Here is a 519,084-nt window from a genome sequence, read left to right on the forward strand (position 1 = left end):
CAGTGGCTGGCTTTAAACAGTTTCTTTTTTTGGGGGGGAAAATATTTCACCAGCTTTAGAAAATATTCTTTCACAAGGCACAGATGAAGCTGGGGTGCAGAGAAATGTGAGTGCCAGTTTATATAAATTTGGGTAGGTATTCTTTTGTGCCTCCCAGTACACTAATGGATTGTTCATTCTGTTGATGTTTGGTTCAGATAGGTACACACACACACTCACATTTATATTAAAGTAGTTTTTCTCCCTTACCTTATTGAAAGCAATCAAATCAAAATGTTCCCATACAGGGGAGGATCGCTCTTTTCGCGCAGGTTCCATCGCAAGCAAAGGACAAGGCTCGAAAAAAGATTGCACTGGTTGCACTGTTGCGCACAGATGTAACAAGTACAGGAGCCCGAAATCCACAAAATGTGAGATAACAGGCAATCGCCATTGCGTTTTGCAACCAATTTATACCGTAGTCTGTCCTGTTTTTGCAATGTGCGCCAAACGTTGGATCACTTCCGAAGCTCTCACGAGATTCAGCCGGCCGTCGGCGAGGCTTCCCACGTCATCATTTCCGGGTTTTGCCGAAATGAAGCGCGCCTCGCTACAAGCTTCGTGGAAACCCCCCTCCCATTACTCGACACAAGCTTCGGAACCTCGGCTCATTTCGTCCCATCACTAGTATTTACCCTTTTAAACTTTTTTTTTTTTTTTTCATTGTTGGAATGGAAAGATAAGACGGATATATACATTCAGCATACTGTACATAAGTACTGTATTTGTTTATTAGAACAATAAATCCACAAGATCGCATTAACATTATTAACATTCTTCCTGTGAAAGGGATCCACGGATAGAAAAACTAATTCTTAAAAGATAAATGTGAGTTTGTATATTGTGACTAAATATTGCCATCTAGTGTATATGCTGAGCTAAACGAAATGTTTGAATAGAGTTTGACCAAAGTCTGAGTATTATTTTGCTTAGCTATTTTGATTGGGAATGCCAGTTCTCTTTGCACTGAGCGCTTTTCTTTTTGTGAACATTTTTTTTTGAGTGATAGGAATATTATTTTTGTTGTGCTTTCAGTAAATGATACTGTAGCGACTTAACTGTTCTGCCCAAATGCATGATGGAAAATTGGGCAACCATGACTGTCAGTAGTGGCTGCAAATGGTATATCTTCTCTGGGTTGTGTTCAATACAGGATGTTAAGAAAAAGGTAATCTCCTGTCATTCTACCCCACATCGCTCGCCACAATAGATATAATTGTTGTGGAAGAGATGCTAAAGCTTTTGCTAATAAATAGCGCGGCCCCAATTAATGCCTGTGACCACTCCACTCGATTGTCTCTGCCTCTTAACTCTCAATATACATGAAACGGCGCCATTGTAGTCTGATTGCAGCAATGCGTGAGTGGGTCGTTCCGCGCATACGTTAATTGTGTCAAATATTTTAATGTGGTTAATTAAAAAATTTAATTACCGCCCGTTAACGCAATAAATTTGACAGCCCTAGTTGTTTTGTTTTTTTGCTATTCTTGAATATTTAAGTCCCACAGCATGGCAAGTGGGCATTTGCGTTTTGTTGTCAGCACCATTTTATGCGTATGTTCCGGAACCTGTGCCCGTCTCGTCATCCCTGCGCTATCATATATACTTTGCATTCCGGCATGTTAGGATTTACTAATTAAGCACTGCTATTAACTCAAATAAATCAACAAATAAGCCGCACTGGACCATAAGGCGTGCGCATTATAGTGCAAAAATTACAGTGTATTAAGAAAAAGACAGCGGGATTTCTTCTCTTTTTTTTTTTTTTTTTTTGGTATTTGGATACGTCTTAATTTGGTGTGCATTGAAAAAAGGTTTATATCTTGAAAAGAGTTTAAATGAGGAACAAAAGAAGGGGAAAGATAAACAAAAGGCTGCAGAAGATATGGCGGTCTTTGTACTTGACTTGCTGCTTGATGAATGAACGACTGTGAAGCAGTCACGTCTCCACAGAGGACATTTGACCTCTGTGCTAACCTAGCAACCAGCATTTCCTCTTTGGAATTTTATTTCTATGCAATTTTTTTTCCCCATTTCCCATTCACACAGACATAGATTTAGTCAATTTAATGAGATCATTTGATTTTTTTTTTTTTTTTTTTTAAGAATACTAAAGTTCCAGGTTGGCTTTACCAATAGTAAAAAAATCACACAGCTGCTAACTGCTGGGTACATTCAGTACCCAACTTCAGCAAAACAGTCACTTGCGATATCTATTTGAAAAGTTTTTGAAGACATATCTGTTACACGTACTTGTAAAGGTTTTACGATGACAGCAAATTTTTTCGGGACTCAACTAAATTGATTGTGTTCAACTTCAGAGGCTCCACAGTATACAGTGGGGCAAATAAGTATTTAGTCAACCACTAATTGTGCAAGTTCTCCCACTTGAAAATATTAGAGAGGCCTATAATTGTCAACATGGGTAAACCTCAACCATGAGAGACAGAATGTGGGAATAAAAAAACTGAAAATCACATTTTTTAAAGAATTTATTTACAAATCATGGTGGAAAATAAGTATTTGGTCAATACCAAAAGTTCAACTTAATACTTTGTTATATACCCTTTGTTGGCAATAACGGAGGCCAAACGTTATCTGTAACTCTTGACAAGCTTTTCACACACTGTTGCTGGTATTATGGCCCATTCCTCCATGCAGATCTCCTCTAGAGCAATTATTATGGGCTGTCGTTGGGAAACACGGACTTTCAACTCCCTTCTCCCCCCGTGGCGTCAAAATGATAACAAGAACGGTGAGCAAAAACCCCATGGGGGGACCTAGTAAATGACCTACACAGAGCAGACGTGTCCCCCTGCTGAAGAAACTACATGTCCAGGCCCGTCTGCGGTTAGCTAGAGAGCATTTGGATGATCATGAAGAGGAGACAGGACAGGAGACAGAGTGTGGAAAAAAGAACAGGATAATCACATTGTTTGATTTTTAAAGAATTTATTTCCAAATTTGAGTGGAAAATAAGTATTTGGTCACCTACAAACAGGCAAGATTTCTGGCTGTCAAAGAGGTCTAACTTCTTCTAACGAGGTCTAACGGGGCTCCACTCGTTACCTGTATAAATGGCACCTGTTTTAACTCATTATCGGTATAAAAGACACCTGTCAACAATCTCAGTCAGTCACACTCCAAGCTCCACTATGGCCAAGACCAAAGAGCTGTCAAAGGGCACCAGAGACAAAATTGTAGACCTGCACCAGGCTGGGAAGACTGAATCTGTAATAGGTTAAACAGTTGGTGTAAAGAAATCAACTGTGTAAGCAATTATTACAAAATGGAAGACATACAAGACCACTGATAATCTCCCCTGATCTGGGGCTCCATGCAAGATCTCACCCCGTGGCGTCTAAATGATAACTAGAACGGTGAGCAAAAATCCCAGAACCCCACGGGAGGACCTAGTAAATGACCTACAGAGAGCTGGGACCACAGTAACAAAGGCTACTATCAGTAACACAATGCGCCGCCAGGGACTCAAATCCTGCACTGCCAGACGTGTTCCCCTGCTGAAGAAAGTACACGTTCAGGCCCGTCTGCGGTTCGCTAGAGAGCATTTGGATGATCCATAAGAGCGAATGTGTTATGGTCAGATGAAACCAAAATAGAACTTTTTGGTAGAAACACAGGTTCTCGTCTTTAGAGGAAAAAGAATACTGAATGGCACCATACCCACTGTGAAGCATTGGGGTGGAAACATCATGCTTTGGGGCTGTTTTTCTGCAAAGGGACCAGGACGACTGATCTGTGTAAAGGAAAGAATGAATGGGGCCATGTATCAAGAGATTTTGAGTGAAAATCTCCTTCCATTAACAAGGGCATTGAAAATGAGTCGTGGCTGGGCCTTTCAGCATGACAATGATCCCAAACACACAGCCAGGGCAACAAAGGAGTGGCTTCATAAGAAGCATTTTAAGGTCCTGGAGTGGCCTCGCCAGTCTCCAGAGCTCAACCCCATAGAAAATCTGTGGAGGGAGTTGAAAGTCCGTGTTGCCCAACCACAGCCCCAAAACATCACTACTCTAGAGGAGATCTGCATGGAGGAATGGGCCAAAATACCAGCAACGGTGTGTGAAAAGCTTATGAAGAGTTAGAGAAAACGTTTGGGCTCCGTTATTGCCAACAAAGGGTACATAACAAAGTATTGAGATGAACTTTTGGTATTTACCAAATACTTATTTTCCACCATGATTTGAAATAAATTCTTTTAAAAATCAAACAATGTGATTTTCTTTTTTTCCCCACATTCTGTCTCTCATGGTTGAGGTTCACCCACGTTGACAATTACAGGCCTCTCTGATGTTTACAAGTGGGAGAACTTGCACAATTAGTGGTTGACTAAATACTTATTTGCCCCACTGTATGTTTTCACTTAAAACCAGGCATTGTCTTCTGTGACATGAGATGACACACGCTATAAATGGCTAATTAGCGCTAACGCGCATAGCAGCAACAGTGTTTCAATCCTTAAAACATTTCCCCGTGTTGAAATCGTTAACATCGGCTGGTGCTTTATTGGCAAAGAAAGATGCACATGCTGAGGCATCTGTTAAAGCAAACTTCCAGAAATGTTTTAAGTCATTCCAGTTCCTCTACTTTGATTTAAATGTTTCATGGTAGCAGCCAATGTACCGTCATTTCCTCCACTTTGAACCCTGCAACTTATAGTCCATTGCGATTAGAGGTGGGTAGTACGAGTAACGCGTTAGATTTACTCTGTTACATTTCCTTGAGTAACGTTTTGAGAAAAATGTACTTCTTAGAGTAGTTTTACTACATCATACTTTTAGCTAGAGTAAAATATTATTTATGAAGGAAATAGTCATTCATTTTGTCTTCATGGTTACTTACAACTTGCCTATAACAACTTCAAGTTAAATTGTGGTGGTCATTGAAAAAAGTGACATTCATCCGATTAACTCATTCACTCCCAGCCATTTTCACCGGCGCAACCCCCTTCGCTCCCGGCCGTTTTACTGGATTTTGATTGATTTTGCAAGGCCCACAGAAAATTCTGTTTTATTGCTATATAAACATGGAACCCGCAAAGGAAAGATTAGACTCTCATCTTTCAGCAGGAAAAAAAGTAAGTTCATATCTTTTTCCATTCTTTAGAAATCAGCATTAGAAAAGTTTTACCAAATAATATAACTAGCAGTTAATGAAACAAGCGGAACAGTAACTGAAAAAATAATTACCACAGAACATGAATTTTGATTGTTATTTACAGCTATAGCGCTGCAATGCATGCTAGGAGGCATGTTGGACAACAACAGTGTTGACAGCAGATGGCAGCAGAGGTTGACTGTCTCCCCCAAGGGAGCAGTGATTGCCTTATGAAGCGTCTTGAAGCAATAAAGCTTTGCAGCCAATTGGTTCAAAGCTTCATGGTGGTTCATTTGGTCTTACGACAGTCATATGATGCCGCTGTCAAATAGTGTTACCGGTTAATATCTTCTTGTGTAAATATCCCATAATACACTGAGGACAGCTGCGGTTTATAGTCCGGTGCGGCTTATCTATGAAAAAATGCCGTTTTCGTGCCAAATTTGGTGGGTGGCGGCTTATAGTGCGAAAATTATGGTAATTTAAAAGTTAGTATTTAGGAACAGCATTGGATGTCTGATTTTCATTGGCACTTTTTTAGTTTTTTTCCATGTAGTACGGGAAATGGCATCGAGTATTTTTCACGATTTTGAGTTGAAAATTTAACGAGTCGTTAGGTGTGGCTTATGCGTATATACAGTGCCTTGCAAAAGTATTCGGCCCCCTTGAACCTTGCAACATTTCGCCACATTTCAGGCTTCAAACATAAAGATATAAAATTTTAATTTTTTGTCAAGAATCAACAACAAGTGGGACACAATCGTGAAGTGGAACAAAATCTATTGGATAATTTAAACTTTTTTAACAAATAAAAAACTAAAAAGTGGGGCGTGCAATATTATTCGGCCCCCTTGTGTTAATACTTTGTAGCGCCACCTTTTGCTCCAGTTACAGCTGCAAGTCGCTTGGGGTATGTTTCTATCAGTTTTGCACATCGAGAGACTTGACATTCTTGCCAATTCTTCCTTGCAAAACAGCTCGAGCTCAGTGAGGTTGGATGAAGAGTGTTTGTGAACAGCCGTCTTCAGCTCTTTCCACAGATTCTCGATTGGATTCAGGTCTGAATTTTGACTTGGCCATTCTAACACCTGGGTACGTTTATTTTTTAACCATTCCATTGTAGATTTGGCTTTGTTTTGGATCATTGTCCTGTTGGAAGATATATCTCCGTCCCAGTCTCAGGTCTTGTGCAGATACCAACAGGTTTTCTTCCAGAATGTTCCTGTATTTGACTGCATCCATCTTCCCGTCAATTTTAACCATCTTCCCTGTCCCTGCTGAAGAAAAGTAGGCCCAAACCATGACGCTGCCACCACCATGTTTGACAGTGGGGATGGTGTGTTCAGGGTGATGAGCTGTGTTGCTTTTACGCCAAACATATCGTTTTGCATTGTGGCCAAAAAGTTCAATTTTGGTTTTATCTGACCAGAGCACCTTCTTCCACATGTTTGGTGTGTCTCCCAGGTGGCTTGTGGCAAACTTTAAACGAGACTTTTTATAGATATCTTTGAGAAATGGTTTTCTTCTTGCCACTCTTCCATAAAGGCCAGATTTGTGCAGTGTACGACTGATTGTTGTCTTATGGACAGACTCTCCCACCTCAGCTGTAGATCTCTGCAGTTCATCCAGAGTGATCACGGGCCTCTTGGCTGCATCTCTGATCATTTTTCTCCTTGTTTGAGAAGAAAGTTTGGAAGGACGGCCGGGTCTTGGTAGATTTGCAGTGGTCTGATGCTCCTTCCATTTCAATATGATGGCTTGCACAGTGCTCCTTGAGATGTGTAAAGCTTGGGAAATCTTTTTGTATCCAAATCCGGCTTTAAACTTCTCCACAACAGTATCTCGGACCTGCCTGGTGTGTTTCTTGGTTTTTATAATGCTCTCTGCACTTTAAACAGAACCCTGAGACTATCACAGAGCAGGTGCATTTATACGGAGACTTGATTACACACAGATGGATTCTATTTATCATCTTCGGTCATTTAGGACAACATTGGATAATTCAGAGATCCTCACTGAACTTCTGGAGTGAGTTTGCTGCACTGAAAGTAAAGGGGCCGAATAATATTGCACGCCCCACTTTTCAGTTTTTTATTTGTTAAAAAAGTTTAAATTATCCAATAAATGTTGTTCCACTTCACGATTGTGTCCCACTTGTTGTTGATTCTTGACAAAAAAAAAATAATTTCATATCTTTATGTTTGAAGCCTGAAATGTGGCGAAAGGTTGCAAGATTCAAGGGGGCCGAATACTTTTGCAAGGCACTGTATGAATAAATACTGTTTTAAAATTTGGTGGGTGCGGCTTATAATCAGGTGCGTATTATAGTTCAAAATTTACAGTTATTATGTGATCATGTTTGCTGTTTTTCCAGATGAAAAGTCTTCATTTACTTTTTCTATGAATGCCATTTGACTATATAATGCAAAATTAGTCAAATGGCACCGAATCCTAGCTCTACAATTTCGTTTTTACTACTTCTGATAAGAACAAAAAGGGAAAAAAATACAGATAGTGTTGAGAAATTGGCTTTTATTCAAGCACATTCATTTGTTTGCTCATATTTTAGTTCTATGAGGCTGTTTAAAAAAAAAAAAAAGGCCTAAATGTGTGCATGTCTGCACTTACAGAGTTATGAGTGTCACTCTGCAAACTCCAGGGGTGTTTATAGCTCTCCCTGGTGCGTTATGGATCTGTCTGTATTGTGCCTTGTCTGGTTCACATATAGCTTTCCTGTCGAAGTGTTACGAAAGCTTCCCCTAAACACAGTCTAGGCGTCTCAGTGCTATTCGATCATGGTCAATAAGAAGAAGTAAGACATTAAACTGGAATTCAGTGCGAATCAACATATATGTGGCGGAAAACGGACAGATGACTTGAAGTTCTACTCTGAGACCCCCAATTTAGCCAACTTTCAAATTTGTCCGATATGGATGTGTGATACATCATTGGAAAGCTTAAAATCTCAATTTTCTGGGGGAAGAAAATTTTTGAGCAGGAGGGCATTTAAAAAAAAAAAAAATTTTTTTTTAAACAGCAAAACCCTATCTGAAGGTGAGAACACACGAGAACAGAATTACAGACGCCAAGACTTTAACTAAAGATGCACCGATACCGATACTAGTATCGGCAGGGGGCGCCGATCCGGCCCGAAATGGTGGTATCGGTATCGGCGAGTACCAACAAAAACGGCGCCGATACCATTTACCGGTCCATTATTATAACATTTGACCGCAGCCTTTTTTTTTTTCCTCCTGGCGCTCACTACACTCTGTCTCCGTGTTGTGTGATGACACGTGAACACCAAGCAGCTATCGCTATTGGCCTGCTCCAGACCAATGAGAACGGGCCAATAGCCACTCCTGACCAATGACAAGGCCGCTTGGCGGCGCCGACATAGCGGCGGTCGGGAAATATTTCAAAATAGAAATCCCGTCAATTAAAATCAATGGCTGCATGCAAGATTTGCGGCCTGAAAGTTTCGATATGTGGAGTTAAATCGGCCAGTTTCAATACCTCGAACCTGATAAAACATTTGAAGACGAAACGTGAACGAACACAACGAGTTTGAGCCTGCAAGAGCAGGACTGTTATCCAGAGGAAGGGCGCTGGGACCGGTGCAACAATCTCTGGTCAGTTCACTACGTCAACTTTACTTTGTCTTTTACTTAAAGAAATGCTGCAGTAATTTGGGAACTGTTTCCAAAGTAGGGTTGCCACCTTTCAGAAATAGAAATAAGGGACCCCCCGCCCCTCCCGAAAAAAGGAGGCTAATAGAGAGACGGGATGCTTTGGTCAATTATTATTACTTATAATTGTTAGCGTCCGCAAATGCGGAAACAAGGTTGGACCTCGAAGCGGACAACAAGCGGAGGATACGTACAAGGGTTTAATGATTGCAAACAAAAAAATAACACGCGATCGCGGGATAGTATAAATAACAAAAGGAGTCCGTGACAGCAGGTCGACGGAGCTCAATACTACAAACTCGAAGGTTCACTAAGACGATAGGCAGCGAGCCAAAAAGTCAAAATAAAAACACTCAAATACCTGCACAGGGTAGAGGTTACAAACGAGTGCAGCACACTAACAGAAAAAAACCAATGCAGGGGCGTAACAAGCAAATGTAGCGAGACTATAGTGCGAGATGTCAAATGGCAATCAGCAAAGCAAATATCTCCGCAGCCTTCTCTGAGCTCACCCGTGCTTAAATGCTGCGTTGATGAGCCTGCAATGGATTCAGGTGCGACGTCAGGAACGCCCCCACTAACAGCCCAGCTACAAAACACAATCTAACCAGCAGCAGAATGTGACAATAATTTCATGAAAGTTGCACTGTTTGGCCTTTGAAAGGTTTAAAAAAGTTTACTCAATTCATTCAGAGTTTATTATTATGAACTTATTTTTACTTTCTTACTGTTGGGCTAGTATTATACTTTGTACAAATCCTTTTCCTATTTTGCAAAGGTAAGCAAGCCTGACAAAGCCTTGATAGCAATGATTTCACATCCAATTATGTAGCTCTTTGGGGGAGGGAAAAAAAAAATATATATATATATATATATAAACGGGGTGGTATCGGTATGGTATCGGGATCGGCCTATACTGCACAGCCAGGTATCGGTATCGGGGCCAAAAAATGGTATCGGTGCAACACTAACTTTAACGAGATATTATCGCGTACCTACTTTGTTTCGATCCAAAAACTCCATGTAGCATGTATCACTGAGTGTCAAGACACAGCTGTGAATGGCCACAGCTGGATTTTTTTGGAGATTTTATGGGTGAAACATGGTAATATAACAAGGGTTGCGATGCAGAAATCACAGACATCAAGGAGTGGTTGAGATTTTCTTTTTCATATATTTACCCTTTTAAACCTTTTTTTCAACTTTTTTTTTTGTTTGGATCAATTATTTAACATCTAACATTTCAGAGAAAATGCGACACTAACAAAAAAATACAATTAAGCGATAGTCATGAGGTAAGATATATGTGACTTACAGACGCCATTTTTTTCATTGTGACATAATTTGTTTAAAAGTTTTAAATATTTGAGTTAATAATTTTTTTAAGTTGTTTTTTTTTTAAACGAAATATAAGACGTCAATGAATGATTCTAAGCTAAAAACGACACACATTTTCAATAATAAATATAATTAATTACCTTTGTTTTATGGCGGGGTTGAAACAAAAGCGGTTGCGCGACGTCTGTAAACGGGGGTTTTCAGGGTAAAACGGACAAATTAAAAATAGTTCGGGGGCTTAATGTGCCATGAATGTGCTATGGCAGCATACAGACATATTGTTCTATCAAACACAACAGTTGTTTAGCTTAAAATATAGCAGTTTCTTTTTAAGAGGAGTGCAAGAGCAGAAACTGCTTTTTGAGTCTTGTCTGTGTTTTCCGGCATGTATATCGAATAAATTGTGAGCCATTATATTTGCATTTGTATTCGCGGCCATTTTTAACACAAAGTTGCAATTTCTGATGGGGTTGAAAATAGAGCTGGGAATCTTTGGGCACCTAACGATTCGATTACAATTACAATTCAGAGGCTCCGATTCGATTATAAAACGATTCTTGATGCACCCCCCTCCTTTTTTTTTTTTTTTTTTGTTTAAATGTTTTGTACATTAGTTCCAAAATTGTTCAAAAATACTCTCAGGCTAAACCAAACTACTATTTCAGTATCAAGTTAACATATAGCAGTAAACAAATATACAAATATATCAGTAAATAAAAAACTCCAGTCCCCATTCTGTATCAGCAGCTTTAAACTGCATTCAATTAATTTCATGTTGTGAATCAACCGTTAAAGTTGTTAAAAATGCTCCCGCTATTCCATAATTTCCCTTTTGTCTACTTTCGACATGTGAAAGTTTTAAAACTATTTTAAAGATAGATTCAGGTCAATATTTTACCCATTTAGGGGTATTTTAGATAAAAAGTTAATTAGGTTCGCTTGGAAGGTTCACTACAACAGTCTTGCAAGGAAGTGTACTGCTTTAAGATGGCGGCCGTTTACTAACGCCCGCATCTAGCTTTTTGTACATGTGCTGCTAACGCCACCGAATCTATATTGCATCTAGTCCTATATAAATGATATCTACCTTAACATTATGTGGATGTACTTTGTAGCAGCTTTTCGGCAGCAGTCAGGTATGTTGTTGTGTTTTTTTTTTATCTCGTGGCATGAGTTTAGCTAGAGCCGTGAGTTGAGCATTGGCATTACTCGAGGGGGCAGGTAATGAGAAGCATGATGTTTAGCTGCTCTCGCTTCGTTCCTCATTGCGTCCTGAAGACCACGCGGAGCGCTGAGTGTGTTGTACTTCCGCTTTACATATTTCAATAATCGGAATTTGGATGTTTGTGAATCGTTCTCGAATCTTCCACGGCCGAATCGCGAATATCTAAGAATCGGAAATTTTGCACACCTCTAGTTGAAAATTTGCTCACCCAGCGGGGAGAAGTGTGACTCCGTCATCTGCCAAGTGGACAATAAGCATATCAGCCACAAAATGCAAGCCACCTATGTATCAAAATGATCCCAGTATTTGACATAATACAAAACATGATGTTTACTCATATTGCGTATATAAGTTTTACCTTATCCTCAGTTCCTCGAAAGTCCAATGGTCCCACAGTAATAGGGCTTGTTTTGGCCAATATCCACCGATGAATGGGAACCTTTTGAAACCCCCAAAAAGGCTCACACGCCTCTGCCTGGTGCAGTAAAATTCTTCTGCAGCCGTTTGACTGGCGTGATGCGAAAAATAAACAAATTAATCTGCAAAATCAGCTGAATCCTTAGTCCTTCTCATACAACAGTACGGCTGGATAGTGAGGAGGACTCCTTCTACCGCACATGTCACAGCGCCCTCTTTCTCAACTCGAGACTGGAGCCGGAAGTCATTCATTTTCATGGCGCAGAATTAAAAAAACTAAATATAGCGATCGCTTCCACACACATCCAAGCGGTCCATTTTATTCAGGAGCATAAAATACAGCGGAAAATATGAAATAAACAGGCTTTTTGCTGTCATAGGCACTTTAAGCGTGGGTGTGGGGTGGGGAGATCAGGGAGAGGCACAGCACATTACATGAGTGACACGACCAAACACTGCTAAAATGCGTGCTAACTACACATATGATGAAAAAATATCACATACTGTGAACTTATGACGGAAACTATGGTAAATTTTCGTCCTGTTCTTGTCTCATCAGACCACAACTGGCATCCATCTTGTAATGTTTTCATCCCGGAAGACACATATTTAGCTTGTCATCGTGACGTCATCGTCATGAAAAATGTTTTCGTTGACGAATTATTTTCATTATCCTCACCGTTGACGAAAACAACACTGAAAGTAACCCATTCCAGAGCTAAGCATCCCCGTGTAATATCTCCAGATATTGCATCTTCTAGTTATCAGTACAATTTTGTTTTGTTTTGTTTTCCAACATCTCCCTATGACATAAGTGTGCTCGCATGTCAACTTTCTTGAAAGAACATTTCCCGGCAAGATGAAACACAACCAGCCCACATCCCATCACAAGAGTGGAGCACACGTTGCTATGAAACAGACAGTGATGATGCAATTTTGCCTTTGAAGAGGGGAAGATAACGCCCCTGACGTGGAGGTCCACAATCCCAAATGATGTACTCACTCATAGGCTTTTGGACATTCTTTAGGGGTGTAACAAATATGCGACTTGGAGAAAAAATGTCCATAAGTCATGAGCTATTTAACTGCTGAACCTGCTCTGTTTTGAGCTTAATGATTTAGGGTGCATTTTAACAGAGGCAGGTCAAAACAGTCACGTAAACGCCATCCAATCCGGCATCTCTGAACCGCCAAATTTGACATTAATCCAGAGGGTAATGTGGCCCTTCCTGTGCCCTAATGAAATCTGAAGCTTTTCAATAGCCAAACACATAATGGCACTTTTGGAGTTAGGCAGCCAGGACTGCTGGGACTGGACTAAATAGCACACAGATGGGCCACACGAAACTTGTGTCGACCCCCTTGCCTTTTTTTGTCCTTTTGAGTAGTGGCTGCATACATGCTCTTACCAACAATTTCATTGGTAAAACCGTTTTTGGCTTGCATATACAGTGCCTTGCAAAAGTATTCGGCCCCCTTGAACCTTGCAACCTTTCGCCACATTTCAGGCTTCAAACATAAAGATATAAAATTGTAATTTTTTGTCAAGAATCAACAACAAGTGGGACACAATCGTGAAGTGGAACAAAATTTATTGGATAATTTATACTTTTTAAAAAAAAAAAAACTGAAAAGTGGGGCGTGCAACATTATTCGGCCCCCTTGAGTTAATACTTTGTAGCGCCACCTTTTGCTCCAATTACAGCTGCAAGTCGCTTGGGGTATGTTTCTATCAGTTTTACACATCGAGAGACTAACATTCTTGCCCATTCTTCCTTGCAAAACAGCTCGAGCTCAGTGAGGTTGGATGGAGAGTGTTTGTGAACAGCAGTCTTCACCTCTTTCCACAGATTCTCGATTGGATTCAGGTCTGGACTTTGACTTGGCCATTCCAACACCTGGATACGTTTATTTTTGAACCATTCCATTGTAGATTTGGCTTTACGTTTCGGATCATTGTCCTGTTGGAAGATAAATCTCCGTCCCAGTCTCAGGTCTTGTGCAGATACCAACAGGTTTTCTTCCAGAATGTTCCTGTATTTGACTGCATCCATCTTCCCGTCAATTTTAACCATCTTCCCTGTCCCTGCTGAAGAAAAGCAGGCCCAGACCATGATGCTGCCACCACCATGTTTGACAGTGGGGATGGTGTGTTCACGGTGATGAGCTGTGTTGCTTTTACGCCAAACATATCGTTTTGCATTGTGGCCAAAAAGTTCAATTTTGGTTTCATCTGACCAGAGCACCTTCTTCCACATGTTTGGTGTGTCTCCCAGGTGGCTTGTGGCAAACTTTAAACGAGACTTTTTATGGATATCTTTGAGAAATGGCTTTCTTCTTGCCACTCTTCCATAAAGGCCAGATTTGTGCAGTGTACGACTGATTGTTGTCCTATGGACAGACTCTCCCACCTCAGCTGTAGATCTCTGCAGTTCATCCAGAGTGATCATGGGCCTCTTGGCTGCATCTCTGATCAGTTTTCTCCTTGTTTGAGAAGAAAGTTTGGAAGGACGGCCGGGTCTTGGTAGATTTGCAGTGGTCTGATGCTCCTTCCATTTCAATATGATGGCTTGCACAGTGCTCCTTGAGATGTTTAAAGCTTGGGAAATCTTTTTGTATCCAAATCCGGCTTTAAACTTCTCCACAACAGTAGCTCGGACCTGCCTGGTGTGTTCCTTGGTTTTCATAATGCTCTCTGCACTTTAAACAGAACCCTGAGACTATCACAGAGCAGGTGCATTTATACGGAGACTTGATTACACACAGGAGGATTCTATTTATCATCATCGGTCATTTAGGACAACATTGGATCATTCAGAGATCCTCACTGAACTTCTGGAGTGAGTTTGCTGCACTGAAAGTAAAGGGGCCGAATAATATTGCACGCCCCACTTTTCAGTTTTTTATTTGTTAAAAAAGTTTAAATTATCCAATAAATGTTGTTCCACTTCACGATTGTGTCCCACTTGTTGTTGATTCTTGACAAAAAAAATAAATGTCATATCTTTATTTTTGAAGCCTGAAATGTGGCGAAAGGTTGCAAGATTCAAGGGGGCCGAATACTTTTGCAAGGCACTGTGAGTCTTAATTTCGGTACGTCAGAGAGTGGGGTGTCCAATGTTTTTCTCTGAGGGCCACTTACAGTGTATCACAAAAGTGAGCACACCCCTTGCATTTCTGCAGATATTTAACTATATCTTTTCATGGGACAACACTGACAGAATGACACTTTGACACAATCAGTAGTCTGTGTGCAGCTTATATAATTAATTTATTTTCCCGTCAAAGAAAGTATCTAAAAACTAATATCTAAACACCTGGCAACAAAAGTGAGTACACCCCTTAGTAAATACGTACATCCCTAAATGTCCAAATTGAGTACTGCTTGTCATTTTCCCTCCAAAATGTCATGTGACTCGTTACAGAAGTGCTGTCAGCATTGCTGCAGAGATTGAAGAGGTGGGGGGGGGTCAGCCTGTTAGTGCTCAGACCATACACCGCACTCTGCATCAAATTGGTGTGCATGGCTGTCACCCCAGGAGGAAGCCTCTCCTGAAGACGGTACACAAGAAAGCCCGCAAACAGTTTGCTGAAGACATGTCAACAAAGTACATAGATTACTGGAACCATGTCCTATAGTCCGATGAGACGGGCAGGAGGCTGCTACTGTGGCAGCATCTGGTCAGGTTCAGCGCCACCTGGATTGGGGGCCAGATACAGCGCCAGCAATCAGCCAGGTGGACCACCAAAAGCCGGAGCAAGAGGGCAGTACCCTTATGGGAAATTCGGGTTTGGACTGCACAATTTTTAAGGCACTGCGAACTTTAGGGCCAGAGAAGACGGGGGATGAAACTCGCAAAAGAATGGCTTTGTGTTGTGTATTGTAATCTCAGATTATTATTTTTTTTTTTTAATGTTTTACAAGTTAGACTGTACGTTACTATAAGTCCCACCTGTGGCCATGTGGGCAACTGCCCGTGCTGTGCAGATTTTAGCTGAAATAATTTGTAAATTGTTGTTATAACATTTATACCATGGATATTATCTGAAATTGAGGCTTGTAAGTCCCACAGCATGGCAAGTGAACATTTGCGTGTTGTTTTCAACACCATTTTTTTTTGCGTATGTTCCAGGACCTGTGTCCGTCTCGTCATCCCTGTGGTGTTATATGTACTTTGCGCACTGGCACCTTATGATTTACAAATTAACTCATTTGCTTCCAAAAACGTATAAATACGTTCTATTTCTAATTGTTTCAGTGTCCCAAAGATGTATTTATACGTCTTTTATGTTTTTGTTTTTTTCATAAAAGACATCTGTGGGTTCTGAAATGACAAAAGCCTGACTAACTACGGTGGCATAAAATATCATTCGGGAGATGAAGTCGACAGTTTTGACCATTATGGAGTAATTTTGCCATGTCGTACTGAATAAATGCATTTTTATTATTTCATATTCCATTTAGCACAAGACTATATTTAGCAATTGGGGAAAAATACTTGGATAAAAAGAATATCCTGTAAAAACATTGGAGTAGAGAGACTGAAACAATGACATTTTGCGGCTCTTCTTCGCATTTTCCTCGTTCTGAATCATTCCCCCTCAATGGGCTGGAGTCTAAATCAGATGAAACCACTCTCCTGCCAACGTCATCATCCTGTTGGGGACGCTAGAGCCCAATAATGGTAGGCGTGGCTAAACGGTGGATTAAATACTCGTCATCTGTGCTTTGCCAAATTGTTGTATATAGTCGAATCGTCTCAAAATATTATTCTAATTCACATAATAAAGCTATTTAAGACTTTCTTTATTCTGTCGTACGCACTTTAATGACAATGATATTTTCATATATTGTCATAACTTGCTGAGGGCCAGTAAGAACTGGGCAACACGCCACAGTTGGCCTGAGGACCAAGGATTGGACACAACTATTAGAGAGCATTTCAAATCAAAAGTATTGCACACTGATTGCAGTCACAATTTACTTCTAGCTGAACCAGGAAATAGTAGTAAAGGAGCGTACACCGTAACAAATGGATGCGTTTTGTTAAATTGCCTGGTTTAAATTGCATTTTTTTCCACTCATCTGGTGTTATTTCCACGAAGTCATCCTTGCCAGTCGGGTAACTTGCACATAAAATAGGATGTTCATTCACGGTGGCATTTCTTCAGTCAAAGCCAACAGTTGCCACGCTCTCACTTTTGCACCGCCAGTGGTTAGCCGTTCGTAAATTAAAAGATTTGCTTTGGGGAAAATTGCACCCAGCACACATTTGAGGCAATCAAATTGGCAATTATGCAGTCTCACATTTCAATTTTGAGCCCAGCTGTGAAAAGCTCGCTTATGACTAACTGGATAACCCTGGAAAAACGACTGTCTGGCACCAAAGATCAAAGATGATGCTTAAATATGTCCGTATAGGGTCGTTGTGAAAAAACAAATTCTACTCATTTATTTTGCTACATGCTATACAGTAAAGAAATAAGACCACTGTTGATGTTTGTAGAGAAAAATTGATTGAATACAAAACAAAATACTACTTTTTTTCCTCCTCTTGGAACCCTGCAGTTTATAGTCATATGTGGATTTTGACAGGCCAATGAACTTTATAGTAGGGTTGTCAAAGGTATCAATTCAGGAATTGTTGAATCGGAATACTTTATTGTATTGCAAAAGTATCGATACTCGGTTATTTGCTTGGCGTCATGGGCTAAATTTGATTTTGCACTCTTGATTATATTGAAGGATGTTTTTGCAATTTCCTTGTGCTGAAAACTGTTTCATGCAGTGTTGCTTTGGCAGCCCTTTTAATTTGTAAATTCTAGTGATGCACGATAATGCATTTTTCAGCCGATACCGATAACCGATAATTTCCTCCTCGTTCCAACCGATAACCGATAATGTCAAGCCGATAATTTTATTAAAGATTTATGTAAAATTTTAAAGTATACACAAGAGAAAATATTGCTGTGCAAAAATAATATTGCTCTTTTTTTTTCAACATCAAATGTGAACAAGTAGTAGTAGTAGTAAATTCCAACATCTAAATAAAGACAGATTGTCTGACATTGTGTAATGGTAAACTTTTGGCAACAATTACTTACAGAGTAAATACATAAGTTGCACAAAAATGGCTTTAAAAGTATGCCATTCCTAAAGTATAACATTACTACACAGCAAAAACACAGCTCCTTAAGACTAGTTAAAGTCCCTTGTTTTCAGTGTAAATCTATTGGAAATAAGTTAAATTAACTGCCAGCACTTCAAGTATATTTCACTCAGATTTCTAGAAGAAAAATGGCCAGCTGAAAATAAGATTAACAGCCTTATTTTAAACAATAAATTATTATACATAATCCTAAAAAAAAAAAAAAAAACCTTGTCAGAAATGTTCTTTATTCAAGAATATGTATGGTTCAAAACATTATTTGAAAGCAATTTTTTCTTGATTTAGGTGAAAAATGACCTTATTTTTTTAGATGTTTGGGCTTAATAAGAACAAATTGCAATATTTAGTTCAAGTAAGTGGAATAATCTGGCGCATTCAACTAGTCTTCAACACTCAAACAAGATGGGGAAAATTATTTGACTAGATTTAAGAAGAATGATCTGATTAAGACGTCATAAATTTAAAGCGTACTGAATGCATTACTGACTGGATGACTTCTTTGTGTCGTTTGGTGCATGTTACAATTATCAACTAACCACTGTGCCGTCATGATAAACATGGTTTGTTGACATCACCTGTGTAAATGTCCGTGGTAAAACTGATGTGATCGGCATGTCTTTCACGAAGAATCGTGGTCGTATGAACCGCATTATTTTTTCATCCAGGGGTTTGGCTATCGGGTCATTTCGGGAATTTCCTCCCGCCTGTGCCCTTCAGTCCGCCCGGCTGCCAAATTAGCACCCGCGCCAGGCCTCTGTCTTGAACCGGAGTGGCGGCGGCAGCTAAGTTTGTACCGGATATCCGCCCGCCCCGGCCGGCTCGCTGCGGCCCATTCGGTGCATGGCTCTGCTCTCATGCTCTACCCGCCTAGGGCGAGGCGGCGGCGGCGGCCTGCCGGACCAGCGGGCGCCGTCGGAAGAGAGCTACTTGTCAACTATCGATCTCGTGAGGTGTTTAGCCATAGATGGGAGTTTACCACTCGCTTTGGGCTGCATTCCCAAACACCCCGACTCCGGGAGGACCGCAGCGTCTCTGTATTGTCACAAGCCCCGTGGCTTCCTTTATAGTTTATTTGTTAACAATAGCTTTAGCATTCGTGCTAGCAGCAGCCTCATATTCGTTCCAAAAATCATTGTGATGCAGTTTTAAATGGCTGCTGGGTTAGTGCTAGTGGTGTTCAATGAGGACGCTTTCTTCAGGCCTTGAGGAACTGTTTTTGTAGATGGCGAGAGCCACACTGGAAAAGTAACGCACGCTAGTGAGAGCGCCTCAACACTGATGTGTAACACCGCCTCCTCTATGACGCCGTACTCCTAAACCCCTCCTCCCACAGGGGCTTCAGAGAGGGGAGGGGTTGAGCAGGCGGCAGTGAAGAAGTGGAGAAAACTGCTTGGTTGCGCACATTTGGAGGCTAAATCAAGTATATAATTATCGGATTGCATTATAGGTTGATTTTTTTATTATCTGTATTATCTGTGTGACGTCATAATCGGCCGATAATTATCGGTAGCCGATATTATCGTGTATCTTTAGTAAATTCTATAGGTTGTTTTTTACAGTGTCGAAAGGATTCTGGTGAGTTGTGGGGGGGGGGGGCACAGCACATCACATAAGTGACACAACCAGACACTGCTATGATGCAGGCTAACTAGCATTTGTTTTTGATTTAATTAATTGATAGGCTAAGTGATTAATGCAAAATAAATCTGTATTGACTTATACTAACTTTCACACTGCAAATTTATAACATCTTTATCTGATATATTTTTTAAAATCTACAGTAGTCTAATAATTTTCTCCATCTTGTTTTGAGTGTTAAAGGCTAGTTAACAGATTAATGTGTCAATTCTTCCACTTATTTTAAGTAAAGTTACGACAGTATTGTTCTTCTTAAGGCCGTACATCTAAAAGTTGGTCATTTTTCACCTAAATCAAGACAAAAATGCTTTCAAATAATGTTTTGAACAATATCTATTCTTGAGTTAAGAACATTTCTGACAAACAAGTTTTTAAAATATTAAATATACAATCTTTTTTGCTTAAAATAGAGTCCCTGACAAAAGTCTTGTCGCTTATCCATTTTGTAGAAACAATTGCTAATAACCTGACTTTTAATTATTCAATTGGTTTCAGAAATGACTCGTATGAAAGCTAAGACCCTCCAAAATGATGTTGAATGTACAAAAATATATTTATTTCACTGAAAAAAGATTTCTCATGAAATGAAGACATAAAGATCAAATTTTGGCAAGACAAAAGTTTTGTCACCTACAGAAAGTAGTGTGAAAATTGAACAAAAAATGTACTTCAAATACAAAAAAAATGTTACATAACATAAGCGAATTAAGTAGTGGTGCTGTGAGACTCCAATTTAATATTTTGTATGACTTCCATGGGCTCGAAGGACTGCATCCATGCGGTTCGGCAAACAATTTATTGATGAAGTCATCAGGAACATCAAAGAAAGCAGTCTTGCATGCCTCCCAGAATTCATCACCATTCTTGGGTTTCGTCTTCCATGCTTCGTCTTTCATCCTACCCATGTCTGGTGGCTGGGCCGGCCAGTCCTGGAGGATCTTGATCTTCTTTGCATTGAGGAACTTTGAGGTAGAGATTAAAGTATGCAATGGAGCACCATCCTGCTGCAGAATTTGTCCCTTTTTATGGTTGGGAATGTAAGAGGCAGCTAAGATTTGTTGATATTTCAGACTATTTATTTTGCCTTCCACACTACAGATCTCTGGCAAACCCCCATATTGGATGTAACCCCAAACCATGATTTTGCCACCACCAAACTTCAAAGTTTTGTGGCAAAAGGTGGATCTCTCAGATGAATCTTCCATTGAAATACACCACAGTCGCCACAAATATTGCAGGAGACCTACTGAAGCCCGCATGGATCTGAGATTCACTCAGACAACAGTGAAGTTTGGTGGTGGCAAAATTGTGGTCTGGGGTTACATCCAGTATGGTGGTGTGCGAGAGATCTGCAGAGTGGAAGGCAACATAAATGTCTGAAATATCAACAAATCTTAGCTGCCTCTTATATTTCTAACCATAAAAAGGGACAAATTCTGCAGCAGGATGGTGCTCCATCGCATACTTCAATCTCTACCTCAAAGTTCCTCAAGGCAAAGAAGATCAAGGTCCTCCAGGACTGGCCAGCCCAGTCAACAGACATGAACAGGATGAAAGCAGAAGCATGGAAGACGAAACCCAAGAATGTTGATGGACTCTGGGAGGCAAGCAAGACTGCTTTCTTTGGTGTTCCTGATGACTTCATAAATTGTATGAATCCTTGCCGAACCGCATGGATGCAGTCCTTCAAGCCCATGGAAGTCATACAAAATATTAAATTTGGATCTCACACCACTACTACTTAATTCACTTATGTTATGTAACATATTTTTGTATTTGAAGTACATTTTTTGTACAATTTTCACACTACTTTCTGTAAGTGACAAAACGTTTGTCTTGCCAAAATTTGACCATTATGTCTTCATTAAATGATAAATCTTTTTTTCAGTGAAACAAATATATTTTTGTACATGCAGCATCATTTGGGAGGGTCTTAGCTTTCATATGAGCCATTTCTGAAACCAATTGAATAATTAAAAGTTTTTAGCAATTGTTTCTACAAAATTTGTCAGGGACTGTATTTGGCCATGTTTAATCGTCTGTCTTCTTGCCATTGTTGATTTTGAATAATGTCCGCACTGTACTTCCACATCCAAGGATGCCCTGCACATAACGCAGCAAAAGTGCACGCTGCTCTGGTTGCATTCACAAGTGAAGCAGGGTGCGCTTAAAGCGGACCGAGACCCACCACCAGAGTTCGTTTGTTTGGTCCGACTGGAGTTTGGATGTGTGTTCATATTTACAAAATGAAACGGACTATCTGAGAAAAAGAAAATAAAACAGTGCTAGTGTGAATGCACCTTAAGAGCCACATGATTTGAAGTCAATCAGTGATAACTACATGAAAGACTACCTCCCAAAACTATTTAATACACCAGATTGTCCGTGAGAGTGCTCAACAGACAGTTTGGACTTAAAAGTAGATCACCATTGCATGCTCCACCATGCTAACATGCAGACGGGATTAAATGTCTGCGAGTTCTAGCAAACAGAGAGGATTTGAATATCTTCTTGAAAGGATAATCAGGACCCCGAGTGTGGACCAGTCTAGGTGCTCAATCTTGGATAGAGAAACTCATTCGTTCATTTGACACTCCCAGTCAAAATGAATTGGACGTATATCGTGGTCATTGGCAGGGAATTAGTTAAGAAAGACACTTGTTTGTTTACAAGAATGCCACCATAATATAGTGTTGATGTGTTGTGTGTTGTGTTTAGAATGATTTCCTGACCCGGGTACCGATAATTATCATATCGCTACATTGTGGCAGTTCATCTTATCGGTATGGTTAAAGAGGTTCCCACCTCAAATTACATATCTACAATATTCTTTCTGAAGGCCTCAGACGGGCTCCTTTGATTTAATCATGGTGTTTTCTCTCACTTCAACAGTCAGGGGCACAATGTTAGGTTTAAATTAGGCAAGCCTCCTTCAAAACACTGGGTAATGATGTTCTAATCATGTGCACCTAATGCGCTACTCCTTTGTATGATTTTAGCCATTTTAAGTGGGATTGAATATGGCGGGTGTCCTATATTTATTCCTCAACAGAAATTGCATTTATTTAAAATTACATTTTACAGAAAGTTATTTTTAAAAAATCATGTTTTCAGTTTTAATTGTTTAGTTCTATTACTTGAATCTCTCAAGATTGTTAAAATTGATATTTAATATCCATATGACCAAATATAGACAACACATAGGTTTCCATAGGGTGTCCTAATTTTTTACATGACTGAACTGCACCTACTTGACGTAATGCGACCCAGCACTAGATGAAAGTACACGACAGATTCTTCCTTTTGAATGAAATGAAAGACCTTCACCCTTCAGGCAAGTCAAGGAAACAGCAGGAATAATATTGTCCTCTATTCTGTGATTTTCTTTACTTGTCACCCGCTGATAGACTGGGAAAAGACATTGCATGGACTAAAAACACAACCTTGACCCACTTTGCACAACAAGGCAGTGCTGTGGGAAAGGAACAAGGCAGGCAAATTGGATCATATCCACCCTAAAGTTGAGAGGGACAGCGAGAGAGTTGCTCACTATTTAAGTAGGTGTCGTGGCGGTATCAACAAGTACTGTTCACGACAGTGGAAAGATCCTAACGATGACTGCGCACTGGCTGAATTTCGATAGGATGCCTCCCAGGAGCATCGTTTTGGAGCTGTCACTGCTAAGCCACCAATTACCCAGTCGGTCCCAGTCGGCTGCTGTCAAACTGCAAGCGGAAAATTAGATGGATAAAAACAGTGAAAGGGGGAGAAGGATGAGATTGGAATGAAGCGTTTTTGTTTTTTTAAAGGGGCACCAAAAAATGTGACTTGAGTCTTAATAGTGACTTGGCACATGGAATATAGCAAACAATATATTCAATAGAATGCCAAATATAATCTCTTCAAGGCGTTAAATTCTTTACAGCATGTAAAAGACAACCCTAAGTAAACCCTAACCACTGATTGGGCCTCTTGTTGCTAGGCAGAATAATGAAAGTGTTTTTTTTTTTTTTTTTTTTAATTTATTTATTTATTTTTAATAAAAATCATGGTGTACCCTTATTCACTAATAAATTCTTACTTTGTCTGTCCCCATTTTTGAGATGCAAATTCCCAGTTGTTTTTATTAGCACCAGAGCACCAACTGTGCGAGAGCACTATTGTAATTCAAAGGATTTTTATTTATATTATTATTGTTGTAATTAAAATGGCCAATTTGGAGGCATGAACATGCTCAAAAACTCAAAAATTTGCACATACATGCGACTTGGCGTAAATTACGATAATATTGTGCCCCCTTGAATTTTTCAACAAGGCCTCTTCTATTAGTTTTTTCAACACAGAGCGATAGAATTTGGGGAGTCTTTACCTTGTGCAAAACTACTCCAAAAAGTCTCTTGTACCCATGTTCCAAACCCAACAGGAAATCTGACGTTTTGGATTGAATGTGAAATTTATATCGAGTTACAGGGTGCATATCTGAGACCTAGGGAGTTAGTTGGATCCTCCTCAAAATTAGTGAGACTGTTCATGAGGTGTATGAGATATTAAGTTATCAAAATAGTGAGTTTTCATTCACGGCCTGGGCGGGGTGCCAAAGTCGGCCATTTTTTTGGGGCAACAAGCCAAATTCAGTAAATGATCAATAACTCCTTGATACAAGGTTGTCTTTTTCATATGTGGCATGTATGTGAGGTATTCCAGCCTGAACACGACTGCATATAGGTATTTCCCATTAGGCCTGGCGCCCCCTGCTGGGAACAAGAAACACCTTTTTTTTTTTTTTTTTACTAGAAAGGCTCCTCCTCCAAGGGAAAAAAATAAATTGACCTTAAACCTGCATCAGGGGAGCCTTAAGACATGTTCAGGTGCCCGATTAAAAATATTGATGTATCATTAAAGCAGAGGGGTCCAAACATGAAAGTGAATAAATGACCGTCACCATTTTGTCTCCCCACAAATTTTGAACAGTCATAATTTGGAAGACATACAACATATCTGCACCAAACTTCCCGTGCTTGGTCATTTGCATCAACTCTGCAGCGCCAACTAGTGGCAACAGAAAGTCACTCATTATACTGATACATGTCCTGTTCTTTTCAGGTTGATCATTGTAGTTACAAGATCTTTTGTAATACTACATTTTAAGGCCCATGTCTATATGTCTCTGTCTCTTGCCATGATTACCCTTTGTTAAACATTAAAAGGAAGTATTTTTTTCATGGATTTAGGCACCCTATAGCCACAAAATTTGTCACACTTGGTCGAATTGGGCCAATTAGAAGATTCATTTTGGTTTTGAATAAGGACGTGGCTGCACAGCTCAGTAGCGCCTCCTTTTTGTATTTCGAGCAATAAAGACTCTTAACAATGCATCCTGCTTCACTGGTGACCCCCGACGAGCCTCGCTGAAGTCTCAGAGGCATTTTGAACACTTATAAGCAATGGCGAATGCTAGCTTTCTTGAGCTACCGAAGTTCGACGAGTCTTCTGCGGCCGCGTGGTTCGCTAACGCGGAGGAGCAGTTCGTCCTCCGTGGTGTTTCCGACGACACCATGCGCTTCTACCATGTGGTGGCCGCGCTCGGGTACTCATCGGCGGTTAGAGCACAGCGCTTTGTGGTTTATCCGCCGAAGGTGGGCAAGTACACGGGGCTCAAGGCGCACCTTCTCAGACTTTTTGAACCGTCGTACAAATCGTCTTCAGAGGCGCCCAGGGTGCCCGCCTCGAAAGTCCTGCTGCCTGAGGTTCCCGCCAAAGATGGCGGCACTTCCGCCCCAGTTCCTCGCAGCCGTACATCTGTGCCGGTACCCACGCCACCGCCGCGCGCCTCTGCTCTGGCACTTCCCGACGCCTACGTTGCTGTCTCGCCTCTGGCCCCGCTCTCGCTCACCTCGGCTCCGTCGCCGCTCTCCGTCGACGCTGCTGCACCCGGGCTTTCCTGGCTGCGGCGCCATTGCGCCCGCCTGCGGCCTACTCGACGACAGTACGCCCGCCTGCGGCCTACTCGACGACGGTGCGCCCGCCTGTGGCCTACTCGACGTCGCCCCGTCCGCCTCGGGCCTACTCGACGACGCCCCGTCCGGCCCTGGTTTACTCGACGGCGTCCCGTCCGGCCCTGGTTTTCTCGGCGACACTGCGCCTGCGTCTCTGGCCGCTGCTGACGTTGCTCCAGCGCCTGCGCCTTTGGAAGTCTCCGAGGTCGCCCCTCTACCGGCGCCGCTGGACGCCGCCGCCACTGACCTCACTCCAGCGCCTCCGGGAGTCTCCGAGGTCAGTCCTCAGCCTACGCCGCTGGCTATCGCCGCTAGCCTTGCTGCTGTGCCGGCGCCTCCGGAAGTCTCCGAGGTTGCACATCGGCCAGCGCCAGCGAACGCCGCCCCCGACGTCTCTCCTCGTCCACCGCCTTCGGACAACGATGGCGTCGCTCCGGTATCGGTGTTTCCCCCGCTCCTGCTACGACCGGTCGACTTGGTTCGGACGTCCCGCATCTGGCGTCCTGGACGGCCGCCTGAACGTCGCTTTCGGTTGCCCGCCGCCTGGCATCCTGGGCGTCCGCCAGACTATTCTGCTTGGACGTCCCCCATCTGGCATCCTGGACGGCCGCCTGACGGTCAGTTCTGTCGTCTTCCACAGACGCCCCGGCCGCGCAACCCTTCCGTTCCGTACTTTTGATTCGGGTTGCGCCTGGCGTCATGTGTGGGTGAATTCTGGGGGGACCTGTGTGGTGACCCTTCGTTGACATAATTCACCCACCGTACTTGTGTGTCTGATTAGCCGAGCGCGTTACCGGCTGCGTCACAGTCACGTGACTAGACACTATAAAGAGCCGCGCGCGTTCCGGTTCATTAGAGAGACAGTGTACGAGAGTTCATGGAGAACAGCAATTCGAGCAATAAAGACTCTTAACAACGCATCCCGCTTCAGTACCATATTTGTTCACAGTATTTCGTCGAAGAATGTTAAAACCTGATGAAGCCAAAATTTCAATTGCACTATTGAGAGAATTCAAGCACAGCTGCTTTTTGTAAAAGAACGAGCAGCCATCGTGTTTCCCGAATTACAGAACGCTCTCTGTTCATAACTTACAACGTCTTCTGCTCTTTTGACGGCATATCGTTTTTTTTTTTTCGATACATGGAGCTCGAGAGCCCTCGGGGCCGCTAAGTGCCTCCATGTAACATTGGCGCGAGATGACTGCGTTCCTTGCGAGCGCACACGTTAAACAAGCGGCAGATTGTGGAAGGAGGCGAGGGGCTTGTCCACTTCCACACGGAAGGACAGCTGCTTTGTTCATCATTTGAAACCTCCAAAAGTCAATGGGAATGATTGCCTCGGCTGGAGAAGTCATGTTTACGGGACGAAAACAGTGTTGAAAAGAGATTTAATGTTCTTGCAGTGGATACATTTTGAGGTTGAACTAGTGTATCCCAAAAAATCTGGACATTTCACTAGCCATTTCAATACATTTTAATATTCGCCTATAATACAAGATGAAGCGGAACCTTGGGGTTTTGTATGCCTTTATTTGAATGTATTTCGGATTTCAAAGGTTGTCCCAGTTTTCATTAGTTCACTCAGTTTTCTTACAATTGAAAAATGTCCATTGCAGACATGACCAGGCGAACAAAGAAAGTTCAAAGTCAGCCCTTTGATGAAGAAGATGAGAAACAGCATATAATCTGAGAAAGAACCTTTTTACCTCCTTTGCTCTCTTGTGCCTTCGAGAGTCTTCAGTAAAGGTAGAGATATTTTATGCTCATTGACAGTATCTATTTCATTAGTCATATTTATATACTGGGTTTTTAATATTGAATTATATTAGCTATAAAAAGTATTTTGATTGGGGCTTATTTACATCTTTGGCTGTCTAGTACAGTACAGAAATATTAGCTTTACATTATTTATTTTTAGTTTAGTTTTCATATGATTTAGTTGTAATTTTTGATCAATCATGATAACTGTGGTTAGGAAGATGCTAGCAAGTTGCTATTTTTTTTTTTTTTTTTTTTTTAATTGTATTTTTGTTGTTGAGTATGATTTTAATTCCTAAAAACACAATTTTGTTTGGAAATACACGAAGTCCCTGGGTTACGCCGTACCGGACCAGTGTTGTTAATCTTACTTTAAAAAAAGTCATTAGTAACAAATACAAATTACTTGTTCCAAAAAGTTATTGAGTTGGTAACTCAGTTACCTCATTGTAAGGCAAGGCGAGGCAAATTTATTTATTTAGCACAATTAAACAAAAGGAAATTCAAAGTGCTTTACATCACGTGAAGATCATAAAAATCACATTAAAATCAATAGAACGTAAAAACAAAGACAATCGAAATAGGAAATAAGATTATACATAAAAATCGCATTTAATCACAAATAGAATGAAAATAAATAATAAATACTGAGCTAGCAAAATTAAATCCTCCAGGTGAATAAAATTACTCGGATCGGTGAGTTGCTCGAGTATTCGTTTCAGCTCTACTTCAGACCTTCAGGTACTTGTTCCAGAGGTGAGGAGCATAGTAACTACTGTAAATGCTGCCTCACCTTGCTTCGTTATTGTTCTAGATGTTTCATAGGAATCTAACAAATCAAGCATTTATTTTGGTCCAAGGCCATTAAGTGTTTTGTAGACGAGCAGTAGTATTTTATAGTCTATCCTTTGACTCACTGGAAGCCAGTGTAACAATTTCAAAACCGGTGTAATGTGGTCCAGTTTCCTTGTATTTGTTAGGACTCAGGCTGCAGCATTCTGTACTAGCTGCAGCTTCCTTACTGATTTTTTTATCAAGACCTGTAAATATACCGTTGCAATAGTCCAATCTGCTGAAAATGAACGCATGCATAATTTTTTCCATGTCTTGTTGAGTCAGAAGCCTTTTAATTCTGGCTATATTTTTAGGTGGTAATATGCAGATTTAGTGAGGGACTTTAAATGGCTATCAAATTTTAGGTCTGAGTCAATAATTACGCCAAGGTTTCTGACTTGATTTGTAGCTGTAAATGACATTGTGCTAAGGTGCCAGCTTATCTTTGACCTTTCCTTTCTTGGTCCAAAAATGATCACTTCTGTCTTCTCCACATTTAACTGGAGAAAATTCTGGCACATCCATTCATTGATTTGATGAATGCATTTACTCAGGGAGACTAAGGGACTATAATCATGTGATTGATCGGGTCCGATCACGGCATTTTCAAAGTATCAGAATCGGCAAAAAAATATCGGACATGCCTTTTTTTAATATATAGTGTATATATTTTTTAATTAAATCGTTTTCTAATTGTATTTAACGTTACAGACATAACATGTTACACAAATCCAGAGTAGTTTAGGCTTAAGGTAGGGTTATCAAATTTATCCCATTAATGGCGGTAATTAATTTTTTAAAAAATGTATCACGTTAAAATATTTAACGCAGTTAACGCATGCGCTGCACGACCCACTCACACATAGTCGCATTCAATCTGTAATGGCGCCGTTTTTATACAGTAGGGAGAACAAGTATTGATTGGCAGTGTATCAAATACTTGTTCTCCCCACTGTATAGAGCGCTAAAAGGCAGCGTAAAATGAGTAGAGTAAATTTTGGCAGCCTTTGGAGCCTTTTTTTAATTGGCTAAAGCCTTACAATCCCTCTCCCTACGATTAAAAATATCGTGGGACGCAATGTGGGGAAGAAAGGTAGTAATTGATCTTTTTCTTAACACCCTGTGTTATTTCCCAACGCAGAGAAGATATATCAATTGGTACCACTATGCACAGTCATGGGTTGCACTTCCCATCATGCATTTGGGCAGAACAGTTAAATGGCTACAGTATCATTTTGCTGAAAGCTCAACAAATACACTAGATGGCAATATTTAGTCACAATATACAAAGTCACATTTATCCTTTAAGAATTACAAGTCTTTCTATCCGTGGATCCCTCTCACAGAATGAATGTTAATCATGTAAATGCCATCTTGAGGATTTATTGTCATAATAAACAAATACAGTACTTATGTACTGTATGTTGAATGTATATATTCGTCCGAGTTTTATTCATTTTTTTCTTAATGCATTGCCAAAATGTATATGATCGGGAAAAATTATCGGGAATGATTGGAATTGAATCGGGAGCAACAACAACAACAAAAAAGCAATCGGATCGGGAAATATCGGGATTGGCAGATACTCAAACTAAAACGATCGGGATCGGATCGGGAGCAAAAAAACATGATCGGAACAACCCTAGTGGGGACATAGAAATGTAGAGTTTTTTGTCATCTGCATAGGTGTTATAGAAGATGTCATACTGTTCCATAATCAGATCTAGGGGAAGCATATAGATGTTAAATATGAGTGGTCCAAGAATTGACCCTTGAGGGACTCCACACGTGAAATTGGTTCGTTCTGACTGATGGTTTCCGATTGACACAAAGAAATCGCTATCATGTAAATAAGATGTGAACCACTGAAGAACAGTGTCAGTCAGCCCTACCCACGGTTCCAATCTACTCAGTAGTATGTTGTGATCAACTGTGTCGAATGAGATTCAATAGTAGCAGAACAGATGATTTGCCTGCATCTGTATTCCGACGAATATCCTTTAGGACTTTGACAAGCACGGTCTCGGTCCTGTGTTGTGTGAAATCCAGACTGAAATGAGTTAAAAAGATTGTTTTGCATCATAAAAACCTGGATCTGTTCGAACACAACCCTCTCGATAATTTTCCCCAGGAATGTCAGATTTGATATAGGCCTATAATTACTAATGGTTGAGGCATCCAGATTAGGTTTTTTTCAGAAGAGGTTTTATTACTGCAGTAAGAGTAATTAGTTACTCAGCAAAGTAAGGGACGTTGCTTTTCATGTTCTAAACGTTGTTACCTGATCCATTCTATAACGTCTTTCACACCAGATATGTTTATATTAACTGGTTGTATTGAACTGTCTTTTTCACCCCCCCCCCCAAAAAAAAAAACAGGTCACACTTTGTATATTTTTAAAAATTTCACCAAAATAAGAATGTAACTGTGTCCAGACTTTAACTTTAATATGCTGTGAGAAACAAAGCCTTTTTGTTTTTCCTGTTGTACAGAACCCTCACCGAACTGTGACCCCCGTACCGAGGTACATACTGAACCGTGACTTGTGGGAATCATCACACCCCAAATATATATAGATACACTGTTGGTCAAAGGTATTGGCACCCCTGCAATTCTGTCAGATAATGCTCAATTTCTCCCAGAAAATGATTGCAGTTACAAAAGCTTTGGTAGTAATATCTTCATTGATTTTGCTTGCAGTGAAAAAACAGAAAAGAGAATGAACATTTTTTAAATCATTTCACACAAAACTCCAAAAATGTGCCGGACAAAAGTATTGGCACCCTCAGCCTAATACTTGGTAGCACAACCTTTAGACAAAATAACTGCAAACAACCGCTTCTGGTATCCATCAATGAGATTCTTACAATGCTCTGTTGGAATTTTAGACCATTCTTCTTTGGCCAACTGCTCCAGCTCTCTAAGATTTGAAGGGTGCTTTCTCCTAACTGCCATTTTCAGATCTCTCTACAGGTATTCTATGGATTTCAGGTCTGGAGTCATTGCTGGCCACTTTAAAAGTCTCCAGTGCTTTCTCTCAAACCATTTTCTAGAGCTTTTTGAAGTTTTGGGTCATTGTCCTGCTGGAAGACCCATGACCTCTGAGGGAGACCCGACTTTCTCACACTGGGCCCTACATTATGCTGTAAAATTTGTTAGTAGTCTTCAGACTTCATAATGCCATGCACATTGTCAAGCAGTACAGTGCAAGAGGTAGCAAAGCAACCCCAAAACATCAGGGAACCTCTGACATGTTTGACTGAGGGGACTGTGTTTCTTTTTTTTTCTTTGAAGGCGTCACCCCCCCCCCCCCCCCCCCCCCCCCATAAACTCTATGTTGATGCCTTTACACAAAAAGTTCTACTTTTGTCTCATCTGACAAGAGAATATTCTTCCAAAACGTTTTTGGCTTTCTCAGTTAAGTTTTGGTAAAATCCAGCCTGGCTTTTTTTATGTCTTAGGGTCAGAAGTGGGGTCTTCCTGGGTATCCTACCGTAGAGTCCCTTTTCATTCAGACGCCGACGGATAATACAGGTTGACACTGTTGTACCCTCGGACTGCAGAACAGCTTGAACTTGTTCGGCTGTTAGTCGAGGTTCTTTATCCACCATCCGCACAATCTTTCGTTGAAATCTCTCGTCAGTTTTTCTTTTCCGTCCAGATCTAGGGAGGTTAGCCACTAAGAGTGTGACAATATTTCGATACAGCGATATATCGCGATATTTTGCAACCCGATCGGTTATCGATATGCTCCCGCCAAGTATCGATACTTTTATTTGACATTGGCCATTGGATGCTGTTAACTGCTCAATGTTTGTTGAGCAATTCCTTTGCGGTCCACTAGGGGCGCTCGAGAGTGGCGGTGAAGGTAAAGTGCGCACAAGTCGTCTAGAGAAGAAGAGAGGAAGCTCCAAGTGGGTTGAAAAAATAAAAAAGCTTTGTGAGAATGGTGGAGGAAAAGTGAGAAAAATATTGCTACAAATCACACATGTGGACACACTTTACATTTTACACTAACAAGAAAGGAAGTAAGGTGAACAAGGACTTTGCTGTATGCAAGAATTGTCTAACAAAAATAAGGTTCACAGTCAGCTGGTGACGAAGTGGACACGGATTTCTTCACTGCTTTTCTTTCATCACTTGAGGTAAGGTTTTGCAATGCACTTGTAATTGATTTTTTGATTTACATAAATTATTTTGATGACATTTGGTGTTGAATGATATAAAATAAACCAGCACCCAAAACTGGATGAAAATGAATATTGAACAACCCTACATGAATTTACTGATTTATTTGATATTATTTGAGAACCACTTTCCATCTAGTTTACAACACAAACTGTTTTTACTGCCATTTTGATACAATAAGCCATAAAAATGGCTTGAATAACTTTCAAGATATATAAGGTGATGTGCATGATAATTAATGTATCCTACATATTTAAAAATAGGTAATTATTGCATTTTTAATTTCTCTACATTCAATTCATATTTTTTAAATTCACTCAATACTTCCAACACACAAAAAAATCAGGATTTCAACTCAAAAGCTATTAAGTAGCTAATTTTTTTTTTTATTTGTTGTTTTCAAGGAGAGGAAGAATGTGACTGACTGAGTCCGACATCTCAAACGCTGAAGCAGATTGTGCTCAAACCAATGCTTTTGGCAACAAAGGTCATATACGAATAAAAGGCCCACCAATTTTATCATTCCCCTACTCCAAGCTCAACTGATGACTGACACCTACAGCACTGTTAATTTTTTTTCAAAAGATTTAAAACTTTAAAGAAATTAAGGGTGCCACTCATCATGATCTCTCCAAGAGATATCCGTGGTTGTGGTTTGTTTCCTCTATATGTGCAGGTACACAATTTGCAGTAGATTTATATTTTACAGCAATGTTGCACTGAAAAGGTGTCACTGTTTAATAAATGACTTAAACAGTATTTTTTTCTATTTTGAAACATCTTTTTTTTTTTCCATTTCAACAGTTGTATCAAATTTCTGACCAATATATCGATAATCGCTGTATCGTGATAACGTGAGATAATCGTTATCGTGAGCCTTGTATCGCGAATCATATCGTATCTTGAGGTGCCCTGAGGTTCCCACTCCTATTAGCCACAGTGCCATCGGCTTTACACTAATTGATGACACTGCGCACGGTATAAACAGGAACATTCAGGTTAGGAGATGGACTTATAGCCTTGAGATTGCCCATGCTTCCTCACAATTTTGCTTCTCAAGTCCTCAGACAGTTATTTGGTCTTCTTTCTTTTCTCCTTGCTCAATGTGGTACACACAAGGGCACAGGACAGAGGTTGAGTCACCTTTAATCCATTTTAACTGGCTGCAAGTGTGATTTAGTTATTGCCACCACCTGTTATGTGCCACAGGTAAGTAACAGGTGCTGTTAAGTACACAAATTATAGAAGCATCACATGATTTCTCAATACTTTTGTCCGGCCCATTTTAGAGTTTTGTGTAAAATGATAATGATTCCCCCCCACTCTCTTTTGTGTTTTTTCATTGCAAGCATAATCAATGAAGATATTACTACCAAAGGATTTGTAATGGCAATCATTTTCTGGGAGAAATTGAGCATTATCTGATAGAATTGCAGGGGTGCCAATACTTTTGGCCAACAGTGAAAATTCTCTAGAAACTGCAGTTTCTAGTTAAATATTTGCAATATCGTATCCGGATACAAAATTTCAGTATCTATTAGAGATGTCCCGATCCGATATTTGGATTGGATCGGATGCCGATATGGGCAAAAAAATGCGCATCGGTATCGGATCAGAACACGGAAAAATTCCGATCCAGTTTTTTTTTTTAATCCGGTCCGGGTTTTCCAGCGCACCGATTTACATAATCCAGTTTTTGCTTCGGTTTCCCTAAAATCTGGTCCGCATTTTACGGCACACCTTCAACACACTACATTTACATTACCGTCTCCCAATTTACTAAGAGACTTTATCAGTAAAAATGTCAGCTGTGTGGGATCATTTCACCTTAAAGGACGACAAAGACGAAGAGGCACAGTGCAACATATGCCACAATAAAGTCAAGCGTAGTGGTAAAGCTGTGAGAAGTTTTAATACAACCAACCTAATCAAGCATTTAGCGAAATACCACCACAAACAATATAAGAAAACCGAAGACAAAAAGAAAGGTCCTTCGCAACTAACACTGGCAGAAACTTTTGCTATGCGTGACAAACTGGCACTCGACAGTCCCAAAGCCAAGGTAATAACAAGAGTCGAAGAATTCATTCTGGATGACGAGCCATTATCTCTTGTGAGTAAAGACACACCATCCAACACTTAGAACCACGGTACAACATGCCCAGCCGTCATTATATCCTTGAGCGTTTCGGCCGTGGAAGATTCGAGAACGATTCACAAACATCAAAATTCCGATTATTGAAATATGTCAAGTAAAGCAGAACTAATACACAGCGCGGTCTTCAGGACGCAATGAGAAACTGACCGCATTGCGTCCCGAAAGTAAACATAATGCTTGTCATAGACCCGGGTAATGCCAATGCTCAACTCACGGCTTTAGCTCAACTCATGCCGCTGAATAAAAAACACAAGAATACCTGACTGCTGCTGACAGCAGCCGACAAACTACACTTAGCAACACTTACGTACTTAGCAACATTGAAGTATTGAAAACCAGATGCATTAGTAAAGAGCCGCCATCTTAAAGCAGAAGACTTCCCTCGTAGGCTGTTGTGAACCGTCCAAGCGAACCTAATTAACTTTTCATCTAAAATTCTAAAATCTTGACTTAAATCTATCTTCAAAACAGTTTTAAAACTTTCACATGTCGAAAGTAGACAGAAGGGAAATTATGGAATAACGGGCATATACTATAAGCATCACCGGACTATAAGTCGCAGAGTTCAAAACGGAGGAAAAAAGCAGCTTATTGTACAAAAATTCTCATATTTCTTTATATTTCCCTGAGTGATAAAACAAGTAAAGCCTCTATCTTGGAGTGTTTAAGGCAGGTTTTGCCTGTTCCATCCATTAACAAGCGAAATATTTCACTGTGTTTGAGTTGTTGACTCTCAACAGATGTGCTGACACTTTGATGAGTCATTTGTCATCTAGCAGTGCATGCATCTTCTTGACAAGTTTAGTTTTTGTGGCAGTGGAGTGCTTTACAGTGCCTGCGAAGGATACATTTGGACGCGATTCCTTGCATTGTGACGACTGATCTATTTATCTTTTTGTCTTGGCTGGGAAGTGCGTGTAAAGTTTGGTCCTCGTAGATGGATGTGTTGTAAAATAGAACATGAGTTGCAACATTTTGGCTTTAGACGAAGCTTGCATAGAGATGATCATATGTTTAGGTCAAAGTTGGCCTGACTTTTTCAGAAGGATGCGCTTGAATTTGTTATATCGGTTTCGTATTTGAAAAAAAAAGCTTTATAATTAAATTTCAAAGGGTTGGGTGAAAACACATTTGAAACTGGTGGGGTTGGACCACTAGTTTAGATTGTTAGTAAGACGTTACTGCTACTTCTTGGAAAACATTTTAGAGTTTTGTGCAATACATCTACATCAGGGACTGTCTTGCTGAGCCATGCCGCAAAATTTCCTTGATTTTTTCCATGTGATCCAAAAGTAAGACTGTAGTTACCAAGGTCACCTTTGGTGGTCTGCTGATGGTTTGGAGGTTAGGCGGTGCTCTAGGGTGGCGTGACAGTTAACACGCGGAGACATTAGACACTACAGGGATTCCAGTCAAGGTCCAGGGGAAAGTGAAATGCCACTCGGGGCTTTGGTGACATTTGCACCGCAGCGGGTGAGCCTGAGAAGGTTCAAGTGTCAAGTGAGAAGTGAAAGTGGCAGGTATGAATATGAATTCCTAAGGTTAACATATACATGTTAGATTTATGCAGATTGCTAATGAGAGTGTTAAACTACTGTTTACAAAAACCAAAATTGGAGGTCACGTTTTTGATACCAATAAAAGGTTTCGGAATGCTGAGCTTCTCTATGAACCAAAAACCAGTGGTGGAATGTAGCGAAGGAAAAGTACTTTGTTACTGCATTTAAGTACATTATTGTGTATTTGTACTTGACTTGGGTACAAATAAGAAGTGATACTTTTTACTTTTACTTCACTACATTTTCATTCATTCATTCATTCGTCCAGGTGGGCTTAATTAATTGAAAAAATGTAGGCCAAGGCATGAACATGGGTCAGATGTAAAAACAGTGAGAAGGGTGTGGAGGAAATACAGTGGGGCAAATAAGTATTTAGTCAATCACCAATTGTGTAAGTTCTACTACTAATAAGTATTTAGTCAATCACCAATTGTGTAAGTTCTACTACTTGAAAAGATTAGAGAGGCCTGTAATTGTCAACATGGGTAAACCTCAACCATGAGAAACAGAATGTGGAAAAAAAAAAACAACTGAAAATCACATTGTTTGATTTTTAAAGAATTAATTTCCAAATTAGAGTGGAAAATAAGTATTTGGTCACCTACAAATAAGCAAGCTTTCTGGCTGTCAAAGAGGTCTAACTTCTTCCAACGAGGTCTAACGAGGCTCCACTCGTTACCTGTATTAATGGCACCTGTTTTAACTCATTATCGGTATAAAAGACACCTGTCCACAACTCAGTCAGTCACATTCCAAACTCCACTATGGCCATGACCAAAGAGCTGTCGAAGGACACCAGAGACAAAATTGTAGACCTGCACCAGGCTGGGAAGACTGAATCTGCAATAGGTAAAACGCTTGGTGCAAAGAAATCAACTGTGGGAACAATTATTAGAAAATGGAAGACATACAAGACCACTGACAATCTCCTTCGATCTGGGGCTCAGTGCAAGATCTCACCCCGTGGCGTCAAAATGATAACAAGAACGGTAAGCCCAGTCCCAGAACCACACGGGGGGACCTAGTGAATGACCTACAGAGAGCTGGGACCACAGTAACAAAGGCTACTATCAATAACACAATGCGCCGCCAGGGACTCAAATCCTGCACTGCCAGATGTGTCCCTCTGCTGAAGCCAGTACACGTCCAGGCCCGTCTGCTGTTCGCTAGAAAGCATTTGGATGATCCAGAAGAGGACTGGGAGAATGTGTTATGGTCAGATGAAACCAAAATAGAACTTTTTGGTAGAAACAAAGGTTCTTGTGTTTGGAAGCGAAAGAATTCTAAATTGCATCCGAAGAACACCATACCCACTGTGAAGCATGGGGGTGGAAACATCATGCTTTGGGGCTGTTTTTTCTGCAAAGGGACCAAAACGACTGATCTGTGCAAAGGAAAGAATAAATGGGGCCATGTATCGAGAGATTTTGAGTGAAAATCTCCTTCCATCAGCAAGGGCATTGAAGATGAGATGTGGTTGAGTCTTTCAGCATGACAATGATCCCAAACACACAACCAGGACAACAAAGGAGTGGCTTTGTAAGAAGCATTTCAAGGTCCTGGAGTGGCCTAGCCAGTCTCCATATCTCAACCCCATAGAAAATCTGTGGAGGGAGTTGAAAGTCCGTGTTGCCCAACGACAGCCCCAAAACATCACTGCTCTAGAGGAGATCTGCATTGAGGAATGGGTCAAAATACCAGCAACAGTGTGTGAAAAGCTTGTGAAGAGTTACAGAAAACGTTTAGGCTCCGTTATTGCCAACAAAGGGTATGGTGCAATTCAGTATTCATTTTCCTCCAAACACGAGAACCTGTGTTTCTACCAAAAAGTTTGATTTTGGTTTCATCTGACCATAACACATTCTCCCAGTCCTCTTCTGGATCATCCAAATGCTCTCTGGTGAACCGCAGATGAGCCTGGACGTGTACTTTCTTCAGCAGGGGGACACGTCTGGCAGTGCAGGATATGAGTCCCTGGCGGTGCATTGTGTTACTGATAGTAGCCTTTGTTACTGTGGTCCCAGCTCTCTGTCGGTCATTCACTAGGTCCCCCTGTGTGGTTCTGGAATTTGGGCTCACCGTTCTTGTTATCATTTTGACGCCACGGGGTGAGAAGTCCTTGTTGCCCAACGACAGCCCCAAAACATCACTGCTCTACAGGAGATCTGCATGGAGGAATGGGCTAAAATACCAGCAACAGTGTGTGAAAAGCTTGTGAAGAGTTACAGAAAACGTTTGGGCTCCGTTATTGCCAACAAAGGGTACACAACAAAGTATTGAGATGAACTTTTGGTATCGACCAAATACTTATTTTCCACCATGACTTGCAAATAAATTCTTTAAAAATCAAACAATGTGATTTTCTCGGTTTTTTTTTCCACATTCTGTCTCTCATGGTCGAGGTTTACCCATGTTGACAATTACAGGCCTCTCTAATATTTTCTAGTGGGAGAACTTGCACAACTAGTGGTTGACTAAATACTTATTTACCCCACTGTATATGTTAAAATCTTTGTCATTGGGAATTGCTTTTCTCATTAGCACAGGACTTCCTTTTTCTTCTTTCTTTCAGAAAGAAAGCTGACCAATACGCGGGTCTGAAAGGCAAATTGTTGTTGGATTATTATCTTCAAATACCCGCTACTTTTTGAGCAGAATTCTAGCTTTGTATAGACTAATGTTCCTATTGTTGAAAGCACAAAAGTGTGTAATAAACAACTAGCACATTTATATTTTGCATTTTGTTTTCTTACTGTACCGAAAATAAACCGAATACCGAACCGAGATTTTTGTGTTCCGTTACACCCCTAACTATTAGTACATTAGTTTTAATATGACTTTTAAAATGACAAGTCTATTTACTTTAAATCCCGAAATACCTGCTCACCTGCCAAACGTCCTATTTTTGAGGTTTGAGGTCCCAGCCTTCATGTGATACCGATCAAAGATCCGTCAAACTACTTCAGAAATGCCTGTGGTAGTCTTATTAATTTCAAGCACCGTCTGAGGGCTGCTTGGTTGACATGCAAGACTTGCTAAAGCAATTGATAGATTTTCATGCTCTTTTTGCCAACTCGGCTGTCCCTCAGGAAAAAAAAAAGCTTATTTTGGCAGTGTCAGACAGAACTGCAGCCAGTGAAGATTACATTTTGTGAGGGTTTTCTTTTTTTCTATTTAAGCGTCATACTCTCCGACTGCTAGTTTTGTTCTTTTCAGTTATTCCAACCTCCATATTTTTTCAATTAGCACGCGTATTGAGTTCTTTATTTGAATTCAAGCAAAATTGATTTATAACAGTGACAAATAGCAAACTGGCAAGCACTATTAAGTGTTGAATTTGAAGGCAGTTATGATCCAAACATCCAGTTTAACATAATGGGCTATTTCCATTCCACAGGATTTCCGGTATAACATAGGATTAACAATCCTGCGTCCAAATAAAGCGGCTTTCATAATCTGATTTTAACCAAGGCTTTTTTTTGTATGACCGGCCCGATTGTCAAAGTGATTGTTTCCCCTCACAGTTCCAAGTTGTAATACGGGGGATTAACCCGAGCAAGAATCGTATTCCTCGTGGACTTTTGCTGGAAGCTTCAGATTGCCTCTCAGGGTCCAAAAATCTATTAGATTTTCAGATGGTTTACACGATGTCACGTGACTTCCTGCCAGTCAGATAAAAAGTGCTGATGGTGCACAAGATGGGAAATATTAAAATCCTTGCACGGGAAGCAGCATAGACCGTCTGTCTGCTGCTGTCGCAGAAGTGTGATGACATGCCTCATTTAAGTCCTTGTTGAAGTGGAGGGGGCCTCGTAGAGAACCAAAAATCCAATTCATAACCTGCCGTACATACAAAATACACGATGCAGACTTGACTACAATTTTAAGAGGAAATGCACAGGCTCTGGCAGACTGTGTGAAACAGGAGTGGGAATCACTCGGTACTTCCCGTTTGGGATTTGCAATGCAAGACTCACGATAACGATTTTCTCACAACTTCGTTGCCGGGCATACTACAACTTGTGCTGGGTTGTTGGCAGAGGTGGGTAGAGTAGTAAACTTTTTACTCAAGTAAGAGTAGCGTTACTTCAAAATGATATTACCTTACTCGATTAAAAGTAGTCATCCAAAAAACGTACACCCTGCTATTTTGCAAGTTCTCCCACTTAAAATTTATGGAGGAGTCTGGTATTTTCATCGTTGGTGCATGTCCACTGTGAGAGAGATAATCTAAAAAGAAAACCCCAGGAATCACAAATCATGAATTTTAAACAATTTATTTGTGTGAGAAAGCTTCAAATAGGTATTTGAACACCTGTCTATCAGCTAGAATTCTGACCCTGAAAGACCTGTTAGTCCGCCTATTAAAAGTCCACCTCCAGTCCATGTATTATCCTGAATCAGATGCACTTGTTTGAGGTCAATGGCAGCATAAAGACACCTGTCCACCCCATAAAATCAGTAAGACTGAAACTTGTAACATGGTCAAGACCAAAGAGCTGTCCAAAGACACCAGAGACAAAATTGTTCACCTACACAAGGCTGGAAAGGGTTACGGAGCAATAGCGTACCGCACGAATGCTATTTTTGGACCATGACGTCTCCATCGGAACGCGGAAGTGGGACATTATCGACTTGCCCTCGCTAAGGGTGCACCGGTTCAGTTAGCCCACGGTTCGGTTTGAACCTCGGTTTTGGGATCATGGTTTCGGTTCGGTTTGCGTTTTGCATTTTTGTTTTTTAAACTGCCTTTATTTTGCTTTTAAAAAAATGAAATAAACACAAACTGTAAACATTTTCGACTGTTAAAATGCCTCTTAGCTCTTTGGCTAGTGTAGTGACATGTTTTTTTTTTGTTTTGACAAACGAACAAAAACATAGTAACCTTTGCTATGTTTGGAGGTCATTTAATGTTGTGAATCAACCGTTAAAGTTGATAAAATTGCTCCCGTTTTTGCATTAGTTCCATTCTGTCTACTTTCGACATGTGAAAAAATTTTAACTGTTTCATCCTTTAAAGATAGACTCAAGTCAAGATTTTGCCGATTTAGGAGTATTTTATATAAAAAGTTAGGTTCGCTAGGAAGGTTCACTACAAAAGAGCCCTTCTGAGAAGTTTACTGCTCTAAAATGGCAGGTGTTTACTAATGCTAGTCTGTCAATGATAATGAGTCTGTCATTTCGCATGTAGTTCTATATGCATAAGATATCTAGGCGTAGATTGTAGGCTGTCGGCTACAGTCAGAAAATATTGGAGCCACCTAGCCTAGCATCGCGTTTGCTACAGCATCACAACAAACACTCTTCCTTCTCCGTGTCTCTGACTTTTCTCTAATGCACATTGTCTCGTTGCCGAAACGTTATAGTGGACTGTCACAGTTAGGTAGTAGCACTCTGTAGCACGGGACGTCCAACTATCAGTGGTCAGGGCGAAACTATGTGCTTTAGCGAAATCATCTTCGATGGCTCTTCGTGCCATTTAATAAATGTCGGGGATTACGATGTTGGAGAAATATGTCCGCAAGGGAACAATTTAACGCGGGTCGAGCATTGCAAATAAATTAACGAAGCCCGCCGTGTGTTTTCACTGGTGTCCTCTTCGGGGTAGTCCTGCTCTGAGAAAGTGATATCTGTGGGTGATGCCGGCTGAGGTGCCGAAGTCATGTTATAAGTGTTGCCATTAGCATAGGGAACAAGCGCTGAGCAATGCTTGCAAATTGTTTTAATTTTTTTTTCAATATTTTCTCTCCCTCCGCATTGTAGTCCACGGGGAAAATGAAATGTTGCCACACTGCAGATTTGAAAGAAGCCGGTGCTTCCTCAAAATTCAGTCTCTCCACTCCTCCGCTCGCCATAGCTTTTTGTATTCTTTCTTGTTTCACTTTCACTTCGCTCGTCAGCGAGAGAGGGCGTTACTCGGCTTCTATTACACAGGTGCTTGACAGCGATCGGACATTTACTTTCGGGGCAGGAATTTCTCCACAGCTGTGCTTCACGTCACACACAGTCACACAGAGCTCGACCAATTCATTCCACAAGCGGTCGCAATAAATTAATTTCAAAACCGAAAAGGCGCGGTTCATAAAGGCTTATTGAACCATACAGGGTGAACCATACGGTTCGATTTTGAACCGCAAACCGTTGCACTTCTAGCCCTTGCATACAATCAAATGTTATTTTTGCTTTATTTCTTTGGTAATCGTTCAAAAAAGGAAAATGCCAATCGAACAATTCTACTATGGAACTTGTAGAAACGACTCTCGACATTACGACATATGAAGGATGTTTTCTTTATACATTTCACGAAACCAAAAACTCGGAGGAAAAATGTGAAGAATGGATCAACGCGCGGACGTCCAACAGACCACTTTAACGCCAGCAAAGTGAACTCATTCACCTTCATTGGCAGTAAACCTTTTTTTTGGGAGGCATAGACCTAAAGATGACAATCTCCAAGTGACTTAAAGCTCTGGAACCGAAGGTGGAGAGACAGACACCGGGGACGGAAAGGTGGAGGATAGAGGAAGAGCGAAGTGAACGGGGAGGACTTTTAATACAAAGGAGATTGCAAAGGTAGGGAGACACACACTACAGGTATATCACAACAGTTATGTAGGCTTATTTTTCTAAAATCCGGATATTTAGATAAACCAGCCATGTTTTATCCAGCTTTACCTGCTCTGTTGTACAGAAACAACCTTAGTAAGGGGAAAGTGTAAATAAATTATTGAAAAATAATTTTAAAAAATTACAAGTGTTCTGTCACTGAGTAGCATTTGCTATCGCTAAAAAAAATTAGCAATGTCAACCACCCACAAGAGTAGAAAACGTAAGACAACCAGAGGATATAATATATAAGAAAGACGGGGAATATGGTGATAAAGGATAGATTGTTGAAACAGGAGAATGTCATTGTCAGTGGCATAAGGCAATATACACAAGGAAAAGGTGTTGATAAAAAGTTACCTCTGGATCAGGTCGGCTCTTTTTCATGTCTTTCTCAGCCCTTGACACTCAAGCCATCTCTTGAACTGAACATTTTTATGGTCTTCCACATCTTTACCATTTAATTTGGAACCAGGGACACCATTTTCGGACAGAATTGGTAGGTTTAGCTCTGTAAACATCTCCTTCGTGCACTATTTCCATTCATTTACTATTGGGGACCAGCTCCCGTTTGCCCCCCCCCCCTTAGCAACAGTAGCTAGCGCCATGAATAGTAATGAGCAGAAGTGACGTGTAGCGTGCGGTACGCCATTGCCAACCAGCTTGGTGGAAAAGGTCCACTATTAGAGCAATGATTAGAAAATGGAAGTAGCTAAACATGACTGTCAATCTCAATTGGAGTGGAGCCCTATTTAAGATATCACCTCGTGGGGTCTCAATTATACTAAGAATGGTCAGAAATCAGCCAAGAACTACACTGGAGGAGCTGGTCAATGACCTGAAAGGAGCTGGGACCACCATTTCCAAGGTTACTGTTCGTAATACACTAAGACGTCATGGTTTAAAATCATGCATGGCTTGCAAGGTTCCCCTGTTTAAACCAGCACATGTCTTAAGTTTGCCTATGACCATTTGGATGATGCAGAGGGGAGCAGGTTTTGTGGTCAGAAGAGATAAAAATAGAACTTTTTGGTCATAATTCCACTAACCGTGTTTGGAGGATCATTCTTCTATCTCAAGAACACCATCCCTACTATGAAGCATGGGGGTGGTAGCATCATGCTTTGGGGGTGTTTTTCTGCACACGGGACTGGACGACTGCACTGTATTAAGGAGAGGATGACCAGGGGCATGTATTGTGAGATTTTGAGGAACAACCCCCTTCCTTCAGTCAGAGCATTGAAGATGGGTCACGCCTGGGTCTCCCAACATGGCAATGACCCGAAGCACACAGCCAGGAAAACCAAGGAGTGGCTCTGTAAGAAGCAAAACAAGGTTCTAGCATGGCCTAGCCAGTCTCCAGACCTAAACCCAATAGAAAACCTTTGGAGGGAGCTTAAACTCCGTGTTTCTGACTGATGGGTGGGCCAAGATCCCTCCTGCAGTGTGCGCAAACCTCGTGAAAAACTACAGGAAACGTTTGACCTCTGTAATTGCAAACAAAGGCTATGGTACCAAATATTAACATTCGTTTTCTTAGGTGTTCAAACACTTATTTGACGCTGTATCACACAAATAAATCGTTAAAAAATACATTGTGATTTCTGGATTTTTCTTTTTAGATGATCTCTCTCACAGTGGACATGCACCTACGATGAAAGTTCAGACCCCTACAAGATTTCTAAGTGGGAGACCTTGCAATTTGGCAGGGTGTTCAAATACTTATAAATATTTACACCATGTTGAATTAAAAAATGAAACAACAACTCTTATCATTTTTGCACACCTTTAATTCTGCAAGATGCAATCAGTTTGAGAACATTATGTTCACTTTGTAATCTTCATCTAATCTAAAGTAAATCAGCATTTCCGATTGCCCTTAATCCAACAGCCTATTGATCCCTCTTAACGGGTTAATTGTCTAATTGTTTAAATCCAGACAGTGAATAAGTGGGCCTCCCTTAGTTCTGGCTGGTGAAGGGCTTTCCCTCATGGGGGCCGTCTCTGCCATCATCTGCCCCATTGTCCCGGACCCAAAACATCCACTGAACGCGAATGGACTGGCAGTCAAAGAGGACTGATAATAAGGCTCAGCTGTCCAGTCAGTTTCACTCATGTGTGTCCCCTAATCTGCTGATGGCTCTGGCGAGGATCAGTTGTTGGAGATTTGAGAGGCGCTGCGCGCTAGCATAGTGCTTGCCGGAGGTCTGGTCTGGGATCTCAGTGTTCGGGGTGGCTGATGGTGTTAGTGGCCGCCATCTGTTTCCCAGGCGGAACAACAGGTGGAGTGCACTAGAATCTTAAGGCATGTTGCAATGCAATGTTGTGGCATTCTTTTACAACTTACAACGATTGGAATATGCCAAGTTCTCCATACAGCTTTGTGGGTTGTCAACATGCAATTTGGCAAAAGATTGTAGAATTTTAAGTCAAAGGTGCTATCGTTTTTGTCGTGAGCAATTTCATGAGTGTCTATGTTCACTCATTAGCTGCTATTGACGGAACTAGACGTCCAATTCATTTAGATTCAGAGGGGACGAATACAGTGTTTAGATTAGGGGTGCACAGTATCCATTTTTTGAAACCGATACCGATATCGATAACTTCCTGCTCCTCAAAGCCGATACCGATATCGATAACCGATAATAAATATATAATTGTTTTAATGCATATTCACCCGAGTTTTTGAACACCTGGAGGTTTAAAAAAATTATAATGGTGGATTCAATATAGATTTGTCTTTGATCTCACCAGAATTTTCATCATGACATTATTGTAATGAACAAAACAAAGACAAGAAAAGTCTTGACTTCAAATAAAGAGCCAATATATATATTTTTAAATTAAATATAATTTGAGTCAATCACAATCAATTAGTCAATATATTTGAAGATGTGTTTCCTGAACAATGAGCACTAAACTAAAACATAAACCCAACAGGTATTACAACTAACACTGTAAACATTATATAGTAAAGATTATCACTCATTCCTCATAACATAACAAAAAATAGATGCAGTGAATTATTCTGACCAGCAGGTGGGAGAAATGCCCCGCAAATGGTCAACTGATTTCCCATACAAGTGTGTAAACTAGAGATGTCCCGATCCGATATTTGGATCGGATCTAATGCGGATATGGGCAAAAAAATGCGCATTGGTATCGGATCGGCCGACACGGAAAAATTCCGATCCGGACTTCCGATCCAGGTTTTTTTTTATTTCCGGTCCGGCTTTTCCAGCGCACCGATTTACTTAATCCATTCCAGTTTTTGCTTCGGTTTCCCTAAAATCTGGTCCGCATTTTACGGCAAACCTTCAACACACTACATTACCGTCTATCAATTTACCGAGAGACTTTATTGGTAAAAATGTCAGCTGTGTGGATCATTTCACATTAAAAGACGACAAAGACGAAGAGGCAGAGTGCAACATATGCCACAGTAAAGTCAAGCATGGCGGTAAAGCTGTAAGACGTTTTAATACAACCAACCTAATCAAGCATTTAGTGAAATACCACCACAAACAATATAAGGAGGATCATGTTAAGAAAACCGAAGACAAAAAGAAAGGTCCTACGCAACTATCACTGGCCGAAACTTTGGCTATGCGTGACAAACTGGCACTCGACAGTCCCAAAGCCCAGGGAATAACAGGAGTCATTGCCGAAGAATTCATTCTGGATGACGAGCCATTATCTCTCGTGAGTAAAGACGCACCATCCAACACTTAGAACCACGGTACAACATGCCGTCATTACATCCTTGAGCGAGTTGGCCGTGGAAGATTCGAGAACGATTCACAAACATCCAAATTCCGATGAGAAACGGACCGCATTGCGTCCCGAGAGTAAACATCATGCTTGTCATAGACCCGGGTAATGCCAATGCTCAACTCACGGCTTTAGCTCAACTCATGCAGCTGGATAAAAAACACAAGACTGCTGCTGACAGCCGCTACAAACTACGTCAACAACGTTTTACTGTAGATAATAGATATCATATGTATATAGAACTAGATGCAAAACGACAGGTTCGACGGCATTAGCAACATTGAAGTATGGAAAACTAGATGCGTTAATAACGGCCGCCATCTTAAAGCAGGAGAATTCCCTAGTAGGCTGTTGTGAACCTTCCAAGCGAACCTGATTAACTTTTTATTCAAAATACTCCTAAATTGGCAAAATCTTGACTTGAATCTATCTTCAAAACAGTTTTAAAACTTTCACATGTCGAAAGTAGACAGAAGGGAAATTATGGAATAACGGGAGCAATTTCAACTTTAACAGTTGATTCGCAAAATTAAATGAATTGAATGCAGTTTAAAGCTGCTGATACAGAATGGGGACTTGAGTATTTTATTTACTATTTTAAAATGTTTAAAAATTTCCACTGAGGTTATTTGTGTGTTTTGCTTTTTTAAGACAGCGTACAATATTATTTGCACGTTTTACTGACTGACTATGCCATTTCTGTTTGTTATTTATAATGTTTTGTGTTTGTCACTGAATAAACAGGTCAGTTTCTTGTTACCAACCGTTGTGTGTTATTCAAACTCACCTAATTCAGCTGGCTAGTTGTTATCAAGAGTACTAAAACCCTTTTTAACATGAGTTTGACAACTAAGTAAGGAGGCTAAATAACTTTAAACTTTATTACATGCTCAGATAGGCCGGTATCGGCCAGTATCGGTATCGGATCGGAAGTGCAAAACAATATCGATATCGGATCGAAAGTGCAAAATTCTGGATCGGGACATCCCTAGTGTAAACTGTAAAGCCAGAACAGTACATATTATCGGTCCTATTATAAATGTTGTTGGAATTATCGGGATGACGTCATAATTCCTCTTATCGGACCGATAATTATCGTACCAATAATTATCGTGCACCAGTAGTTACATTTAACAGCGATATGAGTGTATGTTACACTTACGGTATAGCCTGGTAATCTGTTGATCCCTGTTGGGAAGTACTTTTTATGTTTTGTTCATTCAGTAATGATTATTTTTGTGTCACATTAAAATTGTGTGGGGAAATATCCAGTTAAGATATGATTGCCTCTGTACTTGCTTTTATTTGTATCTGCCAGCACCTGCTTTTCCCCAATAATTATTTTGTTTTGTTAAATGTACACCTTATGCCTAATATACACATAACACAATAAAACAGAATTGTTGTGGAACTCAAAATGTTGACTGGACAGTTATGGACTATGCACATTAAATCATTAGTAACATCAAATATTACACAATACACCAAAGTATATCAGTAGCCGTGTCCTTAAGTCTTAAGTTAGTTTTCCCCTGACCCTTTTTACTGCAATAATATAATGAAAACCAGAAACTATGGCTTTTAGTTTTGGTGTGCCACCCCAAGATATTAAGTGGCCCCATCTGGCCACCCCTACGAAGAATTTCTGGAGGCGCCACTGTCTTTCTGTCTCCCTTTTTGCAAGCGCATGTTTTTTTTTTTTTTTGTGGATGCAATAAACCCTTTTACGCAATCTCTGTTATTGTTGTCTGCTAGCTGCCTGAAATGAACCGAATTTTCTAATTCCGTGGTCAAGCTACCCGCACTTTCCCTTTCAAGTTTTACCACACGGATAGACAACAAATGTGGGTTGTGATTGCTTTAGAAGGAAAATCATAACTTTAACGTCACGCGGAAGTGTAGTCCTGTGGTCTAAAATCCCGCTAGAGACCTTCATTTAATTGCTTTTGCTGTTCGTTTTGCGAAATAGCGACAGTGCTGTCCTGCTCATCACTTTCCGCTCGGGTTTAAATTGGAAGGGCAACAGACGACATGCTTATGTAGCTAAAAAGTGATTTTTTTTTTTTTTTTTTGACACTGTGGTCGCTCAGCAGCGCCACTCAATGACATCACCACCCAGAGTGCATTGCGTCGTCAACAACAATGGCAACTAGAGATGGTCCGATCACGTAATTTTCAAATTATCGGACTCGGCAAAAAAATATCGGCCATGCCTTTTTTAATATATATATATATATATATATATATATATATATATATATATATATATATATATATATATTATTATTTTTTTTAATTAAATCGTTTTCGAATTGTATTTAACGTTACAGACATAATATGTTACACTCATCCAGAGTCTTTAGTTTAGGCTTAAGGTAGGGTTAAGGTATCCTGATAATGGCGGTAATTAATTGTTTTAAAAATGTGTCACGTTAAAAAATTTAACGCAATTAATGCATGCGCTGCACGACCCACTCACGCATTGTCGTGCTCAATCTGAAATGGCGCCGTTTTACCTCTAAAGAGAGATAAAAGGCAGCGTAAAATGAGTAGAGTGAATTTTGGCAGCCTTTGGAGCCTTTTTTTAATTGGCTAAAGCCTTACAATCCCTCTCCCTACGTTTGGAAATATCATGGGAAGAAATGTGGGGAAGCAAGGTAGCAAAGTAGCAGATAAGATATATCAATTGGTAGCACTACGCAGAGTCATGGTTCCACTTCCCATCATGCATTTGGGCATGGCTACAGTATCATTTACTGAAAGCTCAACAAATACACTACATGGCAATATTTAGTCACAATATACAAAGTCACAAGTCTTTCTATCCGTGGATCCCTCTCACAGAAAGAATGTTAATAATGTAAATGCCATCTTGAGGATTTATTGTCATAATAAACAAATACAGTACTTATGTACTGTATGTTGAATGTATATATTTGTCCGAGTTTTATTCATTTTTTTCTTAATGCATTGCCAAAATGTATATGATCGGGGAAAATTATCGGGAATGATTGGAATTGAATCGGGATAAAAAAATTTAAAAAAAAGCAATCGGATCGGGAAATATCGGGATCGGCAGATACTCAAACTAAAACGATCAGGAGCCAACAAACATGATCGGAACAACCCTAATGGCAACCTACTAGTTAAACTAATTTTACAAATTTTAGAGGACTGGGAGAAGGTATTATGGTTAGATGAAAACAAAATAGAACATTTTGGTAAAAACAAAGGTTCTCGTGTTTGGGGGAGAAAGAATACTGAATTGCATCCGAAGAACACCATACCCACTGTGAAACATGGGGGTGGAAACATCATGCTTTGGGGCTGTTTTTCTGCAAAGGGACCAGGATGACTGCTCTGAGTAAAGGAAAGAATGAATGGGGCCATGTATGGAGAGATTTTGAGTGAAAATCTCCTTCCATCAGCAAGGGCATTGAAGATGAGAAGTGGCTGGGTCTTTTAGCATGACAATGATCCCAAACACGCAGCCAGGCCAACAGAGGAGTGGCTTCGTAAGAAGCATTTCAAGGTCCTGGAGTGGCCTAGCCAGTCTCCAGATCTCAATCCCATAGAAAATCTGTGGAGGAAGTTGAAAGTCTGTGTTGCTTAACGACAGCCCCAAAACATCACTGCTGTAGAGGAGATCTGCATGCAGGAATGGGCCAAAATACCAGCAGCAGTGTGTGAAAAGCTTGTGAAGAGTTACAGAAAAGGTTTGGCCTCCGTTATTGCCAACAAAGGGTACATAAAAAAGTATTGAGATGAACTTTTGGTATCGACCAAATACTTATTTTCCACCATGATTTGCAAATAAATTCTTTAAAAATCAAACAATGTGATTTTCTGGATTTTTTTTGTGCACATTCCGTCTCTCATGGTTGAGTTTTACCCATTTTGACAATTACAAGCCTCTCTCATTTGCAAGTGGGAGAACTTGCACAATTAGTGGTTGACTCAATACTTATTTGCCCGACTGTATATGTCTCTCTAATAACGCAAATATATCACATCAGGAGGTACCCAGAGGTTCCCACTCCAACTGTAGACTAAATTAGTTCCAGGATAAAGTATAGAACAAAAAGTTAAAAACAACAAACAAAATGCAATTGATTTTTATTACTTATGTACTCCCCCGACCTGAAATTGCTGCTCAAGATGAGCCCAACAGAGAGCGGTGTCAGTGTTTTGGTGACACCGGGCCGTTAGCGCAAGTGGCATATCGTTTTCTGTTTGTCTTTGTTAGCCAAACAACAAAGGAATGTTATAAGATCAGTGGGGTCTCATCACTCAACCTTTTTATGAGAGGACCCCACAAAAGGGGACGAATCACTCTTCCTCGCCGTCTCTGCTGTCACCCTCAGGAAAAGCCGGGGCGCCGTAAATCACCTTGGCAGCTCTGTGCTTCCAAGCGGCCAGTGTCATTTTATTGGCCCCTTTTATTTTTTGCACCCTGCGCAGTAAACTTTGGAAATCACGAAACCTTTAAATGCAGAGGCTCAAACTTGGCGAAGGAGTGTGCAGACGTAAAGACAACAAGGGAGAAACTCTGTCCAACCTTTGTCCAGTAGCTGAACCTCGTGGGATTCAGCTAATACTTTTAAGTATGGAAAGTGGAGGCTTTGTTGCATTCTTTCAGGAGGTAAACTTCAATGTCGCTGTTTGCTTTCAAACAAGTTCTTTGTTTACAATGCTGTACTTTCTTGGAGGACCTTTTGGAGAAACTGTGGTGGGCTACACAACAATTGAGAAGAAGATAACAGTGCAGCTAGCGCATTGCAGATGCAGAAATACACAAAGCTACGCTAACTGATAGGTTGTACAAGTAGAAGGTAGTTGCAAATAGGGGTGGTAACCTCTGAGAATCTCTCGATATGGTAGGATTTGCGATATAAGGTTCATAATAACAATGATCTAACTATATAGTGATACAATAAATGTCGATATATGGGTCAGGAATAGGGTTGCCAATCGTCTCTTGAAAAACGGAATCGTCTTGAATTCAGAAACTGAAGTACGCATCTCATATTAAGCTCTCAAGGGACGAGATTTTTACCGTATTGTCACATAACTCGAAAATAGTGTCTTACAGTGTGGCAAATAAGTATTTAGTCAACCACTAATTGTGCAAGTTCTCCCACTTGAAAATATTGGAGAGGCCTGTAATTGTCAACATGGGTAAACCTCAACCATGAGAGACAAAATGTGGGAAAAAAAAAATCATATTGTTAGATTTTTAAAGGATTTATTTCAAAATTAGAGTGGAAAATTAGTATTTGGTCAATAGCAAAAGTTCATCTCAATACTTTGTTATGTACCCTTTGTTGGCAAAAATGGAGGCCAAACATTTTCTGTAACTCTTCACAATCTTTTCAAACACTGTTGCTGGTATTTTGGCCCATTCCTCCATGTAGATCTCCTCTAGAGCAGTGATGTTTTGGGGCTGTTGTTGGGCAACACGGACTTTCAACTCCCTCCACAGATTTTTTTATGGGGTTGAGATCTGGAGACTGGCTAGGCCACTTCAGCACCTTGAAATGCTTCTTACGAAGCCACTCCTTTGTTGCCCTGGCTGTGTGTTTGGGATCATTGTCATGCTGAAAGACCAGCCACGTCTCATCTTCACTGACCTTGCTGATGGAAGGAGATTTTCACTCAAAAACTCTCAATACAAGGCCCCAATTCATTCTTTCCTTTACACAGATCAGTCGTCCTGGTCCTTTAGCAGAAAAACAGCCCCAAAGCATACTGTTTCCACCCCCATGCTTCACAGTGGGTATGGTGTTCTCCGGATGCAATTCAGTATTATTTCTCCTCTAAACACGAGAACCTCTGTTTCTACCAAAAAGTTCTATTTTTGTTTCATCTGACCATAACACACTCTCCCAGTCCTCTTCTGAATCATCCAAATGCTCTCTAGTGGACCGCAGACGGGCCTGGACGTGTACTTTCTTCAGCAGGGGGACACGTCTGGCAGTGCAGGATTTGAGTCCCAGGCGGCGCATTGTGTTACTGATAGTAGCCTTTGTTACTGTGGTCCCAGCTCCTTTGTAGGTCATTCACTAGGTCCCCCAGTGTGGTTCTGGGATTTTTGCTCACCGTTCTTGTTATCATTTTGATGCCACGGGGTGAGATCTGCCATGTAGCCCCAGATCGAGGGAGATTATCAATGGTCTTGTATGTCTTCAATGTTCTAATAATTGTTCCCACAGTTGATTTCTTGACACCAAGCGTTTTACCTATTGCAGATTCAGTTTTCCCAGCCTGGTGCAGGTCTACAATTTCGTCTCTGGTGTCCTTCGTCAGCTCTTTGGTCTTGGCCATAGTGGAGTTTGGAGTGTGACTGACTGAGTTTGTGGACAGGTGTCTTTTATACCGATAATGAGTTAAAACAGGTGCCATTAATACAGGTAACGAGTGGAGCCTCGTTAGACCTTGTTAGAAGAAGTTAGACCTCTTTGACAGCCAGAAATCTTGCTTGTTTGTAGGTGACCAAATACTTATTTTCCACTCTAAATTGGAAATAAATTCTTTAAAAATCAATCTGATTTTCTGTTTTTTTTCTTCAACATTCTGTCTCTCATGGTTGAGGTTTACCCATGTTGACAATCACAGGCCTCTCTAATCTTTTCAAGTAGGAGAACTTGCCCAATTGGTGGTTGACTAAATACTTATTTGCCCCATTGTAAGTATCGTAAAAATGACATTACAAATTTTGATCAAATTCATGTGTTTTGTCCTCTCCTGGTTGCCAATGTTTCATGGAATTCGTCAAGGTTTAGACACATTCATGTGCGCCCATATCTAACAAAAAAATCAAATCCGATCTAAAACCAGACTTCTTGTAAAATGCTGAAAATGAGAGCACAGGATTATTTCTCCCTGATGCCCTTTTTGTTTGAAGAAACAGAAAGGTGTTGATTGACAGCTGAGCTCCTAGACTCGACTCAGCCAGAGTTCAACGGGGATGCCTGGCTAATGAGCTCCACCGCAGGGATTATAATCAGACGGGGAATATTACAGCTCTCGTGTGTCACTCAAGACTTCAACGAGGGCAAACCAACCGGTCGCGTTGTTCCGAAGTGAGCTTTCCCAGCTTCTGGCTGACTGCTCCTGGACAATCTGAGTGCCACATTTTAGGTCTGACAATTGGTTTGCATGACAGAAATGTTTTGGAGAATAAAAATACAAGTGTTAAAGGGGATGTCATCTTTTACCTTTTGATGTTAAAGTGGCACTAAGGTGTTATTCTTTCTTTTACACCGGCAATTGTGGCTAACCTTGCCCACATTATTCACTCCAGCCACAGAAAATCCCGTATGGAATCGTCAGCATAGGCGGATCTAATATTCAGGCAAAGTAGGCGATCGCCTTAGGCCCCCAACCAGTAGGGGGCACCCAACCAGCTGCCCTTGCCCCAACGAGCAAGGGCTTGGGCCACCGGAGTCAGCAGCACCCCCAATTATTCGTCATGTATAATTATGTCAGCATACCAAACAAACAAATAACAAAACAAAAAAGAAGGCAATTTGAATGCTGCATTTATATTATCTCTCCCACACACACGCACTACAATGGACTGTTCCACGACGACGGACTGAGTATCAGTCGCTTAGCTTCATTTAGGGCCGTTTAGCTTCGCATCGCTTAGCTGTTCGTTAGCTTCACTTAGCTCTCCCGCGTTTTTCATGCCACGAAGCTCGCTATTTTTACAGCTCACTTGCTACTTTGCACGTCGTTTATTTCGAACGCATGAGCGAACGTGCTCTCCATGAGAGCCAAATTGCAGTGAGGGAGATGTTGAGAACAGGCCGCTAACGCCTCGTTTAACTTTCCTCTTCTTCACACCGAACATAAAATACACGACAGCACACCCTGTGGCAAAACAATGCAGTACAGTTCCAATCAGTCATACAATAACACTCAACAGCTGGTTAACAGCATTTGCTAACGAAAAAAAATAAATTAAATCTATTAGTGACACCACAAGCAATGACAAAGAATTTTTTTTACGGAGTGTAAAGCTTTCGGTTAGCGGTTAGGCGAACATACCTCCGGTGAACATTTCAAAATAAAAGCACGTCATGTTTCTCATATATATAACGATTTCTGGAGTTAATCCCACATACTTCAGAATTAATATTATAATATGTCGCGTAAATACTACAGAATATAGATTCTACACTGAGAATAGCATTCAAATGACACTTTATGACAAATATGACAGCAGCGCTCTATGTCAAACAGATTTTTTTTTTTTTTACGGTGCTATAAAGACGTCACATGATTAAACAGGCCAGCGTGGTCATAGGACTTCCCACTGCAAGCCTGGGTGTGGTTGTGTGGTCATGTCACTTTATTGTTAAACCTGATTGGTATATTGGAGTCATGTGATTAGTTTTGTGACGCCTCATAAGTGAAACTGAGCCACTATGGGAATTTCTGGTAAAAAAAAAAAAAAAAAATCTAATGCGTAAACTGTAACGACGGTTGTGTAGCTCAAATAAGTGGGGAAGAGCAGCATTTATCTACTCAAGTATAAGCAAAAAGTAGGGTGTGGTAAAACTACTCTTTGAAGTATTTTTTCTCAAAAAGTTACTCAAGTAAATGTAACTAAGTAAATATCATTCATTATTACCCACCTCTTGCAATCGTATTACTCAAATTATTACCCATTTTTACATAGGGCATAGGTGAGATAGGTGGGTGGCCTAGGATGCCATCTAGTGTCGGGAGCGCCAAATTGCTTTGGGGAGAAAAAAAAATACCCTGAAAAAAAATTTCCCATGCAAGCTGCACTGCACTAACTAAATGCAAAATTAGCACAGAACTTGATGTTTAAATGTTATTTATATATGTAGTGCTGCATTGCATGCTGAGAGGTATGAAGTATGTTGTATGACAACAGTGTTGACAGCAGGTGGCAGTAGAGCTTGTCGGTCTCTTGCAAAGGAAGGGAGAGATTACATTGAGCAGTGATGTCCAAATGAAGCTTCTTGAAGTAATGAAGCTTTGCAGCCAATTGATTCAAAGCTTCATGGTGGTTCATTTGCTCCACGGAGCTATCAAGCAACAGTGTTGGGAATTCTATTGCTATTTCTTTAAGAAAATGGTATGAATGTTCTTTTGTTACTTTATAGACAAAATGCAACAAGTGCTATAACAGTCATTTTGTTTTGGCAAAATTTATTTTAATTTTTTTTTCGGAGGGGGCTGGGAGTTTCTACCAGAACGTCTTGGGCACATAGTCACTTAGAGCCGGGCCTGGCTGTTTGGACAAAAATTGAAATATACCTTCAAGCTCACGATGGTTAGCATGGCTATTTCAAGACTCCAATCAACACTGAGGGCACTCACTCCAACACGTACAAATGATTTTCCTGTCAACTTTTTGCCTGTAAAGCGTGTCCCGTCTTTAACCCCTTAACAATCATTCAGAGTTACGGTGCAGGCATCGGGCCGAGACTGAAATGTTTGTTACAATTAATCGCCATCCCGTTTGACCCTCGCCAGTGTTCAGCCACCCCAGCCCGGCCCTCCTCCCCATTCAGCTCAAAGCTGTTTAAAGAGCTAAACAGAGCAACAGATGAGAGATTGAAAGAAAAACATTGGAAAAAGTACACATGCTCTCAAGGGCCAGGTGACATATGGAAGCCATCACGGGCTCGTGTGGACTCCCATCTGTGTCGCCAGTCCCCACGCCGGGTGGGAATAATCCAGGATCCGTGGATTTGTCACAAAGAGGGCTTTCAATCCGCAGAGATTTCTTCTATTCGGGTCGTACGCCGGTGGGATTGGTCGCCCGCGGTTAGGTGCGGAGCGGAAAACAGGTGCCCGCCAGATCAGTGGGCTTCAGTTGGCTTTACAAAGTCTCAGTTTCTCACATTTTTTTAAGTCTCCGACTGAAACGTCCTCACGTCAGCTTGTAACCGAGCATAAACGTGATGCATTCCACGGCTGTGAAATTTAAGAGGATTGTAGCAAATGTGCATTTCCTTTCCTTGTAGCCCTACTTATCCATTTGTGTGTGAATGAAGATTAGTGACTTCCCTCTTAAATGACAGCTTCATGATCAGAATCAGTCTCAACACTGATAGGGACGATATAACAACGTAACCTGCATGTACACTTTTTGCTGGGGACGGGACTGGGCCTGTCGTGATAACAAATTTTAGTGTGCGATAATTTATCTCATGAATTATTGCGATATGCGATATTATTGTGCGCCCCCAGCCCCCCAAAATGTTATAATGTTATAGTGAGAATACAGTATATATTAGGCGGAAAACACTAAGGTGACTTGAAGTTCCGCTCTGAGACCCCCAATTTGGCCAGATTTCAAAATTGTCCTATATGCATGTGTGATACATCATTGGAAAGCCTAAAATCTCAGTTTTCTGGGGGAAGAAAATTTTGAACAGGAGGGCATTTTTAAAAAAACGTTTTTTTTTAGACAGTAAAACCCTAACTGGAGGCAAGAGCACGCGAGAGCAGAATTAAAGACGCCACGATTTTAACGAGATATTATCGCGTACTTACCTTGTTTCGATCCCAAAACTATGTAGCATGTATCACTGAGTGTCAAGACACAGCTGCGAATTGCCACAGCTGGATTTTGGGGGAATTTTATGGGTGAAACATGGTCATATAACAAGGGTCGCGATGCAGAAATCGTAGACAACAAGGAGTGGTTGAGATTTTCTTTTTCATATAGTTACCCTTTCAAACGTTTTTTTTTTTTTTCATTTCTTTGTTTGGATTGATTATTTATCATCTAACACAGGGGTGTCTAAACTTTTTGCATAGGGGGCCAGATTTGGTGTGGTAAAAATGTGGGGGGCCGACCTTGGCTGACGTCCTTTACGTAGAACAATATACAGTATTTAAGCAAATTTTAGCAAGCCATTCTATGTATCACATTCGCTTTGTTATTATTTTTTAATTACCTCAATTTTCGGACTATACGCCGCCACTTTTTTCCCTCATTTTGAATCCTGCAGCATATAGTCCAGTGCGGCTTATTTGTTGATTTATTTGGGTTAATAGGTAAAGATTTATTCGACAGTAGCGTCATAAGAGTGTAAGAAGACCGTCATATTATGACATGACACTATCATGGGCATTATTGAATGCTTATGACAGATGACACTAAATGGCATCTGTTATAAGCATTTATTATGCTCATGATAGTGTCATGTCATAATTATGATTGTCTTATGACAGTCTTATGGTGCCACTGTCAAATAAAGTGTTACTAAATACCAGAGCTAGCAATTAAGGTAACCTCTGGAACAGGAACTGAAGAAATATTTAGGACAGAACATGAATTTTGATTATAATTTACATCTGTAGCGCTGCAATGCATGCTAGGAGGTACGTTGGCCGACAACAGTGTTGACAGCCAGTGGCAGCAGAGGTTGACTGTCTCCCCCAAGGGAGCAGTGATGGCCAAATGAAGCTTCTTGAAGCAATAATGCTTTGTAGCCAATTGGTTCAAAGCTTCATGGTGGTTCATTTGGTCTCATGATGCCACTGTCAAATAAAGTGTTACTGGTTCATATCTTTTGGTGTAAATATCCCATAACACAGTTAGGATAGCTGCGGCTTATAGTTCAGTGCGGCATATCCATGAAGAAATGTCGTTTACGTGTCAAATTTGGTAGGTGGCAGCTTATAGTCAGTTGCGCCTTATAGTCCGAAAATTACGGTAATAATTTCAACAATCTCGCAACTAGCCTTTGTGGCGTTCTCTTTCGACTCTCGGGCTCATGCGAAATACTGCTGCTGCGAATTTAAACTACCTTCAAGTTGTCAACATGTAGGCGTGTTTTGTTTGGTAATATCGCCTCACATTGAACTCAACAGCGACTGTCTTGGCAAATGAGGTAGACACAGTTGTTGCGTATTTTAGTGAAGAAATAGTCCAATTTCCACCTATCCTTGAAGCGTCGGCCGTCGTAGTCAACTTTCTTTTTTTTTTTCTTTTTTTTTCTTTCTTTTTTTTTTTTTATTAATTGTCACCATTTTAGAAAATTGGAAGTCAAGGGTCACAAAGGGTAATGTTGTTTAGAGTGCTGATGCCTTTTAGTGGGTAAATGAAGAACAGCATTTAGTGTGCAGGCTACTTCATATACTGGTAGAAGTACTTTTGACCAATTTATTAAGTCTGTGTGCGGGCCAGACGTTATTGATTTTATGACAGAAGCTGGGGGCCGGATGAAATTTGACCACGGGCCGCATTTGGCCCCCGGGCCGGACTTTGGACATGTCTGATCTAACATATTGGGGAAAACGCGACAGTAACAACAACAACAACAAAAAAAATCAAATAAAACAATTAAGCGATAGTTATGAGGTAGATATCCGTGACTTTTTTACAGACGCCGTAATTTGTTTAATAGTTTAAAATATGCGAGTGAATAATTTTTTAAAGTCGTTTTTTTTTTTTAAGTAAATATTAGACATCAATTAATTCTAACCCTTTATTGCCAAACGTATCACATTTGATACACCTAAAATTTAATAATTTTGAGACTAATTCAGAATTTTGACAATTCTTTTTGAAGAAAAAAAATCATGCGAGTCAACACATGCATCTGCAGGTTCCATTAGAAAAACAAACAGGATTTAGCAAGGGTTATAGATATCAGAACGCTCATTACACATATTCATTTTGACTTTTCTTTTTACAAATTTGAAAAAAAAGTTTCATTAGGACCTTATTTTTCTAATTTTGGGATTCTCTGATAATTGCTTCATGTTGCAGTTATTTAAGGGATAAGCTAAAAATGAAAGACATCTTGAATCATAAATATAATTACTTACCTTATTTTTATGGCTAGGTTGAAACAAAAGCGGTTGCGGACGTCTGTAAACGGGGTTTTCAGGATAAAACGAACAAATTAAAAATAGTTTGGAGGCTTAATGCGCCATGAATCTGCTATGGCAGCATATAGACATATTGTTCTATCAAACACAACAGTTGTTTTGGCTTAAAATACAGCAGTTTATTTTAAAGAGGGGTGCGAGAGCAGAAACTGCTTTTTCAGCCTTGTCTGTGTTTTCCGCCATTAATAAATCAAGTACACCTGTTTACAAATGTTTACTCTTAAATTCAGAAATACTTTTTAAGAAATCACAACTAAAAACAATAGACCATGCCTCTTTTTAGTATAAGCCAACAATATTAATAGTGCACAGAATAAATAAAATGTCTTTTTCAAGAAAAAAAAAATTGCACTTAATAACAAGCATTAAGGAAAATGAAAACTTTTCCCCCTCATAGCTTCTGCGATGATGTTCCATGTGTAATATTCTGATTGGATGTTTTCCGAGGCACCCTGAAGTGCACGCAATGGTGATGTTGTTTTGTTCATGTGACGCGGCAGTGAGAGAGACACAGGGCCCAAATACAGTGTTTGTAGAGTGTTTGTTGCCAAAACTTCCCAGTTGAAGCCTGGGACCGTGTGTATTTTTGTGTGAGACCAAGATTGAGCTTTTTGGCAACAAACACTCTTAGTGGGTCTGGCGTGCCACGAAAGATGCGCATGCTGAAAAGCACCTCATACCCACTGTGAAGTATAGGGGTGGGTCAGTGATGCTGTGGAGCTGTTCCGCTTCCAAAGGCCCTGGGAACATTGTTAGGGTGCATGGCATCATGATTGCTTTGAAATACCAGGACATTTTAAATCAAAATCTGTTGCCCCCTGCCCGAAAGCTGAAGATGGGTCGTCAGTGGGTCTTTCAGCAAGACAATGATCCTAAACATATAGCCAAATCTACGCAGAAATGGTTCACCAGACACAAAATCAAGCTCCTCCCATGGCCATCTCAGTCCCCAGACCTTGTTTTGTTGGCAAAAGGGGGTTGTACAAAGTATTAACACCAGGGGTGCTAATAATTGTGACAAACATTATTTGATGTCAAATAATTTTTTCTTTAGGTGGGATTTTTTTAGAGCTGTCCCGACTAGTCGACATCGTCGACGTCATCGATGACGTAAATCCGTCGACGAGCACAACATCCCGTCGACGGTTAATGAAGGGTTAAAAAAATATATGCGTGGAAAGTTAGAATGTCGGATGCTCTGTTTGCAAGCGGGGAAAGCGGCACAAAGCCAAAAAAAGCGCACCAGAGTGTCCAAAACATTGTCTTATTTCAAAGAAACAAAGGAGAGTACACTCTTCTGTCCTGTCTCTTCAATGCCAAGCTTGGCTGCACGTCGGCTGTGAATAAACACCTCAAGCGCACTTCACGCAGTTTGTAATTTTTTTTTTTCTTTTCATTTTTTGTACACCAGAGGGTGCTGTCGCCTTACTAAATAATAATGTTTAATTGACAATGGGCCTATAAGTGCTATTAGTATTGTTCTTAATGCTAATTGAAAGGTTTATTTCATGTTATGGTTTATTTTATGGTACAGAAAATTATATAAGGTTAAAAGGTCATAAATATATTCAGTATATACAGTGATTGCACTCAAGGGAGAGATTGTCAATGATAAGATAATAAATTAAGGTAAAGGCAATTCATTGATATATAAATAAGGTTTAAAAGGAAAAAGGTGAAAAGTTTTTGTTAATTTCTAGTTGTGTTGCTTTATTTGTGTGCACCGTAGCTCTTACAGTGTGTTTACATCAAGGATGGAATAAAAGTTGTAAACCATCAGTTTAAGAGACCATCTTTTCAATCGGGATGCTACACTAGTTAATTCTATCAGCATTTGAACTCATTGTTTATTTGTGATTTATTATTGTTATTTACGTATTTATTTGTACTTTAATAAATAATTTAACTTTTCCAATATGTTTTTTGTGAATTGATAAGCGTCAACAAACATTTCATTGCTAAATTAGTAAAAAAAAAAAAAAAAAAAAAAAAAAAAAATTTAATTATTAGATTAGTCGACTAATCGTAAAAATAGTCGGCTGACTAATCGGGAGAAAATTAGTCGTTTGGGACAGCCCTAGATTTTTTCCCCACTGAATGAATGCACTTAGGTTGGATTTTTCTCTTTTTTTCCCATTAAGGTCCCATATTATTTGAATTGAAAAATATACAGTACTGTGCAAAAATTTTAGGCAGAACACCTGCCTAAAACTTTTGCACAGTACTGTATATATATTTTTTTAATTATTAAATTTATTAGGATCATGGAAGCTTCCACTTGGGGAAAATATATACATACAGTATATCCTGTATATACATAATATAATAAAAATATACGGTACTGTGTAAAAGTTTTAGGCAGGTGTCCTGCCTAAAACTTTTGCACAGTACTGTATATATATTAGACGCTAAAAAACACATCTTTTTCAGGGGTGCCAATAATTATGGAGGGCACTGTATCTTGTAACTGTCAATAATACCTATGATGATGACAATAAACAACAACAACAAAACCTATAAATGTTTGGGTTATTTTAGTTAAAGCATACAGTTTTTTCATCTGTGTGATTTTGACAAAGATCAGAGCCCATTTGATGGTGATTTTATGCAGAAATGTGAGAAATTCCAAAAGGTTTAGATAGTTTTTCATACCACTGTAGCTTGTTTTTGTGTTTATTAGTTGTTTAGTAGAATATCTTAAAATGATCTGACCAATGTATCGATAATCTTTGTATCGCCATATCGTGAGATCATCGTTATCGTGAGCTTTGTATCGCAAATCTTATTGTATCGTGAGGTATCAAGAGTTTCCCAAACCTAACGGCTGGTACTCGCAGCTACCAGAGTTTACTGAACGTAACATACTTATAGCTGTTCTGCCATTGGTTATTGCTTGGCACTCCTGACATCCAGTTGGCTAAGAGGGACCTCTACTGTATGTGTATATATGTATCCCAGCGGCATCTTCATTCGCTCCTCGTGTTCCGACAGCTTAACATGAGTATTAACTTTTATTCGTGTTTTTTTTACAGTGTGCACAACTCGGATTTTATGTTTATTGTGCAACAATCTAATTGTAACATGTATTTGTTTCATGTTTTGATGCATTTTTATGCATTATAAAAGATTTATGTCTGAATTTTGGGGTCTTACATGGAAAACGCGTCTCTACTGACAGAATTTTCAAGTTACGAAACTAGAACCAATTAATTTCATAAGTAGAGGTACCACTGTAGTCATAGGTAATTCATAACATAGCCCATGAGTCAAAGGTTCTTATAAGCGTGACAACGTGGCTTCTCACAGGAAATGTGTTTGTCGTCCTCGCTGTCAACTTCATCTCCGCAACGCGCGGAGCAATCAACCGCTTATCATCCTCAGGAAGTCCTTCTGTGAGAGATATCGCATTTTTGTTTGTTTGCGTTGAAACGTTTCATTTCCTCCCAGTAACAAAGCGTGGCAGTGTCGCGTGCAGCTGGAGGCTGGTGACGCAGCACGCGGCGCTATACAGTAATGGAGTCATCCATCAACAATTAAGACACTTTGACAGGCATTTTGGGGCCGTTGCTAAGGTCATGGTGGCCAGACACCAGGTTGTAAGACTTCGATTTACGGGCATGACCTCTAAGAACTCTTCGAATGTCAGGGTTTTGTCAAATTACAAGGATTAGTTTAGTATATCACTAGTAGACGTCCAATCCATTTGAACTGGGAGGGCGGCAACCCTCCCACATCACATGGATCGGACGTCAAGGGCTGTCAATGGAAACCAGTGAGTTAACAAGGAAAATGCAAAGATATCCTCCATTACAATCAAGAGTAGTGCAAAATTAAATTTACCTCATGACCAGGGGTGAAAGTGGTCAGGAACGCAGTTCCGATATAAGATTCAGGGCCAGAACGCAGTTCCGGTACACGGTGCTTTTAATTAAAAAATATGACGGCAACTGTCAAAACGCTATGTAAAAAAAAAAAAAATTCATCTCCAAGAAGAAAACAATCTACCAACATCAGATTTACATACACAAGTAGGGTTGTTCCGATCATGTTTTTTTGCTCCCAATCTGATCCCGATCGTTTTAGTTTGAGTATCTGCCGATCCCGATATTCCCGATCCGATTGCTTTTTTTTTTTTTTGCTCCCGATTCAATTCCAATCATTCCCGATAATTTTTCCCGATCATATACATTTTGGCAATGCATTAAGAAAAAAATGAATAAAACTCGGACGAATATATACATTCAACATACAGTACATAAGTACTGTATTTGTTTATTATGACAATAAATCCTCAAGATGGCATTTACATTATTAACATTCTTTCTGTGAGAGGGATCCACAGATAGAAAGACTTGTGACTTTGTATATTGTGACTAAATATTGCCGTCTAGTGTATTTGTTGAGCTTTCAGTAAATGATACTGTAGCCATGCCTAATGCATGATGGGAAGTGGAACCATGACTGTGCGTAGTGCTACCAATTGATATATCTTCTCTGCGTTGGGAAATAACATAAGGTGTTAAGAAAAAGATCAATTGCTACCTTGCTTCCCCACATTGCTTCCCATGATATTTCTAATCGTGGGAAGAGGGATTGTAAGGCTTTAGCCAATTAAAAAAAGGCTCAAAGGCTGCCATAATTCACACTACTTATTTAACGCTGCCATTTATCTCTCTATATAGGTAAAACGGCGTCATTACAGATTAAGCGCGACAATGCGTGAGTGAATCGTGCAGCGCATGCATTAGTTGCGTTAAATTTTTTAACGTGATACATTTTTTAAAAAATTAATTACCACCGTTATCGGGATAAATTTGATAACCCTACCTTAAGCCTAAAGACTCAGGATGAGTGTAACATATTATGTCTGTAACGTTAAATACAATTAGAAAACGATTTAATTAAAAATATATATATACAGTGGTACCTCTACGTACGATCGCTTCGACACACGAACTTTTCGACATCCGACGTAAAATTTGACTCGCCATTTGTTTCTACATCCGACGATATGCTCGAAATACGACGACAATGGCAGCACCGCAGACGAATGCACGGCGGATTTTCTTGTGTGACAAATCAACACAGGTTTCAGAAAAGGTTGGTACAGGTGGTGAAACAAGGAAAAAGTTGACGCTTACCTTCTAAATGAAGATGCAAATGACAGAAAAATATGAGCGTGGGGTGAAATGGCTCAACAATACATCTCCACGGTCCTCCTCCGACCATCGTTCGCCAGTCTTTATAAGTTAAGCTGACAATTCTTATTGTGGTAACATCTCCAGAGAAATCGCCAGCTTCGCCACGTTTTCATCATTTCTTTCACAATTTATTCAACACAAAACGCCTGCTGTCTGCTGCAATTGACGATGTTCTCAAGAAAGCATTGAAAGCAAAAGTAAACTCTCACCCGCTCCCTTCCCTCTTTGTCACGTCAGCCCCGCGGTGCCTTCAGGTACAGAAAAAAACGTCCGCCTTATTAGAACCCGTCTCGTTATACTATTACAGGAATTATTATTATTATTATATTATTAATCCGATTTTTATTTATTATTTATTTGTTTTGCTATATGTAATTGCCATTTGTAATAGTACCAGCAGTATTTTTTAAGGATTTAGTGCAGGTTTTTGGGCTGTGGAACGAATTAATGGAATTATAATGTATTCCTATGGGAAAATCCTGCTCGACATACGACCATTTCGACTTACAAACAAGCTCCTGGAACGGATTAAATTCGTATGTAGAGGTACCACTGTATATTAAAAAAAGGCATGTCCGATATTTTTTTGCCGATTCCGATACTTTGAAAATGACGTGATCGGACCCGATCGATCTGGACATCGCTATACACAAGTGTTAACAGCAAGCACATTAAAGTGCTTGTGTAGCATAATCCGTTTCCACCAATATTTATTATTGATTTTATTCCACGGACGGCATGGAGGTTTCCCCAACTGCTGCAGTTATGAGTCTGACGATGATGAGTCACATCAGTGTGCGAATGCACGCAACAAAGCAAAACACCTGGACTCATTTATCCGTTCAATTGGCTTAATTACTGACATGTGATCAGCAGAGATGGTTTAGCTCTGATTGGTTCAAATGGGCATGTTTTCTGGAACAGCAAAAAATTTAGAAAAAAGGTTGAATTGATGCGACAAAGAAAGGGCAGTGCAACATAAAATGGATCAAATCTTTAAGCGCTACGAAAGAGTTGAGGAGGCTTATTTATCATATTTAGTTTTATTTGCTCTGATGGGGGGGGGGTCAGAACATCTTAGCTGTCAATGTGCACTTTGGGCTTTTATTGTTCATTTATGTTAGGCTACTGTTTTCCGAAATTTCCGGGTTTGCGGTGAGTAAGCAACCAGCACACTTTTGCTCAATAAACGATGATTATTGATTAGAAAATGCAGGATAAATGAGATTTATTGAGTACAATCCCACAAGAGAAGGCAACAAGTATCAAAACAAGAACAAGTGGTAACGATGACGTTAGATCTAGTTTGTCAATCCCAGAATCCCCGCGTTACCGTAACAGCACATCAAACTGTTCCTTAACAATGAAAATCGCTTACCGTTGACAAATGATTTTGCTGACAAATGAAATTGTTTGAGCTAATGTTTTTTTAATGCATTCATAATTTAGTTTGAGTATATTTAGCTGTTTTTGTGGGAATATGTGTCTGAACCATTTGTTAAGAGCATTGTAAAAAAAAAAAAATTAAGTTAGCGTTTTATAGCATTTAAGTTAGCGGACTTTTGCTATTAAGTTAGCCAATTGTTCTTTTGTTAAACATAGATCCTTATTTATTTTTTTATACCGTTTGAGGCTCAGCTCAGGTATTTTAATTGTTCATGTTTCTTATCCGATTACTCGATTATTTGACAAACTAGTTCATCGATTAATCGACTACTGAAATAATCAATAGCTGCAGCCCCATAACAAAGTATTGAGATAACTTTTGGTATTGACCAAATACTTATTTTCCACCATGATTTGTAAATAAATTCTTTAAAAAATGTGATTTTCTGTTTTTTTATTCCCACATTCTGTCTCTCATGGTTGAGGTTTACCCATGTTGACAATTACAGGCCTCTCTAATATTTTCAAGTGGGAGAACTTGCACAATTAGTGGTTGACTAAATACTTATTTGCCCCACTGTATTGTTATGATTCTTCTTGGAAGACAATAAATGTGGGGGGAAAAATCATTTTGTCATGATATGAAGCAATTTCGCCATGGCACGATATGGTGGGACTGTCCGACTCCGATGTAGCCCACCACAGCTTGAAAAAAATCCTAGGGAAAACCCTGTACTCTATTCTTTTTCCGATTTTTATTCATAATTTATTTGTTTTGCTTTGTGTAATTGCCATTTATAATTGTACCAGCAGTATTTATTAAGGATTTAGTGTAGGTTTTCAGGCTGTGGAATGAATTAATGGAAACATAATGTGTACTTATGGTAAAATCCTGCTCGACATATGACCATTTTGACTTATAAATAAGGTCCTGGAACGAATTACCGTAATTTCCGGACTATAAGCCGCTACTTTTTCCGTTCATTTTTAATCCTGCGTCTTATAGTCCAGTGCGGCTTATTTGTAGATTTGGGTTAATTGGCAACACATGCCTCCTACCATGCATTGCAGCGCTACAGATGTAAGTAACAATCAAAATTCATGTTCTGTGCTAATTATTTATGCATTTACTGTTCCAGTTTCATTAATTGCTTGTTCTGGTATTTGGTAACACTTTATTTGACAGCGGCGTCATAAGACTGTCATAACACCGTCATAGTTATGACATGAGACTATCATGGGCATTACTGAATGCTTATGACAGATGTCATTAAGTGTCATCCAGCAAATTATGTTACCAACTCCATTTATGTCCAGCTTGGATCTTTTAAATCCATTCAAAGTGAGATAATTTGCCGAATAAAACTAAATGATATCTCTTATAAGCATTTGTTAATGCGCATGACAGTGTCATGTCATAATTATATCTAATTGTCTAATGACAGTCTTACTGTCAAATAAAGTGTTACCAAATACCGTAACTAGCAATTAATTAAACAACAGGAACAGTAATTGAAAAAAAATTAGTACAGAACATTTAAGAAAGTATTTTAATTGTTGTTTACATCGGTTGCGCTGCAATGCATGCTAGGAGGCATGTTGGACAACAACAGTGTTGACAGCAGGTGGCATAAAAGATTGACTGTCTCCCAAGGGAGCAATGATGGCCAAATGAAGCTTCTTGAAGCAATGAAACTTTGCAAACAATTGGTTCAAAGCTTCATGGTGGTTCATTTGGTCTTCTGACCGTCGTATGATGCCGCTATCTAATGAAGTGTTACCGGTTATTATCTTTTGGTGTAAATATCCCATAATACAATGAGGACAGCTGCGGCTTATAGTTCAGTCCGGCTTATCTGTGAACAAATGCCGTTTTCCTGTCACATTTGTGGGGTGGCGGCTTATAATCAGGTGCGCCTTATAGTGCGAAAATTACGGTAACTTCGTATGTAGAGGTACAACTGTATATTTTTTTTCTTCATACGCTCAACCGATCGTGAATGTTGTATGTTTTCTTAACTTGCCAGTAATATATTTTTAAAACTTACAATCAGTAAGGATTGCTAATTATCGCCAGTACCTGTTTTAATTTTTACTCATTTGCTGGTTCAAATGTTTTTTGCTTCAATTTTTTACGAGCCTGGTTGTCACTGGTGCTGAGATGAGGTAATTATCTGCAATTTCAGCTCTCGAGCCCATTTTCCTCTCAATCACCATAGTGAAATTTAAAATGTGCTTAGTGCTTCCTGCCTCTCCGCCGTGTGACTCTAATGCGTTTCGCTTTTGTGATAACCACCCTGTGTTCTCTGAAGCTTCGACAAATTTCTACACGAATCCCTTTTCAACAACTTAATTGAGGTTTTGCTTGACTTCATTGTTCAATTGGAAAAACTGAAACGAGCAGATTGCTTCGATATCGTCCTCTCGTGTCCCTGAAATCCTTTCGAGGGTTTTCACGTCCTTGTGGCGTGCAGTTATAGGTCCTGCTGTAAAACTCTTGTTGCTTCAGAGCGGTGATCGAGATCCTACTCAGACAAGCGTATCTGTTCCATCTGCAGCACCGAGTCATCTCCCCGCATTCCACTGCTTTTGTTTGCAGCCGCGACAAGGAAGGACATTCGTGTGTGTTCCGTTGACTTTACATCCTTGGAAAGTCCGTCGCTGTACATACATCACACCTGCTGCCTACAAAAAAAATGTAGGAATCTCTGTGGGTGAAGTGTTGATGTTTCATGCGGCACCTGGAAACTATGCGGAAGTTTGAAGGCCTTGGAGCCTGCCCAGCGTGCGTCGAGGAAACGGCCGAGAACCCGAGCGGTGCGTCTACATCCATCGAGGCAGCCAAGAATGCGGCTATTGTGTTTTTTTTTGTTTTTTTTTTCCAACTGTCCCTTGGCTCATATTGAGCACCTGGAGACTTTATAGAATTGTGTTGCTTTGTTTGTTTTGTCTGGACAAATGCCATTGGGTTGTCATTAGGATTTCACCGATACCACTTTGTTTATATACTAGTATAGCTACATACTTGGATGTGAAATCATTGCTATCATGGCTTTGTCAGGCTGCTGCTTACCTTTGCGAAACAGGAAACAGACTAATATGAAGTGAATCCATTAGAACTCTTTATTGCATACAGTGGGGCAAATAAGTATTTAGTCAACCACTAATTGTGCAAGTTCTCCCACTTGAAAATATTAGAGAGGCCTGTAATTGTCAACATGGGTAAACCTCAACCATTAGAGACAGAATGTGGGGAAAAAAAATAGAAAATCACATTGTTTGATTTTTAAAGAATTTATTTGCAAATCATGGTGGAAGATAAGTATTTGGTCAAAACCAAAAGTTCATCTCAATATTTTGTTATGTACCCTTTGTTGGCAAAAACGGAGGCCAAACATTTTCTGTAACTCTTCACAAGCTTTTCACACACTGTTGCTGGTATTTTGGCCCATTCCTCCATGCAGATCTCCTATTGAGCAGTGATGTTTTGGGGCTGTCGGTGGGCAACACGGACTTTCAACTCCCTCCACAGATTTTCCATGGGGTTGAGATTTGGAGACTGGCTAGGCCACTCCAGGACCTTGCAAAGCTTCTTACGAAACCACTCTTTTGTTGCCCTGGCTGTGTGTTTGGGATCATTGTCATGCTGAAAGACCCAGCCACGTCTCATCTTCTATGCCCTTGCTGATGGAAGGAGATTTTCACTCAAAATCTCTCGATACATGGCCCCATTTAGGAGTGGGAGCCTCAGGGCACCTCACGATACGATACGATTCGAGATACAAGGCTCACGATAACAATTATCTCATGATCTCACGATACAGCGATTATCGATATATTGGTCAGAAATTGGATACATGACATTCTACAATACAACCGTTGGGGAAAAAAAAAAAAAAAATTCAAAATAGAAAAAATACTGTTTAAGTCATTTATTAAACAGTGACACCTTGTCTGTGCAACATTGCTGTAAAATATAAATCTACTGCAAAATGTGCACCTGCACATAGAGGAAACAAATCAAAATCACTGATATCGCTTGGAGAGATCATGATGAGTGTAGATGTCAGCAGCTGAGCTTGGAGTGGGGCAATGATAAAATGATAAAATTGGTGGGTCTTTTCTTCGTACATGACCTTTGTTGCTTGGTTTGAGCACTTCCACTATCTGCTTCAGCATTTAAGATGTCAGACTTGCTCAGTCACAGTCTTCCTCACCTTAAAAACAACAAAATAAAACAAAAAATACTAGCTACTTCATAGCTTTTGAGTTGAAATCCTGATCTTTTTTGTGTTGAAAGTATTGAATTAAAAAAAAAAAATGAATTGAATGTATAGAAATTAAAAATGCAATAATTACATATTTTTAATACGTAGGCTACATTAATTATCATGCACATCACTTTATATATCTTGGAACCTATTCAAACCATTTTTATAGCTTATGTATCAAAATAACTGTAATAACAGTTTGTGTAGTAAACTAGATGGAAAGTGGTTCTCAAATAATATCAAATAAATCGGAAAATTCATGTGGGCTTGTTCGATATTCATTTTCATCCAGTTTAGGGTCCTGGTTTATTTTATATCATTTAACACCAAATGTCATCAAAATAATACATGTAAATTAAAAATCAATTACATTGCAAAACTTTCTTACCTCAAGTGATGAATGCGAAGCAGTGATGAAATCCGGTGTGCACTTCGTCACCAGCTCCCAGTGAACCTTATTTTTTGTTAGACATTTCTTGCATACAGCAAAGTCCTTGTTCACATTACTTCCTTTCTTGTTGGTGTAAAATCTAAAGTGTGTCCCCATGTGTGATTTGTAGCAATATTTTTCACATTTTTTCCTCCACCGTTCTCACGGAGCTTTTTTATTTTTTCAACCCACTTGGAGCCTCCACTCTTCTTCTCTAGACGACTTGTGCGCACTCTACCTTCACCGCCACTCCCGAGCGCCCATAGTGGACCGCGAAGGAATTGCTCAGCAAACATTGAGCAGTTTACATTACAGCATCCATACTCCACTGTATGGCCAATATGTTAAATAAAAGTATCGATACTTGGCGGGAGCAAATCGATAACCAATCGGGTTGCAAAATATTGCGATATATCGCTGTATCGAGATATTGTCACACTCTTAGCCCCATTCATTCTTTCCTTCACACCGATCAGTCGTCCTGGTCCCTTTGCAGAAAAACAGCCCCAAAGGGTGATGTTTCCACCCCCATGCTTCACAGTGGGTATGGAGCAATTCAGTATTCTTTTTCCTCCAAACAAGAGAACCTGTGTTTCTACCAAAAAGTTCTATTTTGGTTTCATCTGACCATAACACATTCTCCCAGTCCTCTTCTGGATCATCCAAATGCTCTATAGCGAACCGCAGACGGGCCTGGACGTGTACTGGCTTTAGCAGGGGGACACATCTGGCAGTGCAGGATTTGAGTCCCTGGCAGCGCATTGTGTTACTGATAGTAGCCTTTGTTACTGTTGTCCCATCTCTCTGTAGGTCATTCACTAGGTCCCCTCGTGTGGTTCTGGGATTTTTGCTCACCGTTCTTGTTATCATTTTGACGCCAGCTCATTTGGAGCCCCAGCTCGAGGGAGATTATCAGTGGTCTTGTATGTCTTCCATTTTCTAATAATTGCTCCCACAGTTGACTTCTTTACACGAAGCGTTTTACCTATTGCAGATTCAGTCTTCCCAGCCTGGTGCAGGTCTACAATTTTGTCTCTGGTGTCCTTCGACAGCTCTTCGGTCTTGGCCATAGTGGAGTTTGGGGTGTGACTGACTGAGGTTGTGGACAGGTGTCTTTTATACAGATAATGAGTTAAAACAGGTGCCATTAATACAGGTATTAAGTGGAGCCTCATTAGACCTTGTTAGAAGAAGTTAGACCTCTTTGACAGCCAGAAATCTTGTTTGTTTGTAGGTGACCAAATACATTTTTTTCCACCTTGATTTGCAAATAAATCCTTTAAAAATCAAACAATGTGATTTTCTGTTCTTTTTTTTTCTTCCCACATTTTGTCTGTCATGGTTGAGGTTTACCCATGTTAACAATTACAATCCTCTCTAATCTTTTCAAGAAGGAGAACTTGGACAATTGGTGGTTGACTAAATACTTATTTGCCCCACTCTACCTGGTAGGGGTGACAATAGTTGAATAAATCTTTGGCTCTCAAAGGCCAAAACAGTGCTATATTCGTGAAATTAAAACATGTATAATACTAGCCCAACAGTGATAAATAAAAATACATTCATGATGATAAACTCAGAATGAATTGAATAGACTCTGGATACAATTTGCAATACGAGGCTCACGATAACGATGATCTCACTTTATGGCGATACAACTATTATCGATCATTCTAGTATATTCTACAGTGCTGGCCAAAAGTATTGGCACCCCTGCAATTTTGTCATATAATGCTCAATTTCTGCCACAAAATGATTGCAATTACAGATGCTTTGGTAGTAATATCTTCAATATTTTGCTTGCAATGAAAAAACACAAAACAGAATGGGGAAAAAAATTTAAGCATTATCATTTTACACAAAACTCAAAAAATGGGCCGGGCAAAAGTATTGGCACCCTTTGAAAAATCATGTGATGCTTCTCTAATTTGTGTAATTAACAGCACCTGTTACTTACCTGTGGTACATAACAGGTGGTGGCAATAACTAAATCACACGTGCAGCCAGTTAAAATGGATTAAAGTTGACTCAAACTCTGTCCTCTGTGCTTGTGTGTACCACATTGAGCATGGAGAAAAGAAAGAAGACCAAAGAACTGTCTGAGGACTTGAGAAGCAAAATTGTGAGGAAGCATGGGCAATCTCAAGGCTACAAGTCCATCTCCAAAGACTTGAATGTTCCTGTGTCTACGGTGCTTTGTGTCATCAATAAGTGTAAAGCCCATGGCACTGTGGCTAACCTCCCTAGATGTGGACAGAAAAGAAAAATTGATGGGAAATTTCAACGAAACAGGGTGCGGATGGTGGATGAAGAACCTCAACTAACATCCAAACTACTGGTGCACGATAATTATTCGTCCGATAATTATCGGTCCGATAAGAGGAATTATGAGGTCACCCCGATAAATCCAATAACATTATTAATAGGACCGATAATATGTACTGTGCTGGTTTTACAGTTTACACACTAGTATGGGAAATCAGTTGACCATTTGCGGGGCATTGCTCCCACCTGCTGGTCAGAATAATTCGCTGCATCTATTTTTTGTTACAGTTTGGTTCACATTACAAGCTCATTCACTTACACATTGCGGTGTCTAGCGGTAGCATTGACAATCGTGAATGCTTTGTTACGTTTCCCCCTCAGAAATATATGTCTGTAAGTATTTTATGTTTACTATAACATATGGATGTGCAACATATGTCTACTTCTGTGGTGAAGGGTCATATGTACAGAACTTCATAAGTTGTGTTATAGAAGCCAGCCAATGCTTTAGTAGCTCAAGCTAGTGTGCTATGCTACACATATAATAGTTGTGTATATAAGTGTATTGTTCAATTTGTTGTATATTGAGTATTGAATGTGTGTATTTTTCTGTTGTAATTTCACAATATTAAGACAAGTGTCTTCCCATAAAAGCATGAAAAGACCAAGCCTTGTGGTTTATGAAAGTGCATTCATTTTTAGCTGCCTGTTGGGCAGTGCAGAAGTGAAACACACTGTTTTGTTCATGTCATTATGAAAAATCTGGTGAGGTCAAAGGCAAATCTATGTTGAATCCACCACTAGTTTTTTTCTCTCTCTCTCTCTTTTTTTTTTTTAAACCTCCAGGTGTTCAAAAACTCAGGTTATGCATTTAAAAATTATATATTTATTATCGGTTATCGATATCGGTATCGGTTTTGAGGAGCAGGAAGTTATCGATATCGGTATCGGTTTCAAAAAATAGATATCGTGCACCCCTAATCCAAACAAGTTCAAGCTGTCCTGCAGTCCGAGGGTACATCAGTGTCAACCTGTACTATCCGTCGGCGTGTGAATGAAAAGAGACTCTATGGGAGGACACCCAGAAAGACCCCACTTCTGACCCAGAGACATACAAAAGCCTGAGAAAGCCAAAATTTTGGAAGAATGTTCTCTAGTCAGATGAGACAAAAGAAGATATTTTTGGGAAAAGGCATCAACATAGAGTTTACAGGGAAAAAATGAGGCCTTCAAAGACAAGAACACGGTCCCCACAGTCAAACATGGCGGAGGTTCCCTGATGTTTTGGGGTTGTTTTGCTGCCTCTGGCAGTGGACTGCTTGACCGTGTGCATGGCATTATGGAAGACTGCCAACAAATTTTGCAGCATAATGTAGGGCCTAGTGTGAGAAAGCTGGGTCTCTCTCAGAGGTCATGGGTCTTCCAGCAGGACAACGACCCAAAACTCACTTCAGAAAGCACTAGAAAATAGTTTGAGAGAAAGCACTGGAGAGTTCTAAAGTGGCCAGCAATGAGTCCAGACCTAAATCCCATAGAACACCTGTGAAGAGATCTGAAAATGGCAGCTTGAAGAAGGCAAAATCTCAAAGACCTGGAGCAGTTGGCCAAAGAACAATGGTCTAAAATTCCAGATAGATGGATACCATAATCGGTTGTTCGCATTTTTGTTTTTTCATTGTCTTTTGAATTTTTTCATTGCAAGCAAAATAAATGAAGATATTACTACCAAACCATTTGTAATTGCAATCATTTTCTGGGAGAAATTGAGCATTATCAGAGAGAATTGCAGGGGTGCCAATATTTTTGGCCAGTATTTTACATTTGAAGTGCTTTAAAACCATTTAAGAATGTATATATTCTTAATATACTCCCTATAATAAAGGCTGTGGCTGCGTCAAAGCATGTGACTCAGCACGATGTATGTAAATCGTACAACTCCTCAGTGTATCTGGAAGTACTTGGTCTTCCACAACTTTTATGACTTCGGAGTTATTGTTATAACGATCTCCATCCCCATATATGAAATCTGAATCTATAGCTTAAAAGTAAGTCCCGAGCTTTGGTAGAACTTGTCTATCCATCACGTTTGAGCTCGTGTTGTCATAACATGAGCCGGTTGAACAAAGGTTACTTAAACAAGCCGGAAATTCCCCGTGATGGTCTGCAGCAGCTCAGCGTGTTGTCACTTTCGTGCCGTTTTCCACTTCGTCACGCCTTTTCCCTTTTCCTTCCAAGAGTAACTGCAGGTACTTCAGGCTGTACGTAAGGACTTCTTATGGATTTATGAGAGACTTTTTGTTCTGCTTGCCTGTTTGGCCGACGGATGAAAGATGAAGGGTATTGGAAATTTGCAGAGATCAAATGAAATGCAAAAATGCAAGTTAGCTATTTATGAATATCATTATTAACAAGCACTTAGATGCAGTCAGTGAAAATTCTTGGTGTACCATTTATAGATGTCCTGATCCGATATTTGGATCGGATCGGACGCTGATATGTGCAAAAAAATGCGCATCGGTATCGGATCGGCCAACACGGAAAAATTCCGATCCAGACTTCTGATCCCGTTTTTTTTTTTTTTTTTTTTTGAAGTCCGGTCCGGGTTTTCCAGCGCACCAATTTACATAATCCATTCCAGTTTTTGCTTTGGTTTCCCTAAAATCCGGTCCGCATTTTACGGCACACCTTCAACACACTACATTTACATTACCGTTTCCCAATTTACCGAGAGACTTTATCGGTAAAAATGTCAGCTGTGTGGGATCATTTCACCTTAAAGGACGACAAAGACGAAGAGGCAGAGTGCAACATATGCCACAATAAAGTCAAGCGTGGTGGTGAAGCTGTAAGAAGTTTTAATACAACCAACCTAATCAAGCATTTAGCGAAATACCACCACAAACAATATAAGAAAACCGAAGACAAAAAGAAAGGTCCTTCGCAACTAACACTGGCAGAAACTTTTGCTATGCGTGACAAACTGGCACTCGACAGTCCCAAATCCCAGGGAGTAACAAGTCATTGCCGAAGAATTCATTCTGGATGACGAGCCATTATCTCTCGTGAGTAAAGACGCACCATCCAACACTTAGAACCACGGTACAACATGCCCAGCTGTCATTACATCCTTGAGCGATTCGGCCGTGGAAGATTCGAGAACGATTCACAAACATCCAAATTCCGATTATTTAAATATGTCAAGTAAAGCGGAACTAATACACAGCACGGTCTTCGGGACGCAATGAGAAACGGACCGCATTGCGTCCCGAGAGTAAACATCATGCTTGTCATAGACCCGGGTAATGCCAATGCTCGACTCATGGCTTTAGCTCAACTCATGCCGCTGGATAAAAAAACACAAGAATACCTGACTGCTGCTGACAGCCGCTACAAACTACGTCAACATCGTTTTACTGTAGATAATAGATATCATATGTATGTAGAACATGATGCAAAATGACAGACTCGACGGAGTTAGCAACATTGAAGTATTGAAAACTAGTTGCATTAGTAAACAGCCGCCATCTTAAAGCAGGAGGCTGTTGTGAACCTTCCAAGCGAACCTAATTAACTTTTTATCTAAAATACTCCTAAATCGGCAAAATCATGACTTGAATCTATTTTCAAAGCAGTTTTAAAACTTTCACATGTCGAAAGTAGACAGAAGGGAAATTATGGAATAACGGGAGCAATTTTAACAACTTTAACAGTTGGTTCGCAAAATTAAATGAATGTAGTTTAAAGCTGCTGATACAGAATGGGGACATGAGTATTTTATTTACTATTTTAAAATGTTAACTTGACACTGAAATAGTCGTTTATTTAAACCTGAGAGGCTTTTTATAGTTTTTGTAACTAATGCACGAAACATTAAAAGCATCTAATAGCTTAGGGGGTTTGTGGGATTTTCCACTGAGGTTGTTTGTGTGTTTTGCTTTTTTAAGACAGTTTACAATATTATTTGCACATTTTACTGACTGACTATGCCATTTCTGTTTGTTATCTATAATGTTTTGTGTTTGTCACTGAATAAACAGGTCAGTTTCTTGTTACCAACCGTTGTGTGTTATTCAAACTCACCTAATTCTGCTAGCTAGTTGTTTTCAATAGTACTAAAACCTTTTTCAATATGAGTCTGACAGCTAAGTAAGGAAGCTAAATAACTTTAAACTTTAACACATGCTCAGATAGGCCGGTATCGGTATCGGCCAGTATCGGTATCGGATCGGAAGTGCAAAACAATATCGGTATCGGATAGGAAGTGCAAAAACCTGGATCGGGACATCCCTAGTACCATTTCAGTTTTATCTCCACCTAACAATTTTAATTCCCGGTATTTATTTTTGGAGTAATTTTTAAAAAACTTTTTAATCGAGTTAATTACAGCTTAAAAATTGATTAATCGTAATAAATCGCAATTCAAATGATCTACAAAATATGCCATATTTTTCTGTAAATTATTGTTAGAATGGAAAGATAAGACACAAGATGGATATATACATTCAACATACGGTACATAAGTACTGTATTTGTTTATTGTAACTAAATCCACAAGATGGCATTAACATTATTAACATTCTGTTAAAGTGATCCATGGATAGAAAGACTTGTAGTTCTTAAAAGATAAATGTTAGTACAAGTTATAGAAATTTTATATTAAAACCCCTCTTAATGTTTTCGTTTTATTAAAATTTGGAAAATTTTCAATCAAAAAATAAACTAGTAGCCCGCCATTGTTGATGTCAATAACTACACAATGCTCATAGGTGCTTAAACCCATAAAATCAGTCGCACCCAAGCACCAGCAGAGGGCGATAAAACTCCCAAAAAGACAAGTAACAAGTTGGCATTGCACTGTGCTGTCATTTTAATCTGTTTGAGCGGGGCATGTGCGTTAATTGCGTCAAATATTTTAACGTGCTTAATTTAAAAAAATAATTACCACCCGTTAACGCGATAATTTTGACAGCCCTAATTTTAGTAAACGTCGACTAAAACTAGACGAAATAGGTCTTGAGTTTTCTTCAAGAAAAACTAAACGAAGAAAAATATATTTTGAGACTAAGACAAAAATTAAAAGGGGTGCCAAAAACAACACTGGAAGGTGAGATATTTTATTTTCTATTTTCCTTTGTATGATTATCTCCTTCATTACAGGACACTCCTATGCTCCGCCCCTGTTGTTAATTTGTGCTTATTTCCCATTAATTTTTAAACCAAAAAAATAATTTACATAAAAGTTGCCACAATGATCTACACGAGTAAATATGCACACTTTTAAGAAAAAAAAAAGTTTGCTTGAGGCTCTTTGAATGCAAATAGAAATCGCTTTACCATGACTTAAACATGCATATGAATAAACTGGAACTTTCTATACGTAGCCAGCATATCAGTCATGTTTAATTACAAACACATTTACATGCTAGGCCAACATTATTTCAACATATTTTGAGAGAAACCATTCTTTTTTTTTCTTTTCTGCACTACATATAATATTATGCTTGGCCTGTCGACACTTGGCAGATGTGGGCCGCTTAAATAATTTTGTAGTGTAGATAAGGGTGCACTGAAAGGTATATCTAAACGACAATGGGTACTTAATATCCCTAAAAGATCAACAGTGAAAAGAAAGTGTCGCTAACGGGTATACTGAATGACATGGCTTGATTTTGAAAGCTGAGAAGCAAAGCTTTCTCCTGAAGGACATCTTAAAATTTGAACCCAAAGCTCTTATGTGAGCGGAATTTGCCATAAATCCTATTATTCTACAGTTGGAACTGACATAGTTTAGCATTTAAATTTAATAGACGGCAATGCTACTTGTATTAGGTAGCATATACTGTATATTGTATACTATTTTTTGTATCACTATTCCTTCTGTTCCTCAGTCAGTTCTTCCTTTCTCTCACAATATTAACAACCACAATGGGAGTACACCAAACTCCCATGTGGCACATTAAAACTGTTCAGCCAATCAAGACACTCAGATTCCACTTCTCAGCATCTAAGCAGCTGAACAGATCCATCAAATCCATTTCAACAGGGTTGATTGGCATTGAGCGAACATGTATCCCTGCCATTGACAAAGACATAGACAAAGGTCTAATTTGACCTCCCAGTCAAAATAGATTGGATGTCTATCACTGTCAAGGGCAGCCAATGAGTAAAAATACTCATTTTAGAAATACCTTGTTTGGAAAGAACTTCAAACTCTTAAGGCGGAGTTACAGTGCCCTCCATAATTATTGGCACCCCTGGTTAAGATGTGTTTTTAGCTTCTATTTTTTTTTTTTTTTTTTTTTTTAATTCAAATAATATGGGACCATAATGGAAAAAAAGAGAAAAATCCAACCTTCAATACAAGTGCATTTATTCAGTGGGGAAAAAATCCCGCATAAAGAAATAATTATCTGACATCAAATAATGTGTGTCACAATTATTAGCACCCCAGGTGTTCATACTTTGTACAACCCCCTTTTGCCAACAAAACAAGGTCTGGGGACTGAGATGGCCATGGGAGGAGCTTGATCTTGTGTCTGGTGAACCATTTCTGTGTAGATTTGGCCATATGTTTAGGGTCATTGTCTTGCTGAAAGACCCAGTGATGACCCATCTTCAGCTTTCGGGCAGAGGGCAACAGATTTTGATTTAAAATGTTCTGGTATTTCAAAGCATTCATGATGCCATGCACCCTAACAAGGTTCCCAGGGCCTTTGGAAGCGAAACAGCCCCACAGCATCACTGACGCCCTACTTCACAGTGGGTATGAGGTGCTTTTCATCATGCGCATCTTTCGTGGCACGCCAGACCCACTTAGAGTGCGTGTTGCCAAAAAGCTCAATCTTGGTCTCATCTGACCAAAGCACATGGTCCCAGGCTTCAACTGGGACAAAAAGCACCTCATACCCACTGTGAAGTATGCGGGTGGGTCAGTGATCTCCTCAACGCAGAATACTTTCAACTGTGAAATGTTTGAGGGGTTTCGTGCATGTACAGCCTGTTTCAAGTTACCCCACAGCATCTCAATGGGATTAAGATCTGGGCTTTGACTTGGCCATTCCGCGACTCTCTTCCTTTTCAGCCAGTCCTTGGTGGATTTACTGGTATGTTTTGGGTCATTGTCATGTTGCATGGTCCAGTTTCGCTTCAGCTTTAATTTTTCACGAATGATCTCACATGTTCCTCAAGCACCCTCTTATACATGATAGAATTCATGGTGGATTCTATGATGGTGAGCTGGCCAGGGCCTGCTGTGGCAAAGCATCCCCAAACCATGACACTTCCACCTCCATGCTTCACAGTAGGTATGAGGTTCTTTCCCTGGAATGCCGTATTGGGTTTACACCAAACATGTCCTCTGTTATGTTGTCCAAATAATTCAATTTTAGATTCATCTGTTGAAAGAACACTATTCCATGAGTCCTGGTCTTTGTCTACATTCACTCTGGCAAACTTTAGTCCGGCCTTCATGTTCTTCTTGGAGAGCAAAGGTTTCCTCCTTGCACACCTCCCATGAAGGTTAAACTTGTGAAGTCTCTTTCTGATTGTAGAGGCATGTACTTTCACATCAACAGTAGCAAGAGCCTGCAGTAGGTCTCGTGATGACATTTTCGGGTTTTGGGAGACTTCATTTAGCATCTGCTCTCAGGGTGAACTTGCTTGGACGGCCAGACCTGGGCATGTTGGCAGTTGTTTTGAATGTACTCTACTTCTAGACTATTTTCCGGACAGTGGCATGGCTGATTTTATATTCTTTTGAGATCTTTTAAAATCCCTTACCAGACTCATGAGCATTTATAATTTTCTTTCTGAAGGTGTCAGACAGCTCCTTGGATCTCACCATGCTGTTTTCTCTCACTTCAACAGTCAGGGGCATACAAAACTGAGGTTTAAATAAGGCAAGCCTCCTTTAAAACAATGGGTAATGATGTTGTAATCATGTGCACCTGATGTGATATACCCGTGTGTGATTTATTCAAATTACATTTTACAGAAAGCTATGAAAAATCTTTATTTTAATTGTTTACTTCTGTTACTTGAATGTCTCAATATTGTTAAAATTGATATCAAATATCCATATGAACAAATATGTTAGAAAACACACAGGCTTCCATAGGGTGTCCTAATTTTTTCACATGACTGCATATACGTCATCAGCCTTCGAGCTGTGACCCGGGAATTCAACGACTGCTTTTACACATGCCCCATCTCAGCTAAGTCTCGGACATTGTACTAGGAGGCGTCTTGGTAAATGTCTGTGTCATCTCCGTGTCAGTCAAACCGGGAAATTGCTTTCACACATAAAGGAAATTAACCGGAGTTCAGGTATGTGTGAAAGGGGCTTCATATTCCTACTCGCATTGTCTAAGCAGCTTAACAGGACAGACAAAACAAAAAGTAACTTGTTTTCATTTTAATAGTCAAATAATAGAATATCTTAGATTGATTTCCTGACCCAAGTATCCATAATTTTTGTATTGCCATATCGTGGGATAATCGTTATCGAGAGCCTTGTATCGCAAATTGTATATTTACATTTACTCATTTACATTTACCAAATGATTTTGGTGTTAATGTAAATGTAAAGTGTCAGTTTACACGACAAACTTGAAAAATAAGGAATGTTTTTCAGTATTTACAAAATAAAAGATGCATGATAGATAGCTGTTATTTGGTAAAAATGATCTTTCTAACTCTTTTGTCATTTCTTGTTATTTTTATTGTGGTTGATGATTTGTAAAAGAACCAAAAACCTCTGCTTCAATGTTTTGATCTGCATTCAGGAATCATCTCAAGTGTGCACGCCTTCTCCCTCGCGCTCGTTTGTTTTCTCCAGGTACTTTGTCTTCCGCCCACATTCCAAAAGCATGCATGTTATGTACATTAAAGACTCTAAATTGTTAACACGTTTCAATGCGAGTATAAATGGTTGTTTGTCTACGCCCTGCAATTGTCTGGCGACCAATCGAGACTGAATGCTGCTCTTTGGGGATAAGTGGTATGGATTAGAAAATGAATGGATTTGTCAGATGGATTAGCAAACACTCTTAGTGTTTCCCAACCTTTTAGACATGGCACATATTTTGCAGAATCCAAAAAAAGTCACCAAAAGTATGTGGACTGAATTGAATTTTTGGGGTGGAATTCAAGATGATAAAATGTGAGAAAATGGCCAAAGAAGAAGTAAGGTCATTTTTTCAGTGTTGTTTTTGGCAGCTCTTTTGATTTTTGTCATAGTCTTTTGGACAAAAATACTTATTAGTATGTCATATTTCTGTCATTTTTACATGTGTTCGTCTTCATCTAGGTTTAGTCGACGAAATCTTAAGGTGGCCACGCTTAGTTACGGACATTAAAATACACAATGAATAGGTAGCCACTGAACCCTTCACACTAGGCTGCCATTAGTTTGAAACGGCCTTAAAAAAAATCTCATTTGCAAGGCGTGGCGGCTTTTATTTTGGTGTGGCGTTGCGCCAGAATCTTTCATGTAAAAGGGGAAGCCCTGTGATCAATTAGTCAAAAATCAATCTCCCGGTTGCCTTGGATGATGGATTAAACAACAACTCTGTTTCCAGGGGTCGTGTGAAGGATGAATAGTAATAAGGTAATGAATCCAGTTGTGGTTAAACAATAGCATATGACCATGTGGCTAAGTATGGCTAAAAACTTGCGGGGGGTGAGTGAAAGCCTGGCCAATTTATATTTTGTTTATCCTGGTAGCCTGCTTTTTTTCCCTCAGAAAAAAGCTTTTTGTCTCTTTTGTTGCTACTGCTATGCTAATGCAACGAGTTACATTTAGTGTGTGACTTTCACTCAGTACAGACCTTTAAAGGCTAATGCAGCACTGCATATTCTGTCTTGCTGAGATAAGAAAACAAATCTTACCATGTGTTTCCAAACAATCAAGCTGAAGCTTAGCCTAGCTTAAAACACATCGTAAACTCCGGTGAAGATAGAAGGGGTCACATCAGTGACACGACCCAAACACTGCTATGATTCGCATTTTCGTCTCGTCAGACAAAGATTGGCATTCATCTCGTGATGTTCTAGTCTCCCAAGCCATGTTTTTAGCTTAATTGTCATCGTCATGAAAAAAATTGTACGTCGACGAAATATTTTCGTTATCGTCATTGTTGACGAAAACAACACTGATAGCAATCCTGCTTCATTTAAACTACAGACATCTGATAATTGCAGATGTGCAATATGTACAGTATTTTATCAGGAACAGACTGCAAACCTTGCAGTGAAAGTTTCTGAGGTAAGAGTTTACACGCCTAATTATCCTGTGATAGTGGCGGCGTTGACTTCATCAACAAAGAAAAATCAGAGGTTTCAATTTGTGTGGTTTCTGACCGGGCGCCATTTCCTGTCGTCAAAGTAGCTCGTGGATTTAACGTCCTTTTTGACAAGCACTCAGGTCTCTGTTTCACTATTTTCCGGCTTTTGGCTTAACCTCTCTCTGACCGGCGCGTTGTAATGGCCCGAGTAGACTGGTCGCCTGTGACATGCGTTGCTCCTTTTGTCATGAGGTGAGCGGTTTACAAGTGTCAGAGGGAAAGAGGAATTTGCTTCCGCAAGTCGGAGGTGCCTAGCTTTTTCCCTTCCCCCGCTGTAAGCAATAGTACTGGCTTGTTTTGAGAGGTCACGAGGTCAAGTTAGGCACTAATCCCCCTCTCAAGCTTCTTATGAACTCCTGAATGTTCGCTCAACACTCACCGTCCTAAATTGAATCAAAGCCTCTACATCAGGGCCACATGAAAAATCCACTTCTTGATTGTGCCTATTCAACCAAACACTCAAAAGTAGCAACTTTTTGTCTGAGCTTGGCGCAGTTCAAGGAGGACTTGAACTGTGGCTTAAGAGGCCTGTGTCCTCTTGTCTTGATAGGAGCGGAAGTTCCACTAGAGGAAAGTTGAATGGGCTTTAAAATATGTTTTGTGTGTCAACTAAACAATGTAGTAAGGCTGATGATGCAAAACAGTCCTCCAAATAATTCATGGCATTGCAACAATCACAAGAAGAGATACAGACTGACCACTTCTTTGGCCACAACTGCACAATTTCAATAGAAAATGTCATTTCTGGAGTGCTTTGGATCACTTTGTGGAGATTTTCTAGTCACTTCATTGTCAAATTATTGGCTGCCATTGAAGGGCTAGACGTCCAATTCATTTGAAGTGGGAGGGTGGCAGCGAATGAACATTCATTCACCACCCATCCAGTTCAAATGGATTGGATGTCTACTGGTGATAAAGTAATTTACTGGGAGAGGTGAATGAACGAACCCTATTGCAGAATTATAAAAAAATAAAACACTTTGGGCTTTTTCTTGTGTACCGTCTTCAGAAGAGACTTCCTCCTGGGGTGACAGCCATGCACACCAATTTGATGCAAAGTGCAACGTATGGTTTGAGCATTAACAGGCTGATCGCCGCCTCTTCAATTTTTGCAGCAATACTGACAGCACTCCTGAAGTGACTCCCCGCAGTCGTGTGCCCACGCCGACTCCCCGCAGTTCTGTGCCCGCACCGACTCCCCGCAGTCAGGTGCCCGCGCCTTCTGTTCCTGGTCCGCTCGAATCCGACTCCGTTCCTGGTCCGCTGGACTGTGTTCCTGGTCCGCTCGACGGCGACGACGACTCCATGCCTGTTCCGCCCGACGACTGCGACTCTGTGCCTGAGCAGCCCATTGACGACGACTCCGTACCTGGTCCTCCTGACGACTCCATGCCTGGTCTGCCTGACGACAGCGACTCCGTGCCTGGTCCGCCCGACGATTCCGTGCCTGGTCCGCCCGACGACAGCGACTCTGTGCCTGGTCCGCCCGACGACAGCGACTCTGTGTCTGGTCCGCCCGACGACAGCGACTCTGAGCCTGGTCTGCCCGACGACAGCGACTCTGTGCCTGGTCCGCCCGAAGACAACGACTCCGTGCCTGGTCCGCCCGACGACGGCGACTCCATGCCTGAACCGCCACACGACGACTTTGCTGCTCCTGCTCCTCGTTTTCTGCCACGGCTGGGCAGCATGGACGACAGAGCCAGTCACCCTCGTCCCGGACGTCCGCCCCATCAGCCCGTGCGGGTGCCCCATGTCTGGCGCTCCAAACGCCCGCCTGATCAACCCGTGCAATTGCCCTACGTCTGGCGCCCCGGATGCCCGCCTGACCTAGCCCTGGGGGGCTGATGTTGCTCCCTCTTCCAGGGCCCCTTCTGCCCTTCGTGTTTGGGACCTTGTTTTCCTTTGGGACGTCTGGGATCCGTCCCTTGAGGGGGGGTACTGTTCGGTTTTGTATTTTTTCCCTCCTAGTGTGACTTATTCCTGTGATTGCCCATTGATTTCACCTGGTGTACCTGCTTCTAGTGTATCCTCCAACCTGCATCCTCCTGTGTCAACCACCTGTTCCTCGTTGACTCGTTACCCCATGTCTGTGTCTGTACAAACTCCACCTTTTTTGTTGAGTCTTGTTGCGACATTTTGCATGTACACGTTCATGTCAGCGTTTTTCCCCAGTTCCTCGTGTTCCTTGTCCTGCTTCAAAAGTGAGTTGATTTCTTTGCCTGACTTTTGTTTGTTAAAGGTTTTTGGATTCCCTGGTTGTTGTGTTGGTACTTTGTTTTTTGTTGGCGTTATTTAAAACATTATTGCACCACCTTTTCTGCCTCACCATCACTTCCCCTGCACTTGGGTCCACACACCACCGGCCTACCCGCAAACCTTGACACTGTATATCTTGAAAACATGGAACATAACAGGCTGTTGGGGGTCAGAGTGAAAAAAAACATACAGGTCACACTTTCCCAGCCAAACTGTTAAAAAAGTGTGACTTATAGTCCGGAAAATACAGTAAGAATCCCAACTATGTACATCCAGTATATACTGAATTTCTTCGATTATAAAGCCAGAACATGTGAAAGCTGATGAAAGATTTGGCAAACACCAGATTCTTCTGGGGATTTTTTTGCACAACTCATTTTTTCTTCACCTCATCTTGCTCCACCCAAAAATTATTTTTGCAAGTTGAGAAATGGTCATATTTCTTTGTCTAATCAAGGCACGGGATTGGAGCCATGTCATATCTTTGCGGGCGCCAGGAGTGTGTATATGTGTGTGTTTTAGGTGCAACCGCCGTGAAGGTCAGTGGACACAAAGCATTCCTACACACACGTATGCTTCCTTGTTCTAATGGAGCAAATTCCTCAATGCAATTAATGATACCAGTTATAGATATCGCGATACAAACAAGCTAAAACATTGTCAGATTTACTAACACACGTACATAGGGGATATCCGTCGATGAGGAAACCTCGTCAATGGATAGGAAACAACACAGCGTGAGCACAGCGGCGCGTGTCCCTGAAGGCGACGTGCTCCTGAGCCAGGTGCCTTTCCTGTTTACCGACCCCTTTATTTGGGTGTTTTCTTGAGGTCCGTCCTGTCAACAACTTCCTTCGCCGCCACGATGATCCTCTCTGGACATGAAAGGAAGTCAGATGAAGCCTCTGTACAATGCATTGTTTGAAGCTGAGCATATTTCTGGACTCAGTTGAAGTATATCCAAGCTAAGGTATACAAACAATCCATTTCCAAATAGTTTCCTTTGCCTTTCTACTAGGGTTGTTCCGATCATGTTTTTTTGCTCCAGATCCGATCCCAATCGTTTTAAGTTTGAGTATCTGCCGATCCCTATATTTCCCATTCCGATTGCTTTTTTTTTGCTCCCGATTCAATTCCAATCATTCCCGATAATTTTTCCCGATCATATACATTTTGGCAATGCATTAAGAAAAAAATGAATAAAACTCGGACGAATATTAAGTACTGTATTTGTTTATTATGACAATAAATCCTCAAGATGGCATTTACATTATTAACATTCTTTCTATGAGAGGGATCCACGGATAGAAAGACTTGTAATTCTTCAAGGATAAATGTGACTTTGTATATTGTGACTAAATATTGCCATCTAGTGTATTTGTTGAGCTTTCAGTAAATGATACTGTAGCCATCTGTTCTGCCCAAATGCATAATGGGAAGTGCACCCATGACTGTGCGTAGTGGTACCAATTGATGTATCTTCTCTGCGTTGGGAAATAACATAGGGTGTTAAGAAAAAGATCAGTTACTACCTTTCTTCCCCACATTGCTTCCCACGATGTTTCTAATTGTAGGTAGAGGGATTGTAAGGCTTTAGCCAATTAAAAAATGGCTCCAAATGCTGCCAAAATTCACTCTACTCATTTTACGCTGCTTTTTAGCCTTATGTAGAGGTAAAGCGGCGCCATTACAGATTGAACGTGACAATGCGTGAGTGGGCCGTGCAGCGCATGCATCAATTGCGTTTAATAATTTAACGTGATAAATTAAAAAAAAAAAATAATAATTAATTACCGCCGTTAACGGGATAAATTTGATAACCCTACCTTAAGCCTAAACTAAAGACTCTGGATGAGTGTAACATATTATGTCTGCAACGTTAAATACAATTAGAAAACTATTTAAAAAATACATATATATTTAAAAAAGTCATGTCCGATATTTTTTTGCCGATTCCGATACTTTGAAAATGACGTGATCGGACATCTCTACTTTCTACACATTTGAGACTGTCATGTGCCTGACACAACACTATCATTTTATCATAGGCCTTGTTCAGACTGGCAGCCAAAATCTGATTTTTAGCCCATCTAGATTGAAACTGGATTCTTGGCAGGAGCATATCGATAACCTTTTGGGAAACAATGTATCACGATACATCACCTTTTCGATATAATGTCACACCCCTAGTTAACACCATGGGCGTAGGTTAGGTAGGGATGATATAACAGCATAGCCTGCATGTACAGTGGTCTGAAAAAGTATCTGAAAGTATCTTTTGGAATTTCTCACATTTTTGCTTAAAATCCCCATCAAATGTGAGCTGATCTCTGTCAAAATCAAACAGATGAAAAAACGGTTTTAACTAAAACCACCCAAACATTTTTTAGGATTTCATATTTTAATGAGGATAGTATGCAAACATTGACAGAAGGGAGAAAAAGGGTAAGTGAACTAGGGCTGCAGCTATCGATTATTTTAGCAGTCGATTAATCGATGAACTAGTTAGTTCGAATAATCGAGTAATCGAATAAGGAACATGAAAAATTAAATTACCTGAGCTGAGCCACAAATGGTATATAAAAAGTAGTAAATAAGGATCTCTGTACAACAAAAGAACAATTGGCTAACTTACATAGCAAAAGTCCGCTATCTTAAATGCGATAAAATGCTAACGTTTTTTTTTTTTTTTTTTTTTTTTTTTTTTTACAATGCTCCTAACAAATGGTTCAAACACATAGTCCCACAAAAAACAGCTAAATATACCTATAAACTAAATTACGAATGCATTAAAAAGCATGAGCTCAAACAAAAACCTAGCTTACGTTGGTCTGACCAGAGAGCAGTTGGATTCAGCCATGTCAAATGAGGCAGACCAGTGGGTAATGTATCCACCCAAATCAATAAAACGAAATGCAAACACTTTCAAAATAAACCATTACAACGCCACTTTAATTAAACGAATACTCGAAGCAACAAAATTTAATTTCAATACTTTTTTTTATAATCGAATACTTGAGTTGATTGATTAATCGTTGCGGCACTAAAGTGAACCATCACATTTACCGTATTGGCCCGAATATAAGACGGCCCTGATTATAAGACGACCCCTTCTTTTTCAAGACTCAAGTTTGAAAAAAAGACTTTTCGAACACCAAATTATTTTCTATACAGAAAACAAGTACAGTACATCCGAAACAAATGATCATGACAATATATTTGAGAGAAAAAGCATGTTATTTTGCCTCATTCAAATCTTAATATCTGAACATTTAAATATGTAAAGTGCAATCACATTCGTAAATGAATGTTTTCTGGTTTTTGAAATGTAAATAAACCAATGTATTGTGATAAAATAACAAAATTGCAATAACTGCTTTAACCATCAAAGTGAAGTATTACGGTAACTGTAGTCTTGAAACAAATCTAAATAAGGAAAAACATTGCAATAAAGTAATGCAAACTGGTTAAACTTGAGAGTAGCTGAGATCTGTCATGACAGAACATCGCTTCAATGATTTCTGGCGCCATCTAGCGTCGTGAATGGGTATATTGTCTAGATTCCAAATATAAGACGACCCCCACTTTTTCAGTCTTATTTCAATGCAAAAAACAACGTCTTATATTCGGCCCAATACGGTAATATTTTGTGCCCCCCTTTGTTAGGAATAACTTAAACCAGACACTATCAAAAACTGCAGATCAGTCTGGCGCAGTGGTTCTTAACCTGGGTTCGATCGAACCCCATGGATTCGGTGAGTAAATCTAAGGGGTTCGGTGAAGGTAAAAAACCGCAGAGCACTATTTTCGTACGCTGATTAAATGTAGGCAAAGTGGCTTTTTAGACCAAGTTTTGGACTAATTTGCTCCCAATTTACTGGCTTAATCTATTTCTTTTAACTGCTAGTCTTCAATCTGATTGGCAGAGGAAATGGTTTGCACAGTGAAAGGTTGACTCGCTCTTGGTATGAGGGAATACAACAGAACAATGGGCAGCATGGTTTCAAATGTTGACCTGTTTATAAAACATGCTGTCAAAATGAGAAGTTTGAATGGGAATTGGCAAAATTATTAGCTTGCTAGCTTAGATATATCAGTTTTGAATTTGAAAAAAATTGCTTCAATTATCTAATTCCGAAGGGTTCGTTGAATCCACATGTAAAACGTGGGGTTCGGTACCTTTACCAAGGCTAAGAACCACTGGTCTGGCACATGAATCAGGACTAATCTTGGCCCCATATTCTCTACAAAATTGCTGTAGTTCAGTCAGATTACTGGGATATCTGGCATGAATCACTGTTTTTAGGTCATGGCACAGCATTTCAATGGGGTTCAAGTCTGGACGTTAACTTGGCCACTCCAGAACGTGTGTTTTGTTCTTCTGCAACCATTCTGAAGTTAATTTACTTCTGTGTTTTGGATCATTGTCTTGCAGTATCCATCCTCTTTTTAGCTTCAACTGTCTGACAGACAGCCTCATGTTTTCCTGCAAAACATCCTGATAAACTTTCAAATTCAATCTTCCATTAACTCATTTGCTTCCAGAAACATGCAAATATGTTCTATTTGTAATTGTTTCAGTGTCCCAAAACCGTATTTATGTATGTGTCTTTTATGTTTTTTTTTTTTGTTTGTTTTGTTTAGTTTTTTTTACAAGAGGCATCTCTAGGTTCTGATGCAACTAAGCTGCAATGCACAATGCTCAAAACCCATTTTAAAGCAATAAAACTGGCCACTGGAGGGCAGTAGCGCATTTGGTAAGAACTCATCTCTGGTCAAGAAAGGAGGTGAAGAAAAATAGTCAGGAAACGGAAGTTGGAGGGATCTTGTGAAGACGTGTGAGAAAAATGTGGAAAACGATCGGGAAAAAAAGGCAAACGACACTGGAGGAGTGTTTTGAAAAGAGAACGAAACCTTCGTAAAAGAAGTATTCCAAAATATCTATCTTGATGAGAGAGAAGTTTACCCCGTCTGCCGAGACTGCCACAATAGCGTTAGGTTCCACACGCGTTCTGCGGAGCTCACGTCGCGTTACTCCTGAGCCTGAGGTTGATACCAACGATGATGATGAAAAAAGTGAGACCGATCTTGATCCGGACTCATCAGATTACTGGGAGCCACCTCATTCAACCGGGAGCAGCCGAGAGCCTTCCCCAGATGTTATGTTCAAGTACATTGTTATGTGCGCAAATAGTTAAACAGTTCAATAGTTTAGTTATGTGTAAATAAATTGTTACTTTGCTATCAAAAGCTCTATTTGTCTTGTTGTTTATGTTATTTTGTAGAAGGAAAACATTCAGATGTTTGGGATGTCACAAAAGCAAAAAATAGCTGTGTTAAAGTCAGTTATGTTTGAAATGTATGCTTTTACAAAAAGCTCAATTTCTGTTTTTTCATCAGAATTTGAAAAATTGCTCAAACTAAGATATTTTCTAATGCTGATTTCTAAAGAATGGAAAACAATATGAAGTACTTTTTTTGTGCTAAAAGAAGAGAGTCTAATCTTTCTTTTGGTGGGTTCCATGTTTATTTAGCAATAGAACAGAATTATCTGTGGGCCTTGCAAAATCAAAATACAGTATCATGACCGGGGGCGAAGGGGGTTGCGCCGGTGAAAATGGCTGGGAGTGAATGAGTTAATGATTGCAAGATTCCCAGGCCCTGAGGCAGCAAAGCAGCCCCAAATGACGATGCTCCCTCCACCATGCTTTACGGTGAGGATGAGTTGTTGATGTTTGTGAGCTGTTCCATTTTTCCCCCACAAATGACTTTGTGTGTTACTCCCAAACAATTCAACTTTGGTTTCATCAATCCACAAAGTATTTTGCCCCAAAAAATTACTGTTAGCTGTTGCATACACATTCAATGAGAATTAAAAGGAAAGTAATTTCAAGATAAATTACCAGTGTTCAACTTAGGGATGTCCCGATCCAGGTTTTTGCACTTCCGATCCGATACCGATATTGTTTTTCACTTCCGAGCCGATACCGATACTGGCCGATACCGGCCTATCTGAGCATGTGTTAAAGTTTAAAGTTATTTAGCCTCCTTACTTAGTTGTCAGACTCATGTTGAAAAAGGTTTTGGTACTCTTGATAACAACTCGCCAGCTGAATTAGGTGAGTTTGAATAACACACAATGGTTGGAAACAAGAAACTGACCTGTTTATTCAGTGACAAACACAAAACATTATAAATAACAAACAGAAATGGCATAGTCAGTCAGTAAAACGTGCAAATAATATTGTAAACTGTCTTAAAAAAGCCAAACACACAAACAACCTCAGTGGAAAAGCCCACAAACACCCCAAGCTATTAGATGCTTTTAATGTTTCGTGCATTAGTTACAAAAATTGTTTTAAAAGCCTCCCAGGTTTAAATAAACGACTATTTCAGTATCAAGTTAACATTTTAAAACAGTAAATAAAATAATCAAGTCCCATTCTGTATCAGCAGCTTTAAACTACATTCAATTCATTTAATTTTGCGAATCAACTGTTAAAAGTTGTTAAAATTGCTCCCGTTATTCCATAATTTCCCTTCTGTCTACTTTCGACGTGAAAGTTTTAAAACTGTTTTGAAGATAGATTCAAGTCATGATTTTGCCGATTTAGGAGTATTTTAGATAAAAAGTTAATTAGGTTTGCTTGGAAGGTTCACAACAGCCTACTAGGGAAGTCTCCTGCTTTAAGATGGCGGCTGTTTACTAACGCAACTAGTTTTCAATACTTCAGTTTTGCTAATGCCATCGAGTCTGTCATTTTGCATCTAGTTCTATATACATATGATATCTATTATCTACAGTAAAACGATGTTGACGTAGTTTGTAGCGGCTGTCAGCAGCAGTCAGGTATTCTTGTGTTTTTTTATCCAGCGGCATGAGTTGAGCTAAAGCCGTGAGTTGAGCGTTGGCATTACCCGGGTCTATGACAAGCAAGATGGTTACTCTCGGGACGCAATGCGGTCAGTTTCTCATTGCGTCCCGAAGACCGCGCTGTGTATTAGTTCCGCTATACTTGACATATTTCAATAATCGGAATTTGGATGTTCGTGAATCGTTCTCGAATCTTCCACGGCCGAATCGCTCAAGGATGTAATGACGGCTGGGTATGTTGTACCATGGTTCTAAGTGTTGGATGGTGCGTCTTAACTCATGAGAGATAATGCCTCATCATCCAGAATGAATTCTATGGCAATGACTCTTGTTATTCCCTGGGCTTTGGGACTGTCGAGTGCCAGTTTGTCATGCATAGCAAAAGTTTCTGCCAGTGTTAGTTGCGTAGGACCTTTCTTTTTGTCTTCGGTTTTCTTAACATGGCACTCCTTATATTGTTTGTGGTGGTATTTCGCTAAATGCTTGATTAAGTTGGTTGTATTAAAACTTCTTACAGCTTTACCACCACGCTTGACTTTATTGTGGCATATGTTGCACTCTTCCTTGTCTTTGTCGTCCTTTAAGGTGAAATGATCCCACTCAGCTGACATTTTTACCGATAAAGTCTCTCGGTAAATTGGGAGACGGTAATATAAATGTAGTGTGTTGAAGGTGTGGAGTAAAATGCGGACCGGATTTTAGGGAAACCGAAGCAAAAACTGGAATGAATTATGTAAATCGGTGTGCTGGAAAAGCCGGACCGGAATTAAAAAAAAAAACTGGATCGGAAGTCTGGATCGGAATTTTTCCGTGTTGGCCGATTTGATACCGATGCGCATTTTTTTGCCCATATCGACATCTCTAGTTCAACTAATTGTTCCCTTTTTACTTTTCAAAACTATTGCACTGTTCGAAAAAGTGACAAATGACAAATCAATTGGAAACATTAATTTCAACTTTTAATTTAACTTTGTCAAAATATTCATGTAACATTAAATTACTGTTACACTCAGAATTTCATAGCGTAACAGCTGGTCTTCGATAGGATTAACGCAACGACTATTCATATTTCAAAAAGTAATCATCTGATGACGCGTAGGACCACTGAACTATCCTGAAATGTTTTCTCTGGACCCGATCTAGCTTTTATTCTAGCTTCAAGACAATTTCATGTTGTTTTTGTGGTTTCAAGGCTGTTTTTAATGCAGCACCTTTCATGTATTTCTACACTTAATAAATTGTGAGCCATATGACATCATCATACCTAACGGTTTGCTTTGTTTAGAGGATTTTTGTTTTGTTTTTTAAATTGCATATGGTGCTCTTCCTAAGGAACATAATGGTAGCAGGTTTGCGAATTTCTCAAAGCAAGCTAACCCACAGCCTCGAAAGTTGATTCAATTATTGTAGGCAGGCTTTGAGGCATTGCAGACTCGGATTCGTTTGTTTCCCAGAGGGCCCTGCACCGGTGTTCTACAGTAAAATGTGATACAGCTGCATTAATCCTGCCGATTGGACCTCAGCCCAGTAAGCATTTTGTGTTGGAGACCGAGTGTGTGAACGCATGCTGATGCAGTAAGCGCACACATCTGTTTTATTGTGCGGTGGGTGTACAAAAGTGGCGAGGGTGAATTAGGGGAACCACAACAGTCAATAGATTGACATGTTTTGTTTTATGAAGTTGTTTTAACGATACTAATAGTTATTTTGGTGTCATTTCTTTAGCGTGACAGAGTTCCTGCCAGGCCTACCTGTCCTTTCTGTGATGTGTAAGAAGTGACCCCTGTGCCCTAAGTCGCCATGGAGACAGCAGAGGTAACGCGTAAAGCAGAAAGCAGTAGTGTCAAACGTATGGCCCACGTGCTGGAATCGGCCTGCCGGGGTGTCCGATTCGGCCAGCGGGGTAAGCTCATTTATGCTGTACATACTAGGGATGGGAATTTCGATTAATTTCCCTAGTGTCAGATTTTATTTGCGACTAATCTATAAGCAAAAAAGAAAGAAACCTCGCAATTTAACACATACAGTGGTATGAAAAAGTATCTGAACCTTTTGGTATATCTCACATTTCTGCATAAAATCACCATGAAATGTGATCTGATCTTTCTAAAAATCTCACAGGTGAAAAAACAGTGTCGGATTTTACTAAAACCACCCAAACATTTATGTTTTCATATTTTTATGAGGATGGCATGCAAACAATGTCAGAAGGGGAAAAATAAGTAAGTGAATCCTCTGCCTAAGGGGACTTAATGAGCAATTGAAACTAGAGATGTCGATCGGGTCCGATCTCGTCATTTTCAAAGTATCGGAATTGGCAAAAAAAAAATATCGGACATGCCTTTTTCTAAAATATATATATTTTTTAGTTAAATTGTTTTCTAATTGTATGTAACATTACAGACAAAATGTCTTACACTCATCCAGAGTCTGTAGTTTTGGCTTAAAGTAGGGCTATCAAATTTATCGAGTTAACGGCGGTAATAACATTTAAATATTAAACGCAATGAACACATGCGCTGCACTACCCACTCACGCATTTTCGCGTTCAATCTATAATGGCCCCGTCTTACGTATTCACAGAATTAAAAGCCAACGTAAAATGAGTAGAGTTTTTTTGCAGCCTTTGAAGCCATTTTTTAATTGACTAAAGCCTTACAATCCCTCTCTCCACCATTAGAAATATCGTGGCAAGTAATGTGGGGAAGAAAGGTAGTAGTTGATCTTTTTCTTAACACCCTATGTTATTTCCCAACGCAGAGAAGATATATCAATTGGTACCACGACCAGTGTTGTCACTGTAATCTGATTACTTTCTTTCAGTAACGAGCAGTCTAACGCGTCAGTTTTTCCAAGCCAGTAATCTGATTAGTTTCCTCTGTGCCTGTGCGTTACTATTTTGTCGTTTTCTCATATGTATGTAGAATGAAGAATATTGTGGTCATGTACGAAGAGCATTTGAATAGAAAATACCGCATTTGAGTTTGGGAGTGACATCACATCTCACGTTTTCTCATCGGAAAAAAACGGGTCACGTGCAGTACCATGCTGTATGCGCGCCGTCTGCCACATAGCCTGGCTACAGGATGCTAACAGTAAAGGAGCCGGAGAAATACAACAAACGGCTGCATTTGCTCACTGGAGATACAGCCATTACTTCACATATCAGTAACATAACAGTAAAGATGACAAAATATCTCCATGCGTTGCAAACTCTGCGCTGGCTCAGATGGACTGTCGACCGCTATATACTCGACATCCAATTCAACAAAGAAGCACTTGGAATTACAGCAGAACGCGTCGCGAAAAAAACTCAAAACAAGACGACAGGTGACAAGACAGCCAGCAACTAGCCTTTATAACATGTGTAATTATGTACATTTTATAGTTAGAGTTTGTAATAGTAGGCGGAGTTTTACATTTGTGGGACTGGGGGGAGAAGCATGTTGAAGACTGAAACGAAAGTTAAAAGTTTGGAAACACTTCATAATTTTTGAGTTTTATATATTTTCACTGCTATTGTAAATTCTCACTGAAGACATCAAAACTATGAACGAACATGTGCAATGGCAAAAAAAGTGAAATAACTGAAAACAGGTTTTGTATTCTACACTCTTCAAAGTATCCACCTTTAAAGGTGTCTCCAAACTTTTGGCCAATACTGTACAGTATATATATACTGTGTATATACATATATATATATATATATATATATATATATATATATATATATATACAGTGCCTTGCAAAAGTATTCGGCCCCCTTGAATCTTGCAACCTTTCGCCACATTTCAGGCTTCAAACATAAAGATATGAAATTTAATTTTTTTGTCAAGAATCAACAACAAGTGGGACACAATCGTGAAGTGGAACAACATTTATTGGATAATTTAAACTTTTTTAACAAATAAAAAACTGAAAAGTGGGGCGTGCAATATTATTCGGCCCCTATACTTTCAGTGCAGCAAACTCACTCCAGAAGTTCAGTGAGGATCTCTGAATGATCCAATGTTGTCCTAAATGACCGATGATGATAAATACAATCCACCTGTGTGTAATCAAGTTTCCGTATAAATGCACCTGCTCTGTGATAGTCTCAGGGTTCTGTTTAAAGTGCAGAGAGCATTATGAAAACCAAGGAACACACCAGGCAGGTCCGAGATACTGTTGTGGAGAAGTTTAAAGCCGGATTTGGATACAAAAAGATTTCCCAAGCTTTAAACATCTCAAGGAGCAATGTGCAAGCCATCATATTGAAATGGAAGGAGCATCAGACCACTGCAAATCTACCAAGACCCGGCCGTCCTTCCAAACTTTCTTCTCAAACAAGGAGAAAACTGATCAGAGATGCAGCCAAGAGGCCCATGATCACTCTGGATGAACTGCAGAGATCTACAGCTGAGGTGGGAGAGTCTGTCCATAGGACAACAATCAGTCGTACACTGCACAAATCTGGCCTTTATGGAAGAGTGGCAAGAAGAAAGCCATTTCTCAAAGATATCCATAAAAAGTCTCGTTTAAAGTTTGCCACAAGCCACCTGGGAGACACACCAAACATGTGGAAGAAGGTGCTCTGGTCAGATGAAACCAAAATTGAACTTTTTGGCCACAATGCAAAACGATATGTTTGGCGTAAAAGCAACACAGCTCATCACCCTGAACACACCATCCACACTGTCAAACATGGTGGTGGCAGCATCATGGTTTGGGCCTGCTTTTCTTCAGCAGGGACAGGGAAGATGGTTAAAATTGACGGGAAGATGGATGCAGCCAAATACAGGAACGTTCTGGAAGAAAACCTGTCGGTATCTGCACAAGACCTGAGACTGGGACGGAGATTTATCTTCCAACAGGACAATGATCCAAAACATAAAGCCAAATCTACAATGGAATGGTTCAAAAATAAACGTATCCAGGTGTTAGAATGGCCAAGTCAAAGTCCAGACCTGAATCCAATGGAGAATCTGTGGAAAGAGCTGAAGACTGCTGTTCACAAACACTCTCCATCCAACCTCACTGAGCTCGAGCTGTTTTGCAAGGAAGAATGGGCAAGAATGTCAGTCTCTTGATGTGCAAAACTGATAGAAACATACCTCAAGCGACTTGCAGCTGTAATTGGAGCTTAGGGTGGTGCTACAAAGTATTAACGCAAGGGGGCCGAATAATATTGCACGCCCCACTTTTCAGTTTTTTATTTGTTAAAAAAGTTTAAATTATCCAATAAATTTTGTTCCACTTCACGATTGTGTCCCACTTGTTGTTGATTCTTGACAAAAAATTTAAATTTTATATCTTTATGTTTGAAGCCTGAAATGTGGCGAAAGGTTGCAAGGTTCAAGGGGGCCGAATACTTTTGCAAGGCACTGTGTGTATATATATATATATATATATATATATATATATACACATATATATATATATATATACACACATATATATATACATATATACACACGCACACACACATCTTGATACTGTTCGAGTTCAATCAGCTGTTCAAGTTGTTGTTGGTAGCGTTTGAAAGCTTAGGTTTAAAGAAATTCAAAATATCCATCTTGCCTCCTCTGGTGTAGTTTTGGCTAAGCAAAGCAAAGGATAGTCTCAAGGTGCTAGTCATATGATCTGTTCAAAAAATGATTTTGACCCATTATGAAAACTGTACGTTGTAGGATTTTTGTTCATTTCATAAATTTTTGTTGTTTTATTGCTTTACAACTTTTATAGACAACATTTTAATGGCTAGGTCTTTATTTCAAAGGGGAAGTTCAGAATTTTTTACATTGGGCTTCATCTTGGAGTTAGCGGGGATTTAATTAGTCATTGGACTTTATTTAAACAAATTTCGTGCAGTTTGTCAGTTATTTGTTAGTTTTAAGGCTCCAGGATGGCTAAGCTCGGGCGAGTCAATGGTGGTTGAAATCAACTCCATCGACTAATTAAACCCCCACTAACTCAAAGATTAAGCCTTATGTGAAAAACTCAATTACACGTGATGAAATGTTTGTTATTTTTATGTTGAGGCAGCAAAAGGAGAAAAATTGGTAAAAACTGATAAGTTACTTTTAAAGTAACTTAGTTACTTTGATAATAAAGTAATCAGTAAAGTAACTAGATTACTTTTTTGAAGTGTAATCAGTAATCAGTAATTAAATTACTTTTTTAAGTAATCCGTGACAACACTGACCACGACGCACAGTCATGGTTGCACTTCCCATCATGCATTTGGGCAGAAGTTAAATGGCAGCAGTATCATTTACTGAAAGCTCAACAAATACACTAAATGGCAGTATTTAGTCACAATATACAAAGTCACATTTATCCTTTAAGAATTACAAGTCTTTCTATCCGTGGATCCCTCTCACAGAAAGAATGTTAATAATGTAAATGCCATCTTGAGGATTTATTGTCATAATAAACAAATACAGTACCTATGTACTGTATGTTGAATGTATATATTCGTCTGAGTTTTACTCTTTTTTTTTTTTACTGCATTGCCAAAATGTATATGATCGGGAAAAATTATCGGGAATGATTGGAATTGAATGGGGAGGGAAAAAAAGCAATCGGATCGGGAAATATCGGGATCGGCAGATACTCAAACTAAAACGATCAGGATCGGATCAGGAGCAAAAAAACATGATCGGAACAACCCTAATGTAAACCAATGTTTACCAAACAATTTAGGTCAGGTGTGTGCCCAATCACTTATGAGTGGTTTAAAGCTGCCCTGCCCACTATAAATCACACACCTGGTGAGAATTGTCTTGATGAGAGGCATTGTCTGATGTGCATCATGGTTCGGTCAAAAGAGCTGTCTGAAGACCTGCGATCAAGGATTGTTGATTTGTATAAAGCTGGGAAAGGATGCAAAACCATTTTTTAAAAGTACAGTATTGATGTTGATTAATCGACAGCAAGAGAAGTTGTCTACAAATGGAGAGAGTTTGGGTGTGTTAATTCTCTCCCAAGGTTTGCCATACACCAATGATGACGCCATGAGTTCAGCACAGAATACTCAGAGAAGTAAAAAAGAACCCTAGAGTGTCTGCTAAAGACTTACAGAAATTACTGGCACAGTCCAATATGTCTGTGCACAGAAAAACTATATGTAAAACTATGGTCAAGAAAGGTGTTCATAGGAGGACTCCATGGAGCAAGACACTGCTGTCTAAATAAAACATTGTTGATCATTTAATGTTCGCAAAAAGGCACTTGGACACTCCACAGACGTTTTGGCAAAATATTTTGTGGACTGATGAAACCCAAGTTGAATTTTTGGGGAGTAACGCACAACGTCATTTGTGGAGGAAAAATGGAACAGCTCACCAACATCAACACCTCATCCCCACCGTGATGCTGTTTTACTGCCTCGGGGCCTGGTCAACTTGCAATCATTAATGGAAGTTTGAATTCAAAAGTTTATCAGGATGTTTGCTGGAAAACCTGATGCCATCTGTCAGACAATTGAAGCTATAAAGAGGATGGGTGCTGCAACAACACAATGATCCAAAACAGAAGTAAACCAACTTAAGAGTGGTTTCAGAGGAACAAAATACAAGTTCTGGAGTGGCCAAGTCAATGCCCAGACTTGAACCCCATTGAGATGCTGTGGCATGCTCTAAAGACAGCGATTCATGCCAGACATCCCAGGAATCTGACTGAACTGCAGCGGTTTTGTCAAGAAGAATGGACCAAGCATAGTCCAGATCGGTGTGCCAGACTCAGCTGCAGCTACAGGAAGCGTCTGGTTGAAGTTATTGCTGCCAAAGGGGGGTGCACAAAATATTAAATGTGATGGTTCACTTACTTATTTTCCCCGTTCTGTCATTGTTTGCAAACTATTCTCATTAAAATATGAAAACCTATAAATGTTTAGGTGCTTTTAGTTTAAGCAGACTGTTCTTTCATCTGTGTGATTTTGACAAAGATCAGATCACATTTGATGGGGATTTATGCAGAAATGTGAGAAGTTCCAAAAGGTGCATACCACTTTTTCATACCACTGTAAATTAGATGAAAAGTTTAAAATGCAAAGTTTTCGTGTATTTAGGAGCTATTTTATTTTGGGTACATAAGCATTTGACTATATACCTATTGATTAGAGATGTCGCCGATCGATCGAGTCCGATCACGTCATTTTCAAAGTATCGTAATCGGCAAAAAAATATCGGCCATGCCTTTAAAAAAAAATTTTTTTTTTTTTTTTTAATTAAATCGTTTTCTAATTGTATTTAACGTTACAGACATAATGTGTTACACTTATCCAGTTTTAGTTTAAGCTTAAGGTAGGGTTATCAAATTTATCCCAATAACGGCGGTAATTTTTTTTTTTTTTTTTAATGTGTCACGTTAAAATATTTAACGCAATAAATGCATGAGCTACACGACCCGCTGACGCATTATCGCGCTCCATCTGTAATGGCGCCGTTTTGCCTATCTAGAGCAGCGTAAAATGAGTAGAGTGAATTTTGGCAGTCTTTGGAGCCTTATTTTAATTGGCGAAAGCCTTACAATCCCTCTCCCTACGATTACAAATGTCATGGGAAGCAATATGGGGAAGCAAGGTAGCGATTGATCTTTTTCTTAACACCTTAAGTTATATCCCATCGCAGAGAAGATAGATGAATTGGTAGCACTACGCACAGTCGTGGTTTCACTTGTCATGGTTCCACTTCCCATCATGCATTGGGCATGGCCTTCAGTATCATTTACTGAAAGCTCAACAAATACACTAGATGGCAATATTTAGTCACAATATACAAAGTCACAAGTCTTTCTATCTGTGGATCCCTCTCACAGAAAGAATGTTAATAATGTAAATGCCATCTTGAGGATTTATTGTCATAATAAACAAATACAGTACTTATGTACTGTATGTTGAATGTATATATTCGTCCGAGTTGTATTCATTTTTTTCCTAATGCATTGCCAAAATGTATATAATCGGGAAAAATGATCGGGAATGATTGGAATTGAATCGGGAGCAAAAAAAAAAGCAATCGGATCAGGAAATATCGGGATCGGCAGATACTCAAACTAAAACGATCGGGATCGGATCGGGAGCAAAAAAACATGATCGGAACAACCCTACTATTTATCTTAATAAAAGTCTTAACAACTGGAAAGGCTGTCTATGGCAGCACAGTACTGTAGTATTCTGTGCAAAGCATCAGTCAATTTCAACACACGCTAATTGGTTCCGTGAAAAATAATGAAAACTGGACATTTTCATGAATTAAAAAAAAAAAAAAAAAAAAAACGCCGGACCCCATGGAAAAGATGTAAAAAGTGGACATGTCCGGGCAAAAGAGGACGTTTGGTCAACCTAGTATATTGAGCGGTAAAGTTTGTGTACTTAAAAATACTTTAAAATTTAGATCTCTGCTTTGTGTATCGGCAAAAGAAGCCTTCAACAACTGTCCCCCAACCACCCACTGCAGAGTGTGTTAAGTGAACGTGCAGGGTTGAAGTCTTGCATCCATCTCCTCCGACAGCAGTAATCTCATTCTTTGTCACTATCATCCCACACTCATATGCACACTGGTGACCTACCACCCACAATTCCACCCCCCACTATCAGTCATTCGTCATCGCCGGTCAAACTCAAGTTTCCATCATCGGCTACCGGCCACAATCACATTGGCTGCATTCCCGCTTTCAAGTCGATCATGTAGTATCTCCCCCAGTCAAGTATGACACTAGACCTCATTAGTCGGCCTCTAATGGAATGAGGAGAAATGCTTAGACCTCATTATTTGGGCTCAATTTGCTCTAGCAAGATCAGCATTCATGAGTTTTAGCCTGTAAGAACAATCTACTGTATTCACAGGAACGATACTTATAGTTGTATCACTCCGAGTAGCAGCATTTAAGTGCCTAAGACAGCAGAAACCATGTTTATTTCAAATTTCACGTGGTATTTTATGCTCCTGAATGAAATGGACCGCTTGGATGTGTGTGGAAGAGATCGATATATTTATTCAACTCTTTGAATCCTGCGCCATGAAAATGAGTGACTTCTTGAATTGATGAAGACTGCGAACGTGACGTCAGCGGGATAATCATCTTTAGTACAGTCCCTGACAAAAGTCTTATCCATTTTGTAGAAACATTTGCTAATAACCTAACTTTTAATTATTCAATTGGTTTCAGAAATGGCTCATTTGAAACAGGGCTGTCAAAATTATCGCGTTAACGGGTGGTAATTAATAGAGATGTCCCGATCGATCGGCATCCCGATCAATCGGGTCCGATCACGTCATTTTCAAAGTATCGGAATCGGCAAAAAAATATCGGCCATGCCTTTTTTTAATATACAGTATATATATATTTTTAATGAAATCGTTTTCTAATTGTATTTAACGTTACAGACATAATATTTTACACTCATCCAGGGTCTTTAGTTTAGGCTTAAGGTAGGGTTATCAAATTTATCCCGATAACGGCAGTAATTACTTTTATAAAAGATGTATCACGTTAAAATATTTAACGCAATTAATGCATGCGTTGCACGACCCACTCACGCATTGTCGCCCTCAATCTGTAATGGTGCCGTTTTACCTATATAGAGAGATAAAAGGCAGCGTAAAATGAGTAGAGTGAATTTTGGCAGCCTTTGGAGCCTTTTTTAATTGGCTAAAGTCTTACAATCCCTCTCCCTATGATTAGAATTATCATGGGAAGCAATGTGGGGAAGCAAGGGAGCAATTGATCTTTTTCTTAACACATTAAGTTATTTCCCAACGCAGAGAAGATATATCAATTGGTAGCACTATGCACAGTGATGGTTCCACTTACCATCATGCATTTGGGTTGAATGGCTGCAGTATCATTTACTGATAGCTCAACAAATACACTAGATGGCAATATTTAATCACAATATACAAAGTCACAAGTCTTTCTATCCGTGGATCCCTCTCACAGAACGAATGTTAATAATGTAAATGCCATCTTGAGGATTTATTGTCATAATAAACAAATACAGTACTTATGTACTGTATGTTGAATGTATATATTCGTCCGAGTTTTATTCATTTTTTTCTTAATGCATTGCCAAAATGTATATGATCGGGAAAAATTATCGGGAATGATTGGGATTGAATCGGGAGCAAAAAAAAGCAATCGGATCGGGAAATATCGGGATCGGCAGATACTCAAACTAAAACGATCGGGATTGGATCGGGAGCAAAAAAAATGTTCGGAACAACCCTAGTAATTAATTTTTTAAATTAATCACGTTAAAGTATTTGACGCCATTAACGCACATGCCCCGCTCAAACAGATTAAAATGACAGCACAGTGACATGTCCACTTGTTACGTGTGTTCTTTTGTGTTTTGTCGCCCTCTGTTGGCGCTTGGGTCCGACTGATTTTGTAATTATTGACATCAACAATGGCGAGCTACTAGTTTATTTTTCGATTGAAAATTTTACAAATTTTATTAAAACGAAAAAATTAAGAGGGGCTTTAATATAAAATTTCTATAACTGTACAAACATTTATCTTTTAAGAACTACAAGTCTTTTTATCCATGGATCGCTTTAACAGAATGTTAATGTTAATGCCATCTTGTTGATTCATTGTTATAATAAACAAATACAGTTGTCTAAAAAATATAAATATATATATATATACATATATCCAAAAACATTATACGTCATTGTGCATTCCTGGACAAAACACTGGTGCTAAATCCTAGCTAGATATCGAGCTAATCTCCGAAATGACGAAGTCAGACGTCCGTGTAGTTTGCTGACTTTATTCAGCTGCTCATGACATCAACATTTATTGAATGAAACTAAAATGAAATGAAATTAAATCAGTCTCATCCTCAATGACAGCAATTCAAATTTGCGTAGCTGCTACAGCAATTACAAACGATTAGCATGTGTCGGTTAGCATCTGCACGTCATCAAAAACACACACATACACACTCGTGCCAAGTATTCAACCACATTTGAAAACAAAATAAACAGTACAAAAGGGGTTAATATGTCGCCTCTGGATTGACCAGTGTATTGATAGTTGTTGTTTTGCCGTATTGTGAGATATGTTATCGTAAAGCTTGTATCGCAAATCGTATCGGGGCGTACCTCGAGGATCCCACCCGAACTGCTAACTGTGAAACTTTTCACAAGCTAACAGAGATGTTTGCAAGTGAGCGACCCCTCACTGTTTACTCAGCCTTCCATTATCTAGGAAGGTCACCAAAGCCTTGATATCAGTGCCCATCTGCTATTAATTAACCCTTTCTGCACATTTATGAACTATTGCCTCCTTGTTGGGGTCAGATCCCGATTAAAGATATTTGAAAGAGAAATTGTTTTCTTATCTGCCTCCTTTTTCATCTTCAAATGTCTGTGTTGATTTCTCTGTGGTTGTCTTCCCCTCTGACTGCGCTCTGACTCATGCACTCCTCTACCCCGTTGCCATGGCTACCGTTTATTAATATTGATCTTTTGACTTTGTGCCTCATCACACAGTTGTCGTGTGTGTGTCTCGCACACACACAAAGCTCAGAGTCCAACTGATTGTGTGTGGCTTGTTTTTTGAAGCACGTGTTTCTAGTGGCTGTTGGACGTTCAATTACTTTGGCAACAGTGAACCCTGGTGGTGGCGTTGGGTATCACAAATATTTTAGCGTCAAACTGTTATTTTAAGTAAGTTTAGCATATATTCATTTATTCGTTTTCCATGCTGCTTATCCTCACGAGGGTCGTATACACTGCTGGCCAAAAGTATTGGCACCCCTGCAATTCTGCCAAATAAGGCTCAATTTCTCCCAGAAAATGGTTGCAATTACAAATGCTTTGGTAGTAATATCTTTATTTTGCTTGCAATGGAAAAACACAAAAGATAATGGGGGAAGAATTAAACCATTATCATTTTATACAAAACTCCAAAAATGGGCCGGACAAAGTATTGGCACCCTCAGCCTAATACTTGGTAACAGAACCTTTAGACAAAATAGCTGCGAACAACCGCTTCCAGTATTAGTGAGTTTCTTACAATGCTCTGCTGGAATTTTAGACCATTCTTCTTTGGCCAACTGCTCCAGGTCTCTGAGATTTGAAGGATTCCTTCTCCAAACTGCCATTTTCAGATCTCTCCTCGGGTGTTCTATGGGATTCAGGTCTGGACTCATTGCTGGCCACTTTAGAAGTATCCAGTGCTTTCTGTCAAACCATTTTCTAGTGCTTTTTGAAGTGTGTTGTGGGTCATCGTCCTTCTGGAAGACCTAAGACCTCTGATGGAGGCCCATCTTTCTCACACTGGGCCCTACATTATGCTGCAAAATTTGTTGGTAGCCTTCAGACTTCATCATAGAGCTGGGAATCTTTGGGCACCTAACGATTCGATTACGATTACGATTCAGAGGCTCCGATTTGATTATAAAACAATTATTGATGCACCCCCTCCTTTTTTTTTTTTTTTTTTTTTTAATGTTTTGTACATTAGTTCCAAAATTGTTCAAAAATACTCTCAGGCTAAACCAAACTACTATTTCAGTATCAAGTTAACATATAACAGTAAACAAATATACAAAAATAACAGTAAATAAAAAACTCCAGTCCCCATTTTGTATCAGCAGCTTTAAACTACATTCAATTAATTTAATGTTGTGAATCAACCGTTAAAGTTGTTCAAATTGCTCCCGTTATTCCATAATTTCCCTTTTGTCTACTTTCGACATCTCAAAGTTTTAAAACTATTTTAAAGATAGATTCAAGTCAATATTTTACCGATTTAGGAGTATTTTAGATAAAAAGTTAATTAGGTTCGCTTGGAAGGGTCGCTACAACAGCCTTGCAGGGAAGTGTACTGCTTTAAGATGGCGGCCGTTACTAACGCCCGCATCCAGCTTTCTGTAGATGTGCTGCTAACGCTACCGAATCTATATTGCATCTAGTCCTATATAAATGATATCTACCGTAACATTATGTGGATGTACTTTGTAGCAGCTTTTCGGCAGCAGTCAGGTATGTTGTTACCCGAGGGGCCGGGTAATGAGAAGAATGATGTTTAGCTACTCTCACTCCGTTCCTCATTGACCGCGCGGCGCGCTGAGTGTGTTGTACTTCCGCTTTACTTGGCATATTTCAATAATTGGAATTTGGATGTTTGTGAATCGCTCTCGAATCTTCTACGGCCGAATCGCGAATAATCTAAGAATCAGAAATTTTGCACACCTCTACTTCATAATGCCATGCACATGGTCAAGCAGACCAGAGCCAGAGGTAGCAAAGCAACCCCAAAACATCATAGAACCTCCGCTATGTTTGACTGTGAGGACTGTTCTTTTCTTTGAAGGCCTTGTTTTTTTCCCTGTAAACTCTATGTTGATGCCTTTTCCCAAAAAGCTCTACTTTTGTCTCATCTGACCAGAGAACATTCTTCCAAAACGTTTTTGGCTTTCTCAGGTAAGTTTTGGCAAACTTTTTTATGTCTCTGGGTCAGAAGTGGGGTCTTCCTGGGTATTCTACCATAGAGTCCCTTTTCATTCAGACGCAGACGGATAGTACGGGTTGAAGCTGTTATACCCTCGGACTGCAGGACAGCTTGAACTTGGATGTTAGTCGAGTTTCTTCATCCACCATCTGAACAATCTTTCGTTGAAATCTCTTGTCAACTTTTCCTTTCTGTCCACATTTAGGGAGGTTAGCCACAGTGCACTGGGCTTTACACTTATTGAAGACACTGCGCACGGTAGACAGAGGAACATTCAGTTCTTTGGAGATGGACTTGTACCTATGAGATTGCCCATGCTTCCTCACAATTTTGCTTCTCAAGTCCTCAGACAGTTCTTTGGTCTTCTTTCTTTTCTCCATGCTCATTGTGGTCCACACAAGGACACAAGAATGAGGTTGAGTCAACTTTAATCCATTTTAATTGGCTGCAAGTGAGATTTAGTTATTACCACCACCTGTTATGGGCCACAAGTAAGTAAAATGTGCTATTAATTACACAAATTAGAGAAGCATCACATGATTTTTCAATGGGTGCCAATACTTTTTTTCCGGCCCATTTTTGGAGTTTTGTGTAAAATGGTAATGATTTAATTTTTTTCCCATTCTCTTTTGTGTTTTTTCATTGCAAGCAAAATAAGTGAAGATGTTACTACCAAAGTATTTGTAATTGCCATCATTTTCTGGGCGAAATTGAGCATTATCTGACAGAATTGCAACGGGTGCCAATACTTTTGGCCAGCAGTGTAGATCCACATATTTTTTTAATACCACTTGAAGCTAAACTAAGGTATTTTTGATTTATTTATAAATAAAAGTGCAAACCTGCATAGTTTGAAGAAACACTTGGGAATTTTATTTTGAAAGTGCAGTCTTAGCAAACCTTTGTTTTACATCCCTAACATTTTTTCTACAACGAATTAAATGTTCATAATCCGATCACTCGATTATTCGAACGAACCTGTTGATAGATGAAAAGACTACTAAAATAATCGATAGCTTATTTAGCACCATTGGATAATATTGAGGGTCCAAGTGCATGTAAAAGGATGCGTATTCACAGCCATAAAAGCTACGGGAACAAAATCTGACAGAACACGAAGTTACCAGAGCTGTTGTCGACTGTGTCCATACTGCCATATTTGTTTAAAAAAAACAGCAACAAAAAACACCTATGACAGACAGCTAGTTTTCTACTAATAAGATTTTTTTTTAGGGCTGTCAAACGATTAAAATTTTTAATCGAGTTAATTACAGCTTAAAAATTAATTAATCGCAATTAATCGCAATTCAAACCATCTATAAAATATGCCATATTTTTCTGTAAATTATTGTTGGAATGGAAAGATAAGACAAGATGGATATATACATTCAACATATGGTACATAAGGACTATTTGTTTATTATAACAATAAATCAACAAGATCGTATTAACATTATTAACATTCTGTTAAAGCGATCCATGGATAGAAAGACTTGTAGTTCTTAAAAGAAAAATGTTAGTACAAGTTGGAGAAATTTTTAAAACCCCTCTTAATGTTTTCGTTGTAATAAAATTTGTAAAATTTTCAATCAAAAAATAAACTAGTAGCCCGCCGTTGTTGATGTCAATAATTACTTACACAATGCTCATGGATGCTGAAGCCTATAAAATCAGTCGCACCCAAGCGCCAGCAGAGGGCGGCAAAACTCCATAAAACACAACAAGTGAGCGTTTCACTGTGTACTGTCATTTAAATCTCTCTGAGCTGGGCATCTGCGTTAATTGCATCAAATATTTTAACGTGATTAATTTTTTTTAAAAAATTAATTAACGCCCGTTAACGTGATAATTTTGACAGCCCTAGTTTTTTTTATAATGTGTTTTTAGACTATAGCTTTATCTGCAGTTTTGTTGAAAAACCCCTAATTCTGAACTCATGAACGCCACTCACAACCGCTCAAATGAGCACGTTCACAGTAACGTTCACGAGACCGAAATGTGATGTGTTGAATTCACGTCGCCCAAAATATGAACACGTTCATCCACAACATTGTTCTTGAGGTTTGAACAGAAAAAGCTCATTTACGTGTCTTACATTTAATTTTAAGTTTAACATAATTTACGCCGTTTCATTGCTTAAATGGCTTTATTGGTTTTAGGCTGTTTTGATTTTTTGGTTTTGTTTTTTTTACCACCACCTAGAGTACAATACAGTCACTTCCGTTGTGGTGTTATCAACCTTTGACCTTTCCACTGAAACTCTTTGTTCAATAAAAAAATGGCATGGTAATTTCGGTGCAAAATATGTTGCATGTCATCAGCATGAATTATTAATGGTAGCTTTCCAGAGTGACACCGTATACTGTAGCTTCCCTTTATGATTCACTAATAGCACCAATCTGCATGAAGTAGTCATGTCCAGTGGGGCAAATAAGTATTTAGTCAACCACTAATTGTGCAAGTTCTCCCACTTGAAAATATTAGGAGGCCTGTAATTGTCAACATGGGTAAACCTCAACCATGAGAGACAGAATGTGGGGAAAAAAGCAGAAAATCACATTGTTTGATTTTTAAAGAATTTATTTGCAAATCATGGTGGAAAATAAGTATTTGGTCAATACCAAAAGTTCATTTCAATACTTTGTTATGTACCCTTTGGTGGCAATAACGGATGCCAAATGTTTTCTGTAACTCTTCACAAGCTTTTCACACACTGTTGCTGGTATTTTGACCCATTCCTTCATGCAGATCTCCTCTAAAGAAGTGATGTTTTGGGGCTGTCGTTGGGCAACACTGACTTTCAACTCCCTCCACAGATTTTCTATGGGGTTGAGATCTGGAGACTGGCTAGGCCACTCCAGGACCTTGAAATGCTTCTTACGAAGCCACTCCTTTGTTGCCCCGGCTATGTGTTTGGGAACATTGTCATGTTGAAAGACCCAGCCACGTCTCATCGTCAATGCCCTTGCCGATGGAAGGAGATTTTCACTCAAAATCTCTCGATACATGGCCCCATTCACCCCGTGGCGTCAAAATGATAACAAGAACGGTGAGCAAAAATCCCATAAACACACGGGGGGACCAAATGAATGACCTACAGAGAGCTGGGACCACAGTAACAAAGGCTACTATCATTAACACAATGCGCCGCCACGGACTCAAATCCTGCACTGACAGACGTGTCCCCCTGCTGAAGAAAGTACACGTCCAGGCCTGTCTGCGGTTCGCTAGAGAGCATTTGGATGATCCAGAAGAGGACTGGGAGAATGTGTTATGGTCAGATAAAACCAAAATAGAACTTTTTGGTGGAAACACAGGTCTCATGTTTGGAGGAGAAAGAATACTAAATTGCCTCCGAAGAACACCATACCCACTGTGAAGCTTGGGGGTGGAAACATCATGCTTTGGGGCTGTTTTTCTGCAAAGGGACCGGAACGACTGATCTGTGTAAAGGAAAGAATGAATGGGGCCATGAATCGAGAGATTTTGAGTGAAAATCTCCTTCCTTCAGCAAGGGCATTGAAGATGAAACGAGGCTGGGTCTTTCAGCATGACAATGATCCCAAACACACAGCCGGGGCAACAAAGGAGTGGCTTCGTAAGAAGCTTCTCAAGGTCCTGGAGTGGCCTAGCCAGTCTCCAGATCTCAACCCCATAAAACATCTGTGGAGGGAGTTGAAAATCTGTTTTGCCCAACGACAGCCCTAAAACATCACTGCTCTAGAGGAGATCCGCATGGGGCAATGGGCCAAAATACCAGCAACAGTGTGTGAAAAGCTTGTGAAGAGTTACAGAAAATGTTTGGCGTCCATTATTGCCAACAAAGGGTACATAACAAAGTACTGAGATGAACTTTTGGTATTGACCAAATACTTATTTTTCACCATGATTTGCAAATAAATTCTTTAAAAATCAAGCAATGTGATTTTCTGTGGGTTTTTTTCCCCACATTCTGTCTCTCATGGTTGAGGTTTACCCATGTTGTCAATTACAGGCCTCTCTAATATTTTCAAATGGGAGAACTTGCACAATCAGTGGTTGACTAAGTACTTATTTGCCCCACTGTACATTAATACTCCAAATGGATATATGGCATTTTAGTAAAGTGAAAAAGTGTTCATATCACCTCATTGGAGCTGCAGCTGTGATGCTTTGAGACAGATGTCAGATTGTGAAGTGAATAGGAACACATGCCCTCTTATGCATATGGCATACGACTCTTTCTGTCATCAATACGAGGGATGTGTCACACTTGTTGAAGTTTGCGGAGGTCGGGGCTTAGTTTGACAAGTCTGGGCACATATTGTAAATTATAACAGGAAGTGAATGCAGCTGTGTCCGACTTGAGCGGACATTTGTTGGAAGAAATCATTCCTCCTTTTAACCCTTTTACGGACTGGTCACTGCAGTGGAAAGCTATTCAAAAGTTGATACTAAATAATTTTAACCATTTATAAAGCGAGTCACTTTTTTGGGTCATTAAATAATATATATACACACACGGTAATACCACACTGATTGCTGTTAATGGGGACCAGAACTGACTGCATAAAGCAGGGTTCACCAAATCTGGACCTCGATGCCATCTATCCTGTCGTGTTTTCCATGTCTCTCTCCCCTAACACACCTGAATCAAATGATTGTGTCATCAGCAACCTCTCCAGAAGCCTGATAATGATCCTGAATATTTGATTCAGGTGTGTTGGAGGAGGGAGACATGGAAAACACGACAGGAAAAGTGGCTCCGAGTTCCGGATTTAGTGAACACTGGAATAAAGTACTGTCACCCTCCTCCCATTTTTAACATACATTTTTTTGTGAATATAGTTAGGGCTGTCAAACGATTACAATTTTTAATCGAGTTAATTACAGCTTAAAAATAAATCGTAATTAATCGCAATTCAAACCATCTCTAAAATATGCCATATTTTTCTGTAAATAATTGTTGGAATGGAAAGATAAGACACAAGAAGGATATATACATTCAACATACGGTACGTAAGTACTGTATTTGTTTATTATAACAATAAATCAACAAGATGGCATTAACATTATCAAAATTCTGTTAAAGCGATCCATGGATAGAAAGACTTGTAGTTCTTAAAAGATAAATGTGAGTACAAGTTATAGAAATATTATATTAAGACCCCTCTTAATGTTTTCGTTTTAATATAATTTGTAAAATTTTCAATCAAAAAATAAACTAGTAGCTCACCATTGTTGATGTCAATAATTACACCATGCTCATGGTGCTGAAATCCATAAAATCAGTCGCACCCTTTGACCGTTAGTTGGCGCCATGGTTTGCGGGCTCGCTGTGATGACGTAATTGGGATCTTTCCAAATGTGTAGCGTGTTCAGCAATTGCTTATTGCTGGCTAAACTCGCGAAGTAAAATGCCACGATGTGCTGCTTTTGGATGCAATTTCCAGTCAAATGGGAACAAGGGGAGTGAAGTGAGTGGTCAAGGTGGAATTATTATTTTTAGTGAATAAATGTGCATAAGTGGAAGCTTCTCCCCCTTTTTGGTCCCTGTATGCACGTATCCAACCCACCACACGTTACAACTGGCGCCCGAACATTTTTCCTGGATCCTCAGTCAAGTAAGGGATCCGTCTATTTTCTGGATCCGACGGTCCCACCGCGTCTGCAATATTGGTTTCGGATCTGTCCATGTTTTTGATTCGTCGGTCCCACACCGGCTTTTCGCATCAGTCTATTTTGTGGAATCGACGGCCTGATCGAGGCTGCGACATTGCCATTGGATCGGTCTCATTCCTGGATCTTCGAGTGAGTATAAAACGCGGATTTGGATTACTATTGCTGTCTTTTTTGTTGACTATTCTTGGGAGTTTTCCCTAAATCATACTAAATAATTAAAGCACTACGGCATGCTACAGTGACGACAGTGACTCTGACGTGGACCTTACAACAATGTTGGAGTTCATCAGGGAACGCGTGTTTGCGTACTGCTGAGCTCCCGAGTGAAGAGTGGTCAAGGTGGAAATATTATTTTTTGTGAATAAATGTGCATAAGTGGAAGCTTCTCCCCTTTCTGGTACTTTTATACACGTATCCTAGCTACCACGTGTTACAATGTACAAGACATGGATTACACAAGGTGTGCTCTTTGGCCTGTACTGTATGTAAAGCACACGACAGCTCTGGATGCTAACAATCTACATACCATAATTTTTGCTTCGAGAAGATTCATTTGCCCATCACTGCTCCACCTGCTGTCAACACTGTTGTCGTCCAACATGCCTCCTAGCATGCATTGCAGCACTACAGATGTAAATAACAATCAAAATTCATGTTCTCTGCAAATTATTTCTTCATTTACTGTTTCAGTTTCATTTATTGCTAGAGATGGTATTTGGTAACTCTTTATTTGAAAGTGGCCCTATAAAACTGTCATTAGACAATCATAATTATGACATGACACTGTTATGACAATTAATGAATGCTTATACCAGATGGCATTTAGTGTTATCCGGCAAATTATCTCACTTTTGAATGGATGTAAAAGAACTGAACTGAGCTGAAGATAAATGGAGATAGTGACATAATTTGCTGGATGACACTTAATGACATCTATCATAAGCATTCAGTAATGCCCATGATAGTGTCATGTCATAATTATGACGGTCATAAGACCAAATGAACCACCATTGCTTCAAGAAGCTTCATTTGGACATCACTGCTCCCTTGGAGAGACAGTCAACCTCTGCTGCCACCTGCCGTCAACTCTGTTGTTATCCAACATGCCTCCTAGCAATTATTCCTTCAGTTGCTGTTCCAGTTGTTTCATTAATTGCTAGTTATGGTATTTGGTAACATTTTATTTGACAGTCGTGCCATAAGACTATCATAATTATGACATGACACTGCCATGAGCATTAATGAATCCTTATGACAGATGTCATTTTGTATCATCAGCAAATTATCTCACTTTTGAATAGATTTAAAAGATCCGAGCTGGACATAAATGGAGTTAGTGATAGATAGATAGATAGATAGATAGATAGATAGATAGATAGATAGATAGATAGATAGATAGATAGATAGATAGATAGATAGATAGATAGATAGATAGATAGATAGATAGATAGATAGATAGATAGATAGATAGATAGATAGATAGATAGATAGATAGATAGATAGATAGATAGATAGATAGATAGATAGATAGATAGTTAGTTAGTTAGTTTTCCGGATGACAATGACATCTGTCATAAGCATTCATTAATGCCCTTGATAGCGTTATAATTATGACGGTCTTATGACGCCACTCTCAAATAAAGTGTTACCTATTAACCCAAATAAATCAACAAATAAGCCGTGCTGGACTATAAGCCGCAGGATACTGAGGGAGGGAAAAAAGTAGCGGTTTATAGTCTGGAATTTACGGTATTGGGATAAGTTTGAAAACGCAATATGCTTACCTTGAATATCTGCTAATAAAACCGGACAGCATACACTCTCGCTCCCAACCGGAGTTCCGAACAGCACTCTCTCGCATCACCAGTTTTGCCCAACTTTTGTCTTATTTGGTATTTGCTGCACACATTTTTCCCTGAAGCTCATCTTGTGAACGACCAACAGTTCTGTCCTGCTCTTCACTTTTCAGATCTGGTTCAAATAGGAAGGGTAGAAGTGACGACATGTTGGGAAAGCTAACGAGTGACACGCTGGAGTTTCGGCAACAGGACCGGTGATGTCACGGACTGCGACCTAACAAGGATGGCGACCTCGCACTTAAAATAATTTCACAAACTTTATTAAAACAAAAACATTAAGAGGGGTTTTAATATCAAATTATTATAACTCATACTAACAATTTATCTTTTAAGAATTACTTGTCTTAAAAATAGTGGATCCCTTTAAGAGAATGTTAATAATGTTAATGCCATCTTGTTGATTTATTGTTATAATAAACAAATACAGTACTTATGTACCGTATGTTGAATGTATAAATCCGTCTTGTGTCTTATCTTTCCATTCCAACAATAATTTACAGAAAAGTATGGCATATTTTATTGATGGCTTGAATTGCGATTAATTACGATTAATTAATTTTTAAGCTGTAATTAACTCGATTAAAAATTTTAATGGTTTGACAGCCCTAGTAACAAGTGGACATTACACTGCTGTCATTTTAATCTGAGCGGGGCATGTGCGTTTAATGCGTCAAATATTTTAACGTGATTAATTCTAAAAAATAATTACCGCCCGTGGTTAACGCGATAATTTTGACAGCCCTATATATATCAATAAATGTATATAAACCCTATAAATGCATTTATCATTAGAACAAGAATGGTTTGAAACATGTAAATAAAATGCTAATGATAAAAATAGCTTAAAGTACTGTATAAATATAAATAATATGTACTGTACATTCATTCTATCACTGTCATATGATACATATGTATATGTGTACATAGATAGGTAGATGTAAATAAAGTGTACATGAATATGTTAACTATTTTATTCTTATAACAATATTTTTAAAAACCGCGATGCACCGAGGGCACGAAAGTCTAGTCGCAAAGTCACAAGGGATCACTGTATTAGCAATTATAATTATATTACTTTTTAAAATTATAAATTATTATTGTATACATTAATATAATGTTTAAAAAACTACATTTAAGAAATACACACTAATTACGATTCCAAAGTAACACTCAAAAGCTGATTTTGATACTATTATATTATCTAACTACTGTATTTTCCGAACTATAAGTCGCACTTTTTTCATCGTTTGACTGGGTCTGCCACATATACTCAAGTGCGAGTTATATATGTTTTTTTTTCCCACTCTCAGCTTGTTATGCTGTGTTTATTAGGCTATAGTCATCCAAAAACCTGTTGCTATATTACATTAAGAGAGGCCTCTTTTACGACGGAGGATTAGGGCCAAATAAAGGAGAAGTCGTACTGGTAATACGAGAAAAAAAGTCATATTATTACATAGAGTAAACCGCTACACACTTTACGTACATGTACCTTAGCTGGGAGCTACGACGAAGGATCAATATAAATAATTCTACTGATAAGGATTTGATGTAGATGAGCCACAATATGAAGGATTTCCTTTTCTTTACTTACAAAACCTCCCTAAACAAACTCGTCAGCGCTGACGAGTTCAGGTGGTGTGGCCATACTAAGCCACACGGTTGCTAACTGTCATGCTATTGTTTAGCCACAACTGGATTCATTACCATATTACTTTTCATCCTTCACGCAGCCGCTTGAAACAGAAATGTTGTTTAATCCATCTGCAGGTGACCATCATGACTTTACAACAATATGCAGGCGTACGCTGGTCTTCATGGGAAACGCAGTCTTCCTTAAAGCAAAACATTACCACTTTTGTCCACCGGCGTCGCTAAAATTGACCAAAACTGAAAAGTTACCTAAGTTACTTAAAATTAAGTGTTGCTTTAATATGACAAGATCACTGATTCGCTGACTTTGCTGTCAGTCAAAAAGGGATTTAGCATAAGACAAATCATCCAGTTATCATGCAGAGAAGCAGAGTGTCCGGGCCAGCCGAGCCCCGCCCACTACCCATAGACTTTCAGAGACGCTCTGCGTCCATGTACACACAACGGTATACATTTACATATCAATTATTTTTTTATGTTTTGGGGGAAATCTTGGAGCAATCGTCTTTGGAGGTGACCTACAGTGGTATGAAAAACCTTTTGGAATATCTCACATTTCTGCATAAAATCACCATCAAATGTGATCTGATCTTTGTCAAAGTCACACAGATGAAAAAACAGTGTCTGCTTTAACTAAACCACCCAAATATCTATAGGTTTTCATATTTTAATGAGGATAGTATGCAAACAATTACAGAAGGGGGAAGATAAGTAAGTGAACCATCACATTTGATATTTTGTGCCCCACCTTTGGATGCAAAAACTTCAACCAGATGCTTGCTGTAGCTGCACATCAGTCTGGCACATTGATCAGGACTAATCTTGGTCCATTGTTCTGTACAAAACTGCTGTAGTTCAGTCAGATCCCTGGGATGTCTGGCATGAATCACTGTCTTTAGGTCATGCCACAGCATCTCAATGGGGTTGAAGTCTGGAATTTGACTTGGCCACTCCAGAACGTGTATTTTGTTCTTCTGAAACCATTCTGAAGTTGATTTACTTCTGTGTTTTGGAGCATTGTCTTGTTGAAGCATCCATCTTCTTTTCAGCTTCAACTGTTTGACAGACGGCCTCAGGTTTTCCTGCAAAACATCCTGATAAACCTTTGAATTCATTCTTCCATTAATGATTGCAAGTTGTCCAGGCCCCGAGGTAGCAAAACACCCCCAAATCATGATGCTCCCTCCACCATGCTTCACGGTAGGGATGAGGTGTTGATGTTGGTGAGCTGTTCCATTTTTCCTCCACACATGACGTTGTGTGTTACTCCCAAACAATTCAACTTTGGTTTCATCAGTCCACAAAATATTTTGCCATAAACTTCTGTGGAGTGCCCACGTACATTTTTGCTAACATTAAACGAGCAACAATGGGTTTTTTTTAGACAGCAGTGTCTTCTTCCTTGGAGTCCTCCCATGCCATTACATACCATTCCATTCCATGCCATTATTGGCCATAGTTTTACATATAGTTGATGTGTGCACAAACATATTGGACTGCGCCAGTGATTTGTGTTAGTCTTTAGCAGCCACTCTAGGGTTCTTTTTTACCTGTCTGAGTATTCTGCGCTGAACTCTTAGTGTCATCATTGGTGTATGGCCACTCCTTGGGAGAGAAGCAACAGACCTAAACGCTCTCCATTTTTAGACAACTTCTCTGACTGTTGATTGATGAACATTTTGTATCCTTTCCCAGCTTTATACAAATCAACAATCCTGGATCGCAGGTCATCAGACAGTTGTTTTGACCGAGCCATGATGCACATCAGACAATGCTTCTCATCAAGACATTTCTTACCAGGTGTGTGTTTTATAGTGGGCAGGGCAGCTTTAAACCACTCATCAGTGATTGGGCACACACCTGACTTAAAATGTTTGGTAAAAATTGCTTTCAATTGCTCTTTAAGTGTCCTAAGGCAGAGGGTTCACTTACTGATTTCCCCACTTTTGTCGTTGTTTGCATGCTATCCTCATTAAAATATGCAAACCTACAAATGTTTGGGTGATTTTAGTTAAAGCAGAAACCGTTTTTACATCTGTGTGATTTTGACAATGATCAGATCTAGGGTTGTTCCGATCGTGTTTTTTTGCTCCCGATACAATCCCGATCGTTTTAGTTTGAGTATCTGCCGATCCCGATATTTCCCGATCCGATTGTTTTTTTTTTTTTGCTCCCGATTCAATTCCAATCATTCCCGATAATTTTTCCCGTTCATGTACATTTTGGCAATGCATTAAGAAAAAAATGAATAAAACTCGGACAAATATATACATTCAACATACAGTACATAAGTACTGTATTTGTTTATTATGACAATAAATCCTCAAGATGGCATTTACATTATTAACATTCTTTCTGCGAAAGGGATCCACGGATAGAAAAACGTGTAATTCTTAAAGGATAAATGTGACTTTGTATATTGTGACTAAATATTGCCATCTAGTGTATTTGTTGAGCTTTCAATAAATGATACTGCAGCCATTTAAATTCTGCCCAAATGCATGATGGGAAGTGCAACCATGAGTGTGCGTAGGGGCACCATTTGATATATCTTCTCTGCGTTGGGAAAGAACATAGGATGTTAAGAATATCATTGCCTCCCACGGTATTTTTAATTGCTGAGAGAGGGATTGCAAGGTTTTGGCCAGATAAAATAAGGCTCCAAAGGCGGTCAAAATTTTCTCTACTCATTGTACGCTGCCTTTTAGCTCTATATATAGGCAAATCGGCGCCTTTATAGGTTGAACGCGACATTGCGTGAGTGGGTCGTGCAGGGCATGCGTTAATTATTTAAAAAAAAAAAAAAATTACCGCCGTTAACGCAATAAATTTGATAGCCCTTCTTTAAGCCAAAAGTACTCTGGATGAGTGTAAGACGTTATGTCTGTAACGTTAAATACAATTAGAAAACGATTTAATTAAAAAATATATATATAGTATATTAAAAAAAGGCATGTCCAATATTTTTTTGCCGATTCCGGTACTTTGAAAATGACGTGATCAGACCCGATCGATCGGGATGCCGATTGATCGGGACATCTCTAGTTCAGATACTTTTTCATGCCACTGTATAATCACCCTTACTAAAACAAAAAATTGAATATCATGGAAAAGTTAATATTATTTCCACTGTGCTGTTTAGAAAGTTAAACTTTCGATGATTGTAGATTCAGAACTAGATTTAAAATCTCAGCAGCAACGATTGGATTCAAGCGTCTAATGATGAAACGAAAAGAATGCGTAAGATCACATGATTGCTGTCAGGGGACAGCTGAGATGAGACGCGGGGGGAGGAAGACGAGTAGGAGGGAAATGAGTGAGATAAGGAGAGAGAGAGAAAGACAGAGTGGGAAGCCACTTACAGTACGCAGATTAAGTTCTCACCGCACTCAACGGTACACCTGCTCCAGTTAGGCCCGACCTGTCTTGAGGCGAGATGAATTCCTCACTGGTCCTGCTTCTGGTAGCCCTGACAGGTAAATTTCGGGGAAGAAAAAACTTGTTCTTTCTTCCTATTGATGTGATTCTGTTTATCTTGGCTCATATTTTAAATAACTGTTGTTAAACCATGTAAACGTCCAGGTTAGCATCAGAACAAGTTTGATGGCATGTGTTCAAATGAAGCTTCTTTTATAATAGCGTGGTCAGTTGTCATTAACCTTTTCATGCAAAAATTATGCTTTTTTTTAAGCTAACAAGGGACTTATTTACTACACACTTACTACACTTGATTTAACTTATTGGTTGCCATTGGCGGTGCTAGATGTTAAATATATTTTGAATGCTCTGTCACTTATTAAGTTCTTTTGTCATTTCAGGAAATGTCAGCAGCACGGCTTTGTTCGAGGCCACGGAGAGGAATTGTTCCCTATCACCACCGGTAAGCTCTGCGTAACAGAAAGTGAATGTCATTGACATTGTTGGGTCTAAAACTCGTTATTTAACTTAGTTATTTACCCAAGGCAAGCTGACAAAAGGCAGGGCACGGTGAGACAGTCAGAGTTGACATTTTACAACCTGCAGGTTGGGAGAGCCAGGAGACATGTTCCGCGACCAATGTCTCATTAGAGTCTCTCTCTGAACTCTCCCGCGCTGCTAACTTTTATTGAGGGCTTGTTGATGAGCAGAATCAGGCATGAAAATCTCTCACCTTTCGGCGAAATTCGCCGTTTTGAAGTCAAAAAGGATGACCTACGTGAATCGTGTAGATCCGAGGAGAAAAATTTTAAGGGGGGGGGGGGGGGGTCGTTTGTAGGCATGTGCCAGTTACCTTCACGGATTACCATGCTATGAAAACGTCGCGGTTACAAAACCACTAAAATTTTCCGTCATACAGTAGTAAGTATTCGTTATTTTTCATGTGTCGAAAATGCAGCCAGAATTAGCTTGGCGCGGCAGCGCTTACCCCTTCCCCTGTTTGATGCTGCGTGTGTCAGTGACGCTATTCCAGCAAACCCAAAAACAAGCACTCCAAACGCAACGCGTAAATTCTTCAATTTATTGATCTCTCAAATCGTGGTAACTGAAATATACCAAATGAATACATTTAAAACGTTGTACACTCGTATTTTTCCACATGTGAGTAGCTTCAACAGTTTAGCTTCATGAAAAAGTTCGTCAAAAACAAAACACACATTTTCCTTTCAAATTCAATACACAAAGTTACTAAAAACTTACAAAGACGAATGATAGGCAAGGCTTAGCTAGGACAGCAACTTCATTGAGGTTGCCGCTGAGAGAGAAACAAGTTTGTATGCGGGAAGGAAAAAAAAAGAGCTTCAAAGATCGCTAATTGCGACAGATGATCTTGTACTAAGCACAAATTCACATTCGCTGGAGGAGGTAAAGTATCACTCCCAATTGTTTTTAGATGAATGCATTTGCCAGCATATTGAATTTAGTGAGTAATGGTTTTCGTTTTCATATTTTGTGGTATGACAAAGTTACTGCCGTTCGTTGCAGCTTGCGTTGAACACTGCCGGAGCGTCCGGTGAAAAAATAGCTCCCGTTAAGGTAGCGTCAAGCTTGTGTATTTAACGGTAATATAAAAGCAGTGTTGTCAATAACGCGGCATCGTAATGCGTAACTAATCTGATTACTTTCTTTCAGTAAAGAACAATCTAACGCGTTCATTTGTCTAAATCAGTAATCTGAGTAAAATTACTTTCCTTGATGCCTGTGCGTTACTATTTTGTTATTGCCCCATAATGTGTGTAGAATGAAGAATACTGTAGTCATGGGAGTGACATCACATGTCACATTTTTTAATCGGGGATGGAACAAAAAGGGTCACGTGTATTACCATGATGCGTGAGCGCTGGGAGTTTGCGGCCAAAACAACATAGCCTTGCTACCTCGCCAGGATGCAATGAAATAGGCAGGAGATATACTACAAACGGCTGCATTTGCACACTGGAAACACAGCCATTACTTCACATTTTTGTCCAGTAAAGATAACAAAAATATCTCCGTGCGCTGCAAACTTTGCACTGGCTCAAAAAGACTGTCCACCGCTATAAGCATCCAATTCAAGCACCACTTGGAATTACAGCACAACAGGTAACAGGACAGCCAGGACTTTTTGATACTGCTCGTGCTCAATCCTCGGTTCAAGCTCAGTTGTTGTTGAGGGTTTTGAAAGCTTAGGTTTAAAGAAATTCTAAATATCCATCTTGCCTCCTCAGCTGTAGTTTTGGCTAAGCAATGCAAACGGCTGTCTCTAAGGTTCTATAGTCACATGATCTGTTCGAAAAATAATTTGGACCCATTATGAAATACTTTGAAGGATTCCTGTTCATTTTATTCATTTGTGTTGTTTGTTTTATTGCTCTAAAACTTTTATAGACAACATTTTAAGGGCCATATTCAATGGTCTTTATTTTAAAGGGGAAGTTCAGAATTTTTTACATTAGGCTTAATCTTTGAGTTAGCCGGGGTTTAATTAGTCGTTGGAAATGATTTGAACACATTCTGTGCAGTTTGACAGTTATTTGTTAGTTTCAGGGCTCCGGAGTGGCTAAGCTAGCGCGAGTCAATCGTGGTTGAAATCAACTCCTTCAACTAATTAAACCCCCGTTAACTCGAATATTAAGCCTTATGTGAAAAATTAAAATGGTCAAATTCGCCACATGTAGGACGTTTTGCCGACGGCGGACATTTTGGCAGAACGCCGGAACATATTTCCTCCACACCTTTCTCACCTTTTTAACCCCTGACCCATTTTCATGCCTGAGAATACAGTTACAACACTGTTTTCCAATGTGGCAGTATTCTAGTCATTGATTGAACAGTGCTTCCTGATTGAATTAAAAATCACACTCCTGAGCAGGCAAGATATCTTTGTTTTGAACACACATTTGCACTCAAAGTACTGTAGCTTGGTGGAAAAGTACTGAGACGTTGTGTGATGAATCAACATATGTGTGTGTATCTACTTATCAGCAGAATGTAAGCAATCACTGGTAAGCTAAACTGTATTCTTCATAATAACTTGGGAGTGCGCGTATAATAGCTGTGGGAGAGCAAACTGGCATAATAAAAAAAAACAAGCTTATCTTACAACACTGTAGATCAGCAAGTTTATTTGATCGATAATTGGTTGATGTTAATTGGAAAAAAAATACTTTCTTTTCTTTAATTGGTGGATTTGCAGGTTTGTATTGAGGCTGCAGCTTAAAAATTAATTAATTTTAATTAATCGCAATTCAAACCATCTATAAAATATGCCATATTTTTCTGTAAATTATTGTTGGAATGGAAAGATAAGACACAAGATGAATATATACATTCAACATATGGTACATAACTACTGTATTTGTTTATTATAACCAGGGGTGCAGATAAGTGGTCCGCATGCGCGCATGCGTACTGGACGCAGACAAATGCGCCGGCCCTCAACGGCTTCCATACGCTTTTGCGTACCGATGGCTGACCACTAGAAAATACGGCCCTGCTGACTCATTGCGTGTAATTCAGCAGCTTGAGCGGATTTGAGTGGACTCACTCAATGAAGCATTTAATAAAGACAAGCGTTTTTCTACTTTATTCTTGTTTAAAAAAAAAAAAAAGTGTAACGTTTAAAACTTATCATAAATCTCTTTCCAATGCTAAATCTGAATAAATACACTGAACACAAAAAAAAAAGAAAAACGGGGAGGTGGCCTACTTTACAATTTTTCAGTTATCTCAGCGGATTCTGGTCCCCATTAACTGCGAAAAACGAGGGATCAATGTATTATGTTGTTATTTTGTTACAAAAGCTTGAGTTGCAAAGTTAATGATTACAGTGATAGATACAGGAAAGGATGAATCAGCATGTCTTTTACTGTCAGTCAATGTGTATGTGTGGGTGTGTCAGTATCTCCCCAGCACAGCCGTGAACAGCAGTCTCCAGCTGCGGGACTTGCGAGAACGAATGCTCTCCTCCAACGTCTCCGCCTACATTATCCCGGGCACGGACGCCCACTTGGTACAATTGTAATAAAATGCAATTCCCGTGTGTGTTTGTGTCGTGCTTAACATCATCTCTGTGTGTCAGAGCGAGTACATTGCACCACGTGACGCAAGGTTGGCCTTCATGACGGGCTTTACAGGCTCTGCAGGTAGCGTCTTCCTCCTTTTTTCCCCCCTCTATGTCCTTTCAATGACTTAACATTCCTCGTGTGAGCTGCTTTCATCCTCCTCTTAATAGCTTCCTACTCACTATATCAGAAATGATGATTTACTCGAGATTAATCATCCCAAGTGACTGCCAGTAAGGGAGCTGGTAGTTACAGTAATAGGTAGGTGGGTCCTATACTTTTTTGTATAGCGGGGCTCCCGGGGCGGGGCCTCCTTTTTGTCTGGGCTATTGGGGCTCAGGTCCCACTCTGTACCACGGTGGCCTCTTGCCGTTCTCCTGCTTCCTCATTCCTCTCTTTTCTACCCAGGCATCCTCCCTGGGATCCAGAGAGGATCGCAGGCAGGGCGCTGGGGTGTCAACCCCTCCAGCTGGGGATCTTTTCATGCCCCGGGCCTAGTGGGCAGTGGGGGTACTGTGGTGTGCCGCGCCATTTAGGGGTTGCTGCGGTGACCCAGGGTCCGGGTGCATCCCCTGCTGCACTCGCTCCCCCCTGATTGGCATGGGTGGTGCCAGGGCAATGGGGTCGCCCCCCGTGCATCATTTCCACTCTTCTGCAGGACTATCACACGTCTGGGTGGGATCACTCATGACCGGGTGCAATTAGACTAGGGCTGTCCCAAACGACTAATTTTCTCCCGATTAGTCAGCCGACTATTTTTACGATTAGTTGACTAATCTAATAATTAAAAATATATCTTTTTTTTTTTTTTTTACTAATTTAGCAATTAAATTTTTGTTGATGCTTATCAATTCACAAAAACATTTTGTAACACTAAAATTATTTATTGAAGTACAAATAAAAACGTAAATAACAATAATAAATCACAAATAAACAATGAGTTCAAATGCTGATAGAATTAACTAGTGCAAAAGAATGGAATGTAAACAGATTCAGAACACTGACTTCGCCTTTTCAACATGATTCAAAACAATTTGTAAAAAAACACCTAGCATTAATACTATAGTATAGTACTATATGTGATAGTGTTATAATAATTACAGTATAATAATTACTCGTTGCCAATCAGATTTCATAAAGGGTGTCATTTTTAAAGGTATTCATAGTGTATAATCTAAATTCTGAAGTATGTGGGATTAACTCCAGAAATCGTTATTTATATGACGAACATGGCATGCTTTTATTTTGAAATGTTCACCGGAAGTACGTTTGCTAAATAGCTAACTTCAGCTTTACACTCCGCAAAAAAAGCACTTTTTGTCAATGCATGTTGTGTCAGTGACCGATTTTTTTTTTCTTTTCATTTTTTTCGTTTGCAAATGCTGTTAACCAGCGATTTTTCATGTTTGAAGTGTCACCTTTTAACCGCAAGTTTGCTTTCACGGGACGACAGCCAATGTTTTATAGCAGGCTAAAGTTGCCCTTTTTCCCTCATTCACTTCAGTGTAGCAGTGCTAACGTTACAGTGTTTAATATAGATGTTTTCTTATTTTGTATGTCTGAACTTTAATTTTACAGCGTGCTGATAAGCGAAAGGAACTGAAGTCTCATATGCCATCAGCACGCATGCACCAATGTATGCACGCATGCACACTCGCAGCATAAAACGCTGCCGTGAAAATTACCGCCCTCATTTTTATTTGCCGTGCGATAAATGGACTCATTGCATATCGTGACAGGCTTAGCAACTTCAATAAAACATGTCGTTAGTTATTTAGGCGGACTTACAAACTGAATGACGGCGTTTTACGTGTTTATTCATGGCCGACGTGCAGCCAAGCTTGGCATTGAAGAGACAGGACACAAGAGTGTACCCTTCTTTGTTTCTTTGAAATAAGTCAATGTTTTGGACACTCTGGTGCGCTTTTTTTGGATTTATGCCGCTTTCCCCGCTTGCATACACAGCGTCCGAAATTCTGAACTTTCCACGCATATATTTTTTTAACCCTTCATTAACCATCGATGGGATGTTGTGCTCGTCGACAGATTTACGTCATCGATGACGTCGACTATGTCGACTAGTCGAACAGCTCTAAATTAGACACAGACAGGTAGAGAGATTGTAAGTGCCAGGATTCGCGATCAGGTAGCATAGAATAGGATATTAACCTATCCCCACTTAGAGGTGATTTACATAATACTGGGTTCCCCACCTCACATCGCCGGAATTCCACCCTGCCTAATCACGTCTCCTTTTACCTTTCCTCCTCTTCCATTATCAGCCCCCCCAGGGTTTGTGTTTGATTTCTCATAGTGTGGCTTGACCCTGTGATTGCCCATTGATTTCATTTGTTGTGAATGCTCCTTGTGTATCCACCAACCTGCTTCCTCTCGTGTCACCCTCCTGTGCCTAATTGTCTCATTACCCCTTGTCTGTGTATATAATCTCCCCGTTTTTGTTCAGTTGTTGTTGCAACATTGTTCATGTCTGTTTCTGTGTCCGAGCCCTCGTGTTCCTCGGCCTACGCAAGTTTGGATACCCAGTCTTTTGTTAGTACCCTGAGTTTAGTATGCCTCTGTGTTTTTGGATCTCCACAGTCCTGTTGTTCTTTGCTGTTAGCTTCAATTAAACATTTTTGCAACTGTGCCCATCTTACTTGCCTACGTGCTTTCCCTGCATTTGGGTCCACCTCACCTGCCCACCCGAGAGACGTGACACCCCCATGTAGTGTCCACGGGTAAATATAATTAGCTGAAGATAGCAGTATTATGTTCATAAGTAGCATAGGCGTTTAATAATGTATTTTTTGTAGGGCTGTCAAACGATTAAAATTTTTAATCGAGTTAATCACAGCTTAAAAATTAATTAATCGTAATTAATCGCAATTCAAACCGTCTCGGTAACGATAATTTCCCGAATTGTCAGCTATGGTCTGTAATTGAATGCTCCCGCATGTCTGCAGGCACGGCCATTGTCACGCCGAGCAAAGCGGCGCTGTGGACGGACAGCCGCTACTGGGTTCAAGCGGAGAGACAGATGGACTGCAACTGGGAGCTCCAACGAGACGGTGGGCCTTAAACAATGTTATGTGGCTGGTGGACTCTTGGCTGTAGGGGTGTGACAATATATCGATGTGGTGATACAGTGGTATGAAAAAGTATCTGAACCTTTTGGGATTTTTCACATTTAGGCATACAATCATCTTTGTCAAAATCAAACAGATGAAAATACAGTGTCTCCTTTAACTAAAACCACCCATACATTTATAGGTCTTCATATTTTATGAGGATAGCAGGCAAGCAATGACAAAAGGGGGAAAAATAAGTGAACCCTCTGCCTAAGGACACTTAAAGAGCAATTGAAACCAATTTTTACCAAACAATTTAAGTCAGGTGTGTGCCCAATCACTGATGAGTGGTTTAAAGAGCATACGACATGAGAAAAAAAGTCTTAAATAGCATTATTATGTGAATTAGAATCATATTTTGAGACGATTCGACTATATACAACAATTTAGCAAAGTGCAGATGACGAGAAATTAGTCTTTTAATCTGCCGGTTAGCCACGCCTACCATTATAGGGCTCTAGCGTCCCCAACAGGTGGATGACGTCAGCAGGAGACTGGGCTCTTCGGTTTTACTATTCAGCCCATTGAGGGGGAATTATTCAGAACGAGGAAAACGCGACGAAGAAAGCCGCAAAATGTCATTGTTTCAGTCTCTCTACTCCAATATTTTTACAGGATATTCCTTTTATCCAAGTAATTTCCCCATTAGCTAAATAAATGGCTTGAGAAGTACCAGTCAGCCCGTCGAGGGGGAACTATTCACAACGAGGAAAACGCGACGAAGAGAGCTGCAAAATATCATTGTTTCTGTCTCTATACTTCAATATTTTTACAGGATATTCTTTTTATCCAAGTATTTTCCCCAATTGCTAAATAAATGGCTTGGTCATGACAAATAACAGTCTTGTGCTAAATGGAATATGAAATAATAGAAATGCACTTATTCAGGACGACATGACAAAATTACTCCATAATGATCAAAACTGTCGACTTCACCTTTACTGTCCTACCTCCCGAACAATATTTTATGACACCTAAATCGGACGTATGTCATTTCCCTTCCCCGGCTTCGGAGAATGTAAACAAACTAAGAGGTGTGACAGCTAGCCGACATGCTAACCCGAACCGAGTGATGTTTCAAAGTCTACGAAGTGGAAAATCACACACAACTAGCCCGGATTATTTGACATGACGACTGGGTTGTCGATCGTCTTCGCGGATCGGCAAACCACCCGGCAGAGAGCAATTCACAGCTCGTTCCCCGGAGGAGGGCGGCTGCAGTTGTTGTGCAGCTAACGTGCATGAGGACAGCTTTTTTCATGCCTATCAATGATCAAACGTAAGTAGTCCTTTATTTAAAGAAAGTTTGTAGTGTTTACTTTGTAATCGCTGCATTCGTATTTGACATAATACAAAACAAGATGTTTACTCACTTCCTCGTAAGTCCAATGGTCCCACAGTAAATATCCAAGGTGAATGGGAACCTTTTGAAACTCTAAAAAGGCGCATACGCCTCTCCCGCATACAGAATGATTTTTCTGCAGCCATTTGGCTGGCATGATGCGAAAAATAAATGTATTAATCCGCAAAATCAGCTGAATCCTTCGTCCTCACACACAACAGTACACTGTAGTGAAGAGGACGTCTTCTACCGTACACGTCACAGCGCCCTCCTCCTCAATCCAAGACCGAAGCCAGAAGTCACTCATTTTCATGGCGCGGGATTCAAAAAACTAAATAAATATAGCGATCGCTTCCACACACATCCAAGCGGTCCATATCATTCAGGAGCATAAAATACCGTGTGTATTATGAAATAAACTTGCTTTTTGTGTCACATGCACTTTAACTAAAACCACCCATACATTTATAGGTTTTCATATTTTAATGAGGATAGCATGCAAACAATGACAAAAGGGGGAAAATTAAGTAAATGAACCCTCTGCCTAAGGAGACTTAAAGAGCAATTGAAAGCATTTTTTACCAAACAATTTAAGTCAGGTGTGTGCCCAATCACTGATGAGTGGTTTAAAGCTGCCCTGTCCACTATAAAACACACACCAGATAAGAATTGTCTTAATGAGAAGTATTGTCTGATGTGCATCATGGCTCGGTCAATCCTTGACCCGCGATCAAGGATTGTTGATTTATATAAAGCTGGGAAAGGATACAAAACATCTCGATAAGTCTGGATGTTCATCAATCGACAGTCAGAGAAGTGGTCAAATGGAGAGAGTTTGGCACTGTTGCTGCTCTCCCAAGGAGTGGCCATCCACCAAAGATGATGCAAGAGTTCAGCATAGAATACTCAGAGAGGTAATAAAGAACCATAGAGTGTCTGCTGAAGACTTACAGAAATTACTGGCACAGTCCAATATCTCTGTGCACACATCAATTATATGTAAAACAATGGCCAAGAAAGGTGTTCATGGGAGGACTCCACAAAGAGAGCCACTGGTGTCTAAAAAAACACTTTGTTGCTCGTTTAATGTTTGCAAAAAGGCACTTGAGCACGCCACAGAAGTTTTGGCTAAACATCTTGTGGACTGATTAAACCTAAGTTTAATTGTTTGGGAGTAGCAAACAACGTCATATGTGGAGGAAAAATGGAACAGCTCACCAACATCAACACCTCATCCCCACCGTGAAGCATGGTGGAGGGAGCATCATGATTTGGGGCTGTTTTGCTACCTCAGGGCCTGGACAACTTGTAATCATTAATGGAAGAATGAATTCAAAGGTTTTGCAGGAAAGCCTGGGGCCTTCCATCACATAGTTGAAGCTAAAAAGAGGATGGATTCTGCAACAAGACAATGATCCAAAACACAGAAGTAAATCAACTTCAGAATGGTTTCAGAAGAACAAAATACACGTTCTGGAGTGGCCAATTCAAAGTCCAGACTTGAACCCCATTGAGATGCTGTGGCATGGCCTAAACACAGCAATTCACGCTAGACATCCCAGGAATCTGACTGAATTACAGCAGTTTTGTAGAGAAGAATGTGTCAAGATTGGTCCTGATCGATGTGCCAGACTGATTTGAAGCTACAGGAAGGGTCTGGTTGAAGTTATTGCTGCAAAAAGGGGGCCACAAAATACTAAATGTGATAGTTCACTTACTTATTTTTATTTTTTGCATTAAAGATGTCGATCGATCGGGTCCGATCACGTCATTTTCAAAGTATCGGAATCGGCAAAAAAATATCGGACATGCCTTTTTTTAATATATATACTGTATATATTTTAATTAAATCGTTTTCTAATTGTATTTAACGTTACAGACAAAATGTCTTACACTCATCCAGAGTCTTTAGTTATGGCTTAAAGTAGGGCTATCAAATTTATCGCGTTAACGGCGCTAATAAAAATTTTTTTTTAACTAATCATGTTATCATATTTAACGCAATTAACGCATGCGCTGCACGACCCACTCACGCATTGTCGCATGCAATCTATAATGGCGCCGATTTACCTGTATATAGAGCTAAAAGGCAGCGAAAATAAGTAGAGTGAATTTTGGAAGTCTTTGGAGCCTTATTTTAATTGGCTAAAGCCTTAAAATCCCTCTCGCAACAATTAGAAATATCGTGGGAAAGCAATGTGGGGAAGAAAGGAAGTAGTTGATCTTTTTCTTTACACCCTATGTTATATCCCAACGCAGAGAAGATATATCAATTGGTGCCACTACGCACAGTCATGGTTGCACTTCCCATCATGCATTTGGGCAGAACAGTTAAACGGCTACAGTATCATTTACTGAAAGCTCAACAAATACACTAGATGGCAATATTTAGTCACAATATACAAAGTCACAAGTCTTTCTATCCGTGGATCCCTCTCACAGAAAGAATGTTAATAACGTAAATGCCATCTTGAGGATTTATTGTCAAAATAAACAAATACAGTACTTATGTACTGTATGTTGAATGTATATATTAGTCCGAGTTTTATTCATTTTTTTCTTAATGCATTGCCAAAATGTATATGATCGGGAAAAATTATCGGGAATGATTGGAATTGAATCGGGAGCTAAAAAAAAAGCGATCGGGAAATATCGGGATTGGCATATACTCAAACTAAAACGATCGGAATTGGATCGGGAGCAAAAAAACATGATCGGAACAACCCTAGTTTGCATGCTATCCTCATTAAAATATGAAAACCTGTAAATGCTTGGGTAGTTTTAGTTAAAGCAGACAGTTTTTTCATCTGTGTGATTTTGACAAAGATCACATCACATTTGATGGTGATTTTATGCAGAAACGGGAGAAATTCCAAAAGGTTCAGACACTTTTTCATACCACAGTAGATTGATTTTTCGAACCGTGTATCGATAATTTCTGTATCACCATGAGATAATCGTTATCGCCTTGAGCCTTGTATAGCAAATCTTATCGTGAGGTTCCCACCTCTAATCTGATTGGTGAATTCACGACTAGCAAATCATATTGTTTGCTAGCAGCAAATCTTACAGCCAACACTTTAAGGCAATTATTTTCATTCCACAGTGTACATTAGCAGCATAGCAGAGTGGCTCATCTCTGAAGTACCGCAAGGAGGCAAGATTGGCTTTGACCCTTTCCTCTTCTCGCTCAGTGAGTCTTCGTCATTACTCACACCAGTCGTAATTAACATTATGGAAGCCGCAGATGTCGGTTTGACAGACCAATTGGCCTGAGAGTGCTTAATCGTCCGCCGTTTCCTCCATTAGAAACGCAGGAAGAGTACAAAATGAGTCTGGAGTCCAGCAATCGGAGCCTCAAGTCGATGCCTGGCAACCTGGTGGACCTAGTGTGGAAGGATAGGCCCGCCATCCCGCCTGACAGTCTCATCCGCCTGCCGGACAGAGTCATACGTGCGTTTGCCTTCCTTTATCTGGGGATGATAAATACCCACAATGATATTTGTATGGCTAAATTTGGGGGAATGGACAAGGAAGGAAGTTATTTCAGTGTCTATCTGCCTTTCGGCTTTCATGCAATAGGAAAATAGCTAATGGAGAGAACCATAAATCTAATGTTTGTGCATGTGTTTGACAGCATTTCTGGATAAGAACACTCTATCCAGATATGATGCCTCATCATTGTGCTGGAAATGCTTATGTAAATTTACACATATTATCAACGAATAATCATGTGGCCAATTTTACTATGTTTGACCACCTTAGTCAACAGGAGTATTTGTTTTGATTCATTCAAAATATCAAGGCATTAATGCTTTGAAGGCGCCGTTTGGTTTTCTCTGTGCAGTGCAAAATTATATCTGCAGGTTAACTGACACCCCCATAAAATGGTTTCTACTATGGTTTCTAATTAGGCTAATCTGTTAAATTGTGCTACAATGAGGAAGGCTGTGAATATTAGACCTCGTAAAAACAAACAGTAATAACATCATTAACCCTTAGATGCACAAGTTACTGGACCCTACACTCTTCCATAAGTGGGTCAAAAATGACCCATATTAGAACCAATGCGTTTTTATGCCATTTTGGTGAAGAATAATCACTTGTATGATATTTAGGGCCACACGAGAATGATTTAATGCTTGAAATATCTTTATGATTCAATTAACATTTTTTGGGAAAAAAAAAGAAAAAAGAACAGCAATAGACTTCATCATTCCTTGTATTTTATCATCAATGATGAAGAGCTCCCATGCATCTTTTTGGTGAGACAGCGGTGCTAAGCCCTTGTGGAGGCACTGACCGATTTCTGAGGATATTGTGGCTCTGTGTTCTGCCCTGGGTGGGAGGTAATTCTTTCTAGTAAGAGCCCTACCAACTCATTCTGTTGGCCGTGATTTGGACACTTTCTTCTTCAGAGGACATGAGTCAGACTGATCCTGTTCAATTGGATTTCCAGGTGGACAACTGCCACTGCCACCTGGACAATAGTCTGGGTCCTCATCATCAGAAATTTCGGACACTTGAGTCCAAACCCGTCACTGCCTCTCCATCATCCAACATCTGTAGGACCATTTCAGCTGTAAATCTAGCACAAATCCGTTTTTTTCGTGTTTTTCCGACTCGTCTGTACGGGAAAAGTTGCATAAAAGTGGACCATTTTCAAATTCGATCCAAGTCACTTTCGTATGTAGTTAAAATCCCATCCGGGCCACATTTGTCCAAAATGTGGCTGCGGTCCCCCAAATTGTGCATCAGCGTTAGCGCCTAGCTTGAGCGCGGCTTTTGGGGAAGGAACGGGCTTGACAACAGTCATAAAAAATAAAAATGGGTTCAGAAAAAGCCTGACAATGCTCGGTTTTCTCTCTGCTCCAATACTCCTGCACATGCAGGCCAGTTTGCTCGGCGCATCTCCAACTGCAAATTGAAGCGTGTGTGTGATACTTGAACAGGCTCAATGGACAAAGGCAGTCTGAACGGGTACGCCAAAAAAAACCCAAAAAAAAACATATGACAAAAAATTGGAATTGTGCATTAGAACCGGCTGTATGAACCTAGCCTCAGTTGGCTAGCTACAGTAGCTATGTTAGTTAGCTAGTTATGAAGTAGGTTAATTTGTTGATAAATAATAATAAAGAGTCATGAAAGACACAGAAAATACTATATGGACATAATACTTACAGTACACGTATCAGCTCTTGCTGTATAAAATAATCTTCTTAAGGGATGTCACCTTTTACATACCTAGTCTGTGTGGTCCACGGTAATTTATTCCTGAAAGCCAAAGTTGATAAGAATGAAAGATTCCCATGGATTCCATAGAAAATGCATGTGGGTCATTTTTGACCCACTTGTGGAAGCTTAGGGTACTAATACAAAAATGACAATTTCTTCAAATGTATAAAAAGTTCATCAAAAATTTGAATGGCATTATATCAGTAACATGTTTTTTTGAGGAAAACCTGAAATATGAATTGATAACAATTTTTCATTCCGAAGATATTTCAAGAAAACAACCTCACCGGGTCATTTTTGACCCACTTATGCATCTAAGGGTTAAATTGAATTATTGTACCGTATTTTTCGGACTACAAGTCCCACCTTAGTACAAGTTGCACCAGCCAAAAAATCCGCAATGAAAAGGAAAAAAACACATATAAGTCGCACTGGTAAATAAATCGCATTTTGGCCAGGTCATATTATTTAAAGCAACAGTAGGTAACTTTCAACGTTTATCAAATATTCTACTTCTCCCTCTCACCATTCATTATAAAGATGGAAGTTGATGCGAACGCTTTCGCGCGAATTCTGTAAAGATGGCAGAGCAACAAAAGAGACAAAAAGTTTTGTCTGAGGAGTAGAAAAAAGGGAGGCTACCAGGATATTCAGAATAAATATTGGCACGACTTGGCACACCCCTCCCCTCAACCGAACTCGTCAGCGCTGACAGGTTTCAGTCACATTAAGCAACATTGTTGCTAACCATCATATGCTATTGTTTAGCCACAATGGGATTCATTACCTTTTTTTACTATTCATCCTTCACAGAAGTGTTGCCTAATCCATCTGCAGGTGACCGGGAGATTGATTTTTGATTAAGGATTTTACGACACTGAGGGTGTGCGCTGGTCTTCATGGGAAACGCAGTCTTACCGCTTTTGTCCACCGGCGTCGCTAAAATCGATCAAAACTGAAAGATTACAGTGTTGCTTTAACTCATTGGCTGCCATTGACAGCACTCAACGTCCAATCCATTTGAAGTGGGAGGGCTGAGAGCGAATTAATGACCTCTCCCAATTCAAATGGATTGGACATTTACTTATGATAAGCTCCTTTAAAGAGTTTGAATTTAGTTTTTAAGAGCCACACGATTAGAATTCTATCATTGTCAATGGCACTGAAAGATTTCCAATTAAAATACTTATAATTTGGGTTTTTTATTTATGTAATATTGAAAATGGTATTGAGTTGAAAATGTCATGATCATGACAACTGTTTTCTTTAGGTGTGAATATCCCTGCGGCTTATAGTCCCTAGCTACTGTTTTCTTGTCAAATTTGGTGGGTGTGGCTTACAGTCAAATGCGCCTTAATGTGACATTATGGTCACTAGAGGCAGTATAAAACACACCAATCCACTGTTTTTCTTTACAGAGGATAAAGAATGTATGTATTTCTCTAGTGTTGAACCATTTCATCTCCTTTGAACATTATCCTTAAAAATAAATGGCACATAGCTATGACTCCTAATGCACATCCGCCATAGATTCTCCCTAACGTTTAATAACAACTTAATATGTTGTGGCATCCTATAAGTGGTCTTTCAATGATAGTCTCAGTGCTTTGTGACGGCACAGCAGCACCTGCTGCTCGGAAGAGAAAGAAACTAGAGTGCCAGAAGTCAAGTCTCCAAACACCAGCAGCTACAATAGACAAAACAACAAAAAAGCAAGTGTCGCTAGGATGATTATGAAAGTCTTCAGTTCAACTCAGAACAACGGAATGAAAATTGAAAAAATGGGACGTCAATGAGACGTCGCAACAATAATCACATGACTCTATTATACCAATCAGACTCAAGTTTGCCGTTATATCCTCCCGCCAGCCTGCTCAATCACTTGGCGTCTTTAAAGCACCATCAAAAATTAAGTATTTGTCATAGAGCGCTGCCGTCAACATGACTCGAAAGCTTCTAGTTTTTATTTGGCACCAATTGACCAAGAAAAAAACTGAGATGATCCTTTTAATATCATAATAGGAAATATATTTTCTCCACCAGAGGGCACTCATGATGTCTCTCGCCAGAACTCAATGTTTTTTTTTTTTTTTAATTATATTTCTATAGCTTAATGTGGTTATTTAATACGTTATAGTCAGGGGTGCACATAATTTTTTTGCCCAGGTTCTCAGAGGAGGACCTGGAGATGTGACTTGGTCCTCATTGAGCTTGAGAGCCGACCCGCCTGATGCGATAAATTTATGACAAGCTTTACTTAGAGCCAATTAACTTTAATTAATTTTATTAACAATTAATGCTTGATTAACATCAACTGGCACAACAGAATTGCCATTACTTTGAAGTGAAATGTAAAGAAATAATGCGGCTCCCACATTAACTCCAAGCCTTTTAAAAAGTGGGATGTCCTCCTCATAAGACCTTATTGAACGTGCATGTTTAGCTTTTGTAAAATGCGAGCAAAAACACGTTTGTCAGTGCATGTCGCTGTTCATTACCTTTATTCAGCCACTTGTCCATAGGGCGAGTGGGGTCCTGTTTGACATCGATAGTTTGCGTAATTGCCACATGCGCTGTTTTTTTCGTGCTTTTCAAAGTTTGGATGGCAGAAATTCTTTGGCCCTACATAAAATGCGCTGCTCTTATCGGCGACATTGGGATTCTCACGGCACATTTTGTACCGCATTTCCGTGCGAGCATCATTTGCTTCTAGCCACGGTACCTCCTGTAGCCACTTTTCAGCAAAAGTCCTTTTTTTCGGTAGCTCCGGTGACGTCTCTGTCGTCTGTCTGTCTTTTGACGGGGGTGGGGGAACACGGAAGTAATTACTCAGTGTGGCCTGCCTCTTCGACATTTTGAGAAGTTATTTTCTCGTGTCAGCCGCAAATACAGTGGTCAGCCATCGGTACGCAAAAGCGTATCTAAGCCGTTGTGGGCCAGCGCGTTTGTCTACGTCCAGTACGCATGCGTGCATGCGGACCACTTATGTGCACCCCTGGTTATAGTATAGTAATAATAGTAATAATTAATAATAATGATAAGTAATAATAGTAGTAGTAATAATAACAGTTCATATAGAAAATATGGTGCTTAAAAAAAAAAAAAAATCACCCATCGTAAGCAGTTACTCACAATGTTACTCATTACTTGAGTATTTTTTCCCGCCCACTACTTTTTTACTTATACTTGAGTACATTTTTGAGATAACTACAAGATGATATTGTCTACAGAAAGGTCCTGGCAGACGAAAGTGAAACAAATCCGGAATCAAATGAAGGACAATCCCTATGAACCCACTGCTCTCCTGCTGTCGGCGCTTGATGAAACCGCATGTAAAGTCCTCCATAATTTACAGTATGTTCATCAAATGACTACAGTTTGACACATGTGCTATGCGTTTCTTTTCAAGGGCTGTTTAATATGCGCGGCAACGACATTCCGTACAACCCTTTCTTCTACTCTTACACTCTGCTGACCATGGATGAGATCTGGTACACATATTCTACCATCAAAATATTCTGTCTCATATACTACTACAATATATTTTGCTCACTATATCTCCATTAGGCTCTTTTTGCACACAGAGAGAGTGACGGAGGAGCTTAAGGTTTACCTAAACGCGTCATGTAGTGGGCCTTTCTGCGTGCAGTTGAAAAGCTACGACACTGTATCTGATCACCTAAAGGAGTACGTGAACAGTCGGCCGGGAATCAAAGTGTGGATTGGCACCGAGTATACTAACTATGCTCTATATGAAGTCATAAAAACTGAGGTATGTCATTTTAATTTCATTTTGAACTAGAATCAAGAGTCAATTCCTGTAGATCCTGTTGGTCACTTCCTTGTTAACTCATTGGCTGCCATTGATGGCGCACGACGTCCAATCTTTATGATGTACTGTATATCGATACTTTGTATACCAATATCGATATACTCCCGCCATGAATCTGTTGCTATCAAAATTTTCCATTAGAATAGTGTTAATGTTAACTTACTGGCTGCCATAGAATTCTACAGTGACCCCTTAGTACTTCACGCTTCACAATGACCGATATACAAACAATATACTCACTGGCCACTTTTTAGGTACACCTGTCCAACTGCTCGTTAACACTTAATTTCTAATCAGCCAATCACATGGCGGCAACTCAGTGCATTTAGGCATGTAGGCATGGTTTAAGACAATCTCCTGCAGTTCAAACCGAGCATCAGTATGGGGAAGAAAGGTGATTTGAGTGACTTTGAACGTGGCGTGGTTGTTGGTGCCAGAAGGGCTGGTCTGAGTATTTCAGAAATTGCTGATCTACTGGGATTTTCACGCATAACCATCTCTAGGGTTTACAGAGAATGGTCCGAAAAAGAAAAAATATCCAGTGAGCGTCAGTTCTGTGGGTGGAAATGCCTTGTTGATGTCAGAGGAGAATGGCCAGACTGGTTCGAGCTGATAGAAAGGCAACAGTGACTCAAATAACCACCCATTACAACCAAGCTAGGCAGAAGAGCATCTCTGAACGCACAGTACGTCGAACTTTGAGGCAAATGGGCTACACCTGCAGAAGACCACGCCGGGTGCCACTCCTTTCAGCTAAGAACAGGAAACTGAGGCAACAATTTGCACAAGCTCATCGAAATTGGACAATAGAAGATTGGAAAAACGTTGCCTGGTCAGATGAGTCTCGATTTCTCCTGCGACTTCGGATGGTAGGGTCAGAATTTGGCCTCAACAACATGAAACCATGGATCCATCCTCCCTTGTATCAACGGTTCAGGCTGGTGGTGGTGGTGTAATGGTGTGGGGAATATTTTCTTGGCATTCTTTGGGCCCTTATTGAGCATCGTTGGAACGCCACAGCCTACCTGAGTATTGTTGCTGACCATGTCCATGCCTTTATGACCACATTGTACCCAACTTCTGATGATGCAGGATAATGCGCAATGTCATAAAGCTGGAATCATCTCAGACTGGTTTCTTGAACATGACAATGAGTTCACTGTACTCAAATGGCCTCCACAGTCACCAGATCTCAATCCAATAGAGCATCTTTGGGATGTGGTGGAACGGGAGATACCCAGAAAGACCCCACTTCTGACCCAAAAACATAAAAAAACCAGGCTGGAGTTTGCCAAAACTTACCTGACAAAGTCAAAAACGTTTTGAACGAATGTTCTCTGGTTAGATGAGACAAAAGTAGAGCTTTTTGGGAAAAGGCATCAACATAGTGTTTACAGGAAAAAAAACAAGGTTTTTAAAGAAAAGAACATGGTCCCCACAGTCAAACATGGTGGAGGTTCCCTGAAGTTTTGGGGTTGCTTTGCTACCTCTGGCACTGGACTGCTTGATCGTGTGCATGACATTATGAAGTCTGAAGCCTACCAACAAATTTTGCAGCATAATCTAGGGCCCAGTGTGAGAAAGCTGGGTCTCCCTCAGAGGTCATTAGTCTTCCTGCAGGACAATGACCCAAAAAGCACTAGAAAAAGGTTTGAGAGAAAGCACCGGAGACTTCTAAAGTGGCCAGCAATGAGTTCAGAAACACACAATAGTTTACCGTGAAGATCTGCAAACAGTTTTTGACATCAAACACTCGCGATGTTACTCGCGAACTTGACACATGAATGCTACCCGTCTCATCCCGTCTTTCCTGTTCATTTTGCTTTAGCTGTCCTTCTCATTAATGGTCCACTCAGATTCAAATTGGAAGGGCAGAACTGATGACATGTGTATGTAGTTAAAGAGTGACACTGTGGAAGTCCAGCAGCGTACCCATCAATGGCGACCTACTAGTTAAAATAATTTTACTAATTTTATTAAAACCAAAACATATGGAGGGGTTTTAATACCTCAAATTACTATAACTAGTACTAACATGTCTTTGTATCCATGGTACCCTGGAACAAATTTCAACAAAACTCAAAATTGATAAGGCTTAATTCTTCTGTCCAACTAAAAACATTAGTGAATTTGCTGATATTTCTGAAAAAAAGTTGTTGTTTTTTTTTGTCTAAAACTGTATTACTTCATGCGTGCAACCTGTAGGACAAATTCATGACCAGCTCATATTCGCCGGTGTTGACCACCAAAGCTGTGAAAGATGACACGGAGCAGCGCATTTTAAGGGATGCTCATGTATGTCATTATTTTTCTTTCTCATTATTATTTTTATGTATTTTATGGTGCTACCTTTGATCCACGTGCCATTTTGTCTTCATTCCAGGTGAGAGACGCAGTGGCCGTCATCCAGCTTCTCATGTGGTTGGAGAAAGTGGTACCGGCGGGGAAGGAGACGGAGCTTAGCGCCTCGGCGTACGTCAATCACTGTCGCAGGTACAAACCATTCTGAACTAAAAGCACAGATTTCGCATTTAATATCAATACTAACAAGCTGTTTTAATTCAGCAAACAGAAGGACAACAAGGGCCCGAGTTTTGAGACGATATCTGCAAGCGGACCCAATGCTGCACTGGCACATTACAGGTTAGGAGTGTGACGATCAGTGTTGTTAATCTTACTTTAAAAATGTAATTAGTCACAGTTACAAATTACTTCTCCCAAAAAGTAATTGAGTTAGTAACTCAGTTATCTCATTGTAAGATAAATTAGTTACATGTACAGTTCATGTTCTACACGCTATTACATTATACATTCTATACCATCTTTCACATCAAAGATGTTTATATTAACTGATTAAAGAATAAAAACACTATTTACAGTATTTTACAATATTTGGTATTCATTTGGATCAAATAAGAAAACACAAATGTAAACTGACGATGAACCAGTGCAAATCTCAAACTGTATGTTAAGCCTAAACTTGGGTAAAAGTACTCATTCTTGCGTTTAATTTCAATGAGGGAGAAGTAGTCCCAGTGTTCTGTCGAATTGATATCCAAAGCGCTACTGAGCATGTGCATGGCAAGCCCCCACCCCCAGGGTTATCACAGGTCAAATGTCCGTCAATTTGGTCTACCATTTTGACTACGATGTCGTTTTTGTTGATATTGCTGCGAGAAATCATAGACTTCATAATTGTATTGACGGGACACCGTGCCGATTAATAGGGGGCCTGCATTTTTGACTTGGCCGTCAAAGCTGACCGAGTGGAATCACAGACAAAGAGCTTTTTTTGTTGAAAATTCTTGTGAATAAATTCTTAAATCCCTGAATTCTTTATAGATATGGACATAATACAGTCTCCGTTCTTGGTTAAAAGCACAAAAAAAAAAACATTTATGTAGCATTCATTTTACGTAAATATGTCAAAGTACGATGCTAGTCTCTCAGTCAATGTGGCAGCCACCATATGTAAACAGAGCTTCTCCGGTGAAATTTTTTGTGAATAAATGTTTAAATCCCCAAATTCTTTATAGATATGGACGTAAAACAGTCTTGATTCTTGGTTAAAAGCAAAAAAAAAAAAAGTGCAGTTTGCATTTATTTTACGTAAATATGTCGAAGTACAATGCTAGCCTGTCAGGCAATATTGTCGCCCGCCATATGTAAACAGAGCTTTTCCAGTTAAAATTCTTGTGAATAAATGCTTAAATCCCCGAATTCTACGGACGTAAAACAGTCTCGATTCTTTGTTAAAAGCAAAAAAAAAAAAAAACGTGCAATTAGCATTTATTTTACGTAAATATTGCGAACTATGATGCCAATGCAGTAGCGGCTAATTTCTCCCTTTGATTTTTTTTTTCCGCAACGTTTCAAAATTGTACAAAATTATCATGATTACCTTGAAAAAATGAAAATCACATTGTTTGATTTATCAAGAATTTATTTCCAAATTAGAGTGGAAAATAAGTATTTGGTCAATACCAAAAGTTCATCTCAATACTTGGTTATGTACCCTTTGTTGGCAATAACGGAGGCCAAACATTTTCTTCACAAGTTTTTCACACACTGTTGCTGGTATTTTGGCCCATTCCTCCGTGCAGATCTCCTCTAGAGCAGTGATGTTTTGGGGCTGTCGTTGGGCAACACGGACTTTCAACCCCCTCCACAGATTTTCTATGGGGTTGAGATCTGCAGACTGGCTAAGCTCTCCAGGACCTTGAAATGCTTCTTACGAAGCCACTCCTTTGTTGCCCTGGCTGTGTGTTTGGGATCATTTTCATGCTGAAAGACCCAGCCACGTCTCATCTTCAATGCCCTTGCTGACGGAAGGAGATCTTCACTCAAAATCTCTCGATACATGGCCTCATTCATTCTTTCCTTTAAACACATCAGTCGTCCTGGTCCCTTTGCAGAAAAACAGCCCCAAAGCATGATGTTTCCACCCCCATGCTTCACAGTGGGTATGGTGTTCTTCGGATGCAATTCAGTATTCTTTCTCCTCCAAACACGAGAACCTGTGTTTCGATCAAAAAGTTCTATTTTGGTTTGATCTGACCATAACACATTCTCCCAGTCCTCTTCTGGATCATCCAAATGCTCTCTAGCGAACCGCAGAGGGACCTGGACGTGTGCTTTCTTCAGCAGGGGGGCATGTCTGGCAGTGCAGGATTTGAGTCCCTGGCGGCGCATTGTGTTACTGATAGTAGCCTTTGTTACTGTGGTTCCAGCTCTCTGTAGGTCATTCACTAAGTCCCCCCGTGTGGTTCTGGGATTTTTTCTCACCGTTCTTATCATTTTGACGCCACGGGGTAAGATTGCATGGGGCCCCAGATCGAGGGAGATTATCAGTGGTCTTGTATGTCTTCCATTTTCTAATAATTGCTCCCACAGTTGATTTCTTTACACCAAGCGTTTTACCTATTGCAGATTCAGTCTTCTCAGCCTGGTGCAGGTCTTTGTCTCTGGTGTCATTCGACAGCTCTTTGGTTTTGGCCATCGTGGAGTTTGGAGTGAGACTGACTGAGGTTGTGGACAGGTGTCTTTTATACCGATAATGAGTTAAAACAGGTGCCATTAATACAGGTAACGAGTGGAGCCTCGTTAGACCTCGTTTGAAGAAGTTAGACCACTTTGACAGCCAGAAATCTTGCTTGTTTGTAAGTGACCAAATACTTATTTTCCACTCTAATTTGGAAATAAATTCTTTAAAAAGCAAACAATGTGATTTTCTGTTGTTTTTTTCACACATTCTGTCTCTCATGGTTGAGGTTTACCCATGTTGACAATTACAGGCCTCTCTAATCTTTTCAAGTAGGAAAACTTGCACAATGGGTGGTTGACTATATACTTATTTGCCCCATTGTATATGTGTCTTTCATGCTGCAGCCCAACAGCGGAAAGCAACAGGAAGCTGACAGTAGATGAGATGTATTTGGTAGACTCTGGTGGCCAGTATCTGTGAGTAAAAACAAACACACACGCGCACGTAAGCACACGTCACTTATTATCGTCATCACTTGTCAGAGACGGGACCACTGATATTACTAGGACAGTCCACTGGGGAACCCCCACCGCTATGCAAAAGGTAACATTGACGTCCTGGAATTACATCTTGACATTTTGTGAAAGATTCATTAACATCGGCTTTTCTGTGTCATTAACCAGGAGGCCTTCACCAGAGTGCTAATGGGAAATATTGAAATATCTAGAACAATATTTCCTTCAGGGACCAGAGGTGAGAAATGTACATTGATAAAGAAAAAACCACCAGATGGTGATGTTGGACTGTCGCTGTGTTTGCAGCAGGCTGTCTGAGTAGCTAATGTGGTGGTCCGTCCCCAGGTGTCAACATGGAGATGCTGGGCCGCAGAGCATTGTGGGAAGTGGGCCTCAACTACGGCCATGGCACAGGACACGGGGTCGGCAACTATTTCGGGGTTCATGAATGTACGCTGACTCCTCATACATTTATACGTAGATTGTGTAATAGAATAGAAGAGAATAGAATGCCTTTATTGTCATTGTGCATAGTACAGATAGTCCCCGGGTTACGACATACTCGACTTATGCGATTTCGACTTTACGATGCCGGAGTCTCGTCCGCCATTTTGTCTTCATTTTTTAAAGTCGCAAAAACAGTACCTAATTGTACCTCACAGTATCTTATTTTTTACTTTGTTAAGATGACTTGTTTTGTCTTCACTAAACATGTTCAGCTTGACAGACAGCAATTGTGCTTTTTGAAGCTTTTTACTAGGGTTGGGAATCTGGCATGAAGCCGATTCGATATGTATCTAGATACACAGGTTACGATTTGATTAAAAAACGATACATTTTTAAGGCTGAGCGATTCGATACGATTCGATACAGTTTAAGAACGATACAGTTCAATACAATTTGAAAACGATACGATAGTAAACATTTGTTGTGTGTTCGTACAGTATTTTAAACATATAAAAAAGACCACATTTCTAATAGCAAAATTAAACAACAATATTTCATACCAATGTAATTTTTTATTTTTTTTTATGAAAACAAAAAAAATAAGGCTTACTATATGACCGTCATTTTGTTGGATGGGATTGATAATAAAATAAAACTCCAGTGACAGACAACAATAAAGTGCAGTAATTCAATTACACTAATTTTCGGACTACAAGCCGCTACTTTTTTCCCTCATTTTGAATCCTGCGGCTTATAGTCACAATTTTGACATGACACTATCATGGGCATTACTGAATGCTTATGACAGATGTCAATATGTGTCATGTGGCATATTATGTCACGAAGTCCATTTATGTCCAGCTCAGATCTTTTACGTCCATTTAAAAGTGAGATAATTCGCTGGATGACACTAACCGACATCTATTATAAGCATTCAATAATGCTTATGACAGTGTCATGTAATAATTATGACATTATTATGGCACCACTATCCATGAAAATGTTATCAAATACAATAGATAGCAATTAATGAAACAACTGGAACAGTAACTGAAGAAATAATTAGCACAGAACATGAATTTTGATATTTACATCTGTAGTGCCGCAATGCATGCTAGGAGGAATGTTGGATGACAACAGTGTTGACAGCAGGTGGCAGCAGAGGTTGACTCTCTCCCCCAAGGGAGCAGTGATGGCCAAATGAAGATTTTTGAAACAATAAGGCTTTGCAGCCAATTGGTTCAAAGCTTCATGGTGGTTCATTTGGTTTCATGACAGTCTTATAATGCCTTTGTCAAATGAAGTGTTACCAGCGAATATCTTTTGGTGTAAACATCCTATAATCCAATGAGGACAACTGCGGCTTATAGTCCAGTGCGGCTTATCTATGAACAAATGCCATTTTCATGTCAAATTTTGTGGCTGGCAGCTTATAGTCCAGAAATTACGGTACTGTATTTCCTGGTGTTTTGAACAGAAGGGGTAAGTAATTTAAGTGCAAACTTCAATGTAAACATCTTACAAACAAAAAATATTAATTATACGCAGCAGCTCTAGAAAAAAAAGAATTAAACCTGCAATGTTATTATAAATAAATAATAAATTATGCTTTACCACTGGTATAATTGGGGCAATAAAAACATGGCATTTTAGAAAGACAGGTCAATAATCAGTACTTTAACCTTATACACAGCAGAGTCTTTCACTTATGCCTGTGCTTCCACGTTTTTTATTCCTCATCACTGTCCATATCTTTTTTGAAGGGCAGATTTTTTTCTTGAGGAAGATCAACTAATCCACATGTTCATGTTTAAGTAGCCTGCGTTTCGTTCAAAATAAATCTCCAGAGGGTCGTGCTCCCCTTTCCACCATTGTAGTGGGTTATTTTTCAGGGTTAAAAACTCAGATCTCTGTACCGCTCCACACTTCACACTAGCTCTGTCCCATGCAAACAGATCTGGCTGCCTTCCTCACTTCAAAGCCCGACTTTTATTTTTTCCTGGATGCGTTGAAAATCAATCGCTGCACGTCGCTGGCGTCTGTGCTCAAACTGTCCATTGTTATAGCATGTTGCTTCGTTGCCACTACTAGTTTTGTTTTCGTTTTGGGCTGTGAAGAAAACGCTACGGAGCGTGCGTTACAGTGGTTTTGTTAGCTCTCGCGTTGTTATGACACGCCCGTGACGATCGGGTAATGACGGCGACTAGTAGCGGTTCTGCCGAAATGCATGGGAAGTTGAGGCAACCGCGACTGTAAGTAGTGCTTGTCCATATTATATCATGCGTGCGGTCTCAATCTAAGTGCGCTGTGTGGTGAATGACACCAGCGCAGCATGTGAAGTAAAAGCTAAATTATTATCCCATTAGCAATGCATTGAACTAGGCATTAGAAGCCGATTCTTGTACTCGCGATAGCCGAATTCTATCTCTAATATTGATTCATTGAATATTTAATGGCTAATTACTTTCGAATGGTAACTTTACTATCGATACAGCTGTATCTCTCACCTGTAGAACCGGATATCCGGTCGTATCGGTTTATCGTTCTCAAGCTTACTTTTTACTTGTAATTTTGTATATGTAAAACTGTCTACTCGTCTGTTCAAAACGACACGCATTTTAACAATAAACACTCGACACAAAACGATTGGTGTTCAAACGTCCATCTAGTCTGATCAATATGTAAATTTAGTAGATTAAATAACCTAATTTGCCTAACAGAAGTCCGCTAGCTTAAATGCTACGAATGCTAACGTATTTACGATTCTCATAGCAAATCGCTCACACAAACAGTACCTCCACAAACTGTTGCTCAAGTGTTGTTTTTGCCAGCCCTTTTATTTTCGTCTTAGTCTTTTGGATGATAACACTTATTAGTCTTATTGATATTTTAGTCATCTCAAAATGTGTTTGTCTTCGTCTAGTGTTTGTTGACGAAAACTCGACTAATTTTGTCTGGTTTTAGTCGATGTTTTCTAAAAATATTTTTAATTTTAAAAAATTACTTCACAAATAAATAAATAACGGCAGGGATGTCAACAGACTTGCAGAGGCCCGGAGACAAGAGACCATTATAGGTACCCCCCACCCCACCCCTGCCACCGGTTTGTCATGACAACACACACAGTACTTTAACGCTTTGCAAGCAATGACAGTGTACATTTTCTAATTATTTAATTTGAGATGGACAGTTAAATTCAACAGTCAGTAATGTGCTGTGACACAATATAAACAATTTCCATCTATTTTCCCATGTAGGCATGTAGACAATACAATACAACTGAGAGTGCCATGCCTGCCTGCTAAGCAAGAAAACAGAATAACTAAACATCCTGTGCCTGCGCCCTCCCCTCCACATTCCTGGGGTTATCAAGCCCTCAAACAGTGTTGCGCCTAATTTTTTTTGACAGCAGAGTCATTTATAACATCAGTGAAATCCAGTTTTTCAGCAAGCTCACACTCAATGGAGAGCATGGCTAGGTTGTTAAGCCTGCCCTGTGATATGGTGGAGTGTAGGTAGTTTTTTATTATTTTCATTTTACTGAAGGCTCGCTCTCCTCCAGCTACAGTCACTGGCAAAGCTAGCTCAAAGGCTACAAATGGCCGGTGAAAGACTCGAATCGGACTTTGGTCACAGTGATCGCGAATGTAAACGTTCAGTGTTAGCAGCTGTTGTTAACTTAACGACGTCACCGTCCACAGCCAACTCTAGCCCTAATTCTCTGGCTTCTATTTTTTAAAAAAAATTATTTTTTTTTCTCGTTCTCCTCAATGATCTTCATATTTTTCTTTTCTTTTGTGCGCTCCCGATTTATGACGACTCGCCATGTTCAGAGTTCATAACAATGACGGATTTTAATTTCCCGCAACAGGGCACGTGCGTAGTGTAGCCTTGAGTTCCCCAGAGCGGTGTCAAACCATTCTCTGCTAAGACAGAGGGGGCGGGGGGAGGGCGATGTGCAAAAAAAGGAAAACATCTATATTTGAAATGAAATATTTAATATGTTAAAGTTTTCTAGTATATATCGAGTAGAACATAATATTTAATCAGACAATGATTTAAATAAAAAAGAAATATGTGTATGTAAAGTAAATAAATTAAGGGTCATTCAGGAGCCCCTATGGTCCTGAGGCCCGGGACAACATACTCGGTTGCCCCCCCAACCCCCCCTTGGGGAACATACTTTTTTGCCATACTAGAATAAAGTATAATTTCACATCCACTCAGTGGGTGGCATCCAGTGGTGCTCCCATTTTCAGCATGTGCGCAGTATTTTTAAACAAAAGAAGAGCACACAGCACAGAGCACTGGAGATATGAAAAGCTAAGACGAGGAAATATAGCAAAGCGTATGTAGCATTTGACTTTTGGCTTTGACTTTTAGTACAGCGGGAGACGAGGAAAGACCAGTTTGTTTACTCTGTCTAAAAATGTTCACAGCGGACAGCAGGACATTTTTTTTCCTGCGAAAACGTGCCCAATATTGCCAAAAATTGTCCCGCTTTGTCAGTGTTACATCAGTAAACCAGTGAGCACTGTTAGCATCATATAAGGTGGCATACCAAGTTTCTCAGTGCAAAATAACCCCACACCATAGCAAAGGAGCTGATACTTCCTGCAGAAAAAAAATAAAAACCATCCCTCTGTCCAATGACACCATTCTAATTTTTTTTTCTGGTGTAATTGTTTGGCATATTGTCTTCATGATTTAATCTTGCTAATCAATTTGTATTTATTATTATCTATTGTTTTTATCAAATTTTATTTTTCAGTATCAAACGATCAAAAAATTTATCTTGAGTGTAGTTTTTTTTTTTTTTTTACACTTTATTGTAAGTTGTTCTATATTACTTTTTTTCATATTAAAAATGTCAGAATGTTATGCAGAGGTGTACTTATGAAAAAGTGTAAGTTGTTTTATATTACTTTTTTCCATATTAAAAATGATAATGTTATGCAGAGGTGTACTTATAATAATAAGAATTTTAGAGACAAATGATACTACAGTATATTTACAGTGGCAGCAGAGAGTTGGGGGGGCGCTGAACGTTTACGTCTTCCGGAGGGGGGCGTAACAGAAAATAATCGAGAAGCACTGGTTTAAGAGGAAGCTCGCCGTTAGCATTACCCTAATGCTAACGCAGTATGTCATGAGTGACACAACGAGACACTGCTATGATGCAGGCTAACTACACATAAAATGTCATACATTCTACACATGAAGAAAACTATTGCGCATTTTCTTCTCGTTCTTGTCTCGTCAGACGAAAACTGGCATCCGTCTCGTTATGTTTTAGTGTTCCAAAAAACGTTTTTAGCTCCATATCGTCTCGTCATCGTCATGAAAAAATTGTTCGTTGACGAAATATTTTTGTGATCGTCATCGTTTACGAAAACAGCATTGTGTAGCTCTAAACTTAATTACAAATGCATGCACAAACATATATTAGCTGAAGCGACTTACAGCTTTATGTGAGCCAAACCAGAGGTTATCCTTTATCCATGTGAGACATCTGAGTGCTCCTGTATGGAAGCATTATTGAACGACAGTCCAGCCAGACCCAACGCTGTCACCAGAGGGCAGTGTATCCTCCACCATTAAACAAAATACAATACTTTGGACTTTTTGATAGTTATTTTGAATTTTTAAAGGGTTAATTCCTACTTACGCAGAAATTCGGGATACGTCGCCGTTCGTAACTCGGGGACTACTGGTACTACGTAATTTAAAGCTTCGCCATAATGTTCACCACATAAAACAAAACCAAAAGTACAATTTGGCTAGTATAAAAAACACAAGTTACAGTGTACACAGATTGGTAGTAAAGCCAATAAGTTACGAGCAGCAAGTGATGTTGTGGCAATGAGGGTAATTTTACTTTAGGTCATTTTTATTGTCATACATGATAATTGTATTCCTACATATTTGCATTTGTGCTAGAGTTGCTCGATATTATCGCTACCTGATAACATTGGCTGATAAAAGAATTTTAAAATGATATCAGATAATATCGACATTGGTTTTTCATGATTTGTTTGGGGCCAATATGTATGTTGCCATCAAAGTGAATGTAAAAGCCTTTTGCCTTTGTACAAGAGTTGGTCACAGCTTAGCACAGCAGTTATGCTTATTGACCATTAGATGTCTCCAAACTAAGATGCTTGGGATTTGTTATATGAGCAGACCATTTGTATTTGTGGTGGCAAAATTAAATGAACAATAAATCACTGAAAAATAATTAATTATAATTTCATTTAAACTGCGTTACCAGAAAGAAATAGTCACTAAAAAAAGTAATAAAATACAAAAATCTGCGCAAAAGCCCAGCAAAATGCATCTTGGGGGCAGAGTTGTTTTTGTAGCCCTTTTAATTTTTGTTTTAGTCTTAGTCTATTGGACTTTAACTGTTACCTCGGTCGATCCCTACAAAAACGGGTGTGTCTATTTTTGGTCGATCCCTACAAAAACGGGTGTGTCTATTTTTGCACATAAACTGTGAATTATTGATAGATCCATATCCATATACAGTGGGGAGAAAAAGTATTTGATACACTATATATCGGGATCAATTTGATATCGGTCTCAGATTTTTAATGTTGGGCAATATTGAGATATCTGTTAAAAAGTCATTATTGGACATTTGTCAATTTGTATTTTTCTTCTTATATATATTGCACTAAGTAAATACTAATTTGCTCTACTACTTTTTGTCTAGGGCCTGTTGGTTTTCAGAGTAACAACATTCCCTTTCAAGAAGGCATGTTTACATCAATAGGTGAGACTTTTTCTTTAGGGAAAAAAAGAAAAAAAATGTAATTTTTGGACTATAAACTGTTACTTTTTCCCTCATTTTGAATTTATAGTTCAGTCTATAATCCAGTGCGGCTTATTTGTTGATTTATTTGTGTTAATAGGTAACTTTCTTTGACAGCGCCGTCATAAGACTGCCAAAAGACCATCATAATTTTGACATGACACTATCATGGCCATTAATGATATTACGAGTTAACTCCATTTATGTTAAGCACGGATCTTTACATCAATTCAAAAGTGAGAAAAATTCCCAGATGACACCAAATGACATCTGTCATAAGCATTTATTAATGTTCATAGCAGTGTGATGTCATATTTATGTTAGTCCTATGACAAGCTTATGGCGCCACTGTCAAATAAAGTGTTACCAAATACCATAGGTAGCAAATAATGAAACAACTGGAACAGTAACTGAAGAAATAATTGGCACAGAAAATGAATTTTGAATGTTATTTACATCTGTAGTGCTGCAATGCATGTTAGGAGGCATGTTGGATGACAACAGTGGTGGCAGCAGAAGTTGACTGCAGCCAATTGGTTCATTTGGTTTTATGACAGTCTTATGACCCCGCTGTCAGATATAGTGTTACCGGTTAATATGTTTTGGTGCCAATATCCAGTAATACAGCTGCAGCTTATTGTCCAGTGCGGTTTATAAATGAAAAAATGCTGTTTTCTTGTCAAATTGGTGGGTGGCGGCAATAATATCCTCCATTACTATCAAGCACACAATTGGACAAGTCACTACAATCCAAGTCACAAGTAAATCCACAGTCTTACCTGTTGTGATCAAGTCGAGTCATGATGTTAAGTCGAGTCGAATCAAGTCATTAGTTTATGTTGAGTCAATTCGAGTCGAGTCTCGAGGTCGTGTCGAGTTGAGCCGAGTCACAAGGTTTGTTAAAGTGATCCTCTAACTTAAATACTTGTAGGCTCTAATAAACCACAATTGTTCTCTTGTAATAAAATATGTTTTTAGAAACACATGAAATGTTAAATCAATGGCAATATTTTATAATATTTAGTCCATATTTTGACCGTTAGTTGGCGCCGTGGTTTGCAGGCTCGCAGTGATGACGTCATTGGTATCGTTCGTGTTCAACAATTGCTTATTGCTGCCTAAACTCGCGAAGTAAAATGCCACGATGTGCTGCTTTTGGAGGCAATTTCCAGTCAAATGGAAACAAGGGGAGTGAAGTGAGTGGTCAAGGTGGAATTATTATTTTTAGTCAATAAATGTGCATAAGTGGAAGCTTCTCCCACTTTTTGGCCCCTGTATGCACGTATCCTACCCACCACGCGTTACAACTAGCGCCCAAACATTTTTCCTGGACCCGCAGTCAAGTAAGGGATCAGTCTATTTTCTGGATCCGACGGTCCCACCGCATCTGCAATATTGGTTTCGGATCTGTCCTTTTTTTTTTTTAGTCGTCGGTCCCACAGCGGCTTTTCGGATCATTCTATTTTGTGGAATCGACGGCCTAATCGCGGCTGCGACATTGCCATGATATCGGTCTAATTCCTGGATCTTCGAGTGGGTAAAAAAACGCGGATTTGGATTACTATTGCTATCTTTTTTGTTGACTATTCTTCGTGGGAGTTTTCCCCAAATCATACTAAACAATTAAAGCACGCTACAGTGACGACAGTGACGACAGTGACTCTGACGTGGACCTAACAACAATGTTGGGAGTTCGTCAAGGAACGTGTGTTTGCGTACTGCTGAGCTACCGAGTGAAGAGTGGTCAAGGTGGAAATATTATTTTTTGTGAATAAATGTGCATAAGTGGAAGCTTCTCCCCTTTTTGGTACTTTTATACACGTATCCTAGCTACCACGCGTTACAATGTACAAGACATTGATTACACAAGGTGTGCTCTTTGGCCTGTACTGTAAGCACACGACAGCTCTGGATGCTAACAATCTACATAATTATATTGGGATAATTTTGAAAACGCAATATGCTTACCTTGAATATCTGCTAATAAAACCGGACAGCAGACACTCTCGCTCCCAACAGGACTCGCTCGCATCACCAGTTTTGCCCAGCTTTTGTCATATCAGGTAGTTGCTGCACGCATTTTTCCCTGAAGCTGGTCTTGTGAACGACTGACAGTGCTGTCCTGCTCTTCACGTTTCAGATCTGGTTCAAACAGGAAGGGTAGAACTGACGACATGTTGGGAAAGCTAACGAGTGACACGCTGGAATTTCGGCAACGGGACCAGTGACGTCACGCACTGCGACGTAACAAGAATGGCGACCTATCACTTAAAATAATTTTACAAACTTTATTAAAATAAAAACATAAAGAGGGGTTTTAATATCAAATTATTAAAACTCATACTAACATTTATCTTTTAGGAATTACTTGTCTTAAAAACAGAGGATCCCTTTAAGACGAGTCGTGTCAAGTCAAATGGTCAAGTTGAGTCACAGGTTAGTCAAGGGCTTCACCATCCAACCTACCAACCTACAAAGCACCCAGGTTTATCTTTGAGGGAAACTTTACTGTCAATGTAAAGAAAAAACCCTATGCAGTGTAGTCTGTATGGAATTTGATTGATTTTTGACCACCATGATGTTCCGTGAGGCTGTGGCGAGAGCGGCCTAGTGGTTCACTGGCAGGTGGGAAGCAATCTACGATCCAAGTCTTTCAAGTCAAATTGTCGAGTCCCGAGTCATTGTCTCACAAGTCGAGTCTCGAGTTATTGCCTCACAAGTCGAGTTGTGCCTCAGGGCTCGGACTCTCCCAGCTCAAGCGAATCAAATCCGAGTCTGCGTTTCGAGTTGCGAGTCATCAAATTTGCGAGTCCCTGTGACTCGAGTCCAATTGTCTGCTATCAAGAGTAGCGCAAAATCAAATTTACCCCATGACAGCAAATTTCTGGTGACCTGTGGTCATGCAAAAACAAATGAACAAGAGCGTATAGATACTTTTGCAATCAAATATAGGATGTAGACACAACATTTCAGTATCGATACTGTGATACTTTTTAAAACCCTACTAAAGACATACAGCTCATTGGCCTGTAAAAATCCACATTTAAGCTGCACTGGACTATAAACCGCAGGTTTCAAAGCAGAGGAAAAAAGTAACGGTTTCTGTCTGAAAATTACGGTACAACTCACATTAGAATTAAAACCTAATTGTGTTAACAGAACCAGGTTATTACAAAGAGAACGACTTTGGGATCCGCATTGAAGACATTGCAGTGGTTGTGCCTGCCCAAACAAAGGTACAGACAGCCTGGACAATATTGATCAGTCAGTCATTTATTATTAATAAGCATCATGTGGTTATTGACACAGTCCTTCTCCTACAGTATGGTCATAATTACTTGACATTTGACACCGTGTCCATGGTTCCGTACGACAGAAAGTTGATTGACACCTCTCTTCTGAGCCCAGTCCAGGTACCATAATTTACTTTGCAAAACATCCCAACATATGATATTAATGTTTTTTTTTTTCCTCTCCACTCCGTACAGCTCATGCAAATTCATCAGGCTTCAGTTAGCTAAGATTGCACTTTCAAAAGAGCATTAAATGCGAATACAAATAAAATTTTTAAAAAATTCACAAGAGCAATAAATGCATTTAACAATAAATTAAAATACCTGAGCCTTAAGCAAATAATAGATGAGGATCGAAGTACAACAAAAGAACAATTGACTAACTTGCAAAGCAAAAGTCCGTTAGCTTAAATGCTATAAAATGCTATGGTTTTTACAGTGCTCTTAATAAATAATTCAAACACATATTCCTGCAAAAAACTGCTAAATATACTTCTAAAATAAATAGCAAATGTATCAACAGACATATTAGCTCTAACAAAAACACACCTTGTGTTTGTCTTAACAGGGCACAGGTGGATTCAGCCATATTAGACGAATTATGGCATATTCACGGTTGCCACTAGAGTGCAGTGTATCCACCTAAATCAATAAAACTAAATGCAACACTTTCAAAACAAACCATTACAATGTCACTCTAATTAAATGCTCAAAGCAACAAAATTTGATTCAAAGCTTTTTTGTAATCGAATTACATGAGTTAATCGATTAATAGTTTCAGCATTAAATATTGATGTGACATGTTCTAATAATAATAATAATAATAAATGAGGAAGGAAATACAACGAAAGAACAATTGGCTAACTTAGCAAAGCAAAAGTCCGCTAGCTTAAATGCTATAAAATGCTAACTTCTTTTTCACGATTCTCTTAAGAAATCGTCCAAACACAAAAACTGCTAAATACGATTCTAAACTAAAAAGCAAATGCTTTAACAATCATATTAGCTCAAACAAAAACTTACAACCTTATGTTGGCTAACTTAGCAAAAGTCCGCTAGCTTAAATGCTATAAAATGCTAACTTTTTTTTTTTTTTTTTTTTTTTACGATGCTCTTAATAAATCATTCAAACACACATTCCCAAAAAAAAAAAACATTTAAATATACTTCTAAAATAAATTACAAATGCTTCAACAATATTGTAGCATCGCCGGGGCTGTCATCAATGGGTTAATTTATGCACCAACGCGGGACTGTCATTGGTGTGCTGGTGCACCAGCGCGACGCTCCGATTGGTGGACTAGATTGCGTCAGTGTATATAGTTGTTGTTGTTTTGGCATTGGTGAGGTGGCGGGAAGTGAATAAAAAGAGAGGAAAAAGGCGCTGAGGCTCGTGTGCTGTTTTCGCGACCAAACTTCCGCTAAGCAAACGCTACAATATATTAGCTCAAACAAAAACACATCTTATATTGGTCTTAACAGGCAGCAGCTTGACCCAGTCATGTTAGATGAGACATATTCACTGTTGCCATTAGAAATAATTGTATCCACACAAATCAATAAAACTAAATGTGAACACTTTCAAAACAAACCTTTACATCCCCCCTCTAAACGAATCCTCGAAGTCGCAAAAATTGATTCGAAGCTTTTTTCTAATTGAATTACATGAGTTAATCGGTTAATTGTTGCAGCACTAGTCAAATTATTAAGGTAATTAAAGTGGTTCTAGTAAGCATCCCTGTGGAACTCCAGATATTTTTTTTTTAGCTATGGAGAGCTGCTGATTTAGAGAACGGTCTCTTCCTTTTCCAGTTGCAGTGGTTGAATAAATACTACGAGACCATTCGGACATTGATGAGTCCGGAGCTGGACCGTCAGGGCCTCTACGAGGAGAAGAACTGGATGTTAAAACATACGGAACCCTTCGCGGAGTCCGGATCGTCTTCATCTGTCTGCTCCTCTACGCTCACGCTTGTCACTTTGGCTATTGCTGTACTGTACAGTGTTGCACTCTAAACTTTACTGCTAAAGCACAAAATGTATAATCAACGGCAGCAAAGCACTGACATTTGTTTTTTTGACTTTTTTTTCAGGTTTGAAAATGATCTCTTGTATAATTTTGATGACGTAGCGGATTTGTAGTCTTGTCTGAAGTAAATTTATGGCTACCTAAATTTGCCACATAGGTAATTTTTTCACACTAGGCGTTATTCATTCATCCATTTTCCATGCCGCTTTTCCTCACAAGGGTCGCGGAGGTGCTGGAGCCTATCCCATGCCTGCGTGGGTGTTATTTATACACTGCAAAATTGCGATTATCTGAAAGTGCAGGTAATTCAATTAAATTAGATGTCTCTTTCAATTTCATGATTACTTACTGATCCACATGGCAAAAAGAACAGCGGTACCTAAAGATATGATGATCGTACTTGTTAGTTTTTCAAGGTATGGGCCATACGGACAGATTTGAGATTAAAGCGCCATACAGTGCCCTCCATAATTATTGGCACCGCTGAAAAAGATGTGGTTTTTTAGCTTCAATTTTTTTTTTTAAATTCAAATAATATGGGACCTTAATGGGAAAAAAAGAGTCCAACCTTCAATACAAGTGCATTCATTCAGTGGGGAAAACATCCCACATAAAGAAATAATTCTTTGACATCAAATAATGTGTGTCACAATTAATAGCACCCCTGGTGTTAATACTTTGTACAACCCCCTTTTGCCAACAAAACAAGGTCTGGGGACTGAGATGGCCATGGGAGGAGCTTGATTTTGTGTCTGGTGAACCAGTTCTGTGTAGATTTGGCCATATGTTTAGGGTCATTGTCTTGCTGAAAGACCCAGTGACGACCCATCTTCAGCTTTCGGGCAGAGGGCAACAGATTTTGATTAAAAATTTCCTGGTATTTCAAAGCATTCATGATGCCATGCACCCTAACAAGGTTCCCAGGGCCTTTGGAAGCGAAACAGCCCCACAGCATCACTGACCCACCCCCATACTTCACAGTGGGTATGGGGTGCTTTTCAGCATGCGCATCTTTCATGGCACGCCAGACCCACTTAGAGTGTTTGTTGCCAAAAAGCTCAATCTTGGTCTCATCTGACCAAAGCACACGATCCCAGTTGAAGCCTGGGACCATGTGTATTTTTGTGTGACAATAAAAACTAGTGACTAAAAAGCACATCTTTTTCAGGGGTGCCAATAATTATGGAGGGCACGTATATGTATAGTATTTTATTATTGTATGTTTATAAAAAAAAAAATCGAAATAATATTAGACTGCCATTTTTATTATCTTTTCGAAGGCAGAATTTTAAATCATGTGTCTTTATGATATCTAATTAATTGTTCAAGTGTGCCTAATATTCTGATGAGTCGAACTGTTTTCGTGACATGCCTTCAGTATGTAAAGTTTGTGGTAGCGAGCTGCCATGGTGCGAGCGGAAAGCAAAATAGGGCATCCTCTTTTCATGCGGTTGTCGAGCATGCAAAAATAACAAGCTAGACCTGACTAATGCTCAACTTCCCTCTCAGCTTTTACTACCAACGTCTGCCACAAAGGATAAACATGAGAGTACTTTATATGGAAAATTAAGGGGGAAAAAACTGAGTCAAACAGTAAGTTCAGAAGGACCCTTCAGTTATCGAGCAGAGTGTCCCACAATATCCAGCAGAGGCTCAGTAGTCAAATTGCTACATTCTATGTAGATAACTACAGTATATATTATACATTTTTTTCATTCGCTGCCATTTATTCTACATCAAATGGATTGGACATCTATGGCCATCAGTAGCAGCCAATACCAAGCAATAAGCTAACATAGACACTATTTTAATGGAAGATTTTAGTAGCAACCTGTTGGTACCTTTACGAAACAGTAAAATCTTTTCAAACTATTTATAGATTCTTGGCAGAAGCATATTGATAACCCATTGTAATAGAAAGTATCTCGATATATCCAGGGGTGAAAGTGGTTAGAATTTCTTGCTAGAACTCCCCAACATGAAGGTGGACACTGAGCCAGGAATTTTATTTATTTATTTTATTTTATTTTATTTGGGGGGGGGCAAAACTACTGAAATGCAAAGAAAACTGTTTGTTCAGTTATTTCTATAACACATACAAAAAGTGATTTTCATTCAAAATTTTTGGAAAATAAATGTTAACAAAAACAGCTATAACCCCAACCTCCATCTCCTAATTTTTATTATCCCTCATTTCCTCACATACTTAATGCCAAATCTCAATTTTAACTACTTAAGAACATAGGATGTAGGAAAATTAAAGATAATGTAAACATGTATTTTTGTTGTGTTTTTGAATAATAAAGATATAAGTAACCTACACTCAGAAAAATAAGTACAAATGACTTATATTATGCAGAGTGAAATGGAATCTATTTTGAAGATTGTGCAAACATTGACTTTTTTAAATCATAAGAAAATGAATAAGTAGCCTAACATGGGTAAACCTCAACCATGAGAGACAGAATGTGGGTGGGGAGGGGGGGGGGGGGGGCAGAAAATTACATTGTTTGATTTTTAAAGAATTTATGTGAAAATCATGGTGGAAAATAAGCATTTGGTCAATACCAAAAGTTCATTTCAATACTTTGTTATGTACCCTATGTTGGCAATAATGGAGGCCAAACGTTTTCTGTAATTCTTCATAAGCTTTTCACACACTGTTGCTGGTATTTTGGGCCATTCCTCCATGCAGATCTCCTCTTGAGCTGATGTTTTGGGGCTGTCGTTGGGCAACACAAACTTTCAACTCCCTCCTCACCCCGTGGCGTCAAAATGATAACAAGAACGGTGAGCAAAAATCCCAGAACCACACGGGGGGACCTAGTGAATGACCAACAGAGAGCTGGGACCACAGTAACAAAGGCTACTATCAGTAACACAATGCGCCGCCAGGGACTCAAATCCTGCACTGCCAGACGTGTCCCCCTGCTGAAGAAAGTACACGTCCAGGCCCGTCTGCGGTTCGCTAGAGAGCATTTGGATCATCCAGAAGAGGACTGGGAGAATGTGTTATGGTCAGATGAAACCAAAATACAACTTTTTGGTAGAAACACAGGTTCTACTTGTTGGGTTTCTGGGTGAGCAGGGGACCCAAGCACAGAGGAGGCAGGCAAGGTGGCAGGAGTTACAATAGTTTATTGTAAAATGTGACAGCAGTCTGTGTCCAAGTGATCAGGCAGGCATTTGGCGATTGAGCAGGTGAGCTGACGAGGCAGACGAGCAATGCAGGATCTGTGAATAAAGATAAAATGAGCTAAAGCAAGGCAATACGGATTTCTAGAATTATCAAGGGCTCGTGTCACGAACTCTTGGAATGGAGTTGTTGATCTGGCAATGAGGTGAGGCCAGGGACTGGCTTAAGTAAGCCGTTAACGACGATCACCTGCACCTGGTTCCAGGCTCACCCATCTGTCCAATCCAGTAATCAAGGCAGAGACATATACACACACACAAAGAGGAAGAGTAGGGCTCAGGGGGCAGGATCCCTAACACTACTGTTTGGAGGAGAAAGAATACTGAATTGCACCATACCCACTGTGAAGCATGGGGGTGGAAACATCATGCTTTGGGGCTGTTTTTTCTGCAAATGTACCTGTACGACTGATCTGTGTAAAGGAAAGAATAAATGGGGCCATGTATGGAGAGATTTTGAGAGAAAATCTCCTTCCGTCAGCAAGGGCATTGAAGATGAGACATGGCTGGGTCTTTCAGCATGACAGTGATCCCAAACACACAGCCAGGGCAACAAAGGCGTGGCTTTGTAAGAAGCATTTCAAGGTCCTGGAGTGGCCTAGCCAGTCTCCAGATCTCAAACCCCATAGAAAATCTGTGGAGGGAGTTGAAAGTCCGTGTTGCCTAACGACAGTCCCAAAAACATCACTGCTCTCGAGGAGATCTGCATGGAGGAATAGGCCAAAATACCAGCAACAGTGTGTGAAAAGCTTGTGAAGAGGCACAGAAAACGTTTGGCCCTGTTATTGCCAACAAAGGGTACATAATAAAGTATTGAGATGAACTTTTGGTATTGACCAAATACTTATTTTCCACCATGATTTGCAAATAAATTCTTTAAAAACATTGTGATTTTCTGTTTTTTTTTTCTCCCACATTCTGTCTCTCATGGTTGAGGTTTACCCATGTTGACAATTACAGGCCTCTCTAATCTTTTCAAGTAGGAGAACTTGCACAATTAGTGGGTGACTAAATACTTATTTGCCCCACTGTATATTGTTTCTTCCTACTTTATTTTGAAGCCTCACCCTCCTGTTTCCACCACTCACCCTTCCTGCTGTTTCACCTGTCTCTGATTATGATTACTTATCGTTCCCACCTGTGCCCCATTCCTTATGTGCTTAGATTGTTTGTTTTGCCCTTCGCTGTCACTACAGCCAGCATTCATAGTCCAAGATATTTCTACGTTGTAAGTTTATTCATAGTATTCTACCACAATTTGTTGTTATTTTATCCCTAGTGCCAAGTCCTCTGTTATAGTGCCCCACTCCAATGCATTTTGCCTGGCTCTCTTGTTTCCCGTTTGTATCATTTTATTTCATAGCTCGTTATTTCCTCTTTCTGGAGCACCCTCAGTTTGTTCCTGCTTCTGATTGTTTGTGTTCAGTAAAGACTGAATTCTGCACGTGAGTCAATTCCGTCCAAGTGTGACAACTGTAAATGGGGAGCAAACCAGTTCAAAACTTGGTCTAAAAAGCCACTTTGCCTAGATTTAATCAGCATACGAAAATAGGGCTCTGCATTTCTTTACCTTCGCCGAACCCCTTAGACTTACCGAACCCAGGTTAAGAACTACTGCCATAGAACCAGAAAAATGTGTGCAAGAAGCTGCTTCGAGAGAGAGGTCCTAGTCTGTGTTTCACAGGAAAGTGTTGACAGTAGATTAAAAAAAAAAAAAAAAACATGCTGCTGTTTTCTTCTTGTATAACATATGTTGCTCACACAACACAACATACAGTGGTATGAAAAAGTATCTGAACTAGGGCTGTCAAACGATTAAAATTTTTAATCCAGTTAATTACAGCTTGAAAATTAATTGTAATTAATCGCAATTCAAACCATCTATAAAATATGCCATATTTTTCTGTAAATTATTGTTGGAATGGAAAAATAAGACACAAGACGGATATATACATTCTACATAAGTACTGTATTTGTTTACTATACCAATAAATCAACAAGATGGCGTTAACATTATTAACATTCTCTTAAAGCGATCCATGGATAGAAAGATTTGTAGTTCTTAAAAGATAAATGTTAGTACAAGTTATAAAAATTATATTAAAATTTATTATATTATATTAATTAAAATTATATTAAAACCCATCTTAATGTTTTCGTTTTATTGAAATTTGTAAAAATTTCAATCAAAAAATACACTAGTAGCTTGCCATTGTTGATGTCAATGCTGACTCATTGTAAAATAAAATCATTTGGACCCAAGAGCCAGCAGAGGGCGCCAAACACAAAAAAACAAGTAACAAGCGGACATTACACTGCTGTCATTTTAATCTGAGCGGGGCATGTGCGTTAATTGCGTCAAATATTTTAACGTGATTAATTTAAAAAATTAATTACCGCCCGTTAACGCGATAATTTTGACAGCCCTAATCTGAACCTTTTGGAATTTCTCAAATTTCTGCATAAAATCATCATCAAATGTGATCTGATCTTTGTCAAAATCAGACAGATGTAAAAGCAGTGTTTTAGCTAAAACCACCCAAACATTTATACATTTTCATATTTTAATGAGGATAGCATGTAAACACTGGCAGACGGGGGAAAAATAAGTAAGTGAACCCTCTGCCTGAGGAGACTTGAAGAGCAATTGAAAGCAATTTTTACCAAACAATTTAAGTCAGGTGTGTGCCCAATCACTGGTGACTGGCTTAAAGCTGCCCTGCCCACTATAAAACACACACCATCCATCCATTATCTTCCGCTTATTCCGGGGTCGGGTCGCGGGGGCAGCAGCTTCAGCAGGGAAGCCCAAACTTCCCTCTCCCCAGCCACTTCAGCCAGCTCCTCCGGCGGGATTCCAAGACGTTCCCAGGCCAGCCGAGCGACATAGTCTCTCCAGCGTGTCCTGGGTCGACCCCGGGGCCTCCCGCCGGTGGGACATGCCCGGAACACCTCTCCAGGGAGGCGTCCAGGAGGCATCCGAACCAGATGCCCGAGCCACCTCAACTGGCTCCTCTCAACGCGGAGGAGTAGCGGCTCGACACCAAGCCCCTCCCGGATGACCGAGCTTCTCACCCGATCTCTAAGGGAGAGCCCGGACACCCTGCGGAAGAAACTCATTTCATTTCATTTCGGCCACTTGTATCCGGGATCTTGTTCTTTCGGTCACGACCCACAGCTCGTGACCATAGGTGAGGGTAGGAACGTAGATCGACCGGTAAATCGAGAGCTTCGCCTTTTGGCTCAGCTCCTTCTTCACCACAACGGACCGGTGCAGAGTCCGCATCACTGCAGACGCTGCACCGATCTGCCTGTCAATCTCCCGCTCCCTCCTACCCTCACTCGTGAACAAGACCCCAAGATACTTGAACTCCTCCACTTGGGGCAGGATCTCATCCCCGACCCGGAGAGGGCATGCCACCCTTTTCCGGCTGAGGACCATGGTCTCGGATTTGGAGGTGCTGATCTTCATCCCAACCGCTTCACACTCGGCTGCAAACCGCCCCAGTGAGAGTTGGAGGTCACGGCTTGATGAAGCCAACAGCACCACATCATCTGCAAAAAGCAGAGATGAGATGCTGAGGCCACCAAACCGGACCCCCTCAACGCTTCGGCTGCGCCTAGAAATTCTGTCCATAAAAATTATGAACAGAATCGGTGACAAAGGGCAGCCTTGGCGGAGTCCAATCCTCACTGGGAACGAATTCGACTTACTGCTGGCAATGCGGACCAGACTCTGACACCGGTCGTACAGGGACCGAACAGCCCTTACCAAGGGGCTCGGTACCCCGTACTCCCGGAGCACCCTCCACAGGACTCCCCTAGGCACACGGTCGAACGCCTTCTCCAAATCCACAAAACACATGTAGACTGGTTGAGCGAACTCCCATGCACCCTCGAGGACCCTGCCGAGGGTGTAGAGCTGGTCCACTGTTCCACAGCCGGGACGAAAACCACACTGCTCCTCCTGAATCCGAGATTCGACTTCCCGACGGACCCTCCTCTCCAGCACCCCTGAATAGACTTTACCGGGGAGGCTGAGGAGTGTGATCCCTCTATAATTGGAACACACCCTCCGGTCCCCCTTTTTAAAAAGGGGGACCACCACCCCGGTCTCCCAATCCAGAGGCACTGTCCCCGATGTCCACGCGATGTTGTAGAGGCGTGTCAGCCATGACAGCCCTACAACATCCAGAGCCTTTAGGAACTCTGGGCGGATCTCATCTACCCCCGGGGCCTTGCCACCGAGGAGCTTACCAACCGCCTCAGTGACTTCAACCCCAGAGATTGAAGAGCCCACCTCAGAGTCCCCAGACTCTGCTTCCTCAAAGGAAGGCGTGTCGGTGGAATTGAGGAGGGCTTCGAAGTATTCTCCCCACCGACTCAAGACGTCCCGAGTCGAGGTCAGCAGTACACCATCTTCACTATACACAGTGTTAATGGTGCACTGCTTTCCTCTCCTCAGACGCCGGATGGTGGACCAGAATTTCCTCGAAGCCGTCCGGAAGTCGTTTTCCATGGCCTCACCGAACTCCTCCCATGTCCGAGTTTTTGCCTCGGCGACCGCCGAAGCCGCAGTCCGCTTGGTCAGCCGGTACCTGTCAGCTGCCTCCGGAGTCCCACAGGCCAAAAAGGCCCGATAGGCCTCTTTCTTCAGCTTGACGGCATCCCTTACCCCAGGTGTCCACCAGCGGGTTCGGGGATTGCCGCCACGACAGGCACCAACCACCTTACGGCCACAGCTCCGATCGGCCGCCTCAACAATGGAGGTGCGGAACATGGTCCACTCGGACTCAATGTCCTCCACCTCCCCCGGGACAAGGGAGAAGTTCTGCCGGAGGTGGGTGTTGAAGCCCTTTCTGACAGGGGATTCTGCCAGACGTTCCCAGCAGACCCTCACAATACGTTTGGGCCTGCCAGGTCTGACCAGCATCTTCCCCCACCATCGGAGCCAACACACCACCAGGTGGTGATCAGTTGACAGCTCCGCCCCTCTCTTCACCCGAGTGTCCTAAACATGCGGCCGCAAGTCCGATGACACGATCACAAAGTCGATCATCGAACTGCGGCCTAGGGTGTCCTGGTGCCAAGTGCACATATGGACACCCTTATGTTTGAACATGGTGTTCGTTATGGACAATCTGTGACGAGCACAGAAGTCCAATAACAGAACACCGCTCGGGTTCTGATCGGGGGGGCCGTTCCTCCCAATCACGCCCCTCCAGGTCTCACTGTCATTGCCCACGTGAGCGCTGAAGTCCCCCAGCAGAACGAGGGAGTCCCCAGAGGGGGCACTCTCCAGCACACCCTCCAAGGACTCCAAAAAGGGTGGGTACTCTGAACTGCTGTTTGGTGCATAAGCACAAACAACAGTCAGGACCCGTCCCCCCACCCGAAGGCGGAGGGAGGCTACCCTCTCGTCTACTGGGGTAAACCCCAGCGTACAGGCACCAAGCCGGGGGGCAATAAGTATGCCCACACCTGCTCGGCGCCTCTCACCGTGGGCAACTCCAGAGTGGAAGAGGGTCCAACCCCTCTCGAGAGGACTGGTATCGGAACCCAAACTGTGTGTGGAGGAGAGTCCAACTATATCTAGTTGGAACTTCTCTGCCTCACACACCAGCTCGGGCTCCTTCCCCGCCAGAGAGGTGACATTCCATGTCCCAAGAGTTAGCTTCTGTAGCCGGGGGTCGGACCGCCAAGGCCCCCGCCTTTGGCTGCCGCCCAAATTGCTACGCACCCGACCCCTTTGGCCCTTCCCACAGGTGGTGAGCCCATGGGAAGGTAAAACACACACCTGGTAAGAAATGTCTTGATGAGAAGCATTATCTGATGTGCATCATGGCTCGGTCAAAAGAGCTGTCAGAAGACCTGTGATCAAGGATTGCTGATTTGTATAAAGCTTTGTATAAAGCTGGAAAAGGATGCAAAACCATCTCTAAAAGTCTGGATGTCCATCAATCGTCAGTCAGAGAAGTTGTCTCCAAATGGAATAGGTTTGGCACTGTTGTTTCTCTCCCAAGGAGTGGCCGTCCCTCAAAGATAACGCCAAGAGAGGTAAAAAAGAACCCTAGAGGGTCCTCTAAAGACTTAAAGAAATTACTGGCACAATCCAATATCTCTGTGCACACATTAACTATATGTAAAACTATGGGAGGACACCATGGAGGAAGCCACTGCTGTCTTTAAAAATTAAAAAATTAAAAAAAACATTGCTTGTTTAATGTTCGCTAAAAGGAACTTGGACACTCCACAGAAGTTTTGGCAAAATGTTTTGTGGCCAAAGTTGAATTGTTTGGGAGTAACACACAACGTCATGTGTGTAGGAAAAATGGAACAGCTCACCAACATCAACAGCTCATCCCCACCTTGAAGCATGGTGGGGGGAGCATCATGATTTGGGGCTGTTTAACCGCCTCAGGGCCTGGACAACTTGCAATCATTCATGGGAGAATGAATTCCAAAGTTTATCAGTAAGTTTTGCAAGAAAAGCTGAGGCCGTCTATCAGACAGTTGAAGCTAAAAAGAGGATGGATGCTGCAACAAGACAATGATCCAAAACACAGAAGTAAATGAACTTCAGAATGGTTTCAGAAGATCAAAATACACGTTCTGGAGTGGCCAAGTCCAGACTTGAACCCAACTGAGATGCTGTAGCATGACCTAAAGACAACGATTCATGCCAGACATCCCAGGAATCTGACTGAACTACAGCAGTTTTGTAGAGAACAATGGGCCAAGATTAGCCCTATAAATTAGTTGGCCACCCCACTGGCCACCCCGCTTGCCAGTATATCGTTAGATTGTTGTAGCATCAGTTATGCATTTCATCCCAAATGAATTCATTTATTTTGTTTTGTTAAATGTAGGGCTGTCAAATTTATCGCGTTGACGCGTGGTAATTAATTTTTTAAAATTAATTACGTAAAAATATTCATCGTAATTAATGCATTCGCGGTACGACTCATTCACGCATTGCCACAAACAGCCTACAATGGCGCCGTTTTACTTATACACAGAGATATGAGGCAGTGTCAAGTTAGTGGAGTAGATACAAGCATTCATTGGGGCCGTGCTTTTAATTGGAAAAAGCTTTGTCATCTCTCCCACAGCAACTATAAATATTGTGGGAAGCGACGTGGGGAAGAATGACAGGAGTTGATCTTTTTCTTAATACCCTGTAGTGTACCCAACGCAGAGAAGATAGAGCATTTGCAGCCACCACACACAGTCATGGTTGCACCACTTGGTTGCATTCGGGCAGAACAGTTAAGTCGCTACAGTATCATTTACTGAAAGCTAAGCAAATACACTACATGGCAATATTTAGTCACAATTTACAAAGTCACATTTATCCTTTAAGAATTACAAGTCTTTCCATCGGTGGATCCCTTTCACAGAAATAATGTTAATAATGTTAATGCCATATTGTGGATTTATTGTTATAATAAAAAAATACAGTACTTATGTACAGTATGTTGAATGTATATGTATATCCGTCTTGTCTTATCTTTCCATTCCAACAATAATTTACAGAAAAATATGGCATATTTTAGAGATGGTTTGAATTGGGAGTTAATTACAATTAATTCATTTTTAAGCTGTGATTAACTCGATTCAAAATTTTAATCGTTTGACAGCCCTAATGTACACCTTATGCCTAATATATAATAACAAAATAAAACAGAATTGTTGTGGAACTCAAAATGTTGACAGGACAGTTATGGACTATGCACAATAAATCATTAGTAACATCAAATATTACACAATACACCAAAGTATGTCAGTAGCCGTGTCCTTAAGTTTTTCTGATAGTTTTCCCCTGACCTTTTTACTGCAATAATATAATGAAAACCTGAAATTATGGCTTTTAGTTTTGGCCACCCCAAGATTTTAAGTGGCCCCATCTGGCCACCCCTATGAAAAGTTTCTGGAGGCGCCACTGCCTGATTGATGTGCCAGACAGATCTGCATCTACAGGAAGCGTCTGGTTAAAGTTATTGCTGTTCAAGGGGGAGGGGGGGCACAAAACATTAAATGTGATGATTCACTTACTTATTTGTCCCCCTTCTGTAATTATTTGCATACTATCCTCATTAAAATATGAAAAGATATAAATGTTTGGGTGGTTTTAGTTAAAGCAGACAGTTTTTTCATCTGTGTGATTTTGACAAAGATCCGATCACATTTGCAGAAATGTGAGAAATACCAAAAGGTTCAGATACTTTTTCATACCACTGTAACAAGAATTTACTATGTGGATTTAAAAAAAAAAAAAAAAAAAAAGGTGGCAGTGACACTTAAATACATGTGGACCCTTTTTGGCCCCGGTTTCAGAAGCAGACAGTTTTTTCATCTGTGTGATTTTGACAAAGATCCGATCATATTTGCAGAAATGTGAGAAATTCCAAAACGTTAAGATACTTTTTCATACCACTGTAAAAAGAATTTACTATATGGATTTAAAAAATAAAAAATTTAAAAAAAAAAGATGGCAGTGACACTTATAAATACAAGTGGCCCCTTTTTGGCCCCGGTTTCAGAAGCAGACACTATTTTTTCATCTGTGTGATTTTGACAAAGATCCGATCATATTTGCAGAAATGTGAGAAATTCCAAAAGGTTTGGATACTTTTTCATACCACTGTAACAAGAATTTACTATGTGGATTTAAAAAAAAAAAAAGGTGGCAGTGACACTTAAATACATGTGGACCCTTTTTGGCCCAGGTTTCAGAAGCAGACACTGTTTTTTCATCTGTGTGATTTTGACAAAGATCCGATCGCATTTGCAGAAATGTGAGAAATTCCAACAGGTTCAGATACTTTTTCATACCACTGTAATAAGAATTTACTATGTGGATTTAAAAAAAAAACAAAAAGGTGGCAGTGACACTTAAATACACGTGGACCCTTTTTGGCCCCGGTTTCAGAAGCAGACACTGTTTTTTCATCTGTGTGATTTTGATAAAGATCCGATCATATTTGTAGAAATGTGAGAAATTCCAAAAGGTTCAGATACTTTTTCATACCACTGTAACAAGAATTTACTATGTGGATTAAAAAAAAAAAACAAAAAGGTGGCAGTGACACTTAAATACATGTGGACCCTTTTTGGCCCAGGTTTCAGAAGCAGACACTGTTTTTTCATCTGTGTGATTTTGACAAAGATCCGATCGCATTTGCAGAAATGTGAGAAATTCCAACAGGTTCAGATACTTTTTCATACCACTGTAATAAGAATTTACTATGTGGATTTAAAAAAAAACAAAAAGGTGGCAGTGACACTTAAATACACGTGGACCCTTTTTGGCCCCGGTTTCAGAAGCAGACACTGTTTTTTCATCTGTGTGATTTTGATAAAGATCCGATCATATTTGCAGAAATGTGAGAAATTCCAAAAGGTTCAGATACTTTTTCATACCACTGTAATAAGAATTTACTATATGGATTATTAAAAAAAAAAAAAAAAAAAAAAAAAAGAAGAAAAGATGGCACTGACACTTAAATAGATGTGGCCAAAAACCGCCACTGGCAAAACTCATGTACTTTTTGATTCACGAGATACTATATTATTTGGGGTGGTTTGTTATATTGTTCGTGTCAAAAGAGTCATCCTTCAGACGTGCTGACAAAGAATCACAGCTGAGCAAAATAAGCTGAAAAAGCACAATGTGGCGATATGAGTAATAGCTTTAAAAAAAAAAAAAAAAAAAAACACAAGTGATTCATATTCCGCTGAAGAAGGAAAATATGTTGCAACAATAAGAGTCTTTTTTAAAATTTTCTGTGTTAGAAACCGACTAAATGACTGATAAATATACATATAACTAGTGTACTATGTTATTACTGTGTACTAACATGTTGGAAGTGTGCAAAAGTGGGTTCCTTGCCATGTGGTCATGTGACTTCCTCTTAACATTTGCTCTTGTTTCAGCAGCAGGGGAGTGCACCACACATGTCTCATCACTTTTCACATCTGACATCTCGCCTGGAGAGCAAGAACAGAAACATTAACAAAATTTGATTGTTTTCTTCAAATTCGCCTTTGAGACAGTGAAGACGACATGCTGAGGCGAAAGCCTTCCAACGCCTCGGAGAAGGAGCAGGTGCAGAAGAAGAAGGTGAGCAAACATTTTTTTAATTGTTTCTTAGTTATGACTTAAATCCATAAATCTACATACAACGTGCACTATCACAGTTTAAGTTTATAGATCTAAAAAAGCTGCTGTTAAGAAGTTGTTTTTAAAGGAAGTCTGCTTATGTTAAAGCAAACCTTTTGTGGTTAAACTCTAACCAAAGCGTGCACACCCACACACGGTGTAACCGCTTTAAGTTGTTAACTTATGAGAAATGAGATGAAGTTCCTCTATTCTAGTCGAGGAAGGGGGGGGGATGTTGCAGACTGTGTGGTTTCTGCCAGCAACAACAATGCTTTATGTTCTGCATTACCTGCAAAATTAATGTATATGGCGGAAAACACAGACAAGGCTGAAAAAGCAGTTTCTGCTCTTGCACCCCTCTTTAAAACCAACTGCTGTATTTTAAGCCAAAAGAACTGTTGTGTTTGATAGAACAATACGTCTATATGCTGTCATAGCAGATTCATAATAAGCCCCTGAACTAAAGATCCCGATCCCGATCGATCGGGTCACGTCATTTTCAAAGTATCGGAATTGGCAAAAAAATATCGGACATGCCTATTTTTAATATATAAATATATTTTATTTAAATCGCTTTCTAATTGTATTTAACGTTACAGACAAAATGTCTTTTACTCATCCAGAGTAGTTTTGGCTTAAAGTAGAGCTATCAAATTTATTCCGTTAACGGCGGTAATTAATTTTTAAAAATTAATCATGCTAATTAATTAACGCATGCGCTGCACGACCCACTCACGCATTGTCACGTTCAATCTATAAAGGCGCCGTTTTACCGATATATAGAGCTAAAAAGCAGCGTATAATGAATAGAGAGAATTTAGACAGCCTTTCATTCATTCAAAATGTATTTTTTTCAATGATTTGCAAAATAAAAGTTAACAAAAACAGCACTAACCCTAACTTCCATCTCATAATTTTTATTTCCCTCATTTCCTCATATACTTAATGCCAAATTTTAACTACTTAAGAACATAAGATGTACATTAAAATTAAAGTTAATGTAAACATTTACTTTTTGTTGTGTTTTAAATAATAAAGATATAAGTAACATAAATTCAGAAAAATAAGTACAAATGACTTATATTATGCAGAGGGAAATGTAATATACAGTGCCCTCCATAATTATTGGCACCCCTGGTTAAGATGTGTGTTTCAGCTTCTAATATTTTTTTTTGTTTATTCAAATAATATGGGACCTTAATGGAAAAAAAAGAGAACAATCCAACCTTCAATACAAGTGCATTTATTCAGTGGGGAAAAAATACCACATAAAGAAATAATTCTTTGACATCAAATAATGTGTGTCACAATTAATAGCACCCCTGGTGTTAATACTTTGTACAACCCCCTTTTGCCAACAAAACAAGGACTTGGGAATGAGATGGCCATGGGAGGAGCTTGATTTTGTGTCTGGTGAACCATTTCTGTGTAAATTTGGCCATATGTTTAGGGTCATTGTCTTGTTGAAAGACCCAGTGACGACCCATCTTCAGCTTTCAGGCAGAGGGCAACAGATTTTGATTAAAAATGTCCTGGTATTTCAAAGCATTCATGATGCCATGCACCCTAACAAGGTTCCCAAGGCCTTTGGAAGCGAAACAGCCCCACAGCATCAGTGACCCACCCCCATACTTCACAGTGGGTATGAGGTGCTTTTCAGCATGCGCATCTTTCATGGCACGCCAGACCCACTTAGAGTGTTTGTTGCCAAAAAGCTCAATCTTGGTCTCATCTGACCAAAGCACATGGTCCCAGTTGAAGCCTGGGACCGTGTATATTTTTGTGTGACAATAAAAACTAGTGACTAAAAAACACATCTTTTCCAGGGGTGCCAATAATTATGGAGGGCACTGATCGATCTATCGGGATGCCGATTGATCGGGTCCGATCACGTCATTTTCAAAGTATCGGAATCGGCAAAAAAATATCGGACATGCCTTTTTTAAATACATAAATATATTTTATTTAAATCGCTTTCTAATTTTATTTAACGTTACAGACAAAATGTCTTATACTCATCCAGAGTAGTTTTGGCTTAAAGTAGTGCTATCAAATTTATTGTGTTAATGGCGGTAATTACATTTTTTAAATTAATCATGTTAATTAATTAACGCATGCGCTGCACGACCCACTCACGCATTGTCGCGTTCAATCTATAAAGGCGCCGTTTTACCTATATATAGAGCTAAAAGGCAGCGTAAAATGAATAGAGAGAATTTAGACAGCCTTTGGAGCCTTTTTTTATTTGGCTAAAGCCTTACAATCCCTCTCTCAGCAATTAAAAATATCGTGTGAGGCAATGTGGGGAATATAGGTAGTAGTTGATCATTTTCTTAACACCCTATGTTCTTTCCCAACGCAGAGAAGATATTTAAATTGCTGCCCCTACGCACAGTCATGGTTGCACTTCCCATCATGCATTTGGGCAGAACAGTTAAATGGGTGCAGTATCATTTACTGAAAGCTCAACAAATACACTAGATGGCAATATTTAGTCACAGGATACAAAGTCACAAGTCTTTCTATCCATGGATCCCTCTCACAGAAAGAATGTTAATAAGGTAAATGCCATCTTGAGGATTTATTGTCATAATAAACAAATACAGTACTTATGTACTGTATGTTGAATGTATATATTCGTCCGAGTTTTATTCATTTTTTTCTTAATGCATTGCCAAAATGTATATGATCGGGAAAAATGATCGGGAATGATTGGAATTGAATCGGGAGCAAAAAAAAAAAGCAATCGGATCGGGAAATATTGGGATCGGCAGATACTCAAACTAAAACGATCCGGATCGGATCGGGAGCAAAAAAACATGATCGGAACAACCCTACCCCGAACTATTTTATATTGTCCGTTTTACCCTGAAACCCCCCGTTTACAGACGTCGCGCAACCACTTTTGTTCCTATTGATATTGGGATCGGCAGATACTCAAACTAAAACGATCCGGATCGGATCGGGAGCAAAAAAACATGATCGGAACAACCCTACCCCGAACTATTTTTATTTTGTCCGTTTTACCCTGAAAACCCCCGTTTACAGACGTCGCGCAACCACTTTTGTTTCAACCTAGTCACTAAAAAAAAAGGTAAGTAATCGTATTTATTATTCGAAAATGCCTGTCATTTTTAGCTTAGAATCATTAATTGATGTCTAATATTTAGTTTAAAAAGAAAAAAACGACTTAAAAAATTATTCACTCGCATATTTTAAACAAATTTCGTCACAATGAAAAAATTGGCATCTGTAAAAAAGTCACGGATATCTACCTCATAGCTATCGCTTGATTGTATTTTTTTCCTTACTCTCGCATTTTCCCCAATATTTTAGATGATAAATAATCGATCCAAGCAAAGAAAATTTGAAGGAAAAAAAACGTTTAAAAGAGTAAAGATATGAAAAAGAAAATCTCAACCACTCCTTGATGTCTGCGATTCCTGCATCGCGACCCTTGTTATATGACCATGTTTCACCCATAAAATCCCCCCAAAAATCCAGCTGTGGCCATTCACAGCTGTGTCTTGACACTCAGTGAGACATGCTACATGGAGTTTTTGGATCGAAACAAGGTAAGTAACTAGGGTTGTTCCGATCATGTTTTTTTGCATTTGGCATTTTGGCATTTACAGGTCACTTTCTGTTCATTTTAGGGCATTTAGGGGTTACCTCCTGTTGATTTTGAGTCACTTCCTATTCATTTGGGGACATTCTCAAGTCACTTTCTGTTTAGTATTCCAAAATCAATAGGAACCGACCCGTAAATGCCCCAAAATCAACAGTAAGTGAATCGTAAAAGCCCCAAAAGGAAAAGGAAGTGACTGAAAATCAATAGAAAATGACGTTAAGTAACCCAAAATTAGCTCGCTGGCTGCCATTGTGATGGTACTAGACATTCAATTCATTTTGACTGGATTGGAAGTCTAGCACCGTCAGTGGCACTGAAACCAAAGCCTGTCTTGTGAGCATTGACAGGTCACTTCCTGTTCATTTTAGGGCATTTATAAAGTAGGGCAAATAAGTACTTAGTCAACCACCAATTGTGCAAGTTCTCCAACTTGAAAAGATTAGAGAGGCCTGTAATTGTCAACATGGGTAAACCTCAACCATGAGAGACAGAATTTGGAAAAAAAAACTGAAAATCACATTGTTTGATTTTTAAAGAATTTATTTCCAAATTAGAGTAGAAAATAAGTATTTGGTCACCTAAAAACAAGATTTCTGGCTGTCAAAGAGGTCTAACTTCTTCTAACGAGGTCTAACGAGGCTCCACTCGTTACCTGAATTAATGGCACCTGTTTTAACTCATTATCGGTATAAAAGACACCTGTCCACAACCTCAGTCAGCCACACTCCAAACTCCACTATGGCCAGGACCAAAGAGCTGTCGAAGGACACCAGACACAAAATTGTAGACCTGCACCAGGCTGGGAAGACTGCATCTGCAATAGGTAAAACGCTTGGTGTAAAGAAACCAACTGTGGGAGCAATTATTAGAAAATGGAAGACATACAAGACCACTGATAATCTCCCTCGATCTGGGGCTCCATGCAAGATCTCACCCCGTGGCGTCAAAATGATAACAAGAACGGTGAGCAAAAATCCCCAAACACCACGGGGGGGATCTAGTGAATGACCTACATAGAGCTGGGACCTCAGTAACAAAGGCTACTATCAGTAACACAATGCACTGCCAGGGACTCAAATCCTGCACTGCCAGACGTGTCCCCCTGCTGAAGCCAGCACACGCTCAGGCCCGTCTGCAGTTCGCTAGAGAGCATTTGGATGATCCAGAAGAGGACTGGGAGAATGGCACCTGTTTTAACTCATTATCGGTATAAAAGACACCTATCCACAACCTCAGTCAGCCACATTCCAAACTCCACTATGGCCAAGACCAAAGAGCTGTCCAAGGACACCAGAGACAAAATTGTAGACCTGCACCAGGCTGGGAAGACTGAATCTGCAATAGGTTAAACGCTTGGTGTAAAGAAATCAACTGTGAGAGCAATTATTAGAAAATGGAAGACATACAAGACCAATGATAATCTCCCTTGATCTGGGGCTCCATGCAAGATCTCACCCCGTGGCGTCAAAATGATAACAAGAACGGTGAGCAAAAATCCCAGAACAACACGGGGGGATCTAGTGAATGACCTACATAGAGCTGGGACCACAGTAACAAAGGCTACTATCAGTAACACAATGCACTGCCAGGGACTCAAATCCTGCACTGCCAGACGTGTCCCCCTGCTGAAGCCAGTACACGTCCTGGCCCGTCTGCGGTTCGCTAGAGAGCATTTGGATGATCCAGAAGAGGACTGGGAAAATGTGTTATTGTCAGATGAAACCAAAATAGAACTTTTAGTAGAAACACAGGTTCTCTTGTTTGGAGGAGAAAGAATACTGAATTGCATCCGATGAACACCAAACCCACTGTGAAGCATGGGGGTGAAAACATCATGCTTTAGGGCTGTTTTTCTGCAAAGGGACCAAAACGACTGATCTGTGTAAAGGAAAGAATAAATGGGGCCATGTATCGAGAGATTTTGAGTGAAAATCTCCTTCCATCAGCAAGGGCATTGAAGATGAGACGTGGCTGGGTCTTTCAGCATGACAATGATCCCAAACACACAGCCAGGGCAACAAAGGAGTGGCTTCGTAAGAAGCATTTCAAGTTGCTGGAGTGGCCTAGTCAGTCTCCAGATCTCAACCCCATCGAAAATCTGTGGAGGGAGTTGAAAGTCCAACGACAGCCCCAAAACATCACTGCTCTAGAGGAGATCTGCATGGAGGAATGGGCCAAAATACCAGCAACAGTGTGTGAAAAGCTTGTGAAGAGTTACAGAAAACGTTTGGCCTTTGTTATTGCCAACAAAGGGTACATAACAAAGTATTGAGATGAACTTTTGATATTGACCAAATACTTATTTTCCACCATGATTTGCAAATAGATTCTTTAAAAATCAAACAATGTGATTTTCTGTTTTTTTTTTTCCCACATTCTGTCTCTCATGGTTGAGGTTTACCCATGTTGACAATTACAGGCCTCTCTAATATTTTCAAGTTGGAGAACTTGCACAATTAGTGGTTGACTAAATACTGATTTGCCCCACTGTAGGTCTCTTCCTGTTGATTTTGAGCCACTCCCTATTTATTTGTGGACATTCTTCAGTCACTGAAGTGACCTGTAAATGCCCACAAAATCGTCTCGCGCCGTCAATGGCACCCATTGAGTTAACAGAGACACTACTCTCATGGGAATTTTTTTGTTGCAACTTGTTAGTGACTCATTTTCAAAACGATATATCGATTCTTGGCAGGAGCATATCGATAACCCTTTGAGATACAAATTATCACGTACTATATATACTATACTTTTAACCTTTTTAGGAGACAGTAAAGCATCACAATTGATTCATAACACTTCTGAGAAAGCTGACACAGTTTCTTAATCTTCACACATCTGAGGAGATTATAAAGCGCATGTGTGCGTGAGTTGTTGACTACGCCTAAATATCATCTGGTGGTGTTTTGGTATTGATGACAGTACTGGGTATGAAAAGTAAAAATCAATATTTGTGTGTTTTCAGCTCACTCTACAGCGATCAAGCAGCTTTAAGGAGTTCATGAAGGCAAAAGTCACCTCACCCGTCTCACCAGACAAGGAGTTTGTCCTGGATGGCACAGTGAGTCAATCAGAAGTCTGTTTTGAGAGGAAGGGTGTGACAATACCTGTAGTCCCCAGGTTACGACGTACTTGACCATAGACTTCCGGACATGAGGCACGGGGCCGATAAATAGGGGGGTCGCATTGTTGGCGAGGCCATCAAGGTGACTGAGTGGAATCATATTTCGTTGAAAATTCTTGTGACTAAATACTTAAATCCCTAAATTCTTTATAGATATGGACGTAAAACAGTCTCGATTCTTGGTTAAAAGTAGGGCTGTCAATATGATCGCGTTAAAGGGCGGTAATTAATTTTTTTAATTAATCACGTTAAAATATTTGACGCAATTAACGCACATGCCCTGCTCAAACAGATTGAAATGACAGCACAGTGCAATGCCAACTTGTTACTTGTGTTTTTTTTTAGTTTTGTCGCCCTCTGCTGGCGCTTGGTTGCGACTGATTTTATGACCATGAGAATTGTGTAATTATTGACATGAACAATTGCGACCTACTAGTTTATTTTTCGATTGAAAATTTTACAAATTTTATTAAACTGAAAACATTAATAATATAACATTTCTATAACTTGTACTAACATTTATCTTTTAAGAACTACACGTCTTTCTATCCATAGATCGCTTTAACAGAATGTTAATAATGTTAATGCCATCTTGTTGATTTATTGTTATAATAAACAAATACAGTACTTATGTACCGTATGTTGAATGTGTATATATTAGGGGTGTCAAATGATTAAAATTTTAATCGAGTTAATTACAGCTTAAAAATTAATTAATCGCAATTAATCGCAATTCAAACCATCTATAAAACATGCCATATTTTTCTGTAAATTATTGTTGGAATGGAAAGATGAGACACAAGATGGATATATACTTTCGGGGTGTGAGTGTGACGAGTACACGAAGGTCTGCGTGTGTGAGACCTTATGATGCAGCTGTCAAATAAAGTGTTACCGGTTAATATCTTTTGGTGTAAATATGCCATAATACAGTGAGGACAGCTGCAGTTCATAGTCCAGTGCGGCTTATCGATAAACAAATGATGTTTTCATGTTAAATTTGGTGGGTGACGGTTTATTGTCAGGTGCGCCATATAGTGCGAAAATTAAGGTAGTTGGTGGATTCATGACTTATGTGAGTGTTCTGGTAACAAACACACAAAACAGTGAGCCTAACTTGATCTGCCAACTAAAGGTACGTTAAACTTCTTTGCGAAACTGCTTCAATGGGATTAAGGAGCCGCGAGTTGCCAATCCCTGGCCTGGACAGATGGACCAAAACATAGTATTTATATTAGGGCTGTCAAACAATTAAAATTTTTAATCGAGTTAATTACAGCTTAAAAATTAATTAATCGCAATTAATCGCAATTCAAACCGTCTATAAAATATGCAATATTTTTCTGTAAATTATATATATATTCTGTCAAATAAATTGTTGGAATGGAAAGATAAGACACAAGATGGATATATACATTCAACATACGGTACATAAGGACTGTAGTGGGCATTTCACTCTACTGTCATTTAAATCTGTCTATGCTGTCCTCACTCCGAAGCGTCTACTTTTTCCAAAGCTAGACAGCTAGTGAACGACGCCTTAATAATTCTTCTTCCTTTTTCATCTGATTTATTAATAAAATGGCCTCAAACCATTGTCCTCTTTAGACCGTCGTAAAACTACAAAATAAAAGTACACAAGCATTGCATTAGCAACAACGTTAGCTTAGCACGCTATACAGGTTCACTAAACATAAACAAAATGCGTCTCATACAAAAAATATAACATTTCGCTTACTAACATAATATGTACATTCTTTACAACAACCCTACTTACGGACAAATCTTGTCCAAGGATCATACAAGCACAACATTATCAGCCCGAGACGTCGTGCAGCCATAATGAACTGGTAAGAAAACAAACCATGTCGCAAAGCGACCACAAGAGTTCGCTGTTGGACAGCAGAAAAAGCCTTGCTGTAAAACCTACCAAAAGGCAGAATACTTTCTGAGCGGGACATGTGCGTTAATTGCGTCAAATATTTTAATGTGATTAATTAAAAAAAAATAATTACCTCGCGTTAACGCGATAATTTTGACAGCCCTAATTTATATTAAATTAAAAATTTGGGGGGGGAAATTCAGCTAACTCAATACTAGTACATCAGTGGTTGGAAGAAACTCATGTAAAACCTTGTGGGCTTCTTTGCCTACCAAATATAACATTTTGCAGGTGCACCTATAGTGAAGTTTCATCACTGCTTAATGAAAAGTAAAACTGCCAGTGTTCCTCTTTGTCGCAAACAAACCAACATCAATTATTAGTGTTGCAGAAGTGCAAAATTTCCTGGTTCCACACTGGTTCCAATTTACATGAATGACTTTTCTGCATGGCTGTGATTGCCCTAAAACGCTTTTGAGAGTCAAGTGTAAACAGGATGTCTTTTGCATGGCGGGAGGCAGTCAAGCGGCGAGCCGTAAAACCCTGACGGATAAATAGTCCACAGACGTTTCACTTCATTTTTCTTTATAAGAACAAGTATCATATTTGTTGCAGCCTCTATATTCAGTACATATAAGCCATTGAACATCTGAAAACTGTTATAACTCAAGTTATGTGCTTTCGTGAGTCAAGTCAATTTCCCCCCCCCTTTTTTTCCTGATACATCAGAGCGACACTAAGCCATCCCGTATGAAGCCAGGCAAATAAAAAAAATAAAAAAAAATAAAAAACGATCATCATGGTGCAATTCTGAGAAAAAAAAAAGAAAAAAAAAAGACATTCTTTGAGGAGCAATAACCAAAAAATATTAGTGCTACATCTATCAATTATTGTTAAAATCTATTAATTGGACGATGAATTAAACGATTAATCGATTAATTGGATGAAGCTCCCTTTTTTCAATTACCTTCACAATGAAACGTTTTTATAGGCATGTTGTAAGTAACAATGAAGACAAAATGGATGACTATTTCCCTCAAAAATACTATTTTACTACATCGTCTAACTTAACTGTTTATAGTACATAAAACCTATTCAAATTTTTTTAATAAAGGCTGAGTGTAAAACACACAAATAATTGTTCAGTACACAAATCAGACAAAAGTCCTGTTCATTCAAATTAGAAAAAAGTGCTGCTAATTGTTTTGTTTTTTTTTCTTGTGGCCAAAGCGCTGATATCAATTATGTCAAGAACTCATTTATTTTCCTTAAACATACTAAACAACAAAATTGAATGAGGATGAGACAAGGGGTAATGAGTCAGTTTTCTTGATCAAAGAAAAGAAAACTATCAAAATCCAATTTCATAGCACACTCTTTTGTATGACAGTTTACAGTTAGGATGGGAGTTTGTGTTAAAATGAGTCTCTAGGCTTTTATACGAATGGGTTTATGTATGTTCTTGTATGTGTGTTCTTGATAAAAAGAAATGAGACAAATTTACTATCTAACAATAACTCAAGTGCTAATATGCTTCTCCAAAATACAATACAAACAGACACTTGAGGCACTGATTAGCATCATTGCTAACTAGCTTAGCGCATTGTTCTATGTTGTAATGTCCCATCAACAAAGAATACAGATAATACAATTAAGGCTACATATATATATAATTTTATAAAATATACCTAAAAATGCCATTACGCTTGATAACACACATCACTTAAAAGTTAGGATTTTTTCCCCACGTTTCAATTGAATTTCTATTTGTGTCAAGCCATTTTTAAGTTCTAGTTAAGTTTTAAGTTAGTCTAAACTGTAAGTCCTGATAGGTGTTCAAAATAAATGTGTTCAAAATAAATGTATGATACAGGCTGTATTGGAGCACACTAGGGACCAGTGCTACTTGGTGTTTTATCCAGCAATGACTACTGAACTAAAATTGATAGTTAGCATTATTGAGTTTTTATTTTACACCCTCATCACTCCACAACGCTATGTTCTGTTAAAGCCTGTATGTAAGACACGTAAGCCACGCATCGCCAGTGGTCATAATTAATAGAAACCTAGCCCTCCGCAGGGCTAATGTTACGTGAGCTAGTGACGGTAACGTTAATCTTATTTATCAGCGCTTAGCGCTCTACTGCTTTAAGATGGCGGCTGTTTACTAACGCTGCCCATACGTAACCGAGTCTGTCATTTCGCATGTAGTTCAACATACATGTGATCTCTATGAGACTCATCAGACGCTACATGCTACCAATGTAGCATCGTGCGGGCTAGTATTTAGCAACGTCGGCATCGTTTGTAGCGGCTGTCGGCTGCAGTAAGTTTTTTTGTTTTTTTTTGCTTCTTCATCTACGCACGGGACATCAGCGCGTTGTCCCACATTAAAAGTAGTCCGAGCAAAACGTGATGCTTGGAGCTGTCAAAATAATCGATTACTCGAGGTGAATAAAATTACTCGCATCAGTTTTTAAACTCGAGTTACTCAAGTTGCTCGAGTATTCGTTTCAGCTCTGAATACAATTGGCTTCATTTACTCATCTCTGACGGAGGCACACATCTAACAACACAAAAGACAATCTAACTCTCGACATAAGGTTATATTATTGATTAAGCAACTCAACCTGTGTGTAGCAGTGAACTCTCTCTCTCTCGCTCTAATCACTGGCGCACGCAGCCTCAAATTACACACAAACAAGGACCCAAACAGGAGTGCGCATAATTGAAAAAATTGATCATCAAATTAGTTGGCAACTGATTTATTCATTGATTTTGATTACCGTAATTTTCAGACGTTACTTTTTTCCCTCATTTTAAATCCAGCAGTTTGTAGTCCAGTGCGGCTTAATTGTTGATTTATTTGGGTTGATAGGCAACACTTTTTTTGACAGCGGTGTCATAAGACTGTCATAAGACCTTCATAATTATGACATGACACTATCATGGGCGTTAATGAATGCTTATGGCAGATTTCATTAGGTGTCATCCGGCAGATTATGTCACTAAATCCATTTAAGTCAAGCTCGAATCTTTTACATCCATTCAAAAGTGAGATCATTTGCTGGATGACACAAAATGGCATCCGTCATAAGCATTCATTAATGCTCATGGTAATTATGATGGTCTTATGACAGTCTTATGGCGCCACTGTCAAAAGTGTTACCAAATACCATAACTAGGAATTAATGAAACAACTGGAACAGTAACTCAAAAATACTTAGCACAGAACATGAATTTGGTTTTTATTTACATCTGTAGTGCTGCAATGCATGCTAGGAGGCATGTTGGACAACAACAGCGTTGACAGCAGGTGGCAGCAGAGGTTGACTGTCTCTCAAGAGAGCAGTGATGGCCAAATGAAGCTTCTTGAAGCAATGAAGCTTTGCAGCTAATTGGTTCAAAGCTTCATGGTGGTTCATTTGGTCAGTCGTATAATGCCGCTGTCAAAAAAAAAGTGTTACCAGTTCATATGTTTTGGCGTAAATATCTCATAATACAGTTAGGACAGCTGCGGGCTATAGTCCAGTGCGGCTTATCTATGAACAAATGCCGTTTTCGCGCCAAATTTGGTGGATGGCGGCTTATAATCAGGTGCGCCTTATAATGCGAAAATTACGGTACTATATCTCAAACCATTTCAACCTATAATCTTAAAAATGACCTTTGTTACAGATGAACATACAAGCAATGTGATCTAATACTAATATTCAATATGTTCAAAAGTCCAAAATCATGTTTGTCAAACAGCCAACGTCGAACATAAAAAACCTACATTTCTGTAAAGGCAAGTATCAACAAGAAGTAATCTTAGCCATATAAATCACCATGATACTGTGTACTGTAAATCAGTCCGTTTTTATTGCAGTCATAAACTTTAACTCACTACAGTAAAACTTGAGTTACTCCACTCTAGCTCTTGCTTTACCAAAAACATTTCTCATTCAAAGTAGATAAATTCAGTGTTGGACAATGTAGTGTTTGTCTTCTCAGTTTGAAGGTGTCACGGGCGGAGGGAAAAGCAGCAGCAAACTGGGCAAGAAGTGGCGCAACGTCATCTCCCGCACAATGACCCGTAAGACCTCCAAGATGGTGCAGAATGCTCTGGCGGAGGAGCAGGTAAATTATTTCATTTCGTCATTTTTGGCCAGTATATAGAGGATTAGTAGCTCTTTAATTACACACCAGATAGCAGCACTGTCGCATGGTAACCAAATGAGTTTTCCTGAGCTAACTTGAAGTTAGTGAGCTGAAGTTCGCATCAGTGGCCGCCATCTTGCATCCGCGGTATTTCATGTCAAGTCTCTGCTGGAATAATCGATTTTCCTCACAAAAATGGCATCACAGCAACAGGGCAGGGGTAGAAGAGGTGTAGAACACTAGTAGCAGAGCATCCGGTCCTTAGCAGGCGAGTAGAAGCAATGAATTATATTTGAATTAGGGCTGTCAAACGATTAAAATTTTTAATCGAATTAATTACAGCTTAAAAATTAATTAATCGTAATTAATCGCAATTAATCGCAATTCAAACCATCTATAAAATATGCCATATTTTTCTGTAAATTATGGTTGGAATGTAAAGATAGGACACAAGATGGATATATACATTCAAAATACGGTAAATAAGGACTGTATTTGTTTATTATAACAATAAATCAAAAAGATGGCATTAACATTATTAACATTCTGTTAAAGTGATCCATAGATAGAAAGACTTGTAGTTCTTAAAAGATAAATGTTAGTACAAGTTTAGGAAATTTTATATTAAAACTCCTCTTAATGTTTTCATTTTAATAAAATTTGTAAAGTGTTCAATCAAAAAATAAACTGGTAGCCCGCCATTGTTGATGTCAATAATTACTTACACAATGCTCATGGGTGCTGAAGCCTATAAAATTAGTCACACCCAAGCGCCAGCAGAGGGCGATAATACTCCGAAAAACACAACAAGTACATATTTCACTTTGCTGTCATTTTAATCTGTTTGAGCGGGGCATTTGTGCGTTAATTGCGTCAAATATTTAAAAGTGATTAATTTTTAGAAAATAATTACCACCCGTTAACACGATAATTTGGACAGCCCTAATTTGAATATGTCAAATTAGTGCTAAGATGTTAAATTTTTATGATCCGCTGTCAAAACATTACTCAGCTTTATAGTTCATCATAAATAGAGCAATGTGTGTGATTTTCCACATTTGGCATTATAAATTCTTTAATTTTAGCTGGATATGACACTTTCAAAAATGTCAAAATTTTGGAAAAACGTTCATGACATAATCCTTTTATGACTTAGGAATAAAAAGGTGTGCAACAGGGCATGTTTGAACTGTGTTTTTAGTTTATTCATAAATACTCATAGAAAAATCATCCCGATTTTACAAAAAAGGCTCGGAGGGTAAACGGTTAATATTGACAATTAGAGTTGTCTGATATTATTGGGTAAATGATCATTTCGGCCAATCAACGCATTTTAAAATGATATCAGAGAGTATCGACATTGGTTTTGGGCCAATATGCATGTTGCCTTAAAAGTGAATGCAGAAGCCTTTTGCCTTCTGCCTTTGTATAAGGGCTGGCTTACCAAAGCAGCTATGCTTATTGACCATTAGATGTCTTCAAACTAAGATGCTTGGGATTTGTTATGTGAACAGATCACTTTCATCACATCAATCAGGGCGCAAAAATTAACAACAAGAACAAGAAATGATTGACAAATAATACATTCTAAACTGATTACCACTGCGTTACCAGAAAGAAATAGTCACTAAGAAAAGTAATAAAATAAAAAATTCTGCACAAAAGCCCAGCAAAATGCATCTTGGACTTTAACTGTTACCTATGTCGATCCCTACAAAAATGGGTGTGTTGTTCATTTTTGCGCATGAACTGTGAATTAAAGAACGTTAAAGACAATTATAGATTATGAGCTGCTTTTGTTTTAGCCAATAGAACAGAACAAACTTGAACTTTCAAATACAGTGATTAAAAAAATCCTTTATGATACAGAGGTCCATACCGAACAGCGTTGTTTTCGTCAAAGAACAATATTTTTCAGGATGATGACGAGATGATAACAAGCTAAGAACGTATTATGGGAGACTAAAACATAATAAAACTCGTCTGACAAGAAAAACAAAATGAAAATGAGCCATAGTTTCCGTCACATGTGCACAATGTGCGACATTTTATGTGTAGTTAGCCTCCATCGTAGCAGTGTCTGGTCGTGTCACTCATGTGACATGTCAGTGTCCTCTCCAGTCTCCAAATTGCTTGTTTTGGGACACACACGGTAAGATTTGTTTTCTTATCTTGGCCAGAGAGAATATGCGATGTTGCTTTAGCCTTTAAAGGTCTGTACTGAATGATCATCACACACTAAATGTAACTCGCAATGTTAGCATAGCATTCGCTTTAGCATTAAGCTAATGCTAACGCTAACTTTTTACATACAATTCGTGGCATCCAGGTGGTTATAATTCATTGAAAATAATCTATTGTTTTCCTGCTGAGTTTGTATTACTACCAAGTTGGCGCTGTCCTTGTAGACGCTACAATATGTACTCGTCTGTCAATGTTCATTCGAAATATTTAGGAACTTGTATTTATTTATTTTTGGAGTCAATTTTTTTAATGTCACAGTTGAAAACATTTTTAGTAAACATGGACTAAAAGTAGATAATATTAGTCTTGAGTTTTTTTCAACAAAAACTAGACAAATACACTTTTTGAGATGACTAAAATACGACTAAGACTAATAAACATTAACGTCTAAAAGATTAAGAAGAAAATTAACAGGGCTGCCAAAAACAACAGTGGTACGGAACCATGACTTGTGTGTACCGTTACACCCCTAGTTATTGATATACTCTAAGAACTGATATGTTGTCTTTGTTAAACTCAAATACAAATCCTTAGGTAGACATTTAAAATATTACCCAAAATAAGGAGAGAGGGCACTCAATTCAGTTGAAAAGCTTGCAAGGAGAATGAGGGGAAACTACCGCTTCTGCAATTGTTGTAACTAGCCCCTCCTTCACCTTGCTTTTCATTTGGGATGGCCCTAGCAACAGACGGGTGTCTTGCCCTAAAAGGTAAAAAGGGGAAGCAAGCTGGCAACACCCCTAGTCTTTGTTTGGCTATGTGTGTGCATGTTGGTGGAATTGTATACATACGTGTCAGCACATTTCAGCAAAGCAAAGCGGCCTCTTCTGCCCTTGACCAGGCAAGACAAAATATTCTTTCTTTGTGAACAATAATAATAATCAAAAGCATTTCTTCATTGCGGGCAGCAATAATCGAAAGCATTTCTTCATTGCGAGCAGCAATTGATTAGAGCAAATATATAATAACAACTTAATAATTTTTTCATCAAACACATTTAATGAAGGAATAGCATTTGGCAAGTAATAAAATGCAACAATACGATTTCTTAAATGTCTGTGGCTTGTATTGAAGTTGACCTGTGGAACCTAGGCTGGTTTAAACCGGTCAGAATGACAAGGCAGTTTTATCAAGAGTTAAACATGTCTATAGTTATCAATCACAAAAGTGTACTGCAATCAATCATGGAACATACTATTATAGCAAATCAATACTTTATTGTTAGTCTTCATTGGTAAAAGCAAATATTTAATAACCATTTTATAATGATCTTATCAGTCTTAAAAGAATCAACATGTTGCTACCAACATTTTCCGTCAGACCAAAATTTCTGTGTCTATGTTAATTCTTTGGACGTCATCATGACATTATGTCTGTTCTAGATGCTTCAGGGAGAGTACAATGAGGACATGTCCCCTGTGTCCCCCGTATGGGGAAGTGAGAGAACATCCACATGCTCCACAAGCTCCGAGGAAGCTGCCTGCAGTCCCGTCACCTGCCCATTTTCTGGCAGTAAGACGCTCTCACCATTGCGCCTCCTGGTCCTTTAGCATCTTTGATTAAACATGTGTTTCCGACATAGACTGCGACAGACAGAGTCTGGACAGCGGTTACTGTCAGAGGGACAGCATGAGACTAGAGGAGAACGTAGTGGCGTTCAATGGACCTTTCTGCGGCCGAGCCATCGTGCACACTGACTTCACACCCAGTCCTTATGATGTTGAGTCTTTAAAACTCCGGGTGAGTCAACACTGAAAAAAAATGACTTTCAGGTCTCTTTAGATTTAGCTGCCAAATACTGACATGTCAACTTTTGAGATCCCGGTTTGGTTAGAAAGTATAAAACAATTGTTTTGTGTCCATCTCGTAGAAAGGAGATATCATCCACATCATTGAGAAGCCTCCTGTAGGAACCTGGATGGGGAAACTCAACAATAAGGTGGGCTCCTTTAAGTTCATCTACGTCAACCTGCTGCCCGACGAGAACCCACCGGTCCGACGGACACGTTGTGACAGCAAGACTAAAAGAAACAAGTCCAAACCAGCCACCCTGGAAGAGGTCCTGGACTTCATCGGTCTGACGGTTCGATGACTTTCAATTTGTTTTTCTCGTGTCTCATTCTGTCTCTGGTACAATATATGCTCGATAATTATTGTTGGCCGTAGGGTACCTGTTGACATGAAGTTTTTCTCATTCGGTGTCTCTGATTGATTGATTACTTATTGTGTATAGTATGAATAACAAGTACACACACAGCATCACATATGACAACTTAGATATATAATATCTACATTTACTGTATCCTGTTCCAGGAGTTGACATCGTTGCTGTCCATGCATGGATTCCAGAATTTGGAAGAATTCACAGGCCTGAAGGAGTCTCACCTTAATGAGCTAAACATCACTGACCCGGATCAGCGTGCCAAGATCCTGAATGCCGCCGACCTTCTCCAAGACTGTAAGTTTACTGATCTCCCTTAACGTATTTGTACCATAGAAAAGTTGTAGTATTTATTATTGGTAGGGCTGCCGCTATTGATTATTCAGGTAATCAATTAGTTAGTTAGTTCGAATAATTGAGTCATCAGATTACAAACATTTAATGTGTGGCAGAATTTATTTTTAAGATTTGTAGAAAAAAAAAAACAAGTGTTAATGCTTGCGATTGAATATTTATTTTATTATTCTATTATTTTATTATACTGATTTTATGACCATGAGAATTGTGTAATTATTGACATCAACAATGGCGACCTACTAGTTGTTGTCTTGTTGATTTATTGTTATAATAAACAAATACAGTCCTTATGTACCGTATGTTGAATGTATATATCCGTCTTGCGTCTTATCATTCCAGTCCAACAATAATTTACAGAAAAATATGGCATATTTTATAGATGGTTTGAATTGCGATTAATTACGATTAATTAATTTTTAAGCTGTGATTAACTCGATTAAAAATTTTAATCGTTTGACAGCCCTATTTTTTTTTACAATGCTCTTAATAAATCGTTCAAACACACATTCCCGCAAAAAACTTTTAAATATACTTCTAAACTAAATTACAAATGTTTCAACAAACATATTAGCTCAAACAAAAACATACCTTATATTGGTATTAACAGGGAGCAGGTGGATTCATCCATATTAGACGAGTTATGGCATATTCACCATTCCCACTAGAGGGCAATTTATCCACTCAAATCAATAAAATTAAATGCAACACTTTCAAAACAAACCATTACAATGTCACTCTAATTAAACGGATGCTTAAAGCCGCAAATTTTATTCGAAGCTTTTTTTTGTAATCAGTTAATTTGAGTTAATCGATTAATAGTTGCAGCACTAATTATTGTTGTGACACTAATTCTATACGGTATCATGATACTTTGTATCCCAATAGGATATCGATATATAATGACAATAATTCATTCTAGTAATGTTGTATTGAAATACTGGCAGAAAAAAAATAACAATCGTTACAAAAAAATGCTATGAATTTTAATGTTCCTTTTGTTGCGGGGCTAATTATTTATCCTCCTTTTGCGTTTGTTTACTAAACATTTACATGATTCGGCAGCTGAGGCTGAATCCAGTCCGCCGGAAGATGAAGAAGAGAAGGCACAAGACAGACCCGAGGAGGACGCCAAGGAGCCAAGGGACTCGGGCTGTTACGAGAGCTCAGAACACCTGGATGTTAAGCCTGAGGAGGTTCAACCAGAGGAGAAGATTCACCATGAGGAGTCAGAAACTGGCAAGGAGACGGAACACGAGATTTTGGATGACGTCCAACAACACCTTCAAGAACTGAGTGTTCAAGAAACTTGAGCCGAATCATGTACTGTAATTTTTGGACTATAAATATTACATTGTATTTTTTCCACCGCAGACAGAGCGCTCTCCGTTGTGGTCGCATTACGAATCAAAACAAAAAAATAGTCCTGCTCAGAGGTGGGTAGTAATGTGTTACATGTACTCTGTTACATTTAGTTGAGTAACTTTTTGAGAAAAATATATTTCCAAGAGTTACTTCATTAAGCCATACTTTTACGTGAGTAGATTTGTGAAGAAAAAATGCTACTCTTACTCCGCTAGTTTGGGCTACACAAGAGTCATTCAATTTTGCCTTTTTATTCTTCAAATTAGATTTTTTTTGGCTTGCGATGCCAAGAGCAGCTCTACCAATGAGACGTCGCAACAATAATCACATGACTCCATGACACCAATCAGATGAAAGCTTGCCGTTCTATGATCACGCCAGCCTGTTCAATCACGTGGTGTCTTTAAAGCACAGTTTAAAAAAAAGGAACATTTGACATACAGTCCCTGACAAAAGTCTTGTCGCTTATCCATTTTGTAGAAACGATTGCTAATAACTAGGGCTGTCAAAATTATCGCGTTAACGCGCGGTAATTAATTTTTTTAATTAATCGCGTTAAAATATTTGACACAATTAACACACATGCCCCGCTCAAACAAATTTAAATGACAGCACAGTGCAATTTTACTTGTTACTTGCGTTTTTTGGAGTTTTGTCGCCCTCTGTTGGTGCTTGGGTGCAACTGATTTTATGGGCTTAAGCATCCATGAGCATTGTGTAATTATTTACATCAACAATAGCGAGCTACTAGTTTATTTTTTGACTGAAAATTTAACAAATTTTATTAAAACAAAAACATTAAGAGGGGTTTTAATATAAAATTTCTATAACTTGTACTAACATTTATCTACTACGAGTCTTTCTATCCATGGATCGCTTTAACAGAATGTTAAAAATGTTAATGCCATCTTGTTGATTTATTGTTTTAATAAACAAATACAGTACTTATGTACAGTATGTTGAATGTATATATCCGTCTTGTGTCTTATCTTTCATTTACAGAAAAATATGGCATATTTTACAGATGGTTTGAATTGCGATTAATTACGATTAAATAATTTTTAAGCTGTAATTAACTCGATGAAAATTTTTAATCGTTTGACAGCCCTACTAATAACCTGACTTTTAATTATTCAATTGGTTTCAGAAATGGTTCATATGAAAGCTAAGACCCTGCCAAATGATGCTGAATGTACAAAAATATATTTGTTTCATAAATGAAGACATAAAGGTCAAATTTTGGCAAGACAAAAGTTTTGTTGCCTACAGAAAGTAGTGTGAAAATTGAATAAAAAATGTACTTCAAATACAAAAATGTTACATAAGCGAATTAAGTAGTGGTGCTGTAAGATCCAAATTGAATATTTTGTATGACTTCCATGGGCTTGAAGGACTGCATCCATGCGGTTCGGCAAGGATTCATCCATTCAACATCATTTGGGAGGGTCTAAGCTTTCATATGAGCCATTTCTGAAACCAATTGAATAATTAAAATTCAGGTTATTAGCAATTGTTTCTACAAAATGGATAAGCGACAAGACTTTTGTCAGGGACTGTACATGTGATATCTACCGTAGCATCATGTAGGCGTAGTTTGTAGACTATCGGCTTCAGTCAAGTTTTATTGGAGCCACCTAGCATTGCGTTTGGAATGGCGTCACAACTCCCACTCTGCTCTCTCTGTGACTTTTCTGGCGTCATTCAACCAACGTAGTAACGCATAGTAATGCATGCCTTTACATCCTCAGTAACGGAAACAGCGTTGCATTAATTAGATTACTCACTACTGAAAAAAATAACGCTGTTAGTAACACCGTTATACTCTAACACCAGTTTTAACAACACTGCTAAGCAGGCACCATTGACTCCAGCTACAGTGCCTTGCAAAAGTATTCGGCCCCCTTGAATCTTGCAACCTTTTGCCACATTTCAGGCTTCAAACATAAATATATGAAATTTAATTTTTTTGTCAAGAATCAACAACCAAGTGGGACACAATCGTGAAGTGGAACAACATTTATTGGATAATTTAAACTTTTTTGACAAATAAAAAACTGAAAAGTGGGGCGTGCAATATTATTCGGCCCCTTTACTTTCAGTGCAGCAAACTCACTCCAGAGGTTCAGTGAGGATCTCTGAATGATCCAATGTTGTCCTAAATGACCGATGATGATAAATAGAATCCACCTGTGTGTAATCAAGTCTCCGTATAAATGCACCTGCTCTGTGATAGTCTCAGGGTTCTGTTTAAAGTGCAGAGAGCATTATGAAAACCAAGGAACACACTAGGTTAGGTCCGAGGTACTGTTGTGGAGAAGTTTAAAGCCGGATTTGGATACAAAAAGATTTCCCAAGCTTTAAACATCTCAAGGAGCACTGTGCAAGCCATCATATTGAAATGGAAGGAGCATCAGACCACTGCAAATCTACCAAGACCCGGCCGTCCTTCCAAACTTTTCTTCTCAAATAAGGAGAAAACTGATCAGAGATGCAGCCAAGAGGCCCATGATCACTCTGGATGAACTGCAGAGATCTACAGCTGAGGTGGGAGAGTCTGTCCATAGGACAACAATCAGTCGTACACTGCACAAATCTGGCCTTTATGGAAGAGTGACAAGAAGAAAGCCATTTCTCAAAGATATCCATTAAAAGTCTCGTTTAAAGTTTGCCACAAGCCACCTGGGAGACACACCAAACATGTGGAAGAAGGTGCTCTGGTCAGATGAAACCAAAATTGAACTTTTTGGCCACAATGCAAAATGATATGTTTGGCGTAAAAGCAACACAGCTCATCACCCTGAACACACCATCCCCACTGTCAAACATGGTGGTGGCAGCATCATGGTTTGGGCCTGCTTTTCTTCAGCAGGGACAGGGAAGATGGTTAAAATTGACGGGAAGATGGATGCAGCCAAATACAGGAACATTCTGGAAGAAAATCTGCACAAGACCTGAGACTGGGACGGAGATTTATCTTCCAACAGGACAATGATCCAAAACATAAAGCCAAATCTACAATGGAATGGTTCAAAAATAAGCGTATCCAGGTGTTAGAATGGCCAAGTCAAAGTCCAGACCTGAATCCAATCGAGAATCTGTGGAAAGAGCTGAAGACTGCTGTTCACAAACACTCTCCATCCAACCTCACTGAGCTCGAGCTGTTTTGCAAGGAAGAATGGGCAAGAATGTCAGTCTCTCGATGTGCAAAACTGATAGAAACATACCCCAAGCGACTTGCAGCTGTAATTGGAACAAAAGGTGGCGCTACAAAGTATTAACGCAAGGGGGCCGAATAATATTGCACACCCCTCTTTTCAGTTTTTTATTTGTTAAAAAAGTTTAAATTATCCAATAAATTTTGTTCCACTTCACGATTGTGTCCCACTTGTTGATTCTTGACAAAAAATTACAATTTTATATCTTTATGTTTGAAGCCTCAAATGTGGCGAAAGGTTTCAAGGTTCAAGGGGGCCGAATACTTTTGCAAGGCACTGTAGCTTAGCGACTGAGCCTAATGTAAAAAATTCTGAACTTCCCCTTTAAGAAAGCTTGTTTTATGCAGGTGAAAGATTTTTGTTCGTGTTTCAGATAGAGACAGATATAATAATAAGACAGTATGGTTTATTTACCAGACATATTGATCATGAAAAAGTGGAGTAACTGGAATGAAATACATGGAATCACAGTGTTAAGACCAAACAAAGTGAACATAAATAAAGAGTACTGTAGTCGTATACATAATGTACTAGATATATATTGTAGATCAGAGCAATCGGATCCGACGATGGAAAAATTCACCCCCTTTTGAAGGAAATCATCTGATTGGATATGGTTATAAATATCTGTCACATACTGTACATTCAATCTCCTTTAGGGTTCACGAATATCAGTCCTCGTTCCTACACGATTCCATCTAGTTGCAAAGAAAATCAGCTGCCGGGAATGACAAAATTTCCCAAATGATGAATTCCTTCTCCACTTGGATCATTAAAAAAATGTGATTAATACTACATCAGAAATCTTTTTTTTACCGCGTATATAGTGGCAGCATCCGATACTCATCGCATGTACAGTTCACAAACACTTGTTCTTTCTCGCATACAACACGACAGTGCACAATCACAAACTCGCTACCATCATTTTGAAACACCGAAAATGAGCTTTCGCGACATTTTTTCTTCATCGTCCAGATATGAAATCACTTTTTTTCTTCTTCGTAGAGCGCAGCAGTAGAGTGGACTGGCTCGAGTGTGGTATTTCAGTGTAAAGAAAAAAAAAATTAGCCAACCTTCTGCTTTTCACTGCATCTACTCTTGTAAATATACTGTATGTACAATTCAACAATGGCTTTGCTTGTTGTTTTTTGCTTCTTACTCAATCACAAATACTAATATCAAGCTTTTTATCCTTCCAAATTCCAAGGATGAGCAATACTAGCTTGAGATGATACCTTAATTGATTGGTTTTCTTGCTGGGAATTGAGCTAGCTTCTGTTAGCTTTGTCAGGGGTGGGACCTCTGGGATGATAATACACGATTTGCGTCACAATTCAATCTCAAGCCTGATTTATGCTTCTGTGTTCCGGTGACGGCGGAGCGACGGCGTAGACCAGGGGCGATTGAGGATTGCAGTAGTGCATAAATGTAAAAATTTATTGTTTTACAGAAAGCCACAATCAAATAACCCTTTCTGGATTCTTCACGGAACAAAAGTAGATAAAATAGAAATAATTATAGTTAGGGCTGTCAAAATTATCGCGGTAACGGGTGATAATTAATTTTTTAAATTAATCACGTTAAAATATTTGACACATTTAACGCACATGCCCCGCTCAGACAGATTAAAATGACAGCACAGTGTAATATCCATTTGTTACTTGTGTTATTTGGTGTTTTGTCGCCCTCTGCTGGTGCTTGGGTGCGACTGATTTTATGGGTTTCAGCACCATGAGCACTGTGTAATTATTGACATCGACAATGGCGAGCTACTAGTTTATTTTTTGAATGAAAATTTTACAAATTTTATTAAAACGAAAACATTAAGAGGGGTTTTAATATAAAATTTCTATAACTTGTAGTTATAGAAGTCCTTCTATCCATGGATCGCTTTCGCGGAATGTTAATAATGTTAATGCCATCTTATTGATTTATTTTTATAATAAATACAGTACTTATGTACCGTATGTTGACTGTATATATCCATCTTGTGTCTTACCTTTCCATTCCAACAATAATTTACAGAAAAATATGGCGTATTTTATAGACAGTTTGAATTGCGATTAATTACGATTAATTCATTTTTAAGCTGTAATTAACTCGATTGAAAAAAATTGTCGTTTGACAGCCCTAATTTATATACAATATACTTATATTGAAAATATTTGTAGTTTTTGAAAATAGGCCCCCTACGGAGCAGCCCCGCACCCCCTTCCGCGACAACTGATAGTGATGTCTATGGTTGAAGCGTAGGCTACACAGAAGACGTTTGTGCATGTTTGAAAATGGCCGTGTCGTTGTGTTGAACCGGAAACAACTTTCTGAGCGAACCAATCACAGTCATTCGACATTCAAGTCAGGATCTGTTGGAGATGCACGTCAGGCTACGACGAAATCGGGTCTGCGTTAACGGCGTAGGTCCGTAGTCAAAGCTACGCAGAAGGATAAATCAGCCTTCACACTCAGGGATGTGACAATATATTGAAAAAGTGATATATCAAGATAACTTGTAGCCCAAAAGGTTATCGATATGCAACTGCCAAAATCGATATATTGTTTTAAAAAGGTGTCACTGTCACCGTGTCAATAAAAAATTATGTCAAAAAACTCAATTTATGTCCAACTCAGATCTATTCAAAAGTGAGATAATTTGCCGGATGGCACAAAATGACATCCGTCATAAGCATTCATCAATGCTCACAGCAGTGTCATGTCATATTTATGTTAGTCCTATGACAGGCTTATGGCGCTACTGTCAAATAAAGTGTTACCAAATGCCATAACTAGTGATTAATGAAACAACTGGAACAGTAACTGAAGAAATAATTAGCACAGAATATGAATTTTGATTGTTACATACATCTGTAGCACTGCAATGCATGCTAGGAGGCATGTTGCACAAAAACAGTGTTGACAGCAGGCGGCAGCAGAGGTTAACTATCTCACCCAAAGAAGCAGTGATGGCCAAATGAAGCTTCTTGAAGTAATGAAGCTTCGCATCAATTGGTTCAAGGCTTCATGGTCATTTTTGGTCTTATGGCAGTCTTATGACGCCGCTGTTAAAGAAAGTGTTACCAGTTAATATCTTTTGGTATAAATATCCCATTATACTGTGAGGACAGCTGTGGCTTGTTTTTGAATGCGGCTTATCTAGATTGAACAAATGCCGTTTTTGTGTCAAATTTGGTGGTTGGCAGCTTATCGTCAGATGCGCCTAATAGTCTCAAAATTACGGTATCTAGATTGATATTGGTCTAGTGGAAAAACGTGGTTCCGTTCTTTTTTCAGTGACAACATTTTAATTCATAGATCGGTTATTGGCTGGGTCATATCGATCGTTGAACCCATGTGTCAATTTTACGACTTACCATCAATTTTTCAAGCTAGTTTAATCATAGCAACAAAGTAAAGCCCGCTTTCCTTAACTATCGGATGCAGAGTACGTTTTTTTGTGTTTTGAGTTTAACACTGTTTGGGCGTCTCTGTTTACAAACGTCTGATGCGTCCATTTTTAAGGCACGGTTGCTACTAGGGTTGAAGAATATTAAAAGCCACACCCACCCACATATAGAAATGGTGAAGATATTGCGTAAAGCGAGTGTCACAGACTACTAAACAGGTACGCATATTTAAAAAAAAATAAAAAGGGAAAGACAGTTGTCTCCATTGCTAGTAACTAATGTTGCACCAATGCCGATACTAGTACCAATACGGCATTTCATCGTCTGAAGTTGATTGGACGTCTAGCGCCGTCAATGGCAGCCAGTTTCAGTTTTGAAAAATTTAATATACTGTATTCTTCCCCTGGTGAAGATGCGCCCTCTAATCTAGTAGATGTCCAATCCACTGGAAATTGGAGGGTGGCAGCGAATGAACATTTACTGCCACCCTTCCACTTCCAATGGATTGGACATTTAGCGACGTCAAAAGCAGCCAATGGGTTAAAAAGACAATTTTTTTCCCTCTGGCCAAGATGCAACCTCCCACCAATTAGCAGAAATCCAATTCATTTGCTGCCCATCTACTCATTTCAAATGGCTTGGACGTCTAGTATGAAGGACCAAATGGGACAGAATGGAATACACAGTTCGGAAAATAAGTATTTGAACCGCCGAATGATGGGCGGATTTGAATCTGTCATGGTAGGTGTGTGTCAACTGTTGAAGACAATCTAAAGAAAAAATCTAGAAATCACAGTGTATGATTTTTTTTAACAATTTATTTGTATTAACGTGCTGCAGCTAAGTATTTCAACACCCGAAAAAATCTATGTTAATATTTAGTACAGTAGCTTTTGGTCAAATGTTTCCTGTAACTTTTCATCAGGTTTGCACAGACTGCAGCAGGGATTTTGCACCACTGCTCTACACAGATCTTCTCTAGATCAATCAGGTTTCTGGGCTGTCACTGAGAAACACGGCGTTCTAGTTTCCTTCAAAGATTTTCGATTGGGTTTAGGTCCGGAGACCAGAACTTTGATATGTTTTTACAAAGCCACTTGCCTGTCTGCTTCGGGGTATTGTCATATTGGAAGACCCAGTCACGACCCATTTTCAATGCTCTAAGTGAGGGTAGGAGGTTACTCCCCAAAATCTCACAATACATGGTCCTGGTCATCCTCTCCTTAATACAGAGCAGTTGTCCCATGGGCAAAAAAACACCCCCAGAGCATGATGGTACCACCCCTATACTTCACAGTAGGGATGGTGTTCTTGGGATAGTACTCATCATTCTTCTTCCTCCAAATACTATGAGTGGAATTAAGATGAAAAAGTTGCATTTTGATCTCATTTGATCACATGACTTTCTCCCATGACTCTTCTGGATCATCCAAATGGTCGTTGGCAAACTTAAAACTGGCCTGCAGACATGTGCTAGCTTAGCAGGGGAGCCTCCCACCCCATGCGTGATTTTAAACCATGACGTCTCACCAACTGTAACCTTGGAAATTGTGGTCCCAGCTCCTTTCAGGTCTTTGACCAGCTCCTCCTGTGTGGTTCTTGGCTGTTTTCTCACCATTCTTAGGATCACTGAGACCCTACAAGGTAGATCCTGCATGGAGCCCCAGTCCGAGGAAGATTGAAAGTCATGTTTAGATTCTTCCGTTTTCTAATAATTGCTCCAACGGTGGATCTTATATCACCAAGCTGCTAGGCAATTGCCCATTAACCCTGTCCAGTCTTGCAGAGGTCTACAATTCTGTCTTTGGACAGCTCTTCGGTCTTGACAATGTTAGGATTTGGAGTCTTCTTGAATGTATGGGGTGGACAGGTGTTTATATGCTAACCGCCTCAAACAGGTCAAAAAGCCAGACTCAAAAAGTCCACCTCAACTCTACTTATTCGTTGGACTTTTTAAAGGTGACTAACAGGTCTTTGAGGCTCACAATTCTAGCTAATAGACATGTGTTCAAATACTTATTTGCAGCAGTATGTAGGAGATAGTACCTTTTCTCGTAGGCACCCTCTAACTGTTTGCATTATTTTAACACACTTAATATCTTTTCTCGTATTTACCGATCGACTGTATTACTGTAACACACTTAATATAATCAATCGAGGAATAGTATCATTTCTCATATTTACTGTTTGACTATTTGTATTACTCTAACACACCCAATATAAAATAAATAGCACTTATACTATAGTTTCAGGAAAACAAGCAGAATATAGGGCATAAGAGCTACATGACGCCTTCTTCTCACGGAAGCCTAACATGTGCGTCATGCAACTGATTGAGCAAGATTGACGCTGACAAGCCCACATCTGCACCACCAACTCTCGCAATCAGTTCTCCTGCACAGTCCAGAACAAAAGGGCAGGACGCCCTATCCCAACACAAGCAACACTGGAGAACGCCTGATATCCAACTGATAACACGACTGATAAAACTCCAAGAACCCATTTGACGCTGAGGTGGCAAAATCCACAACCCTCGTTGCCCTGACAACAGTAACTCCCGAATCCTTCTGTCCAATCCACAAACAGACAATAATCCTAAACAACGCCCAAACACACCCTTCTTCTGCCCAAAGCCCGCCCCGCGAGAGCCTTAAAAAAGACAATGTTTAACAAATCGTTGTCATTTTTTTCTCGGGAACTTTTTGTTGACTTGTGATATGGTGACCCTGAATCCTCGCCTGGGTCGCTCTGTGCTGCATGATCGCTGTCGACCTGAATAAATTGTCAACTTGTGCTTCGAAGCCTTTTTCCAGCTTTCAAAAATGGAGTCAGTACAAGGGGTTAAGACTAAGGTGAACGCACAGATTTGGGCCTTTTGGCCGGGTTGTTGGGTTCTCACCGGCCCGGGTCACTGGAGCTGAGCCAGCGCGGGTCTGGCGGTTCAGGTGGCGTGATTCCGCTACAATATAAATTGTTTAAAAAAATCATACACTGTGATGTCTGGATTTTTTTTAGATTGTCTTTGACAGTGGACAAGCACCTACCATGAAAATTTCAAACCCGCCCATCGTTTCTCAGTGGGAGAACTTGCAAAATTGCAGGGTGTTCAAATACTTATTTTCTTCACTGTAGAACTAAATCGGTTGATAAATACTTAAATGTATGAATAATTAATTAAAATGGGAAATGAATAAATCTGTCATTAAATGTGTCATTATTTCATTAAAATACTAGTCCATTTAATGTTTAAAAAATTGAGTTTCAGCACTTCATGAGTTGATTTTATCCGTCAAACTCACTCGTATTCTCTCATCTTGTATTTTAATGAATTAATGACATTTTTATTAGGGCTGTCAAAAATATCGCGTTGACGGGCGGTAATTAATTTTTTTAATTAATCACGTTAAAATATTTGACGCAATTAACGCACATGCCCCGCTCAAACAGATTCAAATGACAGTACAGTGTAATGTCTGCTTGTTACATGTTTTTTTGGTGTTTGGCGCCCTCTGCTGGCGCTTGGGTCCAACTGATTTTATGGGTTAGTACAATAAGTGAGCATGGTGTAATTATTGACATCAACAATGGCGAGATAATAGTTTATTTTTTTTGACTGAAAATTTTACAAATTTTAATAAAATGAAAACATTGAGGGGGTTTAATATAAAATTTCTATAACTTGTACTGACATTTATCTTTTAAGAACTACAAGTCTTTCTATCCATGGATCGCTTTAAGAGAATGTTAATAATGTTAATGGCGTCTTGTTGATTTATTGTTATAATAAACAAATACAGTACTTATGTACCATATGTTGAATGTATATATCCGTCTTGTGTCTTATCTTTCCATTCCAACAATAATTTACAGAAAAATATGGCATATTTTATAGATGGTTTGAATTGCGATTAATTACGATTAATTTTTAAGCTGTAATTAACTGGATTAAAAATTTTAATCGTTTGACAGACCTAATTTTTATATATTTAATTCCCATTTAAATTAATAATGACACATTTAAGTATAACTCCATTTATACAAGTCATTCTGTCCCATTCAGTCCTCCATAGTCATTAAGCCCCAACACGTTAAGCAGTGTCTTACGGTTAAGGTTAACCCTAAACCCTGTTGCTTTACCCAAACGCTAACCCTAACCTTAACCCTAACCCTAAACCAATGACTGCAATTACTATATATTCAAGTGAGTATGCAGTAATATAGTATTAAAAGAAACTGTATGTATGTATTTTTTTAAAAACGTGGAATTGGTAGTGTCGGCGTTGGTCGATACCACACAGAATCGGGAGCCAGAAAACGGTATCGGTGCAACGCTACTAGTAACAGTACTAAATGCAGCAGTTCACAGAATACAAGGTAGACGTTCAATTTGCCTGCCGTTCGAATACGTCAGCTACACACAAACACCGCTCGTCCGGCCTTGTTGATTTGCATAGAGCATGTAATGTGTGCGCAACGGGAAAAAGGGGACAGTACGGAATGAGGATTTACACGTGTAGACAAGCAAAAATGTCTTTGCCGGCCGCTTGCGGGGAGTATATTGGCCGCTCACACTGAAAGTTAATACGAGGTTTAGGATGGAAGTCATTGGGCGGTAGCTCCCGTGGGTTTGTCATGCATTCTCTCCTCTCTCGGTGAGACGTGTCAAGCTGAGTGCGGGGGAGACGGGAAGACGCTGACGTTTCTGTGAATTCGCTCCTCTCCCCGAAGGAGTCACTCATATAGGGGAAAGAAAGAACCGAGTCATTGTGAGTGTTCCTGAGCGGACGGGACTCGCCGGAACGCGGTTAGTGGTTCCTATCCTTGGCGACGGAGGCCTCGGCGTCCGTCTCCGGGGAAGCCAGAGGCGGGACGGAGGAAGAGGGAGGACGACGGTCGTCGGGCGATGAGGGGGTGTGCTCTGCAGAGGTGCCGACGCTCGGCTTGGCCTCGTCGGGCGTGTGTTCGTTTGGGATCAGCGGCGCCGTGGTTTTCTGGAAGACAAATATGTTCCAAATTAAAGGTCAACCAAAAAAAAAAAAAATAATTCAGCCCATTGCCATAGGGGTGCGGCAACCCCAACAGCAGGTGACTGTGTGCCGGATCTGGCCTCAGCTTGCCAGATTCACATAGCAATAACACTCGCTGAACGTCAGTTCGCCAGATGTTGCCGGGATCGTCAATCTAACAGTCCAAATGAGAGATTACGCACTGTTCTGGGGCGGACCGTGCAGACCGGACACGCTAAAAATCTTGAAATTTAACAGTCGACCTGTGACGTCACAGCAGCGCACACCCTGTAGGCAGGCATCCGCACTGCGACACTAAACAGGAGAACACCCAGAAGTCAGGACACAGCATCTCGGCGTACGGCAAGTTTTCATGGTAAGTGCTTATTTCAAAGTAATTATCGTCTTTTGAAGTCACTGCTTGACTGTTAAACAAGTTATTCAATCGAGCGTTAACGTTACCCAGACAGCAAAATTTAACTGGAGCAGACATGGCTAATTTCGTTAAACGGATCCGCCCCAGTATGTATTTGAACTAGGGCTGTCAAAATTATCGCGTTAACGGGCGTTAATCATTTTTTAAAATTAATCACGTTAAAATATTTGACGCAATTAACGCATGCAATGAATGACCCGCTGGCATATTGCCTCAAACATTACAATGAGGCCGTTTATGGACATTAAGAGTGAAGAAAATGCCACCGGCCGCTTGGGGGCAGTGCCATTCCATACTCATGTTATGTCTTCTAAACGTGGGGGAATTAGCAGGTGTGAGACGTTTGTGCTGTATTCACAATGCAATGCAAATTGCTATTTGTTCTCCACGCATATTTCGGTAAGTTTTCTTTCTTTTAATGGCAATTATGTGTCTCTTGTTTTATTTTGGGTAAGATATGTACAGATGTATGTTATACAATAAAGGCGAGCGGACACAGGCGTTCTTTGGACCGCGCCGTTTATTGGCATAAGCTTCGGCAACTCCTTCACAACAAACATAAGTATCGTTTAGTGAAGGCACAACAAAAATAATATTCCTATCTCTCTCAAAAAAAAAAAAAATGTTCACAAAAAGAAAAGCACTTCAGTCTATAGTAATGAGGCCCTATTCTGACACACAGTTAAACAACAATGCAAAATGAACTGGCATTCCTTATCAAAATAGCTATGCAAAATACACGTAAAACTTTTCACTCTATTTTTATTATTGTTATTTTTATTCTTATTATTATTATTATATTAACTCTACTTTTGATTGAAAATTTTACAAATTTTATTAAAACGAAAACATGAAGAGGGGTTTTAATATAAAATTACTATAACTTGTAACTATAACATTTATCGTTTAAGAACTACAAGTCTTTCTATCCGTGGATCACTTTACCAGAAAGAATGTTAATAATGCCATTTGTGGATTTATTGTTACAATAAACAAATACAGTACTGATGTACAGTATGTTGTATGTATATATCCGTCGTGTGTCTATCTTTCCATTCCAACAATAATTTACATAAAAATATGGCATATTTTAGAGATGGTTTGAATTGCGATTAATTGCGATTAATTACTTTTTAAGCTGTAATTAACTGGATTAAAAATTTTAATCGTTTGACAGCCCTAATTTGAACATAAACTCAGAATGTATTAAAATGCCGGCTCAGCAAACAGTTTGGGCCAGAACTGGTCCAAAGTAGCAGAAACCACATTCATGAAAGGCCCGGATATGGAACATGTTACCCAATCTGGGCCAGATTTGTATCAAAACGGTTTTCAGTATTAAATTTGGAGTCCATTTTGTTCAATGTATCATTCTGTAACGTGTTTATATTGTATTTATACGGTCAACCACTAAATTGCCATAACAGTAAGTATTTTATTCGATAGTCCTTTATCATTGAATCATTTGTAATCACAAATATTTGTCATCCCTAGGTCCACAGCTCAGGACCTGAGGCTGCACAGTAACTTGGGAAACCCTTGAACTCTCTCTCAATAGCTGGTGCATTCAAGTGTTCTGCAATGTCTGCAAGCTAAGTAATTCAAAATTTCTCGCAGAACGACATATGGAGGGGGAAAGCATTTACTCTGTATTGCATTAAATGTTTCAATGTTGGAATACTCTTATGGCCCCTGCTCCCTGAGCCCTTCTCCTCTTCCTTGTGGTGGTGTATGCGTATCACTGCCTTAATTGCAGGATTGGACAGGTGGGTGAGCCTGCGACCAGGTGTTGATGATCACCGTCAGCAGCTTACTTAAACTGGTCCTTGGCCGCACATCATCGCCGGATCAACAACTCAACTCCACGAGTTTGTGACTCCAGCTTTCAGCTAGCGAAGAATATTGTAATCCTGATACTGAGCTCATTTTGATATTTTTCCCCAAGATTCTGGACTGCTTGCCTTCCAGAACGCCTGCCTGGCCGATCACCTATTGTATGACCAAACTGCCAACCGGATTCTCCAGACACTATCTGCCACTCCATCTAACCGTCAATACACTCTTGTTTGCATCCCGTCTCTGCGCTTGGGTTACCCCAGAACCTTAACAAATACAGTCTGTTATTTACAGTCTAAAAATGGGCCATCTTGAATGTGGAGTTGCTTGTTCCAATTAAATAATCTTTTTATCCAGGCCATAGATTAATGTGGTTTCTGCTACTTTGGACCAGTTCTGGGCCAAAACTGTTTGCTGATCCGGCAAGTGAATCCATACTGAGTTTGGGCTATTGTTCAAAAAGACACTGGGGTGGATCCGGTTTACGAAATTTGCTGTACGCCTGACAGTGACTAGCGCCATCTAGTGTTAAAACTGAGAAGTGGAACAGAATGTAGGCTAAATTTAAGCTTTTTGTGCGGGCAATATTCAATGATATTTTTCATAATTTGCTGCAGACCAATAAAAAAGTATAAACAAGCTGCAGTTTGGACACCGCCGAGTCAGAATCTGGTTTAGGTGGATACAAGGAGGGCATCGCAGATGGGTAAGTGTGTGTGCGTTTTGCTCACAGTGGTTGGTTGAGCTGACTTGCTGTTGTTGGAGAAAGATAAAGAGGCGGAAGAGGAGGAGGACGGTGCAGCAGATGACACAGAAATGGGCAACTCTTCATTCATCAGGCCTCTTCTGTCCAAGACGCTAAAAAACAAAACAGGTGTACTGTTATGAAGTACATTCTTTTGTTGCTGTAAAAATAGGACTAGTTGAATACTGCTGTATTTTCAAAATGTACTCAACTGTACTTGTCATTTTTGTATGGTACAGTATGTGTTGAACTGTTTTTATTGGATGAGTAACATCAGAGGCGTAGCAAGAGTCCCCGGTGGCCCCAGGCAACATGGGGCCCTTCTGAGTCACGTGATACACATACATACTCACGCCGTATAATGAACACAAAGGTGGGGGGATGCGAGTGCACGCTGCGTGCACGTGCGGTCATCTTGGCCATAAAAGTGGCGAAAACTAAGCACTTTACACTGACTCATATGGATGTACTTACATTCGTTCTATAACTTAATAACTTCCGCCCCATATCCAACCTCCCTTTCATCTCCAAAATCCTCGAAAGAACAGTCGCCTCCCAACTCCACTCTCACCTATCCCAGAATAACCTTTATGAACAGTTTCAATCTGGTTTTCGCCCTCTACACAGCACTGAAACAGCACTCGTTAAAAAAAAACCAATGACCTCCTCATGGCAGCTGATTCTGGACTACTCTCCATTCTCATCCTCCTAGACCTATCTGCAGCCTTTGATACCATTAGTCACACCACACTCCTCCACCGGCTTTCCACTATCGGCATCACCCGCACCCTGTTGAACTGGTTTTCTTCCTACCTTTCTGAGCGCAGTCAATATATCCAACTAAAGTCATTTAAATCTAAACCCTCCCCTGTTACCTCCGGAGTGCCTCAGGGCTCTGTCCTGGGGCACCTACTCTTCATCAAATACCCACTTCCCCTTGGCAATATTTTTCGTAAATTCAACATCCACTTTCACTGCTATGCCGACGACACCCAACTTTACAGTTGTGGTCAAAAGTTTACATACACTTGTGAAGAACATAAAGTCATGGCTCTCTTGAGTTTCCAGTTATTTCTACAACTCTGATTTTTCTCCGATAGCGTGATTGGAACAGATACTTCTTTGTCACAAAAAATATTCATGAAGTTTGGTTTTTTTATGAATTTATTATGGGTTAACAGAAAAAGTGATCAAATCCGCTGGGTCAAAAATATACATACAGCAGCACGAATTAGCAATTTTGGCGAATCATTGACTTGAACAAGTCAGGAAAGTCACTTGGAGCCATTTCAAAGCAGCTGCAGGTCCCAAGAGCAACAGTGCAAACAATTGTTTGTAAGTATAAAGTGCATGGCACTGTTTTGTCACTGCCACGATCAGAAAGAAAACGCAAGCTATCACCTGCTGCTGAGAGAAAATTGGTCAGGAGGGTGAAGATTCAACCCAGAATCACCAAAAAGCAGATCTACCACGAGTTAGAAGCTGCTGGAACACAGGTGTCAGTGTCCACAGTCAAGCGTGTTTTGCATCTCCATGGACTGAGAGGCTGCCGTGCAAGAAGGAAGCCCTTGCTCCAAAAGCGGCACCTTAAGGCTCGACTGAAGTTTGCTGCTGATCACATGGACAAAGATAAGACCTTCTGGAGGAAAGTTCTGTGGTCAGACGAAACAAAAATCGAGCTGTTTGGCCACAACGCCCAGCAATATGTTTGGAGGAGAAAAGGTGAGGCCTTTAACCCCAAGTACACCATGCCTACCGTTAAGCACGGTGGTAGTAGTATTATGCTGTGGGGCTGTTTTGCTGCCAATGGAACTGGTGCTTTACAGAGAGTAAATGGGATAATGAAGAAGGAGGATTACCTTGAAATTCTTCCAGATAACCTAACGTCATCAGCCCAAAGATTGGGTCTTGGGCGAAGTTGGGTGTTCCAACAGGACAACGACCCCAAACACACATCATAAGTGGTAATGGAATGGCTAAATCAGGCTAGAATTAAGGTTTTCGAATGGCCTTCCCAAAGTCCCATTGAGAACTTGTGGACAATGCTGAAGAAACAAGTCCATGTCAGAAAGCCATGAAATTTAACTGAACTGCACCAATTCTGTCAAGAGGAGTGGTCAAACATTCAACCAGAAGCTTGCCAGAAGCTTGTGGATGGCTACCAAGAGCGCTTAATTGAAGTGAAAATGGCCAAGGGACATGTTACCAAATATTAGCGCTGCTGTATGTATATTTTTGACCCAGCAGATTTGATCACTTTTTTTCTGTTCACCCATAATAAAGTCATAGAAGAACCACACTTCATGAATGTTTTTTGTGACAATGAAGTATCTGTTCCAATCACTCTATCAGAGAAAAATCAGAGTTGTAGAAATAACTGGAAACTCAAGAGAGCCATGACATTATGTTGTTCACAAGTGTATCTAAACTTTTGACCACAACTGTACCTCACTTCTAAACCCTCCTCCTCTCTCCCGCCCTCCTCTCTGACTGACTGTATCACTGAAATAAAAATCTGGTTTACGCACAACTTCCTAAAACTTAACAGTAATAAAACCGAGGTGCTAGTCGTTGGCTCTAAATTCACCATCTCAAAAAACCATCACATTTCCCTAAACATTGACAACTCCACTGTTTCACCCTACCCCCAAGTCAAGACCCTAGGGAGTAATCCTCAAGAACACACTTTCCTTTCGATCGCACATCAATAACATCACCCGGATTGCCCACTTTCACCTCCGCACCATTAATCGCCTCCGCCCTTCCCTCACCCCACATTCTGCTGCAATTCTGGTCCACAGCCTTGTCACTTCCCGCCTGGACTACTGCAACTCTCTCCTCTTCGGCCTCCCTCATAAAACTCTCCATAAACTACAACTGGTCAGGAATTCAGCTGCCCGCATCATATCCCGTACCCCATCCATCCACCACATCACTCCAGTCCTCCAACAGCTTCACTGGCTCAGGGTCCACATTCAAATTCAGTTCAAAGTTCTCCTCCTCACATTCAAGGCTATCCATAACCTCGCCCCTCCATACTTGTCCGATGTCATTCATGTTACTACTCCCTCCTGTCCCCTTAGATCCTCCTCCTCCATACAACTGTCTGTCCCCCCCACTCGCCTCACCACCATGGGGAGCCGAGCGTTCAGCTGCCCGGCTCCTCGGCTTTGGAATTCACTCCCACCCGACCTCAGGAACATAGATTCCCTCCCCCTTTTTCAATCAAAACTCACCTGTTTAGACTAGCCTAATCACAATAATCAATAAGTTCTGTTTTTTTTAACTGCCTATATATCTCTTTTTGTATTTTAAATTTCCCTAAACGTTCTATATAGGGCTGTCCCAAACGACTAATTTTCTCCCGATTAGTCAGCCGACTACTTTTACGATTAGTCGACTAATCTTATAATTTTATTTTATTTATTTTATTTATTTTTTTACTAATTTAGCAATGAAATTTTTGTTGACACTTATCAATTCACAAAAAAATTTTGGAACACTTAAATTCTTTATCAAAGTACAAATAAACAGATAAATAATGATAATAAATCACAAATAAACAATGAGTTCAAATGCTGATAGAATTAACTTGTGCAAAAAAATGGAATGTAAACAGATTCAGAACACTGACTTCCACTTTCCAACATGATTCAAAACAATTCTTAAAAAAATACCTAGCATTTATATTATAGTATACTGTAGTACCATATATAATAGTATTATAATAATTATTCATTGCCAATCCGACTTTTCATAAAGGGTGTCATTTTAAAGGTATTCTTGGTGTAGAATCTGAAGTATGTGGGATTAACTCCAGAAATCGTTATTTATATGATGAACATGACATGCTTTTATTTTGAAATGTTCACCGGAAGTACTTTCGCTAAACCGCTAATTTAAGCTTTACACTCCGCAAAAAAGCACTTTTTGTCACTGCATGTGGTGTCAGTAATAGATTTTTTTTCCTTTTGCAAATGCTGTTAACCAGCGATTTTTCATGTTTGAAGTGTCACCTTTTAACTGCAAGTTTTGGAGAAGGCTGCCTGTTTTATAGCCGGCTAAAGTAGGTCGTCTTTTTTCCCTATTCACCTCAATGTAGCAATGCTAACGTATATAGTGTTTAATATAGATGTGTTTTCTTATTTTGTATGTCTGAACTTTAATTCTACAGCATGTTGATGAGAGAAAAGAACTGGAGTCTCATATGCCATCAGCACGCACGCACAAATGTGCGCGCGCACAGCGATAAAACGCAGCCGTGAAAATGACCGCCCTCATTTTTATTTACCATGCGATAAATTGACTCATTGCATATCGCGACAGGCTTAGCAACTTTAATAAAACATGTCATTAGTTAGTTAGATGGACTTACAATCTCCTGTCGTTATCATTCACGGCCGACGTGCAGCCAAGCTTGGCATTGAAGAGACAGGACACAACAGTGTACCCTCCTTCTTGTTTCCTTCTTTCTGTTTCTTTAAAAATAAGTCAATGTTTTGGACTCTCTGATGCGCTTTTTTGGCTTTGTGCCGCTTTCCCCGCTTGCATACCAAGCGTCCGACATTCTGAACTTTCCATGCATATATATTTTTAACCCTTCATTAACCGTCGACGGGATGTTGTGCTCGTCGATGGAGTCACGTCATCGATGACGTCGACTATGTCGACTACTCGGGACAGCTCTGGTTCTATACTTTCATTTTTTCACTTTTAATATGTTTAAATGTTTTAAATGATTGTAAGGTGATCTTGAGTGCCAGAAAGGCGCCTTCAAATAAAATGTATTATTATTATTAATATTATTATTGTTCATGGACACACACATTTTAACAGGTGTCCGTCCTCTGCTCAAAATGCCTATTCTCGCTCCCAGAATACGCAGCGCTTGTGACGTAGGACAATAACAGGACTGGTTGCTATGGGAACGTATGCATACCCAAGGAACCTTGCTAAAAGGAGTATTAAAATTGCTAATAAAACCGTTTAGGAATATTTTAGATGCATATATGTTATATTTTCTTATAGAGTATTCGACGAGGAATACGATAGACCCATTAATAGACTTTTTTGGGGAAAAAAAATCACCATTTCTTTAAGTAGTCGCATGAATAATGAGGTGGCCTGTGAAAATCAATGTAAAACAACTTGGCAAGGACTTTCCAGAGAGTACTTGATGAGTCGCTCTTTAAACTATTATATGGTATTAATAGCTGACTGGACTTTCTTAAACATGTATAATATATGTAACATGGCTTGCGCTGATTGGGATTAATAACAGAATCGTTAGATAATCTGCCAAATGTTTCCATGGTATTGAAACATTTCCTACACTTGTCATTGTGACAGTGCAGTAAAGCTGCGTGTGCTAAATCTATTGGCCCTCTGGGGGCCCTTGGCAATTGCCTGGTTTGCCTAATGGGAAGCGACACCCCTGAGTAACACCCTGAGGAATCCATCATATGTTAGACCAAGAGTTTAGTTAGTTTTATACATCACCAGCAAGGTCTAAGGAATCAAAAATGCCAAAAAAATGTAACCCTTTCATGCACAAACTATGAGCCCTTTTAATGTTTCTACTACATTTATACCGTACAGGGGTTACAAACCTGCTGCCCAGGAGCCAATTGTGGCCCACTGGACAATATTTTGATATATCTACTAAAACAAGAAGAGAATGCATCAAATTTAAGCACCGTGTATTGTTTGAAGCCATACCTTGGGTACGTAGGCCCACAGAGAACCTCGCAGCAGTTTTTAAAGATGTTCTTGTGACTGTATGGGTTCTGCACTCGGTTCTTTCCCGACCAAGATCCTTTAATCTGTCAGAACACAAAAAAACAAATTGAATATGTTGTTCTCTCTGTTATATCACGGATTATCGTTTAGACATTAACGGCTGTGTGTAAAGTTACTTTCAGGGGATGGTAAATTTACACACGGACTTCTGTATTTTTGGGACTAAAAGTCGCGCCTGAGTATAAGTCGCACCAGCCAACAAAAAAAAAAAGTCGCACCGGAACATGAGTCGCATTTTGGGGGGAAATTTAAGTTGATAAACTCCTACACCAAAAACAGACATTTCATCTTGAAAGGCAATTTCAAATAAAAATAGAATAGAGAACAACAGGCTGTATAAGTGTACGGTATGACCAGAGGCGTGGCAAGGGTGTCCGGGGGCCCCAGGCAACAAGCAACATGGGGCCCTTCTGACACACATACATACTCGCGCATTATAATGAACACAAAGGTGGGGGGGTGTGAGTGCATGCTGCATGCACGTGCGGCCATCTTTACCATAAAAGTGGTGAAAACTAAGCACTTTACACTAATATGGATCTACTTACATTCGTTCATGGACGCACACATTTTAACAGGTGGCCGTCCTCTGCTCGAAATGCGCACCTTACGCCTATTCTCGCCCCCAGAATACGCAGCGCTTGTGACGTAGGACAATAACAGGACTAGTTGTTATGGGAACGTATGCATACCCAAGGAACCTTGCTAAAAGGAGTATTAAAATTGCTAATAAAATCGTTTAGGATTATTTTAGATGCATATGTGTTATAGTTTTCTTATAGAGTACTCGACGAGGAATACGATAGACCCATTAATAGACTTTTTTGGAAAAATCACAATTTCTTTAAGTAGTCACATGAATAATGAGGTGGCCTGTGAAAATCAACGTAAAAGAACTTGGCAAGAGCTTTCCATAGAGTACTTGGCGAGTCACTCTTTAAACCAGGGGTCCCCAAACTACGGCCTGCGGGCTGATTACGGCCCGCCTCCTCATTTGGGCCAGCCCCCTGAACATTTTTTTTTTTAATTTTTTTACTTGTATTATTAATTTCCTGACTTTTTCTGTGAAGAACCCAGAGAGGGTTATTTGGTTATTATCCATTTAATTAAGAGTGTTATTGTTAAATTATATATATATATATATATATGGATATATATATATATATATATATATGGATATATATATATGGATATATATATATATATTAGGGCTGTCAAACGATTAAAATTTTTAATCGAGTTAATTACAGCTTAAAAATTAATTGTAATTAATCGCAATTAATTGCGATTCAAAACATCTATAAAATATGCCAGATTTTTCTGTAAATTATTGTTGGAATGGAAAGATAAGACACAAGATGGATATATATATTCAACATGTGCTACATAAGGACTGTATTTGTTTATTATAACAATAAATCAACAAGATGGCATTAACATTATTAACACTCTGTTAAAGCGATCCATGGATAGAAAGACATGTAGCTCTTAAAAGATAAATGTTAGTACAAGTTATAGAAATGTTATATTAAAACCCCTCTTAATGTTTTCGTTGTAATAAAATTTGTAAAATTTTCAATCAAAAAATAAACTAGTAGCCCGCCATTGTTGATGTCAATAATTACTTACACAATGCTCATGGGTGCTGAAGCATATAAAATCAGTCGCACCCAAGCGCCAGCAGAGGGCAGCAAAACTCCGCAAAACTCAATTAACAAGTGGGGTTTTCACTGTACTGTCATTTAAATCTGTCTGAGCGGGGCATGTGCGTTAATTGCGTCAAATATTTTAACGTGATTAATCAAAAAATTTAATTACCGCCCGTTAACGCGATAATTTTGACCGCCCTAATGCATATACCGTATTGGCCCGAATATAAGACGGTGTTTTTTGCATTAAAGTAAGAATGAAAACCTGGGGGACGTCTTATAACTGCGGCCTTAAAAAAAAAACAAAAAAAAACTGCGGCCTAGACATATACCCATTCACGACGCTGGATGGCGCCAGTCATCAATGAATCGAATGCTGAAGACGACTCCGGCATTTAACTCTGTTAAATGTTTAAATGTTCAGATATTAAGTTTTGAATGCGAAATTAAATGCCTTTTCTCTCAAATATATTGTTATAATCATTTGTTTCAGATGTATTGTAATTATTTTCTGTATAAAAATTAATTTGGTGTTCAAAAAGTCTTTTTTCAAACTTGAGTCTTGAAAAAGAGGGGGTCGTCTTATAATCGGGGTCGTCTTATATTCGGGCCAATACGGTATATATGTTTAATTATTTTATTTACTATTGTTGCGTGAAGACTCCAGAAAGAGTTATTTGATTGTGGCTTTCTGAAAAACGATTGTGGCTTTCTGAAAAACAATAAATTTTTACATTTAGGCACTCCTGCAATCGTCACACTTTTTCTGTTACAAACTGACCCCGGCCCCTCATCAGAGAAGGGAAAAGTTTGGGGACCCCTGCTTTACACAGTCATGTGGTATTAATAGCTGATTGGACTTTCTTAAACATGTATAATATACGTGACATGGTTAGCGCTGATTGGGATTGATAACAGATTCATTAGATAATCAGCCAAATGATTCCATGGTATTGAAACACTCCCTACAATTGTTGCTGCGACAGTGCAGTAAAGCTGCGTGTGCTAAATCTGTTGGCCCACTGGGGACCCCTGCTGGCTGGGGGGGATATTGCCTGGTTTGCCTAATGGGACGCAACGCCTCTGGGTATGACGCATAAACCACAAACTGAGATTGTGTCCGGTATGTTAATGTAAAACAGATATTAAGAGTTATTCAGACAACTATAGGATAAACAACATGCTAACAAGTTTACCAAACCATCAGTGTCACTCCATATTTAGCCCTTCTGAGTTGTTTTTATAAGTTGCCGCCAATGTTGAAATGTGATATGATACGACATGAGTTGCACTCCTGGCCAAACGATGAAAAAAACTGCGACTAATAGTCCAAAAAAGTACTTCAAATCTCTAAAGTGTCCCCCTTCCACTGTCAACAAACTATGCCATCTATCAACCATAAACATTGAGTGATAATCTGCGACTCCTCGCTAAAACGTAAAGGGGCGCACAGCAACTCTTTTCCGAACATTTTCCCCGGGCTTATACCTTATTCAAAAGCAGAGGTCTATTTTTAGATTTTTTTTTCCAGAGGCTAGGCTTTGACCTACTAAAAAGGATCCTGTCAAGGATTTAATGACTTCTGCATTAATGCCGCAACGCTTGCAAAGAGAGAGAGAGAAATAAAATTAATAATTCATTGATAAATTTGAGATGGTGTAAGACTCTTTCTGCATCTGATTTTTTTTCTTTTTCACCAACAGATTGCTGCCAAAATCTTCCATTAGAGTAGTGTCTATGTTAGCTCATTTGAAGGTGCTAGGCATCCAATTCATATTGCCTGGATTGGACGTCTAGCGCCGTCAATGGCACTGAAACCAGAGCATTCCGACCCAGGTAGAGCATTTGACTGTGATAAACTCAAACACTCTGCGTTCAAACGCCAGATTTAAGTGGAAAAAGGACAAAGGTTTTACTGCATACAAGCAGGCAGGGGTGTCAAGGTAATTATTATATAAAATTGCCCCATGCATGCACTATAAACGTGGGAAAAAAATGCATGGAAAAATTTGCGTAACTTTAGCTCAAAATATTTACGTAAAATGGATGATAACCGCCCGTTTTTTTTTTTTTTGTTTTCAACCCAGAATCTAGACTGTTCTCATAAGTGGATTTTATGGGGGTGGCAGGTGTCCGAAAAGTGTCATTGCATGTATTTGACTTTCCTATATATGTATATATAAAAGTTGAAAAGCAATAAAACTGCAACAAAAATTAATGAAATGAACAAAAATATATATTTTTATAATGGGTCGAAATTATTTTTCGAGCACCTTTAACGGTCATTTGCTTTGCATATAATTAAAAAAAAAAATTTTTGTTTAAAAAAATATATATTTTTAAAAAAATGTTTTTTTTCTTTGACCGAAAAGATTTTTTTTGATTGAAGCAACTTTTTGGGGGGATTGATTGATTTAGACACAAATGTCCTAACCATAATATGGCCGAAACACAAAAAGAATTGCTTCAATCAAAGAAAACTTTTTCAATGAAAAATGAAGTGTGCAGATGCAAATTTTTCAATCTCAAATATTTTTTCGCATTCAAAAACTTTTTCTGTGATTGGAATGTTTCTTTTTTTGATTGAAGTGATTTTCTTTTTTAAAATCTATATTTTTTTTGAAGCAAGTTATTCTTTCATTGAATAATAGACACCAATGTCCTAGCCAAAATGTGGCCCAAAAACACATCAACATTACTTCAATCAAAAAAACCTGACTTCAATTAAAAAAAAATTTTAAAAATCAAAGAAAAATAGCTTTCACATGCATTTTTTTTTGGGGGGGGGGGGGTTCGAGTTTCAAATTCATTTTTGCATTCAAACACATTGAGTTTCAAATTTATTTTTGCATTCAAACATTTTTTGGGTTGAATAATAAAGACACAAATCTACTGTACCCCCATATGGCTCCGGCCAGGGGATACCATTTTTGACTGGGGTAACTACATTGGCACGACACCGGCGGGCGTGCCATATTCAATGGATGACAATCTTGGCGAAAAGTATTGCCAAAGTATTGCCTAAGCAGCCTGATTTACAATACATGCTCAATGTGGTACACGCAAGGACAGAGGTTGAGTCAACTTTAATTCATTTTAACTGGCTTCAAGTGTAATTGAGTTATTGCCACCACCTGTTATGTGGCACAGGTAAGTAACAGGTGCTGGTAATTACACAAATTAGAGAAGCTTCCCATGATTTTTCAAAGGGTGTCAATACTTTTGTCTGACCCATTTTTGGAGTTTTGTGTAAAATGATAATGATTTCATTTTTCCATTCTCTTTTGTGTTTTTCATTAAAAGCAAAATAAATGAAGATATTACTACCAAAGCATTTGTAATTGCAATCATTTTCTGGGAGAAATTGAGAATTATCTGACAGAATTGCAGGGGTGTCAATACTTTTGGCCAGCAGTGTAAGTACATACTAGCTGTTTTACTGACTTTATTGGAAGACCATTAGCTTAAGAATACATAATATGTTGAATCCTCTCAACAACAACAACAAAAACGAGCAATGCAATCGTTTTTGAGCATACTTAACTGCTGCGTATCAATAATACATAAGCACAGATAACACTTTAGAGTATTGATCGCTTGTCCCACCCTTCTCAATCAATCAATAAGCCCCACATTTTGGCCTCATATGCTTTTGCTAAATGCCACACACCAGACGGGTGCGTTTAGCCGTCTTCTCAGGTCTGCTGTGCTCTGAGAAGCTTTTACCGCCAATGTTTATATCGTCAGATCACGTCTAGCCTCTTGTTCCAGGCTGTTTTTAGATTTCCCAGTGCTTTGCAGCCAATTTTTCACATGACTCGGCTGGTCTGTTGGTTGCATCTCTCTCGTAAAGACATTCATGGCCGCGTTGCGAACGGAGTGCTTAGCTGGCGCAAATGACCCTTAAAGCGGCTAGCGAAAAGACCTGTTAAAACTACACTTTATTGCTTTATTAAAAGTTACAAGGTAGGAAGATTGATTATTTAAATTCTAACAAAATGAGTTTGGTCAATATAGTCTGCAATCTAGTGCACATAAAAATGGACGTTAATATCTACTTAATTTTTATTTTTGTTATTGACTGATGTTTAACAGGCATCTCTTTGCCAAAGCTTTATCCTACACTTGTGAGGGGTCGTCATGGCAACTAGCTCAGTGGTTCTTCAGAAATGGCCCAGTTTACGCCCTGTCAGTGTTTATCCTTCTAGCCATGTGAAGCCACACATACACAGAGGACTTTAAATCTCATTTTAAACATAAGGACACTGAAAAACGAACAAAAATCAGTAGGCTCTAATCCAGGGGTCTCCAAACTACAGCCCGCAGGCCGGATTTTTTTTTTTTTTTTTTTTTTTTGTCCCATAGTTATTTATTTCCTGACTTTTTTCTGTGAAGAACCCAGAGAGGGTTATTTGGTTATTATCTATTTAGTTAATAGTGTTATTATTATATTATATTATATTTTGGGTTGTCAAACGATTAAAATTTTGAATCGAGTTAATCACAGCTTAAAAATTAATTAATCGTGATTAATCGCAATTCAAACCATCTATAAAATATGCCATATTTTTCGGTAAATTATTGTTGGAATGGAAAGATAAGACGGATAGATACATTCAACATATTGTACATAAGTACTGTATTTGTTTATTATAACAATAAATCAACAAGATGGCATTAACATTATTAACATTCTGTTAAAGCGATCCATGGGTAGAAAGACTTGTAGTTCTTAAAAGATAAATGTTAGTACAAGTTATAGAAATTTTATATTAAAACCCCTCTTGATGTTTTCGTTTTAATAAAATTTGTAAAATTTTCAAACAAAAAATAAACTTGTAGCTCTCCATTGTTGATGTCAATAATTACACAATGCTCATGGTGCTGAAACCCATAAAATCAGTCGTACCCAAGCGCCAGCAGAGGGTGACAAAACACCAAAAAACACAGGTAACAAATGGACATGACACTGTGCTGTCATTTTAATCAATTTGAGCGGGGCATGTGTGTTAAATGCATCAAATGCGTCAAAGCGATCCATGGAAAGAAAGACTTGTAGTTCTTAAAAGATAAATGCTAGTACAAGTTATAGAAATTTTATTTTAAAACCCCTCTTAATGTTTTCGTTTTAATAAAATTTGTAAAATTTTCAAACAAAAAATAAACTAGTAGCTCGCCATTGTTGATGTTAATAATTACACAATGCTCATGGTGCTGAAACCCATAAAAGCAGTCGTACCCAAGCGCCAGCAGAGGGTGACAAAACACCAAAAAACACAAGTAACAAATGGACATGACACTGTGCTATCATTTTATTCTGTTTGAGCGGGGCATGTGCGTTAAATGTGTCAAATATTTTAATGTGATTCATTTTATAAAATTAATTATCGCCCGTTAACGCAATAATTTTGACAGCCCTATATTATTACATTATATTATATATTTTTATTTTATTTACTTTTGCTCCGTGAAGAATTCAGAAAGGGTTATTTGATTGTGGCTTTTTGAAAAACAATACATTTTTACATTTAGGCACTCCAGCAATCGTCACACTTTTTCTGTTACAAACTGACCGGGCCCCTCATCAGAGAAGGAAAAAGTTATGTGGCCCTCACAGGAAAAAGTTTGGGGACCCCTGCTCTAATCCTTCAAATGTGCAGTGTCAACGGGATTTCAATAATAAATTCAACTTAAATGAAATGTCAAGCTAACCATTAAAATTGACATAAGACATGATGATGATAATGCGACAAAACAAAGGAAATATTACCATTTTTACACCACGTTGAGATACTGTTACAATAAATTCAGAGGTATTTTAAGTGTGTATATATTTAGAGGCTTTTTTTTTTCCAATTGAACAGGTCATTGAAAGAGGTTTTTGTTTTCCATTCAAAGCAAAATCAAACCATTTAGGTGTTGCTGTTTTGGTTAGCAACAAACAGTATATACAGTGGGGCAAATAAGTATTTAGTCAACCACTAATTGTGCAAGTTCTCCCACTTGAAAATATTAGATAGGCCTGTAATTGTCAACATGGGTAAACCTCAACCATGAGAGACAGAATGTGGAAAAAATAACCCAGAAAATAATTTATTTGCAAATCATGGTGGAAAATAAGTATTTAGTCTATACCAAAAGTTCATCTCAATACTTTGTTATGTACCCCTTGTTGGCAATAACGGAGGCCAAACGTTTTCTGTAACTCTTGACAGGCTTTTCACACACTGTTGCTGGTATTTTGGCCCATTCCTCCATGCAGATCTCCTCTAGAGCAGTGATGTTTTGGGGCTGTCGTTGGGCAACACGGACTTTCAACTCCCTCCTCACCCCGTGGTGTCAAAACGGTAACAAGAACGGGGAGCAAAAATCCCAGAACCACACGGGGGGACATAGTGAATGACCTACAGAGAGCTAGGACCACGGTAACAAAGGCTACTATCAGTAACACAATGCACCGCCAGGGACTCAAATCCTGCACTGCCAGACGTGTCCCCCTGCTGAAGAAAGTACACGTCCAGGCCCGTCTGCGGTTCGCTAGAGAGCATTTGGATGATCCAGAAGAGGACTGGGAGAATGTGTTATGGTCAGATGAAACCAAAATAGAACTTTTTGGTAGAAATACTGGTTCTCTTGTTTGGAGGAAAAAGAATACTGAATTGCACCATAACCACTGTGAAGCATGGGGGTGGAAACATCATGCTTTGGGGCTGTTTTTCTGCAAAGGGACCAGGACGACTGATCTGTGTAAAGGAAAGAATGAGGGCCATGTATCGAGAGATTTTGAGTGAAAATCTCCTTCCGTTAGCAAGGGCATTGAAGATGAGACGTGGCCGGGTCTTTCAGCATGACAATGATCCCAAACACACAGCCAGGGCAACAAAGGAGTGGCTTCGTAAGAAGCATTTCAAGGTCCTGGAGTGGCCTAGCCAGTCTCCAGATCTCAACCCCATAGAAAATATGTGGAGGGAGTTGAAAGTCCGTGTTGCCCAACGACAGTCCGAAAACATCATTGCTCTAGAGGAGATCAGCATGGAGGAATGGGCCAAAATACTAGCAACAGTGTGTGAAAAGCTTGTGAAGAGTTACAGAAAACGTTTGGCCTCCGTTATTGCCAACAAAGGGTACATAACAAAGTATTGAAATGAACTTTTGGTATTGACCAAATACTTATTTTCCACCATGATTTGCAAATAAATTCTTTAAAAATCAAACAATGTGATTTTATGTTTTTTTCCCCCACATTCTGTCTCTCATGGTTGAGGTTTACACATGTTGACAATTACAGGCCTCTCGAATATTTTCAAGTGGGAGAACTTGCACAATTAGTGGTTGACTATATACTTATTTGCCCCACTGTACATCAAATGTCATTGTCAATAGCACTGCTCAGTTGCGCCTCCTTTTTTGAAGTACCCTCTTCAATAGGGTTTTTTTTCACCTAGGTGTGTTAATGTATTTCTCATCTCAGTATATGGCAGAAAATAAAGACAAGACTGAAAAAACAGTTTCTGCTCTTGCACTCCTCTTGAAAAGAAACTGCTGTATTTTAAGCTAAAACAACTGTTGTGTTTGATAGAACAATGTTTATATGCTGCCATAACAGATTCATGTCACATTAAGCCCCCAAACTATTTTCAATTTGTCCGTTTTACCCTGAAAACCCCCGTTTACAGACGTCGCACAACCGCTTTTGTTTCAACCCAGCCATAAAACGAAGGTAGTTATTTATATTTATTATTCAAAATGTCTGTCATTTTTAGCTTAGAATCATTCATTGATGTCTCATATTTCATAAAAAAAAAAAAAAAAACGACTTTAAAAAATGTATTCACTTACATATTTTAAACTTTTAAACAAATTATGTCACAATGAAAAAAATGGCGTCTGTAAAAAAAGTCACGGATATCTACCTCATAACTATCGCTTAATTGTATTTTTTTGTTACTGTCTGTTGAAAAAAATGTTGAAAAGGGAAAATATATGAAAAAGAAAATCTCGACAACTCCTTGATGTCTGCGATTTCTGCATCGCGACCCTTGTTATATGACCATGTTTCACCCATAAAATGAAAAAAAAAATCCAGCTGTGGCCATTCACAGCTGTGTCTTGACACTCAGTGATACATGCTACATGGAGTTTTTGGATCGAAACAAAGTCTGTACGCGATAATATCTCGTTAAAGTCATGGCCTCTGTAATTCTATTCTTGGGTGCTCTCACCTCCAGATAGGGTTTTGCTGTTTAAAAAAATATACTAAAAAAAAAATGCCCTCCTGCTCAAATTTTTTCTTCCCCCAGAAAATTGAGATTTTAAGCTTATTTGCTTATTTGCCCCACTGTATATACAGTATGTTGCTAACCAACTAAATGGTTTGATTTTGCCTTGGATGGAAAACAAAAACCTCTTTCAATGACCTGTTCTCAACGTGGTGTAAAAATGGTAATATTTCCTATTTACTATTGTAACTTCTTTGAAATCCATATACTGTATATGGAAGCCTATATTTATCGTAAATGAATTATACACTGTTTAATCGAAGCGTTAAATCTACTCAAATACAAGACCATATGGCGCGTCAGGCATACTGTGTGAATGAATTGAGAAGCACACCGTGTGTTTTGTGTGAAATGCAAATAAAGGTGCAAAGTTCATTGTAGCCGAGGCTGGTTTGACTGGACTGGACTGCTGACAAGCAAAAACAGTCGGCTCGCGTTTTTGAAACTTACATCCTCATTGGTGGTCTGGTTGAGCGAGATCAGGTAGGTGTGGAACCCCGTCAGGCCGACCACTGACCACAGCGTGAAGAAACACACCAGCACTTCCAGCACAGTGAGAACTTGGAGTCAAGGAAACTGCAACAGATGTCCTGTGCCTGACGATCGCTCGCTAGTCAAACAACGTGCACAGGAAGGATGGCAAAATCGGGGACAGTTGCATAACATGATTACAAGCAGGAATGGTCAACAAAAGCGCATCCAGGAAGCGGTGGAAGATAATTAGGCCAACCTCAATGGACAAATAACACTGAATCTAGACTTACCAAGATGTTAAGTATTTAATAGCATGTTTTATGTAAACACAACTATTATAGTGAAATAGATTACTGACTTCTCAATAGAGGATAAAAGCATTTTAAAATTATATCGGATAATATTGACATCGGTTTTGGGCCAATATGCATGTGGCCTATAAAGTTAATGTAGAAGCCTTCTGCCTTTGTACAAGGGCTGGTTACAGCTTAGCGCAACAGTAATGCTTATTGACTATTAAATGTCTCCAAACTAAGATGCTTGGGATTTGTTATGTGAGCAGACAATTTGCTTACTACTACAACTACAGGAAGCATCTGACCTCTTTAATTGCAAACAAAGGTTCTGCACAAAATATTAGCAGATTTTCTTAGAGGTACAAATATTTATGAATCCCAGTAAATTACAAATAAATTATTGAAAAATCATACAATGTGAGTTCCAGATTTTTTTATTATTATGCCTCTATAAGTGGACATGCATCGATGATTGAAATTTCAGACCTCTACCTATTTTCTAAGTGGGTGAACTCGCAAAATCACAAGGTGTACAAATAATTCTGCTCCTCAATGTATGTATGTATGTATGTATATATATATATATATATATATATATATATATATATATATATATATATATATATATATATATATATATATATATATATATATATATATATATATATATATATATATTAGGACTGTCAAAATTATCGCGTTAACGGGCTATTAATTATTATTATTATATTAATTAATTTTTTAAATTAATCACGTTAAAATATTTGACGCAATTAACGCACATGCCCCGCTTAGACAGATTTAAATGATAGTACAGTGAAATGCCCACATGTTGTGTTTTGTGGAGTTTTGCCACCCTCTGCTGGCGCTTGGGTGCGACTGATTTTATAGGCTTCAGCACCCATGATCGTTGTGTAAGTAATTATTGACATCAACAATGGCCGGCTACTAGTTTATTTTTTGATTGAAAATGTTACAAATTTTATTAAAACGAAAACATTAAGAGGGGTTTTAATATAAAATTTCTATAACTTGTACTAACATTTATCTTTTAAGAACAAGAAGTCTTTCTATCCATGGATCGCTTTAACAGAATATTAATAATGTTAATGCCATCTTGTTGATTTGTTATAATAAACAAATACAGTCCTTATTTACCGTACGTTGAATGTATATATCCATCTTGTGTCTTATCTTTCCATTCCAACAATAATTTACAGAAAAATATGGCATATTTTATAGATGGTTTGAATTGCGATTAATTGCGATTAATCACGATTAATTAATTTTTAAACTGTTAAAAGTTAATAATAAATAAGTTAATCGTTCAACAGCCCTAATATATATATATACTTTTTTTTTCACTATTTTGCACTGTATATAACCTGTTTTGACCATAGTATGTGTCAAAGCCAAAAATTCCGATTTTGTACAAATTACATTTTTCTTTTTTTTTTTTGTTTTTGTCTTTTTGGTTCCAAAATGTTGATTTTAATTGGTCAGTAAAGAAAACAACAGTTTGGACATGAAGGTTATTGTGTCCTGAAAAAAGGGACCCGACCTGGCCATTGTGAACAATTTTTTCTTTGAAATATATAGGCAAAATTAGACAAAATAGGCTTTCAGTGGGGCAAATAAATATTTAGTCAACCAACCATTTTGCAAGTTCTCTACTTGAAAAGATTAGAGAGGCCTGCAAATGTCAACATGGGTAAACCTCAACCATAAGAGACAGAATGTGAAAAAAAACAAAATCACATTGTTTGATTTTTAAAGAATTTATTTTCAAATTAGAGTGGAAAATAAGTATTTGGTCACCTACAAACAAGCAAGATTTCTGGCTGTCAAATAGTTCTAACTTCTTCTAACGAGGTTTAACGAGGCTCCACATGTTAGCTGTTTTTTCTGGCACCTGTTTTAATTCATTGTCGGTATAAAAGACACCTGTCCACAATCTCAGTCAGTCACACTCCAAACTCCACTATGGCCAAGACCAAAGAGTTGTCGAAGGACACCAGAGACAAAATTGTAGACCTTCAACAGGCTGGGAAGACTGAATCTGCAATAGGTAAAACGCTTGGTTTAAAGAAATCAACTGTGGGAGCAATTATTAGAAAATGGAAGTCATACAAGACCACTGATAATGTCCCTTGATCTTGGTCTCCATGCAAGATCTCACCCCCTGGCGTCAGAATGATAACCAGAACGGTGAGTAAAAATCCCAGAACCACATGGGGGGACCTAGTGAATGACCTACAGAGAGCTGGGACAACAGTAACAAAGGCTACTATCAGTAACACAATGCGCCGCCAGGGACTCAAATCCTGCACTGCCAGACATGTCCCCCTGCTGAAGAAAGTACACATCCAGGCCCGTCTGCGGTTCGCTAGAGAGCATTTGGAAGATCCAGAAGAGGACTGGGAGAATGTGTTATGGTCAGATGAAACCAAAATGGAACTTTTTGGTAGAAATACAGGTTCTCGTGTTTGGCGGAGAATGAATACTCAATTGAATCCAAAGAGCACCATACCCATGGTGAAGCATGGGGGTGGAAAAATCATGCTTTGGGGCTGTTTTTCTGCAAAGGAACCAGGACGACTGATTTGTGTAAAGGAAAGAATGAATGGGGCCATGTATCGAGAGATTTTGAGTGAAAATCTCCTTCCATCAGCAAGGGTATTAAAGATGAGACATGGCTGGGTCTTTCAACATGACAATGATCCCAAACACACAGCCAGGGCAACAAAGGAGTGGCTTCATAAGAAGTATTTCAAGGTCCTGGAGTGGCCTTGCCAGTCTCCAGATCTCAACCCCATAGAGAATCCGTGGAGGGAGTTGAAAGTCTGTGTTGCCCAACGACAGCCCCAAAACATCTCTGCTCTAGAGGAGATCTGCATGGAGGAATGGACAAAATACCAGCAACAGTGTGTGAAAATCTTGTGAAGAGTTACAGAAAACGTTTGGCTTCCGCTGTTGCCAACAAAGGGTACATAACAAAATATTGAGATTAACTTTTGCTATTGACCAAATACTTGTTTTCCACCATGATTTGCAAATAATTCTTTAAAAATCAAACTGTGATTTTCGAGGGGTTTTTTTCACATTCTGTCTCTTATGGTTGAGGTTTACCCATGTTGACAATTACAGGACTCTCTAATATTTTGAAGTGGGAGAATTTGCACAATTAGTGGTTGACTAAATACTTATTTGCCCCACTTTAAGTGTTAAAGGGTTAATGACTTTTAATGCTTTTTACTGATCGGCATAAACCCTGAATATATTTCCTCTGGGAAGGCTGACGTCCAATCCACTTTGACTGGGTGTGTATCACCTACAATGGCAGCCAATAACTTAATATTTATAATTAAATAAAGAAATTTTTAAAACCTTATCTTTTTCACCCAATTCCCAATTCTCTGAAAATCAAGCGATCATGCCGAAATTCCGATCACGTGATCGGATTGGGGACATTCCTATTCCAGTCTATCATAGCCATAATTCTGTATTTTGTGCCGATAATTCAGTATTTTGTGTTTACTGTGGTTCATGGTTGCGTTTTTAAAAAAAAGGATATGTTCCAGGTGTTTCCTTCAAAGTGCTCAAAAAGCCATCGTCCACTGAACCTGTGAACAGAGCAAAACGCAGAAGTGAGACTTTTCCCGCTGACTAGCTTAACGCAACTGAAACTGTAAAAATACGAGGCTAAAATTGTCCCCAGCTAGCATCTATTATATACGGGGTTAATAAAGCATCGAGCAAGTGCAAAAAATCTGTCACATGCACATCATGTTATGCCTCAGGGCCTGCCTTATTTAGGTCACAGTCGCATGTTTTTGTCTGTAAAGCTGGCCCTTCCCGTCTCGTCGCATTCCTTTTCACTTCGACACACCTCCTCCTTTAGAGCGGGATACTCACGCATGACCACGTGGACGATGTCAAACGTGAAGATGTAAATGGTGAGCAGCGAGAGCGAGAGGGTGAACATGTAGAAGTAGCGGTAGTTCCTCTTGCCAACGCAGTTGCCCACCCACGGGCAGTGGTGATCAAAGCGGTCTGGAGGGAACACAGATGAAAAACATGTCTAAAATAATGCAAATCAGACAGTTTTTTGGGCAATCAAAAGGACACGGTGGTTAAAAATACATCTAAATCGGACCTTCTTTCAAGGATGGCCTTGTGAATTGCTTTCCGTAAACCGGCAGTCTAAATTTAGTGTCCATTTCCTTTTCCCTCTAGTCTTCTGTCATTGAGAAGAGAGCTACATACAAGGCAAAATGGAGTTGAGCAATTTTTCTCTGTACGTCACTACTAGAGTTGGAGCCATAGGCGGATTTACTATTCAGGCGTAATAAGCGATTGCCTTAGGCCCCCAACCAGTAGGGGGCCCCCAACCAGCTGCCTTTGCCCCAACGAGCTTGGGCCACCGGAGCCAGCAGCACCCCCAACTATTCGTCATGTCATTTGTTATGTCAGCATACCAAACAAACAAATTACAAAACAAAAAAGAAAGCCATTTGAATGCTGCATTTATAGTTGTGGTCAAAAGTTTACATACACTTGTGAAGAACATAATGTCATGGCTCTCTTGAGTTTCCAGTTATTTCTACAACTCTTGATTTTTCTCCGACAGAGTGATTGGAACATATACTTCTTTGTCACAAAAAAATATTCATGAAGTTTGGTTCTTTTATGACTCTATTATGGGTTAACAGAAAAAGTAATCAAATCTGCTGGGTCAAAAATATACATACAGCAACACGAATTAGCAATTTCTTGTGAGTGATTATTGACTTGAACAATCATTGACTTGAACAAGTCAGGAAAGTCACTTGGACCCATTTCAAAGCAGCTGCAGGTCCCAAGAGCAACAGTGCAAACAATTGTTTGTAAGTATAAAGTGCATTGCACTGTTTTGTCACTGCCACGTTCAGGAAGAAAACGCAAGCTATCACCTGCTGCTGAGAGAAAATTGGTCAGGAGGGTGAAGATTCAACCGAGAATCACCAAAAAGCAGATCTGCCAAGAATTAGAAGCTGCTGGAACACAGGTGTCAGTGTCCACAGTCAAGCGTGTTTTGCATCTCCATGGACTGAGAGGCTGCCGTGCAAGAAGGAAGCCCTTGCTCCAAAAGCGGCACCTTAAGGCTCGACTGAAGTTTGCTGCTGATCACATGGACAAAGATAAGACCTTCTGGAGGAAAGTTCTGTGGTCAGACAAAATAAAAATCGAGCTGTTTGGCCACAATGCCCAGCAATATGTTTGGAGGAGAAAAGGTGAGGCCTTTAACCCCAAGTACACCATGCCTACCGTCAAGCACGGTGGTGGTAGTATTATGCTGTGGGGCTGTTTTGCTGCCAATGGAACTGGTGCTTTACAGAGAGTAAATGGGATAATGAAGAAGGAGGATTACCTTCAAATTCTTCAAGATAACCTAACGTCATCAGCCCGAAGATTGGGTCTTGGGCGCAGTTGGGTGTTCCAACAGGACAATGACCCCAAACACACATCAAAAGTGGTAATGGAATGGCTAAATCAGGCTAGAATTAAGGTTTTCGAATGGCCTTCCCAAAACCCCATTGAGAACTTGTGGACAATGCTGAGGAAACAAGTCCATGTCAGAAAGCCATCAAATTTAACTGAACTGCACCAATTCTGTCAAGAGGAGTGGTCAAAGATTCAACCAGAAGCTTGTGGATGGCTACCAAAAGCGCCTAATTGAAGTGAAAATGGCCAAGGGACATGTTACCAAATATTAGCGCTGCTGTATGTATACTTTTGACCCAGCAGATTTGATCACTTTTTTCTGTTCACCCATAATAAAGTCATAAAAGAACCAAACTTCATGAATGTTTTTTTGTGACAAAGAAGTATCTGTTCCAATCACTATCAGAGAAAAATCAGAGTTGTAGAAAGAACTGGAAACTCAAAAGAGCCATGACATTATGTTCTTCACAAGTGTATGTAAACTTTTGACCACAAATGTAAATTATCTTTCCCCAACACACATCCACTACATTAGACTGTTCCACGACGACGGACTGAGTATCAGTCGCTTAGCTTCATTTAGCTCCGTTTAGCATCGCTTAGCTGTTCGTTAGCTTCACTCAGCTCTCCCGCATTTCTCACGCCACTAAGCTCGCTATTTTTACAGCTCACTTGCTACTTGGCACGTCGGCTATCGTTTATTTCGAACACATGAGCGAACGTGCTCTCCATGAGAGCCAAAGTGCAGTGAGGGAGAAGTTGAGAACAGGCCGCTACTGCCGTTTTTAACTTTCTTCTTCTTCACACCGAACATAAAATACACGACAGCACACCCTGTGGCGAAAAAATGCAGTACAGTTCCAATCAGTCATAGAATAAAACTCAACAGCTGGTTAACAGCATTTGCTAACGAAAAAAAATGAAATCTATTAGTGACACCACAAGCAGTGACGAAGAATGTTTTTTTACAGAGTGTAAAGCTTTCGGTTAGCGGTTTAGCGAACGTACCTCCGGTGAACATTTAGAAATAAAATGTTTGTCATATAAATAACGATTTCTGGAGTTAATCCCACATACTTCAGAATTAATATTATAATATGTTGAGTAATTACTACAGAATACAGATTCTACACTAAGAAAAGCTTTCAAATGACACTCTTTATGACAAATATAATTGCAAGGAATAATTATTATGATTATACTACTATTATATATAGTAGTATACTATAATAATAAAGCTAGAATTTTTTTTTAAGAATTATTTTGAATAATGTTGGAAAGGCAAAGTCAGTGTGCTGAATCTGTTTACTTTCCATTCTTTTACACTAGTAAATCCTATCAGCCTTTAACCTCATTGTTTATTTGTGATTTACTATTGTTGTTTGCATGATTATTTGTACTTTAAGAATTTAAGTGTTCCAAAATGGTTTTGTGAATTAATACGCGTCAACAAAAATTCCATTGCTAAATTAGTAAAAAAAAAAAAAAAAAAAAAATTATTAGATTACTCGACTAATCGTAAAACTAGTCGGCTGTCTAATCAGGAGAAAATTTGTCGTTTAGGACAGCTCTAGTGTACCGGAACATATTTCCTCCACACCCTTCTCACCATTTTAACCCCTGACCCATGTAGAGGGCCCCTAGATATGTTCGCCTTAGGCCCCAAAATTGGCAAGTCCGCCACTGGTTGGAGCGATACCGATACTTACCGATACGACACTAAAATTACGTTATCGGTCCTGGGGAGTACTAAGAAATAACGTGCCGATGCTGCACAATATGTACTCGACTTACGCGATTTCGACTTTGCGATGCCAGAGTCTCGTCCGCCATTTTGTCTCCAGTCTTTTTTTTTTTTTGTCGCACAAACAGTATCTAACTGTACCTCACAGTATCTTATTTTTTTACTTTACTTTATTAACATGACTTGTTTTGTCCCCACTAAACATGAAGTTGTTCAGCTTGACAGACAGTGTCAAGAATCTGCATTGGACAAGGTGTCAAGAGTCAAGAATCTGCATTGGACGAGACTAGCGCAAACGTGAATACTATGCTAACGCTACAAGTTGCATTTAGTGTGTGATGATTACTAAGCACAAACCTTTTTCTGCTAAAGCAACATTGCATATTCTCTCTTGCCAAGATAAGAAAACAAATCTTACCATGTGTGTCAAAACAAGCAAGCCTGGAGACTGGAGAGGACAATGGTGAGATGGGGGAGGCGCAGCAAATCACATGAGTGTCACAACTAGTGCTGCAACGATTAATCTGTTTACTCGAGTATTCGATTAGAAAAAAAAGATTCAAATAAAATTTTGCTGCTTCTATTAGTTTAATTATTGTGGCGTTGTCATGGTTTATTTTGAAAGTGTTTGCAATCAGTTTTATTGATTTGAGTTACACTGCCCTCTAGTCTGCCTCATTTCACATGGCTGAATCCAGCTGCTCCATGTTAAGACCAACATAAGTTTTTGTTTGCGCTTTTTTTAATGCATTCGTAATTTAGTTTATGGTTATATTTAGCCGTTTTTTGTGGGTATAGGTGTCTGAACCATTTGTTAAGAGCATTATAAATAAAATAAAATAAAATAACGTTTTATAGCATTTAAACGAGCAGACTTTTGCTATGTAAGTTAGCCAATTGTTCTTTTGTTGTATATAGATCCTTATTTAATTGTTTTTCTTTAGTGTGTGAGGCTCAGCTCAGGTATTGTAATTTTTCATGTTACTTATTCGATTACTCGATTATTCGACAAACTAGTTCATTGATTAATCGACTACTAAAATAATCGATAGCTGCAGCCCTAGACATAACCAGACACTGCTAAAACGCAGCCTAACTACATACTGTATGAAAATGTCACACGTGACAGACGCTATGGCGCATTTTCGTGTTATTCTAGTCTCGTCAGACGAAAACTGGCATTTGTTTCGTTGGTTCGTTAACCCAGACATGTGTTTAGCTCGTTATTGTCACATCATTGCCATGAAATAATTGTTCGTTGACAAAATATTTTCGTTATAGTCATAGTTGACGAAAACAACACTGGCTGGACGGTCCTTTCGGGGTCCCCTTCATGCTCATCGTACCTAATATGAATATTACACGAATATAATACATTTATCACAGGTCAGTACTTTTGCAAACGTAAAGATAGATTAGCTAATGTTTCCTCGAGAAAGCACATGACTTTCGTTCGTCATGTCAATAGAAACTTTGTATTCAGATTTCAAAAGATAAGTGAATTAGATTAGTATGTAAGTCTCAAACTAAGAATATGAAATATGACCGAGAAATATATTTCTTTTCAGACACACATCCATTGAATTTTCTCAATATACTGGAACTGATGTTATATGAAATTTGAGATTAGTAATGCTCGGATACAAAACTAATCATTGTCCTCTGTGTCTTTTGCTCGGAATCAAAAAATAAATAAATAAATAAATAATTTGTGTAAATGTTAAGGGCGGTTTGTGTTTGCAAGACACTATTAATAAAGCTGTCAATTGAAGTCGCCGCCATGAAAGTAGAAAGGACGGCGAGATAACCGACGGCTATTTTCCGTCACGCTTTAATCAAAAGCGATGACTTCCACGTCAACGAGTAAAAATAAACCACTTCGATGAAACGAAATCAGCTGACGCTTACCGACGCAGTTGTCGCAGATGCTGCAGTGGGACGCCCGCGGAGGCCGGAAGATCTTGCACGTGTAGCAGTACTTGAGCTTGACGATCTGGTTGTTGATCTCCACGTTGCGGATTCGAGGCGGCGGTCGCTGCCCGCTGGGGACGTTGCCGTTGGCGGCCTCTGTGGAAAAATGCATTATTAACGGTGTTCAATTGAGACAGATGAGTGATGATGAACATGTAATACCTTGACTTAAAAGTTGAAACGATTACTCGAATAAGAGATTAAGGAATTTTTTCCGCCTCGAGGAATCGTTTAATTTTGCCCGCTCTAAACATGATGTTTTGCCCAGACTATTTTTAATGCAGCACAACGCGCTGTAGTCACGTGCTTACAGGAAGAATAGAGAGGCAGCGGGTATATTTGATTTCAACAACGCATGAATATAGAGGTAACGACGAAGAAGCCGACGAAAAAAAAGCAGAAACCGCGTGATTGGATGGATGGATGGATGGATGGGTGATTGGATGGATGGATGGATGGATGGGTGATTGGATGGATGGATGGATGGATGGATGGATGGATGGATGGATGGATGGATGGATGGATGGATGGATGGATGGATGGATGGGTGGGTGGGTGGGTGGATGGATGGATGGATGGATGATTGGATGGATGATTGGATGGATGATTGGATGGATGGATGGATGATTGGCTGGATGATTGGCTGGATGGATGGATGAATGGATGGATGGATGATTGGATGGATGATTGGATGATTGGATGGATGGATGGATGGATGGATGGATGGATGGATGGATGGATGGATGATTGGCTGGATGGATGGATGGATGGATGGATGGATGGATGGATGGATGGATGGATGGATGGATGGATGGATGGATGGATGGATGATTGGATGGATGGATGGATGGATGGATGGATGGATGGATGGATGGATGGATGGATGGATGGATGGATGGATGGATGGATGGATGGATGGATGGATGGATGGATGGATGGATGGGTATCTGGGTGATTGGATGGATGGAAGGATGGATGGGTATCTGGGTGATTGGATGGATGGATGGATGGATGGGTATCTGGGTGATTGGATGGATGGATGGATGGATGGATGGGTATCTGGGTGATTGGATGGATGGATGGATGGATGGGTATCTGGGTGATTGGATGGATGGATGGATGGATGGATGGATGGATGGATGGATGGATGGATGGATGGATGGATGGATGGATGGATGGATGGATGGATGGATGGATGGATGGATGGATGGATGCCCCTGTCCAGTATTTTGAAGGACACTCAGCCTTGTTAACAGCATGCGGACATCTTGGGCGGAGTTTCAGTAGGAGTAGGTTGAAGACTCTTGGTTGTGTGCAGGCAAGTGTCGAGGTAATGCCTGTGTCGTGTTCAAGAACTGCTGGGATTTCTAGCCATCAGCCAATTTGCTGTTCACGACAATCCGTTGGAATAAAACCCACGGGGAGGATTGACGGTCTTCACATATGGATCAAATGAAAAAGACATTTTCCTATATATCGACACTTGACGAGTCTCATCAAATGTTGTACAGTAGACTAGTATGCTGGGGTCCACATTGTCGCAGACAGCTGATGGCTATAATTCCGAGCAGTTCTTGAACGCAAGACGAGCAATACCTCGCTTGCCCGCACGCGACCGACAACCTTCATTGTGACGCACACGGAAGTCATGGTGGTAGTCTTTTTTTTTTTAGTTTTAAAAAAAGGACAACTTCGAAATCCAAACTGAAGCCTGGACAAGATTCTGACCTAGATAAGGGTCGTAGTATAAGTGGAGTGAAGATGGAGAGCTCAAAGACAAGGCAATACACTGAAAAGCCATGTTTTGTTCGGATTAACTTTCACCGCGGATGAGACAAAACGTACTCCATTGTGTTTTACTTTTCATCTAATGTCACACTAAGTAAATGTTATTATTGAGAAATTATATTGTAATTAAATATGCTGTAAAGAAATTAATTTTGGAACATTTTTAGTTTGTGCTGTGCCGCAAGTTTTTTTCCAATGTAAAAACATGCCATTAATCAGTGAAATCCACTGATATAGTGCATAGGATACAGTAGTAGTTGAGGACAAACAAGTAGAGAATACATTAAGTGATTCAGTCATAGGAATTGTGCCACTCCCTCGAGGCCAGGAAGCACAGCTAAATCTGCCAGCGGCATCGCATATTCCGAGAGGATGCTACTCTTACACTCCGTATTAGCCTTGCCCCTTGGGAGCCGTGCGCTATCACGCAGACAAAGCACCAAAGCTGCAGATTTACCAGCAGCTCCAATACCATGGCCACAAAAAACACTGCAATACATAGTTGGTCTTTAAGGGGCGCCATTTGTAAAGCAGCACATGCTGAAAATTACGATGACATTTTCTCACATTTAGCGCAGCACAGTGTTTAAAATGTGGTGTGAAAATTTTAGAATCACTTTTTTTTTGCGCATTTACAACATTATTGCTAGATTTGAATGTTCCAATCCAGAACTAAATATTTAATCTATATCTTAAATATAAATCGAAATCTCACACACACACACACACATTATATATATATATTTATGTATCTTAAATCTAAATCCTTAATGTAAATGTTAAATCTAAATCCTAAATCTAAATCTTAAATTCAAATCTTAAATGTAAATCTAAAATATAAATCTTAAATATAAATGTTATATTTAAATGTAAATCTTAAATATATATCATAAATGTAAATCTTAAATCTAAATCCTGAATCTTGAAAGGGGTGAAACTAAATATTTAGCTAATATGCAAACACACAATGAGCTGCTCCAACTTTTATTTTGTTACTTCCGGTCACCAGTCATGTGAATTTGCATATTAGATAGATATTTAGTTTCACCCGTTTCAAGATTCAGGAGTTAGATTTCACATTTATATTTACGATTTATTATTTAAAGATTTGCATTTAGGATATATAGTTGAGATTTAAATTTAAGATATATACTAAAGATTTGTATTCAAGATTTATATTTAGGATTTATATTTAAGATTTCGATTTAGGATTTAGATTTAACATTTAGATTAAGGATTTATATATAAGATTTATATTTAGGATTTAGATTTAACATTTAGATTAAGGATTTATATCTAACATTTAGATTGAAGAATATATATATATATATATATATATATATATATATATATATATATATATATATATATATATATATATATAAGATTGAGATTTACATTTAAGATTAAATTAAAGATTTGAATTAAATTTTTAGTTCTGGATTCAAACATTTAAGTCTAATACTGTACTTATTATTTAAAAATAAACATTGAAGTTCCTAAATAATGTTGTAAATGTGCAAAAAAAAAGTGACTAAAAGACCCCATAGGTCTTCACTAAGTCAAATTTTAATGTACAGTATGTATGGTGTAGGCCTATATCAAATTAAGGTTGTGGGATAGAAAGTGTTAGGTGACTGAAGAACCATCTTCTTATAATTTGTATTGGAGGATTATTATACCGAATTAATGAGCCTATACGCAACGGCCATTTTAACTGGGTAAGACTATAAACTGCAAGAAACCGTGACATCAGCCATTCCATTAGGGGTTCACAGAGGTAGATTTCTGCCACTTTACACTATTGTTCAATTAGATTTTGCCCCATAATAATCATTTTTAAAAAACATTGTAGCAACTAGGAAATCTTTTAGAGTGGCAGTAGCCACCCTATTCCACCCTGTTGGATCCACCCCACAACTCATTGGCTGCCACTGACGGTGATAGACGTCTAATCCATTGGACGTGGGACAGTTGGTTCGTTTATTCGCTGCTACCCTCCCACTTAATATGTATTTGACGTCTACAAGTGATAAACTAACTGGTGGGAGGGTGTGTGTTGACGAGAAGAACAAATTGTATTTTTTTAAATTTTTTAATTTTCTATTTTTTAGCTGGCTGCCATTGACGAAGCTAGACAACAAAGATTTTACAATGGTATGAAAAAGTATCTGAACCTTTTGGAAATCCTCACATTTCTGCATAAAATCACCATCAAATGTGATCTGATCTTTGTCAAAATCAAACAGATGAAAAAAAAACTTAACTAAAACCACCCAAACATTTATAGGTTTTCATATTTTAATGAGGATAGTATGCAAACAATGACAGAAGGGCGAAAAATAAGTAAGTGAACCATAACTAGGGCTATCAAACGATTAAAATTTTTAATCGAGTTAATCACAGCTGAAAAATTAATTAATCGTAATTAATCAAAATTCAAACTATCCATATGCCTTATTTTTCCGTAAATTATTGTTGGAATGAAAGATAAGACACAAGACGAATATATACATTCAACATACTGTACATAAGTACTGTATTTGTATTTCTTCCCCACAAAACTGCTGTATTTCAGTCAAATTCCTGGGATGTCAGGCATGAATCGCTGTATTTAGGTCATGCCACAGAATCTCAATGGGGTTCAAGTCTGGACATTGACTTGGCCACTCCAGAATATGTATTTTGTTCTTCTGAAACCATTCTAAAGTTGATTTACTTCTGTGTTTTGGATCATTGTCTTGTTGCAGCATCCATCCTCTTTTAAGCTTCAACTGTCTGACAGACAGCCTCAGGTTTTCCTTCAAAACATCCTGATAAACTTTTGAATTCATTCTTCCATTAATTATTGCAAGTTGTCCAGGCCCTGAGGAAGCAAAACAGCCCCAAATCATGATGCTCCCTCCACCATGCGTCACGGTGGGGGTGAGGTGTTGATGTTGGTGGGCTGTTCCATTTTTCATTTACATGTGACGTTGTGTGTTACTCCCAAGCAATTCAACTTTGGTTCCATCAGTAGACAAAATATTTTGCCAAAACATCTGTGGAGTGTCCAAGTGCCTTTATGCGACAATTAAACGAGCAACATTTTTTTTTTTTTTTTTCATAAGACAGCAGTGGCTGTGGAGTCCTCCCATGAACACCATTCTTGGCCATAGTTTTACCTATAGTTGATGTGTGCACAGATATATTGGACTGTGCCAGTGATTTCTGTAAGTCTTTAGCAGACACTCTAGGGTTCTTTTTTACCTCTCTGAGTATTCTGCGCTGAACTCTTGGCGTCATCTTTGGTGGACGGCCACTCCTTGGGAGAGAAGCAACAGTGCCAAACTCTCTCCATCTGCAGACAACTTCTCTGACTTTCAATTGATGAACATCCAGACTTTTGGAGTTGGTTTTGTATCTCTTCCCATTTTTATACAAATCAACAATCCTTGATCGCAGGTCTTCAGACAGCTCTTTTGATCGAGCCATGATGCACATCATACAATGCTTCTCAACAAGACAACTCTTACCAGGTATGTGTTTTATAGTGGGCCGGGCAGCTTTAAACCACTCATCTGTGATTGGGCACACACCTGACTTCAAATGTTTGGTAAAAATTGGTTCCAATTGCTCTTTAAGTCTCCTTAGGCAGATGGTTCAGTTACGTATTTTCCCCCCTTCTGTCATTGTTTGCATACTATCCTCATTAAAATATGAAAACCTATAGATGTTTGGGTGGTTTTAGTTAATGCACACACTGTTTTTTCATCTGTGTGATTTTGACACTGATCAGATCACATTTGATGGTGATTTTATGCAGAAATGTGAGAAATTCCAAAAGGTTCAGATAAAGTATTTGATACACTGCCAATGGGTTTTCCCATTGGCAGTGTATCAAATACTTGTTCTCCCCACTGTATATATATTATATATGTTAGGGCTGTCAAACGATTAAAAATTTTAATCGAGTTAATTACAGCTTAAAAATTAATTAATCGTAATTAATCGCAATTCAAACCATCTATAAAATATGCCATATTTTTCTGTAAATTATATATATATTCTGTAAAATAAATTGTTGGAATGGAAAGATAAAGACACAAGATGGATATATACATTCAACATACGGTACATAAGGACTGTGGTAGGCATTTCACTCCACTGTCATTTAAATGTCTATGCTGTCCTCACTCCGAAGCGTCTACTTTTTCCAAAGCTAGACAGCTAGTGAACGACGCCTTAATAATCAGACTTCTTCCTTTTTCATCTGATTTATTAATAAAATGCTCTCAAACCATTGTCCTCTTAGACTGTCGTAAAACTACAAAAAAAAGTACACAAGCATTGCATTAGCAACAACGTTAGCTTAGCACGCTATACAGGTTCACTAAACATAAACAAAAAGTGTCTCATACAAAAAATATAACATTTCGCTTTTTAACATAATATGTACATTCTTTACAACAACCATACTTACGGACAAATCTTGTCCAAGGATCATATAAGCACAACATTACTACGTAGGCGTCAGCGCGAGACGTCGTGCAGCCATATTGAACTGGCAAGAAAACAATAAACCATGTCGCAAAGCGACCACAAGAGTTTGCTGTTAGACAGCACAAAAAGCCTTGCTGTAAAACTTAACAAAAGGCAGAATACTGTCTGAGCGGGACATGTGCGTTAATTGCGTCAAATATTTTAACGTGATTAATTTAAAAAATTAATTACCGCCCGTTAATGCGATAATTGTGACAGCCCTAATATATATATATATATATATATATATATATATATATATATATATATATATATATATATATATATATACAGTATATATCACCAATGCTGCTAAATCTGAATAAATACACTGAACACACAAAAAAATGAATTGTTTTTATTGTTTTTTAAATGCGAATAAGCTATGCCTCTAAATGTATTTTCAATTATCGCTGGGGGTGAGGAGGTGGGGTCCCCATTAACCACAAAAAATGAGAAAAAACTGTACTTGCATTCTGGATTAGCTGTAGCTTCCTGATTGATTTTTTTTTTTGAGACTTGTAAAAACGACCTTGCGATAATCCAGTTTTATAGAAATTAACAAACATTGAGAGTTATACCGTTTTTACATTGGGAACGTTACAAAATATTAAATGAAGCTTGTCAGGTACACATGATTATATTATAATTATTATAATATTGGACGTTATTTGTAAAGTAGAACTGAATAGTAAAAGCAAACATTCAGTTGAATAAATTACTACTCTAATCTCTTCATAATATACTGCTCATTACTTAAAATGGCTGAAAATTCAGGCTATCTTAAAGAGAATAATTACACCGTACATTTTTTTTGGTCATGCGGTGAAGAGAATGAGTCACGGTGCTGATGAGAGAAGTAGCGTCGGCTGCCAGCTGTCCCCCTTCACGGGAGCAAGTGGATCAGTAGTGCCTTTAACAGCCATCTCTTGTCACGAGTCTCCACCCGCAAGCGCTTTTGTGGAGCGAGATGGCTGCCGAACGCCGCTGTGAATCTTTCACGCAGACAAAGACTGAGCAGCCTCACAAGGGTGTGGGGGGGATTCAATCATGTCTGCTGCAGAATACTGCACAACGCTTTAGTTCCCTGATCATAAAAAAATATACAAAAAAACCGTGGGAGGGAGGAATATAGAATTGCTTGGAGGGATGGGGATTAGAGTTTATTTGGAAGCATTTGTTGTTATGACTCGTTTTGAATAATGAAACAAGTAGATGTAATGAAATTGCTCGTGTGGTCGCAACATCCCCAAATACGGAGACGTAACAAATGTTTACACAATCATTGTGGCATGCAAAAGACGGAAATAAAACACTGTTAATGCATTGCAGTCCACATTGGGGAAAAAAATGTGTCAGGAGGCAGTTACGTGTTGCTGGCAGAGTTATTACAAATACTAGAAAATGCCGGTTCTGGAGGAATTTCAATGGTGGCTTTGCTTTGATGTTTGGTACAGAGGGGCAAATAAGTATTTAGTCAACCACCAATCGTGCAAGTTCTCCTACTTGAAAAGATTAGAGAGGCCTGTAATTGTCAACATGGGTAAACCTCAACCATGAGAGACAGAATGTGGGAAAAAAAACAGAAAATCACATTGTTTGATTTTTTAAGGAATTTACTTCCAAATTAGAGTGGAAAATACGTATTTGGTCACTGACAAACAAGCAAGATTTCTGGCTGTCAAAGAGGTCTAACTTCTTCTAACGAGGTCTAACGAGGCTGCACTCGTTACCTGTATTAATGGCACCTGTTTTAACTCATTATCGGTATAAAAGACAACTTCAGTCAGTCACACTCCAAACTTCACTATGGCCAAGACCAAAGAGCTGTCGAAGGACACCAGAGACAAAATTGTAAACCTGCACCAGGCTGGGAAGACTGAATCTGCAATAGGTAAAACGCTTGGTGTAAAGAAATCAACTGTGGGAGCAATTATTACAAAATGGAAGACATACAAGACCACTGATAATCTCCCTTGATCTGGGGCTCCGTGCAAGATCTCACCCCGTGGCGTCAAAATGATAACAAGAACGGTGAGCAAAAATCCCTGAACTACATGGTGGGACCTAGTGAAGGACCTACAGAGAGCTGGGACCACAGTAACAAAGGCTACGATCAGTAACAAAATGCACCGCCAGGGACTCAAATCCTGCACTGCCAGACGTGTCCCCCTGCTGAAGAAAGTACACGTCCAGGCCCGTATGCGGTTCGCTAGAGAGCAGTTAGATTAGAGCTGAAATGAATACTCGAGTAACTCGAGTTTAAAAACTGATCCGAGTAATTTTATTCACCTCGAGGAATTGTTTAATTTTGCCAGCTCTAAGCATCACGTTTTGCCCAGACTACTTTTAATGCGGGACAACGCGCTGACGTCTCACGTGCGTAGAGGAAGAAGCAAAAAAAAAAAAAAAATCTTACTGCAGCCGAACGCCGCTACAAACTACGCCGACGTTGCTAAAAACTATGCCCGCATGTATGATGCTACGATGGTAGCAGGTAGCACCTGATGCATCTCATAGAGATCGCACGTACATAGAACTAGATGCGAAATGACAGACTCGGCCGCGTCTGGGTGGCGTTAGTAAACAGCCGCCATCTTAAAGCAGTAGATTTCTCAGCGCTAATAAATATAACGTAACTGTCACTCGATCACGTAACGTTAGCCATGAGGAAGGCTACTTTCCTATTAATTATGACCACTGTCAATGCGTGGCTAACATGTCTTACACACTGGCTTTATCTAATCTGTGAAAACATAGCGCTGTAGAGTGATGGGGGTGTAAAATAAAACTGCTAACTGTCAATTTTAGCTCAGTAGTCATTACTGGATAAAACACCAAGTAACACCCTAATGCTCCAATACAGCAGGTATCATACATTTATTTTGATCACTGCAAAAACTCAAAATCCCATCAGGACTAACAGTTTAGACTAACTCAAAACTTAAATAGAAGTTAAAAATAGCCTGACACAAATGGAAATTCAATTGAAACATGTGGGAAAAACACCAAGCTTTTAAGTGCTGTGTATTATCAAGCGTAATGACATTTTTAGATAAGAAATATGTTGTTGTTTTTCTGTTTTTTTTAATAAGATCTAAAAGTTTTTTGAGTGAAAGCAGTGATTTTTTTGTTCCAAGTCACATCTGAGATGCAATTGTTGGCTGTTTTCAACAATGTACATAAAAAGTGAAGACACTGATTGACTGAAAATGGTTCGATATTAGATGTATGTCTTGTTTTCTCATGTATATTTTATCTATATTATCCGATTGCTCGATTAATCGACAGAATTTTCAGTCGATTAATCGATTACTAAAATATTCGATAGCTGCAGCCCTAATTTAGATGATCCAGAAGAGGACTGGGAGAATGTGTTATGGTCAGATGAAACCAAAATAGAAATTTTTGGTAGAAACACAGGTTCTCGTGTTTGGAGGAAAAGGATAGTGAATTGCATCTGTAGAACACCATACCCACTGTGAAGCATGGGGGTGGAAACATCATGCTTTGGGGCTGTTTTTCTGCAAAGGGACCAGGACGACTGGTCTGTGTAAAGGAAAGAATGAATGGGGCCATGTATCGAGAGATTTTGAGTGAAAATCTCCTTCCATCAGCAAGGACATTGAAGATGAGACGTGGCTGGGTCTTTCAGCATGACAATGACCCCAAACACACAGCCAGGGCAACAAAGGAGTGGCTACGTAAGAAGCATTTCAAGGTCCTGGAGTGGCCTAGCCAGTCTCCAGATCTCAACCCAGTTGAAAGTCCGTGCTGCCCAACGACAGCCCAAAAACATCACTGCTCTAGAGGACATCTGCATGGAGGAATGGGCCAAAAATACCAGCAAAAGTGTGTGAAAAGCTTGTAAAGAGTTACAGAAAATGTTTAGCCTCCGTTATTGCCAACAAAGGGTACATAAAAAGTATTGAGATGAACTTTTCGTATTGACCAAATACTTATTTTTCACCATGATTTGCAAATAAATTCTTTAAAAATCACACAATGTGATTTTCTGTTTTTTTTTCACATTCTGTCCCTCATGGTTGAGGTTTACCCATGTTGACAATTACAGGCCTTTCTTATATTTTCAAGTGGGAGAACTTGCACAAATAGTGGTTGACTAAATACTTATTTGCCCCACTGTATGAGTATCGAAAATGACATGTGGTTAAAAACAAACAAATAAATAAATAAGACTCACCAATCTCCATCTCGATGAACCTGGCCTCCTCAGGGAGCGCTCGAGGAAGGACCCCCGGGTCACTGAAGCTGGTCCTCAATAGCATGGCTATGACAAAGAGGAAGAGCACAACGGCGAAGACTGGGATGGTGGCGGATAGGTGGACAGCGAGATACGGACATCTATAGGAGACAAAAAAAATACAAACGGTACTGTTAGACCTTTTCGTGCCATTCATAAATATGGCTTGTAAAAAGGCCTGACATCACAAAAACCGTGCATATCGTCAACTGCTGTTCTGGACACGAGGTCGTAAACTGTGGCAGATAAAAGTCAGGGTTGGGAATAAATAACATCATGCCATGCTGCCCTCACAATCTGGTGGACTGGAGACACATCATCATAAATCAGCAGTCTAGGCCTGACCAAATCGTGCAGTGGAAACTCTATGAATCAACTCAATGTTCCATGGTAGTTGTGGCATTTTCTTGAGAGCATATTTGAATTATCAAATGAAAGTTAATATACTGAGAGAGGTAAGAATACATTTTTGATTGCATGAGCAGCATTTTTACTTTTCAGGACAAACTAAGGATGTTTTTTTACTTTTGCCTTTCCTGTTTAGCTGCTTAGACATGGAGAATAAGAATCTGAGTGTCCTTATGGTCTGAACAGTTTTAATGTATCACATGGGAGTTTGATATACTCCCATTGTGGTTGTTCATTATGTTTTATTTATTAAAAGAAAGCAACGAACAGGATTGGGTTTTGGGGGGACAGAAAGGAAGGAAGCAGACAGAAGAGGAGAAGAACAAACAACAAATATTTTATTTAGGGCTGTCAAAATTATCGCATTAACGGGCGTTAATTAATTTTTTTAATTAATCACGTGAAAACATTTGACGCAATTAATGCAGATGCCCCGCTCAGACAGATTTAAATGACAGTACAGTGAAACGCTCACTTGTTGTGTTTTATGGAGTTTTGCCGCCCTCTGCTGGCGCTTGGGTGCAACTGATTTTATAGGCTTCAGCACCCATGAGCATTGTGTAAGTAATTATTGACATCAACAATGGCGGGCTACTAGTTTATTTTTTGATTGAAAATTTTACAAATTTTATTAAAACGAAAACATTAAGAGGGGTTTTAATATAAAATTTCTATAACTTGTACTAACATTTTTCTTTTAAGAACTACAAGTCTTTCTATCCATGGATCACTTTAACAGAATGTTAATAATGTTAATGCCATCTTGTTGATTTATTGTTATAATAAACAAATACAGTCCTTATGTACCGTATGTTAAATGTATATATCCATCTTGTGTCTTATCTTTCCATTCCAACAATGATTTACAGAAAAATATGGCATATTTTATAAATGGTTTGAATTGCGATTAATTACGATTAATTAATTTTTAAGCTGTAATTAACTCGATTAAAAATTTTAATTGTTTGACAGCCCTAATTTTATTACATATTATTTTATACAAAAAATATCGAACTGTAATTTGTTTGCAACCTTATTTTGTGCTTTACAAATTTGCCAAAAAAAGGTGATTTTTGATTTATTTTTTTGGCTTTGTTGAAAAGCAATGCTGTATTAATGCTTTATTTTATTAATTTTTACATTAATTACTTTACATGACAATTACATTAATTATTTTATTAATTATTTTGTTAATGCTTTATTAGATGGCAAAGGCCCATATAATATATATATATTTTTTTGAATGGCGTTTCTTCGGCGCATCGTACAACCCGAACCGAATATATATATATGACCAGAATTTTCGAATGACCAGAAAAAAAAAAAAATCCGTTCACCCGTAAATGCAGGTTATTTGGGGGGAAATCAAAACGCTACTTGTCCTAAAATTTTTGACCAAATCACAAAATTTATACATCACAAACTCCAGGACGGTAAGGGGTATAAAAGTTGTAAACAGAATTTGTAAAAAACCTACAGTTCCCCCAAAATTTGCCAAAAACTTGCTTATTCATTTTAATGGGATGCCATTGACAGCCATGTACGTCCAAATTTCCCATTAATTTTTAATAGCCGTCAAACATAGGTTCTTGTTATTTCTGACCATTTGCCATGACACCCTATTGACTGACCCCCAAGTAAGTCGATGCCATTGACAGCCATGCACGTCCATGCCATTGACGGCCATGTATGTCCAAATTTCAAAGTTGTGATTTTTTACCAATAACTTACTATTACAGGACATTGACATTCAACTAGCGCCGAAGTAAGTCGATGCCATTGACAGTCATGCAACCGAACGTGTTCCCGAAATGTCCCCAAATCAACAGGAAGTGACATGATAAATCTGTATCTACCACAGCAAAGCCCCATCGTAATTTCACCAGAAATTGCAGTTTCTAATATAGCTATAATGTAGGTTTTGTTCAAATTGGGGGGAAAAAGACATTTGGATGTTCTTCTTTTCCCTCCTTAAGACATTGCCGAAGTCTCGGATCGGCACTCATTATAGGTGACTCTGCCTCATACAAAAATGTGTGATCGGGACATTCCTACTTCATATATTCAATTGTGATTGGTTCTGCAACATATCTTCCTTAGTAAACAACTAAAAGGGTGTTCTTATTTGGGCATCATGTTACACACAACACACAAACACCTGTAGAACTGGTCTGATCTGTCACTATTTTTCCACAATAGGAAAGAGCTGAAATAAATTGCAAGTCATTTCCTCTGGCCCGAACATCGTACGGTCAATTTGTCAGAAACCAGCCGGTTGATGAAGTGTAATGCTGGTAGTTGACCGGTAGCCATTCGAGTCACGCGCTATCATCGATTCCCATCAGGCTTTTGCGCTTCCTGCCTGGACGTGAGCGCTTCCTGGGCAGCCAAGAAGCAGTCGATGATGCTTCAGTGGCACAGTGAGGTCATCACTCACAAAGGAGAGGAAAAAAACCTGAACTTAATCACCTGCTCTATACCTGAGGGAGAATGATTTCATCGCTGAGGCTTATTGATCGGATCACAAGTGCAAGCTTTTTCTCCCTCATCTTGCTAAGGCTTTGTTTTGGTCTCTTGCGTAAAGACGGATTCATTTTACCAATTTATTAAAGTGCATGTTGAGAGATATTCGGTCTTTACTGACAAATCAATAGTTAGTATTACTTGCAATGAGATATTTTTAGACGCAAAGTTGAATACAACTTGCTTGTCTAGTTTTTAATTGTTCTAGTAGAAATAATGTGCGTGGAATGTTGAAATGTTCAAAGACAAATATTTTAAGGTGATGTTATTATGACATTACTGTAGGTGGTTGATTCTTATCTGTCTTCTATATATTTGAGTAATGTTGTGAATTTTGTAAGCAGTTTAGATATTTCACGCTGTAATATTTAGCCAATAAGGCACACCTGACTTTTAGCCACACCCATCTAATTTCACCAAAAAACAGTGTACATATAAATACACACACACACATATATATATATATATTATATTAGGGCTGTCAAACGATTAAAATTTTTAATCGGGTTAATTACAGCTTAAACATTAATTAATCGTAATTCATCGCAATTAATCGCAATTCAAACCATCTATAAAATATGCCATATTTTTCTGTAAATTATATATATATTCTGTAAAATAAATTGTTGGAATGGAAAGATAAAACACAAGATGGATATATACATTCAACATACGGTACATAAGGACTGTAGTGGGCATTTCACTCTACTGTCATTTAAATCTGTCTATGCTGTCCTCACGCCGAAGCGTCTACTTTTTCCAAAGCTAGACAGCTAGTGAACGACACCTTAAGAATTAGACTTCTTCCTTTTTCATCTGATTTATTAATAAAATGGCCTCAAACCACTGTCCTCTTTAGACCGTAGTGAAACAACAACAAAAAAGTACACAGCATTGCATTAGCAACAACGTTAGCTTAGCACGCTATACAGGTTCACTAAACATATACAAAAAGCGTCTCATACAAAAAATATAACATTTCGCTCACTAACATAATATGTACATTCTTTACAACAACCATACTTACGGACAAATCTTGTCCAAGGATCATATAAGCACAACATTATCAGCCCGAGACGTCATGCAGCCATAATGAAGAAAAGAAGAAAATAATAAACCATGTCGCCAAGCGACCACAAGAGTTCGCCTTGCTGTAAAATTTACCAAAAGGCAGAATACTTTCTGAGCGGGAGACATGTGCGTTAATTGCGTCAAATATTTTAACGTGATTAATTTAAAAAATGAATTACCGCGCGTTAACGCGATAATTTGGCAGCCCTAATATATATATATATATATATATATATATATATATATATATATATATATATATATATATTACGGTATACACTCATCGGCCACTTTATTAGGTACACCTGTCCAACTGCTCGTTAACACTTAATTTCTAATCAACCAATCACATGGCGGCAACTCAATGCATTTAGGCATGTAGACATGGTTTAAGACAATCTCCTGCAGTTCAAACCGAGCATCAGTATGGGGAAGAAAGATGATTTGAGTGACTTTGAACGTGGCATGGTTGTTGGTGCCAGAAGGGCTGGTCTGAGCATTTCAGAAACTGCTGATCTACTGGGATTTTCACACACAACCATCTCTGGGGTTTACAGAGAATGGTCCGAAAAAGAAAAAATATCCAGTGAGCGCCAGTTCTGTGGGCGGAAATGCCTTGTTGATGCCAGAGGTCAGAGGAGAATGGCCAGACTGGTTCGAGCTGATAGAAAGGCAACAGTGACTCAAATAACCACCCGTTACAACCAAGCAGGGCCGGCCCAGGCCATTTGGGGGCCCTAAGCAAAATAATGCAAAGGGGCCCATATTTTTGCCCCACCATTTCGTCACCGTGTACTGTGAAACTCATACATGCAATCCAACCCATACGTCCATATTTTGTATATTAATCAGATTTTGTTGCACTGCATACTTCAAACTTCTCACCCCAAATGATTGTCAGTACTTACAGTAGATAGCGCCAAACCTTTTTCTAAAAGAGGAAAGAAAGAAGTTAAGGAAGAACTTTTATTTTTTTAAGCCTGTAATCAAGAATCAAAACTCACAAAAGTCAGATCAAACTGTAGTAAACAAAATAAAATATAAATTACACAATTGCCAGATTGGGGGCCCCCTAGTGGTCAGGGGCCCTAAGCAGCTGCATAGTATGCTTATAGGCTGGGCCGGCCCTGCAACCAAGGTAGGCAGAAGAGCATCTCTGAACGCACAGTACGTCGAACTTTGAGGCAGATGGGCTACAGCAGCAGAAGACCACGCCGGGTGCCACTCCTTTCAACTAAGAACAGGAAACTGAGGCTACAATTTGCACAAGCTCCTCAAAATTGGACAATAGAAGATTGGAAAAACGTTGCCTGGTCTGATGAGTCTCGATTCCTGCTGCGACATTCGGATGGTAGGGTCAGAATTTGGCGTCAACAACAGGAAAGCATGGATCCATCCTGCCTTGTATCAACGGTTCAGGCTGGTGGTAGTGGTGTAATGGTGTGGGGGATATTTTCTTGGCACTCTTTGGGCCCCTTGGTACCAATTGAGCATCGTTGGAACACCACAGCCTACCTGAGTATTGTTGCTGACCATGTCCATCACTTTATGACCACAATGTACCCAACTTCTGATGGCTACTTTCAGCAGGATAATGCGCCATGTCATAAAGCTGGAATGATCTCGGACTGGTTTCTTGAACATGACAATGAGTTCACTGTACTCAAATGGCCTCCACAGTCACCAGATCTCAATGCAATAGAGCATCTTTGGGATGTGGTGGAACGGAAGATTCGCATCATGGATGTGCAGCCGACAAATCTGCACCAACTGTGTGATGCCATCATGTCAATATGGACCAAACTCTGAGGAATGCTTCCAGCACCTCGTTGAATCTATGCCACGAAGAATTGAGGCAGTTCTGAAGGAAAAAGGGGGTCCAACCCGTTACTAGCATGGTGTACCTAATAAAGTGGCCGGTGAGTGTATATATATGAAAACACACAGGTGACTTGAAGTTCCGCTCTGAGACCCCCAATCTGGCCAAATTTCAAAATTGTCCGATATGCATTTGTGATACATCATTGGAAAGCCTAAAATCTCAATTTATCTGGGGGAAGAACATTTTTGGACAGGAGGGCATTTTTTATTTAAAAAGATAAATAAATAATTGTTTTTTTAAACAGCAAAACCCTATCCGGAGGTGAGAGCACGCGAGAGCAGAATTACAGACGCCATGACTTTGATGAGATATTATCGCGTACTTACATTGTTTCGATCCAAAAACTCCATGTAGCATGTGTCACTGAGTGTCAAGTCACAGCTGTGAATGGCCACAGCTGGTTGATTTTATGGGTGAAACATGGTAATATAACAACGGTCGGGATGCAGAAATCGCAGACATCAAGGAGTGGTCGAGATTTTCTTTCAAAAAATGTTTGATGAAAACAATAGATGAGGAGAGGAGGTTTAGGAGTGGGGAGTTATGGGAAAAATAAAATAAAATAGCAGACAGCAGCTCACTCAGTTATCTGTGACCTTTTTTACAGGCAGCATTTTTTTCATTGTGACATAATTTGTTTAAAAGTTTAAAATATGTGAGTGAATAATTTTTTTTAAGTCTTTTTTTTTTTTTTTTAAACGAAATATGAGACGTCAATTAATGATTCCAAGCTAAAAATGACAGACATTTTGAATAATAAATATAATTAATTATCTTCGTTTCATGGCTGGGTTGAAACAAAAACGGTTGCGCGACATCTGTAAACGGGGGTTTTCAGGGTAAAACAGACAAATTAAAAATAGTTCGGGGGCTTCGTGTGCCATGAATCTGCTATGGCAGCATATAGACATATTGTTCTATCAAGCCCAACAGTTGTTTTATCCTAAAATACAGCAGTTTCTTTTAAAGAGGGGTGCAAGAGCAGAAACTGCTTTTTCAGTCTTGTCTGTGTTTTCCGCCATATACATACTGTATACATATACAAACATATAGCTACTGCCCCTGCGACCTGACCTCGGATTAAGCGGCAGATAATGGATGGATGGATAAACATACGTGTATATACAGTATATACATACTTATATAGAGTATACAGTAGTATGCAAAGGTTTGGGCACCCCTAATCATTTTTAAGCTTTTCCTTTGAAAATCACTGTTTGTTTGGAACAAAGATTTTAGGTAAATATATCATTTAGCAGAAGAACACAGTAATATTTGAGAAGTGAAATGCAATTTATAGTATAAACAGAAAGTACGTCATACCTATTTAAACAAAACTAGGCCAGTGCATAAATTTGGCCACCCTTGTGCTTTTATTGATTAGAAAAGTTTTAGTACTAATTTTTGAAATTAAAAAATTTCTTTGATAAGTTGACTGACATTGATCAACGGTATCAATACTTGAAATCTTTTGACAACTTTTAAAGGCATACAGCTCACCAATCCAGTAAAAATTGACGAGGCAAAAAAGTAACCTCTTATAGTCTAAAAATTACGGTAATACCACCTTGTTTGGTAAATAGACACCACTTTGCAGGAAAATCCTGTAATCAGTTGTTTATGTTGCTGTCATTACAGCCATAACAGTCACGTAACACACATGTGTTTTTTACACGCACATGTTTATCTGATTGTGGCTAGGGTGTGTCTACTATGGACCTTTACCCACAGGGCTGCCTTTGCAAACAAAACATAACCCACAAAATAAGTTGCCTTTTCAGGCTGAAAAGAAGTGATTAAAAGTAAACTTTGACACCAGATTTTAAAACACATTGTCATACCACAGTGACTCATCAACCTTTATTAATACTTCAACGTCACAAGCTGCGCTGGAAATGCCGGAGTCATGCAACGTAATGCATAATGCAACTGGTTGTGCTGGTACATGCACAGTGTGGGCCTGTAGTCAGAAAAATCATCTTTACCCTCTAAATATAAGGGCATAGACTGAAAAAAATGAGAAAAAATATTGTTCTTCAATACGTTTGATCTCTGTAAGACTCCAATTCGTGCGGAAAATTGTTTCGATTGCAATGTCGCAGTTTCATGAACAAATTTAAATGAGCTATGATGATATGTTGTGGCTTCGAGTACTCAAAGACAAGTGCAGGATTTCAAAAAAATGTTTAATTTTCTGGAAAATTACTGAGGGATTCATTTTGGCTGGATATTCATACTGTAGCGACTGTTATCTATTATGTGGTACGCCCGCAATGGTTCATGGGTAGTTGTGGCAACCATGACTGAGAGTGGTGGTTGCAGTTGCTATGGTGTTTTCTGTTCAATGAAGGCATTATCTCTTAGGGTATAGAGTAGGGCTGTCAAACGATTAAAATTTTTAATCGAGTTAATTACAGTTTAAAAATTAATTAATCGTAATTCATTGCAATTCAAACCATCTATAAAATATGCCATATTTTTCTGTAAATTATTGTTGGAATGGAAAGATAAGACACAAGACGGATATATACATTCAACATACGGTACATAAGTACTGTATTTGTTTATTATAACAATAAATCAACAAGATGGCATTAACATTATTAAAATTCTCTTAAAGCGATCCATGGATAGAAAGAGTTGTAGTTCTTAAAAGATAAATGTTAGTACAAGTTATAGAAACTTTATATTAAAACCCCTCTTAATGTTTTCGTTTTATTAAAATCTGTAAAATTTTCAATCAAAAAATAAACTACTAGCTCGCCATTGTTGATGTCAATAATTACACCATGCTCACTCATGGTGTAACACATTAAATCAATTGGACCCAAGCGCCAGCAGAGGGAGCCAAACACCAAAAAACAAGTAACAAGCGGAGATTACACTGTACTGTCATTTTAATCTGTTTGAGCGGGGCATGTGCGTTAATTGCGTCAAATATTTTAACGTGATTATTTAAAAAATTAATTACCGCCCGTTAACGCGATAACTTTGACAGCCCTAGTATAGAGTAATATAGTTCATTTATTTTCCCCTCAAAATAACTCAAAATATAGCCATTAATATCTAAACCCCTGGCAACAAAAGTGAGTACACCCCTTAGAAACTACACCCCTAAATGTCCAAATTGAGTACTGCTTGTCATTTTCCCTCCAAAATGTCATATGACACGTTACAGGAGTGCTGTCAGCATTGCTGCAGAGATTGAAGAGGTGGGGGGTCAGCCTGTTAGTGCTCAGACCATACGCCGTACTCGACATCAAATTGGTGTGCATGGCTGTCACCCCAGGAGGAAGCCTCTTCTGAAGACGGTACGCAAGAAAGCCCGCAAACAGTTTGCTGAAGACATGTCAACAAAGCACATGGATTACTGGAACCATGTCCAATGGTCTGATGAGATGAAGATTAATTTCTTTGGTTCTGAGGGTCTCAAGCATGTGTGGCAGCGACCAGGTGAGGAGTACAAAGTGTGTCATGCCTACAGTCAAGCATGGTGTTGGGAATGAGCCCCGTCTCTTCAATCTCTGCAGCTTTGCTGACAGCACTCTTGTAACGAGTCACTTGACATTTTGGAGGGAAAATGACAAGCAGTACTCAATTTGGATATTTAGGGATGTAGTTTCTAAGGGGTGTACTCACTTTTGTTGCCAGGGGTTTAGATATTAATGGCTATTAAATGAAATCTATTATATAAGCTGCACACAGACAACTTTTCGTTGTGTCAAAGTGTCATTTTGTCAGTGTTGTCCCATGAAAAGATATACTTAAATATCTGCAGAAATGCGAGGGGTGTACTCATTTTTGTGATACACTGTATGTAAAGTATGGATTTAGCAATTTGTAAAAACACAAAAGGTAATATTTACATAAAATGAGAAATACCTGTTTAAAAGTTAGAAAAGTTCGTGTGCATTTTTTTGAGTGTAGTGTTTGGGTCGAACACTCTGGGCAAACGCTTTCACAGAGCCCCTGCCTTGTAAAAACACTTTTCTAACCCACTTAAGACTCACTACTAACTGTTTGTAGGTTTCCTGTGCATATTTGATAAGCCAACCGCTCAATGGTTTATGTTCATGCTCATAGAAGCATGCACACCATGCACGAGCTGTAGTTATGCTTTAGGCCAGAGGTGGCAGTCGCGAGTAAAAAATAAAACTAAATGCTGTATAGTCCCTTTAAAACACTGGAAATACCGGGGGTTTTTTGGCTATAAAGAAATACCAGAAGGGTGTCAGATGACATTGATACCAAACTGACTACTTGGCTTTGTCAAACAATAGACCACTCAAACGAGCAATCAAGCAGCCCACCCCCCTACACACTCCTGTGGTGGCGTTGCCTAGGTGTGAAGCGGCTGGGGGTTCATTTTGGATAGCTGCAATTAGCATCTTGAATATTTGCAAATCCAGGGCTCCCTTGGCTTTCTCAAACACGGAGATGGCCAGTCGCGTGTTCTACAATATGATTGACATGGCAGCATTCAATGCATTTGTGTTGTATCAGGCATGCACCGGAAGGCAAGAGAGACGGATGGACTTCTTGGTGGGTTTTGCAAAGGAATTGGCTCACTGTCATGTGGGCGCAAAGAGGGCGCAGAAAGAAAAATTGCTTCGGCAACAACCTCCAACACCTAGCCCCAGTTAAAGGGCAAAGTGTCATATGTCACCACATACATTTTTTTGGTTATTTTTTTTATTACACCAGCCCTTGTATATACAGTAGTTTCTTTTGTTGTCTTCTTCACATACGTTTCTTTATTGAATAAAAAGCTTTTTTTGTGCAAAAAAATGACTTGTGTTGTGCATCATCAGTCATCCATCAACAGCAATATGACAATTATAGCTCCATAGATACAAGAAACAATGCAACTAAATATTCAGAGAGATTGAGACAGCTGTTGTTTCTCAATGCCACAAATTCCCAGCAAAAAAATAGCTCTCATATCTTCCCAATTTTGTCAAATCGTGCACAATTTGATCACATTAGACCAGGGGTTCCCAACCTATTCCACTAAGGCACACTGTGGGTGCAGGATTTCATTCTTACCAAACAAGATGACAACACTTTTTCCCCAATCTGGTGTTTTACAAGTGCAATCAGTTGATTGCAGTCAGGTGTGGCTTGTTTTAGCAGAAGCCTCATTGGTTCAACTGTCTCTGCTGGATCGGCTGGAACAAAAACCAGGACCCACAGTGTGCCTTGAGGACTGGGTTGAAAACCCCTGCATTAGACAACCATACTGAGCGCTAAAACATACTGTAAAAAAAAAAAAAAAAAAAAAAGGTTGTCCGCCCGATTGCCTGCCTGAGCGGTCCACTGTCCGACAAAGCCAAGGCAGCCCCTGCCCTGCAAACATTCAAGATGCTAATTGGAGCAATCCAACCCTGTAGTTTGGCGAGTGTGAATGGGAATGATAAATGAGGACCTTAATGCTCACAAAAGATATGCTGATTAGTCATATGACCCTTCTCTGGGTATAAAAGTTTTACTTTGAATCTTCCTGAGTGTAGACTCTCTTCCACGTACAATTATCTTAAAAAACTTCAAATGTATCACTTTAACATACCTGACTCCAAGCCTACTCAAATAATAGCGTTTGCCTTTAGAAACTATTTAAAAAATGTGGAAAAACAATACCTCCGGTGGCTGTTAGACCTGTGGAAAGATAACAATGTTTTCCATCAGATACTGGCATGACTTTTTGTGGACTCAGGTGTTAAAGTAGATCAACTTTAAAATGGCGGCTCGTCTGTCAAGCAACTGTCTTGGTTGGCATGAAGGTGTCCTTCAAAAGTCTTTGAAAACTTAATCCACAGTATGTATGAAAGCCTAAAGTCTGGAGCTAGGGAAGATACAATCTGTTCCTCCTCTTTAAATCCTTTTCGATGTATTATGCAACATTTAAATACCATATGAGAGCGATAAAAAAAAAAAAAAAATGCAAACCAGGGTCATGGGCTTTTTACTAGGATTAAATATAGGATTAGAGTGGTTGCATCATACAATATCCACTAAGTGAAAAGAAGAATAATGGTAAACTACCGTAATTTATGGGTCCTTCTTTTATATAAACCCTGCAGTGTATATAGTACATGGGTTTTTACAGGCCACTGTGGTATGTCATTAGCAGAGGTGGCTAGTAACGCGTTACATTTACTCCCTTACATTTACTTGGGTAACTCATTGAGAAAAAATGTACTTCTGAGAGCAAGGGCGTAGGTTTGCATAGGGACGGTAGGGACATAACACGACCAACTTTTCAGGATGCTCAAATTGTCCCCACCAACCTTTAAGCAACCTTATATACATCATATAATGAGTTCAGTTATACAGGAAATTTAGATTGTCTTCTCATATGTTGTAAGGATATAATTGACCCAACCATTATTAAGTTAATTATTTTACTTATGTTCAAACTTATATTTACTCCTTTTCACTCGCTGAATGCGCCGGTCCATTTTTCCCCACCTCAATTGCACGTTTGATTGGCCGATGATTTGACCTTCCCCCGACACACTCACACAGCCCCGACAAAAATACATGTCGACAACATGCCACCTCCTCTGCCCCCTTCGAAGATGAGGGATATCAGTAGGGTTGTTCCGATCATGTTTTTTTTTTTTTTTTTTGCTCCCGATCCGATCGTTTTAGTTTGAGTATCTGCCGATCCCGATATTTCCCGATCCGATTGCTTTTTTTGCTCCCGATTCAATTCCAATCATTCCCGATAATTTTTCCCGATCATATACATTTTGGCAATGCATTAAGAAAAAAATGAATAAAACACCGACGAATATATACATTCAACATACAGTACATAAGTACTGTATTTGTTTATTATGACAATAAATCCTCCAGATGGCATTTACATTATTAATATTCTTTCTGTGAGAGGAATCCACTGATAGAAAGACTTGTGACTTTGTATATTGTGACTAAATATTGCCATCTAGTGTATTTGTTGAGCTTTCAGTAAATGATACTGCAGCCATGCCCCAATGCATGATGGGAAGTGGAACCATGATGGGAAGTGGAACCATGACATACTCAAACTAAAACGACCGGGATCGGATCGGGAACAAAAAAACATGATCGGAACAACCCTAACGCCAACCATTAGAGGGCTCTAGCGTCCCCAACAGGTGGATGAGGAACGACGAGCTGTAACTTGCTCGCCGCCGGGCGGGTTGCCGATCAGCAAAGACAATCGACAACCCCGCCGCCATGTGACATGAACCGCGCTAGTTTTGTGTGATTTTTCGCTTCGAAGACTTTGAAACATAACCTGGTTCGGGTTAGCATGTCGGCTAGCTGTCAAGCTTCCTGGTTTGTTTACGCTCTCCGCAGCCAGGGCAAGGAAATGACAAAAGCCGGACTCGGGTGGCATGAAATATCGTTCGGGAAAGTGCAAGAAGTAGACAGTTTTGACCATGATGGAGTAATTTTGCCATGTTGTACTGAATAAATGCCTTTTTAATATTCCATATTCAATTTAGCACAAGACTGTTATTTGCCATGACCATACCATTTTGTTAGCAATTGGGGGGAAATACGGAGATAAAAAGAATATCCTGTAAAAACTTTGGAGTAGAGAGATTGAAACAATTACATTTTGTGTCTCTCTTCGTCACATTTTCCTCGTTCTGAATAATTCTCCTTCAATGGGCTGAATTCTAAATCAGATTAAACCATGACCCTGCCGATGTCATCCTCCTGTTGGGGACGCTAGAGCGCTATAATGACAGGCAGGGGCTAAACGCCAAATTGTTGTATATAGTTGAATCGTTTCAAAGTCTTATTCTAATTCACATAATAATGCTATTTAAGACTTTTTTTTCTCCTGTTGTACGCACTTTAAAAATAACACGCAACAATTCCAAACAAACCATACCATGTTTTTTTGGTTCTACTGTCCTACCATCTGAGAGTGGGATGTTTCCTACTTTTCAGGAGTGTTAAATGTCATGGTAAAGGATCTTGCTTTGGCGATCGATGTGTTGGGACGTGAGACTTTAAAACAAGTGCCTATTGATCTTTGTGTGCGCTAGTCATCATGTGTGTGAGTGTGTTGATGACCACATACGGAGCTTGGCGGAAGCATGAGGGCGCGTCATATGTTTGCTACCCCAGTACGTTGGCGCATTTTCAAGGATGCGCATACCTCCTCTGCGGTCAACTATGCATGTTCATGTCACTGGGCGGTGTGCTAGGGTGTGTTGCATGAGGAAGAGAGAAAAATAAGAAGAGGAGAAGGCATGCAGAGCCGATTCTGCAGAGGCTGCAGATCTTATAAGAGAAGAGACACCAGAGCCTCCCTCAGCTGCCAGCCTCACCCTGTCTTCCGACCGGCCAATAGGAAAGCAGCTACTGTTAATTTGGTGGTAATTTTATTTATCCCACGTTCAGAGTCCATTCTCTATCTATCTACATGCATTGTCACCAGAGCTTTCATATATATTTTATTAGTCTGATTTTTTAAAATTCATTTTGTATTGATTTTGTTTTTCCAAGGAAGCCCAGCTTTTCATACTGTACAAAAACGGACTATAAGGTGCACCTTACCATAAGCCGAACCACAGAATTCGACAAGAAAACAATATCATTCTATATATAAACTGTACCGGCAGTGGCGGAACAAATGTGAACAGGGCTCAGGTGCGATGAGCATAAACGCCACCCCACTCACCCCCATTCAACCGACGTAGTAACGCATAGTAACGCACATCGTCTCTTTGCCGAAACGGTGACAAAATCCGAACGGAGATAAAACAAACGTAATGCACGAAAAACGTACAGATTTTGAACGTTCGTTGTACACATTAAAAAATCAGTGCACACTTGTACAAATTACGCCGAAACTGTACAACCTGACAGGTATGTATTTACATTTTGTCATCCGTGACTTTATCACAAATATAAGGTAAGTAAACGCTGTCATGAATGTTTCCCCACCAGCAACAAGAGTTCACTCCAGCTTGTTTAGTGTGTCTAATGATGGTAAAACAAATATTATAACGTAAGCTTGTTAACGAAGCAGATGACGGGGCAAGTTAGCATGCCAAGATGGCTAACTAGTCTTTCTACCATTTAACCTGTGTTTTATTCCTACACATTGTCGAGGACAGCAAGGTGGCTGATGGCTAGAAATCAGAGCAGTTCCTGAACGCGACACGAGCAGTTATCCAACAGCACCACGGTGGCTACCGAGATCTCCAAACAAAATACAGTGCCCTCCATAATTATTGGCACCCCTGAAAAAGATGTGTTTTTTAGCTTCTAATATATTTTTTAATTCAAATAATATGGGAACTTAATGGGAAAAAAGAGAAAACTCCAACCTTCAATACAAGTGCATTCATTCAACGGGGAAAAAAATCCCACATAAACAAAAAATTATTAGACATCAAATAATGTGTGTCACAATTATTAGCACCCCTGGTGTTAATACTTTGTACAACCCACTTTTGCCAACAAAACAAGGTCTGGGGACTGAGATGGCAATGGGAGGAGCTTGATTTTGTGTCTGGCGAACCATTTCTGTGTAGATTTGGCCATATGTTTAGGGTCATTGTCTTGCTGAAAGACCCAGTGACGACCCATCTTCAGCTTTCGGGCAGAGGGCAACAGATTTTGATTTAAAATGTCCTGGTATTTCAAAGCATTCATGATGCCATGCACCCTAACAAGGTTCCCAGGGCCTTTGGAAGCGAAACAGCCCCACAGCATCACTGACCCACCCCCATACTTCACAGTGGGTATGAGGTGCTTTTCAGCATGCGCATCTTTCGTGGCACGCCAGACCCACTTAGAAATACACACGGTCCCAGGCTTCACGTGGGACCGTGTGCTTTGGTCAGATGAGACCAAGATTGAGCTTTTTGGCAACAAACACTCTAAGGCTACATTCATACTACAGGTCTTAATGCAGACAGAAAACCGATCATTCTCAGGCATATCCTCAACCCATTTTTATTTTTTTTTATGACTGTTGTCAAGTCCGACCCTTCCTAAAAAGCCGTGTTCAAGGCAAGCTAGGCGCTAGTAACGCACAGCTGCACCGCTACCGTGGCGTCTCTCTCGCTTTTTGATGACGTCATTGCTGCATGAATTCCGATTTGAGAGACTGGACAGTACAGACCGCCGCAACAGTCTGGAAAAATGTGGCCCAGATCGGATTTGAAACACATACGAAAGTGACCCAGATCGGATTGGAATGGTCCAGTTCTATGCGACTTGTCACGTTCAGACCGTCAAGTTAATGCCTCACTCGAGTCGGAAAAACACGAAAAAATCGGATTCGTGCATTAAGAACGTAGCCTATGTGGGTCAAACAAGTCAAACTCCGCCTATGGATATACAGCTCACCGGAGAAAAAATCCATATATTAGCCGCACTAGAATATAAGCATCAAGGTTCAAAGCGGTAGAACAAAATTTGCCTGGCTCTGCCAGACTATTCTCCCTGTATTTTTCAAACACTTGAGAGAAATAGTCTGGGAACCATCCCATTAACGGCCTTTTCGAGCAGGTACAAAATCAATCGACAAATCAGATTCGTTTATTTGCGTGACGTGTTCTTCACGAGCAACGTCACTCTTGCGCGCCGAAAGTCGTCTCCACAACACAGATGGTCAACGGGATAACCGAGAACATGTTCCAATCCGCGGTAAATTCTGTTTTAAATGACCAAAAACACAGCGACACGAGTCATTGACAATAGTCTGTCTCGCGCTAGCCATGTTGAATAAACTCCGCTCTCTTCGTATGTTTACTTCTGCGCGCAAGTCCCTCGTCCTTCCGTCGTCAGTTAATAACGTCACGTCTGCCCGTCGCTGATTGGTCCACTCCGCTGTCTGTTTGCTGTGGCTTGCTCCGCCCTGGAAATTGTATCCGTGGGAATGGTGGCCAGACTCAATAGCTGGAACAGCGTTGAGTCTGGTGTACCAGGCAAGAACAAAATAGCAGCTTCTAGTCCAAAAATTGCAATATATGTTTTCTTATGAGTAAAATTTTTCATTTAAATGGCAAAAAGTTGCGATTCCATTTTTCCTCAATCGTGGTTCTGCTATTGGAGACTCATTCCAGTTTCCTGGAACGTAGGCTCAGTAATCTTCCAAAGAAAAGGATAGACATAATGCCAGAGGGTATAAAACTAACAGCTTAAGCCCACAAGAGCTCCAAAGAAATCAATTCAATCCTGCAAGCAAACAAACAACATGTACGCACCTTTGTTTAGCCATTGCAAATAGCTCAATCCTACTTGTGTACCTGGACTGTTTCCACAATTTAACACTAACTAAAGAGAGATTCCCTTACAAGCGGGGGCCCACAGCTGCTGACAAAAGCTAGACGCCGGCTCGCCTCCATTTGGATCAAAGCCAGTTAGGAGGACACTGTCTGCTCTGTTCTACTGTCCTTGGCCCAGTAGAGCTCAAAGCTAGACTTTGTACACAACATGGTGATTTTGTCTTGCGAGATCTATGAACTCCTACACAGCTCACCTATGTAGTAAAGAAGACCAACAAAGTGATGCCAGAAACCTGGAGTGATTTACATAAAGGTCTATCCATGCACTCTTATGAGGACTATTAAAATTGCACCATAGACTTCAAAACTCTATTGACCTGACACTTTGTCATTCTTTCCGTCACACCTTACCATAGGGGGCGGAGTTTCATCCAGTACCGTATTGGCCCGAATATAAGACGGTGTTTTTTGCATGGAAATAAGACTGAAAAAGAGGGGGTCATCTTATATTCGCGGTCTAGACATTATACCCATTCACAATGCTAGATGGCGCCAGATATCAATGAAGCGATGTTCTGTAATGATAGATCTCAGCTACTCTCATGTTTAACCAGTTTGCATTATTTTATTGCGATGTTTTTCCTTATTCAGATTTCTTTCAAGACTACAGTTAGAGTTCGACTTCACTTTGATGGTTAATGCAGTTATTGCAATTTTGTTGTTCTATCACAATAGATTGGTTATTTAAATTTCAAAAACCAGAAGCCATTCATTTACGAATGTGATTGCACTTTAGTTTACATGTTTAGATGTTCAAATATTAAGATTTGAACGAGGCAAAATAACATGCTTTTTCTCTCAAATATGTTGTTATAATCATTTTAGGGCTGTCAAAATTATCGCGTTAACAGGCGGTAATTAATTTTTAAAATTAATCACGTTAAAATATTTGATGCAATTAACGCACATGCCCCGCTCAGACAGAATTAAATGACAGTACAGTGAAAGGCCCACTTGTTAATTGTGTTTTAGGGAGTTTTGCCACCCTCTGCTGGCGCTTGGGTGCGACTGATTTTATAGGCTTCAGCACCCATGAGCATTGTGTACGTATTTTTTTACATCAACAATGGCGGGCTACTAGTTTATTTTTTGATTGAAAATTTTACAAATGTTATTAAAACGAAAACATTAGGAGGGGTTTTAATATAAAATTTCTATAACTTGTACTAACATTTATCTTTTAAGAACTACATGTCTTTCTATCCATGGATCGCTTTAACAGAAACTTAATAATGGTAGTGCCATCTTGTTGATTTATTGTTATAATAAAGAAATACAGTATTTATGTACCGTATGTTGAATGTACTGTATATATCCATCGTGTGTCTTATCTTTCCATGTCAACAATAATTTACAGAAAAATATGGCATATCTTATAGATGGTTTGAAGTGCAATTAATTGCGATTAATTACGATTAATTAATTTTTAAGCTGTAATTAACTCGATTAAAAAAATTTATCGTTTGACAGCCCTAGTTTAAATGTTCAAATATTAAGATTTGAACGAGGCAAAATAACATGCTTTTTCTCTCAAAAATGTTGTTATAATCATGTGTTTCGATTGTACTGTTATTATTTTCTGTATAAAAATTAATTTGGTGTTCAAATAGTCTTTTTTCAAACTTGAGTCTTCAAAAAGAGGGGTTCGTCTTATAATCAGGGCCGTCTTATATTTGAGCCAATACAGTAATAGTCATTTGAAGACAGCACACCCTCATGGCCAAGCTGGATTCAAGCTTGGATTTTTGAAGAAGTACGAAAGCTATACCACATACAACATGAATGATTGTCTCAGGAGTGATTTGTTCGAGGATTCAAGGTAATTACTGTATTTTTCGTACCATGCATACATTTTTAAACGTGAAAAAAATCAAGGGGAGAAATCAGCTGCTACTGCATTGGGATCATAGTTTGCCATATTTACGTAAAATAAACGCTAACTGCACGGTTTCTTTGCTTTTAACCAAGAATCGAGACTGTTTTACGTCCATATCTGTGAAGAATTTGCGAATTTAAGCATTTATTCTCAAGAATTTTCACCAGAAAGCTCTGTTTACGTCAGGCGGCCACTAGCCTCATTAGCTAATAGAGTAGCATTGAACTTTTACATATTTACGTAAGATAAACGCTAACTGCAAGTTTTTGTTTTTTGCTTTTAATCAATAATCAAGACTGTTTTACGTCCGTATATATGAAAAATTGGGGGATTTAAGCATTTATTCACAAGAATTTTCACCAGAAAAGTTCTGTTTAAGTCAGGTGGCCACTAGCCTCATTCGCTAACAGGGTAGCATTGAACTTCGACATATTTACGCAAAATAAACGCTAACTGCACGGTTTCTTTGGTTTTAACCAAGAATCGAGACTGTTGTACGTCCATATCTGTGAAGAATTTGCGAATTTAAGCATTTATTCACAAGAATTTTCACCAGAAAAGCTCAGTTTTTGTCAGGCGCCGCTAGCCTCATTCGCTAATGGAGTAGCAATGTACTTCGACATATTTACGTAAGATAAACGCTAACTGCACATTTTTGTTTTTTGCTTTCAATCAATAATCGAGACTGTTTAACGTCCATATCTATGAAGAAGTTGGGGATTTAAGCATTTATTTACAAGAATTTTCACCAGAAAAGCTCTGTTTACGTCAGGCGGCGGCTAGCCTCAGTTGCTAACAGAGTAGCATTGAACTTTGACATATTTATGTAAAATAAACGCTAACTGCACGGTTTTTTTTGCTTTTGACCAAGAATCGAGACTGTTTTAGTTCCATATCTATGAAGAATTCAGGGATTTAAGCATTTATTCACAAGAGTTTTCACTACAAAAGCTCTGTTTACGTCAGGCGGCCGCTAGCCTCATTCGTTAACAGAGTAGCATTGCACTTCGACATATTTACGTAAAATAAACGCCCAATGTACTTTCTTTTTTTTTTGCTTTTAACCAAGAATCAAGACTGTTTTAGTTCCATATCTATGAAGAATTCAGGGATTTAAGCATTTATTCACAAGAGTTTTCGCTAGAAAAGCTCTGTTTACGTCAGGCGGCCGCTAGCCTCATTCACTACAACTATATAACTAACTATACAACTGTATAATGACAATAATGGGCTATTCTGTTCTATAATAAATTGTGATTGCACATGGAATTTATTAATACCGTAATTTCTGGACTATAAGGCGCACCTGACAATAAGCTGCCAAATTTGACATGATAACGGCATTTGTTCATAGATAAGCCGCACTGGACTATAAGCCGCAGTTGTCCTCATTGTATTATGGGATGTTTACACCAAAAGATATTAGCTGGTAACACTTCATTTGACAAAGGCATTATAAGACGGTCATGAAACCAAATGAACCACCATGAAGCTTTGAACCAATTGGCTGCAAAGCCTTATTGTTTCAAAAATCTTCATTTGGCCATCACTGCTCCCTTGGGGGAGACAGTCAACCTCTGCTGCCACCTGCTGTCAACACTGTTGTCATCCAACATTCCCCCTAGCATGCATTGCGGCACTACAGATGTAAATAACAATCAAAATTCATGTTCTGTGCTAATTATTTCTTCAGTTACTGTTCCAGTTGTTTCATTAATTGCTAGCTATTGTATTTGGTAACATTTTCTTGGATAGTGGTGCCATAATACTGTCCTAATTATTACATGACACTGTCATAAGCATTATTGAATTCTTATAATAGATGTCGGTTTTTGTCATCCAGCTAATTATCTCACTTTTGAATGAACGTAAAAGATCTGAGCTGGACATAAATGGACTTCGTGACATAATATGCCACATGACACATACTGACATCTGTCATAAGCATTCAGTAATGCCCATGATAGTGTCATGTCAAAATTTTGACTTTCTTAGGACAGTCTTATGATGCTGCTGTCAAATAAAGTCTCTAAAGTCGCAGGATTGAAAATGAGGGAAAAAAGTAGCGGCTTGCAGTCCGAAATTAGGATAATCTATTCATAAATTATTTCTAATTTATTCTGCATATTTTCCTCAAGTATTAAGTTTCTGATGTGAAAATTGAGTGATTTATTAGCTGGTGAAAAAATTTAAAGTTGCTATTTTGGCCAAAAACGTATATGTTAAATAATGCTATTGAGCCTGAAAATATAGGTAATTATCTCTGCATTTGTTGATTTTTGTGTATCTAGTGAACGATCTGAAAATTTTATAGCCATTTTAAGTTATGTCATACTTATATAAAAAATAATTACACTAATTGTCGGACTATAAGCCGCTACTTTTTTCCCTCATTTTGAATCCTGTGGCTTATAGTCCAGCGGGGCTTATTTGATTATTTATTTGGGTTAATAGGTAACACTTTGTTTGACAGCGGCGTTATAAGGCTGTCATAAGAACGTCATAATTATGACATGACACGACACTATCATGGGCATTACTGAATTATTATGACAGATGTAGAAATGTGTCATATTATGTCACTAACTCCATTTTTGTCCAGCTCAGATCTTTTACGTCCATTCAAAAGTGAGATAATTTGCTGGATGACACTAACCGACATCTATTATAAGCATTCATTAATGCCTATGACTGTGTCATGTAATAATTATGACAGTATTATGACACCACCATCCAAGAAAATGTTACCAAATACCATAACTAGCAATTAATGAAACAACTGGAACAGTCAATGAAGAAATAATTAGGACAGAACATGAATTTTGATTGTTTTTACATCTGTAGCGCCGCAATGCATGCTAGGAGGGATGTTGGATGACAAAAGTGTTGACAGCAGGTGGCAGCAGAGGTTGACTGTCTCCCCCAAGGGAGCAGTGATGGCCAAATGAAGATTTTTAAAACAATAAGGCTTTGCACCAAATTGGTTCGAAGCTTAATGGTGGTTCATTTGGTTTCATGACAGTCTTATAATGCCTTTGTCAAATGAAGTGTTACCAGCTAATATCTTTTGGTGTAAATATCCCATAATACAATGAGGACAACAGCGGCTTAGAGTCCAGTGCGGCTTATCTATGAACAAATGCCGTTTTCATGTCAAATTTGGTGGCTGGCGGCTTATAGTCAGGTGCGCCTTATAGTCCAGAAATTACGGTATTAATAAATTCTATATGCAATCACAATTTATTATAGAATAGAATAGCCCTTTATTGTCATTATACAGTTGTATAGTTAGTTATATAGTTGTAGTGAATGAGGCTAGCGGCCCCCTGACGTAAACAGAGCTTTTCTAGTTAAAATTCTTGTGAATAAATGCTTAAATCCCCATATTCTTCATTGATATGTACGTAAAACAGTCTCGATTCTTAGTTAAAAGTAAAGAAACCGTGCAGTTAGTGTTTATTTTACGTAAATATGTCGAAGTTCAATGGTACTCTGTTAGCGAATGAGGCGAGCGGCCGCCTGACGTAAACAGAGCTTTTCAGGTGAAAATTCTTGTGAATAAATGCTTAAATTCGCAAATTCTTCATAAATATGGACGTACAACAGTCTCTATTCTTGGTTAAAAGCAAAAAAAAAAAAAAAAAGTGCAGTTAGTGTTTATTTTACATAAATATGTCCAAGTACAATGCTACACTGTTAGCGAATTAGGCTAGCGGCCGCCTGACGTAAACAGATTTTCTGGTGAAAATTCTTGTGAATAAATGCTTAAATTCGCAAATTCTTAACAGATATGGACGTAAAACTGTCTCGATTCTTGGTTAAAAGCAAAGAAACCGTGCAGTTAGCGTTTATTTTACGTAAATATGTCGAAGTACAATGGCACTCTGTTAGCGAATGAGGCGAGTGGCCGCCTGACGTAAACAGAGCTTTTATGGTGAAAATTCTTGTGAATAAATGCTTAAATCTCCGAATTCTTTATAGCTGTGGACGTAAAACAGTCTCGATTCTTGGTCAAAAGCAAAAAAAAGTGCATTTTCCTGTTTATTTTATGTAAATATGTCCAAGTACAATGGTACTCTGTTAGCGAATGAGTTGAGTGGCCGCCTGACGTAAACGGAGCTTTTCAGGTGAAAATTCTTGTGAATAAATGCTTAAATCAGCGAATTCTTCATAAATATGGATGTACAACAGTCTCGATTATTGATTAAAAGCAAAGAAACCGTGCAGTTAGTGTTTACTTTATGTAAATATGTCAAAGTTCAATGCTACTCTGTTAGCGACTGAGGCTAGCCGCCGCCTGACGTAAACAGAGCTTTTCTGGTGAAAATTCTTGTGAATAAATGCTTACATTCGCAAATTCTTCACAGATATGGACGTAAAACAGTCTCGATTCTTGGTTAAAAGCAAAGAAACCGTGCAGCATTTATTTTACATAAACATGGCAAACTATTATGCTTCATGGTGGTTCATTTGGTTTCAATACAGTCTTATAATGCCTTGTCAAATGAAGTGTTACCAGCTAATATCTTTTGGTGTAAATATCCCATAATACAATGAGGACAACAGCGGCTTAGAGTCCAGTGCGGCTTATCTATGAACAAATGCCGTTTCATGTCAAATTTGGTGGCTGGCGGCTTATAGTCAGGTGCGCCTTATAGTCCAGAAATTACGGTAATTGGGATTTTATAAGGGAACGACTTTGAATGTTTTTTGATGCCGCTGCTCATGGAGACTCATATATGGCTAAGGTAGGTGCCTGTTTTGGATTTAGGTTAGTAGCAGCTTTGGTTTTGAAAATATTTGAACTTGATGTTTTTCTGTAAAATAGGACCTCTACGGATCGCCCCTGTGCCCCTTTTCATGCCAATAGGTTATGAAGTCTATGATTACACCCATCCAAGTCTTAATATCTATCCCTCCATCAGAGATAATTACGCTAGGCTGAAATATGAACACAGCACGCTAAGAACTCTCCAGCCATTATTAGGCCGTGCAGAGCCTTGCACAGTCTGAGTGGTCATCATCATCTCATTTCTTATCCTTCTTTCAACTCTCAAAAAAGAGGGGCTTCTGCAGTGAAGATCATAATGATTTGCGCTTGGTCCAAAGCTCTCAAACCCAACATTCAATTACCAACTACCGTAATTTTCGCACTATAAGGCGCAACTGACTACAAGCCACCACCCACCAAATTTGACACAAAAACGCCCTTTGTTTATAGATAAGCCGCACTGGACTATAAGTCGCAGCTGTATTATGGGACATTTACACCAAAGGATATCAACCGGTAACACTTTATTTGACAGTGGCATCATAAGACTGTCATAAGACCAAATAAACGACCATGCAGCCATTTGGTTCAAAGCGTCATTGCTTCCTTTGAGCATCACTGTTCTCTTGGCGGAGACAGTCAACCTCTGCTGCCAACTGCTGTCGTCCTACATGCCTCCTAGCATGCATTGCAGTGCTACAAATGTAAATAACAAAAAAATTAATGTTCTGCGCTAAATATTTCTTCAGTTACTGTTCCAGTTGTTTCATTAGTTGCTAGTAGTGCTGCAACGACTAATCGATTAACTCGAGTATTCGATTAGGGGAAAAAATTTGAATTAAATTTTGCTGCTTCGAGTATTCGTTTAATCAAAGTGGCGTTTTTATAGTTTGTTTTCAAAGTTTTTGCATTTAGTTTTATTGATTTGGGTGGATACACTGCCTCTAGTCTGCCTCATTTTACATGGCTGAATCCAGCTGCTCCCTGTTAAGACCAATATAAGGTAAGTTTTTGTTTGAGCTGTTTTTTCAATGCATTCGTTATTTAGTTTATAGGTATATTTAGCCTTTTTTATTGTGGGAATATGTGTCCGAACCATTTGTTAAGATGTAAAAAAAAATAAATAAATAAATAAAATAAAAAAATAAAAGTTAGCATTTCATAGCATTTAAGCTAGCGGACTTTTGCTACGCCTGTTAGCCAATTCTTCTTTTGCTGTACAAAGATTATTTTTCTATAACGTTTGAGGCTCAGCTCAGGTATTTTAATTTTTTATGTTCCTTATCCGATTACTCGATTATTCGAACTAACTAGTTCATCGATTAATCGACTACTAAAATAATCGATAGCCGCAGCCCTAGTTGCTAGTTAAGATATTTGGTAACACTTTATTTGACAGTGGCGCCATAAGACTGTCATAAGACAATCATAATTATGACATCACACTGACATGAGCATTAATAAATGCTTATAATAAATGTCATTTAATGTCATCCAGCAAATTATCTCACTGTTGAATGGATTTAAAAGATGCGAGCTGGACATAAATGGAGTTAGTGACATAATTTGCCGGATGACATTTAGTGCCATCTGTCATAACCATTCAGTAATGCTCATTATAGTGTCATGTCACAATTATGACAGTTTTATGACAGTCTTATGACGCTACTGTCAAATAAAGTTTTACCTATAAACCCAAATAAATCAACAAATAAGCCACACTGGACTATAAGCAGCAGGATTCAAAACTAGGGAAAACGTATAGGCTTATAGTCCAAAAATTATGGTAACTACATTTGAATTTAAATATAAATAAATGTAATATACACTCTACAATGTGCTACACAATGCTCATGTATATGAAACTAAATAAGAATGTACTGTATCTTACAAGGCACAGTGAGATAAAATAGCAAGCAATAGCTGCCAAAGTTAGCTCGTCTTTTCGCACGCCGTGTTTGCTGTGAGCGCGATTAGTCATGTGATAACATCTGTAGAATGAACTGGTACCTAGAAATCTAGTTACACTTAAGCGCCTCAAGGGGACGGGAAAGCATTACAAGTAAAGACAGGTAATCAGAGGACATAAGAGAAAATTTATCGTGTTTTAGTAGAGCTTGGAACGAGTTAGTTATTTACATGTAAAACGCATTTCATCTTACGAAAAGAAAACATCTGTACCACTGTATTTGTTGCAAGTGAAAGGTTGATCTAATTATGAAGGTGGGAAGTTGTTTGGATTGATATATAAAGGCAGAATTCCATTAGCCTTATGTGTCTTACGTATCAGGTAGACACTTTAGAACAGTGGTTCTTCAAGCGGAAGTTCAGAATTTTTGACATATTCTGTGCAGTTTGTTAGTTTTTTATTAATTTCAGGCAGGCAGATGTGTGACAAAATCAGACAATGCGCCCCTTCACATCCTCAGTAACGGCGTTGCAAAGATGGGAAAAGAACGCACTACTGAAAAAAATAACGCCGTTATAAACGCGGTTATACTCTAACGTGGTTTTTAAAAACACTGTCTGGTAATGCATTGACAGCATCCACAAAGACTTTAGTTGCTCCAGACATTTTAATTTCATTTACAGACTAAATATATACACTTCATATTTTCCCCGGTCAATAAATCCACATGCTGAATGAAGTAGGACAACTATGCCAAATGAATGCATATACTTGTTTTGCTTCTCTTGCTGTCTTGAATACAGAGATTCGTAACATTTTTTTGCTTTAGTGGCTGACATAAATCAGACTTTTGTCACAATTGGCGCAGCCTTAGTTTACGGGCATACACGGAGATTAAGGGGTGCCGAAAATATCATTGCATGTAATTGACTTTCCTATATATGAATTTAAAATCAAGACATTGACGGTGAAATGGTGTCTATAAAAGTTTTAAAGCAATAAAACAAAGGACAAAAATTAATTAAATTAAAAAAGCCACCAAGGACAGAAGATCTAAGATGGATATACGTAAATTTTCCAACCTAAAATGGATTATAGCTCAGATTATAAATACTTCCCTCCAAACAGGAGAGTTTCCTCAGACTTTAAAAACTGCAGTAATAAAACCTCTCCTAAAAAAACCTAATCTGGATGCCTCAACCATTAGTAATTACAGGCCAATATCAAATCTGACATTCCTGGGGAAAATTATCGAAAGGGTTATGTTCGAACAGATCCAGGCTTTTATGATGCAAAACAATCTTTTTAACTCATTTCAGTCTGGATTTCGGCCACAACACAGCACCGAGACCGTGCTTATCAAAGTCCTAAATGATATTCGTCGGAATACCGATGCAGGCAAATCATCTGTTCTGCTACTATTGAATCTCAGCGCCGCATTTGACACGGTTGATCACAACATACTACTCAGCAGATTGGAACAGTGGGTAGGGCTTACTGACACTATTCTTCAGTGGTTCACATCCTATTTACATGATAGGGATTTCTTTGTGCCAATCGGAAACTATCAGTCAGAAAGAACCAAATTCACGTGTATAGTCCCTCAAGGGTCAATTCTTGGACCACTCTTATTTAATGTCTATATGCTTCCGTTAGCTCAGATAATGGAACAGTATGACATCTCATATCACGCCTATGCAGATGACACACAACTGTACATTTCTGTGTCCCCATATGATTATAGTCCCTTAGTCTCCCTGAGTAAATGCATTCATCAAATCAATGAATGGATGTGCCAGAATTTTCTCCAGTTAAATGTGGAGAAGACAGAGGTGATCATTTTTGGGCCAAAAAAGGAAAGGTCAAAGATAAGCAGCCAACTTAGCACAATGTCACTTACAGCTACAAATCAAGTCAGAAACCTTGGTGTAATTATTGACTCAGACCTAAAATTTGATAGCCATCTAAAGTCCGTCACTAAATCCGCTTATTACCACCTAAAAAATATAACCAGAATTAAGGGGCTTCTGACTCAACAAGACATGGAAAAACTTATGCATGCATTCATTTTCAGCAGATTGGACTACTGCAACGGTATATTTACAGGTCTTGATAAAAAATCAGTCAGGAAGCTGCAGCTAGTACAGAATGCTGCAGCCAGAGTCCTCACAAGAAAGCTGGACCACATTACACCGGTTTTGAAATCGCTACACTGGCTTACAGTGAGTCAAAGGATAGACTATAAAATACTACTGCTCGTCTACAAAACACTTAACGGCCTTGGACCAAAATACATGCTTGACTTTGATTCCTGATTCCTATGAGACATCTAGACCCCTAAGGTCGTCTGGAACCGGTCTTCTCCATGTTCCAAGAACAAGAACCAAGCAGGGTGAGGCAGCATTTAGTTATTATGCTCCTCACCTCTGGAACAAGTTACCCGAACGTCTGAAGTATGCTCAAACTGTTAGCTCCTTTAAATCCGGGCTAAAAACGCTTTTGTTTAGCACTGCATATCCATAACTGTCTATATAATTCAATCTATCTGCTTTCTATTCCTCTTGTGCTTATCTCCATTGGTGATTTCAATTATTATTAGTAGTAGTAGTTTTTGTTTTATTTTTATTTGTTTATTTTTATTCTGTGATTAAATGCGATCTTTTGTCTTGGTTTTTACGTTGTGTTGATTTAAATGTGATTTTTATGGTCTTCATGTGATGTAAAGCACTTTGAATTGCCTTGTGTTGAATTTTGCTATATAAATCCATTTGCCATGCCTTGCCTTGCCTAAGCTTTCAAAACCGAGAACAACTACTAAGCGAGAACAAATTTGAAGATGTGGACCATGACATGCCGGAGAGCACCGCCAAAATGGTGAGTGGAGTTTCAATTTGCCCCACTAAAGACGTTAATTGTACAACAGAGCCACCACCGAGCGTACCATATTTAATGGATGTCAATCTTGGCCAAAAGCATAGTTGTCCTAAGCAGCCTGATTTAGAATTCCGCTAAAAAATGATGGGAAACAAACAAACAACAAACAAACAAAAAAACGCTCATTTTCAACATATGATTATAAATATTCTTGGCAGGAATATTCAGTCAAAAAGGATTAGATCTATTTTAGAATTGTTTCCCAAAAAAAAAAACATTTTTCTTCAATGTCTATTGAAATACATATTTTGGCCATTTCATGAATAATTGAAGTGCAAATTCTACAGTACGTTGTGCACCTTTAACATATTCCCGTTCAAAATTCATTTTATTTTGATAGCATGTTTTATAAAACAGGTCAAAATTTGAGACGATGCTGCCCGACCATAGGTCTGTTAATACTTTTTTATGTGAGTCAACCTTCCACTGAGCAAACTAGTTTCTCCCATAGGCGGAGTTTGACTTTTGGGGCAGGAGGGTCACAACATGTTGATGACACCAAAACGTAGTGTCAGCAATAAAATTAACTTACAAGAATATTTATAATATTATGTTAAAAACGAGCATTTTTGTTTGTTTGTTTGTTTGTTTTCCATCATTCTTGAGAGAAATTCCAAATCAGGCTGCTTAGGCTATACTTTTCATCATCAATTGAATATGATACGCCCGACGGTGTCGTGCCAATGTAGTTACCCCTGTCAAAAATTATATCCCCATGGTCGGAGCCACTGCGCTGCACTGATTTGCTTGATTTCAATGTTTTGGTGATGTAGTAGTTATCTATGAGGTTTTAAAACACATCCATTAAAAAAAAAAAAAAAAAAAAAAAAAAAGCTTTATTTTCTGTCGTATAATATAACATAACATAACATAACATAACATATATACTGAATGTAAAAAAGGCCATGCTCCACAGTTTAACTCGTAGGATGACCTATAACTGTTATTACTGTAATTCAAGTCCTCTATGGAGTTTCTCCAGTTTAATAAACGGCGTTTTCCAAAATATATAACTGTGGTTCTTTTCTGGCTCAAATTTATTGTTTAAGTTGACTCGTAACTCGTAACTAATGTGTGTGTGCGCGCTCCAGCGGCCAGGGGACACAATTTTTGACGGGGGGTAACTACATTGGCAAGACACCGGTGGGGGCTCTGTTGTACAATTAGCATCTTTTATGGGGCAAATTGAAACTGCGCTCACCATTTTGTCGGTGGTCTCTAGCGTTTCATGGTCCACATTTTCAATCCTTGGTTCTTGCTCAGTAGTTGTTGTAGCTTTTGAAAGCTTAGGTTTGAAACAAATTACGTATATCCATCTTGCCTCTTCGGTCCTCGGGTGGTTTTGGCTAAGCTAAGCAAATGACCGTCAAAGGTGCTAGTCACATGATCTGTTCGAAAAATAATTTTCTTTTTTGTTCACTTCATTCATTTTTGTTGTTTTATTGCTTTACAACTTTTATAGACAATATTTAACCGGAATTTTTTTTATTTTAAAATCATATACTGTATAGGGAAGTCAATTACATGCAATGACACTTTTCGGCCACCGGGGGGGCCTGGCCCCCCTGAAAATCCGCTTATGGTTTCTCCTTCCATCAGATCGAGGACTAGCATTTGGAATAAGCCTGTAAATTGAGGGCATATCAGTTCAAAACCTGCTTTAAAACACCACTTTGCCCAGATTTAGTCAGTCGACCCCTTAGACTTACTGAACCCCTAGGGTACGACTGAACCCAGGTTAAGAACCATTGTTCGATGGAAACCTTTTCCAAAACATCCCGAGAGGATAAAGATTTGTTTGTGAAATAGAACAATACAAATGGCGCGTTGGTCTTGTTTTCAAAAACTATTTGACTGCTCCGGTTTGTCATATTTGTGTCATCTAAAAAGACAAAAATAGGCATTCTTTTGCTTAAAAAAAAAAAAGAAAACTTGAAGGAGCTTAACTTGTCTCAAATCATTTTGTTTAGGAAATTTACGGATCTAACTATGACATCACTTGTCTTTTTAAGGGCATAACAAGAGTTTGTTTGTGAGGAAATGTATCTTTCCTCTGTCTTGGGATGAAGAGAAAACATTCAAATAAAGGCCAGACTTTCTGTCTCTCAGCAGAGCTATTAAATATTTAACACTTTGAAAAGAGCAGTCAGGCGTAAACGCTGAACTTGGTGGACATAGACTACAAATCCACTGTTAGCTCTTCCTTTGTTGATGAGAATGACAAACGGAACACACTGAACAACACAAGGAAATCGCTGAGGACAATCGGAGACATAACTGAACAAGTTTTCCCAACTATCAGCTGAAAGCTTTGTCCAAGACCTGATCAAGAAAAATGACTCCAGACTAGGGCTGCAGCTTTTGATTATTTAAGTAATCAATTAATCTATTGATTAGTTAGTTCGAATAATCGAGTAATCAGATGACAAACATTTAATGCCTTGCAGGATACATTTTTGGAGATAATACTTATTTTGGCTTGCTAAGATTGAATTCTCAAAAGAGCATTAACAATAGAATACAAAATATTAATTCTGAGTGTTTCTTTAAACTATGCACGATTGCACTTTCATTAAAGAAAAATTAAAAATTCCTGAGTCAGGGGCGTCACTAGGTTTTAAGATCAGCGGGGCTTAGCCCCCAGGAAATGCACAGCATCACGTACAAGTACAAAACTTCACAAACAGCTAACAAACACTGATAATCTTATTCATCATATATTATTGTTGTTGTTGTTTCGGCCTATTTTTTAAATACTGCAGAACTATAGGAAAAAAATGTCGGTAGATGTAAACATCAAAGAATGCCATCTGTTTTTAACTTGATTTGGATGTGAAGCGCTGTCAATCGCAGCCAATGAGTTAACATAGACACTATTCTAGTGGGAAATTTTAGTCGACTGAAAAATATTTGTAGCAACCCTTTGGTTCCCTTTATTAAACAGTGAAATAAAATTTAAAACGGTACATTGATAACCCGTTAGGATATAGGCCTATCAGCATATATCACTGCCTGCCAATGATGGCGCTTGATGTACAATTATTTTGACTGAGAGCGGGTGAATGAACTAATGTTGCCATATTGTGAGATAATTATTATCTTTAGACTTGTATCAAATGATATCAGGAGGTACACAAAGGTTCCTAGCCGTAACAGTCTGTACTGAATTTAGAGAACTTTAAAATCAGATATTCTAAGAAACACATTTTCTTAACTGGCAAAATGTAATCTAGCCACATAAGTAGTTAATGTCATTTTCTGTAATTTCTTGGACAAATCCAATTTGCTCTCCCACTCAGACAGGCTACAGGCTTCACTTAGATAAGCGAATGTTTTTATATGTACACCCAAAATAGACCATTATTTTCACACAAATTCCTTCAGCTTTTATGAATGTTGATGTCATCTAAGGGCAGATTTTGTCTTTGAAAGATTTTTTTCTGTGATTTTTTTTTTTCTCTCTCCAGGAGAGTGATACTCCCCACCCTCACTTTATTTTGGGGGCAAATAGTTGAAGTCAACAATCATAAATGAGAAACATGGTTAAATACGCCTGATTATTATGATTATCCTGTTGTGTGTCAGGAGTCGTGCTGCAACGATTAATCGATTAACTCGAGTAATTCGATGAGAAAAAAGCTTCGAATCAAATTTAGCTGCTTCGAGTATTCATTTAATTAGAGTGGCGTTGTAACTAGAGATGTCCCGATTGATCGGGTCCGATCACGTCATTTTCAAAGTATCGGAATCGGCAAAAAAATATCGGCCATGCCTTTTTTTGATATATATATATTTTTTAATTAAATCGTTTTCTAATTGTATTTAACGTTACAGACATAATATGCCAAATTTATCCCGATAACGGCGGTAATTAATTTTTTAAAAAATGTATCACGTTAAAATATTTAACACAATTAATGCATGCCCTGCACGACCCACTCACGCATTGTCGCGCTCAATCTGTAATGGCACCGTTTTACCTATATAGAGAGATACAAGGCAGGCAGCGTAAAATGACTAGAGTGAATTTTGGCAGCCTTTGGAGCCTTTTTTTTAATTGGCCAAAGCCTTACAATCCCTCTCCCTACATTTAGAAATATCATGGGAAGCCATGTGGGGAAGCAAGGTAGCAATTGATCTTTTTCTTAACACCTTATGTTATTTCCTAACACAGAGAAGATATATCAATTGGTAGCACTACGCACAGTCATGGTTCGACTTCCCATCATGCATTTGGGCATGGCTACAGTATCATTTACTGAAAGCTCAACACACTAGATGGCAATATTTAGTCACAATATACAAAGTCACAAGTATTTCTATCCGTGGATCCCTCTCACAGAAAGAATGTTAATAATGTAAATGCCATTTTGAGGATTTATTGTCATAATAAACAAATACAGTACTTATGTACTGTATGTTGAATGTATATATTCGTCCGAGTTTTATTCATTTTTTTCTTAATGCATTGCCAAAATGTATATGATCGGGAAAAATTATCGCGAATGATTAGAATTGAATCGGGAGCAAAAAAAAAAAAAAAAAAAAAGCAATCGGATTGGGAAATATCGGGATCGGCAGATTCTAAAACTAAAACGATCGGGATCGGATCGGGAGCAAAAAAAACACGATCGGAGCAACCCTAGTTCCCACCCCTACTGACTGTATACGTTGAAGACAATGAAGGACTGACGGGTGCTTGAAAAAAAGAATATGTACTTACTCAAAGGCGAAGAAGAGGGCGCAGGTCCCAATGATGAGAAAGAGAGTCAGGTAGAAGACTCCCTTCTGCCTGGCCATCATCACTCGCCCATCGCAGCAGAAAGTGTTCTTGCCTGGCAGCTTCTCCCATTTCCGCACCTTCCTGCTTATCATCACCGCCGACATGACGGCTCGTGGACGAACACGCTTTAGCTACGTTTAAATAAAAAAGCGATCCTTCAGATTAACTCACTGAGCAACGTGACACATTTCTGCATGTTCTCGGGTTTTAAAAAAAAATAAATACAGAGGATGATCTCAGCAGTCACATTGTCATCGGCGGTGTTGATTTCCACTTTGCGGTCTTTTTCTGCGGCAGTTCATTCCCGCGACGACGCGGAGAACAACCTCGGTTCCTTCACGCCCTTTCTGGAAGGGATTAGACGCTCATCCACGGCCGCTCTCTGCAGATGTTCCCCCCGCCTCTCCGCAAATAATAAATCCACCCGTGGAAGAGCGAACCTTGACCCGGCTGGCATACAAGTCCACGCTTGACCAGGCAAGCGCCTTCCCATTGATAAATACAAAAAGAAAGGAAAAAAACAGCTACAATCAAAAGTGAACGATCACACTATATCCTTGTAAAATATATCATTCAAGATTTAAATAGGCCGTTATGGAAGCGCCAGATTGAAAACTGCTTCGGTCTCTCTCCACCCGCAGTATGCCAGAATCACTGTTCGAGTCAATGGCAGCAGGAAACACGCCTAGATTGAACTGTCTCCCCTTAAAGGGCCAGCACAAGTATACAAACCCAAGCATAAAGTATGGAATCACCAATTTCGGACAAGCAATCACTCAGGCATTTTATCATGTAGATCGAGCTCAGATAAAAAGCTTGAAAAATTAATTAATTCGTTCAAAAGTGCAACTCTTTGGCATTCAGAAACACTAAAAAGAAATGAATAAAAACATTGTGGTGGTCGGTAAATGTTAATTTTATAGAGCAAGTGCAGGGAAATATAAACAGTGGGGCAAATAATTATTTAGTCAACCACCAATTGTGCAAGTTCTCCTACTTGAAAAGATTAGAGGCCTGTAATTGTTAACATGGTATCCAGTGTTGTCACAGATTACTTGAAAAAGTAATTTAATTACTGATTACTTTTTTTTTTTTTTTTTTTTTTTTTTTTTTTTAAACCTGTCCTGTTCAGCTGTTTGACACAGAGAATGGAAGTCTAAGTGCCCGGATTCTGAACAGTTTGCGCAGCCCATCCCTCCTCCCGCCGCCCAGCAAAGGAGCCACCGTCCCCCCCCCCGGGACCCAGGGTGGTCCCCCGGGCCACCCGCGCGCCCATCAACCGGCCTTCAGGGATGGCAGGAGGGGACGCATCACCAACCCCACGCCTACACCCACCCCCGCCCGCCCACCCGGGCCACGAGCCACAGCCCCCCAACCGGCACGGCACGCCACGGGACCCCCAGCGGCCCACCAAGCCCCAGGCAAGGCAGGGTCCCCCGCCAGTGCAGGCGACACCCCGCTGATACACCGGCGCCCAGCCAGCGACCCGCGACGGAGCGCAGGGGGGATGCCCAGCCAGAGAAGAGAGGGGAAGGCGGAGGCAGGAGAACGCCCAGGAACTGCCACGGGGCGATGCAAGATCGGAGACCCGACCCCCCAACCCACTCCCGCGGCCGGCAGCCGAGGCAGAGGGGAGGCCACACCCCGGGAGCCACGCCATATAGAAAAAGTGTGGGACCTACCTACCACCCTATTACTGTGGCTGCCAGGTTACCGACTGGCAGCCATCACCCAGCACCGTGATGGGGGTGTGAGGGGAGGGTAGTGCAATGTATGCATTAAAATAGGAGAGCTTGGCTTGGGGCAGTGGGACCGCAGCATGGAGTTTCTGTCCAGCCGCCCGTCCCACCGCCCTTTGCCGGAGCTCTCCTGTGGAGTATGATGTGTGTGGTGCATTTAAAAAAGGTGCAGGGATGGCGGGGCCTGTGGTGAGGAGGCAGCCGTGAGGCCCCCCCCCCCAACAGGTCCCAACCATCCCACAACCTTGGTGTGTGGTGCATTAAAAACAGTTAATTACTGATTACTGATTACTCCTCAAAAAGTAATCCAGTTACTTTACTGATTACTTTATTATCAAAGAAACTAAGTTACTTTAAAAGTAATTTGTCAGTTACTTTTCCCAATTTTTCTCCCTTTGCTGCCTCAACAGAAAAATTTCATTGCATGTAATTGAATTTTTCAGATAAGGCTTTATCTTCAAGTTGGCAGGGGTTTAGTTAGTCGATGGAGTTGATTTCAACCACCATTGACTTGCGCTAGCTCAGCCACTCCGGAGCCCTGAAACTAACAAATAACTGACAAACTGAACGGAATTTGTTCAAAACGACTCCAACGACTAATTAAACCCCCGCTAACTCGAAGATTAAGCCTAATGTCAAAAATTGTGAACTCCCCCTTAAAATAAAGACCTAGTCGTTAAAATGCTGTCTATAAAAGTTGTAAAGCAATAAAACAAACAACAAAAACAAATGAAATGAACAAGAATCCTACAAAGTATTTCATAATGCATACAGTATAGGCCAAAAGTTTGGAGACACCTCAAGGGTTGATACTTTGAAGAATGTAGAATATAAAACCTGTTTTCAAGTACATAATTCCTCATGTTCATTCATAGTTTTGATATTTTCAGTGAGAATTTACAATAGTAGTGAAAATATATAAAAAGCACAAATGATGAGGCGTGTCCAAACTTTTGACTTGCTCTTTTGTCCCACCCACACACACACACACAAAGTCACACTCCGCCTATGGTTACAAACTATAAAATGTACGTAAAGGCTGGTTACAAACTGTGAAAGAGCTGGCTGTCTCGTTACCTGATGGCTTTGTTTCGATTTTTGTCGCGTTGTGCTGTAATTCCAAGTGGTTCCTTGAATTAGATGTAGAGTTATTAGTGGTCGACTGCCCTTTTGAGCCAGCGCAAAGTTTGCGACGCACTGAGATATTTTTGGTCATCTTTATTGGAGAGAAATGTGATGTCATGACTGTATGTCCAATAAGCAAATGCAGCCGTTTGTGGTTCTTCTCCTACGTCTTCCACTGTTAGCATCCTGAGAGGTAGCCAGTTGTTTGTTGGCCGCCAACAGCGCTCATAGCATGGTAATACACGTGACCTGTTTTTTTTTTCGCCCGATAACAAAACGTGACATCCGATGTCACTGCCAAACTCAAGAGCAATATTTTCTCTTCAGATTCTCTTCGTACATGACTACAGTATTCTTTATTCTACATACATCATGAGAAAAAAACAAAATAGTAACGCACAGACACTGAGGAAACAAATTTTAATCAGATTACTGGCTTCGAAAAATGAACGCGTTAGATTACTCGTTACTGAACGAAAGTAATCAGATTACTGTAACGCGTAACGCGTTACTGACAACACTGAAGCTCAACCATGAGAGACAGAATGTGGGGAAAAAAATCACAGAAAATCACATTGTTTGATTTTTAAAGAATTTATTTCCAAATTAGAGTGGAAAATAAGTATTTGGTCACCTACAAACAAGCAAGATTTCTGGCTGTCAAAGAGGTCTAACTTCTAATGAGGTCTAATGAGGTCTAACAAGGCTCCACTCGTTACCTGTATTATTGCCACCTGCAGGGCCGGGGCCCAGCCTATACGCAGACTATGGAGCTGCTTAGAGCCCCTGACCACTAGGGGGCCCCCAATCTAGCAAATTTTTAAATCTATATTCTATTTTGTTTACTACAGTTTGCTTTATTTGACTTTTGTGAGTTTTGATACTTAATTTCAAGCTTGAAAAAAATAAAAGTTCTTCCTTAACTTTTTTCTTTTCCTCTTTTAGAAAAAGGTTTGGCGCTATCTACTGTAAGTACTGACAATCATTTGGGGTGAGAAGTTTGAAGTATGCAGTGCAACAAAATCCGATTAAGATACAAAATATGGACGTACAGTATGGGTTGGATTGCATGTATGGGTTTCACAGTAAGCTGTGACGAAAGGGTGGGTCAAAAATATGGGCCCCTTGGCATTATTTTGCTTAGGGCCCCCAAATGGCCTGGCCCTGGCCACCTGTTTTAACTCATTATCGGTATAAAAGACACCTGTCCACAATTTCAGTCAGTCACACTCGAAACTCCACTATGGCCAAGACCAAAGAGCTGTCGAATGACACCAGAGACAAAATTATAGACCTGCACCAGGCTGGGAAGACTGAATCTGCAATAGGTAAAACACTTGGTGTAAAGAAATCAACTGTGGGAGCAATTATTAGAAAATGGAAGACATACAAGACCACTGATAATCTCCCTCGATCTGGGGCTCCATGCAAGATCTCCTCCCATGGCGTCAAAATGATAACAAGAACGGTGAGCAAAAATCCCAGAACCACACGGGGGGACCTAGTGAATGACGTACAGAAAGCTGGGACCACAGTAACAAAGGCTAATATCAGTAACACAATGTGCCGCCAGGGACTCAAATCCTGCACTGCCACACGTGTCCCCCTGCTGAAGAAAGTACACGTCCAGGCCCGTCTGCGGTTCGTTAGAGAGCATTTGGATGATCCAGAAGAGGACTGGGATAATGTGTTATGGTCAGATGAAACCAAAATAGAACTTTTTGGTAGAAACACAGGTTCTCGTGTTTGGAGGAGAAAGAATACTGAATTGCATCCGAAGAACACCATACCCACTGTGAAGCATGGGGGTGGAAACATCATGCTTTTGGGCTGTTTTTTTGCAAAGGGACCAGGACGACTGATCTGTGTAAAGGAAAGAATGAATCAGGCCATGTATCGAGAGATTTTGAGTGAAAAGCTCCTTTCCGTCAGCAAGGGCATTGAAGATGAGACGTGGCTGGGTCGTTCAGCATGACAATGATCCCAAACACACAGCCAGGGCAACAAAGGAGTGGCTTCGTAAGAAGCATTTCAAGGTCCTGGAGTGGCCTAGCCAGTCTCCAGATCTCAACCCCATAGAAAATCTGTGGAGGGAGTTGAAAGTCCGTGTTGCCCAACGACAGCCCCAAAACATCACTGCTCTAGAGGAGATCCGCATGGAGGAATGGGCCAAAATACCAGCAACAGTGTGTGAAAAGCTTGTGAAGAGTTACAGAAAATGTTTGGCCTCCGTTATTGCCAACAAAGAGTACATAACAAAATATTGAGATGAACTTTTGGTATTGACCAAATACTTATTTTCCACTCTAATTTGGAAATCAATTCTTTAAAAATCAAGCAATGTGATTGTCTGTTTTTTTCCCCACATTCTGTCTCTCATGGTTGAGGTTTACCCATGTTGACAATTACAGGCCTCTCTAATATTTTCAAGTGGGAGAACTTGCACAATTAGTGGTTGACTAAATACTTATTTGCCCCACTGTATGGCGGAAAACACAGACAAGACTGAAAAAGCAGCTTCTGCTCTTGCACCCCTCTTTAAAATAAACTGCTGTATTTTAAGCCAAAAGAACTGTTGTGTTTGATATAATAATACCTCTTTATGCTTCCATAGCAGATTCATGGCGCATTAAGCCCCCGAACTATTTTTAATTTGTCCGTTTTACCCTGGAAAACCCCGTTTACAGACATCGCACAACCGCTTTTGTTTCAACCCAGCCATAGAAAGAAGGAAAGTAATTATATTTCTTATTCAAAATGTCTGTCATTTTTAGCTTAGAATTATTGATTGATGTCTAATATTTCGTAAAAAAAATAAATAAAATTATTCACTCGTATATTTCAAACTTTGAAACAAATGGCGTCACAATGAAAAAAATGGTGTCTGTAAAAATGTCACAGATATCTACCACCTAACCATCGCTTAATTGTTTTTTTTTTTGGGTTAGTCGCATTTTTCCGATGTCTTAGATGATAAATAATTGATCCAAACAAAGAAAAATTGGAAAAAAACGTTTATGAAAAAGAAAATCTCGACCACTCCTTAATGTCTGCAATTTCTGCATTGTGGCCCTTGTTATATTACCATGTTTCAACCATAAAATTCCCCCAAAATCCAGCTGTGGCCATTCACAACTGTGTCTCTCACTCGGTGATACATGCTACATGGAGTTTTTTGATCGAAACAAGGTAAGTACGTGATAACATCTCGTTAAAGTCATGGCGTCTGTAATTCTGCTCTTGCGTGCTGTCACCTCCAGATAGGGTTTTGCTGTTTTTTTGTTGTTTTCTTTAAACAAGCCCTCCTGTTCAAAAAATTTTCTTCCCCCAGAAAATGGAGATTTGAAGCTTTCCAATGATGTATCACACATGCGTATCGGACAATTTTGAAATTTGGCAAATTGGGGGTCTCAGAGTGGAACTTCAAGTCACCTGAGTGTTTTCTGCCATATGGAATCACTCCATTCTGAGGGAAAAAAATATGGAATCATGAGAAACAAACAAAGAAATAAAAATCAAAACACATCTCTAGTATTTAGTAGCACCGCCTCTGGCTTTTATGACAGCTTGCAGTCTCTGAGGCAAGGACTTGATGAGTATTCTTCATCAATTTGGTGCCAACTCTCTTTGATTGAGTTGCCAGGTCATCTTTGCAGGTCGGAGCCTTGCTGTGGACCATTTTTTTCAATTTCCACCACAGGTTATCAATAGGGTTGAGATCTGGGCTATTTCCAGGCCATGACATTAACTAGATGAGTCTTTCTCCAAGGATTGCTTTAACAGTTTTAGCTCTGTGGCATGATGCATTGTCATCTTGAAAAATGATAAACAAATTTTCAATTGAAGGGATAAGAAAGCTGTCTAAAATTTCAATGTAAACTTGTGCATTTATTGAAGATTTAACCACAGCCATATCCCCAGTGCCTTTGCCTGACATGCAGCCCCATATCATCAAGGACTGAGAGAATTTTGATGTCTTTTTCAGGCAGTCATCTTTGTAAACCTCACTGGAACAGCACCAAACAAAAGTTCCAGCATCATCACCTTGTCAAGAGTTAAGAATCTGCATTGGACAAGGTGATGATGTTGGAACTTTTGTTTGTGCTGAGCATAGGTGGAGTTTGTCTTTTGGGGCAGGGGGGGCACAACATGTCGATGACCCCGAAACGCAGTGTCAGCAAAAAAATTAACTTAAAAGAATATTGATAATATTAAGTTGAAAATGAATGTTTTTTTTAAATTTCCCAATTCCCATTATTCTTAAGGGGATTTCTAAATCAGGCTGCTTAGGACAGCGATACTTTTTGCTAAGATCATCATCCATTGAATATGGTACGTCCGCCGGTGTCATGCCCATGTAGTTACCACTGTCAAAAATTGTATCCCCTGGGCGGAGCCACTGCGCTGTACTGATTTGCTTGATTTCCGTGTTATGGTGATGTAGTTATGTATAAGGTTTTAAAACACGGCCCATCCATTAAAAAAAATACAAATAAAAAAATAATAAATTCTGTCATATAACGTAACATACGTACTGAACGTTAAAAAAAAGCAATGTTTTACTGTTTTACTCATAGGATGACCTATAACTGTTATTACTCAAATTCAAGTCCTGTATGGAGTTTCTCCATTTAAATAAACGTCAATGTCCAAAATAAATAACTGTGGTTCTTTTCTGGCTTCAATTAATTGTTGAAGTCCACATAACTCATAACTAATGTGTGTGTGTGTGCGCTCCCGCAGCCTGGTGATACAAATTTTGAGGGGGGGTAACTACATTGGCAAGACACCGGTGGTGGCTCTGTTGTACAATTAATATCTTTAGTGGGGCAAATTGAAACTCCGCTCACCATTTTGGCGTTTCTTGGTTCAAATTTTCCATCCTTGGTTCTTGCTCGGTTGTTGCTGTCGCTTTTGAAAGCTTACGTTTGAAAAAATTATGTATCTTGCCTCTTCAGTCCTCAGGTGGTTTTGGCTAAACAAAGCAAATGACCAAGGTGCTAGTCACATGATCTGTTCGAAAAAATTTTTTTGACCCAATATAGAATTTTTTTTTTTTGTGTTCATTTCATTCATGTATTTTTTTTTTTTTTTTTTTTTTTTGCTTTACTACTTTTATAGACAACATTTTACCGGAAAGCTCTTAATTTTAAAATCTTAGATAGGAAAGTCAATCATATGCAATGAGGCTTTTCGGCCACCAGGGGGGGCCTGGCCCCCTCAGCCCCAGTTTAAACTCTGCTTATGGTGCTGAGGATGTTTTTTAGTTCTTCCTATTCAAAACAGTCCAAATATATATAATATATATATTATACTATATAATATAAATATCTATATAAATATCTATATATATCATATATACAGTATGTGTATATATGTGTATATATATATATATATATATATATATATATATATATATATATATATATATATATATATATATATATATATATATATATATATATACACATATATATATATACTGTATATGTGTCTTATCTACATGAAGGTCGCAGGGGGTGCTGCAGGCTATCCCAGCTAACTATGGGCAGTAAACGGGGTACACCCTGAATTGATTGACAGCCAATCACAGTGCACATGGAGACAGACAACGATTCATGCAAACACTCATACCTAGGGACAATTTTAAATGTTCAATTGGCCTACCGTGCATATTTTTGGGATGTGGGAGGAAACAGGAGTCCGAGTACCCAAAAAAAAAAAAAAAAAACACGCCTGCACAGGGAGAAAATGTTAACTCTTTGCAGAAAGAACCCTTGATCTCAGAACTGTAAGGCAGACGTGAAGACTCGACCACTGTTCCACCGCCTATATTTCAACCGATTATGAAATTCCAGGGAATTAAAACATTCTCTCAAGCCAAAGACATGCAAAATTATCAGTCCGGGCATTGAATTGATTTTAAATTGGCTCAGCAAATTGGCGGATTGAGTATTTTCCAAAAACACAAGCACTTGGAAAGGCAAATTTATTTATATAGCACAATTCAACACAAGGCAATTCAAAGTGTTTTACATCACATGAAGATCATAAAAATCACATTAAAATCAATAGAACATAAAAACAAAGACAATCGAAATAGGAAATAAAATTATATATAAAAATCGCATTTAATTACGAATAGAATAAAAAAAAAAAAAAAGAATGAAAAATAAAACAAATACTACTACTACTGGTAATAATTGAAATCAGCAATGGAGATAAGCACAAGAGGAATAGAAAGCAAATAGATTGACATATATAGACAGTTATGGATATGCAGTGTTAAACAAAAGCGTTTTTAGCCCTGATTTAAAGGAGCTAACAGTTTGAGCATACTTCAGACCTTCCGGTAACTTGTTCCAGAGGTGAGGAGCATAATAACTAAATGCTGCCTCACCCTGCTTGGTTCTTGTTCTTGGAACATACAGGAGACCGGTTCCAGATGACCTTAGGGGTCTTGATGTTTCATAGGAATCTAACAAATCAAGCATGTATTTTGGTCCAAGGCCATTAAGTGTTTTGTAGACGAGCAGTAGTATTTTATAGTCTATCCTTTGCCTCACTGGAAGCCAGTGTAACGATTTCAAAACCGGTGTAATGTGGTCCAGTTTCCTTCTATTTGTGAGGACTCTGGCTGCAGCATTCTGTACTAGCTGCAGCCTCCTGACTGATTTTTTTTAATCAAGACCTGTAAATATACCGTTGCAGTACTCCAATCTGCTGAAAATGGATGCATGCATAAGTTTTTCCATGTCTTGTTGAGTCAGAACCCCCATAAAGCTGGCTATATTTTTTAGGTGGTAATAATCAGATTTAGTGACGGACTTTAGATGGCTATCAAATTTTAGGTCTGAGTCAATAATTACGCCAAGGTTTCTGACTTGATTTGTAACTGTAAGTGACATTGTGCTAAGGTGCCTGCTTATCTTTGACCTTTCATTTTTTGGCCCAAAAATGATCACTTCTGTCTTTGCCACATTTAACTGGAGAACATTCTGGCACATCCATACATTGATTTGACGAATGCATTTATTCAGGGAGAGAAAGGGACTGTAATCATGTAGGGACACAGAAATGTAGAGTTGTGTGTCATCTGCATAGGTGTGATAGGAGATGTCATACTGTTCCATAATCTGAGCTAGGGGAAGCATATATATGTTAAATAGGAGTGGTCCAAGAATTGACCCTTGAGGGACTTCACACGTGAATTTGGTTCGTTCTGACTGATGGTTTACGATTGACACAAAGAAATCCCTATCATGTAAATAAGATGTGAACCACTGAAGAGCAGTGTCAGTAAATAAATATCTAAACATACATACATATACACACACAAATAGTCTCACAGAACAATTTCATTAGTTGAGAACAATGACACAAACATTGCACTGTTTATGAAAATGCAAGATCATAAACTATACCTGCAAAGTTTAAAGTGAGTTTAAAATTCCACGTTTATCAATACGTTTCTCCCTTGACTCACACTTCGTACTTCAACAATAAGCATTATGATTTTTTGTCAAGTGTATAAAGTAATACAGCATAATATTCTTAGCATTATTCCCCGTAGTGCATTGTTTGGCGGCCTCTGTTGGCGGTTGTCCGCAACTAATGACAAAATTATAGTCATTTTTAAAGCGAATAACTCATAGATTGATTTTTAGGACTCGGATAAAACAGAAAATACTTTTAAAAAGCTGACAATAAATTAATGTACTGATTAATGTCGTAAATTGTCAGTTGATTTAATTTACAAGTCCGTCGTTTTTACTCGTCCGATGGGAGACAAGCACTGGGTGTTTTCAAGTCCGTGTAAATTATATTTACATTTACTACCTTTTGTCTCATGGAAATATTTTGGGTCTTTTCTTGGAAATGGAACGTGTGCCTTGCCTCCGCGTGTCGCTTTGTCGTGCACAACAAATAAGGTAAACTACACTACAGCAAACGTATCATCAGTTGTTTGGCTAGCGAAAGACAAGCTAAAGTTTAGCTTGTCAATATATTCACAACATTTTCTATACATTAATACACAGGGAACACCTCCAGTCACGAGATTTCCTGGATCGAAGTTTATGTATGGTGAAAGAACCTTCTGGAACTGTCCTTCTTCCCATTTTAAGTTCTTGTTTACCACAAATTGATCAAACCTTTCTGAAAGATGTGACAACAGTTTGGTGCCAGGTAATGACACGTATTTAACTAGTAAATGCAATTTTTGTAGAAATTGAGTGGGATGCTGTGCTCTTCCATGTGTCACTTTCAGTAGATTTTTCATGACTTCCTAGTCATTTTAATGCATTTTCGGGTCACATCCTTTTTAACTCTTTGGCTACCATTGACAACGCTCGACGTCCAATCAATTTTCAAACCAGTCAGAATGCAGAGCGGCAGTCAGAATGCAGAGGCGGGGCTAGCGGACAGGCAAGCCAGGCAGTTGCTCGGGGCCCCCAATGGCCACCAAAATAGATTAACGACAAGAATTTGTCATTTGAAACGACACCATAGTAGCAAACCCCTCCTTGTGGGGCTGCGCCAAATCTGCCGTAGCAACCTGCATATGACGCTGTCATTAGAACCTGTGTATTTCATGAAGTGAAACTAAAGTGTTTATTTAATTGACCTACTTATGTATACTAATTAGTGCTGTCAAACGATTAAAAATTTTAATCGAGTTAATCACAGCCTAAAAATTAATTAATCGTAATTAATCGCAATTCAAACCATCTCTAAAATATGCCATATTTTTCTGTAAATTAATGTTGGAATGGAAAGATAAGACATAAGATGGACATAAACATTCAACTTACTGTACATAATAGGGGTGTGACAAAATATCGAAACGCTGATATATCGTGATCTTTGTATCACAAAAGGTTATTTATATGCTCCTGCCAAGAATCGAGATATCGTTTTAAAAAGGTGTCAATGTCTTAAAGGAACCAACAAGTTTCTACCAAAATCTTCCACCATAATAGTGTCTCAATTAACTCTAAGGCTGCATTGACGGTGCACGACGCCGAATCCATTTAGACTGGCAACGTTCGTTCATTCGAAACCAGAGAATTATCAGTCATTCTGTCCGACAGGTATTTCCTGTTGAGTTTGAGTTATTGCCTATTCATTTGGGTGATTCCCAGGTCACTTCCTGTTCTGCAACTCAAAAATAAACAGGAAGTGACCCGTAAAATACCCGAAAAATCAACAGGAAGTAACTGAAAATCAACAGGTAAATGACCTTAAATAGCCCAAAATTACCTCATTGCCTGGCATTGGCTGCCACTGGCGGCCATAGACGTTCAATCCGTTTGAAGTGGGAGAGATGGCAGCGAATGAACGAATGTTCATTCGCTGCCACCCTCCCAGTTCAAATGGATTGGACGTCTACTAGAGATAAACTCAATTCACCGCAGAAGCTTTTTTTATGTTTATTAGTTGTTTGTAGAATATTCCAGAATGATTTCCTGACCAATGTATCGGTAATCGTTTTATCGCCACATCGTCAGATCATCGTTATCGTGAGCTTTGTATCGCAAATCATATTGTATCGTGAGGTACCAAGAGGTTCCCACTCCTAGTACATATGTACTGTATTTGTTTATTATAACAATAAATCCACAAAATGGCATTAACATTATTAACATTCTTTCTGTTAAAGGGATGCACGGATAGAAAGACTTGTAGTTCTTAAAAGATACATTTGAGTACAAGTTATAGTAATTTTATATTAAAACCCCTCTTAATATTTTTCAGCCATGTCGCCTTTCTTTTTGTGAACATTATTTTTTTTGAGAGATAGGAATATTATTTTTGTTGTGCTTTCTCTAAATGATACTGTAGCGACTTAACTGTTCCGCCCAAATGCATGATGGGAAGTTGGGCAACCATGTCTGTCATTGGTGGCTGCAAATGGTATACAGTATGTTCTGTGTTGTGGTCAATGAGGTGTGTTAAGAAAAAAAGAACATCTTCTGCTCTGCCCAAATGCATGATGGGAGGTTGGGCAACCATGACTGTCAGTAGTGGCTGAAAATTGTATACAGTAGGGCTGCAGCTATCGAATATTTTAGTAGTCGATTAATCGATGGTCTACTTAGTTTGAATAATTGAGTAATCGGATAAGGTACATGAAAAATTAAAAATACCTGAGCTGAGCCTCAAACGGTATAATTTTTTTTTTTTAAATGAGGATCTATGTACAACAAAAGAAAAACTTGCCAACTTACATAGAAAAAGTCCGCTAGCTTAAATGCTAAAGTTTTTTTTTTTTTTTTTTTACAATGCTCTTAACAAATGGTTCAGACACATATTCCCACAAAAAAAAACGGCTAAATATACTTACAAACCATTAGCTCAAACAAAAACTTAGCTCGCGTTGGTCTTAACAGGGGGCAGTTGGAGTCAGCCATGTGAAAAAAGGCAGACCGGAGGGCAGTGTATCCACCTTCATCAATAAAACTAATTGCAAACACTTTCAAAATAAACCATTAAAACGCCACTTTAATTAAACGAATACTCGAAGCAACAAAATTTAATTCGAATATTTTTTTGTCATCGATTACTCGAGTTAATCGATTAATCGTTGCAGCACTAATTTACAGTAAGTTCTGTGTTGTGTTCAATTTGTCGTTGCAGCACTAGTATACAGTAAGTTCTGTGTTGTGTTCAATTTGGCGTGTTAAGAAAAAAGAACGTCTTCTGCTCTGCCAAAATGCATGATGGGAAGTTGGGCAACCATGACTGTTAGTAGTGGCTGCAAAAGCTTAAGTCAGTCGCTCTCAATGTGCTAAAACCGTGTTATCGTAAACTATTTGAGGCAACGCATGAACGGGTCATTCCGTGCATGAGTTAATTGCATCAAATATTTTAACGTGATTAATCAAAAAAAACAATTACCGATCGTTGACACGATAAATATGACAGCCCAAATACTATTAAATGCTTTTCTATTAAAAAAAATTATAAAACAATACTAAACAGCCTCTCCAATATGTCTTTTTATCATCCACAGCCATCTGCGCTGTCCAAGAAGGAGAGACGAAGGAAAAGTGGTAAGCTTGAAGATGTTCTACAGGAGTTGTTGCAGTCTCATGGAGAAATTTGGACAAAGGAGTTGAGGGAGGATCTGCCTCGCAGCTTCCAGTGGCATGGAGATTTAGTCCTACTGGGGCAAAACTGTTTCTCCCTCCCTCAATGGAAGAAAATTGGTAATGTTGGGAAATTCCACCATGCTTATTGAGTTTATGTGAGTACCAAATTGCTTTTCTTCTAATTATTTTAGATCAAAAACTATGGCATGCAGTTGCAAAAGGCCTGGGAGCTAAACGACTGGCGAGAATGAGTCGAATCTCCAGTAATGGCTTCCGAGCTCCTCAAGTGACTATCCTGCTGGGAGAGTATAGTTGGGTCAAACATGTGGACAATGGCATTACGTGAGTGTTATTCCCACTGAACATATTGAAAAAATGAAAGTACTTGATTGTGTAACTTCACATTTTATGAATGGACCAATTTATGCATATACAGTGCCTTGCAAAAGTATTCGGCCCCCTTGAATCTTGCAACCTTTCGCCACATTTCAGGCTTCAAACATAAAGATATGAAATTTAATTTTTTTGTCAAGAGTCAACAACAAGTGGGACACAATCGTGAAGTGGAACAACATTTATTGGATAATTTAAACTTTTTTAACAAATAAAAAACTGAAAAGTGGGGCGTGCAATATTATTCGGCCCCTTTACTTTCAGTGCAGCAAACTCACTCCAGAAGTTCAGTGAGGATCGCTGAATGATCCAATGTTGTCCTAAATGACCGATGATGATAAATAGAATCCACCTGTGTGTAATCAAGTCTCCGTATAAATGCACCTGCTCTGTGATAGTCTCAGGGTTCTGTTTAAAGTGCAGAGAGCATTATGAAAACCAAGGAACACACCAGGCAGGTCCGAGATACTGTTGTAGAGAAGTTTAAAGCCGGATTTGGATACAAAAAGATTTCCCAAGCTTTAAACATCTCAAGGAGCACTGTGCAAGCCATCATATTGAAACGGAAGGAGCATCAGACCACTGCAAATCTACCAAGACCCGGCCGTCCTTCCAAACTTTCTTCTCAAACAAAGAGAAAACTGATCAGAGATGCAGCCAAGAGGCCCATGATCGCTCTGGATGAACTGCAGAGATCTACAGCTGAGGTGGGAGAGTCTGTCCATAGGACAACAATCAGTCGTACACTGCACAAATCTGGCCTTTATGGAAGAGTGGCAAGAAGAAAGCCATTTCTCAAAGATATCCATAAAAAGTCTCGTTTAAAGTTTGCCACAAGCCACCTGGGAGACACACCAAACATGTGGAAGAAGGTGCTCTGGTCAGATGAAACCAAAATTGAACTTTTTGGCCACAATGCAAAACGATATGTTTGGCGTAAAAGCAACACAGCTCATCACCCTGAACACACCATCCCCACTGTCAAACATGGTGGTGGCAGCATCATGGTTTGGGCCTGCTTTTCTTCAGCAGGGACAGGGAAGATGGTTAAAATTGACGGGAAGATGGATGCAGCCAAATACAGGAACATTCTGGAAGAAAACCTGTTGGTATCTGCACAAGACCTGAGACTGGGACGGAGATTTATCTTCCAACAGGACAATGATCCAAAACATAAAGCCAAATCTACAATGGAATGGTTCAAAAATAAACGTATCCAGGTGTTAGAATGGCCAAGTCAAAGTCCAGACCTGAATCCAATCGAGAATCTGTGGAAAGAGCTGAAGACTGCTGTTCACAAACACTCTCCATCCAACCTCACTGAGCTCGAGCTGTTTTGCAAGGAAGAATGGGCAAGAATGTCAGTCTCTCGATGTGCAAAACTGATAGAAACATACCCCAAGCGACTTGCAGCTGTAATTGGAGCAAAAGGTGGCGCTACAAAGTATTAACGCAAGGGGGCCGAATAATATTGCACACCCCACTTTTCAGTTTTTTATTTGTTAAAAAAGTTTAAATTATCCAATAAATTTTGTTCCACTTCCCGATTGTGTCCCACTTGTTGTTGATTCTTGACAAAAAATTTAAATTTTATATCTTTATGTTTGAAGCCTGAAATGTGGCGAAAGGTTGCAAGGTTCAAGGGGGCCGAATACTTTTGCAAGGCACTGTATATGCATAAATTGGTCCATTCATATATATATATATTCATATATAAATATATATAAATAAGTATATATATATAAATAATATAAATAAGTTTCTCTTATTTTCCATACCTATTGCAGGTATGAGTTTGATGTCACCAAATGCATGTTTTCAGCTGGAAACATCACAGAAAAGTTGCGGGTTGCCGGATTTGACTGCAGGGGTGAGACTGTGGTTGATTTATATGCCGGTAAGTTTATGAATATATCAAGTTTTTCTTTTAGCCATCATGTCACAGTCGACATATTTATTGCCTGATTTTGGGAAGCATATATTTTATTGGATCTAACTATTAAATAACATCAAATTAGCAATATTTCATGTTAATTTTGTTTTGTTTTGACAGGTATAGGATATTTTACACTTCCGTATCTGGTCCATGCGGGTGCAGCACATGTCCACGCCTGCGAGTGGAACCCAAATGCGATCGAGGCTCTACGTAAAAATCTCGTGACCAACAAAGTTCAGGACCGCTGCACAGTTCACCCGGGGGACAACCGACAAGTAAGTACAAGTATTTAATATGTACTACTCATACAACCTCAATACTAATGAAGTTGGGACATTCTGTTATAATGAATAAAAGCAGAATGCAATGATATTTAATGTTCAAATTGCAATACAATTATATTTAGAAAATTATCATACATTTTTTATTTTATTGCGACAACACTTGTACGCTTTGTAGGTGGGACTCCTTCTTAGTGTATGTCTACACTAGGAGCGATAACTTTCTCCTTTTTATTTTGTACACTTTTTTTATTACTCTCTGCACTACGTTTAAGGTGCGTTTAAGCACCCCCCCCCCCACACACACACACACACTTCTGCAGGGTAGTCCTGCATTTACGCAGAGTATGCATGCGCAGAAAGGAGAATCCTTGTGTGTTACGTTATCGTCCACGCAGTTTACCTTAAATCTGGAAAGTCATTATTCGCTAGTGGGAAATTTCGAGATTTTAGGTACAGGTAGTTCCGGGTTACGATGGACCTGACTTAGACGATTTCAACTTTACGTCGTCTGCGTCTCGTTTTTTAATAATTATTATTATTGTTTTTTAATTTTTTTGTTTTGTTTTTTTTTTTTTTTACAAAAAATTACTTTTGTTTTGTGATGCATGCTTGTATTGGAGTTTGAGCTCCCTCCAAAGGTTTTTCTATTGGGTTTAGGTCTGGAGACCGGCTAGGCCATGCTAGAACCTTGTTATGCTTCTTACGGAGCCACTCCTTGGTTTTCCTGGGTGTGTGCTTCGGGTCATTGTCATGTTGGAAGACTTCAATGCTCTGACGGAAGGAAGGAGGTTGTTCCCCAAAATCTCACAATACTGGGCCTCAGTCATCCTCTCTTTAATACAGTGCACTTGTCCTATCCCATGGGCAGAAAAACACCCCCAAAGCATGATGCTACCAGCCCCATGCTTCACAGTAGGGATGGTGTTCTTGAGATAGAACTCATAATTCTTTTCCCTCCAAAACCAGGTAGTGGAATTATGACCAAAAGTTCTATTTGACTCTCATCTGACCACAAAACGTGTTCCCATGACTCCTCTGCATCATCCAAATGTGCTGGTTTAAGCAGGGGAACCTTCCTTGCCATGCATGATTTATAACCATGACGTCTCGTGTATTACCAACAGTAACTTTGGAAACGGTGGTCCCAGGTCTTTTCAGGTCATTGACCAACTCCTGTCGTGTAGTTCTTGGCTGATTCCTCACCTTTCTTAGGATCATTGAGACCCCACGAGGTGATATCTTACATGGAGCTCCACTCCGATTGAGATTGACCGTCATGTTTAGCTACTTCCATTTCCTAATGATTGCAGTGAACAGGGGACCTTTTTTCACCAAGCTGCTTGGCAATTGCTCCATAGCCCTTTCCAGCCTTGTGGAGGTGAACAATTTTGTCTTTGGTGTCTTTGGACATTTATTTGGTCTTGACCATGTTACAAGTTTGAGTCTTACTGATTGTATGGGGTGGACAGGTGTCTTTATGCTGCCATCGACCTCAAACAAGTGCATCTGATTCAGGATAATACATGGAGTGGAGGTAGACTTTTGATAGGCGGACTAACAGGTCTTTTTCATGGTCAGAATTTTAGCTGATTGACAGGTGTTCAAATCCTTTTTTGCAGCTCTATCACACATATAAATTGTGAAAAAATCATGCATGGGATTTCAGAATTTTTTTTTTAGATTATCTCTCTCACTCCTCCATGATTTCTAAGTGGGGAAACTTCCAAAATAGCAGGGTGTTCAAATACCTTATTTTCTTCACTGTATAAGCCTCACTTGAGTATAAGTCGCACGGTTCAGTAGCGCCTCATAGTCTGAAAATTAGGGTAATCAATACCTTTGCAGTCCAATATCATATCCGGATACTGTGATATTTTGTGTTACTTTTGATGACCCTTCTAAAGACTTACAGCTCATCCATATACTATTATAAGCCTCACTAGGCCTGGACGATATTGGAAAAAACTATTGTTGCGATTATTTGGGGGTTTGCGATATATTGCGATATTGAAAGGGAAAAAAAATATATATATATACTAGGGGTGTCGAACGATTATTATTTTTAATCGAGTTAATTACAGGTTAAAAATTAATTAATCGTAATTAATCGCAATTAATCGCAATTCAAACCATCTATAAAATCTGCCATATTTTTCTGTAAATTATTGTTGGAATGGATAGATAAGACACAAGATGGATATATACATTCAACATACGGTACATAAGTACTGTATTTCTTTATTATAACAATAAATCAACAAGATGGCATTACCATTATTAACATTCTGTTAAAGCGATCCATGGATAGAAAGACTTGTAGTTCTTAAAAGACAAGTTATATCAAAACCCCTGTTAATGTTTTCGTTTTAATAAAATTTGTAAAATTTTCAATCAAAAAATAAACGAGTAGCCCGCCATTGTTGATGTCAACAATTACTTACACAATGCTCATGGGTGCTGAAGCCTATAAAATCAGTCGCACCCAAGCGCCAGCAGAGGGCGGCAAAACTCTGAAAAACACAACAAGTACACCTTTCACTGTGCTCTCATTTTAATCTGTTTGAGCGGGGCATTTGTGCGTTAATTGCGTCAAATATTTTAACGGGATTAATTTAAAAAATTAATTACCGCTCGTTAACGCGATAATTTTGACAGCCCTTTTAATAGATTTTTTTTACTAGATGACTTGAATAGCTGTTTGGAAAGACTTTGGATGACTCACCATCACCACAGTGTACAGTGATCCCTCGTTTTTCGCGGTCAATGGGGACCAGAACCCGCCGCGATAAAAACCGCGAAGTAGCGCAACCCCCCCCCCCCCCCTTTTTTTTAAATTTTTTTTTTTGGTGTGTGTGTTTTTGTGTTCAATGTATTTATTCAGATTCAGCATTGGAAAGAGATACATATAAGACTTGTTTTTTTCTCACTTTTTCCCCCAACGTTATTTAAAAAATGTATATAAATAAATGGTTTTTAAGCACTTCAAATGTCATAATTATGATCAGTTTAAACATAACTGTCCAACCAAATCATTTTTGAACAAGAATAAAGTAATGTAGTAGAAAAATGTTTGGCTTTACTAAATGCTTCTGTTTATCTACCTTAGCTGTGACTCATGGAGTGACATGTAGAAATTTCAAATTCCTCATCTCATGGAGTGACATGTAGAAATTTCAAACTCCTCATGATCACTTCTGGCATTAATTTTATATGTCTCCACACACTCACACATTCATTCCAGCGCGACTTCCTTGCAGAAACTGTTTAACAAGTTAAACGATGATTGACACATTGCTCCGCTTTGATGTCCGCTTCTTTGGCAAGATCAAAAACAACGAGCATCGTTGACTTTAATATGCAAGTGCTGCAGTGACTGTGAGGAACAAAGGGCTGGGAGAGGGAGGGTGTGAGGCTGTGCGCAGAGCAGAAAGCAAGGAGTATGCGGATTAAAAAAAATAAAAACTATCGCACGTGCTTGCAATGGGACTACCGCACACTCGCACATCGCGATGGCGGTGTTTAAACTATATATCGTTCAGTCTTAAGCCTCACTGGAGTTTATGTCGCAGGGTTCAGTAGTGCGTTATAGTCTGAAAATGACGGTACTATATAGAAATATTTTAACTGTACAAAACTTAGTTATTTAAACCGCTGTGAAAATGTGCAATTTTCTATTTCTTCTCAGATACAGCTGTGCGACATTGCAGACCGGGTGAACCTCGGCCTTATTCCGAGCTCTGAGGACGGCTGGCCGGTCGCCTGCCGCCTGCTGAATAAAACAACCGGTGGTTTTTTACACATTCATCAAAATGTTACATCACCGAACATCATTGGCACGCATGCGACGGATGACGCAAACTCGGGTGGATCCGTGAGGGGAGCTGACCGGGAGGCGTGGAAGGCCTGGGCTGACAATGCTGCGAGCCACATCGCGTGCCTTTTGAGGGAACTCACCGCCACGTTGTGGAAAACAAACATCCGACATATTGAGCGTGTGAAATCTTATGCGCCTCGTGTGCATCATGTTGTACTGGACTTGGAGTGCAGACCAGCCTAAATGGTTATTGAAAAGCCAAAACTCTGAATACAGTTAACAGCGACACTATGCTATTGCAACATTTTTGTAAACAAATGAAATGAATCTTTTTTTAACTAATTTCTTTTTTTTTTTTACTGAGAAGGGGCGAATAAATGAATGGACGTCTAGCGCTGTCAATGGAACTGAAACTTGAGCATTCACAGCCAGTCTTTCCGGTTTAAATGAAATTGACATATGTCGCCATCAACGGCATACAGTACACTAAATACTAGGGTTGTTCCGATCATGTTTTTTTGCTCCCGATCCGATCGTTTTATTTTGAGTATCTGTGATCCCGATATTTCCCGATCCGATGGCTTTTTTTTTTTTTTGCTCCCGATTCAATTCCAATCGTTCCTGATAATTTTCCCCGATCATATACATTTTGGCAATGCATTAAGAAAAAAATGAATAAAACTCGGACGAATATATACATTCAACATACAGTACATTAGTACTGTATTTGTTTATTATGACAATACTTTTCATTGTGTCAAAGTCATTTTGTCAGTGTTGTCCCATGAAAAGATATACTTAAATATCTGCAGAAATGCGAGGGGTCTACTCACTTTTGTGATACACTGTCAGCTAAAAATGACAGAATTTTGAATAATAAATATAATTAATTATCTTCATTTTATGGCTGGGTTGAAACAAAAGTGGTTACGCGACATCTGTAAACGGAGGTTTCCAGGGTAAACTGGACAAATTAAAAATAGTTCGGGGGGCTTAACGCGCCATGAATCTGCTATGGCATCATCTATGCATATTTTTCTATCAAACACAACAGTTCTTTTGGCTTAGAATACAGCAGTTTATCTTAAAGAGGAGTGCAAGAGCAGAAACTGCTTTTTCAGTCTTGTCAATTGAATTCAATTTTATTTGTATAGCCCTATATCACAACAAGGTTGTCTCAAAGGGCTTTGCAGAGGCAATATGATACACAGAAACAGCAGATGAAATAGATAAAGACGCAATAAATAAAATTCAAGTCCTGGACATCCCCCATCCTTGGACCCTCCATGTCGGCAAGGAAAAACTCCAAAAACCCTTTGGGAGAAAATGAGAAACCTTGGGGAGTACCACAGTCAGGAGAGATCCACTCCCAGGACGGATAGACAGGGTGCACCAGGACTGCTAATGGGAATTAGCAGACGGAGTTACAGTTTGTATAGATGCAATAGAATAAGGGAACAAGAAGAAGTCCATCTAGCCAGATGAGAGGGGGGGCAACGAGGACATCCATCCTGTCAGGGGTCCGGATAGTCAGGAGGCTGCAGCTGAAAAATAGCCCCTCCCCTTGTCTGTGTTTTCCGCCATATATAAAAGTTTTTATTTATTTATTTTTAATTATTATACTTTTGGGGAAAAGAAATGAAAAAACTAGGGCTGTCAAAATTATCGCGTTAACGGGCGTTAATTAATTTTTTAAATTAATCACGTTAAAATTAGGGTAGTCAAAATTATCGCTTTAACGGGCGTTAATTAATTTTTTAAATTAATCACGTTAAAATATTTGACGCAATTAAAGCAGATGACCCGCTCAGACAGATTTAAATGACAGTACAGTGAAACGCTCACTTGTGTTATATGGAGTTTTGCCGCCCTCTGCTGGCGCTTGGGTGCGACTCATTTTATAGGCTTCAGCACCCAATGAGCATTGTGTAAGTAATTATTGACATCAACAATGGCGGGCTACTAGTTTATTTTTTGATTGAAATTCTTACAAATTTTATTAAAACGAAAACATTAAGAGGGGTTTTAATATAAAATTTCTATAACTTGTACTAACATTTTTCCTTTAAGAACTACCAGTCTTTCTATCCATGGATCGCTTTAACAGAATGTTAATAATGTTAATGCCATCTTGTTGATTTATTGTTATAATAAACAAATACAGTCCTTATATACCGTATGTTGAATGTATACATCCATCTTGTGTCTTATCTTTCCATTCCAACAATAATTTACAGAAAAATATGGCATATTTTATAGATGGTTTGAATTGCGATTAATTACGATTAATTAATTTTTAAGCTGTAATTAACTCGATTAAAAATTTTAATCGTTTGACAGCCCTAGTTAAAATATTTGACGCAATTATCGCACGTGCCCTGCTCAGTTTAAAATGACAGCAGTGTAATGCCCGCTTGTTACTTGTTACTTGTTTTTTTGTTGTTTGGCGCTCTCTGCTGGCGCTTGGGTCCAAATGATTTTATGGGTTTGGGGAGTGAGCATGGTGTAATGACATCAACAATGGCGAGCTACTAGTTTATTTTTTGATTGATCATTTTACAAATTTTAATAAAACAAACACATTAAGAGGGGTTTTAATATAAAATTTCTATAACTTGTGCTAACATTTATCTTTTAAGAGCTACAAGTTTTTCTATCCATGGATCGCTTTAAGAGAATGTTAATGTTAATGCCATCTTGTTGATTTATTGTTATAATAAACAAATACAGTACTTATGTACCGTATGTTGAATGTATATATCCGTCTTGTGTCTTATCTTTTCGTTCCAACAATAATTTACAGAAAAATATAGCATATTTTAGAGATGGTTTGAATTGCGATTAATTACGATTAATTAATTTTTAAGCTGTATTTAACTCGATTAAAATTTTTAATCGTTTGACAGCCCTAGAAAAAACATGTCTTATGTGTATCTCTTTCCAATCCTAAATCTGAATAAATACATTGGACACTCACACATACACACAAAAAATATGTATGGGGGGGGCACTTCGCGGATTTTCACTTATCGCGGCGGGTTCTGGTCCCCATTACCCGTGAAAAACGAGGGATCTCTGTAGTCGCAACTGTTGCTGAAAGGGTTAAAAAATAAAATGAAATACAATTGAACCGACTCATTATCAAGTACATTTTTTTTTACTTTATCTAAGTACATCCTTTTTATAATAGTGTTACAATTATTTAGATTATTACTCAAGTTTAATGCTGGCCATGATGGTTTAATTGAGTGAGTGCCCCCATATATTACTAAGATGATATGTGCGTGGAAAAAATAAATAAATAAAAACCACTCATGAATGTTAATTAATCGCCACATCGCTTCCTGTTGGCAATGGAAATTACCGACTAGTGACTACAGAGGAGGCGTCAGAAAGTGTCCAATCTTCCTGTTCGCTCACTTCCTAAGCAGCACTCTGCGGTTAGGTTTTTTTGTGTGTGTGTGTGTGTGTGTGAAGGTGGAGGACAGCGAAGGCTATCATGGACATTCTCTCTCCGGAGGAACCAGAAAATTAAAGGAAGGTAACGTATTATTATAACTTTTTTCCCACATTTGGTAGGCGAAGAATAAGTTGTGGGTTTTTTTCAAGCCGTGCTGACGTAAGCTAGACTTTTCAGCAACAGGTGTATCTGATTAGCCGAGTTAAACCAGTTATGCGGTTTTTAAACTTTTAAACAAACACGTCGCTTTTTGTAATACATGCCAGTTTAATGAGTAAATTTGCGAAGTAACTTGAATTTGGTTGAAATGAGGATAAACCGACTGTCGTAGTGTGTTAACATCTCCCAGGCGATTTTTTTTTTTTTTTTTTTTTTTTTTTAAGGAACTTTTGACCCGTCAACAAACGGTACTCCCGTTTACTCATCAAGTTTTCGAGTAAGTATAACATGTATTTTCTCTTTTAAAAACGTTTTTCGAAAATAATGGATGAGAAATGACTTTTCTAGTTGATCAAGTATGTTATCTACAAACTCAACTGCGCATGCGTTGTTTCCTTTCTGCTTTGACAAAATTGCCTTGCAGGTATTTTTTAGGATTCTAATGTTCCCTTTGCCTTTCTCTAGGCCTTCCAACATCCTGACGCGTTTTGTAGAAATAGTTTTATTTCTAGGCTGTTAAAATTGAGGATTTCACATAAGTTTGTTTGACATGGTTTATGTGTTAAGTCCCTCCAAAGGGTGGGAACCCAGACTGAAAGCCAACTTGATGTTGTTTTTGCCTGCCCTTTTCCCAAACAACCTTTCAGCAGCCTGCAAACATCATATCCTGGTTTACTTCCTTTTTTAATCATGCGACATTTTTTCGTTAGGCTAGTCAAGCCAGTACGTTCTACCTGTACATCCTGAATCCGGATTACATGCCAGTCAGAAGAAAGCCTGTCATTATCAGAAGTGGTGTAGTTTTGATGTGATGAAACGATTAACTGCGGAAACTTTGAGCAGTAGTCCAATTCAGATGATGACGGGATCTATTTGCATTTACAGTGCCCTCCATAATTATTGGCACCCCTGGGTAAGATGTTTTTTAGCTTCTAATTAGAGCTGAAACGAATACTCGAGCAACTCGAGTTTAAAAACTGATCCGAGTAATTTTATTCACCTCGAGTAATCGTTTAATTTTGACAGCTCTAAGCACCACGTTTTGCTCGGACTACTTTTAATGCGGGACAACGCGCTGATGTCACGTGCGTAGAGGAAAAAGCAAAAAAAAACACTGCAGCCGACAACAAACGACGCCGACGTTGCTAAAAACTAGCCCGCATGATGCTACGACGGTAGCAAGTAGCATCTGATGCGTCTCATAGATATCACATGTATTTTGTTGAACTGGATGCAAAATGACAGTCAGCAGCGTGAGTAAACAGCCGCCATCTTAAAGCAGTGGTGCGCTAATAAAGAGCACTAAGCGCTAATTAATAAGATTAACGTTACTGTCACTCGCTCACGTAACGTTAGCCCTGCGGAGGGCTAGGTTTCTATTAATTATGACCACTGTCGATGCATGGCTAACGTGTCTTATATACAGGCTTTAACATAACATAGCGCTGTGGAGTGATGATGGTGTAAAATAAAAACTTAATGATGCTAACTATCAATTTTATCTCAGTAGTCATTGCTGGATAAAACACCAAGTAGCACTGGTCCCTAATGTGCTCCAATACAGCCTGTATCATACATTTATTCTGAACACTGCAAAAACTCAAAATCCTATCAGGACTTACAATTTAGACCAACTTAAAACTTAACTAGAACTTAAAAATAGCTTGACACAAATACAAATTCAATTGAAACACTTGGGGAAAAATCCTAACATCCTAACTTTTAAGTGATGTGTGTTATCAAGTGTAATGGCATTTTTATGTAAGAAATAAAATATATATTTTATAAAATCTAAAAGTTTGAGTGAAAGCAGTGAATTAGTATTTTTTTTTATAATTCTATTTACATCTGAGATGCAATTATTGGCTGTTTTCAACATGGTACATCGAAAATAAAGACATTGATTGACTGAAAATGGTTCAATATTAAATGAAATGTCTTGTTTTCTCATGTATATTTATAATTGCTCTTCACCTAAAAATGTTTTATCCGATTACTCGATTAATCGCTAGAATTTTCAGTCGATTACTCGATTACTAAAATAATCGATAGCTGCAGCCCTACTTCTAATATATATATATTTTTATTCAAATGATATGGGATCTTAATGGAAACCTTCAACCTTCAAAACAAGTGCATTTATTCAGTGGGGAAAAAATCCCACATAAAGAAATAATTATTTGACATCAAATAATGTGTGTCACAATTATTAGCACCCCTGGTGTTAATACTTTGTACAACCCCCTTTTGCCGACAAAACGGCACCTAATCTTCTCCCACAATGTTTCACAAGCTTGATTTTGTGTCTGGTGAAACATTTCTGTGTAGATTTGTCCATATGTTTAGGGTCATTGTCTTGCTGAAAGACCCAGTGACGACCCATCTTCAGCTTTCGGGCAGCGGGCAACAGATTTTGATTTAAAATGTCCTGGTATTTCAAAGCATTCATGATGCCATGCACCCTAACAAGGTTCCCAGGGCCTTTGGAAGCGAAACAGCCCCACAGCATCACTGACCCACATGCATCACAGTGGGTATGAGGTGCTTTTCACATATGCATCTTTCGTGGCACACCAGACCCACTTTGAGTGTTTGTTGCCAAAAAGCTCATTCTTGGTCTCATCTGACCAAAGCACACGGTCCCAGTTGAAGCCCCAATACCGCTTGGCGAACTCCAGACGTTTTCGTTTATGATTGTGAGTGAGGAAAGGTTTTCTCTGTGCATGCCTCCCAAACAGCTTGTTGGCTTGTAGACAGCACCTCATACCCACTGTGAATTATGGGGGTGGGTCAGTGATGCTGTGGGGCTGTTTCGCTTCCAAAGGCCCTGGGAACCTTGTTAGGGTGCATGGCATCATGAATGCTTTGAAATACCAGGACATTTTAAATCAAAATCTGTTGCCCTCTGTCCGAAAGCTGAAGATGGGTCGTCACTGGGTCTTTCAGCAAGACAATGACCCTAAACATATGGCCAAATCTACACAGAAATGGTTCACCAGACACAAAATCAAGCTCCTCCCATGGCCATCTCAGTCCCCAGACCTCAACCCCATTGAAAACCTGTGGGGTGAGCTGAAGAGGAGAGTACAGAGGAGAGGACCCAGGTCTCTGGATGATTTAGAGAGATTCTGCAAAGAGGAATGGCTGAAGATCCCTCTTTCTGTCTTTTCCCATCTTGTGAAACATTATAGGAGAAGATTAGGCGCTGTTTTGTTGGCAAAAGGGGGTTGTACAAAGTATTAACACCAGGGGTGCTAATAATTGTGACACACATTATTTGATGTCAAATAATTATTTCTTTATGTGGGATTTTTTCCCCCACTGAATAAATGCACTTGTATTGAAGGTTGGATTTTTCTCTTTTTTTGTTTTTGTTTCCAATTCCAATCATTCCTGATAATGTTTCCCGATCATATACATTTTGGCAATGCATTAAGAAAAAAATGAATAAAACTCGGACGAACATATACATTCAACATACAGTACATAAGTACTGTATTTGTTTATTATGACAATAAATCCTCAAGATGGCATTTACATTATTAACATTCTTTCTGTGAGAGGGATCCACGGGTAGAAAGACTTGTAATTCTTAAAGGATAAATGTGACTTTGTATATTGTGACTAAATATTGTCATCTAGTGTATTTGTTGAGCTTTCAGTTAATGATACTGTAGCCATATAACTTCTGCCCAAATGCATGATGGGAAGTGCAACCATGACTGTGCGTCGTGGTACCAATTGATATATCTTCTCTGTGTTGGGAAATAACATAGGGTGTTGAGAAAAAGATCAATTACTACCTTTCTTCCCCCCATTGCTTCCCACGATATTTGTAATCGTAGGGAGTGGGATTGTAAGGCTTTAGCCAATTAAAAATAGGCTCCAAAGGCTGTCAAAATTCGCTCATTTTACGCTGCCTTTTAGCTCGATATATAGCTAAAACGGCGCCATTACAGATTGAGCGCGACAATGCCTGAGTGGGTCGTACAGCGCGTGCGTTAATTGCGTCAAATATTTCAACGTGATAAATTATTTTAAAAATTAATTACCGCCGTTAACGGGATAAATTTGATAACCCTACCTTAAGCCAAAACTGAAGACTCTGGATGAGTGTAACATATTATGCCTGTAATGTTAAATACAATTAGAAAACGATTTAATTAAAAAATACATGTTAAAAAAAGGCATGTCCGATATATTTTTGCCGATTCCGATACTTTGAAAATGACGTGATCGGACCCGATCGATCGGGACATCTCTAGTAAAAAGCATATCAAGGTTCTGGAGTGGCCTAGCCAGTCTCCAGACCTCAATCCACCAGAGAACCTTTGGATGGAGCTGAAACTTCGTGTTTCTCAACGACAGCCCCGAAACCTGACAGATCTAGAGAAGATTTGTGTGGATGATGAGCCAAAACATGTCACATGAGTGACACAACCAGACACCGCTACGGTGCAGGCTAACTACACATAAAAGTAACACATTGTGAACATGTGATAGAAATTATTACGCATTTTTGTCTCGTCAGACGAAAACTGGCATTCGTCTCATTTTGTTTTAGTCTCCCAAAACACGTTTTTAGCTTGTTTTCGTCTCGTCATCATCATGAAAAATGTGTTTGTTGACAAAATATTTTCGTTATCGTCCTCGTTGATGCAAACAACACTGATACAGTATGTATTAGGGCTGTCAAACGATTAAAATATTTTTATTCGAGTTAATTACAGCTTAAAAATTAAATAATCGTAATTAATCGCAATTCAAACCATCTATAAAATATGCCATATTTCTCTGTAAATTATTGTTGGAATGGAAAGCTAGACAAGAAAACAAGACGGATATATACGTACATTCAACATACGATACATAAGTACTGTACTATTTGTTTATTATAACAATAAATCAACAAGATGGCATTAACATTATTAACATTCTCTTAAAGTGATCCATGGATAGAAAGACTTGTACTAACATTTATCTTTTAAGAACTACAAGTTATAGAAATTTTATATTAAAACCCTTCTTCATGTTTTTGTTTTATTAAAATTTGTAAAATTTTCAATCAAAAAATAAACTAGAAGCTCGCCATTGTTGATGTCAATAATTACACCCTGCTGACTCATGGTACTAACGCATAAAATCAATTGGACCCATGCGCCAGCAGAGGGCGCCAAACACCAAAAAACAAATAACAAGCGGGCATTACATTACTGTCATTTTAATCTGTTTGAGCGGGGCATGTGCGTTAACTGTGTCAAATATTTTTAATTACAGCCGGTTAACGCGATAATTTTGACAGCCCTAATATGTATACCTACTGTTTTCTTGTTATATTTGGTGGGTGTGGCTTATAGTAATTACGGTAATTGTCCCTCTCCCCCCAACCAGCTGACTGGATGTAACGCTCTTGGATTTGGTCGAGTCACCAACAACCATCATGCCTCAGCCAATTGACAACATCGACTTGGAGTTCCTCTCGGACACTGAACGGGATTTGATCCTAGAGGTCCTGCGACGGGATGAGGAACTCAGGCAGGCTGAAGAGCAGCGCATTCGGTAGGCCTCTTTTCCACACTGTTTATTAACATCCTTACTGCATTATACTGTACGTTGTATTGGAGCGGGCTATTTTTCACTAAAATAAGTAGGGGTGGGAACCTCTGGGTACCTTACGATACCATATGATTTGCGATACAAGGCTCACGATAATCTCACGCTGTAGCGATACAACAATTTTTGATACATGGGTCAGGAAAGCATTCTAGGATTTGCCAATTTTAACATAATGTACTAGTATGCATAGCTGCCTGTTAGTCTTTTTTTGGGACTGATTTATTGCCGTTTATGGCCATTGTGTGGCAGGAAACTGAAGACTGAGTTGCTGGAAATTAAGAGGAAAGGGGCAAAACGTGGCAGCCAAAGATACAGTCAGCGGAGTTGCGCTCGGTGCCACGGTTCTCTCAGTTTGCTGGCATTCTCCTCCAACCAATGTAGCCACTGCCGTCACCTTGTGTGTGGCAAATGCAGAACCAGCCTCGCCGATGGATCCTGGCTGTGCACTGTGTGCTTCAAAGAGTCGTAAGGGAGCGGTTTAATTACCTTCATTTGAAATATTTAAGTGGTTTGCCATACTTAAAACCTGGCAGGAGATCTGTTAGACTAGAGATGTCCAAACTTTTTTTTGTTCCACGGAAGGGCCAACTTGAAATCTTTCCACTCTCCTTTGTTAAACAAAATGTTTATTTTTTAGTATTAACTGCCTACCATTAACGGTGATGGATGTCCAATCCATTTTAACTGGGTCAGCCCCCCACTATATATATATAATTAATTTTTTATATTATTGTCAAGGGCACAGCTACAAGCAAGAAAATTATCTAGAGGTATAAGGATGTTGCCAAAATATACTATACAGTCCTTGACAAAAGTCTTGTCGCTTATCCATTTTTTAGAAACAATTGCTAGTAACCTGACTTTTAATAATTTAATTGGTTTCAGAAATGGCTCATATGAAAGCTGACCCTCCCAAATGATGTTGAATGTACAAAAATATATTTGTTTCACTGAAAAAAGATTTATCATTTAATGAAGAAATTTTGGCAAGACAAAAGTTGTGTCGCCTACAGAAAGTAGTGTGAAAATTGAACAAAAAAATACTTCAAATACAAAAATGTTACATAAGATAAGCAAATTAAGTAGTGGTGCTGTGAGATCCAAATTTAATATTTTGTATGACTTCCATGGGCTTATGGCATATGAATGCCCTTTATTTTGAATTAGTGCTTTTATGTTTATTTCTTTACATTTCACTTCAAAGTTATGGCAATTTTGTTGTGCCACTTGATGTTAATCAAGCGTTAATTGTTTATATAATTAATTAAAGGTAGATGGCTCTTAGTAAAGCTTGTCATAATTTTATCGCATTAGGCGGGTCGGCTCTCAAGCTCAATGAGGACCAAGTCACATCTCCAGGTCCTCCTCTGAGAACCTGGGCAAAAAAATTATGTGCACCCCTGAGCATAAATGTCGAGAAAATCACAACTAAGAAAGCTCAGTTTATCACAATGAATTTTTTAAATTATGTATACCAATAAATTTATTCACCTAACAAAATAATGAAATTCTTAGTTTCCTCCATTTCAACCTGTCAGATTTTGACCCCTGAGCTTATGGAGAGGCTCTGTTTAAGTGACTAGCTCAATCTTGTGTTAAAGCTGAGAATTTCAACAGAACGTAGGTTAATTTTAAGCTTCTTGTGCTGGCCATATTCAATGATATTTTCATAATTTGCCAATAAAAACTGGGCATTGGGCCTTCGTTTGGACATCCCTGTGTTAGACTAATTTTCCATTAATAAGGTACTATCCTAATGCCTTCTAGGGATTTAAGGAAGAGTACAGGTGACTGGTTCTACAACCTGAGGGTCAACCGATTCTCCACCACTCCCGGCCACGAGCTCGTGAGAAGTTCTCTTAGAAAAAGGCCTCCGTGTGAGTACAGGAAGCGGAAGCGGGCGCTGATTACTTGACAAGGAATGTAAACAGCACGGCATGCCAACAGTGACAGTCCAACAGTAAGAGGAAATGGTGTGATCGACTGATTTTTTTTTTTCTTTCAGTGAAAAACTATGTGACAATGGGAGACGTTCTTCTTAAACAATCCGAGTCGAGCCGAGGGCCACCCGTTCCTGTCCCCCGGCAGAAAGTCGGAGCCATCGGCAATCGGTGCGCAACTATTAAGTTAGAGACATAAGGGATTTTGCATCAAAGTCAAAAGTAAAATGCACCATTATCTTTAGCAGTGAACTTGATTTGAAATAATCAAAACTTTTAAATATACAGTATGACGAAAAAAAAAATGAATGTAAAGTAAAAGTTGCTTTATTTTGGTTATTTAACATAATCGATCAAACCAACACATTTTATACTTACAGTCTATATCGTTTTAAAAAGGTATCACTGTTCACCCTTTAACACCTAAGCCAATTTTGGCCGAATTTGCATGCATTTGATGTTGCCTTTATATTTCAAAGAAAAAAATGCTCACAATGGCCAAGTTGGGTCACTTTTTTCAGGACACCTTGAATTTCCATGTCCAACCTGTTGTTTTCTTCACTGACCAATTATAATCCACATTTTGGACCCAAAAAGGAAAAAAAAGAAAATCCCAAAATCTTTTTTTTGAAAATTTGTAATGTTAATGTCCCATTGACAACCAAACATGCTCGACCAACCGTTTTCAAGCTTGATAGTATTTATTCAACTTGTTAGGATAAACATTCAGTATAAAAAAATAAGATTGAATAGTTTTATGTTTGACAATTCAACACAAATAGCAGGTATAGTCATTGGCGTTTTTGGCCTTTACACATACTATGGTCAGAACAGGTTATATACAGTGCAAAATGGTGAGGGGAAAAAATATATATATATCATCTAACACAAAAAGGGTTTGGAGGATATCTCTTTGTGAAGGTATTGTACCCATCACCTTATCAAAAATATATACGTACATGCAATCAAGCTTTTCGAACACACATCTATATAAAAATTGAAAAGATTTTAGTGAAGAAAAATACAACATTGAAAAAAAAGTATTTTCAAAAATATTGACAAGTAGTTCAGTTGAATTCCAATTTTTCAGGCAAGCGACCCAATAGATTTTTTTATTTTTTTTGCGAACTCCATAAAGCTTCTTGAACAGGTCACGGAGGGAGCTGTGTCACACACAACGTCACACAGCCCACTCTTTCGCCGTTTGCGCGCTGCTGTCACTTCTACTCGCCGAGACGCCGACTCATCCGAAGAAAACAACAAAAAATATGGCTCATCTTGTTCCTTGAGTTAATGAAATAATGCATTAGCTTGCTAAATTTAGTTTTAGATGCATTCTGCACGTTTCAAAGTCGGTCGCTCAATACAACCAGCCGTTGCTTGCTTCGCATGCCTCCCTTTCCTTAGTTGGCGCCTCGCTCGGAAATTTATTAAAAATGTTCACATTCAGCTCGTCTTCTTGACATCACAACGGCTCTTTGGATATGTAGTATTTTGTGCTGCTTTCGGTTTGTAAAAAGGACAGGAAATGATGGAAATATGGAGATAGATATATGGTCCATGCAGCGTTTTAATGCACATTTATGAGTGCAATAAAACTATAAAACTCAAATGACATTATCTTCCGTTTTACTTGATCGATTGTCTTCAAATAAAAACTGATGTGGACATCAACTTCCGCACTTTCAAATGAGACCAACCAGCGGCACGTGGGTGACGTAATTACAGCGTGACGAAGCTTCAAAGACAATATGCGTAAATGCGTCGCTCCCGACATGTTCGGTGTTAAAGGGTTAAGAAAATAAATGAATAAAAGGAACCTACATGTTGCTACTAAAATCTTCCATTAGAATGCTTTCTACGTTAGCTCACTGGTTGCCATTAACAGCACTACACATTACCTTTGACCGGATTGGACGTCTAGCGCTGTCAATGGCACTGAAACCAGGGCATTCACAGCCAGTCTTTTGTCAGCATTTACAGGTCAATTCCATTTCATTTTAGGGAATTTACAGGTTGCTTCCTGTATATTTTGAGTCACTTCCTATTAATTTGGGGACATTCTTGAGTCACTTCCTATTCAGTAACCCAAAATCAATAGTAAGTGACCTGTAAAAACCCCAAAATCAGCAAGAAGTGACCCATAAGTGCCCCAAAATGAACTGCTTGCCTGGCATTTGCTGCCACTGACGGACATAGACGTCCAATCCATTTGAACTGGGAGGTTATTTTTTCTGCCATCTCTCCCACTTCAAACAAATGGACGTCTATTAGTGGTAAGATCATTGTACCGTAAATTTCGGACAATAAGCCATAGAGCTGGGAATCTTTGGGCACCTAACGATTTGATTACGATTACGATTCGGAGGCTCCGATTCGATTATAAAACGATTATTGATGCACCCCACTCCTTTTTTTTATTTTTTTATTTGTTTTGTACATTAGTTCCAAAATTGTTCAAAAATCCTCTCAGGCTAAACCAAACTACTATTTCAGTATCAAGTTAATATATAGCAGTAAACAAATATACAAAAATAACAGTAAATAAAAAACTCCAGTCCCCATTCTATATCAGCAGCTTTAAACTACTTTCAATTAATTTAATGTTGTGAATCAACCGTTAAAGTTGTTAAAATTGCTCCTGTTATTCCATAATTTCTCTTTTGTCTACTTTCAACATGTAAAAGTTTCAAAACTATTTTAAAGATAGATTCAAGTCAATATTTTACCGATTTAGGAGTATTTTAGATCAAAAGTTAATTAGGTTCGCTTGGAAGGTTCGCAACAACAGCCTTGCAGGGAAGTGTACTGCTTTAAGATGGCGGCCGTTACTAACGCCTGCATCTAGTTTTTTGTAGATGTGCTGGTAACGATACCAAAGCTGTAATGCATCTAGTCCTATATAAATGATATCTACCGTAACATAATGTGGCTTGTAGCAGCTTTTCGGCAGCAGTCAGGTATGTTGTTGTTTTTTTTTTTATCTCGTGGCATGAGTTGAGCTAGAGCCGTGAGTTGAGCATTGGCGTTACCCGAGGGCCCGGGTAATGAGAAGCATGATGTTTAGCTACTCTCGCTCCGTCCCTAATTGCGTACCGAAGACCGCGCGGCGCGCTGAGTGTGTCGTACTTCTGATTTACTTGGCATATTTCAATAATCGGAATTTGGATGTTTGTGAATCGTTCTCGAATCTTCCACGGCCGAATCGCGAATAATCTAAGAATCGGAAATTTTGCACACCTCTAATAAGCCACTGCTTTTTCCCTTCATTTTCGATCCTGCAGCTTATAGTCCAGTGAGGCTTATTTGATGATTTATTTGGGTTAATAGGTAACACTTTTTTAACAGCAGCGTCATAACACTGTCATAAGACCGTCATAATTGACATTATCAAGGGCATTACTGAATGCTCTTGTCATTAAGTGTCATCCGGCAAATTATGTCACTTACTCAATTTATGTCCAGCTCGGATCTTTTACATCCATTAAAAGTGAGATAATTTGCCGGATAACACTAAATGACATACAGCAGTATGAAAAAGTATCTGAACATTTCTGCATAAAATCACCATCAAATGTGATCTGATCTTTGTCAAAATCACACAGATGAAAAAAGTGATTTAACTAAAATCACCCAAACATTAATAGGTTTTTATATTTTAATGAGGATAGCATGCAAACAATGACAGGGGTAAGTAAATTAACCCTCTGCCTAAGGAGACTTAAACAGCAATGGCGTACCGCACGCAGGCTATTTTTAGACCGTGACGTTGCATCGTTAAGCGGAAGTAAAGCCGAAGTGGGACATTATAGACCCACCCTCGCATAGACACAACGTAATTTGTGCTACTTTTCGTGGGTAATCTTTAAAAAATGAACATGCCGATCACGCATTGCTTTTTTGGAACTTGTAGAAACGTCTCTAGACATTACGACACATGAAGGATGCTTTCTTCATACGTTTCCGGAAACCAAAAACTCGGGAGGAAAAAAATGTGAAGACCGAATCAACTTGCGCGGACTTTAACACCAGCTCGGCGAATCCATTCACATTTCAGATGCAGTAAACATTATGTTGGGTTGGCATGGTCTTTCAGAGGACAAAGAGGTAAGCCATTTTTATATTTTTAACTTGATCTTTTAGCGTAACGTTGTGCTGTACTGCTTCTGTCTGACAATGAATGACCTGAAAAGAATTACAATGGTATCTGACTGCCACTGTTACCGTTTGTTTTATATATATGTATATAAACAACTTTAGTAAGGGGGAAGTGTAAATTATAGAATATTTATAGAATTAAGATGTGTTATCAATGAAAAAATTAAAAGTGTTCGTTGGCTGTCACTGAGTAGCATTTGCGATCGCCACACAAAGCTAACTAAATTACCCCCAAGAACGGTAAGAGATGTAGGACAACCAGATGATATATAAGAAAGACAGGGCTGATGGTAAAGGATAGCTTGTTGAAACAGGAGAATGTCATTGTCAGTCGCTTCGATAAAAAAGCTAAAGCTATGCTTACGTCGGCTCGTTTTTTTCGTCTTTTTCAGCCTTCGACACTTAAGCCATCTCTTTAACTGAACATTTTTATGTTCTTCCACATCTTTGCCAGTGAATTTGGCACCATGCACATCATTTTCGGAAAGAATTGGTAGTTTTAGTTCTGTAAACATCTTCGTAAACGATTTCCATTCATTTCCTATTAGCGACAACCGGTGTCTTGTCCCTACTTAGCAACAGTAGCTAATGTCATGAATATTAATGAACGGAAGTGACGTGTTGCTTGCGGTATGCCATTGAAACCAATTTTTACCGAACATTTTAAGTCAGGGTGTGGCCAATTACTGATGAGTGGTTTAAAGCTGCCTTGCTCACTATAAAACACACACCTGGTAAGAAATGTCTTGATGAGAAGCATTGTCTGATGTGCATCATGGCTTGGTCAAAAGAGCTGTCTGAAGACCTGCGATCAAGGATTGTTGATTTCCATAAAGCTGGGAAAGGATACAAAATCATCTCTAAAAGTCTGGATGTTCATCAGTCACCACCAGTCAGAGAAGTTCTCTACAAATGGAGAGAGTTAGGCCCTTTCGCTTCTCTCCCAAGGGGTGGCCCTCCACCAAAGATGACGCCAAGAGTTAAAGAATACTCACAAAGGTAAAAAAAAAAAAAAAAAAAAAACCTTGAGTGTCTGCTAAACACTTACAGAAATCACTGGCACAGTCCCATATCTCTGTGCACACATCAACTGTAGGTAAAACTATGGCCAAGAATGGTGTTCATGGGAGGACTCCACGGAGGAAGCCACTGCTGTCTTTTAAAAAAAAAAAAATAAATAAATAAATAAAAATTTTGCTCGTTTAATGTTCGCAAAAAGGCACTTGGACAATCCACAGAGGTTTTGGCAAAATATTTTGTGGACTGATGAAACCAAAGTTGAATTGTTTGGAAGAACACAACGTCATGTGAAGGAAAAAGGGAACAGCTCACCCACATCAACACCTCTCCCCACCATGAAGCATGGTGGACGCAGCATCATGATTTGGTGCCGTTTCGCTTCCTCAGAACCTGGACAACTTGCGATCATTAATGGAAGAATGAATTCAAAAGTTTATCAGGATGTTTTGCAGGAAAACCTGAGGCCGACTGTCAGACAGTTGAACCTAAAAGGAGGATGGATGCTGCAACAAGATAATGATCCAAAACACAGAAGTAAATCGACTTCAGAATGGATTCAGAAGAACAAAGTACACGTGCTGGAGTGGCCAAGTCGAAGTCCAGACTTGAACCCCATTGAGATGCTGTGGCATGATCTAAAGACAGCGATCCCAAGAATCTGACTGAACTACAGCAATTTTGTACGGGAAAAATGGGCCAAGATTAGTCCTGATCCATGTGCCAGACTGATCTGCAGCGACAGGAAGCGTCTGGTTGAAGTTATTGCTGCCAAAGAGGGGGGGCAGAATATTAAATGTGATGGTTTACTTACTCATCTTCCCCCCTTCTCTTTGTTTGCATACTATTCTCATTAGAATACGAAACTTATAAATGTTTGGGTGGTTTTAGTTAAGCAGTTTTTTCATCAGTGTGATTTTGACAGATAAGATCACATTTGATTGTGATTTCATGCAGAAATGTGAGAGATTCCAAAAGGTTCAGATACTTTTTCATACCCCTCTTACAAGCATTCATTAATTGTCATGTCATAATGATGACTGTCTAATGACAGTCTTATGACACCACTGTCAGTGTTACCAAATACCAGAACTAGCAATTAATGAAACAACTGGAACAGTAACTGAAGAAATAAGTAGCACAGAACATGAATTTTGATTATTATTTACATCTCTAGCGCTGCAATGCATGCTAGGAGGCATGTTGGATGACACAAATGTTGACAGCAGGTGGCAGCAGAGGTTGACTTATTCCCCCAAGGGAGCAGTGATGGCCAAATGATGCTTCTTGAAGCAATAATGATTTGCAGCCATTTGGTTTAAAGCTTCATGGTGGTTCATTTATTCTTATGACAGTCATATGATGCCGCTGTCAAATAAAGTGTTACCGGTTAATATCATTTGATGTAAATATCCAATAATACAGTGAGGACAGCTGTGGCTTATTGTCCAGTACGGCTTATCTATAAACAAATGCCTTTTTCATGACAAATTTGGTGGGTGGCGGCTTAAGTCAGGTGCGCCTTATAGTGCTAAAAGTACGGTAACTCTTAGCAGAAGGATCATAAGTTTAAAAGTGTATTAGTTGTCATTTCGAATATCCTAGAATGTTTTCCTAACCCATGTATCGTGAGATTTTTTTTTTATGAGGAACCCAGAAGTTCCCGCCCCTATTGTCACACCCTTACTTTATAAGTTAACTGTTAACCGTTAACTGTTTCAAAACAATGAATCAAATTGTTCTCTTTCAGTCCTTCCAGCGAGAACTCCGGCTCACTTAATTCACTTGCATCCTTTGAAACAAAAGACGGTCCTCTCAGTGAATACTCTGGATCTATTGCATCAACGTCATCTTACGAAAGAAAAGGGATTGACGGCCTGTTTAAGCCATCGCAGAGTGATACTGAGTCTGCAGAAATTTTCAGCCTCACGAGCAGCAAAACGGGCACAGAGTCTGGACGCGTGACGCCTGACCTGTCCAAGTAAATTCCAAAACTATGTTCACACTAGCTGGTAACTGCTATGCATTTCAAACTGATATGTATTATTGTTATCCAGAAGAGCGATTCTCCCACCTAACTACAATCAGTCCAGTGGGACTCTCTTACCAGACGCTGTAGGTATCCACAGTTCGAGCACAGATTCAAACACCGTAAGAGTGTTTTCATGCTAATACTTCCTTCTCTTTATGCACTCCTTTTTGACCAAGATTTTTCCTGTCTTTATAGGTCTCAGAAATAAAGCAAGCTGCTCCAAGCCAAGAGTTTGATGTTGACAAACTTTTTAAGAAGAGTGTCAAACGTGTTCAGAATTCCCCAGGTAAGTCTTTGATTGTTTTATCTACTACGTAAAAAGAATATTGGTGACTAGAGGTGAGAACCGTTTCCATGGTACCCGTGGGTTATTAAAAGTATTAAAAAGGCATTGAATTTAGTTTTCCATTATTAAAGTTATTAAAAGTATTAAATTAGCTGTCGTAAGTCTGGAATTTTTTCACCGTGGTTTTAATTTTCAAGAACATCTCAGTGCAACCTAAATTATATCCGTGACGAAGTTTTTTTTTTTTAATATCCATAACGAAGATGACGCGTAGAATTTTTACGATGCACAGCACCTCGTGCGTGCGTGCGCGCCGTTAGCATCAATATCACAACAGCAGGCAATCGCACAGTACAAGGCCCGGAGTGGCTAATCGGGAGAACCGGGACAGTTCCCGGTGGGCCGGCCTGACGTTTGGGCCGGTCGTAATACACATTTTTAATGAAGCTTTCAGTTAAACTACAGTGGGGAGAACAAGTATTTAATACACTGCCAATTTTGCTGGTTTTCCCACTTGCAAAGTATGTAGAGGTCTGTAATTTGTATCATAAGTTGTAGAGGTATAAAAATACTTGTTCTCCCCACTGTATATATATATATATATATATATGTATATATATAATATACATACATACATACTTACAGTATATATAATTGCTCATTTTCTACATATATCTGTCTCAGTCCAAGTTATGATTCTGGAATGTACGCTCACCTTTTCTGGGTTAATATACCACTTCTGCTCTTAATATTAATTTGTTGAATATTAATGGAGAGTGAGAACAAGAGATGCATGTGTATGACTCGTATTCTGTATTGGCCCGAATATAGACCCTACCCACCGACGTCACAAAATCACGTGATCGCTGTATTGTTCCGCCCCCTTGTCCGTCATTTTGTGTCTGTATTATCAATGGTCTCAATCGATCGAGCAATTTATAATGCATTTCATGGAAGACCCGGTGCTTTCGGATGCCGTAAACTCACTGGATGCGTTGCATAAAAGGCGTCATGTGGAAAAGCTTCAGTTTATCCATTCGCCAGATCCATATTTGATGCCTAAATCGATGTTTTTCGACCCGCTGTCTGCGCCGTCTTTGCCTGACATCTGCTAGCTACCCTGATATTTACAACTATCTTGTCCACACAAAATCAGCCTATTCTCACGAAAGTTTGAAAAACTTTAAGAGCTTGGAGGCTTATAAATACTTCGTTGCTGGTTGGGTGAAACAGGTCCTCGTCCACGAAAATTCGGCAGGAATCTATCTTGTGCTTGGAAAGGTGAGTTACGAAATTTTCAATTCAAAATATTTTGTTCTTGCTAACATCCACTGTCAAGTCTAATGTATTTCATGTTGTTTGTCAATAGAGCTAGGGCTTTTAATGTTTATATGGTTTAGCGATAGCACTCTCACTACATACATACGTGTATGTTGTCGGCGATTAGCCTAGCAATGATCTTAATTGTGGTTGTCAGCCCAAAACCCTCTAAATATATATTAAATGCATCTTACCAGATATAAAATGACTACTGCATAATCTGTGGTAATCGTTTGGAGCCCAGCTTTCTCGTCGAATTGCAGCAGCCCATCTCGCTCTCTCCTCTCCGGGTCTCTCGGAATCTGGTAGAACTTCAAGTCTCTCCATCTATCTTCTCTGTTATTGCAACCAACCGCCACACACGCCTTCACCATTTTGATTATTAATGTTAACGAGCAGAAAAACACGTCGTAAATAGGAGGAATGTACGTAGCCGTAACAGGTAAACATGATGTGTTGACGGACAATTGGGCGGCACCAGTCAGGAGGAAGGAGTTGTGACGTCACGTGGGTAGGGTCTATAGGATCTGGGAGTTTTTTTGTGGGGGAGGGGTGGCAAAGCGTCTTTTACCCCAGGGCACCATGTGACATATTGATAATTTACCGGAATGCAAAACGTTGCGATATATCATCATATCGATATATGTTCACACCTCTATTTCTGACTCTTGTTCATTTTATAGACGTTGTCAACTCTGGGCCAGATGGTTGCGATCAACCTGACTCTTCTGAGTTCTCGGGTGACACAAAAGTAAGTAAAAGTCTGCATTTCCTTAATATAAAAGGTGGCAGTTATTTTATTTTCACAATTTATAACATGTTATTATAACACCTGGGAACTGTAATAAGAGGGACTAATGTCTTGTCCAGCTGAAATGATACATACGCATAAACCACCACACATTGGCCAATTGTCTTACTTTTGTTACCATGACAAGACCAAAAAGCAGACTCCCTTAAAGAAGACAAGCATTTTTCACTAGTCATACATGACTCCATCAACTCCTCTCTACACATGATTAGCTATCTGTCCTTATAGGTCCCTGAAATAAAGCAGGTCATTCCTAACCCACAGTTTGATGTTGATAAACAATTCGAGAAGAGAGTCGAACACATTGAGAATCCTCCCGGTAAGCCCTATATTGTCCCGTTGTTGTTTTCCCGCAACGCTAAAAGAATTTAGTTGTAACTCGTGTTCATGGCAGAAGATGTCAAATATGAGCTGGATGTTTGTGATCAGTCTAACACGTATGAAAGCCTGATGGACTTCAAGAGCCAAGTTTTCAACTCGCAAGTAAGTAGAAAAGTGTTTCATTAGCGATTGTCAAAAGCTTCGAATTCACAATTTTGAACATCTTGAGTCACGTTTGGTGACATCGTTTCCACTATTTGGGTACCTACTCTGCTCAAAGTATCTCAACTTGCTCTTTTTCTCCATTGGCAAAACAGGTAGTTTCTCATACTTGGTCATGTGATTTTTTTTGTGGTCTATAACCAGTGTTGACTTGTTTGCTGGTGTTGGGCTAAATGTCGAGAAGGAAACTCTTTTCTTATTTCCACTAATGTGTTGAATATGGCGTGTTTTTGGTGGTTTGGCATGGTATTAATCTGAAGGCTGAACTGGTACCGTGCAGTGGAAAAATGTGGGTGGGGCCTTCCCTGACTCCACCATGACATTATAACTGACGATGTTTCGCAGTCACTCTTTCTCTGACGAGCAGCTGACATTGTTAAAATGACTTTGTGCATTACTCCTCTGAAAATGATTGCCTTTATAGGTCCTAGAAATAAAGCAGGCCACTCCCAACCTAGAATTTGACATTGAAAAACTCAAGGAGGGCATCAAAAACATTGAGAAACCTCCTGGTCAGTTTTTTGTTGTTGTCCCACTATTGTTTTCCTTTAATGCTGAAAGGATTTGGTTATAACTCATCATGTGTATTGCAGAATATGTCAATGATGAGCTGGATGTTTATGATCAATATCCCCTATATGAGAGCCTGAACGACATCAAGAGCCAATTTGACCAAGGTTTTGACACGCAAGTAAGTTTTGTTTTGTGACCAGACGCTTCAATGACGTCGGGTGCCTTCATGGAGGAAAGGTGGTCTCATTTGTATGAATATATAAATCATCCCACCTAGCAGCTCTGTCAATATTCTGGTCTCCTCGTTGGAATTTCCGGTGGGAGGTGCTAGTTCAGTGAAGAAAATAAGTATTTGAACACCCTGCTATTTTGCAAGTTCTCCCACTTAGAAATCATGGAGCGGTTTGACATTTTCATTGTAAGTGTATGTCCACTGTGAGAGAGATAATCTAAAAAGAAAATCCAGAAATACAATGTATGATTTTTTAACAATTGTATGATACAGTTGCAAATAAGTATTTGAACACCTGAGAAAATGAATGTTAATATTTGCTACAGTAGCCTTTGTTTGTAATTACAGAGGTCAAATGTTTACTGTAGTTTTTCCACCAGGTTTGCACACACTGCAGGTGGGATCTGGGCCCACCCATCAGTCAGTTTTCTGGGCTGTTGCTGACAAACACGGAGTTGGAGCTCCCTTCAAAGGTTTTCTATTGGGTTTAGCTGTGGACACCGGCTAGGCCACGCTAGAACCTTGTTATGCTTCATACGGAGCCACCCTTTTGTTGTCCTGGCTGTGTGCTTCGGGTCATTGTCATGTTGGAAGACTTCCATGCGCTGACTGAAGGAAGGAGGTTGTTCCCCAAAATCTCACAATATACCCTACCCACCGACGTCACAAAATCACGTGACCCGCCATCTTGGCCGTCTGTCTGTGGCTATATTACCATTAGTGTCAATGGAACGAGCAAATTAAAATGCATTTTATGGAAGACCCAGTGCTTTCCGACGCCGTAAACTCACTGGATGTTTTACACAAAAGGCGTTATGTGGAAAAGCTTCGTTTTATACAGTCGCCGGATCCATATTTGATGCCTAAATCGCTATTTTTCGACACGTTCTCTTCGCCGTCTCTGCCTGACATCTGCTATCCAGATATCTATCACTACCTAATCCACACAAAGTCGGCATATTCTCACGAAAGTTTAAAAAACTTTAAGAGCTTGGAGGCTTATAAATACTTTGTTGCTGGTTGGGTGAAAGAAGTCCTCGTCCGCGAAAATTCGGCAGGAATCTATCTTGTGCTCGGGAAGGTGAGTTACGACATTTTCAATTCAAAATCTTTTATTCTCGCGAACATCCACTGTCAAGTCTAATTTATTTCATGTCGTTTGTCAATGCAGTTAGGGGTTTTTATGTTTATATGGTTTAGCGATAGTACTAACTACATACATACGTGTATGTTGTCGGCGATTAGCCTCGCAGTGATCTTAATTGTGGTTATTTGTCAGCCCCAAACCCTCTAAGTATATCTTAAATGCATCTTACCTGATATAAAATGACTACTACATAGTCGGTGGTGATTTTTTGGTGCCCAGTAGCAGCCGTCCACATTGCTCTCCTCTCGGGATCTTTCGGAATACGGTAAAACTTTATGTCTTTCCGTCCACCTTCTCTGTTAGTGCAACCAACAGCCACACATGCCTTCACCATTTTGTTTAATCGCCGTTAAGTAGCAGAAAAACGCCGTAAATAGGAGGAATGTATGTAGCCTCAATGGGGAAAAACGATGTGTTGCCGGCCAACATGGTGCGGGGGCGTGGTTTAGGGCTGTGTGTGACGTCACGTGGGTAGGGTCTATACAAGGCCCCAGGCATCCTCTCTTTAATACAGTGTACTCATCCTGTCTCATGCGCAGAAAAACACCCCCAAAGCATGATGCTAGCACCGCCACGCTTCACAGTAGGTATGGTGTTCTTGAGATAGTACTCATCATTCTTTTTCCTCCAAACACGGTTAGTGGAATTATGACCAAAAAGTTCTAATCTACTCTCATCTGATCAGAAAATTTGCTCCCATGACTCCTCTGCATCATCCAAATGGTCATAGGCAAACTTAAGACTGGCCTTTACATGTGCTGGTTTAAGCAGGGAAACCTTCCGTGCCATGCATGATTTCAAATCATGACGTCTTGGTGTATTACCAACAGTAACCATGGAAACGATGGTCCCAGCTCTTTTCAGGTCATTGACTAACTCCTGTTGTTTAATTCTGGGCTGATTCCTCACCTTTCTTAGGATCATTGATACCCCACAAGGTGATATCTTGCATGGGGCTCCACTCCGATTGAGATTGACCATCATGTTTAGCTTCTTCCATTTTCTAATGATTGCTCCAACAGTGGACCTTTTTCACCAAGCTGCTTGGCAATTGCTCCGTAGCCCTTTCCAGCCTTGTGGAGGTGAACAATTTTACCTCTGGTGTCTGTGGACAGCTCTTTGGTCTTTACCATGTTACAAGTTTGTCTTACTGATTGTATGGGGTGGACAGGTGTCTTTATTCTGCTATCAACCTCAAACAAGTGCATCTGATTCAGGGTAATACATGGAGTGGAAGTGGACTTTTAATAGGCGGACTAACAGGTCTTTCAGTGTCAGAATTCTAGGTGATACACAGGTGTTCAAATACTTATTTGCAGCTGTTTCAAACAAATAAATTGTTAAAAAAAAATCGTGCATTGTGATTACTGGATTTTCTTTTTAGATTCTCTCACAGTGGACGTGCAGCTACGATGAAAATTTCAGACTCCTCCATGATTTCTAAATGGGAGAACTTGCAAAATAGCAGGGTGTTCAAATACTTATTTTACTTACTGTGTCTGACTTGTGACTTGTCCAGCTACTTTTATTTGATCATGGTTGTCCTCATAGGTCCCAGAAATAAAGCGGGCCATTCCCAACCCAGAGTTTGATCTTGACATCAAGAGCATCAAAAACATTGAGAATCCTGGTTAGTCTCTGTTATGGTTTTTCCCTGAACGCAGAGAGGGACTTGGTTTTAACTCGTCTTATTTATCACAGAATATGTCAATTTAGAGTTGGATGTTTGTGATGAGTCACACACATATGAGAGCTTGTATGACATCAAGAGCCAATTAGTCCAAGGCTTGGACACACAAGTAAGTAGGCGAGCCCCATTTTTGGGAGTTGGCTCCTGCTCACGCAAGTAACTAATTGTACACTGTACACTCGCACTGTTGAGCTATCATAACAACAAAACATTTGACTCAAGGAGGTGGTAGTTCATACATCACTCCTCTGAACTGTTGATTGTCCTTGTAGGTCCCAGAAATAGACCAGACAAGTCCAAACCCAGAATTTCGAGTTGAGACGAATGTCCAACCTGTTGAGAGCTCTCCCGGTAGGCCCTTTGTCCTGTAATTTTAGTCGCCGTAGTGCAGAAAGACGTTAACTCATGTTCATTGCAGAATGTGTCAATTATGGGCTGGATGTTTGTGTTCAATCGTCCACATATGTGAGCCAGGAGGAAATAGAGAGCACAATCATACAAGGTTTGGTCAGACAAGTAAGTAGAACAGTAATGTACTTCATTTGTGCTATAGACCCTACCCACGTGACGTCACAACTCCTCTCTCCTGAATGGTACCGCCCACTTGTCCGTCAAAACATAGTGTTAACCTGTTACGGCTACGTACATTTCTCCTATTTACGGCGTGTTTTTCTGCTCCTTAACATTAATAATCAAAATGGTGAAGGCGTGTGTGGCTGTTGGTTGCACTAACAGAGAAGATGGAAGGAGAGACTTGAAGTTTTACCGTATTCCGAGGGATCCAAAGAGGAGAGCGAAATGGACGGCTGCAATTCGACGTGAAAACTGGGCACCAAAAAATCACCACAGACTATGTAGTAGTCATTTTATATCCGGTAAGATGCATTTAAGATATACTTAGGGGGTTTTGGGCTGACAAATAACCACAATTAAGATCATTGCGGGGCTAATCGCCGACAACATACGACGTAGTACGACATAGTTTCAAATTCAAGATGTTTGTGACTTCCCTTTCTTCCACCATCGTTATTTTTTGAATAATATTTAGCTGGTACCAAGTGAAAGAAACTGGCCTCGTCTACGGAGCTGACAAATAACCACAATTAAGATCATTGCGAGGCTAATCGCCGACAACATACGACGTAGTACGACATAGTTTCAAATTCAAGATGTTTGTGACTTCCCTTTCTTCCACCATCGTTATTTTTTGAATAATATTTAGCTGGTACCAAGTGAAAGAAACTGGCCTCGTCTACAGGGCTGACAAATAACCACAATTAAGATCATTGCTAGGCTAATCACCGACAACATACACGTATGTATGTAGTGAGAGTGCTATCGCTAAACCATATAAACATTAAAAGCCTTAACTGCATTGACAAACGACATGAAATACATTAGACTTGACAGTGGATGTTAGCAATAACAAAAGATTTTGAATTGAAAATTTCGTAACTCACCTTTCCAAGCACAAGATAGATTCCTGCCGAACGAGGACCTGTTTCACCCAACCAGCAACGAAGTATTTATAAGCCTCCAAGCTCTTGAAGTTTTTCAAATTTTCGTGGGAATAGGCTGATTTTGTGTGGACAAGATGATTGTAAATATCAGCGTAGCAGATGTCAGGCAGACAGGGCGAAGACAGTGGGTCGAAAAACATCGATTTGGGCATCAAATATGGATCTGGCGACTGTATAGAACGAAGCTTTTCCACATAACGCCTTTTATGCAACACATCCAGTGAGTTTACGGCATCAGAAAGCACCGGGTCTTCCATGAAATGCATTTTAAATTCCTCGATCAATTGAAAACAATGCTAATACAGAGACAAAATGACGGACAAGTGGGCGGAACCACACAGCGAGCACGTGGTTTTATGACGTCGGTGGGTAGGGTATATTGGTGAAATACTGTATTTCCCACTGCATTGCAACTACTTGGCTCAAAGCAACTTGACGTTCTATGGATAGAATTCAGGTTCCCAAAAATGGAGGCAGTGCTTCCAAGAGAGGTTCCATTTTGACCTCAGATTTCTCCATCTACTCCTCCTTGAACATTAGCCGTGTATGTCCTTATAGGTCTCAGAAAAGAATCAACTGTCAGGGACTGTATAATGTATTTACACTACTGAAACAAATTTTAGAGAACAATGAGAAATGTATATTTCGACCCGGGCATCCTCCTTAGATTTCCGATTGGCGAGGTGTCGGCCCCTCAGGGTGGGGATCCTTTCTCTCCTCGGCTATCAGGCCCCCACATGGTGTCCACTGGTACTGTATACTGTATAATTATCTTACGATAACACTACAGGTGCAACAATTGACTAATTGGGTTTAGGTCTGGAGACCGGCTAGAACCTTGTTACGCTTCTTACGGAGCCACCATTTGGTTTTCCTGGCTGCGTGCTTCGGGTCATTGTCATGTTGGAAGACTTCAGTGCACTGACTGAAGGAAGGAGGTTGTTCCCCAAAATCTCAAAATACAGGGCCCCAGACATCCTCTCTTTAATACACTCGTTCTGTCTCATGTGCAGAAAAGCACCCCCAAAGCATGATGCTAGCACCGCCACACTTCACAGTAGGTATGGTGTTCTTGAGATACACGGTAGTACTCATCATTCTTTCTCCTCCAAACACAGTTAGTGGAATTATGACCAAAAAGTTATAATCTACTCTCATCTAATCAGAAAACTTGCTCCCATGACTCCTCTGCATCATCCAAATTGTCATTGGCAAACTTAAGACTGGCCTTGACGTGTGCTGTTTTGAGCTGGGGAACCTTCTGTGCCATGCATGATTTCAAATCATGACGTCTTGGTGTATTACCAACTGTAACCTTAGAAACGGTGGTCCCAGCTCTTTTCAGGTTATTGACTAACTCCTGTTGTTTAGTTATGGGCTGATTCCTCATCTTTCCTAGGGTCATTGATACCCCACGGGGAGATTTCTTACATGGGGCTCCACTCCGATTGAGATTGACCATCATGTTTAGCTTCTTCCATTTTCTAATGATTGCTCCAACAGTGGACCTTTTTCACCAAGCTGCTTGGCAATTGCTCCGTAGCCCTTTCCAGCCTTATGGAGGTGAACAATTTTACCTCTGGTGTCTTTGGACAGCTCTTTGGTCTTGACCATGTCACAAGTTTGTCTTACTGATTGTATGGGGTGGACAGGTGTCTTTATTCTGCTATCAACTTCAAACAAGTGCATCCGATTGAGCGTAATAGATGGAGTGGAGGTGGACTTTTAATAGGCGGACCAATGGGTCTTTCAGTGTCAGAATTCTAGCTGATAGACATATGTTCAAATACTTATTTGCAGCTCAAACAAATGTTAAAAAATTGTGCGTTGTGATTACTGGATTTTTTTTTTAGATTCTCTCTCACAGTGGACTACAGCTACGATGAAAATTTTAGACTCCTCCATGATTTCTAAATGGGAGAACAGGGTTTTCAAATACTTATTTTCTTTACTGTAATTGTCTGACTTGTGACTTGTCCAGCTACTTATATTTGAACATGGTTGTCCTCATAGGTCCCAGAAATAAAGCGGGCCGTTCCAAACCCAGAGTTTGATCTTGACATCAAGAGCGTCAAAAACATTGAGAATCCTGGTTTGTCTCTTACAGTCCTGCTATGGTTTTTCCCTGAACGCAGAGAGGGACTTGGTTTTAACTCGTCTTATTTATTACAGAATATGCCAATTTAGAGTTGGATGTTTGTGATGAGTCACACACATATGAGAGCTTGTATGAAATCAAGAGCCAATTAGTCCAAGGCTTGGACACACAAGTAAGTAGGCGAGCCCCATTTTTGGGAGTTGGCTCCTGCTCACGCAAGTAACTAATTGTACACTGTACACTCGCACTGTTGAGCTATCAAAACAACAAAACATTTGACTCAAGGAGATGGTGGTTCATACATCACTCCTCTGAACTGTTGATTGTCCTTGTAGGTCCCAGAAATAGACCAGACAATTCCAAACCCAGAATTTCGAGTCGAGACGAATGTCCAACCTGTTGAGAGCCCTCCCGGTAGGCCCTTTGTCCTGCAATTTTAGTCGCCTTAGTGCAGAAAGAAGTTAACTCATGTTCATTGCAGAATGTCTCAATTATGGGCTGGATGTTTGTATTCAATCTTCCACATATGTGAGCCAGGAGGAAATAGAGAGCACAATCATACAAGGTTTGGACAGACAAGTAAGTAGAACAGTAATGTACTTCATTAGTGCTATTTGGTGACATACTGTATTTCCCACTGCATTGCACCTACTTGGCTGAAAGCAACTTGCTATGGTTAGAATTCAAAGTTTCCCAAAAATGGAGGCTGTGCTTCCAAGAGAGGTTCCATTTTGACCTCAGATTTCTCCATATACTCCTCCTTGAACATTAGTCGTATATGTCCTTATAGGTCTCAGAAAAGAATCAAGTCAGTGCGAGCCCACAGTTTGATGTTGATGAACTTTACACGAAGTGCGTCAAACACGTTGAGGAGCCTCCTGGTAAGCTATATATTGGCCGTGTGTTGTTTCCCCTGCATTGTGTAGAGAATATGGTTGTAACTCGTGTTTATGACAGAAAGTGTCAAACATGGGCTGGATTCTTGCGATCAAACTGTCACCCATGCTGTCCCAGTGGCTGTTAAGAGACAGTTTCCACAAGGTTCGGACATGCAAGTAAGTATGTTGGCATGCTCCGGGATTGATAGATTCTGATGTTACTAGATTGTTCATTATTAATAGTGTTAAATTTATACCATAGCTCAGGAGTAAATAGTTTTTTTTCTAATTCGCACATTTCCTGTTTTCAATGGGTACCTAGTAGGCCTGAACGATATTGGAAAAAACTATTGCTGCGATTTTTTGGGGGGTTGCAATATATTGCGATATTATATTGCGATATAAAAAAAAAATATATATATATATATATATTTTTTTTTTGCATTGGAAAAAGATGCATATTATACATATATTAGACATGTTTTTTTCAAAATGTTCCCCATAAAATATGCTTTAAAAAATGTATATGGCTAACTTTAAAAAATGATTCACTTGCATATTTTAAATTTTTAAACAAATTACGTCACAATGAAAAATATGGCGTCTGTAAAAAAGTCACGGATATCTACCTCATAACTTTCGCTAAATTGTATTTTTTTGTTACTGTCGCATTTTCCCTGCTATGTTAGATGATAAATACCTTATCTGGAAAAAAAAAGAAAAATAGGGGGGGGGGGGGACGTTTAAAAGGGTAAATATGTGAAAAAGAAAATCTCGACCACTCCTTGATGTCTGCGATTTCTGCATTGCGACCCCTGTTATGATACCATGTTTCACCTACAAAATAAAATGAAATAATCCAGCTGCGGCCAGTCACAGCTGTGTCTTGAAACTCAGTGATACATGCGACATGGAGTTTTTGGATCGAAACAAGATAAGTACGTGATAATATCTTGTTAAAGTCATGGTGTCTGTAATTCTGCTCTCGCATGCTCTCACCTCCAGCTAGGGTTTTGCTGTTTAAAAAACATTTCTTTTTTTTTTTAAAAAAATGCCCTCCTGTTAAAAATTTTTCTTCCCCCAGAAAGTTGAGATTTTAAACTTTCCAATCATCACCACGTGCAGATAATCGAATCATTTTTAAACAAGAATAATGTACTGTAGTAGAAAAATGCTTTGCTTTATTTAATGCTTCTGTTTATCTACCTTGGCTGAAGAATCACTTCTAGTGTTTATTTCCAGGACACAACACAACAGGTGTACCAAGCATACCCATTCGTCAGAACACCGGCTGTCCCCAACGTTTCCACACACACACATTCATTCCAGCGCACGCTTCCTTCATGCAACACGTGCTTAACAAGTTAAACGACGACTGAAAGATGCGGTGTGATTGAAGTTCGCCTCTGTGGCAAGATCAAACACAACCATCGTTAACTTTAATAAGCAAGTGCGCAGAGGAACAAAGACCTAGGAGACCAGGTTTTGGACTGGTTTGCCTCCAATTTACAGGCTTATTCCACTTCTTTTTACTGCTAGTCCCCGATGTGATGGGAGCAGAGACTGGTTTGCTCAGTGGAAGGTTGACACGCATAAGGAAGTGTAAGACCTATGTGCAGCGTGGTCTCAAATTTTGATGTGAGAAAATGATGAAAAATGAGAAAAATGAATTGCTTAGCCCTATATTGCCAAATGTATCACATTTGATACACCAAAAATTTCATGATTTTGAGACTAATTCAGAATTTTGACATTTCTTTTTTGAAGAAAAAATGATGGATGCAAGTCAACACATGCATCTGCAGGTTACATGAGAAAAACAAAGGATTTAGTAAGGGTTATAGATATCTGAGCGTTTATTACACATTCATTTTGACTTTTCCTTTTACAAATTTGAAAAGGTTTCATTAGGACCTTATTTTTCAAATTTTGGGATTCTCTGATAATTGCTTCATATTGCTGGCATTAAAGGGTTAGTGTAAATGTCTGTTGGGAATCGGGCAGGAGAGTTCGGGCGTTACTGTTGTCAGGGCAACAAGATGTGAGGATTTTGCCAGCCTCAGCGCCACGTGAGTGCTGAGTGTCAACTTTTCAGTCATGGGTTCCTCCGTTATCAGACGTTCCTTGTGTGGGGTGAGGATGTCCTTTCATTTTTCTGGACTGCCCATTGTTGGTTACCAGATTATCTGATGGTGGGATTTGGTCATACAGATGTCTTGACCAGCCTCAGCGCCACATGACTGCTGAGTGTCAACTTTCGTTTGTGGTGCTTCCCCTCTCGCCATCCCCGAGGGCCGGTAGATGGGCGCGTGGGTGGCCCGGTGGACCACCCCGGATTCCGGTTTGGGGGGACGAGGGCTCCTTTGCTGGGCTGTGGGAGGAGGGATGGGCTTTGCTGCACCCCCCCCCCCCCCCAGGCTGGCTGGGTGGGGGCCGTGGCCCTGTGTCGGTGCCCGCGTGGCATCTCCGCTCGGTTGTGTGGCTGCTCCGTGCCCGGCGGGGCTCGCGTGCGGCTGGATGTTATTGGGCGCGCTCGGGCGGGAGGGTCCCGGTGCTGGGATTGGCGATAGGGCGGCATAGGGTCGGTCGCCAACGGGCTTACACTCACAAGGTATTCACACAATTACTGGGTTCTAGATCACAGAGATGATTTGTGTACACTCTACCCCTTTCTATCACTTAGTTAATAGACTCCCCCACCTTCTTCCCCCTCTTTCCCTGGTCAACAGGCCCCCGACATGGTGTCAACCGGAAATACATTTAGCTGACGATAGCACCAACATATTAGTAGTTAGTGGAGTTAGGCGTTCAATGTATTTCTTGTTGTTGTTTGTGTTTCTTCTCCTCGTGTTTTTCTTCTGTTCCCCCATAACCCCTTCCTGTTCGCTGTTTTGTCGTAACAAATGAGGAATGTTGAATGATCACAAAGGGAGTATGTCAGACTCTCAATGTGAAACATTTAAACTGTTCGGACTATCCGGGCACTTAGACTTCCATCCTCCGTGTCAAACAGCTGAACAGGACAGGTTAAAAAAAAAAAAAACAAGGTGGGATTTGGTCATACAAATCTCTTGACCAGCCTCAGCGCCACATGACTGCTGAGTGTCAACTTTTCAGTCACGGGTTCCTCCGTTATCAGACGTTCCTTGTGTGGGGTGAGGATGCCCTTTCATTGTTCTGGACCAGGGGTGCCCAAGTCCGGTGCCCAAGTTTAACACACCTGAATCAAAGGATCAGCTCATCAGCAAGCGCTGCAGGAGCCTGACAATGATCCGGATTATTTGATTCAGGTGTGTTGGAGGAGGGCAACATGGAAAACAAGCTGGATAGGGGCTCTCGAGGACCGGACTTGGGCACCCCTGTTCTGGACTGTCCATTGTTGGTTACCAGATAAGCTGCAGGTGGAATTTGGTCATACAGATGTCTTGACCAGCCTCAGTGCCACGTGAGTGCCGAGTGTCAACTTCTCAGTCGTGGGTTCCTCCGTTATCAGATGTTTCTTGTGTAAGGAGAGGATGGCCTTTCATTGTTCTGGACTGTCAATTGTTGGTTACCAGAAGAGCTGATGGTGGGATTTGGTCATCCAAATGTCTTGCAGCTCCGTCACCTGCATGACGCGCATGTAGAGCTCCTCTGTTAGCATGACGTTCTTGATGTTTGTCTTCTCAGGATATGATAATGGTTTGCTGACCCTGCAACTCTGTCGTTCACATCCCAGCTCTTTTGTCTGCCCTCACATATCATTTATACTCCTAATATAGTCTACTTGTTTCCTAAACTATGATTAAATGCTACTTATTTTACTGGGTGTGTTAGAGTAGTACAAAAAGTCAACCAGTAAATATGGGAAATAATACTATTCCTTTCAGTAGAGAGGAAACTGGTTAGCCGTCTTGACATGCTAATTAGCCACGTTATCTGCCTCGTTAACAAGTTTACATTATAGTATTTGTTTTATCATCGCTAGACACACTAAACACACTGGAGTTAACTGTTGTAGCTAATGGGAAACGTTCATGACAGCGTTTACTTAAATTTTGTGTAAATTGACGGATAATGGTCACGTAAATGTGAAATCATGTTGGAGGTTTTGCCTCCCCTGGCACCCACCCTCCACAAGCATTTTGGCTGTCCTTCCTCTTCTAAGCCGCGACCGTCTGTTTCTTTTCGGTAGCCAAAGTACTCCCATGCTAGCAACTGTCTTTTTTGAGGGGGGTAAAAGCGTGGAGTGTCATCGACAGGCACAGGATAGAGCAGGGGTGGCCAACCCTGGTCCTCGAGAGCCGCAATCCAGCTTGTTTTCCATGTCTCCCTCCACCAAAACACCTGAATCAAATTATCTAGGATTGTTATCAGGCAACTGCAGCGCTTGCTGATGAACTGATCGTTTGATTCAGGTGTGTTAAAGGAGGGAGACATGGAAAACAAGCTGGATAGCGGCTCTCGAGGACCAGGGTTGGCCACCCCTGGGATAGAGCAACAACCGAAGGGACAAGGGTGAGCGTTGCCGTTCCAAGTCACGGATTTCACTATGCATTTTTGGGACATTAAAAAATGGCTAACATCGTACTACGGTGTGACGGAAAATTTTTGTGATTTTTTTTTTTTTTTTTTTTTTTTTAATGTATTTATTTATTTATTTTATGTATACCATGGTAAATCTTGAAACCGGTAACTGGCACATACCTAGCTGCCATCCTTCCACTTTAAATAGATTGGACAACTACTACTGCCTAACTCATTGGTCGGAGGGTTCATCTTGGTCACAGGAAGAACAAATTTTATTTCATAAAGACAATAGCATTTTCCAGCAATTTTTACACCACTCTCTTCTTTTTTTTCTGGACGATGACTCATCATTTGTCCTTTTATAGGTCCCAGAAATAAAGCAGGCAAGTCCACAGCCAGAGTTTAATGTTGAGCAAGAGTGTATCAAAAACATTGAGAATCCTCCTGGTAAGCCACCCCATATCGTTTTCCCCACAACACGTAAAGAATCTGCTTATAACTCATGTTCATGACAGAATGTGTCAAATATGAGCCGGATGTTTGTGACCGACCTGGCTCCTTTAAGAGACCCGTGCCTGCCAAGAGACATTTTTTACAAGGTTTGGAAACACAAGTAAGTCCAATAGTGGGGAATTTTTTTATCTTATCATATGAAAAACAGTTCCCAGGTGTTTTAATAGCACATATGTGTCATGTTTTAGTCAAAATGACCCCCAAAAATGAAAACCATACACTTTACACACTCTGAATTTTTCTGAAATGGACCTACTTGGGGTCTCTCTTCCATATTCAGTGATGTGTGTCAAACCACAGGCGACTATTTACGAGCTGTTAATGTTTATTGATGAGTAGTAAACACTCCTTATTGCCTGTTTATGCTACTAAGGTGCCAGATATTAAACATGTGTGTCCAAGCCCTGAGTTGGATGCCAAGAAACTTTTCAAGAGGAGTGTCACTCGTACTCAAAATCCCCCTGGTAAGCATTTCCTTTTATTTCATTCTCCCTCACAGTAAGCTAGATCAATGTTTAAAACTAAAATATGCGAGTAAATAATTTTTTTTTAAGTCGTTTTTTTTTTTTTAAACGAAATATAAGACATTAATTAATGATTCTAAGCTAAAAATGACAGAAATTTTGAATAATATATATTAGGGCTGCAGCTATCGATTATTTTAGTAGTCGATTAATCGATAAACCATTAGTTTGAAAAATCGAGTACTAGGATAAGGAACATGAAAAATTCACTTACCTGAGCTGAGCCTCAAACGGTGTAAAAAATAAATAAATGAGGATCTATGTACAACAAAAGAAAATTTGGTGCTAACTTGCTAATGCTAACTTTTTTACAATGCTTATAACAAATGGTTCAGACACCTACTGTATGTACAACAAAAGAAAAATTGGTGCTAACTTGCTAATGCTAACTTTTTTACAATGCTCATAACAAATGGTTCAGACACATATTACCACAAAAATATACCTATAAACTAAACTACAAATGCATAAAAATGCAAAAAAAAAATAATTTTTGCTTATGTTGGTCTTAACAGGGATTCAGCCATTTGAATTGAGGCAGAAGGCAGTGTATCCACCCAAATCGATAAAACAAAATGCAAACACTTTCAAAATAAACCATTACAACGTCACTTTAAATGAACGAATACTTGATTCAGCAAAATTTAATTCTAATATTTTTTTCTAATCGAATACTCGAGTTAATCGATTAATCGTTGTAGCACTAATAAATATAATTATTTTTTTGCGCGACGTCTGTAAACGGGGGTTTTCAGGGTAAAACGGACAAATTGAAAATAGTTTAGGGACTTAATGCGCCATGAATCTGCTATGGCAGGATATAGACATATTGTTCGATCAGACACAACAGTTCTTTTGGCTTAAAATACAGCAGTTTAATTTATAGAGGGGTACGAAAGCAGAAACTGCTTTTTCAGCCTTGTCTGTGTTTTCCGCCATATATATATATTTATGGCGGAAAACACAGACAAGACTGTTGCCACTTACTGATATGGAAATGTATTATATGATTACTGACCATTGGACAGCCCAGACACTCGGCAACAGCCCATTTGTGGCTTCATTTTCCGAAATAATTTTCAATTGGGTGAACGTGGATGATTTTCCGCGATACACCAGTCACACAGTAGTGTGCCACGGCACAATTGTTGAAAAACACTGACCTAGGTGATGATGAATACTCCGCACCTTCACATTAGAACACCAATCGGCGCTGGATTTGCATGAGAATCGGGATACATTGGTGATACCAATGGGAAACAGGAGCCAATCTGTGCCAGATTTAGAAATGCAAGTGAGTATTGCTTTATATTCTTATCTAATTTAGGTGTTCACCTAATTAGTGAATCGGCTTCAATGTGTGACAATTTTTGTTTTGCTTGCTTGTTGTTATAACCTGACAGGAAGCTGAAGAGGAGGACATTGACAGTTTGGTTGACAATCATTTAAGTGCGATGGCTTCCAGTTCTTCAAGGGTAAATTAGTAGTAATTAAAGTTTAAGATTCATTTTCATTTGTCATGGAATGTACGTTGAAACCCTGCCTATAAGGGTTAAAGTTCTCCGGCGTGATAACGGAACTCCATCAACAAGGGGTGCTAGTGGGTGGTAATGCGTGAGACAATAGGGGTTTATGATTAATTTCACAAGCATTAATGATTGTTAGTTGTTGAATCCTGTCTTGTCATATTTTTGTGTATTAGGTTTGATGTACTCAAAACAAATACAAGAAAAACACAAACCCTCCACCAAAAAAACAAAAACAAACTGAAAATGCAAAAGCAAAAAAAAACAAACTGCAAAAACAGCCCAGAAAATTAAGTGAACATTGCAGAAGGGTTGGCAAAACTGAAAAATTACAAAACAAAACAAAAACTGTGAACCCCCACTACAAAAAATTGTCAAAACGACAAAAATCTTCCCCCCAAAAAAGAAAAAAAAAATACCCACACCAAAATAGAAAATAAACTTATAATGTACTTGAACTATATTTTAGTTTTGGTCAGTATATGCATGTCATGCCAGATGGTGCTAGACGTCCAATTCCTTTCGACAGGGTGGGGGCGGGGGCAAATGAATAGCAAAAAGAAAAAAAAAAAACACAAAATTGGCAAAATCACAAAAAAACCTTTAACAAAAAATCTAAAAATTGGCAAACCCGCAAAAAACAACCACACACACACAAAAAAACCCTAAAAATATGTAAAACTTAAAAAAACAAAAATCTAAACAAAATTTTAAAAAATTGGTAAAATCCAAAGAAACTGCACAAAAAACAAAAATTGGCAAACCTGCAAAAACTGCACAAAAAAAACTAAAAATTGGCAAACCCGCAAAAACTGCCAAAAATACCCACAAAAACGCAAAAATCAAAAAAAAAAATGGCAAAATCAAACTGCAGAAAAAAAAATTGGAAAACCTGCAAAAAACTGCCAAGAACCCACAAAAACGCAAAACAACAGAAAAGAACAAAAATTGGCAAAATCGCAAAGAAACTGCAAAAACTGCACAAGTAAATCTAAAAATTGGCATACCCGGAAAAACACACCAAAAAAAAATAAAAACAAACGAAAAAATTGGCAAATTTGCAAAGAAACTGCACAAAAAAAACCTAAAAATTGGCAAACCCACAAGAACTTCCAAAAAATACACACAAAAACGCCAAAAACAAAATGCAAATTGTCAAAATCACAAACTGCAAAAAAAAAAAAAAAAAAAGTGGCAAACCTGCAAAAAACTGTCAAAAACCAGAAACGCAAAAACAAAAAACAATTTGGCAAAATCACAAACTGCAGAAAAAAATGGGAAACCCGCAAAACAACTGCCGAAAAACCCACAATAACGCAAAAAATACACAAATAAACCTAAAAATTGATAAACATTGGAGCGCCAAAAAAAAAAAAAAAAAAGAGTAATTTGATGTTTTAGTTGTTATTGGGCACTCATTTGCTGCCATGGGCAGCACTAGACGTCCAATAGCTGTTGACCAGGAGGTGCGAATGAACACCCCCACAATGTTTAGTGTCTGCAATGTTTAAAAAAAAAAAAAAGTTTCAATTTTATTCAATTTGATATTTTTCCACGTTAATCCATTTATGGGTCACTATTCAGGTTTTATTTCTATGCAATAGATGGGGCCACAGCAGTGAACTCACTTTACAACAATCAGGAGTTCAATTCTTCAGCAAAGAGGCTTGAAGTTATTCGCCAGAGACGAATACCCGTGTATTTAAAACAACCATGAAGCATTGCATGAATAAAATCAAATACGTATTTTAAACAAATGATGCACTAGGAGTTTTAAAATCACATGATCATTTATAGTCCACTTTTTAGTATTGTGTCAATACATATTTTCCCCCTTTAAATAAAAGGAGTGGGAATTACCTCACTAAACTTTCTTTTCCTCAGAGCACGAGCATGACGAGCATTTACAGCGGCTCCGGAGACAATTTCAGTTTGGATATAAGAGGGGAGGTGATCTTTACCATGTACTACGATGATGATAACCAGAGCCTGCAGGTCCTAATTAAGGAGTGCCGCAAGCTGACCTTTGGCGATACAGTACGACAGACAACCAACCCGTAAATATGACTTTGTTTTCATGTCATTCCTCGAGGGTGATTGTTGTACCGCTCGTGTTCAAACTAGGGATGTCCTAATGCTGATTTTATCTATTTTTACTTCTAATCAGACTTTTTTTCAAAATGTTTTGCCGATCCGTTTTCCTGCCAATGAAAATGAATAAAGAATTTGGACTTGCATAGCTGTCAATGGCAGAGCCTTACTTGGGTACCAGTTGAATGTCAATGCGCTCTAATTTCAAGTGTATGGTCAAAAATCACAGCCACACATGTTTTTCTGCCATTTAAAATGAAAGTAAAATTTGGACGTGCAGAGCTGTCAATGGCATGGACATCTATGGCCTGCAAAACAGCAATATACCCCCAAAAATGCCATAACCCCCCCCCCACACACACACACACAAATATAAAATGCATTTTGCCACATACCCAAAAAAAATGCCACACGGCGGAAAAAAAATACCACATGGCAAAAAAATGTTGCCACATGGCGAAAAAAACATTTGACACATGGCGAAAAAAAAAAATTTGACACATGGCGAAAAAAAAATTTGACACATGGCGAAAAAAACTTTTTGAAACACGGCGAAAAAAACTTTTTGACACATGGCAAAAAAAACCTTTTTGAAACACGGCGAAAAAAACTTTTTGAAACACGGCGAAAAAAACTTTTTGACACATGGCGGAAAACTTTTTTTGACACACGGCAAAACATTTTTTGACACACGGCAAAAAACACTTTTGGTTTTCAGCCCTGCTGTATATTTTTAGACCAGTAGAAATGTTGCAAAAAAATTATATTGTTTGTATTAATCTGAGATCTGCTGGTACTTCAAGAATATTACACAATGATCTGTTACTATCATTTGTTTCTAAAGAGCAGTATTCTGAGTCAGCAGACATATTTTCCTGGTGGTGTTATTTACAGCAGCCGAAAGGCACGATGGTTAAAAAACACGTGACTACTGGATCGGATCCAATCTTGTAAGCAAATTAGATACTGTCAGATACTCCAAAAAGAGCCGTATCAGGTGCCGATAACGATATTGAGCATCAGATCACAGATAGTCCCATTGTTACGAACGAGTTCCGTTCCTACGCCGGCGACGTAATCCGAATCCGTAAGTCGAAATGAATCCTTTCAGTACCCCTAAAAACCTCCTAAATCTTAAAATAATTATCCAAAAACATGTATGTCGTATTGATAAAGTAAAAAATAAGATGCAGGTAGTCCCCGAGTTACGATGTACTAGATTTAAGTGATTTCAACTACGATGTCGGAGACTCGTCTTATTTTTTACTTTGCTTTATTAATAACGTGTTCTGTCCTCACTGATCATAAAGTTAAGCCTTACTGACGTCAAACAAGGCAATTGTGCTTTTTGAAACTTCAGTCACTTTTGACGATTTGTAGAGCTGTAACAGACATTTGTACACTTAGTCATGTGAAAAAATTAGGACACGCCATTAGATATTCAGTTATTTATTAAGAAATGTTCACATATCAATGTCTGATCTTGTTTTTCTTTATCTCTGGAAAAGAAAGTGATTGAATTGCAGTTAAACAACAAAAATTAACATTGTTTTACTCAATAAACCAAGTATATCAACAAAAATGCATATTCTAACTAAGGAAAAAGTTAGGAGACCCTACCACCTAATAGCTAGTGTTACCCCTCTTGGTTAAAATAACTTCACTGAAACGCTTTTTGTAGCCATCTACCAGTCTTGGACATCGGTCTGAAGAAAGTTTGCCCCACTCATCAACACAGAATACGTTCAGCTTTTCAATGGGAATAAGATCTGGGCTTTGACTCGGCCATTTCTTCCTTTTCAGCCAGTCCTTGATGGATTTACTGGTACATTTTGGGTCATTGTCATGTAGCAGGGTCCAGTTTCGCTTCAGCTTGTATTTTTTCCACAGATGATCTCACATGTTCCTCAAGCACACTCTGATACGTGATAAAATTCATGGTGGATTCTATGATGTTGAGTGGCCAGGTCATGCTGTAGCAAAGCATTCCCAAACCATGACACTTTCACCTCCATGCTTCACAGTTGGTATGCGGTTCTCTTCCTTGAATGTCCTCTGTTCTGGTGTCCAAATAATTCAATTTTAGATTAATATGTCCAAAGAACATTGTTCCAGAAGTCCTGGTCTTTGCCTACATTCACTCTGGCAAACTTCAGTCTGGCCTTCATGTTCTTCTTGGAGAGCAAAGGTTTCCTCCTTGCACACCTTCCATGAATGTTAAATTTATGTAGTTTCTTTCTGATTGTAGAGCAGGGGTGGGCAAACCGGTCCTCGAGGGCCGCAGTGGGTCCTGGTCTTTGTTCCAACTGATCCAGCACCGAGCTTTTAACCAATGAGGTTTCAATGGAAACAAGAAGCACCTGACTGCAATCAACTGATTGCACTTATAACACACCAGATTGGTGAAAAGGTGTCCTCTTGATGGGTTGCAGCAAAAACCCGCACCCACAGCGGCCCTTTGTGGAATAGTTTGCCCACCCGTTGTAGAGGCATGCACTTTCACATCAATCCTGTAGCAAGAGCCTGCTGTAGGTCCTGTGATGACATTTTAGGGTTTTTAGAACCTTGTTTTACCACCTTGCTGCCTGTTCTCGGTGTGAACTTGCTTGGACGGCCAGACCTGGGCGTTTTGGCAGTTGTTTTGAATGTCCTCCACTTGTAGACTTTTTTTCCGGACAGTGGAATGGCTGATTTTATAATCTTTTGAGATCTTTTGAAATCCCTCACCCGACTCATATCACACAATCATCTTTCACAGACAGCTCCTTTGATCTCACCATGGTGTTTTCTCTCACTTCAACAGTCAGTCACTGTTGAAAGCATTCTGTGTTGAGGAGTGGTGCAAACTTTCTTCAGACCGATGTCAAAGACTGGTAGATGGCTTTTCACATGACTGTATGTGCAAAACGACACAAATTTGAACAATAAAACACTTGACACAAAACAATTAGTGTTCAAACATCCATCTAGTCTGGTCAATATGTAAATTTGGTAGATTAAGTTAGCCTAATTTTCCTAACAAAATTCCACTAGCTTAAATGCTACGAATGCTAACGTATTTCTCATAGCAAATCATTCACACTTACAGTAACTCCACAAACTTTAGCTGTAAACTTAGAAATGCATACACAAGCATATACTAGCTAAAACAACTTACAGCCTTATGTGGGCCAAACCAGAGCACACCTATCCTTTATCTATGTCACACGTCTGAGTCTGCATCGCAGTCATACAAGGAGACAGTCCAGACAGACCCAATGCTGCCACCAGAGGGCACTGTATTCTCCAGCATAAAACAAACACAATACTTTTGGACTTTTGGATAGTTACTTTGTAGGGGGCACTTAATGGGTTAATTCCAATTTAGGCGGAAATTTTGGTTACGTCGCCAGCGTAGCAACGGAACTCGTTTGTAACCCGGGGACTATCTGTTTTGCTTTGTGCATACAAATGCATACACAAACATATATTAGCTGAAACAACTTACAGCCTTATGTGGGCCAAACCGGAGCGCAGCTATCCTTTATCCATGTCACACGTCTGAGTCTGTGTCTCAGTCATACAAGGAGACAGTGCAGACAGACCCAATGCTGCCATCAGAGGGCAGTGTATTCTCCAGCATAAAACAATATACAATACTTTTGGATAGTTCTTTAAGAGGTATTAAAAGGGTTAATTCCAACTATCGCGGAAATTCGGATAGGAACTGAACTCGTTCGTAACCCAGGGACTACCTAAAAATTATTTTGCAATATCTTCATACATCTGGATTCTTTTGTTCCTGCAGCCCTTAACTCATTCACTGCCAATGACAGTTAAAGGCATCAAATCCATTTCAACCTGGAATTGAGTGCCATTGACGGCATTAGACACCCCATCAAAAAGGGATTAATAGTTAGTTAATACTTAAAAATAATAAAAAATAATACATTTTAAAAACCTGATCTTTTTCCCCCCTTTAGCTATCCTCTGATCTGGAACTAATTCCCATCACGTAATCAGAAGAGGGACGTCCCTAGTTCAAACATTTGAAATAGTTGTAAAACATACTTTTTCTTAACGTACACACTCCGCAGAGATAAGCGGCTGCTGGCTGTGTTTACTATGTATTTTACTCCACGAGGTGTGCCGCGCAGGAAATTGAATGTTAACAAATACGCCCAGAAGTGCAGTCATGTGAGAGTGTTTTGTTTGCGTTTCAGTTACGTCAAATGCTACCTCCTGCCCGACAAATCTCGTCAGAGCAAAAGGAAGACCACCATTAAGAGGCACACCTGTGACCCAGTTTACGAAGAAACATTCAAGGTATTATTCCTTCCTGTTCTCTGGGTTGTGTTGACTCTTTAACTCCAAACCCTTGAGAAAGACCATTGATTTACAGTAGCGCTTGTCAATATTGACTTTGGTCCTGACCTCCAATGAAGAATCTGTTTGAATTGGGCCATATAACTAGTAGAGGTGGGAATGTTTGGGCACCTAACGATTCGATTACAATTCAGAGGCTACGATTCGATTATAAATCAATTATTGATTACCCAAATCCCCATTCTGTATCAGCAGCTTTAAACTACATTCAATTAATTTAATGTTGTGAATCAACCGTTAAAGTTCTTAAAATTGCTCCCGTTATTCCATAATTTCCCTTTTGTCTACTTTCGACATGTGAAAGTTTTAAAACTATTTTAGAGATAGATTCAAGTCATTATTTTACTGATTTAGGAGTATTTTAGAGTAAAAGTTAATTAGGTTCGCTTGGAAGGTTCGCTACAACAGCCTTGCAGGGAAGTCTACTGCTTTAAGATGGCGGCCGTTTACTAACGTCCGCATCTAGCTTTCTGTACATGTGCTGCTAACGCCACCGAGTCTATTTAGCATCTAGTCCTATATAAATATGATATCTACCGTCAGAGGCGTCGCGTCCCATTAGGCCAGTACTTCTCAAATGGTGGGGCGCGCCCCCCCAGGGGGGCGCAGAGCGATGCCAGGGGGGGCGCGAGTGACCTCGGGGAACATGCTTTTTTTTTTTTTTTTTTTTTTTGCCGTACTAGAATAAAGTGTACTTGCACATCCACTCCGTGGGTGGCAGTGGCGCTCTCATTTTCAAAGTGCGTGCAGTATTTTTGAAGTAAGCAAAAGCACACGGAAGAGACTCATGCAGAGCTGGACTCACGCAGCGACCCGCTGTCTTCTTCGGTTCTCACGTGTCCGGCCGAGAAGTGCCGTTTTCGGCTTGGGATCGTCACGACCACCGCCCTCACCTACGGTTCTCCCTCGGCCGCCGAGAATGCGCTTTTTTCGGGCCGTTTGCCTTTGACTTTTAATATAGTGGGAAATGAGGAAAGAGCACTGTTTACTGAGTCTAAAAATGATTATAGCGGAGAAGCCAAATCAGTTAAGATGCCACTTAAAGACATTAGACCTCAATCTCATTGATAAGCCGCTTGTTTTTCAGCGAAAACGTGCCGAATATTGCCAATTGTCACAATCGTCCTGCTTTGTCAGTTTTATATCAGTAAACCAGTGAGCACTGTGGTGAATCAGCGAAAATAAAAACTTTCCTTCTGTCCAAAGACCTTTTTCCCCCCTTCTATTCAGTTTTGTTTTTTTTCGGTCAAATTTTTTGGCATGTTGTCCTGAAGAGTAAATGTTTCTAATCAATTTGAATTTGTTATTATTTACTGATTTTATTACATTTTATTTTTCAGTATCAAATGGTCAAAAATGTACCTTGAGTGTATTTTTACAGTTTGGATGTGACTTATTTTTTATTTTTTTATTTTTTTTAACTTCAGGCAAATTGATGCGCGTTAAGTCTTTTCTGTTACAAGCAACACAATGTTAAAAAAGTTATACTTTATTATAAGTTGATCTATGTTACTTTTTTTCTTTAATAGAAAAAAAAAAGGACACAATGTTAGGCAGAGGCGTACTTATAATAGTAATATAGACGAATGATACTATTTACAGTGGCGGCAGAGAGTTGGGGGGCGCGAAACATTTACGTCTTCCTTGGGGGGGCGTAACAGAAAATAATTGAGAAGCACTGCATTAGGCAAACCAGGCAATTGCCTAGGGCCCCCAGCCAGCAGGGGCCCCCAGAGGGCCAACAGATTTAGCACACACAGCTTTACTGCACTGTCGCAGCGACAAGCGTAGGGAATGTTTCTATATCATGTAATCATTTGGCAGATTATCTATCGATTCTGTTATCAATCCCAATCAGCACTAACCATGTCACGTAGATTTTACAAATTTAAAGTCCAATCAGCAATTAATACCACATGATTGTTTAAAGAATGACTCACCAAGTACTCTCTGGTAAGTCCGTATTGAGTTTTGTTAAGTTGATTTTCACAGGCCACCTCATTATTCATGTGACTACTTAAAGAAATTGCGATTTTTTTTTTTTTTTTCCCCAAAAAGTCTATTAATGGGTCGATTGTATTCCTGGTCTTACTTGCACACGCTTGAAGGGCCCCATGTTGCTTGTTGCCTGGGGCCCCCAGGGACCCTTGCTACGCCTCTGTCTACCGTACCATTATGTGGACGTACTTTGTAGCAGCTGTCGGCAGCAGTCAGGTATGTTGTTGTTTTTTTATCTTGCAGCATAAGTTGAGCTAGAGCCGTGAGTTGAGCATTGGCATTACCCGAGTAATGACAAGCATGATGTTTAGCTACTCTCGCTCCGTTCCTCATTGCGTCTCAAAGACCGCGCGGCGCGCTGAGTGTGTTTTACTTCCGCTTTACTTGACATTTATCAATAATCGGAATTTGGATGTTTGTGAATCGTTCTCGAATCTTCCACGGCCGAATCGCGAATAATCTAAGAATCGAAAATTTCTCACACCTTTAATAACTAGTGTTGGAAAAGACTGGATGTCTCCCATCACATAATACCTCTGGGTACCTCACGATGACAATGATCTCATGATATGGTGATACGACAATTATCGAGACTTTCACATGTCGAAAGTAGACAGAAGGGAACTAAGGCAATAGCGGGAGACATTTTAACCACTTTAACAGTTGATTCACAACATTAAATGACTTCCAAATAAGGGTGTAACGGTACATGTATTTGTATTGAACCGTTTCGGTATGTGGTGCTCGGTTCGGAACGGAGCCGTACCGTACGAGTTTCTGACGTAATGTGACCCTTACTTTTCGAGGCGTTGAGTCGATCGGGTTGCAGTTTCTTTGTGTAGATTATATTTACTCCGTCTTCTCTACTATAATGAGGACCAACACGGTAGGACAGTATAACCCAGAAACGTCAACGGCGTGACAACGTTGTTCTCGCGGCGTTAAAGTCAATCAGCCAATGCACACTAGTCGCAGTGCGGCCACGTGTTAGACGCGTCCTAGAAGCGGCTCAACACGACGCACGCGAAAAGAACGGCAGAGTTTATTATTTCACGCGAGACGCGACCCTCCTGCGCCAAAACTACTAACGGTAGCTAGGATCGGGCAGACCGGAAGTCACTCGTGTAAAGATACAGTGGATCCGGTCGATTTTCAAACTAATCTGCAATCGTAACCCACTTTTTGAGTCCATCAGATCTCTTGAGTGGTAGATCGGGGCACAGTTAACTTGTCTTTGTTGATTTACTGCTGTCTTCTCTGCTATAATAATAACCAACACGGCCCCGTGTTCAATACAAAACCCTCCTACCACAACAAAACCAGTAGGAACTAATATTCACATAGGAACTAAAGTTATACAACATAAAATATACAATATAAATGAATACTACATCACATCTGTGAAATATAAACACATAATAAAATAAATAATAGGCCATTTAAATTGAATAAATTTAAATGAGCTAAAACACCTGTTATTACAGTAAATAATAAGAATAATACACAGATCCTGCTTACACAATGAAATTTATTAATTTCTGTGTGGCGCTTTAACTTGAGAAAATCCACTAATACAGCTTTTGAAAAACGTTCATAAGAAAAAAAAAAAGATTCATTGAGGCATTTAATTTGTAAAAGACATGTTAAAATCATTGGGATTGCTTTTCTCTTTAGCACAGGACTTGTTTTTTCATTTTTTTTTTTAGTTTTCAGTTTTTATTTTTGCTGCAGGCAGTATCAGCTCCTTTACTATGGTGTGGGGTTATTTTGCACTGAGCAACGAGGTATGCCACCTTATATGATGCTGACAGTGCTTGCTGGTTTACTTTGGTAACACGGATTGTTGGCAATATTTGGCACATTTTTCGCAAAAAAAAAAAAAAATTCCTGCTGTCCGCCGCGAACATTTTTAGACAAAGTAAACAGACTTGTCTTTCCTCGTCTCCCACCTTACTAAAAGTCAAAGCCAAATGTTGCATACGCATCTTTGCTGTGTGCTCCTGTTGGCTCAAAATACTGCGCACTCGCCGAAAATGGGACTGGCACTGCCACCCACTGAGTGGATGTGCAATTACACTTTATTCTAGTACGGCAAAAAAGTAGGTTCCCCAAGGTCATACGCGCCACCCCCAGCATCGCTCTGCGCCCCCCCCTGGGGGGGCCCGCCCCACTATTTGAGAAGTACTGGTATAGGCTAATGTTCCTATTGTTGAAAGCACAAATGTGTGTAATAAACTAGCACATTTATATTTTGCATTTTGTTTTCTTACTGTACCCAAAATGAACCGAACTGTGACCTCAAAAATGAAGTACGTACTGAACCGAGATTTTTGTATACCGTTACACCCCTACTTCCAAACATAGCAAAGGTCACTTATCTAGTTATCGCAATATCCACAATACCCCTGTGTCTAGTTAAGTTTAGGGTAAAGAATTGGGCTAGGGCGACTGTCCCAAAAACCTATAGTGTGACCTATGTTTTTTTGAATGGGGGAAAAAAAAGTAAAACCAATTACTTTGCCAAGTAACTAATTACTCTTACATTCAGTTAACTGAGTTACTAACTCAATTACTTTTTGGGAGGAGTAATTTGTAACTGTAATTACTTTTTTAAAGCAAGATTAACAGCACTCACTGTTTAATAAAGGAAGCAACAGGTTGCTAGTAAAATTTTCCCACTGGTGGTTGTATCGTAGATTGATTTCCTCACTGTAGCGATAGTTGTTCTATCGCCACATTGTGGGATAATCGTTATTGTGAGCCTTGTATCGCAAATTATATCCAGAGATACCCATAGGTTCCCACTCCTACTCCAGAGACATACTGTATACATATTTGTATAAAAAATTTTTTCAAAATGTCGTCTTTGTATTGATGTTAAAATAAGGTTCATTTACTTAACCTAGCACAGTCTCTGTCGAGTTTGTTATCTGTTCAATTGTTCCATTGTCTGTTTAATTAGTACTCCATTCGTCGCAACCAGCTGTTAACTCGAAGTATGTTGATATCCGTGTGGCATCACGGCCACCTCAGCAGCAACCCTTTCCTGGGGGAGGTGGAGATCGCCCTGGACTGCTACGACCTGGACTCCCGAATGGAGGAATGCATGGCTCTCATGACAAAGGTAAAAGCAGGGGTGAAAGGCAACTGTTAAAACAAAACTGCCAGGCTGCCACACATGCATCTCCAAGAACAAAACCATCTATTAACGTCAGATGTACATACACAAGTGTGAAAAAACACATTAAGAGGGGTTTTAATATAAAATTTCTATAACTTGTACTAACATTTATCTTTTAAGAACTACAAGTCTTTCTATCCATGGATCGCTTTAAGAGAATGTAAATAATATAATGCCATCTTGTTGATTTATTGTTAGAATAAACAAATACAGTCCTTATGTACCGTATGTTGAATGTATATATCCATGTTGTGTCTTATCTTTCCATTCCAACAATAATTTACAGAAAAATATGGCATATTTTATAGATGGTTTGAATTGCGATTAATTACGATTAATTTTAAGCTGTAATTAACTCGATTAAAAATTTTAATCGTTTGACAGCCCTAGTTAAAATATAAAACCTACCGAAAATTTTCCATTAGCACCGCCCATGCCCCATACCTTAGACCAGGGATGTCCAAACTTTTTGCAAAGGAGGTCAGATTTGGCGTGGTAAAAATGTGGGGGGCCGACCTTAGCTGACGTCCTTTACGTAGAACAATATATTTAAGCAAAATTTAGCAAGCCATTCAGTGTGTACATTTGCTTTATTATTTTTTTTTAATGAATAATTTCAACAATCTCACAACTAGCCTTTGCGGCGTTCTCTTTCGACTCTCGGGCTCTTACGAAATACTACTGCTGTGAAATTAAACTAGCTTCAATTTGCTTCAATTTCTCGCTGTGTATCTTCCCTGTAATCTTTTCCTACATATCAGCGTGTCTTGTTTGGAAATATCTAGGGCTGTCAAACGATTAAAATTTTTAATCGAGTTAATTTCAGCTTAAAAATGAATTAATCGTAATTAATCGCAATTCAAACCATCTATAAAATATGCCATATTTTTCTGTAAATTATTGTTGGAATGGAAAGATAAGACACAAGACGGGATATATACATTCAACATACGGTACATAAGTACTGTATTTGTTTATTATAACAATAAATCAACATCCATATATATTATGAGGCAGTAACAAAATAGTAATGCACAGACGCTAAGGAAACTAACTAAAGGTGTCCCGATCGTCATTTTCAAAGTATCGGAATCAGCAAAAAAATATCGGACATGCCTTTTTTTTAATATATATTTTTTTAATAAAGTCGTTTTCTAATTGTATTTAACGTTACAGACAAAATGTCTTACACTTATCCAGAGTCTTTAGTTTTGGCTTAAAGTAGGGCTGTCAAATTTATCGCGTTAATGGCGGTAATTAAATTTTTTTTAAAATTAATCACGTTAAAATATTTAACGCAATTAACGCATGCGCTGCTCGACTCACTCACGCATTGTCGCGTTCAATCTATAATGGCGCCGTTTTACCTATATATAGAGCTAAAAGGCAGCGTAAAATGAGTAGAGTGAATTTTGGCAGTCTTTGGAGCCTTTTTTTAGTTGGCTAAAGCCTTAAAATCCCACTTTCAACTATTAGAAATATCGTGGGAAGCAATGTGGGGAAGAAAGGTAGTAGTTGATCTTTTTATTAACACCCTATGTTATTTCCCAACGCAGAGATGATATTAGGGCTGCAGCTATCGAATATTTTAGTAATCGGGTAATCGACTGAAAATTCTATCGATTAATCGAGTAATCGGATAAAACAAATATATTTTTAGGTGAAGAGCAACTATAGATATACATGAGAAAACAAGACATTTTATCATTTTCAGTCAATCAATGTCTTTATTTTCGATGTATATTGTTGAAAACAGCCAACAATTGCATCTCAGATGTAACTAGAATAAAAAAAAAGACTAATTCACTGCTTTCACTCAAAAAGCTTTTAGATCTTATTAATATATATATATATATCTTACCTAAAAATGCCATTACGCTTGATAACACACATCACTTAAAAGTTAGGATTTTTTCCCCACGTGTTTCAATTGAATTTCTCTTTGTGTCAAGCCATTTTTAAGTTCTAGTTAAGTTTTAAGTTAGTCTAAACTGTAAGTCCTGATAGGATTTTGAGTTTTTGCTGTGTTCAAAATAAATGTATGATACAGGCTGTATTGGAGCACATTCGGGACCAGTGCTACTTGGTGTTTTATCCAGCAATGACTACTGAGCTAAAATTGATAGTTAGCATGATTAAGTTTTTATTTTACACCCTCATCACTCCACAATGCTATGTTATGTTAAAGCCTGTATGTAAGACACGTTAGCCACGCATCGACAGTGGTCTTAATTAATTGAAACCTAGCCCTCCGCAGGGCTAACGTTCCGTGAGCTAGTAGCGACAGTAACGTTAATCTTATTTATTAGCGCTCTTTATTAGCGCTTAGCGCTGTACTGCTTTAAGATGGCGGCTGTTTACAAACGCTGCCCAGACGCGGCCGAGTCTGTCATTTGGCATCTAGTTCAACATACATGTGATCTCTATGAGACGCACCAGACGCTGCCTGTTACCAATGTAGCATTGTGCGGGCTAGTATTTAGCAACGTCGGCGTCATTTGTGGCGGCTGTCGGCTGCAGTAAGTTTTTTTTTTTTTTTTTTCCTTCTTCCTCTCCGCACGTGACAGCACGTTGTACCGCATTAAAAGTAGTCCGAGCAAAACGTGATGCTTAGAGCTGTCAAAATAAACGATTACTCGAGGTGAATAAAATTACTCGGATCAGTTTTCAAACTCGAGTTACTCGAGTTGCTCGAGTACTCGTTTCAGCTCTAGATGATATATCAATCGGTGCCACTACGCACAGTCATGGTTCCACTTCCCATCATGCATTTGGGCAGAACAGTTAAATGGCTACAGTATCATTTAGTGAAAGCTCAACAAATACACTAGATGGCAATATTTAGTCACAATATACAAAGTCACATGTATCCTTTAAGAATTACAAGTCTTTCTATCCGTGGATCCCTCTCACAGAAAGAATGTTAATAATATAAATGCCATCTTGAGGATTTATTGTTATAATATACAAATACAGTACTTATGCTGTATATTGAATGTATATATTCGTCCGAGTTTTATTCATTTTTTTCTTAATGCATTGCCAAAATGTATATGATCGGGAAAAATTATCGGGAATGATCGGGATCGGGAACAAAAAACATGATCGGAACAACCCTAAAACTAACATTAATCAGATTATTAGTTTGGAAAAATGTACGCGTTAGATTGCTCGTTACAAAAATCAGATTACAATAACGCGTTAAGTAACGCCTTGGTGACAACATTGTTAATAAATGATATCTGGCTTGATGGCATGACCATAATAACAGATTTATTTGCTTCAAGGCTCCATGCTGCATACCGGCGACTGCCTTCAATCAGTTCAAAGGAGAGCTGGTGATCTCCTTGAAGTACGTCACACCTAAAGGCCCTCAGATGCAGAAAACCAAATGTAAGGCTTTGAGGAAAAGCTGCTTTATAGCCACGCTGACTGCTGTTTATTTCTTTTTAGCATTCTCCCTCATCCCTCCGGGCAAAAAGGTCGTGGAGGTGGCCGGCGGGGAGCTCCACGTTTTGATTAAGGAGGCGAAAAACTTGATAGCCATGAAGGGAACCGGAGGCACATCTGATAGCTTCGTGAAGGGGTGAGGTGGAAACGAAGTTCTTACACAATAACAATTTTTGTTTTTTTAACTTTCTTTACGATGCTGTTTTAGCTACTTGTTCCCGTCTAAGTCCAAGACCAACAAGAGAAAAACGCCCGTGGTAAAGAAGAACCTGAATCCTCACTACGGTCACACATTTGTGTACAAGGAACTGACCCTGGATCAGCTGAAGACCATGTGTTTGGAACTGACCGTATGGGACAAAGAGCCCATGTTGAGTAATGAATTCCTCGGAGGTGTGCGTCTTAGCTCTGGCGAAGGTAAATACATCTCCAAGTCACTGTTAAAATAATGGATGGATTGTCCATCCTATCAACTGGTTTATCACTAGTAGACATCCAATCCAGTTCAAATGGATTGGACGTCTATGGCCGTCAGTGGCAAAACATTGAAGGAATCTGACAGTTTCGCCAGACCGCCGGAATCGCGCCAGCCGAACCGCTGGGTCCCGGCCAAAAGGCCAAACTCCGCACGTTCACCTTAGTCTTTACTCGGGATGTGCCATCTTAGGCACCCCACGATTCGATTCGATTACGATTCAGGGTGCTACAATTCGATTATTGAATGATGATCATGGTTATCACGATTATCGATGCATCGTACATTACTAGTAAAGTAGTGTTGAAATTCGCCCCCCCGGCCAAGGCGCACGGAAACGGCGACAGCTGAACAAAGTGCCGCTCTGCCGATGCTGCCTCCGCGCGCGCCAACCGGGAAGGCGGAACTTCGCACGTTCGCTTTTTATTTAAACCCTTTGTACTGACTCCATGTTTCAAAAGTTTGAAGAAGACTCGCCGAAAGCAGGTTGACAATTTATTTGTCGACAATGGTCAAAAACAAGGCAAAAACAGACGACGGAGGGATAATTCTGGATCCAAAACAAGGCTACATGTTTCCGCACAGCAAAATCTGTCTTATCTCAGTGTCCAGTGTTTTTTAAGTCCGTGGGCCGGCCGAAGGTGTGGCCGGGCGTTGCTTTGGGATCATCCCTCTCTGGCCGGTTTCGGGCTGTTTAGGTTCGTGCGTGGATAGGATGTGGTTGCCACAGCGACTGACGCTGGTCTTGACGTCACAAGCGCCTGCTATCAACTTTGTTATCCGGGCTGGCGCTACTTGTTTTAGGACAAAGCGCGCTGGTCTTTGTCCTTGTTCGTTTGTCGGGAGAACTGATTGCTAGAGTTGGTGCGACAATCTTGCGCACTCTGGGCTTCTGTGATAAAATGGCGTTGTGTATCTGTTCTGTTTCTTTAAACGATGGTGTGCTATTTATTTCACATTAGGTGTGTTAGAGCAGTGCAGTCCTACAGTGAATATGAGAAATGATACTATTCCCTGATTGATTATGTGTTCCAGTAATGCAAACAGTTAGACGGTGCCTACGAGAAACGTTACCATTTTTCCTTTTCCCCCTCATGAGCGCTGATAAGGTGATTCACTTTACTGTGTTCAAGACCACTGAGTGGAGTCTGCCTAAACTATAGTTAAACGAATGTGTTATACTAATGCAAACAATTATATGGTGTGTGCGAGAACGGTACCTTTTCCCTTCAGTAGCCAAACAAATTTATGTCCATTATTTATTTAAAATATCCTAAGGATTCAACAGGAAAGATGAAAACATGCCCATACAACAAAAAGCTACCCTTAAGCTGCTTATTTTTATTTTTTCACAAGAAATTGCAAAAACATTAACCATTTTAAAGGGAGTACTTATTTCTCTCAATACAATAAAATTTACACAGGTGGAACGAATTCCACATTTTCTGGAAACAAAGTGTCTTTAGAAATAGCTTCTTTTAACCAGTATACTTTGTTTTCACAGATTACTGTACTATTTCGCATGTTTGTAGCGTTACCGCTGTACTCAATCATGGTTTTACACGTTCTGCATATGAAGTACACGTTAGCGAATTAACTAATTAGCTTAGCGCTCGGCGCTAACTATTAACATCTCGAAAACAACAATAAAGGCTAAACAGTACAAGAGGGTTCGTGTACTCACCTCTCATAGACGCACACGGGTCTTAGCAACACACTCGGCACACTTTTTTAATTGAAATGCCTTAAAACTACTGCTGGACATCTGAAAGACGAGGAGCAACGAACTCTCTTCCCCTCTCGCTCTAAAAAAATAACTTGCGCACAAAAGCGCGACCGCCGGGTCACGCTTTTGTGCTTCTGGTCCTGCCAGTTTCATACACAGATGTATTTTCCAGTGTTTTAAAAAAAAGTAAATCTCTCTCTCAGTAACCGGCAGCATCCATCATAACTGTGTCTGGGCAGCAGACGTGTCTTGAATTTTGTTCCGCTCCGAGCGGCTGTCATAAAGTTATGAGGGGAAAATCATCGTTTTTGAACCTTTATAAACCGTAATCGAATCGTCACATGTCGAATCGCGATGCGTGTAATAATCAATTTTTTGGAACTCCTCTAGTCTTAACACTTTGCACTGACTCCATTTTGAAAGCTGGAAAAGGCGTCAAAGGGGCTCTTGGGAGTCTTGTTAGTCGTGTTATCAGTTGGATATCGTTTTCCGGTCTTCCTTGGGTTGGGACAGGTCGTCCCGCCATTTGTTCTGGACGGTCCGGCAATCTTGCTCAGTCAATTGCATGACGCACGTGGTGGGCTTCCACGATAAGAAGGCGCCATGAATCTCATTATGCCCTATATTCTGGCAAGGTCACCCTCTCACAAGTCAACAAAAGGTTCCCGAGAAAAATGACAATGCTTAGTTAAACATTCAGTCTTTTGAAGGCTCTCGCGGGTCGTGGTCAGGAAAAAGGGTGTGTTTCGGATAATCTTCTATCGCAGTTTGGGCTGTTTAGGATTATTGTCTGTCTGTGGATTGGACAGGAGGATTCGGGAGTTACTGTTGTCAGGACAGCGAGGGTTGTGGATTTTGCCACGTCAGCGTCAAAGGGCTGTTGGAGTCTTGTCAGTCAGTTGGATATTGGGTGTTTTCCGGTGTTCCTTGTATTGGGACAGGGCGTCCCGCCATTTTTTTCTGGACTGTCCGGCAATCTTGCTCAGTCAGTGGCATGACGCACGCGTTGGGCTTCCATGATAAGAAGGTGCCATGAATCGCTTCATGCCCTAAATTCTGCTTGTTTCCCTTAAACTATGGTATAATTTATTTTATATTGAGTGTGTTAGAGTAATACAAACAGTCGATCGGTAAACATGAGGAAAGATATTATTCCCTGATTGATTATATTAAGTGTGTTAGAATAATGAGAACAGACGGTGCCTAAGAGAAAAGGTACAATCTCCTTCAACATCAACTATTTTGCATGACAAACTGGATTTAAATGTTTCGGTTCTGAATCAAGTAGTTTATTTTGTGTGCTTTTTTTCATAAGAATTCTACTTACCCGCTACTTTTTTTTTTTTTTTTTTTTTTACCTTTCAGGCAGTGTCAAAATAGGAAACAACAATGTGGGTATGGATTCAGTGGGTGAAGAAGTCAGCCTGTGGCAGAAAATGATGCAGTACCCAGACTCTTGGGCAGAGGGCAGTCTTCCATTGCGTACCACCATGAGGAAGAAGAAGGACAAATGAGGACTCTGGATCATTTTTATTTTAAGGACAGAAGCTTTTCTAGCGACAGACTGACGATTGGCTATGAGTAGACGTGACATTTTTAGGGATGCTCACATTTTAAAGCACAGTCATACAAAGTCTTCACGGTGTCATGCAATTTATTAGATGCAAAAAGGAATTTTATATTTGTTCGTTACCAGTATGATATCGAATGTTTGTACAAGGTTTTGAGGAGAGATTTTTAACTTTCATGGTTGCCTCCAACATGTTAATCAATAAATATTGACTCAGTATCTGCATTGTGATCAACAGTGTTGTTAATAACGGCGCTGGAGTATAACGGCGTTACTAACGGTGTTATTTTTTTCAGTAGTGAGTAATCTTTAATTTTCTCATCTTTGCAACACCGTTACCGTTACTTCGTTAGTTGAATGACGCGAGAAAAGTGAGAGACACGGACTCGCGGAGAGAGCAGAGCGGGAGTGGTGACACCATTGCAAACCTGATTCTAGGTGGCTCCAATAATACCTGACTGTAGCCGATAGCCTACAAACTACGCCCACATGATGCTACAGGAGATATCACATGTATATAGAACTAGATGCGAAATGACACTTGGCGGCATTGGCACATTGTATAGAGAACTAGATGCGAAATTACATGACTCGCCAGCATTAGTAAACAGCCGCCATCTTGAAGCAGTAGACTTCTCAAGAAGGCTCTTGTAGAGAATCTTCCTAGCGAACCTAAGTAACTTTTTATCTAAAATATTCCTAAATCGGCAAAACTTAAATCTATCTTTAAATGATGAAACAGTTGTAAAACTTTCACATGTTGAAAGTACACAGAAGGGACCTAAAGCAATAACGGGAGCAATTCTAACTTAATTTCAGCGTATGACTTTTTCCCCGCTGCTTGACCCCTGCAGCCTATAGGTTGATTTTTCTTTTTACAGGCTAAAAATGACGTTTTGCCCAGCCTACTTTTAATGCGGCATAACGCGTTGTCGTCATGTGCATTCAGGAAGAAGACCGAGGCGGCGGATGTATTGGATTAACCATGCATGAATATAGAGGCAACAACGAAAGTGAACAGAAAGGCACCAAGAAAAAGCAGAAAATGTCTAAAGTGTAGGGCATTTCAAGCTGGACACCAAGGCTGGACACATTAACAGCGGTAATAACATTAAAATATTTAACGCAATTAACGCATGCGCTGCACTACCCACTCACGCATTGTCGCGTTCAATCTATAATGGCACCGTTTTAAGTAAACGTAGAGCTAAAAGGCAACGAATAATGAGTACAGACAATTTTGGCAGCCTTTGAAGCCTTTTTTTAGTTGGCTAAAGCCTTACAATCCCTCTATCAACAATTAGAAATATAGTGGGAAGCAATGTGGGGAAGAAAGGTAGTAGTTGATCTTTTAACACCCTATGTTATTTCCCAACGCAGAGAAGATATATCAATTGGTACCACTACGCACAGTCATGGTTGCACTTCCCATTATGCATTTGGGCATGGCTACAGTATCATTTACTGAAAGCTCAACAAATACACTAGATTGCAATATTTAGTCACAATATACAAAGTCACAAGTCTTTCTATCCGTGGATCCCTCTCACAGAAAGAATGTTAATAATGTAAATGCCATCTTGAGGATTTATTGTCATAATAAACAAATACGGTACTTATGTACTGTATGTTAAATGTATATATTAGTCCGAGTTTTATTCATTTTTTTCTTAATGCATTGCCAAAATGTACATGATCGGGAAAAATTATCGGGAATGATTGGAATTGGGAGCAAAAAAAAAAAAAAGCGATCGGGAAATATCGGGATCGGCAGATACTCAAACTAAAACGATCGGGATCGGATCGGGAGCAAAAAAACATGATTGGAACAACCCTATGAATTTTGATTGTTATTTACATCTGTAGCGCCGCAGTGCATGCTAGGAGGCATGTTGGATGACAACTGTTGACGGCAGGTGGCAGCAGAGGTTGTTTCCCCCAAGGGAGCAGTGATGGCCAAATGAAGCTATCCAGCTTATTGGTTCAAAGCTTCATGGTGGTTCATATGATCTTCTGACAGTCTTATGATGCCGCTGTCAAAGTGTTACCGGTTAATATCTTTTGGTGTAAATATCCCATAATACTGTGAGGACAGCTGCGGCTTATCGTATAGTGTAGCCTATCTATAAACACATGCCGTTTTCATGTCGCGCCTTATAGTCCGAAAATTACGGTATACGGATAAGATATTGAATTGCAAAAGAATCAGATACCACCAGAAATTTACTCTCGGATTTTGCGCTACTCTTGATTGTAAAGGAGTATTTTTACTATTTTCCTTAACTCATTAGCTGCTGATCAACCAATTGTTGGTAGGGTGTATTTTGACCTTTTTCCCCTGCTTTTATGAATCACAGAAGTCCCTATGGAGCTCCAGCTTCTCCCGCTCCTCTTCGTCCAGCACAAAGCTGTCGATGTAGGAGAAGAGCTCCTCCGACGCGATCGGGTTGATGAAACGCTCCCGATCCAGACCCATTTTGTCCACTAGCACCATGCTGAAATACTGCCTGGAGATTCGGAATGTTAACCTGTTTGGGGAAGGGAAAATCCAAATGAAAGCTTTTATTAGGTGGAGATATACACTGAGTCAGTTGTGGGATAAGTGTGTAAATGCATTTTCCAGTCAGCAAATGTGTGTCTCGCCCTCATGCAAATTGGACGGGTTGGTGGAAAATCACTATATATTAGCCTTCATTTCAATGAATGAGAATCTGGTGATATTCTCTCATGGGCTTTTATTATGGAGGAGCCTCATGTGAAAGTAGTTTGGATTAGAAAATGTCACTAGTTTACCATGTAATATTAGTTTTTAAATGTGAGTGAGTGCAAGTCACCTGATTTTGATTCAGAGTACTGAACCACACTACCTTAGAAATGTATTAAAAGGGGAAAAAAGTACTTTCAAATGTTTTTTCCCCTCCATTCAACAATGATATCCCAATATTATAGCCCCCCCAAAAAAACGTGATTAGTAGTGGTTTCAGCCAGGGGTCGCGTTAACCGAATATATTCCGTCGTTGACCGATTTTTTTTAAAACGGTGACGGAAAAAACAAGTCCGTCATTTTGACAGGTTGCAATTCACACCCCAGACCACAGGGTGGCGAGTGAGCATATTAATTAGCTTTTGTCTCTCTTGATGCATGACGTCGTTGGCCTTACTCTGAAAAATGTCAAGGCAGCTGAGTGTCCGAAGTTTCTTCTAAAAGCCCCAGAACGACGATGGTGTTGATAAGAGGTGAAAAAAGAGGGACTGCACAAGCGGGCAAGTCCATGCGCACCAGGAGGAAAGTGTGAGACTGCGTTCAGGCCACAGCAGTTGAACTGTTAATTTCATTGTTCCATATGTAGCCTACCTACTAGGGCCACAGTCAGCTGTTTTTGTCACTGCAGAGAAAAAGTTATATTCATCTGCATGATGTGTGATGGCACGGTGTGGATTCTCTGTTAAGCTTGTTCGGACAGAATATTAATTTAAAATGAATGAAAACTAAATACTATTGAATATGTTGAAGCGGTATGCAATGTTAAGAGTCTTGTTAGCTCGAATTGCTGTGTCCAGCCGCTGTAGCTCTGCTGCTTTCTGTGAACTCTCTATTCATATTCAAGCCGGAACGCGCGCGGCTCTTAAGTGTCTCTGTCACGTGACTGTGTCGTAGCCGGTAACGCGCTCGGCCAAATGGACACACAAGTACGGAGGTGAATTATGCCAAACAAAGGGTCACCACAATATCATTATCATCATTTTAAAATTTTAAGTGACGGGTAAAAATAGATTATGACCGGATTTTTATGACCCTGTCAGTCAAAATGACAGACAATGAAAAAGTCTAGCGCAACCTCTGGTTTCAGCAAAGGGTGGAAGAAAAAAATTTTTGATTGTGGTTTTAAGGAGTTTTTTAGGGTTCGGGCAGACATGTCCAAAGTCTGCCCGGGGGCCAAATGTGGCCCGTGGTCAAATTTCATCCGGCCCCCAGCCTCTCTCATAAAATCAATAACGTCTAACCCACACAAAGACTTAATAAACTGGTCAGCAGTACTGCTACCAGCATTTGAAATAGCTTACACACTAAATGCTGCTCCTCATTTACCCACTAAAAGGCAGCAGCACTCTAAGCAACATTACCCAGTGTGACCTTTTACTCCCAATTTCCTAAAATAGTGACAATCAAAAAAAAAATAGTTGACTGCGACGGCCGACGCTTCAAGAATAGGTGGAAATTGGACTACTTCTTCACTAAAATACGCAACAACTGTGTCTGCCTCATTTGCAAAGAGACAGTCGCTGTTTTTAAAGAGTTCAATGTGAGGCGATATTACCAAACAAGACATGCTGACATGTACAGAAGACTACAGGGAAGATACGTAGCGAGAAATTGAAGCTAGTTTAATTTTACAGCAGCAGTATTTCGCAAGAGCCCGAGAGTCGAAAGAGAACGCCACAAAGGCTAGTTGCGAGATTGTTGACATTATTAATTAAAAAATAATAATTAAGCAAATGTGACACACATAATCGCTTAGTTAAATTTGCTTAAATATATTTTTCTATGTAAAGGACGTCAGCCAAGGTCGGCCCCCCACATTTTTACCACACCAAATATGGCCCCTTTTGCAAAAGGTTTGGACACCCCTGGGTTAGGGTAATGAATGAATGAATATCAGATAGGCAGATATTTCTGAAGAAATTGTAATGGTAGCTTTACAGTGATGGTTGGTACAGTGCTGGCCAAAAGTATTGGCACCCTTATAATGCTCAATTTCTCCCGGAAAATGATTGCAATTACAAATGCTTTGGTAGTAATATCTTCATTTATTTTGCTTGAAATGTAAAACACAAAAGAAAATGGGGGGGGGGGGGGCTTATTATTTTACACAAAACTCCAAAAATGGGCCAGACAAAAGTAATGGCACCCTTTTAAAAAATCATGTAATTCTTCTCTAATTTGTGTAATTAACAGCACCTGTTACTTACCTGTGGCACATACAGTTGTGAAGAACATAATGTCTTGGCTCTCTTGAGTTTCCAGTTATTTCTACAACTCTGATTTTTCTCCGATAGAGTGATTGGAACAGATACTTCTTTGTCACAAAAAACATTCATGAAGTTTGGTTCTTTTATGACTTTATAAAAAGTGATCAAATCTGCTGGGTCGAAAATATACATACAGCAACACGAATTAGTAATTTCTTGTGAGTGATTATTGACTTGAACAATCATTGACTTGAACAAGTCAGGAAAGTCACTTGGAGCCATTTCAAAGCAGCTGCAGGTCCCAAGAGCAACAGTGCAAACAATTGTTTGTAAGTATGAAGTGCATGGCACTGTTTTGTCACTGCCACGATCAGGAAGAAAACGCAAGCTATCACCTGCTGCTGAGAGAAAATTGGTCATGAGGGTGAAGATTCAACCGAGAATCACCAAAAAGCAGATCTGCCAAGAATTAGAAGCTGCTGGAACACAGGTGTCAGTGTCCACAGTCAGCGTGTTTTGCATCTCCATGGACTGAGAGGCTGCCGTGCAAGAAGGAAGCCCTTGCTCCAAAAGCGGCACATTAAGGCTCGACTGAAGTTTGCTGCTGATCACATGGACAAAGATAAGACCTTCTGGAGGAAAGTTCTGTGGTCAGACGAAAAAAAAATCGAGCTGTTTGGCCACAATGCCCAGCAATATGTTTGGAGGAGAAAAGGTGAGGCCTTTAACCCCAAGTACACCATGCCTTCCGTCAAGCACGGTGGTGGTAGTATTATGCTGTGGGGCTGTTTTGCTGCCAATGGAACTGGTGCTTTACAGAGAGTAAATGGGATAATGAAGAAGGAGGATTACCTTCAAATTCTTCAAGATAACCTAACGTCATCAGCCCGAAGATTGGGTCTTGGGCGCAGTTTGGTGTTCCAACAGGACAATGACCCCAAACACACATCAAAAGTGGTAATGGAATGGCTAAATCAGGCTAGAATTAACGTTTTCGAATGGCCTTCCCAAAGTCCCATTGAGAACTTGTGGACAATGCTGAAGAAAGACGTCCATGTCAGAAAGCCATCAAATTGAACTGAACTGCACCAATTCTGTCAAGAGGAGTGGTCAAAGATTCAACCAGAAGCTTGTGGATGGCTACCAAAAGCGCCTAATTGAAGTGAAAATGGCCAAGGGACATGTTACCAAATATTAGCGCTGCTGTATGTATATTTTTGACCCAGCAGATTTGATCACTTTTTTCTGTTCACCCATAATAAAGTCATAAAAGAACCAAACTTCATGAATGTTTTTTGTGACAAAGTAGTATCTGTTTCAATCACTCTATCAGAGAAAAATCAGAGTTGTAGAAATAAATGGAAACTCATGAGAGCCATGACATTATGTTCTTCACAAGTGTAGGTAAACTTTTGACCACAACTGTAGCAGGGGCTGGCAATCACTAAATCACACTTGCAACCAGTTAAAATGGATTAAAGTTGACAACTTTTTAACTTGAACATACATTAGTTTGACCACTTTTCCCAATGTTTTTTTTTTCTTTTTTTTTCTTATTTTTATGCATATTCTATTCTCTGCACAAGTGACGCTGCTAACATTAGGACAGCATTGCACTATTTCCCTTATGTACATATTTCATTCTAAGCAAGCTATAATTATGCACTTATAGCTCTAGAGCATATATTTTTCTAGTTATCAAATACATATGTTTATACTGGAGTGCCAAGTCCATTTTTGTTGTTCACAATGTTCTGTTGTTGACAATGACAATAAAGACCTATTCTGTTCAACCTCTGTCCTGTGTCTTTTCCTGTTTTTTCAGTCTAATGGTTTGGCATATTGTCCTCTTGAGTTCATGTTGCTCATCAATTTGACTTTAGGATTCTTTTTTGATTTTATTTATTTATTTTTTTTTCAGTATCAAACGGTCAAAAAATGTATCTTGAGTCTATTTTTACAGAATGGATGTGTTCTTTTATTAACACTTTATTTTTTCTTCGTTAATATTTAAAAGGACACAATGTTATACAGAGGTGTACTTATTAAAGATGCACCGATACCGATACTAGTATCGGCAGGGGGCGCCGATCCGGCCCGAAATGATGGTATCGGTATCGGCGAGTACCAACAAAGACGGCGCCGATACTATTTACCGGTCCATTATTATAACATTTGACCACAGCCTTTTTCTCCTCCTGGCGCTCACGACACTCTTGTCTCTGTGTTGTGTGATGACACGTGAACACCAAGCAGCTATCGCTATTGGCCTGCTCCAGACCAATGAGAGCGGGCCAATAGCCACTCCTGACCAATCAAAAGGGGGCTTTTTCATATGGACGAAAAACAAACCAGGAAATATGGCGGCGGGCGGTCGGGAAATATTTCCAAATAGAAATCCCGTCGATTAAAATCAATGGCTGTATGCAAGATTTGCGGCCTGAAAGTTTGGAGATGTGGAGTTAAATCGGCCAGGTTCAATACCTCGAACTTGATAAAACATTTGAAGACGAAACGTGAACGAACACAACGAGTTTGAGCCTGCAAGAGCAGGACTGCTATCCAGAGGAAGAAGGCCGCTGGACTGGAGCAACAATCTCTGGTCAGTTCACTTCGTCTACTTTACTTTTATTGTCTTTTACTGCAAGAAATGCCGCAGTAATTTGGGAAGTGTTTCCAAAGTATTGTTGCCACCTTTCAGAAATAGAAATAAGGGATTCCCACCTCCCGAAAAAAAGGAGAGACGGGATGCTCTAGTCAATTATTATTATAATTGTTAGCGTCCGCAATTGCGGAAACAAGGTTGAACCTCGAAGCAGACAACAAGCGGGGGGATACATAAAAGGGTTTAATGATTGCAAACAAAAAATAACACGCGATCGCGGGATAGTAGAAATAACAAAAGGAGTCCGTGACAGCAGGTCGACGGACAAACTAAGACGATAGGCAGCGGTTACAAACGAGAGCAGCACACTAACAGAAAAACCCAATGCAGGGGCATAACAAGCAAATGTAGCGAGACTATTGTGCCAGATGTCAAATAGCGATCAGCAAGGCAAATATCTCGGCAGCCTTCTCTGAGATCACCCGTGCTTAAATGCTGCGTTGATGAGCCTGCATTGGATTCAAGTGCCACGCCCCCACGCCCAGCAACAAAACACAATCTAACCAGCAGCAGAATGTGACAATAATTTCATGAAAGTTGCACTGTTTGGACTTTGAGAGGTTTAAAAAAGTTTATTCAGTTCATTCAGAGTTTATTATTATGAATTTATTTTTACTTTCTTACTGTTGGGCTAGTATTATACATGTTTTATTAATTTCACAAATTTAGCACTATTTTGGCCATTGAGAGCCAAAGGTTTATTCAACTATTGTCTACTAGGGTTTAGTGTACTTTTTCCTATTTTGCAAAGGTAAGCAACAGCCTGACAAAGCCTTGATAGCAATGATTTCACATCCAATTATGTAGCTCTTTGAAAAAAAAAAAAAAAAATTAAGAAAAAAAAATACACATATAAACGAGGTGGTATCGGTATGGTATCGGTATCAGCCGATACTGCACAGCCAGGTATCGGTATCGGGGCCAAAAAATGGTATCGGTGCAACACTAGTACTTATAATAATAAGAATTTTGTAGACAAATGATAGTACGGTATATTTACAGTGGCGGCAGAGAGTTAGTGGGGGGCACGGAACGTTTAAGTCTTCCTTGGGAGGGGTAAGAGAAAATCATGGAGAAGCACTGGTCTAGGATAATGTGAGGTGAATTTCTTTACCTCAACTCGTCGACAACTACTGAGGTCAAGTTGTTCTCCTTAATACGTCCGGTCTCTTGCGGCGGAGAGCCCAGCAACTCTATGAGCGTCACGTGGCGCAGCTCTAATCCGCAGTCTGCTTTCTGAAGAAGGGGTGACTTAGAAGTTTGCCAAAGGGATTTGATTTGAAGTTCTCCTCACTTGTATCATGATGTTCTGCAGCTGGTACTCTGGGTCGGCGATGTCGGGCGCGGACAAAATGAGGAGTCGCCGCTTCTGGAAAAACTGACGTAGCAGAGCCGATGCCGTTTGCACGTTTGCTTCGATCTCCATGGCTGAAACGAACAAGGTGGAGATTATTCAGTCTATTGGAGTACAAAGTTTCCCACCTTTGATCAATACTCACCGACGCACTCCGCGGGCCCGTCGCTCCAGTTGCGATCGAACTGGCAAACCCGGCTGGCAACGCCCCTGCGCTCGTACCCGCCGTCGCAGGCGTACTCGCACACAGCGCCGTAGTTGGTGATGTCGGAGGAGCAGGTGAGGGACCCGTGTAATGGGGGAGACAGGGCGGGGCATCTCCACACTTTAAGGAATAAACGAGGCAAAAACAGCACAATGAAATTTCGCAGTGCCGTCCGCTCAACTCCCGTTAGATACAAAATCATATAAAAATGTCAGTGAAAATCTGGTCAACATTCGTATTACCGTATTGGCCCGAATATAAGACGACCCCCTTTTTCAAGACTCAAGTTTAAAAAAAGACTTTTTGAACACCAAATTAATTTTTATACAGAAAATAATTACAGTACATCCAAAACAAATGATTATAACAATATATTTGAGAGAAAAAGCATGTTATTTTGCCTCATTCAAATTTTAATATCTGAACATTTAAATAAGTAAACTAGGGGTGTCAAAATTATCGCGTTAACGGGCGGTAATTTTTTTGATCACGTTAAAATATTTGACGCAATTAACGCACATGCCCCGCTCAAACAGATTAAAATGACAGCACAGTGCAATGCCAACTTGTTACTTGTGTTTTTTGGAGTTTTGTCGCGCTCTGCTGGCGCTTGGGTGCGACTGATTTTATGGGCTTCAGCACCCATGGGCATTGTGTAATTATTGACATCAACAATGGGGGGCTACTAGTTTATTTTTTGATTGAAAATTTTACAAATTTTATTAAAACGAAAACATTGAGACGGGTTTTAATATAAAATTTCTATAACCTTTACTAATATTTATCTTTTAAGAACTACAAGTCTTTCTAGCCATGGATCGCTTTAACAGAATGTTAATAATGTTAATGCTATCTTGTTGATTTATTGTTATAATAAACAAATACAGTACTTATGTACCATATGTTGAATGTATATATCCATCTTGTGTGTTATCTTTCCATTCCAACAATAATTTACAGAAAAATATGGCAGATTTTATAGATGGTTTTATTTGAGCTTAATTACGATTTTTAAGCTGTAATTAACTCGATTAAAATTTTTAATCGTTTAACAGCCCTAATGTAAACTAAAGTGCAATCACATTCGTAAATGAATGAAAACAACAAAATTGCAATAACTGCATTAGCAGCGCTATTTGTGCAAAAACCATAAAATACGAATAAATATTTTCTATAAATAGAAAAGTGGTACGAGTAATGTGCAGGTTCACGGTTTATATCGTTTGAGGCTAAGCTCAGGCGCGCATCGGGCACCAGCAGTTTCAGCGTGCTAAAAATGATTTAGTTGAGCTTTACTTCAATCTTGGACTCAACTTGCACCTGAGCTTACCCTCAAATGATATAAGAAAATAAATAAATGAGGACCTCAGTACAACAAAAGAACAACTGGCAAAGTTGCTTGGCAAAAGTCCGCTAGCCTAAATGCAACATAATGCTAATGTTTACCAGATTGTTTCTGGTGCGCACCAGATGGTTTAAATTTATTTTATTTCTGTCTATGTCCCTTTAGGGGTTCCGTATTCACAACATTTTTAGCTAGTTTAGATCAAAATGGTTGACCTTAGATTGATCTATAAAAGAATTGTTTAAATATCGAGAAAAAAACAACAAAAAACAATAGCAGCACAAACAATACGAACTGCATCATTGCGGTTCCATTCCGCCGTACATGGGGAGCTGCACGTCGTCACTACAAATTAATTGGAGAATATCAACAAGACCATTGCACCACAAACAAAAAAATCTTTCGGCACAAACCAAGGGAAAAGGATTGACACAATTTTTAGCCTGTTTAGAGCAAATTAGGGGGCAGATTGACCTCAGACTGCCCTATAAAATAATTGTAAATATCTCAAAAACGATAGCAGCTCAAAGGAAACGTACAGCACAAACCGATACAAACGTAGCGATTTTGATTGCAAAAAGTTTGGACACCCCTGGTCTAAGGTATGGAGCATGGGCGGTGCTAATGGAAAATTTCCGGCAGGTTTTATATTTTACCTAGGGCTGTCAAACGATTAAAATTTTTAATCGAGTTAATTACAGCTTAAAAATTAATTAATCGTAATTAATTGCAATTCAAACCATCTATAAAATATGCCATATTTTTCTGTAAATTATTGTTGGAATGGAAAGATAAGACACAAGACAGATATATATATTCAACATACAGTACATAAGTACTGTATTTGTTTATTATAACAATAAATCAACAAGATGGCTTTAGCATTATTAACATTCTCTTAAAGCGATCCATGGATAGAAAGACTTGTAGTTCTTAAAAGATAAATGTTAGTACAAGTTATAGAAATTTTATATTAAAACCCCTCTTAATGTTTTCGTTTTATTAAAATTTGTAAAATTTTCAATCAAAAAATAAACTAGTAGCTCACCATTGTTGATGTCAATAATTACACCATGCTTACTCATTGTGCTTAAACCCATAAAATCATTTGGACCCAAGCGCCAGCAGAGGGCACCAAACACCAAAAAACAAGTAACAAGCAGACATTACACTGCTCTCATTTTAATCTGTTTGAGCGGGGCATGTGCGTGAATTGCGTCAAATATTTTAACGTGATTAATTAAAATAATTAATTAACGCCCATTAACGCAAAAATTTTGACAGCCCTAATCTATATAATAAATATATATATATGTATATATTAGTCATTATTTATTTATTTTCAAAATGCATTTTGCAAGTGATATAGGCATCTTTGAGTGAACTTCGAGTAAAATTCAAGTATCTTGAGGCCGTGCTGAGTGTCCTCTTTTTTGGAAATCAAAATATGGTCACCCTAAAATAAATAAATGAGGACCTAAGTACAACAAAAGAACAACTGGCAAAGTTGCGTCGCAAAAGTCTGCTAGCCTAAATGCTACATTATGCTAATATTTACCAAATTGTTTCTGGTGCGCACCAGATGGTTTAAATTTATTTTATTTCTGATTATGTCCCTTTACGGGTTCCGTTATTGACAATATTTTTGGCTAGTTTAGATCAAAATGGTTGACCTTAGATTGATCTATAAAAGAATTGTAAATATCGAGGACAAAACCAAACAAACAAAAAAAAACAATAGCAGGACAAACAATACGAACTGCATCATTGCGGTTCCATTCCGCTGTACATGGGGAGGTGCACGTCGTCACTACAAATAAATTGTAGAATATCTACAAGACAGTTGCACCACAAACAAAAGAATCTTTCAGCACAAACCAAGGGAAAAGGATTGACACAATTTTTAGCCTGTTTAGATCAAATTAGGGGGCAGATTGACCTCAGACTGACCTATAAAATAATTGTAAATATCTCAAAAACGATAGCAGCTCCAAGGAAATGTACAGCACAAACCGGCACAAACGTAGCGATTGACATTTTTATATAAAATTGCATCTGATGGGGGTCGACTTTACGAGGGTCGTCGGCTCACCTTCAACCCGGACGATAAACTTGCAGGCGGCTCTGTTCCTCGCTTGATCGTACACTTTGTAACGAACAATATTGACTCCCTCCTTGAAGTCAGTGCCGGGCTCCTGGCCCACTAGGATCACGCTACAAAGTAAACAAAGTCGTATTAAGTGGTTCCATTTGTTTTGAAACAAATGAAAAACATTTGAAAGTTAGACAGCAACATACTCGAGTACTTTATCAGCTGTGTCCGTGGCAACTGGTGCATCCCAACTCACTCTGGCGGTCAGTTTTCCAGGTTCTGCTATTTTGATTCTCGATAGCGGACACCTGATTTTCGGAGGTTCTGTATCTGAAGTAAGAAAAATTCATACACTGCTCAAGTCATGATTGTTGTATCAGCATATCGTGAAACAATCATTATTGTGAGCCTTGTATCGCATTTTTTAAGACCCCCAATATAGAGCTCGCAGACACCAGTTTGAGAACCTTGAAGTACTGCGTGACCACAGCTTTGGATTCCATTAGCAGCGTGAGAAGACATGTTTACTTTGGTAAAACGGAGTCCCTAGAGAGCTACGCCAGCGAAGAAAAACATCAAAAGTCAGGAAAAGCAGATGGACAGAGTTTAGCTCTATTTTATGACTGCAGATTGAAGCTATCAGATAGAATTAAAGTCCTTATTGCTCACAGATGTGTCATCTAAACAATGTTTTTCAGTTGATTGTTAGCGTGTCCTAACTTGAGTGTTGTATTTATTTTTCTGACAACTTATTACGTTTACGTCCTGCTCATTAAGTCTGCTTTTGGGGTCCGGGGATCATCCTTGGGAGCTGGCGCGTCTCATCGGCTGGACAATAGTGGGGCAGCGCGGTGTCAACGGGATCCTTTCCTGCCCTAGCGTTGTGTCGCGTCGGTTGGGGCGGTTCTGGCGGTGGCTGGGGGTCCAAGTGGGCAGGCAGTGGTGGGGGCAACCATAGGTGGGTCCCCTCGTCCTTTTTTCTGAGGGCTCATTAAAGGGGGAATGGATGGCCTGGGGGACTACCCTGGGTACCGGGGGGATGACAGTGGCCCCTTTGCTGGAGGAGGGGTGGGCCGCGTTCGCTTCCACTTCGAGTGGCTAGGGCAGTGCCGGGGCCCTGGGGAGGCTCCTACGCGGTATTTTCTTTCGGAATATCATATACAGTGTATCACAAAAGTGAGTACACCCCTCACATTTCTGCAGATATTTAAGTATATCTTTTCATGGGACAGCTGTGACAAAAATGACACTTTTACACAACAAAAAGAAGTCTGTGTGCAACTTACTGTATATAATAGAGTTAATTTATTTTCCCCTCAAAATAACTCAAAATATAGCCATTAATATCTAAACCCCCTGGCAACAAAAGTGAGTACACCGCATAGAAACTACGTACATTCCTAAATGTTCAAATTGAGTACTGCTTGTCATTTTCCATCCAAAATGTCATGTGACTTGTTACAGGAGTGCTGTCATCATTGCTGCATAGACTGAAGAGGTGGGGGGTCAACCTGTTAGTGCTCAGACCATACGCCGCCCTCTACATCAAATTGGTGTACATGGCTGTCACCCTAGGAGGAAGCCTCTATTGAATATTGTACACAAGAAAACAGTTTGCTGAAGACATGTCAACGAAGCACATGGATTGCTGGAACCATGTCCTATGGTCTGATGAGACGGGCGGCGGGCTTTGTTGTGTACCGTCTTCAGAAGAGGCTTCCTCCTGGGGTGACAGCCATGCACACCAATTTGATGTAGAGTGCGGCGTATGGTCTGAGCACGAACAGGCTGACCCCCCACCTCTTCAATCTCTGCAGCAATGTTAACGGCACTCCTGTAACGAGTCACATGACATTTTGGAGGAAAAATGACAGGCAGTACTCAATTTGGACATTTAGGGATGCACGTTTTTTCAAAGGGGTGTACTCACTTTTGTTGCCAGGGGGTTAGATATTCATGGCTATATTTTGAGTTATTTTGAGGGGAATAAATGAACTCTATTATACTGTATAAGCTGCACACAGACTACTTTTCATTGTGTCATTTTGTCAGTGTTGTCCCATGAAAAGATATACCTAAATATCTGCAGAAATGCGAGGGGTGTACTCACTTTTGTGATACACTGTATTTGAGAGGGTTCACATAAGACTGAGTGCAATTCGACACACTCAGGTAGAGAGAGCTTGTCGGTGCCAGGATTTGCGATCAGGTAGCATAGAATAGGATTTCAGCATATCCACACTTACAGGTCCATCCATCCATCCATCCATCCATCTTCAACCGCTTATCTGAAGTCGGGTTATGGCGGCATTAGTTTACGCAGGGGGCCCCAAAATTCCCTTTCCCTGGCCACATTAACTAGTTCTGACTAGTTGGATCCCGAGGTGCTCCCCCAGTCAGTGTCGAGATATAATCCCTCCACCTGGTCCTGGGCCTTGTCTCCTCCTAGTTGGATGTGTCAGGAACACCTCCCTAGGGGGGTGCCCTGGTGGCATCTGCTCCAGATGCCCGAACCACTGCAACTGACTTCTTTCTACGTGAAGAAAAAGCGACCCGACTCTGAGCCTCTTGTGGATAGCAGCGTTTCTCACCATGTCTCTATGGCTACGTTCATACTACAGGTCTTAATGCATGAATCCGATTTTTTCGTGTTTTTCCGACTCGAGTGAGGCATTAACTTGACGGTCTGAACGTGACATGTCGCATAGAACGGCACCATTTCAAATCCGATCTGGGCCACATTTTTCCAGAACGTCGTGGCGGTCTGTACTGTCGAATCTCCCAAATCGGAATTCATGCAGCAATTACGTCATCAAAGTGCGAGAGAGACGCTACGGTAGCGGTGCAGCTGTGCGTTATTAGCGCCTAGCTTGCATGTAAAACGGCTTTTGGGGAAGGGACGGGCTTGACAATAGTCATAAAAATATAAAAATGGGTTGAGGATAAGCCTGAGAATGATCGGTTCTCTCTACTCTATGAGCAATATTTCAAGATTGCTTACACTGCCGAGAGTCAGGGCAAACTGCCCGCATGTGTGTGTGACATGCACGGACAGTGCGTGCATGCTATCGAGCCATATAAACTTTGAATATAATCCTACACGGGGATTATTTATGTCTGTTATTTGTGTCCTCTTTTTGAAAAGCAAATTATGATATCCCTGGAATGACAGATGACAGCCAGCATGTGTGGTCATTTGTTTTGATGCTTCTGCGCATGCGGGTCTTCTTGCCCAGCGCGTGTCCGACTGCGAATTAGTGCGCATGCGTAATACTTGAATGGTCTCGATGGACAAAGGCAGTCTGAACGCGCACGCCAAAAAACAGATATAACAAAAAATCAGATTTGTGCATTAAGACCTGTAGTATGAACCTAGCCTAAGTGAGAGGCCAGCTATCCGCCTGAGAAAACACATTTCAGCCACTTGTAACCGCAATCTCGTTCCTTCGGTCACGACCCATCGCTCATGACCCCTTTCTGTTCGTTGCTTAATGAACAAACCTAATGGGAGTATATCAAACTCCCATGTAATACCGTAATTTTTGGACTATTGGGCGCCCCTGATTACAAGCCTCACCCAGTACATTTTTAAAGGAAAAACCATTTTGTACATACATAAGCCTCTCCTGCCTATAAGCCGCGTATGCCCACTTAGTAACATGAGATATTGACAAAGAAATACACAGTTTTCAAAATTTTAATAACACACCTCAACTTTGCCTTCCAAACAGCGCCAGCAAACACGGGTTATATAGCGGAAGTTACATAGCATCAACACAGCGGTAACAGCACTAAGTGGGTTGGTTATTAAAAACATAAAAGTCTTTGTTAGCTATCTTCATCTTCCTCTTCCTCCTGTGCACTCAAACCATGGACGTCTTCACCCTCAGTGTCGGATATGAAGACGCTCGGATATACTTCGCCCCGCACCTACTCAGTCTCTCCTCCGTTGTCGCCTTCAATGTCTCCCATAATGAGGCAAATGCACTACTAAGCCCATGCCATCCTCCTCGTCACACAGCAAAGTGGCCCCTCGAAACCTGTTGGTGATGGCGGACTTCTTTCACAGTACACCGCTTCACGCTGCCAGGCTCCCTCGGCATACCTGTGAAAAAGCTGCTCTTCGCATGCGGCGAGTCTTGGCAATTGATCTCTCGCCGCTAGTCATCTAAGCTTCCATACAACTCGGACGGCCAATTTAATTTCTTCTAGCATTTTCCATGATGCGGGTCTGCCAATTCTACTCATGCACAAAGACGAGGGTCCGCCACCTCTATTCATGCACAACGCACAAAGTTAAACAAACCACCGGTAAAAGTGCAAACTAGCGTATTCCGAAATTCCACGTGTCTCACTCCCACATTCCATGCTCGAGCGCCCCTGGCAGCCGTCAGAAAAATGCACGAATTGGCCGCATCACTGCACACGCCGCAGGACCCAAAATGAGGGAAAAAAGTAGCGGCTTGTAGTCCGGAAATTACGGTACACTGAAACTGTTAAGAGCATAAGGACACTCAGATTCCTGTTCTCCGTGTCTATGCAACTGAACAGGACAGGTTAAAAAAAAGTCGTACCTGAGCAGATAGGCTGCGATCCACTCCACGCACCCCCGTGCAGACACGTGCGGCTGTGCTCGCCCTCAATTCGGTAGCCGGGGGCGCAGGTGAAGTCGCACCTGGAGTCCACCACGAACCCTTGAGTGCACGTGTATCTGCCGTGCAGGATTAGGGCCAACACACCGCATCTCATCTCTGCAAAAACACGGGTTGGGTGTTGATAATGATATTACGTTTGATAGAATACAGTGCTGTTTTTTAGTGTTGCACCAATACCATTTTTTGTCTCCTGATACCGATTCCGACACCTGGTTGTCCGGTATCAGCCGATACTGTACTGATACCATGTTTTTTTTGTTTTTGTTTTTTTAAATATAGATGTATCTTGGCTATATAAAGAACTAATGTTATTTTTAACTTTCATTGACAACACTAGACGTCTAATCCGGTTGAAGTGGGAGGACTGGCAGCGAATACTAGTGATAAACTAATTGATCAGAGATTGCACCTTGGCCAGATGAGTAACAAATTTTAATTTTGACTCTTTGGCTGGCATTGACAGTGCTACACTTCCAATCCATTTAAAGTGGGAGGGCTGGCAGCAAATGAATGAACACCACCCTCACGCTTCAAATGGATTGTACCTCGACTAGTGATAAACTCGCTCAAATCCAAGGCAAAAGGATGATTGGACACCACACATTTGAGCATGTTTTTTATGGCAGTGTGTGGATGGTGGCCATCTTGGGTCAGTAGACTGGAAGTTGGAACCTACTCAATGAAACTCAAAGCAGAAGGACGATTGGACACCACACAATTGAGCGTCTATCATCTGTTTTTAATGGCAGTGTGCGTAGATGACAGCCATCTTGGGTCAGTAGACCAGAAGTTAGAAACTGTTTGAACGTCTACTCGAGATAAACTCACTGAAATTCAAAGTGGAAGGAGGATTGAAAGCCACACAATTAAATGTCTATCAACTGTTATTTAGGGAAGTGTGTGTAGACGCCAGCCATCTTGAGTCAGTTGACCGGAAATTGGAAACTATTTGAATGTCTACTTGAGATAAACTCACTGAAATTCAAAGCAGAAGGATGATTGGACGCCACATGATCGAGCGGCTATCATAATCTGTTTTTTATGGCAGTGTGTGTAGATGGTGGCCATCTTGGGTCAGTAGACAAAGTTGAAAACTATTTGAACGTTAACTAATGATATACTTACTGAAATTCAAAGCAGAAGGATGATTGGACGCCACATGATCGAGCGGCTATCATAATTTGATTTTTATGGCAGTGTGTGTAGACAGCGGTCATCTTGGGTCCATTGACTGAAAGTTGAAAACTATTTGAACATCTACTAGCGATATACTCACTGTAATTCAAAGCAGAAGGATGATTAGACGCAACACGATTGAGCGTCCATCATCTGCTTTTTTATGGAAGTGTGTGTAGATGGCAGCCATCTTGGGTCAGTACATCGGAAATTGGAAACTATTTGAATGTCTACTAGAGATAAACTGACTGAAATTCAAAGCAGAAGGGTAATTGGCTGCCACACGATTGAGTGTATATCAACTGTTTTTAATGGCAGTGTGTGTAGATCGCAGCCATCTTGGGTCAGTAGACCAGAAGTTGGAAACTATTTGAACGTTTAATAGTGTTAAACTCAATTTAATTCAAAGCAGAAGAATGATTGGATGCCACACAATTGTCTATCAAGAGTTTTTCCATGGCAGTGTTTGTAGCTGGCAGCCATCTTGGGTAGGTAGACCGGAAGTTTGGAAATTACAGTATATCTCGATTGTACACATTGCGCAGCATCGGCACATTATTTCTTAGTACTCCCTGATACCGATGACATTGTTTTAGTGCTATATCAGTACCAAACCGATACTAGTATCGGTATTGATGCAACACTACTATTTTTATTTATTAACTCATTCATTGCCATTGACGGCACTAGACGTCCATTCAATTTTGACTGGGAGAGCTCACAGTGAATGACATAATCAACCAATAAAAAATATCGCATGCTATCTGCATGGTGTTAAATCATTTATACTGTGATTTTTGGAATAGCGACTTCCACTCACTGCGGCACATCGCAGTCCCAGACCAACGGCGGTTGGCGAGACACTGGATGGAACTCTGGCCTATCAGGCGGTAGCCCCTGTCGCACACCATGTTGCAACGCGTCCCCTGGGTGGTCCGGTATGTTCGGCTTCGGGGGGAGTGGCAGGTCAGTTCGCCATTGGCGAGGCGTGGAGTGTGGCACCAGTGAAGTTCTGATGGGGAAGAAAAAATATCTGTTGAGTGTGAAATCCAGGTTTTATTGTACTTGTACACAGCAAATTCAAAAGTCTTAAATTTGCAGTGTTAGTGTTGTCAGTTGAACTTGGACGAAATGGTGATATATCGCGATACTTTGTATCCCAAAAGGTTATCGATATGCTCCTGCCAAGAATCGAGATATCGTTTTATAAAGGTGTCAATGTCTAAAAAGATAAATAAAAATGAACCAACAAGTTGCTACCAAAATCTTCCACCATTATAGTGTCTCAGGTAACACTTAAGGCTGCATTGACGGTGCTTGACGCCCAATCCATTTAGACTGGGAACGTTCGTTCATTCGAAACCAAAGAATTCATAGTCATTCTGTCTGATTTTCAGGGCATTTACAGGCCACTTGCTGTTCATTTTAGGGCATTTACAGGTGATTTTCTGTTGAGTTTGAGTCACTGCCTATTCCTTTGGGTAATTCCCAGGTCACTTCTTGATCTGTAACTCAGATTAAACTGGAAGAGACCCATAAAAATACCCCAAAATCAACAGGAAGTAACTGAAAATCAACAGGTGAAAGACCTTAAATGGCCCATAATTACCTCATTGCCTGGCATTGGCTGCCACTACCGGCCATAGACGTTCAATCCATTTGAAGAAGGAGGGTGGCAGCGAATAAACGAATGTTCATTCGCTGCCACCCTCCCACTTCAAATGGATTGGACGTCTACTAGTGATAAACTCATTCCAATTTACAGCAGAAGCTTGTTTTTCTGTTCATTAGTTCTTTGTAGAATATCCTATAATGATTTCCTGACCAATGTATCGATAATCGTTGTATCGCCATATCATCGTTATCGTGAGCTCTGTATCGCAAATCGTGTCATATCGTGAGGTACCAAGAGTTTCCCACTCCTAGTTGAACTTCTGTGCTAAATTTACATTTGTTTAATTTAATTCAACATTCTGAGGCCCTGAAAAGAGTTGGTGTTAATTCACAAACAAGCACAAACGATTGACATAATTTTTATGTAAATTTGTATCTGATGGGAGGCCAACTTCAACGAATTGCTCATATTACATATGAACGATACAAAATTCTGATTGCAAACATTAGGTATTGGTGCATTATTGCCCTCCATACGTGTGTATTCTAGGTGAAGCGCGTCTTCGTCCTCTGCAACATCCTCTGTAGTCCCACACACAGCTGCAACAAGAAAAACACACACACATGGAAAAAGAGTTCATCAAACCCATAACATAACTGAGTAAGTATGTTTCCAGTGACAAGAGGCATTTTGGTGTCATTAACTCGTAGGCTGGTTCAGAAAGTCTCTCGGCAACACAAACTTCCTGCAAGCATTCCACTATTCACAGACATGGAATTACTATCAGTTATTCGAACAGAAAAGCAGCATGTACATAAAACACTGAGCGGTAGATTAAGTCAATTGTATATTTGTTGTTTTGAAGTGTATAAATGATCATCTTTCAACTGGTCTAAGTTTCCATTTTTTATTTTTGTTACACTCAGCAACTTTCCTAAGTTCAACACTGGGCTAACATCCCAGAAAGTGAGATTTTATCTACATTCACACATATCGCGATTAGCGCTGCAGCTATCGATTATTTTAGTAGTTGATTAATCGATGGACTAGTTAGTTCGAATAATTGAGTAGTCGGAAAAGGAACATAAAAAATTAAAACACCTGAGCTGAGCCTCATACGGTATAAAAATAAATAAATGAGGATCCAAGTACAACAAAAGAACAATTGGCTAACTTACATAGCACAAGTCTGCAAACTTAAATGCTATAAAATGCTAACTTTTTTTTTTCACAATGCTTCTAACAAATGGTTCAAACACATATTCCCACAAAAAATGGCTAATTATACCTTTAAACTAAATTATGAATGCATAAAAAAAAAATTAGCTCAAACAAAAACCTTAGCTTATGTTTATCTACATTCACACGTATCGTGATTAGTGCTGCAGCTATCAAATATTTCAGTAGTTGATTAATCGGTGGACTAGTTAGTTCGAATAATGGAGTAGTCGTAAAAGGAACATAGAAAATTAAAACACCCGAGCTGAGCCTCACACGGTATAAAAAAATTAAATAAATGAGGATCTAACTACAACAAAAGAACAATTGGCTAACTTACATAGCAAAAGTCCGCTAGCTTAAATGCCATAAAATGCTAGGTTTTTGTTTGTTTGTTTTTTAACAATGCTCTTAACAAATGGTTCAAACACATATTCCCACAAAAAAAAAAAGGCTAAATATACCTTAAAACTAAATTATGAATGCATAAAAAAAAAAAAAAAAAAAAAAATAGCTTTAACAAAAACTTAGCTTATGCTGGTCTTAAATGGGAGCAGCTGGATTCAGCCATGTGAAATGGAGTTTTTTCATATTCACTGCTGCCACTAGAGGGAAGTGTATCCACCCAAATCAATCAAACTGAATGCAAACACTTTAAAAAACAAACCATTACAATGCCACTCTAAGTATTAAACGAATACTCGAAGCAGCCAAATTTAATTGAATCTTTTTTCTAATCGAATTACTTGAGTAAATCGATTAATCGTTGAAGCACTAATCGCGATGTATCACCAGGGTGGGAAGTAAGGTGTTACATTTACTCCGTTACATTTACTTGGGTAACTTTTTGGGTAAAATGTACTTGTAAGAGTAATTTTACTAAGCCATATTTTTTACTTTAACTTGAGTAGATTTGTGTGGAAGACACCTGATATCATGAGGCTCGGTTTCACCAATGAAACGTCGCAACAACAATCACATGACTCCATTGTATTGAGCAGACACTTGCCGCTCTATGATCATGTCGGCCTGTTCAATCACGTCTTTAAAGCGTCGTAAGAAAATAAAAATTGACACAGAGCGCTGCCGTCAACATGACTCGAAAGCGCAGATTTTAACCTCTTTCCCAGTTTTTATTTGGCACTGATTGACCACGGAAAAACCGGAGTTATGATTCTTTTGTTTTCATCATAGGAAACATATTTTCTCCACTAGAAGGCACTGATGCTCTCTGGATGAATAAGGCTTCATTTCTGTATTTTTTTCTCTCACCAAAATTAGATGGGTTTTTTTGTATTTCTTTGGCCTAATGTGGCTACTAAATAGGCTGTAGTCTTTATCATTAACTATATTTTGCTTTGTTGTAAAAGACTTTGAGGACCTCTCGGGTTTTTGTAAAGCGCTATGTAAATAAACTGGATATTACTTGATTCTTCTTCAAAGTATAATAATAACAGTTCATATAGATAACTTTGTGCTGAGAAAAAACATTGTTTAAAAAAATCAAACATTGAGAGCAGTTACTCACAATGTTACTCATTACTTGAGTATTATTTCCACCAAATCTACTTGAGTACATTTTTTGGATGACTGCTTTTGTTTTTACTTGAGTTGTATTATTTTGAAGTAACGCTACTCTTACTTGAGTAACATTTTTGACGACTCTACCCACCTTTGTGTATTACTATATCGATATTGTCCCACCCCCACATTTAATAGTATTATAGTGTAATAGTGTCTAATAATGTTATCACGACAATGGAGACATTTGCATAACTTATTTGAACCAAGCCATATTAACAGATGTGCACTCTACATTAAGATCATCATAAAAATTTCACGTACTCACCTGAAAGATATAACAAGAACAAAAAGAGCACCGGGGTCATTGTCAAACTTCTGTTCGGGAAAAAGGATGACACCGCCGGGAGGGAAAAAATGTGCGCAGCTTATCGACGGGGTTCCAAGTCCGACTCCCAACAATGTCACGCTCCCCAAAACCTTGAGAATTCACACTAAAATGTATTTTTAAAAAGCCAAATCGGTTGTCCTCGGTGGGAAACAGGAGCTTCTTTTTTTTTTTGTTCTTGACTCAGAAGCTGAACTCCCCGAATTCCTCCTTACTTTAGCGGTGTGTAGAAATTCCACTGGGGGGCGCGCTTGTCTCTTGTCTCTCGTCAATCAAACATGCGTTAAAAAGTCATAATAGATGCATTATTTAGTGAGTTTATGTAAATGATTTTTCGCAGTTATTTGCTACATGTTTAGTCGAGCAACGATTTGACTGCCCATCACGTAAATGTTTAGTAGACTCATTTACTCAACGAGAAGGCTTTCTTCAGAATAATACGATTAAATACGTGCTTTTGCATTAATTCAACTAATCATTGTCACAATGTATTTTACTTTATAGTATTTCGTTAGCACTAGCTTAACACAATTTGTCAATGAAAGCTAAGGGGAACTCTATTCATCGTAGTTCTCGTTGGTTATTTTTATTTTGAAAGCCAAGCATGCGAACAGTTGCAAAAACTAGCTTGATGCTAGCGGAAATTTTAAATCCTTCAGCTCATACTATTACTTTACTGCTTTACATTATTTTTTTCCTGGCTCTTTGAAATACTGTATTAATATTTTTAAGTGACAAACTTGTGTACACATTAAATGTCAAAACTTGCAATTGGTCTCTTAATTATTTTATTGTGAAGGCAAAGTCAGCGAGCAACAGGTTTCATGACTAGCTTGACTTTTCCGCTTGTTTTTATTCCCTCGGGGATAGTGAATCTGGGCCTGTGACGTCATTTCCCCCTGGAAGCTTGGATTTATCCCCCCACGAACTTTTTCATTCTCTCACTTTTTCTGTTCTTTTTCTTGGACACGTTAGTAGCACCAAACAGGCCTAAAATGTCGCCGCCTTCAAGACGGCTTCAGACGAAGCCGGTCATCACCTGCCTGAAGACCCTCCTCATTTCCTACAGCCTCATTTTCTGGGTAAAGTTCGACCGACGAGTTGTTGTCGATGTGGATGGGGGACGGCAGGATAACGAGCTAACAACGAAAGGCTATATTTAAAAAATGCTAACAATCCCGAAATAAAACCAGGCCGTTTGCAGTCGTAAAGTCAATAAATTGACGTAAGGTATATTTAATATTTGTCAGAAACTTTATTGAATTTGTTACCGTGATGTGAACGACGATGACGTCACTAGTCATTTGTACAGCTGCGTCTATTTCACTTGTATTTCTTGAAATATTTGATATTTTTTAAGTCATAAAATTGAATTCAGATTTTTTATGACTCAACGAACATAAGTTATTCATTTTTCTAACAATTTCAATTACTTTTTCAAAAGTATGTTAGGTTAACAAGTCATTTCTTGAGTGCTGTTCAATTTTATTGAACTTTTTTAAAATTAAAATACAATTGTGTTAAAATTATTTAGACCCCTCTGTCTATCCTCTTTATCAATTTATTTCGTTTTTATTTAGTATTTTATTTTCTATTATATTATTTATTTTTATATTATATTTAATAGCAAAATTATTTTTATTTATATATTTATATTTATCTTTTATATTATTGTATTTAATATTTTATATTATATTATTGTTACTATTTATTTATTCATTATTATTACATTATATTAAAAAAATTAAAATCTTTTTATATTTGTATTTTTATATAACTATATTTTTATATTATTTAATATAATTTAATATTTATATTCAATTATTATTTATTATCATTACATTATATATATTTTTTATTTTTTATATTTATATTTTTATATGTATATTGTTCTATTTTTTATTAATTTATTTAATATTTGTATTATTATGATATTATTATTATTATATATTATTTATTTTATTTATTAGTATTTATTTAGTTTATCCATTGCTTGCTTTGCACTGCACTGCTTGGCACTCAAGAACCGAAGGAGAACAAATCAAGGTGCAAAAAGATAAAATAACGACCTTCAATCACAAGAGCACAATACCCAAAGTCTTTAAATTATTGAACAAAAAAGGGTGGAATGATTAGTTGTTCAAGCATCTGTGTTAAACTAAAAAGAGGAATTATAATTCTTTTTGTTTAAGAAAAAAGTCATTGACGTAAACAATCAACTTGTATATATATTGATCGCGTCAAAGTCCATTTCATTAACAGTAAGAGGGGGGGGGAATTAGCAAGACATGTTGACCTAGTAGACATGTTTTTTTGTTAATTTCCTCAAATTGAACAAGCTGTTCAATCCGAAAAAGTGAATGCAAGTTAAAAGAATGTATCACTATTGAAAGGACAATAAAGAGTCAAGGACATGAATAAAAAAACAAGTAACAAGTAAACAGTAGACTTGAATCTATGTTAAAAAATAAAACCTTCTACAAAGAGCCTTAAATCAAAATATATTTTAGTTTATAATAACATTAAAAGAATAGTCACGCTGGAACAATTGAAAGTTCATTTTGCTATTTGACTGTTTTTACTGGCCCTTGAATGTAAAAAGGAAAAAAACCTAGCTGATCTTAATCAAAACATTAAGAGCACTAATTTAATAGAACGCACACGAAAAAGGTCATGTTTGCTGTTGTTGCTTCTGGCTTTATCTTTTGCTGCAATCAGCCATCTGCGAGCAACACAAAGTTCACACTAAATGCTTTTATCAGTCGAATTTATGGCGACTGGTGCCATTAGTGAAACGTCTTCCCTCGAGGGAAGTGACATATGTGGCACTTAGCCGGAATGGTAACTCGTCAGCGCTGTCAATGGCAGCCAGTGAGTTAATACTTTTTTTTTTTTTTTTTTTTTTTTTTTTTTTTTTTTTTTTTTTTTGAACCTTTCCTGTTCAGCTGTTTGAAATGGAGAATGGAAGTATAAGTGTCCGGTTGGTCTGAATATTTTTAATGTTTCACATTGAGAGTATCCCATTGTGATCATTCAACATACCTCATTTATTATGACAAAGCAGCGAACAGGAAGGGGTTATGGGGTAACAGAAAAAAAGAAACACAAGAAAAGAAAGAAAAGCAATAACAAGAAAAACATTGAACGTCTACACTAACTAATAATTATGTTGGTGCTATCGTCAGCTAGATGTATATCCGGTTGACACCATGTGGGGGGGCCTGTTGACCAGGGAAAGAAGGGGAGGGGATGTGGGGGATACTATAAGCTAAGTGATTGGGAGGGGTAGAGTGTACACAAATCAGCACTGTGATCTAGAACCCATTAATCGTATGAATCCTTTGTGAGTGTAAGCCCATTGGCAACCGACCCTACGCCGCCCCACCGCCAATGCTTGCACTCACAACCAGTCGCACGCGAGCCCAACCAAACACGCGACAGCCAAGCAGATGAGCGGAAACGCCGCACGGGCGCCAACCCAGGGCCACGGCCCCCACCCAGCCGGCCTGGGGAAGTAGGCCGGGCAGGGGGGGGCAGGACAGCCCATCCTCCCGCAGCCTAGCAAAAGAGGCATCGTCCCCCAACCCCCCACCCCCCGGATCCTGGGCTCCCATCAACTGGCCTTCAGGGATGGGAAGAGGGGACGAGATTGACGGTGCCGGGATCAGTGATCAGGTAGCATAGAATAAGATTTCAACATATCCACACTTACATATGATTTACATAACACTGGGTTCCTCACCATACATTGCTAAATTCACTATGCTTCACCCCGCCTAATCACGTCTCAATTTGACTCCCCTTTCTCCTCAGTCTTCAGGCCATCCACATGGTGTCAACGGGTATACATAATAAGCTAACGATAGCACCACTATGATCATAGGTAGCATTGGCGTGTAACAACATATTTCTTGTTGTTGTTCTTCTCCTCGTCTGTCTGCTTCCTTCCCTTCTGTCCCCCCATAACCCTTTCCTGCTTGCTGCTTTCTCCTAATAAACAAAACTCATGCTGCAAAGATTAATCGATTTAACTCGAGTAATTCGATTAAAAAAAAGCTTCAAATCAAATTTTGCTTCGAGTATTCAGTTGAATTAAATTGGCGTTGTAATGGTTTGTTTTGAAAGTGTTTGCATTTAGTTTTGTTGATTTGGGTGGATACACTGCCCTCTTGTGGCAACGGTGAATATGACATAACTCATTTAACATGGCTGAATCCAGCTGCTTCCCGTTAAGACCAACATAAGGTATGTTTTTGTTTGAGTTAATGCTTTTTAAAGCATTCCTAATTTAGTTTATAGGTATATTTAGCCATTTTTTGTGGGAATATGGTTTTGACCGATTTGTTAAGAGCAGTGTAAAAAAACATTAGCATTGTATAGCATTTAAGCTAGCGGATTTTTGCTATGCAAGTTAGCTAATTGTTCTCTTGTTGCACTTAAATCCTCATTTATTTATTTTTTTCATTAATAAATATTTTTGATGAATTTTAAATTGAAGTGCAATTCAGCATAGTTTGAATAAACACTCGGGAATTTTATTCTGTATTCGCATTTAATGCTCATTTGAAAGAGCAATCTTAGCTGTTTTACATCACCTAAAATCAATTCTGCAACGCATTAAATCTAATGCGATTACTCGATTATTTGAACTAACTAGTTGATAGGCTACTAAAATAATCAATAGCAGCAGCCCTGAACAAAACATAATGAACCACCACAATAGGAATATATCAAACTCCCATGTGATACATTAAAACTGTTCAGACTAAAACTATTCTACGTGTCTAAGCAGCTGAACAGGGCAGGGACAGAAAAAGAAAAAACAAATTATTATTAAAAATGAATCATTTTAATGCTCCTCATCATCAGTTCACCGGCATGATTCTGTTGGCGGTGGGCGTGTGGGGGAAGGTCAATCTCGAGGCGTACATCTCGCTGTCGACCGACGAGACCACCAACGCGCCGTACGTCCTCATAGGCACCGGCGCCGCCATCATCATCTTCGGGCTGTTCGGCTGCTTCGCCACGTGCCGAGGCAGCACGTGGATGCTCAAATTGGTCAGGACGATGCGTTTGATGTTCGAAACAAACTTCTTTTAAACTCACTCTCATTCACTAGTATGCCATGTTCTTGACCGTGGTCTTCCTGGCTGAGCTGGTGGCTGGAATTTCAGGCTTCATCTTCAGGCACGAGGTGAGTTAGTGGTAGTGATCCACCTATAAGAGTTTTCAAAGGCTGGTACGGATTAAAAAAGACAAATAACCAATCAGCCGCTGTCTAAAGCCGATTTTGTAAGGTGATAATTTTTTTTACAGCTTGTTGATTATGGAAGCCAATTGAAACACTCATTATACAAACACGATACGATCACATGATCGGCCAATCAGGCCCTTTGTCAGCGGACTGTAATCGGATGAAAAGGATCGGGTTTTTAATTTAAAAAATATATTTATGTAATTTAAATTTTTTTAAGGGCTAAGTCACAAAATAATCAAATACAGTGGCATTTCCAAAAGAAACAAAAATAAGAAAACAGTAAACATTACAGCACTGTAACATGTTTGGTACTTTCCCTCAAATTTAAAAACAATTTTTAAATTTTAAAATTATAAATTTTAAATGTTGCATTTGACCACTGGGTTGGTCAAAAACACAAGTAACACAAATGATCACTCAAGCAATGAACATACCTAATTAGTGCAACGATTAATCGATTAACTCGAGTATTCGATTAGAAAAAAATATTCAAATAATTAATTTTGTGGCTTTGAGAATTCGATTAATTAAAGTGGCGTTGTTATGGTTTATTTTGAAAGTGTTTGCATTTAGTTTTATTAATCAGGGTGGATACACTGCCCTCTGGCCTGCCTCTTTTCACATGGCTGAATCCAACTGCTCCCTGTTAAGACTAACGTAAGCTAAGTTTTTGTTTGTGCTAATGTTTTTAATGCATTCATAATTTAGTTTATAGGTATATTTAGTTGTTTTTTGTGTCTGAACCATTTGTTAAGAGGATTCTTAAAAAAAAAAAAACTTTAGCATTTTATAGCATTTAAGCTAGCGGCCTTTTTCTATGTAAGTTAGCCAATTGTTCTTTTGTTGTACATAGATCCTCTTTTTTTTTTAATTTTTTTTTTTTTATTATACCGTTAGAGGCTCAGCTCAGGTATTTTGATTTTTCATGTTCCTTTTCCGATTACTCGATTATTCGAACTAACTATCCATCGATAAATCGACTACTAAAATATTCGATAGCTGCAGCCCCATACCAAATAGTTATCCTATTATATCAGCTTAATGTCCAATCTTAGAGGGGAAAAGTTCATAAATTGGTCAATCTTTAAATTTTGGTGGTAAGATAAAAACTTTTTTTTTTTGGGTTTGGATTTTTTTTTTCAGATTAAGGCGAAATTGGGTAGCGCGTACAAAAATGCAGTCGAGTCCTACAACAGCACAGAGACCAGCAGAACTGCAGTGGATGCAATCCAGAGGACTGTAAGTAGTAGTTCTGTCATTTTGACTGTTTGCAGTACCAAAATGATTGTAATTTATCAAACATAAAGATACTTAACTGAAGAAGTAACTGAGTAATACACATCCTTATCCTAATCAGGAAAATTTTTGTTTGTTTGTTACTCATCCAATATTTTCCACACGCATCTCATGCACATTTCCCTTGTGTCGATGTTTTGTTCGCATACAGTTGCAATGTTGCGGTGTGAAAAACTACACGGACTGGGTCGGCACGGACTACTTCAAAGAGGGGGGCATCCCTGCTAGTTGCTGCAAAGTCAACACCAATTGTTCCCCGGAGACCCTTAAGGACGTGGACAAAGCGAAGAATGAAGTTTACAATACTGTGAGTTTATGCCATGTTAGTGCGGTTGTTATTGCTTTTGTATTATAATTTGGGGGAATGTGGGAGCATGCTTGAGTGTCCTAAAGAAGAAAACCCCACGTAAAAGCAATATTTTATATTCTTACCCCGATAGGATGCTATTGCGTTATGTACAAACTAGGGCTGTCAAAATGATCGCGTTAACGGGCGGTAATTAATTTTTTAAATTAATCACGTTAAAATATTTGACACAATTAACGCACATTAAGCCTGTCGCAATATGCAATAATTCCATTTATCGCGCGATAAATAAAAATGAAGACTGTAATTTTTCTGCTGCGATTTATCGCCTTGCGTGCACGTGCACGCGCGCGTGCGCGGCAGACGTGCTGTTAAAAGTTCGGATTCCTCGTTACCAACTGCACAAAATGCATCTTCGTTTCAGGTCCGGCAAAAGCTAGCACCGGAGCCAATCGTTCCCATTATATCCTATTGTTCAACGTATACCGGCCGCGTCAGTGCTCCGGAGTGACTGTGGACCATCTATGTCGTGCCGGTGTTGTTAACGTGTGGGCGCTCCCGTCAGGAGTGACATTTCGCGGCGGCTATTTACAACGAAGTCTGCCAAAACATTGTTACCGACTTGGCTGCTACGAACAACCTCGCTTTGACAAGGAACAGCTGAATGAAATTAAGAGCGCTGTGCTTCAAGCTCGTCCTGTTTATGATAGTCGATTGTCATATGCTGGTGTTGTGTAGTAATGAGCAGACGTGACTTCAGAGGTGCTTGCTAACTTTTTTAATGCGCGCACACATTAGATATCATGAAATGGCAAACTAGATGAACTACGTCCTATCCCATTGGCTACGTGAGCCCAGAGTGATTATGGGACACGTAGTCCATATTCCACATCGATGAATTCTAAACTGTCATGACTGAATGGAAGTTAAGAAGGCCAAATCAATCCATACCAGTGATTATAGATAATGTTGCAAATATTGTTAATTCAGTACGTGACACAGATGGATTCGGACCACAAATAGGATGTCTTGCTCATGTAGTAAACCTAGCTGCTAAGAGAGCTGTAGCAATCAACTGTGTGCCCTGCCTCACTTTACAAACAGTAAAGATTGTTCTCAGCACTTTTATGCAAATTTTTTTCAGATCAGTAAGAAGTAAGCACATAAATATTACGCACTAAAATGCATGTTTATATGATGGCAATTTAATTTTTGCTCGTTAGCAAAAAAAAAAAAAACAACAAAAACAAAGAAACAAAAATATAATTCTTATTTTTTTACAGAGCATTAAATGTATTGAATCACATCGAAAATCGTGTCCCCCGTATCAAAAATCGTACCGAACCATGACCTAACTGTATCGTTGCATCCCTATGAAACACCATTGCAGAAGCTATGACGGGAAAAGTTGAAAAGTTTTCATTTGCCTAAATGCTTAAGTTATTAAGCGGAATTTTTTTTTTTAAACACATTTTATTTATTCTGTGTTTCTGTGCGGTATCAGTATTGTTGTTTTTTACTTAAGAGGCATAGTCTATTGTTTTTAGTTGTGATTTCTTAAAAAGTATTTTTGAATTTAAGAGTAAATATTTATCGCGTTTAAATGGGTGTACTTGTCTATTAATATATACTGTATTCGCACTGTGTTATTGTAAATTGGTTAAATAAAATTGGCGGGGCGCAATAATATCGCATATCGCAATAATTTATGAGAATAATTATTGCACACTAAAATTTGTTATCGCGACAGGCCTAACGCACATGCCCCGCTCAAACAGATTAAAATGACAGAACAGTGTCATGTCCACTTGTTTCTTGTGTTTTTTGTCTCCATCTACTGGCGCTTTGGTGTGACTGATTTAATGTGTTTAAGCACCATAATGTATTGTAATTATTGACATCAACAATGGCGAGCTACTAGTTTATTTTTTCATTGAAAATTTTACAAATTTTATCAAAACGAAAACATTGAGGGCTTTTAATATAAAATTTCTCTCACTTGTAGTCTTTCTATCCATGGATCGCTTTAACAATGTTAATGTTAATGCCATCTTGTTGATTTGTTATAAAAAAGAAATACTTATGTACAATATGTTGAATGTATATATCCGTCTTGTGTCTTTCCATTCCAACAATAATTTACAAAAAATATGGCATATTTTAGAGCTGGTTTGAATTGCGATTAATTACGATTAAGTTTTAAGCTGTGATTAACTCGATTAAAATTTTAATCGTTTGACAGCCCTAGTACAAACTATCCTAATACTCTTATGTAAAATGCGTCCAGTTACAATCTTTGACCTACTATATCTACAGGATGTCTACATATTTTGGTTTCTTCATCAACCACATTACTACTAATTGTTCTAATTTGTGAAAACAAGAACTACAACATTATACTATGTAGTTAGGACTTTTACTAGTGCCCCCTGCTGGTTGCATGGGCTTCCAGCTCAGCAGTAACGCGAGTGGGAGAAAATGCCTAACCCTCTTGATAACTACTGTAATTTACAGACAATAAAAGTCCACTTTTTTCCTCCGCTTTGAACCCTGCGGTTTATACTCCAGGTCGACTTACACATGGATTTCTGTCTTCAGTTGGGTTTTCAAAAGTATCTAAGTATCGGTACTGAAATGATAGATGTTGTGTCTGATAAGATATTGATTTGCAAAAGTATCAATACTTAGTTATTTGTTTTTGCAAGTTCACAGGTCACCAGAAATGTGCTGTCATGGAGTAAATTTGATTTTGCACTGTTCTTGATAGGAATGAAAGATAATTTTGCATTTTCCCTGTTAACTATTTGGTTGCCATTGACCGCGTTAGACGTCCAATCCATTTGAAGTGGGACGGTTTGCAGCGAATAGACATCATTCGCTGCCGACCCTCCCACTTCAAATGGATTGGATGTGTACTAGTGATGAACTCGTTTAAAGGTATTCCAAACAAGTAGAGCTGAAACGAATACTCGAGCAACTCGAGTAACTGGAGTTTAAAAACTGATCCGAGTAATTTTATTCATCTCTAGGAATCGTTTAATTTTGCCAGCTCTAAGCATCACGTTTTGCCCGGACTACTTTTAATGCGGGACAACACGCTGATGTCACGTGCGTAGAGGAAGAAGCTATAAAAAATATATAAAAAAACCTTTCTGCAGCCGACAGCCACTACAAACTACGCCGTCGTTGCTAAAAACTAGCCCGCATGATGCAGTGGTAGCAGGTAGCATCTGATGCGTCTCATAGATATCACATGTATGTTGAACTAGATGCGAAATGACAGAGTCAGCGGTGTTAGTTAACAGCCGTCATCTTAAAGCAGTACACTTCTAAGCGCTAATAAGATTAACGTTACTGTCACTCGCTCACGTACGTAACGTTAGCCCTGCAGAGGGCTAGGTTTCTATTAAGACCACTGTCGATGGGTGGCTAACGTGTCTTACGTACAGGCTTTTTTTAATCTGTGAAACATAGCGCTGTAGAGTGATGCGGGTGTAAAATGAAAATATGATAAATCTAACTGTCAATTTTAGCTCAGTAGTCATTGCTGGATAAAACACCAAGTAGCACTGGGCCCTAATGTGCTCCAATACAGCAGGTATCATACTGTAACGTTGACAAAGAGTCACCCGCTTCGTTAGGTTGCAATTATTTCTTTTTTGGGAACTTGTGGAACGACAACAACAGGAAGGCACGTCTCTTGCACTCCCGCACCTCTCTCACCCCCGCACGTCACGCGGTGCATTCAGGAGCGCATGCAAATATCCCCGCCATATTATAACCTGATATGTTACAATACATTTATTTTGAACACTGCAAAAACTCAACATCCTATCAGGACTTACAGTTTAGACTAACTTAAAACTTAACTAGAACTTAAAAAAGGCTTGACACAAATGGAAATTCAATTGAAACACGTGGGAAAAACACCTAACTTTTAAGTGATGTGTGTTACCAAGCGTAATGACATTTTAGGTAAGAAATGTATATATTTTTTTATAATATCCAGAGGTTGCGCTAGACATTTTCGTTGTCTGTCATTTTGACTGACAGGGTCATAAAAATCCGGTCATAATCTATTTTTACCAGTCACTTAAATTTTTAAAATGATAATGATGACATATTCAATAGTATTTAGTTTTCATTCATTTTTAATTAATATTGTAACGCTTGCTTGGCAGCGAAAAATTAGACACGGAAGTTGTATTTTTCTCCCTCTTTTTACTCTGCTTACCGCCAACAACACCAACAAAACAACTCCACTCCCAAAGAAAAAGAGGCAACTATATAGACCCCAATCACCAACGTCACACAATGATCTTAATTGTGGTTGTCAGCCCAAAATCTTCTAAATATACATTAAATGCATCTTACCAGATATAAAATGACTACTATATAGTCTGTGGTGATCGTTTGGTGCCCAGATTTCTTGTCGAATTACAGCAGTCCATCTCGCTCTCCTCTTCGGGTCTCTCAGAATACGGTAGAACTTCAAGTCTCTCCGTCTATCTTCTCTGTTACTGCAACCAACCGCCACACACGCCTTCGCCATTTTGATTATTAATGTTAACGAGCAGAAAAACATGCCATAATAGGAGGCATGTACGTAGCGGTAATGTGTAAACACGACGAGCTGACGGACAATATGGCTGCTCCAGTCAGTGGGCGGAGTTGTGACGTCATGTGATTGGGGTCTATAGACAAGTTTCTTGAGCGAAATATGGGCTTCGCACTTCCGGTCCGGTTGAGTAGCAGTGTATTAGCAGTGTATTGACGACGATAAAACTACGAAATCAAGCCAGAGCAACCCATTGAATCTTCAAAAATTGATTCAGCACGACCTAGATGACACGTAGATGAGATTGGATGGCAGTTCGTGTCACTTCGTTGATCATTCGTGGACAAAATTATTAACAACGGTCAGCCTGTGTTAACGTGAGGAATGGATTGATACTACGGCCATTAGTGACCAAAATGTGGTGAAATTACAAGCGACTGCAGAAGGGCTGACATGGATTGTTTTGTTACAAGGAAATGCTACAAGGTTATGTACATATGATGTAAACACAAATAGTATGTCTTTTTTTTTTTTATTGCAGGCATTGATCGCAATAAAACATTTAGACATAATTCCATGTCTTGTTTTATTTAAAACGATTGGTGCACTCCAAAACAGGTCATTAAATCACATTTATAAAAGTATTGCAAAAATAGCATACGAGAATGTGATATCAGACCGCAGAGCTCCGGAGCCTCGTGAACAAATAGCGACATCACGGAGGCCCTCGGCGGCATTTAGATGTGCTTTTTTCCCGTCCTCGGTAATTCCAGCTCCAATAGCATATATTTAAAGATGCTACCGTTCACAAGTTCGTAGTTGGATCACAGCGATCTCGGCGAACCACCGTCTGTCACAATTCCTGCCCTTTCTCTCGGCCTCTCCCGGGAGTCGAGCTGCCATCATCATTGTGGAACGCAAACGATATATGTTTGATATATGTCCATCAACGTACAAGCCAAGTTGTCTTCCTTTTTATAACAGCGTTTCCCAGCTGTAAACAAACGAATAAAAACTTGCAACACTTGGATTTATGCGGTGCATTCAAACACGATTAGCAACAGGCGGCTAGCAGCAGTAGCAGAAGCTAGTTGTTGTAAAAATGATTAAACTTCGTAATTACAATCATCATCGTAATATCAATAGCAAAGGCAACAAGTCGTTTCATGCGCCAGATTTTAGTTTTCGTATTTTTAGAGCACATTACCTTCAATAACAGCGGGGGCATGACTGCAGGAGCTGTCAGTTTTGTACATCTCCTTCCCTCCCTCCTGTATGACGAGTACGAGTACCCATGGTTTGGAAATCAACATGGTATGAAGCATGGAGGCCTTGGCTTGGTTCTCCACCCGCCTACATCAAAATAACATTCCCGGGATCTTGTATAAAAACCTTCCAACTTCGATTCCACCGCCATTGACTTCAATGGTAAACAGACGGAAACGGAAGGGGAAGGAAGACATAAGGAAGTAAACAGGAAGTACCTCGGAAACTTGTCTATACACAGGCGGCAATCTAGTCCACCAATTGGATAACGCGCTGGCACACCGGGTGCACCAATAAGAACTTCGCGTTGATGTGTCAATCACGGTGCTGCCGCCAGACCCCGGTGACGCTACAATATTCTGACAGAATAGCCAACGACGTCATGCATTAAGAGAGACAATAGCTAATTAATATGCTCACTCGCCACCCTGTGGTCTGGGGTGTGAATTGCAACCTGTCAAAATGACGGACGGACTTCATTTTTTTCCGTCACCGTTTTAAAAAACCGGTTAACGACGGAAAATATTCGGTTAACGCGACCCCTGATAATATCTAAAAGTTTTTGGGGTGAAAGCAGTGAATTGGTCTTTTTTTTTTTTTTTTTATTCTAGTCACATCTGAGAGGCAATTGTTGGCTGTTTTCAACAATGTACATCAAAAATAAAGACATCGATTGACTAAAAATTGTTCAAGTATTAGATTAAATATATTTTTTTCTCATGTATATTTATAATTCCTCTTTACCTAAAAAATGTTTTATCCGATTACTCGATTAATCGATAGGATTTTCAGTCGATTTCTCGATTACTAAAATATTCGATAGCTGCAGGCCTACAAACAAGTCAATGTTGTCTTTTTCTCTCTTGTACGCAGGGCTGCTTCTCTCTGGTGACTAATGTCATGGAGTCCAACCTGGGCATCATTGCTGGGATCTCGTTTGGAATTGCCTTCTTCCAGGTATTTGCCAATAATATATGGAAACACCAGGCAAGATGAACCATTGAAGGCGATAGACGTTTAATCTATTTGAACTTGGGTCCGGCTGGCAGTGATGATTCACTGGCAGCACCTCCAAATTCAAATGAATTCGACATGGTTCATCGTCAATGACGCTTGATCATTCAGTGACGGCTATTACACTGCTGGCCAAAAGTATTGGTATTACTGCAATTCTGTCAGATAATGCTAAATATCTCCCTGAAAATCATTGCAATTACAAATTCATTGGTTGTAATATCTTCATTTATTTTGCTTGCAATGAAAAACAAAAAAGCGAATGGAATTTTTAAAAATCATTGTCATTTTTACACAAAACTCCAAAAATGGGCTGGACAAAAAGTATTGGCACCCTCAGCCTAATAGTTAGTACCACAACCTTTAGACAAAATAAATGCGAACAACCGCTTCCGGTATCCATAAATGAGTTTCTTACAATGGTCTGCTGGTATTAAGGACCATTTTTCTTTGGCTAACTGCTCCAGGTCTCTGAGATCTGAAGGTTGCCTTCTCCAAACTGCCATTTTAAGATCTCTCCACAGGTGTTCTATGAGATTCAGGTCTGGACTCATTGCTGGCCACTTTAGAAGTCTCCAGTGCTTTCTCACAAACCATTTTATAGTGCTTTTTGAAGTGTTTTTTGTGTCATTGTCCTGCTGGAAGACCCATGTCCTCAGAGGGAGACCCAGTTTTCTCTCACTGGGCCCCTACATCATGCGGCAAAATTTGTTGGTAGTCTTCAGACCTCATAATGCCATGCACACGGTCAAGCAGTGCAGTGCCAGAGGTAGCAAAGCAACCCCAAAACGTCAGGGAACGTCCACCATGTTTGACTGTGGGGACCGTGTTGTTTTCTTTGAAGGCCTTGTTTTTTTTTTCTGTATGTTGATGCCTTTCCTGAAAAAGCTCTACTTTTGTTTCATCTGACCAGGGAATATTCTTCCAAAACGTTTTTGGCTTTCTTAGGTAAGCTTTGGCAAACTCCAGCCTGGCTTTTTTAGGTCTCTGGGTCAGAAGTGGGGTCTTCCTGGGTATCCTACCATACAGTCCCTTTTCATTCAGACGCCGACGGATAGTACGGCTTGACACTGTTGTACCCTCGGACTACAGGACAGCTTGAACTTGTTCGGATGTTAATCGAGGTTCTTTATGCTCCATCCGCATAATCTTTCCTTGAAATCTCTCGTTAATTTTTCTTTTTCGGTCACATCTAGGGAGGTTAGCCACCGCACCATGGGCTTTACACTTCTTGATGACACTGCGCATGGTAGGCGCAGGAACATTCAAGTCTTTGGAGATGGACTTGTAGCCTTTAGATTGCCCATGCTTCTCTATAATTTTGCTTCTCAAGTCCTCAGACAATTCTTTGGTCTTCTTTCTTTTCTCCATGCTCAATGTGGTCCACACAAGGACACAAGACAGAGGTTAAGTCAACTTGAATCCATTTTAAATGGCTCCAAGTGTGATTTAGTTATTGCCACTACCTGTTATGTGCTACAGGTTAGTAACAGGTGCTGTTAATTACACAAATTAGAGAAGCATTACATGATTGTTCAAAAGGTGCCAATACTTTTGTCCAGCGTATTTTTGGAGTTTTGTGTGAAATGATTTAACATTTTTTTCATTCACTTTTGTGTTTTTCATTGCAAGATATTACCAACAAAGCAATTGTAATTGCAACCACTTTCTGGGAGAAATTGAGCATTATCTGACAGAATTGCAGGGGTGCCAATACTTTTGCCCAGCACTGTAGGTGGCAATATTGCTGAGGTTCATTGTCCAGTGTGGAATACTGTTTTCTTGTCAAATTTTGTTAGACTGCAGCTTATAGTCCACACAGTACATTGCACTTCATAAAATATGCCTTTATACTCTGTTATTGCACACTATGCTGCTATTTTGCTTTTTTTTTTTTTTTTTAAAGTAGTTTAATGTCATCTGTAATTTTCAATTGCGCTCAGCTCATTGGGATATTCCTGGCCTGCTGCTTGTCTCGATACATAACCAACAACCAGTACGAGATGGTGTGAGAGTTCCGCCAACGAACTCAGGTAAACAAGCTCTGTTGAATCTTAATAAAACAAACAACCCAAAAGGTTTTCACAATTTCTTTGGCGGTTCTGTCTTCCAGGTGAGGTGGCGGGCTGCTCCCCGACTTAAACGACCGACCCTCCTGTGATTTTTAAGCCTTTTTTTTTTTTTTTTATCCGCACACACTACATGACAGAGGAACAGAAGGGAATATTACAAAGGGAGTTTGAGAGGAAAGTAGTTTGATTCAAACATTTCAACTTGTTTTCTTAGATAAAAAGAATAAACTTTTAAGCCTAGATGTTATTGAGTTGATGTTTTTCGTTCTCGAGTGTTTTAGTATTGCGTCCAAGTTTCTTGCCTTTAATTCATGCAAATGTCTTATTTGGTCATTTTAATAAAACGTGCATAGACAGATCGATAAGGGAATGTGTGTGAGGTTAATTGTGAAGGAAACCGCATATTGTATGCAAAATACCAATTGTGATAACCCACATTTTCATATCAGTCATCACCAGAGGTGGGTAGAGTAGCAAAATATCTGACTCAAGTAAGAGTAGCGTTACTTCAAGTATGGTATTCAGGTTTTTACGAAACTATGAGCATTTTCCAGTATTGATGTGTTCGAGTCCATGTGTAACAGTCTTGTTGCCAATATTGCTGTCTGACGTGTAAATGTAACTTGTATAATTGCTTTTACTATGTGGATGAATTTTAAAATAATAAATGAAGTCAAGTAAATTCCCTGTTCTAATGCCAAGTTTTTGTAATACAAATGTTACCAAATCAATCGCTTCAAAACTATGTGACAATTTCAGTGGATTTATGTACATTTTTTTTTTTTTTTAAAGGGGGGGGGGGGGGGTAACGTGGAATAATGTAGTTGCAGTTAGAGTTGTCCGATAATGATTTTTTCAAAACGATATCCCGATAAAATCCGATATCGATATCAAACAGATACCAATACTGTATGTATATCAGTGGTGTCCAAACTATTCCACATATGGCCGCAGTGGGTGCTGGATTTCATTCCTACCAAACAAGATGGCATCTTTTCACCAATCTGGTGTCTCACAAGTGTAATCAGTTGAGTGCAGTCAGGTGCTGCTTGTTTTAGCACAAACTTCATTGGTTAAACTGTCTGTGCTCGATTGGTAGGAACAAAAACCAGGACCCACAGCGGCCCTTGAGGATAGGTTTGGACACCCATACTGTATATGCTTTTCGTGGACTTAACATATTATTGCTACCGTAATTTTCGGACTATAAGCAGGGGTGAAAGTGGGCGGGAACGGTCAGGAACGCAGTTCTGGTATATGATTCAGGGCCGGAACGCAGTTCCGGTATACGGTGCTTTGATTCAGAAAACATGACGGCAACTGTCAAAACGCTATGTAAAGAAAAAAAATAAAAATACAAAGCTGCACACATGCATTTCATCTCCAAGAAGAAAACAATCTACCAACATCAGATTTACATACACCAGTGTTAACAACAAGCATAATAAAGTGCTTGTGTAGTGTAATCCATTTCCACCGATATTTATTATTGATTTTATTCCACGGACGGCATGGAGGTTTTCCCTGCTGCTGCAGTTATCTGAGTCTGACGATGACAAGTCACGCCCATGTGCGAATGCATGCATTAAAGCAAAATGCCTGGACTCATTTATCCGTTCAATTGGCTGACATACTGACATGTGATCAGCAGAGATAGCTAGCTAGCTAGCGCATGTTTTCTGGAACAGCAACAACAAGGAAAAAAGTTTTTTGAATTGATGCGACAAAAAAAGGGCGATGCAACAGAAAATGGATCAAATCTTTAAGAGCAAGGAAAGCGTTAAGGTGGCTCATTTATCATTTAGTTTTATTTGCTCTGATGGGGAGGTTCAGAACATCTTGGCTGTCAATGTGCACTTTGTGCATTTATGTTAGGCTACTTATTCATTTCCTTATGATTTAAAAAAGTCAATGTTTGCGCGATCTTCAAAATATATTCCATTTCACTCTGCATAATATAAGTCATTTGTACTTATTTCTCTGAATGTATGTTACTTATATCTTTATTAAAAAACACAACAAAAAGTAAATGTTTACACTATTTTCAATTTTAATTCTTAAGTAGTTAAAATTGAGTTTTGGCATTTAGTATGTGAGGAAATGAGGGAAAATAAAAATTAGGAGATGGAGGTTGGGGTTATAGCCGTTTTTGTTAACTTTTATTTTGCAAATCGTTTAAAAAATACAATTTTGAATGAAAATCAGTTTTTGTATGCTATACAAAATAACTGACCGAAAGTTTTCTTTGCATTTCAGTAGTTTTGTTTTGATCAAAGAAAACTTCTTCAATGAAAAATCAAGTGTTCAAATGCAAATTTTTCAATCTCAAATATTTTTTCGCATTCAAAGTTTTTCGATGATTGATTTTTTTTTTTTTTTTGATTGAAGTGATTTTTCTTTTTGAAAATATTTTTATTTGAAGCAACTTATTTTTTTAATTGAATAATAAAGACAAAATGTCCTTGCCAAAATGTGGCCCAAACAAAAATCATTATTTCAATCAAAAAACTTTTGACTCCAATCAAGGGGAAAAAAATCAAAGAAAAATAGTTTTGACATGCATTTTCATGAGTTTCAAATCTATTTTTGCATTCACATTTTTTTTTTGATTGAAGATACTTTTTTTTTTTTTTTTTGGTTGAAAATATATATATTGATTGAAGCAACTTTTTTTTATTGAAGCAACTTTTTTTATTTTTTTTTTATTGAAGCAACTTTTTTTGATTGAATAATAGACACAAATCTACCTCAATATGGCTCCGCTCAGGGGATACAGTTTTTGACTGGAGTAACTGCATTGGTACGACACCGGTGGGCGTACCATAATCAATGGATGACGATCTTAAAAAGTATTGCCTAAGCAGCTTGATTTAGAATTCCCCTCAAGAATGACGGGAAACATCATGACCCTGCGTTTCAGGGTCATCAACATGTTGTGCCCCCCCTGCCCCAGAAGTCAATTCCGCCTATGAGCGGCATCATAAGACTGTCATAGGACCAAATGAACCACCATGGAGCTTTGAACCAATTAGCTGCAAAGCTTCATTTGGCCACCACCGCTCCCTTGAGGGAGACTGTCAACCTCTGCTGCCACCTGCTATCAACACTGTTGTCATCCAACATGCCTCCTAGCATACATTGCAGAGCTACAGATGTAAATAATCACAATTCATGTTCTCTGCTAATTATGTCTTCACTTACTGTTCCAGTTGTTTCATTAATTGCTACTTGCTAGTTATGTTATTTAGTAATACTTGATTTGACAGTGATGCCATAAGATGATGCCATGTCATATTTATGACGTCAGGATTAATGAATGCTCATGACAGATGTCATTTTGTGCCATCCGGCAAATTATCTCACTTTTGGATGGATGTAAACGATCCGAGCTGGAGATAATGGAGTTGGTGACATTATTTGCCTGATGACACTAAATGACATCTGTCATAAGCATTCATTAATGCCAATGAAGGTGTCATGTCATAATTTTGATGGGCTTATAGTAGTCTTATGACGCCGCTGTCAAACAAAGTGTTACCTATTAACCCAAATTAACAAATAAACCGCACTGGACTATAAAACACAGGATTCAAAATTGGGGGGGAAGTAGCGGTTTATAGACTGAAAATTACTTGCTTTAATAATGGTAAATGTAACAACTTCAAGGTTTTCCTAATAAACATTCTGTGAAAAATAACGTCAACTGAAGTTATTGAAAACGTGCAAAAAATAATGTCCCTTATCAATATAATAAATTGAAATAAGCCAAAATATATTTTAAATAAGCCAAAATATATTTAATTAAATAGAAGGAATGATTTACAAATAGATCACATTTATACAGTGGTACCTCTACATACGATCACTTCGACACACGATCTTTTCGACATCCGACGTAAAATTTGAGCCGCCATTTGTTTCTACATCCGACGAGTTGCTCGAAATACGACGACATGACAGCACTGCAAACGAACGCACGGTGGATTTTCTTGTGTGAGAAATCAACACAGTTTTCAAAAAAGGTTGATACAGTTGGAGAAACAAGGAAAAAAGTAATGCTTACCTTTGAAATGAAGATGCAAGTTATAGAAAAATATGAGCTTGGGGTGCGCGTCCCTGAACTGGCTCAACAATACAGCTCCATGGTCCTCTTCCGACCACCGTTCGCCACTATTTATAAGTTAAGGTGACAATTATTATTGTGGTAACATTGCCAAGGAAATCGCCAGCTTCGTCACGTTTTTATCATTTATTTAAGAACTTATCCAACACAAAACGCCCATTGTCTTAAGCAGTTGACTGCTCTCAAGAAAACGAAAGTATTATCTCTACCGCACCGACCTATCTCACTATGACGTCAGCTTCGCGGTGCGTTCAGGGACAGTAAAAAGTGTCCGCCATATTAGAATCCAATTCGTTACATTATTTACAGGAATAATTATTAATTATTCTTCTTATTATTATATTATTCTGACTTATTTATTTATAACTCATTTGTTTTTCTATGTTTAATTGCCATTTGTAACAGTGCCAGCAGTATTTATTAAGAATTTAGTGTATGTTTTTAGGCTTTGGAACGAATTAATGGAATTATAATGTATTCCTATGGGAAAATCCTGCTCGACATACGACCATTTCGACTTACAAACAAGGTCCTGGAACGAATTAAATTCGTATGTAGAGGTACCACTGTACTTCTTACCCAAAAGAGCCACTCGGGGGCGACGAAGCAATACAAATACAGTACAGGCAGGAAATTATAAGTCATTCCAATGCAATGGCAATTCCCAAGATGTATTTTGCTGGCCTTTTGTACAGATTAATTATGTGTTTTATTGATTTTCTTAATTACTATTTCTATCTAGTTGTCCAGTATTTATATTTGATGAGTTAACAATTCATTATTTTTCATTTATTGTTTTATTTCTGCACCACCAATGTTTAGGGTCTTTACCTCAATTGACAAATACCAAGCATCTCTGGAGACATCTAGAGGTCATTCTTGGCATGGCTGATGTGCTAAAATGTAACCAGTCCATTCACAAAGGCTGCAGGCTTGTACTTTAATTCACAACCCAGCAATAAAAGTTGCGCAAAACCGATGCCCATATTTTTTAATATTATTTTAAATGCTTTTATCGGCCGATATTATTGGACAACTCTAGTTGCAGTAGTAAATTAATCCCAAAGTTAATCTGTTCATGAGTTGTTTTTTTTTGCATTTATTTTTTAAAACATTGGCTTGGCTTTCACTCTGGCGTGACGCCGCCTTGTCAGGGCTGACGAGTTCGGGTGGGGTGCCACACTAAACCACATAGTTGCTAACAGTCATATGCTATTGTTTATCCACATCTGGATTTATTACCATATTACCCCATTCATCCTTCACACAGCCGCTGGAAACAGAAATGTTGTTTAATCCAGCTGCAGGCAACTGGGAGATTGATTGATTGACTGACTGACTGACTGACTGACTGACTGACTGACTGACTGACTGACTGACTGATTGACTGATTGATTTTACGACACCGGTCCTCATGGGAAATGCAGTCTTCCTTAAGGCAAAACACTACCACTTTTGTCCACCGGCGTTGCTAAAATCGATCAAAACAGAAAAGTTACCAAGTGTTGCTTTAATTGAACAATAATAAACAACCAGTTTACATAAAATGTATGTAAATCAATTACATTTTTACCTTTTTGTATAGAACCAGAAAAAAATACATGTTATTTGTTGAATATTTCTGAAGGAGCTTCAATTGCCGACTTGCTTTTTGTTTGTTATCATATTAACTACATTTCAAATTCATTCAAGAATAATGTAAAGTTTGGGGCTAAAATTTGAAATTTACATTTGTGGATATGAAAATTTCCCAACAATATGGAAAGATTTATTAGTGTAAATATTTTTTTAATCTTTGGCCAATCAATTTTATGTAAACGTAATCTTAGAAAAAGTCATGACGTCGTCGTCACGTGGTATAATTAAAGTGTTCGTCACCTGTGGCTGAACTGGTACAAAAGGTAGGACAAAAAAAGGCCAAACATTTTTTGGTAAAAGCATTTATAAAATTAATTTTAGGGGAAAAAAGTAAAAAAGTGGACGACGTTTAAAATGATGACCGGTGAAACGTTGCACTCGAACAAACACCGTGTGGCGCTAGCGCCCAACAAAACTAGCCGCGAGAGGTTAAAGTGATGCTGTAAAACTATAATGTTGGTACATTACGTAACAAAAAGACGCATTGTGTCTATAGTACGAATAACTATTAAATAATTCACAATAAATCGTAATAAACGCAAATGTTACCTTTGTTGTTTCATGTTGAAAGCAGTTGACGACATTAAATAAAGATTTGGATTGACAGCCATGAAGTGGCTAGCCATTGGCTCAAACTGGATCATACGCTACAAATCCCGCCCTTATCCGGCTACTCCGCCAATGAGATACCCGGAAACGGGTAGCTGGGCGTGATTTGGCTTTCCGCACTGCAAACCACCGGCTGTGTGGTATATAAAACCGGATTCAGCCGTTAGTCAGACAAGGAAATTCTTACTTTCCTTCACGGCGGGTGGTTACCGGAGCCCCCCGGAAACATCAGGATATATTCCTCCCGACGCCCCCCATAATTATTTCATCAAGTCACCTCGAAATTTAGGTAAGTCTTTTTTTTTTTTTTTTTTTTTTAATGAATTTATAGGTATTCATCCTTTGTATAGTTGATGCAGGAAGTCAAGGTCATCCATGCGGTACAATGAGAGAGATAACAGTTTAGAGCTCGACCGGTTTTGAGCAATAGATATCATATTTTTACAGGGGCAAGAATGTAAATGAGATGAATATTTTGCACTTTTTTGTTATCAGATCTCCAAGACCCTAAGCAGTAAGCCTAACAGCATAACCAAGCCATGATGCAGATCAGCAGCGATTCAGCCACCAACAAGCACTCCCTCATCAACGTCATGCACCGCTTCATCGCGGCGGCCAACAACATGGACGAAACCATCATGGTGCCCAGCCTGCTGCGAGACATGCCCCTGGAGGAGCAGGCCGCCAGCCAGACAGAAACCAATAACAACAACATTAACAACTGCCAAAATGACGATGAGGTTCAGTGTCCCAGCAAGCAGCAGAGGGACATGTACGAGCACTACCTGCTGCTAAAGTCCATCAAGAACGACATGGAGTGGGGTCTGCTCAAAAGGGAGATGAGTAGTGGCGCCAGCTTCCTGGAAATGGCCGTCAAACAAGAGGAACAGCAGAAGAGCATCATGGGGGCACTTCCTCTGGAAGACAACGCCGACCTGGAACGCCAGTTTCACTTCCACCTGCGTGGACTCTTTGGGGTTCTGTCCAAGCTCACCTTGCAAGCGGATCACCTCACCAACCGATACAAGCGAGAGATCGGAGGCGGAAACTTCACGAGATAGGCCTTTCTTCTCGTTCTTCTAACCTTGGGACTGCTTGCGTGATGGGATGTGTCACAGGAATTCTCCTGGCAACAGAGCGGGACTGTCAGCACTGTCCCTGTTGACACAAACCGGTGACGCCCGCGGCACATCGTCGTCCTCTCTGAGCGGGACGACGAGTGCTTGGTGGAGGTTTACCTGTCCAGATGAAGCACAGTAGTTCTGCTTTCTGTCCACTGCAGATTTCACTATGTTTTGGGTGCGTGCGTGTATGTGAGAATAAAATATTTTGACTGTAGGAGAAATTGAATGCTGGTTATTCTGTCCCTCCTTTCCCTTTTTAATTAATTTACATGCTGTTTTTAAGAATGAGCTTGAAGGGCTTTTATTTCGTCTTAACTGCCGTGCCTTCGGCCCTGTTGATCGCCAACCGCCTAATGTTTAAACATGGTCTTATGGTTCATTCTATTTGTTCTGGAGTTCATTTTATATTGTGTAAATAAATAATTGGAACCTTTTATTTGGTGTGTTTGTTTTGTTTTTCTTTGGAGCAGAGCAAAAACTGACTTAAGAGTAGAGCTGAAAAGATTACTCGAATAAATCAAGTACAGTAACTCTATTAGAGCTGAAACGAATACTCGAGCAACTTTTAAAAGTTAAAAAACCGATCCGAGTAATTTTATTCACCTCGAGTAATCGTTTATTTTGACAGCTCTAAGCATCACGTTTTTCTCGGACTACTTTTAATGCGGGACAACGCGCTGATGTCACGTGTGTAGAGGGAGAAGCAAAAAAAAAAAAAACTGCAGCCGACAGCCGCTACAAACAACGCCGAAGTTGCTAAATACCAGCCGCACGACGCTACATTGGTAGCAGGTAGCGTCTGATGAGTCTCATAGAGATCACATGTATGTTGAACTAGATGCGAAATGACAGACTCGGCCGCGTCTGGGCAGCATTAGTAAACAGCCGCCATCTTAAAGCAGTAGAGCGCTAATCGCTAATAAAGAGCGCTAATAAATAAGATTAACGTTACCGTCACTAGCTCACGTAACGTTAGCCCTGCGGAGGGCTAGGTTTCTATTAATTATGACCACTGTCGATGCATGGCTAACGTGTCTTACATACAAGCTTTAACATAACATAGCGTTTTGGAGTGATGAGGGTGTAAACTAAAAACTCAATAATGCTAACTATCAATTTTAGCTCAGTAGTCATTGCTGGATAAAACAAGTAGCACTGGTCCCTAATGTGCTCCAATACAGCCTGTATCATACATTTATTTTTATATATATTATTTATAGGTTTTCATATTTTAATGAAAATAGTACGCAAACAATGACAGAAGGGGGAAAAATAAGTAAGTGAACCATCACATTTAATATTTTATGCCCCCCCCCCTTTGGCAGCAATAACTTCAACCAGACGCTTCCTGTAACATTAAAGAGGAATTTAGATCTGTGAACCACTGCATTTGGCTATGTGACAAGTTGTGTAAAGTGCTTCCAGGGAGTGTTACGTTGAGCAGGTATAGCTGCTTTGTGGGGCGCTCATCAGGGATTTACTGGGGATTTGCAGACAGGAAAGGATGGATGCCTCTTAATTTAGCACGCTGACTTAACACGACCGGCTGGTTGCCTTCGAAGTGGACGCGCTTGGACTTGTAACACCATAGCACGGGTCGAACTGACCCTATGCTACGATAATGAATTTATATTGTTTTCTTAAAGTACTAAGAAAAGTATACCATAATTTGGTAACCTGTGGAGCAACACAGGCTAGCTAGCAAATGCAATTTCTGGAGAAATTGCGATGGTAGCTTTGTTGTGATGGTTGATAGATCGGGTCACTTCCTGTTGATTTTGAAGCATCTCAGATTTCTTGTAGATATCAGGTCACTTCCTGTTGATTTTGGGGTCACTTCCTGTAGATTTGAGGGCATTCTGGGGTCACTTCCTTTACATATTAGGTCACTTCCTGTTGATTTCGGGGCATTTCTGGATCACTTCCTGTCGATTTGGGGGCATTTGTGGTTCACTTCCTGTTGATATTTAAGGCATTCCAGGGTCACTTCCTGTACATATCAGGTCTCTTCTTGTTGATTTTGGGGCATTCCAGGGTCACTTCCTGTACATATCAGGTCATTTCCTCTTGATTTGGGGGGATTTTGGGCTCACTTCCTGTACATATTAGGTCACTTCCTGTTGATTTCGGGGCATTTCTGGATCAGTTCCTGTTGATTTTGGGTCATTCCTGGGTCACTTCCTGAACATATCAGGTCACTTCCTGTTGATTTTGGGGCATTTGTGGTTCACTTCCTGTTGATATTTATGTCATTCCAGGGTCACTTCCTGTACATATCAGGTCTATTCTTGTTGATTTTGGGGCATTCCAGGGTCACTTCCTGTACATATCAAGTCACTTCCTCTTGATTTAGGGGGATTTTAGGCTCACTTCCTGTACATATTAGGTCACTTCCTGTTGATTTTGGGGCATTTCTGGATCAGTTCTTGTTGATTTTGGGTCATTTGTGGTTCACTTCCTGTTGATATTTAAGGCATTCCAGGGTCACTTCCAGTACATATCACGTCTATTCTTGTTGATTTTGGGGCATTCTAGGGTCACTTCCTGTTGATATTTAAGGCATTCCAGGGTCACTTCCTGTACATATCAGGTCACTTCCTGTTGATTTTGGGGCATTTGTGGTTCACTTCCTGTTGATATTTAAGGCATTCCAGGGTCACTTCCTGTACATATCAGGTCTATTCTTGTTGATTTTGGGGCATTCCAGGGTCACTTCCTGTACATATCAGGTCACTTCCTCTTGATTTGGGGGGGTTTTGGGCTCACTTCCTGTACATATTGGGTCACTTCCTATTGGTTTTGGGCATTTGTGGTTCACTTCCAGTTGATTTTGAGGCATTCCAGGGTCACTTCCTGTACTTATCAGGTCACTTTCTGTTTATTTGGGGGGAATTTCAGGATCATTTTCTGTTGCTGTGGGGGCATTTTGGGCTCCTGTTCTGTACAAAATGGGTCACTTTCTGTTGATTTGGAGGCCTTCTGGGGTCACTTCTTGTGCATATTAGGTCACTTCCTGTTGATTTCGGGGCACTTCTGGATCACTTCCTTTTGATTTGAGGGGATTACAGATTCACTTCCTGTTGATTTGGAGGCCTTCCAGGGTCACTTCTTATATATATCAGGTCACTTCCTGTTGATTTGGGTCCATTTTGGGGTCACTTCCTTTTGATTTTTGATGCCTTCCAGGGCCACTTCTTGTACATATCAGGTCACTTCCTGTTGATTTGTGGGATTTTCAGGGTCCCTTCCTTTTCATATTGAGCCAATTCCTGTTAATTTTTGGGCATTTCGGGTTCACTTCCTGTTGATTTGGGTCCATTTTGGGGTCACTTCCTGTTGATATCGGGCCACTAGCTTTGGGAATCAAAAGGAGAGAATTGATGATTTTGTGTTATTGAAATGAATGGGAAATTTTGGCCGAACCTGAATTTTTTCATGATAATGTGCTGTGATTTGGAAAAGAATTTGACCGAAATTCTCATGCCACGCTGGCTCTATTTTGTCTGACAAGCAGTAAATGACAGTTCGGCCAAAAATGCGTTGTTGGTTTTTTTTTTTGGAAAAAAAAAAAAAGAAAAAAAGTTAAATTTCAAAACGCTACTTGCCCTAAAATGTTTCCAAATCACATCATTTACAATACAAAAATTCAGGTTCTACAGTTTTTTCTAAAAACCTACGGTTTGGGCAAAATTTGCCAAAAACATACCCATTTGTTTCTATTGGCCCAAATTTCTCATTCATTTCCAATGGCCCTATTAACCATCATTTCAATGGCACAAAAACCTCCATTCATGCCTATTGATTTCCAACTCAAGTGACCCCATATCAACAGGAAGTGAACTGAAATCAACAAGAAGGCCCCAAACCAACAGAAATTGACCTGATACCAACAAGAAGTGACCCCAAGGGGTTTACCTGCCAAAGCAAAGCTACCATCGCAATTTCTAGTCCTACGGTTCTACTTCTAGTTTGTAATGGGGCTCATATCTGTATAAAACCAATGTTTTCACAGCTATTGTTGTCTTCTCTGACACTCTGACATTCCTAGCAAACAAATGTAGCACGAGCTTTGACATTTTGCAGCCGTGAAGTAAGATAACTAACATAATAAATCGTGTAAATGCTGTCTATATTACTACACTTAACTTAATGTTACAGCTTTTCCTGTACATATTGGGTCACTTCCTATTGATTTTGGGGCATTTCTGGTTCACTTCCCATTGATTTTGAGGCATTCTAGGGTCAATTGCTGTACATATCAGCTGTACATATCATACAATTCCTGTTCATTGTTGGGCATTTCGGGTTCACTTCCTGTTGATTTGGGTCCATTTTATCAGGTCACTGGAAATCAATAGGACAGAAGGAGAAATTTTTTTGCTAATGAAATGAAAGAGAAATTTTGGCCGAACCTGAATTTTTCATGTATAAATGTATAAATGATATGATTTGGAAAAGAATTCGACCAAAATTCTCATGTGCCGCGGGCTCAGTTTTGTCTGACACCCTATAAATGACCGTTTGGCCAAAAATGCAGGTTTTATGGAAAAAAAAAAAAAAAAAAACGGAAATTTTAAAGCACTACTTGCCCTATTTTTAAAAAAATCATACTGTTTACATTGAAAAATTTCAGGTTCTAAAATTTTTTTCTAAAAATGCATGGTTCGGGCAAAATTTGCCCAAAATATACCCATTTATTTCTATTGGCCCAAATTAGCCCTATTAACCATCATTTCAATGGCACAAAAACCACCATTCACTCTTATTGATTGCCAACACAAGTGACCCGATATCAACATGAAGTGACTCTGAAAAGCCCCCAAACCAACAGAACTTGACCTGATATCAACAAGAAGTGACCCCAAGGGGTTTACCTGCCAAAGCAAAGCTACCATCGCAATTTCTAGTCCTACGGTTCTACTTTTAGTTTGTCATGGGGCTCATATCTCAATAAAACCAATGTTTTCACAGCTATTGTTGTCTTCTCTGACGCTCTGACACTCCTAGCAAACAAATGTAGCACGAGCTTTGACATTTTGCAGTGGTGAAGTAACATAACCAACATAATTAATCGTGTAAATGTCGTCTATATTACCGCACTTAACTTAATCTTACAGCTTTGAAACCCTTTGCCTTTTTAAGCCTTTTTTGACTACACTTTCAATATTCCGAGTCTGCCTCAGGTCACTTTTTTATTCAAATAGAAAACCTTTCAAAGCACCGAGATAAATATTCATCTCAAAGCTCTTCCCCCACCTTGCTCAAACAATCCACGCTGTCATAAAGAGCGAATGCCGTGTCACGTCAGTGGTGATAACCTCTTTAATTCGGCACAGCAATAAATTGGATTATAAATGACGTCCACGTGCTGGTGTCAACATGACCTGTTATACCTCTTATAGGCAGCCTGACATTTGGTGCGCCCCTTTGTCACTGTCAACACAAGGTCCCTGCACGCTGAATAATGAAGAATGACACATTATATTGATACAAGATAAAGTACAGCACGCCTTAACGCCTTATTTGGTAATACATTACTGCCCATAGCAACAGCTCAGCGTAAGCGGCCAATCGCTGGCAATAAAGGGCGAGAATGATCAGGAAGTCAGAACGAGTACTGCTCTATTGCGATGAACTTGCAGTCTTCCTCTTTCTGCTTTCCACAGCCAAATGGCAGCTTGGCAAAATGGCCGCGCCAGTCAAACCCCCTTGTTCGGGCAAACTGGGTCAACCTGACAAGGGACAGCTGGCCTCGAGTGTAGAAGAACAGACACAGGCTTTTGTATTCTTTCATGATATTAAAGTAGGTTAGCATTAAATCCGTCAAGAAAAAAAGAGTCGTGTTAGCATGAGACACAGGAAAGAAAATAGCAGTTGGCAGGGGCGCATCTACCAGAATGGCATGAGGGGGGCAACTGCCACCCTAAAAGATAGGCTTGCCACTCCAAATGCCAGCCCATTTGGCACCGATGAAAACTTACATTCGATATTTACTGCCATAAGGGCAATTTATCTTGATATTATGACATACATCGCTGTCAATGGCATGGACATGGATGGCTGTCAATGGCATCGACTTACCGTAAATATCAGACTATAAGCTACTACATTTTCCACTCATTTTGAAACCTGCGGCTTTTAGTCTAGCCTATTTGCTGATTTATTTGGGTTAAAGGGTATGAAAACGCAAAGGGGGTGTGAGACACCAAAAGAACCGTTATGTGCCAAGATAACAAATATTGATAAAGTTAACAAAAAAATCAATCACATTAATGAGCAATTATCGAAAATAGATCGAAAATGACGAACATTTCCAAAAGTGTTCCGGAAACAGCCGAATGGGGCGGAGACGTCATAACAAGGAAACAAAATGTCGAGGCAGGTGCCATCGTTGTTTATCGACGAGAGAGTTGCGTTCGTGTTTTTTCAAAAAATCGCTAAAATGGTTCAAACCTGTCATGCTATGTGGTTTACAAATAGCCATTTGTCGCAATGTAGTACCCATTAGTTTCCGAACGGGAGAAAAAAAGCTGGACTACGCAGACAATGAGTAAAATTCGTCAGTGCTAAGAGGGCTAATTTTGCAGACCCAGCCTCCGGCACGGTTTTGTGTGGTGCGCATTTTACACCTCAAAGCTATACGAACTATGGGCAAATGAAATCAGGTTTTGCTAAGAAATTGCTGCTGAAAGCAGATGCGGTGCCCGGTGAAAGAGGACGATGACTGACTCTGATGAGACCACTTCACCACCCCAGGCAAAGCAAAGGAGGGAAATGGCCAGAGTGAGTACTCTTTTATAATAAAAAACATATCACGAATTGGATATAGGACTGGACACATGTATAAATTATCGCTCGTAAAATATATAGAACAAATCCTCTAATCCCATTCATATTTATGTCGGTTGGCAGAGCGAAACCGATAGCATTCATTCATATTAAATGATAATTATTCTATGCATTACTTTATTTTGCGGTCACGGTGTATCAGCTTCACAAAAAGAAATGCAAAACAAACCATTCGGTGATTCTGTTGCCGCCGGTGTTTCATCAGTGTGATTGCTCCCCTCAATGATCCTTTCATTAGGCTGCATTGGCTTTCGTTTGGGCTCAAATTGATAACCCAAAACACCAAAGAAAGGTTCATAACTCTCCTCATCACCATTAGAAGAATGTTCGTTACGTCGGATTCGTCGCTGCAAATAGAAACCAAATTGTCCGCCGTCATCGCCGCCATTCAGTACTAAGCACTGAGCCGGTTGTTTCCCTACAGTGACGTCACGCACACAATATGCTCGATTTCCGGCATCTCGGGGGCCGGTCCTTTTAGCTTGACAATCGACCTAATTTCTATCTTTTTTCTTGGTGTTGCGATGTGTGTAATTACACGAAGTGGCATGATATGAATTCAAAAGGCATGCGTTGATGGATAAATGATGGAATATTAGCATTTCCCCAGGTGTTGTCATACCCTTCAATAGGTAACACTTTATTTGAGAGCGGCGTCATAAGACTGCCATAAGACTGTCATAATTGTGACATGACACTATCATTGGCATTAATGAATGCTTATGACAGATCTCATCAAGTATCATCCGACAAATTATGTCACTCACTACATTTATGTCCAGATGGGATCTTTTACATCTATTCAAAAGTGAGATAATTTGCTGGATGACATAAAATGACATCTGTCATAAGCGTTCATTCATGCTCATAGCAGTGTCATGTCATAATTATGATGGTCTTATGACACTCTTATTTTACCAAATAACATTGCTAGCGATTAATGAAACAACTGGTTGAGTAACTGAAGAAATAATTAGCACAGAACATGAATTTCGATTGTTATTTACATCTGTTGCGCTGCAATGCATGCTAGTAGGCATGTTGGACGACGACAGTGTTGACAGCAGGTGGCAGCAGAGGTTGACTGTCTCCCCAAAGGGAGCACTGATGGCCCAATGAAGTTTTGCAGCCATTTGGTTCAAAGCTTCATGGTAGTTCATTTGGTCATATGACAGTCTTATGATGTTGCTGTCAAATAAAGTGTTACCGGTAAATATCTTTTGGTGTAAATATCCCATAATACAGTGAGGACAGCTGCGGCTTATAGTCCAGTGCGGCTTATCTATGGACAAATACTGTTTTCGTGTCAAATTTGGTGGGTGGCGGCTTATAGACAGATGTGCCTTATAGTCTGAAAATTACAGTACTTGGGCACCAGTTGAATGTCAGTGGGCTGTAATGCTCAGTGTATGGCCAAAAATCAAAAACACATGTTTTTCTGCCATTGAAAATGAATGTGAAATTTGGACGTACATTGCTGTCAGTGGCATTGACGTGCATGGCTGTCAGTGGCAACAACTTACTTTTGTGCCAGTTCAATGTCAATGGGTAATGGTAAGTGTATGCTCAAAAATCAAAACAATACATGTTTTTCTGCCATTGAAAATGAATAGGAAATTTGGACGTACATGGCTGTCAATGGCCCCAGTTGAATGCCAATGGGCTGTAATGGTAAGTGGTCAAAAATCACAACCACCTATGTTTTCCTGCCTTTGAAAAAGAAGGGGAAATGTATGCCATTAGAAATGACTGGAACGACGTACATGGCTGTCAATGGTAAATTTTGAGGGAACCGTACATTTTGGGCAAATACTGTATACCCGGGGTCTTCAATTAGCGGTAGTGTGCCGCGGTCCACGACTGGACCACGGTACACCTCTCTGCGGACCCATGGACGAACGAAAAAAAACGAAAATAAAAGAAGTTTTTTTTCAACGTATGGCGGACAACACAGACAAGGCTGAAAAAGCAGTTTCTGCTCTTGCACCTCTCTTCAAAATAAACCGCTGTATTTTAAGCCAAAAGAATTGTTGTGTTTGATAGAACAATATGTCTATATGCTGCCATATCATATTCATGGCGCAATAAGTCCCCAAACTATTTTTAATTTGTCCGTTTTACCCTGGAAACCCCCGTTTAAAGATGTCGCGCAACCGCTTTTGTTTCAACCCAGCCTTATAAAGAAGGGAAGTAATTAGGGCCCGACCACCAACATGGTGCGAAGGCCCTATTGTTCTGCAAAGGATTATTATTATTCTTTCTTCTTGGCAAATGAAAATGGCCCATTGGGAGGTCTTAACATGCTCAAAAACTCACCAAAATTTGCACAAACATTCAGATTCACGAAAATTTCGATAATTTGGCAACATTGTGAAAAAATGTCAAAAAATGGCTCAGTGGCGCCCCCTGGAATTTTTTTTTATTTTTAAAAAGGCCTCTCCATTTAGGTTTCTTCAACGTAGAGCGATGAAATTTGGGGAGTCGATACCTTGGGCCAAAATGCTTCAAAAAGTCTCTTGCACCCACATTCCAAACCCAACAGGAAATCGGGTATTTTGGATTGAATATTGAAAAACATGCCATTTTTGTCGAAAACCAGGGTGCACGTTTGACACCATTGCGCCCAGGCAGTTATTTGGATCCTAATCAAAATTGGTGAGACTCTTCATGAGACATATGAGATGTTATCAAAATGGTGAGTTTTCATTCACGGGCTGACCTGTGCGGGGCGTTTTTTTTTTTTGTATTAGGGTTCGGGTTTAGGGTTAGGGTTTAGGGTTCACACTTTGCTACTTCTTCTGTGGGAGAAAAAAAATACTATGTACTTTTCAGTGACATATATTTGGGATAAAACTACTTCTTCTGTGGGAGAAAAAAATACTATGTACTTTTCAATGAAATATATTAGGGATAAATTGGTTCATCTGATAGATACGAAAAAAAGATACAATGTATTTTTCATCGTGCCAAAGTCAATGGCTTGCCAAAGTCGGACATTTTTTTTGACAAAACACCAAATTCTGAAAATGACTAATAACTCCCCCATGCAACGTTCAATCTTTTTCATATTTGGCATGTACGTGATGTATCCCAGCCTGAACTCGACTTCATTTAAATATCACCCATTAGGCCTGGCGCCCCCTGCTGGGAACAGGAAATGGCCTTTTTTACGAGACCGACTCCTCCTGGAAGGGAAAAAAACCTAATGACCCCCCCAAAAAATCACTGGAAAGAAATTGGAGAAATCAACACAGGACTCCTGAGGGCCCGTTGAGTCCTGCTTGCAGGGCTAGTTTATATTTATTATTCGAAATGTCCGTCATTTTTAGTTTAGAATCATTAATTGATGTCTAGTTTTAAATTAGTAGTTAAAAAAAAAAAACGACTTTAAAACATCTTTTATTTGCATGTTTTAAACTTTTAAACAAATGACGTCACAATGAAAAAAATGGCGTCTGTAAAAAAGTCTCAGATATCTACCTCATAACCATCGCTTAATTGTATTTTTTATGTTACTGTCTTATTTTCCTCAATATTTTAGATGATAAATAATTGATCCAAACAAAGAAAAAAATAAAAAGAAAAAAGAAAAAAAAAAGTTTAAAAGGGCAAAATATATGAAAAACAAAATCTCCCCCACTCCTTGATGTCTGCGATTTCTGCATCGTGACCCTTGTTATATTACCATATTTCACCCATAAAATCCCCCCCAAAATCCGGCTGTGGCCATTCACAGCTATGTCTTGACACTCGGCGTTACATGCTACATGGAGTTTATGAAAAGAGGTAAGTACGTGAAAATATCTCGTTAAAATCATGGCGTCTTTAATTATGCTCTCTCATGCTCTCACCCCCAGTTAGGATTTTGCTGTTTAAATTTTCGAACATCAGATGAACGTTGAAGTGGTTGGACAGTACAACCTAATGAATCAATGAATCAGAAAGTACCAATCTTGCTTGCAAGCATACAGTTTTCTAATATTTGGTTTTCCATGATTTTTTAGCCTTTAAAAACACCTCAGTCATTTCCTGCACATCAATTCCCTAGCATGCCCAGACAAAACATGACTCCAAAGCTCTGTGCACGAGGGTCCCGTTCTCATGTCTTGAGAAACCCGAGAGCAATCATTTGCAGCCAATCAGCACGTGGCAGCGAGTCGCCGGGAAGGGAAATCTGTTTCCTCACGTCTGTGCAGCAAGCTCGCTGTGGACGCTGTGCAATGGCCGTGTCGCAATGTCATTGGGTTCAATGTGAACAGTGGCATGTTACCGTCTGCTGCCCTTTTCTTTAGCCTGTTACTAAGATACGATCACGATTATCTCATGAAATGGTGATACGACAATTATCGATACACAGTTGGGGAAATCAATCTACGGTATTATCAGCGCAACATTTTTGTCAATACAGCTTGACTATAGAATTGCAACATTCTTGTAAACAAATTAGTATCTTAACATTACTTGACACTGACAACTATAGACGTCCAATTCAGGACTGGCTTTGAAGGCTCATAGTTGGTTGCCGTTAATATTGGGATTATAAATGGGCAAATGAATAAATGTTCATTCGTTAGTTCAATGTCAATGGGCTGTAATGGTAAGTGTATGGTCAAAAATCACAACCACTTATGTTTTTCTGCCATTGAAAATGAATGGGAAATTTGGACGTGCATGCCCTGCCAAAACTTCCATATGCCAAAAAAACTACCAAAAGCCATTTTAACATATGCCAAAAAACTGCTTTATGCCAAAAGCCATTTTGCCATGCGTCAAAAAAATGCCATATGCCAAAAGCCATTTTGCCATTTGTCAAATACCGCCATATGCCATATTATATACTCCATATTTTCATTCTCGCTGTCTCCTAAAAAAAATTGGGCTGAACAATTTGTAGTTCAACAATGTCACTAAACTAAACAAAGAAAGAAAAAAAATAGGCCTATGGAATAAAGTCATAGTATTATCACTTTTTTTTCCAAAAGTCATTTTACCATATGCCAGAAATAACTGCCATATGCCAAAAAAACTGCCGTTGGCCAAAAGCCATTTTGCCATATGCCAAAAACCGCCATATGCCAAAAGCCATTTTACCATATGCTGAAAAAACGGCCATATGCCAAAAGCCATTTTCCTATATGCAAAAAAAAAAAAAAAAAAAAAACCTGGCCATATGCCAAAAAATTTCCATACGTTAAAAGCGATTTTGCCACATGCCAAAAACAACCTGCCACATGCAAAAAAAAAAACGTGCCATTTGACAAAAGCCATTTTGACATATGTCAAAAAAAAAAAACGGCCATTTGCCAGAAACTGCTATACACCAAAAGCCGTTTTGCATTACGTCCAAAAAATGCCATCTGCCACAAGCCATTTTGCCACATGTCAAATACCACTTTTCAATATCGCTGTCTCTCAAAAAAATTACGCTGAACAATTTGTAGGTCAACAATGTCATTAAACTAAACAAAGAAAGAAAAAAAAATAGTATTACAATTTTTTTTTTCCAAAAGCAATTTTGCCATATGCCAAAAATAACTGCCATAAGCCAAAAAACTGCCATTGGTCAAAAGCCATTTTGTCGTATGCCAAAAATACGGCCATATTTCCATATGCCAAAATCCATTTTACCATATGCAAAAAAAAAAAAAAAAAAAAAGAAAAGAAAAAGAAAATGGCCATATGCCAAAAACTGCTATATGCCAAAAGCCATTTTACAATATGCCCAAAAAAATAAAACGGCCATATGCCAAAAACTGCTATATGCCAAAAGCCATTTTGCCATACGTAAAAAAAATGCCTTAAGCCAAAAGCCATTTTGCCATACGTCAAAAAAAGCCATATGCCAAAAGCCATTTTGCCATATGTCAAATACCGCCATATGCCATTTTATGTACGCCATATTTTCATTCTCATTGTCTCCCCCAAAAATTAGGCTGAACAATATGTAGGTCAACAATGTCACTAAACTAAACAAAGAAAGAAAAAAACAATAGGCCTATGGAATATAGTCATATTATTACTTTTTTTCCAAAAGCCATTTTGCCATATGCCAAAAACCGCCATATGCCAAAAACCGCCATATGCCAAAAGCCATTTTACCATATGATGAAAAAATGGCCATATGCCCAAAAACTGCTATATGCCAAAAGCCATTTTCCCATATGCCAAAAATACGGCCATATTTTAAAAAAGTGCTATATGCCAAAAGGCATTTTACCATATGCCAAAAACAACCTGCCATATGAAAAAACAAACAAACTGCCATTTGGCAAAAGCCATTTGGCCATATGCCAAAAAAACGGCCACATGCTCAAAAAATGCTACATGCCAAAAGCCATTTTGCCATATGTCAAAAAAAATGTCACATGCCAAAAGTCCTATTGCCATATGCCAAAAAAACTGCCATATGGCAAACCTATTTTGCCATATGTCAAATACCACTTTTAATTCTCGTTGTCTTTAAAAAAAAAATAGGCTGAACAATTTGCAGGTCAATAATGTCAGTAAACTAAACAAAGAAAGAAAAAGAATGGGCCCATGGAGTAAAGATAGTATTACGACTTTTTTTCTTGTAAGTATTACGACTTTAATTTTGTGGTATTACAACCTATGACTTACGAGATTTTTCTCGTAATATTGCGTTTTTTTCCCCTTTTAGTATTACAACGTATGACATTTTTCTCTAACTACTAAGACTCATAATAACTTTAATCTTGCACTTATTTGTGTATTTTTATGTATTTGTGTATTATCATTATTATTATGGAAATGATCATATGTACAATTTACTTATCCTTTTCTTTCTTTCTTTGTGTGGCCGTACTAAACTGTTTATTGACTATCAAAATAGCTGACAATTAATTTACTGATCAATTAGTTAATTCATTGTGGTAGCCCTATTTTACCTTGCTATTGACGACGCTAACTGTCAATGGCAGCCAACGACTTAACAATAAACACTTTTGTAATGAAAATTTCGTTACAAGCCTTGACACCTTTTCAAAATAATATATTGATAACCCGTCTGGATACAGAGTATCTCATAATATCACCACATCGATATACTGTCACACCCCTAGTAACTAATGTTCTTATAAACATTCAGGCAGGCGAGTCAGATTAGGCGGCCATTTTATTGTAAGCCTACTGGCAAGCCAGCAAACCAAACCAATGGCAAAAATCCATGCGACCCCTTGTAAAATTACACAACAACAATAAAACTATAAGCAAACTGGCAGATGCAGCATATTCGATCAACAGAACTGCTCAGATGAGCACGCTGTTTATCTGATGACTTGACAGTTCAAAGGCATGACAAAATTTAACAACAATTTTAAAACAATACAAAGGTTATCGATTAACTACTGCCAGGAATCGATATATTGTTTTAAAAAGGTGTCAATGTTTAAAAAATTTTTTTTTTAAAAAGGGAAGAAAAGGTTGGGACCAAAATCTTCTATTAGAATAGTGTCTACCTTAGCTCACTGGCTGCCATTGACGGTGCTAAACATCCAATTTTTACCTGATTGGACATCTAGCGCCGACAATGGCACTGACACCATAGCATTCACGGCCAGTCTTGTGGGCATTTGCAGCTCATTTCCTGTTCATTTTTAGGCACTTACAAGATACCTCCTGTTGATTAATAGGGGACATTCTTCACTATTATTTCAGTAACCCAAAATCAACAGCGAGTGACCCGTAAATGCCCCATAATAAACAGGGAGTGACCATAAATTAACAGGAAATGACGTGAAATGCCTCAAATTTAACTGATGACCGTTAAGCCAAATGGCCAGAGGTTACCACCCCTAGTTATAAAGAATGAAAACCAATCACTCCATTCTATCAGCTACAGTCATGTGAAAAAAATAGGACACCCCATTAAATATTTAGTTCATTATTAAGAAATGTTCACAAATCAACGTCTGATCTTGTTTTTCTTTATCTCTGGAAAAGAAAGTGATTTAATAGCAGGTAAACAACAAAAAACAACATTGTTTTACTCAATAAACCAAACTTATTTTTAAAAAAAAAAAAAAAAAAAAAAAAAAAAAGCATATTCTAACTGAGGAAAAAGTTATAGGACATCCTACCAACTAATAGCTCGTGTTACCCCCTTTGGCTGAAACAACTTCAGTGAGATGCTTTTTGTAGCCATCTACCAGTCTTTGACATCAATCTGAAGAAAGTTTGCCCCACTCAACGCAGAATACTTTCAGCTGTGAGATGTTTGAGGGTTTTTTTTGCATGTAGTCACCCCACAGTATCTCAATAGGATTAAGATCTTGGCTTTGCCATTCCAGGATTTTTTTCTTTTCAGTCAATCCTTGGTGGAGTTACTGATATGTTTTAGGTCATCATCATGTTGCAGGGTCCAGTTTCGCTTCAGCTTTCATTTTTTCACAGATGATCTCACATGTTCCTCCAGCACCCTCTGATACACCATAGAATTCATGGTGGATTCTATGCTGGTGAGTTGGCCAGGTCTTGCTCTAGCAAAGCATCCCCAAACCATGATACTTCCACCTCCATGCTTCACAGTTGGTATGAGGTTCTTTTCCTAGAATACTGTATTGGGTTTACGCCAAACATGTCCTCTGTTTTGATGTCCAAATAATTTAAATTTAGATTTATCTGTCAAAAGAATATTATTCCAGAAGTCCTGGTTTTTGTCTACATTCACTCTGGCAAGCTTCAGTCTGGCCTTCATGTTCTTCTTGGAGAGAAAAGGTTTCCTCCTTGCACACCTCCCATGAAGGTTAAACATGTGAATTCTGTTTCTGATTCTAGAGCAGGGGTCATGAATTAAAAATCCTCTGGGTCCGAAATTTAAAAAATCTCGGGTCCGGAAATATTTTTAATGCGTCTTTTTTTTTCCCAAAAAATACAAACGTATCTTTACGTGGCCATGCTGATAATTACAACATTCAAAAATGTAAATAAAATATAAAAAATAAATTTATAATAAGTAATAAATAATATTTAATAATAATTAATTTGTAATAAATAATAAAGCGATCATATTAAGTCCTTAATACCGCTATTTTTTGAGAACGGATGGCAGATTTTTCAAATTGCTGCTATTTACAAGCGCTACCGTTGTTCGGCCATTCCTTACTACGCGGCGAAACGTCTACACAACGCTCAGCGCGCTTGCGCAAGCATCCGCACGCATGCGCACATTGGTCAGAAGCGGCGAGTACTCACTATTTTTGTTTTTATTTAGTTTTTTAGAACCTTTTCATTGCTTCAAAAATACTTTTTGCATGTATTACCCTCTCATACTTTTAACCATTGTGGGTTTTTGTGCTAGCTTTGAAGCAGTTGACCACATTAGCCACGTAGCGTATTTAAACCTTCCTTATTTGGTATAACTGCATTTAAGTATTTTCTTAAGGCATTTTTAGTACGTTCTGCCTGTATGCACCCAAACAAAACAAGGTAGCGCGCACGGTATTACTTTGGGTGTCAAATTCTACTAATGTAGGACGTTTCGCCGATGTAGCAGATTTTGGCAGAACACCGTCTCTGAACAGATGAGGCATGATAGTGGTCTTGTGCTGCTGCCAGGTAAAATGAACTTAATGTGTTGGTCTACTCCTCCTTAAACAATCTGTTTTCTGCATCAATCGTGCGTAGTTTTGAGCACGCCATTTGCCGTACCTTTTCGCCTCTTTCTCCAACTTCATTCGGCTCAGTTTTTGGCCGTCACTCCGCGGAGTCTGGAAAGCGAGTGTGAGACATGCTGTTCTAATAATAACTTTCAAATGCTTCACTCCCATTGGCTGGCTCACGCGCGTCACCGCTAAGGTTTTTGTTTGTTGCCCAACTCCGCTCTGCAAACCCGCAGAAAAAAAAGATTTTTGTTGTTGCAACGTGTATTAGTCCGGACAGCTTGAAATCCGGTCCAGACGGCTTGGGGGTCCGGAACCGGACCGAGGTCTGCGGTTCCGTGACCTCTGTTCTAGCGGATTGCACTGCCACATTAACAGTAGCAAGATCCTGCTGTAGGTCCCGTGATGACATTTTAGGGTTTTTGAAGCCTTCTTTTAGCATTTTGCGGTCTGCTCTCGGGGTGAACTTGCTTGGACGGCCAGACCTGGTCGTGTTGCAAGTTGTTTTGAATGTCCTCCACTTGTAGACTATTTTCCGGACATTGGAATGGCTGATTTTATACTCTTTTGAGATCTTCTGAAATCCCTTACCAGACTCATAAGCATCTACAGTCTTCTTTCTGAAGGCCTCAGACAGCTCCTTTGATCTCACCATGGTGTTTTCACTCACTTCAACAGTCACTCATTGTTGAAAGTATTCTGCGTTGAGGAGTAGGGCAAACTTTCTTCAGGCCGATGTCAAAAGACTGGTAGATGGCTACAAAAAGCGTCTCACTGAAGTTATTTCATCCAAAGTGGGTAACTGTAGCTATTAGGTGGTTGGGTGTCCTAACCTTTTCCTTAGTTAGAATATGCGTTTTTGTTGATAATTTGGTTTAATGAGTAAAATAATGTTAATTTTTGTTGTTTACCTGCTATTAAATCGCTTTCTTTTCCAGAGATAAAGAAAAACAAGATTAGACATTGATATGTGAACATTTCTTAATAAAGTAATGAATATTTAATGGGGTGTCCTAATTTTTTTCACATAATTGTAAATGCAGAAGCAGGGTTTAAGTGACTAGCTCCATCTAGTGTTGAAACTGAGATTGGAGGTTGAACTCAAGCTTCTTGTCCAGTCCATATTACCAAATCATTGAAAAAAAATTTTTTAAATATAATTTGCTGCAGGCCGATAAAAACTTGCTTGCGGGTAAACAAAATGACTTTACAAATCGGGTCAGGTCAACCTTCAGCACGTGAGAGTTAAAGCTCAATAATGCTGTTGTAAATATAGATTAATATATGAGCAGCAGTCAGGTTTACACTGCTTTCAGAGCCACTATCTCTTTGTGTTTATCAACCACAGTCACGTATGCTTTGTGCTGTAAAAAGTTTCGTTTCGTTTTCATTTCAGGTCCAATATTTTGCCATAAATAGGGGACAGGGCGACGTCCTCACTTGCAATTAATATCTCAGTATCTCAAAAACGACAGCAGCACAAACAAAAATTTACAGCACAAACGAAGCATAAGCAATTGACTCCATGTATAGACATTTTTAACATGCGTGGCATGAATTTTTGGAATAAGTTGAACTTGGTACGCAGTCGATAGGTAAAAAGAACAAACAACAGAATATCGTAGATCAGCCCCCCTATACGCAAACTATGCAGCTGCATAGGGCCCCTGACCACTAGGGGGCCCCCAATCTGGCAATTGTTTAATTCATATTCTATTAGTTTACCACAGTTTGCTTTATTTGACTTTTGTGAGTTTTGATACTTGATTACAAGCTTAAAAAAAAAAAAGTTCTTCATTAACTTCTTTCTTTCCTCTTTTAGAAAAAGGTTTGGCGCTATCTACTGTAAGTACTGACAATCATTTGGGGTGAGAAGTTTGAAGTATGCAGTGCAACAAAATCTGATTAATATACAAAATATGGACGTATGGGTTGGATTGCAGTAATGGGTTTCACAGTACACTGTGACGAAATGGTGGGCCAAAAATATGGGCCCCTTTGCATTATTTTGCTTAGGGCCCCCAAATGGCCTTGGCCGGCCCTGTCGTAGATGGTAGCTTTTGCATGTAATGCAACGCTACCATCTATGAATTAAACTCACCTGGATGCCACGAACTGCATGTAAAAGGTTTTCCATGAGTTTAAGACAACACACACCATGCTAAATGCTAATGCTAACGTGAATGCTATGCTAACACTACAAGTTACATTTAGTGCGTGATGATGACTCAGCACAAACCTTTAAAGGGAACCATGGACTTAAAGACTTGTAGGCTCTAATAAACCACAATTGTTCTCTTTTACTAAAAAAGGTTATTAGAAACACATAAAATATTTCCATTTATTTAAAACTCTATAATGTTTAGAACATGTTTTGACCTACGGAGGACGCCATGTTTTACGTGCGCTGTTGGGTTGTACTGGTTATAATATGATTTTGTCACATTCTGCTGCTGGTCAGATTGTTTTGTTACAGAGTTCCCGACGCCATACCTGCATCCAACCCCAGCTCATCATCAGTGTCTTAAACCGATCCTAGGCGGCTTGCTGAGATTTTGACTTGCTGCCATAGGGTTAGTGTAGAGATGACCCGATCGATCGGGTCCGATCACGTCATTTTCAAAGTATCGGAATCGGCAAAAAAATATCGGCCATGCCTTTTTTCCAATATATATATTTTTTTGGGATTAAATCGTTTTCTAATTGTATTTAACGTGACAGACATAATATGTTACACTCATCCAGAGTCTTTAGTTTAGGTTTAAGGTAGGGTTATCAAATTTATCACCTTACAATATTTAACGCAATTAATGCATGCGCTGCAAGACCCACTCACGCATTGTCGCGTTCAATTTATAATGGCGCCAGTTTACACATACAGTATATAGAGCTAAAAGGCAGCATAAAATGAGTAGAGTGAATTTTGGCAGCCTTTGGAGCCTTTTTTAAATGGCTAAAGCGTTACAAACCCTCTCCCAACGATTAGAGTAATCGTGGGAAGCAATGTGGGGAAAAAAGGTAGTAGTTGATCTTTTTCTTAACACCCTATGTTATTTCCCAACGCAGAGAAGATATATCAATTGTTACCACGACGCACAGTCATGGTTGCACTTCCCATCATGCATTTGGGCAGAAGTTAAATGTCTACAGTATCATTTACTGAAAGCTCAACAAATACACTAGATGGCAATATTTAGTCACAATATACAAAGTCACATTTATCCTTTAAGAATCACAGGTCTTTCTATCCGTGGATCCCTCTCACAGAAAGAATGTTAATAATGTAAATGCCATCTTGAGGATTTATTGTCATAATAAACAAATACAGTAATTATGTACTATATGTTGAATGTATATCTTCGTCCGAGTTTTATTCATTTTTTTCTTAATGCATTGCCAAAATGTATATGATAGGGAAAAATTATCGGGAATGATTGGAATTGAATCGGGAGCAAAAAAAAGCAATCGGATCGGGAAATATCGGGATCGGCAGATACTCAAACTAAAACGATCGGATCGGGAGCAAAAAAACATGATCGGAACAACCTTAGTCTTGTGTCTTATCTTTCCATTCCAACAATAATTTACAGACAAATATGACATATTTTAGAGATGGTTTGAATTGCGATTAATTACGATTAATTAATTTTTAAGCTGTGATTAACTCGATTAAAAATTTTAATCATTTGACAGCCCTACTGTAAAGTAACTGTCAACTAAGCAAGCAATTTCAATGACATTCTGTTCTTCCCGAAACCTATCGTCAACTTACGTCATTGCAGTTACACGCTAACTAACTTGAACGCCATACAAGTAAGATGTAACTTGTTTGGTCTGAGTAGAGGTTTATCCTAAGGCAGATTTTCCCACGCATGGAAGTCATCAGATTCTGTATCAAATGTGTAATCTAGTGAGCGCAAGAGACTACTTGTCATTCGGTGCGTTAGAATCAAGCCCATCTCGTGTTGGTGTTGCATTTATCTGTGGAATGATCTTGCTAAGTGGTTTCTGTGGTGTGGTCAGGGGTTAACAACATCAGTGGCGGTCTACGTTACGCACGAGGTACAAGGCGTCGTATTGTGAGGTCCATGGCGTGCACAATAACGTGTTCTTCCCTCTTGCGATGAGACCATTTGGGCTGGCGCTGACGCTACTCGCTAACAACAGAATGTCAGCTACGTTGGGAATAACCGCAAATCAATTGATATGCTACACGTTTGTATGCTAACCCTTTCAGAGACAGTGGTTGCTACACTGGACAGCTATTCAAAAGTTATCCTTATTTGAACTCATTGAGTGTTAGTCACAGAGTGTGTGTTGTGGTAGTTAATGAAAGAGGAAATTGATTTAGAGATTGAATTTGATTTTTCATTTCATTTCTTTTCTTTTCTGTTGTTAAAATAAAGGGCTAACAGCCGTCTCAGGACCAGAGCTTCCTCTAGAAAACAGTCTTTGGTCAAAATTCTCTCTCTGTAAAGACCAGTGAGATCCAGAACAGTCTACCACTCGCCATCAGGGAGTGTCCTCCATTCAAAACCTTCAAAATTCACCTTAAGCAGTGGTTGAGAGTAAACCAGTCCTGTAACCACTAACTTTTAGCTAAGTAATCTACTGTAGCTTCTGTGCTGTTTTATTGTAACCTCTTGTTCTTTCTTATGTCTTGTTGCCTCTTTCTGTTCCGTTACCTGCCTAGGGAATGTGGATGCAAATGAGCATTTTTGCTATAATCGGGCATATTTAAATCAATTAGATGCATTTAATAGATGTTCATTTGTGTGCACTGTCCCAATCAAATAAATGAATAAATAAATAAAATACTGCTGGTGCAGGTACCAATGTGATTTTACAAGTTCATCCTCTTAGAAAATAGGTAGAGGTCTGAAATTTACTTGGGTTATTAATAGAGATGTCCCGATCGATCGGGTCTGATCATGTCATTTTCAAAGTATTGGAATTGGCAAAAAAATATTGGCCATGCCTTTTTTTAATATACTGTATATATATTTTTAATTAAATCGTTTTCAAATTGTATTTAACGTAACAGACATAATATGTTACACTCATCCAGAGTCTTTAGGCTTAAGGTAGGGTTATCAAATTTATCCCGATATCAATTAATGCGTGCACTGCACGACCCACTCACGCATTGTCGTGCTCAGTCTGTAATGGCGCCGTTTTACCTATATAGAGAGATAAAAGGCAGTGTAAAATGAGTAGAGTGAATTTTGGCAGCCTTTGGAGCCTTTTTTAAATGGCTAAAGCCTTACAATGCCTCTCCCTACGATTGGAAATATCATGGGAAGCAATGTGGGGAAGCAAGACAGCAATTGATCTTTTTCTTAAAATCTGTTGCCCTCTGCCCGAAAGCTGAAGATGGGTCGTCACTGGGTCTTTCAGCAAGACAATGACCCTAAACATATGGCCAAATCTACACAGAAATGGTTCACCAGACACAAAATCAAGCTCCTCCCACGGCCATCTCAGTCCCAAGACCTTGTTTTGTTGGGGTTGTACAAAGTATGAACACCAGGGGTGCTAAAAATTGTGACGCACATTATTTGATGTCAAATAATTTTTCCTTTACCTTGGATTTTTTCCCCACTGAATGAATGCACTTGTATTGAAGGTTGGATTTTTCTCTTTTTTTTTCCATTAAGGTCCCATGTTATTTGAATAAATAAAAAAAATATTAGAAGCTAAAAACCACATCTTTTTAAGGGGTGCCAATAGTTATGGAGGGCACTGTACAAATATTTGTTGGCTCTAGGACAGATTTTCATAAATGTTCAATATGAGCACGGCCTGTGACTCTGCACACGTCGTGTCGGTATTCGAGCTCGTGCCAAACTCGCTATAGCATGTCTTCGGTAACAGTTTCCAGTGCAGATGTAGTTCTCTGTTTCAGTTCTTCAATGTTAGCTGGAAGTGAAGAAGGCACGCTACACTGTCTTCGGTGACTGAGTCCGAGCATATTCTAACACGCAAAATGCCTTTTCTTTTGAAGTGAATGGCATTTCTTAACCTGAAAAGATAGAAATGCCAAACGTTATACACAAAAACTTGAAACGTTTCTACACAAGCTGTGAAAATTTTAGGTCACCACTCGAGATGTCCCGATGCCGATCGATCGGGTCCGATCACGTCATTTTCAAAGTATCGGAATCGGCAAAAAAAATATCGGACATGCCTTTTTTAATTTTTTTTTTTTTTTAATTAAATTGTTTTGTAATTGTATTTAACGTTAAAGACAAAATGTCTTACACTCATCCAGAGTGTTTAGTTTCGGCTTAAAGTAGGGCTATCAAATTTATCTCGTTAACGGCGGTAATAACATTAAAATATTTAACGCAATTAACGCATGCGCTGCACTACCCACTCACGCATTGTCACGTTCAATTTATAATGGCACCGTTATACATATAAATAGAGCTATAAGGCAACGTAAAATGAGTAGAGAGAATTTTGGCAGCCTTTAAAGCCTTTTTATAATTGGCTAAAGCCTTACAGTCCCTCTCTCAACAATTAGAAATACAGTGGTACCCCTACATACGAAGTTAATCCGTTCCAGGAGCTTGTTTGTAAGTCGAAATGGTCGTATGTTGAGCAGGATTTTCCCATAGGAATACATTATAATTCCATTAATTCGTTCCACAGCCCAAAAACCTGCACTAAATCCTTAAAAAATACTGCTGGTACTATTACAAATGGCAATTACATATAGCAAAACAAATAAATAAAAAATAAAAATCGGATTCATAATATAATAATAATAATAATTCCTGTAATAGTGTAACGAAACGGGTTCTAATAAGGCGGACGTTTTTTTCTGTACCTGAAGGCACCGCGGGGCTGACGTGACAAAGGGAGGGGAGCGGGTGAGAGTTTACTTTCGCTTTCAATGCTTTCTTGAGAACATCGTCAATTGCGGCAGACAGCAGGCGTTTTGTGTTGAATAAGTTGTGAAAGAAATGATGAAAACGCGGCGAAGCTGGCGATTTCTCTGGAGATGTTACCACAATAAGAATTGTCAGCTTAACTTATAAAGACTGGCGAACGATGGTCGGAGGAGGACCATGGAGATGTATTGTTGAGCCATTTCACCCCACGCTCATATTTTTCTGTCATTTGCATCTTCATCTACAATTAACATGGATAAATCCAGCTGCTCCCTGTTAAGACCAGCATAAGGTAAGTTTTTGTTTGAGCTAATGTTTTTTTATTATTTACTAAATTCGTAATTTAGTTTATTGTAGGGCTGTCAAACGATTAAAATTTTTAATCAAGTTAACTACAGCTTAAAAATTAATTAATCGTAATTAATCGCAATTAATCGCAATTGAAACCATCTATAAAATATGCCATATTTTTCTGTAAATTATTGTTGGAATGGAAAGATAAGACACAAGATGAATATATACATTCATCACACGGTACATAAGGACTGTATTTATTTATTATAACAAAAAATCAACAAGATGGAATTAACATTATTAACATTCTGTTAAAGCGATCCATGGATAGAAAGACTTGTAGTTCTTAAAAGATAAATGTTAGTACAAGTTATAGAAATTTTATATTAAAACCCCTCTTAATGTTTTCGTTTTAATAAAATTTGTAAAATTTTCAATCAAAAAAATAAACTAGTAGCCCGCCATTGTTGATGTCAATAATTACTTACACAATGCTCATGGGTGCTGAAGCCTATAAAATCAGTCGCACCCAAGCGCCAGCAGAGGGCGGCAAAACTCACCAAAACACAATTAACGTGGGCGTTTCACTGTACTGTCATTTAAATCTGTCTGAGCGGGGCATGTGCATTCATTGCGTCAAATATTTTAACGTGATTAATTTAAAAAATTAACTATAGCCCATTAACGCGATAATTTTGACAGCCCTAGTTTATAGGTATATTTAGCTGTTTTTTTTTTTTTTTTTGTGGGAATTTGTGTTTGAACGATTTGTTAAGAGCATTGTAAAAAAAATTTAAAAGTTTGCATTTTATAGCATTTAAACTAGCGGACTTTTGCTGTGCAAGTTAGCCAATTGTTCTCTTGTTGTACTTAGATCCTCATTTAGTTATTTTTTTCATACCGTTTGAGGCTAAGCTCGGGTATTTTAATGTATTTTTTTTAAAGAAGAAGAAGAAACACTCGGGAATTTTATTTTTTATTCGCATTTAATGCTCTTTTGAAAGTGCAATCTTAGCAAGGCTTTAAATGTCCCTAATCCGATTACTTGATTATTCGAACTAACAAGTGATAGATTAATCGACTACTAAAATAATCGATAGCACAGCAGCTGGGAAATGCTCGATTATTGTGTTCTCTTCTTTAATACAGGCGAATCCTAACACACTCGCTCCTATTTTGACAAAATCTCACACTAGCTGGAATGTAACGTGTTTTTTTTCCAGATAGACAGAATCCATCTGTTTGGGCTGCTTATCTACCATAGCGCTGGGAAGACAAGCAAGTCTTTCAGCTTTTGCTAGCGTCAGTTTTATATTTGTAAAACCAGAGCTCACATCACAGTCCAAGAGCATGGGATCTGTATGTTCCAGCGTGTAGGACATTTGAGGAAAGAATGTATATTGTTATGTAAGAGCTCCAGTGGGCGTGGCGACCATGCAGCTTGGCAGGGAAAGAGACAGTCAGGGTGGATTATATTGGCACGCACATACAGTACACACCCAATTTGGATAATGTGTGTGTTTCGATACATGGGTCAGAAAGTAATTCTACAATATTTTACAATGCAAGTAATAAACAGGAAAAACAAGCTGTTCTCATCCTTCTGCTGTGAATTGAATTGAGTTTATCATGAGTAGACGTCCAATTCATTTGACGTGGTAGCCATCCCTCCCACGTCAAATGGATTGGACGTCTATGTCGGTCAGTGGCAGGGAATAAGTTAATTTTGGGGCTTTTTTTGCCACCAAGGGCGTAGGTTTGCATAGGGACACAACATTAACAACTTTTAGAGATGCTCAAATGCTCAAACTTTTCAGCAACCCTATTTGGATTATACAGTCCCTTACATACAGTGGGGCAAATAAGTATTTAGTCTACCACTAATTGTGCAAGTTCTCCCACTTGAAAATATTAGAGAGGCCTGTAATTGTCAACATGGGTAAACCTCAACCATGAGAGACAGAGAGTGGAAAAAAAAAAACAGAAAATCACATTGTTTGATTTTTAAAGAATTTATTTACAAATCATCAAGTATTTGGTCAATACCAAATGTTCATCTCAATACTTTGTTATGTACCTTTTGATGGCAATAACGGAGGCCAAACGTTTTCTGTAACTCTTCACAAGCTTTTCACCCACTGTTGCTGGTATTTTGGCCCATTCCTCCATGCAGATCGCCTCTAGAGCAATGATGTTTTGGGGCTGTCGTTGGGCAACACGGACTTTCAACTCCCTCCACAGATTTTCTATGGGGCTGGGATCTGGAGACTGGCTAGGCCACTCCAGGACCTTGAAATGCTTCTTACGAAGCCAATCCTTTGTTGCCCTGGCTGTGTGTTTGGGATCATTGTCATGCTGAAAGACCCAGCCACGTCTCATCTTCAATGGCCTTGCTGATGAAAGGAGATTCAAAATCTCTCGAGACATGGCCGCATTCATTCTTTCCTTTACACGGATCAGTCGTGCTGGTCCCTATGTAGAAAAACAGCTCCAAAGCATGATGTTTTCATCCCCATGCTTCACAGTGAGTATGGTGTTCTTCGGATGCAATTCAGTATTCTTTCTCCCCCAAACAGGAGAACCTGTGTTTCTACCAAAAAAGTTCTATTTTGGTTTCATCTGACCATAACACATTCCCAGTCCTCTTCTGGATCATCCAAATGCTCTCTGGCAAACCGCAGACGGGCCTGGACGTGTACTTTCTTCAGCAGGGGGACACGTCTGGCAGTGCAGGATGTGAGTCCCTGGCAGCGCATTGTGTTACTGATAGTAGCCTTTGTTACTGTGGTCCCAGCTCTCTGAAGGTCATTCAATAGGTCCCCCGTGTGGTTCTGGGATTTTTGCTCACTGTTCTTGTTATCATTTTGACGCCACGGGGTGAGATCTTGCATGGAGCCCCAGATCAAGAGAGATGATTAGTGGTCATGTATGTCTTCCATTTGCTAATGATTGCTCCCACAGTTGATTTCTTTACACAAAGCGTTTTACCTATTGCAGATTCAGTCTTCCCAGCCTGGTGCAGGTCTACAATTTTGTCTCTGGTGTCCTTCGACAGCTCTTTGGTCTTAGCCATAGTGGAGTTTGGAGTGTGACTGACTGAGATTGTGGACAGGTGTCTTTTATACCGACAATGAGTTAAGACAGGTGCCATTGATACAGGTAACGAGTGGACCCTCGTTAGACTTCGTTAGAAGTTAGACCTCTTTGACAGCCAGAAATCTTGTTTGTAGGTGACCAAATACTTCTTTTCCACTCTAATTTGGAAATAGATTCTTTAAAAATCAAACAATTTGATTTTCAGTTTTTTTTTTTCACATTCTGTCTCTCATGGTTGAAGTTTACCCATGTTGACAATTACAGGCCTCTCTAATCTTTTCAAGTAGGAGAACTTGCACAATTGGTGGTTGACTAAATACTTATTTGCCCCACTGTATATGTGAAATTATATGACTCGCCGGCGTTAATAAACAGCCGCCATCTTAAAGCAGTAGACTTCTCATGAAGGCTCTGTTGTAGAGAACCTTCCTAGACATTCAAAGTAACTTTTTATCTAAAACACTCCTAAATTGGCAAAATCTTGACTTGAATCTATCTTTAAATGTTGAAACACTTGTAAAATTTTCACATGTTGAAAGTACACAGAAGGGACCTAAAGCAATAACTGGAGTAATTCTAACAACTTAATCTCCACGTATGACTTTTTTTCCCTCCGTTTTGACCCCTGCAGCCTATATTTTTTTTACAGGCTAAGCATGACGTTTTGCCCAGACTACTTTTAATGTGGCACAACGCGGTGACGTCATGTGTGTACAGGAAGAAGACCGACGCGGCAAATGTATTAGAGGTAACAACAAAGACCCTGACGAAAGTGAAGAGAAAGGCGCCAAGAAAAAGTAGAAAATGTCATAAGTTTCAAGCTGGACACCAAGGGCGAACACTTTCATGTATTCACTGTAAAAACAGCGCTAACACAACACTACAACACGTTTTCAACTCCCCCCACAAATTTTCTATGGGGTTGAGATCTGGAGAATGGCTAGGCCACTCCAGGACCTTGAAATGCTTCTTACGAAGCCACTCCTTTGTTGCCCTGGCTGTGTGTTTGGGATCATTGTCATGCTGAAAGACCCAGCCACGTCTCATCTTCAATGCCCTTGCTGATGAAAGGAGATTTTCACTCAAAATCTCTCGATACATGGCCCCATTCATTCTTTCCTTTACACAGATCAGTCGTCCTGCTCCATTTGCAGAAAAATAGCCCCAAAGCATACTGTTTCCACCCCCATGCTTCACAGTGAGTATGGTGCAATTCAGCATTCTTTTTCTTCCAAACACGAGAACCTGTGTTTATACCAAAAAGTTCTATTTTGGTTTCATCTGACCATAACACATTCTCCCAGTCCTCTTCTGGATCATCCAAATGCTCTCTAGCAAACCGCAGACGGGTCTGGACGTGTACTTTCTTCAGCAGGGGGACACGTCTGGCAGTGCAGGATTTGAGTCCCTGGCGGTGCATTATGTTACTGATAGTAGCCTTTGTTACTGTGGTCCCAGTTCTCTGTAGGTTATTCACTAGGTCCCCCGTGTGGTTCTGGGATTTTTGCTCACCGTTCTTGTTATCATTTTATCATTTTTTAAAAACATACATCATATGTATGAATCGCCGATCTATCGCTATGCGCTACTATTCTATTGCTGAATTCTGTTTGATTTTTAGTCAAACATCTTGCATGTTTTCACGTCTGTTGTCACCGCTATGACAATGATGCGCTGATTGGTTGAGAGAGCCTGCATGGATGCGTTGATTAGCTGAGAGAGCCTTCATGCTACTAGCTAGCGTGGACGGACCGCAGCAGTGTCAGCAACCTCAAACACGAGTCGCACCCAGCACTTTGCAATCTGTTTGTACATGCTGTCGTGTACTTTATTTTTCATTCAAGAACGTGAGTCATACTGTGAGCAAACGTGATTCATTTATTTATTTCCCCGTGTTACCCCGGCACTCTCGCTGCATGCGGGCAACGTTCAAGATCACAACGTTAAGCAACGTTCGCTAACAACACACATGCCACCAGTAGAAGATCACAACGTTGAGCGACGTTCACTAACACCCAGAGGTGAAAGTGGGCCAGAACGGTCAGGAACGGAGTTCCGGTATAAGATTCAGCGCTGGAATGCTGTTTCGGTACACTGTGCTTTGATTCCGAAAATATGACGGCAACTGTCAAAATGCTATGTTAAAAAAAAAAAAAATGCTAAGCTGCCACACATGCATTTCATCTCCAAGAAGAAACAATCTACCAACATCAGATTTACATGCACAAATGTTTAATGGTAAATGGTGTTATACTTATATACAACAAGCCTAATAAAGTGCTTGTATAGCGTAATTCGTTTCCACCAATATTTATTATTTATTTTATTCCACGGACGGCATGGAGGTTTCCCCAGCTGCTGCAGTTATCTGATGAGTCACATCAATGTGCGAATGCACACAACAAAACAAAACGCCTGGACTCATTTATCCGTTCAGTTGACTGACATACTGACATGTGGTCAGCAAAGATAGTTAGCTCATATTGGTTAAAATGTGCATGTTTTCTGGAACAGCAACAGAAAAAGGTTGTTAAATTGATGTGACAAAAAAGGGCTATGCAACATAAAATGGCTCAAATCTTTAAGAGCAACAAAAGAGTTGAGGCTTATTTATCATATTTAGTTTTATTTGCTCTGATGGGGAGGTTAAGAACATCTTAGCTGTCAATGTGCACTTTGGACTTATATTTGTTCATTTATGTTAGGCTACTTATTCATTTCCTTATGATTTAAAAAAAAAAAAAAAAAGTCAACGTTTGCGCGATCTTCAAAATCTATTCCATTTCACTCTGCATAATATAAGTCATCTGTACTTATTTTTCTGAATGTATGTTACTTATATGTTTATCATAAAAAAATAAAATAAAATAAATGACAAACTTCAATTTTAATATACATCCTATGTTCTTAAGTAGTCAAAATTGAGATTTGGCATTTAGTGTATGAGGAAATGAGGGAAAATAAAAATTAGGAGATGGAGGCTGGGTTATTGCTGTTTTTGTTAACTTTTATTTTGCAAATCATTTAAAAATACGATTTTGAATCAAAATCAGTTTTTGTATGTGTTATAGAAATAACTGTGCTAAAACAGTTTTCTTAGCATTTCAGTAGTTTAAGAGGTTTGCTCCCCCCCTAAAAAAAAAAAAAAAAAAAACGAAAGAAAAAAAAGTAAATAAATAAATAACATTTCTGGCTCTGTGGCGACCTTCACGTCGGGGAGTTCCGGCAAGAAATTCTAGCCACTTTCACCCCTGCTAACACCACACGTGCCACCAGTAGAAGACTGAATCTAACAAAATGGCATGCTCACAGTTGACCAAGAGAAGAAAAGTGGACAACGAAAATTGCCGTTTCAATGAGGAATGGAATGATAAACATAAGAAGCCGTACTCTGATGGAGAAATAATAAAGGAGTGTATGACTGAAGTGATGACAGCAATGTTCAAAGGGAAAGAAAAGGAGGAAATGACAACAAAAATCAAATCTCACTCTCAGATTTATCAACCACAAGACGCACGGAAGTACTGGCTGATGATGTGGGTAAACAACTTTGTGACCCCCAAACTCCCAAATGCCATTTCTCTCATTGAGCAGTGTTTTACAGTTAAAGTTAGTGTCAATTATTGTTATGTTTGCACCTTGATGACAGAGCTTGTCATTTATGTTCTGTACTGTACTACTTGCACGTTTTCTTTTTTGTCCAGCAGTGTTTTACAGTTACCAAATGGACTGTCAATAGTTATTTTTTGCACCTTGATGACAGATCTAGTCAATTATTTAGTGTACATGTGTAAACATTGCTCTTGAATGTTTGTTTTTTTTGTATTTTTATTTTAAATCAAAAAAATGTTTTGTTAATTTATTTTCATATAATCAGAATGTACATTGTATTTTTGTTTGGTCCAAAGAAAACCACCTTCAACCTGCCATTAACAAATGGACCCATGCTTTTATAAAAAAATAACTGTGGACCTTCAAGATTTGTATTTGAGGACCTCTGGAAGACCCTACCATTATTAAGTAAATTATTTTCATTATACACTGAATGTGCCAGTCCATTATTTTTTTCAAACGCACGTTTGATTGGCCGATGACTGGAGCCCCTTCCCCCAAATATAATATGCCGCCCCCTTCAAAGACGAGGGATATCAGAAATTCTTTCCCGCCAGCAGAAGCCACTGTAAGTAATGTAAAAAGTCGTCATCAATTTTGTGGAGGTGTGGAGCACACCACTAATTTTGCTACTGAAAGTCAGACCTGCATCAGAGTTAGCATAACATTAATCTGTGTGAATTTCTCAAACTTGAGGAGGAAGCTGCTTTGAGGGAAATATCCTCCTGTATATTTTCTACTGTTAACGTTAATTAAACTGTAAGAAATGTAGTGAACCAAGGTTTATCCCTTTCTCCCAAGTTGTCATTTTTATTTTATGTGGTTTTAAAGCAGCCCAAAGGATCTTTCATTTTTGTTGAATTTGGCTGTGCTTGTGGACAAAATCAGTAGTGTTTTACTTTAAGAAAGGCTCCATTTTTATTTATTTTTGTTATTCCCTGACTAAGAAGTTTTATGTGAAATTTAGTTTATTTAGACAGACAATTTTGAGAGGTGTAAAGACAAATGTTTATTTATTTTTTCATTCCTGGATATTTAACAGATTGTTAACAAGTTTATGTTTATTGTATATGTTAAAATGATTTGTGTTCAAAAATTTAAATTTGCTAATAAAACCCAAACATTTATTCTGGAAGTTTTCAAAATGTGTGTTTTGTTCGCGTATTCCTTGAGTTAGATTGGCGTTATAATGTTTTTTTTGTTTGTTTGATATAACAGTGAGTATGACATAACTCATTTCGCATGGCTGAATTCAACTGCTCCAGGTTAAGACCAACATAAGGTACGTTTTTGTTTGAGGTAATATGTTTGTTGTTTATGCATTTGTAATTTAGTTTAGAGCTATATTTAGCCGTTTTGTTTGTAGGAATTTGTATTTTAATGATTTGCTAAAAGCATTGTAAAAAAAAAAGTTAGCATTTAATAGCATTTAAGCTAATGGATTTATGCTATGCAAGTTAGCCAATTGTTCTCTTGTTGTACTTAGATTCTCCTTTATATATATATATATATATATATACCGTTTGAGGCTAAGCTAAGGTATTATAATTTATTTCTGAAAGAAAGTGCAATTCTATATAGTTTGAAGAAACACTTTTTTTCACTTATTTTGTATTCATATTCAGTGCTTGTTTAAGTGAATCTTAAAAAGGCTTTGTTTTACATCTCTGAAAATTTACTCTGCAACACATTAAATGTTCCTAATCCGATTACTCCATTATTCAAACTAAGTAGAGATAATCGACGATGAAAAAAATCGATAGTTGAAGCCCTACATTTTTTTTTTGTAATAGTAGTTGTCTTTATGTATATACAGAAATGAGGAAGACATTTTTTGTCAGATTGACAGGAACAAGTGCAAAAAATAAACTTTCTTTACTCTTCCCATTTAGAAACATTTCTGTTTATTAGTAGTATCGTAGAATATCACAGATTGCTTTCCCGACCATTGTATTGATAATTGTTGTATCACCATATCGTGAGATAATTGTTATAATTAGCCTTATATCAAAAATTGTAATGGTAGACGTTGCCGCTCCGACTACTGTACATGCGTTGTCAGGACGATTCATTTACGAGCGACGCCACAAAGTTCACCAAGGACAATGGCCTCCTCTCCATGCCAGCTGCACATTTTAATCTAATCTGCAGCAAACAATAGCACGACTCTGTGTGTGTGTGCGTGTGTGTGTGTGTGTTTGGGCATTTGCATGAATGGCAATGCCTCATTTGTTCGAGGAGTTGTGTGGCGAGCCCCGCCCATTTGTGTGTTTGCTGTGTGTAACATTCCAAGTTAGTTTTTGACTTGTCATTTTCAAAATACAGTACACTAATCCTGCCTGTATTTGCACTTCATTCTTACTGTTAGTCACATATTCATGTTTTTTCTATTTCTTATCGCTAGCCTTGTATTGCACATCATATCAGGATGTACCCAGAAGTTCCCACCCTGGAGATCAAATGTCTTCTACTGATGCAACCTTATTTGTGCGTTTGTTTGTGTCTATTCCCGAATGTTAAAAGGAACCTCAGACTTAAAGAATTGTAGGCTCTAATCAGCCACAATTGTTCTCTTTTACTAAAATATTTTATTAGAAACGCATGTACAGTGCCCTCCATAATTATTGGCACCCCTGAAAAAGATGTGTTTTTTAGCTTCTAATATTTTTTTTAAATTCAAATAATATGGGACCTTAGCATTTATTTTACGTAACTATGTTGAATGTGGTGCTAATCTTTAAGCCTTTGTGGAGCCGCCTTGTCACAACACAGAACTTTTTACGTTCAAATTCTTGTGAACAAATGCTTAAATCCCTGAATTCTTTATAGATATGGACGTAAAACAGTCTCAATTCTTGGTTGAAAGCAAAAAAAAAAAAAAAAAAAAGGGCAGTTAGCAGTTATTCCACGTAAATATTACAAACTACAGTATGGCTAATTTCTCCCATTTATTTATTCACAACGTTTAAAAAATGTACGAAAATAAAATAATTACCTTGAATCCTCAAACAACTCACTCCTGAAACAATCCTTCCTGTTTGTATGCGGTACAGTTTTCCTACTTTTTCAACCTAAATCCAGCGTTGAGATCGCTGCGTGCATGTTTGAGAATAACTCCTCTTAATGATGGCTGACCCCCCACTTGAAAGCGAGGCCCAGTGTATTACTGGTGTGACGCATCAATATCATTATGAAGTCTATGTGGTAGCAATATCTTGGCAAGCCGCCTAAGATCGGTTTAAGACACTGCTGGATGCATGTATGACATTGGGAACTCATCCCACTTATATGTAACAAAACAAACTGACCAGTCTCATAATGAGACAAAATCATGCCCGCATGCTTCACAGGTCCCAGTTGAAGCCTGGGACTGTGTGCTTTGGCCAGATGAGACCAAGATTGAGCTTTTTGGCAACAAACACTCTAAGTGGGTCTGGCGTGCCACGAAAGATGCGCATGCTGAAAGCACCTCATACCCACTGTGAAGTATGGGGTGGGTCAGTGATGCTGTGGGGCTGTTTTGCTTCCAAAGGCCTTGGGAACCTTGTTAGGGTGCATGGCATCATGAATGCTTTAAAAATACCAGGACATTTTAAATCAAAATCTGTTGCCCTCTGCCCGAAAGCTGAAGATGGGTCGTCACTGGGTCTTTCAGCAAGACAATGACCCTAAACATATGGCCAAATCTACACAGAAATGGGTAACCAGACACAAAATCAAGCTCCTCCCATGGCCATCTCAGTCCCCAGACCTTGTTTTGTTGGCAAAAGGGGGTTGTACAAAATATTAACACCAGGGGTGCTAATAATTGTGACACACATTATTTAATGTCAAATCATTTTTTTCTTTATGTGGGATTTTTTCCCCCACTGAATGAATGCACTTGTATTGAAGGTTGGATTTTTCTCTTTTTTTCCATTAAGGTCCCATATTATTTGAATTAAAAAAATATATATATTAGAAGCTAAAAAACACATCTTTTTCAGGGGTGCCAATAATTATGGAGGGCACTGTATTATTGTTTTTGATTTAAAAATTTATTATATTCAGTACATGTTTTGACCTTCGGAGGTTGCCATGTTTTACCTGCGCAATGCCTGCTGGGATTGATGACGGGGTTGGGCTGGACTGGGAGAATAGCTGTGCTAGCTAGCAAGCGAAGCTAGTATGACGACTGGCATGATTTTGTCTCATTATGATGCTGGTCAGTTTGTTTTGTTACATATAAGTGGGAGGAGTTCCCGATGTCATACCTGCATCCAGCAGTGTCTTTAAACCAATCTTAGGCGGCTTGCCAAGATATTGCTACCACATAGACTTCATAATGATATTGATGCGTCACACCCGTCATACACAGCTCCTCGCTTTCAAGTAGGGGGTCAGCCATCATCAAGAGGAGTTATTCTCTTATATTATCTCTTATATTATTCTCACGCAACGATCTAACGCCGGATTTAGGTTGAAAAAGTAGGAAAACTGTACCGCATACAAACAGGAAGGATTGTCTCAAGAGTGAGTTGTTCGAGGATTCAAGGTAATTATTATATTTTCGTACGTTTTTTTTAAACGTTGTGAATAAATAAATGGGAGAAATTAGCCGGTACAGCATTGGCCTCATAGTTCATAATATTTACGCTGAAAAACTGCTAACTGCCAGTTTTTTTGCTTTTAACCAAGATGTGAGACTGTTTTACATCCATATCTATAAAGAATTCGGGGATTTAAGCATTTATTCACAATAATTTCAACGTCAAAAGCTCTTTGTGGTGACAAGGCGGCGCCACAGTAGCTTAAAGACTAGCAGCACATTCGCCATATTTACGTAAAATAAATGCTAACTGCCCGTTTTTTTGTGTGTGTGTGTGCTTTCAACCAAGAATCGAGACAGTTTTACGTCCATATCTATAAAGAATTCAGGGATTTAAGCATTTGTTCACAAGAATTTGAACTTAAAGAGCTCTGTGTGGTGACAAGGCGGCGCCACAGTGACTTAGACTAGCAGTACATTTGACATATTTACGTAAAATAAATGCTAACTGCCCGTTTTTGTTTGTTTGTTTGTTTTTTTTGCTTTTAACTAAGGCTGTCAAACGATTAAAAATTTTAATCAAGTTGATCACAGCTTAAAAATTAATTAATCGTAATTAATCGCAATTCAAACCATTTATAAAATATGCCATATTTTTCTGTAAATTATTGTTGGAATGGAAAGATAAGACACAAGACGGTTATATACAGTACATTCAACATACTGTACATAAGTACTGTGTTTGTTCATTATAACAATAAATCAACAAGATGGCATTAACATTAACATTCTGTTAAAGCGATCCATGTATAGAAAGACTTACGCTGCCGATGATTGTAAACTTTTATAGCAAAGTTTGATTTTTGCCTCAGCTACAGTGCTCTCCATAATTATTGGCACCACTGAAAAAGATGTGTTTTTTAGGTTCTAATATTTTTTTTTTAATTCAAATAATAATGGACCATAATGGGCAAAAAGAGAAAAATCCAACCTTCAATACAAGTGCATTTATTCAGTGTGGGAAAAATCCCAAATAAAGAAAAAATTATTTGACATCAAATAATGTGTGTCACAATTATTAGCACCCCTGGTGTTAATACTTTGTACAACCCCCTTTTGCCAACAAAACAAGGTCTGGGGACTGAGATGGCCATGGGAGGAGCTTGATTTTGTGTCTGGTGAACCATTTCTGTGTAGATTTGGCCATATGTTTAGGGTCATTGTCTGGCTGAAAGACCCAGTGACGAACCATCTTCAGCTTTCGGGCAGAGGGCAACATATTTTGATTTAAAATGTCCTGGTATTTCAAAGCATTCATGATGCCATGCATCCTAACAAGGTTCCCAGGGCCTTTGGAAGCGAAACAGCCCCACAGCATCACTGACCCACCCCCATACTTCACAGTGGGTATGAGGTGCTTTTCAGCATGCGCATCTTTCGTGGCACGCCAGACCCACTTAGAGTGTTTGTTGCCAAAAAGCTCAATCTTGGTCTCACACAAAAGTACGCACAGTCCCAGGCTTCAACTGGGACCGTGTGCTTAGGTCAAATGAGTAATTTCTCTACATCTGCGCTCTGCCAAATTGTTGTATATAGACGAATCGTCTCAAAATATGATTCTAATTCACATAATAATGCAATTTAAGACTTTTTTTATCCTGTCGTACCCACTTTAATGTACGGAAGGAAATGTTTATTCACTCATTTTAGGTGAACCATAAACATCACAAAGTTGTGAAAATACAATATATACAAAATATACAATATTTAAAAATATATATTGTCATTTTTTTGGTTGGGGGTACTTAGCTAAACCTTAGTTAACTAGACCTTGAATCTAGTATTAAATGTGTATGTTCCAGTGCGGCGAGTTCACAGAGGACATATGCTAACGGCGTTCAAACTGCAGGGTTATGTAACAGCCCGCTCTGAAAGAACAGAAAAAAAAAGGCAGAAAAGAAATAGGGGAAGTCCTGCTCTCTTGGCCAGATACGTCGTTTCTTTGAGAAGCGGTCGTCTGACTGGAATCTGAAAAGTAGCAACAACAAAACAAAAAGTGGGCTCTTATTGAAAGCGTTCTTAAAGCTCTGAATACGTTTGCTTGTTGCTAACACGATCACGCACTGAGGAATACAACGTGTCAGCCTCACGATTTATGACTTCTACGCGACATCAGCTCATCTAACGATGTGGAATCTCTCACACCTTTTGACGCCTGATGTTCACACTTCTAAATATATTCTCGCACGCACGTCGTGGGGAAATGACAAGGCGTCATGCCTCGTCTCCCCTGCTGTTATAACAAGGCGCCGTGACCTTGTACAAGCAAACAAGTTAACTGAATTACTTGTTTGCGTACAGTGGAACCGCTAAACATAGGATTTCTTTAATACGGAGCCCCTAAGGGACATTGACTGAAATGAAATAAATTTAAGCAATTTGATGTGCACCAAGTGCACACCAGAAATTATCTGGTAAACATTAGTGTTAAATAGCATTTAAGCTCGTGGACTTTTGCTTTGTAAGTTAGCCAAATGTTGTAAATATTAGCCATAGCGACAATTGGCTAAATTACGTAGCAAAAGTCTGCTAGCTTAAACGCTATATAATGCTAATGTTTACAACAATTGGCTAGGTGTTTTAATTGTCAACAATTGGCTAATTGTTGTTGGCATCTAAGCTAGCGGACTGTTGCTATAGCAAATTGTTGTAAACATTAGCATTATATCACATTTAAGCTAGTTGCATAGCAAAAGTCCGCTAGCTCAAATGCTAAAATTTAAGCTAGTTGCATAGCAGCAGTCCGCTAGCTTAAATGCTATATAATGATAATGTTTACAACAATTGGCTAACTTACATAGCTAGCAGACTGTTGCTATGCAACTAGCTTAAATGCTATATAATGCTAATGTTTACAACAATTTGCTAACTTACATAGCAAAAGTCTGCCAGCTAAAATGCTATATAATGCTATTGCTAATATTTACAATTGGCTAATTGTGTCAATTAAAACACCTAGCCAATTATTATAAACATTAGCTAGCGGACTGTTGCTATGCAACTAGCTTAAATGCTATATAATGCTAATGTTTACAACAATTGGCTAGGTGTTTTAATTGTCAACAATTGGCTAATTGTTTAAGCTAACTGCTCTGCAACTAGCTTAAATGCTATATAATGCTAATATTTGCATAGCAACAGTCCGCCAGCCTAAATGCTATATAATGCTAATATTTACAACAATTAGCCAATTATTGTAAACATTACAATTATATAGAATTTAAGCTAATTGCATAGCAACAGTCCGCTAGCTTAAATGTTATATAATGCAAATATTTGCATAGCAACAGTCCGCCAGCCTAAATACTATATAATGCTAATGTTTACAACAATTAGCCAATTATTGTAAACATTAAAATTATTTAGCATTTAAGCTAATTACATAGCAACAGTCCGCTAGCTTAAATGCTAAAATTTAAGCTAGTTGCATAAAATTTAAGCTAGTTGCATAGCAACAATCCGCTAGCTTAACTGCTATATAATGATAATGTTTACAACAATTGGCTAACTTACATAACTAGCAGACTGTTGCTATGCAACTAGCTTAAATGCTATATAATGCTAAGGTTTACAACAATTTGCTAACTTACACAGCAAAAGTCCGCTAGCTAAAATGCTATATAATGCTATTGCTAATTTAAGCTAGCGGACTGTTGCTAGGCAACTAGCTTAAGTGCTATATAATGCTAATGTTTACGTGCCTCGCTAGCGGACTGTTGCTATGTAAGTATCATAAATGCTATATATTGCGAATGTTTACAACAAATGTACAGTAAGTAATAACTTTTGCTATGCAAGTTAGCCAAATGTTTTAAATATATTTGCATTATATGGCATTTAAGCTGCAGACCGTTGCTATGCAACTAGCTTGCTAATGTTTACCAGATTCTGGTGCGCACCAGATTGCTTAAATTTATTTTATTTCTGTCGATGTCCATTTAGGGGCTCCGTACTTAACACTGTCATATATACAGGCAACAATTTAACATGAAAAATAAGACATGTTATTAAATAAATATAAATTAAATTTGTTGATTTAAGGGTATTTACAGGTCACTTCCTGTTGATTATGTGTTACTTCCTGTCCGTTTTTGAGCTATTCCTGATAATTGTGTGAACTATTCTGATTATTTTGGGGCATTTCTGGGTCTTGTAGATTTGTAGGGTTTATCAGGTCATTATCGGAAATTAATGGAAATTAATGGGGATGTTATTGGCAAAAACTCAATCCAACAGTCGTCTGCGTTGATGTTCAGTCAAAATTAATGGGACGTCTAGCGTCTTCGATGGCGGCTAATGGATTAACAAAAAAACTTCCTTGTTAATTTAAGGGAATTCACATGACACTTTCTGTTGATTATGGGTCACATCCTGCACATTTTTGGGCATTTCCTGTTGATTTTGGGGCATTTCTGGGTCACATCTGGTTGATTTGGAGGCTTTTTCAGTTCATTATCGGAAATAAATGGGGATGTATTTGTCAAATTTTTGTGGAACTGTATGTTTTTGGCTAAAATTATACAACTTTTGTGTGCCTTCATGTCCAGTCAAAAAGAATTTGACGCTGTCAATGGTGGCCAATGAGTTAACATAGACACTATTCTAGTGGACAATTTTGGTTGCAGTTTTTAAAAACGATATCGTGATTTTCGGCAAGGGGATATCGATAACCGTTTGGGATACAAAGTAGTGTGATTTACCCCCTTAATGTACAGTATGCTTAAGTGTTTATCCTCCGTTTTGTGTGATCGGCAAGGGAACCATCACAAATGGGCGGCCTCTTTCACTTCTCTACTTCATGTCAGTCTGTCAGTAGGTCTTGTGCAGACTTGCCCTCCTTTTTAACCAATCAAACGGCCGCCGGCCCGCAGCAGGTCACCAATGAGCAGGCGGGCCCAGCGGGGGCTTGGTGGGGAGGCGCGGACATCGTATGATGTAATCGGGGCTTGACTTACATGAAGAGAGAGGAGAGGAGTGAGTCCAAATTTCCTTTAGACGCTCTAAAAGTAGATCCCTGCTGCAATCTTTTGTACGACGGAGTATTAGGGCTATACAAATAAAGAGAAAAATTGAGTACTATGTGAAAAAAGTCATAATATCACAAGATTAAAGTTGTAATACTACGAGAATAAAGCCATGTGGTAATATTACAAAATAAAAGTTGTACTATTATGAAAAATAAGAGTCTTATGTACGTAATTTTATGTAATATTATGTATAAAACGTAGATCCCTGCTGCAATCTTTTGTACGACGGCCACACAAAGAAAGAAATGGTAATATTACAAAGAAAAAGTCATGCTGTTATGAAAAAGAATAATATTATGGGATAAAAGTCGTAATACTATGCAACTTAACATAACATTACGTGCAAAAATGTCAATGTTATCTATTAATATTACATAAAACTTAAGTCGTTATACAGACAAGTTTTTACATCTGTGAGATTTTGACATTTTGACAAAGATCAGATCACATTTGATGGTGATCTTATGCAGAAATGTGGGAAATTCCAAAAGGTTCAGATACTTTTTCATACCACTGTATTTACATAAAATGACGTAAAATTCCGACTTTTTTTTCTGGAAATATTCAGACTCACATATTACGTAACATAGCGTAAAATGACATGATATTAAGATTTTATTCTCGTAATTTGACGTAAATTACGTAAAATTACGACTTTAATCTCTTAACGTTTACGTAAAATCACGAAACGTTATGACTGTTTTTCTTGTAATATTACGTAAACTTATTATTATGAATTTTTTCATGTAATATTGCAATTTTATTCTTGTAATGTTACGTAAAATTACATAATGTTACGACTTTTTACTTGTATTACGCAAGGTTACGTACTATTATGACATTTTTCCTCGTTATATTACTTTACTTACTTTAATCTCGTAATAAGACAATTTTTTTCTCGTCAGACTTTAATTATGTAATATCACGTAAAATGACATTTAAGATTTTACTCTTGTAATACGGAGGGTTACGTACTATTAAGACTTTAATGTCATAATATTTACATAAAAAACGTTAAATTAAGATTTTTCTCGTAATATTGAGACAATTTCGTAAAATGACGTGACATTATGATTTTATTCTCGTAATTTGACGTAAACTACGTACAATTGCGTCTTTAATCTTGTAAAATTCCATAAAATGACATAAAATTATGACTTTTAACACATATTACGTAAGGTTACGTACTATTAAGACTTTATTCTTGTAATATTTACACGAAAAGGTGTAAAAGTACAACTTTTTTCTTGTTGTATTCAGTTTAATTTTGTAAAATAACGTAAAATTACGATTATTTTTCTCGTAATTTGACGTTATCTATGAACAATTACGACTTTAATCTTGTTATATTTATGTAAAATCACATAACGTTACAACTTTTTTCTCGCTATATTAGTACACTTACTATTGTGACTTTTTTCTTGTAATATTATAACTTTAAACTAAATATTACGTAAAATGACATAACATTACAACTTTTTACTGGTATATCGTAAGGCTGCATACTATTATGACCTTTTTTCTCGTAATATTACGACTTTAATCTCATATTGACACCACTTTTTTGTCGTAATACTTAGACTTAGAATTTCGTAATATGACGTAAAATGACAATAACGATTTTATTCCCGTAATACGAAAGGTTAAGTACTATTAAGACTTTAATCTCATAATATTTACATTAAATAACATAAGTTTACGACATTTTTCTTGTTATATTCAGTTTAATTTCATAACATCACGTAAAATGACATGACATTACGATTTTATTATCCTAATTTGACATAAATTACGTACTATTACAACTTTAATCTCATAATATTTTAGTAAAATCACGTAACATTCTGACTTTTTTCCTCGTAATATTACAAAAATTTACTAACATGAGTTTTTTCTTTTAGTATTGCAACTTTAATCTTGTAATATTACGTAAGGTTACATTCTATTACGAAGTTTTTTTCCCAAAATACTACGACTTTATTCTCATAATGTTTATGTAAAATCACGTAACATTCCGACTTTTTTCCTTGTAAATGAGTTTTTCTTGTAATACTGCAACTTTAATCTTTAAATATTACGTAAAATGACATATTACGACTTTTACTTGTATTACGTAAGGTTACGTACTATTAAGACTTTAATCTTGTAATATTTACATAGAAAGACGTAAAATTACGACTTTTTTCTTGTGATATTCAGTTTAATTTTGTAACATCACGTAAAATGACATGACATTAGGATTTTATTCACATAATTTGAGGTAAATTACGTATTACTTGTATCACGACTTTAATCTCGTAATGTTTATGTAAAATCACGTAACATTCTGACTTTTTTCCTCGTAATATTATGAAAAAATACTATTATGAGTTTTTTCTAGTAATTTTGCAACTTTAATCTTTTAATATTACGTAAATTGAAATTGCGAGTTTTTACTTGTATTACGTAAGGTTACATACTATTACGATCTTTTTTCTCGTAATATTACTGTATTCTCGTAATGTTTACGTAAACTCATGTAACGTTGCCACTTTTTTCCTCGTAATATTACGTGAACTTACTATGATGACATTTTTCTTGTAATATTGCAACTTTTGTCTTGTAATATTACGTATAATGACATTACATTACGACTTTTAACTTGTATTACGTAAAGTTACGTACTATTATGACCTTTTTTCCCTCGTAATATTACAACTGGAATCTTATAATATTACGTAAGGTTACATTCTATTACGATCTTTTTTCCCGTAATATTACGACTTTATTCTCGTAACGTTTACGTAAAATCACGTAACATTCCGACTTTTTTCCTTGTAAATTAGAGTTTTTCTTGTAATACTGCAACTTTAATCTTTTAATATTATGTAAAATGTCATATTATGACTTTTTACGTGTATTACATAAGGTTACGTACTAAGACTTTAATCTTGTAATATTTACATAACAAGACGTAAAATTACGACCTTTTTCTTGTGTAATTCAGTTTAATTTTGTAACATCACGTAAAATGACATGACATTACGATTTTATTCACATAATTTGAGGGACATTACGTACTACTTGTATCATGACTTTAATCTCGTAATGTTTATGTAAAATCACGTAACATTCCGACTTTTTTCATCGTAATATTACGAAAAAATACTATTATGAGTTTTTTCATGTAATTTTGCAACTTTAATCTTTTAATATTACGTAAATTGAAATTGCGAGTTTTTACTTGTATTACGTAGGGTTACATACTATTACGATCTTTTTTCTCGTAATTTTACTGTATTCTCGTAATGTTTACGTAAACTCATGTAACGTTCCGACTTTTCTCCTCGTAATATTACATGAACTTACTATGATGACTTTTTTCTTGTAATATTGCAACTTTTGTATTGTAATATTACGTATAATGACATTACATTACGACTTTTAACTTGTATTACGTAAAGTTACGTACTATTATGACCTTTTTTCCCTCGTAATATTACAACTTTAATCTTATAATATTGCGTAAGGTTACATTCTATTACGATCTTTTTTCCCGTAATATTACAACTTTATTCTCGTAACGTTTACGTAAAATCACGCAACATTCCGACTTTTTTCCTTGTAAATTAGTTTTTCTTGTAATACTGCAACTTTAATCTTTTAATATTACGTATTATGACTTTTTACGTGTATTACATAAGGTTACGTACTAAGACTTTAATCTTGTAATATTTACATAAAAAGACGTAAAATTACGACTTTTTTCTTGTGATATTCAGTTTAATTTTGTAACATGACATGACATTACGATTTTATTCACATAATTTGAGGGACATTACATACTACTTGTATTACGACTTTAATCTCGTAATGTTTACGTAAAATCACGTAACATTCCGACTTTATGACATTACGATTTTAGTCACATAATTTTTAGGTAAATTACATACTACTTGTATCACGACTTTAATCTCGTAATGTTTATGTAAAATCACGTAACATTCCGACTTTTTTCCTCGTAATATTACGAAAAAATACTATTATGAGTTTTTTCTTGTAATTTTGCAACTTTAATCTTTTAATATTACGTAAATTTACATTGCGACTTTTTACTTGTATTACGATCTTTTTTCTCGTAATATCACTGTATTCTCGTAATGTTTACGTAAACTCATGTAACGTTCCGACTTATTTCCTTGTAATATTACGTGAACTTACTATGATGACTTTTTTCTTGTAATATTGCAACTTTTGTCTTGTAATATTACGTATAATGACATTAAATTACGACTTTTTACTTGTATTACGTAAAGTTACGTACTATTATGACCTTTTTTCCCTCGTAATATTACAACTTTATTCGCGTAATATTATGTAATATTGTGACTCATAAATCATAATATTACGACTTTTATCTTATGTTTTTTTGTGACTGTAATACTCCTTTGTACTTTTGAACCCGATTTGGGGGAGAGTAAAAAAATAAACAAATATAGCAAGAGTGTACACATACTTCAAAACAGAGTTTAAATCTGGCAGACGGTTATCAATATTTGAAGATAAAGATGTGACTGAACTCCAGTAGCCTTTCGGATGAGGGAGGGAAGTCGATTCGTTTACTGTGTGCTTTGTGCCTTGGGGCCAGGTCAGGGGGCTCGACGGGTATGTCACGCCTCTGTCGTACATGGAAAGATCTACTGTATGCATCACACTTTAATACTCGGGTGCTAAATAGTGATGAAATGGTGAACTTTAAATGATAACAGTGGTCTCACGATATGATGATGCAACAATTATCGATACATTCTACAAAACAACTAATAAAGAGGAAAAACAAGCTTCTGCTGTGAATTGGAATGAGTTTATCACCAGTAGACGTCCAATCCATTTGAACTGGGAGGGTGGCAGCGAATGAACATTCGTTCATTCGCTGCCAACCCTCTCACTTCAAACAGATTGGACGTCAATGGCGGTCAGTGGCAGGCAATGCCAGGCGATGAGTTTATTTTGGGGCATTTCATGTTGTTTCCTGTTGATTTTAAGGCATTCATAGGCCACTTTCTGTTGATTTGGGGTTACTGAAGAGGAAGTGACTTGAGAATGTCCCCGAATGAACATTTCACATCATTTTCTGATGATTTTTGGTCACCTTCTTTTCGTTTTGGGGCATTTGCAGGTCACTTCGAATTACAGTGATCCCTCCTTTTTTCACGGTTAATGCTTTTTTGTGTGTGTGTGTTTAATGTATTTATTCAGATTTAGCATTGAAAAGAGGTTTATATAAGACATCTTTTCACTTTTTTTCCCCAAAGTATAATTAAAAAAAAAATTAAATGAGCATCTAAGTATAACAAGAGAACAATTGGCTAACTTGCATAGCAAAAATCTGCTAGCTTAAACGCAAACTTTTTTTTTTTTTTTTTTTTACAATGCTCTTAACAAATCGTTCAAACACGTATTCCCACAAAAAGCAGCTAGCTATAAACTAAATTACGAATGCATAAAAAACATGAACTCAGACAAAAACGTACCTTATGTTGGTCTTAACAGGGAGCAGCTGTAAAATGAGTTACATCATATTCACTGTTGCCGCTAGAGGGCAGCGTATCCACCCTAATTGATAAAACTAAATGAGGATCTAAGTACAACAAGAGAACAATTGGCTAACTTGCATAGCAAAGGTCTGCTAGCTTAATTGCTAACGCTTTGTTTTTACAATGCTCTTAACAAATCATTCAAACATGTACTCCCTCAAAAAGCGGCTAAATATACTTATAAACAAAATTATGAATGCATAAAAAAACTAAAACAAAAACTTACCTTACGTTGGTCTTAACAGGGAGCAACTGTTAAATGAGTTATGCCATATTCACTAGAGGGCAGTGTATCCTCCCTAATTAATAAAACTAAGTTCAAACACTTTGGAAACAAGCCATTACAACGCCACTTAAATTAAACGAGTACTTCAAAGCAGCAAATTTTGATTCGAGGCTTTTTTTCTAATCGAAATACTCTAGTAAATTGATTAATTGTTGTGGTTAATGCTTTTTGTGTGTGTGTGTTTAATGTATTTTTCAGATTTAGCATTGGAAAGAGATTCATATAAGACATATATTTTCACTTTTCTTCCCCAAAGTATGATTTTTAAAAAATTAGGGTGGCTAAAAATACTTGTAAACTAAATTAAGAATGCATAAAAAAAAATTAAACAAAAACTTACCTTATGTTGGTCTTAACAGGGAGCAGCTAGCCATGTTAAATGAGTTATGTCATATTCACTGTTGTCACTAGAGGGCAGTGGTTAAAAATCAACAGGAAGTTACCTGTAAATGCCCAAAAATGAACAGAAAGGGTACCTGTAAATGTCCACAGAAGACAGCTTATAATTACTCTAGTTTCAGTGCCATTGATGGCGCTAGACATCCAATCCAGTCAAAATAAATTAAACGTCTAACGCCGTCAATAGCAGCCAGTGAGCTCATTTTAGGGAATTTTACGTCATTTCCTGTTGATTTTTGGTCACTTTCTTTTCCTTTAGGGGCATTTACGGGTCACTTCCTGTTGATTCTGCAGCATTTACAGGTCACGTCCTGTTAATTTTGGGTTAATAATCAACACATGTCCCCCAAAATGTCCCTAAGTTAACAGGAATTGACCTGATATCAAGAAAACGTGTCCCTAAAATGTCCCCAAATCAACAGGAAGCCATAGCAAAGCCGCATTGTAATTTCTCCAGAAATTGCAGTTTCAAGTTTAGCATTAAAAGTCAATAATATATATATTTTGTCAACAGACGTCATTCAATACCTGCATCAGACGATGCTACACAGGTAGTCGATATCGATATCGGGAACCCTAAAAAAATGCTACCGGTGCATTTGCAACACCATCTATTAGCGTCAATGAGCTAAACTTTTCCACACTGAAAATAAGTTGAGCTGGGCAATCCATGTGATGTATTTCATCAGTGCGGCTCAGCTGCTGTGAATTTGCAACATCTCACATGATGCAACCTCCAGCCTGGATGCAACCATCCTTTTTTAATGCAAGAAGAATTTCTACTCATTTCTTGGAAGCCGTTGCGATTTTTTATGGTTTGTGTCCTCGCATCATAAGTGGTAATCGTAACCACTATTGTGGCTGGCTATGAAATCGGACCCAAGTGAAGTGGAGACGCTGCTGAAAAAAAAAGCTTTGCCTTTACCGCACTCTAGTGGACAACGGAAGCAGTACACAATTGTGCCCTATTTCACGACTGGTCTGTTATGACAGTAGGTTAAATATTTAGAATCGTTGGGCTAAAAGCATAATTGCCTAACTCTTATTTGATCATTTTCGGGATTTTTTTTTTTCGGACATTGATATTTTTATGACTTTGAGTGTGTTTTTGAACAGTGGCGCCTCCAGAAATTTTTCATAGGGGTGGCCAGATGGGGCCACTTAAAATCTTGGGGTGGCCTAAACTAAAAGCCATAATTTCAGGTTTTCATTATATTATTGCAGTAAAAAGGTCAGGAGAAAACTATCAGAAAGACTTAAGGACACGGCTACTGATATACTTTGGTGTATTGTGTAATATTTGATGTTACTAATGATTTAATATGCATAGTCCATAACTGTCCAGTCAAGATTTTGAGCTCCACAACAATTCTGTTTTATTATGTTATGTATATATTAGGCATAAGGTGTATATTTAACCAGGGCTGTCAAACGATTAAAACTTTTAATCGAGTTAATCACAGCTTAAAAATTAATTATTCGCGATTCAAACCATCTCCAAAATATGCCATATTTTTCTGTAAATTATTGTTGGAATGGAAAGATAAGACGGATATATATGTTCAACATACTGTACATAAGTACTATATTTGTTCATTATAACAATAAATCCACAAGATGGCATTAACTTTATTATTTTAATTAAAGGGATCCACGGATAGAAAGGATAAATGTGAGGTTGTATATTGAGACTAAATATTGCCATCTAGTATATTTGTTGAGCTTTCAGTAAATGATACTGTAGCGACTTAACTGTTCTGCCCAAATGCATGATGGGAAGTGGTGCAACCATGACTGTGTGTGGTGGCTGCAAATGCTATATCTTCTCTGCGTTGGGTACACTACAGGGTATTAAGAAAAAGATCAACTCCTGTCATTCTTCCCCACGTCGCTTCCCACAATATTTGTGGTTGCTGTGGGAGAGATGACAAAGCTTTTGCCAATTAAAAGCACGGCCCCAATGAATGCTTGTATCTACTCTACTCACCTGACACTGCCTCTTATCTCTGTATATAAGTAAAACGGCGCCTTGTAGGCTGTTTGCGGCAATGAGTGAGTGAGTCGTACAGCGAATGCATTAATTGCGATAAATATTTTCACGTGTTTAAGTTAAAAAAATTAATAACCGTCCGTTAACGTGATAAATTTGACAGACCTACATTTAACAAAACAAAATAAATGCATTCATTTGGGATGAAATGCATAACTGATGCTACAACAATATAACGATATACTGGCAAGCGGGGTGGCCAACCAAATTATAGGGGTGGCCGTGGCATTGTATGGAGAAAATGCGAGCATGGCAAATTTGGACCTAAACAGCTGTTTTTGGTTGGGGGAAAAACAAAAAAGATCCTCAGCAACCCCTGACTTCCAGCGCCCCTTATCAGAACAGTTCAAAAACAGTGGCGCCACCCCTATAAATTGGTTGGCCACCCCACTGGCCACCCCGCTTGCCAGTATATGGTTAGATTGTTGTAGCATCAGTTATGCATTTCATCCCAAATGAATGCATTTATTTTGTTTTGTTAAATGTAGTGCTGTCAAATTTATCGCGTTAACGGGCGGTAATTAATTTTTTAAATTAATCACGTGAAAATATTTATCGCAACTAACGCATTCACGGTACGACTCATTCACGCATTGCCGTAAACAGCCTACAATGGCGCCGTTTTACTTGTATACAGAGATATGAGGCGGAGTCGAGTAGATGCAAGCATTCATTGGGGCCGTGCTTTTATGGGAAGCGATGTGGGGAAGAATGCCAGGAGTTGATCTTTTTCATAACACCCTGTAGTGTACCCAACGCAGAGAAGATATAGCATTTGCAGCCACCACACAGTCATGGTTGCACCACTTCCAATCATGCATTTGGGCAGAACAGTTAAGTCGCTACAGTATCATTTACTGAAAGCTCAACAAATACACTAGATGGCAATATTTAGTCACAATGTACAAACTCACATGTATCCTTTACGAATTACAAGTCTTTCTATCCGTGAATCATTTTCACAGAAAGAATGTTAATAATGTTAATGCCATCTTGTGGATTTATTGATATAATAAACAAATACAGTACTTATGTACAGTATGTTGAATGTATATATCAGTCTTCTTTCCACTCCAACAATAATTTACAGAAAAATATGGCATATTTTAGAGATGGTTTGAATTGCGATTAATTAATTTTTAAGCTGTGATTAACTCGATTAAAAATTGTAATCGTTTGACAGCCCTAGTTAAATGTACAGCTTATGCATAATGTATACATAACGCAATAAAACAGAATTGTTGTGGAACTCAAAATGTTGACTGGACAGTTATGGACTATGCACATTAAATCGTTAGTAACATCAAATATTACACAATACACCAAAGTATATCAGTAGCCGTGTCCTTAAGTCTTTCTGATAGTTTTCTCCTGACCTTTTTACTGCAATAATATAATGAAAACTGTGAAGTATGGGGGTGGGTCAGTGATGCTGTGGGGCTGTTTCACTTCCAAAAGCCCTGGGAACCTTGTTAGGGTGCATGGCATCATGAATGCTTTGAAATACCAGGACATTTTAAATCAAAATCTGTTGCCCTCTGCCCGAAAGCTGAAGCTAGGTCGTCACTGGGTCTTTCAGCAAGACATTGACACGAAACATATGGCCAAATCTACACAGAAATGGTTCACCGGACACAAAATCAAGCTCCTTCCATGGCCATCTCCGTCCCCACACCTTGTTTTGTTGGCAAAAGAGGGGTTGTACAAAGTATTAACACCAGGGGTGCTAATAATTGAGACACACATTATTTGATGTCAAATAATTATTTCTTTATGTAGGATTTTTTCCCCACTGAATAAATGCACTAGTATTGAAGGTTGGATTTTTCTCTTTTTTTCCATTAAGGTCCCATATTGTTTAGAAAAAAAAATATCAGAAAGTAAAAATCAAATAATTATGGAGGGCACTGTATAAGGTCGTCAAAGTTGGTGGGGACAAGTTGACTATCCCGAAAAGTTGCTAGTGTTATACGTCCTTACCGTCAGGGCCGGCCCAGCCTATACGCAGACTATGCAGCTGCTTAGGGCCCCTGACCACTAGGGGGCCCCAAATTGGCAATTGTTTAATTTGCTTTATTTGACTTTTCTGAGTTTTGATACTTGATTACAAGCCTAAAAAAATAAAAGTTATTCCTTAACTTCTTTGAAGTTCTTCTTGGAAGTTTGAAGTATGCAGTGCAACAAAATCTGATTAATATACAAAATAAGGACGCATGGGTTGGATTGCATGTATGGGTTTCACAATGCACTGTGACGAAATGGTGGGCCAAAAATATGGGCCCCTTTGCATTATTTTGCTTAGGGCCCCCAAATGGCCTGGGCCGGCCCTGCTTACCGTCCCTACGCAAACCTAAACAAAGGCACGGATGAAAAAAAATACCATGATTTCCAATCATGCTTTATTTTGAATTTCTTATAAAAGAATCAAAAGTCTTACGCAAGTCGGCTCACATTTGTTTTCGACTCAATTCTGCTTCCATAATGTCTCTTAAATATTTTTTTCCTTTATTAAGTTTGTGATTCCAAACCAAAACTTCCATTGATTGTCAACACAAAAATCTAGTATAGCACCAGTACAATAAAACTGTACTTTCCGCTCAAATACTGTTCTCAAACCGGGATCGGGGGGGTATAAAGGGATCCTAATAAGAAGTCGAAGCGCCGACCGTACGAAGCAACGTTTCCAAACACGACGGGTCAAATATATTAAGGAACATTAAATAAAGCACGACAAAACGAGGGGGGAAAAAAATACAGCCGCACGTGAAAAGTCCCCAAAAAATGATTCGGCGAGACTGTGTCGTTGCAGCTCTGAGGTCCGTCCGCCTCAAGCGAGAGGAGGAAAATGAAGGCGTTTTGTCTATTGCGTCTCTGTAGACCAAGTGAGGAACCTGAACATTTGAGAGCTCGGACGGAAATATTCCAGTTCGTCGCTACCGATCGCCCGGCTTCTCCTCCTCGTCTTCGTCGTCTTGCAAGATGTGAATGGAGGAGCCCAGCAGTCTTTGGACCTCCGGAACGCAGAGCACCAAGTCCACCATCCCGTCTTCCCTCTCGTCGTCTTCGTCTTCTCCGTCCTCGCCGGGGGAATCCAGCGGGGAGCCCACTTGACTGACGAGAATTTGCCGCCCCAGTTCGGCGCGGGACAGGCTGGCCACCTCCAAGTGAGGGTGGCGGGCACGGAAGATTCGCGCGGACATCTTCAGACGTTTCAACACGTCCGAAAGTAGGAACCAGTTGCAGAAGCTGCAGGGGTGACAACAAGAACAAGTTTCAGAAAGATGGAGAATTGCATTTATTTTTCTTTTTAACACTTATGAGGGGACAGAAAGGAAGGAAGCAGACAGAAGAGGAGAAGAACAAACAACTAAGCCTGTCGCAACTAAGTCAAGTGATCGCACGGTAAATAAAAATGAGGCCGGTTATTTTCCCAGCTGCGATTTATCGTCGCGTTCATACATTTGTGTTGCTGCGATGATTAATCGACTAAATCGAGTCATTCGATTAGAAAAAAAAAGCTTCGATTCAAATTTTGCTGCCTCGAATTCGTTTAATTATATGTATTATTATATGTATGTATCGTTTGACAGCCTTAGTTAAATGTACACCTTATGCCTAATATATACATAACACGATGAAACAGAATTGTTGTGGAACTCAAAATGTTGACTGGACAGTTATGGACTATGCACAATAAATCATTAGTAACATCAAATATTACACAATACACCAAAGTATATCAGTAGCAGTGTCCTTAAGTCTTTCTGATAGTTTTCCCCTGACCTTTTTACTGCAATAATATAATGAAAAGCTGAAATTATGGCTTTTAGTTTTGGCCACACCAAGATTTTAAGTGGCCCCATGAAAAATTTCTGAGGGCGCCACTGCCCAGTGAGCCAAAATCAACAGGAAGAGACCTGTAAATGCCCCAAAATCAACAGGAATGATATAAAATGCCACACTAACCCAAAATCAACTGGAAGTGACCCATAAATGCTCTAGAATTAACAGAAAGTGACTTGAAAATGCCCCAAAATCAACAGGAAGTGACCTTTAAATGCCCCAAAATCAACAGGAAATTATGTGAAATGCCACAGTAACCCAAAATCAACAGGAAGTGACATGTGAATGTCCAAAAATCAACAGGTAGTGACCCGTAAATGTCCCAAAACCAACAGGAAATGACATCAAATGCCCTTGTAACCATAAATCAACAGGAAGTGAACCGTAAATGCCTCAAAACCAACAGGAAGTGACGGAAAATCAACAGGAAGTGACCTGAAATGCCACTGTAAACCAAAATAAGCATGAAGCGACCTGTAAATGCCCAAAAATCAACAGGAAATGATGTGAAATGCCACACTAACCCAAAATCAACAGGAAGTGACCCGCAAATTCCCCAAAATCAACAGGAAATGACGTCAAATGCCCTTGTAACCCAAAATCAAGTAAACCAAAATAAGCATGAAGCGACCAGGAAATGATGTGAAATGCCACAGTAACCCAAAATCAACAGGAAGTGTCCTGCAAATGCCCCCCAATCTACAGGAATGACGTGAAATGCCACTGTAATCCAAAATCAACAGGAAGTGACCCGTAAATGGCCAAACATCAACAGGAAGAGACCTCTAAATACCCCAAAATCCACAGGAAATGACGTGAAATGCCACAGTAACCCAAAATCAACAGGAAGTGACCCATAAATGTCCCAAAATTAACAGGAAGTGAACCGTAAATGCCTCATAAACAACAGGAAGTGCCCGAAAATTGACAGGAAGTGAGGTAAAATGCCCCGGTAAACCAAAATCAACATAAAGTGGCCTGTAAATACCTCAAAAGCAACAGGAAATGATGTGAAATGCCCCAAAATGTCTGGCATTGGCTGCCACTGACGGTCATAGACGTCCAATCCGTTTGAAGTGGAAGTAATGGCAGCGAACTCCAAACGGATTGGACATCTACTACTGATGAACTCACAGCAGAAGGATGAAAAGTCAGTCATTACCACTGCTGAACGTTCATTCCCCCTTCCAAGTCTAAATGAAATGGACGTCTAACGCCCCAAAATTAATAGCAAGGGTCTGAAGATGTACAGAAATGGCATTTTTTCAGTGTGGAAATATCCATTTGAAGCCAGCGTGTTCACTCACCCCTGCGTTACAGAGACCTGCACGTGGTAGCAGGGCAGGAGGGGTTCCGAGGAGAACTCGAACACCAGGCTGTCTTTGTTGAAATCTCGATCGCCTTCCGCTGACTCTTGGCTTTGTTCCGACAGCAGGAAGTCCCAGCAGGGCTCCTCGCCCGTCGTCTCTGCGAGGGGGACCGAGACGTTAAGAGTTAATAGTGCATCGCATCGCATCAACAAAAAGAATTACATTTCAGAAACGCAGAAAGAACCATCAGAAAACTTGTTTCAACATTCCTCAGCAGGGCCGAGAACGATGAGATGTATCTGCCATGTGGCAAAATGGATTTCGCCATGTGGCATTTTTTTGCCATGTGGCAAATTGGATTTTGCCATGTGGCATTTCTTTTGCCATGTTGCATTTTTTTTGCCATGTGGTAAATATGGATTTGCCGTGTTGCATTTTTTTTGCCATGTGGCATTCTTTGTCATGAGGCAAATTGGATTTTGCCATGTGGCATTTCTTTTGCCATGTGGCAAAATTGATTTTGCCATGTTGCATTTTTTTTTTGCCATGTGGTAAATATGGATTTGCCGTGTTGCATTTTTTTTGCCATGTGGCATTTTTTGTCATGAGGCAAATTGGATTTTGCCATGTAGCATTTTTTTTTTTGCCATGTGGCAAAATTGATTTTGCCATGTGGCATTTCTTTGCCATGTGGTAAAATTGATATTGTAATGTGGCATTTCTTGGCCATGTGGCCAAATTGATATTGCAATGTGGCATTTCTTTTTCCATGTGGCATTTTTTGCCATGTAGCAAATTGGATTTTGCCATGTGGCATTTTTCTTTGCCATGTAGCAAAGTTGATTTTGAAAATGTGGCATTTTTTTGCCATTTGACAAAATTGATTTTGCCATGTGGCATTTCTTTGCCATGTGGCCAAATTGATATTGCAATGTGGCATTTCTTTTTCCATGTGGCATTTTTTGCCATGTAGCAAATTGGATTTTGCCATGTGGCATTTTTCTTTGCCATGTAGCAAAGTTGATTTTGAAAATGTGGCATTTTTTTGCCATTTGACAAAATTGATTTTGCCATGTGGCATTTCTTTGCCATGTGGCCAAATTGATATTGCAATGTGGCATTTCTTTTTCCATGTGGCATTTTTTGCCATGTAGCAAATTGGATTTTGCCATGTGGCATTTTTCTTTGCCATGTGGCAAAGTTGGTTTTGAAAATGTGGCATTTTTTTGCCATTTGACAAAATTGATTTTGCCATGTGGCATTTCTTTGCCATGTGGCCAAATTGATATTGCAATGTGGCATTTCTTTTTCCATGTGGCATTTTTTGCCATGTAGCAAATTGGATTTTGCCATGTGGCATTTTTCTTTGCCATGTGGCAAAGTTGATTTTGAAAATGTGGCATTTTTTTGCCATTTGACAAAATTGATTTTGCCATGTGGCATATCTTTGCCATCTGGCAAAATTGACATTGCAATGTGGCATTTCCTTTGCCATGTGGCAAAATTGATTTTGCCATATTGCATTTTTTTTGCCATGTGGCATTTTTTCGCCGTGTGGCAAATATGGATTTGCCATGTGGCATTTTTTCGCAGTGTGGCAAATATGGATTTGCCATGTGGCAAATATGGATTTGCCATGGGCAAAATTGGTTTTGCCATGGGGCATTTTTTTGCCATTTGGCAAAATGGATTTCACCATGTGGGATTTTTCTTTGCCAGGTGACAAAATTGATTTTGAAAATGTGGCTTTTTTAGCCATTTGACAAAATTGATTTTGCCATGTGGCCTTTCCTTTGCCATGTGGCAAAATTGATTTTGCCATTTTGAATTTTTTTTGCCATGTGGCATTTTTTGCCATGTGGCAAAACTGATTTTGCCATGGGGCATTATTTTGCCATGTGGCAAAATTGATTTTGATTTGTTGCATTTTTGGGGGTATTTTTGCAGGCCATGCACATCCATGCCATTAACGGCTATACACGTCCAAATTTTCCATTCATATTAAATGGCAGAAAAATGTGTGGTTGTGATTTTTGATCATACACTTTACATTGCAGCGCATTGACATGCAACTGGCACCCAAGTCAGGCGATGCCATTGACAGCTATGAACGTCCAAATTTTCCATTTTTTTAAATGGCAGGAAAATGTGTGGTTGTGATTTTTGACCATACACTTTACATTAGAGCACATTGACATTTGGAAATGTGACATGAAAATTTGGACGTGCAAAGCCGTCAATGGCATGGACATGCATGGTCTGCAAAAATGCCACATAGCCCCAAAAAATGCTACATACAAAAAAAAAAAAAAAAAAAAAAGCCACAAACCAAAATCCTTTTTGCCCCATTCCCAAAAAATTGCCACATGTCAAAATAAATTTTGTCACATTGCAAAAAAAATGGCACATGGCAAAAAAAAAAAAAATCAATTTTGCCACATGGCGGAAAAAAAAATGCCACATGGCAAAATCAATTTTGACACATGGCAAATACCACTTTTGGTTCTCGCTGTATTTCACATTCCCTGCACACAATTACCACTATTACTCAAACAAGCCTTAGCTCGTCTTTTTTGCCGACATGTTTGCTAACTGGCAAACAGGAGTGTCGATCCTGTTTTCTGACTTACCAAACAAGGAGCTGCTGTAGAAGTCCCAGTGCAAAGTGGAATCGTGCTCGCTGCGCCCCTCCAGATCGGTGAAATACTCTGGAAAAACAGGGAGCACACTAGTACTACTACGATTGAGATGCTGACAAATGAGATCAAATGTAGATGCAGTGGACATTCCAGCTCCTAAACTTCATATATTTTCTGACTTTTCCCCAACTTTTTCCATCTTGATTCAACTAACACTTTCTATTGAACACTATGAAGGCAGTTGTAAAGCCCACAGCGAGCCAAATCCTAAAATGATCAGTAGCAATTGAGACATTTCTGATTGAATATCATCAAAGTGGGTCTGAAAGGAGCAATTATACAGTAAATTATGAAGAGATGCAACAGAAAACACGTCAATATTTCAAAGGGTATATTGCTAATTAAACAACAACAACCTAGAGTATAACTGTTTAACAGCCTTCCATAAGATTATTTCCTTGTTTTTCTATCAGTGAAGGCGACGAACGTCCAATCCAATTGGACTACCACAGCACATACTCTCTCAATACGAAAAGCAAATTAGCTAAATCCCTTTTGATATATTTTATTATCCGTCCATCCATTACACAGGTCATCCATCCACCCATCCATGCGTAACACAGCTCATTCATACATAACACATCTCATCCATGACAAAGGTCATCCATCCATCCATAACACAGCTCATTCATCCATAACAAAGGTCATCCGTCATAACACAGTTCGCCCATCTGTAACACAGCTCATCCATCCATCCATCCATCCATCCATCCATCCATCCATCATGCAGCTCGGCAATGGTTGCTAATTTTAATCGCAATTAATCACGAAATGAATCCCAGTTAATCTATTCTATACAATGATGAATTCAAAAGCAGTACTAATTAACACACACAATTCTATTTCAAACATACTACAGTGCCATTCTAACGAGATAATAATATATATTGACTCAAATTCACTCAATGGCTGCCATTGACTGCGATAAACGTCCGATCCATTTGAACTGGCAGAGGCTGGCTGCCGACCTTCCCAGTTCAAACGTCTAACGCCGTTAAAATGATGAACTCTGAGATAGATTCCTACTAATCACAATGTGTATTTTGAATTCAAAAGCACACTTTGATTTGAAATGTACTGTCACATTCATGGAATATGAATCTATCTTCACTCACGATACTTTAAGTTAATGGCAGTTAAAATAATTCACCGTGGTAATTAATATGTAGTTAACGCTGAGTTAACTAACCCAGAATTTGAGGCACTCACCTGTAAGGAAGGTCTTCATGGTGGCGCTCTGTGCCAGTTTGACCGGCGTGTGGCCCGAGTAAGTGGCCAGTGTCGGGTCGGCGCCGTGATTGAGGAGCAGCCACACTATGGGAAGGTTGTCGCTCGCCACTGCGTCGTGAAGCGGTCTGTGGGCAAGAAAAGCCAAATCAATTCAGCATAGATAACTACAACTTCATTTTGGAACACTGGCCACTAGGTGGTGCAAAATTACCAAATATCATCACCCAAACTGAACATAAGCTACTTTTAGAAAAGAACTAGAGAAACCCTACCGTGTACCATCCTGAGCGCTGCAGTTTACGTCGGCGCCGTGTTTGAGCAACATCTGGACGATCTGAGTCCAACCTCGAGACGACGCCTCGTGGAGGGCGGTGTAGCCCGCGTTGTCCCGCCGATTCACCTCCCTGATATCCTTTTCTAAGCAGTACTGCACCACTTCCTGTTAAATCAGCACAGAAAAAAAAGTCAAAGGATTGTCCAATGATGTACTCACATTTAGATAGCATTACCTGATAACCCAAACGGGCGGCGCGTTGGAGCAACGTCTCCCCGGCGTTTTTGTTGACGATCAGCCGCCGCACCTCGGGAGGGACGGGCCTTTTGGGAGGGGATTCCGGGCTGCCGGTTTTCCCCGACGAGCTCTTTTTGCCGGACGGCGATGACGGCAGGCTCCTGGCGTGGGGCGGTGGGCTACCGTTCTCCGTGCCGGCGTCCTCGCTCAGAGCCGCCGAGGCGCCGCGTTTGCCCAAACTGCCACGTTTGGTCTTTGTCTACGACACAGGAATAGAGAGGAGTAACGACTCACGTCAAATGGGGCACTTCAAGGGGCGGAATTACCTCCTCTGGCACGACACTTCCTGTTGATGTCAGTTCACTTTCTATTGATTTAGAGGCATTTCGGGGTCACTTGTTCATATTGGATCACTTCCTGTTGTTTTGGGGTCACTTCCTGTTTATATCGGGCAACTTCCTGTTGACTTTGGGTCATCTCGGGGTCGTTTCCTGTTGATATCAGGTCACTTCTATTGATCTGGTGTCATTTCGGGGTCACTTCCTGTTGATATCGGGTCACTTTTTATTGACTTTGAGGCATTTCGGGGTCACTTCCTGTTGATTTCACATCACTTCCTGTTTATTATGCGGCACTTCGGGGTCACCTGATCATATTGAGTCACTTCCTGTTGTTTTGGGGTCACTTCCTGTTTATATCGGGTAACTTCCTGTTGACTTTGGGTCATGTCTGGGTCACTTCCTGTTGATATCAGGTCGCTTTCTATTGATTTTAAGGCATTTCGGGGTCACTTCCGATAAATTTTGAGTCACTTCCTGTTCATTATGGGGAATTTGGGGGTCACTTGTTCATATTAGATCGCTTCCTGTTGATTTGGGGGCATTCCATGGTCACTTCCTGTTGTTATCAGGTCACCTCTATTGATCTTGTGTCATTTCCAAATCACTTCCTGTTGATATCAGGTCACTTTTTATTGATTTTGAGGCATTTCAGGGTCACCTTCTGTTGATTTCACATCACTTCCTGTTAATTATGGAGCACTTCGGGGTCACCTAATCATATTGAGTCACTTCCTGTTGTTTTGGGGTTACTTCCTGTTTATATCAGGCAACTTCCTGTTGACTTTGGGTCATCTCTGGGTCACTTCCTGTTGATATCAGGTTGCTTTCTATTGATTTTAAGGCATTTCGGGGGTCACTTCCGATTAATTTTCAGTCACTTCCTGTTCATTATGGGGCATTTCGGGGTTACTTGTTCATATTAGGTCGCTTCCTGTTGATTTGGGGGCATTCCAGGGTCACTTCCTGTTGATATCAGGTCACTTTTTATTGATTTTGAGGCATTTCGGGGTCACTTCCTGTTGATTTCGCATCACTTCCTGTTGAGTATTGGGCATTTCAGGGTCACTTGTTCATACTGGGTCATTTCTTGTTGTTTTGGGGTCACTTCCTGTTTATATTGGGTCACTTCCTGTTGACATTGGTCATTTCCAGGTCACTTCCTGTTGATATCGGGACACTTTCTGTTGATTTTGAGGCATTTCGGAGTCACTTCCGATTTGATTTTCCATCACTTTCTGTTGATTATGCGGCATTTCAAGGTCACTCGTTCATATTGGGGCACTTCCTATTGTTTTGAGGTCACTTCCTGTTCATGTGGGGTAACTTCCTGTTGATTTTGGGCCATTTCTGGGTCACTTGTTCATATTGGGTCACTTCCTGTTTATATCAGATCACTTTCTGTTGATTTTGAGGAATTTTGGGGTCACTTGTTCATATTGATCACTTCCTGTTGTTTTGGGGCCACTTCCTATTCATATTGGGTAACTTCCTGTTGACTTTGGGTCATTTCTGGGTAACTACCTGTTGATATCAGGTCACTTTCTATTGATTTCAAGGCATTTCGGGGTCACTTCCGATGGATTTTCCGTCACTTCCTGTTCATTATGCGGCATTTCAGGGTCGCTTGTTCATATTACATCACTTCCTGTTGTTTTGGGGTCACTTCCTGTATATACTGGGTAACTTCGTTTTGACTCTGGGTCATTTCTGGGTCACATCCAGTTGATATCAAGTCACATATTATTAATTTTGAGGCATTTCTGGGTCACTTCCTGTTGATTTCGCGTGACTTCCTGTTGATTATGCAGCATTTCGGGGTCACTTGTTCATACTGGGTCATTTCTTGTTGTTTTGGGGTCACTTCCTGTTTATATTGGGTCACTTCCTGTTGACTTTTGTCATTTTGAGGTCACTTCCTGTTGATATCGGGTCACTTTCTGTTGATTTTGAGGCATTTTGGAGTCACTTCCGATTTGATTTTCCATCACTTTCTGTTGATTATGCAGCATTTCAAGGTCACTCGTTCATATTGGGGCACTTCCTATTGTTTGGGGTCACTTCCTGTTTATATTGGGTAACTTCCTGTTGACTTTAGGACATTTCTGGGTCACTTACTCTTGACATCCGGTCACTCTCTAATGATTTTGAGGTATTTTGGCATCACTTCCAATGGATTTTCCATCACTTCCTGTATATATCGGGTCACTTACTGTTGATTCTGAGGCTTTTCGAGGTCACTTGTTAATATTGGGCCACTTCCTGTTGAAACGGGGGCATTTCAGGGTCACTTCCTGTGGATATCAGGACACTTCCTGTTGATCTCGGGTTATTTCGGGGTCACTTCCTATTAATCTGGGGTCATTTCCAATAATGCCCGACTGCAGCCGACAGCCGCTACAAACAACGCCCAGTTGCTACAAACTACACCCACATGATGCTACGGTAGATATCACATGGATATACAGTGCTGGCCAAAAGTATTGGCACCCCTGCAATTCTGTCAGATAATGCTCAATTTCTCCCAGAAAATGATTGCAATTACAAATGCTTTGGTAGTAATATCTTCATTTATTTTGCTTGCAATGAAAAAAACACAAAAGAGAATAAAACATTCAATCATGCGCACGGTCAAGCAGTCCAGTGCCAGAGGTAGCAAAGCAACCCCAAAATATCAGGGAACCTCCACCATGTTTGATTGTGGGGACCGTGTTCTTTTCTTTGAAGGCCTTGTTTTTATCTTTCTTCTTTCCCAAAAAGCTCTCTTTTCGTCTCATCTGACCAGAGAACATTCTTCCAAAACGTTTTTGGCTTGCTCAGGTACGTTTTGGCAAACACCCAGCCTGTTTTATTTATGTCTCTGGGTCAGAAGTGGGGTCTTCCTGGGTATCCTACCATAGAGTCCCTTTTCATTCAGACACCGACGGATAGTACGGGTTGATAATGTTGTACCCTCGGACTGCAGGACAGCTTGAACTTATTTGGATGTTAGTCAAGGTTCTTTATCCACCATCTGCACAATTTTTCGTTGAAATCTCTCGTCAATTTTTCTTTTCCGTCCACATCCAGGGAGGTAAGCCACAGTGCCATGTTTTACACTTATTGATGACACTGCGCACGGTAGACACAGGAACATTCAGGTCTTTGGCGATGGACTTGTAGCCATGAGATTACCCATGCTTCCTCACAATTTTGCTTCTCAAGTCCTCAGACAGTTCTTTGGTCTTCTTTCTTTTCTCCACGCTCAATGTGGTACACACAAGTAGGGCTGTAGCTTTCGATTATTTTAATAGTAAATTAATCGATGAGCTACTTCGTTCGAATAATCGAGTAATCCGATAAGGAACACAAAAAAATAACCCTAACCCTAATACCCGAGCTGAGCATCAAACGGTATTAAAAAAAAAAAAAAAATGAGGATCTAGGAACAATAAAAGAACAATTGGCTAACTTAATAGCGTAAGCATAGCAAAAGTACACTAGCTTAAATGCTATAAAATACCAACTTTTTTTTTTTTTTTTTTTTTTAAACAAAGCTCTTAACAAATTTTTTAAACACATATTCCCACAAAACACTGCTAAATATACCTATAAACTAAATTACGAATGCATTAAAACAACTTTAGCTCAAACAAACACTTACGTTATGTTGGTCTTAAGAGGGAGCAGCTGGATTCAGCCATGTGAAATGAGTTATGTAATATTTACTGTTGCCGCTGTGTATCCACCCAAATCAATAAATTTAAATGCAAACACTTTCAAAACAAACCATTACAACGCCACTCTAATTAAACGAATACTCAAAGCAGCAAAAATTGATTCGAAGCTTTTTTTCCCTAATTGAATTAATCGAATTAATCGATTAATCGTTGCAACTTTTTGTTATGTTTGAACTTAAAACAAAGTTTATATTATATTATGGGTTTGACTGGTTACATAGACATGTTTATAGTGTATTATTTGACATTACTTAAGTTATTACTAGGGCTGTCAAACGATTAAAATTTTTAATCGAGTTAATTACAGCTTAAAAATTAATTAATCGTAATTAATCGCAATTAATCGCAATTCAAACCATCTGTAAAATATGCCATATTTTTCTGTAAATTATATATATATTCTGTAAAATAAATTGTTGGAATGGAAAGATAAGACACAAGATGGATATATACATTCAACATACGGTACATAAGGACTGTAGTGGGCATTTCACTCTACTGTCATTTAAATCTGTCTATGCTGTCCTCACTCCGAAGCGTCTACTTTTTCCAAAGCTAGACAGCTAGTGAACGACGCCTTAATAATTAGACTTCTTCCTTTTTCATCTGATTTATTAATAAAATGGCTTCAAACCATTGTCCTCTTTAGACCGTCGTAAAACTACAAAAAAAAAGTACACAAGCATTGCATTAGCAACAACGTTAGCTTAGCACGCTACACAGGTTCACTTAACATAAACAAAAAGCGTCTCATACAAAAAATATAACATTTCGCTTACTAACATAATATGTACATTCTTTACAACAACCATACTTACGGACAAATCTTGTCCAAGGATCATATAAGCACAACATTATCAGCCCGAGACGTCGTGCAGCCGTAATGAACTGGCAAGAAAAATATAAACCATGTCGCAAAGCGACCACAAGAGTTCGCTGTTGGACAGCACAAAAAGCCTTGCTGTAAAACTTACCAAAAGGCAGAATACTTTCTGAGCGGGACATGTGCGTTAATTGCGTCAAATATTTTAACGTGATTAATTTAAAAAATTAATTACCGCGCGTTAATGCGATAATTTTGACAGCCCTAGTTATTACACTATTTTTTTACACTTTTACGGCAAATATCGGTCATCCGCGTTCTGAACCACTAATAAACGGTTTCGATCCTGAAGAACCCATATCGGTAGATCAATAATTGATACTTTGGCACTGGTATAAAATTCAAATGGATAAATAAACCACATTTTTCTAATCGAATTTAATCGATTAATCGTTGCAGCACTACACACAAGGACACAGGACAGAGGTTGAGTCAACTTTAATCCATTTTAACTGGCTGCACGTGTGATTTAGTTATTGCCACCACCTGTTATGTGCCACAGGTAAGTGACAGGTGCTGTTAATTACACAAATTACAGAAGCATCACATGGTTTTTCAAAGGGTGCCAATACTTTTGTCCGGCCCATTTTTGGAGTTTTGTGTAAAATGATAACGATTGAATTTTTTTCCCCCATTTTCTTTTGTGTTTTTTCATTGCAAGCAAAATAAATGAAGATATTACTACCAAAGCGTTTTTAATAACAATCATTTTCTGGGAGAAATTGAAAATTATCTGACATAATTGCAGGGTTGCTAATACTTTTGGCCAGCAGTGTACATATTTGTTCACTTCCTGTTGATATCGGGTCTCTTCCTGTTGATTTTGAGGCATTTTGGGGTCATTTTCTGTTGCTTTGCACCATGTCCTGTTGATTATTGGCCATTTTGTGGTCACTTGTTCATATTGGGGAACTTCCTGTTGATTTTGGTAATTTTGGGGTCACTTTCTGTTGATATTGGGTCACTTCCTCTTGACACAAAGTCACTTCCTATTCATCTGGGGTCATTTCAGGGTCACTTCTTCATTCATTTTAACATTCGATCAACTACCCCTCCCAAATAAAATGGATTGGACTTTTACCTTGGTCAATAGTGGCTAACGAGTTCAACACGCGCTCTATGAAGTGTTGAAATTACTAAAACACACTTTGTAAGTTTATAAATCATAATACAATAGTCATGTAATTGTCACTTGACAACTAAAAAAATATATACAAGAGGATTAATTTTATTTATTTATTTATTTAAACCCACGTTGCCCAGGTGTGGCTGAGCTAGCAATAACTTGACATCAATAATAAAAGACGATTCAGACCTCTGGTCACAAAAAGGACTTGGCTTGGTCTTTTTTGCAATTTAACCATGAAGCAGATGGACTGTGTAGTACAATATGTATTATATTAAAAGGAACAGTATTAATTGGGTGAGTATTTTGATATAAGAAAGAGTTAAATGGTGTTTTAGACAGTACAACGTTGATTCCGTTTTAAATTTGATACAGTACATAAGCCAACAGTGCCCCCTTGTGGATCAATGTTTGTCTTATTATTCCCCTTTGTTAGGTTGAATGAACGTTCACTCTTTCACTGCCATTGACTTTGGTCGAGTCCAAAAATTTAGAACTTCCTAGTTGAAATAATTTGGACGTCTACTGCTGCCAACAGGTGTTTTCAGCATCAATTTCCCTCTTTTACAAACAATTAAGGTTTGAAATCTCGGGTCGGGTACCATACGATAGGATTTGCAATACAAGGTTTACGATAACGATGATCTCACAATCGGATCGATTCGTGGGTCAGGAAGTCATTCTACACGAAACAATATATTGATTTTTGGTCACTTCCTGTTGATTTTGATGGCATTTCTGGGTCATTTCCTGTTTATTTTGGAGCATTTACAGGTCACTTCCAGTTGATTTTGAGTCACTTCCTCTTCATTTGGTGAAATTCCTGTCCAGTAACCCAAAATGAACATTTATTGACCTAGAAATGCCCCCAAAACCGGGAAGACAGGCTGTGAATGCTCTATTTGACTGCCATTGACAGCGCTAGACGTCCAATCTGTCTTTGACCCTCCCAGTCAAAATGAATTAGACGTCTAGCGCCGTCAATGGCAGCCAATGAGCTAATACTGACACTAAGCTAGTGGAAGATTTTGGTTATTATTATTTATTTATTTTCATTATTATAGTCGCGATTAAATGCGATTTTTATGTATTAATTTAATGTGATTTTTATGATCTTCATGTGATGTAAAGCACTTTGAATTGCCTTGTGTTGAATTGTGCTACAGTGGGGCAAATAAGTATTTAGTCAACCACTAATTGTGCAAGTTCTCCCACTTGGAAATATTAGAGAGGCCTGTAATTGTCAACATGGTTAAACCTCAACCATGAGAGACAGAATGTGGAAAAAATAACCCAGAAAATCACATTGTTCGATTTTTAAAGAATTTATCTGCAAATCATGGTGGAAAATATGTATTTGGTCAATACCAAAAGTTCATCTCAATACTTTTTTATGTACCCTTTGTTGGCAATAACGGAGGCCAAACGTTTTCTGTAACTCTTAACAAGCTTTACACACACTGTTGCTAGTATTTTGGCCCATTCCTCCATGCAGATCTCCTCTAGAGCAGTGATGTGTAGGGGCTGTCGCAACACGGACGTTCAACTCCCTCCACAGATTTTCTATGGGGTTGAGATCTGGAGACTGGCTAGGCCACTCCAGGACCTTGAAATGCTTCTTACGAAGCCACTCCTTTGTTGCCCTGGCTGTGTGTTTGGGATCATTGTCATGCTGAAAGACCCAGCCACGTCTCATCTTCAATGCCCTTGCTGATGGAAGGAGATTTTCACTCAAAATCTCTCGATACATGGCCTCATTCATTCTTTTCTTTACACAGATCAGTCGTCCTGGTCCCTTTGCAGAAAAACAGCCCCAAAGCATCATTTTTCCACCCCCATGCTTCACAGTGGGTATGGTGTTCTTCGGATGCAATTGAGTATTCTTTCTCCGCCAAACACTAGAACCAGTGTTTCTACCAAAAAGTTCTATTTTGGTTTCATCTGACCATAACACATTCTCCCAACCCTCTTCTGGATCATCCAAATGCTCTGTAGCAAACCGCAGACGGGCCTGAACGTGTACTTTCTTCAGCAGGGGGACACGTCTGGCAGTGCAGGATTTGAGTCCCTGGCGGCGCATTGTGTTACTGATATTAGCCTTTGTTACTGTGGTCCCAGCTCTCTGTAGGTCATTCACTAGGCCCCCCCGTGTGGTTCTGGGATTTTTGCTCACCGTTCTTGTTATCATTTTGACGCCACAGGGTGAGATCTTGCATGGAGCCCCAGATCAAGGGAGATTATCAGTGGTCTTGTATGTCTTCCATTTTCTAATAATTGCTCCCACAGTTGATGTCTTTACACCAAGCGTTTTATCTATTGCAGATTCAGTCTTCCCAGCCTGGTGATGGTCTACAATTTTGTCTCTGGTGTCGTTCGACAGCTCTTTGGTCTTGGCCATAATGGAGTTTGGAGTGTGACTGACTGAGATTGTGGACAAGTGTCTTTTATACCGATAATGAGTTAAAACAGGTGCCATTAATACAGGTAACGAGTGGAGCCTCGTTAGACCTCGTTAGAAGAAGCCAGAAATCTTGCTTGTTTGTAGGTGACCAAATACTTATTATCCATTCTAATTTGGAAATAAATTCTTTGAAAATGAAACAATGTGATTTTCTGTTTTTTTTTCCACATTCTGTCTCTCATGGTTGAGGTTTACCCATGTTGACAATTACAGGCCTCTCTAATCTTTTCAAGTAGGAGAACTTGCACAATTGGTGGTTGACTAAATACTTATTTGCCCCACTGTATATAAATAAATTTGCCTTTGCCTTTGTCAAAATCACACAGATGTAAAAAGAGTCTGCTTTAACTAAAATCACCCAAACATTTATAGGTTTTCATATTTTAATGAGGATAGCATGCAAACAATGACAGATCACTCACACGTAACTCCACAAACTGTAGCTGTAAACTTAATTACAAATGGATATTAGCTGAAACAACTTACAGCCTTATGTGGGCCAAATCAGAGTGTAGCTATCCTTTATCCATGTCAGACGTCTGAGGGCACCTGTACGGCAGCTTTATAGAACGACAGTCCAGACAAACCCACCGCTGCCACCAGAGGGCAGTGTATCCTCCACCATTAAACAAAATTCAATACTTTTAGACGTTTTGAGAGTTGGATAGTTGCATTTTTAAAGGGCTACTTCCGATTTATGCAGAAAATCGGGTTACGTCACCAGCATAGGAACGAAAGTAGTTCGTAACCCAGGGACTATTTGTATTCATAACAGTGACACCTTTTTAACATGATATATCAATTCTTGGCAGGAGCATATTCATAGGCGGGGCTAGTGGACAGGCAAGCCAGGCAGTTGCTAGGGCCCCAGCAATTAAAAGGGGCACACGGCAGAAATGACAGGAATCCCAGCAGCCGTAGCAACCTGCGCTCTCCGCTATTAGACCCCACATATTTCGTGAAAAGAGAAACTTAAGTGTGTCAATTTAAGTGTGTAGGTTTATTTTACTTGACGTTTTTTCATTCATACTGTTAAATGTTTTTCTATTAAAACGTTTTAAATAAAATGTACACCATCTTTTTTTACATTGTTTCCTTATTCATTGTGCATTTATGTGTGCAAAAAACAGATTTTTGCAGTGTGTATGCACAAATTGGGGATCCCACTGAGCAGTACATCACCATTTGGATGTATTGTTACACCCCTACTAACAACCACAACACACATTCCGGCATCTTCAGGAGGACACAACTTCACGGACTCTATTTCAATATAAAAGCAAAGCAGCTTACCTTTTGCTCGTCGCTGTCACACAGATGTTTACTCTTGAACTTCCTCTTTCCAGAAGGCTTGTCGTTGGGCTCTGGCGACAGGTCGCCGGCCAGGTATCGGACCGAGCCCGAGCGTGTTAAAGAAGGTCTCCTCGGTGGCGTCTCCGGACTGGAAGCGACGGGACTCGGACATTGAGCCGTCTGGGAATCTGCAATCATCATTTTGGATTGGTTCAGTTTTCTTACTTTTGAAAACAAAACTAAAGCTAGCAATTAAAGCAAACATGTTAGCACATAATCTGAATAAACCTTACGATAAATAGCTATAATTGAGACTTAGCGTCCAAATATTTGGACATCACTTTTTGGATTCATTGGTCAAATTTTTGAGGATCTGCAGATATCAAGTACCAATCCGATACCTTGGCAATCTATTTAAGGTGCATTTGCTATGTGCTAACTTCTTAGTACCTCACTGGAGATGCTTTCTGGGTCTGACAGTATCTAGTCACAAGATATGCAGACAGCCAGTGTTAGCAGCAACAAGTTACAGTTCTCATTTTTGTAGCACTGCAAAGCCACAAATCTGAATAAGCACTGGCCAAGGTTGGTGAATCTTAGTAGTGGACCTCTCTGACTACTGCCATACTCAAAACCATGCATTTTTACTGTACCAATATTGGAAAAAATGAATTAAAAGTCCTGCATGTGAACTTTAATCAGGTTATAGGTCTCATTTTTGTGGCACTGCAAATCCACACATCTGAATAAATACTGGCCAAGGTTGGTGAATCTTAGAAGTAAATCTCTCTGACTCCTGCCATACTCAAAACGTGAACGTTAATCAGGTTACAGTTCTCATTTTTGTTGCACTGCAAAGCCACAAATCTGAATAAGTACTGGCCAAGGTTGGTAAATCTTAGTAGTGGACTTCTCTGATTACTGCCAAACTCAAAACCATACATTTCAGTGTACCAATATTTGGAAAAATTAATTAAAAGTCCTGCATGTGAAGGTTAATCAGGTTACAGTTCTCATTTTTGTGGAACTGTAAATTCACAAATCTAAAGAAGTACTGGGCAATGTAGGTGAATCTTAGTAGTGGACCTCTCTGACAACTGCCATACTCATAACCATGCATTTTTACTGCAACAATATCTGAAGAAAATGAATTAAAAGTCCTGCACGTGAACGTTAATCAGGTTACTGTTCTCAATTTTTGTTGCACTGTAAATCCACAAATCTAAAAAGTGCTGGCCAAAGTTGGTGAATCTTAGTAATGACAACTGCCTTACTCAAAACCATGAATTTTTACTGCACCAATATCTGGAAAAATGAATTAAAAGTCCTGCATGTGAACTTTAATCAGGTTACAATTCTCGTTTTTGTGGCACTGCAAATCGCCAAATCTGAATAAGTACTGGGCAAGGTTGGTGAATCTTAGTAGTGGACCTCTCTGACTACTGTCATACTCAAAACCATGCATTTTTACTGTACCAATATTTGGAAAAATGAATTAAAAGTCCTGCATGTGAACTTTAATCAGGTTATAGGTCTCATTTTTGTGGCACTGCAAATCCACACATCTGAATAAATACTGGCCAAGGTTGGTGAATCTTAGCAGTGGACCTCTCAGATTACTGCCATACTCAAAACCATGCATTTTTACTGTACCAATATCTGGAAAAATGAATTAAAAGTCCTGCACATAAACTTAAATCAGGTTACAGTTCTCATTTTTGTGGCACTGTAATCCACAAATCTGGATAAGTACAGGACAATGTTGGTGAATCTTAGTAGTGGACCTCTCTGACTACTGTCATACTCAAAACATGTTTTTTTTAGCGACCAATACTTGGAAAAATGAATTAAAAGTCCTGCACGTGAACTTTAATCAGGTTACAGTTCTCATTTTTGTGGCACTGTAAATCCACCCATCTGAATAAGTACTGGCCAATGTTGGTGAATCTTAGTAGTGGACCTCTCTGACTACTGCCATACTCAAAACCATCCACTGTTACTGAAACAGTATTTGGAAAAAATGAATTAAAAATTCCTGTGTGTGAACTTAAATCAGGTTACAGTTCTCATTTTTTGCGGCACTGCAAATCCACAAATCTGAACAAGCACTGGCCAATGTTGGTGAATCTTAGTAGTGGACCTCTCTGAGTGCTGCCATACTCAAAACCATGTATTTTTACTGCACCAATATCTGGAAAAATGAATTAAAAGTCCTGCATGTGAACTTTAATCAGGTTACAGTTCACATTTTTGTGGCACTGCAAATCACCAAATCTGAATAAGTACTGGGCAAGGTTGGTGAATCTTAGTAGTGGACCTCTCTGACAACTACTATACTCAAAACCATGCATTTTTACTGCACCAATATCTGGAAAAATGAATTTAAAGTCCTGCATGTGAACTTTAATCAGGTTACAGTTCTCATTTTTGTGGCACTGCAAAGTGCAAACCCACAAATCTGAATAAGTACTGGCCAATGTGGGTGAATCTTAGTAGTGGACCTCTCTGACTACTGCCATACTCAAAACCATGAATTTTTACAGTACCAGTATTTGGGAAAATGAATTAAAAGTCCTGCACGTGAACTTTAATCAGGTTACAGTTCTCGTTTTTGTGGCACTGCAAATCCACAAATCTGAACAAGTACTGGCCAATGTTGGTGAATCTTAGTAGTGGACCTCTCCGAGTACTGCCATACTCAAAACCATGCATGTTTTCGATGCCAATTTTTGGAAAAATGAATTAAAAGTCCTGCATGTGAACTTTAATTAGGGTACAGTAATCATTTTTGTGGCACTGCAAATTAGTGCTGCAACGATTAATCGATTAACTCGAGTACTCGATTAGAAAAAAATATCTGAATTAAATTTAGTTGCTTCGAGTATTCATTTAATTAAAATGGCGTTGTAATGGTTTATTTTGAAAGTGTTTGCATATGGATTAAGTGACTAGGGTGGATACACTGCCCTCTGGTCTGCCTCTTTTCACATGGCTGAATCCAACTGCTCCCTGTTAAGACCAACGTAAGCTAAGTTTTTATTTGAGCTAATGTTTTTTAATGCATTCATAATTTAGTTTATTGGTATATTTAGTCGTTTTTTGTAGGAATATGTGTCTGAAACATTTGTTAAGAGCATTGTGAAAAAACTTTAGCATTTTATAGCATTTAAGCTAGCAGACTTTTTCTATGTAAATTAGCCAATTGTTCTTTTGTTGTACATAGATCCTCATTAAAAAAAAAAATATATATATATATATATATATATATATATACCGTTTGAGGCTCAGCTCAGGTATTTTAATTTTTCATGTTCCTTATCCGATGACTCGATTATTCGAACTTACTAGTCCATCGATTAATCGACTACTAAAATATTCGATAGCTGCAGCCCTACTGCAAATCCACAAATCTGAATAAGTACTGGCCAATGTTGGTGAATCTTAGTTGTGGACCTCTCTGACTATAGCCATACTCAAAACCATACATTGCTACTGAAAGGGTGAATACTTTGCCGAGGTATTGACAGATCCAAAGAATCAGGTGACTCGGACTAGGCTCTAAAAATACATTTTTCATGAAACATACCCGCCGCGATTCCGCTGTCGGACTCGTCAAGGTGCTCTCCGTCTTCCAGTTTGTCCTTCTCCGTGATGTACTCCCCCGTCTGGTACTTTCTGTTACGGCAGTGCCTCCGTCTTTTATGCGGCGGGGCGTCATCGTCGTCGTCCTCCGCCTTGCCCTTGCCTCTGACGTCCCGCTCTGACAAGCGGTTGGAGCGAGGCCTCCCTCTCGGACGGCGGGCCGGCGTCCGCGGGGGCGAAGGGGCGCGATGAGGAGGAGGCGGAGGGGGGGAAGGCGTGGCGAAGCCCCAGAGGTCTAGTCTGGCGTCGTCCGTACGTCGCCGTCCTCTCCTCAACCTCGTCTCTTTAACGACGGCCTCCTTAGTGGTCGCGGCCGACTTCAAGGCACGAGTGTCTTCGCCCTCAGGACTGCTGCTGCCATCTGTAACCCATTAAATCCCATTTGACTGTTAGTGCCGTGCGCGCAGGTGCCGCTGACACATCGGAGGGATTCAGATTTTCATTTTTTTGGACCGTAAACAGTAAAGATGTCCCGATCACATACCGTCTTTCGCAGTCTGCTCTTTGCTCGGTGAGGAAAGTCGTTGCTCCAGTTCTGATGTTTGATGTTTTTTCTGTTGAAGAAACCCAGAAGACAGAATTGATGTTATCAGAGGCAAAGATTCCAGCACTACTCGCTAAACGATTGAGGTTTTCCGGTTTTAGTTGAAATTTCAGGACGAACCTTTAACCAGTGCTGTTTTCGTCAGTAATGACGATAACGAGAATATTCTTATTTTTTTCCCCATTGTTTTTTCACAAGACAATAACGAGCTAAAAATGTGTCTTGGGAGACTAAAACATAATGAGACCGATGCCACGAGAACGAGATGAAAATTCGCCATAGTTTTCGTCATAAATTCACAATGTGTGATATTTTCTTTTTGTATGTGTAGTTAGCACGCATTTAGCAGTGTTTGGTGGTGTCACTCATGTGACATGCTGCGCCCCCTCTCTCCCAACTCATCAGTGTGTTGTCTCCATGCAGGCTATCACACATGGTAACATTTGTTTTCTTGGACACAGAGAATATGCAATGTTGCTTTAGCCTTTGAAAGTCTAAAAGTTCCCAAGACCTCATATATTTTTACCAAAATTTCATAACTTTCCACAAACTTTCACTATCTTCACCGAAATTCTACCATTTTGGACCAAACTTTTACCATATTTGACCAAAACTTTACCAAAATTATAAAAAAATTTATGGAAACGCCACCATTTTTAACTAAAACTTCACAAATTTTCCTGAAATTTCATACTTTTCCACCAAAATTTCACAATTTTCACTGAAATTGTAATAATTTTGACCATAACGCCACAATTTTTGACCAAAACAAAACAAATGTTTACTGAAAATTCAAGATTTTCCACCAAAATTTCACAATTTTTACTTAAATTATTTACCAAAACTTGACAAACGTCTACTTAAATGTCAGAAATTTTCATACATATTTTAATGTTCCACCAACATTTCCACTTTTTTCCCCATTTTTGACCAACACTTTACAAATCTTTACTTAAATCTCATAATTTTCCACCAAAATTTTACCATTTTCCCCAAAATGTTACCACTTTTGACCAAAACTTCACACATTTTTTAAAATGAAATTTCATAATTTCCCACCGAAATTTCACAATGTTCAACAAAGTATCACCATTTCACCAAAATTTAACCATTTTGACCAAAACAAATTTCTACCTAAATGTCAGAATTGTTGATACAAATTTAAATTTTCGACCAAACTTTCACCATTTTGACCGAAATTTTACCATTTTGACCGAAATGTCAAACTTTTTGACTAAAACTTCACATACTTTTAACTGAAATTTCATAATTATCCGGTAAAACCACACTTTTTTACCAAAATGTCACAATTTTTTGCCAGAATGTCACTCAAATTTCATAATTTTCCACCAGAATTTCACAATTATAACTGAAATGTCACCATTTTTGACCAAAACTTCACTAAAATTCCAGAATTTTCAACCAAAATTTCACAATTTTTCACTGAAATTTTACTATTTTTGGACATAACAATTTTTGACCAAAACTTCACAACTTTTACTGAAATTTCATAATTTTCCACCAAAGTTTCACCATTTTCACCAAAATGTTACCTTTTTTAACCAAAAGTCACCTTTTCATTGCAAAATGTCACCAATCTTCACTCATATGTCAACATTTTTCACCAAAAAATCCCCATTTTTGACTAAAACTTAAACTTTTACTGAAACTTCATAATTTTCGACCAGTTTCACCATTTTCGCCGAAATATTACCATTTTTGACCAAAACGTTACTGTTTTTTAGCAAAATGTCACAATTTTGAAGCAAAACGTCACATATCTTCACTATATTGTTAAAACTTTTTGACCAACACATCAATTTTCACCAAAATTTTACCATTTTTGACCAAAACGTCACCATTTTTGACCAAAAACACTAACCTTAACAGCACTACAACCTCAGGTGACCTTAATTGCACCTTCTCTGAACTTTTGAGTGTTCATTTCCTGACAGTTCTTTTTGCTTAATGGCAAAAATGAACAATAATCGATTGGATTCAACACAAATTTTAGCATTGACAGCGCTACGGCCACTGACGTTAATTTTTAAATTTAGGTCCATCGTTTTTGTGAGATGAACGAACCCAAATTTCGATCAAAGTTCAAGACTTTACCTTTTTTGGGGAAGACACTTTGGTTGGTGTGACGTCTTTTTCCTTCTCTTTTGTGTTCTTAGCCGGTGACTTCTCCTTAGACGGCTTCTTAGGACTAAGTTTCTTCTGTTTTTTGGTTGGCCACTCCTCTTTGGTTACATTTGTTTTCTTATCGTCGCCCCGATCCGGGGATCTGCCCGACAGAATAGATGCAACTAAACCTCCTAGGTTTTCGTCACGCGGTCCGTCCGACTCTCTGCTGTCTTTTTTCAGCACCTCCCCCTCCAACACTTGGGCTAGTTTGCTATCCAGCCTGTTACCGTTGGTGGATGCGTTGCTTCTGAGGCTATGAGGCTGTCCAAACAGCTTGGAGATATCGTGTTTATGTTCTCCCTGATAGGTTTGTATTTCTGGGTTATCCTCCAAAGTCTCGGTAAGTTTTGACCTATCCAGCTTTTTCCTGGATGAAGTCACGTCCCCTTGAAGCAGCACTCCGGGCCAGTTTTCCGCGGACCGGAACGCCGGGGGTTCGTACTGAGAGGCCTGTTTGGACGGGATGTCTTTATGAGAAGTCAGACCGTTGTCTTTTCTGGACACGACAGCACGAGCGTCGGCCGTCAACGCGGCGGTCTCGAAGTCTTGCTGCTTCACGATGGACGCAAGGTTAGTGAGCGGAGACGGTTTCTCCCACGAAGGTTCCGTAGGCATGGATGGACTGGCAAACTTGGAAATTTCCACGGTTCCTTTAGCCGTCGGGGGAGCCGGAGCGATTTTCCTTAGAGCCGAGGACGCTTGAAGCGGAGGGTAGTTGGACTGTTGCCACGCAGAGTACGGACCTGCCGCTTTGCCGGGTTTTGTATCGGCGGTGCTTGAGAGAGCCGTCATCAGGGCTCCTTTTGGAGGACAGTTCTTGGAGACGGCTGCGCTCGTGGTTTTAACGTGCTTGACACTCGTATGCTTTAGCGAGGGAGGCCTCTTTGCCACTTGTTCTCCTTGATCGATTATCGAGATGTATTCCTGTTTGGCAAAGCTCTGGAACTCATCCGCAAAAGTTCCTTTTCCGTCTTTGCCGCGAAGCGTAGAGGCCAGGATGGGACTAGCCACGCCTACGTAAGTTCCGGGAATATTTTTGATAGGTTCTTGTGAAGGTCCCTTAGTCCAAGTTGGTTTGAGTTCAGAAGCTTGGTGATTCTGAGGCCGGATCGGCTGTTTTTGATGCGATCCGTTTCTCTGAGTGTTGGGCAAAATAGGGTATTGCGTAGCTGCGCCGTACGTCGTCGAATGAGTCCTCTTTGAGTTCGTAAAGTCGATTTTCGTCGACTCGTTGTTTTGAGGCTCCTTCGTCGAAGGCGGAGGGTCGTTTGTGCATTTGGGACGTTTGGATTTCGCCGACAAATCCAGCGGTACGTCTCTCTGCTCGAGCGAACTCGCCACTCTGTGGTCCTCGGTTTTCAGAGCGTCAATGGCGAGCTTGTCGAGACTGAGGCTCTTCTCCACGTGGTTTAGGAGTCGACTCTGAGAGGCGATGGTGGCTAGCGCGGAACCGCAGCAAATGGCAGCAGTGGGCGACAACGTGTAGCGGGTGGGGGTGGTGGAGTTTAGCGATGGGTGCTGCAAGGGGAGGGCGATCCCCGGCGAGGGTATGGACTTGCGCTCCCCAGCGGATTTGGCGTTCTTGCCGGACGAATGGTTGGCTTTAATTTTAGCGGCTTTTTTCTCCGGGATCCGGCTCATGGAAAAGGGATAGTGATAGGTCCGCATGAGCGGCGTCCCTGCTACACCTGAGGTTTGAGGTTGAATGTCTTTAGGAAACTGGCTGGCTGTAGCGTCTCTCAGAGCTGCGATCTGCTCCAATGCTGGTGGGAGAGTGATTTTACAAAGGGGGGAGGACAAATCGGGGGAAGGCAGGAAGGCAACTGGCTGGGCTGGTTTGAACAAGGAGCACTGGAAACCAGGTGGAGCAGATGGAGCGGATTTCTTGCCGTGACCGGGATTGGCGACAGAGTCCTCCCGACTGACTTTCACGCCGGCAGAGCGCCGCAAGGCCCCCGCGCTGTCGGCCTTGAGTTTAGCGGCCTCTACCGCTCTTTTGTCTGTCCTTTTCTCAGCGCCGGCGGGGGCCGAGCTTGACATTGGCTCATTGTTGAGCTGCCGGGGTGGAGAAAGCTCCGGGCTGTGGTTGTAATTACCGGTGTCCGGGCAGGCTCGCGCCGTCTTACAGTCTGTTGTCGGAGCGGTCTTGTTTTGCTGACCGAGGGTAACGTCGCCTCGAAATTCGAGGGGCAGCGTTTGGGGAGGATTTCCCACCATGCTCGTGGAGCCTTTATTCGGAGCACTGATCTCTCTGCTCACCGTGCCTCCATCCCCTACATTCATTAGTGAAGAATCCACCTAGGTAATAAAGCACAAGAGTCGAAGCGGCCATTTTTAATGAGCTACTCCCATATATTAAACCGGCCGTGATTGAAAAAAGACATACCTGCATAGGTGTTTCTTTAACACGACATGCCTCAAAAGGTAGCCGAGTCTGTCTGACGTGTGTTTTTCTTGAAATACAAGGATAAGCTGCAAAGACAAAGACATTTCATGACCGCGTACTTTCAGGAAAACTTCCTTTCTACATATTGCCTCTGAGACCAAGCGTGATACAATTGCTTGAGCAATGAGAGCGTTTTATATAGGGTTGGGCATCGTTCGAAATTGAACGGTTCCGATTACGATTACACGTTTCGATTCCGGTTCCGAACGATTCTCGATTCTGATTATTTTGAGGCAGGGTAAAAAAAAAAATGGCATGGTTTATTTTAAAGTAGGGCTGTCAAAATTATCGCGTTAACGGGCGGTAATTAATTTTTTAAATTAATCATGTTAAAATATTTGATGCAATTAATGCACATGCACCGCTCAAACAGATTAAAATGACAGTACAGTTTAATGTTCGCTTGTTACTTGTTTTTTGGCGCCCTCTGCTGGCACTTGGGTCAAACTGATTTTATGTGTTACACCATGAGTGAGCATGGTGTACCGTATTTTTCGGACTATAAGTCGCGTTTTTTTTCATATTTTGGCTGGGGGTGCGACTTATACTCAGGAGCGACTTATGTGTGGAATTATTAACACATTATGATATAATTTCACATGTTATTTTGGTGTTTTGCAGTGACACTGATGGTTTTGTAAAGTTGTTAGCATGTTCTTATGCTATAGTTATCTGAATAACTCTTTATAGCTATGGCCACGTTCGCGTTCTGCCTTTGGCAGTGTATGTTCAATTGTATTATTGACTTTTTTATCTTGAAATGGATGCATTTAGTTTGTGGCGCTTTCATGCCCACGTGAGGGCGCACTCGCACTTGTTTACGTGGAGAAGAGTGCTCACACGCCAGAAGAAGACGGACAGCTACGTAGCTCTGAGTGAGTGGGCGAGTTACAGCGAGAGAGAATAGACGGCTGCGAGCCTACTTTCATTGTTTATGCTTTAAAATCATCTCTACAGAGGCAACGCCTGCGTGTAGCATCTTTTCTGTTGTTGTTGTGTGTTTTCCACCCGCGATCGGACACTTAAAGCCAGTTGTGTGGTTGTTTGAACAATGTGCTAATGATAGCGAACGCATGCTAACCTGTTACTTATTACTAATAGTACCTAATTATCATTTATTTATGTTGATGCGAACCTGTTTTCTATCAAGGACCAAATTGATTCAGTAAATTATACGGACGTCCAGCATTGTCTTTTAGGAGTTCGCTGTACAGCCAGGACCGAGCTGTAGCGTAGGACAGTATATTGACATTTCGTTGTTCATGCACTGTACACTGTATATTTATTTAGCATGTTGTTCTCTATTGTATTTTTATATTAAATTGCCTTTCAAGATGACATGTCTGTTCTATGTGTTGGATTTTATCAAGTAAATTTCCCCCCAAAATTCGACTTGCGACGGTGCGACTTGTATATGTTTTTTTTCTCTTCGTTGGGCATTTTAGGGCTGGATCGACTTATACTCAGGAGCGACTTGTAGTCCGAAAAATACGTTATTGACATCAACAATGGCGAGCTACTAGTTTATTTTTTGACTGAAAATTTTACAAATTTTAAGAAAACGAAAACATTAAGAGGGGTTTTAATATAAAATTTCTATAACTTGTACTAACATTTATCTTTTAAGAACTACAAGTCTTTCTATCCATGGATCGCTTTAAGAGAATGTTAATCATGTTAATGCCATCTTGTTGATTTATTGTTATAAGAAACAAATACAGTACGTATGTACCGTATGTTGAATGTATATATCCGTCTTGTGTCCTATCTTTCCATTCCAACAATAATTTACAGAAAAATATGGCATATTTTATCGATAGTTTGAATTGCGATTAATTACGATTAATTAATATTTAAACTGTAATTAACTCGATTAAAATTTTTAATCGTTTGACACCCCTATTTTAAAGTCTTAACTTCTAGATGATTTTTTTTTTTTTTAATTATATGAACTTCTTACAGGGCTAATTTTAACTTGTATATGGCGGAAAATACAGACACTAATGAAAAAGCAGTTTCTGCTCTTGCACTCCTCTTTAAAAGAAACTGCTGTATTTTAAGTCAAAACAACTGTTGTGTTTGATAGAACAAAATGTCTATAAGCTGCCATAGCAGTTTCATGGCGCATGAATCCCCCTAACTATTTTTAATTTGTCCGTTTTACCCTGGAAACCCCCGTTTACAGACGTCGCACAACCACTTTTGTTTCAACACAGTCATAAAAAGAAGGTAAGTACTTATATTTATTCATTATATATATCATTTTTAGCTTAGAATCATTAATTAATGTCTAATATTTAGTTATATTCACTCGCATATTTTAAACTTTTAAACAAATTACATCATAATAAAAAAAATTGTGTCTGTGAATAGGTCATGGATATCTACCTCAGAACTATCGCTTAATTGTATTTTTTTTTGTTACTGTCATATTTTCCCCGATATTTTAGATGGTAAATAATTGATTCAAACAAATTAAAAAAAATTTTTTTTTATTTTAAAGGGTAAATATTTGAAAAAGAAAATCTCGAACACTCCTTGATGTCTGCAATTTCTGCATTGCGACCCTCGTTATATTACCATGTTTCACCCATAAAATCCCCACAAAGTCCAGCTCTGGCCATTCACAGCTGTGTCTTGACACTCGGTGATACATGCTACACAGAGTTTTTGGATCGAAACAAGGTCAATACGTGATAATACAGTGTATCACAATAGTGAGTACACCCCTCACATTTCTGCAGATATTTAAGTATAAAACTTTTTGTGGGAAAACACTGACAAAATGACACTTTGACACAATGAAAAGTAGTCTGTGTGCAGCTTATATAATAGTTAATTTATTTTTCCCCTCAAAATAACTCAAAATATAGCCATTGATATCTAAACCCCTGGCAACAAAAGTGAGTACACCGCATGGGAACTACGTACATCCCTAAATGTCCAAATTGAGTACTGCTTGCCTTTTTTCCTCCAAAATGTCACGTGGCTCATTACAGGAGTGCTGTCAGCATTGCTGCAGAGATTGAAGAGGTGGGGGGGTCAGCCTGTTAGTGCTCAGACCATACGCCGCACTCTACATCAAATTGGTGTGCATGGCTGTCACCCCAGGAGGAAAACTCTTCTGAAGACGGTACACAAGAAAGCCCGCCCGTCTCATCAGACCATAGCACATGGTTCCAGTAATCCATGTGCTTTGTTGACATGTCTTCAGCAAACTGTTTGCAGGCTTTCTTGGCAAGAAGTTAGTTTAAGTCAATACAGATTCGTTTTGTTTTGATCATTTTGCCTATCAATTAATTAGGTTCATATTCGTGAGAAATGTGGGCCTGACCCCCATTCAGTCATCTGTTTGGTCTTATTAATGTCCATCTCCAGCAAAAGGTGTACATGCAGGTTATGCTGTTATATAGTCCCTATAAATGTTGAGACCAAACCAACGCCCTTGCCTTAAATGCACCACAATTAACAGGAATTGACCCTTGAATGTCACAAAATCAACAGGAATCGACACAAATTCAACTGAAACTCATTCAAAATCAACTGATTTGACTCTGAAACGCCCCTTTGTGGCTGCGAGTCACGCCATCATTCCAAATTAATATACAGTATCAAGCCCCTAATTTACTGCTGTTTTTGCTATGTTGGCGCTAGTAGTTGGGACACCGCTCTGTTACTGAGAGTTGGTATGCTTCGTCAGCCGCGACGGAGGTGCTGCAATTGACGTCATCACTCGAAAATGAATGTCTCAATTAGAGCTGAAACTAATACTCGAGCAACTCCAGTTTAAAAACTGATCCGAGTAATTTTATTCACCTCGAGGAATCGTTTAATTTTGCCAGCTGTAAACATCACGTTTTGCCCGGACTACTTTAGCTGCGGGACAACGCGCTGACGTCACGTACGTAGAGGAAGAAGTAATTTTTTTTTTTAAATGTAAAAAAAAAACTTACCGCAGCCGATAGCTGCAACAAAATACGCCGACGTTGCTAAAAACTACGCCCGCATGATGCTGGTAGCAGGTAGTGTCCGATGCGTCTCATTGATATTGCATGCATTTAGGACTAGATGCGAAATGATAAACTCGGCCGGGTCTGGGCAGCGTTAGTAAACAGCCGCCATCTTTAAGCAGTAGACTGCTCATCGCTAATAAATATAACGTTACGGTCACTCGCTCACGTAACGTTAGCCCTTCAGGGGCTACGTTTCTATTGATTATTACCACTATCGATACGTGGCTAACGTGTCTTACATATAGGCTTTATGTAACCTGTAAAAACACAGCACTGTAGATTGATGAGGGTGTAAAATTAAAACATAATAAAGCTAACTGTCAGTTTTAGCTCAGTAGTCATTGCTGAATAAAACACCAAGTAGCACTGGTCCCTAATGTGCTCCAATACAGCAGGTAACTTACATTTATTTTGAACACTGCAAAAACTCAAAATCCTATCAGTATTTACTGTTTAGACGAACTTAAAACTTGACTAGAAGTTAAAAATAGTTTGACATAAATGGAAATTAAATTGAAACACATGGGAAAAACACGTAACTTTCAAGTGATGTGTGTTATCAAGCGTAATTACATTTTTAGGTAAGAAATATGTTTTATTTTTTATAAGATCTAAAAGTTTTTTGAATGAAAGCAGTGAATTTTTTTTCTAGTCACATCTTAGATGCAATTGTTGGCTGTTTTCAACAATGTACATCGAAAATAAAGACATTGATTGACTGAAAATGTTTCAATATTGGATTAAATGTCTTTCTTTCTCGTGTGTATTTATAATTGCTCTTTACAAACAAAAGGTTCATCCGATTACTCGATTAATCGACAGAATTTTCAGTCGATTACTCGATTACTAAAATATTCGATAGCTGCAGCCCTAGTCTCAATATCTATAAAACGATAGCATCACAAGCGAAAAATTTACAGCACAAACCAGCACTAACCTAGCACAAACGAACGGCACCAATGTGGTTCCGTTCCGCCGTGGCTGAGGGGGGCTGCGTGACGTCCTCACTCGAAATGAATTATCTCAATATCTCAAAAATGATAGTAGCACAAACGAAAATTTTCACAGCACAAACGATTGACGATTTAGCCATTTTTAATCCAAATGGTTGACCTCAGATTGACCTATAAAACATATATTAATATCTCAACAACGATAGCAACAAAACCAAAATAAAAATTCAGCACAAACGTATGACTAAATTTTCCTATAAATTTGCGTCTGACTTCACGGAGGTGCTGCGCCTCTCCCTCCTCACCAGAGTTTTCACCAGAGTTTAGGATGTGTCTCAACTTTGTCAACGTTAATTCAACGATATAAGATCGACAGCAATACAGTGGTATGAAAAAGTACCTGAACCTTTTGGAATTTCTAACATTTCTGCATAAAATCATCATCAAATGTGATCTGATCTGTCAAACTCACACAGATGTAAAAACAGCGTCTGCTTTAACTAAAACCACCCAAATATTCATAGGTTTTCATCTTTTAATTAAAATGGATTGATATGTGTACTAGTAATAAACTAATTGGTGGGATGGTGAATCATGGCTAGAGGAAGAACAAATCAAAAATTTTACATCACTAACTGCAATTGTAAGTACTAGACATCTAATCCATTTGAAGTGGCAGTGTTGTTTTCCTGAACAATGACGAGAACGAAAATATATTTCATGACGATGATGTGACGACCTAAAAATGTGGCTTGGGAGACTAAAACACAATGAGATGAACGACTGACGAGACGAAAATGCAACAGTTTTTGTCATACAGCGGTATGAAAAAGTATCTGAACCTTCTGGGAATTTCTCACATTTCTGCATAAAATCTCCATCAAATGTGATCTTTGTCAAAATCACACAGATGTAAAAACAGTGTCTGCTTTAACTAAAACCACCCAAAAATTCATAGGTTTTCATATTTTAATTTTCAAATGGATTGATATGTCTACTAGTAAGAAACTAATTGGTGGGAAGGTGAATCTTGGCTAGAGGAAGAACAAATTACAAATTTTACATCAATGACAGCCATTGTAAGTACTAGACATCCAATCCATTTGAAGTGTCAGTGTTGTTTTCCTGAAAAATGACGATAAGTCGTTCATAACGAAAATATTTTTCATGACGATGATGTGACGACCTAAAAATGTGGCTTGGGAGACTAAAACATAATGAGATGAACGCCTGACGAGACGAAAATGCAACAGTTTCTGTCATACAGTGGTATGAAAAAGTATCTGAACCTTCTGGAATTTCTCACATTTCTGCATAAAATCTCCATCAAATGTGATCTTTGTCAAAATCACACAGATGTATAAACAGTGTCTGCTTTAACTCTAACCACCCAAAAAATCATAGGCTTTCATATCTTAATCCAAATGGACTGATATGTCTACTAGTATGAAACTAATTTGTGGGAAGGTGAATCTTGGCTAGAGGAATAACAAATTACAAATTTTACATCAATAACTGCCATTGTAAGTACTAGACATCCAATCCATTTGAAGTGGCAGTGTTGTTTTCCTGAACAATGACGAGAACGAAAATATATTTCATGACGATGACGTGACAACCTAAAAATGTGGCTTGGGAGACTAAAACATAACGAGATGAACGCCAGACGAGACGAAAATGCGACAGTTTCTGTCATACAGTCGTATGAAAAAGTATCTGAACCTTTTGGAATTTCTCACATTTCTGCATAAAATCTCCATCAAATGCTATAAATATAGGTTTTCATATTTTAATGAGGATAGCATGCAGACAACGACAGAAAGGGGAAAATAACTAAGTGAACCCTATGCCTAAGGAGACTTAAAGAGCAATTGAAACCAATTTTTACCAAACAGTTTAAGTCAGGCGTGTGCCCAATCACTGATGAGTGGTTTAAAACTGTTCTGCCCACTATAAAACACACACTTGGTAAGAAATGTCTTGATGAGAAGCATTGTCTGATCATGGCTCGGTCAAAAAAGCTGTCTGGAGACTTCAAAGATTGTTGATTTGTATAAAGGATACAAAAACCATCTCTAAAAGTCTGGATGTTCATCAATCGATAGTCAGAGAAGTTGTCTACAAATGGAGAGAGTTTGGCACTGTTGCTTCTCTCCCAAGAACCGGCCGTCCGCCAAAGATGACGCCAAAAGTTCAGCGCAGAATAATAAGAGAGGTCAAAAAGAACCTTAGAGTGTCTGCTAAAGACTTACAAAAAATCACTGGCACAGTCCAATATCTCTGTGCACACATCAACTACATGTAAAACTATAGCCTAGAATGGTGTTCATGCCTAAAAAAAAAAAACATTGTCGCTCGTTTAATGTTCGCAAAAAGGTTGCCTGCTTTACCAGACTCACCGCTGTTCCAGCGATTGAGTCTGGCGAGCGTCCGGCGGATCAAATTCCGAGGGCGGAGCAAGCCACAGCAAACAGACAGCGGAGTGGACCAACCAGCGACGGGCAGACGTGACGTCGTTAAAGTGACAAGTAATTAGCCTGAGCGGAGAATGGAGAAGTTTATTCAACATTGCTAGCGCGAGTCATGTTGACTGTTGTCAATGACTTGTTTCGATGTGTTTTTATTAATTTAAAACTGGTTTTACCGCGGATTGGAACATATTCTCGGCTCTCCCGTTCGCCATCTGTGTTGTTGTAGACACGACTTTCGGCGCGCAAGAGTGACGTTACCCGTTAAGAACACGTCACGCAAATAAACGAATCCGATTGGACGATTGATTTTGTACCTTGCTCGAGAGGCCGTTAATGGGCTGGGTCCCAGACTAGTTCTCAGTAAAGATGTCCTGGGGTCCGATCACGTCATTTTCAAAGTATTGGAATCGGCAAAAAAATATCGGACATGTCTTTTTTTTAATATATATACAGTATATTTTTTAATTAAATCATTTTCTAATTGTATTTAACGTTACAGACAACATGTCTTACATTCATCCAGAGTCTTTCGTTTTGGCTTAAAGTAGGGCTATCAAATTTATCGCGTAAATGGCGGTAATTAATTTTTTTTTAAATTAATCACGTTAAAATATTTAATACAATTAACGCATGCGCTGCACGACCCACTCACGCATTGTCGCGTTCAATCTATAATGGCACCATTTTACCTATATATAGAGCTAACAGGCAGCGTAAAAAATGAGTAGAGAGAATTTTGGCAGTCTTTGGAGCCTCTTTTTAATTGGCTAAAGCCTTAAACTCCCTCTCTCAACAATTACAAATATTGTGGGAAGCAACGTGGGGAAGAACGAGTGGTTGATCTTTTCCTTAACACACTATGTTACTTCATAACGCAGAGAAGATATATCAATTGGTGCCACTATGCACGGTCATGGTTGCACTTCCCATCATGCATTTGGGCAGAACAGTTAAACGGCTACAGTATCATTTACTGAAAGCTCAACAAATACACTAGATGGCAATATTTAGTCACAATATAGAAAGTCACATTTATCCTTAAAGAATTACAAGTCTTTCTATCCGTGGATCCCTCTCACAGAAAAAATGTTAATAATGTAAATGCCATCTTGAGGATTTATTGTCATAATAAACAAATACAGTACTTATATACTGTATGTTGAATGTATATATTTGTCCGAGTTTTATTCATTTTTTGCTTAATGCATTGCCAAAATGTATATGATCGGGAAAAATAATCGGGAATGATTGGAATTGAATCGGGAGCAAAAAAAAAAAAAAAGCAATCAGATCGGGAAATATTGGGATCGGCAGATACTCAAACTAAAATGATCTGGAGCAAAAAAAAACATGATCGGAACAACCCTAGTTCTCAGTGTTTGATAAATACAGGAAGAAATAGTCTGCCTGTGCCAGGCAAGCAAAAAGGCACTTTGGTTTGAATACTACCCTCATTAAAATATGAAACTTATAAATATTTGGGTGGTTTTAGTTCAAGCAGACAGTGTTTTCATCTGTGTGATTTTAACAAAGATCAAATCACATTTGATTGTGATTTTATGCAGAAATGTGAGAAATTCCAAAAGGTTCAGATACTTTTTCATACCACTGTACATATTTTCATCCAAAAGACTAAGACACACATTTACAGGGCGACAAAATAGGATCTAATTGCCATAAATGAGTTTGACACCCCTGTTAGTAAAGTCATCATCAGCTTCCTATCCCGAATCATATCGTACCGGGATGTACCCAGAGGTTCCCACCCCTACTCTCGAATATGGGCCAGCACATGCACATGGAACAGCGCAGTTTATTGTGCATGCAGCGCAGTCTACTTTCAGCTTTCACTGTCCAGCATTCGGAACATGGTAATGCTGCAAACATCACAAACAAGTCCAATGAAAGGGGGACGACAACGACACTGTTGGTGGTGGTAGCAAAGAGGGGTCCGTCTCAGTCCCAATTCACTTCCTCCAAAACAAGCTCATATACATGGCATATTAACAACAACAACAAAAAAACTCTGAATAACCCAGAATTAATATCAAAGCCATGGGGGGGGGGGGTATAAAAGATAAAGTCAGCCACGGGGGTGGGCGACTCAAGTTAATGCGCAAGCTTGTGTTCCGGAGCGGTCACCGCTGTCACGGAGGAAAGAGGAGAAGACGGAGCCCGACAAGTCCGCTCAGCGGACGGCTATGCTCGGGCTCGGCTCGGCTCGGCTCGGCTCGCTCTGCCGTTATTTATCCTCAGCCGACCTAGCATGGAGCGTCGGGTGTCCCGTCCTCTCGAGACACTTCCGTACGCGGACCCCGACCCAGCAAACCGCCTGCTACCAGCGACACCCCCGCCTCCCCTCCACCTTATTTTTCCTTCCGACTCGCCACATAAAAGATGTCCAATGACACGGGCAGCCCCGCTCACCCGGATGGTACGCGAACGTCGCGCGGCGGACGTCTCGGTTCCGCGGCTGCCTCTCCGGCCTCTGGCGGTCCGCGGCTCCTCACTAATCTCGACGGTTTTCGGTTCTCAAAGTCCGGGGAGGGGGGAGGGACGGGGGGAGGTGAGGGTGGCGGGGGGGTCGTCAAGACTGTCCGTTCCGTATCTCCAGTCTGGTGGGAGCGAGAGAGCGAGCGACATGGGAGGACGCCTATGGGAAATGTAGTGCTCGGCTATCCACGCCCAGGATTAGGCGTTGGAGAAGCAGGGAGGGCTGAGGACTACAGGTCCCGGCATGCGTAGCGGCTTCACAGCCGCTTCAGGAGGCACGAGGGGGGATCGCGATCGCAGCTTAACGACGGCGGCGGTGTTAGTGGTCCGATAAAAGTGTGGCGGAGGAGCCTTCATCCGTCATAAACTGGCACTTTGACGCCAAAGGGTTTTGACAGGGTGGACAAAAGCGAGAGGGAATCAAGTGTGGGAGAGATTTGGGTTCGTGGGTGAAGATGAGGAAGCAAGTGTAGAGAGGAAGGGAAGGAACACATGCGCGTGTTCGTAGAGGTGTTTCAATCGAATCGAACGGAAAAGTGCTTTCTTTGACTGTTTGCGAGTATAGTGATCCCTCGATTGTCGCGGTTAATGGAGACCTGAAACCGTCGCGTTAAGTGAAAAACCGCGACCCCCCCCCCCCCCCTTAAAAAAATTTGGGTGTTCAATTTACAGTGCCCTCCATAATTATTGGATTTATAATAATTATGTGTTTTTTAGCTTCTAATATTTTTTTTCTAAATAATATGGGACTCTAATGGGGAAAAAAAGAGAAAAATCCAACCTTCAATACAAGTGCATTTATTCAGTGGGGCAAAAATCCCACATAAAGAAATAATTATTTGACATCAAATAATGTGTGTCACAATTATTAGCACCCCTGGTGTTAATACTTTGTACAACCCCCCTTTGCCAACAAAACAGCACCTATTCGTCTCCTATAATGTTTCACAAGCTTGATTTTGTGTCTGGTGAACCATTTCTGTGTAGATTTGGCCATACGTTTAGGGTCATTGTCTTGCTGAAAGACCCAGTGACGACCTATCTTCAGCTTTCGGGCAGAGGGCAACATATTTTGATTTAAAATGTCCTGGTATTTCACAGCATTCATGATGCCATGCACCCGAAAGAGGTTCCCAAGGCCTTTGGAAGCAGCCCCACAGCATCACTGACCCACACCCATACTTCACAGTGGGTGTGAGGTGCTTTTCAGCATGCTCATCTTTCGTGGCATGCCAGACCCACTTAGAGTGTTTGTTGCCAAAAAGCTCAATCTTGGTCTCATCTGACCAAAGCACATGGTCCCAGTTGAAGCATACGGTCCCCAGTTGAAGTTGAAGCCTGGGACCGTGTGCTTTGGTCAGATGATAAGTACTAGACATTCATTCCATTTTAAATGGCAGTGTTGTTTTCCTGAAAAATGACGATAACGAAAATATTTTTCATGACAATAAGGTGACGACCTAAAAATGTGGCTAGAGGGACTAAAACATAACGAGATGAACGCCAGACGAGACGAAAAATGCGACAGTTTTTGTCATACAGTGGTATGAAAAAGTTTCTGAACCTTCTGCAATTTCTCACATTTCTGCATAAAATCTCCATCAAATGTGATCTTTGTCAAAATCACACAGATGTAAAAACTGCTTAAACTAAAACCACCCAAAAATTGATCGGTTTTCATCTTTTAATTCAAATGGATTGATATGTCTACTAGTATCAAACTAATTGGTGGGAGGGTGAATCTTGGCTAGAGAAAGAACAAATAAAAAAATTTACATCAATAACTGTCATTGTAAGTACTAGACATCCAATCCATTTGAAGTGGTAGTGTTGTTTTCCTGAAAAATGACGATAGTCATCGATAACGAAAATATTTTTCATGACGATGATGTGACGACATAAAAATGTGGCTTAGGAGACTAAAACATAACGAGATGAATGCCAGACGAAAATGCGACCGTTTCTGTCATATAGTGGTATGAAAAAGTATCTGAACCTTCTGGAATTTCTCACATTTCTGCATAAAATCTCCATCAAATGTGATCTTTGTCAAAATCACACAGATGTAAAAACAGTGTCTGCTTTAACTAAAACCACCCAATCATTCATAGGTTTTCATATTTTAATGAGGATAGCATGGAAACAATGATAGAAGGGGTAAAATAAGTAAGTGAACCCTTTGCCAAAGGAGAGCAATTGAAACCAATTTTTACCAAACAATTTAAGTCAGGTGTGTGCCCAATCACTGATGAGTGGTTTAAAACTGCTCTGCCCACTATAAAACACACCTCTGGTATGAAATGTCTTGATGAGAAAAATTGTCTGATGTGCATAATGGCTCGGTCAAAAGAGCTGTCTGAAGACCTGCAATCAAGGATTGTTGATTTGTATAAAGCTGGGAAAGGATGCGAAACCTCTAAAAAAAAAAAGTCTGGATGTTCATCATTTAACAGTCAAAGAAGTTGTCTACAAATGGAAAGAGTTTGGCACTGTTGCTTCTCTCCCAAGGAGTAGCCATCCACCAAAGATGGCGCCAAGAGTTTAGTGCAGAATACTCAAGAGAGGTAGAAAAGAACCCTAGAGTGTCTGCTAGAGACTTACAGAAATCACTGGCACAGTCCAATATCTCTGTGCACACATCAACTATATGTAAAACTATGGCCAAGAATGGTGTTCATGGGAGGACTCCACAGAGAAAACCGCCGCTGTCTAAAAAAACGTTGTTGCTTGTGCAATGTTCGCAAAAAGGCACTTGGACACTCCACAGAAGATTTGGCAAAATATTTTGTGGACTGATGAAACCAAAGTTGAATTGTTTGGGAGTAACACACAATGTCATGTTTGGAGGAAAAATAGAACCGTTCATCAACATCAACACCTCATCCCCACCGCGAAGCATGGTGGAGGTAGCATCACGATTTGGGGCTGCCTCGCTACCTCAGGGCCTGGACAACTTGCAATCATTAATGGTAGAATGAATTCAAAAGTTTATCAGGGTGTTTTGCAGGAAAACCTGAGGCCGTGTGTCAGACAGTTTAAGCTAAAAAGAGGATAGATGCTGCAACAAGACAATGATCCAAAACCCAAAGTAACCCAGGAATCTGACTGAACTACAGCAGTTTTGTAGAGAAGAATGGGCCAAGATTAGTTCTGATCGATGTGCTAGACAGATCTGCAGCTACAGGAAGCGTCTGGTTGAAGTTATTGCTGCCAAAGGGGGCCACAAAATATTAAATGCGATGCTTATTTTTCCCGCTTCTGACATTGTTTTGGTGGTTTTACTTAAAGCAGACACCGTTTTTTCATCTGTGTGACTTTGACAAAGATCAGATCACATTTGATTGTGATTTTATGCATAAATTTATGTAACTCCAAAATGTTCAGAGCCTTCTTCATACAACTGTATATCACCATTATGATATTTTCTTACACACCTACGTTTGAGTACCATTTAGGGCCAACTAGCGATTACTTTTGTAATTGATTAATCAGCCAATTAATTAATCGATTAATTGTATAAATGTCACTTTTTTCAATTACCTTCACATTTGAAAGTTGTTTTAGACATGTTGTAAGTAACAATGAAGACAAAGTCCAATTTCGAAAGCACACTCTCTTGTATGACAATTTATACAGTTTAAATGTGTGTTTGTGATGAGACTCTAAGCTGTTATATGACTGGGTTTATGTGTGTAGTTTTTTTTTAAAAAAGAAATTTACTATTCACTTTACTATCGAACAATAAGTCAAGCACTAATATGCTTCTCCAAATCACACTACAAATGGACGCTTAGTACACTGATTAGCACAATCGCCAAATACCTTAGCGCTCCATCTTCAACAAATACAAACTATGCAATCGGCTTAATTTACTGACCTCTGGTGGCACACTGGATCAAACGACACAAAAAACAATCTAACTCGACATTACGTAATATTATTGATTCAGCAACCCAACCTGAGTGTAGCAGTGAACTCTCTCTTTCTTGCCTCACATTACACACAAACAAAGACTGGACTGCTCATAGCTGCCGGCAAAAATCGACTGTCAAATATGTTGACAATAAATTTATTAGTCAATTTTAATCGATTACTTGTTGCAGCCCCTTTGGCAAATTGGCAAAAAAAGTGAATCTGTTTCCAAAGTAAAAGCACATTTTTTTCATGTGCTTCTTTGACTTAACAAAAATATAATGAAGAAATCTGATATTTACAACTGAGAAGTTATATATACAGTGCCCTCCATAATTATTGGATTCATAATAATTATGTGTTTTTTTTAGTTTCTATTAATTTTTTTTCTAAATAACATGGGCCCTTAATGGAAAAAAAAGAGAAAAATCCAACCTTCAATACAAGTGCATTTATTCAGTGGGGGAAAAAATCCCACATAAATAAATAATTATTTGACATCAAATAATGTGTTTCACAATTATTAGCACCCCTGGTGTTAATACTTTGTACAACCCCCTTTTGCTGACAAAACAGCACCTAATCTTCTATAATGTTTCACAAGATGCCATTCCTCTTTGCAGAGTCTCTCTAAATCATCCAAAGACCCGGGTCCTCTCCTCTGTACTCTCCTCTTCAGCTCACCCCACAGATTTCAATGGGGTTGAAACCTGGGGACTGAGATGGCAATGGGAGGAGCTTGATTTTGTGTCTGGTGAACCATTTGTGGGTAGATTTGGCCATATGTTTAGGGTCATTGTCTTGCTGAAAGACCCAGTGACGAGACATCTTCAGCTTTTGGGCAGAGGACAACAGATTTTGATTGAAAATGTCCTGGTATTTCAAAGCATTCATGATTCCATGCACCCTAACAAGGTTCCCAGAGCCTTTGGAAGCGAAACAGCCCCACGGCATCACTGACCCACCCCCATACTTCACAGAGGGTATGAGGTGCTTTTCAGCATGCGCATCTTTCGTGGCACGCCAGACTCACTAAGAGTGTTTGTTGCAGAAAAGCTCAATTTTGGTCTCATCTGACCAAAGCACACGGTCCCAGTTGAAGCACACGGTCCCAGTTGAAGTTGAAGCCTGGGAACCTTGTTAGGGTGCATGGCATCATGAATGCTTTGAAATACCAGGATATTTTCAATCAAAATCTGTTGTCCTCTGCCTGAAAGCTGAAGATGGCTCGTCACGGGGTCTTTTAGCAAGACAATGACCCTAAACATATGGCCAAATCTACACAGAAATGGTTCACCAGACACAAAATCAAGCTTGTGAAACATTGTAGGAGAAGATTAGGTGCTGTTTTGTTGGCAAAAGGGGGTTGTACAAAGTATTAACACCAGGGGTGCTAATAATTGTAACACACTTTATTTGATGTCAAATATTTTTTTCTTTACGTGGGATTTTTTCCCCACTGAATGAATGCACTTGTATTGAAGGTTGGATTTTTCTCTTTTTTTCCATTAAGGTCCATATTATTTGAATTAAAAAAAATATATATATTAGAGCCTAAAAAAACCCATCTTTTTCAGGGGTGCCAATAATCATGGAGGGCACTGTATATGGATAATTTAGATTGTCTGTCCATATGTTGTAAGGATAGAATTGACCCTACAATTATTAAGTGAATTATTTTCATTATGTTCAGAATTACATTTACCCCTTTTGACTTGCTGAATGTGCCAGTCCATTTTTCGCAACGCTTGATTGGCTGATGACTGCCTATGAGGTGCTGTCTACACGCCAACAAGCTGTTTGGGAGGCATGCACAGAGAAAACCTTTCCTCACTCACAATCATAAACGCAAACGTCTGGAGTTCGCCAAGCGGTATTGGGGCTTCAACTGGGACCGTGTGCTTTAGTCAGATGAGACCAAGATTGAGCTTTTTGGCAACAAACACTCTAAGTGGGTCTGGCGTGCCATGAAAGATGTGCATGCTGAAAAGCACCTCATACCCACTGTGAAGTATGGGGGTGAGTCAGTGATGCTGTGGGGCTGTTTCGCTTCCAAAGGCCCTGGGAACCTTGTTAGGGGGCATTGCATCATGAATGCTTTGAAATACCAGGACATTTTAAATCAAAATCTGTTGCCCTCTGCCCGAAAGCTGAAGATGGCTCGTCACTGGGTCTTTCAGCAAGACAATGGCCCTAAACATATGGCCAAATCTACACAGAAATGGTTCACCAGACACAAAATCAAGCTCCTCCCATGGCCATCTCAGTCAAGAGAGTACAGAGGAGAGGACCCAGGTCTCTGCATGATTTAGAGAGATTCTGCAAAGAGGAATGGCTGAAGATCCCTCTTTCTGTCTTTTCCCATCTTGTGAAACATTATAGGAGAAGATTAGGTGCTGTTTTGTTGGTAAAAGCAGGTGGTACAAAGTATTAACACCAGGGGTGCCAATAATTGTGACACACATTATTTGATGTCAAATAATTATTTATTTATGTGGGATGTTTTCCCCACTGAATAAATGCACTTGTATTGAAGGTTGGATTTTTCTCTTTTTTTTCCATTAAGGTCCCATATTATTTCGAGAAAAAAACATTATTAGAAGCTAAAAAACACGTAATTATTATACATCCAATCATTATGGATGCACTGTATGTTATGATTTCAAGAATTTATACAAGTTTAAGGTGAAGAAGGTCCTAAATGATGAATTGGTTATCAAAATAGTTGTCGATTAATCTGCTAATCGAATAGTTGTCGATTAATAGATTAATTGCTGCATCTCTAGTACCATTGATTGTGCAAGACGTCCAATTCATTTTGACTAGCGGTAGAAGGGGGGGGGGGGGGCGTGAATTGGACGTCTCGCTCAGTCAATGGCAGCCAATGAGTTTTCAACAACAAAAAAATAATACACAGTATATGACCCAGCGCTCATCCCCTTCCATAATCACATTTTGTCTCGGTGGTTAAGCAGCCCTTGCTATAATTAGGCCACTTAATATAACAAAGGCCTGGATCAGCTTCTTTTCCTACATTTCTCAACACTTGTACTAGTCAGGAATTAATGACAGACGCACAAGGGTGCGATCGGTGTAGAGTTATCGAGTCGAATTAGTGCCAGAGAGAATTCGTGATTGGAAAAAAAAAATCCTAGTAAAAATAATTTGTGAACTCTTTTTGCCCCAAAAAGTGTTTGTTAAAATACATTGCGGTGGTAAGTGAGGGTGGGAACCTTTAGGTAGATCACGATACGATACTCTCACAACGATCTCACGATATGGTGATACAGCAATTATCGATACATTGTGCAAGAAATCATTCTAGGACATTCTGCAAAACGGAATGGATTGAATGTTGACCAGGACATTTTGAATCAAAATCTGTTGCCCTCTGCCCGAAAGCTGAAGATGGGTCGTCACTGGGTCTTTCAGCAAGACAATGACCCTAAACATATGGCCAAATCTACACAGAAATGGTTCACCAGACACAAAATCAAGCTCCTCTCATGGTCATCTCAGTCCCCAGACCTTGTTTTGTTGGCAAAAGGGGGTTGTACAAAGTATTAACACCAGGGGTGCTAATAATTGTGACACACATTATTTGATGTCAAATAATTATTTCTTTATGTGGGATTTTTTCCCCACTGAATAAATGCACTTGTATTGAAGGTTAGATTTTTCTCTTTTTTCCTTTAAGGTCCCATATGATTTGAATAAAAAAAATTATTAGAAGCTAAAAAACACATCTTAACCAGGGGTGTCAAAAATTATGGAAGGCACTGAATCTTTTCATGGGACAACACTGACAAGATGACACTTTGACACAATGAAAAGTAGTCTGCGTGCAGCTTATATAATAGAGTTCATTAATTGTCCCCTCAAAATAACTCAAAATATAGCAATTAATATCCAAACCCCTGGCAACAAAAGTGAGTACACCGCATGGGAACTACGTACATCCCTAAACGTCCAAATTGAGTACTGCTTGTCATTTTTACTCCAAAATGTCATGTGACTCGTTAGAGGAGTGCTCCCAGCATTGCTGCAGAAATTGAAGAGGTGCGGAGTCAGCCGGTTAGTGCTCAGACCATACGCCGTACTCTACATCAAATTGGTGTGCATGGCTGTCACCCCAGGAGGAAGCCTCTTCTGAAGACGGTACACAAGAAAGCTCGCAAACAGTTTGCTGAAGACATGTCAACAAAGGACATGGATTACTGGAACCGTGCCTTATGGTCTGATGAGACGAAGATTAATTTGTTTGGTTCTGACGGTCTCAAGCATGTGTGGCGGTGACCAAGTGAGTAGTAGAAAGATAAGTGTGTCATGCCTACAGTCAAGCATGGTGGTTTTCAATCTCTGCAGCAATGCTGACAGCATTCCTGTAACGAGTCATATGACATTTTGGAGGAAAAATGACAAGCAGTACTCAATTTGGACATTTAGGGATGTACGTAGTTCCCGTGCGGTGTACTCACTTATGTTGCCAGGGGGTTTAGATATTAATGGCTATATTTTGAGTTATTTTGAGGGGAAAATAAATTAACTCTATTATATAAGCTGCACGCAGACTACTTTTCATTGTGTCAAAGTGTCATTTTGTCAATGTTGTCCCATGAAAAGATACACTTAAATATTTGCAGAAATGAGCAGGCAGTACTCACTTTTGTAATACACTGTATATTTAGATTGTAAATGATGGCCTTCAGTACATTTCTTATCGATGATATCAGTCTATTCATTACTGCTCTATACCAAAGGTCACGGAACCGCGGACCTCGGTCTGGTTCCGGACCCCCGAGCTGTCTGGACCGGATCTCAAGCTGTTGCAACTAATACACGTTGCAACAACAAAAATCATTTTTGTCTACGGGTTTGCAGAGCGGAGGTTGGCAAAAAACAAAAAACTTAGCGGTGACGCTCGTGAGTCAGCCAATGGGAGTGAAGCATTTGAAAGTTATTTTTAGAACAGCATGTCTCACACTCGCTTTCTAGACTCCGCGGAGTGACAGCCAAATACTGAGCCGAATGAAGTTGGAGGAAGAGGCGAAAAAGGTACGGCAAATGGCGTGCTCAAAACTATGCAAGATTGTTGCAGAAAACAGTGTGTTTAAAGTGATCCTCTAACTTAAACACATGCAGGCTCTAATAAACCACAATTACGCTCTTGTACTAAAATATGTTGTTAGAAATACGTAAAATGTTAAATCAATGGCAATATTTTATGATATTTAGTCCATATTCTGACCGTTAGTTGGCGCCATGGTTTGCGGGCTCGCAGTGATGACGTCATTGGTATCTTTCCAAATGTGTAGCATGTTAAACAATTGCTTATTGCTGCCTAAACTCGCGAAGTAAAATACCACGATGTGCTGCTTTTGGATGCAATTTCCAGTCAAATGGAAACAAGGGGAGTGAAGTGAGTGGTCAAGGTGGAATTATTATTTTTAGTGAATAAATGTGCATAAGTGGAAGCTTCTCCCCCTTTTTGGTCCCTGTATTCGCGTACCCTACCCACCACGCGTTACAACTGGCGCCCAAACATTTTTCCTGGATCCTCAATCAAGTAAGGGATTTTCTATTTTCTGGATCCGACGGTCCCACCACGTCTGCAATATTGGTTTCGGATCTGTCCATTTTTTTGATTCGTCGGTCCCACAGCGGCTTTTCGGATCAGTCTATTTTGTGTAATCGACGGCTGCGACATTGCCATGGGATCGGTCTAATTCCTGGATCTTCGAGTGAGTAAAAAACGCAGATTTGGATTACTATTGCTATCTTTTATGCTGACTATTCTTCGTGGGAGTTTTCCCCAAATCATACCAAATAATTAAAGCACTATGGCACGCTACAGTGACGACAGTGACTCTGACGTGGACCTCACAACAATGTTGGAGTTCGTCAGGGAACGCGTTTGCTTACTGCTGAGCTCCCGAGTGAAGAGTGGTCAAGGTGGAAATATTATTTTTTGTGAATAAATGTGCATAGTGGAAGCTTCTCCCCTTTTTGGTACTTTTTTACACGTATCCTAGCTACCATGCGTTATCATGTACAAGACATGGATTGCACAAGGTGTGCTCTTTGGCCTGTACTGTATGTAAAGCACACGACAGCTGTGGATGCTAACAATCTACATAATTATATTGGGATAAGTTTGAAAACGCAATATTCTTATCTTGAATATCTGCTAATAAAACCGGACAGCATACACTCTCGCTCCCAACCGGAGATCCAAACAGCATACAGTCTCGCATCACCAGTTTTGCCCAACTTTTGTCTTGTCAGGTATTTGCTGCACGCATTTTTCCCTGAAGCTCGTCTTGTGAACGACCGACAGTGCTGTCCTGCGCTTCACTTTTCAGATCTGGTTCAAATAGGAAGGGTAGAACTGACGACATGTTGGGAAAGCTAACGAGTGACACGCTGGAATTTCGGCAACGGGACCAGTGACGTCACGCACTGCGACTTAACAAGAATGGCGACCTATCACTTAAAATAATTTTACAAACTTTATTAAAACAAAACATTAAGAGGGGTTTTAATATCAAATTATTTTAACTCATACTAACATTGTTTAAGAATTACTTGTCTTAAAAATAGAGGATCCCTTTAAGGAGGAGTGGACTGACACATTTTTTTTCATTTTACCTGGCGGCAGCACAAGGCCGCTATGGCTCATCTGTTCAGAGACGGTAGCGCTTGTAAAGAGCAGCAATTTGAAAAGGCACTATGGTTACGTTCATACTACAGGTCTTAACGCACAAATCCGATTTTTTGTCATATCTGTTTTTTTGGCATGCCCGTTCAGACTGCCTTTGTCCATTGAGACTATTCAAGTATTACGCATGCGCACTAATTCGCAGTCCGACACGCGCTGAGCAAGACGACCCGCATGTGCATAAGCATCAAAACAAATGACCACACATGTTGGCTGTCATCCGTCATTCCAGGGATTATCATATTTAGCTTGTTAAAAAGAGGACACAAATAACAGACATTAATAATCCACGTTTAGTTTTATTTTCAAATTTTATATGGACTGATAGAACGCATACACGCACACACATAAGCCTTGACGTGTGTGCGTGAAATGACGTGGGTGCGTCAGTTTGCCCCGACTCGGCCATGTGTGCAATAATGAAATATTGCTCATTCGGCGCACAGAATTAAAATCGAAAATTGACAGGGTTATCCTTTCTTCATCTTTTTTTTTTTTTTTATGACTGTGGTCATGTAGTCAAGCCCGCCTCGTGCTTAAAAGCAGAGTTCAAGCTAGGCGCTAATGCCTGCATTGCTGCCGTCCTTCGTGCCTCTTGCTGTTTGCTGACGTAATTATGTGCATGAATTCCGATTCCGGAGACTGGACAGTACAGACCGCTGCGACAGTCTGGAAAAATGTGGCCCAGATCGGATTTGAACCACATACGAAAGTGACCCAGATCGGATTTGAAATGGTCCAGTTCTATGCGACTTGTCACGTTCAGACCGTCAAGTTAATGCCTCACTCGAGTCGGAAAAACACGAAAAAATCGGATTCGTGCATTAAGACCTGTAGTATGAACGTAGCCTATGAGACAAAGCATGCAGCTTTTTCGCAAAGTTTCCCTATGAACTCTGCCATCCATTCTCTAAAAATAGCGGAATTAAGGGCTCAATATGATTATGCACCTTTTATATATTATTTACATTTTTGAATGTTGTAATTATCAGCATGGCCACTAGAGCTGGGAATCTTTGGGCACCTAACGATTCGATTACGATTACGATTCAGAGGCTCCGATTCGATTATAAAACGATTATTGATTCACCCCCCCCCCTCCTTTTTTTTTTTTTTTTTAAATTAAATGTTTTGTACATTAGTTCCAAAATTGTTCAAAAATACTCTCAGGCTAAACCAAATTACTATTTCACTATCAAGTTAACATATAGCAGTAAACAAATATACAAAAATAACAGTAAATAAAAAACTCCAGTCCCCATTCTGTAACAGCAGCTTTAAACTACATTCAATTAATTTAACGTTGTGAATCAACCGTTAAAGTTGTTAAAATTGCTCCCGTTATTCCATCATTTCCCTTTTGTCTCCTTTCGACATGTGAAAGTTTCAAAACTATTTTAAAGATAGATTCAAGTCAATATTTTACCGATTTAGGAGTATTTTAGATCAAAAGTTAATTAGGTTTGCTTGGAAGGTTCGCTACAACAGCCTTGCAGGGAAGTGTACTGCTTTAAGATGGCGGCCGTTTACTAACGACGGCATCTAGCTTTTTCTAGATATGCTGCTAACGCTACCATATCTGTGGTGCATCTAGTCCTATATAAATGATATCTACCGTAACATTATGTGGATGACGTACTTTGTAGCAGCTTTTCGGCAGCATTCAGGTATGTTGTTGTGTTTTTTTATCTCATGGCATGAGTTGAGCTAGAGCCGTGAGTTGAGCATTGGCATTACCCGAGGGGCCGGGTAATGAGAAGCATGATGTTTAGCTACTCTCACTGCGTTCTTCCTCATTGCGCCCCGAAGACCGCGCGGCGCGCTGAGTGTGTTGTACTTCTGCTTTACTTGGCATATTTCAATAATCGGAATTTGGATGTTTGTGAATCGTTCTCCAATCTTCCACGGCCCAATCGCGAATAATCTAAGAATCGGAAATTTTGCACACCTCTAATGGCCACGTAAAGATACGTTTGTATTTTGTGGGAAAAAAAGAAGCATTAAAAATATTTTCGGACCCGAGATTGTTGTAATTTTTTAATTTCGGACCCTGAGGATTTTTAATTCATGACCCCTGCTCTATACGTTGTATGTTTACATAAATATACACTCACCGGCCACTTTATTAGGTACACCTGTCCAACTGCTCGTTAGCACTTGATTTCTAATCAGCCAATCACATGGTGGCAACTCAGTGCATTTCGGCATGTAGACATGGTTTAAGACAATCTCCTGCAGTTCAAACCGAGCATTGGTACGGGGAAGAAAGGTGATTTGAGTGACTTTGAACGTGGCATGGTTGTTGGTGCCAGAAGGGCTGGTCTGAGTATTGCAGAAACTGCTGATCTACTGGGATTTTCACGCACAACCATCTCTAGGGTTTACAGAGAATGGTCCGAAAAAGAAAAAATATCCAGTGAGCGCCAGTTCTGTGGGCGGAAATGCCTTGTTGATGCCAGAGGTCAGAGGAGAATGGCCAGACTGGTTCGAGCTGATAGAAAGGCAACAGTGACTCAAATAACCACCCGTTACAACCAAGGTAGGCAGAAGAGCATCTCTGAACGCACAGTACGTCGAACTTTGAGGCAGATGGGCTACAGCAGCAGAAGACCATGCCGGGTGCCACTCTTTTAAGCTAGGAACAGGAAACTGAGGCTACAATTTGCACAAGCTCATCGAAATTGGACAATAGAAGATTGGGAAAACATTGCCTGATCTGATGAGTCTCGATTTCTGCTGCAACATTCGGTTGGTAGGCTCAGAATTTGGCGTCAACAACATGAAAGCATGGATCCATCCTGCCTTTAACGGTTCAGGCTGATGGTGGTGGTGTAATGGTGTGGGGAATATTTTCTTGGCACTCTTTGGGCCACTTGGTACCAAATGAGCATCGTTGGAACGCCACAGCCTACCTGAGTATTGTTGCTGACCATGTCCATCACTTTATGACCACAATATACCCAACTTTTGATGGCTACTTTCAGCAGGATAATGCGCCATGTCATAAAGCTGGAATCATCTCAGACTGGTTTCTTGAACATGACAATGAGTTCACTGTACTCAAATGGCCTCCACAGTCACCAGATCTCAATCCAATAGAGCATCTTTGGGATGTGGTGGAACGGGAGATTCGCATCATGGATGTGCAGCTGACAAATCTGCACCATCTGTGTGATCCCATCATGTCAATATGGACAAAACTCTCTGAGGAATGCTTTCAGCAACTTGTTGAATCTATGCCACGAAAAATTGAGGCAGTTCTGAACAGTGGCGCCTCCAGAAATTTTCCATAGGGGTGGCCAGATGCGGCCACTTAAAATCTTGGGGTGGCCAAAACTAAAAGCCATTAATTTCAGGTTTTCATTATATTATTGCAGTAAAAAGGTCAGGGGAAAACTATCAGAAAGACTTAAGGACACGGCTACTGATATACTTTGGTGTATTGTGTAATATTTGATGTTATTAATGATTTCATGTGCATAGTCCATAACTGTCCAGTCAACATTTTGAGTTCCACAACAATTCTGTTTTATTATGTTATGTATATATTAGGCATAAGGTGTACATTTAACTAGGGCTGTCAAACGATGAAAATTTTTAATCCAGTTAATCACAGCTTAAAAATTAATTCATCGTAATTAATCGCAGTTCAAACCATCTTTGAAATATGCCATACTTTTCTGTACATTGTTGTTGGAATGGAAAGATGAGACAAGACGGATATATACATTCAACATACTGTATATAAGTACTGTATTTGTTTATTATAACAATAAATCCACAAGATGGCATTAACATTATTAACATTCTTTCTGTGAAAGGGATCCACGGATAGGAAAACTTGTAATACTTAAAGGATAAATGTGAGTTTGTATATTGTGACTAAATATTGCCATCTAGTGTATTTGTTGAGCTTTCAGTAAATGATACTGTAGCGACTTAACTGTTCTGCCCAAATGCATGATGGGAAGTGGTGCAACCATGACTGTGTGTGGTCTATATCTTCTCTGCATTGGGTACACTACAGGGTGTTATGAAAAAGATCAACTCCTGGCATTCTTCCCCACATCGCTTCCCATAAAAGCACGGCCCCAATGAATGCTTGCATCTACTCCACTCCGCCTCATATCTCTGTATACAAGTAAAACGGCGCCATTGTAGGCTGTTTGCGGCAATGCGTGAATGAGTCGTACCGCGAATGCATTAATTGCGATAAATATTTTCACGTGATCAATTTTTTAAAATTAATTACTGCCTGTTAACGCGATAAATTTGACAGCCCTACATTTAACAAAACAAAATAAATGCATTCATTTGGAATGAAATACATAACTGATGCTACAACAATATAGCCAGGGGTGCACATAAGTGGTCCGCATGCGCGCATGCGTACTGGATGTAGACAAACGCGCTGGCCCTCAACGGCTTCCATACGCTTTTGCGTACCGATGGCTGAACACTGTATTTGCGGCGGACACGAGAAAATAACTTCTCAAAATGTCGAAGAGGCAGGCCACACTGAGTAATGACTTCCGTGTTCCCCCACCCCCGTCAAAAGACAGACAGACGACAGAGACGTCACCGGAGCTACCGAAAAAAAGGACTTTTGCTGAAAAGTGGCTACAGGAGGTACCATGGCTAGAAGCAAATGATGCTCGCACGGAAATGCGGTACAAAATGTGCCGCGAGAATCCCAATGTCGCCGATAAGAGCAGCGCATTTTATGTAGGGTCAAAGAATTTCAGCCATCCAAACTTTGAAAAGCACGAAAAAAACAGAGAGCATGTGGCAATTAAGCAAACTATCGATGTCAAACAGGACCCCACTCGCCGTATGGACAAGTGGCGGAATAAAGGTAATGAACAGCGACATGCACTGACAAACGTGTTTTTGCTCGCATTTTACAAAGCTAAACATGCACGTTCAATGAGGTCTTATGAGGAGGACATCCCACTTTTAAAAAGGCTCGGAGTTAATGTGGGAGCCGCATAAAGCCCTTTATTTTGAATTGGTGCTTTTTATTTCTTTACATTTCACTTCAAAGTAATGGCAATTTTGTTGTGCCAGTTGATGTTAATCAAGCATTAATTGTTAATATAATTAGTTAAAGTTAATTGACTCTAAGTAAAGCTTGTCATAAATTTATCGCATCAGGCGGGTCAGCTCTCCAGCTCAATGAGGACCAAGTCACATCTCCAGGTCCTCCTGTGAGAACCTGGGCAAAAAAATTATGTGCACCCCTGAATATAGCGATATACTGGCAAGCGGGGTGGCCAGTGGGGTGGCCAACCAATTTATAGGGGTGGCCATGGCCACCCCTGGCCACCCCCTGGTGGCGCCACTGGTTCTGAAGGCAAAAGGGGGTCCAACCCGTAACTAGCATGGTGTACCTAATAGAGCAGGGCGGTAAACCGAAAATTTACCGTTACCGAAATTCTTCACGATGACCGACGTAATTTTGACCATGTTGGTAAATTCGGTAATTTAATAAAAGAAGAAAATATAGTCTTTTCATCCCGCTTTGACTCTGTGTTGTTCGGCTATGTTCATTCCTCTTTAAGAAAGCAGACAGTGTGCTTACGTTTGGAGTCACATGGTTTTCAGGAAGCCAATCAAACAGAAGCCCGGTAGGCTAACGCTAGCTGCTAACGCTAGCGGCTAACGCTACAAGTAAACGGGATGAAGTCGGGCTTAAGTTAGCTTCGCCAAACTTTCACCAGACATTAAGTAAACTCTTGACGGGTTCCAGATAGGGATGGAAAACCCGAGGCTTTCTGAAACAATGAACCTCTTTTATGACAATTGCCCTAAATTGAATCACTGTTTGACACACTGCAAGAGCCCCATCTACTGGATAAACAGTGCACGTTTCTTTTTAAAAGTAAAGTTGACAAATTGCCTCAGCATTACATCCTGTATCTTCAATAGAATTAAGTGGATGTCGTCTATTTCAACCAGGAGATCGTGTCGTCATTAAGTGTGATTTACACAATTAAAGTTGACCTCTTTAAGCCTGTGTCATTGCTTTTGTCTGTGAAGATGTGTTCAAAGCAGTATTTGTAATACACGACAGTGCTAGTCTTGTAAGTGGCTCATCCTAGATGACGGGGAGTAACTATGTATTGTTTATTTTTTGTAAAAATTACAGTACTGTAAGCACAGTGCTTGGGAACAGGAATATTATTTATTGAATACTGTAAGGATTTCCAAAATCATAAGATGTAAATAATTGAGCCGAATAAAAGAAAGAAAAGGTTTGTGAAACATTTTATTTTTTAATTAAGTATAATTTCTGGGGGGTGGGTGGATGTGTCGTATTTGTATCTATTCTAAATATCGAAACGTATGCCACTATCTAGTGTATAACAATGCGGAATGAATTTAATGAAATTCAAGTGATGATATTTTTCAAGTCATACAAGCTGTTATAAATGTTCACACAAGAATTCTTATTGTTTTCCAAGATTTTTTTTAATACTTAATGTTTAGACTGCATGTGCAATTGTTAAATTGAAAGCTGGTAAATAAATTTAACGAGAAACTGTTCATTTGTATTCCATGCATTCATTCAAATTTTCAAATTATATAGCAGTTTGCTTGGGCGAATTTATTGTCATTTATCGTTATCGAGGTAAATCTGCTCAATTTATCGTGATATGTACTTAAGGCCATATCGCCCAGCCCTAGTACCTGATAAAGTGGCCGGTGAGTGTATAGTCATCTTAAATTAATGCAGAAAATGCACAAATTAGTGAGTAAAGATTCACCAGAATGCAGGAAATTACGTAGTTGATACTCTAAATGTGTGTCCCTCGGCACTGGTGGTGGGGCCCAAAGTGATATCTTGGGGCCCAAAATCCCTGCCAGCGCCCCTGGCTGTTATATTGTCCCTACCAATATTGAGACCAGACCTACGCCCCTTGATGATAGATTACTTTTTCGATATATTGTCACACCCCTAGTTTCCACCTCTAGTGCAGGGAGTTGCTTCGGGTGTCAACAAGCACTCCAGCGGTCCGGGCTGAAACTATTTGGCTGCGTGGATCATCGGCATGTGGGAGCCTCTTTCCGACATGCCCTTCGCCATTCGCCCAGTAATGGCTGCGCACAGGCAGCCACATCGCTGACAGATTGCCCTAACGTCAACGCGATTGTTAAGAATCAAAACACAAACAGGAAAGAGACGTTTGTTCAGAAGCCGAAACGTCGTCGGGAGTCCACTCAGACACATCACGCAACGGGAGCTCCGCTCCGCCGCCGCTGACCGGGGCAAGCGGGCGGGTAGTCCCGGTAGTCAGCGCCCTCTCCGGGGCTGGGACGACCTCTGTAACCGCCACATCGGATGACGATGTCGGAAGTGCCCAAAAAATTAAAAAAAATACACAAATAATAGTGTTTGTTTATCGCGTGGGGCCTATGTGTGTATGTGTGTTTTGGGGACAAGACACTCGCCTTCAAAGTGGGCACCCCCCTCCTCTTCATATCTTTCTTGGGAGACTATTTTAGGCCGCCATGGCTTGACTAAACGAGGATGTCCCGTCTAAGTTCACCTGAAGGGGGGCCACCGGGTATCCATTTTGGCTCAAGTCATTAATTACATCAGGCAGACGAGGTTGACGTTCTCGCTAATAATGAACGGCTCGTGCTCGGCACCTGAATGCATCACTTCTCGCCTACTTTCCAAACGTAACCTTTCGACGCAATGTGCCTTTGCGGACAACGGCGTGTCATCTCAACTTGCTCGTGTCTGTGTGGGAAGCCCTTCTAACACACAATGCCGCGGGATAGCAGCGAGAGAAGATACCGAGACGACGACGACAATGAAAACACATCCAGGTCAAAGTTTGCCAGAGTTTGGACTCGTCGGCAATCTCCTAGTGTAAATGTGCGCCCCCTTCCTCTGCCGGTTACGTCTTTGTTATTAGTAATCGCACGCGATTGCGCCGTCTTCTTACCTTGGCGCTCCGAGCTGTGTGCAGCCGCAAAGCCTGCGTGTGCACACGGTGCAACAAGCGAGCCGTCGTCCGCCGAGAGAGAGAGCGCGAAGGGGGGTGGCTTCCGAGCCGGTGGTCCCGACGAGTGCGCTCTGTGGATAAATAAAGGGGGTGTTGCAAAAAAATTTTGGGAAAATGTTTTTTTGTTGTTGTTGCTTGTCCTCGCGATCTTATTGCCCGAGCTTTGGGTCTGCAGCAGCTGGAGATGGGAATCGCGCACCCTGGGTCCTAGCGCCGGATGGAAGCCCTACAGGTGAATTGAACAAATAGACGGAAGATGAATGAGTGAGTGGGCTTCAGGTTTTACGTCCTCGGGTGGGGTAATCCCATCACGATGGTGCACATGCATGCATACAGTGTTTACCTGATGAGAAGTCGACATGCAATCAGGGCAGGGAGAAAGTCCTGATACGATTTGAGTACAAGGCTCATGATCACAATGATCTCACGATTTGGTGATCATAGGCGGAGTTTAACTTTTGGGACAGGGGGGCACAAGGGCGTAGGTTTACATAGGGACGGTAGGGACAAAACACTACCAACTTTTCAGGATGCTCAAATTGTCCCCACCAACTTTTAAGCAACTTGATTTGTGTTATATAATGACTTAAGTTATAGACAGTGCCCTCCATAATTATTGGCACCCCTGAAAAAGATGTGTTTTTAGCTTCTAATATATATATTTTTAATTCAAATAATATGGGACCTTAATGGAAAAAAAATAGAAAAAATCCGACCTTCAATACAAGTGCATTTATTCAGTGGGGAAAAATCCCACATAAAGAAAAAAATATTTGACATCAAGTAATGTGTGTCACAATTATTAGCACCCCTGAGATGGCCATGGGAGGAGCTTGATTTTGTGTCTGGTGAACCATTTCTGTGTAGATTTGGCCATATGCTTAGGGTCATTGTCTTGCTGAAAGACCCAGTGACGACCCATCTTCAGCTTTCGGGCAGAGGGTAACAGATTTTGATTTAAAATGTCCTGGTATTTCAAAGCATTCATGATGCCATGCACCCTAACAAGGTTCCCAGGGCCTTTGGAAGCGAAACAGCCCCACAGCATCACTGACCCACGCCCATACGTCACAGTGGGTATGAGGTGCTTTTCAGCATGGAACCGTGTGTATTTTTGTGTGAGACCAAGATTGAGCTTTTTGGCAACAAACACTCTAGGTGGGTCTGGCATGCCACGAAAGATGCGCATGCTGAAAAGCACCTCATACCCACTGTGAAGTATGGGGGTGAGTCAATGATGCTGTGGGGCTGTTTCGCTTCCAAAGGCCCTGGGAACCTTGTTAGGGTGCATGGCATCATGAATGCTTTCAAATAACAGGACATTTTAAATCAAAATCTGTTGCCCTCTGCCTGAAAGCTGAAGATGGGTCGTCACTGGGTCGTTCAGTAAGACAATGACCCTAAACATACGGCCAAATCTACACAGAAATGGTTCATCAGACACAAAATCAAGCTCCCGCCATGGCCATCTCAGTCCCAAGACCTTGTTTTGTTGGCAAAAGGGTGTTGTACAAAGTATTAACACCAGGGGTGCTAATAATTGTGACACACATTATTGATGTCAAATATTTTTTTCTTTATGTGGGATTTTTCCCCACTGAATAAATGCACTTGTATTGAAGGTTGGATTTTTTCTAATTTTTTTCCATTAAGGTCCCATATTATTTTTTCCCCACTGAATGAATGCACTTGAATTGAACGTTGGATTTTTGTCTTTTTTTCCCTTAAAGTGCATGTGACACGAAAAAACATGTTTATTTCATAATACACGCGGTTTTTTATGCCCCTGAATGATATGGACCGCTTGGATGTGTGTGGAAGCGATCGCTATATTTATTTAGTTTTTAGAATCCCGCGCCATGAAAATGAGTGACTTCCGGCTTCGGTCTTGCATTGAGGAGGACGGCGCTGTGAAGTGTACAGTAGAAAGAGTCCTCTTCAATATACAGCGTACTGTTGTGTTAGTGTTGTATCGGTCGCGAACGATTCGTTCTTTTTGAACGAATTGTTTGGGTGAACGAGACCGAACTAATCATCATCTGCACTGATTCGTTCTATGAAGGTGGTGCTTGTTCGCTGCGTGGGAGGGCGTTGAGCAAGCGGCAGCGTCTTCTGACATCGCACACGACCAATCAGACGCCAGCCTCATCGCGGGCAGGGGAGGGACCGGAAACAGAATCAGGGCGTTTGTCACTCACGTCCACGTGTGGCCAATAAGCAGCCAGCGTGCAGGCAGGGGGGCAAGACTGAGTTTTGTCACTTCCCGTTCAGTGACTCGGTCCTCCGGTTCCTGACCTAGCTTGCTGCTAACTTGATTTTCCAGTAATGACTATGCGGTGAATGAATCAGAAAATGAAAGGAAATGACTTTGTCACATATTTGTTAACGTGGAGCCTATCAAATGCTGCTCAAACAGACAAAAACACCACACAAATCTAGCGAGCATTGTTTAGAGTAGTACTTTTCTCAACAAACTCGTGACTGCCTATGACGACATACTATCAAATTTACAGTAATTTAAAACACGGGTAGCTACGAGGCAAGCAAAAGCTGAGCTGCGGTCGCGTGACGGCAGTGAAGCGGGCAGAGAACTGTCACTATATGGAGGCTTCATGGCAGCGATATTTACCTCATATGTGCACAGAAAAAAATATTTAGTATGATCACCATAATACTGATTTGCAATGAAACTGTATATACATGTCAATTTTTTCCCGAGTGTTTTATTTTTTTTTTCGTGTCAGCGTGTCGGGTGTTGGTTGGTTTGACAAATTATGTCAATCCGTCCATCATGTGCTACTCAAGCGCCCAAAACAACGCACGCAGACACGGGAGATGTCGCAATATGTCTACATTTTTCTTAACAGACTAATGAGAGTAGAAAGGCGACATCGTAAAGAGCTGACAATTATTTCTCGTCAGCATTTGACGATCTGAGATGCGGGGACGACAGGGGAGCTGACCGGATTATTTTATTTATTAATACCAGTGCAAAAAAACAATATGATCACCATAATACTGATTTGCAATGAAACTGTATATACATGTAATTTTTTTCCGAGTGTTTTTTTTTTTTTTTCTTCGTGTCAGGTGTTGGTTGGTTTGACAAATTATGTCAATCCGTCCATCATGTGCTACTCAAGCGCCCAAAAAACAAAGCACGCGGACACGGGAGATGTCGCAATATGTCTACATTTTTCTTAACAGACTAATGAGAGTAGAAAGGCGACATCGTAAAGAGCAAACAATTATTTCTCGTCAGCATTTGACGATCTGAGATGCGGGGACGACAGGGGAGCTGACCGGATTATTTTATTTATTAATACCAGTGCAAAAATTCAACACGATCATCTTAATACTAAAAAACAAAAATACAACAGAGCGAGATGTAAATATGATGTGTTGGTCGTTCCATATTCAGAAATTAAACTTTCGATGTATTTTTATTTTCGTGACAGCAATCATGCTGTATATGTGATTGTATGTGTGATCAAGAACCTGCTAAAGAAAGTCCGTGCGCCCCCGCCCCCTACTCCCCTCACAAAAGGAAAATGTTTAACCGTGTCCTAAATCGAAATGCAAGCACGAGCCATGACTTTGAGCCCATAGAACTAGGACAGACGACGCGGAAGTTCTCCCTCGCTTTTGCAGCAGCAGGAGGGAGACGAGGCTGTCTGTGAAAGCAGAATGATACCGCCTGTCACTCATTTCTGAAACTACGACGAGTGGTCAATGTGGAAGAGAGGGAGGGACCAAGCAATGTCACTTCCCGTTCAGTTATACTGCGAAGCGGTCTTTGGTGATTCGTTCGGCAACGTCACTTCCCGTTCAGTAACCGAACGATTCGTTTGGGCGGGGAGGGAGATGAGGGGGGCGAACGATTCGTTGAACGATTTGTTTGAACGAATCTTTTTACTGAACGAACCGGAATGGATTCGTTTGCTCAAGTGAACGACAAATCTCGTCACTATGTTGTGTATGAGGACGAAAGATTCAGCTAATTTTGCGGATTCATACGTTTATTTTTCGCATCACGCCAGCCAAACGGCTGCAGAAAAATCATTCTGTATGAAGGAGAGGCGTATGCGCCTTTTTGGAGTTTCAAAAGGTTCCCATTCACCGTGGATATTGGCTAAACAAGCCCGACTACTGTGGGACCATTGGACTTACGAGGACGTGAGTAAACATCTTGTTTAGTATTATGTCAAATATTAATTCAGCTATTACAAAGTAAACACTACAAACTTTCTTTAAATAAAGGACTACTTACATTTGATCATTGACAGGCATGTAAAAAGCTCTCCTCATGCACATTAGCAGCACGTTAGCTGCACAACAACTGCAGCCACCCTCCTCCGGGGAACGAACTGTAAATTGCTTTCCACCGGGCGGTTTGCCGATCCGCAAAGACAATCGACAACCCAGTCATCATGTCAAATAATCCGGGCTAGTTATGTGTGATTTTCCGCTTCGAAGACTTTGAAACATCACTCGGTTCGGGTTAGCATGTCGGCTAGCTGTCACACCTTTTGGTTTGTTTACATTCTCCGAAGCCGGGGAAGGGAAATGACATATGTCCGATTTAGGTGTCATAAAATATCGTTCGGGAGGTGTGACAGTAAAGGTGAAGTTGACAGTTTTATACAAAGTAAAATACATGGATAGAAAAATTATCCTGTAAAAATATTGGAGTAGAGAGACTGAAACAATGACATTTTGCGGCTCTCTTCGTCGCGTTTTCCTCGTTCTGAATAATTCCCCCTCAATGGGCTGAATAGTAAAACCGATGAACCCAGTCTACCGCTGACGTCATCCACCTGTTGGGGACGCTAAAGCCCTATAATGGTAGGCGTGGCTAACTGGCAGATTAAAAGACTAATTTCTCGTCATCTGCGCTTTACTAAATTGTTGTATATAGTCGAATCGTCTCAAAATATGATTCTAATTCACATAATAATGCCATTTAAGACTTTTTTTCTCCTGTTGTATGCTCTTTAAGGACACGGTTACTGATATACTTTGGTGTATTGTGTAATATTTGATGTTTCTAACGATTTAATGTGCATAGTCCATAATTGTCCAGTCAACATTTTGAGTTCCACAACAATTCTGTTTTATTGTGTTATGTATATATTAGGCATAAGGTGTACATTTAACTAGGGCTGTCAAACGATGAAAATTTTTAATCCAGTTAATCACAGCTTAAAAATTAATTAATCGTAATTAATCGCAATTCAAACCATCTCTAAAATATGCCATGTTTTTCTGTAAATTATTGCTGGAATGGAAAGATAAGACAAGACGGATATATACATTCAACATACTGTACATAAGTACTGTATTTGTTTATTATAACAATAAATCCACAAGATGGCATTAACTTTATTAACATTCTTTCTGTGAAAGGGATCCACGGATAGAAAGACTTGGAATTCTTAAAGGATAAATGTGAGTTTGTATATTGTGACTAAATATTGCCAAGTAGTGTATTTGTTGAGCTTTCAGTAAATGATACTGTAGCGACCTAACTGTTCTGCCCAAATGCATGATGGGGAGTGGTGCAACCATGACTGTGTGTGGTGGCTGCAAATTATGTGTTGGGTACACTACAGGGTGTAAAGAAAAAGATCAACTCCCCCCACCTCGCTTCCCACAATATTTATAGTTGCTGTGGGAGAGATGAAAAAGCTTTTGCCAATTTAAAGCACGGCCCCAATGAATGCTTGTATCTACTCCACTCCGCCTCTTATCTCTGTATATAAGTAAAACGGCGCCATTGTAAGCTGTTTGCGGCAATGCGTGAATGAGTCGTACCGCGAATGCGTTAATTGCGATAAATATTTTCACCTGATTAGTTTTTAAAAATTAATTCGCGCCTGTTAACGTGATAAATTTGACAGCCCTTCATTTAACTAAACAAAATAAATGCATTCATTTGGGAAGAAATGCATAACTGATGCTACAACAATCTAACGATATACTGGCAAGCTGGGTGGCCGGTGGGGTGGCCAACCAATTTATAGGGGTGGCCACTAGCCACGCCCTGGTGGCGCCACTGGAGTGAGTGGGGTTCAGGTTTTACGTTCTCGGGTGGGGTAATACCATCACGATGGTGCACATGCATGCATACAGTGTTTACCTGATGAGAAGTCGACATGCAATCAGGGCAGGGAGAACGTCCTGATACAATTTGAGTACAAGGCTCATGATCACAATGATCTCACGATATGGTGATCATAGGCGGAGTTTAACTTTTGGGGCTGGGGGGCACCAGGGCGTAGGTTTACATAGGGACGGTAGGGACAAAACAATACCAACTTTTCAGGATGCTCAAATTGCCCCCACCAACTTTTAAGCAAGCTGATTTGTGTTATATAATGACTTAAGTTATAGACAGTGCCCTCCATAATTATTGGCTCCCCTGAAAAAGATGTTTTTTTAGCTTCTAATATATATATTTTTTTAATTCAAATAATATGGGACCTTAATGGAAAAAAAGAGAAAAATCCAACCTTCAATACGAGTGCATTCATTCAGTGGGGAAAAAATCCCACATAGAAGAAAAATTATTTGACATCAAATAATGTGTGTCACAATTATTAGCACCCCTGAGATGGCATGGGAGGAGCTTAAATTTTGTGTCTGGTGAACCATTTCTGTGTAGATTTGGCCAAATGTTTAGGGTCATTGTCTTGCTGAAAGACCCAGTGACGACCCATCTTCAGCTTTCGGGCAGAGGGCAACAGATTTTGATTTAGAATGTCCTGGTATTTCAAAGCATTCATGATGCCATGCACCCTATCAAGATTCCCAGGGCATTTGGAAGCGAAACAGCCCCACAGCATCACTGACCCACCCCCATACTTCACAGTGGGTATGAGGTGCTTTTCAGCATGGGACCGTGTGTATTTTTGTGTGGGACAAATATTGAGCTTTTTGGCAACAAACACTCTAAGTGGGTCTGGCATGCCACGAAAGATGCGCAACTTTTCAGGATGCTCAAATTGTCCCCACCAACCTTTAACCCTTTAACACCTAAGCCTATTTTGGCCGAATTTGCATGCATTTGATGTTGCCTTTATACAGTATTTCAAAGGAAAAATTGTTCACAATGGCCAAGTTGGGTCCCTTTTTTAAGGACACCTTGAACTTCATGTCCAAACTGTTGTTTTCTTCACTGACCAATTATAATCCACATTTTGGACCCAAAAAGACAAAAAAATCCCAAAATATTTTTATCAAAATTTGTATTGTTGACGTCCCATTGACAACCAAACATGCTCGACCAACCGTTTTGAAGCTTGATCATATTTATTCAACTTGTTAGGATAAACATTCAATAGAAAAAAATAAGATTGAATAGTTTTATGTTTGACAATTCAACACAAACAGCAAGTATGGTCATAGGCGTTTTTGGCCTTTACACATACTATGGTCAAAACAGGTTATATTTAGTGCAAAATAGTGAGAAAAAAAATTATATACAGTATATCATCTAACACAAAAAGGGTTTGGAGGATATCTCTTTGTGGAGTTAGGTATTATACCCATCACCTTGTCTAAAGTATATAAGTACATGCAATCAAGCTTCTCGAACACTCATCTTTATAAAAATTGAAAAGATTATAGTGAAGAAAAAATATATATAACATTGAAAAAAAAGTATTTTCAAAAATATTGACAAGTCAATTCAAATTTTTTGAGAGTTTTCTGGCATACGACCCAATAAAGTTGTTTTTTTTTTTGTTTTTTTTTGCGCACTCAATAAAGCTTCTGCATGAACAGGTCACGGAGCTGCGTCACACACAACGTCACACAACCTACTCTTTTGCCGTTTGCGCGCTGCTGTCACATCTACTCGCTGAGGCACCGACTCATCCCAGGAAAACAACGACAAATACGGCTCGTCTTCTTCCTTGAGTTGATGAAATAATGCATTAGCTTGCGCTAAATTTAGTTTTAGATTCATTCTGCACGTTTTAAAGTCGCTCGCTCAATCCAACCGGCCGTTGCTTGCTTCGAATGCCTCCTTTTCCTTAGTTGGCGCTTCGCTCGGAAATTATTTAAAAATGTCCACATTCGGTTCGCCCTTCTTGACATCACAACGGCTCTTGTGATATGTAGTCTTTTGTGCTGCTTTCGGTTTTGAAAAAGGACAAGAAATGATGGAAATATGGAGATAAATACATGGTCAATGCAGCGTTTTAATGCATATTTATGAGTGCAATAAAACTATAAAACTCAAATTATCTGCCGTTTTTCTTGGTCGATTGACTTCAAATAAAAACTGGTGTGGACATCAACTTCCGCACTTTCAAATGAGACCAACCAGCGGCACGTGGGTGACGTAATTACAGCGTGACGAAGCTTCAAAGACGACATGCGTGAACGCGTCGCTGCCGACACGTCTGGTGTTAAAGGGTTAAGCAAACTTGGCCAGTCTCCATATCTCAACCCTATAGAAAATCTGCAGAGGGAGTTGAAAGTCCGTGTTGCCCAACGACAGCCCCAAAACATCACTGCTCTAGAGGAGATCTGCATGGAAGAATGGGCCAAAATATCAGCAACAGTGTGTGAAAAGCTTGTAAAGAGTTATAGAAAATGTTTGGCCTCCGCTATTGCCAACAAAGGGTACATAACAAAGTATTGAGATGAACTTTTGGTATTGACCAAATACTTATTTTCCTCCATGATTTGCAAATAAATTCTTTAAAAATCAAACAATGTGATTTTCTGTCCCCCCCACATTCTGTCTCTCATGATTGAGGTTTACCCATGTTGACAATTACAGGCCTCTCTAATAATTCAAGTGGGAAAACTTGCACAATTAGTGGTTGACTAAATACTTATTTACCCCACTGTATATGCATTATATAATGAGTTCAGTTATACAAGTAATTTAGATTGTCTTCCCATATGTTGTAAGGATAGAATTGACCCTAGCATTATTAAGTGAATTATTTTCATTATGTTCAAGCTAACTTACAGTGCATGAAAAAGTATCTGAACCTTTTGGAATTTCTGACCTTTCTGCATAATATAACCATCCAATGTGATCGGATCTTTGTCAAAATCAGACAGATGGAAAAAAAAGTACTTTAACTAAAACCACCCAAACATTTATAGGTTTTCATATTTTAATGAGGGCAGTATGCAAACAACGATAGAAGGGGGGAAAAAATAAGTAAGTGAACCATCACATTTAATAATTTGTTGCCCCCTTTTGCCAGCAATAACTTCAACCAGACACTTCCTGTAGCTGCAGATCAGTCTGGAACATCGATCAGGACTAATCTTGGCCCATTTTTCTCTACAAAACTGCTGTAGTTCAGTCAGATTCCTGGGATGTCTGGCATGAATTGCTGTCTTTAGTTCATGCCACAGCATCTCAATGGGGTTCAAGTCTGGACTTTGACTTGGCCACTCCAGAACGTGTATTTTGTTTTTCTGAAAGCATTCTGAAGTTGATTTATTTCTGTGTTTTGGATCACTGTCTTGTTGCAGCATCCATCCTCTGTTTAGCTTCAACTGTCTGACAGACGGCCTCAGGGTTACCAGCAAAACATCCTGATAAATTTTTGAATTCATTCTTCCATTAATGATTGCAAGTTTTCCAGGCCCTGAGGCAGCAAAACAGCCCCAAATCATGATGCTCCCTCCACCACGCATCACAGTGGGGATGAGGTGTTGATGTTGGTGAGCTGTTCCATTTTTCCTCCACACATGATGTTGTGTGTTACTCCCAAACAATTCATAGTTGGTTTTATCAGTCCACAAAATATTTTGCCAAAAATTCTGTAGAGTGTCCAAGTGCCTTTTTGCGAACATTAAACAAGCATCAATGTTTCTTTAGATAGCATTGGCTTCCTCCTTGGAGACTTCCCATAAACACCATTCTTGGCCACTGTTTTACGTATAGTTGATGTGTGCACAGAAATATCGGACTGTGCCAGTGATCTCTGTAAGTCTTTATCAAACACTCTAGGGTTCCTTTTTACCTCTCTGAGTATTCTGCGCTGAACTCTTGGTGTCATCTTGGGTGGACGGCCACTCTTTGGGAGAGAAGCAACAGTGCCAAACTCTGTCATTTTTAGACAACTTCTCTGACTGTCGATTGATAACTATTCAGACTTTTAGAGATGGTTTTGTATCCTTTCCCAGCTTTATACAAATCAACAATCCTTGATCGCAGGTCTTCAGACAGCTCTTTTGACCCTGCCATGATGCACATCAGACAATGCTTCTCATCACGACAATTCTTACCCGGTGTGTGTTTTATAGTGGGCAGGGCAAGTTTAAACCACTCATCAGTGATTGGGCGAACACCTGACCTAAAATGTTTGGCAAAAATTGGTTTCAATTGCTCATTAAGTCTCCTTAGGCAGAGGGTTCACTTATTTATTTATTTCCTCCCTTCTGTCATTGTTTGCATGCTATCCTCATTAAAATATGAAAACCTATAAATGTTTGGGTGGTCTTAGTTAAAGCAGACACTGTATTTTCATCTATGTGATTTTGACAAAGATCAGATCAAAGTTGAAGGTGATTTTATGGAGAAATGTGAGAAATTCCAAAATGTTCAGATACTTTTTCATACCACTGTACATTTACCCCTTTTTACTTGCTTAAATGCACCAGTCCATTTTTTCCACCCTCAAACGCACATTTGATTGGCTGATGACTTGACCTACCTACAACACACACTCACACAGCACCAACCTAAATACTTGTCAACAACATGCCGCCTTCTCGGCCCTCTTTTTTGGCCAGCAGCCGCCACTGTACGTAATTTAAAAAGACGCCAATGTTTTGGAGGTGGGAAACACACCACTAATTTTGCCACTGAACGTCCGACCTGCATCAGAGTTAGCATAACATTAAACTGTGTGAACTTGCTAACCCGCAAAATTTGAGTAGTTTGTGGGATGCCGCTAGCTACCCACACTAGCGTAGCGATCGACTACTCGATCGTGATCAACATTATGAGCATCCCTGATTTACAATATCAATTAATTAGGTTCATATTTGTGAGAAATGTTGCCCAGACCCCTGTTCACCCAATTTGTTCGGTCATATTAATATTACATCCTGAGCAAAAAGTATACATGCACGTTATGCTGTTATATCTGCTGTTATATAATATTGAGACCAAATCTACGCCCTTGCATATCGATTACCTTTCAGGACCAGGGGTCGCGTTAACCGAATATTTTCCGTCGTTGACCGTTTTTTTAAAACGGTGACGGAAAAAACTGAAGTCCATCCGTCATTTTGACAGGTTGCAATTCACACCCCAGACCACAGGGTGGCGAGTGAGCATATTAATTAGCTATTGTCTCTCTTGATGCATGACGTCGTTGGCCTTACTCGGAAAAAGGTCAAGGCAACTGAGCGTCCGAACTAAGGCTACGTTCATACTTCAGGTGTTAATGCACGAATCCGATTTTTTCATGTTTTTCCGACTCGAGTGAGGCATTAACTTGACGGTCTGAACGTGACAAGTCGCATAGAACCGGACCATTTCAAATCCGATCTGGGTCACTTTCGTATGTGGTTCAAATCCGACCCGGGCCACATTTTTCCAGACTGTCGCGGCGGTCTGTACTGTCCAGTCTCTCAAATCGGAACTCGTGCAGCAATTACGTCATCAATAAGCGAGAGAGACGCGGTGCAGCTGTGCGTCATTAGCGCCTAGCTTGCCTTGAACACGGCTTTTTAGGAAGGTTTAGGAAGGGCTAATAATGCACAGCTGCTTGATGTGTGATGGCGCGGTGTGGATTCTCTGTTAAGCTTGTTCGGACAGAATATTAATTAGAGATGAATGAAAACTAAATACTATTGAATATGTCATTATTAACATTTTAAAAATTTAAGTGACGGGTAAAAATAGATTATGACCGGATTTTTATGACCCTGTCAGTCAAAATGACAGACAACGAAAAAGTCTAGCGCAACCTCTGTTCAGGATACAAAGTCACCATTTCGATATACATTATTTTTACGCTCGTGGTACTGTTAATCCTTGGATATACACTTTAAAGTTAAGTCAGTCATCTAAACAAACCAATATTATTCATGAAAGATTCTTCCATACAAATACATCCCTGAAGAGAAGTCTGTTGGGAAGAATCAGTCATCGCCTGCTCGCTAACAAACCAACAAATGCAATTTATTTCCTCCACTTAAGAATTTGGCCTTGGCTGAAAACTGCGCTCAACGAGACATTCTTATTAATACATCTGTAGTCCTTGAGGTGATGCCACGTTTTGCCTGCAACGAACGCTTTTGTGTTACTTCCACCTAACTATCGCAGTGTGTGGAGCAGTGGTTTACTATTACCTGTACTCAGGGTAGCCAAAACTTTACTCAAGTAAGAGTATCATTAAATCAAAATCATGTTACTCAAGTTAAAGTAAAATTAGGCATAAAAAAATGTTTAGTACAAGTAAAAAAAGGATTTGATGAAAAAAATACTCAAGTAATGAGTAACATTGTGAGTTGCTGCTTACAATGTTTGATTTTTTTTTTTTTTTTTTTAAACGATGGTATTTTTTTTTCTCAGCACATTTATCAATACGAACTTTTATTATAAAACTGTGCTTTAACCTATTACATTACATTACATTACATTACATTACATTACACATAAAGTCAAAGAAATACACCAAAAAAAAAAAAAAAAATCATTGAATTCTGGCGAGAGAAAAAAAATGAAGCATCATTCATCCAAAGAGCAAGGGTGCCTTCTAGTGGAGAAAGCATAGTTCCTATTATGAAATCAAAAGGATCATTTTTCTGGTTTTCCATGGTCAATCGGTGCCAAATAAAACTGTGAGAGGTTAAAATGTTGATTGCAGCCCTCTATCTCAAATACTTAAATCCTGGATACCTGGGGGGGTTGACGATGGCTCCTTTGCTGGGCTGCGGGAGGAAAGATGGGCTGCGCACAGCTCTTTCCACAGATTCTCGATTGGATTCAGGTCTGCACTTTGACTTGGCCATTCTAACACCTGGTAGTGTTGTATCGGTCGCGAACGATTCGTTCTTTTTGAACGAATTGTTTGGGTGAACGAGACCGAACTAATCACCATCTGCACTGATTCGTTCTATGAAGTTGGTGGCGCTTGTTCGCTGCGTGGGAGGGCGTTGAGCAAGCGGCAGCGTCTTCTGACATCGCACACGACCAATCAGACGCCAGCCTCATCGCGGGCAGGGGAGGGAGCGGAAACAGAATCATGGCGTATGTCACTCATTTCCACGTGTGGCCAATAAGCAGCCAGCGTGCAGGCAGGGGGGAAAGACTGAGTTTTGTCACTTCCCGTTCAGTGATTCGGTCCTCCGGTTCCTGACCTAGCTTGCTGCTAACTTGACTTTCCAGTAATGACTATGCGGTGAACGAGTCATAAAATGAAAGGAAACGACTTTGTCACATATTTGTTAACGTGGAGCCTATCAAATGCTGCTCAAAAAGACAAAAACACCACACAAATCTAGCGAGCATGGTTTAGTGTTCTACTTTTCTCAACAGACTCGGGACTGTGCCTATGACGATATACTATCAAATTTACGGTAATTTAAAACACACGTAGCTACGAGGCAAGCAAAACCTGAGCTGCGGTCGCGTGACGGCAGTGAAGCGGGCAGAGAACTGTCACTATATGGAGGCTTCATGGCAGCGATATGTACCTCATATGTGCACAGAAAAAAAATAATATTTAGTATGATCACCATAATACTGATTTGCAATGAAACTGTATATACATGTCAATTTTTTCCGAGTGTTTTTTTTTTTTTTCGTGTCAGAGGGTGTCGGTTGGTTTGACAAATTATGTCAATCCGTCCATCATGTGCTACTCAAGCGCCCCAAAAACAAAGCGCGCGGACACGGGAGATGTCGCAATATGTCTACATTTTTCTTAACAGACTAATAAGAGTAGAAAGGCGAAATCATAAAGCAAACAATTATTTCTCGTCAGCATTTGACGATCTGAGATGCGGGGACGACAGGGGAGCTGACCGGATTATTTTATTTATTAATACCAGTGCAAAAATTCAAAACGATCATCTTAATAATAAAAAACAAAAATACAACAGAGCGAGAGGTTAATATGATGTGTTGGCCGTTCCATAATTAGAAATTAAACTTTCGATTTATTTTTATTTTCGTGACAGCAAGCATGCCGCGTTGGCTGTTAGCAGCAGCATTGTATATGTGAGCAAGATCATGCTAAAGAAAGTCCGTGCGCCCCCGACCCCAAACCCCGACTTCCCCCTCAAAAGGAAAATGTTTAACCGTGTCCTAATTCGAAATGCAAGCACGAGCCATGACTTTGAGCCCATAGAACTAGGACAGACGACGCGGAAGTCCTCCCTCGCTTTTGCAGCAGCGGGAGGGCGACGAGGCTGTCTCTGAGAGCAGAATGATATCGCCTGTCACTCATTTCTGAAACTACGACGAGTGGTCAATGTGCAAGAGAGGGAGGGACCAAGCAATGTCACTTCCCGTTCAGTTATACTGCGAAGCGGTCTTTGGTGATTCGTTCGGCAACGTCACTTCCCGTTCACTAACCGAACGATTCATTTGGGTGGGGAGGGAGATGAGGGGGGCGAACGATTCGTTGAACGATTCGTTTGAACGAATCGTTTTACTGAACGAACCGGAATGGATTCGTTTACTCAAGTGAACGACAGATCCCGTCACTAACACCTGGATACGTTTATTTTTGAACCATTCCATTGTAGATTTGGCTTTATGTTTCAGATCATTGTCCTGTTGGAAGATAAATGTCCGTCCCAGTCTCAGGTCTTGTGCAGATACCAACAGGTTTTCTTCCAGAATGTTCCTGTATTTGGCTGCATCCAACTTCCAGTCAATTTTAAACATCTTCCTTGTCCCTGCTGAAGAAAAGCAGGCCCAAACCATGATGCTGCCACCACCATGTTTGACAGTGGGGATGGTGTGTTCAGGGTGATGAGCTGTGTTGCTTTTACGCCAAACATATCGTTTTGCATTGTGGCCAAAAAGTTCAATTTTGGTTTCATCTGACCAGAGCACCTTCTTCCACATGTTTGGTGTGTCTCCCAGGTGGCTTGTGGCATACTTTAAACGAGACTTTTTATGGATATCTTTGAGAAATGGCTTTCTTCTTGCCACTCTTCCATAAAGGCCAGATTTGTGCAGTGTACGACTGATTGTTGTCCTATGGACAGACTCTCCCACCTCAGCTGTAGATCTCTGCAGTTCATCCAGAGTGATCATGGGCCTCTTGGCTGCATCTCTGATCAGTTTTCTCCTTTCTCCTTTTTCTCCAAAGAAAGTTTGGATGGACGGCCGGGTCTTGGTAGATTTGCAGTGGTCTGATGCTCCTTCCATTTCAATATGATGGCTTGCACAGTGCTCCTTGAGATGTTTAAAGCTTGGGAAATCTTTTTGTATCCAAATCCAGCTTTAAACTTCTCCACAACAGTATCTCGGACCTGCCTGGTGTGTTCCTTGGTTTTCATAATGCTCTCTGCACTTTAAACAGAACCACGAGACTATCACAGAGCAGGTGCATTTATACGGAGACTTGATTACACACAGGTGGATTCTATTTATCATCATCAGTCATTTAGGACAACATTGGATCATTCAGAGATCCTCACTGAACTTCTGGAGTGAGTTTGCTGCACTGAAAGTAAAGGGGCCGAATAATATTGCACGCCCCACTTTTCAGTTTTTTATTTGTTAAAAAAGTTTAAATTATCCAATAAATGTTGTTCCACTTCACGATTGTGTCCCACTTGTTGTTGATTCTTGACAAAAAAATTAAATTTCATATCTTTATGTTTGAAGCCTGAAATGTGGCGAAAGGTTGCAAGATTCAAGGGGGCCGAATACTTTTGCAAGGCACTGTAAGTGCAGGGAAAATGTCAGTCACCATGCACTGAATCAACCTGGTTTTAACAGCGGCCTCTCCTAAAACTTGTCGGTAAATATCCGTGGTCGCAAGGATAATGAGTTCTTCTCCAATTGTTAAAGGTTTCTTGGCTTTAGCAATACAGTTAGCCACGAAGTATGATGCTCTCAGTGCATTCGCTTTTGTTGCTTCGTTTGCTAGCTTTTAACCACATATTATGCAGAATGGACTTGGTTGTAGGCTCCTCTTCTGGCTCAGCAGGTGGCCTTTTCCCAGGAAAAAAAGCTGTCCAAAGACTTCGCTGCCCGCAGCACACAGGCAACAGCAGCTAAAGTTACTGTTTACATTGACTGGCGCTGGGCTGCTATATGTGCGAAAACACTCTAGTAATTGCGGCCAACCACTTGATGGCGACCTATAGAACTCTTTACTTGGATTAGTATACTTAGTAGATAGTGAAATTGATGTGTCAAGAGCCACAGGCCAGATTGCACTCGTTAATAAATTATTTATTTCTCTGCGGCCTGGAAGCAAATGCGCCATGGGCCACGACCCGGTGGTTGGGGACCGCTGCTGTATATTATGGGGCTTTTCCAGGTCACTTTCTTCCTTATTAGAAATAAATGTAGATGTTTTTGTCAAATTTTGGGGGAAACAGTGATGGAACTTAGAGGGGTGCTAAAGGTGTGCCCACACCGGTTTGTGGGCGCGAAATGGTGGGGCAAGAAGGAGAGTTAAACAGAGAGGTAAGATGATGCGCAGAGCTGTAATTTAGCGTTTAAGCGTAATAATATCTCTGCCAGCCTCTTGGCTGGTTGTCTGTCGGGGCCCGCAAAAAAAATTCCACACACATACACACACTGACTGATCGTCTTGAGGGGCCTGCAAAAGTGTGAAGGGGCCCTCGAATGATTGTCCACTAGCACAGTCCACTTGGGGGGGGTCCAATTTGTTACCCATGGACATCGTGTGGAGGGTTGTTAACCAATGAGAAAGAAGAGGGGAGGGGAGTCAAAAGGAGACACATTTACAGTGGGGCAAATAAGTATTTAGTCAACCACTAATTGTGCAAGTTCTCCCACTTGAAAATATTAGAGAGGCCTGTAATTGTCAACATGGGTAAACCTCAACCATGAGAGACAGAATGTGGAAACAATAACCAGAAAATCACATTGTTTGATTTTTGAACAGGGGTGAAAGTGGTTAGAATTTCTTGCCGGAACTCCCCGCCGTGAAAGTCGCCAGGAGCCAGAATTTTTATTTATTTATTTATTGGGGGGGTGTTTAAAGATCACGCAAACATTGAGGTTTTTAATCACAATGAAATGAATAAGTAGCCTAAGATGCAAAATACTGAACAATACTGAACAAATATAAGTCCAAAGTGCACACTGACTGCTAAAATTTTCTGAACCTCCCCATCAGAGTAAATAAAACTAAATATGATATATAAGCCACCTTAACTCATTCCTTGCTCTTAAAGATTTGATCCATTTTCTGCTACATTGCCCCCCCCCCCCTTTTTTTTTTTTTTTTTGCTGTTTCAGAAAACATGCACATTTGAACCAATCAGAGCTAACTATCTCTGGTGACCACATGTCACTATGTCAGCCAATTGAACGGATAAATGAGTGCAGGTGTTTTGCTTTGCTGCGTGCATTTGCAAATTGACGTGACTCATCATCGTCAGACTCAAATAACTGCAGCAGCTGGGGAAACCTCCATGCCGTCTGTGGAATAAAATAAATAATAAATATCGGTGGAATATAAATATCAGTGGAAACGGATTACCCTACACAAGAACATTATTATGGTTGTTGTTAACACATGTGCATGTAAATCTGATGTTGGTAGATTGTTTTCTTCTTGGAGATGAAATACATGTGTGGCAGCTTTGTATTATTATTATTATTATTATTATTTTTAAAGCGTTTTGACAGTTGCCGTCATATTTTTTGAATCAAAGCACCATATACGGGAACAGCGTTCCGACTTTGAATCTTCTACCGGAACTGCGTTCCGGCCCTTAATCTTATCCCGGAACTGCGTTCCTGACCGTTCCCGCCCACTTTCACCCCTGTTTTTGAATAATTTATTTGCAAATCATGGTGGAAAATAGGTATTTGGTCAATGGTTATGGTGTTATACTTATATAGCGCTTTTCCACCTTTCATACCAAAAGTTCATCTCAATACTTTGTTACGTACCCTTTGTTGGCAATAACGAAGGCCAAACATTTTCTGTAACTCTTCACAAGCTTTTCACACACTGTTGCTGGTATTTTGGCCCATTCCTCCATTCGGATCTCCTCTAGAGCAGTGATGTTTGTCGTTTGTCTGTCGTTGGGCAACACGGACTTTCAACTCCCTCCGCAGATTTTCTATGGGGTTGAGACCTGGAGACTGGCCTGGCCACTCCAGGACCTTACGAAGCCTCTCCTTTGTTACCCTGGCTGGGTGTTTGGGATCATTGTCATGCTGAAACACCCAGCCACGTCTCATCTTCAATGCCCTTGCTGATGGAAGGAGATTTTCACTCAAAATCTCTCCATACATGGCCCCATTCATTCTTTCCTTTACACAGATCAGTCGTGTTGCCCAACGACAGCCCCAAAACATCACTGCTGTAGAGGAGCTCTGCATGGAGGAATGGGCCAAAATACCAGCAACAGCGTGTGAAAAGCTTGGGAAGAGTTACAGAAAACGTTTGGCCTCCGTTATTGCCAACAAAGGGTACATAACAAAGCATTGAGATGAACTTTTGGTATAGATCAAATACTTATTTTCCACCATGATTTGCAAATAAATTCTTTAAAAATCAAACGATGTGATTTTTTTTCTTCCACATTCTGTCTCTCATGGTTGAGGTTTACCCATGTTGACAATTACAGGCCTCTCTAATATTTTCAAGTGGGAGAACTTGCACAATCAGTGGTTGACTAAATACTTATTTGCCCCACTGTAGGTGGGGTGGAGCGTACACGATGTGAGGTCGGCAACCCAGTATAGACCCTACCCACCGACGTCACAAAATCACATGCTCGCTGTATGGTTCCGCCCCCTTGTCCGTCATTTTGTGTCTGTATTATCAATGGTCTCAATTGATCGAGCAATTTATAATGCATTTCATGGAAGACCCGGTGCTTTCGGATGCCGTAAACTCACTTGATGCGTTGCATAAAAGGCGTTATGTGGAAAAGCTTCAGTTTATCCATTCGCCAGATCCATATTTGATGCCTAAATCGATGTTTTTCGACCCGCTGTCTCCGCCGTATTTGCCTGACATCTGCTAGCTACCCTGATAAGTACAACTATCTTGTCCACACAAAATCAGCCTATTCTCACGAAAGTTTGAAAAACTTTAAGAGCTTGGAGGCTTATAAATACTTCGTTGCTGGTTGGGTGAAACAGGTCCTCGTCCACGAAAATTCGGCAGGAATCTATCTTGTGCTTGGAAAGGTGAGTTACGAAATTTTCAATTCAAAATCTTTTGTTCTTGCTAACATCCACTGTCAAGTCTAATATATTTCATGTCATTTGTCAATGGAGCTAGGGCTTTTAATGTTTATATGGTTTAGCGATAGCACTCTCACTACATACATACGTATATGTTGTCGGCGATTAGCCTAGCAATGATCTTAATTGTGGTTGTCAGCCCAAAACCCTCTAAATATATATTAAATGCATTTTACCAGATATAAAATGACTACTACATAATCTGTGGTAATCATTTGGAGCCCAGTTTTCTCGTCGAATTGCAGCAGCCCATCTCGCTCTCATCTCTCCGGGTCTCTCGGAATCCGGTAGAACTTCAAGTCTCTCCGTCTATCTTCTCTGTTATTGCAACCGACCGCCACACACGCCTTCACCATTTTGATTATTAATGTTAACGAGCAGAAAAACACGTCGTAAATAGGAGGAATGTACGTAGCCGTAACAGGTAAATACGATGTGTTGACGGACAATTGGGCGGCACCAGTCAGGAGGAAGGAGTTGTGACGTCACGTGGGTAGGGTCTATTATGTGAATCACATGTAAGTGTGGATATGTTGACATCCTTTTCTATACCTGATCA

General features: G+C 39.4%; 9 protein-coding genes across 31 annotated transcripts; 6 read left to right on the top strand and 3 right to left on the bottom strand.

Annotated features, from left to right (window-relative positions):
- The first annotated feature begins 119,272 nt into the window (after positions 1 to 119,272).
- On the top strand, positions 119,273 to 156,363 carry xpnpep2 (X-prolyl aminopeptidase (aminopeptidase P) 2, membrane-bound). Of its 2 annotated transcripts, XM_057849380.1 has the most exons (21): positions 119,273 to 119,518; positions 119,861 to 119,922; positions 123,400 to 123,510; positions 123,580 to 123,643; positions 126,526 to 126,630; positions 131,139 to 131,225; positions 131,342 to 131,485; positions 136,498 to 136,599; positions 136,677 to 136,758; positions 136,835 to 137,039; positions 139,305 to 139,394; positions 139,483 to 139,592; positions 139,665 to 139,742; positions 142,488 to 142,559; positions 142,626 to 142,686; positions 142,767 to 142,836; positions 142,944 to 143,048; positions 149,761 to 149,820; positions 153,019 to 153,095; positions 153,183 to 153,272; positions 154,965 to 156,363. In XM_057849380.1, the coding sequence occupies exons 1-21, from the start codon at positions 119,479 to 119,481 to the stop codon at positions 155,166 to 155,168; spliced, it is 2,019 nt and encodes a 672-aa protein (XP_057705363.1). In that variant the 5' UTR covers positions 119,273 to 119,478; the 3' UTR covers positions 155,169 to 156,363. The 2 variants fall into 2 exon arrangements, with proteins under 2 accessions (XP_057705363.1, XP_057705364.1); XM_057849381.1 differs by lacking the exons at positions 119,273 to 119,518; positions 119,861 to 119,922; positions 123,400 to 123,510 and adding an exon at positions 126,273 to 126,300 and having other exon boundaries at positions 123,628 to 123,643.
- Positions 156,364 to 159,581: 3,218 nt separating this feature from the next.
- sash3 (SAM and SH3 domain containing 3) lies at positions 159,582 to 188,939 on the top strand. The gene is made up of 9 exons (XM_057849321.1): positions 159,582 to 159,604; positions 168,316 to 168,499; positions 175,135 to 175,230; positions 181,172 to 181,297; positions 184,945 to 185,074; positions 185,145 to 185,302; positions 185,433 to 185,645; positions 185,876 to 186,020; positions 187,143 to 188,939. The coding sequence occupies exons 2-9, from the start codon at positions 168,443 to 168,445 to the stop codon at positions 187,388 to 187,390; spliced, it is 1,173 nt and encodes a 390-aa protein (XP_057705304.1). The 5' UTR covers positions 159,582 to 159,604; positions 168,316 to 168,442; the 3' UTR covers positions 187,391 to 188,939.
- A 2,104-nt stretch (positions 188,940 to 191,043) lies between these two features.
- On the bottom strand, positions 191,044 to 272,470 carry zdhhc9 (zinc finger DHHC-type palmitoyltransferase 9). Its single transcript, XM_057849938.1, has 9 exons — positions 271,754 to 272,470; positions 238,291 to 238,451; positions 227,715 to 227,873; positions 222,494 to 222,631; positions 222,153 to 222,201; positions 218,259 to 218,361; positions 207,800 to 207,903; positions 202,068 to 202,194; positions 191,044 to 199,049 (listed from the first exon to the last, which is right to left on the bottom strand). Exons 1-9 carry the CDS (start codon positions 271,915 to 271,917, stop codon positions 198,864 to 198,866), a joined length of 1,191 nt encoding a protein of 396 aa, XP_057705921.1. The 5' UTR covers positions 271,918 to 272,470; the 3' UTR covers positions 191,044 to 198,863.
- Positions 272,471 to 282,381: 9,911 nt separating this feature from the next.
- On the top strand, positions 282,382 to 295,386 carry trmt12 (tRNA methyltransferase 12 homolog). 2 transcript variants are annotated; one of them, XM_057850436.1, is made up of 7 exons: positions 282,460 to 282,608; positions 282,717 to 282,864; positions 285,692 to 285,887; positions 285,962 to 286,112; positions 287,951 to 288,060; positions 288,217 to 288,374; positions 292,069 to 295,379. In XM_057850436.1, the coding sequence occupies exons 1-7, from the start codon at positions 282,556 to 282,558 to the stop codon at positions 292,438 to 292,440; spliced, it is 1,188 nt and encodes a 395-aa protein (XP_057706419.1). In that variant the 5' UTR covers positions 282,460 to 282,555; the 3' UTR covers positions 292,441 to 295,379. The 2 variants fall into 2 exon arrangements, with proteins under 2 accessions (XP_057706420.1, XP_057706419.1); XM_057850437.1 differs by lacking the exon at positions 282,717 to 282,864 and having other exon boundaries at positions 282,382 to 282,608; positions 292,069 to 295,386.
- Positions 295,387 to 295,569: 183 nt separating this feature from the next.
- sytl4 (synaptotagmin-like 4) lies at positions 295,570 to 347,764 on the top strand. 20 transcript variants are annotated; one of them, XM_057850119.1, is made up of 35 exons: positions 295,570 to 295,738; positions 301,208 to 301,375; positions 301,682 to 301,897; positions 303,200 to 303,309; positions 303,438 to 303,543; positions 310,298 to 310,528; positions 310,605 to 310,698; positions 310,775 to 310,865; positions 312,869 to 312,936; positions 313,225 to 313,315; positions 313,391 to 313,479; positions 313,964 to 314,051; positions 314,133 to 314,230; positions 316,983 to 317,061; positions 317,133 to 317,230; positions 317,394 to 317,472; positions 317,540 to 317,637; positions 320,655 to 320,733; positions 320,814 to 320,911; positions 321,075 to 321,153; positions 321,221 to 321,318; positions 321,530 to 321,620; positions 321,697 to 321,794; positions 326,492 to 326,573; positions 326,642 to 326,739; positions 327,013 to 327,103; positions 328,363 to 328,457; positions 328,567 to 328,638; positions 330,574 to 330,746; positions 334,983 to 335,085; positions 340,106 to 340,267; positions 343,612 to 343,717; positions 343,778 to 343,910; positions 343,983 to 344,191; positions 347,341 to 347,764. In XM_057850119.1, the coding sequence occupies exons 2-35, from the start codon at positions 301,257 to 301,259 to the stop codon at positions 347,487 to 347,489; spliced, it is 3,771 nt and encodes a 1,256-aa protein (XP_057706102.1). In that variant the 5' UTR covers positions 295,570 to 295,738; positions 301,208 to 301,256; the 3' UTR covers positions 347,490 to 347,764. The 20 variants fall into 20 exon arrangements, with proteins under 20 accessions (XP_057706102.1, XP_057706104.1, XP_057706106.1 ...); XM_057850121.1 differs by having other exon boundaries at positions 313,394 to 313,479; XM_057850123.1 differs by having other exon boundaries at positions 313,261 to 313,315.
- srpx2 (sushi-repeat containing protein X-linked 2) lies at positions 347,054 to 371,141 on the bottom strand. The gene is made up of 10 exons (XM_057850140.1): positions 370,691 to 371,141; positions 368,160 to 368,222; positions 366,829 to 367,020; positions 364,752 to 364,928; positions 360,384 to 360,507; positions 360,178 to 360,299; positions 356,681 to 356,860; positions 356,476 to 356,609; positions 356,296 to 356,417; positions 347,054 to 350,073 (listed from the first exon to the last, which is right to left on the bottom strand). The coding sequence occupies exons 1-10, from the start codon at positions 370,728 to 370,730 to the stop codon at positions 349,890 to 349,892; spliced, it is 1,338 nt and encodes a 445-aa protein (XP_057706123.1). The 5' UTR covers positions 370,731 to 371,141; the 3' UTR covers positions 347,054 to 349,889.
- Positions 371,142 to 371,615: 474 nt separating this feature from the next.
- On the top strand, positions 371,616 to 387,256 carry tspan6 (tetraspanin 6). Its single transcript, XM_057851108.1, has 8 exons — positions 371,616 to 371,832; positions 375,620 to 375,808; positions 375,870 to 375,944; positions 377,151 to 377,246; positions 377,455 to 377,610; positions 384,308 to 384,391; positions 386,392 to 386,481; positions 386,562 to 387,256. Exons 1-7 carry the CDS (start codon positions 371,746 to 371,748, stop codon positions 386,458 to 386,460), a joined length of 756 nt encoding a protein of 251 aa, XP_057707091.1. The 5' UTR covers positions 371,616 to 371,745; the 3' UTR covers positions 386,461 to 386,481; positions 386,562 to 387,256.
- Positions 387,257 to 393,010: 5,754 nt separating this feature from the next.
- mid1ip1l (MID1 interacting protein 1, like) lies at positions 393,011 to 394,448 on the top strand. The gene is made up of 2 exons (XM_057851109.1): positions 393,011 to 393,179; positions 393,386 to 394,448. Exon 2 carries the CDS (start codon positions 393,430 to 393,432, stop codon positions 393,949 to 393,951), a length of 522 nt encoding a protein of 173 aa, XP_057707092.1. The 5' UTR covers positions 393,011 to 393,179; positions 393,386 to 393,429; the 3' UTR covers positions 393,952 to 394,448.
- Positions 394,449 to 444,697: 50,249 nt separating this feature from the next.
- On the bottom strand, positions 444,698 to 499,548 carry bcorl1 (BCL6 corepressor-like 1). Of its 2 annotated transcripts, XM_057850974.1 has the most exons (13): positions 499,455 to 499,548; positions 499,052 to 499,337; positions 470,477 to 470,562; positions 468,019 to 470,388; positions 465,844 to 465,913; positions 465,304 to 465,720; positions 461,718 to 461,905; positions 451,896 to 452,156; positions 451,659 to 451,825; positions 451,366 to 451,511; positions 450,088 to 450,165; positions 447,455 to 447,614; positions 444,698 to 445,550 (listed from the first exon to the last, which is right to left on the bottom strand). In XM_057850974.1, exons 1-13 carry the CDS (start codon positions 499,470 to 499,472, stop codon positions 445,238 to 445,240), a joined length of 4,560 nt encoding a protein of 1,519 aa, XP_057706957.1. In that variant the 5' UTR covers positions 499,473 to 499,548; the 3' UTR covers positions 444,698 to 445,237. The 2 variants fall into 2 exon arrangements, with proteins under 2 accessions (XP_057706957.1, XP_057706958.1); XM_057850975.1 differs by lacking the exons at positions 499,052 to 499,337; positions 499,455 to 499,548 and adding an exon at positions 480,401 to 480,462 and having other exon boundaries at positions 444,699 to 445,550.
- Between the last annotated feature and the right edge of the window lie 19,536 nt (positions 499,549 to 519,084).

The sequence above is a fragment of the Corythoichthys intestinalis genome, chromosome 11 (assembly GCF_030265065.1).
Source record: "Corythoichthys intestinalis isolate RoL2023-P3 chromosome 11, ASM3026506v1, whole genome shotgun sequence".
Classification (NCBI taxonomy): domain Eukaryota; kingdom Metazoa; phylum Chordata; class Actinopteri; order Syngnathiformes; family Syngnathidae; genus Corythoichthys; species Corythoichthys intestinalis.

Coding starts and splice junctions, on each gene's coding strand:
- xpnpep2 (XM_057849380.1), top strand. CDS start 119,479: ATGAATTCCTCACTGGTCCTGCTTCTGGTAGCCCTGACAG. Junction 123,511..123,579: donor CGGGCACGGACGCCCACTTG/GTACAATTGTAA, acceptor TCTGTGTGTCAG/AGCGAGTACATTGCACCACG. Junction 131,226..131,341: donor CCCTTTCCTCTTCTCGCTCA/GTGAGTCTTCGT, acceptor TTCCTCCATTAG/AAACGCAGGAAGAGTACAAA.
- sash3 (XM_057849321.1), top strand. CDS start 168,443: ATGCTGAGGCGAAAGCCTTCCAACGCCTCGGAGAAGGAGCAGGTGCAG. Junction 185,075..185,144: donor CACCTGCCCATTTTCTGGCA/GTAAGACGCTCT, acceptor TTTCCGACATAG/ACTGCGACAGACAGAGTCTG. Junction 186,021..187,142: donor CGCCGACCTTCTCCAAGACT/GTAAGTTTACTG, acceptor ATGATTCGGCAG/CTGAGGCTGAATCCAGTCCG.
- zdhhc9 (XM_057849938.1), bottom strand. CDS start 271,917: ATGTCGGCGGTGATGATAAGCAGGAAGGTGCGGAAATGGGAGAAGCTG. Junction 227,874..238,290: donor GTTCATCGAGATGGAGATTG/GTGAGTCTTATT, acceptor ATTTTTCCACAG/AGGCCGCCAACGGCAACGTC. Junction 207,904..218,258: donor ACCAGACCACCAATGAGGAT/GTAAGTTTCAAA, acceptor GTGTTCTGACAG/ATTAAAGGATCTTGGTCGGG.
- trmt12 (XM_057850436.1), top strand. CDS start 282,556: ATGGAACGTGTGCCTTGCCTCCGCGTGTCGCTTTGTCGTGCACAACAA. Junction 286,113..287,950: donor CATGTGGACAATGGCATTAC/GTGAGTGTTATT, acceptor TACCTATTGCAG/GTATGAGTTTGATGTCACCA. Junction 288,375..292,068: donor ACCCGGGGGACAACCGACAA/GTAAGTACAAGT, acceptor ATTTCTTCTCAG/ATACAGCTGTGCGACATTGC.
- sytl4 (XM_057850119.1), top strand. CDS start 301,257: ATGCCTCAGCCAATTGACAACATCGACTTGGAGTTCCTCTCGGACACT. Junction 314,231..316,982: donor ACCAAGGTTTTGACACGCAA/GTAAGTTTTGTT, acceptor TTGTCCTCATAG/GTCCCAGAAATAAAGCGGGC. Junction 320,912..321,074: donor TCCAAGGCTTGGACACACAA/GTAAGTAGGCGA, acceptor TTGTCCTTGTAG/GTCCCAGAAATAGACCAGAC.
- srpx2 (XM_057850140.1), bottom strand. CDS start 370,730: ATGACCCCGGTGCTCTTTTTGTTCTTGTTATATCTTTCAG. Junction 367,021..368,159: donor GCTTCACCTAGAATACACAC/GTATGGAGGGCA, acceptor CTTCCCCATCAG/AACTTCACTGGTGCCACACT. Junction 360,300..360,383: donor ACAGCTGATAAAGTACTCGA/GTATGTTGCTGT, acceptor TTTACTTTGTAG/CGTGATCCTAGTGGGCCAGG.
- tspan6 (XM_057851108.1), top strand. CDS start 371,746: ATGTCGCCGCCTTCAAGACGGCTTCAGACGAAGCCGGTCATCACCTGC. Junction 371,833..375,619: donor CCTACAGCCTCATTTTCTGG/GTAAAGTTCGAC, acceptor CCTCATCATCAG/TTCACCGGCATGATTCTGTT. Junction 384,392..386,391: donor TTGGAATTGCCTTCTTCCAG/GTATTTGCCAAT, acceptor AATTGCGCTCAG/CTCATTGGGATATTCCTGGC.
- mid1ip1l (XM_057851109.1), top strand. CDS start 393,430: ATGATGCAGATCAGCAGCGATTCAGCCACCAACAAGCACTCCCTCATC.
- bcorl1 (XM_057850974.1), bottom strand. Junction 451,512..451,658: donor AGCGCTCAGGATGGTACACG/GTAGGGTTTCTC, acceptor TCTTGCCCACAG/ACCGCTTCACGACGCAGTGG. Junction 450,166..451,365: donor CATGAAGACCTTCCTTACAG/GTGAGTGCCTCA, acceptor CTGTTTTTCCAG/AGTATTTCACCGATCTGGAG.